The sequence below is a fragment of the Megalops cyprinoides genome, chromosome 7 (assembly GCF_013368585.1).
Source record: "Megalops cyprinoides isolate fMegCyp1 chromosome 7, fMegCyp1.pri, whole genome shotgun sequence".
NCBI classification, from domain to species: Eukaryota; Metazoa; Chordata; class Actinopteri; order Elopiformes; family Megalopidae; genus Megalops; species Megalops cyprinoides.
The window spans coordinates 28,417,149-28,974,204 of NC_050589.1; the positions used below are offsets into that span (position 1 = coordinate 28,417,149).

At 45.1% G+C, this 557,056-nt stretch overlaps 20 protein-coding genes across 35 annotated transcripts in view; 10 read left to right on the forward strand and 10 right to left on the reverse strand.

The window, feature by feature from the left end:
• Nucleotides 1-13,200: 13,200 nt before the first annotated feature.
• hmga1a (high mobility group AT-hook 1a) lies at nucleotides 13,201-24,552 on the forward strand. Of its 2 annotated transcripts, none has more exons than XM_036532412.1 (5): nucleotides 13,201-13,420; nucleotides 14,634-14,758; nucleotides 18,979-19,059; nucleotides 20,257-20,307; nucleotides 24,316-24,552. In XM_036532412.1, the coding sequence occupies exons 2-5, from the start codon at nucleotides 14,648-14,650 to the stop codon at nucleotides 24,382-24,384; spliced, it is 312 nt and encodes a 103-aa protein (XP_036388305.1). In that variant the 5' UTR covers nucleotides 13,201-13,420; nucleotides 14,634-14,647; the 3' UTR covers nucleotides 24,385-24,552. The 2 variants fall into 2 exon arrangements, with proteins under 2 accessions (XP_036388305.1, XP_036388306.1); XM_036532413.1 differs by having other exon boundaries at nucleotides 14,634-14,743.
• A 7,331-nt stretch (nucleotides 24,553-31,883) lies between these two features.
• On the reverse strand, nucleotides 31,884-40,637 carry smim29 (small integral membrane protein 29). The gene is given in 5 exon segments (XM_036534105.1): nucleotides 31,884-33,330; nucleotides 37,264-37,369; nucleotides 38,366-38,391; nucleotides 39,056-39,396; nucleotides 40,519-40,637. Coding segments are annotated over 4 exon segments (468 nt in total). The 5' UTR covers nucleotides 39,323-39,396; nucleotides 40,519-40,637; the 3' UTR covers nucleotides 31,884-33,261.
• Nucleotides 40,638-55,840: 15,203 nt separating this feature from the next.
• On the reverse strand, nucleotides 55,841-59,516 carry LOC118780782 (suppressor of cytokine signaling 2-like). The gene is made up of 3 exons (XM_036533467.1): nucleotides 58,883-59,516; nucleotides 57,557-57,836; nucleotides 55,841-56,952 (listed from the first exon to the last, which is right to left on the reverse strand). Exons 2-3 carry the CDS (start codon nucleotides 57,828-57,830, stop codon nucleotides 56,456-56,458), a joined length of 771 nt encoding a protein of 256 aa, XP_036389360.1. The 5' UTR covers nucleotides 57,831-57,836; nucleotides 58,883-59,516; the 3' UTR covers nucleotides 55,841-56,455.
• An 8,071-nt stretch (nucleotides 59,517-67,587) lies between these two features.
• Nucleotides 67,588-75,922, forward strand: nudt3b (nudix (nucleoside diphosphate linked moiety X)-type motif 3b). Its single transcript, XM_036534360.1, has 5 exons — nucleotides 67,588-67,882; nucleotides 69,918-70,028; nucleotides 74,428-74,472; nucleotides 74,970-75,054; nucleotides 75,660-75,922. The coding sequence occupies exons 1-5, from the start codon at nucleotides 67,784-67,786 to the stop codon at nucleotides 75,854-75,856; spliced, it is 537 nt and encodes a 178-aa protein (XP_036390253.1). The 5' UTR covers nucleotides 67,588-67,783; the 3' UTR covers nucleotides 75,857-75,922.
• Nucleotides 75,923-84,684: 8,762 nt separating this feature from the next.
• LOC118781361 (40S ribosomal protein S10-like) lies at nucleotides 84,685-89,461 on the reverse strand. The gene is made up of 6 exons (XM_036534361.1): nucleotides 89,420-89,461; nucleotides 88,118-88,267; nucleotides 86,255-86,429; nucleotides 85,729-85,806; nucleotides 85,345-85,400; nucleotides 84,685-84,789 (listed from the first exon to the last, which is right to left on the reverse strand). Exons 2-6 carry the CDS (start codon nucleotides 88,265-88,267, stop codon nucleotides 84,748-84,750), a joined length of 501 nt encoding a protein of 166 aa, XP_036390254.1. The 5' UTR covers nucleotides 89,420-89,461; the 3' UTR covers nucleotides 84,685-84,747.
• A 2,555-nt stretch (nucleotides 89,462-92,016) lies between these two features.
• LOC118781355 (protein kinase C and casein kinase substrate in neurons protein 1-like) lies at nucleotides 92,017-156,648 on the forward strand. Of its 2 annotated transcripts, XM_036534353.1 has the most exons (12): nucleotides 92,017-92,045; nucleotides 93,420-93,563; nucleotides 109,055-109,134; nucleotides 141,904-142,030; nucleotides 145,260-145,416; nucleotides 145,779-146,014; nucleotides 146,989-147,144; nucleotides 149,249-149,424; nucleotides 151,178-151,298; nucleotides 153,338-153,465; nucleotides 154,140-154,336; nucleotides 155,582-156,648. In XM_036534353.1, the coding sequence occupies exons 4-12, from the start codon at nucleotides 141,971-141,973 to the stop codon at nucleotides 155,689-155,691; spliced, it is 1,341 nt and encodes a 446-aa protein (XP_036390246.1). In that variant the 5' UTR covers nucleotides 92,017-92,045; nucleotides 93,420-93,563; nucleotides 109,055-109,134; nucleotides 141,904-141,970; the 3' UTR covers nucleotides 155,692-156,648. The 2 variants fall into 2 exon arrangements, with proteins under 2 accessions (XP_036390246.1, XP_036390247.1); XM_036534354.1 differs by lacking the exon at nucleotides 109,055-109,134.
• A 6,216-nt stretch (nucleotides 156,649-162,864) lies between these two features.
• Nucleotides 162,865-174,334, reverse strand: LOC118781356 (SAM pointed domain-containing Ets transcription factor). The gene is made up of 6 exons (XM_036534355.1): nucleotides 173,884-174,334; nucleotides 165,955-166,403; nucleotides 165,085-165,282; nucleotides 164,054-164,101; nucleotides 163,462-163,596; nucleotides 162,865-163,043 (listed from the first exon to the last, which is right to left on the reverse strand). Exons 2-6 carry the CDS (start codon nucleotides 166,388-166,390, stop codon nucleotides 162,865-162,867), a joined length of 996 nt encoding a protein of 331 aa, XP_036390248.1. The 5' UTR covers nucleotides 166,391-166,403; nucleotides 173,884-174,334.
• Nucleotides 174,335-196,591: 22,257 nt separating this feature from the next.
• On the reverse strand, nucleotides 196,592-206,316 carry LOC118781357 (protein ILRUN). Its single transcript, XM_036534356.1, has 5 exons — nucleotides 206,047-206,316; nucleotides 203,368-203,522; nucleotides 201,889-202,086; nucleotides 200,999-201,303; nucleotides 196,592-198,478 (listed from the first exon to the last, which is right to left on the reverse strand). Exons 1-5 carry the CDS (start codon nucleotides 206,202-206,204, stop codon nucleotides 198,443-198,445), a joined length of 852 nt encoding a protein of 283 aa, XP_036390249.1. The 5' UTR covers nucleotides 206,205-206,316; the 3' UTR covers nucleotides 196,592-198,442.
• Nucleotides 206,317-206,513: 197 nt separating this feature from the next.
• Nucleotides 206,514-211,647, forward strand: LOC118781358 (U1 small nuclear ribonucleoprotein C). Of its 3 annotated transcripts, XM_036534357.1 has the most exons (8): nucleotides 206,516-206,596; nucleotides 206,734-206,846; nucleotides 207,310-207,352; nucleotides 207,780-207,888; nucleotides 208,093-208,185; nucleotides 208,546-208,650; nucleotides 209,624-209,695; nucleotides 211,385-211,647. In XM_036534357.1, the coding sequence occupies exons 2-8, from the start codon at nucleotides 206,839-206,841 to the stop codon at nucleotides 211,507-211,509; spliced, it is 555 nt and encodes a 184-aa protein (XP_036390250.1). In that variant the 5' UTR covers nucleotides 206,516-206,596; nucleotides 206,734-206,838; the 3' UTR covers nucleotides 211,510-211,647. The 3 variants fall into 3 exon arrangements, with proteins under 3 accessions (XP_036390252.1, XP_036390250.1, XP_036390251.1); XM_036534359.1 differs by lacking the exon at nucleotides 207,310-207,352 and having other exon boundaries at nucleotides 206,514-206,596; XM_036534358.1 differs by lacking the exon at nucleotides 209,624-209,695 and having other exon boundaries at nucleotides 206,518-206,596.
• Nucleotides 211,648-212,593: 946 nt separating this feature from the next.
• On the forward strand, nucleotides 212,594-238,425 carry uhrf1bp1 (UHRF1 binding protein 1). Its single transcript, XM_036534363.1, has 21 exons — nucleotides 212,594-212,752; nucleotides 219,303-219,465; nucleotides 221,381-221,419; nucleotides 221,651-221,742; nucleotides 222,057-222,246; nucleotides 223,116-223,256; nucleotides 224,795-224,965; nucleotides 225,318-225,498; nucleotides 226,156-226,242; nucleotides 227,420-227,590; nucleotides 228,138-228,298; nucleotides 228,996-229,137; nucleotides 229,478-229,671; nucleotides 230,189-231,465; nucleotides 232,269-232,456; nucleotides 233,886-234,040; nucleotides 234,571-234,721; nucleotides 235,594-235,868; nucleotides 236,102-236,219; nucleotides 236,502-236,623; nucleotides 237,375-238,425. Exons 1-21 carry the CDS (start codon nucleotides 212,709-212,711, stop codon nucleotides 237,489-237,491), a joined length of 4,179 nt encoding a protein of 1,392 aa, XP_036390256.1. The 5' UTR covers nucleotides 212,594-212,708; the 3' UTR covers nucleotides 237,492-238,425.
• An 8,610-nt stretch (nucleotides 238,426-247,035) lies between these two features.
• On the forward strand, nucleotides 247,036-351,062 carry LOC118781354 (ankyrin repeat and SAM domain-containing protein 1A-like). Of its 5 annotated transcripts, XM_036534347.1 has the most exons (30): nucleotides 247,036-247,436; nucleotides 264,695-264,775; nucleotides 265,704-265,860; nucleotides 266,356-266,403; nucleotides 267,857-267,919; nucleotides 274,626-274,922; nucleotides 276,149-276,224; nucleotides 276,485-276,586; nucleotides 277,248-277,334; nucleotides 278,510-278,682; nucleotides 280,281-280,343; nucleotides 282,977-283,112; nucleotides 285,597-285,640; nucleotides 288,080-288,209; nucleotides 295,296-295,768; nucleotides 310,212-310,265; nucleotides 312,585-312,654; nucleotides 320,262-320,368; nucleotides 332,836-332,934; nucleotides 333,452-333,598; nucleotides 333,861-333,968; nucleotides 334,289-334,456; nucleotides 334,598-334,735; nucleotides 335,059-335,130; nucleotides 336,697-336,783; nucleotides 338,132-338,269; nucleotides 340,382-340,564; nucleotides 342,468-342,566; nucleotides 345,542-345,636; nucleotides 348,903-351,062. In XM_036534347.1, the coding sequence occupies exons 1-30, from the start codon at nucleotides 247,258-247,260 to the stop codon at nucleotides 348,904-348,906; spliced, it is 3,678 nt and encodes a 1,225-aa protein (XP_036390240.1). In that variant the 5' UTR covers nucleotides 247,036-247,257; the 3' UTR covers nucleotides 348,907-351,062. The 5 variants fall into 5 exon arrangements, with proteins under 5 accessions (XP_036390240.1, XP_036390241.1, XP_036390243.1 ...); XM_036534348.1 differs by lacking the exons at nucleotides 342,468-342,566; nucleotides 348,903-351,062 and having other exon boundaries at nucleotides 345,542-346,960; XM_036534350.1 differs by lacking the exons at nucleotides 266,356-266,403; nucleotides 342,468-342,566; nucleotides 348,903-351,062 and having other exon boundaries at nucleotides 288,083-288,209; nucleotides 345,542-346,960.
• A 6,204-nt stretch (nucleotides 351,063-357,266) lies between these two features.
• Nucleotides 357,267-361,443, forward strand: LOC118780985 (major histocompatibility complex class I-related gene protein-like). The gene is made up of 7 exons (XM_036533804.1): nucleotides 357,267-357,397; nucleotides 358,381-358,644; nucleotides 359,336-359,590; nucleotides 360,019-360,309; nucleotides 360,685-360,798; nucleotides 360,891-360,932; nucleotides 361,037-361,443. The coding sequence occupies exons 1-7, from the start codon at nucleotides 357,337-357,339 to the stop codon at nucleotides 361,072-361,074; spliced, it is 1,065 nt and encodes a 354-aa protein (XP_036389697.1). The 5' UTR covers nucleotides 357,267-357,336; the 3' UTR covers nucleotides 361,075-361,443.
• Nucleotides 361,444-363,467: 2,024 nt separating this feature from the next.
• On the forward strand, nucleotides 363,468-367,807 carry LOC118780411 (H-2 class I histocompatibility antigen, alpha chain-like). Its single transcript, XM_036532875.1, has 5 exons — nucleotides 363,468-363,480; nucleotides 365,530-365,796; nucleotides 366,254-366,544; nucleotides 366,919-367,032; nucleotides 367,734-367,807. Exons 1-5 carry the CDS (start codon nucleotides 363,468-363,470, stop codon nucleotides 367,805-367,807), a joined length of 759 nt encoding a protein of 252 aa, XP_036388768.1.
• Nucleotides 367,808-373,384: 5,577 nt separating this feature from the next.
• Nucleotides 373,385-376,935, forward strand: LOC118780412 (major histocompatibility complex class I-related gene protein-like). Its single transcript, XM_036532876.1, has 5 exons — nucleotides 373,385-373,397; nucleotides 375,121-375,231; nucleotides 375,914-376,180; nucleotides 376,503-376,793; nucleotides 376,928-376,935. Exons 1-5 carry the CDS (start codon nucleotides 373,385-373,387, stop codon nucleotides 376,933-376,935), a joined length of 690 nt encoding a protein of 229 aa, XP_036388769.1.
• A 3,954-nt stretch (nucleotides 376,936-380,889) lies between these two features.
• On the forward strand, nucleotides 380,890-390,216 carry LOC118780413 (H-2 class I histocompatibility antigen, K-Q alpha chain-like). Its single transcript, XM_036532877.1, has 7 exons — nucleotides 380,890-380,935; nucleotides 383,131-383,394; nucleotides 384,014-384,280; nucleotides 385,655-385,945; nucleotides 386,269-386,382; nucleotides 389,287-389,577; nucleotides 390,191-390,216. The coding sequence occupies exons 1-7, from the start codon at nucleotides 380,890-380,892 to the stop codon at nucleotides 390,214-390,216; spliced, it is 1,299 nt and encodes a 432-aa protein (XP_036388770.1).
• A 3,528-nt stretch (nucleotides 390,217-393,744) lies between these two features.
• scube3 (signal peptide, CUB domain, EGF-like 3) lies at nucleotides 393,745-486,938 on the reverse strand. 2 transcript variants are annotated; one of them, XM_036533144.1, is made up of 23 exons: nucleotides 486,566-486,938; nucleotides 466,919-467,041; nucleotides 461,146-461,271; nucleotides 447,288-447,422; nucleotides 432,854-432,979; nucleotides 431,018-431,134; nucleotides 425,300-425,347; nucleotides 419,329-419,445; nucleotides 415,282-415,404; nucleotides 406,956-407,072; nucleotides 401,817-401,939; nucleotides 401,461-401,577; nucleotides 401,209-401,304; nucleotides 400,480-400,596; nucleotides 399,893-400,054; nucleotides 399,262-399,465; nucleotides 398,710-398,871; nucleotides 398,085-398,252; nucleotides 397,347-397,508; nucleotides 396,633-396,830; nucleotides 395,670-395,822; nucleotides 395,073-395,152; nucleotides 393,745-394,670 (listed from the first exon to the last, which is right to left on the reverse strand). In XM_036533144.1, exons 1-23 carry the CDS (start codon nucleotides 486,669-486,671, stop codon nucleotides 394,518-394,520), a joined length of 3,033 nt encoding a protein of 1,010 aa, XP_036389037.1. In that variant the 5' UTR covers nucleotides 486,672-486,938; the 3' UTR covers nucleotides 393,745-394,517. The 2 variants fall into 2 exon arrangements, with proteins under 2 accessions (XP_036389037.1, XP_036389038.1); XM_036533145.1 differs by lacking the exon at nucleotides 425,300-425,347.
• A 13,722-nt stretch (nucleotides 486,939-500,660) lies between these two features.
• LOC118780942 (specifically androgen-regulated gene protein) lies at nucleotides 500,661-510,933 on the reverse strand. The gene is made up of 4 exons (XM_036533731.1): nucleotides 510,797-510,933; nucleotides 504,435-504,624; nucleotides 502,705-502,900; nucleotides 500,661-502,408 (listed from the first exon to the last, which is right to left on the reverse strand). The coding sequence occupies exons 2-4, from the start codon at nucleotides 504,537-504,539 to the stop codon at nucleotides 501,012-501,014; spliced, it is 1,698 nt and encodes a 565-aa protein (XP_036389624.1). The 5' UTR covers nucleotides 504,540-504,624; nucleotides 510,797-510,933; the 3' UTR covers nucleotides 500,661-501,011.
• Nucleotides 510,934-517,827: 6,894 nt separating this feature from the next.
• LOC118781321 (ubiquitin thioesterase OTU1) lies at nucleotides 517,828-520,859 on the reverse strand. Its single transcript, XM_036534305.1, has 3 exons — nucleotides 520,785-520,859; nucleotides 519,001-519,261; nucleotides 517,828-518,634 (listed from the first exon to the last, which is right to left on the reverse strand). Exons 2-3 carry the CDS (start codon nucleotides 519,203-519,205, stop codon nucleotides 517,922-517,924), a joined length of 918 nt encoding a protein of 305 aa, XP_036390198.1. The 5' UTR covers nucleotides 519,206-519,261; nucleotides 520,785-520,859; the 3' UTR covers nucleotides 517,828-517,921.
• A 3,485-nt stretch (nucleotides 520,860-524,344) lies between these two features.
• On the reverse strand, nucleotides 524,345-540,016 carry LOC118781380 (complement receptor type 2-like). Of its 5 annotated transcripts, XM_036534381.1 has the most exons (23): nucleotides 539,947-540,016; nucleotides 539,715-539,824; nucleotides 538,977-539,168; nucleotides 538,758-538,857; nucleotides 538,569-538,642; nucleotides 537,958-538,155; nucleotides 537,507-537,689; nucleotides 537,184-537,384; nucleotides 535,203-535,391; nucleotides 534,213-534,309; nucleotides 533,607-533,680; nucleotides 533,177-533,359; nucleotides 532,097-532,297; nucleotides 531,699-531,881; nucleotides 531,376-531,576; nucleotides 530,926-531,114; nucleotides 530,536-530,632; nucleotides 530,194-530,267; nucleotides 528,836-529,015; nucleotides 528,453-528,632; nucleotides 528,039-528,212; nucleotides 525,457-525,633; nucleotides 524,345-524,656 (listed from the first exon to the last, which is right to left on the reverse strand). In XM_036534381.1, exons 2-23 carry the CDS (start codon nucleotides 539,773-539,775, stop codon nucleotides 524,463-524,465), a joined length of 3,402 nt encoding a protein of 1,133 aa, XP_036390274.1. In that variant the 5' UTR covers nucleotides 539,776-539,824; nucleotides 539,947-540,016; the 3' UTR covers nucleotides 524,345-524,462. The 5 variants fall into 5 exon arrangements, with proteins under 5 accessions (XP_036390274.1, XP_036390276.1, XP_036390275.1 ...); XM_036534383.1 differs by lacking the exon at nucleotides 532,097-532,297 and having other exon boundaries at nucleotides 531,699-531,864; nucleotides 533,343-533,359; XM_036534382.1 differs by lacking the exons at nucleotides 524,345-524,656; nucleotides 525,457-525,633 and adding an exon at nucleotides 525,934-526,450.
• Nucleotides 540,017-543,208: 3,192 nt separating this feature from the next.
• Nucleotides 543,209-557,056, reverse strand: part of LOC118781381 (6-phosphofructo-2-kinase/fructose-2,6-bisphosphatase 2-like) — a 22,203-nt gene continuing 8,355 nt past the window's right edge. Inside the window, exons 5-16 of one of the 3 annotated variants that reach the window (XM_036534387.1) lie at nucleotides 556,320-556,386; nucleotides 555,912-555,986; nucleotides 555,215-555,271; nucleotides 554,873-554,997; nucleotides 554,017-554,224; nucleotides 552,962-553,108; nucleotides 552,681-552,785; nucleotides 552,464-552,593; nucleotides 551,294-551,356; nucleotides 551,116-551,180; nucleotides 549,482-549,664; nucleotides 548,295-548,450 (exon numbers count right to left, since the gene is read on the reverse strand). In XM_036534387.1, coding sequence (XP_036390280.1) covers nucleotides 548,424-548,450; nucleotides 549,482-549,664; nucleotides 551,116-551,180; nucleotides 551,294-551,356; nucleotides 552,464-552,593; nucleotides 552,681-552,785; nucleotides 552,962-553,108; nucleotides 554,017-554,224; nucleotides 554,873-554,997; nucleotides 555,215-555,271; nucleotides 555,912-555,986; nucleotides 556,320-556,386 — 1,252 coding nt within the window. In that variant the 3' untranslated portion in view covers nucleotides 548,295-548,423. Of the gene's footprint in view, nucleotides 543,913-546,614; nucleotides 546,997-548,294; nucleotides 548,451-549,481; nucleotides 549,665-551,115; nucleotides 551,181-551,293; nucleotides 551,357-552,463; nucleotides 552,594-552,680; nucleotides 552,786-552,961; nucleotides 553,109-554,016; nucleotides 554,225-554,872; nucleotides 554,998-555,214; nucleotides 555,272-555,911; nucleotides 555,987-556,319; nucleotides 556,387-557,056 lie in introns of those variants that run through there. The other 2 variants (XM_036534388.1, XM_036534389.1) reach the window with 2 other exon arrangements.

A 557,056-nucleotide genomic window follows, 5' to 3' on the forward strand; every position in this document is an offset into this window, starting at 1 on the left:
GGCCACCCCAGCTGCTTTCCGCAGGGATACTGTGACGCTTCAGTTAATACCGTGTCCGACAGAGTCTGCGCAGATTCTTTGCAGGCTCTGTGATCAGTATATGATCTGGATGGCTCACATCAGCCAAAACATAATGCAAAAAGGACTGTCGAATCAGCTCAGAATGTGCCTAGAAGCATGACCATCACCTTTGTCTTTGTCTTTTGCCTTTGTTTAGGGTAGAAAATGTGCTCATTACTTTGCATGTATGTGTGTGTGTGCAGGCATGTGTGTGTATGTATATGTTTATGTAGTGTATAGGTTTAGTGTATGTTTATATTTGACAGACATTTCATAACATTTGACCCTGCAGAATCATTGCATAGTAATCCAGCTTCACTCTCTCCAGAGCCAAGATCAAATAGCCTTTCCGGATCATTTTCAACATCTCAGTAGGCCCTGACCCCTCACAGAAAGGTGTGGGTTGGGGTTCCCTCCAGGAAAATCACTTCACCTCCATGACAGGTGTTGACATTAATAAGCAATGACTTAGCTGTTTAGCATATGGCTTGCATTTGTGTCTCTGGAGCCAATCCAGTTAAGATTCCAACCACTCTCCTATGACATCATCTGATTTGGCTTCAGTATAGCATTGCGTTATGCTACATTTGCTGCTATTTCTTTTATTATGTTTCTGGTGATACCGTGCCAGCCTTGTTGTATGTCTCCGTTCTACAGCAACAGAACAACTGTGTTTCAGCATTCAGGACTTTATAGCTCAGGCATGATTGTGCTGAAATGAAGGATTCAGGTGGGTAGAGGTGGAACTCAGTCCCCTTGACCTCAAACCAGGGGTCTGCTCAGAGACCATCATGCCCTCCTGAAAAGTGTTCCCTTGTATCCCTTGTATCCTGCCCACTCCCTTGTTCCGGACCCAGGGAGATATCTTCCTGCAGTGTATCGACCGCCACGGATTGCTCTGCTTCGATCTGTGGAGACGCCCTCTCTGCAGCCACACTGGAGCTCCGGCTCCCTGGATGAAACCCAAACTGCCCCCCAGGAAAGGCTGGCATTGGCTGGGGCAGGCAGGGCACTATGCTAGAACCCCTAACACTGCGGGGACACAACTCGTTGAGATGGCCAACCCTTGCAACCCACATCAGTACATGACAGTGTCCATTACCGTGTCAGATCCCCATGGCAATGATCTGATGACAGTCAAAAAAATCATCATTTTTTTAGGTTAAGCCCACTGTGACAGGAATTTCAGATCTCTTTGAGCAACGATACTATGAAAGTGTATAAACTGCATTTATTGAAGGTAAATACAATCAATTTAATTCTATGTTTTTGGCTAAGATTTTTCTGAATGTCGTGCTTTCTGCTTTGAAGGGTTTTGTTAGGAGACATTCTTGCATTTTCAGGTTCTCATGTTCTCGCTGTTTTCTTTTCAAATAGCCACTAGATGGCGCAATGTCACAAATGATGAAAAAGCACATCAGCATAACTCTCAGTGTAACTGTATCTGAGAAATATCAATCAGCAATAACATTGTGGCAATAAACTGAGAATTGCACATAATTCAAAATACTTTCAGCATTCATTCATCATGCTCATCACTGCCCTAAGAAGTCAGAAATTGTAAGAAAACAGCATATTCACTTGAATCAACACTCCAAACAGTATTTTCGGGGAGGTTAACTCAATTATAGAGAGAATATGAAATGATGAAGTCAACACTGCAGTGCCAGGAGTTTGATGGACAAGCAAATGCAAAACATTGTGAGAATGTTCTGCAATGGCCTTCCCTGGTTTGTAGTCCATTGGATCTGCAGCTGACTGACTTGGTGCTGGATTACATGCTTGGCGCTGGCATACATGACAGTGAAAGGGACAGCCCCCTCATACCTACGGCCACTCTTCAAACCCTGTGTTCCCTCAAGATCACTGTGCTCTACATTCACAGGGCAACTGACTGTCCCGACCCGATGGCGTCACTCTTCTTGGACACAATCCCTGTCTGTACTAGTCCCTCAGTGGTGGAATGAACTCCAAACGGAGGTTACAACAGCGGAATCACTGGCCATATTCCGACACAGACTGAAGACACAGGCTGCAACTCGGTTCCACTTCAGTCCCCGCCCCTTAACACTTGGTACCTCTTGTATTTGATGTTTATTTTACATGTAGTATTGTTATGTGTTTTGGATTCTGTGTTCTAGGGACTGTTGTATTATAGTGTACTTGGCTTCCGTTGCCTAGTCAGGTTGCACAAGTTAAGATGTGGCAGGGACTGAATAGTGTTATGCTCACACTCACTGGTCTGGGAGTGTCGTTAGCGTGGTCTGATGCTGTTGCTCGTTAAATTGAATGGATACACATACAGTATGTTCTATTGTGCTAGAAGTCGCTCTGGATAAGAGCATCTGCTAAATGCATGTAATGACTGGCTTGGAGACCCTTTTACTTTTCTGGGCCTAGATGACTCCAGGGCAGGGTATACCTGATAGTATCCTGATAAGTAATGTCATATAAATATCAGTTAAGTTGCAGACAACTTCAGTAGTATAGTGTAATCATCTGAACATATAAATGAGTCATTTTAAACTGTTAAATATTATTAGTAGTAGTACAGCTATGATTGATAGCCTATTTACTGTAATTCCAGCTGTTCTATTCTGTTCTATCATTGTGCTTTTGTGATTTGTGTTTCACATACCTTGATGCCAGTTTAGGCTTGTAAGTCTGGAAAAGAGTTTCTGTCAAGTAAATTAGATTAGATTTGTAAATCATAACAATAAATCCATTCAATTGCAGATGTAGCTGACTAAAATATGGAATAAATATTAAGGTCTATATGGTCTTCAAGGATGACATTGCCTATATAGACTATATAGTTTTTTTTCTGCAAAATTTGGAAAATGTGCATTTACAAACGTTGCCATGGATACTCGCCATTCCAGTTTTCCCAGGGAATAAGGGAGGCAGTGTCCCTTTCTTTGTATTCCGTATCTCTTTCAGGCATGTGACGTTATTGTTGGGAGACACTGCGTGCGGAGAGAGGTGTGAGCCTGCTTTCAGCAGAGCATGACAGAGCTCCGCCGTCGCCCGGTCTGCGCTTCCTGACAGACGGCTCTCTCTCTGCAGAGCGAAGAAGTGCGAGAGCTCTCAGACGGGGCAGGCACGTGACGGCGGCGCTCGCCGCGCCGTTTGATGAGAGCGCGCGGCGGGGATGTGTGTCTGCGCGGCGGCGGCGCCTCCTGTCATGTCTGTGTTTGCGTGGGCCTGGAGGGAAGTTCAGGTACTTTCCTCCCCTCGTCTCTTGGGCTGCTGAGTCACCGCCAGCTCACCCCAGAGGCTGCGAAGCACTGCGCTCTGCGTGACTGTCCACCTCGCTGTTAACCCTCGGTCTGCACCCAGTCTCCTTACACACCGACGCTGTGCAAGTCCCATTTAACCCCCGCACTCCACACCAGCTCTCCCTACACAATGACACTGTGCCAGTCAGTCTTACCCCTGACACTAACACTCACTCTCTGTACTCAGACACACTATCCACAGTGGTTTTTCACACAGACATCCACTCTACATCAAACCCTTGCTCTCTCAGCTCCTTCCTGCACTGACCCTGGTGCTCTCTCCACCCTCCAACTCAATTGCAGTACTGCCACTGCAGTATCAATGCACACATACAGTAGCTCTGCACTAACCTTCTCCGTTATCACCGACACTCATTCTACACTGACAGTCTGTTGCTGTATGTGTGTGCTGTTGTTGGTGCGGCGTAATTATGCACGTTCGTGCCTTTGCTTTGTGTGCCGCTCCGGATAAATGACTGATGCAAATGACTGAATGCAAATGCGATGCACATTGAAGCTCAGACCTGATTGGCACTCAGTTCTCTCCCAATTCTGAAACCTGTTGTCAGGTTGCCTCTGCACATGCAGCTCGCTTGCTGGACTGACCCACTGAACTCGGTCGAAACATTCATTTACGCTGACCTGCGCTCCAATGTCGCACTCCCCATTCTCAACACTGACCCGCAGACTCCAGGCTTCAACACTAACACCATTTCTTAAAAACAAAACTTCCACCCTGCGCGGACACTCTATATAGTAATCTCTAATATAGTACTACTATACTCTGTATAGTAACCTGCCATAGTAACCTCACGGTTCACCACCAGTGATATGCTGTTGTTCAAACAGTACCCGGTGAGCTGCTTTCATGTGCTTCAACATGTGGGAAAGGTACTGCTAACTGCCTTTGTGCTGTCATCTTTATCAGCAAACCCGATAACCTGCCTTCATTTGCATGGCAAAGCCGGCCATTGCGTTGAACTTTTGCCTACTGCAGCCCGTTAGGTAAAAGAACAAGTGGATAAGATTGTTTTTAATACAATTGCTGGATCGGTCTTATCGTTGCAAAATATTCCCCTCAGATTACATAATGTTGAGTCATAGTTTCAACGATACAGTTAGGAGCAGTCATTAAATCCTGACCCAGAAAGCTGAGACGATTTGGGCAGCTGGAGTCGTTCTGGTTCCCTTTCATTTAAACAGGAAGTTTTTTTTGTGTGTATGTGTGTGTGTGTGTTTTCCCCAGTGATGCATCACCATGAAATGAGGTGAAGTTCTGTGTTCTTTTTTATGTATTTTGGTTCAAATAAACACGCGGTGTTATTTGTTGAATGAGCCGCACGCGTGGCTTCCTGTTTGGAGTGACTCAGGGAGTGCTCATGTGCGGTGAATCAGCCTCAAAAAATGGTAAGCCTGCCCCTGTCCCATCCCCCGCCCCCTCAATACTATCCGCCACCCCCACCCCACCCACCCCCCCTCCAAAAAACAGTCAGTCCTTCACTCCCAGCCTCCTCCACGCCTATCCCTTCTTCCTCCCTCTCTCTCTTGCTCTGTCTCTCCAAGCCTGTCTCAGGGCTTGGCTGTATTTCCCTCCAGTTCCTCACCTCTCTCCCTCTCTCTCTCTCTCTCTGTCTTTCTCTCTCTCTCTTGGCAGGACGTGTGTATGAGTCACTTCCAGATCCAGAGGGAGTAGCTGCTACTCGCACTCGAAGGGGAAACCCAGGAGCGGGCAGGAATAGGATGTTTTTGACCAGATCTGTTTGTTGGTTTGGCCGACGATCGCTGCGGTTCACATGGGGCCTAAAAATGGACAGCTAGAATGTGTGTGTGTGTGAAGGCAGGGGGAAGGGTTGGAAGGAGGAGGAATTCTGGGTGAGTGTGGGGGGGTGGGGGGGGGGGGTGCATCGGAGGGGAGGGGTGGCATGCCACAGCGGGTTGGGGCGGGTGCTTTTTCTGAAATGGGCCGAGACCACCTCGGAGTTGAATGGGATTCCCACGGACGGGGCGCCAGCGCGGGAGCGAGGCTCGGAGAGAGAGCACCCCCGGAACCGCAGGTTCTCCGCGTGCTGCACGACCGAGAGCCACCGCACAGGGATGTGGCATTGAGAAACCCCAACCTCTCAGCGCTCGGTGCTTCTCAAAATGAGACCAGGCTGCAGGAAGGGTGTCCTCTTCTGCGTTGCTAGACCCAGAAAATGCGTTCTTCTGCAGATCTGTCTGTGTCCTTTATTTCAGGTGCTACGTTGATATCTTGTCCGTTGGCAACGCCATTGATTTTAAAATTAAATTCGTGGTCCACTACTGGTAGGAATAAAAAGGGTAGACAAAATCCATTGAATGGAGCCTCACTTTCACTGTGCTGCATTTTAATGCAAAGCCTTTACATTGCTGGGGGTACAGCATTCAGAAGGAATGTTCGAGTTCAGTTGTACATCCCATATATTTCCATATTTTCATACTATCAGCAGTACAACGTTACATTTATCCATGAATGTGACTCTTCATTTGTGTTGGTTTTTTGCATGGAACTTTTGTGCATTTGGACATAGCGGTCAGGATTCAGAGAACATCCTCGACACGCAGCTGCAACAGGGTGTAGGCTCCGCAGTCTTGCACTGGACCGAGAACAATGGGAGCAACAGGACAGTCTGACATCAGACCCAACCAATCGGTGAGACGCTCCTGCAATCCAGAGGTGGGCTTCTGAAGAAAGACCTGTGGACAATGATCATGAAATCTGCCATTTGTCACGCTACGTGCCTACAGGCCACCAGCACAGCATATCCCACTCTGTGGAGGAGCTGGGCAACACTTCTCACAAACATGAGCAGAACAGAAACAGCAAAGGTTAGAAAAAAAACAATAATTTATTTTGAAAACCAACAAAGAAAGAAAGAAACCAGCCAGAGCAAACAGTCAGCAGAAACAAAATGGGCCCCCTGCACTGCAGACATACACCTGTATTGAATAGGCCTTTAATTAGGCAGGTGTGGCTTGTTAATCGATGGGCTGGTTCCCGTAGATGAAGACAATTACCATTACAAATAGGCAAACAATTAAAAGGTTTGGATACACTTGATAAAATATGATCTGTTAATGGTAGGTTTGAGTTTTATAGATGACAAAAGGCCCTTGAACATTTAATATTTTAAACAATTCACACACTAGCTATTAACTTTGTTTCTAGGAGAGGTGAAGGCTCTCCTTCACACACCCTGTGACAGAAAGCATAGCAGCGTGATGTCTGTGTTGAGCTGTGGCAGAGCTTAAGAGGCACCCAGCTGCCACCAGCAACCTCCCCCACACACACACAGAACAAACCCTCCAACCCAGTCCCCTCCATTAAAAATACACTTTAGCCACAAATGGGGTAATTCGCCAAATAGCGAAAACAGCAGGATCCTCCAGCGTGACTCCACCCTGTGCCCACAGCTGGGTCGTGCTCGCCCCCAGTAAGACAGCGCATTCCTTACACATTCTGCTGGCTGACTGAACTTGGCTGTGGCACAGGGGGGATGAGTGCGGGAGAGGTGCGGGGAGCGGGGGGGATGGGGGGGGGGAGAGAAAGGGAGGAAATGAGCGGAGTATGCGAGAGAGGGGAGCTGACGTGCCAGGCGAGCACATGCTGAGCAGAACATTGGATTCATTGAGAAAAGCGCACCCTTCTCCATTCATCCCCATCCAACATCTCTGACTCAGCCAGAGCCGCAGCTCTCAGCTCTCACACACACACACACACACACACATACGTACACATATATACATACATATGCGTACACATATACACACACACACACACACACATACGTACACATATACACGCACACACAGGCACACAAATACACACACACACATGCACAAACATACATACATACACACACAGGCACACACACACATACACATATGCACACATGTACACACACACACATACATACGCACGTACACACACACAGGCACACATACATATGCATGTAAACACATATACACATGTCCATGCAAACATTCACAACACATAAACAAATATGGAGGCATACATACGCACAGGCACACCCAGAAAACCATCTCACTCAAACTCCCTCACACATACTACATTCTCATGCTCCTGCAGTCAAACGCACGCATAAATGCGTAAACCAAGCACTCTCACCAATTTTGACACACATAACTGCAACTTCCTTTACACACAAACACACATAAAAACCACGCACGCACAACTGTCTGAGTGCATCCGAAACTAGAGGAAGTGTCTCAGTCTTGTCTTTGCTTTGTTACGCTTCAACAGCGACACCGTTCCCATTGTTATAAACTGTCTCTCGGTTTGTTCCATCATGGGCTCCCAGGCATTAACACTGAGGAGCAGGCCCTGCTGGACCCAGCTTGTGAGCAGCAATGAGCAGGACGAAGCCCCCCTCTGTGAGGGAGCAACAGCTCCCTGCACACGCCCCTGTACTTGGAGTATCCCTAACAACGCAGGGTCATCGAGGACAGAGGGCTAAATTTTACACTCCAGACACATTCGCGTCGAAAACAGGAAGCTATTCAAATTAGCCCCTGCCGTATTTTTACATACATTGCCGCACGCTTGGTAGGCGCTACCCACAGAATTAATTACCGGTTTATCTTAAGATGCCGCCGGTTTCCATTTTCAGGTGACTAATAAATCAACCAGTCACTTACTGTTTTGACACCTGTGTTTACTGCGGGGTGGGGGTGACAAGACTTTTTGAGATTTTGTTTTTTTTTCCTCAGTTCCTTTCTGCTGCTCAGTTCCGGCGAGCGACAGCGGTGATGACCAACTTTACAACAGGCGGTTGTTTTTGTTTATGTCCCTTGGCACCCCTCGCGTGGCGAAACAGGAGGCCTCGTGTTTGTTTTCGTTGTGACTCGCAAAAAAAAAAAAAAAATCCCACAGCCACTTTCTCTCTCCTCTCTCTCTCTCTCTCTCTCTCTCTCTCTCTGACTCAGTGTGTCCCGGCCCCACTTCCGAACCAGGGCTCTGCTGCAGAGCTAGAGGTAGAGAGAGAGGGCAGAGGGTGTTGATGTGTGGGAGGCCGATGTGGTTGACACCCTGCCCACCACCACCACCACCACCACCACCACCACCAACCCCCCCTCCCCCATCTCGCCCCCAGAAAACCCCACCACTGTGGCTGCAGCCCTCCTGCCAGTGATGAAGGTGCGAGGGATTGGGATTGGCCTACCCTGATGGACATCAATCACAGCGCGTCCTAAATACATACACTATCACCTGCCGTGCACTGATCCACCCATTCACTGCCCCCCCCCCCATCCAAAGAGGCATCTCTAATCATGCAGTCAGACCATTTTTATTTCACTTCCTGTACATGATTATAGAATTTATTCTTTAGGTGTAGGTTACATTACATTATTTTACTGTCATTTAGTAGACGCTCTTACCCAGAGCAACTTACATAGGTTATAATTTTACATATGGTCCATTTATACAGCTGGATATTTACTGAGGCAATTGTGGGTTAAGTAACTTGCCCAAGGGTACAATGGCAGTGCTCCAATGAGGAATCGAACCAGCAACCTTTTTGTTACAAGCCCTGCTCCTTACCACTACAAATTATGAGCAAACATATTTTAGCACAAATCCTGGGGTAAAGGAAAAGTTTGGTTGAAGATGAATCCTGCACAGAGGAGAACTTAATGCATGATCTCTGATACACATGTCCAGCCAAGCTCCTACTGATAGATATCATCTTATTATGACAGAACAACACAGTGAATTTCCTATTAATTTAAAGCAACAAAATTCATGCTAATGTAATATATATTTTCCTAGCCAGTCAAGATACACTTGGAACGTGTTGAAAAAACAAATGAGCAAATATTGTGTGAGGTCTGGGGGTGGTTATTACAGGAAGCTCAAAGACTCTGCATGGTTGACAAAAATATTCTGTCAAAGCTCAAAATGTGTTGTGAACATTATTCATACGGTTCATAACTGATTTATCATTTGCAGTGCTTAGTGTGTCTGTGAAACATCAGCTAAAGTACTTACCCTGTCTGATCAAATAAGAGCCGGCACTCAGGAGAAAACAAATCGTTCTCACCGAAGTTGCCTACCCTAAAGACCCACTCCAGTGAGACACATCATTTCTTTTCACAAACATTTCTTTTCACCCTCTTTTCACACACACACACACACACACACACTTTATTGAAAGAAGCTAAGCAAAAAAAACAGTTTTGTGTCTGGAGTCCTGAAGACCTGCTAAATGTGGATACAAGGCAAGACCAAGGCAAGACTTGCCTGAGGGGCCAGAACAGTTGTTACTTTGTAATGGTGTGTATAAGAATATGCTTAAAGCACCCCACACACACATGCATATTATAAAGGATCACCTCATTTCCGGTTGCTAAAGCCACCACTATATACACGTTACATTACTGTCCTTTAGCTAACGCTTTTATCCAGAGCAACATTCATAACAATTTTTACATGTTATCTATTTATACAGTTGGATATTTACCAAGTCAATTCTGGGTTAAGTATCTTGCCCAAAGGCACAGCAGCAGTGCCCCTGTGGGCAAACGAACCAGCAAACTCTTGGTTACAATCCTTGCTCCTTACCACTGCTGTCACCCCGTGATACCATCTGGGAAAATTCAATTCTGTGTTAAAAATGATAAAAAAGAAAAATAAATCAGGGGAGCAGGGCTTAAAACTATGCCATGGCAGTATTCACTGCTTGGTCCTAATCAAGGCCACCTCCCTGATTGCATTGGTCAGTTATAGTCAAGATTGTCATGCACAAACAAATACAATATTATGAGTGAAATAAATGTATTCCTGTTGAAGACCAAACCATATTCAAAATGTAAAATGACTAGCTTACTCATAAATTAAATTACATATGTTGACATAAATGTGAATGCACACAGGATTAATTAATGTAATAGCTACCTAAGTTATTCGTATAGAATTCCAAGTTTATCCATCTTAAATGACAGGATATCAATTAATGTTACTTTTATGTCCAAATGTGCAACAAGTCTCAAAAGTAAACTGAAATTACCCTGACTAAAATAACAGTTATTATATCAACAAATCCATATGTTAATGAGACTAAGTTTTTTGTCAGTAGAGAGTGCTTAGTGCTTAATGTGATTAAAATATGTTTAGGATATGGTTAGAATGTGGTTGGGGGGAGATTAGAATGGTGATCTGAATGTGGCTGCTGTGTGGCTCAGCTTTAGATTGTGGCTCAGATATGATTAGAATGTGGTTGTAAGAATGGTAAACAGGCCATGTTATGAATAGAGCGGTGATGATGTCACTGGATTGCATATAATGATGAACTGTGAAAAAATGTGTATTTCTAGCATTACACCTTGCCCACTTAAGTACATGATATACATGAAATCATTTATCATTAAAAAGGTCAAGGAACACTGACACAGTGATAAGTTCATCTGTTTTAAAACTACTTCAACCACATTTGTTTCTCTTTAATTGTAGTTGGGGAAAATCTGAATAATATCCGAGGAAGCAATCCACAATTGCATATTGTTAGTAATACATCAGCCAAGCTACAAAACATTAGTAAAAAATGAAAATGTAATATACTGATTTCATTTCATTTACATACCAGTATTTGTCTTTCGGGGCACTGCTGTTGTACCCAGAATTGACTCAGTGGAAGGTACAGTAGGATGGACACTGTATGCATTGATAACATGTGTAAAGGAATAATATTTACACGTATTCAAATGGATAATATGTAAAAACTGAAGCAATATAATTGTCCATTGATAATGGCATCCACCAAACAAATGAATGAATAAAAGAACAATGACCTTGTGTGTACTGTGTGGTATGTAGCTGAATGCGCGTTACCTTGTTAAGGTGAAAAATTATAACCGTAATCAGAATCACAATCTTCTTCAGGTTCTATAAATTGCAAGTCGCTAGTGGCCAATGCTCCTGTCTGTCAGGTAATTCACGCAGCACAATTCTGTGTGTGGAAAATATGTAACCCATTGGATTCAGAGGCCATAGGGGGGCTAGCCGTGTGTAATACATGTCCCTGTGGGGAGCGACCCATTGTCCCAGCCCCTCGTCTCCTGTCCTGTCGTCCCTCTGGGATGGGGGACATTAAGGCCCATCAGGTCGTTGATGGCATCCCCAAAGGGGGACTGTGAAAAGGTGCGACATTTCTCCCTGACGTTCTCACCGTGAGATTGAACAGGAAAAGCCCTCCTCCCTCTCTGTAGAGGGGGGTCTCTTATCTGCGGTGACCTGTACCCCTCCCTCAATAAACATGATGGATCTTTGTCCTCCGAGGAGCAGAATCTGCTAGATTTCTTTATTAGGTCGTCAGAGGAGCAGAACACTCTAAAAACAGGGTTTAATCCTGTCTTGCATTCTAGCGTTTAAAGTCCCACCCAATTCACACAGAAGTTTAATGTATAATGAAACTGTTAAAGTGACATTTGGCTTCATTGATCAATTATTCCTTCTGTTTTTAACCTGATTTATTAACTAACACTCACGGAAAGGGATGAAGAATGTGAGGGTTATTTTAGTAGTATATATCTGTGCCACAGGCTATCAGAATGTCCTACTTCAGAATCTTCCACACGGCACCAGGGAATGATGGGACTAAATTGGACTGTGAAATAAAAGTAGTTATTTACTCGGTTCAAAGGAAGCACTAATTTCAGCATAAAGCAAATGATGTGTATTTGTCTGTCATGTGATGCATTTTCTCCACAGAAAAACACAGCTTCAAATGTATGGAGCATGATTTAAAAATGAAACATTCTTAAAAAGCACATGACTTGCAGCTGCATTCTTTCAGTGTGTTTCATGAATCAAGCTGGTTCTGGATTCTGTTGGATGCTAAAACAAAATGTTACTGAGCAACTTTAAATTAGCATTTTAATTTAATTTAGAGGGGACTGATAGCCAAAACAACACCTTTTTATTTGACCAAGTATACCAAAATGCTTCATTTGTTCCACAAGGAAACACATATTTAGTAGGATCTGTTCCGAGCAATTTGCACCTATGGCATTCTTCTAAATATGTGAAAACCAAGAATATATCTCTTTCCCTTCAAGTAACCTTACAGGGAAGGGTTAACATCTTACCAATATTAATTTCTCGAGATATTTCACCAGTTGTTTTTTTTAATAACTGTTGTTTATTTTTTTAGCTGTTTTTAACATACCTGATCAATGAACATTTTTGGGAGTGATTTTTAAATAGAATTTCAATTCAGAACTTCAGAATTGAAGCTGAAGTTGTGGCCAAGGGCTAACATTTCTTAAAGCCCAAATGTTCCCAAACAAGTGCAAAAAACTATAAGTCAAAAGGGCTTCTTTTAAAACTCAATGGCTAAGAACGGCCAGGTGATGCCAAACACAAACCAACATTAATTATCAAAAATGTAATAAGGGTCTGAGGAAAACCCTGCAATAACGTGTGGTCTAAAATCCCCTATAGATAATAAAATGCACGTCCCACTAACCTCCGCATCTGCCCCCACTGCGTGTTTCTTATTTACAGTTCTTAAATATTTAAATGTGTGAAAACTCAAGGGAGACGGAGCTACTTATCATATCCCCGCCCCTCCGTTGTTATATTCCCCGCAAGGGAACCTCCTTAAATTGCCCTAAAACTCCCCCCGGTTGGCGCTTTCTATTCCATTCGGAGGGCACTACGCGCTATTTATAGCACACTTTGGACTGGCTCCAGGACCTGCAACATTTTTTTAAATTTGGTAATTTATTTATTTATTCCTTGTATCTCCTTACTTCCTCTGCGCGTCTCCCTTCTGTATGTGTGTGTGTGTGTTTTTTTTTTTTCTCTGGAAAAATACGGGTTTAAAGGGCTGGGTGGTGTGCTTATTTCCTCAGCCTTATATGCAGTAGCTGCAGTTCAAGGCTTTAAACCGGCGAGGCAGGCAGACAGGCGAGCTGGGAGCTTTTTGTTTTAATTTAATCAGAGGACATTACCAAGGGGGGTGGGGGTAAGGACAGACATCGAAGCAGGGAATCCAACACGGCTGTTTGTGTATTTGAGAGCGCTAAACCGGCCTTGCCTGAATGTGAGTGGCTACCTTTTTGGATTTGTTGCGGGTAAATCTTACTTGAATATGAGTGTTGCATTTCTGTACGTTGAACGGCACATGTATCACTGTTATTCTTTTAAAGGGCACATGTTTCCTTTCGTCCCGTTTGGAGATTTTTTTATTACGATTGCACTGACCTCGCTTGCATTTAAAAGGCCGACAGCGTTCGGATAATTCGCGTTTTGTTATAGAGTGTGCGTGTTGTGCTTGCCTATTTCTGTTTGTTCTGTTGCATGTTCCTGTTCGTGCTGGAACTGCGGGGCATCCGTAGCGACTGGGTTTTTAAAGAATTATCATAGCCAGCTAGCTACAAAATATCCATTTTTATACGTCTTCGTTGGTCATGGCGGGTCTTGAATGCTTTCGAAATCAACAGTCCCGAGTTTCGTTATATTGCGCACACAGTGTTACGTTTCACAAATATTGTATCGTTGTGTAAAGGTTTCGGCCTTTTGCAACATGGTTTTAACATTCGGTGTGCCGGTGTATCGCTTATTCTCCCACCGCACGTTGCGTGCTGCAAATTTTTAGTTCCTTGTATTTTAACTGCCCGGCTTTCGTTCCATATCTAGCATGCTAATCCAATTATGCACTATCCAGTTCAATGAGTTCATACATGTCGGATTTGTGCATGCTGCTCGAGCCAGTGTCCTCGTGGGTCCTATGCTACTGTACTATGCGCGAGGGGGGCACTTTTTTAAAGCGGTAGAAATGATCAAAACAGTAACTCGCAGCTCTTGCGAAACAGATTAGTTGTGTGTGACCGTGCATCATGCATGTAGCCCAACTGTCGGGTTTCTCGGGGGTAGAGCGCGCTCTTTTGTGCGTGGCGCCTTTTTTTCCTTTAAACAATGACCCCCAGGTTGATGGATGGTGAAGTTGCCGGCGGAATGAGCGCAGTGTACTTTCTCAACCCGCAGTGAACTGATTGAACTGACTGCATTACCTCCCCTCCCCCCATTTGTCCCCAGCGCTTTCCATTGCATTGGTCAAGGATGTTTTTTCTCGCAGTAATTATCGGATGCATCCAAAATGCAGGTGCATTTTCCAGCCATAAAGTTCGTATAGCCGTCTAATCCTAAACGCACCTAAAGAAAATTATCGGCTCAGAAAGTTTTCCCTCTGCATAAGTGTCGTGTCAGTTCTGCTGAGCAGCCCAAGTAACCAACCCCTTTTGTATTTGCTTCAGAGTCAACAGGCACAATGAGTGATACGGCCAAGGGCAATCAGGCGGTCTCTCAGAAAGACAAGGATGGGGCAGAGAAGAGGGGCCGTGGAAGACCAAGGAAACAGCCACAGGTAAAAAGCCTTGACGTAAGTACAGTCAAACTGCCTTCATTTGGCATGCAGCATGATGTCTGTGTACCTGCATGGCTGACCTGCACCGGGCTTGATGGAGGATGTTGTTCTGCTTCTCAACCAGACCTGGTATAGTTTGATTGTGAAAGCCTGAACAATCATTGTGTGTTACAACTTTTCTCGGCTACATCAATGAGTAATTCCTTGGAGCTTGGATGTCTGTTCCGAGATGCAAAGAGGTGTTTTGGTTAGTAATCTGTTCCTTTGAATTTCCTCTTAAGCTTTGGAATTCACAAGAAAGATGTGCTGGGTCTGGTTCATGAGGTCTGGCTGCTGAAAGTACTAAAAGTGCAGAAAGAAACAAGGCAATGGCATGAAGTGGAGTATACTTTTCAGGTAGAAATTTTCTGGACTCTAGCTGTACTGGTTGTCAAAATCCTGTTTGGTTGGGAGTTTGGTTTAAAAAAAATCATTCTGTGTGTTGTGAATGTTAGGCTTCAATATGGCTTTGACCGAGGTGTCATGCCCTGTCCAGAAAGGTAACATTCCTGTTCGGCAGTTTGACACAAATCAGTTTTTTTAAAGCAGGTTGATGTTGTCCTGGTAACTGTACAGGCCAGGGCCATGCTTGTAAGTCTTAAATGCAAAAGAATTTGACTGCATTTTGTCAGTGATGTGACATCTTTGGTAAACCTGGTTTGTCAACCTGTTTGCTGTGAGTGGAGGTCTCAGGAGCCCCCCCCCCCCCCCCAAGTTTTCCCTCCATGATCCCTGCTCTGTTCACATCAGTAATGATCATCTTGTGGCCTGGCAGATTGTTGGTGTAGTGTAACCTGAGCTATTTAAACCAGTGGTAACCCACATGCCCCTCCTTCTGCTGCCACAGATTGGAGGGCGATAAAGGAGACATAACGTGGGATTGGTCTCCTTAGCTGTCATTCACAGAGGGTAATGCTGGTATTAGATTACAGGGTTGCTAATGGCTGCAGCTGTAAACAGACCAGGAAGGTAATAAAAACCTGCAACACCATAATATACAGCCGGATGCATTATTCATGTTTATTACGACTCCCTGGAGCCCCCCCCCCCATTATACTTTTTCATAGCTGGTTTAGTTGAATTGTTTGACAGTTTGCTGCCTCCCCAAGTTTGATATTAAACGCTAAAATGAATCCTCTTGAGGGTGTTGGTTATTCTACCTGAAATAAGTAAATGAGCTCTGATATCCATTGCATTGCATTATTTTTGGCTTGTACATTGTGTAGAGGTATATGAACTTTTTTTTTTTTTTTTTAAGTAAGTCCTATAATCTGTGGCAAACACACTTGGTAGAACTTGGTAGATGCCCTCCTAATGAGAACATATTGACCAGACAAGTCAGCTGTCAGCTGTCAAAAGGGGGAGGTGATTACCAACAATGGCCCGGGCTTGATGGATGAGCCAGCTGCCATTTTTATTCAAACTCGTGCCGTTCTTTCTGCTAGTGTTTCCGCTTAAAAGGCGATATCCTTAAAACCGCTGGACGAGCTTGCAGCAGGGGCCTTCCTTTTGCATGGTTTGAATAGTTAAGAGACAGGAGCCCCCCCCCCCCCCCCCCCCCACAACAGCATGACAAAGCTCTAGCCCCTTCTACTTCAGCAAACAATAAAGACCCACATAGCCGCCGTTGGCGAGTGGGGATATTCAACCATGTCGTGTGCGGGCTAGGTCTCTCTCCCCCCCCACCCCCCTCACGCCTCCATTCTTTCTCAGCATGGCCACCTCTTCAATGGAGCTTCCTGGTAGATCAAGCCCATTGTTTCTCAATCAAGCCGCGCGCCGCTAAGGGTCCGTAATTACTTTCATGAAATTAATCACTCAAAAATTTTAAGCCAACTTGTCATCTCTAAAAAATGAATTACTTGTTCTACTAATTATGGTGGCAGCAGTGGAACCAAGGTTACCGGGCGACCGCTCGGAAGCAAATGGCACATACAGATTCCTGTCTGAATCTTATGGCCATCAAATGGAACCGTGGTACCATTATGCTGGTGAATTTATTTATTTTTTTTTCTTTGGGTTGCAATTTCCTCCAAAGGTTAAAGATGACACACAAGGTGGCACACAAGGTTTGGGGGTATTTGTGTTCTATCCAGTTATGAGTTATGAGCCGTATGGAATACCTGTGCCAACAGAAATCGCATTTCCTGCACACAGAAGTAATTAAACATTTTTGAGACTTGAGTGCATTGGATCATATTGCGTGGGCCGTGCGAAGGTTGGGCTGTCAGGCTATCTATGCTGCCTGACTCCCCGCAGCCACCCAAGTGTAGGCAATTGCTTTCCAAATAGTACAGCTTTGCACTGATATACGGTGCATAAGGGCGCCACACCATGCCAAAATGAGCTGAAGGCAGCTATATTGGCAAATCATAGAAACCCAAATAAAATCATTAAGCATTAAGACTGAATGCAGGAAAACGATATAGCTTTTTTTTTTTAACATAATGTTGCATACAGTCAATTTATTGTTCTGATAAAGCCAAAGTCTAAAATCTACACAGATGCTTTGTTACATCAGTCTTTGTGTGTCTTGTTTTGTAATGAGGGATAGTCGTCGTGCTTCTGTAAGACGATAGCCCCTGAGCGGGATGACTGTTGAAGTCCATGTGTGTTAAGGGCCCTGGCTGGATACACTGTGTTTTGGTTGCAGCACACCTGTGTTCCTTCGCGCTGATAGACCACTGACAGATGGGTGGGAGGGGGAGGCAAGCCGTGGAAGCGTGAGGAGGAGTTTCACCGTTGGGCCCCAGGGCCAGTCGTCTCGGCCTGCTGAGGGTGGCGGCGGTTAAGGCAGAAAGTCCCCATTGTCTCAGGTCTGCTTTGATGTCACCTGATGACACGGGAGCAGACGTTAATTGCCGCGCTGACCTTTGCGCTGAGGGAGAGAACGAGCGGCGTTTGATCCACAAGGATGGACCAACTGCTCCTCGCAGAAATCTCTCATGTTTTTGTGGGCCCATCTAGGGATGCCAGCCTGCCTGACTCTGATTGGCTCACGGTTCCCCTTTAACAGCTAGTGGACCCTTCTGATTGGTGTTTTGGGCCTCGTCTCCTGAACGTAAGGATGAGCAGGCAGCGGTTGTGTCACCATCAGCTCCGCTCGCCTCTGGCCTCCCCCCTCCCCGAGCTCGGCCTGGGGCCCGCGCGCAGTCTCTGCCCGGGCTGAAGCGCTTACAGTTGTTACAGTTAATAGGACTTGGCAACCTGGGGCTATGTACCACCTGTTAGTCTTAAAGTAGCAACGGGTGTCAGTTGCGCTGACCTTGAACAGGGCTCTCTTTGTGTTGCAACAATCTTCCGCCGAAGAAACGGCGCATTGTGCTCTCCCGTTTTGACAGCGAGGACTTCCTGACCGCTCAGGCTGAGGTGGTGAACTCCCGGACCCCGTCGCTCAGAAGGGGGCGGCCCTAATCGCCCCCGTCCCCTGCTTCCCTTCCTCGGTTGGATGAAAGCGCTTTTCCCCCTCCCACTTTTCATAATACCCGGTTTTGGCTTATTCATTGGCAATTGGTGATTCCCAGACCCCAATATAATGCACATTTACATACATAGTTTTTTCTAGACTATTAATTTGCACCTTCATGTCATTTGTTGACCAGTATGTTTCAGTGGTGTTATAATGATGGTGAAGCCTGTAGGGAACTCACTTTTTTCAGAGGGTTTTTTGAAATTATAATTTGGTTTCATACCCTGAGTTTCAGTGACATTTTGAGGCAGTTTATTTTTAATTCTGCCTTATTGCATGCTTGTTTGCTCGATGCCCCAACTTGTACAGTGACATCATCAATTTACGGCTTGAATATCCCCTCCCCCCTCCACCAAGCTATATCGCTAAGCCTTATTTAAGACCTGTCCCAAAATGACTCTGTCCAGTAGTTTTATCTGAAGCAAGATGGTTGACGTGAATCACAGACCATCCCCCCCCCCCAGGCACCATGTGTAGTGCCTCAGTGTATTAACCGGCGCACGTTTTTCCATTGCATGTACGTTAAGTGCTTTTTTGTCATTGCCTAGAGTCAGTGGTCATGCAGGGAGGAGGGAAGAGAACACTGTTAACCTTGCTGAAATATTCAAGTGGTGTCGGAGCCCTGGGAAGCGCAGGAGTAAGAGCCGTGTCGTTCCTGCACGCTTGCTTACCACCTCGGCCGTCGCCCTCCGTTCTGAAGTGTACTCATTGTCCTCCCCTCCCTCAGGAGCCCAGCGGGTCCCCCACTCCGAAGAGGCCCAGAGGCAGACCGAAGGGCAGCAAAAACAAGACCACTTCCAAAAGCAAAGTAAGTCCCTCTTTGACGCCTCTCATAACCAGGGCCTTATTTTGGGAATTGAATATAAAGATAATGCCAAGCTCCTCTGATGAATATCCTGAATATTGGTTACATAGGTTATCGAGGTGACTTGCAACAGGGGCCCCAGTCACCGGAGGGCCCCCTCCATCAGGACCGCACTGCTGCCAGCAGCTTTTGCTCAGGTTCATTGGCTGGCTGGGGTCAGGTGTCAGGACATTGTACAAGAACAACTGGCAAGGGAGGAGGGGCTTATGCCTACATCTCCTAATTACACTCAGCAGGATAAGGGATGTGTGCAAGTGTGTGTGTGTGTGCTCCTCTAAGATGTGTGAAGATGTAGCAGAAGGCAGTTTGGATCTAAGTGAGGCATATTATCACACAGCTTATCTCCTGTCCTGAATTTTGAATGTTCCACCTGCTTGTTTTCTGTCCTTTGGCTATTATTTGTTGATAAGCTGTGAGCAGACCTTGCACGTGCCTCCTGCCAATGAGAGCTCTGAGCAGGCCCGCTTCGCCAGCCCTTCTTTGTAAACACTTGTTCCTGACTTGCTTTGGTGTCACTTTGTTTCCTGTAGATGAAGAAACTGAAAGACTTATTTTGGTTAATTCCCCTTGATTTCCTGTCCTCCGCCTCCAGTTTGTCGTGCAGCACTCGGTGCAGGTGCAGAGGCCGCCAGCGTGCTTCCAAGTTAACCCCCCCACCACCACTACACACACACACACACACACAACCCTCATTGCCACCACCCCCCAGTGCTGTTCCCTCGACTGTCGCCATGGCAACGGTTGATTTCCCTTCCCCGCCCCCACCCCCCCTCCAGCCCCCGCGACTGTGTCCAGGATGCAGCGTTTGTCAGTGCGCGGCGCACGCTGGCGTTGGCGCCTGCTTTCTCCCCGGTCCCACCAGCTGTCCCTGAGCTCTCGACCAGGTGGCCTGCGAACTAGAGTGCCCCATGTGTGGCTCCTGTCAGTTTCCCAGATAATAGCCTATGAACCTGGTGCCCTCGCGCCATCTGTTTTCCTATTTAAGACGGGGCTCCCTCTAGTGGCAGCTTGATGGTATTGCTACCCGTGCTGTGAGTGGCTGTTAGTTTGGAAAAGAAAGGGGAGGGGGGGCACTGGAGCAGGGAGACTGAAATTTGATATTTCTGTTAATTGGTGTTTTTATTTATTTTGTTTTTACAGAAAGCGCCAGTGTCTGCAGGTGCAAAACGTAGAGGAAGGCCCAAGAAAGCGGTAAGAGCATTTATTTGGTTATTTTTAGCGGGGGTCAGCCGTAAGCCCGCACGTGGCTGAATCTCAGCAGGCGCAGCCAGAATTCGCGGCAACGTGTGTCATAATCTCCGTCGATTGATCACGGGATTTCTGTAATATTTCATCCTTTCCTCAGGCAATGTGTAAAGACGCCTCAGTTGATGTCCTTCTTTGTTGAGGTCCTGTAAAGCTGAAGGTGTGTGTATGTAGAAGGCTGTTGCCAGTAGCAACCTTTTCAAAACATTTGCATTTGGCTGCTTATCAGAAGAGGGATTTCGCCAGGCCTTTTTGTTCTCCCTGAACCGAGAGTGCCGGACAAAGACACGTTCAACTGAAAGCGGGGCCACCAAAAACAAGCTTTCTGGTGTTGTTGGAGGGTGGGGGGGGGGTTTACATACTTAGAATCCTTCTTAAAATGAACACTAAATAACTTATGGATTCCCTCTGGAATTTTCATGTGGAGTGAATACAGCCTCCAGTCATTTATCAGCTGTAAAACAAAATTGTTGTGGCTTTTAACATGGATGATATGTGCATTTCACACAGTTGGAATTCCTGAGAAGTTTGGAGGAAAAAAGACTTTTTTAAAAAAGTAACCTTAAAACGTTACACCTGTTGCTCAGCCAGCATTGCTTGCAAATGCTTTTTGCCACTTAATTATATATATATATATATATATATGTATACCTCTGTGAACTTGATTCATTGTGTTGAATTGGGCTCAGCTTGCGCCAATGTATTAGACATTTGGTGTCTTTTGATTCCGCTTCCCCATTCCCTGTCAGTGCTTGTGGTCAGTTTACATTCTCTGCGGCGCGTGTGTGTAATGACTACATTTGGAACAAGACCACAGCCTGGCTTCAATTAGAGCCCCCGCCTTCCTCGCGACGGTCCCGCCCTCGCCCTCGCCCCGCACCCCCCCTCCCCCCTGTTTTTTTTTTTTCCTGGTGGACTCATTCTTTAGTCATCTCTCGTGTTCCTTTTCAAAGAATTCCTTCTCCATGAAACAGCAGGCTGGCAGCGTTTTTCATTTCCTCCTTTCGTTTCTGTCACTTAACTTTCGCGCTCCCGCGGCAAACACCACTCCGGCCAAAATCGCGCAGCGCTTAATCACACCGCGGTTTCTCCTGGGAGCGGCACGTTTCAAATGGCCCGGCCGCTTTCGGTGGTCGTATCGCTGCATGTTACCTTTTTTTTCCCCCTTTTCTGAGCTCCAGTCAGCTCCCTGAGTGGGATATATCGGGATATGGGCATCGTGAGGATTTCATACAATGATACCTTTTTTTTTTTTTTGCTACATGCTAGGAATGCACAGTGCAGTTTTCCTGTTTTTTGATATCAAAGTGGTATGAGACTGGCAGCTTATGTATGATTTACATACAGTAGTTAAAGCTACCTGTGGGCACTCTGGTGCAACCACATTTTTATCTACCAACTTCAAATTTAAGTTAGAAATAGAAGTTTGTGCAGATGGTCACAGCTGACACTTTGCAAATTTACATTCTGGAGAGAAGTTAGGCACATCCACTGTTAGTGTGGCAATGAGTAGACTGGTTGTTTTAGTCTTTATTTGCATCTTTTTCAGGGGTTAGCTCAGTAGACATGCCGGTTTCAAACATCTCATTCCTCTAGCCCTTGCTGATCTGCCCTAGTTGAATGACCCAAAGTTACCCATGCAGAGCATACTCATTTTTATGAATGAAAAGTCCAGGGCCCATGTGGGAAAAGACTACAGGAGGAGGGGGGGGTTGACGGAGAGGGGGGGTGGTGGTGGTTCCTGACTGACTCACCAGTGCCCTGAGTCACTCGACGCTGTCCTGGCCTTCCTCCTGTGTCACATGTACCGCATTTGGAGCGGTTTGTTTCCCCTGCAGTCTAATGAAATTGAAAAGGAAACTATGTTTTAAAGGAGTTATGCTGCCAGATTTTTACTGACAAAGCACCCCCCCCGCATCCTCCCCCTCCGCCCCCATGGTTATTTTTTCCTTTTCTCTCCTACCTGCCCTTACGCCCTGACCGTGTCAAACTACTTCCGGCAGCCCCCCCCCCACACACACACCCCCACCCTCCTACGCTTGTTTACTACACTCTCCACCCTCTTCCTCAGCTATGACCAGGCCCGGGGAGGAATACTCTTTAAGACCCTGCCAACAAAGGGTGGAGGGGACAAGCGTTCGCAGAGTGTAATCGCCACAGTTTTCCATCCCTCCTCCGATGCGTATCTGAGTCAAGGGCAGGAATTCGACCCTTGTGTGTTTTTTTTTTTTTTTTTTAAAACTCCGGCTTTAAGGGCTTATAAACCCATCTGAAAGGCTTTGGAGGTCTCTTGTGCAATTTTTGGTGTTGCAAGGTGTTCCATCTGTGACTGAGACCTGAGTTGGTGAAGCTTTAAAGCCACGTCCGCACAAACATGCACGGTGCAGAATTCTTACCAGCCTCAGTCTCTGGTAGCTTTCTGTGGGGCCAGTATGCAAGCCACGCACATCAACAGGGGCTTTTCTGTTGTTTAAAAAAAATGCACACCGTTGGGGGCTCAGTCGTTAAAAAAGCACTCGTTCTGAGTGTAGAATGCGCGCTATGGCCCGGGTTCGAACCAGACCGTGTCACTAGCCAACAGTGACCGGGAGCTCACAGACGGAACACATTGGCTTCGTTCTGCTGGGGATAGGGGTGGATACTTTGGCAGGGGCTTCGGTCCCATTAGCAACAGTGACCCATGCTTGTCGTTCGGGCACCTGTGGTCCACGTGCCAAAGCTGCATACGAAATGTCTTCCTCCGACTCATCTCTGTGCTAGCTTAGCTTGTGGACCGCAGTGCGAAAAGAAGCAGCGGCTGACATCACGTGTCTCGGCGGAGGGCACGTGCTTGTCCACGCTCTCCCGGATTGACACTGGGGGTTGTGCAATGGGACCGAACATCGACGATGACATTCCAGAATTTGGGGAATTGGCCATTCTAAAATGGGGGGGGGAAATGCACACCGTTGTCACTGACTTTCACGCTGACCCAAACTCCCACCCCACCCCCCAGTACAGCCCAACTCTTCTGTCACTGTCAGTTGCTTGCCAGTATCTCCCCTACTGGAATAGTAATTCACCATTATGCATGGGCTGACTGACCCCAGATTTGCAGGTCTGAACATGTCCATTTTGTACAGGGCACAGTGATGATGATGACGATGGCAGTTATCGTAAACGGAGTGCTGCATGCAGACTTTGGCTTGGAGCCTTGTGGCGCGTGCATTAGCCGAATGCATCTCAGGTCTCAAGCTCACAGGGGAAAAATCAGATTACACAGCCAACTAGTTTGTTTTGCATTGTGCCCATATTGGAATCACGTGGCTGGTCTGTGGGCTGGGCCTTGTGGATACTGATGGATGCCCCCCCCCACTCCCGTTTGGGAATAAATTGCCCAACACTGGAACAGAAATAAAACGAACCTTGGCAGTTGGCAGGGAGAGTCATTTATATGATTCAATGTATGTATATAGCCAGCCAAAAACATTCACCTGTTAGTGCTGAAGCAAGGTGAACTCAAGGAGGGAAATTCTCAACATTGAGTATTTTAGTCACTGCTTTTGTAATAAAATTCACTGATGCAGTTGTGATATGGTATATAGTAATATGTTAAGTCTGTTCAATGATCTGTGCATTGCTTTTCGTGTCATTGTTTAGCATTAGTTCATGTTTAACCCTGAAGTAGTTGTCACTAGCTGGTGTGACAGCATAGTGACTACAGATGCCTAGCCAGCCAGCTAATGAGAATTGCCCTTTCATGTCAGGTAGCTAACCAGTAACAAAAGATAGCTGTGTGCAGTGAGATCTTCAAGCAGCAGTATGCTAGTCGACACCTCTGAATCATTCTAGTTAAATGAAGCTCAGATTCAGCCACACTGCTAAATGCTGCAATTCACACCCTGACCTCCATGCTACGGGGCTTCTTTCTCAGAAGGAAAGCATTCTCTGACTGTGGGTCTCGATTGCTTGCAGGAGAAGGAGGAGGAGCAGGGATCCCAGGACTCTTCTGAAGAGGAGGAGGAGGAAGAGGAAGAGCAGTAACTCGTTTGCAACCCGCACTACCTCATAATTCAACTTACTGACTTCCTGTCAAACCAGAGCTGGACTGAAACTCCAAAACCACCGCTACCCCTTTCTCTCTCCCGTTGTCTCCGTTCCCCCTTTGATCAGAAAGGGAGGCTAACACAGGTCACCCACCTGCTATCTGCAACAGCACTGGAAAACAAACTGACATTTTTATATGTATATATAAACTGTATAGCCAGCATATCCATGTTTATATATATGTATAAAAAAAGACATGTAACAAACTGGTGACTTCCGTTTAACTTTACAAATGGGTTTTTCTGGGTATTGCAAACAGTGGTCTTTTATACTGGACAAAGGTGAATTTGCCTACTTTTTTAATTTTTTTTTTTTTTGTTTTTTAATTGTTTTGTGTGTGGAGTGATGATTATTAAAGATAAATCGATCTATCCCTTGTGCCCACTTAGCAGGCTAGACAGCTAGTTTTGGAGGTAGACAAGCATATCGTAGATTCTGCCTCGTTCCACAGTAACATTTTGCAGCCCCCAGCATTGGTCTTTTCCACAGTGTGTAGCTTCCAGTAGTGCATTGACAAATGTCCTCACCGCCCCGTTCCCCTCTTCCTTTAACGTTTAATGTACGCGTTCATTGCGAAAGTTGTCATGTTAAGGCTGCCTCCTCTACGCAGGACCTTGTAATGTAATCTGTTGTCAGGCATTTTGTTTTTGTTTAAGGGGGAGGAAGTGGTTTAGGCTGCTGGTGTGGATGGCGTTGGGTAGGATATGGCTGAATCCTCCCGATTGTATGGCTGTTCTGATGCAACGAATAAAAGAATGCTGACTTCGTATGTGGGATATATTCGATGGGCTCCAGAAGTGTCCTCTCTTGATTGGAAAGGGTGCCGAACCGAGTTGAGTCCCAGGGCAAGGCTGAAGCCACCCTCTAGGTGTGCTGCTGGGGTGACCAACCAAGCTTTCATCTGCCGCCAGTTTTTGCAATCTTATTTTGTGTTCCACATGATTTTAAGTTTTAAATGAAGGATGGTATCTGTGGATCTTCTCCAGATGCTGCCAGCTGCCATGTGTGGCGTAAGTCTGATGGTGGGCAGGGATTCTGGGATTTCTTGCTGTCTGGACTGACAGCAGCTCGTTGCCACCTCGGCCTTGCTCTGTGATGTTCTTCACAGTTGGGTATTGCCCCAGTCTGAGTTGCTGGTGCATGACCTGGGACCAGTGGAAACTCCAGATCACATTGCTGTTGTGTAAACCTTGCTGTGTAAAACTATCCACTGGGCTGTCATTTGTACTTTTTGTAACTGTTGTGCTTTTGGTGTTCCCTAAAATATTCATGAAAAAACGGTCCTGTGTATCTTTTCCTTAACTGTAAGACTAGAGGGACTTCTGTCAATTTAGACGTATTCTGTCTGCTGAAGTTTCAGATTTCCAGATTTCATGTCCCCTTGCATTGCTACCAATCCAGTGCAGGTCAGTTAGGGGAAACCCATATATTCTACACAGCAGCTTGGAGAAAGAGTATGGTTTGGAGTTTGAATGCTGGATTGAAATCTGGTTCCCTGATGCCCAGCTGTGAAGACTGGTTCCTGAGAAAGCTGCCTGAGGGTGAAGCCATGCGTGCTGAGAACCGGGCTTAAGCCGGGTGTTGGAGAGGGGAGGCAGCGATTGGGTTCCCCCCTGTTCTGGACGTGCAGGTGCTGCTGCAGTCCCAAAAGCGGTCACTCATTTCAGCGCCCGCTAGAGTCCGTTTGCTTCACCGCTGCCATTCGCCTGCCTCCCAGGTTCAGCCAGACTCGAGCGCGAGGTTTGGGCCAAGAGCCGAAATGACTTGCATTCTTCTCACGGGCCTGTGAGAAATCATGCCATTCCGAGCGTCCGTCCTCCGCTCCGCTTCCCCCTCCACCGCGAGAGAGGAAGGAAAAAAGCCACTCGGTCAGCAGTGGAACGGTTCCTCTGCTTTATGTGTAAGACCGCGGCATTCAGAGCGTTTAATGCGCCGGTATGCTGCTCGTTAAATGTTGTTGTTTTTTTTTTTTTTTTTTTTTTTTTTTTTTTTCCTTTCTTGTGTCAGGGAGCTCTTGATCACTGCCCCCGTAAGCGGGTCTCTCCTCAGAACAACGCTGCTACAGCCCTTTCGTTACCCGGTGTACTGCAAATGGGGCCGTGCTCTTCAAGACGGCGCCCGCAATCTCCATACCTCACACGACGACAGCTTACTTTATCTTCTTACATTCAACTGGTTTGATGTAACTTGGGGAGAGAGTGAGAAAGAGATGTCTATATGAGAACCTACGTCTTTACATGTTAGGGTTTTTTTTTTTTTAGTATTTTTTATTTTTAAGGTGACTGTTTGGCTTGCATAAGGCATCACTGTGCACACCCACAGCCTCCCCCTCCTCTTCCAGCTTTTTTTTTTTCTTTCAATTTCTAATAAAAATGTGCAAATGCAGAAAACTACGAAGTTGAGAGAAGCCATTGCGCGAGGCAGGGTGATCTCTCGGGTTCCTTGTGAGCTGTTGCTTGCGTGTTTTACTGACTGTGGTAGGGGTGCAGTTCTTTTAAACCTTTTTTGTTATGTATGGTGCACTGAAACGTATTGTAGTCCTGTATTATTGGTTAGAGTTGCCACGGACAAATGTTTGTGCGGTGATGACAGGCAGTGGGTGCATTGGCTGTAGAAGGTTCTGATCCAGTAGTTGGCACTGGCACTAGGCCTCGCATTGCTCGCTCCTCTCCCTTCAAACACTGCTCAGGCCAGCTTAAGTCACCGTTCTGGTATGACAGCTCTCTGCATGCTAGTATATACCAACTGTCAAGGAGAATGTATCAGTTCTAGGGATCAGGTTTTTAAAAACGACTACACCTGCAGACCTGCATAGTGCCCCAGGCAAGGGTGCAGATTCCTGACCCCGCGGCATTATCACTCGGTCTATGCAAGGAAGTAGCTCTTATAATCGAGCACATCACCTAGCGCTTTGCTTTTCTTTTCTGTGACTCACCCCCTGTTCACGTTAGTTATTTGGGGAGCATAATTGCGGTTACAGGTAGACATTCCCTGTACACTTATTCTTTTGTTCATTCGCTTTGACTAGACTTACCTTTTGCATGAGTTTTGCTGAAACCGTTTTTTAAAGGTTGTGTAGTAATATGTGTTAAAGGGATTTATTGTGCCAGCTGATTCAGAGGCACAGGAAACCAGCATTTTTTTGTTTTGTTTTTTGTTTTTGGGACAACTCATGTGCAAGGTGGTTCTCGGGTGGTAAACTCCTGTCACATTAGCCTTTTACATTTTTAAATGGCTTATTACTATTCCTGAATGTGTTTTTTTTTCTGTGTGTGTGTGTGTGTGTGTGTGTGTGTGTGTGTGTGTGTGTGTGTGTGTGTGTGTGTGTGTGTGTGTTCTTATAGTGGTTTTTAAACCTGCACCTCATGCCCGAATCTATGCTGTTTTGTTTCATTTAGTTGTTATTCAGCCCATCCCATCCCACCCCTAGCTTTGCACTACTTCGCACACTACAGAGTTCTGGGGTCAAATGTCCTTTCACTTCTGACAAATAAAGAATTGGGGAAAAAATGACATCTCCATCTCTTTAGTTTTTACATTTTTAGACCCACTATTAAAATGCCCCCCCCCCCCCCCCAACACCAAAATGTAGTATGCTGAATAGCTCAAGAATTACACGGTTTTAGAGGTAATCATGCAAAATTTAAACTGAATAATGTCCCTCAACCCCAGAGCAAAAAAATTAATCCCTTTCATGAGCAAAAATGTTGCTAGCCTCAGGAATAGCGTGATGTGCTGTATAGCTTGTCATTTGAGTTTTCTTTCATTATTTGTTATTTTGAATGTTTATTAAAAATGGTTTTGAAAAGAGAAATGCATCGTATTTTTAGCTAACTAAGCAGCTTGGTCTTACAGCCCTTAACTGTTCTCAGACCACTTGAGACTGTGGTGGCCAAAACAGTGGGTGTTAGTTGGGAATATATGTACTGCATTGTAACTTTCTAACGAGACAACCCAGAGTATCAAGAGTTACTGTGTTCTTGTTTGTAAAGATATATATATTATACATACAACTGAATATACAGCATTCTTTGACAAGTTTTCAGTATGTTTGTTTTTTGTTTTTTTTTTGTCCTGGTTTTTATTACACCCCCCCCCCCCCCCCCCCCCACCAAAAAAAAAGAAAAGTATATGATAGAATTCCCAAATTGGAGTCGGGGTGAGTGTCCATTTTTGGGAAATAGAGAATATTTTTTAAACTGTAGGAGGGTTTAGTTAATGGATGAAATGTAAAGAACAGCTGAATGGACTGACTGACTGACTGTTGGTTTCTTTCAAGACAACACATGCAATTTCTTTACACTGTACTGGTTTTTTTTTTTACAGTAAATGCAGAATGAATGTGGGGTTTGTCACCTCATTTGTTTTGTAACTACCTCTGAATCATTTTACAACCGACACACGGATGCTGCTGTACCTTGACAAACGGTCTTCTTCTGTATTCTTCAACAGTGAATCATGGTTAATACACATTTAAACCAAGATCTGTTTCTTTTTCTTTCCTTTGGCTTTAACTTTGGTTGCAGTTCAGAACCTGTCCCCAGTACTGTTGAGAGGCTGGAACAATGGCTGTTCCAGTGTAGGCCTGCTCTCTGAATGTTCTTGACAGCAGAAGCAGGTGGAGACCTTGAGAAAACAAAGGCCTGGATTAAATCAACATTTCCTCTCATCTTTGACTAACAAATAAATATGAGTGTTATGTTACTTTCAGTACAAGCATATAAATATATATACAGTGACGCATTAAACTGTGAGTCAAAGTTGCAAGTGGCAAATGTCGATTTAATCCAATAAAATGTGTTTTTTTTTCACCTGTCATTCTCGCAACCTTGATTTTCTGTTTCCCAGTGGTCTTTGGGATGTCTTGTGGACTGGGGGTTCCAGGGTCCCATGATTTTGTCTGGCAGATGTTAAGTCTGTCAATAAGCCAAGGGGAAGTGGTTTTAGTACACTATCAAGAGTCAATAAGATTTTTTTTTTGGGCCTAAAAGTGAAAATTCTGGGAATTGCCTCCCTGGGAATGGATTAGGAACAGCTTTCCTCCATGTATGTGTGGCCTCTGCTACCTTTCCAGTTCTCCTCCACCAGCTTAGAGCATGCAGTTACTCTAGGTGCCACCCTTTCCGGTTTATAGAGCTACATAAGGTCACGGCATATCAAAGTGCTGTTCTCAGACACAATGGTATTCAATTAGATGACAAACGGCAACACCGGGCCTCTGACATTGTCCAGACAGTGGTCAAACTGGTCCACTAGCACCATGTGATCCTTACACAATTGAAGCCCCTTGACTCCCCCTTTGATTTGTGTTTTAAGTCACAACCAAAAAGCTTGTACCTCCCATCCCATCTTTTTTACACTTATGGTTGTGAACTTAGTGATGCATTACTATACATTTATTACCAAAACCCAGATATTATTAGTTTAAGAGAGTGATGTTCAGGTCAATCGATACTTATTTCAGGTTCAGCCAATCGATTAATTCTAGTTAATCTTCAGCTGTAGAGCCTCAGAATCAAAAGATTTATCTCTGTCGTCAGTGTGGTCCAGGAAACCAGCTGGCCCAGGACCCCCAACTTTGGTAGCAAACGCTATAACCAGAACAGATCACTAACATTAGAATCTGCTGGGCACGATGGGGCAGCGGTGTGGGGGTATTAGGCTTGACCCACTTTTCTTTAGGAGGCTTGTCCATCCACGCCCAGATAGCTCTACACAGTCCTGCATGTAGGGGGTACACTCAAGGACTGGCCCAGTGGGGTGGCACGGGGTCACAATGCAGAGGGGGCTGGAATTTGTCGCAGGAAAGCCCCCCATCTCTTCAGTCCGGGGAGGTGGGATGAAGTGTATTGGGAAGGCTTTTGGGATACTCGGTTTTTCCTTTTTTTTTTTTTTTAAAAACTTATGATCAGACGTTGCAAAGATGTGATGTATGTTTCGTCTTTCTGGTCTTGGGTTCTCATTTGCAGTACTTGAATAAATTGTTTTATTGATGTGTTTATTGTCTGTGGGCTTGTCAGTTTCTTCAGTTTCAGTCAAATGAAATGCAGGCCTTTGGTTCTGTTGGATGAGAGAAATGAGAATTTTGTTTTAAAAAAAGAAGGTGAAGCGTGAGACAGGGACACCCTTCATTGGTCATCTACCAGACTGAGTCAAATATGGTGGAATATTCATATTGCAGCTGCACAAATATTTTCTTAAAGCTGATGTTGAAGTATGTTAGCAGAGATATATTCATTTCATAGAATTAGGCAAGGGTAAAGGCACGCACAGTATCGAATTCATCTTTTATCCAGACTGCATTGTTGAATGTCTTTTGCACAAAAACCAAAGGACTCTTCAGAAAGGACTGATAAATACATTTTACATCGCACACGTGAAATGGCCGATATACATTACTATAGTACACATACATACATACATGTAGTATTTCGTATAGTAATATGGTTTAGTATTATGCAGAAAAGATTAGTTGTGGCAAACATCCACATGTTGCCTACAAGATGACCAGACTCTGTATTCCCTCCAAAAACTCGTTTTATCTGGGCAATAGTAAGGTGTAGTGGTAAGGAGCAGGGCTTATAACCCAAAAGCTACTAGATTGATTCCCCACTGCGGTACTGCTGTTGTACCACAGTACTTAAGAAAGAATTGCCTCAGTAGATATTCAGCTGTTAAAATGGATAGCATGTAAGAACTGTAACCTGTGTGAGTCATTCTGGATAAGAGTGTCCTCTGAGTGAATCTTCAGCTTATTCTCAAATGTATCAAATGCTTGGCCTTCAGCTCTGTCAGCGTTCACTTCATGTTAGAGCATTGTTCTGTAATGGCTCAGAGGAAATGTGCGTTCAAGAAATGAAAGGAAAGACCATCCATTGTGTTTGATCAAGCATGAAATGGGTCAAAAATGGCACAGCACAGGTTTCTTTAAGCCTTTATTTATCATCTTTTAACACATACGCCATCTTTTATACACCAAATAATGATAAAAAAAGATTCAAGTACTGTACTCTGCACTGTAAGGCTTATTTACATTAATTTTTTTTTAAGAAGCCATTGCTTATAACACTACTCCTAAATATTCACCATACAATCCTGAACAGTAGTTTCAGTGTGCAAACCCTAATGGATAAAGATGGTATGCCATACCACCACGATTTTTAACAAATGAAATCCATCCAGCATTTGTGACATTTGTCCAGTTCCATGAACAGGGCTTGTGTCACTGAAGAAGAGGAAGTAATTACCGAGGATCAGCTGGGTTGCCAATGGCAACCAAAACATAAAGCTTGACATCTGAACCTGGACAGATAAGTGTACCAATCTAGGACACGGTGTCCGGATGACATCACTGTCCGAAATGGGAGCCCTAAGTGTTTCATGTAGATTTTCAGGACGTGACACTCACGGATGCAGAGGAAGAGGGGTGGGGGACGGGGGGAGGGGGGGAGGGAGGGGGCATGCTGCTATTGAGATGAATCACTTCATTGAACGATATTTTCAAAGAGCAAGCCTGCAGAGGACGTTTCCTGAGTGGTTTGTACAGTCAGCTTGATGGTATTCTCTCTAAATTGATACAATCGCTCCCGGGTTGTACCATCCTCGTGCCAGTTTGCTGAGCGTGTCTGGGCCGCCCACGGGCAGGGCATTTTTTGGGCCGGTAGTCACGGGCCCCCTTTCGCGCGGTTTGTGGTAGGTGTAAACCGTGGCGGGGCCTGCCGCCACCCGAGCCTTCCGCCACCTCTCGGGGCTCGAGCGCCGATCGTGGCAACTTGCCGGAACGGGACCCGCGCTACCGCACCGAAGGCGAGCCACCTACACTTAATTGAGAGGGTTTCCATGGTTACGGGACAATCGCACGCGCCCACTGTCCCCCCCCCGGGAATGGCGACAGCGGGTTTCTGCAGCGAGCGGACTTCAGTGTGGATGGAGAACACGCAAGGCATCGGTGCTTCGGGCGTGCCCGTCGATCTCGCGGCCTTTGTGCGCGCCTGAAAAACCTCAGCCTTTGTTTCGATTACTTTCATTCAGTGTTACACTTCGCTCGTGAGCTGTTATTGGAAAGACACCGCATGCCAACTGCTTGCTGTCAGCCCATTCTCAAAGTGAGAGAAACAGCCCGAGAGAAAATGGCGGTCAGACACCTTACCACATAAGACCTGCATGCTAGTACTCAGGCCGGAAAAGCCTGCCTTTCACTCACGAGAGCTGTTCTACGCATCTCCAGGTAACGCTCATTAATATTAAAACCAGGTGCTAGCGGCAGACTTAGTATTAGATTCAGGCATACGCGCTCGCACAGAGGGCGCGATGAGGTTGTCTCATTAATAGGCAGCGCTCCTAGGGGGTGTAGCATGCAGCAAAGTTAAACAGAAAGAAACACAGTGACAGTACATTTAAATAAATCCATCATGTGATCAGTGATGAAGTCTACCTTTGGTCAGTGAATATTTCCCGTAATACAGCAGAAGCAGACGCAGGCTCGTTTCTGTAGGAGACGCAGCTGGGCAGCTTCTGCAGTTACACAGCTGCAGTTTTCAGGGCTGAGGGAGTTCTGTTCAGTAGTTCACACTGCAATCGGATGACCCGCAGAAAGCGACCCTTTGGGAGTCCGGAAAACACACATGAGGGGTGCAGAGATGACGATGAGACCTTCATCGGGGTCAGAATGAGCAGGTAGCCCTCGACTGGTCGGTGGTGGTAGTTCTTGCCTTCCGGAGAAGGGGTGTGCCCCTGGCATTTGATTGACACAACTCTTCTCTGAGCATCGTCCACTGATGTACATTCTACAGGTCAGCAGCCCCTCCCACACCCTCACGCGTGAGCGTCCTTCATCAGCAGGGGGCGCCGGTGCTGATACGCCCTCGCCCAGCCCTGCACCACCTGGGGAGTCAGAGAAAAGGGAAGCTCAGGTTAACCATCACCCGCACATACAGTCTGAGCCACACCAGGCATGTTCTCAAGGTCCCTCTTGGTCACACTGTCCAGGCTGGAGCTCTTGATTGAGCTGTTAACCGCAAACCAATCTGGCTCTCCTGCCACAAAACATGTATCTGCCATTGAGTATCTGTCTCACATGCTGTCCCGCTGGAAGAGTGTTCGCGCAAAGAGACGTTCAGATAAACCTATTTCCATTCATGTGAGCCCCTCAGACCAATTAGTAGCGCCGAAGGGTTTTCAACTCTATTGATTCGGTGTTACAGTCATTTGTTGTTCGCTGGGGCCTTTAAAAATTAGCTGACCAACTGATTATGCTTAACCGAAAGTGCTGCTCTGTGTTTGTTCAAGGGACAGATATTAACATAAACATAATGAATATACAAGTTTATTTTACAGCTGCACGGGTAGAGACGTACATTGCACAGCACATTTCTTTCACAAAGATTTGCAGTAGATAAGGTGTAGAGGTATCAAAGAAAGATCAGTATTTATTCCAACACCTCTCTAGGACAAGAGAAGCACTGCTCTGAATAGTGAAGCATTAGGCACCTTGTATTCATGGACAGCAGCATTCATCCAGCCATACAGCTGCTCAGCTTGCAAAGTATTCTAATGGAACAAAACCTGAAGCATCTCAGCATTCTAGAACCAGAATTTTCCACCCTTGTAATACATATGTTTAATGTCAGACCTGCGCACAAATGTATGCATTATAACCTCCACTTGCCAGTGCCCCATTCATACAGCGAATAGATATTACATAAGCACCACTAATGCACTGCTTAATTTTTAATTTTTCAATTACAATTACAATTTCAATGCTTGTTGCTTGTGCTCATTTGCACTCATCTGAGTGATTAGGTGAGGAATTGTTTTTTACCACGGTCCGTTTTATGCAAGATTTTATTCACGGATTTTTCTAGCATTTCAGTGCTTCTTTCATGGCCGTCAATTACAGGAAAAACTATATGTTAGCACATCAAACCCTCCCCCTCGAGAGGGATTCTTTTTTTATGGCAGCACCATGGCAACCGACATCACATGCTTGAATCTCTGAAGCTGACATCAGAGGCGGGTTTGATATGTGTGCTTCTAGGGAAGACAGGGACTGCATTCCAAACCGCTGCCTCTGCCGCTGCCCCTGGTCTCTGATCAGAGAGGCCTGGGAACAGCAGGCAGCTGCTTATCTGTTCACTCAGTGGGTGCTGATCTGAGATCAGTGCTGCTGAGCAGATACGTGAGGGAGGCAGAAGTTTTCCAAGCCAGTTTATGCACTGTGCTGCCTAAGATGAAGATGGTATCAGGTCAGCAAAGTAACGCACACCTATGTCGGCAAGCTCTCGGCCAGACTCAAGTGTACCTGAGGTCAGAGCAAACAAGGATGCGCTCCAGGCTGTATCTGAACTCTGACTAAATGGAAACTGGGCTTATTTGTATTCAGTGACTGCTAGCCTTCTTGTGCCATCTAGTGTTCATAAAGGTACACTGCAGCTGCTGCTGTTGGTCTGCTAGTGTGCTGTTAGCACATGTCCTGTTTGCACATCAAACACATGGACTAATAGTTTAAATTCAGGAAGGAGGGCAGGAATCTTTTCTTCATTTCACCAGGTAGGGTCAACTGAGAAGGAGTTCTCTTTTACAGTGATGACCTGAGGGAGGGAAATATTTGGGAAGGGAATTTTTTAATCAATAAACCTGGAGGATTGTTAGATGCCAGATTGGGAAACCAGGGACAGCCCCCTACTCTTTGTGATAGGTGCCACAGGGTCTTTAAGTCAGGGCCCAGGACTGAGTCAGGACCTCAGTTTTAACATCTCATCTGAAAGACAGGATCTCTTACAGCATAGTGTCCCCATCACTGCACTGGGGCATTGGTCTCCAGGAAGGTAGAGAGGGAAGACTGCCCCCTACTGGCCTACAAACACCACTTCCACCCGCAACATGGTCATCCCAGGAGGTCTTCTATCGAAATACTTACCGAGCCCATCCCTGCTGAACATCAGCAAGACTAACAGAGTGGTAAGCAGCACAGCTGCTCTTTTTAGTCAATTACTATGTAAAACCTTCGAAACCTCTGATTTGCTGAGTTTATGTCAATGTTTGCAAACTGTAACACAATATGACTTCAGATATCTGATATCAGTAAATCTGAGGATTAAACTGATATTCAGTTTGCATAATATGAAGGTGACCGTTAACACATGAACCAGTAGACCCCCTTCTAAAACTGTATTTTTAAATGATAAAGTTAATAGGGTACACAGAAATAGAGAGGAACCTGTCCATTGAGCTAGCTGCAGGATTTTTCAGCTGCGGGCTCAAAGCCATATCTGTTCTCGGATGCCCTGGGTTAATTGAATTGAGTCATCCGTGAGAAAGCTGCCACTATCCGGTTTCTGGCCCCACTCCACCGACTCAAACGCTCCAAAGAAATGTTCTTGTTGCCAGGCAACTTCAAGAATGAACGGTAAGTATGCAACTCAAATAAAGCCATTTTGTGTTTTTTTTTTTTTTTTAAACCTTTGGGCAATGTCTCTCGATGAAGATTTCCACACAATGGCTCTGTGGCGCTACAGACTTCAGTCCTACTTTGTACATTGTTACCACTAGGTGGCGCTACAACCGCCACATAGGGTGGGAAGACACATATTTTGCCCCAGAAGCGTTCAGTGATGCAGCACAGTGAAAGCTGTATTACTGATGCACTGCAGGACAGATGCCTGCAAAATAATATGAACTAGCACAGCGCATCCCCAAAACATCAGTTCATTAGAACATCTCCTGTACTTAGACTAAATTTTTTTTTGACTGACCCAAATTTCAGACTGTACTAGACTTCACAGCTGCTGAAAATTGCTTTCACATTGGTTTACCAAATGAGATAACCATTGCAGAGAGATGCACATTACTGTTGTGTCGTACACATAACACTTTCACACCGTCACAATGTGTTGTCATTATCATAAGATCCAACTTTGCAGTGACAGTGGCACAATAACATGCAAGAAAGCAATGTTAACAACATCGCTGAGAGAGCAGCGTGACAGAGATGCTGAGAGAATGACATTTACCTAGGCAGGCGTGACTGGGAGAAACACATGTTAACAAATTACATTACACGGAGAGGCAGTCATCGAGTATATAGGTGAGCATAACCACTCTGTTGCCAAACTGGAAATAAAACAGCCATGTAAAGCAATGGAGACACTTAGTCCAAGTGTCTTAGTTTAGCATCAAGCAGACTCCCTGCAGTCTATGTTAGCCTTATTATTGACGACCCTGAGTACAAGAAAGACCCACCATTTCAGCATGATACGTACTTGAAATCCCTGTGAGTGCTATGCTGTGCTTTACTGATAGCAGACCTATGTTCAAAGGGGATTAGTTCCCCAAAGATTATGGACACACTGTATACACCCAAACATGGGCAAACTACCTTATTGTACTCATTCTTGTTTGCAATGTAGGGCAAATTATTTTACAGCACTAGTTCAAAGTTAAAATTTTGTTGCATCTAAAGCGAAAGCAACACCTTGGTCATGACTGTCAGGTGATGCAAGTTTATGGTCCGGCTAGACTGGTTCCCAACACAAAACGAAAAACCCCTTTAGCATACTGTAATAACGCAGTACATGATTGATATGTGTACATAATTAACAGCGGAATAAACAAAAGTGGTGTTTTAAATAAAAGAGCACAGGTGCTGGTGCAGGGCTCTGTGGCCTGAGCTGGTAGGTGGGTAGAGCTGTCTGGCACAAACGCGCCGAACCATCAATGGCAAACCCGCGAATGGGTGAGGTCGCCCCCATCAGCCGTAAGATCCGTGCGTTCACAAGAGAGACACGTGGACAGAATGTCCATTTTTGAGGGGGGTACCTTGGTGTCCTCGTCCCTCCACAGCATCTCCTGCTCGGCCTCGTTCAGCTCCTCGGAGGGGTCGTAGGTGTACACCGGGAGGAGCTGGTGCCGGAGACGGTCGATCCTGGAACACAATGCAACACACGAGCTGCAATGGAGACGGCAGCCTTTCGAGGGTGGCCCACCGCAGGCTGAGAAACAAAGCCAGCAGCGACCCTCCAATGAAGGTAACATGCAAAGACGGTCTTACAGTGATCAGAGTACAGGAAATTCAAATGATACAACACGTGAAGAGAGATCGATAGATCTGTATGTATGTGTGTGTGTGTGTGTGACTATGTGAGCAACAAGCAATAATTCATTTCTCATTCCACTTGTTTCTACTAGCCCTACATACTTACAGTGACATGAAAAAGTATTTTTCCCCTTCCTGAATTCTCATATTTTTGCATAGTCACACTTAATTGTGTTAGATCTTCAAACAAAATTTAATGTAAGACAAAGACAACCAGAGTAAAAACAAAATACAGTTTTTAAATGAACATTTTATCTATTGAAGGAAAAAAGTTATCAACACTGTTCACTCTGGTTGTATATGTCTTACATTACATTTTGTTTGAAGATCTGACACAATTAAGTGTGACAAATATGCACAAATAAAAGAAATCAGGAAGGGGGCAAAGGGCAGCACTGTACATATGGACCATACGACAAGAGCTGGTCCACAAATGAAGCCATTTCTGTCTCCATTCTCTCGGTTGGCCATTGGCCACACTCAGGTGTCAGGTGTAAGTGGGGTAAATTGATACACCTGTAGTGCAGGAAGTGTACTAACTGCAGGGTGGCAAACTGTCTGTTAGAAGTGCCTCTGTAATGTTTGAGTATTTGGATTGTTTGCCAACATTTACTGGCAGAAGGTGACAGGGTGTTGACGCTGTGCCATTGCAGCACTGTTGTAATTGCAAGTGGTGATATTTTGTGATAGGAAGTGGCCATGGTTGCACTGAGCCACACATGTCAATGATGCGTTTCTGTACATACAGCCCTTTATTGTATGTTTAGCCCCTGCCCATGGCATTCCTATAACAAAGTCAATTTCCACCAATAAATGATGACCTACCTTCTCTTCTTACGCACGTACATCACCTAAAATACAAAACAGAGGTCAGTAAAACACGCTGGCCTAACAGGGGAACTCCTCTAACCAATAAAGCAATTTGACTGACGACATTTTGAGTTGTTACTTTATATCTTTTACTTCCAGATAAAAGCTGATGAATGAAAGATCTTTAAAAACCTTGTTTCTTATGACGTAGAAATAAAGTACATAAAAACTGTGATGATCCTTTGACAGTCTCATGATGAGACTAACGTTCATATCAAAAGCTCACAAAGCAGGCAAGAGTAAACAACTGTTAAGCCCAGTCTGTACGGAATGTAGCATTTCTCAACCAGCTTTTAAGGCAGCCATTACATAGGATAAAAACTACATTAATAGTAAATAAATAATAATTTAATCTTATCTTTAATTTATTCATTAATTCAATTACCAAAATCATGCACAAGTTGTCTGGTTTCCGTACACAGTTCCCATGTATACTTTCGGCTCTCACTTGTTATCCAGTCATACATAGCTCAAAGCATAGCCCTGAATAGCATGCAACTATTCCGCCCAGCAGTTTATATATGTGAGCATGTGTGAGTGTATGTGTATGTGCGTGCAAAGGAATTGAATCGCCTCTAATACGCGCTTTAGGACTTGTCAGCAGTACCCCCACCCCCAACCCCCGCCCTTCCCAGAGCCACCTACCACAGCAGCAACAATCCCTATGGTGGTGATAAGGAGGAAGGGCACCAGGACATAGCTGACCGCTGCATCTCCATCGACGGTGGCCGGGGGCTGGGTGGTGGTGTTCATTTCTGGTGTGGGGGTGGGGGTGTGTGTGTGCGTGTGTGTGTGGGGGGGGTCCCCTAGCAGCAGCGCGCCTTGGCCCCCGGTCAGAGGCAGCGTTCGGGCACCAGTGCGCTCCTCGGGTTTCTTCCCAGCTGTTTACGCCTCATCCTCGGGACTCATCATGTGACCTCCGCATGGTCTCTCCCCTTTCGCTAATCACTGCGAAATCCGCCAGGGTCGTGGGTGTGTGTGTGTGTCTGTGAAGGAAGGGGGGGTGGGGAAGGGGAGGGGAGGAGAGGGACAGAGAATGCACACTGTCAGAGATAGTTGTGGTTGATACCCAGTCTCTTCCCAAGGGTTTGCATGGGAAATATAGCATACTCTGAAATAAATGCCTATAGGACTATTTTTGGTAAAGATAACTGATTAAATATGAGTAGAGTATAGACTATCTTTATAGATTTCTAGCTTTAAGAGAATGTTAATCATATGAATGCCATATAGTTCTCTTGGGTCGCATGCTCCTGGTTTAATCCCAGCAGAACATAGTACTTGAGTATCTAAAAACAAAAAAGGTCACTGATTAAATTGGCCAAGAACAATCTGTTACTAGTAACAGCATGGCTTGTTAAAGATTGTGGACACGTTGTATACAATCAAAAGCAGTCAAATTGCCTTAGTGAAGGCCTTCCTGTTCGCAATATAAGGCAAATTATTTTACAGCACTAGTTCGACGTTGAAATCCTGTGGCGTCTAAAGCGAAAGCTTGGTCATGACTGTCAGGTGATGCATGTTTATGGTCCGGCTAATGTGACCAGCTACAGACAATGAGGTTGGGAGCTTGTGCTCTCACTGGCTCGCTAAATGCTTCGCAAAACATTTCTGGGTTCACGTGACCACGCCTGGCTACTGTCCAAATAAGAGCACACTGCTAGGCTACATGAACAAGCATCACTTGACAGCTAGCAAACGTACACATCAAATTACTGCCATAGGCTATCATGCATACATGCGTCACTATCAGTTAGGACTCCAGCAGCGATGTATTAACGTTAACGCGATTACAATCCCCGCTCAGTGTTTAGGTAGTTTAGGTAATTTAGCTAACGTTTGCTGAATAGGATTACGCATACGAATCCAAATGGACACATTTTACAAGTATAGTATTCTGAGCATACCGACTTCGTAATTGGGAACCGTGATGCGTCGAGATCTGGCTAAATACTAGCGAGCTGCTTGCTCCTTAAAAGTAAGTGGCTTGCTCCCGCTAAATGCATATAACCTGACTAACATTTTCTACACAGCTAGTGTATTTTTATGAGTATGTTCACATTTGAAAACTGTCATTAGATTGCCACAAGCTACAAGCTTAAGCTTACCTTAACCCTAAACTGTCTTAACTGGTCAGCAGGTTAAAAGAGGTGGTTTTTTCCGCAAAAAAGTATCATGCCAATGAGCTAGCAAGCTCAATCTTAAACCCTTGCTCATCCAAGCACACCTTGCTTGAAACCGTTAGGATAAACAAATCACTCACCGATACCTGCGCCCTGCCCAACGCTGAAACCAGGAAGACAGACGCATATTGTGATTGACAGTGAACCGGGAGAGGGGGGTGGAAGCACACGCTTTCAGCCAATAGAAAATACCAAACCGTCCTCAGCGGAGATTGGTTTGTTGTAGCGGAGTTCTGCAGAGGCACCGCCAGGTGGCAGGACAGTCTAATGTATTTCACACACGTCGTTTTACGTCCGCTTCAGAGCTTTCCCGTTCTATTACATGTGGCAAGCAATAAACAAATAAATAAACGAAGCAGGTAGGCCAACTTCCTATTGATCAAACAATACACGAAGACTCAAACATTTCCTTTCTGGTTAGCTTGTGCTGTGTTGTTTTGTCTGAGGCGTTCTACATCAACCAACTGGTCAACTAACACCAACTTGTAATGCAAAGTCAATACCACATATGATTTTAAGAGGAATGATTAACAGAGAGAAATAAATAAATCCAATATCAAACAAACTCTGGCTGTTTCAAGTTTAGGGCAACCTTAATGAAAAGAAATGTGCCACATTAATGTCAGAATCTGATGCTCTAATACGTTGTATGTTTTATACATTTTAAAATGTAAAGAATGCATTGCAGAACTTACTGCCAATTTCATACATAAATTTTATGCAAATATTTTACAATTCATACCAGTATTCATATATTTAACCAAGTCAATGGTGTTCATGAATGTTTTTTTTTTTTTTTTTTTAACTGACAGCATGGCATGTTATAAATCACAACCTTTTAATAAGATCAGATCAGTCTGATTTGTGCATAGATCAAGAGCCTGGGCTGTGACCAAGAATGCTTTTAAATTCAATAAAACAAACAATTAAATTCGATTTGATACATAACTTTCAAATTGTTGCCTGAACTGTGGCCTTGACATTGGTATCATATATCTGCGAAGTGTATCGCATTAAGATGGCCTTGCTTGGCCCAGTGTTGTCCAATAATGATGTTGTTTATCTAAACTTCTGAAGGTATTGGGTTTATCTAATTTTAGGCTCACAGAGACTAGTATCCTCTCTGAGATTCAGACATGCAGTGAGACTTATTTATTATGTAGCTGCTCCTGCATCACTCAGACCTGTACAGAAACAACCTTGTGCAGAAACTGTAAAATATGCCCTGCTGATTTGCAATCTGTGCCTGTTTTCTCCGAGATGGGAACTGCCATGACAAGGGCTTTGGTTCATATGACCTTTTCACTCAGTACTGACCTTCATTTGACATCTGTACATTAAATCTTATTAAATATTTATGGAAAGGGATGGTCTGTTGCTCTGTTGAAGGTGTCTTTATTCTAATATAAAGATGATATTGTATACACATATTCCCCCTTAACAAATATTGTACAGCTTTCTGTAATAACCATGATTATGTGTTCAGTCATCATTGAACAGCTAACAGAAATTTTTAGTCAATGAATTCAGATACCTGTCAGAATTACTTTTTATTTCAGCGGCTCAACAGTTATCAAATAGATCTCATTTGAGGGCTGGTTTGGAATGAAAACCATTGCAGAGGCTGTACGCTTGGACCAGGTTTCAGAGACTACAACAACAGATCTTGTTTTCCTCACTGTAAATAAATGTCTGTTTGTGGGAAGACAAATGTTCTGCTGGTCATTCCTGGACTTCTTAACCACCACTGCCTGTTTGCTGATTAACCGATTTAAATGAATCATTGTGTGAAACGCAGTCTGGTTTTTCAGCAGATCAGTAGCATTTGTTTGGAAACGACTTAATTGGAAATGACTTAATTCTGATGATAGGCATTTTAGCAGTACCTTTCCTAAAACTGATTCGTAAAGTTATTTAATAGTGCTCCAGATGCTACTTGACATATTAACTCAGATGTGATGTTTAGATATACCCTAACAAAACCTTTCCCAGAAGCTAATGTCATAAACCCACCTTTATAATATAATCAACTGGCCTTCTCAATAAAATAGTTTTCAAGCCTTCTTCACAAAATATTTTTCATGAAAATTATGAATGAGAATAATGATACACTTTTTAGCCAAAGTGCTGATGAAACATACGTTTCTTTTAACTGTAATCATAATACACATGGTGCAAATTTGGAACACAGTTCGACTTTGTAAAAAAAAGAAATCTTGTGTAAAAGACATGAATTATATTGGTGTTTTTTCTGTTTAGCTGTAACTTACGGAATTCCATTGGAGTTGAATTCAGAGAAAAGAGTCATTAATGACCACTGGAATCAGATTCTGGTTCAGAGCTGCTGTGAGCATTGGAGTGAGATTCAGAGTCATTGTTTGCAGTGGAGTCAGATTCAATCAGCGTTATTACGTACATTGGAGTCAGATTCAGATTCAGAGCCGTTATGTGCATGAGAGTCAGAGTCAGATTCAGATTCAGAGCCGCTATGTGCATCGTTCGGCATCTGGCGTCAGAGGTGGCGGAGCGCGCATGCTCGTAAGGGTGTGGGTTAGCAGAAAAAAAAAAAAATCCGGGGCACACGCCAGATTGGATCCCGCAGTCTTTCCCTCTTTCCAGGAAAAAAGACGCCCGGAATCGCAATTCCATTTTCGAGCTGTTCCCCTCCCCCATCAGTGCCCCATCCTCTCCCTCCCTCCCTCCCTCCCTCCTCTCCCCTCGCTCGGCCCTGCAAAACGCAGAATGGTCTGAGAGTAAACAGATGGCTCACTGTCACATCAGCAGCCAGTTCAGAGAAAATGATATTACAGCAGGGAAGGAGAGGGAGAGGCAGACAATTGGATCATGTGAGGCAGGGTAATTAATACTGAGAACTGCGCGCAGGACACAAAGAGACGGTGCGGGCGGGGGGGGGCCGGACAATAGTGAGGCTGATGCAGGCACCGCAGCAAGCGAGGCTCAAGCATGACTCTGCTGGGGGATGAGGGAAGTGGGGGTGGGATGTAGGATTTGGGTGGGGTGGGGCGCGGGGGGAGAGGGGGGGGCTGGGGGTAGGTGGGGGCATGTCAAGAGTGCAAGCCTGGGGCAGCAGGCAGAAATGGCGTTGCACTCGAATGCCACTTGTTTGAGCTCTCCCTCCTCAAGTGCGGCAACAGAAACAAGCCATGAAAGTGTTGCTCGTTTTAGAATGGCATCTGATTATCCTCTGAGATTGGAAGTTCTTTTTTTTCATGGCAGCTGGGACAACAAATCTGTATCTGTCTGCCGGGAGGGGCGAACGCAATGACGCTCGGTGCCCTGGAATACAGTAGCCCAACAGGGCCAAATTTCAGCACCCTTGAGGTGAGCGCTCCCACTCTCCTCACCCCTTTTACCCTCAAGAGTAAAATAATTTCTACTGCTGGGAGCTCCACAGTGGAGGAGACGGGTGGGTTAGCACTGACAACACGCCCCTAGAACTCCACCATCAGGACCTGCATCCTCATTGCCCTGTTACAGGCTGTCAGCAGGGTATGAAATTTTAATGATGTTATCTTGTTCTTTTACTCCGCTCGCAAATCTAGAGGTGAACAGGGACCTGGGAATGTATCACACATGGTGTCAATCTTCCCTTTGCCTTCCCTCTTACTTTGTCTTTTAATGATCCCACTGTACCAGAGCCTATATTCTATGAGAGTATGTTTGTCCCAGAGCACAGCAATCAAAGTCTAATTAAGTGAATATTACACAAAATAGTGTCTGGAGAGTAGATATAGAATTACTAGACTAGGTGTTGTTTCATTTGCCATGTGGGGGCAATGCTGAGGTAGATCAGCTTCTGCCTGTAGTGTTGTTTTGTACTCATTTGAGTCAGTTTCATTCCATAATGTCTCTTTTTAAGTCTCCCAGTTCTAATCTTGGTCTGGATTCATTTAAAAAAACTTCCAAGAGACTTTGGTGCACTAAGAACAATTATACCATTTTAGATTACAATGAAATTCATTAAAATGTTTGTTGAATTAATAATGAATGAATAAGCAAAGGAATTATTTCTCATGAATTAAACAAAGCCACCCGATCGACTTTGGAAAATTCATTAAAAGATTCGTTAATCTGTAAACTAAATTTGACTACTGAAAGGAATTTCACATTAAATTATGTAAATCTCACGGACGTGTGTGTAATAAAAATATTATTTCACAGCTGGTGTTTTTTAGCATATTTTTGTAGGTTTTTATAGGTCACAGCCCGTGATAATTTTTATAATGGCTTATATTATTTGCCAGTTGAAATACAGCTGGCTATCTTGATTTTACAAGCAATGATCTAAATAAACTTGTATGCACCAAAGAAAGTGCTTATCAGATAACCCTTCATACTCAGGCTGCCACATTTTATTCACGGCTGTTTGAACGCGTGTAAGTGGTTTCATTTCATTGCGGTTTGTGAGCGCAGATTAAACTCGAATAACCTGACTGTTTGCCTTGTCACAGCGAGGCCAGATTGACCCATGGAAATCGGCCCACTCCAGTGCCAATCGCACATCCAGAGCCAGCGCCGTGGCTCCCATAAACCAGCGTCTGTGTGAGTGTGACGCAGCCACATGTATGATCCACTGTTTCTAAGATTACATGTACACACATTTGGTTGAACGGTTTACTAACAGGCAAGCCCTGCCAGGTTAAACCATCAATTCTTTTCTGTGTTGCTTGTTGTACAAGTATGTATCTGTTTACATCATATCTGACCCATTTGTTGTTATTTTTCCTGTTTTTTTTGGACTGTTTGTCTTCTCTTGTATTTTTGGGACTTTTTCTGTTTGGAAAGACGTTTCATTGTTTGAGTTGGATAGTCATTATTTTGGACAATTCTGGACATTTGAGGTTGCTCGCACATATTTGGGGAAGGGGAAGGTTCACTCATGGTGAAAAATACCACTTATGGTCATTCAGTGATTTGGTTGAATGGTTTGTTCATTTCTTGTTTGCTGTTTCTTTGTCTCCAACTGCACTGTGCTCTTCAAACCGTATAATGTAGTTCAGGCTGTAGGTTCAGACTGTTTGCTACGTAAGCACTGAGCAGCGGTGTGCACGGCAGACCTACAGTGCAATAACAGGGAGGGCAAAACCGCAGAGTTGCAACCTGGGACACTAAGAGCTGGAGGGGATCTGACTGGTAAAGTTTTTCACCTTTGTGGAAGCGGGACGTAGTGCTTGTCTGGCCCCAGGCATCTTGGGAAGGAAAGACGATGCATGTCATTTGCCCAAGCAACAGCCCCCAGCACAACAGTTTCGAGGGAAAAGAGTGCGTCACCATGGACACTGTGACAAAGGACTGGCTTCAGCAGTTGTCTTCTTCAATTGCTGTAAGATGGGAAACGCCACAGATACACAAATCCACACACCACACATATGCCGGACAGAAAAACATCCTGAATGTTAACATTTTTTTGGTGTCCATATTGGATTGGAAAAAGCCTTTCTAGAATCAGAATCTGCTTTGACTGGATAAGGAGATGTAAATACCTTGTTTTTGCATCTATTCAAAATTCTATTCTGAAGAAGAATTGCAACTGGTTTACCAGTATGGAGAATCCATTGCATTTTTTCATTTGAACATGTACACAAAAGCACAGAATCTGAGGCTGTGCGTTAAAATATTAATTTGTCATTGAAGCTATTTCTTCATATTTAATGTAGAAAATGACCTGCATTCCATTGAAGGGTATGATGTTTTTCCTTTTTTCTGGTATTTCTAAGCCTGTTTAGATAAAGCATATTCTCCATCTGCTGTGTGTTTCAATGGAATGTATCACTAATATCACATTGGTGAGGAATGACTTGAGATTTTAGAGCTTGAATTTAACCTTTGCTCAACTGGCTAGAAATGTCTGCCTGAGGACACAGAGTGTCTCCTTTGCTGCTGAGTTGTGCAGGGCGATCGCTCCGGTGGCCTGGGGGCAGATTACCGCATCAGCATCGACGCACAGAAACGGGGACAGGCCGGGTGGTGGAAATGGGAGTTTCAGAAGCCCTTTTTCTTGTCAGTACTCCCCCGGATCGTTAATAACGTAATTGGATCTGTCCTCGGGCTCAATTACCAGGCACCGAAGTCGGTAAGTAATGAGTGAGTAATTCGGGGAGACTGAGAAAATCTGCAGGATTTCCGCGGTGCATGAGCATGGCTGTATCCCCCCTGGGGGCAGATCAAGCAATTTTTTTTTTCTCCTTCTTCTGAGCAATCGCCCGCTGAGTTCCTTGCCGTCTTGCTGCACGCTCCCCCCCGGCAGAAACGGCCGAGCCGGCGGTCGTATTTCAGGAATAGAAGAAAGCTTAGGGGAGCACTTCAGGGGAGGAGAAGAAACACAGGCGGCCGCACGTGGTCGGCAGCCCTACCTGCCCTTGGCGCCCCCTCTCTTCGCTGGCGTCTCAGGCCGGGCGCGCTTGTTAACACTGCCAGCAAGATGTGTCCCCGGCCCTGGAATACCAGCAGCATTCACCCCCCCTGCTGTGGAAATGAACCTGTGAAACGGTTCTCCCAAATGCAGGGGAATACAAGTTGTTTTCCATTCGCCTGCAAGTACCTATGTTCAAGAGTTTGACGCATGTGCCTGTCTCCTGGTATGTAAAAGCATTTCAATACCCGTACTTACATAAGCAAATCAAGTCATTGTCAGGGCCGTGCCCTGTCGTTTTAAAGAAAACAAAAAAGGGAACTTCACTAAACAAAATAAAAAAAACAACAGCTCGATGCCCCCAGGAGGGCAGCAGTGTGGTGCAGAGGTTAATGAACGGCAGGTTAAATTCTTAGTCTTGATTGAGGCACTTAACCTGAATTGCTAAGGTACTTAACCTGAATGGTCTCAGTGGAAATCCAGCTGTATAAATGGATAATATGTAAATTTGTAAGCTATGTTAGCACAGCCTGTCTAAGCTATGTTAGTACAGCCCGTCTGCCAAGCGAATAAATCATAATGCCAGCGCTTCTTGGTAGTGAAGGCCCATGGCCAAAAATATGTCTGCATCTCCATGATAGCCCAACCCATGGCATAAAACTCCGAACTTCCTGCAGGGGTAGACAGAAATAATCTGGCTGAGATCTGTGTCCTTGGACCCTATACCCCCTTATCACCAAGGAAATGCAATGTTAGGTGGTCTTATTATGTTCAAAGTTTGCCTGCAAGAAATGTGCAGATGGCTCTGGATCTTCGGGTCACTTTTACATCGTTTTACATCATTTTTGAGAACATCCGCATGCCAGCTAGCAAACATGCGCATTCTCTGAAACAGATCCAGCTAGCTGCTCCTCTTTGAGTTGTCTAGATATAATATCATTAACTGGACAGGGTAAAGGTTTCAACAGCACATGTTGCCCTGTCCGATAATGTGTCGCATAATGAAAAAGGTGCGCCCCATTTACATTGGTCCAATCCAACGTTTCATTTACAGGAAATGCATCTTATTGCTCCTTACTGTAGCTACCATAAAGGACGTACACTGATTGGCTTGGCTTCCTCTGACCAACTTCAACTGTATTTGTGCTGTTCTAATGCGTGCCAAAAATTCACTGATGGAGTCACAGTCTGCTCCCTGCATTTTCTAGAACCGCCTACGCCAGCCAGTACTACTTTCCATGAAAATGGGAGTGAAATTTCTCACCAGATTTATTAGGTTTCTCATTAGCTTGTGATGGAAGAAAAATCCTTTTGCTTTTAGCTACCTTTGCTGTTTTTTGAGACCACAAAAATGCTGTAAGTAATGAGCAGATCCAGCTGACCCCTCATAAGACAAAATGTATATTTTCTGTTTGCTTTTCTTTCATTATGTAAGGAAAATAATATCTGAAAAAGATCGTGCTACCTTGAAAAGAGAAAGCATTCATCCACTTCATCTTATCTGACCCTGGGACAATCTAATGTCATATCAAAGGTTGGCCAAAATATTCTTTGCCAAGTCCTTTTGCTGCAGAAACATTAATCTGCAGCTATGATAAGTCACTGGAAAAACAGCTATCATGAAACAGGATGAAAGACTCTGTGATTCTGAAATGGTATACTGTGCCTGAGCCTGCAGGGGAAAGTGCCTTGTATTTACACCAGCCTGCAACATTATATGGCTGAAAGCGCAAGCATAGTTTATGTAAGTCAGTGACAGTGACGTGCACTGAATACAGACTGCGTAGATTTGCCCGGGGGGGGGGGGGGGGGGGGGGGGACGGGGTGGGAGATCTGCCAGTCAGCTCAGGCTTGACGATAATGGCTAACCAAATTGCCTGTTCAGAAGGCGATGCGTACAGAATGGCAGGCTCACCGACCGCGGCACGATCGCGTGAGTTTCCCGAGCGATCGGGGAGACGAGCTGCAGTCACGCATTAGAGCGAGAGACCTGCTGAGAGGGGGACCGTGGGTTAAACCCGAGCGGTTGGGATCGGCCCGGCAGATGGCATCTGAGGATGCGCATCCGCATCTGTTCTCTTTTCCGAGAATTACCGGGAAATGGTCAAATGAGTGCCCCGATGATGTCATCCCCCAATTGTCAGCGCAATTACTCATCCGCTTGAGAGCAGTGCCGCTGTAAACGTGCCCTAACGCCCACCCGCTCCCAGCCTTCCCCGTAAGCCTGACACATAACACTCTCACAGTGTTGCTGTGCTGTTAAAACTATGTGATCCCCCCCTCCGCAACGTTGCAGCAACGTTGAGAGAACCTCCTGTGAACCCTCATAGCGCAGCCTGACCCGTGCGCTTGCGCAACGTGGCTGCTGCAGAGGGGCCCCCTGTGGAACCCTGTGTACCGTGCGGCCGTTTCACACTGTCACATGAGCCCCATGTCAAATACCAGAGACATATATCAGCGTGCCCATTGGATGAGGGTGTCAGCAGGGAATCCTGTAATTTCCATGTCAAGGAAGGCTTAGGAACACTGCAGTTACCAGCTGCAGGCCCCTGGCGACGCTGTGGGTCATGCCCTAATGTTCAATGGGTGTGGCATCCTTCTTTTCCTTCTGTTCGCAACCAGGGCACGGTGACCCATCACCCATGGCCCTGCTCCTTGCGGCCTTCGCTTAAGTGTGGGTGATGGACCAAGCTGTGTGACTGGCACTGAGCCTTCGAGGCCTTGTACCCAGCATCCTCCCCACAGGAAAGAGCAGATTGGGAAAAGAGTGTTTCGTGTCTTTTGTATCCTGAAATGTTGTCTCTGGCAGATGGTGGCAGATGGCACACATTGACGCTTGTGTACACCTGTCTAAGAGTTCCTGGAACCCTTACGTAAAATCATACATTTTCTGCTTCCACGGACAAAATAGTGTCTTAATTCTGAGTATTACCGCAGATACAGGTGATCTTACCAGCACAAGCAAAGCAAAGCAAAGCCCACAGTGGTTTCAGTTCATAGAATGTCACCTTTTCAACTGTTGCTCAGAAAAAAGAAGAAAAAAGATAAATGATTTACGATGCATAAGGGTAGCAATCAAAAAGCAGGGACCATTATAATCATTGTAAACCAGAAAATGCTACATTGAAACCAAGCTGGTATTTCTTCTTTGCTTCCTGACAAGGGGCAATGGACATATGGTGCTCCACCATCTGTCTGAAGACAATGATCCCAGCATTGTTACATCACTCCTTTAACAACAGTGACGAAAAATTCCAGGAGAGAGGAATACGATTCAGCGGATTCCTCTTCTGTCTTGAACTCCCAATGACGACAGGCCTGCTTATTGGAAGAAAATGGTACTGAAATCACACTAATCACGTCTTTAGAATTGCATGTGCAGTCCGTTTCATTAACTTGTCGTTCCTTGTAAAGACAGTATGTTAATTTAACAGTCGCATTATGAATGGCGGTTTGTACAGTACAGAGAGGGAACCCATTCAGCCTTCCGCTCAAGTGCTTTGTAGGTGAGTGATGATTTGCGTGTATGAACCGTCCTGTTTTAAAAATTGATAGTAATCACATTATACAGAGGGTTAAATCAAAATGTTTATACTGTTTTATTGATATAATAATAGGAATTATAATAGGAGATAATAGGAGAATAATAGCATGATTTACAGATGTTAACCTTATCTTAATCTAAAATAAACAATTTTTATATTTTTTCCCATTCTAATAATTTATTTCTCAACAGTATGCTCCATTTCTTAGTAGTCTTGGAATTAGATACGAGAGTTGAAGGACAGTCTTTATCTTAATATGTTTCATGCGCTAAATTATATCATTAAAAAGGCCAGATTTATTTCTTAATCTACTGAATCTCTAGTCCGTACTCTGAAAAATAACCATGTAATCATCACTTTTTTCAAAATACTGCAAATGACTAGAATGTGATTTTTCTGCATTTTTCGGCATTTTACATAACTGACAAGATAAGTTTGATATGCAAGGTCAGGTTCAGGCAAACGTCGCATTCAGGTAGAAATTCATCACATTCAGGTGAAAAATATGAACCAGAAAGCCCTGTACTGTCTGTCTGTGCTATTGTAGGGGCATGTCTGATGTAACAGAGAAGGATGTATTGAAGGCAACAGATTAAAAAAGGCCGTGGAGAAAGCGCTTCCTCTGTTGTCTGCCCAGATGGCTCGTCCTTTTTGTGCTGAAGGCTATGCAGCATGGGGGGGGGTCAGGAGATTGCTGCAGCCTCCAGGAATCCTTGTTCCAGGAACAGAGTGAGTCAGACAGGGAGCCCCCACCCCATCTGTGATAGATCATGTTTCTCCCCCTCTAAAAAGATTGGCAGGCCTTCCAGGCCTCAGCACCCCCCCCCCCCCTCACCCCCCACCACAAACTTACGCTTTCTGCAAACGTGTCATCTTGCTGTCACACTCTTCAGCTTCCCTCATGTTTACATTTATGTTGATAAATATTAATCTATCCTGATATGATATCAGGAATGTGATAAAAGTACTATCGACTAGGACCCAATTTGTGTCACAGAATAAACCTTTATCAGTTGTCACGTATCTATACAGCAAAATATTATCAAATGTATCGTCCCTTTCTAATAACAAATATGTGTAAATTACCAATACATACTGTAGTTACTGTTTCTTTTTATAAATTACATTTACCTTGAGATGACTCAATATGTGTATTTATATTCTTATATGCATTTTATTTCATATTTTTGTTTTAGTGTCTGTAAGGGTTTTCTGCCCTAGCCCCATTCTAGCTAGATTTCACACAGGCTTGCTACTAGAGCCCAGGCTGACTGCACTGTCAGCATACATCAGCATGTCAGCAGCGCCGGAATGTAATCTCAGCACTGAAGGGGAATAACTATAAACAGAAGCCAATACAGCATTATAGGGCATCAGGAAGAAAATGCCCTATAATGCCTTTTCAGGAAGAAAAGGACCAGGTATGTGTCCATGCAAGTACACAGCAGCAGTGTGAGTCTGGGTTGACCTACCATATCTCAGATAGAGAGGGATGCCAAAGAGAAAGTGGCCTTGGTTAGGAAATGGCCTATAAAAGTGTAAGGACAGTTTCACCCATGTTAAAAAACAAATGTCTTCCTCAAGCTGTTGCAGGGGTGTAGGGTTTCCACATGGCAAGTGAAGATCGGCAGACTCCATTGTTGACTGTGGATAAACTAATCTAAGCAAGCAAAGCCACCCCCTCCCCAACACGCGCATACACACCCAACCCCCATGGTGGAGCTCAAGGCTTTTGAGATGTCGCCCTCCCACCCTGGCATTCCTGCGGTCTTTTATGGGATTTCAGTTGGCCTTTCAGCCACGCGTGGATGAAAGCACGTCTGCATTGTGTTGTCCTCCAAATGTTTCAGGGCTGCGTTCAGCTTGGATTAGTATGGCAGGCAGTCACCAGCTGTGCGTTTCCTGTCTGCCTGTCTGCCCGACCCAAAGTGACCTCAGTTCAGCATAGTCCCGGCACTTGACCTCTGTGCATGGGAGTATCTGGAATTATCTTGCAACATTTTCAAAATAAATAAATTCTCTAGTGCGAAGGCAAGGGTTAAGCACTGCACACATGCAATGCATGCTTACAATATAATTAGTTGTAAATGAATTCACGTGTGTGTGTTTGTCTACAGTAGGTTAACTGTGTTAGTGTACGTAATTCTAAGTAAGTGTAGCACCCTGTTCCTCTTTGAATCACCTGCAGCCGTGGCACAGTAATACTTTAACTGACTGATACTGCGAAGAGAGCTGATTGTGTGTTCTCTTGCATTGGTAACACATTTTACCGGACTTTGTATCTGCATGTATTCGAAGAATCGTTAATAACCCATTACTCATACTCCGTATACTTCGAAAGCTTCTGCTTTCACAAATTGGCCCGGGAGCGTTCTTCATTTAGGATTCTCAAAAATCCACTGCGGGTGACGCCTATAGCTGTCAGGCAGTGAGCTTCCCTCTGGCCAGCTCACAGATTAAGAGCAGAGCGGTTTGGCCAGTCGTGGTTCGCCAGCAGACCCAGCAGCCTTTGCAATAGCCTCACACTAGGCCTTAGCGGCAGACTAAACAGGCGTATTGACCTTCTCTCTTGTCCCCCGGCGAGTGGAATCTCTCCTGCTGTTTTTTCCCTCCGTGTGCAGCGTGGATCCTGGGCTTGCGTGGCGTCGGGTCTGCCGCTGGAGCCCTGGGAGGCGGGAAGGAGGCGCTAAGGGCTGGTGGAGTTCTGTGCAGCGGGGGTGATAAGTCTTCTCAGAAAGACACAAGGCCCCTGTGGTTTCTTCACAGAGCAGAGGCAGGGCTTTTTTTCTGCTTAACAGCCTCTCTTTCCTAGAAAGAGCTGTGACACACTGCTGAATCCAGCAATTCAGGCCGAGGGAGTTATAAAGACACTGTTAAGTCAACATAAGCACCTCCGCCAAGTGCCAAAGCTCCTTATGTCCGGAGACTCATTGCCCCAAAGTCTGGAGAGCTACATGCCCATTGGCCTAGTCTCCGGCATTAGTTTTACAGTGGGGAGCAGCTCTAGATTTTAAACAATCCCCTCCACTGTATGCATCTGAGTGACTGAGCTGGGTCTGTGAGACCATAATTTTAGTGTGCCCTTTTAGAAAACTAGAACTTTATGGAAATAATTCTGTCAATGGTGGTACTGTACTAAATCGAATATCCTTTTTTCAAATGTACCTCTGACTATAATAACCTCATGCCTCATGGCCCCTGTTTTCATCTTATTCCAGGGTCAGCACTTTCAATGAAAATGTAATCGAAAAAAAATGATAATCCATGACATACCCTGGCTAAAGAAATTATAACTATAAATCCTGAGTGTTCTTACAAATTGACACCATGTACATATATTTGTTGCTGAACAGATATTATGCTATTCTCATGTAGTTACTCTGAAGGTCATACAGGCTGAGTTTTATATGAAAGGCTAAAATGTATAAGAATTTTTATTTATTTAGCAGACACTCTTATCCAAGGTCACTTACAAAGCAAAATAATCATACAGGCTTCAATCAAAATGAGAAGATGTGATTTCATGTGATCCACCATTTTAAACACCAATTATCAGTTTATGTCAGAAAAATTAGCTTATGTATCATTTCTTCACTGTTTTATTGGTTAACTTGAATTTTACATAAATATATGGATTTGACCTCTTGACCACTTGGATATAACTGTTATCTTAACACATTCATATTCAAATTGCACACACACACACACACACATACACACACACACACACACGCACACACACACACACACACACACACACACACACACACACACATACACGCACACGTACACGATGTACCAAAAAGGAAATATGTTTACAGTAATATTTATTTTATGCAAAAAAGGGTGTTACAGGATTTTCAACAGAGCAATGGGCCCTATTTTCTATGTTCAAGCACTTCAGTTCAGTGTAAAAGCACGGCTGTGTCAGGAAGAAAACAGGAGCCGTCTTCGAAAGAAGCTTTTGTTAACAATCTCCTTGTGCTGGGCGTTTACGTCTGTGCACCAGCTTGGAGACAGCGTCCTGTCCAAATGTGCTCCCGCAAAATTCCGTCCGTGCCGAGATACAGGCCGCGTACCCAATCTCCCCAGAAAAACAAACTGAATTCATTTCGGTTCACCCCTTCCCCTACTCTAAAAGACAGCACAAACAGCCCACATGCTTGCTTTCTTTTACCAGTCTGTGGAAAAGGCATTGACATTGTACAAATACACTGAATGTTTGATTTTGAACTTTGTTGTTGAGAAGCAAGGCAGAAAGAGAGAAAATAATGCATTGTAAAAAAAAAAAAAAAGAGGCAGATTTCATCACTCTCACTTTAAGACTTGGCTTCATTACTACATTGTCAGCTAACTTACATCAACTTTCTAGGTAATGGCCACAGGTGTGCTAAGTAACTAACACCATTGATATGAAATATCTACTGATAACTTCTGGTCATCACATTCCTAGCTGTTCAGAGGCGTTCAAATACTCCCTTAACACTTTGTGTGTTGCAAATGAACGATCCTCACGTCCATAGCGGTAAACCGTGTACAGAGCTGCTTGCAAACAGAAGAAGCAGTGTAGCCAACTTCACAAAGCGCTGTGCATGCCTTCAGGGTGTGGTTAAACAGCGGAAGGATATCAGATTGATCGCCCCTGTAAGGTGATCTCTGCGAGTCACTACACAGTCGCAAGTCATTCCGCAGACAGAACAAAGGCATGGCAACGACGAATATTCCAGTGCTGCTCCTCAGTTCCTTATCTAGCGGTTTCCATCTGAGGGATGAGTTTATTTGCCGTGGAGATGCTTTGCCTGGCTGTTTATTTCTATTAGCTGGTTATTAGGCACGGTTCCCAACATTATGTCTGACCACTGAGGGCGATTTGGAAAGCATGTACTTTTTAATGCGTCAAATTAATTTTATCTCACCTAGGGCCAGTGGAAATGTATGTAATTTCAATCTTTTAATACAAACCATTTCAAACTGGACCTCAAGAGATCGTTTTCACAGAATTTTGGTAATTTCAGAATCCACTGAAAAAGTCAACACTGATAGGGAGTCTTATCTTGTCAGATGATATTAATATTTCAGAAAAGTATTAATATCAGAAGTGTGATTTTTATCTTTATATTTTCAAATCTTTTTAAAATACTGTATAATTGAATATAGTCATAGAAATGACAATATTCATCATAGCAATTGCAATTAAGACCATTAATACCACTAAATTACATTTCTCTTTGTAATGAGTGCATATGTTTGAATAATTCCAAAAATGTAATTAATATTAAAATTATTATGTTTGTATACTATGTATATCTAAATTTCTGATTTGCTTCAATTTCATTCACATACCAATCTACCAGTTGTCATATTTAAAGTGATTTAGAAAAGAAATAGCAAAAAATGCATTTTACTGCATTTACTGTGGTCAAATTCTTCATATTATCATCTCTTTGTTATCCCACACTGATAGGACAGTGGGTTTTTTTTTGGCCTATTACATATTTCCAAAGGGTTATATAAACCAGACAGGGTTTCCACTTAATTGAACCAATCCAGCGTTCTTTTTCTCACAAACCTTATTTACAATAATTGCAGGGAGGGTGCTATCTTTTACCACTATTCCTTAAAAACAGTGCAGTGTATTTAAAAAATACTTACTTTCTGAAAAAAAAGATGCCGTCATTTTCAAACAATAGCAGTTGTTCATAAACTCAGTTCCTTGCAGTACACTACCTATCCCAGATGGGGATTTCTGATTTTTCTGACTTTGGCCCTGACATGTCAGGAAAATCCTGACAATCCAGGATGTTTCTGTGAAGATCCCTCCTGTAGATGAGAGCGTTCACAATGCTGGCGGAACCATGGCCAACCAGCACACCCTCCCCAAGCCGTCCTCAACCAAAAATGATTCTAATTCACGGGTATCAAAAAGGAGACCAAGCCGTAGTCGCTATAGTAAAAAAGGGTATTCCAGCAGGAAGTCCTTGAGTCTCTCAGGAAGGGGCAAGTCTTGGTGACTACGTGAGTGCTGGTTTATGGCAACACGGCACAGGTGCTGGAGGCTGGGGGCAGACTTGTACAGAGGTCGGGTGAGCTTGAGCTGGAGGGTGGTCTCGGCACCCCGGGGGGGGTCCTCGCCCTCTTCCTCCTGGGGCGCAGGTGGTTCCGGCAGGCTGGTGGAGCGCTGGTAGGCCAGGGCGTAGTGCTGCACCAGCTCCACCGCCCCCTCGAACTGCCGCAGCCTGGGCCGGGCCATCACTAGGGAGTCGAAGCCGAACACCCCATCTGAGTACTTGATGCGCAGGTGCGTGGGGCCCAGGCTGGTCTTCACCGAGAGGGTGAGGAGGTAGCCTGGGTTGGAGCTGTCCCGTAGCAGGAAGGTGCCCTCCACGGCCTCACCCAGCACCTGCTTGGCCTCAGTAGCAGTGATGGAGCCCCAGTACCAGCCTGCCAAATGTATCAAAGGCCCGGGTTAGGGTAATGGCTTTGCATCTCAGCTAAGGACAATTAATGTCCTTCACTTCCCCTGCCCTAACAGCTGAGCATCCCCTGCTAATTACCCTGAATGCACCCTGTGTAATGGAATCGTTACTTGGAAAATACCGCCAAGCTCATATTTCAATCAACTCTAAATCAGTTGAAACAATACAATTAAAGCTTTCAAACAGGCTACGAATTGTTTTAACAAATGAGGTTTTCACTCATAGTAGAGAGCAGTATATACATTCATATCGATAAAGTTTTATTAATATTTCTACATGCTTAAAGGTTTTTGTACTGAGGAAACAGCTGTAATCTATTCTTGCTACAGTTCAATTCAATGACTATCAGGGTATAGACTCTTCTGCATTTTTGTACACTTATCCTTTACAAAGACATCACAAGTGTAGATTTTCTGATTTTCCAATTAGAGCTGAAATGGTAATTTTTATTTGTGTCATCAAGCTGTTATTGAAAATTGTACAAACAAAAATGTTCATGGTGTAGCTGGTGTGCTTGTCTATTAAAATCAATGACTAAAAATTACACACAAATAACGGATGATACTCACCAGACTCTGTAAGATGGGTCATTGCACTCTCCAGTCGAACGACATCCTTGGTTGAGTCTCTCCGCCTTGGTTCCAGGCCGGGGTCTTTGAGACGTACCGGGATGAGGGATTTCTCGGGGATTAGGTTCGGAAGAATCATCCGTCCCGTCTTCACGGGAACACCAGCGGGCTTGAAGACTGTACGGAAGGTGTGGGGGCTTTGTCTGCGACCCTCAGTCCTTCGCGTCTGAGTGTCAGTCTCCCGCGTCTGCGAAATGCACTGTGTGTGCCCCATCCAAGTCTAAAGAATAAATCACACACACCGATAGTGTTAGTTCGTTGCCGTTCTTTCTTATATGAGGCCTGTTATGTACTAGGCTACATCTACACTGCAAGTTATTATTGATATTATTAATATTGTATATTAATAATGCATCATCAAATGAACAGTACAGTATTCATTTGACTAAAAACTTTTTGTGAATGTTTATTTGTTTTACACATGAATTCCATTCGCGATCCAGTTGTTCACTTGCCTTCCAGAGGAGTGGCCAAAAATATGCTTGCGATTCTTGCAGCGCGTGTACCAAACAGATTATTTAACAAAGGATCTGACAAAGCAAGACCTTCAATAAAACTGCTTCTTTAAATTTCCGAATTAAATGGGAACTACAGCACCCCGAAGGGACGCAGCTAGTTACATCTTTCTATGTGTAATTCATAGTTTATATAACGGTGCTCATTTAACGGTCCAAAGCAACACACCTACCATCATGCAGACAAGATGAAAAAAACAATTGATCCCATTAAGCTATCCCTTTGTTCACTGTTGCCAAAACGTTTCCATTACAACAGATAAGGCAACAGTAACAGCATTTAACAACAAATTCCCAAGACTGTGGTAACTATACCATCCATACACGTTTATTATTATAGGCTAGATGCGTATTACAATCTTTTAATATTAATCTAATGGGTTTGTGATTTACAGACTCCAAAAAAGCGAACGCGAGCTATTGTCTAATCGGGAGGAACCAATAGCTTTGTGAAGATAACCATAGTCTACGTTCAGATGAATATTTCTCGAAGCCTTACGCCTGTGAATGTGGGTCTTTTAATTAAAAATACATTCTACTGCCTCTGAATTAGCCTACCCAAGTATTAGCGTTAATTTAAGAAATAGGCTATGCAGTATTCATTTAATGAATGTAGAACCAAATACATTTTCCTCGACAGCCCATGGGACAGCATTCGCTTTGGCACAGAAGAAAAAAATCACTGAATTGTTGACAAGGGGTGATTGACCTTTGCCGAGTGGTATCTAAAAAGGACACATTAAAAACTCACCTTTTTAAAATTTAGTTCCGTTAATCCAGGGGTCTTTAAGCGTCCGAAAAGTTTGGAGGTTGCGATGTTGCGGACAGCCTTAGGTTTCTCTCGCAGTAAAATTCAGTCTCCCAGTCTGGCTACACCTTCAGATCCACGGGCGACACGGGCGAAATGCGAGCGAATAGGTAACCAACGCGTGTCCGTAGAGGGACGCACTACATTAACGTTTAATTAACGCATTAAGAAATATATTTTGTACAAAACTTCACAAGCTCCGTCTCAGGTTTATCACCCCACCACAAATGATAGCCTACTAACACAACGTCCTCGACGTGATACAGACTAGATTTATGGCCAGCCAAATCAGTTAGCTACAACCAGTGCGTTAACTCTGGGCATTCGACCACAATGTATCCTACCACAAATCACTCCAAAAGAAAGTTGCAACTCAGAAGTTGCTTTTTTTACGCTCTCCAGTCTGGTATTTCACGTACTTGTTTCAATGTTTCATAGCTGCACTCTTCTTCCGAGTAATCGTAAGCTATTTTTAGTTTGCATTCTATTTTGCTTTTTTATAATATTAAGACGAAGTGCATTTTATGTCGATTCTTTAATCCTGGTTACTGGACCCCCGACTGATTCGTCTGATCGGTCTCTGAGTCTGTACACTTATTTTTACAATGTTTTCCCTGTACAAACCAGCGCACCACTTTCCAGGAACATTCTCAGAAAGGAAAGTCACGTGTGAGTGATTTGTTCTGGCGCAGCTCCACCAATCCGTAGCTCAGACGATGAAGTCACGGAGTACATTTTCCCCAGTTAAGATTAAAACCTTGGGTATTCTCATTTCCACGGCAGTATGCTCGCTGTTTGTCTTACTCGATTGAAAGGGTCGGTGGGGGTTCACGCACAGTGACTGATTTTAGTTTTTAGCTTGCTCATTAACCTTGTTTTTCGCTCAAAATGTTTTTGAAATCCTGCAATTACGAGAAAAGAATTAGACAACCTGAGCACGATCATAAAAATCTACACTTTATAAGTACATTATTTATCCTTTATACGTATTACTTTAACATAATGGTGTAAAACGTAAGGCCCAAAACCTAGTCAGTTCCCAGCTTGCCCAGAATAGGCTACTTAAATGACATCAGTAAATGCATTCCTCTGCAATTCATACTACAACACTTTGCCAGATTCGAAGCAGTAAGTCATGCATAGGTAGTGGTTAAAAAGAGAGATAAATGAATTCCCAGCTCTACACACTGGGGAGCAGTATTTGCTGCATGGCTGTATTTCTCAAGGCCAAATTGTACGTACACACACGCAGAGAGAGAGAGAGAGAGAGATCTTAAGATGCTTTTGTAAATAAATGGACTCATATTTTCTGGATTCAAATCATTGTTTGTAAACAACATATATCTACAATAATATTATAATTAAAATGATATTTTAAACATAAACATTATCTAGTATATACTTTTTCTGTGATATGTTTTCATTCCAATTTAATCAGGAATATGAATAAATAAGAAAAGCACTGTACATAACTGTCAACATAAATTCATTGGGCATGGCTAAAGGTTGAGTCTATGATGTCATCCACCACATAAAAATATGTTACTTGGGGAAAGTGAGGCATTGCTGTGGAAGACACAAAGGGCTTTTTGTATTTATCATTTCTTTACTGCAAAGCATACAAACCAGCTATCAAGCAAGTAAACCACCATTTAGCTTGCTAACTGTTTAGCTGGCTTGTTGTCTACTTCTGAGATTCATTTTATTTTTGTCAGCCATCAACTATCCTAGAGGTTTTACACAGATGTCTGTGTTGCTTTGAATGTACTATTACTGCTGAAACTCTCAGCTCATTTCTCTTTTACAAGTTTGATCATAGAAATCTTTGATGGGATTCTTTGGTGTGCCAGCAGGTTTTGCATGTTGGACATGGCTTCATCCTAGTACACTGGTACATGTTCCAAGAAACAATAACACACTTCCAAGAGTTTTATCAAGAGATCATGGTTCCAGCCTATACATTTCTAACTACACAACATTAATGCTAACTAACAATACTGTAATGCTATACACAGGACTGGACAGAGCACAAACTTTCAGAAAACAGGATTCTCCAGTATGAAGCTGGACAAGCCATCTTATTTAGGATGATAGCCTATTCTGTACATAATAACAATGTGGCTGAAGGGCTGTCTTTTCATTTTTTTAAGCTTTGCAGCACTGCATTGTGGGCTTCATGGTAAAGAGTTTCATGGTAAAGAGTACTACTGCCTAGTGGAGTTGTCTGCCTGTTCATTCTCCTTTGGCCAAAGGCCCTGAAGCCAGCAATGACCTGCAAAGAGGAGGGATCAGCGCTGAATTCATGGTGGAGGACATGCTTGTGAATAGCTATGCTAAGCTAGGCACCTTGACTGAAGTGGGCGTTGCCACTGCTGCCTGATGCCGTGGGACACAGAGGGGAACTGGAGTTCAATAATGCCCTATATCTCTGACCTATTCACCTGACCTATTTCCACTTCAGGCTTCACTTGAGGATGAGTTACAGTGAATTGCTCATGTCGACCACCGATCGACGGCTTGATTAGCGAAATCCGGTTTAGCTCAGAGCTGAGCTTCCGTGTGCTGCGAAACAAATCAATGCGCATTTTCACATGAAGCAGAATAACATCTGTGGTGACACACGTACAGCGACCATTTTGGCAGAATCGATTGTTCCCCGAAAGGCCACTCAGGGCAGGGGACACATTGCTGCCATTCGCACACGTGTCACGAACCTCTTCAACTCTCTCTGACCCTCCCTCCGCACGCATTTGCTCACAATGCCTTCTGGTGTTGGCCTGCCCAGCAGACAGATACACAATGTAGGATACGTATATGTCTCGGTCTGGAAAGAATCACCCCCTTTGAGTGTGGGGATCTATGTCATAATGATTCAGCCTCCAGGGACTGCACAGCTGTGATAGGGTGACCTTTATGAGCCTTAGTCCAATCAAAACAACAAAATGTCCTTGTGTTTCTAGCTCCTCCCCACCCTTGCCTGTGTGTGACCAAGGGTACAATAACCAGTCAGACACCTCATGTAGAGGTATCGAAGTGAATAGTGCAGGAAGTGACCCATGATATCAGCAGAACAGGCAACTAGGGCATATTGTTAACCAAAACTGAGGACCTGGCTCAACTGGAAACAAACTTGTGGGGTTTAAGGGTGCAGTAAAGACACAATATAGCTGGGCTCAACTACTACCTCCATGTTGCGAAATTCATCTCAGAGCTCTTTGAATGGCTCAATGCTAATCTAAACATTGATTCATAAAGTGTGTGGTGTCAATCAAGCTGTGAATGTTTTGAGCAGGTAATGCAATTCGTCCCCCCAAAAAGAGGCCGGCGAGGGAGTTGGAGCTGTGTCAGTGTGCTGCTGGAAGTGCAATAGAGTGTTGTTACTCTGTTCAGCGAAACATGCCATACAGTCCCACAGCTGCCCGGGATCTGATAGGGTTCTCTCAGGTCACCTCCAAGGTGTTCAGGTGAGATGTCACTTGCAATGTCTCCCAAAATTGAGAGATCTGAGAGGTTGAGGAAACAGGGATCACCAATAGGTACATGCCACTCCTGACTGATTCATTCTGAACCAGATGAATTGTTCAACTAACAGCCAACAAAACCACAACAAGTAAAACAAAGAACTTCCATGCCATGATACTGTACATGGCCACAACGAAAACACGTTCTATGTTCTGTATGTGTATTGCTGATTAATATGTTTAAGGGTGATGCATGTTTTCTACATCTGTACAAGTATGGACACTATTACATGAGAAAAACACTTTTCCTTCCGTTTGTGGACCAGGGTCAGGTTTTGTTTTCCCACATCGCAATCTTGACTTGGAGGACCAGCAAGACCATCCTTTTTAGCTGACATTACTGACTCTTGTGAATGATATTGTGACAGACTGCTTTCACTTGATTGCTTTGTTTTTGTGTCACCTGCAAGAAATGCGGAGCCAGTGTCTCCCTGGTTGTATAGTTGTACATTGGAGTATGTGCTTACTGTGTTAGGTTACCACATGACATGGCTGTGTTAGGTTACCACATGAGATGACTGTGTTAGGTTACCACATGACAGACTCTCCTGTCCTTGTTTTGCCTACAGTATAAGATCAGAAAACACAATTGATCCTGCATACCTCTTCTTTCAGTGTTGCGGTGTCTCCCTCAAGAGAGAAGTGAAAATGCATAAGATCCATGTTTTGCATTGCCCTCTCATCAGAGGTTAGACCTGTTTGGCAATGACTGATTAGATTGAGAAAATGCTTCCGGGCTCCGAAGTAAACCTAAAATGGTGTCATTGACTAGAAATCAAATGATCATCAAATATAATTTGTGACTAGTGTACATGACTACTTTGAAATATTTTCTAGCTGTGTGGTGAATGGCACCCATGATTGGGGAAAGAACATAAAAGTCTTTATTTTATAGGCAGTAACAAATTAAAATTACCCTTGATTTACATGTTGTGGTTGTTGAAGCCTTCACCAGGCTAATGATTATTTGACTGACTTCATCAGCCATATAAAATATCTCACTACAGGGATGTGGTGGGCTGTTAGGGAAGAGAGTAATTAAATGTTCTGCTGTGTGTAGCTCCGTTGGCAAGCAATGGGCAGTAAGCTTGGAAACCATAGGACGCCTGGCCGTCCCTCTCCTGTAGGATCATGCAGTTCCAGCCCCCATGTGATAGACATAGTGGCAGGACAGTGGAGTGGCTGCCCATCGTCCTTTGGAGACTGGACACTCACCTCTTCATATTGCAGCTTGGCTCCCCTAATTGTTTGTAACAACACATAAATGTTACCTTTAAATACAGTTCTTCGAGTTAATATTATTGCACTTGAACACTAGTAGTTTTTGCTATTTTGATTATTGTAGCATGTAGTCTTCAGTAAGGCAAAGGTTACTACAGCACTGTGACACATGTTAATGTGGTGTTATCATATGCACTTCTGAACCTTTTCTTTGGAAGTGACCCTGGAGACAGGGGTCTGCCAGATGAATGTGTATATAAATAACTGTTAATGTAAATGACAGTGTCTCCAGATCAAATGGACTGGCATCAAAACCACCTTCCCCTGAGCAACTGTTGACTTGACCCAGCTGCAACATGTGCCTTCCAGTGGGTGAGCCTGTCAAACATGCCCTTCCTGTCTGTGTTTTAGGTTTGAAATCAGGGAGGTGGCTGCCTTGTCTTCCTCATCTTCCTCATCTTATGTTTGTGTGGAATATGTTATTGAAGCTGTAGTGTTGGTGAGTACCTGAATGGGTTTGCACATAGATGATACAATGTCAGAACTCCAACATCTGGACAAGCTTGCGTCTGAGACATTAATTCAGCAAGACCAGAAAAAAAACGTATTACTGTGGCTTCAAGCTCTGGTTCTTTTGAAAAGATAGGCATTAGCGCCCCCATGTGTAAGGATTGTGAAGGTGCATCACAACAATTCACAACATCAGTAGATTCATATGAAAGTTTTAGAACATTCATTACTGGCATTGTTAAAAATATGGAATCATTCACTGGAGCTTCAATGATTCATAAGTTTTGTGAAAGGTAAAATCAATATCTAAAGTTGCTTCATGTTCCCTATACCAGTGAATCCACCTGTGTTTTTGAGAAATTTAGAGGTATGTGGTGAGCACATAATTATGTAGTTCATCCCCCACTGGTAGAACAACATTCCATGGCTTTTTCCCTTTAAAGATTGTGAATAACCTTATTTTCAGCCTAGATCATTATATTTGATTAATTATATATTAAATATATTTTATGCTATCACATGTAAGTTTCTTCGTGTAATCATATTTATCTTTATGCTTGATTTATATTAGATGTAGTTGCACACATTGAAAGCAGTCCTGGATAAGGGCCTCTGTTAAATTACATAATAATCATAATAGTATGTATAAAATAGCGCATCAATGTGCCCTCGCAATGTCTCATATGAATGAATGGGATGGATTGTTGAAGCTTGCATGATTCAGCCAATGACAGTGCTGCAGTGGTAACATGTTCTTAAAATGAGAGCCTACGAAATTATGGAAAAACCTGAAAAATGAAAAACACCTGTGTATACTGTACAACAAACATGTTCTATCCTCATGACCCTTCACTACCTATCACTTTCTTAGATTTTTTCCAACAAAAACATCAACACAGAGCCAGCCAGACTGAATCCTACTCCACTTTGTATAAATCTCTAAAGTGTCAGTTTGCAAACAAAATATATGATGTAGTTAGACAAGAACCAATAGAGATAAGTCATAAATCCTGTTCACAGTGTTTAGCAGTAAAGAAATAAATGAATCCATTTCAGTACACATAACAGATTACATTTGCCCAGATGTACAGTACCAGTCAAAAGTTTGGACACACCTACTCATAGAGGGGGTTTTCCTTTATTTATTTTTTATTTTATTTTTTTTTTACTATGTTCCACATTTAAAAGAATAGTAAAGTAAATTATTGCAATTATTCAGTGATAAACAAATCAAAACCATCTTATATTTTAGATTGTTTACAGTACCCAAAATTTTTAAAATTATTTTTTAAGGAAATTCATACATACGCATCAACTTCACTATTTATGTTTATCTAGGGAACAAATTTCAAGCATTTAAATGTAAGTCTTTAGATCAAAATATCTTTTAATGCATGTTTCCCACTATCTTAATCAGGTGTGTCCAAACCTTTAACTGATACTGTATGCTTTAAAATGGGAATAGCAAATATTGTGCAATTATTATGTGTGAACCTTTTAACCCTCACCTAGTGTGACAGGTGGTTATGTTAAAGTTATGTGGCACTGTGCCAATACAAATATTATTGGAAACAGTCAAGTAAATAGCCAAACAAGACCTTGAATTGCATCATCCCACAGCTACTTCACCTCTGCCATCCACAACTTCTTATCATGGATACTGAACTGAATCGATAGACATTCTGTTTGATGCATCTATTAGTAAACCATATATCCCTCAAAAGAAAAGAAATCACTAATATATCTACAAAACAAAACAAATGAAAATTATAGTATCTGGAAACACTTTCTTTCATTAGTAGACTGTTTCTTATATGCACACATATCCAAATAATAGGGTGAAATATGTTGGTTTGATTTCCATGCACCAAAACTGCCTTCAAAGGCCCACAGTCAATCAAAAAAATTCCACAATCAACCAAATGCAACTCTCCATCTAACCATCCTGTATAGAGGTTATTTCTTACTTCCCACAGTATCTTTGTTTCTACTGTACATAATAAGCCTTTACCTTCAAGGAATTTACACGGAAAGTTTTTGGGTCAACCAAGCCCAAGTGTTCTTATTTTAGGTCTACTGATCTATGATTATTTTGCCTCAGACCTGTTTAGTCTGGTCTGCATGGAAACTAGGGTCAGTTAATTGTTCCATCACTGCTTAACGACCTGGCCTTGCACAGTAGCAGTGAACAATTGTCATTGGTTCTCTTCCGAACTATATCTACAATACTTTCTCTTATTTAGTGGCGGTATCCTTTGAGCATCAAAACACTTGGTCTAACTTCTCTTTCGGCAGAATTTATAGGTCTACAGAATTGGTGGAAATGAGACACGGGCCACTAGAAACGTGTTCATGGTATTCTGACGTCGGGTTCTGTTTGTTGTGTTGTTTGACGACATCCCGCTATGGAAACGTAGACCTTGTTTCCAATAGGTGTGCGTATCTTGTTCCCCTCCTTAATTAGTTCTCACACCTCGTTTCACATCTAGGATTATTATTATTTTATTTTATTTTTTTTTTGTACCAGCTGTTTTGTAAACTTTTACCGAATAACCTTAGCCTTATATACCTATTTTGTGCTGCTGTCTTGGTATTTCTTCCAAGCACATACACGAAAAGCACTAGGTCGTTGTCTGTTGATTTTTAAATAGAAAAAAATAAGAACAGAGCTTCTTTTGTCTTCACATTTATTTAATTATTATTGCTATTTCAGTTTCGACGGCTACTGAAAGTGTCATCCGACCATGCCAGCCGACCAAAGTTCGACTTTGTCTAAAATTCTGTTATTTTGTTTTATTTAACGTTAAACCTTATTAACACTAACAGCGTTCCGAAATTGCCAATTATTTTCGATCGTGTCGCTCACAGCTGATTGCCACACAGGTAGCTAGCTAGTGGGATGTAATATTTAGCTGTTGCCGCACTGGAATTATCTTTTGTTCAAAAGTGTTTTGAATTTCCATGAGATATATCTTGCCTTGCGAACGTCAGTCAACACAAAGACAAAAAGTGATATTAGTTAGCTTGCTAGCTAGCTAAAATTTAACGGGTTGTTAAACGTTACGGTGCTAACACAATTGGCCACTGATTGTAAATGACCACTGACGACCAGTTATTGTCCACCACATTTCAACATCCGTTGTGAACGATAGTTAGCTTGCCAGAATTGTGAATTGGTAAGGAATAATTTTTCAGAGGCTTATCTTCCGTGGAACACAATTAAGAATGTATCGTAGGAATGCTTCGCACTGAAAGATTCTAGTCTTGTTGCGTAACTGGCGCCATAAACGTAGATAGCTACTGCGTCCTTGCGGTTCTTGGCGTTAAGTCGGAGTCTTACGGTATTCCCAAAGGTAAAATCCGTAGCAAAATATTATGCCGCGTTCTGTGATATGTGAAATGTTACGCGATTTACGTAGTGCTCTTAATAATGGCGTCCGTGCCGGAGATGCGCTTGGGTCTGGGAAAATGAAGCGGAGGAGAAGTTCTGTCTGTTAACAAAAAGCCGGGGTTTTCTTTTACGGGCTCTACGTCGAAAACACCGGCGTTTCAACTAGGTTTGGGTTCACATTCTTGTCCCTGGAGCCCCGAAATGATGAAGCTGAAATCGAACCAGACCCGGACGTACGATGGGGATGGCTACAAGAAGCGGGCCGCCTGTCTGTGCTTTAGGAGTGAGAGTGAAGAGGAGGTAAGACCGAGGATGCGAGGGTGTGGGGGTGGGACTGGGCCGCGGGTGGGATAGATGGCGAGATTAGGTTCCTGGAAAATCAGAAGGAAGACATCAGAGGAAGTGAATGTTTTGGTAGAGGAAGGGGGGAAATAAAGGGTTAAACTAGAATGGAAATGTTCGGGGTGAAAACCCAAATATTGAGGGGGCTCGAAATCTCTACCACCGGCGTCGTCTCAAAGTTAGAAGCACAGATTGAAAGACGGTCAAATGAGTACAATGAAATGTTCCTAGTTAGCCCGTCCGATATTTGGAAAGTCGAGCCAGATTTTTGTCCGACTGAACGTTACCTCTCTTAATAATGCAGTTGGCTAGAGAGCTTTGAAATACAGAAGGCTAGCTAACCTCAGCTATCGGCTTGTTAACTCACCACTGAGATTTGTCATTAGTTAGCGATAGCTAGCATTGTCAGCTGCTATTCTAATCTTTTACTGCTGTTTTATAAACTGAGCAGTGGGTGGGTAGCATTAGCTGGTTGGCCACCTATTTGTATACATTAGCGATTCGTGTTCGTACCCAAAGTTGTTTAGCTAGCAAGACTAGGTAATATAATAGCCATGTAGTTAGTTACCCAGTTCTGGTAGCGTTAGCAACCTAGCTAGTTTAACCGAGATGTAGCAAGCTAGTTTGCTAACGCCTGTTAAGATAAACCAGATGTCAAATGTCCATGGTTAGCTCGACTGTGTGTAATGTTAGCTAGCTAGCTAAAGTTAGCGCTCAAGCTGTTTCGCAAGAGATCGGTGTTTTGGAGGTACAGTATGTAGCTCGATGTCAACCTTCTAATGTGTTTTCTAACTAGATTTCGCATTTAGTTAGCCACAAGTTTTCTTTTTAATATTATTATATGTCAGGGAAACATTAAGAGGTTAAGGCCTTATCAAGTCATGCAGCTGGTTAAACAGCAACAGGAAGCCAGGAGAGCCCTAATATTTAGGAAGATAGTGGTAACGTGTAATCTTTGGGCATACAGTAAGCTCATTTGTATTGAAACAGTTTAATGGAAAAACACGTTATTCGTGCTTTGAATATTTCCATATGAAAACTAAGTGCACCTTTGCTTACTGCGGGTGCACAGGCATATTCGAGTAAGCGCACCTCTTTTTGGGCACGGTTACTTTGTATATTCCTTGTCATGCAGTATCCCTAAGGGTCCGGCCAGCTGTAAAACAACGAGTCTACTATTCCGTAAATAGCAGACGGTTCAGCCTCCTTTCCCCATGTTTAGCTCTTGTTTTGAATGTTACGGCCATGTGATGTTTGGCCATGCTTTTTAGTGTCAGGTGAGTGCCGTGGTGCAGGAGCTCCTGTGCTCCCTTGAGCCCAAGGATCCCCAGAAATGGTTTCCATGAACTTGAGAGCTGTTTTGATAGCGTGCTATACTAGTACCTCTTTCACAGCAATGGCAGAGTTGTCACACATCTATAGAATATGATGATAACTATATGACATTGTTGATTATTTTTTCTGTGACCAGTAACTAGTTGCTGGAATGCCAGTCACCTGAAAAAAGACATGTTTGATAGTGGAATGGATCAGGGTTTGCAATACAAAGGGTACTTGGTTTGATTCTGTGGTGGGGCACTACTTTTGTATCCTTGAGCAAGGTACTTTACCAGACTTGCCTCAGTTAATTGTCCAGTAGTGTGAATGGATAACATGTAAAAACTGTAATAGAGAAATTTAACTTGAACCACTTCCAGAAATGTGACTTCTTGCGGCATTGAGTTGTGAAGTCCAGTTATTGTTGCTTTTGTGACTGTGTTGCAGTTCTCTTTCACGTATGAAAGCAAGTGAAACCGTATGATAGGTATTGCAACAGTAATAAAGAAATTGGGTGTGTGAGCAGTGGGGTGTCCATTAATATAAAATGCGGTCATCCCTTCACTGTATGCTGTCTCACTTTACTTCCAAGAATAAAGTTTTCTAAGAACCCCAGTGGAGCAACCCTGCTCTCTCCACTTTGGGAACCCACAAGTGGGCGTGTCTGTCTCCACAGGTGTTGCTGGTGAGCAGCAGCCGACATCCCGACAAGTGGATCGTACCGGGCGGAGGGATGGAGCCGGAGGAGGAGCCCAACGTCGCTGCAGTTCGGGAGGTTTGCGAGGAGGTATGCTTGTCTTCAAGGCGTTTCGCTCGCGTGCCGTCATACGCCTGTTGTGGACCCAGACGTCTTCCAGAGTCACCTTTCACACTGTTAACTTATTCACTTCAAAGAGAGCATTTCAAAAAAACTGATACATTAGTCAGCCCTCCTGGTGTTAAGGCACGTCATGAAAAGTTTCTGAGTGTGTGACGTGTCTGAAACGCTTCTGAGTTCAACACCCCCCTGTCTTGTTCTGATCCCTTTTCATGTTGCGTACGGTTTTTGCACTACGATACCTGGAAAACAGACAAAAAAGCACAGATGTCTGTTTGATAGCTTCAGGTAATGAGCGGCGTGTCAGTTTAATTGCCTCTCATGGGTGACTCATCCTCCCATCTATTGTCGCTGTTTGACCGTTGTGGGATGATCGCCATTTCCCTCAGTTAAAGAATGATCTCAGTGTCTATCAGGGATGGTGACAGAGTCCGAGCCTGGTGTCATGTCACCGGCGCTCTCCGAAGACCAGCAAGGGACTCGGCCAACCCACCTACAGCCCATGACATCGCCTCTCTACCCAAGGAGCGCCCCCCCCCCCCCCCCCCCCAAGTAGGGAACGGCAGCCGGCCTCATGTACGATCTGGGGGGGAGGTGGTAACTCTAGCCTGGAGAACACTGCTGGGCACCAACCTTCTCTCTGGGCTGGCCCTGCCCACTTGAAGCTCTCAGTAACTCACAAACAGCCAGCTCCAGGCATTGGGTTACACGGGGATGTTTAGTCGCCAAAGGGCGCTAAACAGAGATTTACCGTTGCCCTTTACACTCTATTTGGGCGGCACTCCAGACAGCCATAAGTCATGTTCTGATTATACACTTTGGGATGATCCATTTCATTTCTTTTTCACACTCATTAATGTCAGGGCATTATGTGCACGGATAAAATTGAAGGCCGTAAAGACCTGCGTTCTACCCAAAGCCCGGGCGTGTTTGCGGCTTGTACATTTTGAAATGCTGTAAATAAGTCGCTGATGTTAAATGATGTTAAAATTGACACAAAGGGAGGGGGGTGGACTTCACCCTCGTGCCCGCGTCTCCTTGCCAAGGTGAGGTTTGTAACCAGACAGGCCTTGGGGAAGCTGTACATTGTACATTACACTCTCGAGTACGAACCAAGACAAAATGTAAGCCTTTTTTAATGCGGATTGTAAATGTTACAGCTCTCGGCTCCTGCAGACTCATTTCTTGTCTTTGCTTTGTGGCAGGATTGATCTGATTAACTCAAATTCCTGTAAGCGCATACTTTAAAGCTTAGTGGCAATTCCTTTCAGAGTAAAGAAAAAAGTCCTCTTGTTGGTTATGTGGTGATTGACTTTTCCTCAGAAAAAAATAGTCTTCAGTGAAGTCTTTTGGGATACTTCCATCTTAATACTTATGTGTATATATGCCATGTACTTCCAGGAGATTAATTAAGACCAACCTCTGATTGGGCTCTAACCTAATCTTGTGAGACCCAGTAATCATATTGTTTTAATTTCAGAGTTCTAAAGGTTTTTCTTAAATTACATTTATCTGAAAACTAACTGAAGGCATTTGTAATGGGCATTAAGAATTGTAGATTGGCATAGTAGGGGTTTCATGTTAATGAATCAATAAAACCACTGACATATATGTTACCAGATCTGTTTGCAGATGTAGGGATATTAAACTTGAGCGTAAAATAAGATTACTTGCTGTAGATACAATATTTGTCTTATCTCCGTGGCATGGTCATATAGACAGAGGGTTGTGAGCTTTGGTTCCCCAGTGTTCCTTTTAAAATATGCCTTTTGTTCTAAATTGCAAGGTTGAGTCCACTAAGGAATTACCTTGTTATTTGGGTCCATCCTGGACAGTGGTGGAATTATCTCCTTTCGTGAGGTGTGTTGTCAAGGGGTACAGGAGTGTACTGCCGTTCAAATTATTGGCAGGCCTTTGGGTTCTCGTGGCAGCCCCCTCAACGAAGGCGTCTTGCCCCCACCAGGCAAAGTACTCGCTGAGCTGAGATTTTCACAGTCAGAATGACCCATTTCTCAGCAGACTGAGGCCCATCCAGGCCAGACTCAAAGGGTTTGGACTGCGCCCTAACCTGATTCCTCCTCTGCTTGCCAAGCCTCTTATTGTAGGGCTTTTTAGAAGTGACTTAAATGGCTATGCACGGCAACAGAATGAGCCCTTATGCACGGCGCTTAGGAGACCTGCCAGAGTTTACACAGTAATGGGAGCAGCCATTTGATTTTTTTTTTCTTTTTTTTTTTGGGGGGGGGGGTATTATCAATATATTTTGGTGAAAGATATTCTAGGCCCAAATGGTTGCAGCTAGACAGAGTATCAACTAAAAACGTGATCGACTGTGATCCGCATAGTTTTCTACAGTGGTCTAGTTGAGCAGCAGTCGGTCCATCTAGTCCGGCTGATTACACTGCCTCAGTTACGCTACCTTGAGAAAAGATGGAACAGAAACGTGTCGCTCTGCTCTGTCTTACTTAGGATGTTGAAAGCGTTCAGTTGGGTGTGTCAAGGAAGTTGGCAAAGACGAACGGTAGACACCGGGTTATAAAGCGGGCATAAGTCAGTCCGGTCGGGTCAGTCCTGTAAAATCGGCTAGTGCTATCTCCCTCGTTATGTCTAGCCTCATTCCTGTTTTATTTTTTTCAAGGAAGAAAAAGCATCTCAAGAACAGGACAGTGCAGATGCTTAAAGTGCTGCACAAGGTCACCGATGGTTGGGGTAGAGTGGTGTGGATACCTTTCCCAAGTTCTTTAAACAACTGCTATCACACTTGCCTTTCCCTCAAGCCTTTGCGCCACATGCCGTGAGGGCTGAAAGGATGGTGACAGCCAAAGGAAGGCATGCCCTCTGACAGCTGGACTCCCCGCAGGGTCCTCTGGGTCCGTAGCTGTACCCGTTCTTGTTGTGCTCTGGCTCAACAGGAGAGGGGTTAGGGAAGCGCGCTAGGTCCCGACCGTGGGGTGCGGGGGGTGGGATTGGCCGCTAAGCCCAGGTTTATTAATAGAGTGAAACCGGAACCTGAACATGATGGTAACGCTGTGACGCCAGTGAGAACTGATCCTGCCACCCCCATCACACCCTCCTTTCCCCCCCTAACCGCACAACCCCACCGCCCCGCCCCAAATCCCTGCACCCCCGCGGTGTCCTCGACTCACCAGGATACGCGCTCATGCCACTGTTGGCAGACCCTGGCGACCTGTGGTCAAGCAAGCCATGTGAAAATGAATCCCTTCTTTTCAGCAGGTTATTTTTTTACATCACGGCCATTACAAGCTGGCATTGGCGCGTTTTTTTCCCTTCCCTTTTCTTTTTTTTCATGTGCAACACACGTAATGGAAAAACAGACCGGAAAGATCTCAGGAATCTGATCTCGAGATTATTAGCCGACAGCAGAATCATCGATCGTGGCGTAGAAGTCAGAGCTTCTCATACCCAATTAGATTTTTCACACTTGCCCGGGGAGCCTTACTGTGTGACTGAAGAGGCTGGTGTGAATCCCATTATTGCAGGTTGCGCTAACAAAGATAACGTTGTCTCTGTCCCGTGAGGGTGTGGCTGCGCTCAGTACGTCTGCCGCACAGAACGAAGCGGCTCACAGGCATCTCTCCCTGCCATCCGCACGGCCTTTTCAGAGCCGGTTTCGACGCACTGCGCTCACAGATGCCCACTGTGCGGGGGACTGAAGTCAAGCAGTGTTTTCTGTCCTGCTCCACATCCCTCCCCTTCAGCCTGGCCACTCTCAGCATCCTGTACTGAGGCAGATAGGAAATGGCGTTTTCAGTTTAGTTCACACTTCATCCGCCTAACCAGCACCAGCCCGAAGACGGCTGCGCTCTCTGTGCGTCTGCTTGTTGTTAGGGAACAGCTCCCCCAGTAACGATCGCATTTTATTGTCCTCATGCTTCCCTCAGAGAAGCTTCAGCTTCACAGCCTCTCTTTGTCAAGAAAAAAAAAAAAACACAACACTGGGATTGAATTCAAAGCACAGAGAGTGTAGCTCGTGTCAGTTGCTATGGTAGCAGCCCCCCTTCCTCCTCCTCCTCCCCCTCCTCCTCTGCCTCCACCCACCCCCTTTGTGAGGGGAAGTGGGTGCTCTGTAGATGGTGCTGAATTTGGACCGGGCCTTCACAAGCAAGCCAAGGGACAAGCGCTGTGTGCTTCCACAGTGTGTTTTTGGCTCGGGCCAGCAAGTTTTCAAAGGGGAAAGCAAGCTTCACGCATGAAAACACATGGCCCTCCATTTCTAGAAAAAAAGGCTTTTAAAACCCAATTCCAGGGAAAAAGAGAGAAGCTGGTGGTAGAATTTTGCCAGGGATTTGTCTGGGCAGATATTCCCCCCCCCCCCCCCAAACAAACACGTGTTCTCTCTATCCTCCAGGCTGGCGTCAAGGGAACTTTAGGACGGCTTGTAGGAATTTTTGAGGTGAGATCATACTGTTTCCTTCCATCTTTTATGTTGTGTGATGCTTATCTTTGAACATTTTGAACAAGTGCTTTCTGCCTCAGCAGTCATCTTGGCATGAACACGCTGACCTGAGTTTGCAAGCACTGACCCCAGAATTCATAAGCTTTGAATCAAAAGACTTCTGTTGATGGACACCAATTCTGCTATTGTAACATTCCTCTCAAAGCCCTTTCGGAAGCTGGAAATCAGATGTGTGAGTGTGCTAACCGGAAAGATAAGAGATGGCTGTGTATGTGTCAGTTGCAGAAGCAAGCTTTACTTTGTTATGCTTTTGCTTCCTCATTACTCATCACTGCCACGTCAGTGTTGATGTCTGTCAGCCACAAATGTTTGGATCAGCTTTGGTTGGAAGCTGCTGTTGGCACTGTAACTGTAACTGTTCACTATTGCTCCGTGTTGCCCCCCTCCCCACAGCAAACCTTTTCATGTTTTCTTAAACTCTTAATCCCTTTCAGAATAGAGACAGGAAGCACAGAACGTATGTGTACGTTCTCATCGTAACGGAGGTGCTGGAAGACTGGGAGGACTCTGTAAATATTGGTATGTTTGTTCGCCGTCTACTCATGTTCTGTAATTGTACTCTCAGCAACACGGTCAAACATTAGTAGTATATTTGTTGTTAATGATTAAAAAATATCCATTGTCATAAAGTAATCAGTCATCGCTAATGATATGACGAAGGCAAAAATAAGCAAACACTATGTGACTCATGCCTATCACAGACATTTGATTAGAGCTTGTACATGAGCATGTCTTTTGCTTGAAGTGACAGGAACGTGGCTACCTGGTTACCTAGAATGGAGACATCAGCCAGATGCATAAATTAAAGTCTGAAAATTTAAGACCTGCTGAGTCACTGTCACGGTAGGGGAGGTCATGTTCCGTGCCCGTCATAAATCCAAGGCTTGAGGCGGTGCGGCCCGTTCACATTTGTGCAGCTCGCCATTTCAGGGCTGCCCAAAACCACAAGCCGATTCCTCATTTCGACAAGCGTTCCGTTCAGATAAGCGGAAAAGGCTTAAGAAACACAGCTAGGGTTGTGAAAAAATCTTGCCTGCTGAAGGTTGCCTAATCTGTGGCTGACCAGAACACCCACTGCAGCAGTAACCCTTTTTTTTTTGCTTTGCTTCCTCTTCTGTTGACAGGGAGAAAAAGGGAATGGTTTAAAATAGATGATGCCAGAAGAGTGCTGCAGTGTCACAAGCCCGTGCAGGCCTCCTACTTCGAGGCCCTCCAGCAGGGCTGCCTGACCAGCAACGGGACGCCCCTGGTGGCCACGATAGCTGGAGACCTCTCCCCCACATACAGCATCAACCAGAGCTCCGTCTCGGGTATCAGATAACTAACACACAACACAGAAACTCCCGGAGGTCTCTCTGCCTCTTTCCTTTTTCTTACTTAATCCTCCTCTTCCTCCTTTTCCTTTTCCTTCTCCTCCTCCTCCTCTTCCTCCTGCTCCTGCTCCTCCTTTTTTTAACGTCAACACATCAACAAGAAAGAATGGTTTGCCTTGCCAGCCTTTTGTGCCAGAATAGTGGCACAGACTTGATAAGTGTTGGGCGAAGCTTGTAAAACTCTTTGTAAAGGTAAAGTCCCCCCCCCCCCCCCCGTTTCTTTTTATGGATAATTGCATGAAACATACCCCATTGCCCTGTCCTTTCCCTCCCCCTCCACCTCCCTCCCCACCCCCGTCCCCTTTTCTTGTCCTAAACGTGCGGTTTATTGAATGCAACTACTTTTTACTGTTGTGATGTAAAATACCGGTATATAATTAGTGCTAAAGGTCATGGCTTTCAAGGGTCTTTTAATGTCTTTTATCTTTTTTTGTCGGTTTAGTTTCTTTGTTTTGTCTCTTTCTCCTGTGTACTGTTCCCTTGTCCTGATTGGAAATGTTGTGTCAGTATCTGAATGGGCAGACACTTGTGGGAAGCTGTTTGTTTTGCATGAGCACTGGTATTTATTTGTCTTACAGTTTGGGTGAAGTAATCTGAAAGAATGAAATGGTCTGGTTAAAAAAAAAAATGGAAAAAAAAAACAAAAACAAAAAACAAACAAAAAAATTTTACTTTTCTTCTTTTCCGAGCTGTAATTGTGACGGTGCAACAAGTTGTGGTTTTGTGGTAGGGCTGGGGATAGGGGTGGAGCTCAGTGTGGGAGGGGCGTAAGATTCTCTTCACCTTGCTCTTAATCGTATTTCTCGTGTAAAATTCGTGTGGGAGCCGGTGGTAACCCTCCTTGCACAGTATACGTCCGCCCCCACGTCACTGAGCACCCCACGCTCCCGGCGGAGTTTGAGAAGGATTGCCGAAATCAAATCAGCCCCTTCCACCACCAATCTCACCTCACGATGAATTTGCCTCGTTCTGGCGAGAAGTGAAAGACCCCCCCCCCCCCCCTTTTGTTCAAACCGGCCTAACAGCACTCGGTACTTTTCGATCGATGGACGTTGAGTGGGAAACATGCAGATCAGCACCTACACTTAGTTTGCAGTGCAGAAGGAGAGGGGGAAGAAGTGCCCACTGAAATGATTTTGTCAGTAAAGCACACTAACAGTCTGAAGGTGGAAAAATCGCTTGGGTTGTGGGGACCAGGAAATTGGACCTTACGATGTCGGGGACCTGGAACAGTTCATTGGTCTCTTCAGAATTTTGTTGAGGGTGGGGGTGGGGTAATTTTTTGTGTTGGAATATAGTCCCACATTAAACGAAAGCATGGTGATTTGCAACATAAATTCCCTCCGCTTACTTTGCTGACATACTCCATGTTTCCCACCCGGTCACCACGATCCTAACTCTCATGTGCTTATTATTTATTCTTATTGATTAGTACGGATATTGTAATGACGATGCCTGACATTTCATCAGTCTGTGATTTCACAACCTCTGAGTCCGCGGTATTTGCGCAGGGCACGAGGGCGGGCTCAGGACGCCAGTGTGATGTCGCCGATGTAGCGCCATGGCGAAGGACACACCGTGTCATTTCCCCCGGTTTGTAACGGCACTTGCACGACTTCCCTCTTGCACCGTTTCAGACATTTGATTTTTACTTATGGCAAATGTTTACACTGTTTTCACGCAGTTCTACATGCCCCTCAAATGAACACTGGACTTTTTTTTTTTTTTGTTTTAAGAATAGATTATTTTTGGAAGCACTTTTCTATTAGGTCTTAATGTTTTATTTTTTTCTGTTGTAGTTTTGTTTTTGTTTTTTTTTTCAGGATTTGCTTCTCAGTACTTGTTCTATTACTTCAACATCCACTCCAGGCACTCAGTCACTTGCTCAACATAAAATGATTAAGAAAAGCTGTTTCTAACAAGACATGGAACAAACAATACCTTGTACAGTTTAGACCTTGTTTTTAACATGTAAAAATGCTTTTGGATTGTATGTTTTTTTTTTTCTTTGTTTTTCTTTGTTCATAATCGTGTTTTTAGCCAACCTGCATTATCTGCCTTCGTTGTGGCGAGCAGTAGTTGGCTCGACACTGTGAAAACAGCCACCATAGATTACAAGCGAGACCTTTTTTTTTTCCATGTGAATAATCTGTTTTTGCTTCTGTACAGAGCATCTGTGAGAATACAGACACGTTGTTCTTCTTTGACACAGTTACAAATGGTACATGTGAGACGGTTATCGCTCGAGGCTGAATCGTACAGGGTTGCTAGGGCCCTCGCACGGCAAAGCGCGGTCGGCTGTTTTGACTGGCTCAGAGTTTGAGTTTGAGGATGGCATTGAATGGTTTCTGCAGTGAGGCGAGCTCATCGAACAAAGACTTGAGGTGTTTTGATCTCCTGACTGGGGTGTTAAGGGTTTGTCAGGGTTTGGTGCAGGAGCTGAGGGAGGAAGGGGGTGCTCTAGTTCCATTTCTTTCAGCTTTCTTCACCGTGTTATTGACCGTGACAGGCACTGCGCAGTAGAGCAGTGCTGTCATCTGCAGTGAAAATGAAGACCTCTCCTATCCACAGTCCTTTAGAAGCTACTGGAGTTGCCCCATTACAGAACATCACTTGGCGGTGTCTGTGCTCTCTGCGGGTCTAACCTGCACCCTGTTCTGCCGCAGTAACTGGGGGGCTTGTGTGTCCTGGGGTACCTGCCATACCCAGCTTCTATGGCCATTCAGTCTCCGCAGTCTTACCCTGCCAGGTTCTTACAACGTTTCCACAGAGTTATTAGAACGTAAACAGTAGCAGGCCTCCTCCACTGGTAGCCCAGGCCCTGTGCTGTTCTCCTCCTCCATTAGTACAGAAGCCACAAAGTGACCCCTGTTTTTCGGCTTGCCCAGACCTGCCCTTTTTCGGGAAGGGGGGTTTGGATGCTTCTCCAAGGGTGCGCTGTGGCACTGGGACAGGCTGGGATGGAGAGCATAGACCTGCCAGAACTGGGTGACGTGGAAGGGCTGTCTGAGTGCTTTTCCTGCGCCGACAACACTGTCCTCAGTTTGCCAAAAGCCTGGAATGGCGGGGGCACACCCTTTATACCTCCGTAGTGTTGCTGCAGTGTCACTGTGCTCCTTACTCACAGCTCCCTGGGGGTAGATTGGCTTAGCGTACGTTATTCTTTCTACTCTGTTTTTTCCCTCGCCCCTAGCACTTCAGATCAATTTTCAAACGAGCCAAATGACTCTGAAAACACGACACCATCCATTCAGCCATGCGAAATGCAGCAACATCTAGCCACCACTCGAGTGACTGCTGTCCTCTGCCAACCTTTAGACTTTTAATAACGGTAAATGGAAAGCACAGCCCATTCGAGATCAGGCTGGTTCTGTTGCTTTGGCGCCACTACTGTGGTGGTGTATGTAAACATGCCCCAGAACCAGTTTGTTTTGTACAGTTCAGATGTTCACAGCACTTGGTTATTTCACAGCCTCAGATGAGTGATCCTGACCCCTGACATCTGTTTCTAGAGACCACATTATTTGCTCAGGTGTTTTTTTTTTGAGGCACATATTAAACTAACTAGGCCAAATTGATTTGAGGAACAGAGGCGCTTGTAGTTGTGAAGTATAACACTGTATTGTTAGTGTTCGAAATGATATAGTCCAAGTAAGGCTTTCAGACCTTCTTGGAAATTAGTATTGGAACTTACTCTTAAAAAAATAATAATAATAAAAAAAACAATAAGGATTGTCAAATCTGCGAGGTGTCCTTAAAAGGGGTCCTGCCGGTGTGTTTGCTTAATCGTTTTATATTTTTTACATTAACGCATTTGAGGTTGAATGTAATGGGAAATCCCTTTAGCACAGTCATGTGTGAGCCTGTTGCCGCAGTGGTGCCAGTGTGCGAGTAAACTCTCCGATGCCAGCGTGCGTTCAGAGGTCGTGATTGGCCATCGATTTGGGTCTGCGTTCCAGCAGTTTGCATGGGAGGCTCCGCCCTTCTTTCGTAACTCCGGTCAACATTTTGCACTGATAACAAGCAACCTATTACACTGGCTGCCCTTTGAACCCCATTACTTTTACAACAGTGCAGTTGGTCGTGAACAAGACATGGCTGTTCAAAGTCCCAACAAGGAGCCCATGCATATCCTGCTATGGTGGTGAACAGCAAGGCTATAACAATACAGGCTTTTACTGTGAAAAGGAAGTTGTTGGTTGGTAATGTATGCACCCACTTAAACCATGTTTGTTTGAGCCAAAATCCTTGCCGGTGTCTCAGAGCTATTAAGATACGCAAATCAAAACCAGTTTGTTCAGCTGTCTTAAGCTGAATATAGAAATAAACTGATTTGGCAGGTGGGGACATCAATTAAACCTGCTTGTGTTCTGAAACCGTTGGCCTGTATCCTTGGTAATTAGTCAGTTATTAAGGCAAGATCTGAATGAGGTTATTAACTTGGAGCCTGATTCTATTACAGTACTGGAATTATTTCCCATCTTAGTAAAACTGCACAATGCCATGGTATACTAATCACATTGCATGTAGGTTGTTTACATCAAAAATGGCAGTGTTTAGTAACATTTTCTTGTCAGTGGAGAGGTGATTCATTTTGAGAACTGTTGAGCTCGAGTTGGTGTTTTGGAGATAAGCATGGTTGTAATATCTAGCCCCTGGGAATGGGCTTCTGTAGCCTCATTGGTTTTGGTTTGTTATCGCATTAAATGGGAGAGAGATATCGAAGATTAATAGGCACCACTGTAATGGAATGGTAATAGGACAGGAGTTAACAATAATAACCACTAGTGCTCACAAGGTCTTTGTGTGGTGTGCAGTTTGACTTGGTGTATGCCGCGGGACTCTACAATCCTGTATGTTATGATAGAACAGCTCTAATAGGTGCTTTCTCTCTCACACACACTCTGTTAAGCCTTAGCCAGGGTTGGAGAGAATGCATCTCTTTACCTTTCTTGGTTTTGTCAGGTTGTTCCTGCCCGTTTCACAATTCCTCATTGACTTTGGTTGAAAGGAGGGGTTTAAACTAGGATGCAAGGGCTCATTTCAAAATGCGTGCGAGGAGTTCTGTCTGTGATGATGAAATGGACAGAATCTCAAGCTGCCTGCAGGTGAGGGGGGTGTTGGCAACAGCGCCACCTAGTGCTGAGATGTTGCACCTCCAAGGCAGATTAAGGCTGAAATGAGCTTTGTGTTTTCCTTTCCAGCGGAACTTGTCAACATGAATGTATTGTGTCTGTGATAGTGCTTTAAGCCCCTTTTCTCATATCAGTGCCATTTTCCACATGTACTATTACTTGGCTTCATGAAATTTAGTATTCTCTCTCTGTTTCTTATTAACATAATCAAACAAGGTTGAAATGAGTTCAGTTGAACTAGAAGGGAATTGTGATGAGGTCATTATGGAGATATGTATGCCCAATATCGATATAATACAGAAGGTGTTGTCTTATGGAAAAAAAAAAAAACTGGCTATGCCCCAATCAGAATGTTAAAATTCTTCTGTATTAAATGACAGTCTGATCTTAACGGTTAAATGAAATGCTCTGGGAAGCATTTTAAAATCAGCCCTTGGCTTCAAGTTTGGAAAACCCCTACCAGTTCAAGGTAACTGTGAATTCACCAAGTGTAGAGAAGGAGAACATATCACTGGAATATATATATTTTCTTTGTTTCCGTTTGGGAATTATGGAATAAACAAGTACGAGAAGAGACTGAAGATTGTAATATAATGTGCCAACGAATAAACACACCAGTATTTCACAGAGTGCTGCTGCCTGATTCATTCTTTCACATAGTGTTTCCGTTAAGAGTTTCTGTCATGTACAGAAAGTGCAAGCAACCTCAAGGTAACCAGAGACAAAATCCATTTCTTTATATCGCAAGAACTAAGGTTGTCCAGATCTGGATTCAGTCAATAGTTATCCTTACTTTTGGAGTCACAATTAAATCACAGGTCAAATACTAACTGAATCCAGGCCCAAAGTGCCTGAATTTTTGGCACTACATTTTTCATTGAGAAACAAAATACTTAATTCTGAGCGGGGACAATTCTAGGATCAGACCTTTAGGGGGGCTCAGCCCCTAATGAGAATGTGACATGCATACAGTGCATTGCAAAAGTGTTCACCCCCCCTGCTAAATCACTCATTTCACTGGATAACAATTACTACATTAAGATTTTTCTATATATGATATTTTAATTTACAACAATAATACTTTTAACAAATTACTAGTAAGTAACATGAGTTTTACACCACAAAATATTTTTTGAAGAAAATGAAAAATGGAATATGCTGTTTGCAAAAGTATTCACGCCTTGCCCTGTGCCTGTGCCTGTGCCTGTTTGCACACTATATGCACTTTTGTACATTGCTTTGGATAAAAGCATCTGCGAAATGAATAAATGTAAATGTATTCAACCCCTTTTCACTTTGGCAAACCTCAATTCAATTAGGTACACAATATTATCTTCAGAAGCAACCTTCAGAAGCAAACCAATGTTGCCGTTTTGTTCGGTTGTGAATGGACTCAAGTTGAACAAGCTTGCGTATTAATTTCAAACGGTGATAAGGCCACTTTCACTGGAACTACTTCATAGCCGTACATTATTACCGTGCATTTACTGGGAAAATAATGCACACCCCTCCAGCCAATCAGAAACGAGTATTTAGCCAAGCCGTGGTATAAACCTGTTTAAATAAAGCAATTTGAACCGGTAATTGTTTGTCCCGTCTCTAACAGACACGTTCACAAAATCTAATGTTAGAGGGCTAAAAATGATTTCAGAAAATAATAAAAATAATAAATTATTATTATTATCATTATTAAGAGGTGCTGAAATGAAATTTAGGTGTGCTTGAGCACCCCTAAAAAGAGTTTAAAATCACCAATGGTTCTGAGGTATATCCTACACTCAATGACCAGTTCATATATCCTGCACTGTAAGTTGGTACTGGTCCAGTTTTTACCTGGCAGTCCTGGTTTCTGTGTTTTCACAGTAATATTCCTTGGAAAGTCATGGTAAGTATGCTAGCACACGCAATTCGTAGATAAAGTTGCAAATGGTCCATGTGAATTTGAGGGCTGAGAGTGTTTTGCATTGTCCCGCCTGCAAAATTCAAGACATGGACAAAGGGCAAGCTGACATGCAGAACTGACTTCAGGGATCATTGAACTGTGCAATTTATCTATCAAATGAGCTTTAAAATTCCACTACACAGCCATCCTCTTCTATGAACTGCGCGAGTTACATGACTCTATTATACTGCGTTTACCTGGAATGATTGGCATCTCTTTCGTTGTACCCTTATTCCTGTCAGCACTTTTGCAATGACTCTTCGTTCAGGTTCAGTGTTGAGCAGTCTCACCTATTCCAAAACACAGTGCTTGGTGTTTTGCAGTGACATGAATTGAGTGTAGTAACTGAAAAACTGTTTATAGCCCTCCTTCTAGGCAACACTGCTTTCATAAAGAACCATAAAGCTGGACAATGTGACGAAATGTGCCCAATGCTGACGGGGACCAAAAGCCACATGGGTACTGTAGTTCACATTCTTCTCTGTCACTCCAGGCCCTCTTACTAGAAGCTCTAAATTTTAAGGTCAGCTTACGGTGTTTTGTAGTCTTGTGCTCCAAGTTCCAGTTATCGGTTAAACTGTGTAAAATAGCTTATCCCATGTTATAGTAATGTTGAATGGGCACATATGCATGTGAAATGTGATTTGTGGGGAATATTATTCAAAATTCACAAAAAAACACTGTGCTTTTGGACTGTGCCTAAAATGAATGTCCTACTTGCTTGTCCTACAATGCCTCCATGTTTTAAAATCCAACATGACTTTTTTTGCTTTCACACCCTCTGTTGGTGAATTGTAGCCATTACGCCACTATCAAGTAACTGCAGTGTCATATGAAACCAGTGTATACTCAGTAACAAGTGAAGGGGGATGGATATCTAAGAGCCTATTATGCCAACGTTTTAAACCCACCCATCCGACAAATGTTTAACACCTTCACTGATATTACATGAAATACATTTTATTTTCCATTATATTACATTGTATGCCAATGCATATCACATCTACATCACTGGCTGTGTAGATATATATTTTACATATCCACTTATACAGTTGGATACATGAAAAAGCAGTATCCAAGGCAGACTTAGAACCTGCAGTCTTACAATTTTAACCTGAATGCTTGAACAACTATACCACATTACCACTCCAGAAATCCACCTCTGTGGTTAAACAAAGGTATTACTTTGTGGGAGGTGCTCACTGTTTAAAGATTTGCTTAGTCACAGTCAGAAGTCACTTAAAGGCAAACTATTCAAGTGCACACACTGGATCTAAATAATTAACAATTTAAACTGAATAACATAGAAACTAATGATTTGTAATTAAAATTCAGAACAAGGGGATGTATAAGGCATGCAAATACCACAGAGTATTACCACAGTGGCAGAGAGAACAGTTAATGGAATTTGGAAGTCGCATACCGAGCTGTATATACCTGCTTTGGGCATTCACTGTAATGCCACTTATTTTTATAATTAAACAGGCACATTAATAGAGGATCATTTAACAATTCATAAAATTCATGGTTTGGGACAACATATAGGTTAAAGTAGTAAAATCATTCATATTCACACTTAAATTTTTATTTTCACAGTGTCCAAAACATGAAACATTCTCACAAAAAATTCAAAGTAGTTGTTGTAATGTACAAAATTGAGGTATTGTCCCTTTTTGAAGGGACATCCATACAGGAAAGAAATTCACCATAGCAATGAGCGTGTGTTTTACAGAACTTTAATTCACAGGAACTGAGCATAAAATTACTGAGGCTGCTGTCCCCGGCCACGTCCGAAACCACCCCTCTGCAACACACAAAAAATACAACAACAGATTATTAAAGAGTATTATGATCAAATAAAAGTTCATCTGTTTACTATCCAAAGATAGCGCAGCCTCATTAACAGAAACAGATATGGACATTGTTTAGTAGATTTACAGCACCTTGGCTTCACTCAAAACTGTATCGATACCATGATGAACTCTCATTTCAATGTCATATCTTTAGTATGAATTAAGTATATTAATAAAGTACAAAATGATGTTGAGGATTATACCCGGCAATTTGACAGTACACAAAGTTTGCAGGGTGGTGAGACATCCAAAGAAGACGTGTGAAGGAAAGGATACCATTCCCAGCCTTCTAACCCCGCATGCAAGTCATACTGAATCCTCACAGTGAAGTCTGGCTGAATGTACTATGCACACACGTCACAGCTAGATTCTGACGTTTCACTGTTCTATGCTCATACTCGGAATATACTGAGTGTGTCCCACTACTCTTTCCCACACACGCAAGCCGTGCTGCTTTATGTTGGAAAATGTCCACCGTTTTATGGTTGGAAAGGCGGCGTACTTACAAACTGGAATTCTGTGGCAGCTCCTGCACCTGCTTCGGCCTTCTTGTCGCCGCCGGCTGAAAGCAGAGGATGATTGAGACCATTGAAAATCTGCCTGCTCCGCAAAGCTGAGAACACCCCCATCACCAAGACCATCCAACGCTTGGAATTACGGCTCTGCAAATGCCAGCTTCCAGTCAACAGTTACTCAGATTTACTGCCCTGGGCTGCTTATACCATACCTAACAAATGGTCATATGGTGACTGGTCTGTCTAATGATGGAATCACAAAAAAACTGACAACAGGGCCATATATAATGATGATTGATGTTGGTGGAAAGGCTCGCTGGGACCCCCTGGTGTAGACCAGCGACATAGCCGGTATTGTCAGTGTACAGTATTTACCTGGCTGAGCGGAACGCCTGTATGTGTCTCTGTCAGCCTCTCCACGAGCCATGCGACCTGGCCTCTCCCCCTCCATACCTGCAACAGAGGGAGGCCGTTTACTTCCATTCTCCAGACTACCGCCTCAGGGGAAGCATTTCACAATGCCTGTGCTGGTGCCTGAAATGTCAGTCCTAACTGGTTTTTACACAAACACACTCAATTCAATTTAACAGAGTTAAAGACTGAGCTACCTTTTTAAGAGACAGGGACAGGTTAATTCTGTAAAGTGAATAGGCAATCCTGAAAACAAGTTTAGCACAGACAACTATCGCGTCATGTGTACATGGTGTGTATTTTCCAACAGGTTATCATGAACATATTGTAAACCTTCAAGACCCAGGTAACGGTTTAATAATCAACTTTAAGACAACAGTGCATCCTGTACAAGAATCCAAGAGAATTTTTTTTCAGCATAACACATAATGTACCTGGAGCACATTCTCTGTGAGACAGCACCACTGTGATGCCGGGTGCGCGGGCATACCTTTGGGCCTTGGGCGGGCGGTCTCGGGGCGGGTCTGGCGCCGGAGGGTGGCGGGCACAATTTCGGGGGGCAGGTGCAGGAAGTCCCTCAGGTACTGGATGCCCTCGTTGGTGAGGTACCAGTAGAAGTGGCGCCAGGCGAACTGCTCCTTGACGTAGCCGCAGGACTTGAGAGACTGCGGGAGTGGAGAGGGGTGGGGACGTGCGGTCAGACCACCAGAACCCACGACATAACCAAACGCGCATACCTACTTATCATCATTTACAAACTTGTAACCGAATCCTTGTTCCAAACAATTTAAACAGGTAAAATCCATAGCATTATTATATACAGTAACAGTCAGAAGTTTGGACACAACTTTTATTCTTTATTTTTACAATTTTCCATATATGTGAATAACAGTAAAGCCATCTACAATATGAAATAATACAGACAGAATTACGCAGTGACCAAATTTTTTTGGAAAGAAATTCCTACACAGGTATCAACCTCACTATTTATATTTGTCTAAGAAACACATTTCAAGCATTTAAATGTAACTCTTTATATCAAAATGTCTTTGAATGCATGTTTCCCATTATCCTAATCAGGTGTGTCCAAATTTCTGATTGGTACTGTAGTTAATAATGTGCATTATTAGCCAGGTTAAATGGGGTATTGAAAAGACCTGATTGATCCTGACTCTGGACCAGTTTTTTCATTTTGCCCATCAATCTTACTCATGTTTCCAGTATCACAGCCAGACCTAGCAACCCCACCTGGGAAAGGTATCCCCCCTGGCTAACACCACAAACACCTGCCTGCAATGAAAGTGTGTGTGTGTGTGTGTGTGTGTGTGTGTATGTGGACATTTCCACAGCATCTTCAGTTCCTGTAAAACGGTGACTGGCCCAATTATACAGAACAAAACAAAGGAGGCAGTGTTGCAGATGATACATCATCTTGTCCTAAAATGCACCCACATCACATTTCCCACGTTCAATGGGAAAACATGACAAAGCACAAAGCAGTGGTTATCCAGCAGATACAACGGATTTCATGGAAACTTTAACTACAGCCAGCAGGAGTCCGTCAGCTAGTCATCAGTAATTGTCACAAATACTTTTACTGTTTCAAAGAAACTATTAAAGCCTTCACAAGAACTGCAGTCAGGCGTATTTTACTTTATGGTCTTATCTGGTGGCAGTCTGCTGTCAAAAAGATTTCGTGACCATGCTTCAGCAACGGTTCATCAGTTATCCTGACTGTTCATTAACTCATGCTGTAATCTCCACATAAAATGTGACTGATGGTCAGAATTATCTATCAGATAATTGATATGAGCAGGAGGCATTATAGCAGATAAACACCACAGGGGCACTTAAGGAGAAATCCCTTTTTCATAATCATTATGCACTCTTCAAACTACACCAAAATGTGCAACTGACAATATCAACATCTAATTCAAATATTGGAAATAAAACGGTCCAAGAAATAAAATTAAAATACTGATGTCTGTAAGGTATATCATGCAATCCCTTTTCTGTGATGCAAAACCCCTTGAATTTGCGATCACATCAATCACACACTGACTGTGATCTTCACACAGTCCTCACACAAACATAAGCCTCATTACATTATTGTCATTTAACAGACACTTTTATCCAGAGCGACTTACATAGGTTACAGTTTTTACATGTTATTCATTTGTACAGCTGGATATTCACTGAGGCACCTGTGGGTTAAGTACTTTGCCCAAGCGTACAGCAGCAGTACCCCAGTGGGGAATCGAACCGGCAAACTAGCCCTGCTCCCCCTCCATCCTCAGCAGGCGCAAAGGTCCTTAGAAACAGAAGTGGTGGAAGATGAGCCGAGCACAATCACCTGCATGGCCTTCATCACGTGCAGGTTGGGCACGTTCTTCTCTGCCAGCTCCGGGTGCTTGGCTAGGTGGACGTCCTTCTTGGCCACCATCACGCCCTCCTTGAAGAGGAGCTCGTAGATGGCAACGCGATTCTTCTTGGGCATCAACATCTGCCGGGAATGGAGCCAGATGACAGAAAAGCTCTTTAGCTCTTTTCTCTACACCAGCCTTGATGCTCACCGCAATCAGTAATAGTTTTAAAAAGAAGGCAAATTTTGGTTTTCCTAAATAAATACTGCATAAATGAACACCACACTTGAGTATATTCATACACTAAAACTCTAGACTAGAGGGCTCAAGGGCCAAGCCTGAACTATGCAGTTAATACCAGTAACCTGGGAGACTGGTGTTAAGCTCTTCACTTATTACTTTGTAATAGTGAATTCATTTTCATTTCAAAACACACACACTATAATTATGAATTAGCCATGGCACAGGCTGTCAAAAAATCCCACCAGGTTGTGGAAATAAGCAGGTAACTCCTTGATCAAACAGATGTGATTTATATTATTGTCATGCAACAACCGTAATTTTGCTACACTACAAAAAGTAACAGAAATCATGTGTCAGATGCAGGGCCGATTTACTCATTTGGATTCATGTTCATAAAAGGATGTTTTTTTTTTTTTACAACAAATCATCCAGAAGCACGTGGACATAAAACCTACAAATGGGACAGCACAGTGGCGTAGTGATTAAAGAACGGAATTCAAACTCATCTCCTGCTTGTGTAGTCTACTTCCTGGGCCAAGGTAGACCGCTAATTCAAGTTCAGTGGTAACGTTACAAAATTATATTAGAAATAAGAAACGCGTGCTATGATTCTCTCTGCATCCGAGAAGATCTGAGGATGGCTACATCGCGTTATGTCTTGTCACTTAAACTAACATTACACAGGTAGTTAGTTAGTGTAACTAAAACAAGATCTTGTTGTGATTTTAATGGATGACACAAATCCCTACTGATCTATAGCCGCGCCGTGAAAAAAAAAACATAAATGTGTTCCGGTTTTTGCACAGGTTTGAAAAGGCATAGTGAACTAATCCATGGCACATACGCGGCGATCTTGGTCGCAAATTTGCCAGCTAGCTAGCTGACAGCACAAGTTCCGTTCATCTAGAACGTTTGATGGGTTTTACAGGAAATAAATGCACATGTACTTTTACGACGAGCGACTTGATCCTTTTATTAAGGTTAAAGTGGTGACTATGTTACGATGTTTGAGAAACTAAGAAGATTGCGCTTTCGGCTCATTCCCCTACCTCTACAGCTTGCTATGAGCCTGGATCCGGAAAGAAAGTGACATGCGCAATAAGGGGGTTTAGCTGTTTAACAGGAAATGGCGTTTGACACACAATGGCTGTCATCGCTTTCCGAGCGGCGGGATTATACTAGTGAGGAAAGACAGATATTGGAAACATAAAGAATTAGGCAACGTAGAGTGTCTAGTTATATATTCAAATAAATACATTAAACATGTATTTGCTGGAATAAAAGAAAACCATTTCCGTTCTACATTCCAGTTAAATAGGAGCGTAAATATTAGTGTTTTTGTCAGCTTCTTACACGTTTGTTAGGGTAGTGGTTCAGGTGACTTAACCCACAAATCGTTGCTATCTGTATTTTTTATGATGCGTGGTTTAGGAAAGACAGTTCTTTAGTTCTATGTACAAATGTGTTATTTTTTTGAAGGCTTTCTGTTAAACCCGAATACATTTCTGGAACCGTTATGCACCCACCTAGCTAGACCAGAAACCAGACAACACAGAATAGGGAGAAATAGTGCATTTGCACACAGAACATCGCGATATAATTCTGGTCTTTGAACGTTTTCCTATATTTGTGATAACAATATTATACGATATACTGTGAGCTGTAGTTGCTAATTCTACAGTTCTACTCAGTCGCAATCTTTAGAAGTTGTTGAGCGAGGGGCAGCGTTTATAAAAGTGCTTTTTGGCTACATTTCTATTGTCATTAAAAATGAAACATAAAGCAAACAATTGACATTAAAAATAGTTGTAGGTATTTCTGGTCAACGTGAATATAATCAGAATTAACGATAACCTCTTGTGTGTGTTAAAATAAACCATCTTTACAGTATTGCATTTCAAAGTGTGAATTAAAGACCCCAAATGGCAAACACCAATTCTCTGATACAGCTATGCCACAAAGCAAACAGACTTTATCCAGCATTTAAGTCCGCTAGTATCCCATTTCTGCTCATGACAGTAATTAACACCAGTCTGTTATTAGAGGTAATCTGGAGCAGCTGGAGGCTCCACAAAAGAACAGCGGTTTCCTCAACCAGCTGTGTCCAGTTCATTTACACACATGTTGAATCTCTCTCCCACGGGCTTCCAGTTAAAGGGAAGGTTATCTATTTATATTTCTTCTTCCTCTCACTCAGCTTGTCTAAACCCTTGGAACAAATTAAACTGGTGGGTCTCCATTGAGTGGGACTTTTTGAGTGTAGTCTACAGCAAAGAGGCAGATTTACATCAAATTAACCAGCCACCACTCAATAACTGCAAACACAAAAGAGAGCTTTTGTCAAAAATTGAAATTTAACTTGTTTTATGAACCATGTTCAGTAAGCCAGTAAAGTGAAAAAGTCCAGAACCAGAACCTCCACTAGTTGGTCTAGTCCTTTGTCTAGAAATTGGGAAAACACTCATCCTGTTTCTTCAGCAAGTCACCCATCTTCAGAAGGATTTTGAGTGCCACCTGTAATTTGATTTTAGGTTTGTTTTAGCTGTCTAGCTTGTGATTCAATATTTATACAATGAAATTGTCACCACCAGCTGCACATTGGTACAGCACCCTCCCACCTCAGACTTCTTTATGCAATTCTTGGTGCGCTTATAGCATCAGAGAGCTCTCAGTAGAAAGTAGAAAGTGCAGCTAGTTTAGGCAAGGATAACATAGCATTTTTCTCTGTTCATTCTAATGAGAACCTCCACTGTGCTTCATTTGTAGAGGGAAGAGAGTGAGTGTTCAGATGCAGGACACAGTTTGGAATGATAAATCAATCATACATGCCAGTACAACACTTGATACATATAAATCCTGTATTATTTTAATGGAGTTCTCCTTTAATGGTGTATCCTGACACTTCACTTCACAGTGTTAGAATTAACACAATGTTAGAATTAAGCTTGGCTTTTTAGTTACTTTTGTGGATTCTTTGTCCTTCTCCTTTCATAGTGGCAGTTCTGCTGTTGGTTGCACTTTAGTCTGACATTCCTATGAGCCCTTGGTTTCCAAATTGTAAATGGTAATCATTTATGTAGCATCTGTCTTCATTGTTTCAGTATGATGCTTATCCACTCAACACAAACTGCTTTCTGTTGTCCATGCTGCCTGGTTTTTAAAAATATATTTATTTCCAATGGACATGCACAATTAAACATTCATGTGTATACACACATAACATACATTGTATCCATTATAGCCATGGGCTCATTTTCATTGCAGTCCCACATTACACAAAATGAAAATGTAAAAATACTAAAAAAAAAAAATACTCACAAATAAATAAATGAGCACTATCATAAAATCATCTGACAGAACAGAACTAAAACTACAACAAATGATCCAGTAAGAATAATGTATGTCGTACCTTCTGTAGCCTAATTAAACACCTGAAAAGTCAAATCTCTAAAATTACCTAAAATCACACAGGATTTCAATTTAAAAGCATAGCTTTTATGGATGTTTTTATGTTCAACTATTCTAATTATGGCATAGTAATGCAGTAATGCATTTCAAGAGATATTCGTTTTACAATAATTGGGCTTTAAAAGGTTCAATGGCATGGATTTCCAATACTCCACAGAAAACACAGGAATGTTGCATCTGGTGAACCAACAGTAAGTCAACAACCAGGTCTGTCCGATCGTCAATAACAATGACAGGCAGTAGAGGGGAGAATTGTCCTTGCGTTTTAAAGGTGCCGCTAATCTATGTGAGATACCGCTGTATCTTTGCACAAGGCATATAATCTATGTAGATCGTTACCGAAATGTTTTTTTTTTTTTTTTTTTTCATTTTCCAAAAAGAACAATTTATTATCGGCAGTTATTCTTCGAATGTGTATTCTCTCTAATTGCTTCTATTGCATGCTCAGATAACGCAAACATTTACACATCTTCACTGAGCATGGTCTTGCATTGCTTATAGCGTTAGCTTCATTTAGTAGGCTAACGGTATTAGTCAGGCAGATGGTGGTACACTAGGATTATTAACACCATTCGTACAGCTGTCGATAATGATAGGCTAAAAATGGCACCCGGAAATTCTTAATAACTGCAATTTTAACATTGATTTGATATGGTTCCTTCTTTAATGTGCATATCATCCGCTTGTAACTGAATGCAATGATGTTTGTTTTTGGATACAGCGACGTTAGCACCAATGAAAGACTGTTGTCTTTGTCAATTAGCTCAATTAATCCATGTTAATACACACAAATTTAACACTGCTACCGCAGATATAACTCCGGGACACCATCCAAGCTGTGAACACCATTACCTCACAGACCTCACGTCGGATCATTATAGCGACAAAAGAACTGCCGTCGAATGTACAGCATAGAACGACAGACAACAATGTTGGATAAAGACTTGAGAACGAATTTTATGAGTTTCCAACGCACTACTACCAGAGTACAACCCACAATTTTATGTCACTAGTCATCCCAAAATGTTGAAATAAGTTAATCTAATCATGCATTATAGTAAATAATAAATATTATGCGTAATTTAAGAAGATTCCTATGAGCCTTACTTCGGATGTCATGTTAATAAATGCCTTTTTACAGTTTTAGCATTGAAAACCCCGCATGCTGGTAAACATAATCAAAAACAAAATCATTTTATCGTCATAATCGTTTCAGGTTTCAAAAATTCGAGTCCTTTTTGCGCCTCTTCAACCAATTGAAATAGGCCGATAAAAATTAATTATCTGAGATATGTAAATCCTGACAAAAATCTATGTTTACATATTGTGCACCTCATTGTGGCTGCAATCCTGCAATTACAACGTAGGCTATTGCGGCTGCTGGCTGCACGTTTTACGATAAACACGGTCTGTAATACAGTGTTAAATGTGTCATTAGCGTTATTAAAAATTTTCAGCAATTTCCAGCTACGTTGAAGCTTGGTGAAGTTCTTGCTCAGCTAAGTTCGTTATCATGAATATTAACTACGACGTTCCGTAGGACCTCCCCCTAACCACCGAATGTGCTTGGATGCTCCGCAGCTCCCTCTCGCTGTTTGCATCGTGATCTCACGGATGCGGAGAGCCGCTCGGCGAAGCAGGGTCACCTTCTGTCATTGCAACGAAAATCGTTGAATTGCTTTGCAGTTTACCGTCTCGCTGGATTACTGCATCACGCATCTCCGGGTAGGTTAATAACTGAAGCATGTTTGCACGGTATTTACTTGAAAGAAATGTGCTTTGTGATTGATAGGCTGTGTGTTTGAAAGCAAAGTGTCACAGCACGGGGTTAGCTGAATGTTGTAACCACAGCTCACCTGTTTATTTGGTTCTGTTACGACACTGTCCACTGAAGTTCATTCCGTATAAGTTGAGGAGTTCCAGCAGGTTGAACTCTTTAACTAGGTCTACATATGCATGCGTTTAAATGAGATATTTTTTCGGAATTATCCAATACCGTCCACACTGTTCTCTGGCTTCCTTTGGTTGTTTGCGTGTTGATTAACGGAGACTTATCCAATCGGTGCATGCAAGAGTTGGGTTTTTTCCTTCGTTTAGTGAGCCGAATAGATACAATAAAGCTGCCTACATTATGAAAATAATAAATGGTGCTTTAAACATATCCAGATTGTATATGTAGGTTTGCATGGGTATTTGTAGGATCAGTCGCTAATTCTGTCTACGGGGTCACCGAGTAGGGTATGTTGCCAAATTCATTTAAATCATGTTCGATTTTTTTTTATTTATCACTGGTAATTCAACTCATTCTAGTAGTAAATTTACATGGTTGATCAACTGTATTATTGAGTTGACCTTTACGGTAAGGATAGACTTTGTCGTTTAAATGGAAGTGCGCTGTTAAGAGGCAGGTTCTGTATATGAATATAGAGAATACGGAAGAAAACACATCTCACAGCTGTCTGTCAAAGACACCAAAGCACACCAGGCAACGACGGTCCAGCAGGACTCCTTCATGTCAAAACTGTCATTACAGCACATCCCCTGTGTAAACAGTCTGGTTGAGATTATGAGGTAGCGACCTGCTCCGTGCGATTACAGCGGGCTCGTCCATATTCAGAGTGTCATAAACAAACCTGCGCGGGTGGGAGAGTGAGCGCTGTTCCCTGTTAGCTGGATAGTCCAATTTTCGGCGTATCAAAGGTACAGTCAGTACCGTCTCTGGCATGTCAGCTGGGTCCAAAACACCTTCGGAATCATTAAAATAATAATTCCAAATGATTTTCCAAATGATCCAGGTATTGTGATGAACAACATTTCGATGGTTTTGAGAATATTGTATATTGTATATATATATAATGTAATAGCCTATGGTAGTATTGTAAAACATAGGAGATGTAAGAATCAGAGTGTTCTCCCTCCAAAAACATTATGGAGACTGCTTGTCATATGTATATCGATTGAATATGTAAATCTAACCGCAACCTTCGAACCTATGTATTCAATTTTTGTAACGTTTACTGACGATGTAGGATTTTCCACATGCATTTGCAAACGGTATAGGCAAATTAATCAGTGGGTTCTCGGTCGTAGCCCTGTGTTACATCTGCTCTGACGTCAGGAGGTCCCCACTTTATCTTTGCAGACCAGCTCTACTGCTGTTCCTTCTCCACACATTCAGAGATTTAAACCACAAGAGTATGATCTCAAGTTACTGCAAATACCACATACCATTTCCGGAAAAGTGTCAGAGTGGATAGTTTTGCATTGCTACATTCACCAGGTTCGTCTTGTGTTTCAGTAGTACCTTTCTGACTTTAAGTAGATCCTCATTTTATACATACAGCTAGTTCAGTATGTATTTTAACTCGTGAGAACTCAGTAGATTGTAGAAATATTGACTTGAACTCCATCACATGTGATGCAAGGGTTATTCAGGGATACACATGCTTGATATGTGAAGTTCAGTGCTTGCATTTTCAAGGGTTATAACAAAGTGTAATAATCTACAAGGCTTTGGCAGTATTTGCAAGGTCTAGCCTTGTGACAGTGGGAATAATATATTTTTTCCACTCGGAGAGAAAAGGCATTGTGAAGGGTCTGTTTACATGATGACCCAAGTGTCAGCAGGGTGACTCCTCTCCATTTTGGCCGTCCTGCTGCTGCCGTTGTTACACGCCAGCCAACAGATGGCAAAGGAATCGGTCAGGAGCAGGGTACATGAAACCTGCATGGCCCCTGGGAGTTGAACAAAGGCAATGTTTTTAAAAGCCATCTCCCAAGGCCCTCAGGGAGCACGCTCTGGATTGAGAACACCCTTGTATCATACACTCCCAGCACTAAAGAGATTGGGGGGAGGGGAGAGGAGTTAATCATATTAGGTAACAGAAGGAAGTCTGTGGGGAAGGTAAAGCAATACACGGCGCATAAAGAAAGTCACGATATTCAGTCCGAGGTCATACATTTGACCTTTTCGAGTCACTTGAATCTCTCCCACATCTCTAATACTGTTGTGTTATGTCACCGCCTCAGCTTTGTGGATAGCTGTAAGTTCTGGCTCTCTCAGTCAGAGGCAGAAGTTGTGGCTTTTGATGAAGACTTGTAATTACCTTACCACAGATGCGAGGAGTTTGCCTTCTGAGTCCCTCCTCTGTTTCTAGACTGAGAAAGGACACACGTATTTGTTAGCAGAAGGGTCCTGCTAATTATCACAGACTGCCACGCACCTGCTACTTCCACACAGTTCTACAAACAGCTACATGCCACTGCACGTTACCACACACTACAGCACTCTGACACTGTTACACCCTGTCACAGACCAACTGCCGCACGATATCTCACATTACCGCAAAATACCACATACAGTGGGGGGGGGGGGGGGCGCTTTGATTAACCCAATATCAAGGATACTGCCAATCACATTGATTTTACTGTAAATGTTTATTTCAACATGTGTAATTTTGCATACAGAAAGAATCTTTGTCAAGCCAGAGGGAAAGAATATAGCCAGAGTTAAGTTCTAAACCTCGACCAAGGCTATTGTTACCTGGAGTGCTGGTGCCTGCAGACAGGCTGCAATGTTTTCAGAGTCAGAGAGAACTGCTGAAGCTGTGTTGATCAGAGAGTTGGTTCTAGTTGCTTGGATATGTGTGTATTGTAGTGTGTTGTATTTCTGACAGCTTGGCCTTGAAGCTTGCGATAATATTTGGCAATTAGTGGGACAGCAGAAAGCTTTTATTTTTAGAAAGCATGTTTCCATAGAAGTGTCTGTTGATGTATGAGTTTACAGCAGCTTGTACTTATTTGTGTTTTTTGAATAAGCAGAGGATTTCAGCACTAGGTTTATGGCTGAATGTCCTTCAATTCAGTATGCTTAACTGGGAGCTGTCCAAGGTTCTGATCTGGGCTGTGGCATCACCTGCAGGATTTGATTACATTTACATTTTGTCATTTAGCAGATGATCTTATCCAGAGTGAATTACAAAGAGTGAGTACAAAGTGCAGCTAATATACCGACACCATTCGGGCAGCGTTTTGATGGTGAGGGGCATGGAGTGTGGCTGAAATGTTGCAGTGAGGGGGAGAATCCTAGTGGGTCGTGGAGGAGAAGGTGGCCATGATGTTGCTCTGTTTCATTATCTAGCCTCATCATGGATGTCTCTTTAATTGCTCACAGAAGTGCTTATAAGCTAAGTCTACAAGAAGCGACTGTGGAGTGGCAGATACTGTACGTGGGTGTGCCAGTGCTGTAGATGTTAACAGTGGATTCCAGCCGTTTGCGATGTTTAAACATGTTTGGCCTTTTTACTTAAACGTTGATACTTTATATCTTTATATCTTATATCTTATATCTTTCAAATGCTTCTCAACCCCCTCCTGTGAGATTCCACTTCTGCAATTTCTGGTTTATTATTTTTTTCCTTTACGAGAAGAATGCCTTCTGGTTGAAACACTCAGCTGTCAAATGCAAAGTGTTTCTTGTTCTGTTCCTTGTGAATATGAGTTTATCGGAGTTCACCCGAGTAACCATAGCTGGTACTTACTGATGAATCCCTCTCCTCACCTATACCTTAATCATACTGCCAGGGAAAGGACAGGCTAAATGAAACACCAGTCCCTGGTACCTTACCCAGATCAGTCCAACATTGAAACACTCCGTGTCTCATTGGGGCTGGCCCATCAGAGAGCCAGGCGGTGCTGCTTTAAATGTTCCAGCATGTGGAGCCTCTGGCTGCTGTCTCTCACAGTGTGCTGTGATGCTGGGATGTCTCCGCCGTGGTGCTTGAGGTGTTGAGCGAGAGCGAAGATGGCTGTTGCTGCGCTGAAGCAGTCCAGCTGTCCCTCTCTTCCCCTCCCATTGTGTCAGAGAGCAGTCAGGAGTGAGACATGCCTCACAGTGTCTCCCAGAGGGGGGTGGGGTGTGGAAGCAACGGCTGAGAGGGAAATTTTGTTTCTGTACTATGATATTGTAAGTGACATCTTAATCCATGTTGAGGATGTTACTGTTGGGCATCCTATGTGCTCTTAAAGTGAATGCAATCTGTGAAATGCTCTGTGAAAATGATGAAAATGATTCAGGTTTGATTTGTAATGTTCAAATACTTAACTAATTCATTTACATTTAACTACATTCATAGTTACATTCATTAACTAATTCATTTACATAATTCAACTAATAAATACTAGTGTTGTAACCCCGGTAGTACAGAACTGCACAATGTCGTTCTCACATTGTAGCTACGGTATTGTGTTTCCAAGATTTCATAGAAAACTTTGAAAAAGAATTTTGCCATTGAACAGTCGAGCAGGTGCACATTGTTAATCAACCTGTGAACCTGTTTTTTTCATATATGCACAGGATATCCTGCTCTTTTATCTGTTTTAATGGATCATGTTTTTTAATTATGTGATTTAATTGACTTTGTCAATATTGTGCTTGCTGCAGTGACATCACAAAGGAGTGAATTGTTTACCTTCGTCTGATGTTATTGTCATGGGATTGACGTTCAGGCCAGATATGGGACTATTTCCGTACTGCTTGTCAGAGGGCATGGGTTTTTCTTTCTCATTCTTAAGCCATTGCCTACGTCCGGGAGAGAAAACACAGTGGGTGCAGACGTCAGGTTTAATTAGAGAGGAGGAAAGTAGCCGGAATGCGGTGACTCATTTGGAGTGTTTTTAATTCCCGCCCTCTCTGACTCTCTCCTTTGTTTCGCAATTAATAGCGCGACACGTCTCAACAATTAACTAACGGAGCTGTTAGGATGATGAGCGTAGGCTTCAGTCCATGAGTAATGGCATTGTCTCTCGAAATTTGATCCGGGGCATGTCTTTCAGAACATTGGCTGGCATGATCCCTTAATCTGTTTTAATCTTTCAACTTTTTTTGTACATGCTGTGCTTATTCCTGTTGTTTTGTGACAGGGAATAGAAACAATCTGAAATGACACCAGGAGACCAGCGATTGCAATTTCCTTTTAAGTACCATTACCTTTCTGTTCAACCTATGTTTTGTAACATCTCACTTCTTTAACGGGCTCCAAAGTTACAGTAAGAGGATTTTGCTAATGGGTTAAGGGATGCTGCCTTGATTTTGACTTGGCAGACTTTTGATTGATGCTCGGTGTGAAAGATGGAGGGCGGTGATTGGAAGGGCATGGTGACAGAGGGACAGTGATTGGCTGGAGTCAGGCCCAGGCAAGGATGAAAGCTTAGGCTGGGGAGGATTGTTAAATCACAAAGAGAAGGAGTTAAAGTTGTGAGGAAGGACTGGAGTCACATGACGAGAAGGTAGTTTTAATCCAGGGTAGTTAGTGCGGGGGTGGGGCGCAGCTGCCGGTACCCTTGGGAGCAACATTACGTCATTTTTTCAGCAGACGACCTCATTCGGGGGTCAAATGTTCACACATGACCCTTCGAAACTGCTAGGCAAGCACCAGCACAATTATACGCCTGAGTGCCTCGCTCCAGGGAACTGCAGTGGTGTCCTCTTCAGGCCTCAAACCACACTCCTGGAGTCGAGGAGGTCCAGTTTCCTCCGCACTTCTCCACAGTGCTGTCCACATGCTCAGCCCACTGTCATTCACTTTGAATGTTTCCATTAAAAAAAAAACAGCATAAGTAATCGTAAATAATTTAAGACATGCCTTGTAGACTAAGCAAGAGAGTGTGTGTAGAAGGGTAGTGAGTAGGGGATAGGGATTGGTTTCCAGAAGGTTTCATTTCCGTCTACTGTGTCAGTGCGTCAGAAGGAGTAATCCGCTGGGAGTGTTAGGTGGTCTCTCTGCGGAATTGTCGTGTCTGGACAAGAAGAGCAGCCTCTAAGCTGTGTGTGCGTGCACACGCGTGCGTGTGTGTGACAGAGAGAGAGAGAGTTTCTAATTGGATCAGGCTAACTGGAGACGCACATGATAATGAAAACAGCCTTTCACGCCCAATGCGAGATCACAGGAGCCGAAAGAGTGAGCCTGACACGCCAAGGGCTGGCTTTCAATTTTGATCAATCAGCCATCGATTTCCCTCATATAAGCATGCGCCCACAATGGGCCACCAGTGGCAATGGCATCATCACAGTTGCTGCTCCTTGTGCAAATTCGCACTGCAATCCATAAGGCTCTGATTGATATTTACATATTAATGCTAATTTACTTTCTTACATATCCCATGTTGCCTGGCATGTTACATTACATTATTGTCAATTTAGCAGATGCTCTTATGCAGTCTGACTTACATAGGTTACAGTTTACCATTATACAGGTGAATATTTATAATTGTGACAATTGTGGGTTAAGTAGCTTGCCCAAGGGTACAACGGTGGGGAATCGAACCAGCAACCTTTCGGTTATGACCCTGCTGCTTGCACGCTATACAACACTGCTGCCGTCACGTTACAGCAAATAGCATGCCCCCGATAGCTCTTCACGGATGCTGAGAAGGAGTGAGGCCTAACACAGATTTCACAGAGAGAAAGGCTGTCAGTCCAGCTTTTGTTCATTCTGTGAATTAGAATGGGGGCGGATGATATTTTCATGTGAAACTGAGGGGAAATGGTTTTGAAATAGGTTTTGAAATGGGCTAATCCAAACAAGCAGCAGGACTTTTCAAGCATAATTGCCTTCATGGTTTCTTGCTCTGTTGTACGGTTTTACTGGATTGTCTTATTTAATCTTGATAAAATTAGGGAAGGTGCTGCATTTTTTTTTCACTACAACGCTTTAAACCAGCTTGTATCTGCTATTTATCACTAGGGTATTTACACTGTGTACAATAAGGTGTGAAAGCAAACTCAGCATCTGATAGGTAATGAAAATGTTGGAGCTGGAGACATGGAGCTAACGTAACAACTAACATAAAAGGAGTGCTGTTGACATTTAAAAGGAAGCCCTGGTCCTGTATTTTGTGGTATATTTTGTGGCAGCAGCAGTGTAGCATAACAGTAAGAAGCAGGACTTGTGACTAAAAGGTTGCTAGTTTGATTCCCTGCTGGGGCATTGCTGTTGTACCCTTGGGAAAAGCACTAAACTCACAGTTACCTCAGTAAATATCCAGTTGTATCAATGGATAACATTGTAAAAAAAAAAAAAGTCACCAATGTAAGTCTCTCTGGATAAGAGCGTCTGGTATATGGCAATAATTTAATGTAAAGTAATGATATGCCTCAGCTTTAGGATTAATCATTTAAATGGCTGTTGATTTGTTTGAGAACCATGATGTCGTGTTGTGGCTTCCCTAGTGTCTGCTCTAAATTTATATGGAGTTCCAAAGCAGATTTTTGGCAGGAAGATGACTGCGTGAAATCAATAAATAGCTGAGCATGGCTCAACAGTCCTTTTTATTAGCTTTGATGACTGCAAAATTACGTTGCTTTTCCAGTTAAATTCACTTGTTTCCATTTTGTCAAATACAGCTTCCTTTATCTCCCGAACTTGTTCGTTTGGCTCTGAAACCAAAAGCTCTTCCTTATCACCAGTTACCCCACAGGCAAAGATGCGGAAATTTCCATTCAAGTTAAAACTATTGATGTCAATAGGTGATCGATCTCATATGGATTAACCCAGAATCATGTGGGCTGCTCAGGGCTAACCATATCCGTAAGCACTTTTTTGGTCTGAAATTGTAGGTTAATTTCACTTTTTCCCTTTTTGCATCTTAATACATCAATCAAGCCTTCAGGGAGGCTTCACTGCTGTTATAAGTTTTATTCTGTCTTTATTCTGTCAGCAGCTAAAACCTAGAGAAAGTTTTTATTGGGCTTACAAAGTGTTTCAGCCATGTAGGCTGTTGTTACATTAGTAGACTCTTTCCCGTCACGTATTTCTTAAAACAGTTTGCAATTTCTTCTAGAAAACTGGAAAATTAATAAGAACAGAATTTGAAAGTACATTTTGAGCTCTCTTTGAATATGCATGTTTGATGGTGATTGTCAGGGTAACGATAGATCATTTTTCAGGGAACAGTCTGGATGCCCTTTAAATCCATCGCTGTTGTGCCCTTTGGAAATGCTAGGTTGTTAATGAGGGTTCACACTGTGTGAGACTGTTGTTTCCTCTGAGTTTTTTTTTTTTAATTATTGCTTCTGCACCGTGCAGCAGCAAGGTCAGAATGTCTATCTGTGCATCCAGAAGCTTCAGCTGCACAGGAAGCCATTGATTTTCAATTGAGATCCCCGCGCTGAAACACGAAGCATCCACCATCTTGAAACCCACATTGAATATAGGCGTCAAATCGGTTTTGTGCCCTCCCTCATCTTCAAATGCCACTAGACAGTCCACCCAGACAAATACCTAAAATGAAACTCATTTATGCGGCAGGACATGGCAGAAATGTGTATGCCGGTCCCTATATTTAAACGATGCATCTCCTTGTGTTCTGGGCACCTGAACACCAAACCAAATCACCAGGTGCAAGAATTTGCTGTGACCACACAATGGGACTGCAAATAATTCCATTTGTCTATTTTTCATTGCCAAATAGACTGAATGGATTTTCCACCTGTAGTTTTTAAGAGATTAAAAAGACATGGATCTTTTCTCATTTGTGGGCTGAAAGTAGATAACCAGGCCTCATTCCCCAATGCTAGCTCTCAATGTTATTCAGCGCTCAGCTGGAAAAAAAAATTGGTTGCACATTTTCATACATTGATTGAACCATAATGATTTGATCTGACCTGATTGTACAAGTTGTGGTTGTAGCACACCAGCAGAAAAGGAAAAGTCCTAAACTGGTATTGTGAAACACGATTTTAGAGAGATCAGGAGCTGTCAAACATTAGATGCTATTGTAAGGTATTAGCGTGGTCAGTCGTTAAATTATGTTCAATAAGTGAAACCCCTAACTTTTCCCTATCGACTCATCGCAGTGATTGTCAATCTGTGGTCTTACTGGCAGAGGGATGTGCCTCGTTTGTCATGCTATGCAGGGAAAATATGCCACCCGTTCACAGCTGACTTGCTCCAAGGAGAAGCAATTACCGGTAATTGTTTTTGTATTATGAGGAGAGAAACAACCTCGCCTGGAATGACAACACCAACATATAACGTGTTTATATGATGAGGGAGGTTCGAGAAAGCTTTCATTGGCTGGGTTGAAGAGGTCTAGCGGTGGGGCTTGAATGGCGTGCACGTGCCCAGCAGCCTTTGGTAAAATGGCTGACACCTGCCGGGTGAGGGAAACCAGTGAAACGTTTTTGAAATGTTTTTTCTGTGGTACATATCCCTGAGGGGAGCCACAGCCAAAATGTGTTAGTAGCGCCAGCTTGTGGCAAGTGAGTGTGAGAAAATGTGACGATGGGGCCACCGGCGTGGCGCTGGACTGCTGCGCCAGTGTCAGTCGAGGAGTGGGACGGTGGTACCTGTCACAGGGCCTGTGTGGAAGGAAAGGATCACCCCCCTGGGAACTGCGGGGTCGGTCTGGAGCAGCGGCCTCTGAGCGTCTGACAGGTGCCAAGAAGCTGAGGGACTAGCGTTAATCAAAACACCATGGCAGGAGTGAAAGGGCCGGCCACCCCCGTGGCGACAGTGAAGCCCGACAGCTTTCAGAAGTGTTGGGCAGGTGATGACGTCGTGTCCTGGGGCCAGTCTCGACAGGCTGTCACTCCCAGGATGGAGGAGAAGGAAGGGGGAAGGGGATGCCCATGCATGGAACCACCAGAACCAGTAGCTGGTGAAGAAACAGCTCACGTTCTTTGGCTGCTGGAAACCTTTACTTCATTTGTTCATTTGTCATTTGTCTGTCTTTATTTGATAACACAATTCATTTTTGGTAGACTCAGTAATAAATACAGTTTATTGTCTGTGGCTTTATTTTACTGTGAACAGATCAAAAGAGTGAGGGACTCATATGGGTGGGACGATGGAGAGAAAAAGAAGCCATGTCATTGATTGATAATGTTTTACGATGTTTTACATGTGACTTTTGTAATTACACTGCCCTCAACTTTCGACAAATGACTTGCATTATTTATGGTGAATTTCACTTTCTTATGAGCCACCCACTTATTCAATATGTTGTGGTGCTGCAAAGCAGACAACACGTTACTTTTGCCACAGCGAAAATGGATCTGTATCTGCCTACGTGTTCTCTTAATGATGACATTACACACTAAGCAGAGGAAGGCGTTCACAGTCATAAAACCCACTGTGGCTGCTGTTATGTGTTCCATCTGTCTCAGTTTGTGTAATTAAAGTTATGATTGAAACAATGTCTCGGCTGTCTTGCAATCATCAGGCTTAAATTGGCTGCTAATAGAAAGGGTAACTATAAAGAAAGTGGCTTTGAAGGTACTTGTAACCTGACTTCAGTTGTAAGACAGCTGGTGCTGGTAAATGTCTACTGGGCCTAGTTTGTGCCTAAAATCTGTGGCATGAAGATAGCCAGTGTCTCAAGGGACTGATTTGTTCCAAGTATCTGTAGTATGTAGATGTCACACCCTGACCATCATTTTAATGTCTGCACACCTGTTTGTCCACTGCTGTAGTCCCCGTGTGGGAGAATGAGAGGAACTGAAGGAGGAAGTGGAGTAAGAAAAGAAAAGAGCTACTGGAAATGGCGTCCTTTTTATTTCTGTCTTTGTTGTGGCATAAAGGAAATGCTGAAGGGCCTGTGTGTGCTGCAGTGATTCAGGGACCCCCCCAATTCCACCCCCCTCCCCCCTGTGTGCTGGTGGGTAGAGTCCTCCAGCGTCTGCCCCTGCTCATTAGAGCCGGAACCCAGAGAGCCGGCCTGGCGCAGGGCTGGGAGGGAAACAGGTGGGTGTGCTGCTCAGAGCTCCACAGAAGGATCCAGGCTTTTCATGCCAGCACTCTCGACTGGATTCAGTCAACATTCATCTTTAACTTTTACAGACAATGGTACTTTTTCCATAAACACAGTTTGGCAAGTTTAGTCATCATCCAAGTGAGAGGGAAATTAGATCTAATTAGTCAAAGTGAAATATTGTTTGAACCCCGTTTCCTTTTGTTCAACTGTATAAAATCTGGCTTGACTGGGGCCTCCAAGTGGCTCAGTCTACTAAGGTGCAGGTTCAGCTGTGACTGGCAGCCTACTGACTTCATTCCATCAGGGTAGCGGTGGGTGTGTCAGCACACACCCTGCCTCTCATCAGGTGGCTGTGAGAGAGGAAGGTCATTCCCGAGCCAGCTGATTTTGGAAGGTTCCTCCATTATAATTATGGTACAGGAAGGACAAAAGGAGGTGCGATCATCACCATCATCTTCATCATCACACATCACACAAGGCCTTTCCCAGTGTGACACAGTCTCAAACATTACCCTTGGACTTTATCAGGTCCATTAGCAAATTGATGTCTGTGAGTAGTTGCATAGGTCTATTAGTGTCTGAGTAAATGTAAAGGCCAGGGCATGTGCACCCTCAAACTGCAGCAAGAAACACGATGTGCCAGAGGTGGCGAATTAAATCTCCACATTGAGAGGTAATGAATTCATTTGAATGGAATGAGGCTCATTTTGTTGCTAAATGTGATGATGTGTATTTACTACTCTCAGCTCCATCTGCTCAGTGTCGTGCCTTGATGTTGCTTGCTACGCCAGTTTGTTTACTCCAGGTTGGAGAAGCTGTCCAGAGGGGTCCGTCATTATTAGTGGACTTTCAGCGTTGCAGTTTTAAGCATGATTTCCACTGGCTGCAGAGCAATGGCACCATTCGTTCACAGTGGTCTCAGTATTATTGACCAAAATGGAGTTCTAGCAGAAGGACAGAGCATCCTATTATGTGATGATTACTTTCTCTGTGGTAAATCTGAAAATTTCTCCCTTTTCTGAGTATGATAATGTAAAATGAAAGGGGGGTTGACAAGAAATCTGATTATCTTTGTCCAAGGGCTTAATTGTAGATTCTCCATCCCGTGCAGACCTTCTAAGCCTGAAATGAATAAGAAATACTCAGAGACTTGGTCTGTGTCTTGTTTCTTTACAGCATAAGAATACATACTCATTATACATCAAAGGCTATCTTGCCGGGCCGTAATGAACTACAAGGCCTGTAATTGGAGGGCTTTGAGGGTCTGTCAGCCAGCTCCAGGTTCCAGCAGCTTTCCACAATAGTGGCCCTGAAACTGCCTAACTCTAACTAACTAAATGCAGCCATCTTTGTTAGACTCTTTCAAAATGTGTGACAATAGGCTGTCGAGTTTTTTCATAATACGCTCTTCAGAGCCTGGTGAAGAAGCAAATTAGCGGCAAGGACATTATGAAAATTATGATACTTTTCCTCTCTTTCTCTGGAGTCTCACTAGCCTTTTCCATGAGGTGCGAGACAACAGTTAATGAAAAGTGAAGTGCATCTTCAAATATGTCTGATATCAATTTTTATTTAAATTTTAGCCAATGTCGGTCCTAGAAATGTAGTTATGTGTCTATACAGTCATACCTCTCATTGTAGACAGAAATAGCAATAAGCTTCATGACACAAAAAAGTTTAGATTAATATACAGATGGAGAGAAGAAAGGATACTCTGACCTGGTCTCTGACTAGCAATATGTTCATAAAGGATTGCCCTGCCAAGTTCAAATAATTATGAAATATATTTACATATGCTTGAGCTACTAGCCATAGTTTCCCCTTCATCTGTTTCACATAATGCTTCTCCACTGCAGACACTCAGGATTGCTTAATGTGGTTCATACTGTAGGAAAACTAAAACCAAATTGTTCACTATACTGCCTCTCTCAGATATGAGACATGCAGCAGGGCATTGGTAAAAGAGTACAGCAAGCACATATGGTCGTGCACATGCGCAGACATACGGACAGCCTCACTCAAAAGAGTCCAGGTGATTGGCTGACTAAAATTCTCCATTAATCTCCACAACTGATCCTAGGCCTGCTAATCTTAGGCCTTTGACTAGAGGTGAAGACTGAACGAAAGAGAGAGAGAGAGAGAGACAGAGAGAGGAAACACAAGAGAGATCAAGGAAGGGGGAGAGAAAGAGAGAGCAGGGGGAGATTGCCTTGAGGGCACAAGGCGAGACAGAAGACGAGGCAGAGGTAGACAGCTAGAGGCTGTACAAAAAGAGAGAAGAAATTAGAGGGAAATTGAAAGGGGCAGAGAGAGCGCTGAGACGAGGAATCCAGGAATCGCATAGGTATCGAGGAGCTGGTACGCTGGACGCTGGTGTTTATCCTCCTCTTGTTCTCATTGGTTTCCTGTGGTGAGTGTCAGTAAAACACTATGTCCTTCCTATTTAACGATTATCTCATTCTTCTGTATTTGTGTATCATCTTCTGTTCCTTTTTATCTTATTTTTTATTTAACCTTCATTTTGCCAGGTTACGATCCAATTGAGATTTAGAATCTCTTTTTTAAGGGAGTCCTGGCCAAGACAGCAGTAAAACAATTACAGAGTTAGACAATATGTCAGTTCAATATGACAGTGGCAATATTTTGTTGTTTGGGTTACTTACAGATGTCATCTCTCTCTGGGTGGAATTATTTGTTTAGTTATTACCTGCTGGGCCATTTCAAGTGTTTAGAGTTGTATATATCATGTATTCTGTCATATTCTGTAACCTCCTTATGTATGTGCCTAACAAGGTTTGTGGAAAGGTCCTTTCCTCAAGAGTAAGCAAGGAGTATCACCCTAAGGATCACTACTTCACACTTTTACAGGTATCATGGTATCACGAAGGTATCGTGAAGACTGGGATTGCTATTTTGACATTAATCCCACAGAAAAATATCCTACAAAAATAAATAATTTAAAAAATACAAATTTAAAATATATATCTTACATACAGTACAGGGAACAGATAATGAAGAAAATATCTTATGCTGATGTAGTTTGGAAGGCATGTTGGAGCTGGGGCTGGAATGGAAGTCACCATCATGGGATGGTGACTGTGTCAGATTTTGGTGGCAGTGTGCTGTTGTGGTTAGGGAACATGAAGTCTGTATGAAGCTTTAGTTTTACCATAGACCTCAGTGTCCATTAAATACTCAACTGTTAAGGAATGTCCGCTGTGTACAACTGCAATGGCTGTAAATGGCCCTAGATTAAGGCAAATAAATAATGTAACAAAGACAGTTTCTCAGTTCATAGCAAAGGGAAGCATGGGAAGCACGTTACACGGCGGGAGGTCGTCATGGGGATGAGTGCGTGCGTCTTGCATGGGATACCGCTGTAGTGTTGAATGTTTCATAGAATGTGCCGGGCTCTGCCGGCACCGAGGATCTCTGCCTACTTCATCTCAGGCCGCACGGGATGAATGCGGAATGATACCGGCGGCCGTCAATGTTTTCACAGCTCCGTGACCACCTCACGTGGGTCTCTGATGGCGTCCCGTCCGCTTCCCCGCACATGAGGCGGCTGCCTGGGAATGTAGGTGAGCAGGCCACCAGCTGGGCTGGCGTTCATCTGAGGCAAAAACGCGAGGTGCGAAGCTTGCAACCTTTCCCAGGGACGCCTTGTTTTTTTGTGATTGAAACAAATCACGACCATGGGGGAGCTCCACCAGAACTGCAGGCCTGGAGGACTGGCCTGATGACTCTGGAGGAGCTGTAAGGGGTCTGTTTTTTAGAACTATGTGTAAAATGACAACATATTCAGGCATAGAAATAAACCAAGTCATTGAAAAAATTAGGATGGAACTGGACTCCAAACCACAGGCAGTGAGAAGGCGAACCTGACACAGACATCAGATGCTTCAGGTTTCCTCTGTGCAGGCCTGACCTGCTTACAGTGATCCACGCCTGCTACCCAGCTCCTCCCGGCTCCTTTTGGTGCCAATCAGCCAAAAAGTTTTGATGACTCATCCTCGGCCATGTTTGAAATCCTGGTGGAAGGTTAAGGTTCTGCTTTTCGGACCTGACTCATGTACTCACACTGTTGCCATAGAGCCCGGATCAATCCTGAGGGCCTTGGTTCACATCGAATGATGAAATTGTCTAGATGTGAATTTCTTGTTTAACAATCGCCGAAATGGAAAAAAGTGAAGCTTTGCTTGATTGCGAGTGCATTGTTTAAAGCTTTCTTTCCAGAGTTTTGGGATCAGTTATGAATATAACCCGAGGCAAAGCTCCATTTCATAGTATCATGGGGTCCCCACCGTGCTGTAAGGACCTTTAGCTGGGTAACCACAGAGGAAAAGCTATGAGAACAACTCCCAGTGTAGCCCCAAAACCGACCATCTGCTGAAGAGCATCAACTCCCTCTGGCGTCGTAAGATTGGCATAGGTGATAACGTGTCTCTCTTTCTCCCTCACAGGTGGTTGATCTCTGTTGGGGTTTTGGTGGAACACTGCTCTCCCCGGTGTTTATGGAAACCTAATTTTCCAGGTGGAGAAGGTAGGCCTCGTGTCTCTGTATTACTCTCCACCTCTCAGCAGGCTCGGTTGGAGAGGGAGGGCAGGGGAGTGGGCAGGGGGTGGTGGAGGGTGGTCTGCCCGGAGGCTTGGCGGTACCACACAGCGAGCAGTCACGCAGCCTCATTGGTGCAGAAAGCCCTGTTCAGGCTAACTATCTACGATATAAATCTTTAACGAGACAAGGGCCCATGTTAGGCTAATTGCATGCCCGTCAGCCACTTTGCAAATATTTGATGAGGGGATCCCAGCCTCAGGGGGTGCTGGGAGTTCCCTCAAAGGTTGGGAAAATTAGATTGGACATGCATTCGCACGCACAAATCTCAGTTTGCATGCAACTCCCTTGCTGACATGAACTTGTAGACACATGCACATATTGAACACGTGCCGTTCTGCTAAGAGCTTTGTGGGAGATGAAAGGAGAAGGTTGTGTGTGATGTAGTGTTTGTTAGGGGCAGTTGAGGGTAAAGCTCTGGTGTGCTCGTGTAGAGTGGCTCTGGAATGCAAACAGATTGACAAGGTAGCACATTGATTGCCTGTCTGCTGCGATTGCAGCGTATCGCAAGAATGTCAAACCCTCTTTGAGACATTTGCCTTTCAGTGGGCCATTCATGATGATGTGCAAAGTTTCAGGGTGAGGCTGTCATGCAGTTTGCTTGACTTGTACCGGTCAAAACACTTCCAAAGCATTTTCATTGGTTCAGATCAGTTTGACAGATGACAGATTTGTGTCATTGATGACACAAAATAGATCTGCCCAATCAATAGCAGGTGAAGTCTTACTAGCCTGTGATTGGTGAATAGACCTACTGGGTGATGAGGCTGCAGGGCTGTCCTAGCCATCTCCCTGGTCTAGAAATGTAATTGAACTGGCACTGTTCCTTATCACCCCAATATAGGACAACACCTTGGCTCTTCGGCGTCCCTGGGACATAATTGGCAAAAGTGTTTGATCATTTTTAATTTTGTACGATGAACTCTGTCATAACAGTGGCTTTTCTCTCCTAGGCAATGAGCCACCGCCATTTGATCAGTGTGGACAGTTGTGTGTACAGGAAAGCGTGTCTGATGTGGTCGCACAGCGTTACTCATCAACTGCGGCTGCCCCGGTTTCCCAGTCCCTTCTCCAGGGGGAGATAGCTGCTTCTTCTGCTGAAAGGAGAGGGAGTGAGATTTAACTCTCTGACAGCCCTCTTCCAAAGCCACAATGTACAGCTGAGCTGGTCCTCCCTTGTTGAAAGCCAGCTTGGGGATACAGGTAATCTGTATGTGGGCCAGGCTTGTCCTGTAGAAGCGTGTCTCGTTGGTATGATGTCATTCACTTGAGGGTTCTTGTGCCATGAGTTGCACCATGTGTGACTAAACCAAACACCAAATGTTCAGCTTTTCAACTGTTGTGCGGTGTCACTTCTTCCCTGGTGGAATGTAAGCAAATCTACACAATCAATTCTTGCCACAGTGGGGGGTACATTTTGCATTTTTACAGTTCTGAAATGTGGCTTGTATTTTAGAACTGGTGGTGACTGCAGTGCTGTTTATTTGCCTTTTTTGGATACAACACTAGTGAAAGAAGATGTAATGAAGGAAGGACTAAGTGTCCTTAAACATTTATACCCCATGGAAAGGTGAGGGCTAAAATGAGCTTTTGTTATCTGCTGGTGTTTGTCTGTGTATTCAAGGCATCGTTATAAAATGTGAGTCAGCATTTATATTTAGAAAGACAAACTCTTTACCCTCTAGTTGAACCGAGACATAACCTTACCTAATGAGCCAAGAAACAGAAGGGACATGTGCCACAGGGCTGTAAGATGGGAGCTCAGACTGATCCCCACATTCAGCCGGGAACCTCTTTTGAGTCAGTCAGTTAGCCTGCCCTTTCTATGCGTGTCTGTGGTTATTTATTTGGGCTTGCGTCTGCTGTTTTGCACACTCAGCATTTTGGGTAAAAAAAAAAAAAACATCAGGATCCTGGAGGTCCTGGAGCAGTGGCTGGGCCTCGAATGTGAGCATAGTGTAAGATGTGACCGGCTCTCGGTTTTTATAGCTCTGCAGCGCCGGCGCGTTGGGGACATCGATCACTCCTATCGATCAGCGCTCACCGGAGGGCAGGCTCAGTCATCCGCAAACAGGCCCATCGACGCGAGGAGAAAGAAAGGCGCCTCAGCGCTAAATTAACTCTGCAAAGTGTACAAACAATTACCGCAGAGGATCCCGGGCCCTTTAAATGGTAATTTCTCACAAGTTCACAATTGCGCCCAAAGTCGTCTGTTTGGCGTGTCGAGAGAAATTGTGACTCCCGCCGCGTAACGTGTTCTTAAACATCAACAGCTGTTTGTGAAGGCTGTTTTAACTCTGCCTGCTTATCTCACCACAGTCTTACTGATGTGCGAGTCTTATTTGGGTTGTCAAAAACAATTAAGAACTATTACGAAAGCTAACAGCAAGCCTCGTGTAGGTGTCACTTAAGCCACTCTATAAATAAGTGTCAAGTGTTGTGCAGTTGTAATGTAGGCTGTGCTGTAGGATAATGTCAATACTTATGCAAACGTTGAGTGGGCTTTATTTCTGGTATTACATTAACATTTTAACTGCAGACTGAAGAAAGCACAGGTTTAATGGGGGAGCTAACAGCCTTGTCTCAGGGCAGACAGAGCCTTTGCAAACTGATCAAATGCATGTTAATTTGGCTGTTTTCCTGTGTGAGTCACCACTGGAATTTACACTTCAGAGGACTGTTTTACACACTGTCCGACTTCACAGGGTGGTACCGAAGGGTGTTATGCGTGTCGCTCATTCTTTTAATTAATAATTATAGATTATTTTAGGTGTAACTTGAAAAAGCCTGCCAACGGCGATATGAAGGGGCTTTCAGCAAACAAAATATCAGCTTTTATGGAGGCTGCCCTCCCCAAAAATGACATTGCACACGGTTTCCCAGGGCAGTGAGATAATCAGCCGCTCCTTTGGCAATATTCGCATGGCCTTTGAAGAGGCTGCATCAGTATTCAGAGCGCGTCAGGCAGCTAAACAGTGAGGAGGCAGAGCTGGTGGTGCTTTTTAAAGGGACCTGCTGATTTGAGGCCTCCCCTCTTTTGGGGGGTTGTGGTTAGAGAAGCTCGAATGGTGCTACCGTGACTGGATTCTGGCTGAGATCGGAGACTCTGTGTCAGATGGCAGATTACCCCCCCCAGTCGGCCAAGTGGCCGTCGCAGCATGTGCGGTACAGAGGCAGCGCCACCCCCCACCTCTCCGCCACGCTAGCTGTCACCCAGGGGCTGCGTTACATAACAACTGCAGCACTGTGGACACTGCTTAAACCCTGACTCCATGCAGCCCCACCAGTGCGCATGTGGGGGAAGGAGTGTAAGTTTCTGTGGTGCTTTTCGTGTGTGTTTTTGTGTGTGTGTGTTTGTGTGTGTGCATGTATACGTGTGTCAAGGGTGTCATGTATATGTATGTTTTTGTGTTTGTGTGTGTGCTTGCGTATGATAGCAAAACTGAATGCTTATGAGTGAGAGATTGACTTGGTTAGTGAGTGAGACTGAGACTACCTGTGCGTGTATGAGAGAGAGAGATAACGAGAGAAGTGCATGTGTGAGAGTGAGATTATGTCTCCTTACCTGTATGTGCATTTGGCATGTGTGCATGCGTGTCCATGACTAAGAGCATTTGTGCGTATGCGTGCAGAAGAGTGAGCATTAGCAGTCCTAATGGTCTCGTTTATCTCTCTGCATTGAACACAGCGGTGGAGTTTGCCTTTGGGGAATCTTCATTAAAGCATGCAGACGATCTATCACCTCCACGGCTTTTCCACTGCAGGGCCTGGGATTTATGCCAAGCTCTTTGTCTACATACTTCCTTCCAACTTGAAACAGGTCTTTTGCAAATGTCAGGTGTGAAGAATGCTCCTGTAATCTCATCCAATCAACTTCCACCTCTCCTCCAGTCTATAGTGTCCAGTTTTGCTAGAGCTAGGCACATTAGGTGGCTGCGCAGGTGTACTGTCCGCAGTGTGTGAAGTGCGCCACTGCGCAGTCTGCTTACAGTTGCTGACTATTGTTTCATTACAGCTGACATCCCAGCTGCATTCCCCTATAACACACCACCGGCGGCTAGTTAAACACTCTATAGCACTACAATCTTGTTGTGCGCTCTGGTTAGAGCTGTGATCTGGATCATTGTTATAGCAGACCCTGTATGAAAGCCAGGCCAAGGAAGAGCTCGCAAAAAAAAAAAAAAAACGAGGAGTGTCTCCTGCACCCTGGAGCTTTGCTCTGAGTCACAAGGCACACACATAGACACACATATACGCATACACAGACACATACATACACACACATTCACACACATAGACACACATTCGCACACACACAGGCAAACACACACAAAAACACACATACACACACACACACAGAGCTGGGGTGTGACTGCGCTGTGGCAGGTCCGTGCAGGAGAGCGCCACCTGGGGGAAATGCCTGGCAGCACCACCCCTGTGCGAGAGAGCTGTGATTGGAGGCTCCTGCTGGTTGTTTACAGCTCGGGCTCCTGAAATTGATTTTGCCAGCTGAGTGCCGGTCAAGAGGGGAGGTGGCGATGATGAGGGGGGTGTGAGGGGAGGGGGTGGTAGGGGGACAGGGGGTTGTGTGTGATGCCTTCCAGGTTGTCATGGCGACCTGATTATTGGGTGGGTGGGAGCACTGGGCCGGAGCGATGGAATTCATTGTGGAAGGAGAGAGCTCTGTGTGTGTGTGTGTGTGTGAGAGAGAGAGAGAGAGAGAGCGAGAGGAAGAAAGAGGCTCTGAGATACCAAATCTGTTTACTGTGGGATTCATTCATTTTAGAGAAGCTTGGGAGGCAGGTGCATGCCCTGAAAAACGCTGTTTACAAGTTCTGTGTTTCTCTATTATGCCAGCTCAGCTACACTGGCAGCTTCCTGTGTTTGCTGTTGTCTTCTGTATCCTCCATTGATCTGACATAACAAGTACAACCCACATTAGCCCACCCAAACCACAAGGCTTGCCTCTGATCACAGAAGAAATAAGCCCTATTAAAAATGTTGAATTACAATGCGAAAATCTGTGCACGTTTTCTTAATAATGTAAAAGTGAGAATGGAACTATCATGTGGTATCATGTGAGAGGGCAGCCATATTGGGATTGACAAGCTGTTTCGTTTTGCATACGAGGCTCCTCCCCTTCCCAGCCTCCATTGTGTGTAACAGCCTCTGACAGGAAATGACCTCATCATTTTGTGCTCCCCGTCACATTTTCCACCTGCTATACGTGTTGCCCCATTGTGTGGCACATTAAACTCCCAGCCATGCAGGGGCTTATTATCAGCTCTGTTATCTGCATCTTAAAGCTGATTATTCTAAGATGGCAGCTCCCTGCTGATCCCAGTCACAGTCATTGTTTTGTTTCGCCGGTCCCGCCGGGTGAAGCCGGGGTCGGGCGGACACTGCATCCCACCCAACTCGGTGCCTAAAAGAACTCCCTCTTTTCCCTGTTCCTCATATGACACTCCATTCCATTACATGACAGACACCCTTACCCAGAGCATGTCATTTGTAGCTTATATGTTTTAAACTGCCGGATATTCCCACTGCTAATGTATTAACTGAGTACCTTGCCTAAGGGTACTTTGCATACCTGGGTGTTAATCCAGCTACAACTCCTACGACATAGCGCTATGCATCACACAAAAAGACAAATCCAACGTGAAATTCCTGACAGCAACCATTTATAAATGGTTGGCAGGCAGGTTTTGAACCTGCAACCTCATATCTGGCACTTTACAGAGTGGCACTTCAGACCACCAGGCCAACTGTGTTCCCTCCGAAAGGGAATGCATGGGACACCATCACCACACTGTTGGACCTGTGGCTATAATTGTCTCTGAGTGGAGAGTAACTTGGTTAGGGTTGTGATTGAGTGCTTGTAGAATGTGGTTGGCCCGTTATGTCCCGCAGAGACCCTTGTTGTACTCTCTGAGGCTGGTAGCCTATTCACGCCAGCTCTTCATCAGCTCATAAGCTCCTGAGCATTGAAAGCTGTCCTTTTTAAATGGCTGTTCACAGCACATCACACATGTCCTTAATGGTGTCCCTGCACGCTGTTTTCATTTTATAGCTGCTGCCTCAATTTCAGCTTCACTGAGTAAGAATTTTGAGTAAGAGATTCTTTTTTAATGGGCTTGACACTTAACAGCTTGCTGTAATGGGAGTCCTGTTCATCACTTGTTTTTTCCCAGTGTGAGCATTGCTAGTTCTTACTTGCAGGAAGTTGGAAATAATTTTGGCACCGATGTTTTCCCATAAGTAGATCTGCACAGATTATCTGTAAAAGTAATTTCATTTGCTTCATTTCAACAGTCAATTAACCCATTAACCCGAAATGAAACGCTCATCTCCTTCTCTCACACTTTTGTAACAAGCTATTCATGGAAGAATGGTTTTCAGACTTGCAAATTTGATGATTTTCACATGTTCCTGCACCTGTGACCATGGGCACACTAAGCTTAAGACCACCTGTGATTGGGATATATACATAGAGTGTATATGTTTGGACACATCTTATTAAGAGAATGGGAAACATACATTCAAAGACATTTTGGTCTAAAGACTTATGCTTGAAAATGCTTGAAATTTGTTTCTTAGACAAATATAAAAAGTGAAGTTGATGCCTATGTATGAATTTCTTTCCAAAAATATTTATTAAAAAAATTTTTTTGGCTACTTTGAAGAATCTAAAATATTAGATAGTTTTATTTGTTTGACACTTTTTTGGTCATTTGCATAATTCCATTTGTGTAATTTTGTAGTTGTGATGTCTTTACTGTTATGACTGGTACTGTATATATGCATGTGCTTTTGCATATTCCCATTAATGCAATTTATACAGTATGACTGCATTTCTCAGTTGTGGGGGACAGAAAGTCAGAGAGACATAACCTCACACTCTCTCGGTAAGGCCCATGGCCTCTTCTTCCTTATGATCTTAATGAGATCAGAGCCTCCGGTGCTGACCGGGCTCAGTATAGCTAAGACGTGCAAATGTGGCCGGGTCAGCGGCTCGTTAGAGCAATGACATCAGCTGTTCCTGGGCCAGGCGGCCGGGCGGACTGGCACCAGTGTGGAAACGTCAGAAATTCACAGGGCCCTGCCTGGCTGCCTCTGAGACTCTGGCCTCCTGGCTTTCTCCCAGTTTCAGCCCCTATACGGTGGTTCCCTTTTCCAAGCTCTCTGACATGCAGTGTGCTCTGGGGTGGCCTACATTATGACATCTGGTTGTGACACCCTTTAAATGCAGTTCTGTTAAAAGGAGCCATGTAACACGTCTGCAGCAGTGTGGTGTCGTGGGAGGAAGAAAGGCTTGTAACTGAAAGGTTGCTGGTTCGATTCCCCACTGGGCCACTGCTGTTGTACCCTTGGGCAAGGTACTTAACCCACAGTTGCCTCAGTAAATATCCAGCTGTATAAATGGACAAAATTGTAACCCATGTGAATTGGTCTGGATAAGAGCCTTTGCTAAATGAAAATCAAGTAATGTAATGTGGGAAAACAAATACATCTGCTGTACTCAGGCTGACTGCGTAGGTTTTGACCCGACATGTGGGTGTGTCAACAACCTTTGGTTGGTATGTACACAGTGGGTGTGAAATGAGCAGGACAGATCCATGTGGACACAGTGCACAGTGAACATTGTGTCTGAAGGGAGCAGAGGGTAGCCATGGGAAACATTTACAGTGAGATTAGATACGGCGGTAAATGTCCATGCTCAGGCACTTCTAGGTGGGCAAGGCTGCCTTCACTGTTGAGATTGAGGCCGGGGCCCCACTGGCAGTGTGAGACTCTGTCCGTTTGCGTATACAGCACACCCTCCCACGCATGTGTTGGAACGCCTCACTCCCACACACACACACACACACACACACACTCCTGTGGACAGAGTGTTCTGTAGACTGAGCGTTCAATCAGCCGTGGACTCCCACCCCGAGCTGCCTTCCATACTGAACAGTTGCTCGGGATTTAAAAAAAAAAGATCTCCAATAAGGTGGAGGCGTGGGCTTTCACCAAATGGCTTTTTTGGCTGCTTTGCTATGGAACAGCTGCGGAAAATGCTGTCTGAATAATTGTGATATATGCCGTAATTTGTCTGAACGCTGAATGATTGTGTGTTTTGCTGTGTTAACTTGGCAATTACATCACATCCTGGTCAACCAATTTCACATTTTTGCAAAGGAGCAATATGCCTCTCTCTGGATCTGAATAGAAACTGGTGTGGCAGTTTTATGCTTGAGGAGGAAAGACAGCAGATGAATTGCTGAATCAAACAGGGAGCAACTTAATTGCTGCAATCCGCTCTCCCGAAGGTTTTCATACAGAAAGGCTTTTTAGCATCCTGTTTCACTGAAACTTGTTACTATTTTGCAAATACAAGCATTTAGAGATAACTGTTAACTAGTGTCAGTAGTGATTTGTGATGTAGCTGTGTTATACTGCTCTAACAAGATTGCTGCCATAATGAGCCTTTAATTTTTCTACATGAATGCTGAAAGGCAAGTGGTTTCAGAACTACAGTATCATGTAGCAGAGTCAACACTCAGGGACCAAGGGGGGATGGCGGTTGGGGGCACCAGGGACACTTGAGCCCCTGCCCTATAGCTTCTAAAGTCAGAATTGCCCTTTCCTGCCAGATCAACCATTGTTAAGCCACACCCTTCCTTTAAAGTTGAACCCTTGCATTCCAGCCTCCACAAACGCTGCATGGCTCTCCCGGCATTGCACGCTGTTCCCATCTGTGCACTTTATAAGCCTGGACACAAGCAGGACACTATCACCCACCCCACCCCCGCCCACCAACATCAGTACCCAGCAGGTTGAGCTGGGGTTAAGCGTGTGACCTTGGACCTGCCAGTCCAGCACTCTCAGGGCCACTCAGTAGCACAGGATCCACACGGGAGCCTCCTCACTCCTTTTTGGGCTCTAAAGTTTAATTATCTCCTTTGCCACTATTGCCATTCCACCTGACCCCATTCAGCAAGACCAGCAGAAACGATTTTCTTCTGATTTCCCCACAGGCAGAGTTCCTTGACTGCAATAATGGTGTTCTCAACATCAGAGGACAGCAGGACTTCATTTCTAGGATTCCGAAACTTCCGAAATGTCATGTTCTCACCAGTCTATGACACCCATTGATACCCACTTCTCCCTGAAGAGAGTGTGTCTTAACAATCGCCAGGAGGGTGTAAGTGATGATGTCATTTGACCTTTGGAACATAGACAAGGCCCATTTTGAGCAATAGCTATTGCAGTGGTTCGTAAAGCTGAGGTAGAAACCTACATGGTGATTATCATTTAACAACTGTGAACATGGAGCAAAGTATGACAAGAATTTCATTTATTATTCTGTTTTTATACAGTCCCGTATGTGAGAATTTTATTGCTATAGAGATCTAATCAGGTTGTAGATAGTATAGTTGACTTGGAAGATTGTAGAAGATGGCTTGTTACAGTCACTCTGCAAGTCAATTAGTCAGTCCAGGCATACATAATGCAGCTCCCATTGAAGTGAATCGTCAGTGAGGACTTCACTACATAGCACTCATAGTAAAACTGAAAGAAACCCTCTGTGTTCATGTAAATATCTAGCTCACTGCTGGTAGTGCAGTGGTAGGTTGTGAACCCAGACCTTGTTATCTAGTATTTACATTTGTTGCCTTTTCACCACTGTAAATCATCAGGCTAGTATTTTCATTTACATTACATTATTGTCATTTAGCACACACGCTTATCCAGAGAGGCTTACATAGGGTACAGTTTTTACAATATCCATTTCTACAGCTGTATGTTTTAGTTGGGCACTTCTGGGTTAAGTACCTTGCCCAAGGATACAGCAGCAGTGCCCTACAGGGATTCCAACCAACAACCTTTTGGTTACAAGCCCTGCTGCTTGCCACTATGCTACACTGCCACCCTATTTTTCCTTTAAATCCTCAGTTAGGGTCAATTCCAAAATGAACAGGAATTTTTTGGACAATTTCACTTCAATTTGTGATTTTGAATTTGACTTGAAACAGAAAAATATTACCTGTAAATAGCTGGAATTAGTAATGGAACTGAGCTTTTAACAAGCAATTAAAGTTTCACAGTTCCATTTTAGTACCATTCGATTCCCACTGTATTTGGGTTGATAGACTAGACAGACTTTATGGAAAAGAAGATCAGTAGCATCAGCCAGTATCAGTATTTATTGAGCTCACTCGTATTATTCAGCTGTGCTTAGACTGGAATTGTTTTGTGAGACCCACACACAGCATCATGAACATGGTCTTTCAAAAGGAGTAACATATTTTTGTGTCTTGCTGAGGGAACCTTGAAAGGGATTTGTGGCCATCTGTCTAGACAAATCAGGCTTATATGAGCTAGCTAGCCTTCTAGCTGCCTGACGGAATTATGCATGAACCCTTTTCCTTCAAAATTTCTCCTGCTTAACAAAATAAATAACTAAATACATAAATGTGACCAGGGAGTGATTGACAGATCAGCTTGTACATCAAAAAGTGATAATAAGTAGAACAATAAGAAAGAACTGTAACACCAAGCAAATGAGGACAGCAGCGTGCATTGCTTACCAGCATCACTGAAACAATTCAGGAGAGGGAATTGGAAAGTAATGTACACACTGAACACATTGTGGAGCTCATTAAATTAGGATATTTCGGTTTCAATTCTGTTGTATGAGTGATTAATTCAAAAATTAAATGCAAATGCAATGCTTTATTAATTTTTTCATTTAAACTTTGTCATTTTATTCATTTTTTTCTCATTTTGCATTTCATTTAATTTTCATTAAAGAAGCATCACTAGAGAATGGTTCAGAGCATGGTCACTCGCAGGAATGTACATTATCCATGAAACTGCTGCAGTAATGTAGATGTAAATGATTTGCTGTACTTAACTGTCTCAGTAGTTTTTTTTAATTGACTGATACTGGTATTGAATTAGAATTTGAATTGACTTGAACTGGCAATAATTTTGTAATAGAAAGCAAAAGTTCTTGTTTAAATTGAAATAGAACATTTTGGCTGAGGTAGAGTTGGACCTGTAACTGACATTCAAAATTTATTTTGACTCCAACCCTCTTGTCCTGGCATGAAACAGCTCTGCTCTGCAGTCATTGTTAAGGTGTTCTATGCTATTTTGATGCATAACTTTCCCCTTCGCTTCCCAGCGGACCCTCCTCTCTCACACCTCCTTCACCCAGGGTGGCCAGCAGAACAGTTCCCAGGTCTGTCATCTCAAGGCCAGGCCACGCTGCCTCCCTCTTTGCTAAGCAGCTTGTGCTAATATGCCACGAGCACATCCTCTGGCCCTAATCTGCTGATGAGGAAGGAGCAAGGACTTTCTGAACCCTCTGCTCACACAGGTGGGCAGCTGCTCTCTTTGAGGCTGCCATGATCCAGCAGGGTTTTTAGAGGAGCTTTTATGCATCCCAAAGATTGTTGTCCAAGACTAAGTGAATCGCTCATCCAGTCAATTTAAAGACGCTGTTTCAGGTGAATTTCAGTGGTCAGATGGAGTACTCATGAAACCACCCCATCCCCACATGTCCCTGTAGCTGAAAACCTGAATGCCCCATTTTGCCCCATAGCGCCCCAAAAACACACTCATTTCTTCTAGCGCCTTTAGCTTATACAGTTCTTTTTCTTAGATGGTTCATTCATGAAATATAAACCCTTGTACCATGCACACAGGCACACACACACACACACATGTAGGCTGGAAGTGGTGAGACTGGAACTTGGCAGGGAGTAGTTGTACTTATCTGGGGATCTGAAGATATTTGGCCATCTGTGGTCTCTCTCTCTCCCCCGCCTGTGGCTCTGGGACAGGCTGGAATGAACGGCCCGGCCCTTTCAGCACCCTGCACCCCCTCAGAGGCTCCCCGCAGCGCGAGGCAGGCGGCGTTCAGTGCCCGCTCAACCTCTGAGCGGTGATAACGAGAGAGAGCGGTGGGTGGCTCCACATCTCAGTACAATTCCACTGACGCTCTCTCTCTCTTACCCTCCTCTCCCCCACCGCTCCCTCCATCCCTCGCTTCTCCGTGGCAGAACATGATAGAATGCAGAAATCAGATCCTCTGGGCTTCTTTTCCAAAGCCAAGAGGGAGAGCCGTATCCTCTGACTTGCGAGGTTAGAGCTACCTTTTGGAGGGGGCAGGACAATCTGTCATTGGGTAAAATGCAACCCCCCCCCACACCCACACACACACACACACATACACAAAAAAGGGAAAAAAAATGTCATATTACTGTTTGTCTGGGTGGTCACCAGCCATCAATGTTCTTTCTCAGTGTGCACTGGCAGTAGCGTTTTTCAGAATGTTGCAGTGCAAGAGCAGCTGTGATGAATTGATAATGCAGAAATTCTCTTCACAGCACAAGTCCAAATATATAGGCAAGATCTCTGATCTCAAAGGAGCTGGATGTGTGGGAGGGGGCTTCTGCAGAGACCAGTACAATGAGGAGTGTGCTGAGGGGAGTTTATCTCCTGTGTGATGTAATGGAAAAACTCCTTACTTTCTCTGCCAAGGTCTGCAGTTACATATTAATTACCATTATGTTCATACTAAGGTAAGCTAAAATAATCACAGAGTCTGCCAGTGATGGGTAACCAGGATGGCCCAGGAAGCGATTTGCGATTTGGAGATTTGCCAGCAGTCAGACATGTTTAGGCATGTTTTTAAATAAACTGTGGGCCCCTCTATCAGGAGCGAGGAGTGGAGTCTAAACTCTCATTAAATGGACTTAAAGAGATCATGAAATATGCATGATCAATCGCTCCCGCGCTGCCCCAGCTTCGGCAAAGTGCCCTTCTCTGCTCAGCAAGGAGAGAGAGGGGAAGGTGCTGTTTGAAGGAGAAAGAGGATTTTTTTTTTCCTTTTTTCCGACACACTGGACAGCAGACACCTTGGCTCACATTAACATGCTGGTGCCAAATTTTGCTTTTGCATAACAAGTGTCGCAGAGATCCCCATGCTTCCGGCAAAAACACACAGCAAGGTTCACCAGGCTCCCTCCATTTACATGGGCATCTTATAGATACATCCAGCTTGTCATTTCTGCATTGGTTGCTTGTGCTCCTCTGGCACCCACAAGCCCGTAAGTAGGGCCTCACCACTGATTTTTGGGAGATCTCAGTGCCCTCTTCCAAACCCCTTTCACCCTTCGTTCTATTTCCTAATTAGTCCATTTTGGTAGAAATGAATTTTAATATAATAAGAGGTGTAAGTGCTGCTGTCGATGGCCTCTGGCTTGAAGTCCAATGAAGGGATCCCACCTTGCCGTGGGCCAAAGTTGTTGACCCCCTCCCATTTGGACATCATAAAAGAAAGAAGAGAAAAAGGGGGGGGATGAGATGGAGAAGGGATGCTGTGAACAGCTGATACATGAAGAAAGTGGTGAGTGAGATTTTTATACTTTTGGTTGGGACGGGTTTGTTAATTGCGTAAGGATTGTCTGAAAATTCTCCTCCTGAATCTTCCTTTGGAATGTCAGTTAATGGAGAGCTTCCACCAAGCACCTCATGTTACCTTGACCCATGGTCTCCACAGTTGTAAACTTCCTCACCGCTGCTCACCTGACTGTGACGTTGTAATGCTGACCTCTTTGCCCTGAGTACCTGTGATGTAACTGTGGATGAAAATCCAACACCCCAGTGACCCTACAGCTGTTTCCCTCCATTACCCTAGACTATAATTCTAGAACTGGGGTCTAATTCTTTTATGCTGGGCTAACTGACACAATTACTGTCCATAACTGACATTATATTTGTCTAGTAACTTACATAGCTTATATTTTTACATCTTTATTCAGGTAGATATTTACAGAGTACCCTTCCTTGCCACTGTAAAACTGCACAGCTGCCCTGGTCTCTCCTGCTTCTCATGCCAGTGAGTTTCCCTCTCCAGGTCGCTCCTTGTGGAGCGTACACCTGCCGTACTCTCTCAGAGTGTAGCGTCCCTGACCCTGGGCTCCTTGAGATGAGCGCAGAATGTTTGTCAGGGAGGGGCCCTGCAGGCATGCAGCTGGCTAAATATTAATGTGCCTGGCGCATCTCTGAAGGAGAACGTCAAAGTCCACTCCTAATGACAATGATTCAGATCCTCTGTGGTTTGCGGGAGAGGAGAGGCCTTCGTGCTGCACGCACCTTGCGCATTAGGACAGACTTGCAGTGACAGGAGTGTACCTGTCGGTGACAGAGTGACCTCCTTCTGGCCAATGCAGTGTCACTCACGTGGGCTGCACAGTTCACGCGTCACCCTCCTCCAGGCAGGTCACGCCAGGTATGGTGATCTTAATCTATTCCTTTAATGTTTTAAAGCTGTGATAGTTTTCACTCTGTGCTGTGTATTACTGCACTTACGGCTGAAATGCGTTTTCACACTTCTGCACTGACGATGGCACTAGTTATTACTGCCTTGCTTGATAGATGGATTGACACATGTTCAGATGTGGTTTGTCATTCTCTGTATGCACCTGTTCTTGTTACATCATTGGATGCTCTTTAGTACCTTCCCTTTGTAGATTGCTTTGGATAAGAGCACCTGTAATATCACTACGTGTGGCTTTGAAATGCATTGGCTTTGAAATTGTGTGCTCTGGTGTCAAATAGGTGGCATTTGGGGCCTGTAACAGAGGAGTCAGGAGTAGTGATACATTCATGGTTTGAGTATTGAGTATTAGCTGGCAGTGCTGTGTTTTTTTTTTCCTTTGAATTGCAGTAAGCCGTAGCTTTAGTGTTCCTACGAGGATGTCTACTTTCTGTTTTAGCTTATTGCCAGCGACCCACAGCGGACAGCTCTCAGTCTTGGATGTCGTTCCTAACCGACTGAGAGAGCTTTGAAATGCAGATCCGTTTTTCTCCCTGGGAAATCGCTCCCCCCTGTCAGTTAGCTTGCCGTCGCCTTTGTGGTGTCTTGTTTGGTCTAATCAAATTGGACATTGATTCAGCAGCCAAAGGCAACAAAAGTTGATAGCGCTGCTCCGAAGGTGGGGGGGGGGAGAACAGCTTGAAGATCAACAGTGGTTCACAGAGGATCCTGGGAGGAAGTTTTTTTTTTCAAGGGGTGCGGTCTAAATTCTGCTCTGACGAGGAAACAGACTGCAAGAAATGGTCAAGGAAAGGCTAGAAAATAGAATCAGTTGAACAATGGGGCCCAGTCCTCACCTGGAGCAGGGAGTTGGACATTACTCTGTATTTATGAGTGTAGGAGGCGTGCCAAGATAGAGCAAGGAGTCTGAACTCTGTGTGTCATGTAATCCACGTCAACTGACTCTTCGATGAGCTGTTTCAGTTCAGCTGTGTGTGGACAGGAATAAGTATTCTTAGGGCACATAGTATATATCAGAATAATATTCTGCTTAGTATGGCCTACTTTAAATGTTGCCACATTATTTAATATGACCCAGAGTTGGTTTTGCTACTCTGTGTAGTATTGGCCGGATTACCTATTGCTACTCTGATTAGTAATCTCAAGAGTAAGTTTTGCAACTATGTGTAGTATGGCCCAAGCGAACTATTTCTACTCTAATTAGTAATGCCCAGAGTAGGTTATGCAACTTTGTGTTGTATGGCCCAGACTGAGTGTTCCTATTCCACAACATAGTGCCCAGGATAAAGTGTGGGATGTGTAGTGGCATTAATTGGAGTTCACTTGTACAAGAGAATTTGACTCACAGAAAGCCCCACACATGTAGGTCTGAGCTTTAGGGGTTATCACACCTGACCCTGCTGTGGTGTAGAGCCAGGGGCTGCAATCCATCACAGCACGTCCCCTGCATTGCCACAGGAGTCCGAAATGAGGCGTGCTGCGTATCCTCCTCCAGGTCTGGGGGGGGGTGGTGTCTCCCTGGCACTCCGCTCTGACTCAGGTGGGCTGATCGGGTGACGGAGGGGCCTGCATAATTCATGGCCCCCGCGCTATGTTTAGAAAGGGCCACGTCTGTTTTTTTCCAGGAACGCAGCTAAGGTGCCCAGACTGCGATCTGACGTTTGGTTTTGGGCAAAGGTTAGGGGGAGAAGCAGGGGTGTCCAGGAGCTGTTTCCATCACCCTGGTGAACCACCGCCCTGGTGGTACTCTATTTTTGGGAGTTTTTCACCATTGTCCGTCCGTCCTCCTTATTTCTGTCTATTTCTGTGGCGCGTGTGGGTCAGTCAGCCCGGCGGCTCTGAGCGATGAGTCAAACACAGCCCCCCCGCAGCACAGAAAGCTGCTGCAGCAGTGGCTGGAGTCGAGAGGGGAGGGGAGGGGTAAGGGGCCGGGCTGCAGTTTCAGACGCTCCCATTGGCCCAACCGAGAAAAGCAGCCTCCTGTTGAATGGTAAATCTCCTAATTAGCCAACCTTAATAAAGACTACTTATAAACAAAGTTACACAGGGGGGATGGGAGTGGCGAGGTGGGGAAAGTAAATTTAGAAGCTGTTTCTGAAATCTCCTTAGAATAATAGGTTTACTTGTGTGTTGTGGGTCTCATTCACCCAGCATTAAAGAAGGGACTGCTGAGATCGACACTAGTCTTATGTAAACAACAGGAGACTGTTTCACACTTTGCACTTGGATCATGTGAAGCTAAGTCACCACATGGTTCATCTTTAGCTGGACGAATAAGGCAGTGGATGGAGACGTAGCAGTGCCTGCTTAACAGTGACGTTTGTGCCCTTTCTGTGCATAACAACTGATTCAGGATCAGCTTGCCCAACACAGATTATAGCCCCAAAAAATCTCAAACTGATTCTGCATCAGTGCTTGAAGCCTTTATCAGTGCCAGTGCTGAACAGCCTTTGTTTGTCACTAACTACAGTTGTTTCTATGTAGACTTCTCCAGTCTATGTATGTATTGTAGGTAAAGGGTTGTGTTATTTGCCCTTAATGATCCTTGAATAGGTAGAAAACTATATACTTGAACTAAGTTCCATTTACTCATTCAGTCATCTTTCCCTCTTCTCTGGGTTGTTGTAGTGGACTTTTTTGGACTTTTTTGTGGTCTTTTTTTTCCCTACACCCTCTCATATTTTTTTCACCAAGCCTCTGAAATATCACCTCTGTCTTTTCTCAGCAGCACTGAGTTACTGGCACAATGTGAGACAAGATACCCATTACAGTGTTTTCAGATGCCACATCAAGATCGGGAACACAGGGGGGCCTAGAATCGAAATCCCTGAAGGATGAGACGTGCTCATTCGCTCCCGCCTGGTTTGATGAAAACGCGGTCTGGCTTTGTTCACAGGCACCCCGTTCTTCGAAAACCTCCGGTTTCTGCTGCATTTTTAAAGAGCCGTCAGGAACGCTCCCCGCTGTTTCCTCGCACGTTATAAAGAGCTCCGTATTCACGTGTGCTCGCTGTTTCCGGAGCCGATCTCTTTTCATCCGGCTCCCTTTTCATCTCCTGAGAGCGTGAGGGGAACAGGCGCCTGTACGAACGGTGCATTGCTGGGGAACTGCAGAGCAGGACGTCCTCCCTGGAGGTCCGCCCCAGCTGAACACGTGGCTCTAGCAAGGTGCACGGGCCCGACCTCAGCCGGCGCCCCTGCTTAAATGCCGCAGTGACTTCCAACAGGCAATGTGATGCAGCCATTAAGGAATTGCACTTGTGACAAGAGAGTGGCTGGTTTGAATTCTGGGAAGGAGCCTTCTACTGTGTCCCAGCACACACACTTAACCTGAGCTGCCTCAGTGACTTTACACCTTTCATCTGTAAATGGATATTGTGCACAAGGTACGCTGTGGAAGTCACCCAGAAAAAAAACGTCCGGGTGATATAAAAGGTACAAATAAATAACTCCACCAGGCCATTTGGTCTCTGCTTGTCTAAGGGCTGCAGACCAATTCTCAATGTCAGCCACCACAGAAGCCCTTCATTCCATTTTTCTGTTTGTGTGTGTGTGTGGTTTTTTCTTTTTTAAAGCTTGGTGCTAAACAAGTGTTGGGGACACGCAGGCTGTCTGGAAAGACGTCAGGTTGGGTTAGTGCACGCGTGTGCTGCCGGAGAACGCTGTCTGTCTCATTAATGAGCCTGTAAATAAAGACCAGACAGCACGAGTAACATCTGCGTGGAGCGGGCAGCACATCAGAGGCCGACACAGAGGCGGCGAAAAGCTTCATTTGGAAATAAACGCCGCCTGGATGCATATTAATAGCCTGCGCTCGTCAATAAATGTTGGGCGTTCTCAAATTTCCAAGTGCCGCACATCCTCTGGACTGCAAGGAGATAATGGGTGTTTGTTTCACCACAGGGAAAGTGCACGGCGGCAATCCCGTTCTTTTGTCACCCTGGCAAAGGAACAAAGGCTTGAAAGCGCACTGTAATGTGTAATGCATTGGAACCCTATTCATGTTAACATCGTCAACAAGCCAAGATGGTTGCGTCTGTGAACGAGGACCTCGTACTGTAGCTAGTGCTTTTTTCAGTGTGATCTCAGGTGAGGAGGACTATAAATGATGATTGAAGTCACAATAGCTTTTGTTACCCCTTGCTGCCCCCCCCCCCCCCCCCCCCCTTCCCCATGGTTCTCAGGGAGTTGTCAGAGTCCATATTCATCAAGATTTTACTTTTTTTTTTGGAAACATTTATTTTCAACAAGATCCCATTAGATTGCCAAAGAAATCCCAGCGGAATAGAACATATTTATAGTGCTGTTTATTTATTTATTTATTTATTTTTTATGAAAACATTCATTTACATTTACATTTACATGTATTTATTTAGCAGACGCTTTTATCCAAAGTGACTTACAAAAGTGCATACAGTAAGTGTATTCAGTGTAGTGTTGTCCTCTCATGAACTGTAAGTAAATTAAAAGGGGAAAATTTGTGTATAATTGTTTTGAGCTGACAATCTCTGAAAGTGTGATCATTAGCTACAAAGCGTGGGCCAGTAGATAAATCAGTGTGCCGATCTTGTGCGGGGATAGCTTTAAAAAGTTGATGTATACAAGGATCAATGCGTTCTCCTCAGCCCCAATCACTGCTTTCCAATCGGCCCCTAACATGGAGGGCAAGGGGAGGGTCAAAGGTTATTGCTGCTGCTGCGGCAGTCTATTTCTGTCCTGGTTTTCCTGATCAGAGTGGGAACAGGCAAAATGTTCTGCCCAGAGGGGAAGGGGAGAAGACTTAGGTGGCATCCCTGTCAATCAGCCTGTGATCTGCACAAGCAGAAAAGAACATGGCGCGCTCATAATCTGCCAATCACACTAGAGAGCAGTTTCTCTGTTTTCATTTCCTGTTGAATTTGCGAAAGCTGCTGCACTCTAAAAAGGCACAATGTGCTGAGCCCAAAGACAAGATTGTGAAAGAAAGGTAAATAAAGACCCGGTTAAGGACGTCAATTGTGGCCATATTTTATTTGCCCGATTACGATCTTAGAAGCGTAACTAATTTTGCTTTGTTTTCACGTTCATAACACAGTTCGTAAGGTGACAAACAGAGAAAGTAAATTAACTGAAACCATTTTAAAGTTTATTGCATCAAAATTGTATTCCTCATTCATTCAAACTCGCTGTTTTGAAGTCACCTCAAGTGTTCCAATTTGCTATCATTGAATCTCCTCCAGACCTAAGGGGAATACAGACAGCTAAATTGGAGATAAGATTACACATTTACTGTCTGCTTGGCCTCTGTTTACTGTTCTGATAAATCTGTCACACTTAATAAGAAGTGATATTTTTTACCAGTTTATGTGAAAGTACAAACTTGCCCTTGAAGTGTGACCGATATTTTCATGTTTATTTAGGTCAGAGGTAGAGAGTCCAAATGTAACCGAGAGGCAACAAATACCCACTAAAACCAACACAGGCTGGAACCACAATGTCTAATGGGCCATTTTTAAGTACATTACAGGCATTTAGCAGATGGTCTTATCCAGAGTGACTTACATAGATTATAATTTTTTACCACGTTATCCATTTACAGCCTGATACTTGCTCAGGCAATTGTGGGTTAGGTACCTTGCCCAAGGGTACAGCAGCAGTACCCCAGCGGGGACTCGAACCAGCAACCAATAGTTTGGAGTTTTAAACTGTGTTCATTACGGGAAATCCAATACCTACTGCCACAGTTCTTGTAATAATATAGTTCTGTGTTTATATAACAGGGAAAATAAGACATTGAAATAATCTTGAAAGTCTTGAAAACTTAAGATGTTCATAATAAATGAAACCATTACTCCAAGCTTTGACTACTAACAGGAGTTAAAGGATCAAGCCATTTCCGTGGCACTCAGCAGACAGTGTATTTGCTGACAAACTGAGACTAATATTTTTCATTGCCCCTGTGTCAGCATCATATCAGACATGCAGATTGAAAACATCGACCTTGATTTCTAGCAGGAGAACCTTTTCTGTGGTTTCTGTTATTATTAGATCTGACTTCTGTGCATTTGTGTGTAGCTCCAGTAATAGGACGTAACAGCAGGGGGGTTACTATATGGTAAAGGCACTCTACTCGTCACCAAAGGGTTATATGTTTAAATCTCAGACAAACACTCTTTTGATAAAACAGTCCTGACTTTGTCCTCCTGTCATAACAGATTCTCAAATGTACACCAGGCAGTATCATCATGACAGTAGTCCTAAATAGACATAATATTGTTCCAGTTGTCTAAAACAGGTCAGAGCTGTGGTTTCCTGCGCCTGAGGTTTGTGCTTCGGAATCCCTGGATGGGACGTTGCTTATATGCCCTTGAGTGAAGTCCTTTGCCTCTCTTACTGCAGTTGCTGTCTCTGTACAAATGAAGTATAGATGGGGTTCAGGGAAGTGAAGAGAGCAGAGCCAGGTGTCGTGCTGTTCTTCATTTTTAAAACATAGTTTTCATTGTGCACCAGACTGCAGGGGCTGGGGACAGAGCTCTGAATGCCCTCAGCTTGCAGGGAGAAGCGGGCTCCTTATACCAGTGGAATATTCCCCAAGATTCCGGGCCACTCCTTCAACTCTCTGATTCATAAATCAGTGGCTCCTGTCATTGTCAGGGTCGAGAGTCACCATGGGCCCTCATGAATATTCAAACCGGGGCCGTAACTTAGAGTGGATTTCAGCTGCTCCATTTAAAATGGGGTGTTGGTTCAACAAAAATATATTCCTGTATGGAAACTTTGTTTTTTTTTTCATTTTGTTCTCATGTGGGTGTCTGATACTAGTCATTTATTAACACAGCACAAAAAAATGTGACTTTCAGCCCACTTAATTTAGGCTTGACGCACTGCGTAATGCAGGCCAGCCTTAACAATTAACAACAACAGCAACAACAACAGTAACAGAGGGCTTGTGGGCAATGGTTAGCAACTGACTCATTAAGTATGAGAACATTCTACAAGTGCATGCAGTCCAGAATGTTTTTTAGCACGGCCTTCCAGTGAAGTGTATCTTCCAGAGCCCCTGTCTGTGTCTTATCTGATTTAACCACTCTATCCTGTTCCAAGCTCTTTGTTAATGTTGAAAAGGCAACCGTTGTCCAGTCTCTCACGTGTTGTCTGTGTGAGGATATGGTGATGGGAGTTGGGGCAGCAGGATAGTTCTGACCCCCCCTCCCCACTTCAGATCTTTTCTGCTGGATAAAATGCCCAGGCTTATTGACCCTGTCTCACAGATTGCCATTACTCTGTGTATGAGGTAATGTGAGGCTGGCTGTGTCTTCCGTCTCCTCTCTCCAGCTCCACCCCCCCCCTCCTCCCCGCATTGTCCCTGCTATCCTCGGAATCACATGGTTTTTGGTGCAGCTGATGTTGCCAGCGCTTATCTTGGCAGAGGGGCTCTCCCTCTCTCTCGCCTTTGTTTTGTCCTTTTGTCTGCGTCTCACGCTGTCCCGTCCCTGTGCCCAGCACCCAGTCCTGCCCACCAGCGCCATTAACACACAATGGGTATTCACGCTGCTGTGCCATATGCTGTGCCCAACAAGCGCCAGGTGAAAAAAAAAAAACATCTCCCCTCTCACACATGCGCGTGTGCACACACACAGACCCACACTCAGACATACACACACACACTCACACACTCATTAATTCAGACACACATACAGATACTCACTGTCCCGGCTGACCAATCAGTAATCAGTACACTGTCTGATTACCTTCACAGTATCACTGCTTGTAAAATTCCAAGTTCTCTCCTGGCAATTCCACCCACCCCTTCCACCATACCTGTCTTTTCCCTCTCTCTCTCTCTTTCTCTCTCTCTCTCTGCCTCTGTCTCTCCTCTCCCCAGATCCCCCACCCCTTCTGCTCTGTATAAACCATTCAAGTGGAACATTACAGGATTATCCCTCAGCCATTGAGAAACACACACACACACACACACGGGCGCATGCACTCACACACATACAAACACTGTTCCTAGCCGGAGTGACTGGAGCCACAGTAGCAGTAAATCCGGCGCTGTCCACCACAGCCCACGCGAGGTCCGGACCGCAGGGCGACGCTCGAGCGGGACAGGAAGCGGGCGCCGGAGAGGGCCCGCGAATGTGAGCTTCCATCCGCGACACTCTAAACCTCAGGGACATACAGTGGGGTGAGCGGAGGGAACAGACCGTGCTTTTGGGGGCTTGGGGGTTGCGCTGACTCTCTGTGTCGGTTTCAGTTCGCTTGCGCTCTCAGTTTGGACCATGATGCTTAGCGTTTTGCTGAGTGGTTGAAGGTTTTCGCTTGACTGCGCCCACATCGGTTCTTCGGTTACTCAGCAGCGTCTAGCTGTGCATAATTCTGCCGCGCTGTTGGCTTCTCGAAACGGATTGATGGCCTGGTGCTATTTACAGACTGCTGCTTGTGTTGGATTGCCTAATGAAGTGGGGATGGAGACAGTGATAAACCTCCTGCTAGCTTGTGAGAAGTCTTTGGCGGAGGTCACTGTTATGGTCAGTTTGTGCCTATGTGTTTTTTGAGAATTGATAGTTATAGACTTAGCGTAGCTGTCAAATCATAGGATAGATCGAATAGGCTATCCCTCACAGTGTGCTGGAGAGGGAACTCCTCTGATGGAATGACTACAAAACATTCTACTATCCCAGAAGCCTTCACTGAATTAGAATTACAGTTTGATTTGAATGTAAGCTCTGATTCACCTCTGCCAAGCCCTTGCATACGTTCAACTGTTTCTTTTTGTGAATTGCGCCATCAAGGTGTTCAAGGCTGAAGTGTTGTTTCTGTCATGCTGATATTTGCCAGAGTAACATTAATGATTGACATTAACATTATTGATCGTAAAAGAGATTTTCTGTGCACAATCAATAGACAATTTACAGTTGGGATCAGGAAAGTTCACGGTAATAGAACAACAGTACGGCTTGCAAGTGTGCCAGTGCTATAGGGCCCTGGCTTGCGTGATGGGACCCACTGCCCCATGATGAGTGAGTACGCTTGTGCTTTTTTCTCTTCTTTTGCCACATTTGAATAAAAAGAGAATTTTAAAAGTGACCCAATTTTAAAAGTGATGGATGACACATTTCGCTTGCCTTCAGAAATGTTGCTCTCGAAACATATTATCAGAAAGTGTTCTAGAGTGTTCCATCGGAGCAGTGTAGGGTAGATAGTGCTCCAAATACTGAACATGGTTTTGAACAGTTTCAGAGCATATTGGGAAGTGGATTGTGCAGGAAGAGGCAGCACGGTCCGCTGCAGGTGACAGGACACTTGTGTGGAACAAGACAGCAGCTGGTTACTCTGTGTGACATAAAAAACAGCAGTCCAGTGACTGCCATGATTCAACGTGGCACGACAGAACCGCTGGGTTCTCTGAGGGTGGCCCTAGCCACCATTGTTTTGTGACTTGGATGGATGCCCTCCTTTTGTTTTTTGGAGGGCTGTTTACCGACTGTTTATGCCTCTACTGGCTCCTTTGGTTATAGCTTGCATGACCCCTGAGTGACATATGGCTTTGCTTTAGCCCAGTGTGTGGATTTAGAATCCTGAAAATCACAAACAAGCGCACTGTGGGGTGACCTGGCACACTTGACAAACGGGCTTTTGCAGAATCTGAGCAATCAGGGCTGTCACACTACAAGAGTTTGGAAATCAAAGAATAGCACTGTGTGTCAGAACATCTGGACAAAGCAACAAGGGGTAAAAATCAGAGCCCACAACTCCCTGCTGTTGCCCTATTATGTTATATAGTGCTGATTGTGGCTTCAGGACACACAAATTCATCTGCTGTTTCTGTCAATCCACCCATCTACTTCCTTCCCCTTATGGTGCCTCAATTGTCTGTATTGGTTGCTGTTTGTAGACGGATATTGTTTTCAACTTCTGACAAACTCAGGGAAAATTTAAAGACCTAAATCAGGGCTAAAATGGTAGATCAGTGCTAATGGTAAGGAGTTTCTGAAAATTCACACGTGATAGCTATACTGTCCAATTGATGTGGCCTCTCTATTTGGACCCAGTCTTTGACAGGGCTTGCCGCTAAGTTAAGTGCAAGCCAGCCAGCTGCTACAGCTAGACTTTACGTCAGCAAGTACAGTGGAACAGCATGCGTGTCAACAAGAAACAGGCCTGGGTGAGTTATAAACATGAACACATTGTGTGTGAAGTGAACAGCATTTGGACTAAAGTGACTGCTTCCAAAAAACAAGAGCACATACATTCATCATGTCTGACTGAAAAGCGTTGATGACAGCAATGCATTTATTTGTTGAACACAATTGTAATGTGGGCAGTTGTGTGACACCTGCTATGTCCTCAGGGGTTTTTCCACACATGTCTAACTTTATGTCATAAAAGTTGAGGTTTCCATTGTCAACTAATTTGTGGTCAGAGCAGAGCCCGTCTAGCTTTAGCATATATGTCTGTTTTTGCCTTGAATTCCTAAGAGCTACGTTTGCTCCAGCTTGTAGGATTTCCAGCTCCAGCTTGTACCTTGTCTGGCTAACTATTGAAACTTGGTCATTCAGCTTGCCTCACTTTGGATAAAAGCATCTGCCAAATGAATATATGTAAGCGTAAATGTAATACTCCGCATTTCATCATAAAAAAGTTCATGGCATACACAATGCAAGGCCAAAAATAAGAGAGAAAAAAAAGATAAACCAAGAAATGAGCAATCCATGCTGTCAAACATCATCTTAAAAGCTCTCAAGGCCAAATGTAACCGTTTGCCTTATGTATTCTGACTTTCTTTCCATCCAGTCTACTCAGACCGCCTAAGTTTCAGAAGATTCCTAATGCATTTCTGATGAAACTCGGCTCGCCATCTCATACCACTCAAATGGAGGCACAGAGACTTCTAATGGAATTTCAAGGCCTCTGATAAAGGTCAGCACAACAGAGAGATGATTGGCTCATTGTATTGTGTGGGCAGCTGTGATGCAGAGGTGCCCGTAGAATCGGACTACCTGTTTTTTTCATTTCGTCTGCCAAACTTGTGACTCACGCCGTTCGTGAACCATATGCTCTGTCACGTAGAGATGGCTTTATGCTCTGTACTCCTACACATACAGTTCCATTGTTTTCGCACATATAACAGCTACACGACTGTTTTCGATTGGCGTGAAACCCACCAATCATATCATAATGTGTGAAAGCAGGCTTAATTGTATGGGTAAGGTCTTTCAAACTTCATTGTAGATAAAGTGGTAGGTTCAACTTTTGAGGGTGAGACAATGAAATATTAGGTTGTTCGCTTTGGTACAGTAAGTAAATCATTTAAAAGCAGTTTTGTTTTGAATGAGTAGATGTTTCTGTCTATGAATTTGGACTGTGAGCTTCCCTGGAGGTAAAGAATCCAGGGGATCAAGGTGACAGAGAGCCATTACATTACATTCATTTAGCAGATGCTCTTATCCAAAGCGACTTCCAGCACAATAGAACAAGTGTATCAAGCTGAAATTGTTATGTATAACGTGTAGGTAACAGTTAGTGTTCCCATTCATCTCTTGCTACTTAACAATCATCACAGTTTTAGTTTATTCAAGCAAACATACTTATACACACACACATAAAGAGTGCAGTGTTGTAAATAAATATTCAGGATGGACTGGAAATTGGTCATCACCATACGGTGCATGATCAGATGGCCATGATGAATGCAGTGAGTGTGAGAGCAAGCTTCCCACCCTGAAATGAGGAGAGCTGTGCTGTCCACACACACCAGCTGTTCCTCCTCAGTCATGTACCTGGTTCTGATCGGCATCCCTGACACGGATCCCGGCTGCGGCCGGTGGCAGACCCGCACTCGGTGGTCCTCTGAGAGAAAAAAAAACAAGCGATCAGGTGGGGAAGCTGCAAGGCAGCGTGGGAAGGCCCGGGATGCCGTTTCCAAAATCGCTTACCCTAGATATATTTGTCCTTCAGTTTGCCTGTAACTGTACCGGGGTGAGAAAAACGAAGCGTTCAGCAGCAAGTGAGATCAATGATGGGGGGGAGGTGTGTGATCTGTGTTTTCTGTCCCAGACCGGGGCCCTCTCTGTCGGGGTAAGAAATGAACAGAGCTGGTCGGGTCACTTTTGCTGGTGCGACAGTGTTCCAAAGGGCTGGAAATGTCACTGATGTTGATACTGCAGGAGTTTTGAGCAGACTTTCTGCCTCTGACATTTAGTTAACAGGGACTAGCTTATATTTATTTCCAGGCAGGGTATTCATCTTGACAGAGTCCCTGGAGGTTTGTAATAAACTACTCTGGTTGAAAGGGAAGATAGAGTGTAATGGCAATCCATTCATCAACAGGAGGAAATTGAGAGAGGGCGGTGCAGGCCCAGCCAGGCGTTCTCATGCTTTTCCTGCAGTGGTGTTGTCAGAACGTTCTGTATTAGAGGGAAAAGCCAGGAAACTAGAATTCATTAATAGCTACACAGTCATGTGAGTGGGGTAGCACTGTGTGCTAGTGATTACAGCACAGAGCTGGGGACCATGTGGTTATGAGCTCAGTTTCCAGACAGGACACTGCAGTTGTGTTCTTGAGAATGGTACTCAACCTCTGCAGAGATTCAGTCATACACTACATATATCTGACAAGGTAAATGGGTTACAGAAAGTCTATTACTATGTGTAAGTCACCCTTTAATAGAGGTGTTGCCCAGGCGAATGTGATGAAAAAAACGCTCTGCTTAGAGCATTAGCCACAGGCCTCAATATCTTTTTGAGCGCAAACCCCATAGGAGCGTTTTTCTGACACCGCGGGACTTGATATCTCGCAGTTCAGTGTGAATTACTGTGACCTTTATGCTGGGAAGCAGATGTGTTATTTAAACACCATGGACTTTAAGAGGGATGGATTAACACTCGGCAGCCTGACTGCATCCTTTTTGTGAAATGCATCGATTAATGCATCATTGACCCACCAGGAGGATTACCGCTGTGTGCAGATAACACAGCGAGTCACAGTGCAGAGTCACAGTCAGTAGCCCAGAGTCACAGCCGTGGCGCGAGTCCGCGCTCTCCCCTTCACACTCACCCCCGGTCCCCGTGTCACTCTGCGTCTGCCCTGATGCCAGCGGCCTCGGTCGCCGAGTGGCGGCAACGTTACCCCCCTGAGATGATTCAGCTGCCGCCTTGCCAATTCAACCGCCCTCCCCCCACGAGCCCTCCAGAGACTCGCGCTCTGTCACACAGGGTACGGAATGTTCCGGAGCGAGATACCGCCGCACAGCCGTGTGACTCCTCGGGGCTCAGGAGGGATGTGAGTGAAGGTGAATGCTACGAATGGCAAATGAGGTGGCAGTGTAGCATAGTGTTAAAGAGCAGGGCTCGTAACTGAAAGGTTGCTGGTTTGATTCCCTGCTGGGGCACTACTGCTGTACCCTTGGGCAAGGTACCTAACCCACTGCCTCAGTAAATATCAAGCTCTATAAATGGATAGCATGTAAAAGTTGTAACCTATGTAAGTTGCTCTGTATAAGAGCATCTGCTAAATGGCAATAATGTATTGCAATGCTGTGGTCAGTAGTATCTGTAGACACACATTTTAAAACCCTGTGGCCCCGCACCCTCTCAGCCCGCTCAACCGCCTGCTCACAGTGTGAGCTAAACGCCCCGGGAAGGTCTGGCTAGGAGGAGAGCACAGAGGTGGCAGGACTGACTCATTCCTCACAGTTCTGTCTTCATGCAGGTCATGGGCCTGTAAACAGCATGTAAAGCTAACGTCGCCTGAAGTGCAAATTGAGGCGTGTTTGAATTTAAATCTGTGCTGCCTCATGCGTTCAAATTTTGCGGCAAACTATTTTTAGTCTCATGAAAGTTGTGTCCGCTGTCACAAAGGTAATGTCAAACAGTTTTCAAGCCCCAACAGTACTGTAAGAAAGAAATCTTTTTCACCTATCACCCATGTGTAACAAATTTGTGTACTGCAGTGCCAGAAGACCCGAGTGTATTCTTAGGTATTTTGTTTGTGTTTGCTTAGCTAATTGTCAGCTTATAAAAAGTATCTTACATTGTGTTTGGCTGTGAGGAACTCTTGGAAAGTGCAGACCACCTTATTGAAACCTCTCCCCCCAGCTAATGCTAAACAATATTACTTTACATAATTTATTCACTGAGCAAATACACTCATCCAGGGAATCTTACAATGCATGCAGTTTTTTTCTTAAACATACAACAATTTATACAGCTTTACTGTTGCTGAAGCAATTCAGGATAAGTACCTTACCTAAGGGTACTGCCAAAATTGTGACTTCATCTTGCTAGCTTTGGGTACCACGTTCAGCTCCTCAACCAATGCACCACTGCCGTGGGTGTTAGCATAATGTTGCTGTCACTTTATTGCAGCGAGACCACATTGTGGCAATGTTCTAACAATGTTATGCTGTTATCAGAGCCTGAAGTCTGTTGATTGAGGTGGCCCTTAGGGTTAACATTGCAGCCTCTCTTGTTCTAGGACTGCACCACTGCCTCCTCTCCCCGGGTGAGACGCGTCTCACCTCACTGTCCTTTCGGGAAAATGTTGACTGGCTGTGCTAGAGCAAGGTTGCTGTAACATTAAGAATGTGTCATGGGGTTTTGTAAAAGGATATTTTCTTTTCCTCTCTGCAGCTTTCTCAGAAAGGCATTCTGACACCCTGCTAATGAGGGGTTCACCTAGACAGGATCCGCATTAGTCATGAGACCGAAATGGATTACATTTCAATTAGGGCATGATACAAGGGAGAGAGTCAGTTCTATTTTGGTTTAAGTGGTAAAGAAAAAAATCGCTTAACAATGATCACACTTCAGGATAATTATCATCTTATTGCAATATTGAACAAAAGCCAGGAGCCGGGGTTTGCACCTGGCTGAGGTTTGAAAATGATCACACAGTTTAATCACTACAAGGCTTTTTGAATAACATTAATTGTTCATGGGCGTATTGGAAGTAGGCAGGTGAAATTAATGACATGGTGTCTGCAGATAAGGTGACCAAAGGGATGTCAGAGAAATTACCTTTTTTCACAGTAGTACCTGCGGTAGTCACAACTGTTCATGAGGTACTGTTGTGCTTAGGGTTAGCTTTCTTCAACAGTGTGTGTTCTGTGGAATCATGAAGTATGCTGACTGTACAAAACCTATTTTTAGTAATTTGGCCCATGTTTCTTGTTGCATTTGGATTATCTAGGTGGTTATTGAACTTAGCTGTAAATGTTGTCATAAATCATCATTTATTTACTATTGGACACTATCAACATCAGTGCTACAATCAGTGCCTTGGACATTGGACAAAATGCTCTATTTATCAGAAGGACACAATGGCACCCTTGAGACTCCAGTGTTGAACAACTTATGTAAGGCAACAGGTTCACCACTGTTGAGTTTTAACATTCCTCACCCTTCCTCTCAGCTTTTTCTGGGTCTCCAACCAGGCCAGCATGTCTGCCATATTAGCTGCTGGCTTGTCCTGGTAAAATATTTATGTTTGTATCTATTTGTCTTATCCTGATCAGCACAACACATTAGATATGTGTCACAACAGCAACAAAAACTACAGTAACTGAATTGCATACAGTGATTGAACATCAAGCTTAAAAGCTGTGTTAAAACAGAACCATGCAACAGTAAGTACTGCTAAAACTCTCACTGTAAATAAGCATAAAACTGGCATTTGAAAACGCTACTTGTCCTGATGGAAATTTCTTGAAAGCATATCTCTTTTTAAGCTATTACCGGGGAGATGTGAGAGCGAGTTCCAGCTCTTCCAGGAGAAAGGCACTTAGCACCTCACACCCTGGGGGCATGCAGTTAGGTTAGACAGATAGGGAGAGTCCCTGTCATCGTTTGGGGAGTTTCTGCGATCAAGATAGAGTCCTCGTGGCAGTGCACTGGCAATTTTATTATATCTAACTAGACATGATGCCAGACACATGTAACGTTTCAGAGAGGCATTCAGCGGCACTCGGTGTTCGCAGAGGTGTGTGGAGGATCATGCACGCGGTGCCAGGTCCCTTCTGCCTCTGTGTCATGGTGATGCGGCGATAGGGTGACCTGGCATCTCTGCCAATCTTAACCGCATCGGCTCACCGCGTGCTTCTTGGAGACGGAAGTGGAAAGGTGTCCTCTTCCCAGCACAGGCTAATGCAGGCCCTGTGTAGGCTGGAACGAGGCTATTTTTACGTCGTCATTAGCCCTGTCACTGAGGCCCTCGTGGACAGATCGCTTGCATCAGCAGTGGTGGAAGGATATGCGCTGGATGAGAAGGCCTCGGACAGCTCGTCTGTGTCTGAGCGCAGCGCGTGAAGGCCGGTGATGTAGACAGTCGGCTTCGGAATATGTTACAGGGGCAAGCTCTGTCGTGCGGGTTGTGTGAAACAATGCTGCCTCCTGCAGCTTCACCTGACACTCGGTAACAGTGTTCACCCAATCTCAACTAGCTAGGGCCTGAACCACATGCAGAATGATCCTCAGTAACGCTGCTGTACCACATAGTAAGATAGGTCATTTTAGTCTGCCTGTAACCGGGTCTTGAGGTGAGGAACCTCTTTTTTGACAGACACCTGGCAAGAAAGTCAACAGAGAAATGCAGAGTAATAAGACTAAATTGTATGGTCACTATCCGCAATTGCATATGTTTCATTGGATCTGGCACATAACAGTCTCAACATGTTATTTCAATGTAAACAGGGCTTATTGTGTTGGGCCACCAGTCAATCTATGTCACACAACTTACCCCGTGCCAATGCAGCAACAGAGATCCAATCAGGTGAGGTCATCTCCGAAGGACGATTTGTTCTTCTATGTGAAGTGACTCAGCATGTTGGGGACACACGCGCAGACACTGTGTGTCAGTAATGATCTCTGAAAAGAGATGGGTGCCCTGATGGGCGAGCGCAGCGCAGATCAGGAAGGAGAGCAAGTCACAGGCCCTTCCTCATTCATGTCAATCATCATTTTTCAATCAAGGCACGCAGGGAGTCCTTAACTCCAAGTGCACAAACCAACAGTTAGGTCCCACTTTGAAAGCCTCCAAATTGGGCCAGTTACAGGAACGAAAGCAGCGGGAACACAGATCCGTACAGAAAGTCTTATTGTTGCTGCTGGAGACCCCTCGTTAATTCTCCCATCACCTCCATTTGGAAGCCACAGGGAGAGCTGTAAGTGGAACCTTGCCCTGACAACAAAGCTCTTCTGCTGGAGTATTTTTGTGACTATGACCACAGGCCGTTTCTCATCTCTGACTCAACGTTCAGCGGGGGCTGTATGTAGAGCGGAGAAACAACCCTTGCCTTGTCTGTATAGATTTGTATAGATCTGGGAGATTAACCAGGCTTTAGCACATGTTAGTTAAGGACTCTTTTAGTTTCCTGGGTAAAAAGGGTACATCCTTGGTAAGGGATTGATTTTCAGCAACACATCGATTTATTTATAAATGAAAAGAAGTGATTCAGAATAGTCCTACCAACTGAAACTGAAAGATATAACTGTTCCAATTTGATGTCCTATAAACAATTTTCCAGCAGACTACCAGGGAACAATATTAAATTAATTTTACATATTACCAGAGTGAGTTACTCTCAAAGTATGAAACAAGGTCAGTTGAGGCAGGTTCTGTGAATCATAGTACCTTCCTAACTTTATTATGACCACCACAGATATTCAGTGAGTCAATTACATGTATAGGGTGTTAACCTGGTCTAAACAAAACTTTAAACAGTTTCCTGAAATTAATAATGTATACTTAATTTGGCAGCATTTATCTCTGCCTGTCCCTGCTCATAATGCCACCAGTGTTTGTATTCAAGTGAAGTCTGTGGTTATTCACTCTTCAAATGTACATGTTTCTCACTGGAAGTATAATATGGGAGTTTCTAGCTGTAATCACAGGGTAATTTCAAAAGTCTCAACAGAAAACTCTCTTAACTGTCTTTATGTAACGTTCCTAATAGTGCAGATTCACGGAGCTTGTCATCCCACTAAGAGGAAAAGTAATTCTAGGTACATAGAAAGAACAATGTTTATACTGGTCCAGTGGACATTTTTTAAAATTTGATGCACATGGATGGATGGATGGATTTATTGATGGACCAAAGTATCTTTCCCAGTCTTTGTCAGGTGACAGATACTGTGATATCTGTGTTCTTGGCTTCTTCTGACCAGCCGGTCCCCCTCTGAGTTTCTTTTGGAGGCCGGATCAGTTAGCTGACAGTAGGGGTGCTGACACTCCCTCTGTGGAAGCACAGACTGCAGGACTTGATGCAGGTAGCCCTGCAGATTGGTGGTGGTTCTGAGCGCAGGGTGGTGGGCAGTGCGGATGCTTTGGCCTGTGTACTCATGACTCCTCTTCCTCTCTTTCCTTCTATCTGTTGCTCTCAGTGCATGAAGATCCCAGCGTCACTGCAGACACCTCCAGCTTCCAGCCCTCGTTGCCACTTCCGGGAAAATGTCTGGCTCTTACGATGAAACGGCTGGCCTCGACGAGACCACGGACAGCTTCTGGGAGGTAAAACAAGACCCAAACCTCCACTTTACACCTGAAGAAACTAATTCTGATCTTGCTTCCCGGATAAGGGTAACTGAACCCAGCACAAGTTACTGTGCCTGTGAGCGTGAATGTGTGTGTGTGTGTGTGTGTGTGTGTGTGTGTGTGTGTGTGTGTGTGTGCACGCAGAGTGCACAAAACCATTTCTTCTGCTTTGGAAATCGAAATGAGCCTACTTTGGAGTTGCTCAACAGTCACAACGAGGCTCCGCATACTGCACTCATAAAGCAATCATTCTTTAATGCTTGTTTTGTTATTTCAGTGAGTCACAAATATTTTGCACTTAAGACTTTAGTTGTGATTTTCACAGTAGTTGAAAGCAGTGGTGAATTTAAGGTAGTTGCATCTCCTCTGGTTAATGCCCAGTGAGTGGTTATGAAGGTCTGTGGGGCACGGGTGTCTCCACACGCACCCTGCCTGAGTCTGCAGTCTGGCTGAAAAGAGCCTGGAATTTTAGCCAGCAAGCCTAGCAGCTGCCCTCTCTGCATGGCTGGAAGCAGACTGAGGGCTCTAATTTAGCGGATCACTGATGGGTCCATTTCTCTAGCCGAAATTCAGTGTCTGCAAGTTTTCCCACACTGCGATCCTCCAGCCACCCCCTGCCCCCTGCCAGCCAGCCGCTCAGAGGGGGGGAGGCAGTGCCTGCTGTCCCCTGCACAGGACTTGGCCCGAATGGCAGGTGACATTGAGAGTGGTGCTGCAGGGAGAGGAGAGCATTGCTAGGGGCAGCTGGGACAGCAGTGATCTATATGCATACGCACGGTATTGGGCTGATGCAGTGGCCATGGAGGGATCTTGGTTTTTGGCCTGTGGTAATGTCACAGCACTGCTTAGAGGGCATGACAATGCGTGGTAGAGCTGCAGAGCAACCCTGAAACAAAGCCATGTATATCCAGCCCGTAGTGCTTCAGTAGAACAGTGTATATTAGAGGAAACAAAGCTATAGCTCTCACCTGCTTATACATCTTACTTGGACTGGAATCTGTCAGGCAGCTTACCACACATATCCCTATGTGGTCTGAAAATACATTGTTGCGCTAGATGCCTTTTTTGAGTGTTTGAAAAGCTATGTGCCATTGAATAAATAAGCATAAGTTCATCATTCTTGCAAATGGAAAAGTTGCTGCTGTGCTGCTTTTGACATACTGTATGTTTATGCATATCAAGCAGTGGCTGCCGGTGAATGATTTAATCACCTGAAACTGCTGATTGATGTTGCTTTGGCAGTTTGACTGATCAGATTTTTTTTATTTCACTTTTTTTAGTGTTAATGAAAGGAGCTGTGTAAAAGAAAGCAGTTTGATGCCAAGATACAAAAAAACTAATTATATGAACAAATTAACATTTTAAGTGGCCTAAATCAGCTGTTAAAATTGCCTAATGAAGCAGGTGTATGAATCATATTTTAATGAATGACTTTCACAGCAGAGAAATGTAATTTTCCTCTCCAGTGTAAGTGTTTGACATTCCCCCTCTTATAAAGCAGCACATGACATCTTTGCAACATATCTGAGTTTATCTATCTGCATGGGCACCTTTTAACCCATTTACAGTTTATTGGCATGCCTGCCTCACATTCCCAGAATGCACTGTGAAGCTGATCACATCTCCTCAACCTGTTAGCATGAGGCTAGCTCATGGCTAAAATGGATAGAACCTCAAATTCCAAGCAATATGAGACAAAACACTTTGACATTGTAGACTATTTACATATTGGTTTGAAAAATGGAATGGATTTCAATACCTACAAACAACACATTGTATTTGAGATTTTTTTGCCATGTTTCCCTTTAAATCAGGAGACATTTTCAAACAGAGGCAGTAGTGAACTAAGAGCAAGAAGCATGACGGACTCTGTCATTGTTGATCTGGCCTGCGCACCTGGTTTGTTTGTAGTTGACGCAATGATAATTGCAGGTGTAGGCATAGTCATTAGGCCAGGTCAGTTAGCGGGCAGGTTAGGGAATGGCCAGTGGCTGTGTGTTTGTTTTGCCTTGCTGTGTGAAACTCAGGTATGCCTTCTCCTGTGAGGCCAGTTTGGGGGGGGGGGGTCGAGGGGTGCAGACAGGTGGGATATGACGCAAAGGGACTCCGGGGACTCCAGGGTTAGACCCTTCACCGTGTCTTGGGGTGGGTTGGGGGCAGAGTGGTTGTCCCACCTCATCATGTCAGCTCCCGGCCAGAGAAAATGTGCCGCTCCAGCCCTGTCAGTGTGCAACAAAGGATTACAACCATGACAGAATACCCCCCCCCCCCCCACCACCTCTCCCCCAAAGACACGGCCATTGCATAACTCCACATGCAGAGACACGAGCCATGCCCCCTTCAATTCACAGCCATGCGCCGTTATCTCACGCCCCCGCAGGCTGACGGGAGGGACTGCTGGCCTGTCACATACTGTCTTAAGGTGGTGCCAGATGGATGCAAGAGAGTAATGAGGGTTTACATGCCAGACTTATGCATTTTATATCCCACAACTATCTGCATTTAAAACTCATATAAAAGATTTATCTCTTTTTTACCAACAAGAAAAAGCAATGCCAAATAATAAATCACACATTGTTAGAATTGGAGTGTCAGCCGAGTGTCAGTGAGAGGTCCAGTTCACCTTTTATGGGCTTCCTTTTATTTGACCAACTATAGAGGAAATCCTCCTTGACGCATGAATGTATGGATGCTAATGTGATTCAAAATGACAGTAATTCAGTCAAACCCAAGGGGGATTTGGAGTGTCTTCATTCATTCCCTAAGATAATATTGCTCTATGTAGTAGGTCTATCCTGTGTATTATATGTAGTATATCACATTTATAATGACATAAGGGTAAATGTGTTTGCTACAGGAGTTCTCTACCATTCCCTACCGTTGTGGTTATCATGCTGGTCTGTCATTCAGATGGACAGGTTGTGCTGCTAGATTAACCTCTGAAATTTGATTTCATTAGGTTTCATTTGATTAATTGTCTCAGCCTGCTAATTGTTGTACTTGCAAGAGTGCATATTCTCCTCATAATGCAACAGAGCAATTTTTCTCTCCGGAAGTCCACAGCAACAGTTGTGACTCATTCAAACGTGAGTCCAGTGTAGACCTGTGTTGCACCATGAAGAGAATGAAGGGACTGGTCGGTCGGTGTGATGGAACTGTGATTGTGAGGTCACTTCCTGTGCCTGTTCCCTTTGCTTCCTCCCAGGTGGGGAACTACAAGCGCACGGTGAAGAGGATCGATGATGGCCACCGGCTCTGCAATGACCTCATGAACTGCCTCCACGAGCGGGCCAAGATTGAAAAGGCTTACGGCCAGCAGCTGACCGACTGGTCAAAGAGATGGAGACAGCTGGTAGAGAAAGGTGAGAGGAGAGACCGCACGGTGTGGAATATCCATATAGATCTGCGTTCACGAGAGAGATGGGGCCCTGGTCCGAAATTGTGTTCTTCCTCCTGTGCTTTTGAACCACACTGTAATCTAATGAAACATATTATTAGAACTAATTTAGTAGGAAGGGCTTTCCACCTCTTCCAGACAGCCATACAACAATAAGCATTGGATGCTACAACAGTCAAACTTGTGCAAGACCATTGAATGAGCGAGTTGCACCAATAATCAGGGGAGGTGCTTTAATTGCACATGTTGAAAGGACCAGGTCACCAGGATCGCTAACACCCGTTCCTCCTACCTGCCATTGGTCACTCCTGTGTCTGCCTCTCGCAGGGCCCCAGTACGGCACAGTGGAGCGTGCCTGGCTGGCACTGATGACAGAGGCTGACAAGGTGAGCGAGCTGCACCAGGAGGTGAAGAACGGCCTGCTCAACGAGGACCTGGAGAAGGTGAAGAACTGGCAGAAGGACTCCTACCACAAGCAGATGATGGGCGGCTTCAAGGAGACCAAAGAGGCGGACGAGGGCTTCAAGAAAGCCCAGAAGCCCTGGGCCAAAAAACTCAAAGAGGTGCGTGGCAGGGATGGACCCTGAAGGTCACTGACTCTATGATCTTGCGCTTGTATCTAGAGCAGCGTATGTATCATCTCTTTACACAGCTGAATATTTATGAAATAAATTGACTTAGGGCAAAACCTAGCACAAGGGTACAACAGCAGGGAACCACACCTAGGTTTCAAACCTGCAACCACTGGATTATAAGCCCTGCTCTTTGCCTCAGCATTGCACTGCAGCCTGCTGCTGTGTTCTCAGACTCTTCACAGATGTTCTCCAGCAGCAGAGTGTAGGGTGGATATGTTCGGAGAAACTAGCCACTGAGTTTTTTTAAATGCATTGCCTGGGGCCTCCATAGCAGAATACAGGGTTTAAGTCAGTTTAGGCTGGGGAGATGTAGAGCGCAGTGACACTGGGATGACTTTGGACCGAGAAGCTGCTGGAGTCAGGCCTAATTGGGTTTACTGAAGTGATCTGCAGATAGCCCTAATACACAGGGCATAATGCAGTTCCTATAGACCTTGCCTGATCTAATAAAGTAGTGAGTCAACTGACCTCTTTGGTGGAGAGAGATGTGCTGCATTCCTCAGAAGTGCCCTCAGGGAGGTGTTAGTGTAGAGAAGTGGTCTTGGGGAGAACCCCAATTCATTTAGCTTTATGGATGGTGTTCTTCTGGCCTAAATCAACTGTGAATGAGATTTTGACCAGTCAGGCAAGTTATTTTCACTCAAGGCTCACTCAAACATTTTACACCAGATGGATTCTTAAACATCATTATGACCCCATTTACCTCAGTGGTCAAACTCAAGTTGTTCAAGATCTATGAGATAGAAATGACAGCGTGATTTTTACCCCGATCTGTATATCTGTATCTGTATATCTTGATGTGGGCGTGGCTTCTCCAGGGTTAAAGTTAAAGGGCGTAATAAGCTTGACATGTGTGGAGTTGACATGCAGTGACATGCCTGACCCCACTCTGTTCCGCACAGATGGAGACAGCGAAGAAGACATACCACATGGCCTGCAAGGAGGAGAGGCTGGCTGCCACCCGGGAGGCCAACAGCAAGGCCGACGCCTCTGTCACCCCCGACCAGCAGAAGAAGCTCCACGAGAAGGTGGACAAGTGCAAACAGGATGTGCAGAAGGTGAGATAGAGAGAGAGAGGGAGGGAGGGAGGAAGGGACAGACTGTGAGGGAGAGAGGGAGGGAGAGAAACAGACAGAGAGAGAGGGAGGGAGAAAGGGAGGAGGAGGGAGGGAGGAAGAGACAGAGTGAAAGAAGGAGGCAGAGAGAGAAACAGGGAGAGAAACAGAGGGAGAGGGAGGGAGGCAGGGAGTGACAGAGGGAGAGATAGGCACCAGAACAAGGCCTTGTTCCTGGTATTGCTGCCCCAGAAACATGTGTCCCAGACAGGCCATGTGTTATAGGCCATGTGTTACCCGTCAGTGTTTTCCTTATCATCAGCCTCTGCGTAATTAAGCTGTGGAAACTAAACCAATCGACGCTTCAGAGCGACTTGGGCCTGCAGATGGATGTGGCACACAGAAGATTATCCCATTGGCAGAGTCCCTCCCTGTATCTGTGGGACCTGGTTAAGAGGGAGATGCAGATTAAACTCGGTCATTGAGAGTAAGGTGCTTATGGAAAGGTTTCAGATACAGCTATTAGACTGTGGACGTTTCCTGTGTCTCAGTCAAGCTCTGACCAGGTCCAATGCCCTTACTCTAAAACCTAGCTTCAAAATATTTTTAAAATATTAAAAAAATACTCCATTTAATGATATTGAAAAGGAGGATAGGGGTATGATTTTGATAGTTTTTATGGTTTCACCTCTGGTAAAGAGGTTGTTGATGTATTGAAACCCAGCCCCTGTAATCCTGTACTGTTGCAGTGGGAGCGGAAACATGGCCTTTGTGACCTTTGCAGAGACGCAGGAAAGATTTTTATCATCGTGTGAAATGGAGGAACACTGTTCCTCCACAGAGTAAAAAAATACTGTATGCTTATGAACAGTCAGTGCTTGTATTGATTTGTAAGGGCTTAATCTTGCAAGAAAAGTGGTCTGATTATGATTCATTGTTACCAGAAAGGATGTATTTGTGGACTTTTTCCTGGAAACAGTCTGATCCCCTTAGAAAACCAATCATTTGCAATAATGTAGCACCCAAATAAAAACAGAGAAATTCAGGAAGACTTTAAACATCTTTGCTGGAAATGCAAACATCTCAAGACAAGACAGCATTTGATGGATTTTGAAAATTTTCATTGCATCATCACATAAAGGGATAAAGGAACAGATTTTGCCGGACTCAGACAGAGAGACTTATATGCCGTTATGACTTATACACCAGATTTTACAGTAGCTGTTCATCTGAAAAGCTGGGCTGTGGGATGGTGGCAGGGACTGAGCCAGTGTGTCTGGGAGATCGCTCCTCTCTTTGCACAGATATGTCATTCTGTATTTAGTGCATGGCAGGTTGTGCTCTGGAACCTGCCATTGTGGTGTCACAGTCTTGCCCTTGGCCTAGTTACCACAAAGAGGGTCATGCCAATGGATTCCCTTTACCACATTAAGATAATTAGCCTTAAACTGTAATCTGTGCTGAATAAATCATGGCCACTTACCCTTTTTATCGCTGTAGTTCCATCCTCAGATGTTCAGATGTTTCAGATGAATACAGCCTTTTGTAATCTCACATGATATGCCATCAAAATGTAGTAGACACTCATTCATCCATGATGTGAAAAGATGTAAAAATCAACTGAATTTCACAATGTGATGTCCAAACCTCAGTCAAATGCAGTAGAGAGGGCCAGCGCTTCAGATGTCTGTATATTAGCAACTAGTTCAGAGTAACTCTCATTTCCTGTGCAAATATGGAGTATATTTATTGTAGTTCAATAATATATGAGAAATACAGAGAAATCAGAAATTTTCCTAATCTCCAGGATTGCAGTTGCAAACATCACAACGGAAGACCAAGAACTATCTGTATGAGAACACGAAGCCCAGGAAATGTAGTTTGATTGATAAAAACTGGGGTTAATATTCAAATACTTATACATTCATATTAGAAGTATATATTAAATAACGTTTAGCTGTAAACTGTGATAACCTGACAGACAACATCCCTACTCCAGGTGTCCTCAAAACTTGCATCCAACTTGTTGGTTGGCATGTATGGGGGAGATAGGTTATAGGTTGTGGAGGTGGTGTAATGGCGATTGGCCGGTCTTTTCCATTTGCAGGCAAAGGAGAAGTACGAGAAGTCACTGGAAGAGCTGGGGAAGTGCACTCCTCAGTACATGGAGAACATGGAACAGGTGTTTGACCAGTGCCAGCAGCTGGAGGTGAAGAGGCTGACCTTCCTGAAGGAGGTGCTGTTGGACATCAAGCGCCACCTCAACCTCACCGAGAACCAAAGGTGAGTCTCAAGGCCACTCCAGCTGTAAGGTGACATGCCTCCGACGTGCCTGACTGAAATGTCATTGTGGTTTTGCAAGGTGCATGTTTAGTATATATTTAATAAACTTCAGGGCTTCACAGGATAAAGATTCCACAGTCCTTTCTTCAGCTGCAGTGGAATGTGTAAGCACAGCAGTAGAGAGTGGAGTCTCCTTGCACTTAATATAAGAGAGAAGTGGTGAGGTGAAAGGGAAAATTAAATAAATGAAAGGAGTTTAATATCTTTTCATATGTGTTTGCAATTAATTTGGACTGTTCAAAATGAGATGAATGTAGCCTTTTTGTATACGTGTGTGTGATGTGATTTTTGCTAACGGTAACTGGAAAAGGACCTTTATACCCATTCAATAATGCTGTTTTTTTAACTAAATGGGAATCACACCATTAATGGTCTAATATTAAACACATGCTTCAGGCAAATTCATCTGAACGCATTTTAAATGAACCGATTCATTTTAGTCAACAGGCTTTTACAGTCAAATGGAAATTACACACAATGTAATTTCTGCCAGCTTGATTTGGACTGGAGGGAATTTTTTTGTAAATACATGAAATCCTGTTGTCCTGTCCTTGGCTTCTTCCCACAGTCAGATGTATGTATTCTGTGAGCAGCCGCCATGGCAGATTGGTGGTAGAGATCATTGCTGCAGCACTGTGGCTGTATTGTAGTGTGAGTGTTTTGTGTGGGTGTGAGCTGTGTGTGTCAGATGGTGGCTTGGCCATTATGCTGCAGACCACAGTGCTGTTAAATCATAAATTAGTCCCTGCAGGGCTGGCTTTTCACAGTGTGAGCATACACACACACATGCACACACATGTACACACACAAATACTGTAGTAACCTCTTTTTTTGTGTGTGTGTGTGTGTGTGTGTGTGTGTGTGTGTGTTTGTGTGCTGTGCAGAGCCAGCTCTGTACAGGACTAATTTACGATCCATTAGCACTATGGTCTGCAGATTAATAGCAAAACCACTACAGTAAAGGGCCCCCTGGTGGACACTGCTGTATCCACCCTCCCACAGTCAGTCTACCGCACACACAGATTGTGCCCTCCTGTACTGCACCAGGATCAGTTAATCCTATCCTTATCTTCACCTCAAACAGTTTGTGCGGAAAGCTGAAACAAGTCCAGGGTTACTGCTTGAGGGCAGTGTTTACACTGGTAATCTTATACACTCACACTGAGTCAGATAGTACTGTACAGTGCTAACCCTGATACAGTGCTAACAAACTCACACAAACCCAGACCCACACTCACACATCAGAGGGCCTCATGTAATCTCAATCTCTGTTAGTCTTAATGTCAGTTAATGAAGTGTTCCACAGTATATACTGTAGAGAGGGATCTGATGCCTCGTAATAGAGTCTCAGTGTAGTCCTCAGTTCACTCCTCTGTAGTTTTGAGGGAATTATTTTTCTTTCTCTGTCCATTGGCACACAATCAATGACACAGACTACATTGATATATGTATTGTCTGAGCATATTTGTAAAAAGGTTGAAATTATTTTCACATGAGATGAACACGAATGAGTTTGATACTTCAGCTAAATGCTCCTGTCGTCTGCCGCAAGGTCATGCGTCTACTTAATGGTCATTGATCTAGATGGGTGAGTTGCCCGCGAAGACAGATCAGTCCCTGGAGGTCACTGCCACCTTTCTCAGCCGGCTGTCCCACAGGTCTCAGGCCGCACTTAACCCTTTCCTCTTTGCAGCTATAGCTCAGTGTACCGGGAGCTGGAGCGTACGATCCTGGCTGCCAACGCACAGGAAGACCTGAAGTGGTTCAGCAACAACCACGGCCCCGGAATGCCCATGAACTGGCCGCAGTTTGAGGTACAGAGCCTGTGCCACATCATAATCACATAGATTTATCCTTTTATTGCAGCACAGCATATCACATTGCGATGGTTATTTGACCAACCAAAGTCTTTATCTGGGACAGCGTGTTCTCTTTATACAATTGCTTATTCATGCAATTGGTCCTCCTTGGTTGGCCCAAGTACTCTTTGTGCATACCTGTATTTGCCTATAATGTGGAGTCACATGTCATATTGAGTCAGTGTAAAAGTATTTGGGAGATGACATTACATTATTGTAATGTCCAATGCATGAACATTAAAAATGTGGGGCAGAATGTTTTAAATATTTAAATCTTGAAGCTTGAAAGGAAATAACGCTTCCCTTTGTTAAAGACACAAACGACTTACAGCTAGTTTATTGGAGGCAGTTTGTCTTTCCCAGCAGCGTAATCTCCTCCAATTCGCCTTTGTTGTATAGAAAACAGGGTGTTATTTTTAAATTTCGCCTAGCTCTTGAAGCACAGTGATTTGATATAAAAGGGATGCAGCAGTTTTCCAGCGTCTGTCTTATTCCAGAGTCTGTCTGGATGACAAAGCGAGTTGGCACTGTTGAAATGCAAATGCTCTCACGAATCCTCGTAGTAACCTGGCATCCGCAGACTGTTGAAGAGGAGAGAGATTTGCGACCAAGAAACAAACTAGTGGAGTGTGGTTGTACCTTACTGATTATCATTATGGGCTTCTTTCTGAGATAAATAGAAGTCTTCTGAAGTCTGTCTGCCCCATATTTGTTGTTTTTTGTGCAGTAGTCCGTTGGTCCATTGACTCTATTTTTAAAGGGGCGCTGAACTTCAAAACAACTGCTTTCATATTGTTCCTTACCTCATTTGACATGCAAATGAAACATTATGAAACAAAAAACTACATCATCTCAGGTGCAGAGAACTCTCTGACTGGTCTCGGTAATGCTTGTGAGCCATCATCTTGCTAGAGTTCCTTATTCCAGGAAATGAGAAGTTAGTGGATACTTCAGTTTTGACTGCTTGTAAAAGCCCTCAAAGCATGTTTAGGTAGATGTGTTGGACCAGTTAATCCATTTATTGTTTACAGGGAAGTTAATATTTTGTAAGATTTCAGTTGCATTGCACAGTGATCCCTCCAAAATAGTTGCTTGCTGCCTCCAGTCCCCAGCAGGTATAACAAAGTAGTTTGAACAATTTCATTCTTTTGAAATGTGAAATGTATTCTGGGATTTGTAGACTTTTATTACTATGCAGCAGGTCACAAATACACAAAAGAATTTCTGATTTTTTTATTGCTTGATAAAATAATGAATAATAACTCTTTGGTACAGATTTCTACTAAAGTAAGGTGAAAATAACACATACAAAATTGCATCTGAATTGTACATAAAGACTGAAAGAATTTGCCTGACTGACTGTATGCACACTGCAAGCAGTGCTCAGTATCTCTAGCACTTAGAAAAGACAAGGATTTCCACAGAGAGTTGAGTGCATACAGCACAACTCCATTGGCCCGGGGATCTCAGCTGCTTTGCGAAGGGGAGATGATGCTGTCAGTACCGCCTCCATCAAGGCAGGCAGGTGAAGCCAAAGCAGACTGAGCTCAGGAAGAAAGAATAACAATTTGACATAAATCACAAAACAAACTTCAACAGGGGACGTGGGACAAACAGAACCTGTCGAGGAAATTCAAGATGGCCGTCTCTAACAATAGGAAAAATATAAGAAGAAAGAGAAGATTGTTTGATTGGTCATAGAATTCTAGCAGAAACATTGCAGTTTGCTTGAAGTCTACCATACCATAGAGGTATCCCTGGTGCTATTGAATAAGGAGGTTACGGGCTATTCATTTGGAGAATGATAAATATCAGACGTGAAAATGTGAAAATTCCTGTCACACTCTTGTACGAGGTAGGCTATGTTGCTCTGTGTAAGGACCTGCAAAGGAATTAGTGTAATATGGTGGAGAGTTAGGACAGTGGCATCATGCCTCCTGTGGTAGTAGATGAGTGTAGTGGCAGATCTACAGCAGGCTGTCTCTGTGCTCCAGGAGTACAACCCAGACCTCACCCACACCATCACCAAGAAGGAGAAGGTGAAGAAGCCTAACGAGGGTGTCACATTGACCAACGTCACCCCTGGAGGGGACCACCTGGCGCAGGCTGGTGACCGGGGCAGGTAAGAGGGGGCCCTCTCTCGGCTGCGTGAAACCTCAGCGCACGGAAGCTGAGAGAGCCTGCTTAGTAAAATACATTCAGGGGAGCTGATCTCCTGTCAGAATCAATGATTCAGTGTGTTTGATGATGCATGCAAATCGCCATACCTGCTTGCTCTGGAAACGCTCATTGGGTAATGTGTCTGTGGTGTCCATGGACAGCAATACTTCAGTGATGAAAAACAAATGATTGATTGTTCTGAAAACCTTGCTGCTGGTGTCATAGTTGATTGTGCTATCACTGATATGATGTTGATCACTTTATGATCTCAGACTTTATTTTTTTGAAAATTAAAAGAATGAAAGAGAAATAAAAAAAACATAATGAATGAGATTTAATTCCCTCATTTGTTACATGAAATGTTATTCACTACTTTTCACATTTTGTGAGAAGTGCATGTGTTGCAAATGTTAATAGCCTTTTACTAGAACTACTAGAATTTACTAGAAATAACTGAGTAGTATTATTTACAGGACTCCTACACAGGAATACACAGAAAGTTTTCATTATTAGCAAACAGGCCTTATATTGAGTTTCACTGTTGCCATAGTAGAGGCTCAGACTATTTCCGGGCAGGCAGCATCTAAGCGAATTCCGGTCTAACAGTCTTGCTCCGCCTTCCCATCACTCCCTCAGTGTGAGCAGCTATGATAAGAACCAGACGTACCAGACAGAGTGGTCCGACGACGAGCAGCCCGCCGCCTACTCGGGCAATGAGACGAACGGGGGCGCCAACCCCTTTGAGGAGGAGTCGGCTAGCACAAAGGGGGTGCGCGTACGGGCCCTCTATGACTATGACGGGCAGGAGCAGGACGAGTTGAGCTTCAAAGCAGGTGAGTGCATGCCCTTACCGGTGGACCCTGGGAACATATTATTCACCTATTAGTTATTAGCAGGGCATAAATTCAGTAAGCGCATTCTTAAAGCAGACATTGCATTTGAATAAAATGTTAGACTCCATTCGTCACTGCCAAGGTTGTACTTGTACTTCCTTGTTCTATCCAACTGAACATTAAAACAGAACTGGAGTTTTGTCACATACGTTGTAAGGTTTAGGTTTTCATTCCAGCTTCCAGTTATGTATTATCTACAGCAAATCTGCATTCGACTGCGTCGGTCTTGTGAGGCACAATGTGGGACGTGATGGCTTACTAGCTGGTTCCGGCTGCGCCGCGTCATCTCAGTTGCTCACAGGTGGTGCCGAGAACAGGAAATGACATAAAACCTCCATTCATTCCTTAATAACCCTCCTAGCCGCCCCCCGGGGGGCAGAAATTGCAGTGGTTAGTCACATAGCGTGGGGCCTTTGACCCAATTACAGGCACCTGCTGCACATTAACACAGCGCCGTTCATGGCCATGATCACAATAGTAGTGGGGAGTTATTAGGCCCTCTCAGTTACTCAGCCTGACCCTGTGTTTCACATTCATAAAGGCAGAGCCAAGTGCGTATTTGATCCTAATGCAAATGTCAAGATCACTGCTTCATTAACGCTAAAGAACGGTGGACTCTTCTGCTGCCTACCTTTGTGTGATTCCTGCTCACCAAAGGCTTGATCTGAGGCGTTGTGGCAAAAGTGTGTCTACCCAAATCTTTCAAAGCCACAATTTTTTCTTTAAGTAGGAGAATTGATTTTGTTTATTACTAGTGACAGATGATTTGACAGTTTTTCTCAGCACAGGCTAACCGTCCACTGTAAAGTACAGCATATCCATCTGTGGTACTGCTGAATCAAAATAATGAAGAGCTTCTGCTGAGGTTGTGTAAGACTTGTAAGACATAAGTCTGTCCACGGAAGTTTTAATGACTCCAAGCACTTGGCTCAATGCAGGCCAGGTGTTTATGTGAAAGGCAAAATTGTTCAGAACAGCCCAGGTGTTTGTGTGAAAAGTAGAATGGCTCAGTATAGCTCGAATCTTCGTGTGAAAGGTAAAATGGCTCAGTATAGCCCAAGCGTTTGTGTGAAAGGTAAAATTGGTCAGCACAGCCCCAATGTTTTCATGAAAGGTGAAATGGCTCACTGTAGCCCAGGTATTTGTTCAAAAAGGTGAAATGGCTCTTTTCTGTCTTACTTCCAGGGGATGAGTTGACCAAGCTGGAGGATGAAGATGACCAAGGCTGGTGTAAAGGTCGCCTAGACAGTGGCCAGCTGGGCTTGTACCCAGCCAATTATGTGGAGTCCATCTAGTCACCTTAATGAAGGAGGACACCCCATTGGAGGCAGCTCAGACTGTACCGTCCAATCATACTGCACATAGCCAGAGACTCAAGAGTAACACTTCCCTTGCCAGGCAGATGCGCCAAGCAGTCTTGACTAAACATGATCTTAGTAACTATACAGTGTATACAATATATGTTTATCCATTCCGAGGGGGGTGGGGGGAAAGTTTAACAAAAAATAAATAAAGCATACAGTATTTATTCCAGAATATATATGAATATACCACCATTCAAGCAAGTGCAGGGAAACATTTATCATTTTGTGTAGCTGTGTTCAGTATGAATTTTGTGCAGCTGATATAACATATGTGTAGCGGTATGTTCTCCTATAACAATGAGTGTTATGTAGTCGATGACACCTGTGTAGCCAGAATGAGCTATGCAACGTGAATTGTGTATATTTGATGACATTTTTGTGTAGCAGTCTTGATGCTATGCGTGTACAGTCTTTATTCTTGCATCAGTAACGTTGCATAGCGTTACCCAGAGAAGCGCTACGCAGTGCACTTTTTTTCCTTTTCATTTCTTTTCTTTGTGGTTTTGGTTACATTCCTGTGACCGGTGCGTGCTATACAGTGTGTCGTTCCTCTCTGTGTTTGACTCTGCTAGCAGCATGTGCTATGCAACACACGTTCAGTGCATCTCAGTGACACCACGCCGAGCCATACCTGCGGGACTGCAACGCATAACCATGTGACCGAGGGGGCAGGCCAGGGCATAGGATCTTTTCCCTGAGGCCGCGGGGTTCGAGCACCGCCACGCTCCCGCGGCCTTGTTCCAGGCGATGTCATCGTCCGCAAAGCGAAAAACGTTCCTTACGAACACAAGTCTCTCTCAAGCTTTTGTTATTATGGCTTATTAGTTCTTATTTCCTGTGTCAATGAGCTGCTTTCTTGGACGGTTTTTGCAGCTGACCTCTGGGAAACACGACAAATGTTTTTTTTTTTTTTTGGGTGGGGGGGAAGGGGTGGGAGGAGGTGGATGGAAGGGTGGTGATATTAATACTTTCATATATTTGTTTACCAGACAGCCCAGTGATAAATCGGGTGTTTGAAATAGAGTGTTCAAATCAGGTGGATTGATAGGCAGGGGCTACCTGTCTTTTTTGTCCAGAGGTGTGTGTTCACCAATATTATCATCCACCTTTTAGTAATAAAAACAGAGCAGAGCAAAGGACGACAGTGAAGGTAGACCACCCTCTTCCTGCGCTCCATTCATTTTTAAATCAGTCACTTACATATGATGGGTTTGAGGTTGTCTGGCTGTATTTGCTGAGGAAGAGTGTGGACTGGGACATGCTGATATTGCTAGGATGTCGGCCCTCGGCTATGGGTCCATCTCAAAATCAAACGGCCTCATTGTCCTGGACATGAGTGCACCGCAGCCTCCTGTGATAGTCCCCATGACCTCCTCCTCTCCCCTGTCCCACTGTTCATTCTGGCGCACCAGGCCACACACCATCCAGGAGAAGCCCAAAGTCAGTCAAGCTGTGAGAGGAGCGCTGCTGGCCTGACGTACCGGGCGGCGCAACACATCCAGTGCTAATTGATCTCAGAGAACAGTCTCCTTCCGCCGTCTTCCGTTGACTCACTCTGAACTAACGTGGGTTCCACACGATAGCGTTGTTTCAGTGTTATGAGTTTGCTGATCAAAGCTGCTGGGGGGTTGAGGGAAGATGGGGATCAAGGTGGGGGAAGTTGCCCTTGAACATGTCCGAAACTGAGCCAAAGAAAGACTGGAAACCTCTCTAGGGCCCGTTCTGAAACTCCGACCTCACATGTCCGAATCTGTGTGGCTGCGAACTTCCTCTCCTTTCTGCCACTTCCTGATTTGACCCTTCCTTTTTCTTCCCACTCCGAGAGAGACTGGAACTTCCTGTGACTTTATCAGTGATCCATGATGCACTCTCCTGCAGACATACCTTGTAATTTTACATGACTTTCATTGAAAACAATTTAAATGACATTTTATAGCTGGGTAGTCTCTACCTTGTTCAATGGTAGTATCCTGCCATGGGATTCAAACCTGCAATTCTGTGCTATCTGCTGTGCATCACATAATGCAGTGCACATCTGACATATGTGTCTCTTTTAAACCTTCCGTATGCTTGCTGCGTGTCGAGCCTGTTACCGTAATTCCAAGATGCAGGTATGTCTATAACATGCTAATTCAATGAAATCTGATTCTGATCTTAAAATAATCACTGCTGTTAAAAGGCAGGACTGGATTTTGTCCAACCGATTTGCATAAAGGAGTTAATAGCAATTGTGTGGTATTTAGCTACAAACAAGGGGACTACTGTAGATGTACTCCAGAGTATTCTATCTTTCTTTTCTCTTCATAGATCTTACATATAAACAAAGACTTTCAGCTTAGGTGCTTAAACTGAATCAAATATACATCTTGAAATGTTGTGCATCATTCAATTTACACTTTAGATTAAGCTCTGAACTTTGCCAGCATATTAGCAGGGACTGTAAATGCCATATAGTGACTGATAAAATACTAGACTGTTTTCCCTAACTGAGCTATCAACTTCAAGGGTGAAATCCCCAGAGTGAGAGCGGGGTCCTAAGTCACAGCATAGGAGAGGCCCCATGTGACCTCCGTGTAGAGAGGAGGCTGCTTATTTACAGAGCAAGGGAAGGTGGAAATGGAAGGAGGTATTCCTTGCACTGCAGTATCAGTAAGCGGACACCACTGGCCACATTGACAGACTGTGACTGTACCTCGGCGTACTGGGGAAAGAACCACATCACCAGCTCTTAGATTGCGCGTCCTAGTATAAGCTCTCTATCCAGCCTAGCAAAGTAATACGAATCAAATGCCCCCCATCTCCTTTACACACACAGACACACACGCACACACACACTCTCTTTCTCTCTCTCTCTTTCTCTCTTTCCAAACACACAGAGCTGTACCTGGGGTCAGTACTTCGGGAAGTAAAAAATAATCCATTGTGCGGTGTGTATGAATTCTGTGTATTTAGAGGAAAAATGAAAACGAAGAAAAAATATTGCAAGTGAAAAAGACAAAATGTAGTGTCTTACTCAAATATGTGCTATAAAACTGAGAACAGCAATGGGAAATCCAGTAGGTTCTATACTGTATTTATTTTAATTGCAATGGAATTGTCAACCTATCAGAGCGTGCGGTTGTCTCGCACTGTTTGATTTGTATATGATGATGTAATTTAAAGAATATATTATATTGTATCTGTACAACTGTGTGGAGCTGAAATGAAACCTAACGACAAGTGAAGCAGTAAAGAAGATGTATCTGTAAATGCTTTTTTATCTTTATTTTTTTCCTTATATGTGCAAGGGGGGAGGGGAGACAGGAAACAGCGTGAAACCTCTATTTTAGTGGTCTAGAAGATATATGTATGTGTAGACTTAGTGTTGTAATCTTATCTAAAAACTGGTGTAGTGCCTGTTCATATTAAAGATTAAAAGAAAATTAAGTAATTATTTAAATATGAATAATGATAACGATGATGATAGTTATTTAAAAAAAAACTGGATTTAAGTTGTCGTGAAGATGTAAAAACAATATTGGTTTGAAAGGAAAAAAAAAAGTTTGTTGAGAAAAGAAGCAATCGTCTACTCTTGGTCTGATTATTGGCTCTGGGTGGGTGTGGCTCTGATTTTTTTTTTCTTTGTTTCTGGAGATGCTAAACAGTTTGCAACTTACATATGTAATGCCACCGTTTTAGTGTTATCTGAGCAATGACAGATGTGAAATTCTGTGTTTGGAGTCTGAGTAACTACAGTACCTGTATCATGCAAGCCTGAAGCCTGAAACAACTGTTCACAGATTTAAAATGCCCAACAACAGGACGACACTTTAAACAATTGGTAGACAGGAAATATTTCCATTTCTACAATGCATAATCTCCATAGTAGCCAGTCTAGTTTGGGATTGTCCTCTGGTGACTGAATTATTTCTGAAGGGAATTGCACTAGTTGAAAATAAAGTGTGTTCATTGTGGAAAACTTTATGAGAACAATACACACACACACACAGATGCAGATACAGATGTATAAAACTAAAAATGTATAAACGTGTTGCCCTCCTTGTATCCTACCTAGATGATAAAGTAAACTTTTCATGGAAATGTAATCAATGCTTGCTGAAGTCTTTGAAACAGGAAGCAGCATGAAATTGTCAGGTTTATGTTATGCTAAAGGAAATCAAAAATAAATGAAAATTAAGATTATATTTATAATTCATAACTACAGTCAGACATCAGTGTAACAGCTCCTAGTCCCTAAAATAATTTCATGGGAAAAAACTGAGGAATATGAACACTAATGCGTAATGCGATTCTCTGCTGTTAATGATACTACAATTTCCAGACCTGTAGCTAGCGAGTTACCAGGCATCCCTGGCGCCCTATACTGAATTAGGACGCTAGAAACGCCACTCGGAAGCTCGGTAAGTGCATGACTTACGTGTAAGGCAAAAATGTAGAAAAAAGGAGACATGAGAGAAAATAAAAGTGCACACAGTGAGAAAATCCTTAACTTAAATATATAATTCATTCTTTGTAAAGTTACTTGAACTCTAGTCGGCTCAGTTTCCTATCTTCTAATGTTTCGGTATATCTTATATTGTTAAATAATACAAAAGAGTCTTAATGGCGCAGATCCCTTCCTCGAATACTGCACTACTCTAGCATCACCACTAGAGGTCAGCGCTGGATAATTGCTGAGTGCACGTCATCAAGCGCCACTTGAGGTGGGAGTTGTCCCGGCGTTGATATCTAAATTTTGTCAGCTGGTCGTCAGGTAAGTGTAACTCAGTTACATGCAATTTGGTGAATAAGTGAACATTTTATGAGGTGTGACAGAGATGTGTGCGTATATATAGAGCATATATAGCCTATTAATGCGAAACTGTGTGACGACACGCTGTATATACAGTGAAAGACATCGCAGTCACGGGTCAAACTAGCTAGCAAGCAATATTATTACAAGTATTTTGAAAAACTGAAGCTAATGTTTGCAGAATGTTACCGTAGTCATGCGCAACAATTAACACATTTGTACAATGATAGTCAGCTAATCTCGTTCCCAGCCCTCAAAACAAACACTCATCACCAAACTGACACACACCCATCCAAATAAACCGGCAATGACAAACCATTTGTACAAAAAAAATTATTTATTCGGGCACAGGCTACTACCATTTCGGATTAAATCTGAAATTAATGACACAAAAACCAAAAGCTGCTTGTTTGATAAACCATATTAAAACATAAAAAGTTGCAAAAAGAACCCAGCACTGGTCGCAATTTAAAGCTGCTATGACTACCTTTCACGAAGAGCTATATATATATATATATATATATATATATATATATATATATATATATATATATATATATATAGCTCTTATATATGTATTTATGTGTGTGTGCTTTATTTAAGACTACGTTAACAATACACAAAAATAGATGATGTTGGCATCGATGTGGTTTAACAATGAAGACAAAAAATGGCATGGCCAGGGGGGCACAGGACAATGAAATGACAAGTCACGCGTAATTCATCTTCACATTGCGCGCTCACTGACACCTGAATTTGTGCCTTGGTGTGTGCTTGGTACGAGTTAAATGAGGTCACGTTCCAGTGGAACGACCTGCGTAACATTGATGAAAGGGTATTAGCGAATGAACGAACGAATGTCTAAGCACATATACTGTTAAACTACTTTTTTTTTCTTACTTGACACGAAATCCATTATCATCCTTTTCCATATCCGACCTTTATTGTGTAAACCTGTTATTTGAGGTTAAACCTGTTATTTTTTTCTGAAACAATTGTACCGTACTGACGTGTGATGCAATCAAGTAAACCATTAAAGGCAGAAAGGTAAACACCGTAAATAAAAGCAAACAGAAAAAAGGAGGAATATAAGGATCAAGTGTTCTTTTTTGTTGCTGGTCGGAAGCAGTAAGACTGAAAAGTTTACACAGCCGACAGCAGTTGAGCGGGTGAGTTTGCAGACACACTCACATGTCAGTGAACCAGTGAAAGTTGTCATGTCAGAAGGATTTAAGAGCATGCTTTTCAGTGAACAAAGTGCACAGGTGAAAAGGCTTGTTTAAGCCTCTGGGCAGAGGCCAGAGCCAAGCCCATATTCTTACAGTAAGGTAACCACCCTATTCCCACAAAAAGGGTGAGGACCTAAGAGTCCTGTAATGAATTAGTAATTTTGTACTATGAGAAGAAGATCAGCTTCAAGGTTACTCTGTTACAGAAAAAAAACTATTTTGTAACATGGATCGTCTGTGTACTAGAGGTCAATATATACAGTCAGTAGTGAGGTAACGTGTACATTTTCCGTGGTTTGAAAGTACCTCATTTCTCAGTGCCATATTGAGTGACAGGAAGGGTTTTATTTTCCAAGTTTTTATAGGGATAAAGAATGTTGAAAAATGTTTTTCCCAAGAAGTAATCCTCAAACTACCAGCATTAATCACAGAAAATCAAGAGCAAGTAGATCATTTGTGAGTACACTGTTATTCATTAGCCCTAAGAGCTGATGTGGCATCCAAATAAAGACAAATAACAAAAACAAATGAAAAAACAAACCTATAAAGGCCGTTTCCTTTATAAAAATAGAGCTCTGTAATGTAGAACATTATCGAAATTGAAAGACAAGATCCCTGTAGTCTACCCACCAAATCACCCACCAAACCAGTAATGTAAATTCCCCTAACATGAAGAAGGAGAACAGGCAGATAACGCACATGGAGAAAATAAGGCAGTTTACATGCATATTTGTAAAGGCTGTACAGTAGTTTCTGTCAGTTTTCTTTCTGAAGAATGCTCCATGTCATGGTCTTCTTGACCTTCAGAGGTTTGTCTTCATATATGTGGAACTTCATCATCATTTGAGTCTTAAGAATTACAGTGACAAAAGGTCACATGTGAGCTCCTTCAGCTAAAATCAGGGGCTTCAGTTTTTTCCCCTCCTTCTTCTTTGATGGGGAACAGCAGTAGAGAGAGCTTAGAGAAGTTAGTGTGCTTTTTCAAGTCCGCTTCCCTACAGAGAGCTGTCATATAGAAGATGCCAGCCCCCCCCCCCCCCCCCCCTTTGCCCACCCCTTGCTCTCTCTCTCCACGCCCTCCCCTCATACTGGATGGACGAACTGGTAGACCAGTCTCTGGGATACATCCGGCTTGCGGATGATGCCCTTCTTGTAGTACTGGCGGATGGAGCGGCTCAGTTTATCGTAGTTCATGGCTGGACGGTTCTTCCTGATTCCCCACAGCCTCGCCACGTGGGCCGAGTCTTCGATTTTGAAGATACCTGGATGGGGAAGGGAAATGGGGCGTAGTGAAACAAAAAGTTGGTGCAGTGCAGCCCTGTGACCTCTGCTAATAATTGGGGAAGAAGAGTAAAAGGCTAAAATGTGAGCAGGCAGAGGCCTGGATTTAATCAGCATTTGTCCACAACTTTAACTCATAAATGTGTTATTCCTTTGTTCATTTTGGTGAAGACTGAACAAAAAATCTGCAAATAAAAGTTGCATCTAATACCGAGTCAGTAGTTAGGGGCAATTGTTGAAGCTTTGATTGATTCAAGGCCAAAGTTGTAGTTTTCCTTAGGCATCAGAGAAAATTGCATAATGTGTAAGACTTTTGCACAACGGTGTGCAGTAGGTTGTTAGGCCTCGGTGGAGAGGCTGTGGCTTTGAGCACCCCGCTCCCGGCCCGCTCCTGCTCACCCTTCTCCTTGTTGAGCCAGCGGATGCAGCGGCCATAACTGTGCGGCTTGAGGAGCAGCTCCCGGAGGAACTGCCACAGGTGGATGGGCTGGCCAGAGCAGAAGGAGTCCGCCTCCGACCACAGCTCCTCTCCTCCTGAAACCACCAAGAGTTTGGATTCAATCAACACATGCTCCTTAAGTCTTAGGTGCGAATCAGTGCAAATGTTAGCTTACTCAATACAACGAGATGTTGTTTATTCCACTTATTTTGGTTATAACTGAACTTGTTTGTGACTGTGTTGGTGTACAAAAAAGTTCGCATTTAACTTAACTTACAAACTCTCAAGCTCACAAATTCCATGCAAAGGATATTTTTATCATTCATTTCAGTAAACTTGCTAAACTGTGCAAAAAGTAACAGTTTTTGCACTGAATTGTGAGTCAAAGTTAAAGACAGATGTTTGCTGAATCCCATCCTAAGACAGACATCCCAGGGGTTGTCTCAGTCACGTTCACACGACTTGTTGTTGCACCGTAAAAACCTCATTGCCACAAATGAGCACACTATTCTATGTAAACAAGCACTTTGAAGGACGAAGGCGGTCCCTTACCTGTAAGCTTGCCTTCACCTGGCGAACACCGTTCCTTCATCCAGGCAGCTGAGCAGAGAGAGACAGAGATGGGGTACAAAGTTAGACTCACAGAATTGAATGTAATGAAGAAAGGGGAGGCTGGATATGAGGCCTTGAGTCAACATTCATGGAATGATCTGTTTAAATGGCTGTTTGAATGCATACCCTCTGTAGTAATGATTGATGAGTCAGTACACCAATATAACAATGAGAGGATAACACCAAGTGAGTTGATTTTGACATATAGCAAACAGATGGCATTGTTCTATGACACAGTGGAGAGACGGTCAGTCACTAAAATAATTTATGTGAGAGACAGAGGGTGTGTCCGTGTATGATTGGTTTACGCCATTTGAAAGGTTAAGAGTCTTGCATGGAAAATTTCACACAGCATTAACAGGATATGGACAAATATCTATAGGGCACTGAAGCAAACTCAGGTAACACCAAAGGTGATGGAAATGTACAGTTGAGGCAGTAGTGACAACAGCAATGCAAACATTGCAAATTGACTCGAGTCCTTGTTCTCACAGTTATTTGCTCTGAAAGTGTAAAGCTGTATTTTCTTGCCATTTGGCCACAGCTGCCCAACTTGAAAAGTCATTCACATGAAGCACTTCCAAGATGTTTGCTGCATATTGCTTTTGTTCACATGTATCATGGTAGGGATATTACAGGCTATAATATATTAAAAATATATATATTAGCATTTAGCAGATGCTCTTCTACAGAGCGACTTACAGTTACAGTTTTTTTTCACAATGTTATCCAAGTCCTGCTCCTTAACCACTATGCTACACTGCAGCCCCGGTATGAGTAAGAACTCCTCTTCTCTCTGCACTGCCATCATTTCACTCCCTCTCAAGATCTCTGTGACAGAACAGCATCCCTAGCTAGAGTGGAATATTTGGTTTGATGTAGAGGTAAAGCCTGGTGTAAATGACCAGCGTTGGCCTCATTTTCCCGTGTTAGCTGCAGCCGGTTTGCTGGCGGCCTGCCGGTCAGCGTACCTGACTTCCAGATGTCCAGGTGGGCGTACAGCACGTCCCCGCACTGCAGTGACCTCTGCCGGAAGTCCTCCTCGCTCATGGAGCACAGATCCTTGCCGCTGAGGTCCTGAAAGGCCTTCCCTACCTGGGGAAGCCTGTAGAGGTGCTCCGTCCACAGCACCCACTTCTGCACGTTCCCCGCGTTCCACTCCATGGGGTCTGGGGGAAAAAGAGGCATGTCAAAACATTAAAAAGCAGTACGCTTCTGCTGCAACAAAAGCAGAAAGCTGTATTATAGCCTCCTGGGAACAGACAGCACATGTACACGGTCGTGTATTTACAGGTGCTGGGTGGTAATTCAGCTTTAACGATCCGAATTGTTTTACTTGGCACGCTCCAGTCTTTAAAGGTGATCTTAATTGTGTGAAAGCCCATGGGCTATTAGTCTGGTGATGTTCAGCACTTTGGAACAGAGAGGACCCAGGACTGATAAACAGATAGGGCAATCAGATGGATTGTCTCACCTGGAGCATTTCTCATGAAGGGCACAAAATAGAATCTCTTGTCTATATGTCTACTCACTTGTTTCAGTGAAAATCATTTATTATGTGATTGAGTCTGCATCTATTTTGCTAAAAGACTTGGAGCCATTTGTGCAAGCAGGACTTGCAATTTCTCAAAGCCACACATTAGGTTAGAATCAGGGTTGAAATTGGACCAGAAATTGATGGAATATTTAAGCGTACTAATGTACTGGCCAGTCTTCTGATGGACACTTGTGTTCACCTTGTATTAGTTTGTCTTTGGATTTGAGTTTAGAGGTTCAGCCTGTGTGTACCTGTTGAGCCTGGCTGGGTGACCCAGTCGTGGGGTCGGTGTGCGGTCGGGTACCTGGGGTGATGTTGAGCAGCTTGCAGGCTGTCTCGATGTCCTTCAGCACCTCGCCCACCACCATGCTCTGCACCTGCTCCAGGGATCGCTCCTCCATCTGTGAGTCCAGCCCCAGGGGCAGGCCCAGGGCCTGGCTGTCGATGACAGGGCACTGCTCGGGGTCCTTCCGAGGCTCGGGCCGGGGACTGCCGGCAGCAGGGGGCGCCCCTTCCGCCACCTTCAGCAGCCAGGCGGCGTCCTCGGTGAAGAGCATGTCGAAACAGGACAGGTAGAGTCCCTGCAGGCCGCGCTCCGGCGAGGCCAGGGCGTCGCGGGCCGACTTGCTGTCGTCCAGCTCCCAGCTGTCCTGCTCCAGGTCAGTCAGGGAGCTCTCGGCGAAAGCCAAATGGGATGGGTGCAGTGTGCCGGCCACCTGACCCCCAGCTGGGCTTCCCATCCCCACCACAGCACTGTAACATAATAAGCTTCAGTCAGTCCAATCAATGATTACAGTAGAAAACTCATATAACACTTATTTCTTCACATGTTTTCTCAGCAAACACCTTTTTTTCATGAGCAGCTAATGTATTTTTTCTTTCTTTTGTCTGATCCATTGATACATCCATTTACACTGCTGGACGTCTGCTGAAGCCTTTCAGGTAAAGTGCCTTACTCAGTGCCATGGCACTAGTGCCCCACCTTGGAATGGAACCATTTATGTGGGAGTTAGTTGTGACTGCAGAAGAATGGAATTTTTTACATTAATCAAGTACAGTCAAATCTTTACCCAGAGGGTTGCCTCAGTGCTGGGACAACCTAACCCACAGTAACCTCTGAAATAGATTGATTAAAGGGGCTGCAGTGTAGTATAGTGATAAGAAGCAGGGATCATAATCAAACAGTTGCCAGTTGCCAGATTTCCCATTGGGTTTTGCTATTGTACCCCTCGGCAAGGTCCTTAACCTGGAATGACTCAGAAAATACCCAGCTGTGTAAATGGATAATGCAAAAATTGTAAGCTGTGTATGTTACTCTGGAGCACTTGCTGAACCACTGTAATGCAATGTAATATAATTGATAAATAAATCACACAAGCTATATTGAGGATACATTGAACCGCATTGAATAGTGCTACAGATGAAAACTTTCATAAATGTACCATAATTATATTTCCGGCTATGTTGTGTATTAAACGAATAAACGTCAGATGGAAAATCATTCTGTGGTCAAAAATGAAGTGCAAACGGAAGACCTGAACCGATTTTGTAACTAGTTTCTCATAAATGTTGACTTACACGTCATAAGTCCAAGTGCCTAATTCACCTTTTGAATTCAGGTATTGGCAAATCTCCACTTTTTTCACATAGTGCTGCATTACAGTGAAACCAAGCCTAAATGTTTAAACAGTAGTAATGCTAAAACAAACTCTGGATTTTATCAAATTAATTCACTGCGTAAGTGGTAGTGTTCACTCATTTGGAATGCATTTGGTAACTATTTATCGTAAGACCTGAGTCTGATAATAAACATTTATTTTGAATGAAGCACTCCGCTGATATTTTTATTTTTCATGCAGTAGCAGTAAGCCATGTAATGTTAACTTTTTCAATGTCCCTATTGGTTCCAGATACACTGATGAATTGCTTAAAAAGAACCCAGTCAAGAGCTAAACAAAGTAAACTTACATGTTCTCTCTCAGGGAAAATACCCAGTGATCCAACGTCTGCTACAGTGCATCCAGTTTGCAATCCGTAATTAAAAACGATGTGAGCTCCATGTCATTAACTGATCTTTTAAAGAGATGTTGACTCTTGGACTGTGAGTTTATGTAATGACTCCAGCATTCACCAGGGCTTTTTTTATTGAGTCTGAAGTCAAGCTTCTTCAAAGGGCCTAAGCAAGGATGGGGACAGGGAACCCCCAAAAACAGAAGTCACCGAGCAATTTCGGTAAGGCGTGGGGGCTAAATGGATTTTACTGAGTCGCTTACTTGTGGGTCAGTTCTCATTAATGATCACCAACCTGGGGTGAGTGGCTGGGATTCAGCCCTGGACCGACGCTGTCAGCAGTGCTACCTTTCATATCACCGGCCCTGCTGTCTCCTGTCTCCAATGCCAGCTGGAGCCAGGGTTTTTAATCAAATAAAACATCAACCAAACAATAAAGGCGCTCGCATCAGTAGAAAAAGACACACTTCGCAGACAGGCAAGCGGGCCGTTCCCTTTTACCTGTATGGCACAATGAGTGCTATAAGAGGGATAAAGGCTACGTGGGTTTCCTGATAGAAGACATTTTATTAGTTTGATTTTATGAGCTTTATTTTTACAGCTGTTTTCACACAGCAGATGCTAACAGGGCTCTACAGGGGTTTGACGGCACTTATATGTCATATTCATTGCGCACATTAAGTCATATAACATTAATTAAGATATGCAGATAACATACTTATGTTTTATGGGAACCAGGGGTTTTTCAGTGAATTGCTCAGTGTAGTGAAGAGTCCAAATTAAGTATAATTTAAGGCTAAACTATGTCTTGGTTTCAGAGAATAACTCTTAAGTGGCTTTAAATCACTTCAATGAGTAATTGCAGTCCCTCTGTATTTGTATTTACCAGGGAACCATTTCCACAAAATTGACATGCTTTTTTAGTGCTGCTTGTTCCACTAACAGAAGTTAATTCTTCTGACGCAGAGCTGACGTCATTCCAGTGTAAAGACTGGCGTGGTCAGCTAATGGCTGAAATCTTGGTTGGGGAGATGAATCATCATAGTGATTATCTGGGGTGATTTGTGTTTAATGATAAAAAGAATGTGCCCTCTCATCACATGTGCACAAGGCCGACCCTCCTACAGGGCCAAGATCTACTTTCAGTATGACTAACAAAACCACAGTGGAGGTGCAGCAGCCTGGGATGGGCAGCCCAAAAAACAGCCAGGGACAGGGGTGCTAAAATTGTTCTCACACCTGAGAGCATTTTACCCCCCTAGCCTCAGGCAGACCCAGCCTTCAACAAGCAGAACACGGGAAATGAGTTTCACCAAAGAGGTTTTGGTGGTTTGTGTGATAGGCCTCCTCACTTGTGCTGAAAGAAGGTCAGTGAGTTGTGGGACAGGGCCTTTGAAGCTGCCCTACAGCTAACCCTGAAGGAAATGAAGTAACACTCTTCTAAAGAACCTTCCCTCTCCCTTCTTCTCTCATTACTTCTTTTTTTTCTTTCCCCCATTTCTAAATACCTCCTTTCATCCCCTCCCTCCCCCACTCCCTAAATAAAGGTCCCAGGCTGGTGTTGTCTCCACTGGTTTATCGGGAACCGGATTAAAAGCCACCAGGCCTGCTGCGTACCCACACTGCCCTGCAACAGCTTGCCCTAAGCCCATTAGTCCAGCAAATGTAGTCATTTCGCTTCTTCTGTGGGAGTGGAGGGAGGCGAAAAAAAAGACGCAAACAGGCCCTCCAGGGGAAGGATTAAGCTGGCGACTGATCTCTAAATGAGTTTGGTGAAGACCGGTTTTCATTTCAGGGGAATTAGGGCTTGGTCCATTTCCTCGCGAGGCAGCCCCCCTCATAAAGAGGGCCAAGGGCAGACAGCTGCCCTGGGAACATGTGTAGCACTCTTACCCTGCTCAGGTGAGGAACCCAAAACTTATTTGTTTCACGGGTATGCAGATACCCTGTTATGAAATACACATACACATACAGAGGGAGACAAGCAGATTTTGAAATGCCAATAAAATAGCTCCTCTGTCTATATATATATATTTGAACCTCAGTGGAGTCCACACACCACCTGGCCGACAGTGTAACAGACTGAAAACTAGTCCGCCACAAAGGCGTGTTGTGTAGTCCAACACCATGGCACGGGCCCCAAGGAACTTTTTCACAGCAGGGCCCTTTCTGAGAAAGCTGTCAGTCCCAAAAAGACAAATTGTGCAAACTTGAGTCCCTGATTGTTTTTTGATGCATTAGGAAGTCAAGTGTTATTGATGCATGGACTATGACCCTGAAAGTCATGAAAATTAAATAAGGCCTGGCGACCATTTTCTGTGTGTACTCCTTTCAGCAGAGGATGGAGAATGTAGCCAAATGCTTAAGCCATCCTGTCCTTAGAAAATGTTCTATTGCTTGGTTTTGGAGTTAAATGTGTGTGTACAGTTGGGCGTGGCTGTTTGCCAGGATTTGGGCCCAACTTACTCTTTCATTTCTGGGGACTTTAGAGTTTGATATTTCTCACGGGAAACAGCGTCTGACTACGAAGCCAAATTATTGTTCCATGATGGAAACTTGTGAATTTTTTGTTATCTATATTAAAGCGAAGAAGTGACATCAGTTAAAGATTGAAGTGATACGAGCAGGCTTCAGGGGAGCACCTGAGACAATTGTGTATTTTATGGCAACAGACAACAGTCAAGACACAGACACAGTCATGCCCCAGGGAGATGATGTTGCTCTTATGTGATATAGGGTTTTCCCTGGGTCCCGACAGGTGATCGATGATGTGCGCCTGGGGGTTAGTTGTGGGTGGTGGGAAGGCAAGTGTACCTCTAACCAAATGAAGGCATGGTAGAGTAAAGACGCACAAACTTTAGCTGGCTGTTCCTGCAGCGCTTAATAAAGTACACTCACAATTTGTTAGTTTTTATTCTAGTAAGAATAAATAGTTTGTTTCAAGTAATGTTTCAAGTTATCTCAGTGTGAGTCACATGATCAAGTGTTTACATTAGCTGAACGTAATTTCTTAGATTGCAGCGCAATTTAATTTTGATAAAATTAGAATGGTTTAGCTTTTTACTTCATTAAAGAAGCACAGAGACGGAGCCCTTAAAAATTAAATGGCCATTACAGAGCAGTGATTTAGTTAGCGATTTAGAATAATTATTGAAATGCGGGGTCTAGTCAGAATTTTTGACAATTTTCTGACTTGAAGAGTAAACTGTTTGGCAGCCTGCAGAATATTAAAAAAAAAACAGAGGGAACCGTGTGATGTGAAATTTCTTCTTTTTTTTTCCTTTGAAACTGTACAATGTGTTCTATTTAGTAAGTGAGATAGCTGATCTTGCCACATGCTGAGGAAATACCAGTTGTCATGTATTTGTATTTCAGTGCGTGCGCACGCATATGTGTGTGTGACTAATTATGTGCGAATAAATAGACTGAGTACCCAGTGCATGAAATTGGTAAATTATTGTGATCCTTAGTGTCAGTGTTCGGGTTGGTGGTGTCACATTCATTACTAAACATCTCTCTACAATGGAGGAATGCAGAGTCCCTTTGCTGCAGTTATTTAGCGGTCTACATTTGATCCCTGCTCCATCCTGACCTGACTATGGTAGGCAGGTATCCTCTGTAAGCCTGGAGTGCTGTGCGGTAATCACACCCATAATGAGTGAGCAAGTACAAGGAAGTGGGATGATTGGAGAATATTCCTGGAGGTGGAAATGCCAGGATAAAAAACATAGGAGAGGTCTGATGCATTCGTGGAGATGCTAGAACGGTGTTTGTAAGGCATAGGTGAGGATCTATGTTGTTATTAAGAAGGCTTGAAACCAGAGGAAAGGTGAACTGTGCACACCTTTGAATTGTGACATATTCAGCTGAAACTAAAAAGTAATCTGTCGGTTATGTTCCTTGGTAATAATGACTTTTTAATGTGTGTGTACTTTTGATTCCCTGAAAGAATCATAGGCTTTGTATGCAGCATTATTCTGACTGTGCAAGTGCTGTGTTTATTTTCTCACTGACTGGTTCAGAGCAAAGTACATGGCCCGAAAATAGACAGATAACCAGAGTGCTATGTTTAACACCTCGGTAGGCATTGGTGATTAGACTGATTATGGTGCATGCCATTGCAGGTACTATACCTTGCTGCTGTGGGGTTTTTTTTTTGTCATCTGTTATCCACTACACCCAGTTATGACTGAGTCAGTGGGAGGACCAGCGTCAGGGAGGGTGCAGCTATGCCTACGTGACTACTTTACCACTTTTCTTCCCTTTTGCATGTGGTGTGACGGTGATGCCTGTCACTGCCAAACATGATATGCGGCTCTTTGGGGGTGCCAGTGAAGTGTGCTAACATCATTGCATCGCCAGGTTGTGCCGTCATGCCTCAAGGGTATGCAGTGGGGTGTAAAAGCCCTCATTTCCCTAAATCAGAGATTTTATCACCCTCTGTTATCCAGCATGTCAGGTCATGTCACAAGAGGCACAAGCGCCGAAACAGGCTCACTAAAAGGGAGCAAAACAGCTACATGCTGAGCGTGCTCTCTCATGTTGCACGGACAGTGCAGAGCACAGGTGGAGGTATTGGGTGCACCTCAGTAATTGAAATGAGCTGTTGGCAGCTCTGCGCGTGGTAACATTCGTCCGCCTGGAGTCTGAAACACCTGGCGCAGATGCAAGGGGACCTGTTTCCACTACATCTTCATATCAGAAAACTCAGCCTGTTGCATTTTCATCCTTTCCTCCTCCGTTCCGATGACTTATTTGCATTTAGGGGCGGAGACTTCAATACGGCGAAAGACATTGTGCCTACACTAAATGTATCATATTCGGGGAAATACTGTAAAGCGTCAGTTTGTGATTTCGTTCAAGTGATTACATTTGCCAGCATCCAGAGTATTCAAATGATATGCAAAGCTTTACCCACAAACAGACATTAATTAAAAAAAAATCCCACATATTTTTACTTCTCTTAAGGAGGCCGTGCGGAGTGCCTGTTTTGTCTGTCTGTTTGCCTGTATTCCTTTGACCACATGGTTTCAGAGTTCCCCTGCAAGATCTAGGGAGGATTAAAGTAAACTTTACATACCCCTTGTAAGAAATTACATTTTCATGTCTTGTGAATGAAAAGCTGTGGGAAAATGTAAATGTAAATATCCATGAGGCTGCCTGTCTGCAGTTAGACCAACAGGAGCACTGTATGACCTGGATAAAGATTATCAGGTGTTTTGTGTTATGTTATTATTTATTCACTCATGTGCAGGGTGACTTACATTCTGTAAGAAACATTTTGTGTATTATCCAGTTTCCATTTCAACAGCTGGTTGTTTATTGTACCAGAAGGTACATGGCCCCATAAGCTATAACTCACCCCAGATTCAAACCAGCAACCATGGGGTCTCTCAATCAAGTTTCCAAAGCAGGTTTTAGCCCTTTAGTGTGCTCAGTTAATATAAAATATGAGGAATTATTATTTGCCGGCTTTACCTGGAGGTAGTTTACACATTGATAAGAATAAAGATGGACTTTGTAGTGGTACATGTTCAATAGAATATCGATAGTTATTTTTTCTGGGTCACCGCAACATGAGTTCTACGGCTGTGGGTCTCATCCACCGTTTCCCGCTCAGTTTTGGACCCATGTCAGACCCATGACCCGTGTCCCCTCACAGTACTAACGTCAGATAGACTTCATATACTTCTGCGTGCTGAAATGGACCTGTGGATACATAGCTTTTTTTTGTTTGTTACTTTCTGACCTCATTTAAGGAAGTTTCTGCTCTGTTCCAGATCAGCCCACCCAGGTTCCAGATAGCATCTCATAACGATCAAGCAAGTAGTTTGCACATTTGATTTACAGCTGCACAGTGATAAGAGGAAGGGGCTCACCTGTTACTGGGGGAGCCAGAAGAGAGAGAGAGAGAGAACACCCAGCGCTAAGTTAACTGCTTCCATATACCTGCTTTATTTACCCTACTGTAGCGAGAGTCAAGTGTAGATAAAATAACACAGTTTGGGATTTGAGATCTATGCAGACCTCCAGAGATTACTCTTAAAAAAACATTCAAACACAGGCTCTAGCCCCCTCACACATTTCACTGTATCTAGGCCCCTCTCTGAAAAGCCTCGTCATGCCATTCAAAGGGGTCCATGGTATCCACAGGCGTGCCGGCAGTGTGTCTCCTTCAGGCTTAGTGGTAGTGGGTTGCAGTAGCGGATCGGTGAGCTCTTACCTTGAGAGAGTGGAGTGCAGGCGCTGAGGTGATGCCAGTGGTGTGAAGGGCTCTGTCACCGCGTGCGCAGGTACGGCGACGAAGGCTGGCTGTCCGGCTCCCGAGCCAGTCGATCTCCAGTCTGGTGGGTCCCGCGCGCCCTGGTGGTTTTGGGAATCCACCCGGGGGGTGAGGTGACGCGTGAAATGCGCTATGGCTGCGTACCTAGAACCGCTGAGATTGGTGCCCGAGGTAGGGGCCACTTTTTTCAGAGAGCCACGGCGGCGCTAAGGGCTCGAGAGGGAGAGAGTGTGTTATAAAGGCGTAAGAGCTTTCGCATAATCAGCCTTATCAGTTTAATACTCCCTCTACACCAACCTGTGTGTTTGTGTGTGCCTGCAAGAGCCGGTGTATGGATGTGTGTGTGTGTGTGTGCGCGCATGAGTGTGTGTGTGAAGGAATGCCTGCTCCATTGACTCCAGGTCATATTTATAACGAGGCCCTATTTACCTGAGTAAACAGCGTGTGTGCGCCAACCTCTGCTGGAGGTGTTTGAGTTCGTCAGTGACCCCCCCACCCCCCCTTCCTTAAGACAGTAAAGCCGTTGTGTTGTGTTGTTTAACCCCTTGAATGCCTGTCACAGCTGTTGGTGAAGGCTGCTGACAGAAAGCCTCACGGGAAAGAGCCCCCCTCGGTGCGTGCTGTCCGGCATCTCCGTGCGAGCGAGCGCTTCCCCAAGAGGATTTTGGACACACAATATTTGCTCCAGAACTGTTCTCCACTTTATGAATGAAGGCGACTGCTAACAATCAGTGTTAGGATTCGGCTTCGGTACGCCATGCAGGGGAGGCTCAAGGATCAGATTTGCATAGCAGGATTAGCGCTGCATCTCTCAGGCAGCTAAAAATTTGCTTATCAAATTTGCTGAAGGACATGTGGGCATGTGGAATATGAACCAGTGATTTAAAAAAATAATAATAATGCTAAATTTAGCAACCCCATAGTTCTGCTCTCGCGACCACTGCACGGCCCTTGCAGGCTTTTGAGCCGGAGGGTGTGTTCCTGTCGTGGTCATGTCGTGGTTTTTTGATAAAGGGTTTTTTTTTTCGACATAATTCTTTGCACTGAGATTTTAAAGCCTTTAGAGGAAATGTTGAAGAACTCAAGAAAGAAATATAGTTAATTTTTAACTGGGTTTGATTTCACATTGATTAGTAATGAATGTGGCTTTTGAGTGTGCTCCTGTGCATAGCTAACTTATTGCGAGAGGGCCAGCCAGCTCTGAACCAGGAAAACATCAATTTGATAGAATATGCTTCACATATTCAAAAAAAATATCCTCCTCCTCTACACTGCTTTCTGTGTTTTTTCTTATTTCTTATTTCATCGTTGTTGTTGTTGTTCCTGTACTTCAGTTTATAGTGATTATAGTAAAAAAAAAAATACAGTAAAAAAATGAAATACTTAATTCAAGTGCAATTTACAACAGATTGTCTTTTTATGAATTGGAAGTCATCTTGAATGCCCATCCAGATTTAAGGCACATGCCATCCCACAATTCTGTACGTAATGAACTTGTACAAGTATGACCAAGTGCCATATGCTGAGCCACATGCCTTTCAGGTTCTCATTAGCAGGTTTCAGCATGTTCCACATTCACAGCAAGCCAGAATACATTTAGTATTGTTTAATAGTGCCAATAAACAGCACTGTATAGCACATCTATTTACCCACCTCATTTATCGCTGAAAAAGAATGTAATTGGTACAACTTAAAACATCAGAGACGGACTAGGAAGAGTATAGAGGGATAGGATAATGTGTAATTAGTAGTTATGTCACTGTAGAAAAATTTTCTGTAAGCAACTTAATTCTCTCTGCAGCCTCAGGGAGTTTGTTCAGAGTTAGACAATATGCAAAACTGCCAGGACAGAGTGGAAAAAACACTTGAAATAACCTTCTTGATAAAATCTCAAGAGTTCATGACATGTTTTACTTCCTTCTCTGAAACTAATGTTGGATCAAGAGCTGAAGCAATGACGGACACTTACGGGAACAGCCTCCACAGTAAGTCCTGAGGCTCAAGATGATGGCAGCAATTTGAGCAATATACCTGGCTTGAGTGTATTTCTGTGTGTGTGTGTGTGTGTGTGTGTGTGTGAGAGAGAGAGAGAGAGAGAGAGACTGATACTGTGTGGAAGGCATGCATTGCTATAACAGTGAGTGAATGAGTGTGTGTGGGAAAGAGAGAGAGTGACTGTGTGGAAGGTACATATTGCAAATGTGTGTGTGTGTGTGTGTGTGTATGTGTATGTGTAGGTGTGTATGTGTGTGTATGTGTGTGTATGTGGGTATTGGGAGGGATTAGAGTGGCTCTGTGGATCAGGCAGTGTAGTGTTTGCACAGGTAAAGCAGCCCAAGCACTGGGTCAACACAGACACACCAAGGCAAACTACTGCTGCCTGCTCACCATCTCCCAGTCCCAGTCATGCAGGTTATGAGTGCTTTATGCCTCTTAGGGTTTCTCTCCCCAACTGATCACCCTCACAGTGGAGCAGAAGCATTCCATTGAGGCTAATATGACCATTGCATTTAAACGACTGAAGTCCCTGCTTCAAATGCTTGCCCTGTCAAGTCACCATGAAATGGTGTAGTGAATCAGTTTAGCCTAGTTTTGTGTATTTTAGTTATTTACAAGTTATTTTATGCAAGTAATGCGTTTTGTCACTGAAATCCAAGATATATAAACAAGCATTTCCTGATGAGTACATGTATGTAGCCTTGCAGAGAGGCCACGGAGTGCTTCTGATTCCTCCTTATCATACACTCTACAGTGTCAAGAAGTCACATACTTTTGTGTCAATATTGGTATGGCATTCCAGCAAGGTTGTCCTGTTGTGAGAGCATCAGATGTACATTTGTTATCTGAATATACCTCAGCAGAGATGGGAGTGAATGCAGTGGTCAGCCTATCTCTTGTGCTTGCAGCGTGATACAGAATGAGCACTTTTTAAATCCCTTCCACCTGGACACTGGTGGAATTGAAAGTCAGTTGTGACTGATTTGTAAGCACAAAGCAAACTGCATCACACCTTTTTATTATTTGAGTAATGTTCTGTGAATGAGGGTTTGATTTTCATTGGTGTGTTTCCAAATCCAGTCCAATTTGCATAGCAGTTGCCCAAACAATAATGTGGGAATCGGAGATTTTACAACTTGCCCTTTTACTTTGTTTGATGTGCATTTTCATGAGACACAGACTAGGATTACAAATGAAAAAATACATTCCTGCTTTACCCACATTAACTGTCATGCTAACAATAAAGTACAGTAAAAAAAAAATTCACCACCAGCTTTCTCAAGGTTGAAAATGTTTTCATAATAACCGTCTAAATGCAGATTTTGTCTCACATTATTCTGATCTATTCTGACACAAATCCAGTATTTCAGTTCACTTGTGGGTAGCACGTCAGTTTGGATCTCCTTTCTTAACACACATAATCATTCAAGATTCACGGATACTTGATTTTTTTCAGCAAGTGTTTCAGAAAGTGGAAAACATGGAACATGTGCTAAACAAGTGTGTCTCACAACTCAGTATCAGTATATGGGTGTGAGCCATTCTCAGGGTCAGACAGCCAACGGGGTGAGAGATTTTCCTTACCGTGGTCACACGAGACTGCTTATTTTACTGGATTGTATCCTGCACAAGGACATTTTGACCATCAGGGGACTAATACCTGTCTGTCCTCACAACTCTCATAGAGAAGATAGTTGGTAGATACAGTGTATAGCATCTACAATCCTTATGGTGTCAGGGCAGAAACCCTGAGTGCTGTATGACCCAGTTCTCGGATTCCCCAGTTACGTATGATGCTAGCACTAACCAGCCCCTTATCTTACAAGATCAGCTGTGACCTGGGCAGCTATGAGGTGCTGCTGAGTTCTGAGGAATTGCTTTTGTTTGAGCTTTTTGTTGATCCTCTGTAGAAGTGACAGAGTCCAGTAATAACAGGCTCACCTTCCGTGCTGTCTGTGGCTCAGGCTGAGGCAGTGGTGCCATGCAGACGGGAGCACAGCTGCAGGGTCATCAGACCAGGGTTTCATGGGTAGTCCTGCGGTACTGCATTACTGCTCATGTGATTCCCCGATCATCCTCATGTCCACTGAATAAATGCTGCTTGCATGGCCTTAATAAGTAAAGATACTGAAACAACGGGCACAGCTATCAAGACCTGTGCCTTGGGGCCAGGGGGACGACGACGACAACGACAATCTCTATATCTCTGGGACTCCCATAATATTCTATCCTAGGTTTTCAGTCAAAAGCAAATATTTGATCAACTCTGAAGGTCTTCAAAGGGAGGGGACGGGTCCTTGAGTAGTTGTTATGTTTGTGTTCTTTGCACTGCATTTAGTTGCAGAATATGCTGTTCCTTTAGCTTCACACCACAATAAACCTTGGTTTGTATTGATATGCGGGGCTTGATGTGCACACACCACCCATACAGTGTTCACATGCAGTTCGTTTCTCTGGCTAGGATGGCTGACTGGCAGCATTTGTATGGATCATATAATATTTCTTGTTTCAAGTCAGTTATACAGAATATGTTGTTGTTTTTACAGTCAGAGATAAGGCCTCAGAAATAGGCCAGTAAATGCTGTATTATTTTTAACATCTCCAGTTTAGGACATTAGCTTGTATTAGCATGAGGATTCATTCATCTTGTAACCCTGGTAGTAACAAACTCAAGTCTTGTTATTGAGCAGTTGAGGAGAGAAAAACCAGATCATTTACATCTCTGTAAACACATCGTTTGCACAGTGGGTAATTGTTTCCTGAAGATGAACACAGCAGTTATCTTTTTATATTAATATGCAAATTCAAAATCTGAGTTCAAAGGATTCCAAGAAATAGCCGCATCACCAAGACAGTTATCATTTTGAGCTACTGTTCAGCATTTTTACATGGTACATCATGCATTGGGACAGTAATGTGACGTAGTGATAGGGAGCAGGGCTCATAACCAAAACCTTGCAGCTTCGATTCCCCACTTGGCCTCTGTTGCTCTACCCTTGGGAAAGGTACTTAATCCAGAGTTGCCTCAGTAAATATCATGCTGTATAAATGGATAACATGTGTAAGTTGTAACATATGTAAGTCACTCTGGATGAGTGTCTGCTAAAGAACTGTAATGTCATGTAGTATACTGTGGAGAGTATTGCTACTAGAAGACAGTGTCTGGAGTGTAAAGCACTTACATCCAGTATCTGCTGAGCAGTGTGTTTGTCTACATGTGTTCCTCTTGGTTCCTGTGTGTCTAAAAAAACATCTAAAAACACTGTTTTTTCTTCAGACAGTGTATCCTTTGGCACTGTCTCCACGTACAGTAAGTATTTACACTTTGTTCACTGTAAGATTTGAAATTTATCCATGAGTTCTGCCAGAGGGCTCCAAAGTGGAATTCCATTAAAATGCACTCACCTTGTTTTTTTATATTGCATATTCTGTCCATGTGATGGCACCCATGTCTTCAAAGTTATTATCGATACCAATATTATGACTGGAACACAATGAAATATATATGTTTTCAATATATGTTTTAGTCCATGTGAGGCCCACATCATGGGTTAGGCTAATATGACATACCTATTTGTTATGACAAGGTTCATTTTCAATGTATAGTGTGCAGATTATAGTCCACCATGCCAGATTATGGTGAACCAAAAATTGCTTTGTTGTATGTCTTTAGGTTAGTAATGATAAGGTAAAAGTAGTAATTTACTTACATACTTTTACAAGATGAAGGCAACGTTTCTAGTAATATTTTGGCAAGGTATTGCCGTTGGTCATACTTCAGAACGCAGGTGTATTTAGCATCCATACTTTAAGAATACTGACATACTGTAAATGTTTTGTGAAACATGTAAGATAGTTCTCATAAGAAACATTTGATGAATTTTAAAAAATGAAGACTTAAACATTGAGACAGACAAAATATTTATTGATAATAAATGCAGTACAAAATGGTTAAATGCTAGGAAATAACTATTTGAGGAAGGGCTTTTCTAATAGGTATTAGAAATGTAAAAGCCAAGTAAATTGGTAGGTACGGTGAAGTGCTTCTTGCCATGGCTCTTTTTGTCCTTGACATATTTTTAAGTGGCAGCTTGATGTTTTGGCTGTTCCAGGAAACATTAGTTACCCATGTGTACATTCATTTTCCTTTTGGAAGTCTGATATTTATTCAGCTTAGCTGTGTCACGTTTTGTCTACATTTTTATTTACTTGGCCTTGAACGGGTTCTCATAATAAGGAAGCTGATGAACCTGTAGTCTAACAGGTTTGTCATAAGTAGACAGTGATAGTAGTGGTAAGAAGGTCTGTGGTTCTGATGCGGTCAGCCCTACATTGTGGAGAATTATTATAGAGGCATGTAGTTGTAAAAAAAATGGAATACGATTTGGAAAAGTCTGTGAGATAAGGACCTTAAAGGATATGTTTGTTTTCAGACCTCACCAGTGCTTCTCTGAGCAGAGGTTATTACTTTGGGTTATTTTCTATTATTGTTCTGAATGTTGTTAGATTCGATTAAAATATTTTTAGAACTGTGCATGTATGTGTGCGTGCACTTGCGTGCAAGCGTGTGTTTTGTGCTTGCATGTGTGCATTGTGTTCGTGTACAATGTGAGTGTGAGTGTGTGTGTGTGTGTGTGTGTGTGTGTGTGTGCATGTGTGTATGCACGCATGTGAGAGTGTGCATGTTGGTATGGGACCCACACCCTGAGTGATTCTAAGTAACTTGTGGTGTTAACACCCATGGCCTTGCTTTTGTCATCAGCCATATGGCAGGGCTGGACTGTGTGCCTAGTGGCACCGCACTCACATAAACAGTCCTGATAACAGCCTGAATACTGCAGCTCTAACCTACCACTGTACCCAAGACAGTGGGGTGAGATGACTGAGAGAATGACGTCTTGTTATGTTTCTGTTGAATTCATCTGAAACTCTTCCTGTTGGGATTTGTTTTGTGATCAAATCTTTTATTGACAATTATAGGAACGTACACCCCCCCCCCCCCCCCCCCCCCCCTCACACACACACACACACACCCACCCCTGTACCCCACAGCCAAGCAATCCAAGTCACAGGAGATAGCAGTACCACACCTTAGAAGTGACAACAATAAAGGATACATCTTGGACTATGACCATGAAAGAAAAGTAAAATGGAAGAAAATAAAACATAACATACACCACTAAGTATATAATAATACTATTGATACAGAGCAACATGTCCCTTACACATACATGACATTGTCAAAAACAGAGAGTAGCATACAGGCTACTTTATTGAGGGTCTGGGTCTTAAGGCTGGGAATTCATGAGATTGGAAATCTTTGTGGCAGCATCTCATCAGAGTTTCAGTGTGGAGGCCTTTGCTTTGTTGCTTTTACCAGTGGACAGTTCTAACGTTATAATGTCTTGAAACTGTGCCAGCTATTGTTGCACACTGAAGGTGTATAGTGGGAGCCAGCACTAGGCTATCATTTTCTTGGCTGCTGTTAAGCCAATAAGACAGATTTTCCTTTGTTCCTCCAAGAGGGCAAGTTTAGAGTCATCATTTAAGTTTTAGTAAAATGGAATCAAGAGGTTTGGCATGTTCCACCATATCTGACAAAATCGAGGATACAGTTTCCCAAAATTCATGTACCTGTTCACATTCCCAAATCATGTGCATGAATGTACCAGTTTATTGGTGGGGCCTGAGATTGCATTAAGGCTACTGTATGATACCTCTTAAGAGGAGTCTAGTACATCCTGTGGAATATATTAAAATGAATTAACTGGTGATGTGGGTTCTTTGATGAACTAAAAATGTTGTCCCATACTGCATCCCCATTAACTGAGTCTACCCCTGCAGTCAAATCCTTGTCCCACTGTTTGACATCGGACAGTTTGTGGTGGTCTGTAAATCAGAGTGTATGAAAGACACTAGGCCTCTGGAGGGAAAGTTTGTAATCCAGTCAGTGATCGGGTGAATCTCAAGCCCTCACCCCCATGGAACCCTATAAGCCTTAAGGGCAAAATGCGGATGTGAATTAAAACAAACAAAGAATTATGATCTTTAAACAGTATAATGTGAGCATAAATCTTCAATGTTTGTAAGACCCTCAGAATTGCTTAATTCAGTTTAGTTTATTTAGCAGGGACCATGCACAACACATTAGTTGCACCAGATTTAGCTGCAGTGTGTAGGTAATTTGCATCTGCAGTCCCTGGGTAAGAAGCACATTAAAACATTAAAATACATTACAAGCAGGAAGCATACCATACCAACTTAATATATAGCATTCACAAACAAAACACAGACGGAAGGTGAAAAAAGACAAAAACATTACATTATTAGCTATTAGCCGTAACAAAGGCAAATGCCATTTGCGTCTAAGGATCACTAGTCATTCTGACAGTAAACTTCATACAAATAATTGAATGTGGTGGTTGGCAGATTTACATGTACATTTACATTTATTAATTTGGCAGATGCTTTTATCCAAAGTGACTTACAAGTGAGGCAGAGTACAGCACAAGTAAAAGCCATATATGGTTTATGATCATCCACTCACTCTTCAACAGCTTTGCTCATTCAGGTTACAGACTCAGTATATGTCTTTAAAGTGGCCAGACAGGTATTCAAATAAGCACAACTTTGTTGTGTTGATGGAGAAATGTCACATGTCTCCCTCCTTGTCCAAGTGGAAAAAAATAGGAGGTTCAAATTATCAGTTTGAACATTGTTTTTTTTATTATGGTTTCCATGGTAAAAGATGTCCCTGATTTTTTTTTCCTTGTTTCCACCTTGGGGGTAAAATGACATCCTGGAACTTCACTTGCAAGATCCGGAACCCGGTGTCAGTTTCAAGGCGGAATACCCGTTATTTGATTAACCCTCGTTCATCTCGCCTCTTTCCACTGAGAAGGCTTCTGTTCTTGGGATTATTCCACAGGCTAATTCAAATACATAAATAAGGAGGTCATGACAGGGCTGTGGTCTACACCTACCTGGCTGGACAGAATCCAAGCTCTGTATTCAGAGGGTGGCTGTTTGTGCCATGTCATGTGTGGGAAGAAGTGCTTGTAGTCCATAGTTTGTCAGTTGGGGTGCTGCTGTTTTACCCCTGGGCGAGGTAATTAATCTCATTAAATATCAAGATGCATATCTGGATAATTTGGTAAATATTTTGCAAGCTATTATAAGTTGCTCTGGATCACACACCTGTTAAGAAACTGTAATGTTAATGTAATGTGTGGATGGTCTGTGATGGGTGAGCACAAGCTGGATGTCAGGAAGACCCCAATGGAGGCTGGTGATGCTTTCTGTGGCATTCCTGCACCCTAAAGTCGCTTGAGATGTGCTAATGGGAAAATGCTAACAGAACCTGTTCATGAGCACTGAAGATCATTTTCAGGCTTTTAGCCAACTACTTGAGGCATGTGCCAAGCATATTCTAAGGCACATTTGTAAATGTGTTCTTTGACATTAGAAATGTCAGTTAAACTGTCTCATTTTTGAAGATCTGATTGCAAAGGCTGTACTTTATGAATGACTGTACTCTTTTGGCACGTAGAGGAGGACCTGTGCGGTAGAGGTTGCTTCCTCAGAGCACCGGCATTTTCCTCATTGTGAACCTGCTCCAGCTGTCCTCGGCTTCCCCCCTCCAACACACACTCAGTAACTACACACAACTTTGACTTGATAATATTACAGTAAACTGCTGCCAGTATATAATCTGTGAAACAAAATCCTCAAATTCCAAAGACAACATACAGTATGTATCAAAGCACAGATATTCCACACAATCATGAGAGGGCAAATATGTGCTCCAGAGAATGTGCTCACATCTCCTCTCTGGAACTGTAAAAACTGGACACAATTCAAACCCCATAACCTGCTGTTGGAGGTCTTCCAGCACACTTAAACTGAGTGCACATATTACGACACCGATTTGCATGTAATGCGCAATGCTTACACTGCTGTCTGTCAAACCGTGTTGCATATAGATGTTAAGATGACCAACATAGCCCCTAGAAGAAAATGACATTTGTGGCATTGCCCAATTATTGTTGGGTGAACACACACATTGATGTCTTTGCTTTGGGCTGTGCCCTAATGGTCTATCCAATTGTAATACAATCCTAAAAAAACACCATTGCTGTCACATGCAGTAGGAAATGCTCATATTTCACAGTAATTTTCACTTCTGCAAAACCTCACAAAAATAATAGTAATACTAGACTAGACTAATTTGTGTGGAAATTGATATGTGTGACCTTTGGTCAGGTTTGTTCTTTAGGCATTTGTTGGTAAAACAGCAGTAGATCATGAGTTCATCATCAGCACATATCTCTGAATGGCCATAAATTTGGCCATAAATACCATTTGTTTATAATAGATGAAACATGAATATTGTAAAGGGCATAGAGAAGTATCAGTGTTGTGACTGTCATGCCAGTAACTCATATGTTTTAGCCCATAAACATGTATTTTTTTAGAATTTAAAAATACAATTTTTAAGAATTGGTTAATTAATCACTTTAAACTCCAGTAAATGAACCATGTGGCATAACGTGATGAAACATTGCTCACTAATTATGTTCCATATGCATGAAGTTTTGAGTTTTTGTGATCTATATGAAATTACCATCTGCATGAAATGCGTTGCAGTTTGACCTGCACCCATTAGAATGGGGGTCTGAAGTACAATCATGTTTGCAAGTTTAAGCAAATTATAACTGGTCTGGCAGGGTGCTTTACCAACACAGTCCCAAGTTCTCCTGTTTTCTTTGGTATTGTCACGCCATTGCCAAGTGGTTTGCAAAGCACTCTATGATCAGTGCTCATGTGCTTCAGTGCAGAAACCGATGCCAAGCAGTGGAGATGTTAAAACAGTAGCATTAATAGTAGTTGTATGGGCTATTGTATGTCAGTGTGAGTGGGTTGGTGGGGAGCTGAAAGCCATTGCTAGTGGGCAAATGTTAAAGAAAATCACCACGGCTGAGACCACCTGATGACTCCTTGGTTTGTGATGAGTTAAAGGGATAACAGCACCCTGTGCCTCTAGAGTTCCTGTTCAAAGCGCTTTGGTGAGCTGAGATGAACTAATCCAGGGCTCCTGGTAAGGTGTGTCGCCCCTGGGACACCAGAGAGGGTCACAATTTAGCACAGGGGCAGCATGGGGTTCAGCCACCCTCACCGAACCAAACATCCAAAATTTAGCCCCTTTGTGTGGCCTGTATCGGTTAATCCCTGCACAAAGACTGTCTTTAAGGGCTTCTTCTCTTCATCCTGTTGCCCTGGAGACGCTTGTTTTTATTTCAGATATCAAATCAAACGTACATAATGACTCGGGATACCGACACTCCATATTCTGGATGCTGCTGGACAATGGGGGAAGTATTAAAGGAAGGAATCCTCACACTGTCTAAATAAACTCACTAAATGAGTAAATAGAGTCACCCCAAGACATGGTCTCACTCAGAATCATTCATGGTCCTGGCACAGGAACCACTCCGGCCAAATCCAAGTGGCATAACCTAACTTTTTTAGTTTTGATTTATAATTCATACATTGTGAATATGCGATTGCTTTGGCAGTAGTTATGTCAGTTCTGACCTGTCTTGTATTGCTTTCATAATATTTACCAGACAACTCATTTCCCATTTAGTAACAACAGACAATTTTGATATCTCAGAATGTCCCAGAAATGTTAGAAAGAATTTGTAAGAGTAATTTCTAAAAATGACAACAGAAAACTAAAGGGAAAAAAGGGAAAAAAAGTTTGTGAACTTTCCGGAACCTGATGTGTCCTGTCATGTCCTCTGAGTTCAGATGAAGTGATAAATGAGAATACTGAAGTTCCTGTATTTACTGTGTGTTGGCTAACATTGCTCTCAGATTACAATATGTATTGTAGAGGACTTAACCCAAGTAGAGCCACTTGAACAACCGAATACAGTGTGTCACCATAACGGCTATGTACAACGTATGTAAACTGCCCGCCTTTTCCTGGAGTCAAGGAGTAATTTTCATGTTTTTCTCCAAGTGGCACGGGTTTTCTGGTTTTTGCTTCCCTCTGGAAGATGCACTGTGTACAGCAGTTTGTGACAATCCTGACTGTAAAAATATGTTGTAACAAATAAAACTTTGATTGATTAATTGATTGATTGATTGTCCTGGATAAGTAATGACCACAAACATCTCAAATACAGAACGTGAATGCTTAACGCTTTCAGGTTAACAAGAGTAATGAAAATAAGGGGGGGATTGCCATGTCTGAGTATAAAAAAGCTGATTTTAAATTGTGTGATGAACACACTGGAAAGTCATTTAAACCTGTTCCATAAAAACCAAAGTCCAGCAAGTTTAAAATTTCTTCATGAAACGAAGGACAGCTGATGGATTTATTTAAGAAAAAAAGCTAATTCATTTCAGTTTTGGCTCGTGCAGCATAAGTAGCCTTGATCGATGGACTTGGCAGTCCACAGATGTGCAGGTGGGAACATCACAGCATCAGCCTGTTCACCCGATAGCTCACTCGATTGCCTGCAAAGCTGCCATGCAAAAAAAAAAAGAGAGCAAATATTTGCCCAGAGTTTCACTGTCTAAAGTGTTTGCACAGTACCCTTCAAATGATCGCTTCAAGACACGACTCCTTCCTTCCCACCCTCGGCCGAACCCTCAGGACATAGCCCGTTTATCACAGGTGCAGTGAGTTTCCTCCTTGAACTGAGTCTCTTCGTAGTCAGAGCCAGTTAAAACCAGGATGCGCTTGGAACCGAGCCTGAATCATTGTTCCAAGGTGTCTTTGAGTTGTGGTTACCCGCATTGCCTTACTATCTCTTTGTATCTGATGATACTGATCTTTAGGTACTCTGTGCAGTGCTCTGGGTATGAGAAAAGTGGTTCATAAAGAAAAAAATATTTTTATTGACTGGTCTTATATTGTATTATTATTGTACTGTTATATATCACAATATCATATAATAATATAATAATTATATGATATATTGTTTTATTAATAAAATAAGTTGCCCTTTACAGTTAGGAAGGAAAAATACTTGCACACTGTTATGCACTGTAATGCAACCACATCTGTGTTTACTGAAAGATTTATGATATTTTTTTGTCCTGGTCTTCTTCAGCTCTCTAAATCGCTACAGGTGGATGCAGTGGCGTCATTAGGCCTGGGTTTCCAAGGCTATAGCCACAAATGTTTTGTGAATAGCCCCGGATCTCAATTTTTTTTTTTACAAAAATAAGAATATTAAAAAAATAGCACAGGGTCTATTCATCTGTCATTCTGATCATGCATTAAAGCCCTCAAAAATAATATGATATCGTTGATCAAAAACACAAGTACGTTTTGGGTCCTCTGTGTGTCATTCAAGCAGCAGATCTACCTCACACTACTTGGCACGTGCGCATTTTGTGTGAGCAGGAGAGAGAGAAAGAGAGAGAGAGAGCGCACACCAGTTATAGGGCTTGTCATTGTTGGCATCTGGTGGTAGGTAGCTAGCTAATTCACTAAGGCAAGACTTGAAGGCTATGGATATAAGAAGCTTTTTCAAAAGAAAAAGGATGACGGCAACAAGGTGCAGGCGAGGCTAGAGGAGGTAGAGGAAGAGTTATCTCCTGTTGCTGTAGCAGCAGATGAGTCAGGACGTCAGAGTGCCAGTGCCTCATCTACAAGCTCGGGTTGGTGAAGAAGAGGGCTCTTTAGCTAGCTAGCTAGTCTAGCTCAGTGGTTGTCAAACATTTTTGTCACAAGGCACACCATTTATGAAAACAAGTATTTCCAAGGCACACCTTTACATATGATTATAGCTGTGTAAATCATCGTAAATAAGACTAATTCCAAGGCACACCTGGCCATCTCCCAAGGCACACCAGTGTGCAATGGCACTCAGTTTGAGAACCACTGGTCTAGTTAGCCTGCACTCACTGTGATATGAATATGGAACATGGGCTAAGCATAGAAAGAAAGTGGGATGACCTTACTTTGCCTTTGTAGAATCCAATTGATAAGTCTTCAAGCCATAATTCATTTCCCCTGAAGCATATTATGTATGAAGCATATGCATCTCTGCAACTGATTCGGCGATTGAAACATGTATTCATGTAAGGTGTATCTACATTTAAACACTTATCAAATTCCAGATGTGAGATAGGATAATGTCAGCTGGATAACATTCAGCTAAAGGAAAAATACAGCAAAATACTTACGTATCTGTAGAGCCAACTACATACAGACAGCCATTCACCGTCAGCACACACATTATTATGTGTATAAAAAAGAGATAATAAACGTAAAGACATGTTGGTCTACTGAGTGACTAGATATGTGGCAGCACATTTGGATGAAATCACTGGCAGGCAAAGTTAGAGGTAAGGTTTGATATTGAATTCCTTGATGAGACCACATTGAATTAAACGGATACACATCCAATGACTTTGACGTAATTATTTTCTCTTGCGGCTACCTCCTTCACAAGACCCAGGGCTTCTCAGCTTTGCTGCATCCATTTTGACAGGTGTGTGCTGGCACTTTGGAAAGCAGAGGGCTGTTAGCGAGGTTGATTCTAGGGGATCTTCTACATACATCTAACCCTACATCTGTAAACAACATTTGTGGTAACAACATCAAACTGCATTCACTCAATCAACTTACTTAAGCCCTTTGTTGACTGCCGAGGTAGTACAACATAAATCAACTGACAGATATGGTTACATGACTCACAACTTTCAGTTTTTGTAACTTGAATACAAGTGCAAAAGTTTATAAGGGACTTAAATGAACCTGTGCTGCTTCAGTGCCAGTTTTATTTCAACAAGCTATGGTTAAGTGATGACAGACAGCATACAGCGTTGTTGGAATTTTAATCCTATAGATCCCTGCTATATTTAATGTTTTTCCCTACATGACTGTTACCTTTTTCTGTTTTCATAACACAATTCAGCTAGTCTCTTGCTAAAAAGACACACACACACACACATACACACACACACACACACACACACACACACACACTCACATACTTAAGAATAATGATCCCTGGTGTCAAGGTGAAGGTTAAAAGGAACACCAAATGACAGGACAATCCACATCTTCCACAATCCACAAACGGGCCACATTCACCCTACACCACACAGATAAATCAGCAAATTCATATTTGATTTACATAAAATGAAGCTGACAGGTAAATATTTATCAGGGCCTGTCACAGAAGGAGTGTGATGAATGAGAGTGGCTAATGGCTAATGAGAAAGCTAACACACTGTTTGGAAAAGCCGCTGAGGCAGTTTGAAATGCATAATACCAGGGCTTTGAGATTGGCAAGGCTCAGGATGCTAACCAAAACCAAACCCAAAACAAGCAATTTTGTCAGGATTTTGAAATGATACATTGGACATGATAGATCTTTGTCAGCGGTGTCTTCCAACAGCGCAACAGCTCCATTCTGCGCAATCTGGTCCGATTTCTGTCACTTCATTTGCTGATTTCATTAGTTTGCCTCATGATAGCTGTGAAATTCAGGCAGAGAGAGATGTTGCAGCAGTGGCGGTTATCATAACGTAATGAATCGTGGCGGGCAGGCCAGGTGACATGCAAGTCATGTTTTCGCTCCTCCTGTGTTTTGGTTTTTTTTTGTTCTCCCCAGTGGGGCAGGCTGTTTGTTATTTAAAGGTCAGGTCATGCACACTGATGAGCTGCCTGCCCTGGGGCTGTGTGTTGCAGGTAAACAGTAGACCAGGCCCTGCCCCTCACTGTCACTCACCCTGGAGCATGGAGCTCTGCCAGTTTGCCGTAGCTTCGGCCTGTTTAACCTGGGAAACCTTACAGCAGATAACCCAGCCCATCGCCACAGTGTCCCAAGTCAGGTTCCCTGCACTGGAAGGTGACTGATGCTTAATGGCACAGGAACTGTTGGGCTACGTGGGGTGGGAATTGTAATAATATGTGGGAATTGTGGTGGTGGGAGGGGATTTCATGTGAACATTGGGGTAGGGCTTTGGGGGGGGTCTCATCAGCTCCTAGAAGATTTGGTCCAGTGGAGAGGGAGTGCTTTTCCCACAGGAAACAGTGCCAAGTCCCACTCATGACGAGTTTAACAGGACAATAAGATATTGCTTCTCTGACAGGGAGATGGGTGTGTGCAAACATTTTTTCAATGAGGCGGTGGACGGATAACACTGTTATCTGAGGACAGCCATAAGTGTCTTTTCAGTCCAACTGTGGTCCAAACCACATGCACTTAACATTATCAAGAACAATATTGTTCTATTGAACATTTAGCAGAACACACAACATTAATGTCCACTCCCTACTACCAGAAATGTTAAAAGTGTGGGAATATTGTTGCATTTGTTATGACATCACAAATAAAGCCATTCAATACCTGAATACAGTATAACAATAAAGTATACAAATTGATTGACACATTCTAGATAACAGCAATTGATACACATACTGTATGGAGTAGCATTACTTCGCAGGGATAGAAGTATCTATGGTCCCTCCTACCTCTGAAAAAGTAGGGGTATTAACATATTCAATTGTAAAAGTGAGAATGTACATATTGAGTAATCCACTCTAGATAGCAGAAGTTCATATACCTTTGAAGTAACTTATTTGTGTATTCGTGAACAGGTACTTCTTTGAACAATTGTCTGCCTAAAGTTAGAAAGCCACAGGGTCATCTGGATTTTACCTTATATAAATAGATGAATTTCCAAAATGAGTGATTTGTACTTGAAAATGTCTTACTTATTAGCACTGGTCTGAAACAATCATCAATTGTAAACCATCAATCTGTTAACCTATGTGAAAAGACAGAGACTGATTCTCTCATGTTATTTTGCTGTAGTCATTAAGTAATAATTTCATCACTTAATAGGTGGTTGCCCCAGTGTGTGCCATTAATTATAGATTAAATAAAGCAAATGAAATGACAAGATTTTAGTTTATAATACCTCACAATTGTTTTAATGTTTTATTTATATTGTATTATTGTTCTGTGTATAAATTTTCGATTAACAGAATTTGAGGTTTTTATTTATTCAAACTGATTTCAGAAGCAAGTTACATTAATAAGGCCCTACGATCAACAGTGCACACAGAAAAGGTCACAGAAAAGGTCAGTCCACATTTAAACAAAAGTCTCAATGCGTAACATACTGCTACAATAACCTGTGTCATAATTAAAATGAAGACTAGGTGCTACAATAATCATAATGTCAATAATGTAACTGAAGAGTCAATGTATGAATCAGTGGTGTAGTACCCCTAAAGTACTATACAAGACTTCAGTGTAACAACAGTTATTGGAAAGTATTAGATGACTACGGGACTGAAAGTTTCTGAACATGTCAGTGTTTAAGAGTTGCACTGTGCAGCAAAATGAGAACAGGGGCTACAGAAAACCTCTGCCATGATACAACCTCTGTCTCTGGGCCTGGGACACTGCAGCAGCCACTGATAGCAATGTCAGTAAAAATACATAATAGAATTCCTCCAGTTGCCTTGATTAAAAGGCAGTTGACCTCCTGCTCAGTTTCCCTCATGCATATCTGTTAGTCATCAGGGGTTGGCGAGTGGGAGTGGGAGTGGGAGGGACCTGCAAAATTAAAAAAAAAAAAAAGCATCCCATTCATGTCATCAGGATTAAGCCAGTGTTGATTCAAGTGACTCATCTATGAAGGCAGTGAAGTGTGACGTGCCTCATCAGTAATGAAAATAAACATCTCTCAACGTTCTGTGCTCTGGTACTTTTACCTTGTGAATTCCATGTTTGCGTTTCATTATACCCAGTCTGTTGGGCAACATAATTATTGGTACATCATGGTAAACATCATGATAGATAGATTTCATGAGGCTGGTTGGAATTGGCTCTTGAAAAACAAGTGGCGAGGTTGAGATGGCCTCTTGAAGTAGATGTGGTCTAGACATATGCATTTGCCAGATTTCAATTTATCTTTGTAAGGAGGTTACACTTGAGTTGAGCATATTGTCTTCAATTTTGTTCAATTTTGTTGATGGAGCCAAATAAGTCTGGTGGCACTGAAGTGGCAGCAACTGTCAAAAGTCAGTAGGATAATGTGATGTGCATGGAAATGTTACTGAAAAACTCTACAATATTTGTTTAGAAGTGGAATCAGAATCAGAATAGACTTTATTGTCATTGCACGGTGGGGGTACAATGAAATTGTGGGTGGTCTGCAACAACAGCGCACTGTGGAAAATTTATATAAACACAATACAAATAAGGCACTCGACATTGGGTATAGAAAAAATATACAATAAAATACAATAAATACAATAAAATACAAATTTAAAAAGAAGACACATTGTAAATAAAAATAATTATAAAGAAAAATTTATGGCAATAATATGGCCACTTAAAAAACTTCTGTGGAATTGCACAGTTGTATTGAGGTAGAGGGTTGGGGGGGAGGGTGTCAGTGTTTGTTAGCAGTCCGTATGGCCCAGGGGAAGAAGCTATTGGTTAGTCTGGTGGTGTGGGACTTGATTGACCTGAAGGGCCGTCCGGCAACAGGTCAAACAGGTGATAGGCAGGATGTGAGGGGTCTCCTGTGATGGCCTTAATTTTACTGAGGCAGCGGGATCTGGATATGTCGTCCAGGGAGGGCAGAGGGCAGCCGATAATTTTTTGGGCGGTGTTAACACTCCGCACAGCCTTCCTGTCCTCAGCTGTGGAGCCTGCGTACCACACCCCCAGAGAGTATGTTAATATGCTCTCCACAGAGGAGTGATAGAAGGCCAGCAGCAGCTTCTTGTCCAGGTTGTTCTTCCTGAGGACACGCAGGAAGTGCAGCCGCTGCTGAGCCTTCTTCACTAAGGCCTTGGTGTTGGATGACCAGGAGAGATCTGCAGAGATGTGGGTGCCCAGAAACCTGAAAGTGGTGACAGTTTCCACACGTTCTCTGTTGATGAGGAGAGGGGCGTGGACTTGTCTGTGTATCCTGAAGTCCATGATAAGTTCTTTTGTTTTAAGGAGATTCAGTGACAGGTTATTTTCTGAGCACCACACAGACATTTTCTCTATCTCAGCCCTGTATGCCGTCTCATCCCCATCAGAGATGAGCCCAACCACGGTGGTGTCGTCCGCAAACTTAATGATGCCGTTGGTTGGGTGGGACGGAGTGCAGTCATAAGTGTACAGGGCGTACAGTAGGGGGCTCAGCATGCAGCCCTGAGGAGAACCAGTGCTGAGTGTTAGCGTGGGGTCTGACAGATTGTGGGCGGTTCGTGAGAAAATGTTTGATCCAGGTGCAGGTAGGGAGGGGGGAGTGGTGGAGTGGAGTGGTTACAATTCAGATTGATCATGATTACGTCACCATAATCCTGAAGGTATCATGATACCAGAGCCATACATGTGCATGTCTAGAGATGCTGTATAGTGGAAGGGGAAATTGGCTAGAAGAAAACAGGAAGAAGGAACTGTGGAACATCAAGGGATTGAGATGATAAGCAAACATATAATTCCTGGAGATGCAGTAGTGATGTGTCAGTTGCGAATGAGTCGGCTCTATGAGCTGGCTCCCATCTGAGAGCCGATTTCTTTTTGTTTTATTTTGTTAATTAATACAAGACAGAATAATAGGATGATCTTTTTGCCACACTGCTCGGCCACGGGCACTCATGCACTGACTGAATGTTGTGTTGATGTGCATTCTGTGCAACCAATCACGTGTGATGGCAGACAAGGATAAAATGTTCAATACATGTGTAATAGTTTTTAATCTTTTTACAGTAATGTTTTTATACCAAATATAATGTAAAATAATGGTATTCTGGAAATTATAAGGTTTAGTATAATTACATTGAATAATTTAAGTGATATACGTGCACACATACCAATCATAGGTCAAAACATTGCTAAATTTGGCTGAATTATAAAAGCCAGAAGTGGTACTAAATGAAGAGCCGTTTGGGAGCCAAAAGAGCCGGCTCTTATTGCTGAGCTGAGCCAAATGATATGGCTCACTAAAAACAGACGGAATTCCCATCATTAAGATGCAGTAAGACAAGTCTCCTAATAACTGGATTATATATTATAAAATAAGCCTTTGGTCACAGCAGACAATATTTACTTTTTAAATTCTTTGAAAATCAGGATTTAACATGAACTAATGTTTGACTACATATTCTAGTTTCTTGTTTGGATAAAGCATGAATTTCTAAGGAAATGTTCTTCTCTTTTAATATATACTTATGTCTAATAAGGATTCTGTCAAATAACAGCCAGATCTGATAAAAGTTCAGCAGACTCCGTCAAGAAGACACAGATATCTGTCAGATAAAAGACTATGGTTAAACAGACCTAAAAAAAATTCAGTAGACACAGAGCAGTGAAACTTGATACAGAGCCAACTTGTAAAATGTCCATATTTCTCCAGAATGTTTATCTTTCTCTTCAGAGCCCTTCCCCAGGGCCATTGGAGCTGCTGTCTTTTTTTGCCATTAGTTGGGTGTTGAATTACTTTCCGCTTCTTGTTCCTCAGGACTTAAATTTCATTTTTAATATCTGTAAATGTCACAGACACTGATGGAAGTATCATAAAAAACTCAACAAAAACAATAAGTAGATATTTTAAAGGCATGTTAGGACTTGCTGGGTGCATGCAAATATACTTAAGACAAAATGTGATTAGATAATATTTAGGGAAGTAACTCACTTTGTTATGAATTATGAATATTCTGCATAAAACTGTCAATCGTACACTATTTATATAAAGAACCCATGCCACAATGTTAGTAATTCAACTCACTTATGAATTTCATAACACTAATATGTTGTCACATGTAAAGTCTTGTGGAGTTTTTCATTATGTTACAAGGTGTTCAGTAATCATCTTATATTATTTAGTTTCTGAACAGATGGTCTTTACATCATTAACTTTTCCCTGTTCATGCATCTGAATCAAGTTCCCTCACCTGTAAGAGTTTTTCTTAAAAGATAAAAACACAATTGACCTGTAATTTCCAAAGAAAAACAAAAAGAATCAAAGAAAATAATTTGATGCTATAATAATAATTTTGTGCTATAATAAAAAGTGGTTTTAAAGATAATTTCAAATTGTGCAATATATTTAGTAAATTTAACAGGTTGCATTTTTATAAATCAGTAACAGAATTCTCTGTACTGATCTGATCTGAGTCATAATTAAAATGAAAATTAAATTGAATTAAATAAAAACTACAATGAAAAAGTAATGTCCTACTACTACTGAAAATAATAAGAAGAACGAGAAGGAGAAGTAGAAATAGTTTATAAAGCATGAGTTTAAAAAAGATTAAGCTAATATCCCAAAAACTAGCAAGCAAATGTCCGCATATTAAGTTTGACATACTTTCAAGTTAAAACGCTTCAGTCTATTAATCCTTTTGGGTGAATTTATGTCTGTCATTCCTTACCTGACTTGACATGCATGAAAAAACAATATTATCTCACACATTACCTCTCCCATTTTTTCAGCTCTGAATTGGTTGTCAGAGCAGTAAGGTATTGACTCTGAGTGCTCTGAGTCAGTGTGCGTTTACTGCTGCTTGTGCTATATACAGGAATGCTAAAATTCATGAGTGCTGACAGCTTTGCATGTTAGGCAAATAAATTCTGCGTTAAGCATATCTCTTTCAAAACGATGTTATGCTATGATAACCAAGCACTTAACAGCTAGGGGCTGTTAGCCAATCTACGGCTCATTCAGTTTCTATATGGGCATTGCTAGCCTCAGTGTTGAAGAGGGTACATATCAAAAATAGCATGAGCATCATGCAGATCCAGTAATCAAAAGGACCTATACCAGGCCTCACATGGTTTTTTCTAATGCAGTGTTAGGGCAACAGACACAATCCATTGCCCAAGCATTGTGAGATCATCGTAACTGTCACTCATTTTATTAAGTATAGTATGTAGTAAATATTAACACACACACATACAGTATGTATACATATACATATATACAAATGTATTGCCTGCATTTCATATTTGCTTATTATAAAAAGGTGTTGTCATTCATTTTTTTAATTGGGTTAACCTTTTTGTAAATGAATGCGTATGATACAGTACATTGTACATCAAATTACTTCTATGATTAACTGCTGGTTTTTAAATCTCAATATTACTTGGTTGTGGCATAAGCATAAAATAACATACATTAGTGTCAGAACGTCCCAACAAAGATGTCACCAAGGCATTGGACTGCACTGCAGCTATGTAAATGAACACACAGACCCTGAAATGGCAGTCAGATCAATCCAGGTCACTTCGACATCATGAGGATATCACTGGAGGTACTTCTGGGTGCATACTGCATATAACCTCCCGAGACCTACTGCTGGCCAAACCTTTTATCGCAGCTCTATGTGATGGACAGATGTTGTGTCCAGTGTACTTTCCCAAGCATGTTAATATTGTTCTTTGAATTAGAAATGCATCCCCTTTAGCAGACATTTCTATTAGATGCCTTCAAACTACATAGTAGTTAATAGTAAGAGTAATAATAGTAATATTAATAAAATATTAATAATAATCTAAAACTTGCCGTATAGTGTATTCCCATACAACACAACACTTGGTTTCTTCACTTGCCATATGATATATGTACAAAACAGAAATGCACACATTTGCTCTTTTTCAGTGTTAATTTAATCATACAAATGTTCATTTATACATAGAGGAAAAAGGCTTTGATTTCTTTGTTGACATTTTTCTTATTTCTTTAAATGTGCTATTATAGGACTCTACAAAGACTTCCAAATCATCCATTCGCCACCCCTAACAAAACTACACTCACCCCAATAACAGAATCAGGAATCAGAATATCAGGCAAGGAATTCAAACACACACGCACAGAAAAAAAAAAAATCCGACTGTCGATGGAAAAGAAATGAGGAAAAAAAACGAGAGAGAGGAAGGCAGGACAGTGTATACTTTTTGGGATGAGGAGAGTTGCGGTTTGAGCCAGACCTTGTGAAAGCACACCCAACTGATGAGTACAATCGATTACGGCAACAGCGAAAAAGCCAAAGCAAACATCCCGGACAGATGCAGTCTGTCCCAAGTATTCTCACCTGTGGAATTGTGCAATTAACTGAATGTATGCGTGAAAATAAATACAGCTTAACTGACTGCTGACACCTAGTATAATATCCATGCAGAGGAAAAAAAAACAGACCATTGAAAAAAGCAGTTTCATGTTACCTTTCGTGTGTGAAAACAAACACGTATACCCAATATACTTTCATTTTATAGGTATGTCACCTGTCACTAACACGATACACACAATTTTCTGAGCCTGACCACTTTCTCGAACAATCTACTGCATTACAACAATGATTTCCCATCATTCGAACTTTGCCTGTTAGAGGTGGCTTCAACTGCTCTTTGGGTTGCTTAAACAAACATTGACCATTGTGTGCAGGTGAAGACCTACAACACGCAGCAAGCGGGCTCAACTCAACCACAAAATGACAATCCGAAAGCACATTCAGCCCAACGCGAGGAACATGACGGGCTTCTCTTATTAGCACTGACCCACTGCTCTGCAGCAACACAACAATCCATAGTGGGGAAAAAAATCCTACCATCTCCTCCCTTTCAACTTGAGAAGCTGCACAGATCTGGCTTCAAGTGCCACTGACTGCATGAGGCACTGTTAAACTGCCTGAAAAAAGTGCAGTCACCCCACCTGAAGCAGTCTTTTTTGTGGGAACTCTTCTTGTGTCAAACATTGACAGGCAAACCCATCTTGGCTCTATTTTTGTTCTTGTTGCCAATAGCTCCCTCTGCTGGAGGAAAAAAAAGTATCACCTGCCTCAGCTATTTTTGGGCATGTTTCCATCTACTGGCAGTATTATCACAGACAGGGAACATCTACGTAAGCCTTTAGCATTAAGGGGGGATGAGAGTATAGATCAAAACACTAGCTCATCTCTATATTCAGATATAAATCCTCCCAAAAAGTAGACTCCATGACATCATAATCAAAATGGAAAAAGAAAACAGAAAAATTATATTCAAAAACAGTTTAACATAAGTTCAAAAACTAGTCGCTCAGTAGGCAAAATGAACTTTTCAATGGCTTTTTTCCCCTTCTCTTGCATGTAGCATTCACACACATACACGCTCGCAAACACACTCCCTCTCTCGCAATGCACCAGTCTCTACTTAATTATTAATTCTAAAAAAAGACCAAAAGAAAAAGAAAAACATGGTTGTGTATTACATTTCTTTTAAAAGTTTTATAGCACTCTTTTTTTTAAGTTAGCATTCACACATGCATACGCTGGGTGATGTTGGTTGACTTATATATCCAGAATAAACAGCCTCGTCTTCTGTTGATGTTTGTGTTGTTGCTGGGGCGATGGGGAGGAGAGAGGCGTCTGCCAAGAGTCAGTATCAAATTTCAGTAACCAACACCCCCCCAACACCCTCCCCAAACCCAACCCTTCACGCCCCTGAACAGGGTGCTTGGGGGCCGTGGTGATTCCCGTGTCCTACGACTGCCCGAAAGGGTAGGGTCCGTGAATACCCTGTGGAGAGAGGGGCAGAGAATGTGGTTACCATGGGAACCCCCGCTGAGCAGGCCCAGTCAGTCTCCCTGTGGGAGAGCCTGGCAAAATGGCTGCCGCTTCAGCCTGTCCCACCCTTGCCACATTCAGTGGCATCACTGGGAATCCCTGGCTTAAGACACACTGAAAGAGTTTTAAATGTCTTCTAGTAGACGGTCCATGAATTCCTGAAAAATACTCAAGATCTTCAATATTTTTAAAGGCACATTCAGGGTTGATCAATGGGGATTTAACACATAATGAAATAAACCTGTCAAACCTCTACTTGTTTTAACCCATATCATTTTCCCCATCTCAAAAGGATTTTCTCATTTTAAAAGAGTGCATTATATGATTCATCTGCAAGTATTGTGTACTCTTTTTAATCTGCCTCTAGGCTCTCTGAACAAGGGTAATGAATACTACTGCAGTTACCAATGAGAGAGGACTGGCCCTTTCAAAAGGCATGAGTATACTTCTCCAATGCTACCAGTGGGAGAGGACTGGCCCATTCAGAGGCAATAATATCAATAAAAGCATCAATCCCACTTTGACCTCTCTCTTTCTTTCTTTCAGCACTTTATATTGCAACTATTTAGTTTTACACCCAAGGTCAATACTAAAGACTCCGACAATGGTCCGTCTGTACTTCTTTCATAAAAATCAAGTCTATCCACAACGCTATTGTCTTTCGCACTTGCGTGCTTTGTGAGTCACGAAAACATTCTAGGAAGGTCACTTACACTGAAGTGCGTCAACAAAAGCCAAGCGGTATGTTTCTAAATGCCTGTGTCCACCCAGGTGAGGCGTGCCGGGCTGAACTAATCCATACAGCGTGCGACACAAGAGGCAAACTAAGGACCACTGCGCCACACCTAGGAAGCACCGCGCGTCACCACGTGCACCTGTGTGTGGTTCTCTCTGCCTCGACTGCAGATGATAACCTGTAAGAACTAGAAACACCGTGTGTTCTGGAATATCCAGGCTGTGTTCAACGGCCATCCTGGCTGTTTAAAGTGTATCTTTATGTCACTTCAAGTGTATAGGGGGAACTCTATTTGTACATTTAAGTGCACTGCCCCGAACCAATTTTTATGCTGCACAAAGAGTGAATAGGTGGGGTCACAAGGAGAGAGTTGGTAGGGTCAGCTTCGTCCTTGCAGCTCCCTTTGGAATGTAACCCATCAGCCACGGTGACTATAATGGAGAAAGGACTAGTATTGGTTAACAGCGTCACTGTTTCCTGAAATATACTACCCATTTAAACAAAGCACAGGGGTTATATAGTTGTTTGTTTCATCATTGATGTCTGTCTGTCTGCAACAAGGTCAGGGTTGAACAACAGTGGAAAGTGTCTGGAATCTCTACTTGCACTTATTTTGTGACTGCATTATGTATTGACTGTTACCGATGATTATGGTTGTTTATGGGCGGCAGTGTAGCATAGTGGTTAAGGAGCAGGACTCGTAACCGAAAGGTTGCCGGTTCGATCCCCGCTGAGACACTGCTGCTGTACCCTTGGGCAAGGTACTTAACCTACAATTGCCTCAGTAAATATCCAGCTGTATAAATGGATAACATTGTAAAGAACTGTAACCTATGTAAGTCGCTTTGGATAAAAGCGTCTGCTAAATGAATAAATGTAAATGTTTATTTATCTGCATTTCTGTATGCGGGTGTGTGTAGCACCCATGTGTATCACACACCAATGAATATGAGTAATGAAATAAAAGCTAATAAAAAGCAGCAGCATTTAGTTTGTTTACGATGCAGGTCCAGCGTGTCACGGGTTCTATGCACAGGTGTAACACTGCAGCCTGAACTGCTGTAGTGAAACCTGGGCTGTCTCAGTGAGCTTCGGGGAGGACTGAGCCCGCAGTGTAAAGTGGCAGCCAGTGACACTAAACAGTATGTGTCATTCCCCTGATCTCACCGCTCCAGTAATGTTCAGTAATGGCAGGACCGAGCTGAGAGCGCACCTCCTTATTTCCCTTTGTTCTGTTTGCTTTGTGCTTGTCTACATTGAGACAGCCTGTGTGTAAAGATGCCTCCATTTTTGAAAGTTCAAGCAGTTTTGCCTTTAATTACTTCAGTGCATGGTGTCCAACTGGTTGCTGCCAAATGTCAGTATCACATGCCATGAAGTAGATTCAGCCATTGTGATTGGACCGTGGCTCAGAAAAGTAAGTCTGTCACAGGTAAGCAACCCCCCCAAAGCCTGAATATCTGAATATTTATTTATTCTGTAGCAGGCTAAACCAGAACAGGGCAACCCTTTCCAGACAGTAAGTGCCCCATACTGTATATTTGCCTACTCAGCAGGCTAATCAAGATCCATCTGATACTGCAACCCATTTCTTTCTTAGGCTTCACTTAAGACCAACTCACGGCACATGTGTGAAATATACACTAATGAAAAAATTCTATCTGTAAATGAATTCCCCCTTGCTTTCAGTGAAAATATGTAGCACCGCTGGAAAACGACTAGCTTTCTGTACGTACCTGGCTGTAAGTCACTACTGATAGGTTGTTTTGGAGCCCGTTTGGTGCTATATTTACAGAGCTGTGTGACAGTCCATTCTGATCCTGCTTGATCTGCTCGGGGCCGCCCTCCCAGGGGCCCCCTGGGTCCTTGAGGCTGCCGTCGTCCGGGGCATGCTTGTTCTTCTGCGGCGAGGCGAAGGGGTTGAAGTTGCCTTCCACGCTGCGGTGCGGCTGCGTGTTGAACTCCGTCTCGAAGGAGGACAGCTGCTGTGTCACGCCGAGCAGGCCGCCCACCTCCACGCTCAGGATCACCCAGATCACATCTGCAGAGAGAGAAGAGCTGGCTCAGTCTAACTTCTGTATTCAGTCTGGGATCACTCGCTTCCACAGTGCTTTGGTGGCATCACTACCGTTACTGTGTCACTGCGTGATGGAAGAATTTATCTGGGTGATATCTGCAAGAGGCATCATTCACGCAGATAACATGCATTATATTACACTACTGTCATTCAGCAGACACTCTTATCCAGAGCAACTTACATAGGTTATAATTTTACATATTATCCATTTATGCAACTGGATATTTACTGAGGCAATTCTAGGTTAAGTACCTTGCCCAAGGGTACAACAGCAGTGCCTCAGCTGGCAACCTTCTGGTTGCAAGCCGTGCGCTTAACCGCTACTCTTGAAAATTTAGTATGCTGCAAATGTACCTGTTGCTCCATTTTCATAAATTGTACTGTGTGTTCTACGCTTCAGGGTTTCATTTGTATCAAATTTGTTTAAGGCTCTACCATGTAATACAGAACCGCCTTTGAAAGCAAACAGGGAGGCCGAACGGTCACGGATGCAAATCCCCAGAAACCTGTGCCCTGCCGCCTCTGTGACAGGCCGTGTCGCACCCGTACCCCCGTAGAAGAGCCCGGTGGCCGTGCACATCCTCCACTGGCCCTGGTACATGCCGGGGGCGACAGGGCTACGCATCTGCACGCTGACGTCCGACACTTCCTGGGGGTCCAGCGACCGCACCATCACCATGTTCACGTGTCCAAACTGGTCTCCGCCCACGTACTTTAGGCAAACCCCTGGAGGCCAGGACTCCGTCCCTGCAACACGCACACATGCTCCACCCTTAGATGGACATGGTCCATTCACTATCATGTTCCACCCAAACAAAACTTACTGTGATCTGTACTTACTTGGCCTTATTATGTGACATGTTTAAAAATAACTCGGTACACCTAATGTAATTATTGACCTCGGCAGCCGATCTTCTTAACAACCAAGGCTTGGTTGTACTTGTTGACTGTGATGTTGTGTACCCTAGCCTTTTGCAGATCTGCGACTCGTGCTTTCAGATATTTGCACCAGACAGCACTCTATGGTGCTAGCTTCAGTCTTCCTTCCTCACAGTGCCAGTCAAAAGTTTGGACACACCTACTAGAAAGGTGTTTCTTTAAAATGTGGAAAATAGTAAAATAGAGTAATAGTAAAGACATATGAAAATATATTTGTGAGAATCCATTTGTGTCTTTACAACTATGAAATAACACAAATGGAAGTATGCAGTGACTAAAAAAAGTATTTAACAAAACCATCTTACATTTTACATCCTTCAAAGTAGCCAAAAATATTTTTGAAAAATAACATTTTTTGGAAAGAAATACATGCACAGGCATCAACTTTTATTACTAACACTATATTTGTCTAACAAATTTCAAGCATTTAAGCATATGTCTTTGATGTCTTTGAATACATGTTTCCCCATTATCTTAATCAAGTGTGTCCAAACTTTTGACTGGTACTGTATTGCACTGTTTTACACACTGCACATTCTTACCACTTTATTACAAAAATATACATACCAGTCACTTGTTTACTGCATCATTATACTGTTTAATATTTTTTAAAAAATGTTATGGTTTTGTGCCTTTGCACACAAATATTTATTTTTGGTACAGTATTGTTACTTGTGGATTTCTCCATTGGTGAGGATCTCTATTATATAACCCCTGTGAATGGCCAGGCCTCCTTCATTCATCCATTGTTTGAGAACAGCCTTGAAACAATGTGAATGAAACAGACCTACGTGGACAGAGTTACTGAATACCTAATGGGAACTACCTGTCACACTTTCCTGCTAGCTTTGATCAGTAAACTATCATGGCTGGGGAGAGAAGTTGAAGTGTATCAGCCAAGCCGAGGACTGATTGAATTAGGTGGCTGGGTGCTTGGGTGGACAGGCAAACCAGATGACTCTCTGGTCGTCCAGCAAGAGGGCTGACAAGCAGTTGGCTTGGGTGTGGCCTGCTGTTACAAGCTCAGAGCCTTTCATAGCCCTGTCATTACAGCCTCGGCCAATGAGCTCCAGCTTCAGGTTCACAAACCTGTGTTCTGTATCCTCCAGGTCTTTGTGAACGGCGTGTCTGGGGGGACAGACTCTCCCTCTCCGATGGTCACATCCTCCACAAAAGACATGGACGGCGCGTTGATGTTGGGGCTCTCAAAGTCGTAGTAGGCCCCGATGGCTGCCTGCAGGTTCCTTTGAGGAGTAGAGGAGAGAAAGAGAGAGAGGGTAAGAAGGAGAGAGATAAAACAGTGAATTTGCCAGTTTGGAACCTAAACACTTGAGCCTTCCAAGGAAGAGGCCCAGCTAAGAAGAGAGAAAAACATCAATGCAACTTCACCTAAATTCTTACAAAAAAGGAGATTTTGCACATCTTTAAGCAATTATTAACGCCTAATCATCTGCTATCCAGTTGTCTGAGACAGCAAAAACAAGCTTGTGTCATCAATACTCGGCAACAGAAGCAGTAATTTTATTCTGGACTTAGATGACTATCTTTTAGACATGCACTCAGCAGAAAGTGCCCGCTGTAGTTTGGCACAGTCCTCACTTAGAGACAAAACAGAGTACACATCCAGGGCCTGTAATGACACTGGGACCAAGCATGAAATGCCTTTGCCAGAAATAAACAGTCCCTCCCTGTCCAGCCCCTGCTCTTTATCTCTAACTATCCCCTTTTAACCATGAAAGTCATAATCCCTTCCTCACAAGGTACAAAACAAACCTGACTGGACCACTAAACATGTGCGCTAATAACTGTGTCGATGACAGAAGTCTGTCATAGCTCTTGAGCTTCCATAACGTGACTCCCCGCAGTAAAATAACACTGGACTAATGTCATGGTTGTGTTAGTTTTATAGCGGGGCGTTTTTGTTTTGAGTTAACTTGGGAAGTGCTGTGCAGGTTTTTCCAAAAAGGGCATGCAGCAGTGGTCAGTAAACCATTAAACTGTAACTGCTGTCTGTGTGTAACATTGTGTGCAAAGGTTGAACGGATGAGTTTCAGATAGGACCATGGGTGCAAAGAGATCCTGCAGGCCTATACTGCCTGGATGTTTACTCTTCCATTTGACAGGATCTTACAAGTGTTAGCTGTAAAACACATAAGCTTGGGCCTTTTTCATTTAATAAAATGCATGCTAAATGCAGTTTGTACCAATTAGAATAAGGTAAAAAAACAGAATGTTAAAGTCTCTCCGTGAATCCACAGATTTGGGTTTAATGTGTTACAGTTCTTGTCCTAGGACACGCCCCTTTGACTCAAACAAACATGAATATTATTTTAATACATCTATTGCAGTAGCTGCAATTTTAAAATGATATTTTTTGATATATGCGAAAAACTGAGAAAAATTAATACGTATACAAATACTGAAGCAGTAATGTTAACGTCCCAACTTCGCGTTTCATAACCAGCAAGTACAGCGTCCATAGAGTACGTGCTGAGGCATGTCGCAACTCTAATTTTACTTGGCGCACTCTCAGTGAGTCATGTGATTAGTAATTATTAATCTTGCCTTGGGGAACCTAAAAAGTGCATTTACCCGTGTAAAAAAAACGTTTCACATAAGCGAACAAGACTCCTACCATTTCAGGTTATTTAAAGCACGGCTATAATGTACAATAAGCCCTCTGGCTGGAGACGCGTGCTTGGAAGCATGATTATGCAATTTCAGTTTTCCCCGTCACCGTCTATGACTGCGCGCATCACCATATTCCAAGCGTTTTTCTGATCACTGTGTATTTTAAGCCTTGCCAAATATACTACGATATGACTAACTAGCTAGGTTGACTACATTAATACAGTAGCTATGTGTATTTCTACATCTGTGGACATCTCGAAAGGCTAACACATTTTAAGATAACATTTGTCAGCTAGTTAACTGGCCATCCATTTCCTAGCATAGTTTAGTTACCTAACAAGAGCTACCGGTTTATAGTAAGCAAATTGAATTTGCCAGCGATCTAGATATGTACCAAAAATAGCATTGTTTTGAAATGTATAATGCCAGTTTTGTCGTCTTGGGTCACTGTTACGTAACATACGGAACATGCCTTGACATGAGTCAAAACTAACTTGGCTACCTAGCCTTGCAAGTTAACGTATTTTCTGTAGTTAGAAAGCAGAAAACTGTAAATCCTAAATGTTACCAAATCCCCTTTATTCTCAAAGCTGAATTCAAGTCTCACTTTCGAACTAGCTAAATGATACAGGTAGCCAAACACCTTTTCGATTTCAAATGCAGTGAATCAGCTAGCTACGTTAGCTACGTCACTGCGCACCCCTAGTGTGATTTAAATTTTCTCAATGGATGCCTGTTCATCGTAGGTAGCTAAGTTTTTTCCAGTCAGCCAGCAAAAATACTACAGGTACAGAACAAGGCTTTCAGCAGTTTTTGCCCACGGTGTTAAACATACAAATACTTGCAGTTCATGTGTGCACCCGTTGTTATACGATCAGATTAGCTACATACATGGCAAATGTCCCAGGTTTAGCTAACTAGCTAGCAAACAACATAAGTCAGAACATCATGTACTTTTTATTCTGGGCTCACGTCTACACAACCGAGACACGCATAATACACGTATAACAAGAGAAAGACAACGCTGGTGCAAGACTTGATTTAAAACAGTCTCCGATGTCACCGTAGTTAATTCCTGAGCTAGCCTAGCTAACGAGCAGCAAGCTGAGCAGACAGGCCACGCATCCTCGGGCTCACCAGTTGGTCATGTCTAGGAAGAAGGCGCAGCCGGCAGGGTTCAGCTGGAACCCGAGCAGTCTCTGGAACTCCGATATGAGAACGTCTTTGTCGGTGGTGCCCATGCAGCTGAACTTCTGCATGAGCTCCGCGTCCAGGTCCACGTCCATGCCCTCCATGGCGGGTGTCCCGGGACGGTGACGGGCCTTTCTCTCCTAATTTAGTCCGAGGCCTCGGCCAGTCATAACAACGAACCCGACAACAAGTCCAATGCGCATGGCCAGGGACGGGCCTCGGGCAGCGTTTGACGTCATTCTACAGGAACGCTGCTAAACCGTCTGATGCGGCCGTGTAGAATTGCGTCATCTGTTGCTATTCCAAGTCATCATTCCATTGGTGCTATTTTTACCTAATCATCATTCCATTGGGGTTATTTTTACTGAATGCGTTGCACATGAAATTCCAATCTCACCCTGGTTTCAGTCATTGTAGACTGAGCAGTGCTACATTTTGAATACAATTGTTGCCTGGTGCCTATGCAGTTTTCCAACATTCCCTCTTGTATAGGCAGGTAGGTGTACAGCACAGCTTCAGTAAATTGTGCTTCATCCTCATAGATGATATGCATAAACAATAAAAAAAATTGCAGCTAGCAGGCTATCTAGCCAGAGGCAGTTGGCTGCGCATTTACTTGAGGTACTTCGGCAGGTGAGACTGACGGCGGCGCTGCAGGAGAAACCCTTTCACTATTGTGAATAGGTCACATCCGGTTACACACAGGAACAGCGGTGTTGTCCGAAGAGGCGTGTGGAGATGCCGAAGTAAGTGTGCAATTTAAAACCAAAATCACTAAAGTTTTTTCTGTATGCAATGGAATATACATTCATAGAATATATATCTGATATAGCTGACAATAAACTGTATGTATTTGTAGTTGGAAGAGCTATACATTTTTGGTTATGTGAATAAATTTGATAGCTACGAGCAGCTAGCCAGCCATTTAGCTGGCAGAAATCATCCATATTTTGAGGTTAGTTGTTTGCAAACGGTACCTCACTACTGACAGTAAATCAACCAGTTATTCAGCTTGCTTACTAGTTTATTTGTACTAGATAACTGGCCAGGTGTAGGTGGTTGCCGGGGTTAAGATAGCTAATATGGTCGGTGGTCAGTTTGATACCTAACTTGTTGGCTAGCTTTGAGAAGCGCGCAAACTGACTACACGATCAACATTTATTTGTGATCCTGACGTACATCACACAAACACTGCCATTCTCCTTTCAGGTTTTATTGCGATTATTGTGACACATACCTAACGCATGATTCGGTAAGTTCGAACGAACCAATGGCCCTTTAACAACAAAAGAAATTACATACACACACTGGAAATACACTTTCGATCAAGTTCTCCTGTCGGAGTGTTTTTGGATTTTATTTTTCGAAAATCTATGGTACACCTTTGTAACGGCTTAGTGAGCCTGCAGTGATCATAACAACTGCAAAAGGGAATGTCTGGGAGTCCAACAATGACTGTCTCACTTCGTGAACGGTTTCCTCACTTTCAAAGGTTATAAATTAATATACAGGTTTCATTAAGTCAAGACATTTGGCTGTTTAGCTAAATTATCTATGGGGAAAGTGGTTAGTGACAAAGATGGGGGAGCAGCACCTCTTGGAACACTGCCGTTGCATTTTAGCTTTTGTCCGTCGTTTCCCTCAGTGTAGGGATTTAATCTGAATGTGCTTGTCGACAGCCTTCTGTAAGGAAGACACACTGCAGTGGGCGCAAACACAAGGAGAATGTGAAAGACTACTACCAGAAATGGATGGAGGAGCAAGCACAGAGTCTCATTGACAAAACAAGTAAGTGGGACAGAGAGGACAACTCATTCAGCAACTCCCACTGTGTCTTTTCTCATGTCTTGTGCCTGTCTATGGATTTGTGGAAATGGAGTTCTGTTGTATAATGAAACAAAGCTGTAATTTTGCCAAAATATACCATATTAGATTGTGTGCAAGTAGTCTCGTTGATGCTGAAAGGAATTTTTTATGTTTTGTTTTTTCCAGCTGCTGCCTTTCAGCAGGGGAAGATCCCGCCCACACCCTTCCCTGGAGCTCCGCCCCCAGGAGGAGCCATGATCCCTCCTCCTCCAAACATCAGTAAGTAGAACACAGCAGGTCCTGGAATTCATTTGTCAGAATGTTCTGTGGCAACTCGCCCATTTATCTGAGCACTCCTGAAATGTTCTGAAACATTTCAAAAGTTTGTTTCGCACGTCCCAGGTTTCTGCTGGTCTGACTCAAAGGGATGACGGATGATACAACTTGTAGACATCAGTTTACAACAATAAGTAACATTAAATTATGTTATTTAAATATTAGGAAAGACAATGGATAGAGGAAATCAAGTATATTTACACCTCTTGCCTCTAAGGGTAGTTTATTTAGAGGAAACCAAAGTGTGTGTTGGCTGCTGAGTTCTCAGGTTCACATGTGCAATCACCTCCCCTTTCCTCACAGGTGGCCCCCCGCGACCTGGGATGCTACCAGCGCCCCCTATGGGTGGTCCTCCAATGATGCCCATGATGGGGCCCCCTCCACCTGGGATGATCCCAGGAGGACCAGGTGAGAATACCGAATTCTGTATCTTGATGCATATCAGTTGCATCAGATCAGAGTTTTCAGCAGCATGTTTATATGACATACAAACAAAAGTCTTTTTAATGAAATGTACAGTAGAGTCATAAATGATTTAGTTTTGTATTAAAGTACTAAAGTATTATAAAGTTAGAATAGTTCATTGTTTTATGTGGGCACATTTACATAGCCCTGTAAAGCTGCTGAGGTATGGTGAGCGTGTAACTATTTTTATTTACTAGTAAGTGATTGTTGTGTCACAGTTAAACTGTAGTATTGGTCAGAAAAATTCTATAGTAATATTGCTTAAATCATTTTATGGGACCAGTCAGGCAAGTTCCTGGAATGTAGGAGGATGTTGTGCTGTGGGGGGTGAAATGTTAGTTATTTGTGCTCTGCATGGAAAACTCTTCTTTGACTTCTATCTGTGCTTTGTTGGTTTATGTCAGAAAAATGTTTCTGTGGCCTTGGTAACAGTAAATGGGCAATGTGGCTTAGAGAAAACCATTATCAGAACAAGATTTTGGGATGGGCGGGCTTTTGAGGGTGTAGGCTAAGACTCCTCTGCCATGGCATTTTGAGCAATTTTGAGATTTGGAAATTTGGGATTGGACACCCCGGGCTGTCCCAAATCAGAGATTTTCACAGGCAAAGTAGTTCCAGTCATCAGCAGACTCTGGCCTTGCACAACTGCGTTCCTCCCAGAACTGTGGCTCAAACCCGAAAGCTTTGGCCTCTTGAAAATTCTCCCTCCCACGTCTGAGGGGTTCAGATCTGTTGACAGCTCAGAATTCTATGCAAGTGTTCTTAGTTCTCAGGATTCTTACTGCCCCCTCCACTTCCTGTTTCCCTCCCCTTGCATTCTGGCAAGTGGGAGGGAGGAAGCCATGTCACTGAGGGAAGTGGGGGGGGGGCGGGGGCAAAACGTTGACCAGCAGGAGGTGCTCTTGTTGTCTTTAAGAAACTAGAAAAGAACAGCTGATCCGAATCGGACCAGACTGTGGCATCTTCCCACGCTTCCACCTGGAGCCAGGCAAGTCCCCTCTCCACACCCCCACGGCAGTAGTCACTGGCCACACGTGGTCATCTGATCTATAATCCCCTTTGTTTGTTTTTTTTAACCCCCCTTTTTGTAAATAAAAACACCTACAGGTATAAAAACTTTATACCCATAAGTGAAAGTGTTTTAAGCATCCATGATTTTTTAGCTGCAAGTAACATCTGGCTTTTACTCGTGAAGATTATCCATGGATGGCTGTAGTCGTCGGGTTGATTATAAAATGTTGCAAGGAGAAGGTTTTTTAGTTGAAGAAGGGTCTTCTTGGTCACATGCTTTATTGCTCTATTTGCCTTGGTGACACGCAGTGAGATGGTGGAATTGCTTGGTAAGTTTGTTCATTGCATTTGTGTATTATGGTTAACCATTTTCCGGAATGCATAATTTCAAGCTCCTGCAATGGTTTGAACAAGGACCCTCCTCCCCCAAGAAGGCATGACAACAGTTGTCAATTTTTAACTTGGATTGGTTTTTCCCCTGTTTGGAGTTGCTTTCATTGTAGATCTGACAGTTGAATCAATTACCTTAGCTTTGGCTATGGAAATCAATATAAAACGCTCTACCTTGCCTAGAGGATTATATTGAAATATATAAGTTGTGTTACAAGTTATAAAGAGATTCCCCCAAGGTCTGCTTACTCAGCTAACAGGTAATTCCAGCATTCCCTAGAATTCACCCATTTCCGTTCTTGCTGTATTTTCCCCATGAACTGTGTCCCAAAGCCATTGAAGTGGTTCTGTAGCAATGCCTGTGCCTGAGCATGTGGTCTCCTGAGTGCAGAGCTCTGCTTGAGCTCCATACTGGGTTTGGTGTAGGGAATGATTGGTGTCAGCGCTTCCTGCTCTGGAAGGAACAGGTGGAGCCAGCCTTCATCACCAAACACTTTGCCACACTGCCCCGACTGTGACTGCCGCTGGATAAAAGGAGCCGGCATGCCTGTCGACGGCCGCAGCTTGGTGTGGTGTGCATGAAATGCTGAACCTAAAACACGCTGTCTGAAAATTTGATCCCGCGCGTTGTTTGTGCTGCTCAAACGGTTGTCAGTGATGGAGCATGACGGCGTGCTGGACATAGCTAGTACTGCGAAGTTGCACATCGTAATCTCTATGAAGTCTCAGCGAAGTCCTTCCTGTTTTGTTGGTTGTTGTGTCTATATCCGAGATCATCAGTGCCTCTCCTGCCCACGTGATGTCATTTAATCTTTTGACTCTCAATTACAGTCGCTTCAGTGAGATCCGCTGTCAGTATGTCATTGTGTCAAATTCCACCAACTCTGGACTTATTTGTTGATTGACAAGTTGGAAAAATGGATTGTGCTGACATCTATAGAAGGCTGTTCATTTCCCCTCTCCTTAGAATTGTGTATCTTCATGTTTCACAAGACTGTATTATATAATTTTTATTTTTTATTTTTTTGCTTGTGGCAGGACATGCATGTACACCAGATGACTATTGCATTTCACAGTTTGTCAGATGAAATGCTGTGTTAATTCGCTCTGCATGCATATTTCTCACTGTATCTATATCTAAATCGAGGCCACAGTAATGTCTGCAGCAGTCTTTGTGTTGTATGACCTCTTTTTCTGCTTTCCCAACTGAATTACATGGGCACGGAGCTGCTTGTATCAGACCTCAACTATATTTTTCTTTTTCTCTGAATTGCAGCCCCGGGCATGAGGTCACCGATGGGTGGGCATATGCAGATGATGCCTGGACCGCCCATGATGCGTCCGCCTGCTCGGCCCATGATGGTGCCACTCAGACCTGGCATGGTGCGACCCGACCGATAGGCCTGCAGGAGGCCGAGGGCACCCCCCACACTCGCACAAGATGACTGCTGCTACAGCCTCTGCCAGCTCTCCAGAGGACTGAAGTGCTGCATTGTATTTTGAGAGCTGAATTGAACTCCCACATCCACCCAGCACCCCCCCCCCTTCAGTTGACCCATCCTTATCAGGGTGTTCGTTGATATATTGATCTGCTTTGGGTGCCATGTTTTTTAAAATTCTATTTTGCACTGTTTTTGAGTGTTGACTGATAAGTTATTTGAATTGCTTTGTTTAAAACGTTGTCATGTTTGCGTATGTTGTTTCAGCCCACCAGCCTGAAAATAAAGCATTGCAAAACAAGATGTCTCTCTTGAGTCTGGTGATCTTGGAGCAATTCTGTTTTCACTGACCAGTATTGTTAGGTGGTAACACATCAGTGGGCAATCGGCATATTGTTTTACAGAAAAGGTGCACCCCATCTGAGAGAAATGTAAAGTGGTTTCCAGTTTATTTATCTCAGGTTTATAGTATATCAACTTAAGTTATTTTAATGGCTTTGCTGTGCTTTGATTGTGAGACAAAGGTTTTCATCAGGTCTGTTTTAAGTAAACGGGTTGAAAATGACTGAGTCGGTCTCCCACAGTTAAGAAGATACCTGGTCGATATGTCTTCTGTCTTGTGGATTTGCATCTTTAGTGCAGTAGTCTTTCATGAATAGTATTTGTGGACGGCTAAATTGCCTTGCGTGTTGTTAGTTTCAGTAAACTAAATCGGTAATCAATTTAAATTTTCCTTTTTCGGCTTCGGTTAAGCTAATAAAAACCGTGGTAAGCACAAATTTCGCAAAAATATTGAGTTACCTGAGATTCATAATGATTGTGTTGGGAACATTGTGGGTTACGAAAGTTTTGTGCAGGAATCTGAGCTTGTAGTTGTTTTGCCGTGCTTATATTTTATATCCAGAGGGTGGCGCTAGAATAACGCCTTTGTTTGCAACATTGAAACAGACCATTTTGGCTCAAAAGAAACCCATTCGAATATGGTCCACCTACTGAAACCGCTGTGCTTTGTGGGACGGTGGAAGACTGGATGACCGGCGCTGAGGGTGTCTCAGCTAGTGTTACTATGTTTTTTGAAGATGCTGGACGGGGGAGAATGTGGTCGTCTTGAGGATCCTCCGAAAAACAATCCCTCATCTCCTTGACAAATTGTCGGCAACCATGGCAGGGATTATTAAAAAGCAGATCTTGAAACATTTGTCCAGGTAATGCATATGGTAATTTTTAATATTCATACTGTGTGTCTGATTATGACAGTGTAGCTATCGTTAGCAAGCAAGCTAGCTTGCCAGCAAATCAGTCCAACGCTTGGGTATAGCCGCTTGAATAGACATGACCGAGCTAGCTAACGTTGGCAAATTAAGTCATTGTTCAAAGACATCTTAAACATTTTGAATTTACCAAGTTAGATCGAATAAAAGGCACAAAATAGCTTGCTGTGTTAATGAATAGCTAACAAGCTAGTTGCCCGTAGGTTGGAAAAAACAGGTAAAGCTTGCACAGTTGGTATCTAGCAAGCTAACGGATAACTGGATATGCCTGAAGGCACCAGCTAATTTTCATTGTTATTTTGTTTCTTTTGTGTGTCCCTTGTTCTGAAACACGTTATTAATGTACTTTGTCAGGTGGATGATGTTTGCTTTGAATATCCACTTATTTCCATTGACAGTGGAAAATGTATGACAGTTAGATACCATCTAACTAACTTTAGTTAGACTAGCTAATTGTCAAGCGAGAACGTTAATCTTCAATGCTTGCACCGTGCAGATTTATTTACCCTGACAGTTGATGTCTGACGTGTAATCTCGCCGAATGTCAGGTACCGTTGGGGTTAATTCACAATGACGTAAACCAGCCCGCACAGAGACTTTATTATTAGCTATCTTAGCTAACTAACAAACAGCCATGCTTCTGCTCAGCTTCGTGGCAACCAAGTGTAGCTATGCCCTGGCCCCCTCGGCTTCGTTTTATCCTCTTATTAGTCATTTAATCCTCCTCTTGAACGCACTCTACTATGTCACCAGATGTGTAAACACACACCGTTCTGCGGTATTGAGCATTTCAAATGATTTACAACACTTTTTTTCCCGACTTGAAATTGTGTTGATTTCCATCTCGGTTATTGTGATTGTAATTAGATAGTTGTGTCAGTTCGGTCTCCAGTTATACGGATTTCCGCTGACTACCACTTTGATTTGATTATGGGTTGTGTGGCTGTGGGAACACGAAAACAAGACAAGCGAGAATAATGTGGACGGTTAGGGTTTCGAGAGTTCAGTTTCTGCAAAGCTGTGCATCGCAAACATGTAGTCAGGCCCTATTTATCTTGACATCTACGCCTAAGTGGTAGTTACCGCTTTAGTGCATTGTCTCCCGTAGATAGTTGGGCTGAATCATCTCCAGAACGTGTTGCTCTGTACACGCTCTGTAAATTTTTTCACGGTCTCTTACAGCCGGAGGAAGGTCTTCACAGGGACAAGCAGTTTGTCTCCGAGAGAGAAATGTGCGCTAGGTAGAGGGTAGTTAATGAAGGTAGGAGGCGGGTAATTCCAGGGTACAAATTGTTCTGTGTTTTGTAGTCCATTGTAATGAGTGTGTAAAGTGAGGATTAAGGATTGTTAACACCTAAGAAATGAATGAAAGGAACCCCAGCGGGAAAGTATGGAAGTACGTTGCTTTTAGTTCGAATTTTTGTCCTTTGAAGCAGGCTCCCCCTAAACCTCCATAGGTTTTAATGGACACGTTAAAAACCTTCACATATAGCCAGCTGGTCTTCAGGAACACCTTGCAGGAGGACCCCAGCTTGTCTTGACCAGTTTAGCATCTCTCTAAATACACAGTGAGTGGCTGCAAGCATTAGTTTGCCATTCTGAGGATATGGTAAAGGCACCAGGTGTTGTTCAAGTAGAAGATAAAATGCAGGTAAAGTTTTTGGTTGGATGGATGCTTAGCTACACATGTAGGCCATAAATCAGCCGTGCCAAATAACACGTCATATAATGATAACAGTTACATCAAACATAGTCAGTGAGAATGGGAGAGGTGTATCCTGCCATGTTTTATGATGTCCCTGCATCACTCCAGTCAAAACTGTCAGGAAATCCACATTTACAGCCTGTTTAGTTAATGAACAGCAAGCTGGATGACGGGAAGTTGCACAGAAGTTGGAATATGTGTCATGTTTTCACAGCACACGGGAGCCCTTCTGATGAATCAGCAATAGCAGCCTGCATTGCCTGAGGTATTTCTGGACGCTGCTGCAGTTAAGAATAATCAGAGGCTTCACTTGAGCGCTATATTCAGCCCCTCGAATAGTACTAACGGCGTACCTCATTGCTCTCAGATACACCGCATCCTCAGGCCTTTTGTTGTTAAGCTGTGGCCATGTTTTCATTGGAAATTGAAAGAGGCGAGATTGGGTTAGCATAATAGGCACACATACTCTCATTAAAGCAATGAAGCTCAGGTGGATGGGTGCCTGATACTGAATCTCCTTGTTCGAGCTGAGAACTGTCTCGGGGACCTATTTGGAAAGCCTGTTCCATCACACTATGGCGCTTGTATTCGCCGGCGCACGTGATTGCTGTGGGTGCTGCTCCAATGCAGATGTCAGCACTTGCCAACCCCCTCACTCATTGACTTTTTCTGTTTCTGCGAGGCTTTGAAACTGCTCAAGGCCCTTACAGATTCATGTGCTACAGTGCTGTGCGTGCCTACTGTGTGTAGTTTTACTGAATGAAAGCGCCGATAAGGATCATTGGTTGTCTGTTTGCTCTTAAATCGTCTTAAGTGTTATTGTGCCAGCAGTTCCCTGTTCCATAAATAGGCTTTCCCCTTTCAACAGACTGCAAGTAGACCTATTTGGCAAGTAGCATCCTGGACCCTTCCCGATTTCCCTCTCCATTTCATCGTAATGGAAAAAAAAGCCTTTTATGGTAATCTGAGCCAAAGTGATTGTGTGCGTTCTGCGTGTCCTGAAAAGGCTTGGAAAGGTGTCAATAAAGGAGATTTGGGACCGTGGCTCCGAGGCCAAGATTAGATAAGAGAGACGGTGGGGACACCGATAAGGCCATGATCCTGAACAGCCACAGACTGGAGTCGTGCAGGATGGCACAGGCACACAGACAGAAGGCTAAACCCGGGATTTTACACAGGTAGCGGTCTCCTTGCCGAAGCCGGTTGCGTAACACGCGTGGCTGTTTATTTTCCGTAGCTGTTATTTTTACACGTCTGAGCCGGATGGCTGAAACTGATACGAATATTTCGGGAATATCGCGCCCTTTGCAGTCCGCAGACTATGCGAGCTGCTGGTTTTGCTGCTGTGTCATTGGTTTCACACAGCTGTGTCACGGCTCTCTCCCCAGGGTCATCTTTTGCAAGGCTGCAGCCAGAAAGACAGCATTGTTGTGGTATGCGATTCTTTCTGCTCTGTGGAGGAAAGGCCGCAGCAAATGAAGTCTCTCCGGCCACTTACGTGTTTAAAAGTGCATCCTCTTTCCCATAACGCTTTACACAGTAGGCTTGTGTGATGTGAGCATGTCTGCGGCCTCTCCTGTTAAAGCCGATGGGTATTCTTTCGTGGCACGTGTACATATTTTACCCATTGATTTTGAATAATATGGCAGTGGCATTTCTTTATTCTCTGCAGGTCAGTGTGAAAGTGCTGTGTAAGGAGGCGAAGCTAAGCTGTGTGTCTTCAGCAAAGTCCTGACTTTGAAAGGCCGGACCCTCTGTGGCATAACAAACAGCCTCTTCTTTTAGCATGACTCACAGAGGAAAAGACGGTGGAGGCACACATCTGACCTTGTACATCTGGTGCTGCAGATTGCTCAGATTTTCAGGTCTATGGCGGGGAGAGAAGTCACGGAAATGATGTTCGCCTCACTGTACACGGCCTTATCAAAATACCCCTCATTATCGATTCTGGTCCCTTTTTTTGTTTCTGTGTCGTGTTGGCAGCTCTCGGGGCGGCTGGAAATGTCATCTGACAGACACAGCCTACGGTTTCGTCTTATCTGGGAACTGCGGTGGGGTCCTGCCCAGCCTGCTGCTCTGGTGGGGAAAGGTTCTGTCTGTTCCCTGTGGAGCGGGTGACTCACTAGGTTAAGTGCTTTGCAGAGCTGTTAGCAACATCAGCTCCCTCGCATGATGAGAGCGTGGGGATCGCTGGTTGGGCGGGGTTTGAACTAGGGCAGGAGTAAAAAATCTGACGAGTCTGACGAGCCGATGCAGGCGAAAGGGCTCGGGAGCTGCCACGGAATGACCCTCCACCTCACTCTCTCTCTCTCCTTCTCTCGCCTCTCTTCCGTCAGTTGAGAGGAGTGTCACCCTTGTCCTCTGCTCCATTTGCCCATGGAGCGTAGCGCTCGCCTCGGTGGAGTCGCGGCCGCTGTGGTCGCCGCGGGGCTCGGGCCGGTATTCGCTTTTGAGGGAGACGGTGAGGAGTCTGGTGGCGTTTCTCCCCTCCAGAGAAGCGCCAATCAAATCAGCACGCTTCCATTAGCCCGGCACATCATGCCAGAGCGTCGTCACCATTCAGCGGCGGGATTCACTGACCTTCTGCCTCCTCAAGGAGTGGGCGACTACAATCCCACGTTACACGGAACCTGCAAATGGAACATGACGTTTGCTACCTGTCAGGGTGACAGCAGTCTCTGACTTTGCCTGCCTGTGTGGTGGTGTTGTGCAAGCGGGCGGCCGCTTGAGAGAAAAACCTGCTTCTGCTCAGTCATCAAGACCTGTCCGACTCCCCGCACGCGGTTTGTGTTTAACCGAGGGCACTCTGAGGCGGCAGCTAAAACCGCGAGCCTGCCGAAGCCCTCTGCTAGGATAACGATGAGAAACACATTAGTTATTCCCCGGCTCTGAGCTTGCTGAAGAGATTAGCATATTTTGCATTCATTTTGTGAAGTGCGTGTGGGACTGCTGAGTGCAGTGCTTACTGGCTCTACTGCTGCGCTGAAGCATCACGAGGTGCATGAGGACTCCCACACACCTCGTCCCACTGAGTCCCCCGAGCCCCTGTGCGTGCCTGTGTGTGTGTGTGTGTGTCTGTGTGTGTGTGTGCGCGCGCATATCCCTGCATGTAGACACATGTGTCTGTGGGTGTATGTGTGCATGTGCATGTGTGCATATACCTGCATGTAGACACGTGTGTCTGTGGGTGTGTGTGCGTGTGTGTGTCTGTGTGTGTGTGTGTGTGTGTGTGTGTGTGTGTGTGTGTGTATGTGTGCATAGCTGTGGTGATGTTCTGCTTGTAAAGGAGCACAAACAGAAGTCAGGGCACAGCCTGGCAGGCACTCCAGATGTCACTGTAAAGGCGGTGGTGACATGGGGCCAGGCTGTGAATGAGGTGTCCTGGTGCTGTGCCATAGCATGTCTTAGTCTTATGCAACTGTACTATTATAATGTAGTGTACAAGAGGCTCTTTCACAATGCACTTTCCTGTTTGTGGCTGTAATGTCATTTGGATGGAGGTGCGAGCTGGGGCTCCAGAATAGGGAAGCTGAGTCTGTGTCGCATCGATGAGCTTCGCTGCACCTCTGCTGTGACTCGGGACGGCCCGAGCGACGTTCAGCTCGAAGGTATTCTTTGAGGCGTCCTCTCACTGTAGCTGGAAGGAGCGCCTCGTTAAAATGCACGCGGCATTGTCAAAACTCTCTGCCGTCTCGCCAGAAAAGCTTCAAGGGATGCTGCGCTTTCTTTGAAGCTGTCTGGCAAAGTGTGTGTGTGTGTGTTTTTTTTAGGGTGGTTCATCCTCACATTGAGCTCGACTGTGGCCCACATGAAGAGCGAGCTGTTTAGCAGACAGGGCACGCTTTGCTGTGCAGAGCCACTGCTCGGCTGTGAAAGGCTTAGGGAGCACAGCCCTGGGGGGGGGGACCACACCGGACATCTGCTCACAGGTTACCAGGCTGGGGGAGCTGTGCTAATTCCATTACGGGCAGATGGACGCTGGGTGTGACAGTAGAGAGAGAGACGGGCTGTGGCAGGGACACTGGTGTCACTGGAGGCCTGACTGGGACTTTTCCTGGTGCTCCTAGAAGACACCGAAGGACCTGAGCCCTCTCTTATGTCCTACTTGCATGTAGATCTGTTTTAGCTTGTTCTCCAGCGCTGCAGGACAAAACTGTAATTACCAATTAAGCAGGAACAAGGGGATGGCTGCAAAACAGGGCTGGGATCTTTACAGCACTGGCGTGGGTCAGCTTAAGAATGTCTTGACTGAGGTGATCTGGATGGCAATGTCCAGCTTCACCAGTAGAGTTTTACATGTCAGAGCCAGCATTGCAGAATAACCAACCACGACCTGTCATCCAGTCACAGTGCCCCAGCCACAACCTGTCGTCCCCATTTACAGTAGCCCAGCCTCAGCTTGTCATCCCCAGTTACAGTGCCCCAATTGCAGCCTGTCACCCCAGTCACAGCTCCCAGAATCGTGAGTGTGCATCTCCATCCTCTCTCACACCATGTGGTCCACCAGTGCTGTTCATCACGGTGTCTTACCTTTCTGTGAGGTTTTATAATGACAAATAAAAGTGCCGATAATTGACCGCCGGTGGGGGACGAGTGAGGCCAGATGGTGGTAGTAGGCTATATGCTGGACCTCAGCCAGGATGCCTTCACTGCCTGCCGGGCGCTCTTAATTATACCCTCACACTTACCCAGAAGGAACAGCCTCCCTGCTCCCAGGCTACACTGAGGCGGCTGCGAGGCTACAAGGGCCGCTGTGACGTGTCCCCTCTCTCCTCCCAGGTTCACCAAGAACCTGTCCCCCGACAAGATCAACCTGAGCACGCTGAAGGGGGAGGGGCAGCTGTCCAACCTGGAGCTGGACGAGGAGGTGCTGCAGAACATGCTGGACCTGCCCACCTGGCTGGCCGTCACGCGCGTCTACTGCAACAAGGCCGCCATCCGGGTGAGACCGGGCGGGGGGACTGCGTCCAGTGTGCTTCCTTTCAAAAGTGATGTGCTACATTCACCTGCATTAGGCCCCCAGGTTCACGTTCCCATAAGCATACATCTGCAGGGTCAAGAAAAGTGAGGCCAACAGGCTCTTGAGTACAGGTAGTAGTTTTATGCCAAAAACTGTGAGCATCAACGACTTTATTTCAGGTGAGGCAGGCCTTACTGGGTGGCTTCAGTATTGATGGACAACAATACCAGGCACACAGCACCCCAACCCAGTGCTCCTGTATTTGAAACCCATTGAAAACTCACTGGATATATCCCAGATGTCTATAAACAGTAATGGAATATTACCAAAATTTTAAATAAGGTGAATTTTTGCCTTTTGTTTTAGAATGAGGAAATTTGTTGGCTGTCTCATAAGGATCATGTAACTTTAAAAGTCCAGCAATGTCAGTGTGCTGATATTGCTGAGAAATTGGATATCTCACTACACTACACTACAGCAAGCTGTGTCTTGTATTCAATGTGAAGAGCTTTTGCAAGCGCATATCTGTGCAGGCCTCAAATATTGCCTCCCCTGCAGTTCTGTCTTCAAAATAGCCTGATTTCACAGGGAGGGAAGCTGTTGGAGTGGCAAACGTAAACATTGAAAATCTTCCATCTGTCCTCAAAATGTCATTGAGAGGTAATGGAAGATGTAAAACTGATTTGAGTGGGAACCCTGTAACATCTGACACTGTGTCTAAGACGCTAATGCACTTAGCGAGCGGCTGCTAACCAGCGTAGATGGGGTCATCCTGCTCAAAGCTGATTTTCTGTGATGCATCTTGTTCCTCGGATCACTGATTGTTTTCATTTCTGCTCTGTAACGGTTGCATTAGACTCACATGCACTTATGGCTTATAAAATGCCAAACCCCAGGTCCACAGCACCGGAGCAGTGGCTATAAGATATCTATGACTAAGCAGGTTCAGGAGAGGGGTGTGGTGGGTGAGTGCAAATGACAGTCAGTGCCGGGCAGCCGTTGAGAGGGAATTGTGGGTAAAGGAGAGAGTTGAGGAAACTGTGGGTCAGAGAGCGTGTCATTGCGGTGACACTGTAAACAGGTCAGCAGGCCATTTGAGGAAACAAACACCAGTATCTATGTGCAGATAAGGATGGCCAACCTGTGATACTGAGATCAGCATGCATCTGTAAAATCGCTGCTTTTGGTAGATAACAGTAGTGGTCACACAATTGCTCAATGCAGTGTGTGTCAGATCCGCAGAGGCCGGCGAGCTCTTCGCAGGGAGCGTGTTTGTTTGAGTTCGACCGGTCGGTGAGGCGGGGGAGACAGATAGCCATGTTGTGGGAAAACAGAAGACGTCTGGAGGAAGTGTGGGCTCCAGTGCCAGGGGGCTGCCCCGGCGCTGACACGGCCAATCAGAATCCATCCTCCCACTGTTGCTATGTCTGCCCATGAGGGCTTACAGCTGGGTTAGAGGTTGCCAGGGGTTCTGGACCTCTAAGAATGTCTCTTCATAGAAGTGTTTGTTTTTCAAGGTGTGTGTGAGAGTGAATGTGTGTGTGTGTGATGGCGCTATTGGTGCATGTGTGTTTGGGCTTCAGGGTGTGCATGTGCAAATGTTCGCACGTGTCTGTGCATGAGAGAGAATGTGTGTTTGTGTGAGTGCTTAAGTGTGAGAGAGTGTGAGAATGAGTGTATGTGTGACAGAAAGAGAGTGTGTGTGGGAGAGAGAGAGAGAGAGAGTGTGTGTGTGTGTGTGTGTGTGTGTGTGTGTGTGTTTGCGTGTGTGTGTGTGTGTGTGTGTGTGTGTGAGTAAGAGAGAGAGAGATCTGTGCAGAGTGAATGTGACACAGGCCAGGAGAATGCAGTGGTAAGCACTCACAGCTGACCCTGTCCGCTCCTCTCTCTCCTCCAGATACAATGGACAAAGCTGAAGACCAGCCCCATCTGCCTGGTATGAATTTCATCCTCTGTCCTCTCATTTATCATTTTTATTTCTCTCTCTCTCTTTCTGGGAAAAGCCCAGGATGTGCCTGCACAGTTTTTCCCCTGTGACCCTCACCAGTTTCCAGCTTTTGCTTTCCATTCTTACTGGTTCACATCTGTTTTCGGCTGGTCTGGTCTGGTTCCTCAGTGTTGTTTTATACTGAGGTGTGGAACGTCTCCACCCTTCTTCCCTCTGCAGTTCCTGGACAAGGTGGAGGTGGAGATGAGGACCTGTGAGGAGCCCCGCCCCCCCAATGGCCCCTCCCCCATTGCCATCACTGCAGGGCAAAGGTCAGCTTTGGCAATAATTTAGTGATCTAAAGATATATAAAGGTTACATTTGGGTTAATCTAAAGTCATTGATCATTGCACACACTTTAATGTCACAAATTCGTAACAGTGCAGTACAGTAACTGGATAAATGTCTTTTACTCCGTGTGTATATTTAGACTTGTAAATTTATATACACAAATTTCAGATTAAATTTATTTGCTCTGAGCTGGTACATATGCCTGTGTGTGTATCTCTGTGTGTCTGTGTGTGTGTGTGTGTGTGTGTGTGTGTGTGTGTGTGTGTGCGTGTATGCCCGCGTCTGCGGTCCCCAGTGAGTACGGCTTTGCAGAGAAGGTGGTGGAGGGCATGTCGGTGGTGATAAACTCCATCACCATAAAGGTGCAGGCCCGGGCCTTCCACGCCTCCTTCGAGCTCTGGCAGCTGCAGGGTAACAGCCTCAACCCCAAGTGGCAGCGCAGCGACCTCCGCTACACGCGCATCACCGACCCCAAGAGGGGCGAGGTACGACCCCCCACCCCCCACGCGCTGCTCCGGTCCCGACACAGAAACGGTCCCTGACCGGGCCACCCCCGCGGGCGCCACAGCGTCCTCTCTCCTCTTCTCTCAAGCCACAAATGACATAATTGGCTCCATTATTGGGGGCTAATCAGTCCTAATGACAGGGCTCTTGCCATGTGATGCTTTGGAGAGCACTAGACCGTCTACATTTATCTTGTTGAGCATGGCTGTTGTTCTTATTAGATTACATTTTTGTCATTTAGCTGATGCTCTTATCCAGAGCCACTTGCATACGTTACAGTTTTACATGTTATCAATTTATACAGCTGGATATTTACTGAGACAATTTTGGTTTAAGTACCTTGCCCAAGGGTACAGCAGCAGTGCCCCAGGGAATCGAACCAGCAACCTTTTGGTTATGAGCCCTGCTCCTTACCACTGTGCTACACGGCCACCAGTTATTGAATCAGTCAGAGCAGTCTGAGCCGGGTGACGAGCTTCTTGAGTCAGACTCCTCCTGGCTGACCTGCTTTCCGCCGTCGTCGCCGCCGTTTGTCAGTGTTTGTGTTTCGCTCGACGCTTTCCTCCCGCAGCAGATGGCCGCGGCCGCCGGGGAGCCTGGCTGCGCGCCTTTTGAAAGCGACTGTGAAAAACAAGGCTTGTGTGCTCTCCCTGGGTGGCGGCTCTGCGCCTGATTCGCAGACGCATCGCCCCCGGCGATGAAGGGAGGGCGGGGCGGGGCCCGCTCGCGGTGCGAGGTGTGCCCCGAGTCTCTGAGCGGGATGACTCACGCCCCACCGGGGCTGTCAGCGACTGACGTGCGCGCGTGTGTGCGTGTGTGTGTGTGTGTGCGTGTGTGTGGTGCTCGACAGGTCCTGACGTTTAAAGAGATCAACTGGCAGAGCCTGCGGATCGAGGCGGACGCCATGGAGAGCGGGGAGCAGGACCTGGGCAGCACCCCTCTACGTCTCATCACCAACCAGGGCCGAATCCGCATCGCGCTCAAGCGCAGGGTACGAGCCCCTTACAGCCACACCCACACACACAACCGCACTGTCAGCAAAGCCCACTACTGCAGGGAGCATGGGGGAGACTCAGGGCAGGGCAGGGGTTGCGGATCACACTCCATGCTTCCTGTGCATTCCTTTTTCTTTTTTATAGGTAGTACAAAACACTGTTACATTACATTACTGTCATTTAGCAGACACTCTTATTCAGAGTAACTTACATAAACCAGCAAGCTTTTGGTTACAAGCCCTGCACTTTACCACTGTGTTGTACTGCCACCCCACTATGCTGTACTGCTGTACAGACAAACGTGGTTTTTCTAATAATGCCCATGACCAGGGAAATAAGCACAGATCGTAAACCATGTTTTGGGAGCTATCAGTTGTGCATTAAAGAAGCCTAATCTATCATGTTACAATGTGAAATGTACTATAATGAGTGAGTAATGCCATTTTAAAGCAGGGGCAGGAAACGCTAATGTGACCGAGAGGAAGCACTGCTTCCCATTAAGGGCACTGTGGGCCGGAACCATAAGATTTAACCAGCTATTTTTAACTACACTTCAGATGTAACTGTGTGCAATACCAGCAAGCTAAGGCTTACAGCCATCATGTTTTGAAGCAAACAAATTTGTGTGTGTGAAAAAAAGGAAGCAAGAAAATGAAATCCTTTTAAAATTTCACATATGAAAGATAAAACGTAATCCTTCTTAAACAGTAATCCTCATCCTTTAAAGCTAATCCTTCATCTAGCACTACTTTAATGACTGCACAGGTAGGTGACTACATTAAACAGCTGTTAGAGGCAATCTTAAAGCTTAAAACAAAAGTCAGTCATTCTGTTCTGTTTTCATAAACCTATTTTGTATAGCATGATGGAGCAAAGACTTTGTACACTGTGTGACTGCAGTACTTTGGTATGGAGAGGCCAGCATCAGAGAGTGCAGCTATATATCTTTCCACTGTTTATTGGGAACACAATGCAGAGCTATCAATGGCTAACCTCCTTTGTCATAAGGGGGTAGCTGACCTTCTCATTTTCTCTCTATCTTTAGTAATCACCACCACCCACAGGCTAATCCCAATATTACATTGTATCACACTGGACTGTTGCACAAAGCGTGCCTCGTATTAGCTGAGTGCTCTGTGCATGCAGTTGATATTTAATACATTAATGTCTCGGGTGGGCCGCATCCCAACCTGAGCTGTGTTAAATAGGATAGACATTGACGTTTCATGTCATTTCAAGTAATTTTGCTTACTGAGGTGTTGCGGTGGGTTTGTTAGCCTTGTGTGCCTGTGGCAGGATGTGAGCTGCCGAGAGAGGGGGGGTCACTGAGGGTGGTAACTCCCCATCTCTGTATAGGTCTTACACTGTGCTTATCTCTGGTCAGAGCTTTGCAGGTAATTGACTTCATGCCAAGCTAGTGCTCGCGTGTCGAGCCTGGTCTGAGATCAGTGATCTGAGAGCGGAGCTAGGCACCTGCAGCACATTGCAGACACACCCAGGCTGACCCCACACTGTGCGTCTCACCCCTTCCCAGGTGAAGGACTGCAACGTGCTGGCCTCGAAGCTGCTCTTCATCCTGGACGACCTGCTCTGGGTCCTGACCGACTCGCAGCTCAAGGCCGTCATCCACTACGCCAAGTCCCTGAGCGAGGCCATGGAGAAGTCCGCCCAGCAGAGGAAGAGCATGGCTGCCGAGTCCCTGCAGGTCCGATTCCCCCGCACCCCTGACAGAGCAGTTCGGCATGATCATTTATAACCGGATTACTACACTCAGGGTACAAGGCGGACATAGGCACACATTTAATGATGTATTCCCTCTGTAATAACAGAATGTTTTGCTCCTTTGATATTAGCATGTTTCTGACTTTAAACGTTTTCAGTTGCTTCCACGTGAGTGTGTCACCAATATGTGCAATATGTTCTTGATTCATTTATGTGTTGTTTTTATTGTCGGTTTGGATGGTTAATTTGTTGTAATTGTTTCACACATTAGAAGTTGCTCTGGGTGGGGGAATCCCCTGATGACGTAGCGTTAATAAGAATGAGGTCGTTTTCAGACGGCGCCCCCCTCCCCGGGGATGCACACGCTGTGGACCGAGCGCCCGCCCCCTCCCAGCGGTACCCCCAGCACCCTCAGTCAGTACTTCGAGCTCCACGATGTCAAGGAGTCCTCCTACCACACCTACATATCCCGCCTGGACCTGCATGTCTGCAACGACAGCTCCTCGCTGAACCCAGGTGAATAGGCTGGTCCTTAAGTCTCAGCCCTTTTCCTGTGTTTGGCCAACTCCCAGCTCAGCTCCTCCTGTGTTCTACACCCACCTATCCCCTTCTCTGCCCTCCATCCGGACTCCTCCCCCTGTTCCACACCCACCTATCCCTTTCTCTGCCCTCCATCCGGACTCCTCCCCCTGTTCCCACACCCACCTATCCCCTTCTCTGTCCTCCATCCTGACTCCTCCCACTGTTCCCACACCAACCCCCCCAACTGATGATTGCTCCAGATTGTCTAATATGTAAAAATGTTAATTGCCCTGCGTAACAGTGAGAGTAAAGATCCAGAACAGGAATGTAATTTCCTTTCTGTTGTTCTGGATCCGGGGGAGTCCTTATGTGAGCCGGTTTAGACAGAGAATAACCAGCGTTTGCACTGGAATTGACATCTGAAGTAAACAGAGGAGTTTTTCGAGATGCAGGCTTGCTGCAATTAGGTCAGAGTCGCTAGAGTCTGGAATATTCTGTCACGTCAGGCAATTATTTAGTCACTGCCTGAAAACACTGCTGGTGTGGAATGTAGTCAGACCGTTTGCTGCTTGGCTCAAGGCTCTTTTGAATTTAGAGAACTCTGACAGCTCCCTCTCTCCTGTCTTTCCCCCTCCCCCTCACCCGGAACAGATGAACCCCACCCACGGGGCGCTCAGGGGGCCATGCAGCTGACCTTCCGAAAACTGGGCTTCGACTACTACCCCTTCCACCGCCCCGGTGAGCCGAAAATCCGGAGAGATCTGCGTGACTGTTTTCAGTGGACGTGGGCTCCCTGTCTGCAGTTTTTAGCTGAAGCCTGGGCTTTAATGCGAAGTGACAGCCTGTGAAAGAGTTTCTCAATGGCCCTCTGTGCTGGGAGGATGGCCCCGAGCTCAGACCCCGCTTGTCGATCGCTCTGTAACACTCTTGCGTAATCTTGTTACGCAGCCAAGGGAAAGGTGTTTGGATAGATTATTTCTGTCTGCTTGGAGCTCTCTTACTGTACTCCTGTGAGGCCTGTTGTGGTGATACTTAGCGAAAGGCTGGGGTCAAGTTACAGTATTCTGTTGATCTATTAGGGCGCTCATATTAGTACGTCATGGAAAATAAAAAATCTGCCTTTTGTGTTTTCATTATTGGTCAGTACAATTTAAAAATATATTCCTTGGAATGGACCACTTTTTTAATCTTTCCATCTTTGTAGATGTGTGCTTTGTTTAGCTAACCCTACTGAGTGCACATCTTGTAAGTCACTCTGCATGAGAGCGTCTGCCAAGTGAACAAATATAAAGGTAAATCTGTTCGCACACAGAGAAATGCATGTTCCCCTTGGGTCTCTGGTGTCTGTTATGGAAGCTCCAACAGTTTTTCGGTCAACATGCGCAGCAAGTGTTGCATTCCAAGCTGTTCCCTTGTGCCCCAGGTTCTTTAAGAGGATGATCCACAATCAGTGAGAGGACTGGCTCGAGGTCAGTTGAGTTAATTGAGGCCGAATCAGTAGACAGCAGTGGAAAATACTGCGTAGAATACAGTGCGGAACACATGTACTTCAAGGTGCATGATATCACTGCTGCCTCACTGCTTCATTTCAGTTCAATTCAATTTTATTCAGTTCTGTCCAGCTCACTCCACTTCATCTCAGTTCCACTCGACTCAATTCAGTTCAATACAGTATCATTTAATTCAGGCTTTACTGGCGTAAGCTTTATTGGGTTCACAAATTTGAGTAATCAAAGCAAAGAAAACATTTTTACATAGAATGTCTTCTCTCCTCCCGCTTTCGCTCTTTCCTCTCTCTCACTTTTATTTCCTCTCTCTTCTGTCTGTTTTTCAATCAATACTTCTGCTCTCTCTCTCTCTCTCTCTTGATCTTTCTCTTTCTCTTGGTTTTTCTCTCTCTGCCTCCCTCCCTCAGGAGATGGCTGTCGCCATTGGGAGCGTCACTGCAGTGCCATGGAGTCCCGGGCCCAGTGGGCCAGCAAGCTGCTGCAGGAGTTCCAGAGGCGCGTGGAAGAGACGGGCTTTCCTGGGCCGCAGTCTGAACCCCCGAACACGGCAAAGGACTCCCCCACCAAGAGGCCCCAGGGTGAGCCTGCACTGTGGGCAGCCAGCGAGTAATGGGCAAAGTGGGGCTCAGACAGTGCTAAACACATGCTTCATGTAATGCTAAACAGAAGCCTTTGACATCTTTGACAGCCTTTGAAGGACCCTAGTAGTGGATTTTTATGGCATGTGGTAAAGCCATTGAGATGGGCAAGAATTTATAATTATTAACAGAGCAGTTAGCTCAAATTATATAGTGCTTGCTAAAGCCCTAATTTGTCTAACCTTGACTTTATGAGTGAGAATCTGTTCAGTCTGACCTGGGGTGATGTCTGTGTTTTGGAGCCCTGTCAGATGCAAACAGCTCATTGTCTCTAGTGCACCTCTCCACGCTATGACTGTTCCCCTCAGTAAACACCTGCTGGGGAAATTTCTCTGAGTCATTAACCGCATCAAAGGGGAAATGGCAGACTCTGAGATTAGAAGCTGGAAACAGGTGTTTTCATCGCCCTTTAGAATGTTTTGCCCCTGAGGACCAACGACTGCAGTGTAGCAAGATTCTGAGTGTCGCCTCTTTGTTTCTGGAGCAGATGGAGACTCCACCCCCAAATCCAGCCCCCCAGACAGGGGGCAGACGTCTCGCCGGAGCTCCGCTGCCCCGCCCCCAGCCTCCAGCCCTCAGCGCGCCCCCTGGAAGAGGCTACGCTCCAGCTGCGTGGTGGTGCGATTGGACGACTTGGACATCCATCAAGTGAGCCACTCCCGCTCCTTTAAGCTCCCACAAAGCTTACATAACTTCCTTTCCCATTGGCCGTGGCTCAGAAGGCAGGGATTGTCTCGCTGTGTGATTGGCTGAGTTGTGGTTATGAATGGGATGCTCTGTGCCTGTTTCGCATCATTCAAAACCACTGTGGAAGGTCAGCCTTTATGACACTTTCATTAGTCTTCTATTTGAATGAGATGGTTCTGTGGTCACCGTGGCTTTGAGTCCTTCGGGGAGAGTAAACCCCCTACTTGCCACAGGGCTGGTGAGAGCTGTGTCACTGCTGGGGAAGTGAAATTCCCAAGCCTCTGTCATCACCTGACAGTGCAGAGGAGTCTCTTGGCTGAGACAGACAAAGTCATGCCAGCTAAAGAGAATTCACCAGCATGTGACCACGGGGACTCCTGTCACACAGGAAATACCCAGCCACTAGAGAAAATTTAGCAACGCTTCACAAAAAGCAGAGTCTCTCTCAGTCATGCAGTCACAGGAGTAAGCAAATTCCCATGTAGGTTTCCGTCTTGAGGACATCCCCTGTGTATAAAGACTACTGACATCGAATCTGAACTCGAAAATACGCCAGCAGGTCTAGAGGATGAGATTGAGGCGTGGGTAACCAAGGTGGGTTTTTTGACGCAAGGGCAGTCCCGCCTGACTGTTGTTCCCCTCCTGCTGCCCCCTGCAGGTGTCCACTGGGGGTCGCCACAGCAAGAAGACCCAGTCCCTCCTGTCCTGTAACCGCAAAGCTCTCAACCCCGCCGATAACGTGCCAGCCATCCACCTGCAGTTCACAGAGTACTACTTCCCCGACAACCCCGGACTGCCTGGTACAGGAAAAAACTCATGCCAGCGCTCGCCTTACTTAACTAAACATGATAATCCCTAGACATAATAAGGCCATTTACACAAGGAGATGATTTTTAAGCTCAGTTTATGTGACTGTTGAATGTTCTTTTAAATCCGCTGTAGTGTGATAACATTATTAACGATCATGTGAAGTGTGACAGTTTGACAGCCTTGCAACAGATTCACAGCAACATTGCGGCTGTGTTTGCTTGGTGGCGAGACAAATTACTTGACAGCCTCCTGAGAGAATCTGAGTAACACTGTACAGATGGCATGCCAGGATGGTGAGTCCTGTGAAAGAGGTTCTCTGTCCCCCCGTAGTGCCCTGCTCCAACCTGTACGCCCAGGTGAACGGCCTGCAGCTGTGCCTGGACGTGGCCAGCCTGCTGTGGATGAACCTGTTCTCCCAGGGCCTGCTGCGCACACTGGAGCAGGTCAAGGCCTTCTACCACCTGCAGGACAGCGGCAAGGGCGAGGAGCACGTGGACGTGCGCATGGACGCCGGCCAGCTCAAGGTGAGGCCCGCGCCGTCGTCACCGAGAGGACGGGAGGCGTGGCTGCGCATGTGCCACTAATACATCGGTAACGTCAACCTGTCCTTCAACGTGTCTCCTTGGCTCTTCTTCCTTAATACTGATGATATAGAATACAGGGCTATATACTGATGTAAGGAATCAATTAGTGACCTCCTGGTTGAATGTTTGAAGAATTGAATATTTGGTCTCATCACTAGCACATTGTTTGTTTTGCACATGCAGATTGCTGAGTGATGAGTCTGGTATATTGCCCTGAACTGGATTGTATATCTCAGTAAATAACAGTTGTTCAGTTAGTGCACAACTGCTAACTTTGTTTTTATGCACACATTGAGTGTTTTAAAAGGTGGTGTATAAATAGAGATATCTTTTGCGTTTGGTTGAGTCAGTTTCCAGTAGTTGGTGAAGTAATTGAATAATGTGTGCTGGTATCATCCGTTTGATGGAGCATTGAGTGAGTCAGTGCTTAGTGTTCTCTTTCTCGCCTGACCTCCAGCTGGTGATCCCCCTGGAGTCCTCCATCTTGGACCACCCCGACCGCCCCCAGTCCCTGAGCGTCAGCGTGTCCCAGGCGGTCCTGAGCAACACGCGCCACGCCCCCCACGGCGCCCGCGCCGACCTGCAGGGCACCTACCACTGCTTCTCCTCCTCGCCCTTCTTCCAGCCCCCACCCCCCTGCCCCTTCCCCCGCGACCAGAACGCCTTCCACCCCCTGCCCCCCGCCTTCCTGCAGCACGCCCTGGAGGCAGACCCGCCCCTCGGCGAGAAGCGCCCGCCCCGTGCCCAGGACGTCTGGTCCCTCAGCCTGTCCCGCCTGGCCCTGAGCTTCGAGGGGGCCCGCCGGGGCCCCAAGAGCAAGGCCCTGCCCTTCGTGGAGCCCTTCGCCATGTCCGTCTGGCTGTGCCACCCCGCCGCCTTTAAGCTCCTCCCTCCCCCGTCCGGCCGGCCCGACCTCAGAGGCTCCGCCAGCTTCAGCAACCACGTGGACTCCACAACCGAGCAGCCGGGGGCTCTCCCCAAGTCTAGCTCCGCCCACGACCCCCTGAACGTGGAGGAGGCGGAGCAGGTCCCTCTGGCCTCCGTCCACATCCTGGCCCAGTCAATCTCCCCCGTCAAGGTGTGGCTCAACCACTACCAGTATGTGGCGCTGCTGCGGATGAAGGACTCCCTGGCCCGGCTGGGGGCGGAGCTGGCACGGGACACCCAGTGGGCGGGGGGCAAGCGGACGGAGCCCCCGACGGTGTGCTTGGCGCTCCTGATGGACGCGGTGGAGGCTGGGCTGCTGCTGCCCCCAGTGACCGGGGAGCCGGACGAGGAGGCCCGTTCCCCGGAGGAGACGGACAGCGCCAGCATGACGGACTCGGAGCTGTCGCCTGCCCGGGTGCTGGGGCCCGGCCCGCTGGAGGACAGCGGCATCGGGAACGGCGCCGCCCACCCAGAGCAGGAGCAGGAGCCGGACGGGCCGGTGGAGGAGGCCTGCGAGGCCCTGGAGGAGGAGGTGGAGGGGGAGGGGGAGGAGGGACAGGAGGAGTCTTCAGGTCTGTCCCCGCCCCTCTCCCCCGGCCACCACCCCCTCCAGTCCCGGGATGCCTCCTCCTTCAGCCTGGAGGGGGAGCTGTCCAATGCGCTCAGCGCCACCAAAGACGCCACCAAGGAGGCGCTGTCAGCCTCGCTGGACCTCACCAAGGGGGCGCTGTCCATGACCAAGGACGCCTTCAGCCTCCTGAGCCGCGGCTCAGCCATGAGCAAGATGCTCTTCACTCCGCAAAACAGGTCAGCCCACCGATCACACTGCTCCCTAACCATGCCCACCAATCACAGTGCTCAGCTCACCAGCTCCTTAACCATACCCACCAATCACAGTGCTCAGCCCACCAGCTCCTTAACCATGCCCACCAATCACAGTGCTCAGCCCACCAGCTCCTTAACCATGCGCACCAATCACAGTGCTCATTTGTCAAGCTCACCACCAATCGCAGTGCTAGCACCATGCCCAGCAAACAGATTGTCACCTGATGAAATTAATTACACTTTGGCCTAGTTGATTCCTGGAGGCCTTACACTCAGCGGGATAGAGAGTATCTGTACCATTGAATAATGCAGTGTAGTGTGATGTCCTGATACTACCACTCTGAACCACAGAGCTCTCAGATATCGAACAAGACAGGATAGGCGAGGACATGTGGCAGCTTGCTAGAAAGTGGCAGGGACAGTATCAGATAAAGAACAGAGCAACCCGTGGATTGTAAAGAGTGGACCTTAGTTAACTTCAGATGTAGCTCTAAGCTAATGACTTCCTCTAAAGTGCAGAACAAGTCACAGAACATGGTGACTTGGCTTACACCTGCACTCGGGTACACACTACTTGTTTTGACCTTTTGAGTCTTCTTTGGGAAGAAGATGTGTAGCTGTGCTTTGTCCCTAAACCTCTAGTGTTCTAGCTCCTTTCTGCTTTACGTACTTCAGCTTTGCCTTTTGAGCAGATTTGGTTTTGTTGTTTTTTTTTTTTTGACAATATCGTGGAACATGGTGAGACTGGTTTGACGTGCTTCCCCTCGACCCCCCCCCTCCCGCAGGGATCAGCCCCAGCGTCCCGAGGACTCCGCCCCCCCGTCGGTCCCAGGAAACCTCCGCCTGCAGTCCATGAAGCACTCCCCTTCCCAGCATTCCTTCGACAGCGCCATCCTGGACGGCAGCCTTCCCGACGACGGGCTGTCGGTGGACAGCGACACCAGCGAGAACTACGTGATCCTCGTGGACTCTGGTAGGGCGGACTCCAGCACCCCATTCACGCTTCCCCCTCCTCCCAGCAAAGCGTGCAACACTCAGAGCCACGAGTTCTACTTTTCATTTACAAAAGCATAGAAAACTACACACACAACACGAAATGAAACTGGGAGAGAATGAGAAACCAGTCGGGGAGAAAGAGGAGAATAACAGCACACCGAGAGCAGGGGGATTCCTCCACTTCTGCTCTGAGTCATCAGTACTGCGCAATATCATAACATTTACATTTAAAAGATGGGGGCATACCATATGGGACTAATCATCTGATCATTCACTTTGTTATATGAACTAGTAATTTGTGTAAATGACTGATATATTTACAATACCAATGCACATTACAAATATTATTAATAAGAATTTGGAAGCGGCTAGATGAAAAGCAGTGTTGCCAGCAATCTGTCAGGGCATAGTGCACTGCCTTCCAGCTCCCTCTGTGCAGGTTTATTAATGAACATGGCAATGTTCAGATCTCCTGTTGATATATATATATGGCTACAGATGGGTCTGGGAAGGAGAAGGTAGTTTATGTGCCATTTATTACAGAGGGCCGTGTTTATCGACCCTGGTTGTGGGAGGCATGAATAATAGACGTATCAATCATTGCGAAATGCCAGTGTTACTCTGAGTGTACAAGGCAAGAACACACCGAGCTTTTGCTCCATAGACTTCTGCTTGCTACATATTTGGTGCATCCGACCAAACAGTTCTGTTTTAGCCCACTGGCTTCCTGCAGGGGCATCTGTATGTGTGATCACTGATGATGCTATAGGCCAGTTACAATGCAAGACTGACACATTTCTGTAAGTTGAAAAATTAGAATATTGTGGAAGAAAATCACACTCCAGTCTGTTTAGGAAGTCTGATGGATAATAGTAACTCTCTAAAGAAAAGCAAAACGTGGTCACACAGGGTAAATTAAGGTCGTCAGTTTTCCACTTCCACAATATTAATCCTAATCATACATTACATTTAAAACATAAGAAGGCGTATATGGTATTGCATTCACATGAGGCCAGGGCTATACTGTAGGTGTCTTTTAAGAGAAAACATTAGTGAAACAGTCAGGACATAAGCTTATAAGTGTCTGCACTTGGCGTATGGCTGTAAAATATAAAACAAGTAGAAAATCTGTCTGTAATAAATTGCATCACATGTCAGCAATAGCAAATGTTGGACTGTAGTTTACTGGCAGCCCAAGGTGGTGTCAGGCCATCCCAGTGGTATTATAAGTCACGCATGCTAGTGACCGCAGGAGACACAAGCTGTGCTGCTTGTCGAGTCACCTCAGACCCGCTGCGACGTCCTTACGTCTGAGGATATTGATCAGAGACCGCAGAACGGGCATCTGCAGGGTGTCAGATTCAGGAGCAGCCCCGCTCTCTCTCTCTCTGTGTCTCCTCTTCCAGAGTCGGGAATGGAGTCCGTGCGCCCCGAAAGCGTCCCCTCCCTGCCTGTCGACCCGCCCAGCCGCGGCAGCCCTGCCCCCGGGACGGAGGGGGGGTCGTCGGCCGACCTGAGCAGCTCGCTGTCGCAGAGCACCGAGGACATGGCCCAGGACACGGTCCGTATCGCTCGCCGTGCCCGTGTGTGACGTTAGTGAGCCGACGGCGGCACGCTTTGTCCTCCCTTAGGCCTGAGTCATAGGCTCTTAGTCATACCCATTCAGTTTATAAACTGGCTGCCGGAGCTGTCTATAGCGCGTTCACCGTTCTAGATATTGCCTATCCAATATGTACCTCAAATGCAAACACAGAAAGCATCTGTCTGATACCCTTGTTCACAGCGTCCGACTGTACAGAGATAGAATAGCTTCTCAGTCTCAGCATAGATCCTTTGATTGGAGTGTTTTCTATCCAATATAACAGACTAGCTCGTATCTATTTAACCATTGCTCTGATTTGGCCGCCAGTCTGTTTGTTCTGTATCTAGTATCACACTGGCAGAGTACATATTGAATATTCCGTAGCTGCTATGGGAACAGTGACAGAGTCTGTGTGCGTGTGTGTGTGTGCGTGTGTGTGTGCGTGTGTGTGTGCGTGTGTGTGTGTGTGTGTGTGTGTGTGTGTGTGTGTGTGTGTCTGTGTCCTGCAGGCGTCAGTCCTGCTGCTGCAGCTCAGTGTGATGGGCTGTGTGGTTGACATGAAGGGGGAGGACGTGGTGGTGGCGCTAGAGGCCCAGGAACTGACGCCCAAGCAGCTGGGCAACCAGAGAGTGTCTGAGCTGCTGGGAGGCCTCACCCTGGGTGAGTCGGTCTGCCTAAACACCACTCTCTTACTGTGTAACTGGACACCACTCTCTTAGTGTATGACTGAGAACCACTCTCACTAAACTCCACTCTCTTACTGTATGACTGAGGACCACTCTTACTGAATACTCTATTACTGTGTGACTGAACACCACTCACACAGAACAGTGTATGATGATTGTGCCATGCCAAGAGCATACAGCAACACTCGAATTCAAGTGGCCACTTTTGAATATCATGAGTGGGTGCAACCAAGAAGAGAGGTATCACAGCCAAGCCTGTGTCTCAGCCATCACGTATACACCTGTTAGTGCATGAAAAAATGCGTTCTCTCACCAGTACAGAATGTTCTACGATCCAAGGACACGTACAGGCACAGGTACATCCCTACACAAGCACAAATGGTCCGTATTGCATATGTATCCTCAGGTCCCAGGCTACAGGACGTACACATATTACGCTCACAAGACACAGGTGGCTAACACATGAGAGCAAAAATGTACAGATGATTTGAAATACACAGTAGGGAAATAGGCATTGATTTAGAATATACAATTGACAATTTTCTGCATCTCCTACTCATATCCATCATCTGTTCTCATTGACTGTCACTCGTTGAACACCACTCACGCATACTGAGCACCATCCATGTTAGCCCCTGCACAATGCTGTGCATTCTCCACCCACCCAAACACCACAATTACTGAGCATCCCTGTCGCGCACCTCCGCTCAGTGGACACTCACTAAACACAGTTCCTACTAAACACCGTGTACACAGAGACCTGTTTTCTGAGAACACCACTCCTTGCTCCCACTCTGGCTGAACACTTCAGCAGTTCTGACTGTGCTTCTTACCTCTCTGACGAAGGCGGGGTCTCCCCACACAAGCCCTCGTCCCCGGCCCCTCGGAAGGGTGGCAGGGGTGCCCCCGTGGTGCGCATGCGGATGGAGATGGGTCCCGCCGCCGGCCGCCACTCCCCCCTGTCCGAGTCTGCGGGCTTCCTGGAGCTGAGCGTGGGAGGCTGCCAGGCGGAGCTGCTGGCCTCCACCCTGGCAACCCTGGGGCCCTTCCTGGAGGATGAGCTGAGTGCCGATGTCCAGCCAATGAGAATTCACCTGGACCGCACCACAATCACGCTCAAGGTGGGTGAAGGCGGGGCACCAAGGCCAAGAACTCTATCTCTCTGTCTCAGTATCTCTCTCTTTATTTCACTCTTTCTCTTTCTCCATCTCTCTCTCTCTATCTCAGTATCTCTCTGTCTCTCTCTGTCTCTCTGTTTCTCTTTTTCTGTCTCTATCTCTCTCTTTCTCACTGTCTCGCTCTCTCACACTGTCTGGGGCTCAGGCTGATCGGTGCTGTCCCCCTCTACTTTCAGGATGACGGGCCCAAGGTCTACCCCACCGCGCCTCAACCTGTCCCCATCACCTTCGCCCTGGACAGCGTGGTCCTGGAGCGCACTGATGATGGGATATTCTGGCTAAGAGCCGACTCAGGTGAGTCTTTAGGCTGTGTTTTCACCTGGATTTGAGTCACAGGGTCCGGAGGAATCAGCGTTTCCTACAGGCTTGCATTTTTTTGCAGCTGAAGACGCACAAGCGGGCACTTGCTTAAATTGAAATTTAGGACAAGTCAGTTTTTCCAGCACCGATCAATAATGTATAGATTCAGCATCGCTTCAAAATGTGAAACCCAGGCTGTCGAGAGGCCCGCGGAGCTGCATTACTCAAACCGCAAACATGCCCCATTGGTTTCATTTTCTCACTCCTCTTTCACAGCCAGCGAGAGCGCGATGCCAAAGCAGTCTGCCGCGGCGGCTGAGGGTGACTCTGCAGGCGGAGCTCGCTCGTTCCGGGAGCAGCCCGACGGCGACGGCTCCCTCCCTCAGCCGGAGAACGAGGTAGGAGTCCTCGGGGGGGGAATCTCGGGGGGCGCAGGGGCACGCGGCAGGCTGGCGCTCAGAAAAGCGCGGTTTATCTGCCGTAGCAATGTTATTCCTCCCCTCCACGTGCCTCAATGAGGATCATTGTGCTAGGTAAACAAGCACGTCAATTCAGTCCTTACGAATACAAGGGGAAAAAAAAACTGTTGGGGAAAAAAACGTGGCAGAGGTCATCAATAATTCACTCGCTGCTGTGGCTGCTCTGTCAGTGTGGCGGACAGCATGTGTTCTCACTCCCAGACAACCACGGCTGAGGCGATCAGCGCTCGCTAACATGGAAGCCTCTGTATCGCCATACAGGAGACTCTCACTGCACAGGCATTCATTTTGCATATTGCAAACGCTGATAGCTTTGTGATAAAAATATACAATATACCAACCACGGGGATCATTAGAACATATCTCTTGCACATTGCAGAGGTTACCTGCAGTCTCTTGTAAGCATGCATTGTTTCCAGTATTAGTTCTTCGGGGCTGGGATCCACCAGGTTTTCAGTCATGAAACCTGACTAAGCTGGGAGAAAAAAGTTTAGCTTTGCAGGTCAGATAAGAGCTGCCGAATGTAAACTTGCTGACCGTGCTTATGTCTGTGCTGATACTGGAGAAGCCCTTCACTACAAATGATAATGCTGATCACACAGGTCGGGGGAGAGATGTGCTGTAGCTGGAAACAGAAATCGGTGTGAAAGTTGTTCTCTCTCGTGTGCAGAGCCAGACCCTGGAATCCCAGCTGTCTGATGCCAAGACTGCCCTTGCCCAGGCCCTGTCAGAGAGAGAGCGCCTCCTGCTGGAGCTCCAGAAATACAACCCGCTGTTTAGCCTCTGACCCTCCATTCCTCCGACCAGCAGAGGGGGCTGTTCCGTGGCAGCGAGGGTAAAAGGAGGCCAGGGAGCAGATGGAGCTCCTGTGGGCAGGTAACAGAGCGGAGGATGAGCCCTTATGTGTAATAGAGCACAAAGCCCAACACTCCCCAAACACCTGAAAGCAGTCCCAGCGTCTGGAAGAGCGAGAGGACGCTGCAGCGGGACCCACACGGGTTTTGTAAAAGCTCCAGCTCTTTCATTCTGCCGTCAAAAACAGAGGGGTGAGAAGGCCAAAGGGAGTCCAACTCCTCCCGACATTCACGAAGAGTCTGAGTTGCTGATCAGTCAACCGCATGCAGTTGACCATTTTCTCATGCTCTTTTCCCCCTCTCAGAAACCCTCACTGGTTTCTGGTACATCCCCCTAAAGTAGCCATTTGGTATGCTGATCACCAAAAGATCTCCGATACAAAAAAAAACACAACAATGGAAAGGTCCTATTTCGGTTCATTTGGAATCAGTTTTCCATTGCTTACACACTAAGGCTGAGGGAAAAAAGTCTCCCCAGAGTGATCACCTTCAGATTCATGGGGAAAAGCTTTCATAGGCTTCCGATGTCCACCTCACGACATCATCGAGTTAATCTGGCGCTCAGATGAAATGGTGCAGTGGTGATACACAGTCGCTGTGCCACTTTCTATCACCTGACATCTCCTCAAGTGAGAGAACCTTCTAGTGCTCCGCCTCGGCTGGACTACGACGTTATCTGTCAAACCACGGACAGCGGAGCGGCTGCTGGGCTGTGTCTGTCAGCCGGCGCAGACAGCGTGGGACACGTAACACTTACTCCGGCACACAGATGCATGTACACACACACACACACACACACACACACACCACGCTCAAACACAGAAGAAGCAAGTCACTTTTTTTGCCAAAACCAGTTGCCCGTTTCACTGCCAGAGAGTTCTCGGTTCTTCTATATGTTCTTTTCAAGTCTGTTTTTTTTTTTTTATATACATGGATAATTAACCTTCAGGCATGTTGTGAAGGTGTCACTAGTATTCACAGAAAGTAGATGTGCAAGTTTACAATTGCCCTCAAGGCTTCAAAGAAGCATAGACAGTAGAAATACTAGCGATGTACAGTATACGCTGTTTATATGTGTACATAACGTATGTGTATATATGTGTACTCTTGTTAGCTGCTGTTTAAAAAAAAAAAAACAATGTAATGTGTTAGGACCGTTTCTTTGTGTAGGAGAAGAGAAGGGGACAATAAGCACTTTGACTGAAAGCAGTAATGCACTGTAAGCATATAGCTCCCCCTAGTGTGAGCACCAGGTACAACCAGCCAATGTCGTATGATCATTTTTGTGGCGTTGGGCAGCCTGCTATACTGCTGTGTTCCACACCTCTTCACTTGTAGGTCAGTCTAGTTTTAGACCCCAGATCAAAATAGCTGTGCGAAAAGTATTTTTTTGGACTGTATTATTTTCCTTGCTATTTTGAAAGGTGCAGAAGATGACCGAGCTTGAGCAAAATGAACTAATGGTGAAACTGATAGGATAGGTAAAGGATAGGTATTACTCTGACAAAAACGGATTTTATGAGCTCCTTTCCTGAATTGCCAGGGAAAGTGAAGATCGAGGTACTTCAGCATATCCTGACACTGACCTCAGTTAAAATGTCGCTTCGGTCTCTCAAGGAATAGTTGTGTTTACTTCTCGGTGCATATGCTTCAGGTGTTGACATGGTGTTAATCCCAGGGATTACCTTGTCTGGTCTGTAATCTGAAAGAGGTAAAATCCTGTTTTTTTGCAAGGCACTTTCAGTCAGTGCCCTGCCATGCCCACGTTGGCCTCTGGCCCCGCCTACATTGGTCTGTAGCCTCTGTCCTGTCTGGAGCTGAGGGCGGGCATACGCTAGACGGGTGATTGATCAGTGGTAATACAATGCGCACGACCTGTGCGCAAACCCCCATACGCCAATACCAGCTGCCCCTGGCGCCTGATGGGGAGAGAGGGGAAGAGTAGAGTGCAGAGTGCCTGACTGTAGTGCCAAAGCTGTAACATTGTAACTGTCCTTAAGGAGAGGCTGAGGGGTGGTCGTTCCTTTTAAGCGTGGTACGAGATTTTTAATTGGCTCTCTTAGAGCCGTCACTCCTGCCTTTTGTACTTTGATGACATTATGTCGGAACTGTCAGCGTATGAACACCGCAACCTCACTCACACACACACACTTACGCACAATGTCAAATTTTATGTTAGCGGTTCGATCCAGATTGCAGGTAACATTATGCTCCCGGCCAGTGTGTTGATGATGGCCGGTAACACTCGTTCTGTCTGACGGATGGCTATCAAAGAGGGGATACAAGTTCAGGCAATGTCAGTATTTGGCCAATGTTTTCTTCCTCCTTTCTGAAGTAATTTGTAATTAATTTAACTAGAACTGCATGATCTGGTACTGGACTGGAGTCAGTGCTGTTGGGATATTGTTACGTATTGGAACACACATCACAAACGTTTTTTTATCTGTTGCTGTATACATCATTGAACTGTGACATTTGGTTACTGCAAGCTGCTAAAGATATGTGAATACCATCTTTATACAACTGTGAGCTCTATTTTTAAGATGTCTCATTGGTTTGAATGTTCATGTATCAGGTTATGGACTGCATGCTATAAAAATCTTTTATTCATTTGTAAATCAGTTCTCAGCTCACCATTGGGAAATCCTGGTATTTGTTTTATAGATGAAAGTGTAGGTGTTAATAGGAGGAGGCAGATAGGAAATTAGATTTTCTGTCTAATATTGATTCACTAATTTCTCTGAGGGAAAAAAAAAGAACCAGTGTGCCATTTCAAATATGGGTCTAATGCACATTGAAGACCTCTGGTGGCCAGAAGAGGTCACTGCAGCATGTCCTTGGGTGACTTCGCCGAAATCCATATCACTGATTCATTATCATGCGTCAATGACACCTGCCTGGAACATTGTCTTCCGAAAATCCTGAACTTGTTTTGCTTAATGCAACAGGAATGAACTTTCTGGAAGATGGGTGTCTTTTTTTTACAGGTACAGATTAAAAGTAGCTGTAGGAATGCGGAATGTTAAACTAGTTCACCTCACAAGAAATGTACAGATCTTTTGTCTTTCTGGTTTTGACTTTGTACCATGAATGCTGGATTGGAGGGCTTCCACCAGTGTTTTTCCTATATGTTACAAAAGAAGGACAAAATAGTGGGTATCAACCAAGAGACAGGTATCGGAGTATTGATGACTTAAACTCTTATTTTGATTTTTCCAAAACTCCTTCACCCACTTTTTAAAACATGCAATCTTTTGAATGCATCAGGAAAAATCCTCTCGCCCTATAATATTGTTAGATTATCATATATTAAAATGGTAAATGAAGTATTGATAAGAAGTATTACAACAGAGTGAGAGGCCCTGGAGAAGATATTTGAAGCCAGTTGGTCAGAGGTAGACATTTTGTTTGTTTTTATGGCCAGCCTGCGCAGACGGGGTGGTAAAGCCCCCGCACCGGGGTCTGCCAGCAGCAGGGGGACTGCAAGCACCTTGCTGAGTGGCACAGTGTGAGTGTGATGGGTGCAGGGGGGTCTGCATAGCAGCGGTGCGCAGCTGTAGCATATGCAGGCCTGCTCTAGCATACGCAGGCTGTGTGTGACTGCTGCCTTCTGCTTTGCATCCCTGTGATCATCGAAAAAACTTCCTCAGTTTTGGAGTGAGGCTAAAATCAAAAACAGTTATGCACTGACAATGGGCTGAGGCTGGGGTGCCTGGAGGGCCACAGCGCCACACCACAGCAGGGGTGCTGTCCTTCCAATTACACGGACCGGGGTGCCCCTACCCTGACCATCCCTGTATGCTGAGTCAGGCTGCCGCAGTGCCCCTCTGCACAGGTTACCATGGCACTGCTCCCTGGGTGTTTTGCCCTTACCCAGAGTGCTCCACTGGATTTCCCCTGCATTTGTGCACCAAGCCCATCTGCATTTATGTCACTCAAAGCATCTGAATGGCTGCAAAAAAAGACCTTGCTCTGTTTTTCTGAAACATGAAAAATGAAACAACGGTGACTTAGACACACCCAAAGAATGAGATTGGGGGGGGGGGTACAGGAATGTAATCCTCTATGTATAGTAGTGGGCTTTAGATGAGTGGCACAAGCATATTTGGATAAAGCCCTTTTTATTGAGAACCAAACTGTAAAAGAACATAAAGTAATTTTGTATTCCCTTTATTGATTCAAAGCATATTTTTGCACAAGAAAATATGACTTGAAATGAATTAAGGTCAAAATCCTTGATTTTATTTTGCAAAAGTGTGTAACTACATTAAATCACATTTGCATTCAGAATGCTTCTTTTCGTCCATGGCTAAACCATAAGTAAACTGGCCTTAATTTTGATTGCTAAAAAAATAATGTGGTAAAAATGAACTTGGTAGAGCTGACCCCGAACAGTGACTCCCAATGGATTCATAGTGGTATGTGGATTCGGGGAACAACAGGAGGGGGAGACATTCTGTGCTCTGAGGGAACAGAATGAGGGCAAAGAAGCTTCACTAAAAATAAAGACTGATTCCTTGTATTCCTTGTCTATGTCCATAGATTCAAAGGAATCCAAATGAGAATTTTAGCACTACATCATTCAGATGTGTACAACTAAAATATTCTGTTGCATTGTTATGTTCCATGAGTTGATTTTTCTGCTAATTTATTTGGTCCCCCTTAAGAAGATCATAGTTTATTGAACATTATTTGGTTGTGTGTAATATACTTGAATGCAAGATGAGACCGCATTTTCCACAACCAAAACACAAGTATTAAACGTTTAAACAGAGAAGTCCTACACGATTAGATACTAATCTTGGGAGGAGGATGAAGGATCTGAGACTGTCACTTCATGGTTATATTTAATCCGCTTGTCCCAGACTTTCATTTAGCCACAGATTAAGATTAATGCAGGGCTACAATGAAAAAAGAAACTACATTTTAAAGTGTGCCCTGTGATCAGAAATGTTTTAATGTTTAATTTTAAAGTTAACGTTTGTAATGTTTAACTATATAGTATGTTATCTTTTTTACTTAAATCATGGACCTTTTAATTACTCTTTTACCTGATTAGTATGGGGAAATAAAACAAAAATATGAACATATACCAAAGATTCATACAAAAGGAATGTGAGAATCCAGTTGTAACAACTTATGAAAAGTGACAAATGCTGAAATAATGAGGGCATTGGGACAATCTCAATTTGACTTCACTTCCATGTAAAATCATATTTACAAGGGCACATTCAACAGCAGATTGTCCACATAATATTGTTTGCTTGATTGGATCCTGATGGTTGTTGTTCAGCACATTATGGTAAAACCCTTCAAGAGTGAATCAGTGAAAACTCCCAGTGTGTATACATTTACAACATGCATGTTCACTATTAGTAACATGACTACTTCTTTTGGGTTATGAAAAAGAATCAGAATTTGAAATGGAACATATCACCAATGTAGTCATTTAACCAATAATTTCCTGAATGTGCCCTTGAAGGTGATTTGGGCAACTCGTTGACTTTGAATGGCACCCAAAGCTGTGGCTCTCCATTGGCCAATCATGTCAAATAACTGACTAATTTGACTTGTAGGTATATTATTTTTTTTTTTTGTGAGAAACTCAGATGGAGAAAGGATACAATGTTTAAAAGAACGTATGGCACATTGATCAAATATCTTAGCAGTTTTAATTGTCTGGATGGATTACAGATTACCGCTGAGTATGGTACTGTACCTGAGCTAGAAATTCCACTGGCTTGAACTGAAACATTCAGCATAGGAGTCCAAGCATACTCCTGATAAACACAGCCTTGTTTGGGGGTGCAGCTGTTCTGGAGCCTTTACGACGGTGTCTGAACTTGCTAAGGCCTTGTCATCTTTGATTTTGTATGTGATGTCATCACGCCATTCAATATAAAAGACAAATGGGTTCTGTGAACCAGCACAGTATGTGTGAAAGTATCTCAGAATTAACTAAATAAAAATGTTGATAACCTCCACGCCTGCTGTCAGTATTGTCTTCACCTTACAGATCACGAATTATAGTAAGGATATGAATCCACGAAGAAAAACAACACACTGTCAGTTCTGCTTTGTGGGTCTGTGTCTTTTGTTTCCCCTTATGACACCAAACCCCCTTTCAGTCTGATGCGCTATTGTGGGTTTCAATATCGAGCAATGTTTTTAGGCACACATCCTCATTCTAGCAAGATGCAGGAGAATACAAACAACTGCACTTCTATCTTCTTCACAGTCAAGAGGTCATCTCCAGTAATGCAATTTGATAAACTGATGCTGTCAGCTTGGAACTTCACCAGTGTAACATATTTAACTTGTACATAAACTTTTGGTCTGTTTAAAGCAAAGCTGAAATGTCAGCAACTGTAACTCCAAATATTAGATCCACCATGGCTTCTTGCTGCAAGGTGACGTTTTTTTTTTCCTGACAATTGTATGATAACTGGCTAGTGAGCAAGAAAGCAAATACAAAACATGAAGTTGAGTCATTTATTCATGTATCATGTATTAATCATATTGCTCTTGTAATTTGGAAAATAATTATCACAGCCATGTGTGTGGTACTGGACAAACTAAAAAAATGGGTATGTGCTGATCAGCTGCCTGGAGAATACCGTTCTGGTCAAAACACGTGGGTTACTAAGTGCTTGGAATGCTACTAGGGCACTGGGTAAAAGTACTGAGTGATGTATTTCTGTGTACTATTTGTGGTGTCACACAAAGCTCTGAATGAGTTGTGGCCTGGAAGAGTTTGCAGCACATCACATACTAAATTCATAATTTGCTTTAACTGAGGAGTCTCTGCATGTGGAATGAGACATTTTAGTGTTTTAAAGTATATAAACTACTTTTATAATGAAATATAGAAATCAACAACTACATGCCACACTGTCAAAGCATGTATTTGTATCTTTTTTTATCTTGAATCATTTTGTGTCAATTATGTTGACTTCACAACTTGCTCCATGCTACTTATATCCTTCCCTTGCCTCCTACAGCCCTAAGAAAGTAAACTTTAGGCTGTGCTCAGCAAGAGCATCCTTCACAATGGAACCTGAGGTTCACTGGGTAAGCGCTGATGTGACATCAAAGTGTCTTGTCAGTGCAGCAGGTGGTACCACAGCATCCTCAGAGTGTTGTGACAGGTGGATGAGTGCTGCGTGCCAGGTTAAAATTGTGGGGACCTGCTACCTGCTCCTCACTGCCTCCCTCCTGTAAGAGACCCTGCAGGCAACAATCTCCTCTCACTTCACGCACACACCCAGGACTTGCAATGTCAACCCACAGTTGGGTCAACGAAAGCAAAGCAGACACTCCCAAGGCTCAACCTTGGTCCTGGCACTCAATGATCCAGCAGGTTTTTTTAAAAAGCTTTACATTACATTTACTCATTTGGCAGACGCTTTTATCCAAAGGGACTTACAAGTGAGGGAGAGTACAACACAATTTTTTAAAACACTAGCACATGCCCAGAGCCTAGGAGAGACGGCTTGGTTTGTCAAGACGAGAATAATCAGAGCATAATCAGACAGCTAATTCCCTCCAATACCTGGGGGAGGAGCTCAGCCTCTGCATGTTCAGCTGACTGGAGGAGAGATGGAGAAGTAGTCTGGATAGAGGGTCTTCAGAGGCAGGATTGGTTACATCTGTTCTAATCCATTTCAGGTGCGTCACTGAAACCCTCGACTGCTGTTGCTTACGACACAGCTCTGTTAAGCCATAGCACCACTGCTGGCCCATCCAAACTCAAGATGGCCCTCACATTCTTTCAATGTCCCCAGATATGACCTTTAACATTGCCTGTGACATGGAGATGACAACATTCTGACGCTGATGAACAGGATCATGGACCATCTTGATATAAGAGATGGAGGCTCGGATATAACTTTGTTCTAGTAGTCATCGAACGCTTGTTCAAAAATAATGCATTTACTTATCTCTTTTCCTCTCCATCTGCGTTCTGGATGGGGGGGGGGGGATGCTGAAAAATGGAAGTCTGGCTTTTTGCACAATGCTTGTGTTTCGTATCGTGCATGGCAACATTGTGCAAAACACTATCAAGTCCAGCAAAATATGAATAATCAACAATTAAATTTAATTACCAGTGGGCTTGTACAGTCAGCATTATGGAGGCTGTCATCGCCGCTGAAAAGCTAAAGTTAGTGCGACCCCCAAGTTCAGTTGCTGAGGTTACTAACATGATTCGGACCAACAATTAGCCTACAGTAGAAGTAGAATCGCTCACCAATTTTTAACCGACAGTTTACAAAGAAAAGAAATGTAGAAAGAAATGTTGTACACCTGCTTGCAACTTACCTTCGATCTAAAGTCAGTTAAATTTACCATCAGCTAAATTAGTCAGCTTTCTGTTTGTCCTGTTCATAACTTCCAGACTATATCAATTAAACTTCATACGCATAAAGTAGCCTATACGCATTCTTTCGATACATTAGTTTAATGAAGGAGGAACACACCTTTTGCCTGTTGTCTCATAAAAACTACATGCAGCTAACTAGCCACCTTTCCCCTTTTCCTGTTTGAATCAACTTTATTATACTGTAGTATCAAAACAATGACAATCGGCTGGCATTTTTTGTCTGCGATTTTACGGTTTGGTGCTTCATTGCATTAATTTGCCCTCCGAATGCTGCTAGGTCATTATGTATTTACAGTGTATAACTAAAATGAAACATCGACCTGATGGCACGGAAATCGTCTCATTATTTAAACTTCAGTGGATTGCCCTTTACGCTTTACCACTCTCTCTCCCATCAAAAGATTACAATTTTGGGGAAGCTAGATGTCACCCAGAACTAACTTTTAATTGTGTTTTGTAGCTTCTTGTCCAACAAACGCAAAAATGCATCCTTAATATAATATCAAATGACAAATTGGATAACAATGTAAAATATTGTTTTACAATATTTTGTTAGCAAAAGTGTATTTGTATCCCGCGTTTTCGCAACACCCCCGCCAGCAGATTATCAATTTACATTTTTAATGTAGCCTATAATGTCTTTGTTCAGTGGATCAATACTCTTAATTGGTAGACTATATGTGCAATTCATTAATATTTGCCTTTGCATTAGCCAGTTTTGGCATTTAAGATTTAACCGAAGTGATTTCATTATGTTGTAAACCTATATATTCTGACATCTTCCAGCATTTCCTTGTGTACGCTATAGGTTGCTGTAGTGTGTTTTAAAAGAACTGATTCTTATGTTGGCTGTGTACAGGCAATCTGTTACCAATTTAGACTTCCACGCCAGTCGATACCGGAGTCAGTATGATGCGAGTTTTTATTGTTATATTGAAGCACAGGTGTTTATTTACCAGCAGCCTTTAACACCATGATGTGTCGTGAAATGACGTAAAATTGTGGCTTAACGACGTCATGCAGAGAGGGACGTCTCAAGGAAGTGACGTGTCAGCGGCAGTCGAAGGAAGTTTGCCCGGTGGTGCTGAAAGAAACTTTCCCCGGAGCGACGGAGGGGAGTGGGAAACCGGGAGTGCTGTACTACTGGAGAGGCAAAACAAGACGTGGAGGATACCTTTGTTTTCTTCGGTACTGCCTGAGCCAGTACGCTCTTTTTTTTAGGTAGGAAAGGGGAACGCAAAGGAATTCCGTCTGAACTGCTGCCGTGCTCTTGTTAGTCCCTTTCTCCCCCTCTCTCCCTCTCCCTTCTCGATCTGAGAATGGGGAAGGAGCAGGAACTCTTAGAGGCGGCCCGCACTGGCAATCTTGCCGCCGTTGAAAAGCTTCTGTCTGGGAAGCGACAATCGGCAGGGAGCGGCGGCGGATCCTCGGGGATTGGGGGAAGCGGCGGTGGCGGCGGACACAGTTCATCATCTCACCCGCTCTCCAGCCTGCTCAGGTGAGTGGATTGGCGGCTTGGAAAGCAGAGCCGGATCAAAGCGAGGGGTTCCGAACCGGGGGGGGGGTTAGCTAGCCACGTAAAGCGCGGTTTAAATCTGTACCAGGGATCGGTCTGGGGCAATACGACTTGATCAGAGTAGGCTAGGGGGCTGACTGAGAGTGTTAGTTTGTTAAAGTGAAAAATATTTGCATGTGGCATGTGAAACAATAGCTTTTCTCCAAAAGGCGAATTTAATTTCTTGGGCGGACTGTGAAAGACTAGCTTGCTAGCTAGACAGCTAACGTTAACCTTTCATACTCTTGTTCACTTCGTTTTGGCACACTACTCTGTAAAAAAAAAAAAAAACAGTAAAAACAGTAGCCAGCCAACTGCACCTTAGCCCACATATTATGACTGATAGGCAAACACATTCCTTAAATATTTGTTTGCATTTATGAAGTGGACCTCCCTTTCTTTTCTCGCCATGTTTAATAACACATTAACAAGACAACCAGCTAGTGCACACGCGAAGGAATGTTTGTATTGATAGCTCGGTGCTGATTGTTAAAACATTATATAAAAATATATACTGAAAGAATAATGTATTTAACTAGCTAGCCCGACCAGGTAGTTCGCGAGATTGAGATGTAGCTATCTGGCTAACTGAGGTAACAAGATTTCTATCTTACCAGCCATCTAGTTTTTGGGGAATCAAACAAATGCATTCTTCGTTTTGCAATATGTTGTTTATTTAGTACTGTGTGTCAGGGTATTGTTTAAAAGATGCCAGCCGAATGGGAACGTGTGTTTTAGAAAACAACATGTGACAAACCCCGTCCGCAGTAGCTGTAAATTTGTCTGACGAGATTAATAGTGGAAGGGCGTAGTGAGGATCCACATTTCATGATAAAGCCAATGAAAAAATAGCTGTCACTGCGAAGTGGGTCATGATTCTTCCCCTTTCGTTCTGTTGTTTTTTGCCCGGAGCTTGCCTCGTTCAGCGAGCTACAGTGGCTAACCAAGAACCTGCAATCCAGTCGCTCCACATTTGCGTGCTAATTTGCTTATCAAGGGCGTGCTATATTTACATGTTACAACCTCAATTGACACCTCTCTGCAGACGCAGAATGTGCCTAACTTGTCCTGTGTATCGTTTGTTTGAATAAATCTAATGCATGTCGACTTAGACCTTAACACTTTATTTGTGCAACTGAGATCAAATGCGTGCGTGACAAAAGAGATTGGAGCTCTGTTACCTTGTGAAAACATGGTGACATTACGATTTCTCAATTAGAAAGCCACGACACGCCGTTCTAGCTTTTGAAAACACCGCTGAGGTGCCTTTTAACTTGTTTACCGTCTAACAAAAACGTGGGAGGGCCACCTATTATCTTGTCAGCAAAAGCAAAATTGATAGTAATCCCCATGGACTTCTAACAACTGCTAACAATGCCTGGCAGAGAATACTGTAGGAGTGGCCAAAGTGTGAATCCGCTGTGAATCTTTAGGTGGTGTGTCTTGGTAGGTTAGTGTTCAGGTGTTTGATACAAAAGACTTGAGCCATGACATTGGTAAACGGCGTGAATCTCTTTTCAAAATCAAAGTATTGTGTGCCGATTCGTTTTTAGCTGCCAAAGTTATATTTGTGACCTCAATTCAAAATAAAAAAAGTGGCGGCCTACTGTGCCTGTCAGGTATGCAGGCCTGACCAAAATGAATTACCTCAAGGTGCTTCAGAAGAGACATCACAGAAGCTCACACAGGGGAGCAGTTTCTTTGAAGAGAATCTGCTTTGGTTACATGCTTTATGTCCCTCATGAAAGAGCTCTTAAGTCAGTATGGCTTGCCCTTTGGATGAGTAAGATGTCCAGGAACATTTCTGTCTCCTTTGCACATTTTGAAAACGGTTCCTTTCTGCTACATTGTAGCAAGGGCATCTCCCTGTGAGAATGTCACGGCACTGGTGCAAGAATGCCATGGGCTGGTTGGGAAGGCACTTGATTTACTGATTTGGGCCTCCCTGGGGCTCAATTTCAAAAGCACAGCCAGCATTCCAAGACAGAGCCAGCACTTTCAGATTTGTCAAAAAATAAAAAGTTGCATTCTCAGATGTTCTGCGATATTCATTAAGTATCTGAGTGGAGTACTCTGTTTCTGACTGTGGCTTCATCGATGCTGTCAGCCTTCCTCTTTGAAGTACATAAACCGTTTATGCTGCTTGTTATTGAAGAAATAATACTGCGGGCTACGCTCCAAGGTGATGTATCACAGTAAAAGTAATGCCAGACTGTACAGTACTTGAACTAATTACATTAAGCCATCTTAATGTGGAATCCAATTCAGGGATGTCATGCATTTAAGCCAGCCTCTTCCACGCTCTCTAGTGCCAGCCGGAGAACTGAAGTGCTCTTTGTATCGTCTCGCTTGGGTCTGCCAGGCCTGATCAATGGCTGGCGGCTCTCCACAGCGATAATGATGAGGTTAGCATGTGTTGGAGGCGAATGAGCCGCAAAAGTCGGAAGAGCACACCAGCGTTCGCCCCAGTCTTCCCTCCGAACCCGGCCTCTCCCGGGCTCCGGTGCCAGCTCCCTCCCTCCGCAGCTTGCGCGGTCAGCCCCCTCTCAGCAGATCCTTTCGACGTGAAATTATTGACGTCCCCATTTCCCCGGCCATTGATGTTGAGTGTGGCGTTAAGCCGTCCGCGGGGGATAGTCATTCACGTTTTATTTGCTTTGGCTGGGTAAATCAAACGTGCCAGTCTGTTTCCAGAGCTGATTGGAAGCGCCTAAGCGACGCAGGCATTCGTTGCGTGCTTTGCTGCTCTGTTGTGGCTTTGATTAGGGCCTTCTCTCAGGCAGGCTCGGGAGTTACAGAGATGCACTGCGAGTGACAGACACGGTGAGGAACTGGGAACAGGAGAGCGCTGATAGTTTTTCAATGGGCTAGCACTGCAGACCGTGTTCTCACATTAGAAACAATGTCCTGCTTGTTTAAGATTTACATCGATAATGGGCTTTGCAAATGTCAGAGGGAAATGCTAACATGGGGTGTCAAAATGGCAACAACACAGGTTATGATGTGTCACTCTGAAACATCACAGCCTGACCTGTCATCCTGTGGTTTGCTGGTGAAGCGCGTTGCTGCTGCTTTTGAAACTGTGCTCTTGCATTCATTAATGGAAGCTGAAGGGGGCCCCAGGTTTTTCATCTTCATGCAAGCACACCATGGAGATAATGCATTCAAGGGCAGCTGTGTTAGGGAACATCTCAACCAGAGTTAAAAAAACAAGCAAGTGGAAGGCTGTGTCAGGACCAAACCCGGGGATGGTGTTTTGCTTGGAAGTGTCAAACGCATATGGCTCCAACAGCCCTTCTTCTGTTGCGTTTCAAATTCTTTCTACATCCAGCCAGACACCTTTGCTGATTGGACTATTCCACAGTTTCTCAGTTTGACTGAGGTGGCCTGAAAAATGAGGAATTTTTAACGTGTCGCGTAGAAAATGTGCGTCGTCTGTGATCCGGATGAAACTGCACTGTGCAGGGAGTTGTTTTTGTGTCTGCGCTGAATTCATGCCGTTTCTCTCGTTGCTGCCAGGAGCGGTATGGGCTGCATGCTCAGACTTGCAGCGTTCCAGGCCGGGCGGGAGTGGCGGCTCACACTGCGGCATGCCTCTCGTTCCTGCGAGGCAGGTCCGCAGCTTGCGACACGCACGCGGGGCCAACCGTCGCTCACTCGCGCCGGAGTCCCGAGAGCGACTTTCGACGGGTCACTGCACGGCCAGCATGGCCCCTCCCCTGGGACCCGCCCCCTTGCCCTTATGGCCACTCCCACTTCTCTCCACCCTTGTGTCTCAACAGTTTAGGCAGAAGACCAGACTTCCACCATCTTGGAATCCTTTGTAAATAAACAGCTGCAAGCCACCCAGACTTTTCCACACGCAAGTTGTGTAATACGATCCCCTTTCAAGTCGAGGCACCGTCCCTCTCCTATTGTTGAATGTCTCTCTAAGCCTTTAACGTGACCAGGGCCCACTCGTCCTGTTTTTCACTCATGCGTGTCTGCGGCCTATATCTCATGCTTTACAAGGCCAGGCCCCAAGGAGACAGACGCGAACAGGCTGAGCCGACTTGTTGAAGCCAGCATGAGACAATGTGTTCCCTCTGAGGGTCATGAAAGCAGCAGGCCAGCAAACGATTGAACTGGAACCTTTTTACAGGCGGCCTGGAGTGACCAGGTGCCCCATGGTGTGACCTGAGTACTGGGGTGAACGGAAGGAGAGCCGTTCTGAGGTGCTTCCTGTCCGCCCTTTTCCAATGGGCTCCATCTGTGTGGAAGCGTTCCCCACGCTTGATGTGGCGAGGCCGGGGTTTGCTGAGCTGCAGACCCTGGGCGGTAAGCGAAGCCTGCTGACCGAGAAAAATTAGCAGAGGAATGTGCGGAGCACTGGGTCTGTGTCTTCCACACAGCTTGCCTGCTCCCTCAGGAAGTGAAGCAAGCTAAAACGGTCTTCTCTAAACATTACCGTTAACCTTTGAGCTCTTTCTTTCCGTCCTCACTGTGGTGGGCAAAGTTTCTACTACTTCTTCTTTCAGATGTGCAGGAGATGCCATCCCTTGCACTCCCTGGTGTTCTCTTTAATGTAGAAAAATGGTTTGTCAGATATGGGAAGGGAGGCTTTGTTTTTGCTGTAATTTTGATGATGGGAGCATGAGTGTATTGCTGACTGTAGCTGAGACAGAGCCTACTTCCTTCTGCTTACTGCCAAAGTGTGCATCTGCTGTGGCACAGTTTCTCGCTGTGTAGTCACACATTTGCTTCTCAAGCGTCAAAGTGCCTCATTGGTTCAAGCAAGGGTTTACTTGTGACAGGTGAGTTTTTTTTTCTGGGGAGGAGTTATTTTGGAGGGAGGATATAGCCCTCCTCCATCTCTTGATTGACTTTACCATCCTTGTTGTGGTATGTGAGGAGTGGGGGGAGGGGGTGGTGGTGGGGCGCTTGGAACAGACCGATGTTTGAAGCAAAGGGAGGTGTTTTAGCTTCCAAGCTGGAGGGTGCTTCAATCTCTGCTTTAAAGCCCACTTTATTGACACAGGACCAGTTCAGAGATAAAGACACTTGCCATACAGTAACATGATGGTGTGATAGTGAGGCACACACTACAGTTTCCCTTTGAGGGAGGCTGCTAAGAGCAAGCCGAGGGCGACAGTGGCATGGAAAAAAACAGAACACAACCGCATCGCAGCATATTTTGCATGTAAACAGGGGTTGTAAGTCATTACAGGGCACTGCACAATATCAGTATCATCAGTGGCACAGCGAAGAACATCACTCTTTGTTTTACACACCTCACTCATTTATTTACAATAATCTGTGTCTGTGTGTGAGTGAGTCTGTGTGTGTGTGTGTGATCACATTTTGACAACAGCAATTTGACTCGGACACAGTATCTGAGACTCCTAAGATTACCCATTCTTTAGCACTGAGATACTCAGAGATAATATTGCGTCTCCTGAGATGGAGAACCGGTTCTCCTGCAGTGGCTGGAGCCAGCGTGGCCTTGCATGTTAGTGCCCCGTTCAGCCAGGCAGGATGAGTGCCAGGGTAAGATGAGATGAGATGAGAAAGGTGATTTGGCAAGTGGGAGTGACTCTAATATCAGCACTCCGTCAAGGTGGAGGCGGGGGGGGGGTGAAGTAGTGATTGAAAGGTTGCCGGTTTGAATCCTGAAAGGGCATTGTTGTTGAGCAAGTTGGTGAACCTGAATTGCTACAGAAAGCACCCAGCTGCTGAAAGGGGTATTATGTAAACTGATGGAGCCGGTGTTGTCATTTAAGCCTTTAATGGTTACTGTTGCCTTCTCCCAGGCCTGTGCACGGGTCACAAAAGGTGAGCAACCGTACTTATGCAGTAATAAAGCGGGTCTGAAACAAGCTGCCAGCACTGCATCTTGGGTGATTTCAAAGCTCGCTGGCTGTGCTGGCGATGGAAAGCTTGTGACCTGGTGCTTCCTATGCTGTCAGCATTCCTCAAAAGCCAGCAAAAGCTGCAGACTTCAGGGCGGGCCGGTTTATTTTTTCTGGCGGTAATCTATTGGAGTAGCAGGCGGGCGGATCGCTGTCCTGGGACAACACTAATCACTGGGAATGGAGGAGGTGAGGTTTTAGGGTCTGGTTGTAGAGTGTGGAGCCACCTCTGTGCGGGTCAGCATTTTGGTTCCAGCACGGCTGCTCTTGAACATGAGATGTGCTCGTCACAGTGTCTGCCTGTGCAACCCACGTCATAACACAGCATAAGAGGCTATTTCCATGTCCCACAATGCCTTGGGGAACGGAGGCCACCACTATGGGTATGGCAGGCTTAAGTGGAGCACTGCATTGCCAGAGTAATGCTCTGTGAATGGCCGGCCTTTTTAAGGTATTCTTGCACTTTTTTTTCCCTGTCCCGTTTTGCTTGCGGTCGCATGGTTGCAATTCGAAAGACCGCAGCTGTCGCAATACAGCCTTGCATTATTTTCATGTCCATAGTCGCGTATTGGTTTTGGCAGACGTTTTTTCTACTTGCAGACATCATTAAGCGGGACAGAGAAGATCGATTGCATTATTACCCCCGAAGCGCCAGTTACTGTGCTCGCTTTTACAGCCTGTGCTGACGGCTCTCTTGCCTGTCGCGGGAACATTAAGCGGCCTTGTTATGGCTACGGATGCGGCGCCTTTTAAAATATTGAACAGCGATTGCAGAAACGTCACTGACGGCAGTAGTTAAAGTGTCGCCCTCTGTCAGCTCATTACTTGCAGAAACTGTAAAAAGGGCCATTTTAGCTACACCTTGGACCTGGACAGCAACATTAAAAAAAGCCCTGGTCTGTTAGTCACTGTTATATTGGCCCTTAAAATTAGTGATGTATGGGTGGAAATACTGGGTAGCCATAAAGCGGTTGCAAACGCTACAAAGTAGCGAGTCACTGCTAATACTCTCATCACTGCTGAAAACGCCAGGGGATCGGCCAGTAGCACAGTCGGCGGTCGCGGCTTGTGTCATTTCTAAGGGCAGAAGTAATGAGACTCTGAGGGCTGGCTGCTGCTGTAGAGATGCCTCTCCAGTCACTGCTTCCCCAGTGTCAATGGCCACACATTCGGCACCTGCATTCCCCCTGTCCCTGCTCTGGTGCTGACTGTGGATGTTCTGCTGAAAACCACACCCCTTCAAGAATGCTCATTATCAGCCAGGAGATGAGGGCACTTTGTTTCAGGAATGACAGCGACAGAACTTCCCATGTGAAGTATGTGCTGAATGTCTGGTCAAAAAATGTCTGTGGTGTCAAACTTTGGATGACTGGATTAAACTTCCTCTTGTGCCATATGATGATGTCACAAAAAGGGGGGGGGGTGACCTTCAGCAGCAGGCCAGTGTCCCTGACAGCACAGACAGCAGATTGGTCACCGATCACACTTTAATCATGTGTTTGTGTGTGTTGGTGTCTGTGTCTATGTCTGTATGTCTATGTGCTTGTTGGTGTATTTTCTCATCCATTAACAACTCTCAATCCAGTGATCCAGTGAATCCAGTGAACTGTTGGCTGAGACCCCAGGCAGGCGCTCTATAATTAGGTGCTTTGTCTCTTTGATTGTATTTCTCCCTTGGTGCAAATAATGGCAGAAGCAAACAAATCTTATAATCAAATTATACATGGCCAAGTCCATCTCAGCGGACAGCACAGCTAATGAGCAGTGCATGGCAGTAGACAGAGAGCTTTAAGCAGAGCCGTGATCATTCTCAGTCTGCATGCCTTATCCAGACTGAGCAGCCGAGTGTGCGCGGGGAGCAGGGTCAGAACCAAGGCAGGCATGAGTAATCGCTCAAGTGTGTGTGTGCTTTCGGTGGAGGCAGAGGAGATGCGAAACAGGCTTGGCTTTGTGGCGTTGGTGCGCGGTGCCAGGCAGCTGCCAGCCATTGCTGCTGGACGGGGCGTTCTGTCACCTTGCAGACAACAGGAAGGAGAAACTGGAGGTACACGGAACGTTAAACCTAAACTTAAAGGAATGAACCTCGCCTGTGTCATGTGTGTAAGCGCCCAGAATGTCTGAGTACTCGCTGTCTCGATCCCCCGGGTTTTAGGCAGCATTTGTCTCTCAAGCTGGCTGAGTTTGTGTCACTTCTTCTGTAAGGGACATATATGTTACCTTTGGTGCTGAGGAATCTTCCGGCTCTGCGCCAAAGCCCTTTGAACTGAATTTAAAGGTTCACCTGTGGCTCAGGTCTGTCAGTCCTAAAGAACGGCCGTCAGCGCTTAATAGCCAACGTGTTTGTCCTGTGGATGTCAGTGGGCTGAGGTCCCGGTGTCACATATTGCAGAGGCAGTCCATTCCTCATTCGATAGATCCCAAAGTGGTGAGGCATGGAGGATCTCCACCACACACTCCCATACACATGCTGAGGTGATTTTTTTTTAGGCGTCTAGTGGTAGCACTTGCATTTGTTGATGGCAATAATGCTGTTATCACCTTTAAAAAAAGCTGTTAAATTATGCCTTTTGGCTCACTGCTGCTGCTCCTCACGTTTCTGTCATCGGTGTGAATTTTGTTTCCTCCTCTATAAACTCCGCTGAAGCAGCATATTGTTGTGAACTGGGTTTAAGTTGCAGCCTGGAAGGTTGCGGGTTCAATTCTCATTGTAACCTTCAGTGGGGGAACTCACCCTGAAGAGCTGAGATAAATGTCCCGCCCTATAAATGGGTATCACTGTTGTAAACTCTGTGGCCCTGATAAGAGTGTCTACTATGCAAATAAAGATAAACGATAACCAAACTGAGTGTCCACACAGACACAGAGCCTCTGAGCTTGCTTTGGTTTTGCGCCGAAGGGTCATGTGAAGGTCAGAGTGTGTATCGCGGCTGTGAGCAGGGATGACCCAGCTCCTGACCGATTGCAGACCGCGCTGGAGACTGCTCAGTCTGTGACTAGGCCCAGTGTTCTGCCACGGGGTGTTTTTTTTTTGTTCGGGCGGAAAAAAATAACAGGCTGAAACAGAAACTCATTTTGGCAGGAAAACCACAACACATTAGTTCCTAATAAGACTTCTTGCAGTCTGAATACGGGACTAGAGTTAATTTTAGTCTCCCACTGTGGTCACTATTAAGAAACAAAATGGGTAGTTCATTTCTCTATCAGCAAGTCAGTGTTTCGGTAGAAAAACAAGCCGGCTCCTCCCAAGTTCCCACTGACGTCTGTTTGCGTGACCCTTTTTGAACTCTCCTTTGAAGAGCTCCACGCTCGTTCCGGAAGTGTCCTGGAACAGCGGATAACAAATGGGGTTTTGTTATAGACGTGGAGGCAGCTGATGAATGTGTGGCTCTGTGTGTTCATGCGTGTCTGTATGCTTGAACATGTGTGCATGCTAGCATGTTTGTGTGCATGTGTGCATGCAGGTATGTGCATATGTGTGCATCTGGGTGTGTATGCATGTGTGTATGAGCTTGCATGTGTGTGTGTATGCCCACATGTCTGTGTGTTAATGTATGTCTCTTTTATGCCTGTGCACGCGTGTGTGTACACATATCAGTATGTCTGCATATGTATGCAGTTATGTGTACCTTTGTGCTCCTGTGTATGTATATGTGTGACAGTTGCGTGTCCCCCTGTGCTTGTGTGTATGTATATGTGTGACAGTTGTGTGTACCCTTGAGCTCCTGTGTATGTATATGCGTGACAGTTGCGTGTCCCCCTGTGCTTGTGTGTATGTATATGTGTGACATTTGTGTGTACCTTTGTGCTCGTGTGTATGTATATGTGTGACAGTTGTGTGTACCTCTGTGCTCGTGTGTATGTGTATGTGTGACAGTTGTGTGTACCCCTGTGCTCCTGTGTATGTATATGTGTGTCAGTTGTGTGTACCCCTGTGCTCCTGTGTATGTATATGTGTGTCAGTTGTGTGTACCCCTGTGCTCCTGTGTATGTATATGTGTGTCAGTTGTGTGTACCCCTGTGCTCCTGTGTATGTATATGTGTGTCAGTTGTGTGTACCCCTGTGCTCCTGTGTATGTATATGTGTGTCAGTTGTGTGTACCCCTGTGCTCCTGTGTATGTATATGTGTGTCAGTTGTGTGTACCCCTGTGCTCCTGTGTATGTATATGTGTGTCAGTTGTGTGTACCCCTGTGCTCCTGTGTATGTATATGTGTGTCAGTTGTGTGTACCCCTGTGCTCCTGTGTATGTATATGTGTGTCAGTTGTGTGTACCCCTGTGCTCCTGTGTATGTATATGTGTGACAGTTGTGTGTACCCCTGTGCTCCTGTGTATGTATATGTGTGTCAGTTGTGTGTACCCCTGTGCTCCTGTGTATGTATATGTGTGTCAGTTGTGTGTACCCCTGTGCTCCTGTGTATGTATATGTGTGTCAGTTGTGTGTACCCCTGTGCTCCTGTGTATGTATATGTGTGTCAGTTGTGTGTACCCCTGTGCTCCTGTGTATGTATATGTGTGACAGTTGTGTGTACCCCTGTGCTCCTGTGTATGTATGTGTATGGCAGTTAAATGTTCCCCAGTCTGTTCCATGTGGGACTGTGGTGTTCCCTCCCTGGTTTGCTCAGCACTGCCTCGCCCACCTGCAGGATCCGCCTGGGTCCTGGCACAGCTCACCCCAGGAGTGCACTTATACGCACTTCCAGCATGTTTGACTTGGAGCCCGAGAAAGGGAATTGCCCTGTGTAGTATCAGCACTATTAACCACGCTGCGGTACTTTTTCTGTCCCTGTTTCTGCAAGCTCAGTGGTCTTCACCCCTTTTTTGGAACTCCCGTGTTTTCCTTGAACGTACTACTTTTCAAACAGATGCTCAATGTTCTTTTTATTTCCCTTTTCACGTATTTTATTTCTGTTCCTTTTATGTCTGCATTTGCTGTAACTGTATCACATTTCCAGCGAGATGGTAATTCTTCGACGTGTCGAGAAATGGTGTTATTTTTAGAATGTGAGTCGGCTTTCTCGCTGCATCCTGCTGTCACCGCATGAGCGGCAGAGATAAGGCCTGCCTGCCCTTCCAGCCTGCAGCCTGAGCTGCAGAGCTCAATGCACCATCCCCATCCCTCACCCCGAGGCTGCCGTCCCGGTCGGTCTCGAGGGCGGCAGCCTCCACCGTCGGCAGCCGATTGATGTGGCGACCGCGGTTGACACCTCAAGCTGTGGGGACGGGAAGGAGGCGTGGCATGCGAACGCGACACCCCCCGGTTTCCTGCCGCGGTCGGCCCAAGGCGTGGGAGGATGCGGGCGGCTCTCAGGTAGCAGCCGCCCTGGCACTTTTGATTTCGCGACCTGTCTCCAGCCCACGGGCCCAGCAGCTGTCAACGGTCACAGCCTCCCGCCTCCGGCCCAGCCGATCTGCTGATCCCCCTTCCTGATTCGTAGTCGGCGAGAGATTCTGAGGAGAACGCTGTCACACGGCTTACTAGGACAGAGTGCGCACTGACTGCGTGTCACAGGGAGACAGGAGAAAGCTTCTGCTTGTCCCCGTGTGGGGTCAGCTGACAGTTACTCTATCAGTCACTGCTATAGCTGCGGTCCCCTGACATTTTAAGTCATTCCCCAGCAGAGCTGGTGTCCGCAACCGCAGCTCTCTTCAAGCGTCTGTCGTAACTGTGGCCAACTGTGGAGCGCCATGACTAATTTGTCATCTGGTGTTGAAGCGCCTAAGTGAGCCCTGAAAGGGTTTCGGGGATGACAAAACCACAGGCATGCTGTATATTTTTTTTTCTCCCCTGACCGGCCGACTGTAGCGTGGCCTGAAAATGGAGCGTCCTTGTGAGGGACCAGAGGAGCGCTCCTAAACCGAGCCGCTGTGTCCGCTGCCATCGAGCGCCAGCCTAACTAGAACACATGAAAGCACGGCAGCTATTTCCAGGCAGGGAGAACTGGGTCGCGCACGGTGCGGGGAATTGGGCGCGGCGCTCCCGACAGCTTGGAGCGCTGACTCCGCGGCGACAAAGGATATTGAAAAAGCTTATTAATAGAGGAAAGAAAAAGTTTTCCGCTGCCATGGCTCAGGCATTGATGGATTGCTTCAAGCTGAAGGTAAAGTCCCCGTGGCCACTGAACTAGATAAACGTCACGGCGCTACTCCAAAAAATGCAAATACTAGGCCACTGGAAGTGACGAGAGACAGCTCTGGATTGCTTATCAATAGCAGGTTGTTGGGGTAGTAGTATCTACCTTAAAAATCCAGGCTATCATAACATGTGGCCTGAGTGAAAAGCTTTTTAGGCTTTTAGGCTTTCTTTGTTCTGTTTTTTACCTGTTTCCTTTTCCCTCCATCTTGTCCCCCTGTCTGGCCTGAGAAAGTGCATTACCATCGTGCTGCAGCATCTCTGTGCCTGTCAGCGTGCTCCATTATCAGGGCCTGTGAGGGTGACCCCTGTTGTCAGGACGCAGTTCCTGAGAAAGGCGGACTTTCGCTGAGCGCTTTCAGCACGGAGCTGCGTGACTTTATCGGCGTTTCTGTGTCGTGCGCTCTTGACTCCGAACGCCGGCTTTATTGCAGAAGCTGAGCTCGAGCCAGGGTTTTCACAGCGTACGGGCTTATCCACATTTTTGTGGCATGAAACAGCTTGGTGCACATGCCTCCCCTAGACGGGGTTCTCCACTGGGCCGTAACAGGTTCATAACCTCGGGCCATCTGTATAATGCCAAGCCCTGTACAGAGAGGATGCCGGTGCCATTCAAAGAGAAGGGTATTGGACCCTCAGCCTAGTCATTGTCAACAGAGGTGCCGCGGTAAGGCCTGCTTACTTTCTTTGTAACAAACTCTCTCCTACTCTCTTTTCACACTGAACCATAGATTTCCATAGACAGCCTCAAGGGAGCATGCAGTGTGTTTTTTGGGTCCAGCTACTGATGTGAAACTCAGCCTATTTGCTATAGACAGCCCTGGTTCTTTGTCACAGGCTGCAGCCAGTCGTATTGTTGCTGATTATCGGTGACGGGCCAGTCCTGAGAGTGTAGACGGCTGTAAAAGTACACATTCTTCGGCATGTCAGTCAGCACGTCGCTCTTTGTTTACAGACTCGCATGGGGCAATGTCGTGTTCTCTGGCAGACTGATGCAGGGTTTGTTTTGTACCTACAGATTTGCAGCCTCTCAAAATAGTTTAGAAATAGTTTTTTTTTTTTTTATTTAACCAGGCAGAACCATACCACAGTTGGCCGGACTGATTCACCGTTTGCCACTGTAGCAGTCTGGCAGCCAGTCCTAGCAGTTTCACACCTGTCTGCTCTAATCCACACCATCGCAGGCAGCTTTCACCCTTTTCACCCAGGGTAGTTAAACAGTCTCGTGATCTGCAATGGGGCAGGGCGTTGGCAGGTAATTAGAGGTGAGCTTGTAGAACGCCGAGGTGGCCGCGGGTTCGACGGTAAGGCCTTGCAATCGTTTGACCGTGGAGCATCTGGTCTCAGCTCGTTGTGGCTGCGCGCTCGGAGAAGCCAGATTGCCCTGGCGGTGCCCCGGCGCGTGCCAACTACCGCAGGGCATCCTGCCCCGGGCCACGGCTTATCCCTCCATGTGTTGTCGGCGTGCTAATTGGATCCCGGACAAATCTGTTAATTCGACACATGAGCGAGACCCGGGCTCACCTGGTTTCCTTTTCGCTGAGAGGAAAACTGCAGCGGACGGAACACGGTAATCCAAAGGATCCGCGGCCTGAAAGCACTTGTTGTCTGATTCATCACCATCGGATTAACTGCAGGTGGAGTTACAGTATGGTGAGGTAGTGAGGAGAGATGGTGGCTGGGAAATGCTTCAGTCTCACAGGCTGTGCCGGTTGTTAAAGGTAGCAGTGTGTAAAAAAGAGGCTTTATGAAAGCTCTTGCAGTCTGGGAATCAGGGCTGCAGGGCGTGGCCGGGAGAGCAGCTGCTGCAGGTGAGGCCAGCTGCTGCAGTTGATTGGTGGTCTCTGCGGGAAGGTCACACCAGTGCAACCGCCACTGAGAGCAGGCCGTTCTCTCTCAGAGTGCAGGCCTCAGGGGAGGAGCTGCTGAGAGAGAGACAACAAGAGCAAGAGAAAGAGAGAGAGAATGAGAATGATGGAGAGAATGTAAAACAGAAAATCGATGAGTGAGCATCTCAGAAAGAATGTGATGGCGACGGGCACAGATAATCCGAGAGGGTGATGTGAAGAGGGGTTGTTTCCAGCTGTCTGCATACAGTCAGAACAGGCCCGTGTCCCTCGTGACACAGAATGAGGGGAGGGAATTAGATTTCGGAAACGCTCCTCTCCCTCTCTCCCTGGCTTTGTGTGCACCAAATTACCACTCCAAAACCTCTCTCAGACCCCGGCCTCATCAAACCGATATCCCTTCAGGGAAATTAAGGATTAGCTCCGGCTCTCCGAGCTGAACGGGGGAGCCGGTTCCCAGGGCGCATCACTCCCCCCTTCCCCGATGGCGTGTTCCGCGCTCAGGGTTTTGAGCACACTCTCTCTATAGGGCCGTCCCTCTGTCCGTTCGGGTCCGAGGCCCTCGTGACGGGGGGGAAGCGGGTTGGCAGGCGCGGGTGACTCCTGCCCTCGCCAGCCAGCGGGGGGTCTGGCCACAGGGCCGGAGCATGAGGTGGCACTGGGAGAGGGAATTACAAATGCCAGGCGTCCCCTTTCCATCCTGTCCCCCGGGCGCTCCGTTTTGATGTCACCCTGGCTTCTGTTGGATCTGCTTTTCAGGGCATTTTATAAGAGACGGGACTAGCGGATTGTTTATTTTTAACTTTTTCATTCGCTGTTCTTTGGTGGGTGGGGCGTTGTGATTTGTTCTGCTATGGCAAACAAAGACATTGCGTTTATTTACATTTACATTTGTTCATTTGGCAGACGCTTTTATCCAAAGCGACTTACAAGTGAGCATATTCACACATGCATGTTCACACATGTACCCAACCCATCCGTTTAATGCTCAAGAGGGTCTTGTGTTTGTTTTTTTTTGTTTGTCTTTTTTTCCCCCCTGCTTTTAATGTCGTCTCAGGTCACTGGTTGCCCCACTGTGTTTTACAGGGGCTGTGTGCTGCAGGCATGATACTGTGCCAGTGGCAGAGAGCATAGTGGGGAGGGGGAGGGGCAAAGCCCCCCTGACACGCCCACTCTGATGTTCTGACCCAGTCACAGCGGCCCGAGGTCCGGGGGGGGCGGGGAGGTTGCCAATGCTGTTCAGTCCTGCTCTAGCCTAGCCCGCCACACAGGGCTGAAACAAAGAGACCCTTATTTAATGAGACGGTTCCTACTACCTAATTGCACAGCGCTCGGAAAGCCAATTACCGGCAAAGTATTTTTAGAGGGGGAAAAACAGTCATTACAGAACAAAAGTGAGGCGCTCGTCAAAGCAATGCCGGCACGCGACAGTTAAAAGCGGGGTGTCCTGCCACGCACTCTGCCAGGGGAGGGGGCGGTGGGGCACCCCACTCTGCAGGGAGTCTCCGTGGCAATGGCGCCGTCACAGAGTGGTCAGGAGACGTTTTTGAGATTAAATGTGTCAGCCTAGGTGAAATCACAGGCAGAACCACGGCAGATTTGACTCTCCTGTGTGGGTTGGTTTGTGCAGTATGAATATGTGTCGATCATGTGACCCTGCAGTGTCATGTGATCTCTGACACATCCTTTCTGATGCTGCATTACGTCACTCTCTGTAGATCTGCTTATTTAATGAATGATTGCACATTCTCCAGGCCACCGTTACTCCCGCGGCTCCTTTGGTGTAAATATACCTAATTGATGGGTGTTAACAGCATCGGCGGGTGAAGGATTGTATTTGTAAATTACAGTAGAACTTGGCTAACACCACCATGCCTAATATTTCAGCCTCTGAAATGTTCTTTTTGAATGTCAATTGCAAATTCATTTCAGTGTCAAATAATTTAGTTGCTTTCACAGCATGCTCGTGCTTCACTTCAGTGGGGCTGCCAGGATACGTTTGGGTGTGTGTGAGAGTGTGTGTGTGTGTGTGTGTGTGTGTCAGCCCTGTCCGCATTGGACGAGGTTCTCCCAGTGTAGCACACGCCCTGCCTCCTTCAGTGTGTGTGCCTGCGTGTGTGTGAGCTGCACCTGACCCCTCCTGTGTACCTGGCACGGCTTCCTGTTTCCTCATTCCTTTCCTATGGCTCACACCCCCATAAGGAGAATCTAGCAGGGAGCACCCCCTTCAGGCCAGTCCCGCCCCCTCTCAATACTCCACGCTCCCCGCAAGAGCTTCTCAGTTTCTCATTACAAGATATCACATTATGATCAGCTGTAGCAGCTGAGTACCTGGGCTTATGTCCATAAAGTTCAAGGTTTAGTTTCAGTAAATGTCCTGCTGTACAAACGAATAATAAGTTAAAATATAAGCTTATCTGCATCGGCCAGGATAAGGAAATTCGTTCAGCAAATAAATAATCTTTTTATGACCAGGAGCAATCTGGAGCCCTTTAAACTGAGAAACATTGTGGAAGGTATGGATTTGTTGTGCAAAAATGAATATGTAGACTATTGAGTAAGACATATCCAAGATAAGAATATTACTTATTCATTTTAATTAATTCAGGGAGAAAATCTCTAAATGTAACTGATGGTGTTTGTTATGCGGGGAGGAGTGTGTAACTTTAATGAGGGCTGGGGAGAGACCAGGATGGAATCTGCTGACTCCTTTCACAGAAGCTAGAGCTAACAACGAGCAGCAGCCCCTTCCTCGAGCGCGCAGGCGGACGCAGGCAGGCGCTGTGTAAACACGGCCGCGAGGCCGCCTGAAGGGTGAGACCTGCGGAGAGGGCCGGGTTACGCCGGGCCTTTCTGTGCGACTGAGCGTGCAGAATTAGAAAGGAGAAGCGAAGCTGGCCGTCACTGACGCGCAGCCACGGCCCAGAGTTGGAGCCCGACTTCCTGTTGACTCAGTGGTGGGGGTGGGGGACATGGTGGGGGTGAACAGCATTGTGGGCAGCAGATCTGAGGGGCCGTGAGCTGTGAGCGGTCGATATCTCGGGCCCAGCTCTGGCACGGGATAAGTGTGAACAGACTTGGTCCTGGTTCCCAGGCTGAGGAGTTGCCAGGTGTTCCTTTGAATTTCAGCAATAGAGCTTATCTGGGGATTTGTGTGTGTGTGTGTGTGTGTGTGTGCGCGTGCACTTGTGTGTGTCTCTGTTCAGTTTGTGTGTCTGCGCGCCTGTGCGTGTGTGCGTGTGTGTATGTGTGTGTGTGTGCGTGTGTGTGTGTGTGTGTGTGTGTGTGTGCGTGCGTGCACACTCATGTGTGTAACCCTGTTCCCTGTCTCGGCAGTATCTGGAGGGGCCCCAATGTGAACTGCGTGGACAGCACTGGATACACACCTCTCCACCACGCTGCTCTCAACGGACACAGGTGGGTGTGGTCTCCTCTGCCATGGGGCGTGGCTGAGCAGCGGCTGCCGACACAGCAGTTGCTCTGTTTATGTTCTGCGCCTATAATTTAAGCTGTGAGCCCTCCCTTCTCCTGTTGTGTTTTTCCTCTTCAGCTTCCGCTTATTAACCTTAGAATAGACATAGTGATGGAAGTACAGCCGACCCCATGGTATTGCACAGCAATCAGTCTTGCCTCTGTCCCATAAATGTACTCCCATGAATCTACTTTGCATGACACCGTGTATAACATGCACCTTATGAACATGCGATTCACCCTCTGTTTCTACCATAGTAGCCTTGCTAGATAGCCTTTAGGCTCAACTTGGGGGTAATTTAAAGCTTTGTTATTCATATTATAATTTGAGTCATTTTAAGTTTTGTCAAGCAATCACTTGGTATATTACAGCGGTGTCACTCAATTGTACCTTTGTTTTTATTTGCTCTGTTGACACATTTGTGAATGTAGGGTGAATTACGTAGCTTACATGTTATGCACTGTGATCATGACATAAACATATGGCTTCAGGTTAGGTACCTCAGTCAAGGTTCACAGCAGAGTGACAGCTGGCACTAAGGATCCTTAGGTACTAAGTGTGGTTTCGTGGTAAGGAGAAGTGTAGAGAGACAAGGAGACTTGTAACCGAAAGGTTGCTGCTTCGATTCCCTGTTGGAGCGCTGCTGTTGTATCCTTGGGCAAGGTTTTTTTAAAGCTTTGACGTTGGATTAATGAGTTGCACATCTAAATAAATATGTCCCAGTAAATATGCAGCAGTGTAAATGGGTAAAATTGTAACCTCTGTAAGATGCGCTGGATAAGAGCGTCTGCTAAATGACGGTAATGTAATGTAATGTAGCGTCACGCTGCAGTGCTGAGTGAAAGCTCTCTCTCCGCCTCTCCCTTCCTGCAGCGAGGTGGTGGAGGCGCTGCTGAGGAACGAGGCGCTCACCAACATCGCTGACAACAAAGGCTGCTACCCCCTGCACCTGGCTGCCTGGAAGGGCGATCAGCAAATCGTCCGGCTGCTTATCCACCAGGGCCCCTCCCACCCCAAACTCAACGAGCAGGTCTGCCTGCCGCTCCCCCCCACCACCTCGCGCGCACACACACACACACACACACACACACACACACACTCACACACACACAAAAGCGACCACACAGCCAGCCCCAGTAAGGAGGGGCACTTTGTTTGCCTGCTTGGCCGATAGCCATCATTATCAAAGGTTGTCATCTGTTCATCAAAGGGTATTTAATTGGGAAGTCCTGACCATCTGTCTGCTGTCATGTCCTTTTCAGTATCAATCGTTATGTAGTCCCACTACAGCTTGAAGGAGATTTCCTTTAGACATGTTTTTTTTGTTTGTTTTTTTTTTAAAGCTTTGATGTTGGATTAATGAGTTGCACATCTAAATAAAAAATAACATTAATAACTTTTAATGTACACTTTTAATAATGTACAATGTTTAAAAAAATTGTGTATAATATTTTGAAAAAATTGTGTACAAAAAATGCCAAAGCCAGTCAGCCTTTAAAGCACTATTCTCTCACTTCCCTCTCAGACAAAGACACGGGTTCTTAGAAGGAACCAGCTGAAGTCGATATGTAAGGTGTTTATCTCTGTGGTGGCTCCTAAAAACTGACCTTCAGAGAACCTTTGTCCTGCTGTCTCCCCCTTAAAAAACCACTTCCTCTTCCTTTTGAGGACTGCTACTTTTGGTGTTTAAACTGTCAGGCACATGTTGCAGACTCTGAAAATGAAGGCCAGACTCTGCTGAAGGCATTCTCTGATCCATTTACACGTCTGTCCCCTGAACCAACCATTCATTCATTTATTCATTCATTCATTCATTCCTTCATTCATGGTGCCGGAGGAAAAGAGCAGGGCTCATTTCAAGGCATGTTGGTCACGCTGGTTTTTGTGTGCCTCGGTTTCGGCCGCGCTGCCCAGGCGGAAGAGAAGAGCGAATCACCCCTCCCTGTCACAGCCAAGCATCAGTGCCCCGTCACAGGGACGTCCCTGTGGTAGGACAGGGTCTTTGCTTCCTCCTCGTGTGCAGCTGCAGTTGTTGACAGCACTCTGGCCTTGTGTCTTCAAAATGCTCCCCACCTCATTCTCTGTGATCGGATGTGCCCTCCACCCGCCCCTCTGCAAGAAGAGGGTGCCGGCGGTTTCGGAGAATGAGATGGGGACTCGTAACTCATCTGCACTGTGCTGTGACTGTACTAACTTTGGTCATGGCTTGGAACAACCGCCAGCCTAGGGACGGATTGAAGCGGAATGTGACACAAAATGATTTTACTAATGTATTTTTTACCTTAAATCCACAGAAATGACACAGATATTCTATAAATTGACCAGATAGTCAGCTCCATGTTCTTCACGATGTTTCGTCTCTCCCATCTTTGTAGCTGTTCTGATTTGTTATGAACATTCCTGAAGGGGCGTGACCCAAAATGTAACATCTGTAGTCAACATAGAAAGGCAGAGGGGACCAGAAACGCTGGTTACCAACCACAAGCTGCCGCACAAGAAAGTGAGGAGGACAGAAGGAAGGCAGTAGCTGAATATCTGGTCATAGTGTAGAGCATCTGTGGTAATGGTGTTACATGGTTTTAAGGCCACCCCCATCTTCATTCTTTTCCTGTTAAGCCTGAAATCTGATTGGACCATATCAAGAAAAGCTTGTCAGAAATGACCTGAAATGAAATGGTTGCGCTCTGTATGATGGAGTCACAACCAGGCCACCCTAAAAAGGAACAGAAAGAACCTAATTTTACAACATTGGTAAAAAGTATAATGTAATGTTTGGAGCAGAAAAAGGTCTCGGCTGTTTGGATATCGGGCGCTGTTCCTGCGGGATGTGTCGGCCGCTCCGAGTCGCCGCTCGTTTCATTTCTCGTCGTTTCTCCCAAACCCCCCCAGTGCCGCAGCGCTCTGCTCATCGGCACCCGCTTGTTTGTTCATTAACTCACTTTTCATTTGTGTTCCACCCATTGCCAGTGTGTGATTCATCATCGCCCGTGTGAAACAAACATCGCCTCCTGTTCTCTTCCTCCTAGAGCTCTGTAGACCACAAAGAGTTCAAACGCTGTGGGCCCTTTGATCCATATATTAACGCCAAGGTGTGTACCCGGTGCTGCCAGGCCGCTGTGCCAAGCTTTGCCCCTTTGACCTTTGCCCTTTGCCGTTTGCCCCGCTGCAGAGATGCTGAGCCTCTAACGCTTCCTGTGCCTTGACCGCGCTCTCACTGCAGGCTGTAATCTCTCCTCTCTCCCCGCTGGCGCTGAAGAGCAGAGTGCTGTGGGACAGGGAGAGGGGTGTGATGCAGTTTTTATGAAGGGCCCGCTGTGTGCTTATGGCTCTTTAAAAATGGGCACGGCTCTGTAGGATGACAAGACCCCCCCCATCAGTCACGTCACCATGGAAGCCAGGCACTTTCCGTGGGGATAGCAGAACTGCTGAGAGAGACTCTGTGTGTGTGTGTGTGTGTGTGTGCGTGTGTGCGTGTGTGCGTGTGTGCGTGCGCGTCTGCGTGCGTGCTTGTGCATGAGTGCGTGCGTGCGTGAGTGTGTCTGTGTTTTTGTGTCTCTATGTGTATCTGCTTGCACAAATGTGGTTGAATGTGTGTGCGCACCTGTGTGTGTGTGCAAGTTTTGTTTGTGTGCATGTGTGTACTCATGCTTGTGAGTGTGTGTTTGCCTGTGTGTGTGTGTGTGTGTGTTTGTGTGTGTGTGTGTGTGTGTGTGAGTGTGTATCCTCTGGGAAGAGCCCTCTGCAGGTGGAGGTTATCATTAACACCGTCCCCCACCTCAGCCCTGTGCTCATTACTGACTGATCCCCGTTAGCGTTGCATGTAGCACATCCTTAAGCATCAGTAGAGCTGCACCACTCAGATCACTCCCTGCAGCGCAGATACATGCACGCCATGTAATTGGAGCAGCCTAGTAAGTGTAGGGGATGTTTAAAGAGGTCCAGGCGAACCCTTATGATTTTGAGTGCCGGACAGAGCTCTCCACTGGAGAAGTAATCCTTCTTTAGCTGAAGAATGGCCTGTCATTGCTCATTTATCTTCAGCGCGAGCTTAAACACACTTAAAAATTCTCACAGTCGGATGTGAGCAAGCCCTGTAGGAATTATTTATGGAGCCAAGCACAGACAGCCATATCTCACAAAGACACTGTGCAAAACCGAATCCTCTTATTTGAACCCTATGACTTAGAGCCCAGTCTGTTGGTTAAAGATACATATTCATGTGTTAGAGAAAGCTCATCTTAATGGTGTGTGTGCACTTCTCCCAGGAGATTGGTCCCTGCAGGAATGCTTTCGATAAATATAGCAGTTAAAAAAGTTTAATGACTGGATGTGTACCTAAATAATGGATGCAGAGTTATGAATAAGTTACACACAGATACAGTGTGGATGCTCAGCAACTGGGACACAGTAAACCTGGGGGTTGTAGGCCTCAGACCTGCTCTGTAGAACCTGCACGCACTATGTACACTGTGTTCACTGGCCTCAGAGAGGGATAGGAGAGAGCGTAGAGCACCTGGTTTCTGTCAGTGTCCTGGCCCGGTGCTCGTAGTATGTGGTGTGGTTGGGGGGGGAGGTTGCCGTGGTAACGGGGTTGTGGCTGATTGGGTGAGGGGTGGATGTGACTGACCCAGCTGTGTGGTGGAGAGACAAGCCGGGGTGGGGGGGGCGGGGGGTGGAGGGGGGCGTTGTGTCTGAAACGGGGGTGGGCGGGAAGGGGGGTGCAGACATGACTAAACCTCCCCTAGAGCTCCACAGAGCATTGCCTTAACGTTGCTCCAGTGCTGCCTCAGTGCCCCTCTAGCTCTGCGCCAGTGTGGCAACGTTCGCCAATTTCTGCTCTCGCAACGCTGCTTCAGCGCTATCGTAACGCTGCATCAACGCTGCTTCATCGTGTGCTGAGAGAGCCAGATCAGGCTCACCCAGACCAATCTCATTTCCAGCCGACCTACTTAGAGGTGTCTGCCAGTCCTTGGAGGCGGAAGAGTCCTTACTCATCACTTTCGCTGCTGTTGTTTCTCCTCTTTCTTTTCATTATATATTTTAGGGTGAGGTTTTCTTTAATGAGAGATTGTTGCTCAAATCCCAGCTTGTTCATTGAATACTTTGGTTGTAGATCTGAGGAGACAAAGGTTTGCCTGAACCTCGTGGTCTGTCACTCAGTAATAGGGTATTGGTGAGACAGGCCCTCTGCTGGCTGATTGAGGTAGCTGCAGTCTGACCTGGCAAACAGAACATCAGTCACAGCGAGAACTGTAGTCTGAGCTGTGAACAGACCCAGCTGTTTTAAGCAGAATTCTATTAATAAATACCTTCCCCCATTATCTCTGATGGTTGTCATAGGTTACGTGCTGTCTACAACGTAAAAAAAAAAGAAAAATGGCCTGGTTGTGGTTCCTGCAGCAAAGCTCAGACGTGAGCAAATGTAAGTGGTTACTTGTGCTCAGAGTTCCTTGTATGACAGGGCTTGTGAGTTTAACATGGTTTCCAAACTACGTTCACCGCAACGATCTGCTTATGAAGCCACGGCTGTCACTTAGGGTGCTCAGCTGACACTGGGTCGTGGCTGTATTTAAAAAGGAGTTCAGATGGCGTGTAGCTAGGCTAAATGTCCCTGCATGTCAAGGATTGTGTTGACGTTAAATGTCTCCATGTATAGAGAGGTTTATCAAGGTTAAACGTCCCTGTGTATGGAGGAGTGTATTGAGGTTAAATGTCCCTGCGCATGGAGGAGTGTATCAAGGTTAAATGTCCCTGTGTATGGAGGAGTGTATCAAGGTTAAATGTCCCTGCGTATGGAGGAGTGTATTGAGGTTAAATGTCCCTGTGTATGGAGGAGTGAATTAAGGTTAAATGTTCCCATGTATGGAGGAGTGTATCAGATGTCCCCCAGGCCTGACTCTCTTCATCCCTCATGCCTTGTGTGGTGTTCCCCTGTGGGGACTGAACACACATGTCCGCTGCTTGTTAGATTCACAAACAAGAGTAGGGCAGTGGTGGGAGTGGCCTCAGACATGACTCCTTTTCCTGTTGGTCTGCGCTGCTGAGTAACACCTCAGCAAGTCTGGTCGTTCAGGAGTTTACGATTTATGACTGTGAGTACCGCAGTCTGACCCCTGCTCGGTACCAGGCACCAGCGGGGGCTTCCTGTCTTGCCTCTGACCTGCAGACCGCGGTCGCGTGTGTGGGGTGCCTCTGTTACTGTGAGCGCACGGGAGTCACTGCGCATACCACTGGGGACAGGCCTCGCATGCGGCTCACTGACCGCGGCAGCTGCAGCCCCGCACCCCCAGGGGGCGATGGCACGTCATCGCTGCCCGCCGTGCCAGGGAAGATGCCGTCGCCTGAGGGTCACTCGTCACCACAGATTAAAATCAGCCGAGTTACCATCAGCGGCTTCTCGCTAGCCACGCCCCCTGGCTCAGGGGTATTCCAGTGCCTGTACAGTGAATTTTGGGTTATTTTATTACAGATACATAGAAATTTCTACTGCAGCAGAAAGACAAATATTCCAGGCCTCTGAGCTGTAGATTACATAATTCTCACTGAAGGCTCTCTGGTTATGTTTTTTTCAAATAGTAAATGAATGTAATTCAAAAAGTTTAAAAAAAGATTGAGATCGCTTGCTTGGTCTGTATATGCAATGAGCTGGGTGTTGCTCCACGTGTGGTTGCACAGAGCTGATGATGTCGGAGCTTATTCACAGATGTTTATCCATGTGTGCCATGTGTTTATCCACAGACGCACGTGGGGAGGGAGAGCTCTCGTCTGAGTCAGCCACCCCTGGGTCACCCGCTTCATTTCCTGTCAGAGAGCAGAGTAGGACCGCTGTCTGATGAGGGTAGATACAGAGCCTGGCCTCTGCACAGGGAGAGTGCCTGTTTAGCGCACACTTTCCAGCCATATAGATTTAGGCGATAGGCTGTAGACCTGATCGGTGGTCTCAATCGCACTGGGTTTCCATGAGAATCGTGACAAATGTCACTGTTCCCCCAAAAATTGGCAGTGGCAGCACAGTCATTTTGAGATGAGGCCTTGCTTATAGTCACCCCCTCCAGTAAAATCTTTAAATTAAATGGGTGGAAATACTGAGGGAAGGAAATGATCCAGGAAATGACATGTAGTGCCTCCATGTAATTATGCAGACGCCAGCATTACTAGACATGGATTTGTATACATTAAAAAAAGGACTAATCCAGTGGAAGCTTATGTGATCGCAGCAGACGGAACAAGCAGACCTTTTCAATAGCAAACAGTTGTTTCTCTGTCGATGTTAGGAAGCAGGGCCAGTTGGTAACGTTTGCTCATAATGTTATATATGTTCAGGACTTCCTGCTGTTCCACGCAGTATGTGAGCAATTATGCCAGTGTGGTTTCAGTCAGCCTCTGTGTATGGCTAGGGAGGGTCTCAACTTCCACACCACGCAAGCAGAACCTCCAGACTCACTATTCATAGCACTCTTTTGGGTTTTGGGATTGAATAGAACTTTACACTCACCAGCAAGCTAGGCAGATTGGAGCAACTGCGGTTTCCACATGATTGGCTCCCAAAGTGAAGAGTGAAGCTGCAGTTTCTTAAAAAGTTTGTGGGAATCGCCGTTACGGGGACAAAACGGTCGACAGCGTGTCACAGATGTGAGGTGGCGCGTCCCTTTGTGTGTGGCACAGCGGTGCCTTCCGCTGAAAAGGTGACCTTACTACACTGGGGGGAGAGGGGAACAAATGATGGGGGGGGAAGCTGTTGTGTGTCTCCCCCCCCCCCCCCCCCCCCCCACATCCGTGAAGCGTGTGCAGATCCCCTGGGCATGGCGGATTTCTTTTTACTCTGGGGGTTTTTGTTTTCTGCATTCAGAGGCTCAGTGGCCCCGTTTTTGTGTGTTTCACTCGAAGCCTGCGTCTCTTTCTCTCTATCTCTCTCTCTCTCTCCCTCTCTCCCTGTCCTCCCAGCCTGGGTTTCCGCCCTCTTTTCCAAAAGCAGGTGTCGTTTTGTTTTCTGTCAGTTGGTCCTTTTTTTCCCCTCTCTCTCTCTCTTCCTACTCCAGCTCAAGCTGTGACCTGTTCTCAGAGTGTCAACTGACACCCTGCGTCTCCACCTCCATCGTGATAATGGGGGCGGGTGGGGGGGGGTTGCTCTGCTGGTTACCTGCTGATGTCGTTTGGAGCCTGGCCACGTCTGCCTTTGTGCACCACCTGTCCCTGCCCCCCCCCCCCCCCCCACCTCAAATCCCATGCCACAGTTTAAAGTGGCATCGAGGAGGCACAGCAGGCCTGCCCCTCTGGGCAGGGCTCCTCCTAGCGCGGGGGTGCAGGGAGAGGCTGCGGCAAAGGCAGGGGGCTAATGTGCCACTCAGGGCCTGAGGTTTGAGGGGAGGGAAGGGGAGGGCTTTGGGGCAGTATGGGCAGGGTTGGATTTATTGCTCTGAAAATGTCCTCTTCTTGCACACTGTGAACAATTATTTAGACCATTAATATGAGATCTCTTTCATCTGGGGCATCTAAATTTGTTTTGGCGTGGGGTCAGGAATCATTTGAACCTTTTTTCTGGGAATTGATTTTCAGTGTATTCTCCTTACAAAACCCACAGGTGGTCTTTTTTAAAGCCCAAATTGGCTTCAGATAGAAGAGTAGAGCATTGCATCATGTGCCATTGCTGTTTAATAATAAGAAAAAACTGGCTGGGGACGTTACAGGAGAGCTGGAGTCTCAGAGGGCTGCCCTCTTGTGGCTGTCTGGAGTAGTCAGGCAGTGGATACAGGCTAGCGAATGAGAAGTCATGAGCTGTAAGGACAGGCACGGTGGGCCTCGACCCCAACAGCTACGTGCTCCCAGCTGCTGTTAGGCTTGCTTCCTGTGCATGTGTGCTGCATGGCCCGCCCTCTGCCTTCCTCACCACTCATCCTCATCTTCACCACCACTGCATGAAGGACTGCACGGTTGGGTGTTCATACCGTAGGCCTGTTTGCATTTTGCCATTGTACAGAGTACTAATAATTCCAGTTTATTCTGCCATTTTGGGTTTGTTTTGTCTTGATCTATGCATTGTTGTTTTTCGCTACATAGCAGGAATGTGTATGTATACTGAGAATGCAGTAAGATTGAATGTTCGTGTATGCAAAGGGAGCATGCTTCAGCTGAACCATCACAGGTTGGATCGACATCAGCTCACATTGGCCCACATAGTCATAGTAAAAACATGGGTTTTCATAACAGGAGTGTCTCGAGGAGGAAGGGCTGGCGTGTAATCAGGTGTACCAGTATTTCATTTTTCAAGGTGCTACTCATCACTGACACCACCCCACACTGCCCCCCCCCCCCCATCTCACTCATTCTGTCATTTGCCCATCCTGCCCTTGGGTTCTGTAGCAAAGACCCCTTGTCTTACTTCAGTCCCCATCATTCCTGTGAGTCTGAGCCCTGTATATGACACCCTCACGGGCCCATTAAGTTATCATCACAGTTCATGCCGTCCTATAAGATGACATGTTCTATGTATGCAGGTGTCAGCATTGCTCAGGGTGCTATAGGTCTACCAGATTGATTATTCATAGCTACTGATATCATATCCAAAGTTGTGTCTCTGAGTTTGTTTTGAAGACAGCACCCTTTAAATGGTTTGATTGGTTCAAATAAATGAAAGGCATTGCACAGAGATTTCACCACAGAATTGTTCTCGTTACCCAGTGCCTAGGAGGTCCGGTTATGCTCTCAGTCTTCATTGTGTCTCACTCCACCTCTCTCCTTCCCTTTGTCGCCCCCTTGTGGCCGGATGTCCGCCCCCACCCTCTCTCCCTGTCGCAGAACAATGACAATGAGACCCCGCTGCACTGTGCCGCACAGTACGGCCACTCGGAGGTGGTGCGCCTCCTGCTGGAGGAGCTGACCGACCCCACCATGCGCAACAACAAGTTCGAGACCCCGCTGGACCTAGCCGCTCTCTACGGCCGGCTGGAGGTGGTCAAGCTGCTCCTCAATGCCCACCCCAACCTGCTCAGCTGCAACACCAAGAAGCACACGCCCCTCCACCTGGCCGCCCGCAACGGCCACCTGCCCGTGGTGGAGGTGCTGCTGGAGGCTGGCATGGACATCAATTACGAGGTCAGAGAGCACCCTTAACTGCGTGCGCTGCTGCCACCTACAGGGCTGGGGTTGCATTGCATTTTTTATATCTTAATTACTTCATTCACTCAGTACTGGAAGGTTCCGTTCCTGGTGAATTAGTATCTTCTCGCTGCTAGATAGACTGTAGATAGTAGATAGTAGATGAATGCTCAGAATAACGGATGATTCAAATTCCGATCGAATAAAGCGAGGTGAGCTGCCATGGCTTGAGTTGGAATGGATACCATTAATGTTCGTGACCAGGAGTGACTGTAGCAACCTTACAATGATCAGAAGAGTCAAAGATTGCAAAGCAGCTACTCATTTAAAGTGAGCTGCGAAGCAGGGAAAGCTTGCGCTGGCCCTTGGGGACCCCATTTACCCGAGCTGTGATGTACAGCTCGCCATCTGCGCAGTGTCTCCTCTCGCTCTGCGGTCTGCGGCAGGGGTCGGCCTCCGGAGGCCTGCGGGGCTCCGCTCCTGCAGGTGTGCAATTAGCAAGCGCCTCAGACCTGCAAAATCCGCTGCTTTGATTTCTCAACCAAATAATTGAGCTTAGCGGAGTTCGCGGCCTGTGGCGAAATGGAGATCAGTGACCTGCGGCTAGTCGCGCCGGAGTTGCAGGCCTTCACGTCTGTTCGTCGGCTATCTCTTTTACCACGGTTAACTTCAGCTCTCACAGGCCAGGCTGCTTCAAGGCTTGAAAGGCTTTTATGGCTGATCCAGATAAGGAGCCAATTAAAGGAGCTAAAATTAAACCTGTGCAGCCACTGAGGACCATACCTGCTTTTTTCTTTACTGCGTGTGCTGCTTTTGGTTCCTTTTCATGTGTGCATGTACATGCACTTGTTAGGTTTGTGTTCCTTACATGTTCCGTGGGTCGGTTAAGTGGGTGTTGAGTGTTTCTTTGGTGTTTGTGTGTGCGCCTGTCTGTCTGTGTTATGTGTTTGTTGTACATGTCTTATCTGAAATGTGTGTAATAAATTTGGTTTATTATGAGTTGTGTTGTGTCTATATGAGTATCAGCCTGTGGCATGTGTTTATGGTAGCATACCTTTTCTGGTGTGTGTGTGTGTGTGTGTGTGTGTGTGTGTTATGTGTGTTTATGTGTCGGTCTGCTGTGTGTTTTGTGGTAGCGTGCCCTATCTGGAATGTGTCTGTGTGTGTGTTTATGCTGTACGCACCCTTTCTGAAATGTACATGTATACCTGTGTGTGTTTCAGACGGAGAAGGGCAGTGCCCTCCACGAAGCCGCCCTGTTTGGGAAGACTGACGTGGTGCAGAAGCTGCTGAGCGCAGGTCAGCTGTCCGCCTGCCACGCTTCCCAGCTTCTCCCATAAATTGATTTGACTAGCTGATCTCTGATCAATGCTTGGTGGGCAGCTTGCTCCCTGAGTTCGTGCAAACTGCCATTTCTTTACCCTTAGCAATATATTCGCCTCTATGTAAGGTGGGCTGTATGTGTATAGGATCTAAGTCAGATTGAGGGGATACAGTGTGGTTTTGGTCAGAACTGGGCTGGCAGGCTGTAATGTGTGGTACTTATCCTGCCCCTGCAGGGATCGATGTTAACATTGTGGACTACAAGGGCCAGACGGCGCTGGACACCGTCAGAGAGATGCCCTCCCAGAAGAGCCGGCAGATCGCTGCTCTCATCCAGGGTGAGGCGCCACTGGGGCTCACAGTGGGGACGAGTGGACATGTGACCAAACGCAAGGGTGTCCAGAGATGCACTGCAATAAAGCTGAGACTATTCTGGCTGTTAGTGCCTGATTTCAGAGCCTTAACGGGTCCCTCCGGGCTTCCTGTATGGCATATAGGGACTTAATGAATAGTAATGAACAAAGTAATTGAGAGAAGGAGTATATGTGGTGTATGTGGCATAATCAATCATAGTGCTGCAAACTTACCATCTAATTACATGTCAGGTTGTATGCTTAAACTTACTCGTAGTTCACTTTTAACATTAAACGTCTTTTAACGTTTAATGGACTTGTTTGCATGGTGTTAATACCAGGTTTTCCCTGATTGTACCAGCTCTGTGCGTTGTGGTCCATGTACACAGAAGGGGTTAAATGTCTCCACAGATGAAATCAAACTGTGCCCATGTCTTTGTCTTTCATTTTTTTTATTTTCCTTTCACTTTAATTTTTCATTATTACCAATGTACTTCCAAAATCACTTTCTGAAGGATAGAGGAATATTCTTCTCCTGCAGTTTGGACATGTCTTTGACATTTTGGAATGCCACTTTAAATGTCATAAGCAGGTCAGTGCATCCAGGTGAATTTGCCAAGATTTGACCCCTTCTCTCTGTCTGTAGGTCACATGACTGGTAACCCACCAGACATTGCCCTGCCCCCACCCCCTGTCCCTCCCACTCAGGAGAACCTCAGCCCCAAGAAAAAAGGTGAGTGTTCCTCATATCCCTTTCCCAAAATCCTACCCAGAGAGCAGCAGCAGAGATGCTCTATTTAGAATGGCCTTGTTTCTGTGCTATTATACTCTTAGATCAGTCTCTCTCTCACCAGAAACTGTGTCAGTGTCTATGTGTTCTGTCCAACCTTCGTAATTATGTGCGTGTGTGTGTGTGTGTGTGTGTGAGTGAGTGAGTGAGTGAGTGAGTGAGTGAGTGTGAGTGAGTGAGTGTGAGTGAGTGAGTGTGAGTGAGTGAGTGTGAGTGAGTGTGAGTGAGTGTGAGTGAGTGTGAGTGAGTGTGTGAGTGTGAGTGTGAGTGTGTGTGTGTGTGTGAGTGTGTGTGTGTGTGTGTGTGTGTGTGTGTGTGTGTGTGTGTGTGTGTGTGTGTGTGTGTGCGCGCACATGCCACAGCTTATGGGCTTGTCTTGTTTGTGTTTGACACATAACCCATTTAGAACATTTTGCAAGGTTGCACAGTGTTCTTTTCAGAATTAGAACCCAGAAAACCATTTGTCATGACCTCACAATACTTGCCAACACACTGCTTGTGTTATTTGTCCTCCCCTGTGCTATTTGGCTCCTCTGTCTCACCTGTGTGTGTTTTCTATGCTACATCTCTCTGTCTCCCCTGTGTGTGTTTCCTATGCTACATCTCTCTGTCTCCCCTGTGTGTGTTTCCTATGCTACATCTCTCTGTCTCACCTGTGTGTGTTTTCTATGCTACATCTCTCTGTCTCCCCTGTGTGTGTTTCCTATGCTACATCTCTCTGTCTCCCCTGTGTGTGTTTCCTATGCTACATCTCTCTGTCTCACCTGTGTGTGTTTCCTGTGTGGCGTCTCTCTGTCTCCCCTGTGTGTGTTTCCTATGCTACATCTCTCTGTCTCCCCTCTGTGTGTTTCCTATGCTACATCTCTCTGTCTCCCCTGTGTGTGTTTCCTATGCTACATCTCTCTGTCTCACCTGTGTGTGTTTCCTATGCTACATCTCTCTGTCTCACCTGTGTGTGTTTCCTGTGTGGCGTCTCTCTGTCTCACCTGTGTGTGTTTCCTGTGTGGCGTCTCTGTCTCACCTGTGTGTGTTTCCTATGCTACATCTCTGTGTCTGACCTGTGGCGTCTGTCTCTCTCCACTGCTGCGTGCCTCACCTGTGTGGTGTGTGTTCCGCAGGTGAGATGGATCAGCAGGTGAGTGAGCTGATCTCAGGGCTGGCCCCAGGGCCTGAGGAGGAGAGCCCGTACGAGGCGCTGTTCGAGGCTACCTCCTGCCATTCACTGGACAGTCTGGCCAGCGGCAAGTCCTCCGACCGAGACTCGGGTCGCCCCGACAGCGAGGCAGGCAAGGTGGGTTCAGAAATGCACACACACACACACACACACAAACGTACCTTAGAGGGAGATAATAAAGCAACGGACACACATTAGAGATAGGACAGAGTGGGTGTAAACCCATCTCTGACGCACGCGCGCACACACACACACACACACACACAGTCCATATTATTGCCACTGTTGATGTTGATAATACTGTTGCTATGGCTTGATAACGCTATCTACCCATTTCATAACACATTAGAAGTTAACCATATTCTTCACAGGTCATTTTGTGAGAATATTATCTGATATCAAGCCTCTAAATCTGTGATAGCGGTGCCCACACACAGCCGCAGGTGCTTCTTCCTTCCAGCTTTGAGGTTAATTACCCAGTTTATTGCCAGTTTCTAAGTGTGAACTTGAGTCACCTGTTGTTCCAGCTATAAAACCCTTTAAGACCATCTGTCTCCAGGATCAGGAGTAAACACCACTGCTCTGTGCAGTGTCTCACACTGGCAAGAATGCATCATTTTTTTCTTTTTCCTTCCTCATTTGCTCCACTAGAGGGAGACAGAGAGCTACTTTAGCAGGCAGCAGTTTTCTCTTGTGTTTTCCACATCCTTCTCTAGTCTCGGTTAAACCAGAATAAGAAAAGAGGGGATCACACTGATAGGCTCAGTAACTGAGAATCATGCTCACATCAAGCTGCCTAAGATCACTTGTGATTCTTTTTGATATCCTTTTCCAGATGAAAGAATGGAGCTATTAACATTTCATTGGCTTCTTGTGAACAATTACAAAAAAGAGATTTTTGAGATTCCTTTGAACTCGGTATCAGTATTTTGGTTAAGATGGGAGAGAGAGACAAAAAGCAGCCATATATTTTCCCTCAACTTGTGAAATATGTATTTCTCTTATTCTTTTTTCCCCTCTTTTCAAATAACTAATAATTTCTATGTGCTTTTTCCCCTCAACGGCTTCAGTAAGCACGAATGTGGTGGCTTGAGCATTCGGTCAGAGCTGTTAATTTAATCTTACCCTTCCTGAAGCGGACACGCTGTATTTGTGGTTGTTGTTTTTTTCACAAAGAATTTAAAGACACATCACACATTTACAGAGGTCTGTGGGAAAAGCTAACAGATGTCCTGTGGGTTTTGCAGACGCTAGTCTTTGTGTGGGAACAATTTATGTGGGACATTCACCAGCTCACATCTGATGGGACATCTGATCACTGAGTCCGAGCTTGGGCTGTAAACCTGAGAAAGATACAGCTGCATTCCTTTCCAGGGAAATGTATCCCTCATCTTTAAAGGCCAAGATCTTACACATCTGTGAATCATCACGCACCTAAGTAGGTCTTGGTATCAGTGCAGTATGACTGTCTTGTGGAAGCCCATGATTTAGTAATATGTAAGCAAATGGCCGCAATTGTGCTTCAAGCAAGTCAGTGAGACCTCTGGAAATTACCCAGAATTCCAAGCAGTCCTTGCAGTCATGAGGTCCCAGGGTACAGGGTACAGTGTTGCGTTCAGCCTGTGTTCTCTTCCTGGCCTCTAGGTGGCAGTGTGTGCCAGTTGCTTTACCCCAGGCACCCCCCTCTCATGGTGCTTGTTTTTATTTTGTTGCAGAAGGAGCGTCCGCCCCACCCCACGCAGCCTCCGCCTGACCATGAGGAGGACGTCAGCTCTGAGGTAATGCCCTCCCCAAAACGTAGAAGACCTGTTGCCTGTGTGTAACATGGTCAAATAAATCTTGTATGGTAGGACTTGAGCGTCAGTGGTGATGGGTCAGTTGCATTGTGACAGCAGTTGTAGTAGTCAATTGTCATTACATTAGTCTTGTATCCTTTGCTGGAAAATACTTGCATGTACTTGTATGTTGCCTTTTGAAAAAACTGCCTCCGTACAGTTGAAAAAGGAGCGTTTTTGATTGCCTATAAATTTATAGCTATCATCTCCCTCTAAGCACCTTTTAAATATACTCAGTTAGCAATAAATGCAAATCAACCAATATGCGTGCGCACGGAGGCTTCCAAATGGATTTAATTTACTGTTCATGTGAGTGAATCAATGTACCAAAAGCAATCACGCTTCCAGGTCAGACCGGAGACGATGCCATAAGATTAGACAGCGCTGACCCAGTTTACTCAGATGCCTCATGGGTCTGGTAAATGGCATGGATTGATGACAGTGGCTGTACGGGTTGCAGCTGTAGACTCTCACTGGGTGCCCGTGTACAACATATCGAATTTTAGGAGCCGCTGTTCAAATGATTTAGCGAATGCGCATATCCTTACCTGGGAGTAACCGCAATCCCTCAGTCTTGTCCCTCAGTCCTGCACAACCTCCCTCCTGCTTAGACACACCACGCTTGCAACATTACTGCAGAGGTTCAGATGTGTTGGGGAGGTGAATGTTATGTGTTAGCTGGGTCTGCAAGGCACCCTGCTTGGACCTCTCTTTAAATGCCTCTCCCAAGCCCTTTAAACTCTGTAGGCAGGGTCAGTGAGTGGACCTGTAACATTTGTGAAGTGTGAAATACTGAAAAGTTCTTGCCTCTCCACAGCTTATGAACTTGTGAAATATTTGGTTATTGAAAAAAAAAATGTCCCTGCATTAATGCATAATCTGAATGTGGACCTTGTTATCGATTTCACTGTTCAGCATGTTTGCAAACAGCGTTTTCACATTACACCAGATGTGCTTGTCAGTTGAATTGCTGTAAGCAAGTGAGATACAGATCGAAGTGCACAATTTTCAAGGGTCAAAGGGCAAACAGAGCTCTTACACTGATTAATAGAGGAAATTCGTGCCGTAGCAGCATTTGGGCTTGCTGTTTTTGACAGGAAAAGTATTTCATTGTAAGTGCACTTTGGCGTCAGCAAACTTTTAATTTACATCCCAGCCAGGTAGTCTGATTTTTTCACCTCCGCAATCAGCCAGACTTAAATGAATGTGAAGATGACAAACGAGGAAGTAGGAATGCAGCCCTGGTTCTTTCGCCATCTTGGAAACAGACTTCTTCTCAGGAGTGCTGACATTCTTTTGGAAGCGAGCAACCGATCAATTGATTGACTGACATTCCTGGCTCAAGTATTGGATGGATGGTTCATGCCATGCCCCCCTTCCGAGTGTGTTTGGTTTAGTCCTGTCTGCTAACAGCCCTCTGAAAGCTGACGTCCCTCACCTTATGAAGAGGTGTGGAGCAGACCAGCCACAGGTAACTGAGGCCTGTCATGTTTCCCGAATGGAGAAGAGCTATTGGTCAACCCAGCTGTCACAGAACGTCGTTTCAGCGTTGCTTTTGCGCTAGCCTCACGTCATAGGGCTGTCTTTTAGCCCTCGCTCTCGAATCCTCTCTTAATTCTTAAATCAAAGAGCATTGCTGTTACAGGAGCGCAAGAGCCCCTGTTCTCCCAGGTGCAGGTCTGCTGTGGTCACACTTGCGGCGTCTCAAGCGCCAGAGCTCTGTCACCGGGCAACAGAATAAAGGACAGCGGGGCGCGGGAGGGCGTCGCCTCACTGCCAGGGGCCATCAGAGCCACGTATGTAAATGTCGAGCTCCCAGCTGTCGGGGCGGAAGCTACAAAGTCAGCGCCGCTAATGCCGCCGCCGCCACGGCCACGGCCTCCTCCTCCGCCTCCCCCCGCGCCCCGGTCCTGCTGATCCCTCCCCTCGTCTGCTTGAATCAAATTATTCCCTCATAAATATTCATCCGGCTGCTGAGTGGGGGAGAGGGCCGCTGAGGGGGTGCGCTGTGGGTGAATGGAGGACAGCTCCTGCTGGGACGGGGATGCTGAAAGGCTAAATGGCCAGAAGGAATACGCTCTGCAATATGTTTGGTGACACAGAGGTGCAAAGTTCTGCGTCCCCCAGAACTTTGCAGATAGTAACCGGTTGGCATGTGCAGATGTGCAGGAGCCTGTGAGATCCTCCAGTAGCATCTTCATCTTTGATTTTCCTACAGGTTCCTCTGCCCCACCCTTGTTTCTTTATGATTACTTAATTTTAAATAAACCCTGGGATTGATTTGTTTTTTTTTTTTTATTGTGCCATCCAGCAGTTCCATTTTCCACTTAGAACCAGCAGAGCAGTGTGGGCAGTCTTGAGTCTTTTTAGGGTCTCCTGGTTTTGATTCACGTCATACTTACGCCTCAACTCTGCAAGTAATCAGAAAACAAACTACACCAGCGCCAGTGGAGTCATCCACCCACCATCAGTCAAACCACTCAATTTAGTAGTTTTTCCATTGGTCTGGCTTTGTATCAGTTCCTCACCTCAGCCAGTTGAGGGCGCTGTGGTGAGATTCTGGCCTCTTTTTCCAGGCCCTGTACACCAACAGCAGTATCGATGAGAGGGGCGAGGTGGCCGAGGAGGAGGAGCACACCTACGAGCTGCTGCTGTCTGCCCAGACCAAGATCCCCCCACCCAAACAGGACCCTCCATCTCGCACAGGGCCAGGTAGGTACAGTCCTGTCAAAACTGGGGCGAGGCGTGGACCCAGCACACACCCTGTCTCTCAGTCCCACGCATAGTGTCCCCTCCTGGCTGGCCTTTTCCCTGGAGCAATAACCATATGCACTGAGTGCCCTGTAGCGTATTCAGTAGGGAGGACTGCAAAACACATCAACAGTCTGTAAACATAAACTCATTCATACTCTCACTTGTTTTGGTAAAGAGAGCAGCAACAGTGTGGTGTAGTGGTAGGGAGCAGGGATAGTAACCAAAAGGTTGCCGGTTCGATTCCCTGCTGGGGCACTGCTGGGCAAGGTACTTAATCCACAATTACCTCAGTAAACATCCTGCTGCATAAACGGATAAAAGTGTAACCTATGTATGGATAGGATAAGAGGTGTGGTGGTTGGGTCATTTTGTCCAGTACTTTTCATTCACCAAAAGAGAGCCAGACTTGGTGAGCCAAAACTGAGAGAGGCCTCTTGTTCAACTCTCAGCCAACTCGGGCTTACATCCCACCCTGCCCTTCCCCCCCGCATACAAGAATTCTCTCACCAAACCCCGCCATGACCCCACGCAGGCATTCACCGATGACATCACCACATTAAACCTATCATAAAGTCCGGGAATGAAAACAGCGGTGATTTACAGACAGAGCGAGCCGCAGAGACTTGGGGGGGTGGGGGGGGTTGCTGGTACAGTGGGGGTGTGTATTAATTGCAGGTGCAGGAGGGAGTGAGCTGTCAGCCAAGCTCCCTCTGTGGCAGCGCTGGCAGGAGGCCCTCTGTAATCCAATCCATTTAGCCATGGCGCTGGATCAATAGCCATTTCCACCGAGCCTGGGGAGGGGGGGGGGGTACCCTGTCGATCCAGCTTCCTCTTACAGTGGCAGAGCCCAGCCACCAGCCTCCCCAGGCCTGTTATCACGCCCAGAGTGCCTCAAAGCCCGGCTCTTTGTGTCGGCCTGAAAGCAGAGAGAGGGGCTCCTCTGGAGTCTGAGCCCGCTGCATTGTGGGAGCGATTGTGAGGCCCTCTCGCTCTGCAAACCGTGACCTTTCATACTTAACTGGATTACAACTGCTAGAGGCAAGGAGGGACCCGTTTCCCAGCCTCCCCTCCCCCCTCCAAAAAAACTCTTTGGGTCTTTTTGGTTTGGTTCGGGCTGTTAGCCGTCACTCAGGCTACGCAGCGGTGTTTAACGCTCAGCTCGACTGTGAGCACAGACTGCAATATCATGAGGAATGATTAATTACCAGGGGTATTGGCTTGTCATTAGGGAGAACGCGCTTTAGCTGGGCACTCTTTCTGCACTGCCTTTGAATGGCATGCTAGTTAATTGGATTAAAGGGGATTTAATTAGCCTATTATCCGGTGCCGCTAATATAGATGTTTAAAAATTGTTCCTGAAGAGTTTTTTCCCCCACCTCTCCCACGGCCAGTGGTGTCATTGGGGCATGACATTTATAGGCATTTAAAATGAGTGTACAGTCTAATGTTAACCTAGTGTCGGCGGTCCTCTTTGGATAAGTCACATTAACAGAAGAGGCTTTTGCAATTTAACTGGGTTCATGACTTACTCTAAACAGTTTCAGAGCATCTCCGCAGCACAGCGTTTCCAGAACGTTGTGCCGAGGTTAGCGGGACGTGGCAGGCTGTTGTCCGCTGTGTCCGGTTCCCACACTGCCCCCTGTCAGAGCCCTGCATGACCCGTGTCTGTTTGCCTCTTCCTCCTGCCCAGCACGGCCCCATGCATTATACATGCGCTCGTTAAGCATTGATTTCTTCTCTCATTTGCATGGTGCATCTTCTGTGCTGTCAGGCAGGCAGGCAGGCCTGAACTCCTCTCACTTTTACTAAGAAGACTTGCTCAAACTCTGGAGATTTGTCCTCTGTCCAGAGTGTAGTTTAACTTTGTGAAAATTCTAAGGAGCTGTAGGCATTGCATTACATTATTGGCATTTAGCAGACGCTGTTATCCTGACCGACTTACATAGGTTGCAGTTTTTTACATGTTACCCATTTATACATCTGGATATTTGCTTAGGCAATTCTGGGTTAAGTACCTTCCCCATGTACCTTCCCCAGCAGTGCCCCAGCAGGGAATCGAACTGGCAACCTGTTGATTTCAAGTCCTGCTCCTTACTTCTGTGCTACACTGCTGCCCAGGCTTTTTCTCTTTCCAACATTTGTGACATACGCTTTTTCCTTTGATTTCATATCAAAATTATCATGTCAGTTTGTCCATTTTGTATCTTGTCTGTTGAGGTGGCAGGTGCTGATATTATGGCCTATGTTTTGTCCAGGCAGTTTGCACTGTGATTAAGTGGAAGTAGTTTACTCAAGGTCATAACAGCAGTATCCCACCTGCTGCCTTTGGACCATGAGCTACTTGGGTCATTACTCCAGTTCCTTCAGGACTGTGTTCATGACCGGTGCTGATTGGGTGGGTTGATGTGGAGTGATGCAAATTTTTGCTTTCTTTCTTTTCAGATGAGGATGGTGCTGCACAGTCTTCCAACAGCCTCCTACCTCAGGTATTGTAACCCACCTCAGTCTACAGTAGCAGTCAACTTTGCTGTACCCTCACCTCTGTGCTAGCAGATAATACTTTTGGGTTCTTGCCAACATGTGTCGCCCTCTAAATATCCCTGCTTTTACAGCTGGTGTGTTTTGGGTGCTTTCTCTGTAGGCCCCGAGTTATTGTTTCCCTGAGGGAGTCAATTTTTTCAGCTCATTTCCCTAGCTTTATTCTACTACAGGGTCTCCTAGAGTTTAACGTTATAGCATTGCATGTTTAACATTGATTGAAAACTTTGCACATTTTTTCCAGGGCCAGTGAAGTCAGAGAATTTAGCTTAATTTTTTTTTCTGCCTAAATGGATTCATGTTTTCTGACATTCTCTGCAGAAGGTACACTTAATGGCCAAAGAGACGTTGGTGGTTGTGGCATTTTTTGATTTTTATCACTCTCCAGAAATCACACTGCACTGTATATGCGGTTTGTCTGCTTCACAGTAAGGAGCAATAACTCAAGTTCAGTCAACACAGCGGAGCCAGTGGAGTCCAGTGAATTGAAACAGCCCCTGGAAATGGATAAAACAGAGCCCTTGTGCAGCGCATATGGTTGCACGCTCACAGACCTTTTTATAGCCCGGGGGTCCATGAGGTTGACATTTTCAGTGGGAAACACACTCTCCCGGGTCCTGTTCACATGCTCTCTGCTGGTCGCTGTGGCCGGCGTGTAACAGGGGCCTGTTCTCTCAGCCAGGACACTGCAAACTCTGCCCTCAGTATATTCTCTTGGTGGTGTATGCAGGCAATAACGGTGAGAGAGTAACCATTTAAAAAAAGGCACCTAGCATGGTCCTTGATGCACACCCAGTGACTCTCCTGTGATTGCATGAGGTGATTATGAAATTGAGTTGACAAGTATTGACCATAAGAGTGTCCATGCTCACAAGGACACATCTCTGTGGGTAAAAGCTCCACAGAGTTGTGGTGTGGTACTCCTCTCATAATGGACAGTTTAACAGGATGTAGACCTGTGATCTGTCCATGTTCATCCTGTGAACGGCCTGAGAAATAGATGACTGAGGTGTGTTCAAGTATTGCTGTTACTGTAACATTAGATGAGACTGCGGTCAGAATGTACTAGTTACAGCTCATGCAAGTGCACTGTTTGATGAAAAACAAGATATTGATTAACACTTGAGGTAAACTGGCTCCTGCGTCCCCGTGTTGTGCTTGACCTCTGCGCCAGTACTTGAGCACAAGGGCAGAGGAGCGTGTCGGATAAATGCCATCCATCTCCACAGATCACCTCGCGATCTGTCTCCCTGCCCCCAGCAACCGTGTGGACTGAAATACTGTCATATGCAAGGTATATGGCCTGTGCAAGGTATATGGCTCAAGGCAAATCTAGTTTTGTCACCACACCATTGCATTTTTATTTCAGGGCATTTGTGCAGTAAATGAATTTTGATCAAACAGGGAATTTATGACTCGTGGCCACAAGACTATGCTGGTGCGTCTGTAAAATCGATGCGTAAGTCTGGACATCCTCGCCGGACAGTAAAACAGAGCTGCATCGAACCACTGAGTTTTTTTTTTTTTTTTTTTTGAAGTTGGGGTGCAGTCTTGTCTGCCCAGTTTTTAAGCTGCTTCATCCCGTCATGCTCCCTCTCTGTCCTGGTGCAGTCAGCATGGGTGTGATGAGACATTGACAGTGATTTAATGAAAAAAAGTCCTCCAGGCGACTCCTCAGCGGGCCCTGCTCGGAGCTCGAAACCGAGACGTGTCGGCCCTTTATCTCTGTACACGTCTGCACCTCTTTGATTTCTTTCCCTAATATGAGTCTCGCTTCCGGCGCTTTTCATCACTGTCGTTCCCTGATGGAGGGGTTCTGTCAGCGTCTCGCTGTGCGCATTTAGCGGCTCTGTCCACAGACCCTCGGCCCGGGTTCTCCTGTGGGTTTATGGCCCTTCCCTCCTCTCCGCAGCTGCTCTCTCTCCGTCTCTCCGTCCACTCGTTTATCCCTCGCTGAGCGTCGTTGACCTTCTCTCCCCTTGCGCCCACCCGTCCAAACAGGAAGTGGCCATTTTATCTTCCTGTTCTTACTTGTCTGACCTCCCCCCCACGTCTCCTCTCCGGCACGTATCTATCAGACTGATTGTGTCAGTGGTGGGTTAATTAGAAAGAATTAGCCCTCCATTGTCCTAGGTGTTCTAATCAGCCACCGTCCGGGGTAATTTGTATCAGAAATGATACGAGGTAGCAGTTGCCCACAGTAATGGAAGCAATCAGTCAGGCGCTTTGTGCGTCGAAGATTGCAGCATCAAAGTTAATTAAGTGTTCTTAATTGTTAGCTGGGCTAGACTCTTATGTGATGTTTATGGGGTGTGTTGGGGGGTGCGGTGACTGTTGACGATTGACGGCTGTGTGTTGATTGTTTTCCTTCCTTATCGCCTCTGCAGCAGCACCGGAAGCCGGCCCCTCCCAGTGACCTCCGACCCTCAGGCCAGTCTGTCGACACCCTGCAGCCCCCGGGGCAAACCTTCGGGCCCGGTCGGCCGGGACTCCGAGTCCCTGGAGGTGAGTTCACAGGTAGGGCTGGTGGGACAGTCAGTTCTGATTGGTCAGGTGATTGCTGGAAGTCTGGAAGTGAACATGTTGATTGGGCCAGAATGGCATACAGTAGATGGCTTAACCTCACGCTGTAGGTCTCAGCTCTTCCTCATTTACTTCCATAAGAGAATAAAGAGGTTCCCACAGGAGAGCTTTCATCTGATGACTTTCCCTCCCTCAAACTGCTTTCAACTAATGGTGTCTGAGTCGGTCATCCTCCAGCTATGGCAGGCGAAGGGTAATAACAGCATATCCGACCACTCTGTGCACCTTTTATTCAGGGATGCTTAGGTAGGCGTACAGTAGAATGTATGGATAGATGGTAATGCGCAGTTAGTAATATCATCTTGTTTTTCAGGAAACAGATTCTGTATATTTTAATACCAGAGATCATTAATGCTTAAGTTACATTGACATACAACTGTTTGCACAGAGTGAATCTGCTGATGTAAACTGTGCATTGTTATTATGAATTGTAAAAGGAAGCTATAAGGAGGCATTGTGAGGCATTGTGATCTGTAGTTACCCATTACAGATGATGTGACAGGCTAATGAGAGCCTCTAGTGACGTCTTCGTCATCCTTGTGAACTGCCTGAGACAGCGGCGTGTGAGAAGTCTTAATAAGAGCGTCCGATCTGCAGCTCCCGTGGGTATATGTCAATTGTCAGTCAATACAATATGATAGAATGGCATTAGCATAAGATGAGGTGGATGGGTTTCAGGCATTAATCCGGTCTGTGAATGAATGATTGGCATTCTCTGGAAACGGCCCTGGGTTTAGGCGTGTTAGTGAGTTAGCGTGTGACTGACGTTGCTTGGAAATTGAGGTGGAGGAGAGCTAATTTGGTCCGCTTGTTGAGCAGAATATTTGATCGGATGTCGCCCTGCCTCTCTCTCGCTATGCGTCCTGAACCACACAGTGTACCGGAGCTGCAGTGTTTACTGCGCGGTGACATCATTGGATTTACGCTCATGGCATGGCTCCATAGTAGTGATTTTACAGTATTATACAGTGGGGGAAAAAACTGTACAGCCATTCATTTTTTTTTTATTAAGAATCATCCCACTTTCTGACACACATGCATGCGCACACACACACACACACACACACACACACACACACACACACACTCAGACACGCTCGCTCGCTCGCTCACACACACACACACACACACACACACACAAACACACTGCCTCCCCTTTTATCTTTTTCACGCACTGTTGCTCTCTTTGATATACAGTGCATATTCTCATTTTCCCTCTCTCTCTGTCACACACACACACACACACACACACTCTCTGTTTCAATGTGACATTCCAATCTAACTAACACTCTCACTCTTTCTCTCTCTCTCTCTCTCTCTCCCACACACATATAGTCACACACACAGGCGTGGACGCGCTCACACACACACGCAGCCTGTGTCTGGAATCACGCTGCTCTTTGATTTAAACAGAAGCGAGGCCTGCTCTACACCATTTCCATTTAAAAGCAGCTGCCTCACAGGGACGGATTAGAGCCCTGCTCACGCCTCTTTTTACAAGTGCAATGATGCAGCCCCCCCTTCCCCCCTCACAAGAACGCCCATGCCTGAGCAGATTCCTTCACATCCCGTGTATGTGTGAGTGTGTGTGTGTGTGTGTGTGTGTGTGTGTGTGTGTGTGTGTGTGTGTGTGTGTGTATGTGTGTGTGCGCACGTGTCTGTGTGTGTATATGTGTGTTTTTGTGTGTGTGTGTGTGTATGTGTGTGTGTACGTGTCTGTGTGCATTCCTCTGCGGGACAAACGGAGAGACCAACACTGAATTTGCACACCATCCACCAGCTTTCCCCTGTGTGGGGGGGTTTGACCTTGGCTGTGTTGCTATCGGTGCGAGGGGTGGCCGTTGATCGCGTTCTCCCATAGAGTGGTTTTATGGCAGCTGCTATTCCCTTTTTGATTATAACGCCACAGTTTCTCACCAAAAGCTCTCAAAAGCGTGTTTGTTGGGATTACTGTGCACTATGCTGCCTTTGTATCAAAGAGTGATACTCCGTAAATGGGACTTTCTGCACATCAGAAAGACACTATTTTGATATATTGCTGTTTAATAACCTGTCACATGTGCCCTGTTTTGCAAAAACAAACAAAAACTTGGCTGATATTTGTGTCAGTTGGCAGTATAGTTCAGCTGTGAACACAATTATGTGTGAAAATATTACAGTATCTTTTTATTAAATGAAAACATTTAGTGGGTTAATTTATGCAATTTGCGCTCACAGCTGAATTGAACACTGACATCAGTTTCTTGCATAACCATCAGACTCTGCTGGGGAAAAAACTTGCTGGTTGTCTCAAGCTGGGACTCATTGGCTTTCAGGTTGGCAGGGTGATTCATTTCAAGCCCGTGTCCAATCAGCCTGCCGATTTGGATTCCGTTGCTGATAAAAGCTAAATAAAAAACTTAAAATCAGTGAAGCCGTCTAATTGGGACGGCCCTGACTCCGTCCGCTAGTATGGATGGCTGCGTCTGTAGCTGCTGCTTGGTAGCTGTGTGTGGTGTGACAGCTGGGCCTGCATGGTGCAGTGGACGCAGTGACCCCTGCAGCATCGCTCAAACGCGGTTGCCGCGCGCTGGCTCGTCAGGGGCTCGTCCCCCTTCCTCGCCCAGCCTCGGGTCCCCGACAACTGTCCCGCCACGCCCGGGCCTCTCCCCTCGGGCGAGGCTCGGAATGGGGTTCCAGAAAAACCCTCTCGCCCCCCCAAATGTCCTGCGCTATTTCCGAGTCCATTAATGGTAAGTGAATTATTGAACGCATCTAGTTGGTGCTTTATGTTAATGTTAAGTTTATGTAAACCCGGGGAAAGTGTTCTGTTGGATGTACCGAGCACAGTCCGAGTAAATGGCCCTCACAGGGATAGCGGCTTGAGCGCTTTGAACGCTGAAACCGCTTTCCTTGTGTTTAATAGCTTCCAGAGCACAGCGGTTCGTGGCTTTGAAGTAGTCGAGTGTCTAGATTAAAAGAACATGCCGGGGATATCACAGGAGGGATAGGGAGTCAGGCTTCATCAGTCCCTGGGTAGGTACAGCCTTCATCTGCTAACACTGGTTCACTATTCTCAGCTCATCATAGCATGTTTCCACAGAGGGCAAAGTCTTTTGGCTGGTTTGTATAAGAGAGTGATTGACAGTTCGTAGTAGCTCCACCCATTGTGGGGTTCATGAAGCCTCTATTACCGGTCATTTCACTGGACACTCTGGGTGGCTCCCCCTACCTCTGTCTCCTAAGGTTCTCCCCCGGAGACCCGTCTCCTTGGGACGTCCGTTTGTGTTGGAGGCGGGGCAGGCGGTGAAAAGGCCGCAGCGCTTGGAGTTCCTCTCGCTGCGTTCCCCCTCCGCAGAAGGGCCTAATCCCAAAGGTAGACAGTTGCCTAAGCCCTCAGGCTGTGTGCGGAGCTTTGTTTGCATTTCGAATTTCACAGTTTTTGATCTCATTTACTAATCTGATCCACTTCCTCTCTCGCACAATGCGGCCGGCGGAGAAATCCAGGCGAGTAATCTCAACAGAAGTCAATCTGTTCAGCACAGGTGCCGCTAAGCGTTTTTATCTGGGTGTGAGCATCAGGAGATTGCAGTGACATCTAAAGATACGTGGGCGCACGGTGCACTATCCTCTGGACAGCCAGTTCGTTGAGCGGAGACCAGCACCGCACCAAGCCTTTGTGAAGTTTCACATTAGTTTTGTTTCAGGGCATTTCAAGTATTGCAGCACATTGGTAGAATGTATGACATTCCGTTCCTCTGACAGAGTAAAGCAGTCATCAGAGATTGCCCAAAAGCGTACGCCCCCAGGCCCAGACAGAACAATGCTCCCCATTGCCTGCCAGGAAATGTTAAGAAATGAGCTCACGCTCACAGAAGGCAGAGCAGTGGATAACCGCATGCCCTGATTCCCTGCCCGGGACAGGGGGTCGGCATGGGTTCATCTGGGTCTCGTCTGGGAGGCTGTTGGAGCTCCTTCTCACACATAGGCATACGCGCATGTCATGCCTGTTCTGTCCTTGCATCCCCGGGGTTAGATTGATTTCAAGGTTGGTTGCAGTCACAGAAAATCCAATCATTTTCACTTTCTGTAATATCAATAATGGCATATGTAGCTGAGATTAGATTTTCCCACCACGTAATACATGTACAAAAAAAATTTGTTTATACCGAAGCCTTGAAAATATGTGAAAAATGAAGCCTTGAAAAAAGCTTGTTTTGACTCAGCCGTACCCTGCTTATGTGAGGCATTATTGATAGGGAGTGTTCTCGAGTTTGCATTGCACCACTGATCGGATCTGCAGCTGTGAAGGGCATGGAAAAACCACAGCCGCACTTGGCACCCCGACCTCAACGTTGCCGGAACGTCAACGTGACTTTGGGTGGGAGCTCTGTAAGCATTGGGTTATGCATAACTGCAGTTAAAAACTGTGGAACCCGCCTGCCGTTTTATGTGGCTGGTGATGTCACAATTAACCCATTACATAATTGAGGCCAAACCCCCCTCTCTCCTGTTGTTCAGCCTGGAAAGTTTTGCATCAGGAAAGGGGTGTGGATGTTTTTGTAGTGATCGGTTAAGTAGCTACTACAGTGATAAGCACTATTAGGGCTAAGCAGGGATTTTGTAATTCTCTTAAACCTTGGGCCTCATCAGGGGAGGTCTGTGTATTTCTGGTTCCACAGGAGATGTAGAAACACACTGTGCAAAGATTGCATTAGTCACTCCTAAATGTCAAGACCAGGGTTGCAAAACTGTGGTCCAGCGGGTCAGATGGTTTTTGTTAGCGCTTATGGAGTCTCTTAATTGGCTGCATCCATTATCTGTACGGTTGGACATAAAATCCTTCTCCTTGCTTTCCTAACACTGGAGATACAGAGATTACTCTGAACACTGGTGCATTGCTGGCTTGGGGGGCCAGAGTTCTCTTGGCCAGGCAGATATGGCTTGGGCAGTGTAAATGTTTATAAAATTGGTTTACAAATGAGGTAATGTAAAAAAAAAAATGTAAAAATGTAATGACATGGCCATGAACAAGCATCTGTAAACATAACCGTTCCTCAGTCACTCACTCACTGGCTACAGTACAGTACAGTACAGTACTACACTGGTTACAGTAGTACCTTCGTTTTAACACTAGGTAGGGAAGAGGCACTCATAAGGGCCTCTTGTGGTGGTGGCCCATAAGCGCTGCCTGTTATGATCTTTTTAAGAGTATTCCAAGAGCCTCACCCGTCTCCTAGCTCCATGACATACCAGTCTCCTGCCCAACCTGCTAAAGGCATGTTTTTCAGTGTGGGTGGTGGTTTAAGGTGGTGGTTTGTCAGCTGTGAAGGGGTTAAGCCAGTGCTGTGCTCGTAGCTCGGAGATTATGTCACAGGGCGTTAACGCTGTTCCAGCACAGAGGGCAGGGTGGGCGTCTGGCCGGGGTTCCGCATGTCTGCCCGTGCCCACGGCAGCAGGAATGTAACCCTCTGTATGCACGAGGGAGCCAGCCGCAGACCGGCACAGCGGCAGGCAGCCTTACCCCCTCTGCCCCTCTCTCAGCGGGGCCTTTCTCAAACACTGCCAGTTTCTAAACTTTACTGACAGCGCCAAAGATATCTGAAATGGCCAGTTTTTTTCTTGCAACTTTTCCAGTTTAGCACAACTCTCATGGTACCTGTTCCTCACTGCAAATAAGCATTTAACCTTCGATAAGCATAAACATGCAGGCCGCTCAGAATGAAGGGCTTATGGCGGATACTCTTTGAGAACTGAAATGGTCATCCCCACCGCCTGGGAAAACAAAGTTCTATGTCGCGGCATTTCCGCAAGGGCAGAATTCCCAGAGTAAACCTCTCCTGTCGCACTTTATCAACACCTTTTCCCAGCTGTCCTCACTGAAGGACAAACGAAAGCTAACCCGCGGGGTTGCCTGGCCCGCGTGACGTTCTTGCCCCAGTTTCCCTGTCACCAAACACCGCCATGCTCCCTGCTGTGGCCGTAAGAGATCAACACACACCTACACCTGAAGAGCGCGCTTTCGCCCCTCCACACACACACACACACACACACACACACACAGATAAGAGCACGTTCCGTCTCAAACAAGCACACGGTGTCTCTGTAGCCAATTACCCAGACTGTCACACCGAATAAGGCGATTGGAACGGGCTGAGCTTCAGTTGGCGAGGAGCAGGCAGTCGGACAGCCGAGGGGGGAGGACCGGGCCAGAACTCTCCGGAGGGTGAGAGTCGGAGAAGGAATACAGTGCTTATAGACCGGCTCAGCTGCACCACACAGGAGTTGTTTTGGGTTTCTGGACAGCATCAAAAAAAAAGAAAGCGCAGTTGCTTTTTGAGAGTCCAGTCGCAACTGCAGGCCCTTAGAGAGTGGGAAGGAGGGAGGGGGTCTGGCTGGCAGTTATTGTTGCGAGGAAAAGAACAGATCAAGTTCGCCCCGATAAGGGAGGTATCTGAAGTTATCGGGCAGGGGTTTTTTTGTTTGTTGAGTGTGAGAGACAGGATGGTGTTTGTGTGTGTGTATTTGTGTGCGTGCCTGTGTTTTTTTTTTTTTTTTTTTTTTTCCTTTCACCCCAGTATCCTGTTTCAGGCCAGTCAGTCTTCCTATAGGGAATCCTTACTGCTACATAACTTCCTTGGAACCTGACCTTAAAAAGAAGGCTGCTAGTTAGCCAACTGGGAGGGAGGGAATGAGAGAGGGAGGGAGAGAGAGAGAGAGAGAGAGAGGGAAGGAGGGAGGGATTGGGGCAGGGGAAGGAAAGAGCAACAGAGAGGCAGGCGGCAGAGGGCAGGCAGTCTGCTACAGGCTGGGCTGGGGTTTCGTAACTCCCGAGTCACTGGACACAATCAGCGAGGCTCTCTCTCTGTCTCTCTCTCTCTCTCTCTCCCGCACCCCTTTCCAAAAACAATAGCAGATCTGTTGGGAGCTGCGTGGGCGGCTCCTTGTTAGCCTCTCAGAGCGAGAGATTCCCTGTCACTCTGTGTCTGGCCTTCTTCCCCGCCATCACCGCTCCTCTCCCCCTCGCTGCTCTCCTTCCAGAAAGCGCCCAGGAGCAGGGGTCCGGCATCCCCGAGCAGTTCACGGGTCTCCTGCACGGATCCTCGCCTGTCTTCGAGAGCCGAGAGGAGCCCTTCAAGGCGGTCGCGCCCTCCGCGGCCCCCGGGAGCCAAGGCCAGGCGCCCAGCACCTCGGGCCCCCCGCCGCCGCCAGCAGCAGCAGCAGCCATGTCGGCCCCCATACCGGACTTCGACCCCAAAGCTATCTACGCCACCGTGGTGCACACTAAATCCGAGCGGAAGGACTCGCCCCCTGCGCCACCCGCCGGGCGCATGCGGCCCCCGGGGGACCTGAAGCTGGCCCGGAGCCTCTCCAAGTCGGACTCAGACCTGCTGGTGTCGCCCCCTAGTGAGGAAGAGGGTGGGCTGGGCAGCCGCAGCGAGTCGGTGTCCAACTGCAGCGCCGGCAAGAAGAGGCTGGAGAAGTCTCCCTCTTTCGCCTCCGAGTGGGACGAGGTAAGAGCTTCAGGCCGGGGGCTGGGGTGGGGGGTGGAGATTTTGGGGATGTAAACTGCCTTGATCGATGTGCCACCTCAGTGAACTCTGTACAATATGGGATATGGGTTACATGAAAGATGGGGGAGTTGGTGCTCGTTGACAGACGGGGCACAGCAGTACTGACACAACAGCAAGTTTTACGCTACCCCCTGCCTGAGACACAGAGAGAGGGAGAGAGAGAGAGAAAGAGAGAGAGGGAGGGCTGGACTCGCAAAACACTGGGGGAAAAGAGAGGGTGAACCCTGCACGTTATTGCAGTGGACTTGTTACTCTCCTGAGAGGGAGACAGAAGAGTAAATCCATACAGAAGAGTAAGAGAAATTCAAGGACGCGCACAGCATACACGCGCACACACACAGTATGCAAACACAACACACGCACACACATACACAGAAACAAACAGACACACATAGCACACAAAAGTACTAACAGAGACACACACAGTATACAAACACACACACATTTTCAAGCATGCTTGTGCACACACACACACACATATACATGCATAATGATGCACACCATACGCACACATGCACACACATGAAAACAGAAACACGCACAGAATACAAACACAACACACACACACACACACACACACACACACACACACACACACACACAGAGGGAGGTGCAGCAGTGTTTCCTGCTCAGCCCACACAGACAGCCAGGGGCTACAGCACAGCACAGCGGCAGCCCAGCGCTGAACGCATGAGCGCACCGGTCACATCGGCACATCTCTCCCCCGCTGCCCTCGCACGCCAAGACACGACACGACACGGCCCTCCCCTCCCCTCCCGACGCCGGCCCGGCCCGCCCTGATCCTGCGGCGGGACGGGGCCCGGGCCGACCCCCCCCGCTGGCCCGCCACGTGTCCGGCCGCTCCGTGGCTCCGTGACGGACCTGATTAATGCCATTCCACATCTGTGCAGCGGCGTGGCCTCCCCGCATGGCCGGCAGCTGGTGTTAGTTCTAGGGAAGTTCCCTGGTTTTTGGTGTTTGTCAGTTTACGGTTTCGCAAACACCAGCTGCTTTAGATTTGGTCCAGGAACACGCCTCCCCTCCCCGGCAGCGACCACCACCTCAGCACCCCCCCCAGCAACCAGCACCTCCTCCTGATGGAGGGAGATTTCCTAGCAGAGGTCTCTGTCTTACCTACACAGACCTCTGTTTCTGTGACTGTGTGTGTATGTGTGTGTGTATGTACGTGTATGTGCACCTCTGTCTGTATATGTCCTCTGTATATGTCCCGTATATATCGTGTGTGTGTGTGTGTGTGTGTGTGTGTGTGTGTGTGTGTGTGTGTGTGTGTGTGTGTGTGTGTGTGTGTGTGTGTGCGTGCGCGCGTGTGTGTGTGTCCATGTGTTTGTGCACATTTGTATGTCTGTTTATGTGTGTACATGTGTTTGTGTGCATGTGTGTGTGTGGATGTATGTGCGTGTGTGTGGGACTGCTGCAGCTGTGCCTCTGGCTGGTGTTGGAGGTTTTTGGCCCTCCTCCCCACCCTTAGGCCCAGGGCTCATCAGGTTGCCTGGGCTGCCTCTCTGCTCCCCAGGAGAGCCGGAGGTTATTAATGGAGCTGTGACAGGTAGAACACACTCTCTCTCCACGCTGCACCCAGCCTGGCCGTGTCACAGGGAGCTGTCCCTACCAACGCAACACGCAGGTACATTGCATCATCCTAGAAAGGGGGTGTTAAACCTCGCTAAAGCTCTCTAAACCTCCCAACGTGAAAGAGTGTATGTTTTGCTGGTAAATTTTAGAATTGTGCTTTTTTTTTTTTCCTGCAGCCCAGGTGTTTCTGAAAACATCTGTCCGTATTGAAGCGAAATGTGGTCGAGCTGTGTCTTTGGGTGGACAGGAATCCGTCACGCAGTGTCTGCTGTTATCAGGGTGTTGATCTCGGTGTGCCGTGGGAGCTGGGCTCCTCGCACAAGTCAAGCGGTTTGGCGGTGTCTGGCGGCGGTGCTGTCGCCGCGGATCTGCGTCATGTGACTCGCCGTCACCGGGGGGCGGCTGTTGTTGTCTTCCCATGATGCACCTCTCCGGGGGGCCTGTGGGTAGCCAGCAGTTTTCCAAGGGCTGCTTTCTCATGCTCGCTTCGCCGTTGCTGGTGCGGATTTCCTCACGGCTAATTAATGCATTTTCGATAAGGCGGGAGAATGTGTCGGGCTGTCTTATCACTCGGTGATAATCAGTCAGTTGGTGGATCCTGCTTCTTAGCTGCGGAGTGTCCTGGCAGATGGGAGAAGCCACTCAGAGCTGATCGTGATACGTGAGCTGCTGCGTTCTGGATTTGCTTATGCTACATCTCAGCAGTGGAACAGGACTGAGCACACCTCAATATGGTTTTTATACCTCTCTTGGTGTCCAGATGGGGGTAAACTGCAGTACTGCAAACAGAATTTGGATTCCCGAGCTTCTCCAAGGGACGAGGCTGAGCTGTGCCCCCTCTGTCTCTTCTCATTGCTAGTAGGAGGAGACACCTGCACCCCGCTGGGGGGGGCATCCCGTTCTCCAGGCCGTCCTGTCTTTGCAGTGGCCTGCGCTCTGTGTCCTCAGTCTCTTTAACCCTCCCTCCCTGCAGCCTGGATCTCCCAGACCTGGCAGGGGCTCGCAGCTGGGCGCAAAGGGGCGAGCACAGAGCTCTTAGACTTTGGCACCGCCCCACGGCTCCCGCCTGCGCCCCTGTGTCAGCACTTCAGAGGGCAGCAGGGGACAATGTCAGCTTAACCCGTTCCCCATCCCACCCAGGGTCCAGCTATGCAGCGAGCTGTGCAGAATGCTGCAGTGTGGAGTATGGCTGTGGGCCTGAAGGCTGTGAGAACCGCACTGGAATTGGACCAGTGGAAACCCACCCACACAGCAGAGAGCATTCCCCTGTCTCCGCTGTCAGTCAGCTATGATGCGATGCGCTCGTGTGATGGAAAGGAAGCCTCAGTTGGAGGTCGGAGGTATTTTAATCACAGCCATTTCTGCGGGGTCGTTGAACGGAATGGCGATTGTCGGGTTGCTGAACTTCAGCGCGCTCCAGCCTGTGTTACGCGTCAAATGACGCGTCTCCAACGGCGACACACACTATGCACGCCACACGGCCATATGGGCCGCTTGCTGTCGGCAGCGCTCGCAGGGTTGAGCCGAGGGAGCCGGCTCTTCCAAAGCCGCAGACGGATCGCGTTATCGATTTTCCCATTTCCTCTGTGTTATTTGACAGGCCTACTAAATCATAGAAGCAGGGGGAAAAAAACATTCATCTTCACAAATCCTTACCCTCCTTCTTGATGCGTGGGCTCTCTGAACTTTGATTCTGAGATTTTTCCTCAGGCCTTCGGGCCGTCAAGAGGGAGGAGTTGGAGTTGGAGCTGCCGCCTGAAGTTGGAGATTATTTCATGCACGTTCCCACGACGATCACACAATGCGACGGCGGGGGCGACGGCCTGAAATCCCCCTTCTTGTTATTTCAACTCCAGCTCTCCCTTTGTCTCCCCTGTGCAGAATCATGATGCCGCTGCAGTTTTCCGAGAGTCGGTGTCTGCTGGAGCAAACGAGCGATATGAGCGGGGAGTGAATCGGGGGGCCTGCGATGGTTGTCTAGCGGGCTTGTTAATTGAAGCCAGACGGTGCCGGTATACGGGCCCACGCGTCCTCGTTAATGCTTAATAAATGGCTCCGCCCGCCCACCGATTGCCCATAGACAATAGGAGGAGGTGCTGAGCGAGCTCTTTATGGCCCTCAGATGGCAGCCCACACCTCCTCCGGCAACAGCGCTGCTTTGCATCATTTTGGTCGAAACAGGACCGCAACAAGACCGCGCTGGCGAGATCCAGTCAGAGGTGGCCAGATGTGACCACACCATGCCCGAAGTGCAGCTGTCATCCCCCGTCCGTTACTGTGAGAAGGAGCACCCCAGTATGGGGTTACACTGTAGAGTCATGGTGTGGTAGGTGTTTGTTTTTCTGTGGTGGTTACGCTGTCAGTTGTGTGGTTCTGGTTCACTGACGGTGTAATTGCTGTAAACTCAAATCTTTCAGAATGAAAGCACGTTCCCTGCCTGCTCATAAATATTCAAAGTTGGACTGTAGGGAGCTCTTTAAGCAGTGACCACTGCTCTCTGGAAGGAACGAGGTGTGCAAGATCTTGCTATTATCTCTGCCCAAACCTTTGTTTGTACTCCTTGGTTGCTCCGTACAGAGAAATTGGGGTCGTTGCACTGGCTTGATGTAGGTGAGCCCCCTTTGTCTCATACTGTCACCTTTTCATTTGGGTCTGAAAAAACCGCAACAGCCAACAATTAGCCTGTAATAAGTCCTGATTATTGACTGACAGTAAAGTAAAAAGAGTGAAAAAGCTGTCAGGGTGTTGTGTGCGCGTAACCGCACGCATGTCTGAGGCACACACAGTACCCCCCCCCCGGGTGACACAGCGCTCCGCAGCATCGTTCCAACAGCGGCGTTAATAATTCATACCCGCAGCTCAGACAGCTGTGTGAATCGGAGGACGGCTCGAAATGGCGTTCGACAGACGCGATCGAGGAATATTAAAAATCGGTCCGCTCTCTCCGCGAGGGGCTCTGAAATTCCTCTTGAGGTCATGGTGTGTAGGTCGCATCGCATCCATTGAAAGCGAGACCTGCCTGGTACTGATCCGCTCTGCATACGAGGGCAAGAAAGAGAGGCACCCCCCCCACCGCTTTCATTACCCTGCGCTCAGCCTTTATGGAATGTGTGTCCGTGATGTAAAACAACCTCGACATTCAAATCACACAGAAGTGAGCTGGTGACTAAAGCCTCCACATATTTGCCCCTTGGACGCAGGCAGCGATAAACCAAAGAGACAATTATACCCACTGTGGTTGAGGGGAACCTGGAGCGTGATGGATTTAACCCAATTTTAGATAAAAAATAGATAGATAAAAAAATAGATAGATAAAAAAATAATAATAATAATAAAACTAAGAGGGTGGTCAGGGACTGTAAGTTATTGAACCGCACGTTTTTATGAACGTTGTGGAGGGGGAATTTATGGCTGTGTCCCAATCCATTACATTATACTGCAGAGGAGCCGTATCACGGCCAAGGGAGGTGATGGGTAGGGGCAGGAGACAAGATGCAGGGCCCAGAAAAGAGTCATTTCATTCCCCACTGGTAGAAGTGAGGAGGGTGTGGAATATATGCAGGTATTTTATAGGTGCCGCAGCTCCTCATTACACTCACTCAGCCTCAGCAAAAAAAATCATTGCCATCATGCTTTTTGGACCAATCAGAGTCCAGTGTTTTCCATCTCTAATGTACACGGGAACAGTGAATACTGTCTGTGTTTACAGGTGCTGGGATAGCTCCTCCCTGTTCTCCCACTGCCCCCCTGATCTCCAGTCAGTAACAGCACCCTGCCAGCCTATTAGTGTTTAATGTAGGCGGGTAATCCCGCCACTGGTCTGGGACCGCTCTGCGCTTTAATCTTTAATGCCACTCCTGAAGTTTCCGCCATTACTTTTTTAAGATCTCCGTTCGGTTATCAGGAACACCAAACGTGGCAGGCCCCCAACTTTCCACCACAGTCGGAGCTTCTGATTGGCTGCTTCCAAGCGTGGAGCTGACCGATGCGAGCATTCACCTGGAGACCTCCTTCACTGCCGCTGCAGTGTGTGTGATGGATTAAGTGATCATTAGCCTGATCAGAGGAATGCGGGAAAGGACTGGACTGCGGTGATTCTGCAGAATTCCCCAAGGCTCTCTTCCTCCAGCCCTTACATGGTCACCCGGATTATCAGAACATGGTAGTTGATCCAACCAGTAGAGAGGTTCTGGTAGGGCACACACGCTTAGATAAGTATGAGACTCCAGTACCAGGTCTTACCATTTGGGTTGTGGTCAGACCGGTAACTAAAGAAGGCAAGAATAGAAGAGAACCGATGGATAGTTTCAGTTCAGATCTCTCTCTAAGTGCCTTACACCTTTGAGAGAGAGCTGGGGAGAGGGGGGAGGGGGGCTCTCTCTCCATGCTTCCGCCGAGCGGATCGGAGCGGAGCGCTCCTGGCGAGCATGGTGATTCTGGTTCGGAAGCGCCTCCGGAGTGAGCACGCCGAGGTGTGAGCTCCTGTGTGGCTGGCTGGCAACGCAGCCTCTCTTTCTCTCTCTCTCTCCCTCCCTCTCTCTCTCTCTCTCTCTCTCTCTCTCTCTCTCTCTCTCTCTCTCTCTCTCTCTCTCTCTCCCTCTCTCTCTGGCGTCTGCCTCGCCCGTGCCGGGCGCAGGAGCGGTGGTGCAGGAGGCAGCGGCGCTGGCGTGCTGACAGGTCCCCAGCTCCGCTGCTGCGCAGTGAGCGAGAGTCAGAGCACGGGGACTCTGAGGGGCTGACTTCAAGATAAGAGCTCTGCACCGTCAGTGGAGACGCCTTTCCTTCCACTGAAGTGTGTCTGTGTGTATGTGTTTGTGCGTCTGTGTGTGTGTGTGTGTGTGTGTGTGTGTGTGTACGCATGTGTGTGTCTGCATCCCTATTTCATGGCAGAGTTGGAGGCTCTGTATGAGGCTAAGCTGGTTTCTTCAGTAGTTAATGTTTATAATGTAGTGTTTATGCGTTCAGTGGCCACAGTATCAGTGAGCTCTCAGAAACTGGATCACATGAGCTGGAGTTCATCACCCCTTCCACGGGAGGCACCCCAGCCTGAAGGTCTGAGAGAATGTCGCCTCAGCTGTTGGAGCTGTGACCATCGAGCCAGTTCCCAGGTCAGACAGAGTTGAAAACTCCCTCCAAGGAAAGAGGGCTGCCCTCACCCCCTGCGGATTGCCGCAAACTAATAATTTCTGTCACGGTACGACCGCAGCAGGGTGTCCAGCCCCTGACAGTGTCCAGCGTCGCCTGTCCTCCCGCTGACCCTCACGATGAATGTCTTATGTGGCGATTGAGTCCCGCGACCCACGGGCATACCACCCTGGCCACGTTGCACGCTCTGGTGCTGAGAGATTAAGTGCCTCATTTTGGGCCGGCAGAAAGAACGCGTCCCCATCCATAAGCGAAGGCTTCAGCATCAGCCCTGTGATCACAGCGGGCAGGCCGCCCAGGCTTTATTCATTATGAATGCTGTCACGCCGGGTGAGATGTACGAGTGTGATACCCTGCTCTGAATTTGCTGCCCCTGTCTGAGCCCTGTGTATGAGAAACCTGCAGGTTTAGCATGCACAGAGAAGACACACAACAGCCAACAGCTCATTCAGCACCAGAGTGCTGCTCCAGTCAGGGTCTGATGTCTTTAGTGAAAACGCCACAAGGGGGAGAATGATTGGCCATCGCCCTCCCCTCCTCCCTGTGTGTGTGCAGGGCTAATCTGTGCCTCTCCCTGGGCTAGGGGGCCTGACCTTTCCTCAGAGGGCACAGATTTGGCAATCAGTCTGCTGTCCCACTGAGTCTTGGCGCATTTCTGTATCACCGTGGTTATTAGATCTTCACAGGAGGTGGGCATTCAGCCGCGGGGATGCGGGCAGGACCCAGTCTCTCATTCTGATTGGCTCTGTGCTCTGGTCAAACCCCTCCCCATCTCCCATGATGCAGTTCTCTCGCACCAAGCTGAGAGCTGGAAATGAAGGTCCTTGGGGGTTGGAGGGGGTTGGAGGAGGTTGGAGGGGGTTGGAGGGGGTTGGAGAGGCTCCACTGAGCGAGCGTGGGAAGAGACCGGTGCTCAGCCGCTCTTGCACGCCTCTTTTCCTCTCTGAACTCGGCCGTGTGAGAAAGGCCGCTAAATATTCATGAGCTCTAAATCAGTGGGCACCTCTGTGCGGAAGAGCAGCTCCGTGTCCCGGGACGCACCGGAGTGAAATGTAATCGCGGAGCCCGCCGCACTTTCCTCCCCGGATTTGCGCAGCGGCATGGAGAAAATCGGCGTTTCGGAATCCTTGTTCACCCCTCGCCGAGCAAGGACAGAACCAGAGACAGAAACATAGCCCCAGCGGATTGGTGCGTCGTGCAGTCAGCAGGGAATCTTGCGTGGGCTGAAAAAGTTCGGCTGCTTGGAAGTTGTAGCTATGGAAATACCCCCCCCGCCAGTTCACTCATACCCCAGCAGTATGGTGCCGTATCAGGCACTCCCCTCTCTTTGTTTTCCCTCCGTGAAAAACCTCCACAAAATGGAGCCGTTTTTGGATCGTTGTCTCCCTCCCCTTCCCCCCACGCCTCCTGACACTTCGCCCTCTGAGAGTCCCGCATGGAAGCGGCCTGGCTGCTCGGCGGCCATCTTGTTGGTCACGGCTGGCTGCCCCAGGACATTCGGCTGGGCTGCGTGACAGCGTGTGGGCGAGGGGTCCCGGGACACCACAGACCCTTTCATTGTCCGTCTGGGTAGGCCGCCCCTTCCTGTTCCCACACACAAAACGCTCTCTCTCACACACAACACAACCTGACTCTGGTCTCAGGGCGAAGGGGATTTGACTTGCATGAGGCTCTGGTCTCTGTGTGTGTGTGTGTGTGTGTGTGTGTGTGTGTGTGTGTGTGTGTGTGTGTGTGTGTGTGTGTGTGTGTGTGCATGCGGACACAAAAGCCGGCTCATGACTTGCTAATGCGGGCCCGTCTCGGTCCCGGGCTCCAGCCGGACGTGACGATCCAGGGGGCGCTTTGTGTCAGGGCAGCCGGGTCGAGCTGCACCGCGCCAAGGGGAGGGGAGCAGAGAAAGAGAAAGAGCGAGAGCATGTGAGAGAGAGAGAGAGAAAGAGGGGTCCACCACAACCTTCCACACTCCCCTGCAGGAGGACGGGCCCCTCCTGCGCTGTGCACGCCAGCCATGGCCACCGTGAGACCCGCGTTCGTGAGTATCGCTTCTTTCCTACACAGCATCCCGGGTTCACCAGCCCCCCTGTCCCTGGTCTGCATGGGGTGCGGGGCAAATCTGTTGAGACCAGGGCTCCTGGTGGTCAAGGAAGTGATCCTGCTGAGCTCGCTTGTAGAAAAGCAGCTTGAGGAGATCCCCGCACTGGATGAGGGAGGGCAAAGTGGACGTGTGTGCGGCTGCTGGCGCCATTGGCTTCCTCGGTGTGTTTGCAGCCCCGGCACTCGCAGGGTTAAGCCTTTCTTTGTGAGATGTAGGTAACTGATCGTAGGAGGCGGACGCTGTGAAACGCAGACGAGGCTTGCGGATTGGCCTCCCCGAATGCCTTCGGCCTGATGATTCTGCAGCCTGCGGCCTCGACCCCGAGGGATGCCCTACATCTGACCTCCTGGAACTTCTCATGACCCTCTCCTGGTGTCAGCACTGGGGCAGCCCGCTGCTTACGAGAGGAGGAGGGGTATAATCCGGTCCCTCATACTGAGCGGAAGGATTCTCTTTGGATTAATGTTTTCCTGTTGATACCTCACAACTGTGATCCATGCCTGTTAGCTCCCTGTAACCTGATAAGAATACTGCCCCCAATGTGGAGCAATGGAGGTTCCTCCCCTCAGAAGGGCTAGCGTCTGCTCGTGTTCCGTCCTGTCTGCAGCATGATCAGGAAGGTGAAGCTCGGGAAGAATTTTTTTTTTGAGATTTCGATACACCTCACATCCGTTTTGTGCCCCTTTTTTTCAAGACTTCTGGTACCGTTCTCAGTTTTGTAGTAATTTAAAAGATAGAGGGAGGTAAAGACTCTGAGGCAGACAAAAGGGGAATTTGAAATGTAGGTATTCAGAGACTGAGATTTTGCAAGATAGGGTGGACGAGAAATGTTGAAAGAGAGAGAGAACGTCTGTAACTGCACAGATCCCTCTCTCACTGAGACTCCTATCCCAACGCATATGAATGTTGAGATAGTCGCTCCAGTCACCCCCACCACCCCACTCTCTGCTGGTGTGTAGCTTTGACTTGCCCAAAGCGCCTGTTGGTTGTGTGTCGCTGAGATGGGGGCCTGTTATCGTTTTGTGGGAAGCGTGGCTCCGTTTGAGCAGCCCCGAGGTTTGCATTGTCTCGCGAAGCGGACCAGCTTTGCTTCGCACCTGCTCAGCCGGGGCTATGCGTGTGCTTGCTCGCCCGCTGCCCCTGCCGGCCCCAGGAATGCCAGTCTGTCTGGGGGGCATCGGGGGATTGGCAACTTGGCACGCTCCCCTCCCGCCTGCTCGCCCGCTCTTTGTCTCGCCCGTCACACTCTGCCATCTGCCTGGTTGCCATTGTGCCTCTGGAAGTGGTGGTGGGGGGGCTTCTGTGGCACTCCCGCCATTCAGAGCCCCCGTTTCAGCTGGTGACCTTTAGCGTGCCGGCAACCTTTGCCCTGGCCATTGTTGGCAGTGGGCGCCTGCAGAAGGCTTTACGGTGGCCTCCTGGAAGGCTTTCAATGGAAGCCTCTCGCGGAGCATTGTGGGGCAAATATGCTAATTAGCCTCATTGCTTTCAGTGGATCCTGGTGTTAACTTTCCCAATACTGTACTTCTGCTTCTGTGAGAAACAGTCCAGGAATTCTCCTTTTTTTTGGTCTTGAGTTACACCCTCAGGAACCGCAAGGCCAGATCAGGATTTATTCACTCCATCCTCGCAGTGTATTAGAACTGTGTCAAGGCAGACGCTCCCAAAACTGATGAGCCTCTGTTCTAGCTTCCATACACATTTTTCTTATCTTGTAAGACTTACTTCTGCAGTGCTGCAAAAGCAAATTGGCCTAAGAGTCTGAGTTGGGGTGTAAAGTAGCATTGTGGTGTGTGTGTGTGTCTTTGTGTGTGTGTTGCACACGCGTTTGTGTGCGCACGTATGTGCATGCGTGTGTCTGTATCTGAGTGTACGCGCATTTGTGTGTACACTCTCACCACAGAGCAGTGATCGGTTGCTGGCGGGTCCCTCAGTTGCTGTAACATGATGTATAGCCCGCATCCTTCTAAGGTCCTTTGGGTCTGATCCTGGAGAGATGCATTCTGGGTAATTCATGGAGGCAGTGCAGCTGTAGCAGGCAGTAGAGGGGAACTATAGAGATGCAGCGCCAATTGGAGGAGAGGAGCCTAAGCCATGCCCTGTTAGGTCCATAACTCCTCCCCCAGCAGCCACAGCTCTGTGGAGGTGAAGAGCAGACAACCAACCCACACAGGCAGTAACTCCAGCATTCAGTTGTACGGGATTACTCTGCACATGGGCCCCAAGGCACTACAGAGGTTCATTGTGCTGGGAAACACTTCAGTAAACTATCCTGATGTCTCAAAAGTGTTTAACGTAAGATCAAATTTGTGGAAAGCTGCTTATTTTTTGCTTGTTATGGCCAAATAAACACTCTCTTGGATTTCATTTTTTTAACATAAAAGGCTTCTTCCAGGCGGCCAATTCATCTTCAGCCTGTTTTTGAATAAAAGGTGGTGTTAAGTACCATTGCATTTAAGTAAACGTGTGCAGTAGGCCGTGTGCAGTAAGCCGTTGTTTGATGGCGCTGTGCTTTTCTCTGTTCCAGTCATCACTCCAGTGTCCATGAGGCAGCAGTTCCGCAGTGCCCACCCCTCCACCCCCCCAAATAGCCCCGCCCCCCCACATAGCCCCCTGTGCTTTGAGCTGTAGCCTAGCGCTCGCGTGATTGATGAGATTTAACTGTTGTTTTTCGGTCCACTGTATTTAAATAACACAGTCTTTATTTGCCTGTGTTAGCCAGCCTCCCTCTAGAGGGACACGCACACACACATCTGTATTCAGGGAGCCTTGTTAGTGTGCCAGTGTTTTCGGAGCGGGGGAGGGGGGGGCGGCCACTGACAGCGGCGTGTGATGAAACGGTCTTTGGTGTGCGATTGTGGGGATTGAGGGGTACCTCTGCTGCCGTGTTATCACACAAGGCCTGTCTCATTAAGGTGCTTTTTTTTCATTAAGTTCCCTCTACAAACGTTGTGCAAATGGCCAATTAACTAGCAGCGCTGCGCTGTGGTGGTTTGTTTTGGTAATGCAGGAGTAATGATACTGAGGACTGCACAGGACCAGGTGCCCTTTAAATGTCCACAGATGTCAGCTATGCCTGTTACATTGTGGGTTGGTTGCTTTGGACAGTAGGAGGAAGCAAAGACTCCCTCTGTCTTGTGTCTCTTGAAGGGTTAATTCAGCTAGCAGGGCATGCAAGGTCAGTATGTTGCCCACGTACAATTTGGTTTTTATTGCCTGGTGCCTGAGTGGAAATCCGATTGTCACCACACATTACCGCCATTGATGGAGAACCGTGATAGGCTTGTCACAGGCAACTGGGCGTCCGTCCCTCTCCTTACCCCCTCTCAACAGCAGCAAATACGAACTGGCTGTCTCTCTGCACCCCCCCCCCCCCAGCACAATCATGATTGCTTCACATGTGTGACAGCGGAGTGAGAGGGACTGCAGTGACCTCATCGCTGGGCGCACCTGCCATTGGGCGAAGGAGAAGGAGGCTGAAGGTCACAGAGCGATCAGACCGGATCAGCAGAACAGCCGCTACAGCTGAACAGCTCATTAGTATTTCGCCTGCCCCTCCTCTCCCACTCCTCCCGCCCGGTACAGCATTCCGGTTTTGTGTAGGAAACCTTTGAGGCGTCTCCCCCTCTCATATGCCCCTGAGCAAAAGCAATAAGACGAAAGGACTACAGAGAACCGTGCGGGAACAGCATCTCTCTTCTGCCATATTGGAGCGTGAGGGGGGAGGGGTGTCTGTAAATGAGCTGGGTAGTGTCCCCCACCCTCCGATTTGAGCACCCTAAAAGTAAACCGAAAACTAGTCCACCCCACCAAGCCGAAAGCCTCTGTCCATTTAAGGTCCGGCTTCTGGGCTCATGCCTCATGTGTGTGCGCATGTATTTATCGGCTGCCGAGAGATTACGTTTCACGCGGTGTTCGCTTCTCAGAGGCCTTGCTTTTTTCCCATGCTGTTTGCACAGTGAAGGCTGCACTACAGGGGGGAATTAGGTTCCCAGGCAGGGAGACTGTAGAAAAGGGGTTCTCCTCCTACCCGCCCCACCACCCCAAAAGCACACATCCAAACGCCTTCTTTACACTGAGATTTGGGGTGGGGGAGGGGGCTTCTCCTAATGACTCTCTTAACCTCAGTCCTGTAGGAGGAAAGACAAATCTGACCGCCCCGCCCAACCCCCTTACAAGGGAACGTACATGCGGTTGACCGTCTGAAGTTTCGTCTGGCAGCGTTTCTGTCTGGCTCTGTTTGTTTTTAATTATCATTCGCGCCATCATCTCCTCACACAGCCCTCGTTCTTGCAAACGGTGGTGTGAGAATTAAAATGCTGGAGGCAGCTCCACTCACTGTAAGCTCATCACGATAAATCACAAACCAGCTCTGATTGTGTCGCGCGGGTGTCGTCGGTGCGCCGCGGCACAGATATACCGCCTAAACCAGAATCGGAGAAACGGATGCATGAACACTCTTCGTGTGCGCAGGGCTCATCAGTAAAGATGAAAGCCGTTCTCTCCAGACGCACGCCGGTTTTGACCGTAAGGGTCCACCCTGTCTGTGTCCAGGAGGCCGGCTCTGACAAAGTTAGCGTGTGTTGTAGGATGTGCTTGTGTCAGGCTCTCAGCGGAAGCAGGTGACACCCTGATGCTGCAGATTTGCAGCGTCGATCATCCGTTGTCTGTGCGCTGTGGGGGTGTCCCTCTGTGATGACGCTGCACCCGCACGCTAACGTTGGGTGACCTTGACGGGGACACGTGACTGAAGCCCTACTCAGCATCTCAGGCGATGAATATCTAGCTCCAAGCGGTAATCATCGCGGTGGAGCCCGGTAGGTAAAATCAGCTGACTGCCTGACGATGATCAAAGGGTCTGTCTTTCTGTCCTTTGCAGCGGCGGTGGGGGGTGTTTTCCACCTGGGTAATCAGGCTTCATTTTGAAAATGGAAAAATGAAAATGTTCTTACATCAAAAGAATGCTGCCTTGCACAAGCCTGTCTTGGAAGTGCCTCTGACTACCTGTTTTTCAAAGTGTACTTTCAGTCATTTCAATATTGCCCAAAAACAGCAGCATATGCCACAGATGTTTCAAGCGCTGATCTTGTCTTCTGATACGCGACAGGTTTGACAGGTATCGCTGACTCACCGGCAGCACCCCTTCATCTTTATGCCTGTGACACAGAAGTCCTAGAGATGCTAGCGTCCCTCTCTCACTGTTTGACAGACTGACTGACTGAGCGGCTCCCCCAGAGTAATAGCAGTACCTTCATTTTACCACTAGGTGGCAAAAAGGAACCAGAAGGGGGATCCAGCAACATAGCTGCGGCCCCTGAAGAGGGCCTGTTCAGTTATAGTTTGAACATTCATCTACGCATGATTTTAACATAATAGCTTTGTAGAAGTTTCCATATCATTCCATCAGCTTTTTTTTTTTCCCCAGAATAGCAATTTTGGTGTCAAGCATTCTAGGCCATTGTCCTGTTTGGATGATGGTAGCCATAATGGTTTCTGAAAAATATAACATATATATATACATATATATATAAAAAACTGACTCTCTTCCAGCAGACACAGCGGTCTCCGACCACACAACCTCGGAGAGCTAAGTCCTTTCACAGCGTAAGAGCACCTTTTCACACGTTTGCTTTTGGGTCGCCTCTTTCATTCCATATTTTCTTTTTTGTTTAAGTTTTGTTTTCTTTTTTATGTTCATTTGGCTTCATTGTTGGGGATGTAAGGGCTGTGCTGGAGGTGGGGGATGATTTTGGGGGGGTACCCTGGTGGAGGGGGTGAAGGGTCTGTGTTGCTAATGCTGCTCTGTTGCTGTTCGTTAGCAGGCCTGTGTTCAGCTAGGCCTCAGTCTGCATAGAGTGTGTTTGCAAGCCCCTTCTCGTTGAGCTGGATTCTGCCTAACCGCCACCTGTCTCTGTTCTGTTAGCAAGTGGATGTTTCACTGAAATAAAAGCTTTTTTACTGCAACATGGTCTAATTTACCCTATATATTTCCCTTTGTTTCCTAGCTGGAAAACAGGCACCTGAATATGTTTACCACAGTGTGTAGTAGACTCTTTGTTTTGTCATACACTGCTAAGCAAAACTAAAATTGCCCAGGTAATCGCTAACATGTCGCTAGCGTCGAATCAGATCAATTCCTCACCCATTTCATTAGTTTGCAGAAGGGAAGGTGCACTGTCTTAGTCAAGAGATTACAGAGAGCACCTTCTGCCAAACTTTCTTCTATTTGAGGTGTATAATTGGGGATTATTTCCACTGCACTAACACTCTTGTTTTAATGTTAAATTTGGACATTTTCTCCTGTCCTTGAAGTCTATTTCAGGCACCCTTTTTCCCCGCTGCTTGTGAAATAAAATATTGACCTTAAGCACCAAATGAAAACGGACATTATGCTGATGGCAAGTAATTCGCTTAACTGAGAGAGATGGGAAGGAGCCATGTGAAAATGTGAGCTTCACTGGCCCTGCAGCGTTTCAGGACCAAACAGTGGGACTGAAGTGCATTTTGGGTGTCTGGCCACGCTGTAGCCAGCTGCTGCTTTTCCCAACCCTGCAAAATTTCTGTGACAGTCCAATTCTGTCATATATTTGAATTTTTTTTTACATATATATATATATGCATAGATGTAGATATATATTTGAGGCCGAATCGAATGAATTGTATGTATTTGCCCATTACGGCATATTTATATTTTATATGGTGAGATAAGCATTGTTTTGTACTGTGCACACAAACTTTGCATTAATGGGTGTGCGGACGACATCACAGCTAACTAAATCCAACTCATGAGAAGGGCTACTTGCAGAGTTTGGATGCTGCCCCGCATGATGGAGCACACATCACCTGAAAAGAGGAACCGGGAATCGCTTCAGCGGTGGCGTCTGACAGAGGTGTCAGACTCCTTTCTCTTGCCTCGGTTCAGTTTTTGAGGACGGTGTGCTTTCCATAATGTGTGGCAGGTGTAGAGCCTTGCTGCTAGACATGCTGCTTTCCTGTGCTACTCTCCTGTGCTGTTCTTTCTGTTTGTGTGTGTGTGTGTGTGTGTGTGTGTGTGTGTGTGTGTGTGTGTGTGTGTGTGTGTGTGTGTGTGTGTGTGTGCGCGCGCGCGCGTGCGTATGTGGGAGGGTGAGTGTGAACAGGTATGCGTGTATTCCGTTTAGCGTGGACAGCCAATGTATGAATGGAGCGGGTGTTTTTAACAGTGTGAATGGCACATGGGTCAGGTGCATGCCCTGCAAGGGGAAGGGGAGGGCGGGTGCTCCACGCTGGTCCTTATGCTTGGTGGGTCCGCCTTCAGGGGTTTGCATGGGTCTCCTGCCAATCTCACTGTTATATTCATGTATAGGAACCACAAAGAGAAAACCCTGAGGTCCAAGAATTGATACAGGTTGTTCTTTCAACTCCAGTTCATATTTTCTTTGATTTTTATGTATGTAAATGGTGTGTTTTGTGTCTTGATGTAGTATAAAATCAAGGAAATCCATTCTAAACGTGCACTCTGTTCTCTGTAGTGGCTTATGTTTGGGGTGGAAAGGATAGGCATGAACTGTAAGCTTAAGCCAATTGGAGCATTTTGCATCAGTGTCCATTACTGTGCGTTCGCTGTTAATATGATGGGATAAGCAGTCACTCGTGCTGCAAGTTAGTCTGTCCGATCATATTTTATCTGTTACATATTCATAGAACGTAGGGCGTTGTAAAAGGGTACTCTCGATCTGCATGACTTTCTCTCTGGGAATCCGTATGGCTCGCCGTCAGACCCGGAGGGGGACTTGAAGGGACGAGGCCGGTTTGGTGGGCTCTGTGGCGCGGCACGCTCGCACGGTGGGGGGGGGGGGGGTAATTCTTGGACCCTTGGTGGAGCCGGAGGTGGCAGACCCCTGCAGCGGCCCGAGCTGATCCTCTCTGCTCTCGCCCCCTCAGATCGAGAAGATCATGACCCTGATTGGAGCCGGAATCGACTTCTCCCGAGACCAGGAGGCCGCTGCCTCAGGTATGACCTCCCCTCCCCCTAACAGCAGTACAAATGAAACACTACAGCTCAGTGGAACATGTATCCAATACACCTAAGACAAGCAGCTAAACCCATGAGAAGCACATTCACAAAAATGGGACACTGCAGGTCATAGGCACTCCATTACATACAGGTAGGATACCGAACCAAGAGGATGCAGATATTTAAAAACTTTTACTCAAGCCATATTAGGGAAAGATATTGTTTTTTTTTCCAAGGAATATATATGTGCATGCGCATTAAAAATGCAGCCGCTCTTTTTATGTTTAGTAATCCTCTTTTTTGTCTCTACATTGTGCAAATATATGTATCTTCAATGCAAACAGCAGCTCTCTAAGCACATAAGAGCTCTATTTTTCCTGCAGTAAGCCTTGGTTTGGCCTGATTTTATGCTCTGCTTAAAGTCAGTGCATGCACTGTGTAACTGTAGGAAAGACAAAGCTAAAACTTGCTGACTTTGGCTCAATTTGTGACGGCTAGATTCCAGCTTAATTTGTTTTTAATCTGTTGACCTTTCCTTACCACTATGGATTCTCTTGCTATTGTTCAGGCTAATTTTATTCCATCCCAATTTGAATTACGCAAGCCACGGACTGCGTGGTGTGTGATGAACCGTCATGCTTGCCTGACGCTATGAGATTAAACTGATAATCTAAACTGCCAATATGCTGTATAGTATGTCTGCTTTTCATCACAATAGAACCAATAGAACCAAATGAAATGGCCAGTGGCCTCATGTTATTCGTGTAAGTCCATTCTCCCTCTTTTATGTATTTGTGCCCCCCGTGACTGTGTCCTCTAAAGCGCTTCTCTTGGGAGATAACTCTCACATAATGTGTATGGCTATGAAGCAGTTCTGAAGCCATGAAGCAGATGATATATATCCATCTAACTGTGTTTTTATGGAGAGCTGTAACCAGAGAGCCACCACCTGGCACTCTTCCCGAGTCCCTCCTTTGTCTCATGGCATTGTTAGAAACTGTCTCGGGCTTCACGGTTTTGTTTTCATGCCTTTTGGCACCCCCTCGGGTTATTTGATCTGCCTGAATAGTTAAACTTTTTAATAGTTTAAAAAAGGGCTGTGGTCTCTTTAACACTGAAAAAAGGTTTAAATCGAGACCAGTATATTCCTGACCTTTGAGCAGTATGCATAAATTGATGAAAGGCACGCAGCCATCCCTTTAAGCACTTCGAAGGCAGGGACAGAAGGTGCTGTTCTGTGACAGGACAGGGAGACTGCGAGGCGAGAGATGCTGTTTAAATCAAATCAAATAGATTGAGTTAATGAGCGGTTGGACAAGGGCATTTCGATCAGTGACCTTCAGCCGTCCCCCAGCTGTGAGATGAAGTGCAGGCAGGGGACTCAGTGAAGGAGTCCGATAGCAGCCTTCGCCTGGCTTTCCCAGTAAGCGTATTGCTCCCTGGTGCCTCGTAGCTCATTCAGGGAAAGTCTGCTCTCTGGAGTGACCAATGAGTGTGTATGGAGGAACCTATCCTAAACGCATCACTCTCACACTTTGAGGGCCGGTGAATCCATTAGTTTCCACAGTGCAGGTGAAACTGTTTTCTCTTTTTTTTTTTTTTAGTTAAAGCGGTGCTTGGTTTTTGGAGAAAGCTTGGACCCTTTCCTGTGGCAGATGTCTGTCTCTGTGCTTGATTTGTTGCTGAGAATGTGAACCGGTCTACCTGCACAACCAGCACTGACAAGGGCAGCTTGGTTTGAGGACAGCTTGGTTTGAGGGCAGCTTCAGTGCTCTGTTGACATTGGGTTGAAAGGCTCACACCTTCCTCAGGAAGTAACAGAAATGCAGCAGAAATCTTGCAAGAAAGTTATTGGTTGGCTCATCCAAGAGCAGTGCTCCTCTCCTTCCCTGTGACAGCGGTCATCGATCACTGAATTGACATAGTGACAGCCACTGGGCCAAAGTTCAGGGCCTTCCTGTTACATGACCCAGCCATGGTTCACCTCGGTGTATCCATAACCCAGGGACAGTTCGAGGGATCACTTTAGAATAACTCTAGAAAGCAAGCTGCATTGCCTGCAGCATCTAGAAAAACTGCAGTTTTCAGTGTTTACACTACATTTGCGTGCTGTTTTCTGTTCGTTTTCCAGTGGAAATCTGCAGTTTCAAGTCACTGTACTGTATTTGGGGCACTGCATATGCTGCTAAGGCATAAACTCTTATCATTTCTCTTCAGAATGAAAGCGCTGTTGTGAGCTTGTAATGTGCGACTTCAGTAATCAGCTTAAGGAGAACAGGAGACTATGTGGTGTTAATAGCATGCAGGTGGCCTCCTGTATCTCAGTTTGTGTGTAACATACTTAGAGTGTTTCAAACGAAAATACATACTCCGCAATTTCCATGCATTAATGCAGAAATTGGTCTTTTTTTAGACTGGAGATTATGGCTACCGGGTACATTTGGGCTTTTTTATTGAGCGACACGTGTTTCATTTAGCCTGCAGGAGCCAGACTAAGAAAATTGGCCGCTCTGTTCACATCCTGTCCCCCTCCAGGGAACAGTCTAGACTTGGTTCTGCCATTACCCACTGGCCAGCAGTCCCGGCTGGCATCCTTGACCCAGTTAGATGCCGTGGCTGGCAAAGTGACCCAGCACCTATCCCTCTCTCGTTTCGTAATTAGGCCCTCTTTCTCTGTGTGAAATTGTTGCCCCAGTTGGACAGCTAAAATTGGAAGGGGCTGGGTGGAGTTTAGAGGTGCTTGGGCGAAGAGCTTTGTGTGCCCGGATAAAGACTCTGGTGCGCTTCTTTGTGATCGAGTGCTTCCTGGATCACACCAGGCTCACCAAGTCACTGCTGTTCTCCTCCATGTCTTGTTCTCTCTGTATCTTCCTGGTGCTCTCTCTCGCTCTCACTCTCACCCTTGCTCTTTCCTCTTCTTCTCATCCTCTCCTTCTCTTTCTTTTTTTATTCATCTTTCTCACTCATACTTTGTCCCACTCTTGCTCTCCCTCCCTCTCTCTCCCTCTGTCCTTCCCTCCTTGTCTCTTCTCTCCCTCCCTCCTCTCTTTCTCCCTCTTTTTCTTTCTTTCTCCTCCCTCTCTCTTCTCCCCCCCTACTCCCTCCTCCCTCCCTCCCTCTCTCTCTGACTTTCTTCTCTCTCCCTCCCTCTTTCTCTATCTCCTTCTCCCTGTCGCTGTGACTTGGAGCAGGTGTCTAGTGTCAGGGTCCTGCTGGTGGCTGTAAATTCACAGTGTCCACTTATGCAGAAACGGCATCATAAAGCCCTGACCAGTGCTTTCAGCCCCTGCTGCTGGGCCACGCTCCGCCCGTCTGCTATCAAAGCAGATCAGTGGCGCATCGTCTGTGCCAGAGCTTCAGATAATCCCCCCCAGAGCTGCTACACAGCTCAGGAACCAGCAAGCACACGATCTTCATGCCCACGAACATACAGCCTCTGAGGGCAAAAAAGCCACATAGACCAAAAATTCCAGCTGGAATGTGACGCCCCATTCTCAGAGAGTGAGGAATTTCAGGATGTCACTTTGCGTCGCACAAAAGCATGCCCGACACAGGCCCTGATGCTACAAAGTACCTATGTAACTAACCTATGTATGTTGCTCTGGATAAGAGCATCTGCTAAATGACAGTAATGGAATTACAGATGCAGGTTACTTACAGGTAGTAGACAGCGATGGTGAAATTATTGTTATTCTCATGAGGAGGTGAAATTTACATTGCATAGCCATGGTCACCGGTTAACAAATCCCGAATGTGCACAAACAGTAAAGATGAACTGATCTGTAAACACAGTGAAACAGTGGACAGTTCCAACACAGAAGAGATCGAAAGCTGAACAGGGTAGACAGGGTGTTGCTTTGAATCACTTCCACAGATGAAGGAGCTGATTAGACATGCAGTTGGTTTGGAAGCCAGGCAGCATGATGCATGTACATACCAGGAGCTATTTCTGCCCTGGGGAACTATGACAGTGAACTAAATCCACCCCCCCCCCCCCCCCCCCCCCCCCCCCCACAGTGAACACCCCCCCCCAATCTCATTCTTTCTCTTTATGGTCATTATGGTTATACTCCACCCCCCTCCCGCCCGCCAGACCACCTCGGCCAATCACAGCGCTGGAGGAAGGGGGGGTGGTGATTAGCATGAAAAGAGGCAATTGTAGGGGAGGGAGAGTAATGGGTTGTCATTACTGGCAGATGTGGTCCGGCCGAGCTGTGAGTGAAATTAGAGGAGCAGGGTTCATTTCTGCACCCTGAATGAGCCCGTGACAACAGCAGGACTGCGGATGCGAACATGGCACAAGTACACAAAGGAAAATACTCTGAAAATCTCCATTATTGTCATGTCCATAGTGAAAGACCACAGTAGTTAGAATGAAAATTCACTTCTTTCTAAATATTAAAAGATGCCATATTTTATGATTGGATTCACACAAAGGAATATGTATTGCTCAGCAGGTTTCATTGACACAGTGTTTATAGCAAAGTATCGGTCGCATGTTGCCGACTTGGGTTTTGGTTAGAGCTTACTTCATGACCAGCAGTAGAAATCCTGAGGTCCAGTGTGTTGTTTTTAATTTATTATTTAGTATCAGCAGATTTAATTGGTTGCGTTCTGTGACCATATTTCTGGCCGCAGTCAGTTCTGACATACCAAGACAAACAGCGTCTTTTGAAGCAGCGTTGCTTCTCCCGAAAGTGCATCTTGCGTTGAAAACACTGAGAGTGCTGAGGAACAGCAGCTGCTTCATTACGCAACAGCTATCTTGCGCCTATGGCATTCTTCTGAAGGGTACCGGGACAGCTTTTACTGGGCCCTTAACTCATTACTGCATTTTGGCAGAATTTCTGCTTGCATGTCGCAGCCAAGGGAGAGGTGTTAAAATATTAAGAGACTGGGGTGTCTGGAGATGGACTTGACTCCCCCCTCCTCTATAGCCTCACAGCACAGCGAGTCAAAGTCCAGTTGTTGCTAGCTGGGGGTCGGTGTTTTGATTTCTTTCTTTTTTTTGATTTCAGAGTTTCAGTCAGCTGACTTTCCACGCCTCTACCGTCTCTTTGTCCTGTGTGTTAGCTCCTGCTGGATCATGGGACATGCAGGGCTTTCGGGCCCCCTTTATGTATTCTAGGAACACAGCCCAGGAAAGCGGCGTGTTCACGTGCTGATGCGAAAAGAAGCCCCACGCATTCCGGTCATTAACTCAATTCCAGGCTTGCCTGTGCGGCTCTCGGTGTAGCGAGCTATGATCTCGTCTGCTGACCGTTTTTGTGCGGTCGTTGCCCATCCTCGGTAGCCGCTAAGTTACTGTAAGCGTGGGGGAGAGGAAGAGAGTGAGTGAGGCAGGGAGAGAGAGAGAAGGGGGGAGCAAGGGAGTGAGGGGGGGTATGGAGGTCTGTAGCGTGGAGAGGCAGCCTGCTCCTTCCGACAATGAATAGCAACCCTGCAGACTCTCAAAGCGGGAGAGAGAGAGTGAATGAGAGAGAGGAGAGAGCGAGAGAGCGAGAGAGCGAGAGAGAGAGAGAGCGAGAGAGAGAGAGAGAGAGAGAGAGCGAGAGAGAGGAGGAGGAGGAGGGGGGAGCTGCTTTGCAGACAGCAGTATCCTGACCATTCAGGACAATGGAAGGACATAGCCTCCTCTGCCTGTGGGACAAAGCGCACGGACTCCTCGCACCGTAGAGTCGGACAGCGGTGACAGCAAAGGGGCTCTGCAGGACAGGCTGCTGTGTGACAGCGCGACCGACACGCCGGGAGGGACGCAGCCAGCCTCACGACTCCCGAGTTGAGAGAGAGAGAGGGGCTCTCGGAAACTGCCTGCTCCCGTGCCGGCTGAGGAGCACAGACGCTACGGGGTTAAGGCTCGCTGAGACGCCGGGCGCCGCCGTCCGTCCCCGAGCGGCAGGAGGAGGGGGGGGGGGGGGAGAGATCCACACAGCTCCCGTCTGCCGCGTCGCTCCTGGAGCGCTCGGTATCCGCGGCGACTCGTCGCGGGGCAGGACGGACGAGCAGAAATTGCCAGGATTGCGAGGTGCTCGGATCCATTCAGCTGGTGGTTTTCATCAAGGGAACAAAACGGGGATTAGCTCCAGGTTTTTTGGCCGGGATTCTTTGTCCCTCTTGTGTTGGTTTCTTGAGAGCCTGCATTCCTTCTTTTTTTTTTTCCCTCACGTTTGAAAAGCATCCGGAGTTTCTGCAAGTGTTAAACTAGGTGTTACTTAGCTGGATTGCTGACTTAATCACAAATGGTTAGAGATCCTAGCTCTGTTTTGGTGTAAGAAGTGCCTCTGCATTTGGGTCACAACATTAGGATTGCTTTAGTTTGGCAGTTGGTTTAAAGATGACAGATGGTCTGATTGGAGGAAACATGCAGATTTCTTCTTTAATGGCTTAGATCAAAGAGTCTGTGATCCTTAATTATCTTTACATGAGGGCTGTGGAGAGCAGCCCAGCGTTATGAATGACACTGTGGGAAATGTATTAAGATGAAAACAGGAGTCTGCCTCTTTGCCTGTCAGCATATTAGATTCAGTTGTTTACAGATTTGCGCTGTAACAGCACTGTCCTAACTTTATAGCCGTGATTGAGTATCGGCCTCTTGTTGTCGGTGCAGTCATTATAAACAGAGGGAAGCCTTTGTCATTAGCGAGAAGTAGTGTCAGGGGCTTAATGGAGTGACACTAAACTAAGCTATTAATAATCGTGGTCTATATTGTCTTTGTCGTCGCCTCCGGTCCTCTCTCTCTCCGCCGGCTGGGTCGTGTGATGCAGGTGGGTGATTCCTCGGCGTTTGTGCATGATCAGCTTTTCAGGAGAAGAGGGAGAGGAGGGTGGGCCAGGCAGGCATCATTATCTTAATTAGGAGGCTGCGGCCTCAGCTCGCGCCAGAGATCCTCCTCGCTCCGCCAGAGCGCGGATAAGACCCTGAGAGAGACCGATCCCCCCCACCCGACAAACTCGCTTCTCTCACTCTCTCTCAGAGGCCTGCCCAAGTTTCTCTTCTTCAAAGCCCGGCGCAGATCAGGGGAGCTGTGGAATCTGTAGGTCTGAACTCCCGGACAGCAGTGGCTGTGTTGTGACTGAAGGAGCCCTCTGCTCCGCTCGGAGTGCTTCACGGCGGCGTGGAATGTTTGCGTCCGAAAGCTCTTGAGGAGAAAGCCGAAGCGTGGATTGACCGGCAAATGCGGCCGCCGCTCAGCCGTGTCAAAAGATGCGCCTTTGCCACTTGGATCTGCCCACTCACCACCTGAACAACTGTGGGACTCCGGTCCGCTCCCTCGTCACCGGTTTGACTCCTCCCCTCTTGCACTGACTGGCTTCGGGTGCGCGGTACCTGAGTCAATCCCCTGGCGCTCGTACCTCCAGCGCCCTCCCACCACCACCCCCGTGTGGATCACCCTGTCTCTGGCATTAGCGGCCCGGCCCCCGCCTGCTCCGCGGGAGCCACCGCCCCCCCCAGGCCTGGACGCTGTCTCCCCTCCCCTCGTGGTGCTTCTGCACCCGGCTGCGCTGGCCGAGGATGATGTGGCAGTGCCACGTGTCGTCCTCGGAGTGCCGCTGCTACCGGCTCAACGGGTTCTCCCTGCTGAAGCGCTTCCCTCTCTCGGCAGGTGGCCGTGCCCTGGACCAGCCCGTGGGCGACTGGCTGGAGCATGTGGGCCTGCCGCAGTACGAGAGCAAGCTGCTCCTCAACGGCTTCGACGATCTGCGCTTCATGGTGAGTGCCCTCCCGTGACCCCCCCCTCCACTTGCTCTCTCTCTGTTTTTCCCTCTGTGTGTCTTTCTTTCAGTGTCTCTCGCGCTCGTACACTCTCACTCTTTCTCTTACTGTCTCTCGGTCTGTCGCTCTTTTTCCCTCTGTCTGTCACTCCTTCTGCGTGCGCTTCACACTCTCACACACACGCTGTTTCTCTTTCTCTTTCTGTGTCCCTCTCTATTTCTCCCTGTCTCTCACACTGTGTCTCTCTTATTCTCTCTTCTCTTTCTACTTTTTTTCACTCCTCTCTTCTCCTTTCCCCTTCCTTTCTCCTTTTACTGCCTGGTCCCCTCTGATCTTCCAGTAGCTTGGCTCACAGAACAGTCCTGAATCCAATGTTTGAAAACAGCGTAGGACTGTGTATAAATGAAGCCCAGGGAAAGTGCTTGTTTGGGCACACCAAATAAATCCAAGGGTCATTGACTACAGTGTGTGCTTCAGGCACTCCAACTAAACATTTTAGCTCAGGCTCACTTTCCAATGCACATTTGTGTGTTTTTTTTTCCCAGAAAATGTAAAATTGATTTATTGAGCTCTCAGTAGATGCATGTTAATTGAAGCTGTGGAGGAGACTGATCATTTTTCAGAGAACAGCCCAGGGTATCATTTAAGCTACTGTCAGTGGAGCAGATCCCTTCAGTTTAGTTATGAGATTTCACATTATTCAGGGACCTCCGGGGAAGCTTACAGAGGGGCGGGGTGGCACAGTAAAATTTAAATGCGCTCCTCCACTTCCACGTCTTCTTCCCATTCAAAAACACAAAGCTATCTCACACTGCAACAGATGCTTGTCTGTGTCAATCTCATCTGTAAACATTCTGAAGTGCAGACAACAGGTGAGCTTGTGGAGTTTGGAGCTGACTGGGACTGTCAATGTTCCAGTGCCTCTATTACTTTAACTGCTGTTTCTGTAATATTACTAGCGGTCAGATCAGAAAGAGCATAAACGTACAACTGGCTCTGCTGTCCTTAATGTGTTCTTTTTCACATATACTTTACAGCATATGACCTCACTTTTTTTGAGTTTCCATTTTTGAACTGTGTGTATTTTAACCACCTATACAATAATGCCTTTGACTAGGTTTATAGTTCAGCTAGCTATGGTTTGCAGTGGTAATGTTCCATTCAGTTATGTTCCATGCCCATTGCATTATGGGTAAATCTGATACAGCCGACAGGCTGGCAATTACCAGCTTAGCAGAACTGTGCTGTATAAAGGTCGTGTTGATATTTGCAGTGAAGCAAATGCTCAATGGTGGCTCCAGGGGTCCCCCTGTATGTTTGGTAACTTAATGTGTATTAGATTTATTGAGATGAAACCACTCAGAAGCGCTTTGATCTGACAGAGTTTAACAGAGGTCATTGGCAACATAATGTTCCGAGCTTCCTCTCAAGGTCTTTGCTGTCTGACCGCCTGTGTAAGTGCAGCTGAATGAAAGTCTTGAAAAACTACTTAAGGTCTTAAATGCAGGAGATGAAGAGGGTCCAGATTCCAGCCTCAACAAGCTGGCAGTCCCACCCCAAATAAATTACCTTTAAATATTTACTATCACTACGCCAGCGCAAACGAGCCGCGGCCAAGAAAACATCACCATGGCGCGGAGAGAGCAGTCAGCAAGGTTTAAGCGGTGAGGACGCCTGAGTGGCTAAGGACAAAAAGGGGGAAGGGGGCGGGTACAAGGTCTCTGTGCGAGAGAGTGTTGCATTTCCTGTGTGGCAGGAGTCCTCGGTGCTCTCCGCTTTCTCAGCCACCTCCATGAGGAGACCCAGCTTTGTAGGAGAGCGGTGTTCAGTTTTGTGTTCAGATCCACCTCTCGGCTGCGTATGTGGGGGGGACGAGGGAGGGTTTCATTCCGAAGCTTGAATTGATCTCACCAGCATTTTGAGAGGAACAACCGCCTGGGTGAAGGCTCGTAATCGATTCTCCACTGGTGGTGCCTGCGAGAGGTTTATTATCTGGTCAGTTCTCGCCGGACCTCCACGGAGACAAAGGGCCTCTCTTAAAAAAGCCCCCAGGCGGCAGAAAGGCCTTTGACGGCCCCGCAGTGCGCCGACCTTCGACCTCGCAGCCGCATTTCCGAAGCGGGTCCTGCCGGAGCGATCTGGCCTGCGGTCAATTGCCTGTCTGAAAATCACCTGCTCTCTCTGAGCAGTCAGGACGGGCCGCGGTAATCCGCTGGCTGGCGTTGCCGTGCCGACGAGGTTATCAAGCCCCCGAAGGGGGGGGGGGGGGTGCGTTGTTTTCCCCCGCGCCGCGGTTGCCGGGGCCCGGTAATGAGGATTGATGGTGGAGACGGAGGAGACCCCAGCTGGCCAAGGCAGCCGGCGCATTACAGATCAGGAGTCCGTGCTATACAGGGACGGAAAAGGGGTTCAGCTGGTCTCTTCTGCCTCCCATCCCACGAACGCTCAGGGGTCGGGGTCTGTGTCCGTGGCTGCTGGGGGAGAGGAGGAGTAGGAGAGAGGGACAGTGCTGCTTCTCAGGGGACGTCCATCCATAGCATGACTCAGAGACTCGATACTCAGTTATGGAGGATTTGGGCTAGAGCAGGGGAGCGTTAGCAGTTCCTCCAGCTTGTGTTTCTCCATCCGCCAAGGTCAGCGTGCTGTGTTGATTGCCTGAGTGCATTCGCGTGGATCTCTTGCTTCTCGGTACCGCTGGCCCCGCTCCTCAGGGAGGGTTCCACCCCCCTCCTCTTGTGACTCACCATGTTTTCGAGGGAGTGTGATCCACGAGTGCAAACCCAGGTCCATTTACATCTTAATGAGAATGAGAAAGAAAGAGCTTCTGGGGGGGGGTGGGGGGGGCATGCTGGGAAGGGGAGCTCCAGCTCCTGTCTCACTGTCCCTGGACCTGCTGAGCGCTTCACTCACTCGTCCTAATTACATCACAGAGAGGGGCACTCCACCAGCCAGTGGAACACCACGTGTGGAACCTCCGGTCAGTTTAGATTTGCTATGACACCCTGTCATTAAGCCATATCAGGAACACTTCCTCTGAGGAGGCTGGTGGTACATTAGGATTTTAGAAGTGGGTCACCCTCCTTCCGAGACGGCGTCTAGTGCATGACCTCGAAGGCCCCCACTGTCTCCAGCAAAGGGCTGTTAATCAGTCGCCACTCCTTCACCTTCAGAGGGATGGGGGGTGAGGAGCAGGCTGTCCTTCAGCGCTGTCCTTGAGAGTGGAGGTCGATGGGTGATTTATGCACAGGTTTTCCCAGCCGACCTAGCAATCAGCGTTCATTCCGCGCACCCAGGTGGGACCATCATGTCCATTCTCTTCAGGTGAGCCCTCCCTCACTGTCAGCATCAGGCTCCACAGCGTGAACCAGCGGGTCGTCCGTCAATGGGCACAGCGATAGCCCTGCTGTCCACCTGCAGACTGTCTGACCCCCCGGTTCTCTCGCACCCTCCCTCGGCATCCTTAGAAGGTCTGCCAGGCCTACCACGTCCCGGGGAAGGCATCAGTAGGCATTGGGGGAGTGTAGCGGAATGGGAAGGCATGCACACCGTGACAGTCTCTGATTTCACAGGACTGTCACGTAAGCAGATCAGAGGCGAGGGCTCTGCAGTGCATGAATTAGGATCCCGTCCCGCCCCCATATCCACTTCCTGTGAGGAGGTTAATACGCTGGGCGGCCGCAATCCACCTCAGCTCTTTCATATCTCTTGCATGCAAATTTAAATGTATAGACGTTGTAGCAGTGTCGCACACACACATACACACACTTAAAGAAAAAACACCAGCTTCTTCTATTTTTGGGAGTGAAACTCAACCTGGGTGGGCGGGCTGTGCTCTACTCTGTCTACCTGCGTTTAGATTCTGGGGCCGTGCGTCTCTAATCTCGGCCCCAGCTCTCCCCCACGCCCGCCTGAGACAGGCTGCTGCCGACGCTCTACCTGTTATCAGCCGAGCTGGAGTTCCCGCTAAATCCCAGGAAGCATTTAGTTAGTTTTTTGCAGCCCGCGAATCCTGTCTGCCGATTTCTCCCAATAGGAATCTTTCGACAGTTACTACAGTAACCCTCAAGAAGGTCTGAATGAGAATTTCTCTGGGGCTTTTTTGGAAAGACTGAAGGGGCATTAACAGCAGCAATGCCACTCCAGTAAGCATCATTATCATGGCATAGTCTCACTAAACCCAGCTGTAGGCTCCCTTTGGGTTTCATGTCTCTCTAATGTGCTGAGAAGGAGAGTATGTGAGGAGGGGGCTGTTTATTTTTAGCATAATTTGCAAAATAATTTTTCTTTCCAAGTAATTAAAAATGTACCCGTCAGCATGATGAACTTGAAATGAAGACTCTCATGTCCCAGGGCCCCGGTGGGTTTGCCAGCCAAGCGAGTGTGTTTAACACCCCCCCACCCCCAGCGCTGTCCCGTGCAGTCAGGCGAACGCACCGGGATGCGTCCCTCTCCGCTTGGCAGAACCCCCCTGGCGACCATCCCCCCGAGCGAGCGTCCTCTCCCCCTCTCTCGGAGGTGACCTCTTGAAGACTACGTTTGGAGGGGGGCGGCCTGGAGTGCCGCTTAATTAAGGACCGGCGATGGCCACTCCTGAGCATTGGGAATGCTCAGCTGCCTGGTCCAGCTGCTTGTGCCGTGCACGCTCCTGCCGGCTGCCGGCTGTATGATGGTGAACGCATCTCAGTGGCATACCGGGATTTCAGGCATGCACACATATTTGTCTGTCTCTGTTTTGTGCTTTTTGTTTTTGGTTTTCATAATTAGTGGGCATGTTTTTCAACAAATGGGTGTCTTTTTTCATAAGAAAAAAAGAAAACAAATTAGTGTAGTACATGCAGTATTACTGGTACTATACACGCTGAGTAAATCCACTTTGGTGCCTGAATTTGAATTCTCAATTGCAACAGTACTGTATTTAGTTGAGGCCTAGAGCCGGGAGAGGCGTGTTGATGGTTCTGAATGCGCAGACCATAATAAGCCAGATTGCATTTTGCCCTAACCATCTCCCAGGGCCTGACCCCCGGTTATGAGAATACTTTCCCCATTTGCCTCTGAGGTGCGTGTGGGGTTAGCCTGCTCTGAGCAGGGTTGGCGTCGCGGGAATCCTAAAATCGTTAATTAAAGCGTGCTCGTTTCATCAGGCTGTAACAAAGCGCCACGATCCGGCCGGCCCTTCCGTGCTGCTGCGAGAGGCAGATCAATAAGATAACAGTGATTGTATTGTGCAGCCGGAGAAGGCAAGAAGCCTTGTTAAAGTAAATGAGATGCATTTCGATTGACTCGGGAATGGGGGGGAGGCGAACTCAGCCAAATATCATTCCCGCTGACGGTCGGCTTTCAACTGAAGCTCGACGAGAAGCCCTTCCCTGTAACGCTCGTATGTTTGATGCAAACTGGTAAGAGAGCAGTGACCTAAGGAACAAACTTGCGGAGTCCGTTGCCAGGCAGGTGCCTTTTTTGAGGGGGGGGGGGGTAAGAGGGAATAGCAGAGAGCACGTTCATTAAGGCGGCTGAGAAGAAAGCGTTCTCTTGATGTTGGAGGTCGCGGGAGTCGCGTGTGCTCTGTGGCGGTAATGAGGGCCCGAGGAGGCGCGGCTCGCAATCACGCTCTCCGGTGATAACGGCGGAAACATCAAAGGACAAGCTCCCTGTGGGGAATGGGCTCATATCCTCACCGAATTATCTCACCTCTCCGGCTTTTGTCCCGCCGTTGTCACGTGAGATGAGATGATATTTTGCGAGCAGGAATCGAGCAGGAAGCGGTCGTCACCTGCGAACAGACCCGGGGTTCCTGTGGGAGGAGGTGCGATGACATCATTGCTACCTTTGGTTTTTATTTCGGTTTCCTTTTCAAATTATTTTTCCTCAGGAAGTTATCTTCTGTCCTGCGTGGCCACTCACTGTACCTATCAACAATCCGCGAGAGTCATAACATTAAGAAATACTTTTTCTCTGTTTCAAAACTGGTCTGAAATCATAAGAAACTTCAGGTTTCTGTCACTGTGCATTCACATTGGAACAATTCTAACCCCTCCCTGACACATGCACAGTCTGGTCTTCCCATCTCCCTCCATGCCCCAGACTGACAGGGCAGCCAGTGCTCCGCAGGGCTTGTCTGCTCCTGGGAGTTCTCATCATTTCCGAGAGTCTGCAAAGTGTCGCTTCAGCGGAGCAGGGCGTGTCGAGCTGGAGAAGTGCTATTGAGGGCCTGGAGCTCTGTGGCAGTCTGGCCAACAGGGCCAGGAACTGCACCACTGGAGCACCTTACATCACCTTGACTTCATCAGCCTGCCTGCATTATGAAGGGGAGCAGGGCAGTGCACTGCTGAAGAGCAGGGCTCCTGACCCAAACCTTGTGAGTTTGATTCCCGGTTTAGCCACTGCTGTTGTCTGAATGGCTTCAGTAAGTACTCAGCTGCATAAATGGATGATAGGTAAGCTTTATAACTCATTCCTAATGAAGGAGTCTGCTAAATAGATAGCAGACTGTAACGTCTGCAGAATGTAACGTCATGTTTTCTCGCTATCTGGGAGAGAATAACATGAAGCTTGAGTTTTCTTCCAGCTGGCACGCAGAGCAGGTCAAATCTGAACAGGATTCAGGCTTCTTCTGTTGGCTGTCACCTGTCTCTGACAGGTTGATGGTGTTACACCCACCAGGCTCGTTTGGTGAGGCAACATAAATGGGAGACCGCGCGTGGATAACTTAGTAAAAGAAAGAAGTTAGTTTATTAAAGTATTTTATTAATACTCAAGAGGATAAAATAGCGACCTAAATCAATGTAGCGGTAAGGCGCAAAAGCAAAGCAGACGTCCAATGCGTGCTGGAAAGGAGAAAGGGAACGCCACACATCAGCCAGGTAGCCCTTTTATGGTCCCAGCAGGCCAATCAGGTAAACTACCTGCACCTGCCCACTAGCTCCACCCTGCAAGACAAACAAAAGCCAGGAAGGACAGGGAAAAAATGGTCAGGGCTGTAACAATGGTTATGTACCTTCTCTATGTGTGTATAGAGTAACACTGTTTTTTGGTTGGGACTTTATTAAACCACTACTGAGACAACTGGGCCCGTTTTTCAAATGATGCACATTATTGCTTTAATGGGAAATGCTGCCATGTTTATAAATGAAAATGCTGCCATGATTTTCTTCCCTTGTGCTGTAACTCAAAGTGCTGCCGCGTCTTCGGTTCACGCCATATTCCAGATCTGAGTGCTTTAACATGGACTTTAAAAAGTGCTGCTTTTTCACAGGGCTCCAGGGAGCTCTCCCAATAAAGGAGACCCACCTCATTATGCATGGTAATGCGCTACCTAGAAACATAATCTCCCACTTAGCGTTTGAATCCGTTTTTGATTATTTGTTTTTTTTTTTTTTTAATAGCAGCAGGTACTTATGACACTAATCGGTAGACGAAGGACTGAGAAACAGCCTTGGTTGTTGTGGAAGCTAACGCTTATAGGCAGATGAACAAGCTGACAGCTTTTCCCATGGGCATAGCAGTGGCGTAATTGGCTGTTGTTTTAAGAATCCAGTGAGTCATGCTTCGGAGCCCGTCGCGGGGTTGGGTGGGGGGGAGGGGGCCTGCAAATCGGCAGCGGCGGGTGTCAGGGAGATGGCTCAGCGTCTGACTCTGGCACGCTCCGAGACAGGTCACCTTAAGGGCTATCTGCCGCAGTTCTCCGCGGGTGCCCGGCGGTCCGTCGTTGCGTAACCTCACAGCTTCACCCTGGAACAGAAAGCCACTCGGCTGTCAGCTCCCATGTGCTGGCTTTCACACATCTTCAATTATTCACCTTTTTTTCTTGACAGCTTTAGCGGCTCTTCATATCCATCTGCTTCAGTTTCTTCTTTCCCCATAAATTTAACATGGGGGCCCGCACGCCTGTTCACAGAGGCAGGGGCCTCATCTTCCGTCTAGCGGCAGCTGCGCTCAGGTTGATTGATTAGTGCTGACGTGTTTAGACGTGATGCAGATGCTCTGACAAATCGGCCTCGCTGGCAGTAAACTGCATCTTAAGTCTGCCCTGCAGTGGTCCGCGGGCGCGCTTTCCTCTCCCGGCTGCCGTGATTGGCCGGTGTGGAGTGTGAATGGGTTTGTGAATGGGTTCTGCTTAATCCCCCTCAGTGATTAAATGCGATGATTACTTTCCAGAAAAGAAAGAAGGGGGAAAAAAAGCCCTGAAATGGAACCCCTATGAAAGAACTTGGTGTTGTCACTCGGGGTACATTAGGAAGATTTCCCCTGAGCTCCAGTCATGGGAATGGGCATATTCTGCAATTTCTGCAGGTGCCGACGCTTTCATGATTGTTCGCTATGCTGAAATGGGAAAAGTACCTCTTCTGTACTGATCAGTGGTCAGATACGCCCACTGATTGAGTGCTGTGGGGTTGATGTCCACACAGGAGCGCTCTCCTCCACAGTGAACCTGAGCCCTCAGGATGGTCTGTGACCTGTGCTCCATTTTCCCACCTTCCTCGGGCTGAGTGGCAGGTGGCCCACGCTGTGATGTCCGTACAGATGCTTGCTAAGAGCTCATTGGCTGACCTTCACTAGCAGCAGTGTCGCTGTGTTCAGGCCAGGTGGCTGCCGCACTGTTAGAGGACATAAACTCTCCGCCTTGTTCTCTCTATGTAGGCCTTTGAGATTGGATAGCCTCCAGCAAGCGCCCCTGATCTGTGCAGTAAGGTGGCCTGGCTGTTTGCCTTTGTAACCCTTTCTGGTGCTTGCAAAGCTGTAAAGTTGCATTTAGTGCAAACAGGTTTGATGCAATCAGAGGACCTTGCGCACAGCGACGTGAGACCACTTCTCTGTGCGTTTGAGAAACACGGTTCATAAGAATGAAGTGTATGGGCTAGGGAATGCACCAGCACTCTTGGGACGTTGTTAGGTGATTTTGACAGGAATCCAAAGAAGACGCATTGAGTCCAGTGTGGCCTACTGCAGCTCTCAAAAAGCAGATGCCACCAGCACTGAATGCGTGACATCAGAAGCTGCTGGCTCTGCCATCTCAAGACGCCTGGCCCTTAGGGTCCCAGAGCGTCTTTGATGGAACCGTGCTGGGACCAAAGAGCCAGATTGCTCCTGTTCTCAAGTAAACAAGGAAACAGGAGCAGAAGCAGGAGGACAACCTGATCTCCCCTCTAGCTCGTCCTCCCCCCCTTCTTCCCAGCTCCTCTTGCAGTGTGATCCCTCACCCTGGACAAGATCCTGAGACGTCGAGACTGGATCTTCCTTCCCAGACTCCCTGCACTGACGTCACCTGTCACCATGCCAGCTGCCATTTGTCAGCCTTTGGTAGCAGGGCAGGGCCAAGGCATAGGCACAGGGACTGAGAAGTTACCCAGAAGGCAAAGTGTCATCCTTTTGCAGACAGCATTGAGCGGTGCTTCCGTGTTAGAAAGGCCAGGGTCACTGTGAGTTTTTAGAGGGTTTTGTTTCCCATTTTAAATCACATCTGTTACTTTGATTTACCAATTGCAATAATGACATGGCATACTTTGTTGACACAGCTGTGATTGTTTGGCAGTGTTTCAGTTACAATATTTCCAGCAGTTACCATCCTAGGTCCTTGAAGTTATCCAGAAGGTAAGGTGATATACTCCTCTGTCCCTGTCTGTGTTCTAAGCAGTTCTTCAGTGGTCAAGAGGCAATAGTGGTTTAAGTATGCAAAGCTGACTTTACCCACATGCAAACACACCCACAAGGGGGTGACATTCTGCACATCCCCAGCCATGACGGGCAGACAGCACCTGTCCTCCACCTGCTGCTCACAGGGGAGGGTGCTGAGCCCGGCAGCGCCGAGCCGATGACAGCCACACGTCCCCGGCATGTTAAACACGCCGACAGCTCGATGAGTCATGTTTACGGCACCCAGCGTTACCATATTGGGGCTGTCATTCTCGGCGGTGCCCGTCTCGGCCTGCGACGTGACTCCGCGTATTTCCTGCGCTGTGTGCGTTTCCGCTCCTGTAGCTCGTAACTAAAATGACAAAGGCTCTTCCTTCGCTCCTTAAGCGAGACTTAATAAATTGTCATCCTCATTTCTTTCTGTCTTCCTTTCTCCGGGAGTTTTAGGAGGGGTGAAATTTTTAGGACGAGCTCATATTCTGCGCCGTTTCGCTTCACGCGTTCCACTTTTTAATCGTCGCCTCTGGCGGCCCGTCACAGGAGGGGCTCGATACTCGCTTTCGGTGTTAACTGTTGCGTTATTGAGCTATGGAAATGACTAATGAGCCTGGAGCCGACTGTTGTAGTTTGTATGCACGGCAGCGGGGACGATGAGCGGCTGTCAATGGGGAAGGCTACGCGCTCCTCTCTAAACGGGCTGGGCGGTTTCATTGTGGCTTTATTACCTCGTTTTCCCGGCATTTTATCATTTACAGGAAGAAGATTAATTAGAGGCTGACACTCAAGCTTATAAATGTTTACACCTGCCGTTCTGAGACGAGCCGGTATAGATATAAATGAGGTATTCTTGTTACCTAGTCTTTAAACTGACATTTGTTTGTTTTTTTTTTTTCAGTCTTGGCTTAATGTCTAGTCCTTATTTTGTGAAGGTGATCTTGAGCTGTGTCTGTACTCTTTGTACATTCTCTCTCTCCTTTTCACCCACACTCTTAAGGAGCCCTGCTGCGTACCATCATATGCTGCACTGTGTGCAGTACACGTGTTCACACAGGAGTGCTCTCTCTCTCTTCTTCTTCTTTTACCCCTCCCTGCCTCTCTCTTCTTCTGTCTTCCTCCCTCCTTCTTCACTTTCCCTCTCTATTCTCTTTGGTTACCTCCCGTCCCCCGCAGACACACAGACACAAGAGTCTTCTAGTCTCTCTCTCACAAACACACACACACACACACACACAGCAGTCCTGTAATCATACAAAGTCCAGAGTGTGGACTCCTTGCTGCCCGCTGGCCTCCTGTCTCCTCGGTCCTGCAGCAGCGGTTTCCTCAGCAGGCCCCGTGTCCTAATGACTCCAGACACCCTCTCACTTCCCCTCCGCCGGGACACGGAGCACAGATTCATCAGCACCTGGCTCTGGGCCCTCTGACTGCACACACACACTCTGAGTCAATGCGAGGAGCAGCCAGTGAGATCAGTAGCATCACGGCCAAGTTTGTTGTCCCATGACTTTTCTTAATGAATAAGGCCCTGTGGTTATTAACAGACCATTCTTGGTGACCATTGTATAAGTAACTGTTCTTGTCAAATAAAAGAACCACGTTCTTCAGGTGAGCATTCAGGGTTCGTCGACATCACAGTTACGCATGAGCCATCTCTTAGCAACCACTGCTGAATGCATAACGGGCTACTTTATCAAGCCAGAATGCAGATTTTATCTAATATGTGCTGATTACTTGCTGATTTTATGTGACCGTGTTGCTGTTGCTGTTAATTGACACAATGCTTTGTTTTGCACCGTTTGCAAGGCATTTCCAGAGCCGGTGCGACGGGTTGCTGTGGAAGCTTCCACCAATAATTGGCTTTCTAAGTAATGGCTTGTAATTTCAGCTTAATTCATTTGGCTCCAACAGTCTACCAGCAGCAGAGTGACCCTGATGAATGACAGGCTAGGTGATGAGGCCTACACCCCCACTCCCCCCCCCCCCCCCCCCCCCCCCCATTCTAATAGTCTTTGTCCTGCTTCCCCCCAAGCCATCAATACACCTCCACTCAGCTTTTGCACAATTCAGCCCTTTCCTCACGCAGCGCGACGGTCGATCCATTGATTAGCCATCCATTGCTCCTGTCTGGGAGCCCTGGGGTTGGTTATTGTGTGGAACTGTAGATGGCTCGCTCGGACCCCCTGCGACCCCCCCCCCGTGCGTACACGCTCAATAGCCCTTGAGGAAGCAAAGCCCCTCGGGTGGGGAGCGAGGAGCCGCTGTGGCTCGTTAAGGAGAGCTCTCGCCTCGGAGGGTCTCTGCTTAGGAGAGCTGCCAAAGGCCTGGGAGTTGTACTGGGGCTCCATTGGCCCTCCTCTCTCTGCTGTTGCGTTGGGGCAGATTGATTGCTTGTTTTCTCAGGAGCAAGACTGATAATGGTGTCCTCCCACTCTGGCATTATCTTAACTATGACCCACTGGTGCTGAGGTGGTGTGTGTGTGTCTCTGTGTGTGTCTGTGTGTGTCTGTGTATGTGTGTGTGTCTGTCTGTCTGTCTGTGTGTGTGTGTGTGTGTGTGTGTGCGCGCGCATGTTTCTCTGTGTGTGCAAGTGTGTGCGTGCGTGCGTGCGTGCGTGTTTGTGTGCGTGTGTGTCTATTGGAGCAGTTGGCAGTTTGATCCGCAGTAGCCCCTCTGAAAGTGAGGTTTGCGTAACACTTCCGTGCCACTGTGGCCACACAGTAGTGTTTCAGTGAATCTTTGCATTGCCAGGAAGGCACAGCAGCATTCTGAGATAACCTGTGGGTAACCCGTTTGCCTGACTAACACCCCCTTCATTGTTCCCTGTTTGCGCTGTGCAGGGCAGTAACGTAATGGAGGATCAGGACCTGCGGGAGATCGGGATCACGGACCCAGGGCACCGGAGGAAGCTGCTGCAGGCTGCGCGCTCGCTGCCCAAGGCAGGTCTCCCCGGTGCACACGCCTCCCTAACACCAAGGCACTGTGCTGTCGAAGGGTTCTGACCTTTCAGCCAAATCCACATCTCACATCTTCACAGCTTCCATTGACATACCAGGAAGCAGTCCGTGATAGGTACAGAATAGTGTTATGCTCCTGACCCTCAGAGGGTCTCTGTTTAGGTTGTCACAGAGCCAAAAAAGAGCATTATTTTTATATTTTTATGTTTGTCTCCTTAATATCAGAGCTTACGCAGATGTTTGGAAGCTTAGTTTATCAGTGTGATTAGTAAAATAGAACTACAAAGAGCAAAATGTTCTTGGAGTGATTATTCCACTGAAACCTCTGCCACACAAATGCCATGTCACAGTCTGATGCATAATGTTGCGAATTCAGCTTGACTGTGTGTCTTATTCTTTTGTGTAGTCCCCTTGTTTAACCTTTGCTGGCGGCTGGTATTTGAGCATCAGGGCCACATCAGGGCTGCAGCTGTGTGTGACTCAGTGTCTCCCCCTGCAGGTGAAGGCCCTGGGCTGCGATGGCAGCACCTCGCTTGCGTCCTGGCTCGACACGCTGGGCCTGCAGGAGTACCTGCACAACTTCCTGTCCAGCGGCTACCGCTCCCTCGACTGCGTCAAGAACCTGTGGGAGCTGGAGATCGTCAATGTAAGTGACGCGCGGGGATCACGCATGACACAGTGACTGCCGAGCTGCAGGCGTGAGGTGTGGAGCATATGGGCAGGTGCACGCATAAGGAGCGTGTGTGTTGGTGTGTTGTGCATGCATTGTGTGTATGCGTGTGTTTGTTTTTGTGTGTGTGTTCGTATGCGTGTCCGTCTGTGTGGGTGTGCGTGTGTTTGGATTTGTGCAGTTTGTATGTTCGGCATCTTATATGGGCAAAAGCGCTAACTGTTCTGTGCCTCCGCAGGTGCTGAAGATTACTCTGCTCGGACACAGGAAGAGGATCATCGCCTCTCTAGCGGAGCGACCCTACGAGGAACCCCCTGTTAAACCCCCTCGCCTCTCCCAAATCAGAGTGAGTGACCTCACACACCCACACACTGACCTCATGCTGACCTTACACACCCCCACATTCACCTCACACACCCACACACTGACCTCACACACTGTCACACTAACCCCATGCAACTTGCGATGAAAAAATCGTTCACCCACATTGATCAGAATCTGGGGACAAAAAACGCAAGCCTATGAAAATGTTCACTCAAAATGGGGTGTTAGTATTAATGAAGGAGATCACAGTCTGCATATTTGTCTACCATTTATTTCTAAAAGCATGTGCGCTAATGTAATATCTCTACTAATATATGCCATTTGCATGTGTGTTTTGGTCAGTGTCAGGACCTGGTGTCGCAGCCCTCTTCCCCGCTGAGTCACATGGACTCCTACACCGGCCGATCCATGGACCCACTCCTGCCCCCAGTGGATTCTGGGAGGAGGAGGGGCCAGGACTCCGACTACGACGTGTCCCACCGCTCCCGGAGCGAGCGGCACCGCTCTCATGTGAGTGGCTGCGTCCGCACCTCGAGAACGGCAGGCCCAGGCCACAGGAAGCCAGCTCTCGATTGAAACACAAGGCCATGCATCGGTCTACATTCGGTCCCTAAGCACCTGTGTGTGTGTGTGTGTGTCCCCTCCTTCCAGGACAGGTACGATGACCGGCAGCGGGAGCCTCGTCTGACCCTCCGGCCACCCAGCCTGGCTGCACCCTACGCCCCCGTGCAGAACTGGCATCACCAGCCCGAGAAGCTCATCTTCGAGTCATGTGGCTACGAAGCTAACGTAAGACCCCGCGTTCTGTACTGCTGTGCTTCTCCAATGTTTCCCTGTCAGAATTGTCAGAACATATTTCTGGTGACCTGGATAACTTGGCATTTTTTAAATGAATCCATTGAAACGAAACTGAAACGCACAGTAGACATTGCAGCCCCTCGTGTATATATATATATGCCCAAAGTCCTTGTTAACCATGTGCGTGATATATTCACCCATGGAGTCCTCTGTGTGCCGTCTCTAATAAAAAAAAGAGAGAGGTTCCTCAGCTCTGTGTGTGTGTCTGATTTTAAGTGGCCCCTGCAGTGTCTCTTTTTCATCTTTTTCTCCAGTATCTGGGATCCATGCTCATCAAAGACCTGCGCGGCACCGAGTCTACCCAAGACGCCTGTGCCAAAATGAGGGTAGGAGGAGAGCCCGCCGTCCCGGTCGCTTTCACACAGCCACCTCATAGATCTGGGTGTCCTTAACTGATGGGGGCATTGCTCACAGCCTGTCAGAGCAGTGCCGTGATTTTTGGGAGGGGGGGGAGGGGGGGGGGGGGTCACATAATCTCCTGCCTTATGCTGAAGAGAGCAGTGATTAACGCCTTGGAAGTGACACCGCAGCTCCCCTAATGACACCCCATTTAGTAATTGACTGGAGGAGGAATGTTCTGGGAGCAAATTGCAGCGGTATTTAAATATGTCATTAGTAAAGCACTTAGACCGGGGCATCCGTTCAAGTGGGTAAGTAGGGGAGGGGGGGGCTTCCTGCCGAATGGAACCAGGCCCCTAAAATGGCTGCTGTAAATAATATCAGTAAATTCAGCCTTCCGCAATACATGTCAAAAAGTGTTGCCAATGACAAGCAATAAGCCATAATTCTAAGCATGGCAAACTGAAGCAAAAGTACATGCACTCCCAGCTTCAAACACTAGGGGGGCAGTATCAAGGCCCTGCCTCTCAGGCCCAACAGTTCCTACTTTTACTTTGAGTGGGGTGAATGAGGAGGAGCTACACCACCTCCTATAAATGGATAGAATGGCCGTTAATGTGTGCCAGCAGCTCTCCCCCCCAGCTCAGGTTTTATTAAATGTGTTTATTTTATTTTTTTTCTCAAGGCAAGCATAAGGAGCCTCAAGGTTTATAAATATATCCCTAAGTGGAGGTTCACTCGGCCTTTTTGAATTTAAGTTACTTCCGTCTTGCATCATGTGTTATTGCAGCGATTGAGTTCACCAGCATGTGGAAGTTTTGGCACCCAGACTAGATTGTCAGTTTGTCTAGATTGTCTGTAGCAAACATATTGTATGTTGCTGATAAATAAGGGAAGTCACAAGTCAAAACGACTATGGATCATCTGTTTGGACAAACTGGACCATTTTTAACATGGATAATGATAGAGGGCAGTGGCAAATTTGTTAATTCACAGCAGTTTACAGCAAAGACAAAATGTCCCCATAGATTTTACATTCCAAGTAGTCCAACTGAGTACCCAGATATTGAGATCCCAGGAGTGGATGAAGATGCAGAATTTCTCATGGCTTTAGTATATTTTGAGACACTCTGTTCTCTATGGTTTGCTCTGCATTTTAGTTATACTGCCAGATGTAGCTTTCGCTCTTATTCTGGCTCATTAGCTCGTCATTAGGAGGGGTGCACAGCTGGGGGGCTCCCCTGTGGCTCAGCCAGTCAGGACTGAGCGCAGAGGATGTCACAGCGAGACGAGACTGACACACACCTGCCGATTCCAAAGTTAGGGGCGATAAAGACGGGAGCGGTGTGCAGCTGCAGGAAGTGACACGTCAGGGCTGCCACCGTCGCATCCTGAAGCGCTGTCAAGCTGAGAGAGGGCTCAGCTCCTCAGCGTCACACACCTCTGATCCGTTAGCTACCTGATGGGCCGCTCGAGGGTCTGCAGACGCTGTCCTCCCCCCATCCACCCCGAAAGATTTCAGGCCTGTCTCTCCCCCCCCCTCCTCCTCACAGCGGTCGACGGAGCAGATGAGGAAGGTGCCCACCATCGTCCTCTCCATCACTTACAAAGGAGTCAAGTTCATCGACGCCGCCAACAAGGTGAGTGGAACAGCACGTTTGTTAGTCTCATACTGTGTGGTCCAGTGGTACTTGAGAGCAGAATGTTGAAGTGCGGCAGTGTATCACTGAAAAAAATGTACTGAGATCTTCAGTGATAAAGTGAGAGGCAAAGCAGAAAGGGAACAACCACTGGTGGTAAAGAGCAGGACTTGTAACCAAAACATTGCTGGTTTGATTCCCAGCTGGGGCACTGTCATTGTACCCTTGGGGAAGGTACTTAACCAGCAGTTGCCTCACTAAATATCCAGCTGTATATATAACATGTAGAAGCTGTAACCTTTGTAAGTCATTCTGGATAGTAGTCTCTCCTAAATGACAGTGATGAAATGTAGAGTCCAGTACGGTATGGCATAGTGGTTACTGAGATCAATATGTCTGTACTGTGTGGGGTAGTGGTTACAGAGTAGGGTTCCAGGTTTAGTTCCTTCAGTTCATATCATGCCCTTCAGCAAGGTAACTCACCTGAACTACCTCATACATATCCATATTTTCACTGTAATATGGATAATGTGTGAAAATGTGAGCCTCTCTGGACTATGTTGTCTGCTGAGCAAAATTAAAGATGTTAACTTCCCTACCCCTTCTGGTGAATGTTGAGTTTAGTCAGCTCATTTTTTTAACTCGGACTGGATTTGACAATGATGAGCTAAGTGTGGCCTTAGCGAGTGTCACTGCTGTTGTTTCAATGATTAAATCTGGGATGCACGATGCCAGGCAGTTTTATAGAGGTCTTTAAATCTCTAGCTTCTCAGGAGTAAATGAAAGTGAGCTCACACTATTAAGTAGATTGTTCAGTCAGCTTATTAAGAGGTGGGTTGAAAAGGCAATGGGCACCCCTGGAGCCATAGTCCTCCCCATTAGGCCCTGCTTCCCCTGTTCCGCCCCCTCCTTCCTATGGCTTACCCCAGGGAGTCTTTTAAACTAATCCATGCCGAGGCGTCTGTGGGCCCAGCGGTGCAGACGGTCAGAGATTTTCGGCTCCGCACGTCACAGTATGCGAGGCAAGAGAGCAGGACCCCCCGTGGTGCAGCCGTCCGAGATCAGATCGCTGCGATCGCATTGATCTCCTCCTGCTGAAAGGTCACCCCCGTCTGTTAAACTTGTCAGAAACATGACGGGTCGACCTTTCTTGAAAGGAGCGCAGTGTGACAACAGTTTAGCTGGGGCTAATCTTGATTTTTGGGCAAACTTTTCCTCTCTCTGTCGCCGTACTCTTTTCACCCCTGTTCCCTTGCCGGGGAGGGGGTTGTCTGGGAAAGTGTCAGTGTGACAGTGATGTGTGACGCCTCTGTCTCCTGTCTGACTGTCCGTCCGCCTGTCCCTGCAGAACATCATTGCGGAGCACGAGATTCGCAACATCTCCTGCGCGGCCCAGGACCCTGAGGACCTGTGCACCTTTGCATACATCACCAAGGACCTGCAGACCAGCCACCACTACTGCCACGTCTTCAGCACTGTAGATGTGGTAAGAACACCTCTGCATACACACTCATGTACACACACACACACACACACACACACACACACACACTCTCTCTCTCTCTCTCTCTCACACACTCGCTCACACACTCTCTCACATACTCTCACTCATTCATTCTCTCTTTCTCACACGCACTCACACATATGTATGCACAATCATGTACACACACGCTCACTCAGTCATTCACACTCTCACTCACACGCAATCACACACACACACTCATGTACGCACTCACTCATTTACTCTCTGTCATACTCACTCTCTTACGCACATGCGCACACACACACACACACACTCACACACACTCAGGAGCTTCATATTGATCTCTGGCCTGGTGTACTGTACTGCATGCTGACCTAGTAGATTATAGTCAGCAGCGGTGATGTAAAGATCAGTGCGTCTTGCCAAATGGAAAAACAAACAGCAGACAGCTCCATTCCTGTTTGTATTCGCACCGCAGCGTGCAAACAAAGGCAATATCAGAGATAGCAGATCTCTGGCGCGGGGAAAAGGTCTTCACCCTCGCCCGATAAGCGCAGCCTGTCCGAGCCCCTGCCCGTCTCCAATTTGCCTCGGGTCCCATTTGCTCGCTCACCCGTGAGGGGATTTAACGTTTCGCCGAGACGTCCCCGCGGTTTCCAGACGGGCTTATCTAACCCGGGGATTCAGGGTTCACGCCAAGCTGATTGCTTCTGCGATGCTTCCGCCGGGCCGTATCTCCCCCAACCTTTTCTCATTCCCTCAGCATCAGATAGCTCAGCTCATTTGCTGCTCAGACACATTTTGATGGACCAAAAGGTTAACCGCAGCGGAAACACCTGGACGCAGCGGACGGGGAAGGAAAAAAAAAACAGATGGCTTGATAAAAGGGTGTTGGGTTTAGCCTCTGCACTCCTGGACTTCGGTCAGTGGCGGCACTTAGAAACAACGCCGGAGGACGAGAGGATCTCAGGCCGCGTATAATTGCGAGAGATTTGATCACCCCTTTAAAGCGTATCGATCGGAGCGCTATCTGCCTCTCCCAGACGCCGCAGGGTCGTTTTTCACCCCCCCCACTCTGCTCTGCTTAGGAGATGATGGGGTTGGTTCTGAATTATGGCTCTTTATGCTCCTTGCAGCCCCTTCATTTGTTTGGGAGGAAGTCAACAGAGCCAAGAAGATGCTGCCATTGATGTTTTTTCAGGCAGTGGAACTGAAAGGGTAGTGACCTTGACATTTGTGCTATGGGAGTCTGCGGCTTGTCGTTTGACCTTGCCCCCCCTCCTGTCCGTCATTGGTCACTCTGTTGTAGTGTACAGTACGGACAGTATGGGTGAGTGAGCTTGGCCTTCTTAGTTACATAACCAGTAAGCAAGTGCTCTCTGTGCAAAAAAAAAAAAAAGGCTACAAATATCAGTAACGGCATGAGTCAGGGCTTTTGTTCTGAGTTACAAGGTGTGGTCTGCCTCACAGACTGTTATCCCTTTAAATGCCTGCTATTGTTTTTCGCCTGGCGTATCCAGCAGGTCTTGAAGGAATACATTTCCAGAAGCGGCGCGGCGGCGGTAACAGGTACGCGGAGACGAGGGACTTTGGGAACAGCTTGTCGTCCCTGTTAGGCTCCTCGTTGACAGCACCACCAGAGGCAGAATTCTCACAGCGTTAAGACAAAGCGCTGGCAGGAGGAAACAGGACACTCAAAGAGGTTTCATTTCCCCTGTCCAACCCATCACACTGATGCGCTCGGCGATAGCTGTGCGAGAGGAGCGCCGCGCTGCAATGAAAGGCATTGTTCAGCTCGCAGGCGGAGTGTGCAGATCCAGAGTCCGGGACTGTAAATGGGACATGAACGTGAGCACATTTCGGGGTTTATCCAAGGCCTGGTGAAGGCTTGTGCTCTCATTTTTTAAATGCAAAGTCAGCTTTATACCAGCAGCTATAGAACAAAGCACTCCGGAATAGCTGCAGTCTTCAGGCCTGCCAGGCGGTAGAAGCACAGTCTTGTGCTTTGAAATGTGCGAATCGGTCTGAATGAGGAGAAATGGCGCACATTGCATTTATACTGTCTGCGCTGGGCTAAGCCCTTTCTCCCTCTCTCCCCTCCTGCCCCCCTGCCAGAACCTGACCTATGAGATCATCCTGACACTGGGACAGGCGTTTGAGGTGGCCTATCAGCTGGCTCTGCAGGCCCAGAGGACCAAGCACCACCACGGGCTCCCAGCAGGACTGGGGTCGGAGGTCATCGAGACCAAGTCCAGCCGGCCGGTGCCCAAGCCCCGGGGCAGCATGCGGAAATCAGCGGTGAGTAGCGCCACCCCCGGGCCACATGCTGACCATACACCGAGCACCTGTCACACAAGGCCAAGGCCTCCATAACATTTGAGGATGTGTTTGTGTGCGTGTGTAAGTGGTTCGGTGCTTTGTGAGGTCTACAAAGCCTAACATAAGGTTTGCAAGACTATTCTGTGATATTGTGGTCGTGTGGTGAAGTTCCATTATGCATTACCATGATTGCATTGCCACGAAATCCCAGCAATGTTGAGAGGTAGGTATGTGTGTGTGTGTGTGTGTGTGTGTGTGTGTGTGTGTGTGTGTGTGTGTGGAATTTGCATTAGCACTGACATCGCACACAAAAAGTTTTAGGTATTACATTCTGTCACAGGACCGGTAATCATCGATCATGAGCTTTGCTAACGACAGGCTATTCCTTTCACTTCATTATTCCAATTCCTGTCGCCGTCAATAGGGCGACTAAGAGGCACAAGAGAGGCATGTTGAGTAACCTTTGCTTCTGTATTAGAGCCAGTAATTATATTTCCCTCAGAATGTGAATGGGACTTGACCTTTTGCAGAGGCGGCCGCTACCCTTTCACGTTATTGACCTAATGCATCGCACAAATGCTTTTCTCTTTGCCTCTGGCTCCACATATTGACAAAGTGGGTGTTTAGCTTCTGAATAATGATTGCAACAGTGATTGTGCAATCATCATTCTTGCTTTGGATGATTTCACCTTTGGGGCGAAGCATCCTATTGAGCGATTTACACACCCTCCCACACACCTATGCCGCTTCCTATAGCCCTTGGTCAGCTGTATAATTGCAATAACAATTTAGGCCATCAGTTTAGAAAGCACATAATAATAATGTCATTCTCATCGGTGATCATAGATAAACATTGTATTTTGTGTCTGCAAACCAGTCATAGGATATTGATTAAATATTTTCACAAAATGAGCCTCCTAATTTTGCCAGAGTGGTTGAACTTGATGACTGAAAAACTCATTATAAGAGAGAGGTCTTGCTGTCACATTGCAGAGGGCTCTGGTAATCTGTTACCTTGTTGCCAATTACCCAGAAATCTGTGCAGTCTGTGGATCTCACATGTACCCCACACATCTGTGCTGTACATCCCTTGCATGCAACCTCTGAGCATTGTGCCTCCAGTACACGGTGGTGACTGGCTCGCTCGTTCCTGTGGGCGGGTCAGTCTCTTTGTCTCTTTCTCTGTCTCTCTCTTTCTCTCTCTCTCTCTCTGGTACTGCAGGGTTGTGCAGAGCCTCTGATTGTCCCTCCCCCTTTCAGGATGCACTTCCTGTTTCTATATCTCTCAATGGCCAGATGCTGCAGTGCTGCAGCGCTGCTCTGATTGGCTGAGGCAGTACCACCCAACCAGAACTCCTTGGAGATCTGTCATTGCAAAACAAGGGACAAGCATGGAAAAGGCTATATGTATTCAAATGATCCTGACAGGCTAACTCTGATATTTCATGTATGAAAAACAGTCACGGCTACATGTATTGGAACTATACATGTATGCAATTGCTAAAAATGTATGTGCATCTATATATACGTCCACTAAGATATATTTACAAGTGTACATGCACAAAATATATAGTTGCAAGAGTATGTTCAATATGAAATTTTGGTCGCCTGAGATGTCGTATTTTTCGAAAAATATAAATATATTTGTGGATTGAATCTGAAGTACTGGCAAATAGAGCATAAGATATTTTCTGTCATCGTCCCTCAGGAAGGTCACAGACGTCACCGTTCCGCTCAGTAAAATGAGAGGTGCGGGAGTCAGTCTGACTCTGGAAGTCAGTCTTAGCTGCACTCTGCACAGCCCTGGCCTGGCCGATCTGCTGCGCGGCCGCGTCCGTTAACGTGTCTCTGTGTTTGTCTTCTCGCTCCTCCTGTTTCCCAGGGTCCTCCTCTGCTTGAAAGCCGCTGCTGTTACTGTCACACGTGTACAACCCACCGCCCCTCCTACCTCCCGCTGCACTCTGTCAGTCCAGGAGTCCAGGTCCTGCTCTGTCCTCTTTCCTTCCTTCCTTCATGTTCTCCCCCACTCTCCTTTTCTCACCCCCTCTCTGCTTTTCCGGCGCTCTCATTTTCCCCATTCTCCCACCTTTCTCTCTGTCTCTCCTTCCTCCTCTTTTTACCCTCTCTCTTACCCATCTCTCTTGCTTCTTCCTTTCTTCCCCTCCACCTCTCCTCATCCTCCTTCTCCTCATCTCACCCTCTCCCTTTACCACTCACTCACTCACTTCCCTTCCCTCCCTCTCCCCTTCTTTGTCTTTCTGACGCTCCCCTTCTCTCCCCCCCCCCCCCATCTCCATCTCTCTGTCCTCTTCCACCCCTCTCTCCTTCCTCCCTCTGTCTCTCAGCATTACCGATACAGTCCCTCTGATCTGATCAGTCAGCCTGTGCTGTTGAGAGTATGCGTTTCCCAGCTGGGGGAACATACGGAGCAGCGGTGCCGCGCATATTCTCCCTCCATTTCTGTCACTCTGTTTTGATGTTCTCGGCACTCTTTTTTTATTTTTTTTTATGGGACACCTCTCTTGTGATTAAATCTCCAGGTGCACCAGTGTCTGCTGTAAAAGTAATGGGTGGTAATAAGTCTGTTTCTCCAGAAAAATATCCAGCAGGGCTTGTGGGCATGGCTTTCTGTTTGTGCTGGAGACTTTTTTTCCCCCAGAATCCCCCAGAGGTCACAGGAGTCAAATTAATTTCAAACTGGGTGCAGCACGTAATATTGTGAGCTATTGCTCTGGCAGTCCTGAGAGACAAAGGAGCACCTTTTTCTTTTCTCACTCTCTGTACCTCCATTTCTGTCTCCCTCTGTCTTCCTCTCTTCTTACCCACCCTACCCCTCCCGTATGTCTGTTATCTGGTTGTTTCAAAGCCAGTGTCCACACATTACAGCATGCTCCCAGCTATGTGTGCGATTGAACAGGTCTGATATTCAGAACAAATTTTCCTGCTCACTCTTAGAGGTGGGCCTTTGTCAAAATGGCATTTGACCAGTTGTCTTTATTGTTAGGGTTACAGAGAAAAGCTTGACAGTTATATCTTCTATAAGTGTTTGTTTCTCTTTATGATTATCACTGTAACTCAGGTCATAATGACTTAATATCCAATCTGGCTCTTTTTCTCTGGCCATCTAAGAACCTCTCACTTTAAGTAGTTAGATAGTTCCCTCCGTCTCCATCTGTGGCATGTGTGGCAAGTATTCTGGTGAAAAATTTGCCGCCGGGTGATTACCAGGACCCCACAGCGGCAGGGCCGATTGGCAGTGTTCCGGGGGCGGGTGTATTGGCAGGGCCTCTTCGTCTCATCGCTCTCAGGCAACCTGTGGTTCCACAGGCGCCAGCGAGCTGCTGGGATGATGTCACTGGATCTCACAGCGAACGTGACTGTGGAAAAGAGCCATTGGCCACACGCAAATGTGCTGGAGGATTGCATTTGTCTTGCTTCAGCACTTTTGCACAACTGCAGAGGCCGTTGCAGTGGACAAGCCTAACGTGCAGTTAGTGATTGCAGAAAAACAGGGTTAGGTGTACTGTAGGTGAAGTATCCTGAAAAACAGCTGCCCCTGTGTCACCCAGGTGGGGGCTACACTTAAATGGTGGAGGAGGTGAGTCACCACCTCTTCACTTTGAAGCATTTGGAGATCCATGGAGCGCACTCTGTAAATGCAAGTCATTATTTATGACATATTTATTTTTTTAATAATTTTTTTTTTTTTTATATATATATAATTATTAGTAGTAGTACTAGTAATGTTAGTATTGTCATTATTGTTATTGGCCATTGATTGAATAATATCTTGATTCGGGTTGTTGCTGTGATCTGAGGACCTCCTGAAGCAGGAGTAAATACCACTGCTTTAATAGATAAAACCCTCCCTTTGTTCCTCAGAACACTGGAGGACTGTTATCTTGCGAGAGCTCAGTTAGATAAACAGAAGATGATGACAGAAGGGTAAAGTGTGGATCATTCCTGATAGAACAAGACTTTGTGCATAAGAAAGCAGTAGGGAGTCTTTTTGTACTTGAAATGGCACCTGGCCCTTGGGGAAAACTGATGGTAATGAAGTGATGACTGTGGGTTTTGCGGCTGTGCTGCCTGTAATTTGCAGACGTCGCACCATAAGCATTAGGAAGCCGAGAGTGCTGTTGGTGTGAAAGTGGATTGATAGGTGTTCTTCATGACGCTTAACCTCATAGGCATTAACGTACTGCTGTGAAACTGCAGCAATAGACCGCTCAATTCAAAGGCGTTCAAGCACTCTGGGTGTACTGGTTTGGAGAGGGTCTCCTGGAACCGTCCTCCAGTTCACCCCTCCTCTGTGTCCCACATCCAGAGGTCAGAGGTCGCTGTTTAGAACAGCAAGGTGTCTGATTGGTCAGACCGAGTGTCTGTCATATCTTTTCAGGACCAGATGCACAGCGGCGAACTGTGGTACCTGACAAACTGAACTAGTGTTCAGAAGATGACTCTCGATTGCACATAATCCATTGGCTGGAAGGAGCTGGTTGGCCTCTGAGCATTCCCAGTGTTAGTGTTTAGTGTTCGTGGTTAGTGTTAGGGGCTCCTGAGGGCCACCTGGAGGGAGGATAACCAGTTGGGTTCCACAGGATAGTGGAGAGCAGCAAGGTAGCTCACCTCATTCAGGTGCAGGTGGCACAGAGGGGTAGTATACATGTGCTGTTGTAGCTGTGTCATCAGTAATGATATGTACACATTACATTATGTTACATTACATTATGGGCATTTAAAAGACACTCTTATCCAGAGTGACTTACATAGATCACAGTTTTTTTTACGTTACCCATTTATACAGCAGGATATTTACGGCGGCAATTCTGGGTTAAGTACCTTGCGCAAGGGTACAACAGTAGTGCCCCACCTTTAGTCTACACACATCTCTGTATGCATTCAGTGGGTGTGGCCTATTGACTGAATGTCACACCCCTGCTCCTGTCATTGCAGATGGACCCCATGGAGCTGGAGGCAGAAACGCAGTCCCAAGGCAGTGCCACGTGGCTGGTGGACCCCAAGGATTCCAAGCGCACCATCAGCACCAAGTACGAGACCACCATATTCTGAGCCGGCCCACCTTTTCCTCCTCTCTGCCCCGCCCCCTCCTCCCTCCTGCTCTGTGCCTTCTCACTGTGACTCCGCCTCCCTCTGGGCTGGCCCCTCCCTTTATCTCTACGTCCACTCCCTCCTTCCTCTCACAGCCCCACGCTGCCACTGACCCCACCCCCCCGCAGTACGAACTTCCCCTTTCCTCCTTTGTCCGGCCCACTTTGTGCTCTCCTCCAGCTGCTGCCGCTGCTGCTGCTGCTACTACAGCTGCCTCCACAACCTGCGTCTCAGCTGACTAACCGGACTTCACCCGCTGTCCCCCCCCTACTCCCAACCAATCAGCCTCCACACCTCCACACCTGCCCTTATTATATATGTTTTCATTCATCAGAAAAATCTCTCTTTTATGCTTTTTGCTGTGTACCCTTCATAACTGTTAGCAACGTTCTCCAAGCTTCACACAACAGCCCCTAGCTTCTCTGAACTGGCTTATTCAGCACAGAGGCCGGATACCATGGTAATCTATATGCTGTCTGGTCTTTCCTTGTGTTTTTTTTTTTTCTCAAAAAGCAAGATGTTTTGTATTTTAAAAAATTTTCACACATTTTACTCCCAAGCATACATGGATTAGTGTTTTGCTGGTGTCTGTTTATCGTGCCAAAGCAGCAGTGCTCTCTGGGCTGGTCTCGTACAGAGACATGCTGCACATGGTAAGGCCACCAGCCCCCTCCCCAACGCTCCCCCTAACCCCACCTCCTGAGGTCCCCTCCCGTCATACACGCATTCCAGAGGCACACCAGAGCTCCTCTTCTCTGTCCACGGAAAACCTTTCTTTTTCTCCCCGCCTCCTCTTTTTTGGCATTCTGTCCTTCCTGTCTCTCACTCCTCCTCAGTGATGCAATCTTCTTTTCCTTCTGGTGCTCTTCCTGTCTTACCAGGCGTAGACCACTGTGAGGCGCTGTGAAGAAATGCTTTTCCCACTTTATTCTTAATTAGACACCAGACTGGGAGTTAAAATACAAACAAGCAAACAAACAAACAGGAAAATGTGATACTCGGCACAACAAACTGACATGACTGACTAATTTTTAAAAACGTATTTTTGAGAGACTGTTTTTTTTGTTTTCCTTTTTCACATATCTCGCTGGAATTGGACTTGAATCTGAATTTTTCCGCCTCCATTCTCGTTGGCCATCTGGTAGTGGGACTCCTGCCATAGTTATTATATACTCCCTGGCTTGTTCTATGCACTCTAGAGCGCTGGAGCAAGCCTAGCCCGGCAGAATGGAGTCAGGCTTCAGCACGGTCAACCATCCACATCTCCACCACACCGTACAGGATTACGCTGTACTGTGTGTGATTGCAACGTACTGATTGCCCAATCAGCATTGGGACTGCATCCTTTGATTGAATGGGGTGGGCGTGGGGATAGGGGGGATGGGAGGGGGGGGGGGGGGGGGTTGGCTTTTTTCTACCTGACTCATTTCAGTACTCTTTTGTAGCCCAGCTGCCAAAGGGAGTCAGAGTTTAACACTGTGATTTGAGTTGAATTTCTAGCAGATTAATAATGTAGCACCCTTAGGGCTTAGACTCAGCAGAAGCCACGGCGTGGAGCAGAGAGCCTGGACCGAGGGAGAGAATCTCGAGGTCAGACCCGTCTTTCCGGAGGGCCGGAGTCAGGGCGGGGTCGTCCGTGGCCAAAGCAGACCTCTCGTCCTTAGTTCTTAGTTATTTCGGATCTCTCAAAGCACACAGCGAAAAATGACCACGCAGTGAAATGCCAGCTCTGTTTTTGCTCCGAGTTTTCAAGGGAGTCAAAATGAGGTCTCTTGATGCGTAATGGCATCGTCAGACAACACCGACTCCTGGATCCTGAAAGACGAAAGTTCGAAAGCTTAAGTGCATATAAAATACTTGAGGGCTTTTTAAACACTTCAGATATTTTAATATACGTTAATTTGGTCAAATGCAAAGATAACATGAAGACAAAAATGAAGTTGATTGTTTAAGCAATAGGAAGGAAAATCAATGCAAGCACAGTCCCTTTAGAATGGGTTCTACTGATTGGGTATGCAGACCACTCCAGCATTACATCAGAGGACTGTGATGGTACTAGTTCACTCCACTCAGTAAGACATTCCAGCTTGCGCAGATACCAGGCGTGATAACCCCCGACCTGGACCGGAAACCTTAATGAGAGAGATCGATAAGATATCCCACTGCACTGAGAGATTGCACTCTAGGTTAATTGCTGTTGTGGCCTCTTTTTGGTCTCCTCCAAATCCTCAGCAGGGCGAACTAATGCATTTCAGACAATTTCAAAACGAGGCTGTTAACCGCTCCTGGGTCAGAATGCTCTGAATTTGAACCAATATATCTCTGTTCACTCACTGAATTGTATTGTGTATGATTCGTACTGAAATGCCATGTTCACTAACACACTAAATCCAGCTTGGAGTTCAGTTCACAGGTATATCGGATAGATGGATCTCATATTTGATTAGTGACTGTCATAAAGAAACCATAAGGAAACGGCGAGGTAACCATAACATTCTTCCCATAACGTCTCTTCCATGACTGTTCACTGCTACGAAGCCTCAGGCGTTTGTATAGCTCTGGTCTGTCCAAGGGAAAGTCATCTGCTAGTACCGAGAGGACAAGAGGCGTAAAGTAAAACACGATTCAGCTGCAGACCTGACCTGACTGTATAGTTGTGCTGCTGCGCAGCATCGTACACACTTCCACATATATATGCATGTAATTACATCTCTATTTTCTCACTGATCTGTGAATGATCTGTGCTTGTCTTTGCTCTGTTCTTTTTTCTCCATTGCATCAGCTTCCCTTCTCATCTTGTTTCATTTTTTTGTTGTCATTCCTTGTATGAAACTGTCAGTGTCCGCATGACACCTTCAAGCGTCAAGGTGCTCTTTGAATTGACTGTGGGAAGCTCACAGGCAGACTCAAGCTGATCATTTTCAAGGGCACGTGGGATTGCTTCTCTGAGCAGATTTACAGTGGGAAAGAGCTTGATGGGTTACAGAAATGTACTTGGTGTGTCAGATGGTAACAGAAGGTTGTTCGTAAGGTAACAGAAAGCATCGGTAATTTTTTATATATTTCATGGAAATATCCTTGGTGCCCTTGAAGCATAAATGTTCAGTAGTTGTTTTTTTGATTTGTTTTGTTGGTTCGCCATGGCATGTTTTCTGTTGTTTTAATTCCAGTGTTGTGGCTTTTGTCTGTGTTTCCTTCCATTTAGCTGAGCCCTGTGTTCGATGGTCTGGACACCGAGCTGGGAGTCAGGGGTGAGGGCTGAGGCAGGGAGCTGGGATGAGCAGACAGGGTGTTTTTTTTTTTTTTTTGTTTTGTTTTGTTTTCTGATGGGGGAGTGTACCCTCCATACCCTCTCCCCCATAGAATCCCAACTCGCCCCAACCCCCATGAGCGCCCAAACCCACACTCCTAAACGTCCTGAAGAAACCATCCTGAGAAGACCTGTAAAAACGAATCCCCCCCCGTCCTCCCTCTCCCCCAACCCCTTACTCCCCTCCTCTCCTACACTGAAAAGGGCGTGCCTACTCCCCCCAAGCCCCTAGGGGTCAGTGCAGCCATTCTGTCACGGGAAGACTGGAATCTTTGCGGACATCTGATCACGGTACTGCTGTGTTGGTGCCGACCCGGCGCAGATCAAGCAGAGACACTTGCCCTGTACGGCTCACAGACCACCCTCCACTATGAGCCCTTGAGGCTGCGCTCCATGGAGTTTACCGGGCATCTTCACTTCACATGACATACACTGGAGAATTAGAGCCCTTGGTTTGATGAATTAAATGATTAGCTCAGGTTCTTAACAAAGAGCTCAGGTGGGGTGATGTCCAGGAGGGTCAAGAGTCGCGGGACATTGCAGGTGAGGATGACTGTATCGGGGCATTTCTGTCAATGTGAATTCATTGTGTGTTTCACTTTTTTTTTTTTTTTGGACATTTTTTTCTGTTACTTATTAAAGCAAGGTAATTCATGTGACACCAGCATGCGCCCTACAACCATATCCCAACAGGTAAGAGTGTGTAGTGTACAGACCTGTTGGCCCTTTCCATGTGCACCTGACCTGCCCGACATGCCCATTCAATGAATGGGTGATACTCCTTCCCCCGGCTCAATACCACAGACAACTACCAGTTAGAACAATCTATTCTAAATGCCCTTGCTAACTTCAGGTTAGCCAAACAGTTATTGCCCACAGAATAGCGAACGAGAAACTCGATATATTTTCACACAGACATACAGGAATCAGTAAATCTGTCAAGGGTAGGAGGATAACATTTAATGTAGCAGGGAAATTAAAATCAAGGTTATGCTGCAGCTGAATCCATGGACGGAGCTGTACAAGTGCAGGCTTGGCCATGATGTAAGGTACTGTTAGCCACAAGACTAAAATAAAATAGGAAGTGGAAAGAAAACATGGTACTATATCACAGACGATCCACCTCTCCTTTTAGAAATTTGAGCTGGTAAACTTCAGGCATCCGCTTTAACAATGTAACCTTGTTAAGCATTTATTATGTTATTAAGTCTAACTACAAACTTATCGGAAGGGCTTTCATACCACCATTGTGGTCGGATGAAGCCTGTTTGACACTACAGAGAATGGGGATATAGTTTGGTTTGAAAGAGAGAAGGAGAGAAGACATGTAGCTTTTATTTAATTTAAAACGGCTGTTTTCTTTTTGTGTTTTAACTGTACTGATGCTGGGACTGGACCAGGCTGATGTGAGGTGCACTGATGTGAAGAGCCACACACAAAAACATACCCCCAGCCCCATCAATACAAAGGACATGTGACCATACATGCCCAAATAAAGATGAGCAACCTCTTTGACTTTCATCACATTTACACACTCGAGCGTCTGTCATCTCATTGGGTAACCCAGTGGACAAACTATATACATTCTACATTTGAACAAATATCTATGGTACATTCTATCAACTTTGATGGTACTCCTTTTTTTTTGTGGCCGGACACAGTCGCCTTGGGTTATCAGCCTGAGCCAGTTCCAGCGTTTGCACATTTGCTAATTGTGATGGGTAGCACATCGGGACTAATCTGTAATATTGGTAATGACTTATAATGAGAACAATGATAATGGATTGTAAAGTAATCCCTAGTGGTCTGTATTTTGATACTTGAATGATTCTGCTTTTATAAATATATATATGTATATGTATGTATGTATGTAATGTTCATTTTCCTTTGGCCATGTTTGTCGGAACAAGAGATGACAGAGCGTTTTAACAAGCTCCACATATCATGGTACTGATCCCAGACCTGTCTTGGGGTGGAAGACGATCAGGCTCAGACTGAGAGATTGAGCTCAGACGGACCTCAGTACAGGCACACAGAAACAGACTGTAAATAATCTCGGGCTTCCAGTTTTGTTTTTTTTTTTATTATTTTTTTTTTTTCATAATTGTACGACTAATAAATGAAAAAAATCATAACAAACACATTTCCTTTGATTTATTTGTATGGACCAAAAGACCGTAAGATAACTCTTTACTGTTCATTTATATCTGTTTTTTATGCTCAGTCTGAATCACTGATATTGTTTGAACAGCACAAACACCTGTGTGGACATTTGAAAGTTTTTCTTTGACAGTTGGGATGGTTCTGAAACTATAGACCTGTACACCAGGTCTGAGTGCATGCCAACAGTATCCAATGCTAAAGACCTAGACTGTTCTCCCTGGGGAGCCATGAGGTGAGGAGGGAGGAGCAACTCACATGGGTGGAGACCTGAGTCACGTGGGAGGAGTTTCGGTTAAGGCTCATCCCTTCCAGAAGCTTTCTGAGGAAAAGTTCGGTTGGATTTGCTGTACGGTGAGTGTTTTGAGGTGAACCGTGAAACTGTTAAAATGGCAATTTGCTACAGTGGATTGAAAAGACTGGCAGAAGTGGGAATTGGTGTTCACTCTGTAATGAATTGAGACAGGGTTTTTAAATAGTATGTGGAAAAAGTTATAACAAAGGAGCTCAGCCTGTCTCCTGCTGTCAGGTGAATCAGATAAATATTAGTATTGTTCAGTATAATTGTAACGATATCAATATTTGTAGTTCACTTCTGTCTCATCTCTGTAATTGCTTTTAGAGCAGAGAAGTATATTTAAGAGCAACACTGGCTATTTACACCAAGAAAGAAAACTAACAATGTTGGACTTCAGACAGTGGTATGCAGAACACTTTACTCCAGGATACTTTTTAAACTGCTATTATTTGCCTGTCAGTTACTGTTTCATGTAAGTGCTTTGTGTTTAACTCCCCTCCTCTCATCCTGTTCTGTCTCAGGATGGCCTGGCCCCTATAAATAGAAACCTTGCAACAGCCTGAAATCAGGTTTCCAGTAAATATGATCAATCTTGATGGGGGAAGTCGAGCGGTGTCTAGTTTCGCCTCCTCTCACCGCGTCAGTGTCGGTTTGGGTCAGAATTTAATGGGGTAATAAGAAGCTCTCAATACTGATGCAGGATCTGTGGCCTGCAGGGAGAGCGTCATTATCTGATACTGCTGTCCGTTTCTCTTTGGAGAAATGTCACTGTGAGATCTTCAGGTCCCCACGCATCACGTTGGCCTGTGTAATGAGCCCAAATAAAATGGCTCTGTTTAAATGCTTGTGAAACCTGAGGCAGGAGAACCTGCACTGGTGTAATTTTGCACTGAAGATCGTGAGCGATTACCCCAAGTCCCGCGTGGGGGTAGTGAGACCTGTAGATCAATTTATCACATGCGTAAGTGGAGATGTCAGCACAGTGGCAGCACAGTCCTCCATCTGATTGCATTAGCCAGCACAGCAGCCAGTCCGGCAATACAGTAAGAAGAAAAGCAGACCTTTTATGTAATCGCTGTAGGTACTCTAGCACCCGCTGTTATTAATAGTTCCACTATTACCAGCCACTCTTTGTGCGTTTCAGCTGTCAGTCTTAGAGTGTTTTCCCCTAAGGTCAGCACTATTCCTGCCTGTGCCTTTTGAAGGGTTCTCGCCATAGCAAGCGCGGCGAATATGTGTTGCTGTGCTTGCTGGCTCTGACCCCTGTCTGTGTTGTGAGCTAACAGAGGTGTTGACAGGCCTTTGGGTGGTTGTGTGTGTGTGTGCATGCAGTGAAGCATGGGGACGGATGACAAGCATTGCTGCCCAGAAAAGGCTGCCTCTCTCACTGTTCCTCTGTTTAGCAAAAAAAAAAAACATTAACCAAATTATATTGGTGCAGTCCGTTACAAAGCCATTGCCCAACATAGAGAGATTAAGATTAAAATGCTGATATTCATATTCTGTATTTGTATTACTGCATGTGATATTTTAAGTATAATCATCTGGCACAGAGAAATCCTAAGACACTTAAGATAATTTTCCATTGGTCAATTAGTAGAATTATGGTACATGACTTCCCATTGGGTGGGTAAACAGATTAAATATTTTCCTGTTGCTGTAACTGGATGTCCCCTTCGAAGTTACTGGCTTGTGTAAATCATTACACGATTACAGTCATTAATGACTGACTGATATGAACCAACAGGAAGGCTTAGTAGTTGAGAACAAGGCACTTTCATTGGTTTGATTTGGTAGTTATTTTGTGGGTCTGTGAATTTATCTGGGTGGGGATTTGTTAGATTGAGGACAGCATTCTGAAAGTGAATGATAACAGAATTTGTGTATTTCTGCCCTTAGCCAATGCCACTCAAGCATGTTCAAGCTTGTTCTATTTTAGAACAGGAATAGAACAGGAATGATGGCACTTTAAGTAGGATATCTACAGTGTGTTTCCTTGGTTTCTGATTTGGTTTTGATGTCTGTGCATCTGATTTCAGGCACATTGGAGAAGTAATTAAATTTATTATCATTGATCACTTCAGAAAAGATACGGCTCTATAAATTTCATATTTCCCATTTACAAGTGCTGTAGATCGTTGGGTCTGCTGTCGATTAAGGAAAAGCACGCCAAACATTTTCCTCTCAGCGTTCCAGTGTTTTCTTAAGACTGAAAATGTCACGTTTTCTGATGAAATACTACATTAATTTTACAAACAGGCCGTTTGAATTCACGCTGAGAACATTTGCATGACTCATTCATCCTTTAACTGAACAACACATCACTGCTGTTTGTTTGTCAACTTAAAAACCATCAGTTTTCCCAAGTGACAAGTTAAAAGAAATGTTGAAAACATTTCCATGCATATGATTTTTTTTTTTTTTTGCTCCACTTTTCACAAAAGAAAAACATCACTGTTGTTCTTGTTTATTGGGGACTTGATTGGGAACAAAGACCATGATTCATGCAGTGGAATAACAGTGTGAGGCTCTGTCACTTTTTGTGCCAGGCGTGGAGCTCAAAGGTTGAGCAGTAAACAGAGAGGGAGAAAAAAAGCAATCTTATATTCAGAGGTAATGTGTATCAGCTGTAGACTGTACCAGGGACCCCATCAGCGTGGCACACACTCAGCTCTGACTCTGTAAATTCCGCAGGGAGTGGGCGTATTGACTGCCTTTTGACAATGACAAACTACTACTTCTTTGCTGTATAAGCCTAGGACCTATCCAAAGACCACTAATGGAGTTACAGGGTAATTATCCTGAGTTCTGTAAGATATACAATTGCCCTGTCTGCTTCTCTCTCTCTCTCTCTCTCTCTATCTCTCTCTCTCTCTCTCTCGATCTCTCTCTCTCTCTCTCGATCTCTCTCTCTCTCTCTCTCTCGATCTCTCTCTCTCTCTCTCTCTCACACGCACACACACACACACACACACACACACACACACAAACACACGCACGCACGCACGCACGCACAAACAAATAAGAATCAGATCAAGACTTTAAATGAGAGACACAGTTGTTAAAAAATTGATAGAGGCCACAGTGGCACCAGAGAGGACAGCTAGTGCAGACAAATTTGTCAGACATTTTTAGCCACACAATGTATCTATGTTTACATCATTTGTGGAAAGGGCTAAGCATTTCATATAACTTCCAGTTTTGTCCCTTATCTTACATTCAACACGTAACACACCTTCTGTATAAATAGGAATATCATTTGAATCCATGAAAATGTACTAATAATAAAATGGCAGCCTTCATAGTTTATAGCGTTGAGAACACCATGTGCACATCAAGTATTCCTCTATTTAAAATGTTTTAATTGATATAAATATGTCATTTATGCATACTGAAAAGGAATAATGACCTCATTTTAAAGCGATATGACTGAGTGCAAGTCTATGGTCTATGAGGGTTTTGTAGTATGGCATGCACAGACGTGGGCTGCTACATGGCTGGCCCAGTGATGTCATGACTCCTGGCAGCACCAAATAAAATCGCATGAGTTGAGACACAGACAGCCAGTGCACTGATTTCAGATGCAGTGCAGCCTATCAGGGCTCTTTGTGACTTCTACAGCTTTTCCATCTCCGCTTCACAGTGGCCACAGCACAAGGGTCTTACTTAAACTTAATCAAATGAAACGACTAACTGATCTAATGAATTCCTGGGTGGAATGAAACCCCAGCATCCTACAGCCCCTGAGGATTGTTGAAAATGATAAGAATCCTCTTTGATTGGTACTTGTGTGGAGACAGAGTTACAACACTTTGTACTTCCTTAGGTGCCTGTAACATTGGTTCACCCAGCTTCCAGGGGGATTTCTGTTAGTTCTGAGGTAAAACTGTGGAGACCTGGGTTTGATTCCAAAAGTGCTAAATTGTATCCTTAATTCCACAGGAGGTGTAGGAGGGGAGACAGATTTTCTCCTCCATAGAGCATGCATTGATGTATTCTCATCCAGAAGAGTTTTTCAAGGATGCGTGACATTAGCCTCCACAGGTATCATGTTTCACACATTCCATTCATTAAAAACACATCTGTCCTGCAGAAGGAGGGGCTTCCTGCTCAACATCATATGGAATTGACAATCTTTAACTGAATGAGAACATCCCATTTCCCTCACTGTCAGTCACCTCCTCCTTTCTCCTCGATGTGTTTCACAGAGGAATTGAGGAAGAGACACAACGAAGAGGTTAATTTCTAAAGTAAAGGCAAATGCCCTTGGTTCAATAAAGATTGCAACTCTTCTGCAACACAGTCTTTGTGTAATTTTCTAAAATAATACCACCCTTCACTGTATTTTACCTCACATACTAAACACATTAATATTCACAGCATGCCAGGGGACAGGTAAGTCTGGTTGTATGTGGAAAAGGCTGTGCAGAACCTGGGCCTGTTGGGTGTTATGTCCCCACCATGGGTGCTCTTCGTGTCAGGGCGACTCCGTCCTGGTTACTCAGCATTTCCCTCATCTACCTGTACAGCAGTTCTCTGAAACTCAACAGCACCCTGTGCAGGTCATAGCCTATGGATACACCATAGCGGAATGTCAGTTACTCCGGCGTGTTTTAAGTCAGATAATCAAGCCTTTAACTTGTGTCATACTCAAAATTGTATCTATGTGTGTTGTCATTTTAAAACAGAGAACGTAGCAGCAGTGTTGGGGATTGCTGTTAATAAGCTCCTTTGTGGTTAGTGGTACAGAAGGAACAGTATCCCATGTATGTACAAAACCTGCACTGAAGCAGACATTTATATGGTGTGTTTCCGGTTATCAACACTGTTAGGAACAAATGTAGCACATCTTACTGTCATTCTGTACAGACATAAGATTTATTTATGTAATTTTTGAGTTTCAGTTATTCAAACTGTGCTTCAGTTTCCCTGCAAAACCAATAACACAGTGCCCCCTGCTGACACTTGCTGAAGTTGCAACTCCAAGTTCTGTTCTTATAAGAGTTCCGATCACAAGAGCTGAGAAGAGCGGGGTTTTCTCTAATACACTTTAAATATATGTAATTTGTCCATGATTTGATTTTCAACCTGACGTACATGAGGTTGCATGCAACTGTGTTAAGGATGTTTAGTACCACATTCAGTACTACTGCGTCGGCCACTCAACTTCGGATGGATTGTGGACGCATTGATGGAGGTATATAGAATTAGAATACGTCAACTGTAGTTGTTCGTTGCAAATAGGTTTTGTTGCACAGCTAATATGAAATCATACACTATAGTAAAATGCAGAAATTACGATCAATCCAATGATAAAACACTAATACCGGGGAAAGTGCTGACTACAGACTGAACTTACGCACCTTCATAACCGATGATCCAGGCTTATGAATGGAACAGTTGCAAGTGAATGTTGTGGTCAATCCCCAGCTTGCCCTCCACATACCGCCCCAATAACAATAACAGCCCGGCGCGATATTGCATGCTGTGTCGCGTGTCAGCATCGACAGTGCACTTGTCCTCTGGGGTGGCAATTTTTTATTCTCTTGATAGTTACATTGCTTTTAATGGCCTGTGAGTTATTACATTCCATGAATGACAGTTTCGCACGTAAAAAAATGTTTATTCAGAATTTTAAAAATCCACGTTCAAATGCGAGAAATTTTACGGCTTGACATGATCTACAGGACGTCAGACATGATCTAACTAGCCTACGTCAAATACGTAAGACGGTCCCATGGCGCCTACTTCGCTTAGTTAAGCAGAATTTCTCGACGCAGTCCTTCCGTAAAGCCCCTCCTGTGAGATCAGTCCCGAAAATGAAAGTCGACTATCGACGTTAGCTGTCTAGCTTCTGACAGCAAATGAGACATGAATGGAATATGTAGCCCTACGTTTCTGTTGCTTTTACGGGTTGCAACCGTGTACACAGGTAAAGCATTTAGCTTGCGAGCTGTCTTGCTTTGCTTTCTTGTTGTAAGCGAACCAGCTGACAGTCAGAAGATTACGTACCGTTTTAGCCCTGTCTTCGTTAGTGCTACATCCAGGAGCTACAAGGATATATGTTTATGTGGGCTAACAATGACTGACGTCTACAGGTCCTTGGAAAGTGAAGAATTTAACATAGATCGCTTCCCTAATTTAGGGAGTGAATTGGGGCGACCGCATCCTCAAAGCGGGTTAAGCAATCGGAGGATGTCGCTGGGGCTTAGTTTGCATGTGAAAGGTAGCAACGGCATTTCTATCTGTCTCCTATCTGCATGGGCACACAAATGTGCAGTCGTGCCCATGCAGAAAAACAAAACATACATTGTGAATGTATACTTTAGAGAATACATTTTAGCTCAATCATTTTATTATAAGTTACTTGTTGTCATAGGTGTATTGCAGTATATTCCTGTTTGGTATTAATATATTTTCATTATATTTGTATATTCTTGGGCTGAACAAGATATTTCTCAGTATAGCCTACTGTAATATATTTCATAGTCATATGAGTAATGCCCAAGATTTTTTTGGTCGAACTACCAAACTGATGAAGTTCGGTTTGCAACGAGACTAATATGAATGAGTCGTTTGCGTCTTGGTTGAGTGCATGCGTGGGTATATTCCAGAATGAAAACTGAATTCTGAATAGGAATTAAACTATTATTATTATTGTTTATGGGGCATGGGTGTGGGCATGGGCATGAGTGGGGCATTACTTTTACCAGGTGGGAAGAATGCCCAGTGCCACTATATACATACCAAAAACCACATTAAAGGCACTTGATAAGTGTTCTAAGGTCTCTGATATAAGCAGGGACCAAGCCATTAGTCTTAGCTACTGAAGTTGACTACAAGGTATAGTACCAGCTCGTACACAAGCATCCCCATTGTAATGGTATGATCTCTCATCCTGTCCCCAACCCACAGGATCACACTCTCTTTGGGTACTGGCAACATTCATTCACGGACAGACGCAGTTTCCAGAATTCAGCGCGGTTTTGATGCTGGATGATGTTCAGGTGCAATACTACGACAGCATCAATAAGGTTGTCTCTCGAAGACAGCAGAGCTGGGAGGATGAAGGGGACGATGTCGACGCGCGTCTGGACCATCACAGTATCATGGTAGATCTGTACCACAGCATGAAAAGGAGATCACAGCTTTTAAAGCTTCGCTTCAATTACACTGAAGGTGGGTCTAACACAGGGGTGCAGCAGTGTGATGTTAAGCAAGTCAGGCCTTCTACAGCCACACTTATGTTCACAAGAAAATCAATAAACAATCTACATTTCAGATCATTCTACCAATTTATCGCACAGTAATACTGGTTGAAATTATGACACTTAATGCAGGATGTAAACTCAGTCTGGGCAGTCACACATTAGCCATATTTATGAAAATTTCAGCGTCTTGCTATGGCCATATTGAGAGAGAAAGACATGAAAAGCATAGAAACACAGCTTGAGAGCAGCCAACAGTCTGAAATTACAGTAGATTTCCTTACCTTTATAGTGTAAATTCTTTGAAATGAATGTGAGGAATGAATAATTTGGTTGAAAGGTGTTGATGACAGTGCATTAAAGTAAACCAGTTAGCATTTTGAGTGATACGTGTAAAGTTGTTCATTTGAAAGAAATCATAAAATTTGATGTGAACTTTGTGGTTATGGTTTGACAGCAATTGGTCATGCCAGTTTTGCATGTTTTAAAGGAGTGCAGCCGTTGTTTGCATTTTGTTTGTAATATTTTATGTTATGATACTATGTTATAATTATAACATTGCATTTCTTCATTTTAATGATCAAGACTGGAAGGAACAAATATGTGTTATGTTTCTCTTGGCTGCTGGGGTTTCTCTCTTTCTCTTTGTATTTGTGATGCAGGAGTTCATGTATACCAGAGAATGTCAGGATGTGAGCTGAACGATGGAAATCCAAGTCCGATTATGGAGTGGAGTGCTTTCGATGGAACAGAAACCGCGCGTTACTACAAGCTCAATTACTCATTAAATCCACTATGGCCTGAGCTTATGTGGAGCGAACTGAAGTTTGCAGCTTATACATATATTTATCAACCTTTCTGCATCAAAACATTGAAGCAGCACCTGATGAAAGAAAAGAATATTTTGATGAGGAAAGGTACAGGGAGTAACACATTCTTTCACAAACATCTGACTGCAGAGTGCTGTCCTTATAATGTGACATGCCGTTTAATGTGGAATTTGCTGTTTTCATAATGGCAGGCAGGACCAGAATGGGCCTTGACTAATGCTCATTAACACTGTTGTACAAGGAAATAAGTAGTTATTCATGCTGAAAATATGTTCTGCTTTTAATAAAATTATTAACAGAGCTATTGTGTGCATGTTGATCAAGCTGAGTTGAACTGTGTGATGATGTTTGTGACATCATAACAAAAATGAGCTTGGCTGTAGTTTTACTGTACATCAAAGATGTTGTGGAGCTTTGATGAAAAGGAATGATGTATATTTCCCTTCCATGTGGAGAATCTAAATGTAATGTTTGGCTGGTTAAAGTGATGGAGTGACATATTTCCCCCTCTGCAGAGCGTCCCAGAGTCAGACTGATCCAGAAGACAGACAGAGACACTGGAGGGGTGAAGGTGAGCTGTTTGGCCACTGGCTTCTATCCCCGACACATCAACCTGACCATGCTGAGAGATGGCCAGCCAATCACAGAGCAGGAGCTGACAGTGGGGGAGGTGCTGCCCAATGGAGACGGGACGTACCAGTTGAGGAGGAGCCTGAGTGTCAGTGAAGAGGAGCTGAGAGAGAAACACCACTACACCTGCACTGTCACACACCTGAGTCTGGACAACAAGCTGGACGTCAGCTGGGGTAATGCAGATATACGCTTTGTAAGAGGCTACAGTGGGGAGAGATTGGGGAGGAGGGGGAAATGCACATTTTGGTATTTCTACAGAGACTGGTACATTTTCTAAAGAAAGAAAAAACTAGTCCAGGCAGCAGTCAGGCCACCTAAAAACTTTCTCTTACCTTATAGAATTGCTGTTAGCAGACTAGTAGGGGGCAGTCATCCCCTTGCACCAGACAGGTAACCAGTGCTCCAATGCAGTGATGGGGACACTGTTCTATAGAATTGGCCATATGAATGTAGTCAATTAGTCAGTGTTGGTTTTCCTGTGTCCTGTGTCAGTATCTGCACTAAGTTCAGATGACTATCCCGTGATGATACGCAATGTTGTTTTACAGAAGCAGGAGATGGTCCAGGTGATGTGTTTATCTCTGTGGTTATAGTCCTGGTCCTGGCTGTGGTTCTGAGCCCATTCATCACTGCCTTCATTGTCTATAAGAGAAGGCATAGAGGTGAGAGTGTGACAGTATTTACATGAACTTTATAAGTGTGAACGTTGAAATTGACTGCTCTCTATTGACTATATTGTGTCCTTACAACCTAGGCTCCCAGACTTCCCTTCAGCCAGTGTATACAGCAGCTCAAAGTGAGTGTGCAAATGTTATGCTGTGTGAAAAGTTTACTCTGTACTTTACTACTGTCTCGTGTATTGTTGAAGATATGTCACCAACATTTTTTTTCCCATTTTAGGGGCTGAGGACAGCACCACAGCTTCACACTCCACTTAGAGAATCCTTGGTTTAGTCCCTATCACTCCCTCCAGGAAATACGTGACACCATGGTTCTTCTGTTACTGATGGATTTATTCATCTTAACTGCACTTCAGTCAACATCACCGTCATCAAATCCACCGTCGAACTGTTCAAATACATGACAATGTACAGAATAAGCACGCATTCATATCACACACACACACACACACACTGTTGAAACCTAACCATAAATATGCACGACGAAACCTAAAACACGTAAAAAAACATACCTCGCCTGCTGCACACAACCAAGAGGGAATGAGTCCACTTGAACAAACATGAAATCTTCAAAATGGGCAATGCAATATCACTTTTAAACTCTTAAACTTTTAAGCAGAGTATAAAAACTTCTCCTGCTTCACGTTTCTTCTTGGAGGAGATTGCAACAATTAAATGTGTCCCTGCACAACACAGAAGGTGAACCTACTTCCTGTGTAGTGTTAATACAAAACGAGTCAATGTTCATGAAAATAAGTTACATAAATAGTATATGTAAACAAAACATATCAAATAATGACATAAATAATATTTATGGCAGTTAAAGTCCCCTTGTTGATTTCAATTACAGTCTCTAGTTTTCAGGGTCCACTTGAAACAACGAGTAATAAATCAAGAATTAAATTATCAGTGAATTAAAGTGGACGGAATCTACACTTACATTTCAGATTGCAGTAGATCAGGCAGTCTAGCATGATCTCTACCTCAGTAGTGTAATGGATTCCAAATTCAGTGAAGTCCAGTTCATAGACTTGCAACAAATGAGTAACAATCAAGTATTAAATAATCAGCAAATGAAAGCTGACTGAACCTGCAGTTGCAATATAGTATTGCGTATTAAATCAGTTACAAATTCAGTTTGTAATGGACCTAACAGCTGAGCATGACCTCCACCTGAAATGGCATAATTAAGTCCAATTTTAGTCCAGATCACAACCACTGGTCCTTGTGGAGGGTAAAGTATATCAATACAGTGACCCCTATCCCTCTAGCCTAAATTACAATATTGGTGGGAAGAAATCTATGCTTTTTTATGTCAGTACCTTTTACATGTCATAGCCTTTCCAAGTTATACAGAGGCATGTCAGCAATAGAACAAATATGAACATTTTGTGGGGACTGAATAAATATTGATATATTCTTAGCACCAACATGAAGCCTGACATCATCCATTAGACTGTCATGTACCCATTTTTGAGGAGCAAACCGTGTTAGCATTATAGTCCCTATGTGTTTATCTAATATGAAAACATGTTTTTAATTCTGCTGTATCCTTCAATATGTTCTTAAAAATACTTTTCAAGCTATGTTACAGTAGCAGAGCTATTTCTGTTTGCACATGAAAAGCTCTATACACTATTTGAGTACATATTGGTTAAAATATTAATTCAAAGGGCTCATGTTTGGCTACAATCATTGTTTTGATAGATTAATGTTGGCAATTCCTTAGAGAGATGGCTTTTGTGATGAAATGTATATGTGAATAAATTCTGAATTACGGGTGGGAATAATAACACTTTATCAAAGACAGTATGCAAAAATGTTTACATTGTTGCTGTAGCATCATCTATGCTTTTACAGATACAAGGAATTTGACTCTGGTTCCAATGTCTCTCATAGTGCATTCATACAATGATTTTCAAGGTGACTTTTAACTAATACCAACCAACAGTAGTGGTACAACAAACAAAAAGAGTAGTTGTTGGATGGAATGAATATGGTATACAAAAATAAATATGAACAGATACTGTACAATATGTTAACAGCTACTGCACAATAAGTTAAAGTGAGTGCAGGCTGTGGGTCTGTGTTATATGCAGCCATTGCACAATGAGCATGAGATAAAGTGTACCTGAGTGCAGGCTGTGGTTCTACAGCAGGATCACTTTTTCACTCAAGTCTCTAAGTCAAGAAGTTTTTAATTTTTCACAAACTCTGTCTGAATGTTACTGTGTGGATGGAAGTGTTCTGACATTACAATTAATACTTTGGGAGCAATTTGTACGTGTTGTATGTCTAGTTGTTTTGGCATGTCACTGTGCCATTACACTAGGTGGCAGTAATATGTGAGGTGGTATGTTCGTGTTTGAATAGGCAGCTCTAGAAAGTCAGGTGTGCTTTGGTATAGGGAACAGTTTCTTGGTCGTTGCAAGATGACCATGCCTAGAGCGTGCAAAGTGTGGTAGTACGATCACCTATGTCTACACAGACACAGCAAAATTGCAGCATTAAGAAACTCTATTTTGTGCGGAAGTAGGACATATGTTTTTACACATAGATGCCACGGACTCTAATACAGGTGTACGCCTTCGTCAAATGTGCCATCTAGCGGAGACAACGTGCTTATCCAACAGTTCCCTTGATCACGAAAAATGAAAGTGATCGGTTAGTCGAAGAAAGTCAGGGTGAAGAAAATACGGTAGCCAGTTGTCTTTTGACAGCAAAGGGATTATGAAAGAACTGGGGACGTTTTTATTGTTTTTGCAGGCGACAGCTGTTCACACAGGTAAAGCACTTAATGTTTGGTAGCGAGCAACTTTCCTATAGAAATAATACCTTTAAAAAGTAAAATAATACCTTTCCTCTAAATAATGGATGTATTCCCATGTGCATATAGTAAAGTGAATCAGAGGTCCGATCAGCTGCGTGCTTGTTTTTGCCTGTAGGTTAGATGTTATGGTTTGTTATGTTCGATCGATACATTTTTAAAAACACGTTCTCTTCAGAAAAACATACTCAAATTACAAGACATAATTTAGGAAACATAGAATATGTGCTGTTCAATAGTGTTTGTTCAATTTGTGCCTAGTAGTCTAATGACCAGATTGTGTAGTGTGACTAAGTTTATTTTTTTATGATATCAATGGCTTCTCTATTGGTACAAGCGTTTATACTGACATACATATACGAAACAATAGGTTTATAGCCTAGATTTCAGTAAGCCATTTTGTGTGCAGAAAAAAATGCGTGGGTATGCAGATTATTTACATCAGATGGGCAGGATGCCCCGTACAGGTTATAACCACTAGTCCTTGTGGAGGGTAAAGTACGCCACATTGATTTCCACCGCTCCTTCTGGACTGAAGTACAATATTAACTTGAAGAAATCTATGCCTTAGTTATGTTAGTGCCCTTTCCCAATCATACTGAGGTATGTCGGCAATAGAAAAAAATATGAACATTTGTATAGACTTAATAGACATTAATAGATATGTAACACCAACGTTTTACGTATGTAATACGTAACACCAACACGAAGCCTGACATTAGGCTATCATTGGGCATTTTTGAGGAGCGTACATGGGCAGAATGCCCGGTCCTTGCCTCCTTACTCCTGCCTGCACTGCAAAGTTTCGGTCAACAAGACACCCTTAACGTATTTCTTTCGTCCAGGTTTTATTTGCTGACAAAATGATTGAAACAAGACCAGACAAATGGCAGTCTGTGCAGGCTTCTTCATCTCTCCAGCATATGCCAAATCGCCTATGACATGTAGCAATTTGTACGTAGGAAATAATATTATAAAATATCTTTTACTTACAAGAAATTACCCCATGCATGTGATCGTATAAATTTCAATGTACTATCATGAATAGCAGCTATGCTAACGAGCTAACTAGTTTAAACCTCGTGGCACAGAACATGCTATGTAGGCCTATGTATAAAATGAAAATTGGCAATTGTAAACAATATTTCATAACACATATATTACACTTAATTTGGGACACCCAAGGAATACTTTTGGTGAAAGTCATCACTGAACTTTACAGTACTGTATTACCTTTTTTTAAACACCGTTACACCAACCAACATTTCCAGCTGCTGCTAGGTTTTCCACTGAGTATCTTGATTTAATCACTAAGTGGTCAGCCTTAGCTATTAATGAAGACAACAGCAACTGATCTAACAATTACTCATATTTTGTTCCCCAACTCGCAGGTTCACACTCACTCTGGGTACTGGCAACATTAATAGATGGACAGACAGAGTTTCCGGAATTCAGTGCAGTTTTTATGGTGGATGATGTTCAGGTGCAGTACTATGACAGCAGTATCAAGAAGGTCGTCTCTCGCACACAGCAGTACTCAAATGATGGCAACGAAGATGTTGCATACGAGGGCACTTACATGGTAATAGAAGACATTTATGATGGCATGAAAAGCAGAATGCTTCTTTTAAAGGTACTCTCTAATCACTCTGAAGGTGAGTCCAGTGCAAAGGGAAGATTTTTGATGTTCTGTAATTTGACATTTAAAGCACCAGCTTGGCACAAGGCTTTGTTGTGCTTTCATTCAAAATACAGTTTCTCCACAGTGGTCATTTGTGACACATTTCAGTCAACGAAATTGATCATGAATTCAATTTAGCCATTTTAAAGCCTTGTCCCAGGTGACATTATTATTTTTGTTTTTGTCCTTTGTCTTTGTGATGCAGGACTTCATGTTTACCAGAAAATGGCAGGATTTGAGCTGAATGATGGAAATCCAAGTCCAGTCATATCGTGGCATGCTTATAATGGAATGGAAGTATTAAAATACAATGTGGTGAATTACACATATAACCCCTTATGGCCAGAGTTAATCTGGAGCAAATTACAGTTGGAGACTGTCCGAACAATCTTTACAAATATATATCAACCTATTTTCATCAAAACATTGAAGCATCACCTGAGAAAAGAAAAGAATATTGTGATGAGGAAAGGTACAGGGTCTAATGCAACCTTTCACAAATATCTGACAGCAGAGCACTGTCCTTAAACTGTGACATGCTGTTTAATGTGGAATTGCCAGTTGTCATAATGGCAGACAGAACCAGAACAGGTCTTGGCTAACATTCACACACACACTCACAGCACTACAAGGTAATACTAAAGTACTAATGCTGACAAAATATTTTACATTGAAAAGCCATTTTTAATAGAACTAGCAGGATGTGTGTTAATCCAGCTGAGATGAACTGTGTGAAAGTGTTTGTAACATTATAACTAAAATAGCATGAGCATGGCTGCTGTATTACTGTATGTCAAAGATGTTGTGGAGCATTTTGTAAATAGTTGCATATATCTCCCATCCATGTAGAGAATCTCCATTCGCCTGCATGCCTGTAAATGCTGTTTGGCAGCTTAAAGTGATGAAGTGACATATTCCCCCCTCTGCAGAGCGTCCCAGAGTCAGGCTGATCCAGAAGACAGACAGAGACACTGGAGGGGTGACAGTGAGCTGTCTGGCCACTGGCTTCTATCCCCGACACATCAACCTGACTATGCTGAGAGATGACTGGCCAATCACAGAGCAGGAGCTGACAGTGGGGGAGGTGCTGCCCAATGGAGACGGGACATACCAGCTGAGGAGGAGCCTGAGTGTCAGTGAAGAGGAGCTGAAAGTGAAACACCACTACACCTGCACTGTCACACACCTGAGTCTGGACAACAAGCTGGACGTCAGCTGGGGTATATGTGCAGGTATATGCTCTGTAAGAGGCTACAGTGGGGCGAGTTTGGGTGGAGGGGGCAGAAATGCACATTTTGGTATTTCTTCATAGCCTGCTACAATTTATAAAGAAAGCTTAAAACTAGTCCAGCCAGCAGCTGTGCCACCCTGCAACTATCTTCTCCCTGATAGAAGTGCTGTTGGTGGGCCAGTAGAGGGCAGTCTTCCCCGTGCACCAAAATAAAGAGCAGTGCTACAGTGCAGCGATGGGGACACTGTTCTGCAGGAGATGCTATATGAAAGCAGTCCATTTGCAAGCATTGATTTTCCTTTGTCACTTGTCTTAAGTTGGGTGCAGATACTAGCTGTGACTGTGTGTAACACTGTTTTACAGAACCAGAGGATGATCCAGGTAATGTGTTTATCACTGTGGTTATAGTCCTGGTCCTGATTGTGTTTCTCACCACATTCATCGCTGCCTTCATCATCTGTAAGAGGAGACATAAAGGTGAGAGAGTGAAATTATTTACAATGATGTTATACATGAGAGGTGAAGATAATGCCCTGTATCAATTATATTGTGTTCTTACAATTTAGGTTCTCACACTTCCCTTGAGACCTTATACACTGCAGCTCAAAGTGAGTGTCTTAATTATCATGCCATGTGAAATGTTTACTTCATTCTTAACTGTCAACTCATCTCTTGCAAAAAACATATCGCTGATATTTTTTGTTCTCTATTTCAGGGACTGAAGACTGAATCCTTTCTCTTCTGTTGGCATCCTTACAGTCTCTTATAGTTATGATCCACTTGTAGCAAATAAGTATTAATCAAGTCTTAAATAATCAGCAAATTAAACCTGGTTGAATCGATAGTTCTACCGGTATCATACAGGTGTCGGTATTAAATCAGTAATAAATAATTATTTGAGAAAATTTTATGCTAAATATTAAAAGAATCATAGCTTCAGTTGTATTGCACAACTTAATCTGTCCTGTAAATTAGTTATGAAGCAATAATTACGGTAGCATTTCTAGTAGTATGTGAGAAGTATTAGTCACCCGTGTTTGACTTGAGTTGCATGTTGATTCTGAATTCATATAATTCATAATTGGCTGTGATCCTTGCTGAGACAAGCAAACATAGGCAAAACCTTTGAGTGATAGCTTTTGTGTTGAAACCTTTTGTGAATGAATTCTGAACCTCAGGTGGGATTGAGGCCAGCTCCAGCCAGGAGTGCAGCTTTCTTACAGGGAGAATACAGTGCCATGAAGAACAATAGTCCATCTGAGGGTTGTAGGAACTGGGGGGGATGGGTTTACATGCCCCCCCCCCCCCCCCCCCCCCAATATTTGTATGGGCTATTTTTGTGCCCCCCGCCCAACTAGTTCCCCAATAAAACAGGCCTCTGGTATATAAATTAATTTCTCTAAATGAGTAAAAACAATATTTATAGTCATGTCACAAGTTACAACCAGAAAATTTAGAATAAAAGTTTAATTTGGAAACGGAATATCGTTCTCCCTGATCACATTTTGTGAGGAGCAAACCATGTTAGCATTATAGTCCCTATGTGACAGCATTTTATCATGAAATCTGCCTCATGTTTTTAGTTCTGCTGTATCCTGCAATATTTTCTTGAAAATAATTTCCAAGCAATGTTACAGTTGTAGAGCCATTTCTATTTGCATATGAAAAGCTCTAGACACTGTATTTGTGTACATATTAGTTACTAATTGTAAGGGCTGATGTTTGGCTACAATCATTGCTGAGATTAATGCTGGCAGCTCCTTAGAGGGATGGTTTTTGTGGTGAAACCTATATGTGAATAAATTCTGAATCACAGATGGAATGAATAAATAAATAAACAACAAACAAATAGACAACAAATAGAGTGTGAATGTTTTGTGGATGCAGTTACTTAGTTCTTACTTAGTACAAAGCATTCCGTACTGCTCAATCTGAATAGTCGCAGCATGTTTAGTGTGCCTACCAAAAGTGCTTTCACATTCCACAGTAGGATCACAAGTTTTTCAACATTCCATCAAGTCTGTCAGTGTTAGTGTGTGTCCACCGAAATGTTATTTTCTTATGTTTTAATAGGCAGCTGTGGGAAGTCAGGTGTGCTGAGGTACAGGGAACGTCACAGTTTCTTGGTCGTTGCAAAATGACCATGCTAGAGCGTGCAAAAGTGTGGTTATACGATCAAATGTTATAGACGCAGAAAAACTGAAACAGCAAACGCAGATGTGCTGAACGGCAAATTTCGTTTTAACCCTTTCGCGCGTACGGTCACACCGGTGTGATTAGCCGTTTACCGCATATGCTAAAACTGGTGCGATTAGAACACTAGATTGGAGAAATTCTAGCTAATTTTATCTTTGAGGAAACAGCGATTTAACTCTAAAAATATAAACTTAATAACGCAAATGAAAACATAACGAATCATCTAAGGTAACACGCGCGCTACATACCATAACAAATAAGTTACATGGGAAAGGGTTAAAACGAAATTTTCTGTTAAGCACATCTGCGTTCCCACGTCTTTCAGCAATTCAGCCAGGTAAATATCCGGGCTGGAATTACGGAAGGAAGTTGCGGTCAAACTTGATAATATGATTAATTTACGTTAAAACATTAACGTTAACGTGTTAACGTTGTACGTAACACCAATATGAAGCCTGACATCATGCATTAGGCTATCATTTATCCATTTTTGAGGACCAAAACTTTCGAAGGTTAACTCTCTGTGTGAGAGCATTTTACCTAAGATGAAAACTGCAACATTCTGCTGTATCCTTCAGTATGTTCTTAAAATACCTTCCAAGCAATGCTACAGTAGCAGAGATATGTCTGTGTGTCACTCTTGCCATTACACGAGGTGGAGTAATATTCATGTGTCAGATGGTATGTTCATGTTTGAATAGGCGGCTGTAGGAAGTCAGGTGTGCTTAGGTACAGGGAACTTCACAGTTTCTTGGTCATTGCAAGATGCCCATACTAGAGTGTGTAGAAGTGTGGTGGTACGATCTTCTGTTTCCACACAGACACAGCAAAATTAAGTACATTAAGAGACTATTTTGTGTGCGGAAGCAGAAATTCTGTTTTTGCACATGGGTTCCACAAACTCTTATCCAGGTGTACACAGTCGCCAAAATGTGCCATCTAGCGGAGACAACGTGCTGATGTGTAAATCCTACATGGTCAAGACGAGGAGAATGGGATAGCAAAGGAATGATGAAAGAACTGGGGACGCTTTTGTTTTTATAGGCGACAGCTGTTCATACGGTAAAACACTGAACGTCGGTTATCGAACATGTTTCCGATAAATGATAACTTTCCGATAAACAACGTAGGTTTTCCCATCGGCAAATGGTAAAGTCGATCCAGTGCGTATTTTTTGCGTATTGTTTTTGTTTATTTATTTATTTTTTATTTTTAAACTACGTCCTCCTCGGCTAAAGAAAAGAGGGCCAAACAAGAGGAAAGAATTTAGGAAACATGCAGTTGGTTTGCTGTTGAATACTCTTTGCTTAATTTGTGCGCAGTAGCCCAGTTTGTGTGGTGTTACTTTTTATAATTTTTTGCATTTTTTCCTATCTTTTCCTAACGTACTTCTTTTCTCCATGTTTTATTTGCTGACATATCTTGTACTTAATAGAAATTACAGCTCTTATTCACACAAAAATGTTATCTTAATGATTTAAATTTATACTAACATGAACACTTACTTATCTTAGAGACAAGCATTTTCTACTTTTTTTTTTCACCAAAAACATGTAGCACATGGCGCTAGCTGTCAGTGGAATAGCGGGTATGCTAACGAACTAACTACTTATTGGCTTCAGTAATTAAAGAACATGTTCACACCTTAACAGGGCAGACCTCGTGGGATTTAAATAAGGCAGTGGCTATTCTTACGACGAGTCGTAACAATTAATTTTAGTCTATTCTGACGGCATTATTTGGATTTCTGGCGGCGCATGCGCAGAGGTTATTTTCGGACTTGGATGCCGTTCATTGTCGTAATAATAAAAATTTTCACTATTCTTACGACGTGAACATGTATACCAAGTTGTCGTAAGAATAAAATGCGGTCCGAATAAGTCCGAAAATAACGCCGCCATCCATGTCTTTCTCTAAGTCCAAGTCCGAAAATAACCTCCGGAACTCCAAATAATGCCGTAAGAATAGACTAAAATTAATTGTTACGACTCGTCGTAAGAATAGCCACTTCCTTAAAATAAAGATAATTTCATATGCCAAGGATGGCATACCTGGCAAAACGTAAAAAAACAAAACCAGATACATGGCCGCCTGTGATGTTATTTTCTCTATATAAGAACATAAAATAATGCATGCCCATTTTCAACCAAATAATATGATGCTAGCACCAGTCTAGCACTGACCATATGCTCTGTACCCTAGCCTATAATATAACATGTGCTCTGTACTCTAGCCTACCACAGAACATGCTATGTATGAATAAGATGAAAATTATTAATTGTAAGCAGCATTTCATAACAGATATTTTAGACTTATTATTGGTCAGCCAAGCTAGAGCCTGATAATGATGAACAGTAAATACATTTGGTTAAAGTAACCACAGAACTTTAGAGTAGTGTATTACCTTTTAACACTTTTATACCTACCAATATCTCCAGCTACTGCTAAGTTTTTGAATGAGTATTTTGATTCAAGCACTAAGTGGTCAGTCTTAGTTACTTACAGAGACAACAAGGTAGCAGTTCTTCTCATGAACACTCATGTTTTGTCTTCAACTCACAGGTTCACACTCACAAATACGATAATTATCTTACATCTGGCAACGCTGATCACGTAGAGTACACCACTGTGTGTGGCGATATTTACACGAACGTCATAATTGGGAATGGTGAAACACTCTGTCACCCTCTATTGACTATATTGTGTCATTACAACCTAGGTTCCCAGACTTCCCTTCGGCCAGTGTATATACAGCAGCTCAGAGTGTGTCTAAGTATCATGCTGTGTGAAAATTTTACTCTGCACTTTACTGCCATCTCATCTCTTGTTGAAAATATGTCACTGACATTTTTGTTTTAGGGACTGAAGACAGCACCACAACCTCACACTCCACTTAGAGATGGTTCCTAACTGAGTTCCTTCATTTCTTGTTTAGACCCCTTGTTGACTTTAGTCTCTGGTTGTCATGGTCCACTTGAACCAACAATGAGTATGAAATGAAGTATTAAATTATCAATTAATTAAAATGGACTTAATCTATGGTTGCCATACACAATAGGATTAACTCATTTACACTTCAGATTGCAATAGATCAAGCAGTCTAGCTTGATTTCTACCCCAGTAGTGTAATGGATTACAAATTCAGTGAAATCCAGTTTACAGCCTTGCAACAAATAATGAGTAGTAATCAAGAATTAAATAATCAGAAATATAATACTGACTGAATCTGCAGTTGCAATACAGTTTGTATTGAAGTATCATAACCAGTTGTCCTTGTGGAGGGTAAAGTGTAGCGTAGTGGTTAAGGAGCAGGACTCGTAACCGAAAGGTTGCCGGTTCGATCCCCTGCTGCTGTACCCTTGGGCACGGTACTTAACCCACAGTTGCCTCAGTAAATATCCAGCTGTGTAAATGGATAACATTGTAAAGAGCTGTAACCTATGTAAGTCGCTTTGGATAAAAGCGTCTGCCAAATGAATAAATGTAAATGTAAAGTATATCAGTAAAGTGACCCCTCTCCCTCTGGTTTAAAGTGCAATTTTAACGTGAAGGAGTCTTGGTTATCTCAGTCCCAATCATACTGTCAGCAATAGAAACAAATATGCACATTAGACTTAATAGATGTTAATATGTACATAACACCAACATGAAGCCAGGCATCATCCATTAGGCTATTTACCTATTTTTGCATCACAAAACTTGTCAAAGATAGAGTCATTATTTATTTAACATGAAAACTGTCTCATGTTTTTAATTCTGCTGTATCCTTCAATATTTTCCCAAAAATAATTTCTGAACAATGTTACAGTAGCAGAGATATTTTCTTCTGTACATGACAAGCACTAGACATTGTATTTGAGTACATATTAGTTACTATATTAATTCAATGCACTCACATTTGGGTATGATCATTCCTGAGGTAGATTTATGCATCCAGCTCCTTTGAGGAATGGCTTTTGTGTTGAAACGTATGTGCGAATAAATTCTGAATCATGGGTGGGAATAACACCAAGTTATTGAAGGCAATATGCAAAAATGATTGAATTGCTGTTTTAGCACCTTTTTTTATAAATAAATAGATAGTGTGAATATTGTATTGATTTATTTACTTAGTTTGGACGCACAACGCATTCTGTGCTGTTCAATCTGAATAATCACAGCATGTTTACTGTGCCTACTACAAGTGTTTTTACATTCCACAGTAGGATCACTTAAGTCTTCAAATTAAGTTTTTCATTTTTGAGAAACTTCTTTCTGAATGCTACTTCGTGTGCATGGAAATGTTCTCTTTTCTAAGATAATAATGTGGGAGCTAGTTGTATGTGTTGCATGGCTAGTTTGTTTTGGGATGTTACTCTGTCGTTATACTAGGAAGCAGTAATATTTATATGTCAGGTGGTGGGATTATGTTTTAATAGTCAGCTGTAGAAAGTCAGGTGTTCTTAGGTACAGGGAATTTCACATTTCACATTTTCACAGCAAAATTGAGCATTAAGAAACACTGTTGTGTGTGTGAGCAGAGAATGTTTTTACACAGTAATTACACGAACTCTTACAGAGGTGAACACAGTCGCCAAAATATGCCATCTAGTGTAGACAACGTGCCTATCCAACAGTTCGCTTGATCGTGAAAATGAAAGTGATCGGTTAGTCGAAAAAAGTAAGGTGAAAAAATAAGGTAGCTGATTGTCTTTTGACAGCAAAGGAATTATGAAAGGAGTGATGACGCTTCTGTTGTTTTTACAGGCGACAACTGTTGACACAGGTAAAACAGTGAACATTGGCTAGCGAACAACTTTTTTGTCATATAGTAACTTTTCGATGAAAACACATGTATTCCCATGGGCGTATGGTAAAGTGAATCAGAAATCCGATGAACTGCGTACTTGTTTTTGCGTGTGGTTTAGATTAGTTTACGTTCGATCGATATCTTCGACGCAAAGCTTTGAAGTTTTTAAAAACACGTTCTCTTCAAAGAAATATACTCAGATTACATGAAATAATTTAGGAAAACACGACTTTCAATGAAATGTCCGCCTGCCTCAAATAAACGCAAATTATATTTATTTTTCGTGACTATAAAACGAAAGTGCAGTGGGTTAAAATGCTTACAGCAGTCCTATTTATTTTTTGTGGCTAAAAAACGAAATAACACAAACAAATATTTTTTTACATTGGGCTAAATGAGGTCGTTTTAGTGAATTCAATTTGCCTTATGCGTGTTCATCTGTTCACGAATTAGATTAAACATAAACGAAGAAAACAAGCTGATACTGCTATTCTTACAGACTGTACTCTCCCATCATCATGCAATGAATGTTTAACTTACTTTATTAGTGATTCCTGTTTGAGTTGCTACCAAAGAGCGCTGCATAATGTTTGTTAAGTAAGCTGCTTTGGGAAAAAAACATGGTGAATTTTCCTGGTCAGTTCAGCTACCAATAACTTGCAGAAGCCTCAGGGCTTTAGGTGAAATAAACGCATGTGTCTTATTATTGCCGAGTCTCCAAATAACGCCGGAAAAGTTAAGTAATTAAAGCAAATAAACGCCTCGGCGTTTATTGGAAGTTTCACGGTATGTGCTGTTGAATAGTGTTTGTCTAATTTGTGTGTAGTAGCCTAATGTGTAGTGTGACTAAGTTTTATTTTTTATGATATCAATGGCCTATCGGTGGAAGCGTTTATACTGACATACATATACGAAACAGTAGGTTTATACCCTACATTTGAGGAGGCCATTTTGTGTGCGGAAGAAGCCTGCGTGGGCATGCAGATTATTTACATCAGATGGGCAGGATGCCCCGTACAGGTTATAACCACTGGCCCAATAAAAACAGTTTCATATGCCAAGAATGCCATGACTGACAAATTATGAAAAAAAAAAAAAAATCAGATACATGGCCGTACGTGCAGTCATTTTCTCTCTACAAGAACATAAAATAAAATAATGCATGCCCCCTTTCAACCAAATGATGATGTTACCAGTGTAGCACAGAGCATGTCCTCTGTACCATAACTTATAATATAACATGTGCTTGGTACCCCTAGCCTAGCACAGAACTTTCTATGTATGAATGACATGAAAATTGGTAATTATAAACAATGTTTCATATCATATATTTTACACTTATTATTGGTCACCCAAGAGCTCGTTAATATTGAACAATAAATAATTTTGGTGAAAGTTACTACTGAACTTCACAGTACTGTATTACTATTTTAACAGTTTTATACCTACCAACATTTCAAGCTGCTGCTAGCCTTTCCAGTATTTTGATTTAAGACAAAGTGGTCAGTATTAGCTACTTACGGAGACAACAAGGTAGCAGTTCTTCTCATGAACACTCATGTTTTGTCATCAACTCACAGGTTCACATTCACTCTGGGTATTGGCAACATTCATACATGGACAGACGGAGTTTCCAGAATTCAGTGCGGTCTTGATGGTGGATGATGTTCAGCTGCAGTACTATGACAACAGTATCAAGAAGGTCGTCTCTCGCGCACAGCAGAACTCAAATGATGGCACTGACAATGTTACATATGAGGGCACTTCCATTGTGACAAAAGACATGTACAATAACATGAAAAAACAGTTGCTTCATTTAAAGTTTCTCTGTAATCACTCAGAAGGTGAGTCTGGTGCAAGGGGAAGATTTTTTACATTTGGTAATAAAGGTCCCATTCAAAGCACAAGGTCTGCAACAGGTTTGTGGTTTCATTAAAGATATACGGAGTTTGTCCACAGTGGTCATTTGTGACCATTGTGTCACTGTTTCATACTCAGCTGCATGGTAGTGTGTGATGGAATCAGAGTATGTTTCCTGTTTGCACACTAAATAGACTCAAGGCCACTGTACTGAAGAAGATGCATAAAGATTTTGCATTTGCAGATGTCAGGCTGTACAGTTTGCTAAAAGGACATCTGTAATAATCAAATACACAGCATTAGTACATTTTTGTAAATGATGTACAGGGAAATACATTCTTCCCATTATGTAAATTTCCGTCAGATGATTTCCTGTGAAAATGTGTTTTTTTTACATATTGGCAAACTGTTAGTCAAGCTAATCAAGTTAATGATGAATTAAAGTTAGCTTCTTCAAAGCACTATCCCAGATGAAATTACAATTTGTGTTTTTACTTTGTGTTTTTGATGCAGGACTTCATGTTTACCAGAAAATGGCAGGATGTGAGCTGAATGATGGCAAGCCAAGTCCAGCCATATCATGGGATGCTTACGATGGAACAGAAGTATTAAAATACAATGTGTTGAATTACACATACAACCCATTATGGCCAGAGTTAATCTGGAGCAAATTAAAGTTGGAGACTATTCGAACGATTTATATGGATAAGTATCAACCTATTTGCATCAAAAGATTGAGGCAGCACCTGAAGGAAGAGGAGAATATTTTGATGAGGAAAGGTACATGGTTTTATGCAGTCTTTCACAAATGCCTGACCACAGAGTACTCTCCTTATAATGTGACATGCTGTTTAATGTGGAATTTCATGTTGTTGGCAGACAGAACCAGAATAGGTCTTGGCTAACATTCACACACAGATCTACAAGGCCATACTAATGTATTAATGCTGAAAAAAGTGTTCATTTTAAATATAGCTAACATGATGTATACTAATCCAGCTGAGATGAACTCCCATGTGGAGAACCTCGATGAGCCTGCACGCCTCTAAGTGCCATTTGGCAGGTTAATGTAAAGGAATGACATGCATTTCTACCTCTGCAGAGTGTCCCAGGGTCAGGCTGATCCAGAAGACAGACAAAGACACTGGAGGGGTGACACTGAGCTGTCTGGCCACTGGCTTCTATCCCCGACACATCAACCTGACCATGCTGAGAGATGGCCAGCCAATCACAGAGCAGGAGCTGACAGTGGGGGAGGTGCTGCCCAATGGAGACGGGACGTACCAGCTGAGGAGGAGCCTGAGTGTCAGTGAAGAGGAGCTGAGAGAGAAACACCACTACACCTGCACTGTCACTCACCTGAGTCTGGGCAACAAGCTGGACGTCAGCTGGGGTAATGCAGATATACACTCTGTAAGAGGCTACAGTGGGGAGAGTTTTCGGGGAGGGGGCAGAAATGCATGTTTTAGTATTTCTACTAAAGACTAAGACTGATAACAAACAGGTAACCTTGCTCTTGTGCTCCAGTGCAGTGATGGGAACAATGTTTTGCCGAATTTGCTATATGAATGCAGTCAGTCAGCATTGATATTCCTGTGTCAATAAGTGTTAACTTGTGTGCAGAGACTAGCTGTGACCCTATGTCATGCTGTTTTGCAGAACCAGGAGATAGTCCAGACAGTGTGTTTATCACTGTGGTTATAGTCCTGGCCCTGGCTGTGGCTCTGAGCCTGTTCATTGCTGCCTTCATAATCTGTAAGAGAAGACATAGAGGTAAGAGAGTAAAAATATCTGCAAGGACAATATCATTGGGAAAAGGTGATATACTGTCCTCTATTTCATTATATTCTATCATCACAATCCAGGTTCCCAGAGTTTCCCTCAGTCCGTGTACACTGCAGCTCAGAGTAAGTGTTTAAATATCTTGCTGTGTGAAAAATTCACTCTACACTTAACTGTCATGTCATCTCTTGTGCAAAATATGTCACTTATTTTTTTTTGCATCCTGTTTCAGGGACTGAAGACAGGACAAACACCTGATGCGTTTCATAGAGATCTAGTGTTGGAGTCAGTTCCAATTTAAATTGAAATTATGCCATGAATTCTTGAATATGTTCTTGAATTCACTCAAAAAAATGGGAGAATTTATCATGAATTGGAATTTCAGTCTCCAAGAAATAGATTAGGAGCTGAATTAGAATTTAGACTGTTTGAATTGGTGTTGTAAATAGTTCAGTCTCTGGAATTGGAGCTGAATTTGAATTCAGACATTTCAAATTTTAATTGAATTAGAATTTTGCATACTTTACAAGCTTGGCATTTTGGCATGTAATTAATGCACTTTGTGTTTTACATTGACTGCACAATTTGTTTTAACTCATTTCAGCTTTTGTTCACAGTACATTGGTGCAGTATTTATGTCGGGTATGCTGTGTTGTACTTGCGTGTTGGGCAGGGTGCACACTTGTGATGCTGGTGCTACATTTGGTAATAGTGTTTGTACATGTGTGCTTGGTGGTGTACGTATTTGTGAAATGTTTTGTGTTATTTTACTGGTCACTGTTTGTTCTTGAGATTGTAACTTTTGGAGTTGTTCTGGATGGGAGCAACTGCTGGATGACATGTAACACATCGTATGTTGCTCTGGAGTCAGTCTACTAATTGTGTATATAATTGTAAAATATAAATGTGTGTTAACAGTATCCAGAAGTTAAGAAATTCGAAGAAATCTAGTACCTCTGCTCAAAAACACCAAACCTGAGGTAATGGATCTTGGTGTAATTCTAGCTGTCAATTTGAAATTTCAATCCTGCATGAAGAACATTACAAAAATTGCCTTTAATCACCTTAGGAACATGGTCAAAGTATGGGCATTTCTTTCTAAATAGATGCTGAAAGGTTAATACTTTCATTAGTAACAAGTAGTTCAGACTGCCTTTTATACCCCAGTATAAAAAAACTATGGCCCAGTTAAGGCTAGTCGAAAGCACAGCAACTAGTTTAACCAGAACCTGAAAAATTTAGCACATCACTCCTGCCTTACATTAGCTGCTTGAACACTTTATCATAGATTTTACAATAGTTTTACTTGTCTACAAGCCATTTAATGGCTCAGTGTCAGAATATCTTGCTGAAGTTTTAAAATGAAATTCTTCATGCTTTTTCACTGTCTTCTTAATCCCCTCGAACTGGACTGAGGGGTACAGAATGAGGAAACCAAAGCTTCCAGGAGGTTAAGAACACCAATTCCATTCATTTAAAAAAAGACAATACAAAATCCAGACATTTTTTTTACATGAGCATTAACAATTTTCAAGTGCAAATACCATTATCGACTCTATGATAAACCATGGCAAACTCTTACTTAAAAAGGCAAAAAAAAAAAAGGTTTGTGTGTTCAGGGTCTGGGGGAAGGGACTGTGGGTCTGTTCAGTTGCATGTGGGGGTGGAGTGTCAAACAATATTCAGGAGAAGGGAATAACAGCTAAAAACAAAGTACATATAAATACTAGAGGCAACATAAGAAAACTTGCTGAGTATTGGCTTTCCTCTGAACATTCAAAAGAATACAAAATTGGAACTAAGAGGAGGTGAATTGACTCTGAACTCAAAGATCTGGTCTGGATTGGTGCAGTTGGTACCTGTCCTTTCTTTTCTTTTTTAATCCCTGTATTAACTTTAATTACAGTCTGTGGTTGTCATAGTTTTCCAGAAAGAAATATTGAGTATAAAATCAAGTACTACATAATCACTGAATAAAACAGACTAAATCTATGGTTGCTGTACACTATTGGTAATCATTTAACTAAGCAGTCTACCACATTCCCTACCTCGGTAGTGTAGTGAATTCTAATTTCAGTGATGTCCACTTCACAGTTTCTGGTCCTTGTAGAGGGTAAAGTATATCAATGAGGTGACCCCCTCTCCCTCTGGACTACAGTACATCATTAATGTGAAGACGTCTATGCCTTATTTATCTCAGTAAATTTTACATTTCAAAGCCATCCAAATTATATTGAGACATGTCATCAGTAGAAAAAGATGAATAGTTTATATACTTAATATATACTGTACCCTGTACCAATATGAAGCCTGACATTATCCATTATCACTTCAGTCATTTCTGAGGAACAAAGGTTGTGAAAAAATTATAGTCTGTACATGAGAGCACTTTATCTAGCATATTAAAATTGCATCATAGTCTTAATTCTGTTATATTTTTCAATATATCTTTAAATAACTTCCATGCAATGTTACAATAGGAGAGCTGTTTCTGTCTGTATATGAGAAGTTCTAGTTTCTATATTTGCATAAATAGTTATTAAATGGCTTTTGTGTTGAAACATAGGTGAAACATACTGGTGGGAATAAGACTACCTTACTGAATGTAGAATGCAAAAGTGTTTAATCAGTTGTTGCAGTATCTTTTGGAAAAAAGTAAATAGGTAAATTGAGCACTGGTATTTTGTGACTGTTGTCAATTGGTTTGGATATACAAAGCATGCTTTACTGTTCAGTATAAATATTTAGAACTTCATTATTATGCCTATCAAAACTGTTTCTTCATTTTACAGTAGGATCACTTTTTACAGTGTAGAAAGCAAGATTTTTCACTTTTCACAAGGTCTGTCTGAAAGCTATTGTATGTCTATAAATGTATGTCTAAATATGTTCTCTATATTGTTAAAAATTCAAGATAATCTACATTATAATACATAATAATAAATACATTACATTTTGTTTAGCATGTGAAGTCAGTTGTATACTTTCACCTTATTGATTCTATGATAAATAATAGCAAAATGTTTAAAAAGGCATTTTGTTCATTTTCTGGGAGAAGGGCAGGAACCTAACAGTGATATCTAGTGATGAGAGTGTGTCTGAACATTAAAGATGAGGTTGTTTAAAAATCACTGTAACTGGTTTAAATACAAAAATACATTTACATACTATTAACTTGTTGATGTATCAATTTTTTTGAATTTCATTTTTTTATGAATTCCAGCAAGGGATGCAAGAATTTTTTTTTGTTTTTGTTTTTCACAGAAACTAATGAAATCTAAATTCATTGCAATTTCACGCCAGACTATTTTCAAACCTGACTGACAGCGATAAGGTGGGAAGAACTTATTGATAGTGTTTGCTGTAAGTGTTCCTTTGTCAGGCCTGTTTCTAATCAGATTTGGGAAGTAACAGAAATCTGTCTGTTGTGACTGTATGACTGCATAACATAAATGTGGCAATTGAAATCATGACTTTCACTGACCGTATGTGAGCGCTTAGGCTACCTTCAACAAGAATGCATGATGCTAAAAAATTGGGATGGCAGGCCATCGGCCAGCTTACAGGTTGGGTACCCCATACTTATACTGCAACAAGATAAAAGAGATGTGGCGCACTTTGAGATCTAAAGTGCTTACCCTCACACCTCCTGAGATAACAACGCTCATCCCATCATCAGACAGGTAGCGGAGTAGCCTGCTTTACACATGGCAAAAGAGAAGTTGTTGGGCTTCTGTAAGACGTCGGTCGAAGGTAATTAGGCAAGGTTACCTAGTATGGTGGTGCCTGGTCTTTTTGATTGCTTTTCAAACGATTCATCTTTTTGTAACCCTCATTAGTTTTCAGGCATTACTAATAACAGACAGAGCTGTGATCTACCCACATGCATTTACCTACATACACGTAAACAAGCATGAAGTGTCTAAGATTAATGCACATAACATAATTAGATAGAGTTCTAACTTTAATCATTGATAGTAGATAGTCCCTTAAGGTTGCAGTAGTGGTAGTGGGGTAAATTCAAACACTCCCTAAGGTCCTCCCACTAGGTGAACGATACTTTTTTTTCCACACGCTCCATTCAAGCAGACACGGAGATTGACGCGAGTTGCAGGGGGATTTGATAGTAGTTAGGATATTTTGCACTCATTACACGTTCTCAAATACTTACACTGAAAAAATTCAACACACTGAAGATTTACATTATGAAGATTTCGAAGAAGACTTTGTTTTTACTTGAAACTATCTTGGCTGCCCAAACCCCCCCGAGTGCTGCACACCACGTTGTGGAATCGAAATTCTATCATCGCCACCACCATATAGCCACCGTTTTCATACACGGACTGACAAGGAGTCCATGTATACCAGACAATGGCAGTGGGCTTCCGGGAGTAAGACTGAGAAAGACTGCATTATTATACACCGTCGTCAAAATATGCCATCTAGCGGAGACAAGGTGCTTACCCAACAGTATGACAAGGCTACGAAAAAGGAAAGTGAACGGTTAGCTGAAGGAAATCGGGATTAAGAAAGTAAGGTGGGCGGTTGACTTTTGACAGCAAAGGAATTATGAAAGGACTGGGGAAGCTTTTGTTGTTTTTACAGGCGACAGCTGTCCACACAGGTAAATCACTGACCGTTAGCTATCGAACATCTTTCTTATAAAATGATAACTTTACGATGAATAACGCGTGTATTCCCATGGGCGTATGGTAAAGTGAAACAGAAATTCGACGAACTGCGCACTTGTTTTTGCTTGTGGGTTAGATGTGATAGTTTGTTATGCTCGATCGGTTGATTTCATACAAAACTTTAGTGTTTTAAAACACGTTCTCTTCGGATAAAACGGGGCCAAATAACACGACATAATTTAGGAAACATGGAAACATGAATCGTGTTTGTTTAATTTGTTTGCAGTACAAATTAAATATTTAGGAATGTAGTTACTTATAAAGTAATATTTACTGTTCAATCTAAATAATTATAGCATTAATAATAATTATAGCATGTTTAGTATAGATGCCAAAAGTGATTTTTTTATGGCAGTGGCTATTCTTACGACGAGTTGGACCAGTTAATTTTAGTCTATTCTTACGGCATTATTTGGATTTCCGGTGGCGCATGCACAGAGGTTCCGAGGGATGGCGGAGTATCAAACTGTACTCAGAATTAAGGAGTAAGGAAAAAAGTAGGCTAAATAAGTAAATTGAGTGAGGATATTTTATGGATGTAGTTACTTGGCTTGGATACAAAAAGCATACTTTACTGTTTAGTCTAAATATTTAGAGTATTTTTAGTATACCGATCAAAAAATTTTCATTTGAGAGTAGCATCACTTTTTACACTTTGTGTAGAAACCAGGAAGTTTGCGACTGTTCACAAGTTGTTGGAAAGCTGTCGTGCGTCTATGAAAATGTTCTCTTTTCTCCTACAAAGTCCAAATTATCTATATAATCATGCATAATAGACGCATTGCATTTTTTTTTAGCATATGAAGTCAATTGTTTACTTTTACCTTTATCAACTCTACTGTATATGGTAAATAATTGCAAACTCTTATAAAGGTTTTATGTTCAAGGTCTGGAAGTTGGTCAGGAGCCTAACAGTGATATTTAGCGATGAGAGTGTGTCTGAACATTACAGACATTACATTACATTTACATACTGTTATATTGTTGATTAATCATTTTTTGTTAAATTATTTTTTAATGATTTTTTTAAGGGATAGAGAAAGAAATGTTTTTTTGTTTTTCACAAAAACAAAAATAAATGAAAGCTAAATTCATTGTGCTCTCACACCACAACATTTTTAAACTGTAGTGGAAGAAATATTGCTCGATGTAAATGTCCTTTTGTCAGGAAGAAGTCAGTTTTAGTTACAACAGAGGGCTATGAGTTAGCAACTCTTCCTTGTAATGATGACTCTTATTCTGTCTCCCAACTCATAGGTTCACATTCACTCTGGGTATTGGCAACATTCATACATGGACAGACGGAGTTTCCAGAATTCAGTGCGGTGTTGATGTTGGATGATGTTCAGCTGCTGTACTACGGCAGCAATATCAAGAAATTTGTGTCTCGAATACAACAGAACTCAAATGACGGCAACGACGAGGCCGCATACGAGGGCTCCTATATTGTGGCGGGAGACATGTATGATAGCCTGAAATGGCGATCGCTCCATTTAAAGGTTCTTTCTAATCACTCTGTAGGTGAGTTCACAGCAAGGGTCAGAGGTCTTACATTTGGTAGTTTAGGCCCTAGCCACATTATAAAGAGCATGTCTATGCGGTAAGTTTAATTCTGCTTTTATACAAGACAAACATAGTTTTTCCATTAGCCGTTTTCAACACATTGTTGTGCAGTTGTATATTAGTTTGTGAAACAGTAGTTTGTACACTGAATAAGTTCCCATAAGAAATTGCCTTCAAAAGTAGCTGTGACTGTTTAAACCAGATAGCCAGTGTGAGATCTTGGTTGTCACAGATAAATGACATCCATTAGTTGGTGTTTATTTTCATATTCATCTGAAATTGTAGCTGATGACAATACTCAGATTTACTAGCAAGTCAGAGTAAATTCAATTTGGGGGAAACTTAAAATCAGTAGGTTGGAAAAATATATATTAGGAATTAAGGATTGTAAAGGAACACTGTTTGTAAGAATATTTATTATTGATGGGAACCTCATAGTTAGGCCTTTCAGGCATACCGCACTGGGACCCTTGTGTGTTTAAAAATGACATAACCATATTCGTTAAAGACTTTAGCTTGCACACAATTTTAAGGCAAGCTAATTGTCTGTATCTGTTTATTTTAATTTGTGATACAGGAGTTCATGTTTACCAGAGAATGGCAGGATGTGAGCTGAATGATGGCAAGCCAAGTCCGATCATGGAGTGGGATGCTTATGATGGAACAGAGGCAATACATTACAACATGAGGAATCACACATTCAATGCTCTATGGCCAGCGTCAATCTGGAAAGAATTAAAATTGGAGACTGCCCGATTAATCTATACAAATATATATCAACCTATTTGCATCAAAACGCTGAAACACTACTTGAATGAAGAAAAGAATATTGTGATGAGGAAAGGTACAGCACTGAACACCTGACCACAGAGCACTATCTTTATAATGTGACATGCTATTTAATGTGGAATTACCTGTTGTCATATTGGCAGACAGAACCAGACTGGGTCTAGGTTAACATTCACAGACATAGATGTGTAATTATAAGTCATCAATAAATCTGTAATTAGGCATTCATTCTCACAATATGTTCTGTAGAGCTGTATCGAATGCCATTTTTTGCCATTCGAATTTTTGCCAACCTTTTTCGAACGAAGCTTTGAATGTCTGTGACTTGACGTCATCGTTTTTGCCTGTTGTTTCGGCATTTCGTGACCAAATCAATGTAACAAACAGTTCTGTCTACAAAAGTTCAGCCAGTATTTGCTTTAGTGCACGGAATCATTCCTGTGCGATTTCATGACGCATAATTCATTCTGTAAACTGCTGACTCACGGAATGTAGGCTATGGATCATATCTTCAGTAATATAGCCTATGAATATAAGTAATTTGTACTTAAACAAAACACTGATGTCTACGAAAGTTCAAGCAGCCTTTGCTTTCGTGGACGGAATGCCTTCTATAACTGCGGAGTCACGGAATGTATTGCGCTAAATCCCTTTCGTGCACATCATAAAACAGTTAAGTGGACAAAATGAACATTCGATGGCATGCACGGAATGATGGTAGTAAAGCGCATTCTGCATTTCCTGCCACAAAAGCATAAATGCTGGCCTAGGACATCTATTACGTGGACCGAATTACTTTTGTCTGTAAAATGAGTTTCTTTTGTCCACAGAATGAAAAGCACAACTGTCAATTCATTGCACGACAGGAATCATCCGTTTTGTTTTCTGTGCACCAAAGTATGTGCTCTCTTCAACGCGTTATGGTTTCGTAATGAATTTAAGCATTTCGTAGCACAGAAGCCATTCTATCTACGAAAAAAGTCTGTTAACACTTGGCGCCACACAGTTTATTGGCAAAATTGTTTTATGTTAAATGATAATAAAAAGTAGGCTCATTTAACAACAAATTTCTTGTATTACAGTAGCAATAACCTTAAAATTGCAACTGAGCACCGATCCTAATAATCGAATCACATTTCACAATCGAATGCCAATTCAATGAACGAAGCTTAGCCGCTTCGAATTTTTCAGTACAGCCCTAATGTTCTGCTAGATATAATAAGGGGTATGTTGATCCAGAGTTTAACTATGTGTGAAAACTTGACGTGTTTGTAACATCACAACCTGAACCCCTTAAGTTTGACTGCTATTTTAGTGTATATTAAAGAAATATTTTCTTCCATGTGGAGAATCTACACAAGCCGGCATGCCTCTGTGTGTTGCTTGGCTGCTTAAAATGATGCAGTGACACACATTCCCCCCTCTACAGAGCGTCCCAGAGTCAGACTGATCCAGAAGACAGACAGAGACACTGGAGGGGTAACGGTGAGCTGTCTGGCCACTGGCTTCTATCCCCGACACATCAACCTGACCATGCTGAGAGATGGCCGGCCAATCACAGAGCAGGATCTGACACTGGGGGAGGTGCTGCCCAATGGAGACGGGACGTACCAGCTGAGGAGGAGCCTGAGTGTCAGTGAAGAGGAGCTGAGAGAGAAACACCACTACACCTGCACTGTCACTCACCTGAGTCTGGACAACAAGCTGGACGTCAGCTGGGGTAATGCAGATATATACTCTACAGTGGCTACAGTGGGGAGAGTTTGGGGGAAGGAGGCAGAAATGCATGTTTTTGTATTTCTACACAGACTGCTACAGTTTCTAAAGAAAGGAAAAAACTACTTGAAGTGCTGTTGGTGGGCAAGTAGGTGGCAGTCACCCCTGTGCACAAAATAACGACCAGTGCTACAGTGTTATGGGGATACTGTACTGCAGGAGATGCTATATGAAAGCACTCCATTAGCCAGCATTGATTTTCCTTTGTCACTTGTCTTAAGTTGAGTGCAGATACTAGCTGTGACTGTGTGTAACACTGTTTTACAGAACCAGAGGATGATCCAGATAATGTGTTTATCACTGTGGTTATAGTCCTGGTCCTGATTGTGTTTTTCACCACATTCATCGCTGCCTTCATCATCTGTAAGAGGAGACATAAAGGTGAGAGAGTGGAAATATTTGCAAGGACATTATATTGGGAAAAGATGAAACACTGTCCTCTATTCATTACATTGTATGATCACAATCCAGGTTCCCAGACTTCCCTTCAGCCAGTATACACTGCAGCTCAGAGTAAGTGTCTAAATATCTTGCTGTGTGAAAAATTTGCTCTACACTTCATTGTCTTGTAGAAAATATGTCACATATTTTTTCTTTCCTTATTCAGGGGCTGAAGACAGCACAAACACTGGTTGCTTCTCATAGGGATCTAGTGTTGGAAGCAGTTCGAATTTAAATTGAGATGAAGGCTGGTGTTCTTGAATTCACTCAAAAAAATTGGAAAATTTTTTTGAAATTTTTTTTGGAAAAAAAATTGGAAAATTGGAGTTGAATTAGCTGAATTGGAATTTTGACTGTTTGAACTGGAGTTGTAAATAGTTCAATCGCTGGAATTGGAACTGAATTTGAATTCAGACATTTAAAAGTTGAATTGAGGTAGAATTTTGCATACTGCATACTTTACAAACTAGATATTTTGGAATGGAATTAATGCACTTAAGTGCATTAACTTTGCTTGCTTTCAGCTTTTGTTCATGGTACATTGGTATAGTATTTTTCTTGTCAGGCATGCTGTGTTGTGCTTGCATGTTGGGCAGGGTGCACACTTGTGATGCTGGTGTGATGTTTGGCAATAATGCTTGTATCGGTGTGGTTGGTGGTGTCCAAGTTTGTGAAATGTTTTGTGTCATTTTCCTGGTCGTTCTTTGTGTTTGAGTTTGTAACTGTCCGACTTTCTCTGGATGGGAGCAACTGCTCGATGGCATGTAAATGTACTCACATGATGTACGTTGCTTTGGACAAGAGTGTCTACTAAATGATGTCTATATAATTGTAAAATGTAAATGTGTATAAAATGTGCGCATGTGTGTATTTATATGAATAATTGTAAAATGTAAAATTTTAAATCAAAATGTGCATATTCAAGATAATCTACATTTTAATACATCATAATAAATGCATTGCATTTTGTTTAGCATGTGAAGTCAGTTGTATACTTTCACCTTATTGATTCTATGACAAATAATAGCAAAATGTTTAAAAAGGTTTTTTGTTCATTTTCTGGGAGAAGGGCAGGAACCTAACAGTGATATCTAGTGATGAGAGTGTGTCTGAACATTAAAGATGAGGTTGTTTAAAAATCACTGTAACTGGTTTAAATACAAAAATACATTTACATACTATTAACTTGTTGATGTATCAATTTTTTTGAATTTCATTTTTTTATGAATTCCAGCAAGGGATGCAAGAATTTTTTTTTGTTTTTGTTTTTCACAGAAACTAATGAAATCTAAATTCATTGCAATTTCACGCCAGACTATTTTCAAACCTGACTGAAAGCGATAAGGTGGGAAGAACTTATTGATAGTGTTTGCTGTAAGTGTTCCTTTGTCGGGCCTGTTTCTAATCAGGTTTGGGAAGTAACAGAAATCTGTCTGTTGTGACTGTATGACTGCATAACATAAATGTGGCAATTGAAATCATGACTTTCACTGACCGTATGTGAGCGCTTAGGCTACCTTCAACAAGAATGCATGATGCTAAAAAACTGGGATGGCAGGCCATCGGCCAGCGTACAGGTTGGGTACCCCATACTTATACTGCAACAAGATAAAAGAGATGTGGAGCACTTTGAGATCTAAAGTGCTCACCCTCTCACCTCCTGAGAAAACAATGCTCATCCCATCATCAGACAGGTAGCGGAGTAGCCTGCTTTACACATGGCAAAAGAGAAGTTGTTCGGCTTCTGTAAGACGTCGGCCGAAGGTAATTAGGCAAGGTTACCTAGTATGGTGGTGCCTGGTCTTTTTGATTGCTTTCACTATATGTTGTAAACGATTCATCTTTTTCTTCTTTGTGTCAGCTACAGCATGGAACGATTAACATTACTCACAGGTCTACTTTGTCTGCATCAGATGTTGCATCCGAGGTCATGGACATTGTGATGGGTGACATTTACCCTGGCATGAAATGGCGAGCACACCATTTAAAAGTTCTGTCTAATCACTATGAAGGTGAGTCTATTGCAAGGGGCAAATTTTTGACATTTAGTAATTTAGGTTTCATTGTGCTGTCATACAACACAGCTATATACTAAGCTGATGAACTTAATTTGACAGTCTTCTCTTCTTTTCTGTAAATTTCACTTAAACCTGATTACATGTATATGAAAATTCCATGTGGGGAGAAAGTCAAATATGTTGTCATTTTATATTCACCTCATGAGAGCCCTGTCCCTGGTGTAATTACCATTTGTATTTTTTTCTTTGTCGTTGTGATGTAAGAGTTCATGTTTATCGGAGAATGACTGGATGTGAGCTGAATGATGGCAAGCCAAGTCCAGTCATGATATGGGATGCTTATGATGGAACAGAAGCATTTACTTACAATATGTTGAAATACTCAGTCAACCCTCTAAGGTCAGAGTTGATTCTTAGCAAATTAAAGCTGGAGACTGTTCAGATGATCTTCACAAATACATATCAACCTGTTTGCATCAAAACACTAAAAAACAAAATATTTAGATATTCATGCTGACAAGATACTCTGCATTCAAAAGCATTTAAGATTTCAAGGCATATTCCATATTGCTTTCAAAGAACTAACAAAGAGTATGCTGATCCTCCTGAGATGAAATGTGTGAAAACTTGAAGTGTTGGTGACACACACAGTTAAAACAGCATGAGCTGGTGTGCTATACTACAAGATGATGAAGATGTTGTGAAGCTTTTCTTTATACTCGTGTATGTTTCCTTTCTATGTGGAGAATATCCACATGCCTGCATGACTCTAAATGCTGTTTGGCTGGTTAAAGTGATGCAATGATACACACTTCCGCCCTTGCAGAGTGTCCCAGAGTCAGGCTGATCCAGAAGACAGACAGAGACACTGGAGGGGTGACAGTGAGCTATCTGGCCACCGGCTTCTACCCCCAACACATCAACTTGACCATGCTGAGAGATGGCCAGCCAATCACAGAGCAGGAGCTGACAGTGGGGGAGGTGCTGCCCAATGGAGACGGGATGTACCAGCTGAGGAGGAGCCTGAGTGTCAGTGAAGAGGAGCTGAGAGAGAAACACCACTACACCTGCACTGTCACTCACCTGAGTCTGGACAACAAGCTGGACGTCAGCTGGGGTAATGCAGATATACACTCTGTAAGAGGCTACAGTGGGGAGAGTTTTCAGAGAGAGGGGGCAGAAATGCATGTTTTAGTATTTCTACGGAGGCTGATCCCAGACAGGTAACCTTGCTCTTGTGCTCCAGTGCAGTGATGGGAACAATGTTCTGTAGAATTTGCAATATGAATGCAGTCAGTTAGTCAGTGTTGATTTTCCTGTATCATTTATCTTGTGTGCAGATACTAGCTGTGACCCTATGTCATGCTGTTTTACAGAACCAGGAGATAGTCCAGACAGTGTGTTTATCACTGTGGTTGTAGTCCTGGTTCTGGCTGTGGCTCTGAGCCCATTCATTGCTGCCTTCATAATCTGTAAGAGAAGACATAGAGGTAAGAGAGTAAAAATATCTGCAAGGACAAAATCATTGGGAAAAGGTGATATAATGTCCTCTATTTCATTATATTCTATCATCACAATCCAGGTTCCCAGAGTTTCCTTCAGCCTGTGTACACTGCAGCTCAGAGTAAGTGTTTAAATATCTTGCTGTGTGAAAAATTCACTCTATACTTAACTGTCATGTCATCTCTTGTGCAAAATATGTCTCTTAATTTTTTTGCATCCTGTTTCAGGGACTGAAGACAGGACAAACACCTGATGCGTTTCATAGAGATTTAGTGTTGGAGTCAGTTTCAATTTAAATTGAAATTATGCCATGAATTCTTGAATATGTTCTTGAATTCACTCAAAAAAATGGGAGAATTTATCATGAATTGGAATTTCAGTCTCCAAGAAATAGATTAGGAGCTGAATTAGAATTTAGACATTTCAAATTTTAATTGAATTTGAATTTTGCATACTGCATGCTTTACAAGCTTGGCATTTTGGAATGTAATTAATGCACTTTGTGTTTTAAATTGACTGCACAATTTGTTTTAACTCATTTCAGCTTTTGTTCACAGTACATTGGTGCAGTATTTATGTCGGGTATGCTGTGTTGTACTTGCGTGTTGGGCAGGGTGCACACTTGTGATGCTGGTGCTACATTTGGTAATAGTGTTTGTACATGTGTGCTTGGTGGTGTACGTATTTGTGAAATGTTTTGTGTAATTTTACTGGTCACTGTTTGTTCTTGAGATTGTAACTTTTGGAGTTGTTCTGGATGGGAGCAACTGCTGGATGACATGTAAAACATCATGTATGTTGCTGTGGACAAGATTATATATATGTATATATGTGTGTGTGTGTGTAACATATAAACAGTATCTACAGCCTCCATAACACATTGTGTTACTACACGTAAGTAAGCAGCTAGTAACAGAAGTCATAGGTGTTAGGAGGTGGGGACTGAAGTGGAACCGAGATGCAGTCTAAAGAGGTGGGTCTTCAGTCTGCGTCAGAAGATGACCAGTGATTCTGCTGTTCTGACTCCCGTGCGAAGTTCATTCCACCACTGAGGGACTAGTACAGACAGGCATTGTGGCTGAGAGGAGCGGCCTCCTTGGTAAGGGACAGATTCTACTTCATCATCTTGAACATTGGGTAGGACTCACTGGTGCAACTCTCAGCTAGTTTCAGACTTATTTGATCGAGACAGTCTTTTGTTGCTTTAGATTTCGCTCATGTGATTCCACAAGGATTGATTCATGGAACCTTTCTCTTTTCTGTCTACATGCTACCTCTTAGTGGGGTAACCCTAAGGCATGATTTCCACTGTTATGCTGGCAATACTCAACTGTATATTTCAATGTTACCAACAGATGAAAACTAAATCACCCCCACAGAGAATTGTATGACACATATTCAACTATGCATGCCAAAGAAGTTGAGAAATATGAAGAAATCTAGTACCTCTGCTCACAAACACCAAAACTGAGGTAATGGATCTTGATGTTATTTTGGCTTCCAATTTGAAATTTCAATCCTGCATGAAGAAGTTTAACAAGCCTGCTTGTGTTTTTGGATCTGTGTGTTTTTTGATGCTTCCTTAAGCCTAAGTGACCACCAGGTTGAGGCTTTTGTGTTTGAAGTCACATAAATGTTTCTTTTGATTTATGCATAAATTTGCATTCTGTCTCATATATTTTCATTTTTACTTTTTTCCATTTTGTGTCTTCTATCTGTAACACACCTTGTGACAGAAGGTTAAAAGTTTATTTTTATTATTGTTTTCACCTAAGAGTCTTTGAATCAAGATTTTTCTTTACTTCTGAATGAGATTCTGTCTGAATGTTGACCATGGAAATGTTCCCTTTTCAATACAAATAGACGTAATGAACACAAAAATCATAATGTGTTGTCTGTGAACTTAATTTTATACTCTTTTTCTATCTAAATAGACATAAAATAGCTTTTTCACTGTCTTCTTAATCCCTATGAACCAGACTGAAGGGGACAAAATGAAGAAACCAAAGCTTCCAGGAGGTTAAGAACACCAATTCCATTCATTTAAAAAAAGACAATACAAAATCCAGACATTTTTTTTACATGAGCAATAACAATTTTCAAGTGCAAATACCATTATCGACTCTATGATAAACCATGGCAAACTCTTACTTAAAAAGGCAAAAAAAAAAAAAGGTTTGTGTGTTCAGGGTCTGGGGGAAGGGACTGGGGGTCTGTTCAGTTGCATGTGGGGGTGGAGTGTCAAACAATATTCAGGAGAAGGGAATAACAGCTAAAAACAAAGTACATATAAATACTAGAGGCAACATAAGAAAACTTGCTGAGTATTGGCTTTCCTCTGAACATTCAAAAGAATACAATGGGTGCATTCCTCTTGAACTGTCAGCTGTGGTAGTGGGTGCGCAAGACAAGGACAACTATTTGTGCCTCACTACTGAAACATCAGTCCTGGGGAGGCCAACACTTGTCTTTGTTGGAGCAGCAGCTGCACTGATCGCAGGCTTAAAGGTGATGTATTTGTTTTGGTGTGCTCCACCTGTATTTGTGATTGCTTCCGTATTCACCAATAAAACCATTATCCTGAGGAAAGCACTCAATGACACCTGGAAGACAGGAAAAACTGAAAAATAACAGGCAGTTTTATGTTCGAAGAGTGTGTCTAAACCATTATGTTGGGGTTGTTTCACAAACTGGCGTAAAATCTCAAATGCATTTATTTACATTTATACTGTTGATTCAATTTCTTGGGGGGGTGCAAGATTTACTTACTTTTAAAATGCATCCCACAAGCTAGTTGCTACATTTTAAAATTATCCCTAAGAATAAATTCTTTCAAAACATAAAATAATAACATTCCATTATACAGTTTTGGCAGGTTTAAATATTGTTCTTTTTTTCTGCTTGGAAAAGAACAACAAACGGAGTCTAAATTCATTGCACTTACACAACAAAGGTAGAATGACAGGTATTGATCTAGTGCACAAGATACAAACTTGTCCTGCCAAGGGGGCAGTCTTTGGAAGAGCTGGTTTTAATGGGACAGAATTTGAGATGGGGTGGGGGGTGTCTTTCTTTGGAATTAGGGAATTGGGGGGAGGGCAGTACATAATTTTAGGGCTGTGCTCAGGGGAAGTCAACCCTTGGCCTAAACCCTCGTCTAAGTCATTAATTAATTACAATATTCACTGAAAATAATAAAGCTGGTTTGCCCTTCACTGGGCATGAAAGAAATACATGTATATTCTCTCAGGTTTCTAATGAGACTGTCCTCAGTAACTTACCTGTGTACATGTGCCAGAACTGTGTACGAATGTCAGAACAGAATCGTTTCATCACTGTTTTCAATGCTGTGTCTTACAATGGTGTTTTTTTCCCTACAAACAACTTGGAAGGTTTCCTTCTGAGGAAAGGAGCCTAAAAAGACAAGGTAGAAGGACTGGGGACTGAAGTTTTAAAGTGACCTTCTGGTAAGCAGCGAATGCATGTCCAACAGAGATGTCTCTGCATCTCTCTTTCACAGTGCGGCACGCTCTCTGACGCTGCCGCTCTCTGCAACATCTGTCTCCGTTTCTTTTCCCAAGGATTCCATTTTTGCGTTTGAAAAAAAACTATATTTTTTGCTTTGATAAGTTAGTTAACTTGGAATATAAAATAATTGTTCTAAAAGTAAGCAACAGACAATAATACAATCTGAACAAACATAGAACAGATACAAAAATTAACTGTTTTAACAGCAATACCTTAAGAGATTGCTCTAAGAGCTCATAAAATTTGGCTTTGAATGTTATGAAATGTACAATATGAATTGGGGGGGAAAGCAATCCTACTTTAGGAGAGAACCTTAAGGGTCATAAAAAGTGATAGGATTGTTAAGTGTACATGAGGTGGAATTTGGAGGACCTGGAGCTGGAACTCAGTCATGCATTTCCTAAGTACCCACACTTATGTTAGCCAGTTAGTGGAAACTCAGGTTGGGGTTTCATCTCCAGGTTTTACCCAATGCCAGCTCATTCATCTTTCAATAAATTCATCACCCCCTCTGTGAATCTACCCTTAAGTGTCCGGTAACAAGGAAAAGGAAACACTTCGCTAATCCCATTCTCGCTAGTTAACCATGGCGTGTCCTTTAAAAAACTTTACCTTTCCTTGTTATTGCAATAACGGATAGGTGTGAAGGTAACAGTGGGCAGATCTGCAGATTCAAGCCCAAAGCTCGGAGGGAATTCATCTCAGGATGGAAAAAATAATGCAAAATAAAACAAACGAACAAACAAACATATAAACACAACATGAAGTGGCGATAAATATTCATACCGGGCACGAAAAGTCTTATCAAGTCAAAATGTGGCGTGCTTTGATGGGCGGTGCTCTGTTGGGAGTGACGTGTTAGAGGGCGGAGGAGGAAAAAAAAAAACAAAAAGCCAAACATGAAAGTCTGCATAGTGAAGTATGTTTTCAAAGCCATTGAAAAAGTAAAGTTCCTTTGTTGTCTTGTTGCTAGGAGCCCAGCAGGTGGGGGGGCGGGGCCTGGTGGTTGAGAGGTGTTGCCTGGGCCTACTTGTATGGCCGCAGGAATTCGGAGACTTTGCTGCTGATGAGGCGGATGAAGGACCGGGGCAGCATCTCGTTGGACTCTCTGGTGGTGTACTTGAAGTAGTTGAGAGGGTGGGCCAGCACGTCGAACAGAGTCTTTATCAACTTTTTATCCTGAAGGAAAAGAAACAACAGCACACACTTCATGCTTCAAATTGCTTTTTTGTGTGGCCTGTTCACCACAACCACCTTGTATGTTAGAGACACTCCCTTGGTTTTCTTTCTGTGAATAGGCTAATGTCTACCTGCAGATGGATTACTTTAAGTTTCAGGTCCGGGGAACACTAACTATTATTGACTTTTTTGCATTTTTCTCCCCTTTTCACCCCATGTGTAGCAGTTGCCAATTATGCACTAAGCTTCCTCACCATCATGGTGACAGTATCAAAAATCCACAGAGGATCATGGGGAAAGGCACGTGCTATCCTCCGATATACACACACAAACACACAGGTAAAAACTGTAGTAACTCCTTTATATGTTTAGTGGGTGAGTTGAGATGACTCAGACACTCACCTTGAGGATTTCTTGATGATTTTCAGAGGCATACAGCCTTCCATCCCTCACAATGTTCTCCACCAGCTGTTCATAGTCCTCTGGAACATAAGAAACACACACAACATTGACATCATTCAAAACAACATCAACCAACAGAACAAACACTGCTGTTTAATTTTTTTTTTACCACCATCCTTACCTGTTTAAATCAATCTGTACACAGAGTGAACTTCAACTGGCAAATATGTTGGAGAATAAAAGGATTCATTCGAGAGCTTTGATGAAGGGGAAGACTAGCACTAAAGCAAACTCTGTTCTTTTATTGCCACCTTGAAAGTGAAACATCACCACCATCAGGAAGAATGCAAAATGAGGCATGACTAGTGTATTATATTTATTGATAATATCTAGTTAATAATATCTGGGTTTTTTTTTCAGATCAAAACTGCAAAGGATTTTGCTTTGCTTTGTTAGTAACACAAAACATAACACAAGGAGCTTATGACCAACACAGAGATTACCCAGCTACTTCATGTCATCCTCACAGTGATTGTACTCCTGTTGAGTGAGTGTTAGGCGTTGGCTGCGCGGGGAGCCTGGCTGAGTGGGACGTACCATCGTAGGTGACGTAGGGGATCTGGAAGCCGCGGGCACTGTTGGCCTCGTTGGACTTGAAGTTGATCCAGAGGCGGCGGGAGCGTGCGGTGAAGGCGATGGGGCGCTCATACGTCTGGCACGTCTCATATGTGGTAATGGAGGTGGCTGACCCTGTGGGGGCGGCAGAGAGCCTGTAAAAATCACTGGCTGTCAATCACAGAAGGACCACAATCCAGCGTGGGTGCATCGACAATGAGGGGAGCTCTGTCAGCGGTCAAAGGGTCTTTGTCCTCAGTTCAGATTATTACAGATGACCAGTGTCTAAACCCTCCTTTCAAGATCATATGGCTGTCCTTCTGTGGTCTTGGAAAGAAGTGTGGAAGGAACCCAACAGGCCATGACCTGAAACAGTTTAAGACCTTTTCTCAGGTTGAACAGGTTGGACAGCTCTTTCTGTCATACTAGTCCAGAGGAAGCTGGCATGTCTAAAAATGGACAGTACATTCAGTAACCCTCTCAGACAGATAATAGTAAATGCACAAAATGGCAGCTGGTAATGACTGATTGGGCAGCCTTGAGTGGGTTCTGACACACTGGGTTCTTCTAGACTAGAAGAACAACTGGTTTCAACATCCTTTTCATCCTTTTGTTGTTTCCACTGTTTCCACTGTGGAAAAAATGCAATCTTCTAAGCAGGTATGTTATATTTAGCCACTTATTGTAGATAGAGGCAATTATGATGTGGCACACACAGTCAATCACAACTGCATACTTTTTGTGCTGTGTGAATGTATGCTCAAGGTGCTGCCATTTTAAACTGAGCTTAATTTGTGACAGCAACCACAAAGAAATAGAATTACTAGAATGGTTATGACTCATTAAAAGATGGAACCTACAACAGAACTGTACTGTATAGGCTGAAATCAGCATGTTTCAAATGACGGGTAATTTTGTCTGGAATGAAGGGGTGTGTTTACTCACAGTTCTTCCTCATGACCAACACGTCTCCGCACTCGTCCTCGGAAGGCAGGAATATCTCGGGCACCACGATGAGGATCTTGCGTTTGGGTGGAGGGTTGATGTTCCAGGTGCACTCCACATTGGCTGGGTAGTTGCCAGGGTAGTTGGGCGACTCGATGTAGCCCGTAAACTCTCCCATCTCTCCCCCACACTCCCGGTCTGCAAAATACACGCACGCATGCAGACACAGATGTAATGAGATATCCAGTATGTTAATTGCCCAACTATATCCATGCAAACTCACACAGTGCCATAGCGTGATCCTGAGAATATACACAGACATGTTTTTCAGAGAAGCAAAGACCCTATATTACAATAACCTATCGAGCTGTGGTACTTCATTCTTACCTTTTTGTATAGCACTTGAGGGGTACTATTATTGCACTGAATGATTGTTACCTGACACTGGTAGCTCTTATTAGTTATAACTGTATGAGCACATACTCTGAATTTTAGTATGAAGTAAGGCACCAGTTGCTGGAGCTGTGTGATGTACCAGTGCTTATTTGAAGCCTGTTTTCTGATAACATAATATGTACCTTTGCTTTGTAAGTTGGTCTGGATAAGAGCATCTGCCATGTAACAATATGTAAAGTGTGAGTCCTCTGAAAGAAGCCAGTGAGTGCCAGCACAGGCTTGAGGCTTGAGGTGGAGTGCAGGCTCAGAGACACCCACTTTTGCACTGGGAGACAGAGGTGGCGCCGTCGAAGTCTGTGGTGGTGTTCCCGGGACAGGAGATGCAGTAGTTCTGCCGGAACTCGGTCTGGTAGGTGCCAAGAGGACAGCGGATGCAGCGGTGCACTGTGGTGTTGTAGTAATGGCCAGGAGAGCACTGGACTGCAGACACAGACAAGCACACACACACACACGCACACACACATACACACACGCACACACAAGCATGCACACATACGAGCACACACACACACGGACAGAGGAGTAAGTGTGTGTAATCACAACAGGCTAGCTTGCTGTTCAATGGGAATGTTAGAACGTCCTTTATAAGGTTCTTGCTCATTTATGAATACTTTTCAGATGTAACAGTTAAATCACTACAAGCTACAGGCTTGATTCCTTTGCCATATACCATGGTTGTAATGGAAAAGCCACTAGCCATTAGCCACTGTTGTAACTGCAAGTCATTAGAGTCAGTGGATGGTTAAATTCAGAATTCTGTTCAAAGCATTAACTTTTATTTCAGTTTTATATGGTATGGCTTGTTTTGCCTGATCAGTACTTTAAGCTGTCCATATATCATGTTCAAATAGTAAGACCAATTAATGACCAATTAGCCATTATGAAACAGCTCATGAGATGCTGACTGAATCCTCTGTGTAAGCATTCTGAGAAGGTAGTCATTAGAGGTACAATCTCTGTGTAATGGTGTGTTAGTAATCCCGGGGTGATCCTTACCTTTGGCCTCGCAGTCGTGGAAGGAGCTGGCCCCCTCCCGCTTGGTGCTCAGACCCCCCCCGCAGGGGAAGCAGAGGGTCCGTCCCGGGTCAGGCTGGTAGGAGCCCTGCGGGCATGGCTGGCAGGGTTTGAACCCGTCGCTGGAGTAGTACCCTGTTGGGCACTGACCTGTACTCGGGAGAGTGGAAAGGGCACACTCTGCTCAGTTTGGTAACTTGTAACATTCCTCCTGTTCCTGACTCACAGCAACTGGGCAATACAGGCAATACAGTGGGCACTTACAGTTCTGCTGTGGTATACAGTGTCATCTTTTGCTATGTTTATTTTAACCTTCTGCACTTGATTTGACTTAAATAATCATACGATTTACCTTGATGTTACTAAGAGGACATCAAGGTCAATCCAGACGAGCTGGACAATTAATTAGAACACAGTGTCACTGTTTGGAATTTACATTTAAAAACATTTAAAACCAGTCCTGGACCCCACACTCACATTATACATGGCATTTCAGTGGCACAGAAAGCAAGTCAGTTATGAGTGGCACCTCTGTCAAAATACTACTACAGAAGCACTACTGATCACTGAGGGAGAAACAGTGCTACCTATGGGCGGTGAAGCGTACCTGCGCAGGAGGTGATGTTGCGGGCGCCGGTGGGGCCGTGCCCGTCACTACCTGGGCACAGGTCGCAGGCCAGCTGCCCCTCCTTCTCCTGGAAGGTGCCCGGCGGGCACAGGACACAGCGCTCCTGCTCGCCGTGGTAGTAGGACCCGGGCGGACATCTGACTGAGAGAGCAGCCAGGGGGGACCGGTTACAGCGCTGGACAAGCATGCACCCAAACAAGCACACACGCACACTCACCCAAATAGTAATCCCATAGTAACCTAGCCCTGTTTTACATACAGTAAAGTCCAAGCCAGTCTAAGCCAGGATCGGTAAATTCTCATTGTTACTATTTATGCAGAAATACACACTTATATAGTAATACAGTTCTGTTTTACATACAGTAAAGTCCAAGTCAGTCTAAGCCAAGATTGCTGAATTCTCATTGTTAGCATCTACGCAGAAATACACACTCGCATAGTAAACTATCCCTGCCTCAACATACATGGAGGAAAGTCCAGGCTGGGCACACGTGTATGTGGCATCTCGTCCGCCGCGCCAGGCTCTCTTACCACAGCGGCCGCTGTCCTTCTCCCTGCCCGGGCCGCAGTTCTCCTGCCGCTCGGCCGCCTGCGGCAGCTTCTGCGCCACCTCGTACTCCAGCCCCGCCACGCGGATCAGGAAGCGCTCCTGGTTGATGGACTTCTTCAGGGCCTTGATGTAGGACTTCACCTGCTTTTCCATGCGCTGCCGCAGGCAGCTAAGGTTGCAGCTTCCTGTTTTGGGCCACGGGGGTGTAAATGTGAGAGCCGAGCCAGCGACCAGGCGCACCTGAACTGGCCCTCGCACTCTGAGGCTTCCACAGAGCAATTCAAGAGGTAATGTAAATGAACCGACAAAATCAACAGACCAAGCGGTCAGTGACGGAGTGGACTGTCATGTCTTACTCTTGGAATGTGTCTCCTTGTAACAAAACAGAACTCTTTACAGTATTATTGTCTGTGTATTTGTGTTTGTTGGTGTGTTTGTGTGTGTATGAACACTTTAGTCGAACAACCTGAATAACTCCCTACTACTACCTCTGATAACGTGTTATCATTCTGGCACAAAGAACTACCCCCTAGGTAGGTACTACCCTACTTGACATGCTAAACACGATCTCTGGGAGAGTCAGATGGCAGAGGGCCAGGTGATCAGGCTCACCTGTGGTGTCCCCCGGCTTGACCTCGGCCTCCAGCTCCAGGGTGATGCGGGTCACCTCCTTGCTGGCGGAGTTGCGGGCACGCCGGCCTTTGGCCTTCTTGGAGGAGTCGCACTTGAGGTTGACGAAGGTGACCAGGCAGTTACTGCAGGGCTGCGCGCCACCTGGGGGGGACAAACACATGCCCATACACACAAGTGTGAGCACAGGTACCAGTGCAGGGTTCCAGTGGGAGAGGCTGATGCAGGCCTTTGGCAGTGCACCATCCTGTGCTTGTGGGACATTGCTGTTGAACCCTTATGTTAGATACTTAACACGGGTTGCCTCAGTGAATATCCAGCTGCACAAACGGATGAAACGTAAACTGTGCAAGCCACCCTGGATAAGACCATCTGGCGAGCACATGTTATGTAATGTGGTTCTTCAGCAGGACAACTGCTGAACCAAAACGGCCAGTAAAAAACTCAAAATCACTGCTGTCCATTCAGGAAGGGGCAGAACATCAGAGCAACAACGTGAGAACAGTGTCTGCCACCCAGACCGGGCAGCCTGGCAGCGCCTGTTCAGGCTCACGCCTGCCCCGCCTCACCTGGCCCGAGCGTGCGCCCCCCCTCGTCCACGCGGCCGCGCAGCTTGGGGTGCAGGTGGCACTTGGCGTCCTTGATCTTGAAGGACGCCGTCTGCTTCACTGGAGGCGCCAGAGTCTCTACAGGCAAACATTGTGGGCGTTGATTGGTCAAAAAGTTCAAACTGATTTGCACCTACCCAAAACTGATCCTACCCTATATGGCTACCTAGCTTTTAATTACTATAAGCATTCTCTTAGTATCATTTGTGTATGGCCATTAATGACACCTGTGTAAATGTGCATGACTGAAGATGAATTTCAGGCTTGCATTTGAGGCCTTACTGTTAGATTGTCATTACACATGATTTCATGGCTGTTGTTTAAAACAGTTCTCAACTTACTAAATGAAATTTGTTACAACCGCAGTGTGAGGAAATTTCATTACTTTCTATTAGAATATTCTGCAATATTCTTTCTTCTACACACATGGGCAGATGATTTTCATAGATTAAGACCACTGAAATGCTATTAATATTTGAATAATTGAAAAGTATTCAGTATCAGAGCACTACAGAGTAGTATCAGAGTATCACTACTGTTACAACTCTGGAGTAAAAAATGTGCCACCGAAACTGTAATATGCATTTTCTCTTATTACTGTTGGCCAGTGCAGCACATGGTAGTGTGAAGACAACAGCAACATGGCTAAATGAGTTCTGGTTTTAGTGCAGGTGAACGGATCAGTGGTACCTATGCAGCTCTGGCTGCTGCTGGAGTTTAGTCTAGCAGGAGTTTTCCCTCTCAGGATTGGGATTCCACAGCTTACGCTGTAACTGTTATCAGATTCTGCAACAGCAAAAACACAGATAGCTCACCTGGGGAGAGGTTCTGACCTATGGAAAACACTACATCCTATATGGAAATCAAAATCAAGCACGTACCAGTTTCATCAACAGGGCATATTTCTGCATATCAATAAGACCATGTGATTTAGTCACCTACCTGCTAGATAGTGAGCCTTAGAGGCACAAGTGAGGGAGCAGCTCTCTTTCTTTCCATTTTTGCTGCAAGTCAGGGTTGCCTTGGGAGACACTAAATTGGACGGACATTTCACCAGCTCTGAAACACACACAAACACACACACGCATTCAAATGAAATTAATATAATTAATACTACATATGTGTGTATTCAGTCACAACTTGCTTGGCACAGTCTGCTATTAGCTTATTTATTTTTGTAATCAGGTGCTACGAATGGCAGAAAGACAATTCATACAGTATGTGCTAGCATCTATGCCCCTGGATACCATCATGTGATTGTTCACTATAGCCACTAGATGTCAGTGTTGCTCACATACCAATGCAGTCTTTCTTGTTCCAGTGCAGTTTGTATCCTGGTGGACAGGTACAATCGTAGCTTCCTAGTGTGTTGACACAGCCGAACTTACATCCCCCACGGTTAATACTGCACTCGTCAATATCTATGTAGGAAGAGACAAAGAGGCACTGTCAAAATCATGCACACACACACACACACATACATGCGCGCACGCACATACACACACACACATCTTCATGTGTATGTTGCACAAGGTCTTATTTCAACATCATTTCAACTGGCAGAAGGAAAAAGTTTTCGCAGCATCTGATAAATTAAAAATTTATACGGGGGGAGCTGTTTTGACACACCAATCCCTTCAGAATACAGGTCGAAATCATCAATGAGACTGTTCTCATTGCACTTTGGAGAAACATTCACTCTCACTCCATTGAGGGGCTACAGAAGGACAGCTGAGTCACTCCCAACAGGATGTTTACAAAATGTTCACCGCTCCTCTTTTAATAAACCTTATTGCATGTGATTAAATATTGTTGATCTAATTAAGGATGCACAAAACAGCGCTGAGAGGGAGAGAGAGGGAGGGAGAGAGTGCAAACCAGAGAGATCCTGACAGCGCTTTAATGAACACCGTTTCCAGGAGGCCCGTTCACTCAATACCGTCAGCGATCAGAACCTCATGGCAAGATTAATGTGTGTTTTTGGTAATTTGGGCCGATTGCTTATTTGAAGTCTCGTCCAGGACACGTGGTATCACCGCCGCGCGCTTCCTCTCCGCTGAACTTTGTTTCCGCTCCGGTCTGGGAAAGACGCGGTGCTTGGGAGAGAGGAGTAAATTATGATTACATTTTAATATGGCGCTAAACCACTTAAGCCACACTCCCAGCCAGATGGGGCCGGCTAACAACCAAAACGAGAGGACGGCTTAATTAGTGTTAGACGCGGGACACGGCGTCAGAGCCAGGCGACTGAGGCTGGCTCTGGTGATTGATGATGAGGCCCGCTGACAGAAAATACCGTTGCTCTCCTTTCCATATTCCTCTGTGGAAAACAGAACATGCCTCGGAGCGCAGGCGAGCGCGAGGCGGAGATGTGCGGCGTTATTGAGGGGCTTGTTTACCGCACAACGCCGTTGCCCTCCATTTCAGTTGTATTAGTCTTGCTAATGTACCACGCATGGAACGTTCCGCGCTCTAAATCAAAAAATCCATTTGTTATTTGGAGACAGAGAGAGAGAGAGAGAAAGAGAGAGTGAGAGAGAGAAGGAAAGGTGCCCTTCTGGCTGAATAAGAGACCCGTCTGCCAACTAATGCGTTATTTTTTTTCCTGTCTTTCGCCCGAGATTTGAACACCCTTGGGCCTAAACCTTTGACGGCCCTTCTCCCACTCGCTCACTCCGTCGCTGTGCACTCCGAGGGGCAGGCTCATTTATCTTCGCCTGGGAACATTAGTAGGGCAGAGGGAGGAGAGAAACCGAGAGAGGGGGGGGAAAAAAAAGCAAACGGACCGGGATTGACACCGGTACTGACCTCATGTATCAAGCGCACACCTCGTCAATTGTTTGCACTTGCTATTTCTGTTGCTGTCAAGGGCATTCGTCCAAGTCGGAGGCAGAAATGAATGAGAAAATAAGCTTTTTCGTCTGGCGGCTGCGTTTTCTATAAGCGCCGTTACCTGTCACTGCTGCGTTCCTCGGTTCAGACTCCTGGTTTCATCATGGGTCTGGCTAGGCTACTCAAGGCCCTGGAGTCAAGGGCAGCCGCAACAGGCTGCTTACCAAAAGGACTGAGGGAGAAGGCCCAGAAAATGTGTAACGTTGTTGCCATGTGTTTTGCAACATTTCACAAAAGTTATCTAAAGGCCCTACAACAGCACAGCACGTACTGTTCCACACCACAGTACACTGGTAGTTTACAGGAATTTCTAGGAAATACTTAATTTCAATGCTTATAATTTGTAGGAGATGTTGAGAGACATGGCTCGTACTCCTATGACCGCATGCTTCATTCATGGGGAATCCTGCTGAGTTCAGACAACACATGCAGCCGGGACACACGTTATGCAACACCTGTGTAGAGCAGGTAGGGCAGTGCTTAGCGGCAGAGGCAGTCCAGGCGGTGATCCCCCTGCTTTGTGGAGAAGCCCTGACACGTCTGAGCTGTGGCTCCCCCGGTCTAATTGAGGTCACCCGGGGTGAAGCCATTGTTTGGCCAGTGCCACGGCCCCTGAAGTGCGAGCGCCCATTTTCTTCGGCTGATAAGCCGCTGGTCGGGAAAATAAACTGTGATCCGCTCCTGCGAGAGAGAACGTGAGGGGAGCTCCATAAATCTGAGGGTTATCTAAGAGTTCCGACAGGCGCAGACAAGCCAAGAGGGGGTGGAGTGGTCATCCATCACCAGCGCTCCCCAACAATGGCAAAGCTGCCTTCACACACTGCTTTTTCCTGCTCCTCCTCTGCGCACGCTCATGGACACATGCACACACACACACACACACACACAACACACATACACACACACACAAACACACACACACATGCACATACACGCACACACATACACACACGCACCCACACACACATGCACACAGCCTACACAATGTATGGACGCAACTTTTATTCTTCATATTTACTACTTTCCACATTTTAGAATAATAGTAAAGACATCAAAACTATGAAATGGCACAAAGCAGCCAAAATATTTTTAAATTTTTTTTTTATTTTCTCATTCATTCATACCTAATTCAACTTCACTATTTATATTTATCTAAGAAACAAATTTCAAGCATTTAAGTCTTTAGATCAAAATATCTTTGAAAACATGTTTCCCATTATCTTAATTAGGTGTGTCCAAACTTTTGACTGGTACTGTATGTTCTCATACACACGCTCACCCACATGCATGTATGTATGTACACACACACACACACACACTCTCTCTCTCTCTCTCTCTCTCTCTCTCTCTCTCTCTCTCAGACACACACACCCAAACACATATTACATTATTGTTATTTAGCAGACACTCTCATCCAGAAAGACTTACATAGGTTATAAGCAACTTACATAGGTTACATAGGTTGTGTGTTTAGATACGTAAGTATCTACATACATATCTACAAACACAAATGCTCATACAGACAAACACATACACACCCTCTTCCAAACTGCACACATGTACCCACATTTATGCTCTCTTTATCACACATATACATAAAAAACATACATACACACACTTTCTCGCACACACACATATATACAAACATACAAGAAACACACAGACACACACACACACACACACACAGACACACACTGACACGCACGCACGCACACACTGACACACATGCACACACTCACTCACGCAAATGCAAAAGCTGTTGCCTTGCATGCACCTACTGACAAATGTTGCCTGCACACAACCTTTCATCACCCTGTCCTTGATTCCACCAAACTTAGCACTCTAAAAGCAAACTTAGCACTTAGCAGCGATGTTTTCAACAGCTATCAATACCTGTCACCTCACTTCCCACCGAAACACATTCCTCAGTTCACACATGCCCCCCTTGCATATGGGAGGCCAAACACACAGCAGCAAGGGGTGATCGCTGCAGTGGATCTTGGAGCAGGGCAGCTCCAAAGGGAACACCCCCCCTGGGTTTTCTGGGTCACCACAGTGTTGACTGATAAAGCTGTCTGATCAAGGTGGCTAACGCTCTGTGCCACACGGCACTGACCAGGTGACAGGGGCCTGACCCGAACTGTCAGATACGCACATCGTCTCCTGTAAAGGGCTGCCCTGCTAGCACACAAATCTCAAAACCACTGCTGAGATTTTGTGTCCGAAATGTTGTTGGTGCCCTTCAGTCCTCACTGTCCCATTGTATCCACCTCTAGAGTTTCTAGCTGTGATATGCGCCCGAGATGCCGGCGAACGGACATGATTTCATAAGGAAGAGAGACAGAAGCCGGGTGATTGATGCCTCTTATAAAGGGTGGCCGTGGCTTCAGAGGGTGCAATAAGAGCTTTATGTCCAGGTTGTTTATTTCCTCTCCCTCCCCTGTGGCTAGAGGCCCAGGTGAATGTGAATTACGCCAGCATCCCGAGCGGAGCTTCTAATAAAAACGCAGGGTCCCCGATTCACCGTGCGGAGACATGGGGCAGCCTGGGACAGACGCTACCTCATATCAACACTAACAGAATGTCACGTCTTACTTTTTCTATTTTTAAATATTTATATTTCTATTTGTCTAAGAAACCAATTTTCAAGCATTTCATGATAAGTCTTTAGATCAAAATGTCTGAATGCATGTTTCGTGTTATCTTGATGTGTCCACACTGTTGACTGTATGGTGTCTGCCAGATGACATGGTAATGGGTAGCACTGACGGCAGGCTGTGAGCTGCGCAGAGGCAGGCGTGTGCCTGCGATGAAGGATGCGCAGACACACGCAGAGAGGACAGTTACAGAGTTCTTCCTGTCGTGCTGGTGAGGGCCTGGCAGAGGGGCCCTCAGGGGGTCTGCAGGAGACGGCGGATTCCCAGCCCCGCTACGTGGCGCATCAAAGGCGCCCGCCGCACCGATGCGCTCAGACTCGTCTCCGCCGGTCTGCCCCGCGGTCCTGGAAATGGGAGACGACCTCCCACCTCCCGCCGTTGATGCTAATGTGGCCAGGGACGCTTCCGCCAGCCCACGCCCTCACCTCAATCACCCTCACCGCACAAAGGTGTGCGCGCGCTCGGGCCTGCCGCTTTCGACCCCGTCACAAGCTTCACAGACCCCACAGAGATCCTCGCTCACCTCTGTGGGATTCCGCTTGCGGCTTCAGGCAGGAGGGGTGGGTGGTAGGAGGTGCTGTAACAAGCTTACAGTGATAGAGAGCTCACAGACAGAGGACTGCTGGCACACATTCACAGGGTTACTGGGGCCGGGAGGGCACAGAGGAGGTGCACAGTACACAGAGTGCCTTTCGTCATGGGTAGAGATTTGGTAGGGGTAAAGAGGCATAGTGGGCCTTTTGGCACTGGCAGAAAGGTATAGTGGACTTTTTTGCATAGAGAGTAGAGAGAGTGTAGTGGGCCTTTGTCAGGGGTGAAGAGGGTAAAGTAGGACTGCTGGTGCTGGTAGACAGGGTGGAAGGGTAAGAGTAGGAGGGTGCAGCTCACCTCCACAGTGTGCTAGGCCGTACAGCACGTAACCCTTGTGGCAGAAGCACTGGAAGCTGCCCGGGGAGTTGACGCAGGAGTGGTCACAGGCTCTGTCGAAGGAGCACTCATCGATATCTGTGGAGTCCCAGTGAGAGAGACAGCGAGAAAGAGGGAGAGAGAGAGAGAGAGAGAGAGAGAGAGAGAGCGAGAGAGAGAGAGAGAGAGAGAGCGAGAGAGAGAGAGGGAGAGAAATGAGAGATCACTCAACAGCAGGGGTGTTGGGGCCAGGGTGAACAGTGTTTAGCACACCCACCGTAGCGTGAGGCAGCCAACACCCACACTGAGGATGGAAACAATTCGCATGCAGGTGGTTTTGGCCCGCCCTGCCGTCTCATTCCCCCATCACTTCAGGTGAAGGACACTGTCTGCACTCCTCTCCCAGTTCAGCTCCGGTGCGCAAAAACCCCAGACAATCCCTATTCTTTCCTGTGCCTATTATAATGACTGCATTATGGAGGAATAATGAAGTAATTATGGTATCGTGGTGGAGCTGGGGGAACAGAGACAGACATGGCATGCCAACAGATCTCTGGGAAGGGGGGGCAGTGAGAGCTACCAGTGAGAGCTACCCAGCTTTGATGTTGGGGCCCTCTGGTCCTCTCTCTCCCGGCCCAGTTAAGTGCAGGTCCAATGGGCCAGCAGGAACCTGAGAATGGGGCTGGCCCTGGGCCACAGTAATTAGCAGCACAGAGGCCTGAGAGAATGCCAAGGGCCCATCCTCCTCAGAGATTATAAGTCCTTCTTCTTCTACTGTTTCTCAATTTGCCAGGGCCCGTCCCTCTACTGCCGGTCACTGCAGTGCTTTTCCATTCCTGTCACGTCAAAAGGCCCCTTTATCTCTCTGGAGGACCTTGCCCAGAGTTTCATATGTACATATTAACATTTTCGGGGTCTCTCTGTTCCCCTGTTCTTCTGGAGCCGTATGGAAATAATCTGCCGGGGAAAGCAGTCCCGCTTATCTAGGAATGTGGTGGAACGCGAAACCGGTTCGGGTCACAGATCTGTCTGTCCACTACTACCCAACCGCCCGCCCCCCCACCCCAAACCCTGACCCCCGCTCTAAATGGCTTTGACTAATTCGACTTCTCCTTGCAAGTTTCTTGCACAACACACTGCTCTCCCATCAGACCCCTGCCAGATGGGAGAAAAATAACCTTAATGGCTCCCATGGCCCATTTGCATGGGTGTCTATCCCAGGGTCGACCTGCATCTACCAGCAGCCCTCCGCTGGGGAGTACAACGCTGAGAGGAAGAGATCAGGGATGAGAACCGGGCTCAGCACTATGGGCTCTTAAAGCTTCTTCTGACACTATTTTGGTATAATTTCTGCCAACCTAGGACAACACAACTCTGTGGAACACAGAGAGCTCATAATTACAGAACAGCCCAGCTTCTTTGCTGTCTCTCACTGCAGTTACAGAGAGGAGATTGCATCTGCCGTGACCCATCAGTGACTTCAGAGCCTGACTTTCAGAGCTCTGAACCTTCACCTACTTCACAATGTCATCACCAAACAGATCATCTGCAAGGACATAATAAAGCTTTCAATGGTATGGAATTACATGTAAATTAAAGGAAAGCTGCACCACTGGAGATAAATTGTTTACCGTCACGGGAAAATACCAGCTTTCCAAAGATCTGAGTATGAGCTCTTTATCACAGCTGCCCCAAATTGTGTCTTCTAAGCCTTGTGCAAGTGCAACCCCACCCAAACCCATTACAACTCATTCTGCATGAGGTCCTGGGAACACATATGTATACACGGACCTGCGCGCACACACACACACACACACACACACACGCACACACACACACACACAGAAACCTATTTACATGTCTGCCTATTCCGTTCTCAAATTTAATTTTGGATGGCTTAAAAAGACAACAGGAGTTCCGGCTTGGCAGGCTCCTGTGAGCGCACTTCCAGATAGTTAAGCGGCGATCGCTGCAGATTAAAAGCTCACTTAGCGATCGGTTTTCAAAGAGCAGACAGGATGTCTTCACTGCTCGAGGTGAAAATGAAAGGTGATGTTCAAAGTTTCAGGACGGCCGCAAAGCTTTTCATTACAAGGAATTGGCAAATAGAGGCAAGAGACACTCTACTCAGGAGGATATACGTCAGCTCTCCTACAAAGACACCCACCTCAGCGACACCCTCTCTTGACAGGGGTAGCCCAAGTGTCTCCTTTGGCCCGTTCTCTCTAAATACCTGCTCTCTGGGTCCTCTCCTTACTTCCTGTAGCTTCTCCTATCACTGCAGTGTAGTGATGATGCAGTTTGTTCCTTTGTTTGGCCCCCTCTGATACTCTGCTTTCCTCTCAGATTTCAGTGTGTCTATAGGACATCATCTCCTAAATGTATTCCCCCGACCTTAAATGTAACCTTAAGAAATCCAACCTGTTAATTCCAGCCACTCCTCCATACCCTTGTTATGACCTCTCTGTCTCCCTGGGGTCTTTTCCTTTCTCTCCTTCCCACTTTAGATGCCTCCGTGTCTACTTCTCAACATTGCGTCTCGGATTCTGTGCCACTTTGCATGCGTCTCGTCAGGGTCATTACTCCGGATCGCTGCCGTGTGTTTCTTTCCTGTCATTTGCTCTGTATTGCAATTCCCGCTGCTTGCTGTGTATTCCCTCTGCCTCGCTGCCCTCATGCGACTCCGCGGGCGAGATTTCCGCCGCGCAAATTTGCTTGGAAACCTGCGCCGCTGCAATGCCACCTGCAATGTCACCTGTCCTGCCTCTCCTCCTAGATCTTTATCATTTCTCCTTCCTCTCCCTCGTTCCACTGACATCATCATCTCCTCGCTCGCGTCCCTCTCCTTCTGCTTGTCAGCTTCAATCTTCCTCTTCCCCAGCTCCCCGGCGGCTGAGTGAACTGCCTGCACAATCGCTTATACCCTCTCATCATCTCCATTTCCCATAATGCTGCTGCGCTGTATTTTCCCTGCTCCTTCTTCAGCGATTACAGCCTCAGTTATTATCCTGACTTTACTTCACGCTTGTATCACTCTAATAAGCCACGCGGATTTCTCCTGGGCCGTCATTACTCCTTGGGTTTATTTTTAAACTGTGCTGTTATAAATTTCCCGCAGATTCACCATGATTGAATTTTAACGTATTGGTTCCTGACAGTTTACTCACATGTTATTCGCATTGTGTTTCTTTAATTCTTTATTTCAGCGTCCGCTAGATGACATCCAGGCTAGCCCGCGCACAGCGAAGCCATTCCTCTGCCTTTCAAGTCCATCTGGCTTTCATAATGAAAGATGGTGCATTAAAGGTGTAGCTCTATTTTGTTATATAAGAATTTATGCATGCCAATATTTCACAAGAGACACATATCTGTGTATTCCCTTGCCAAGTTTGCTGTAGAGGGAATATAACATAAATTACCCAATTACACAGCGGAAGCTTTAAAAGGGGGTCTTCCCCCTGCTTCGTGCTGCTGAAGACAGCGCAAGATTAAGGAGGTTTCAGCAGACATTTGTGGTCTCGCCGTGCGGCACATGTAGACATGTGTTCCATATGTCTGCGCGCTGTTTCGGTGCTCATTATCCCCGCAGCTGTTCATGCGACAGCACATGCACTGCGGAGGCTTCCCCCGGCTCTCTGCGTGTCACCTTGGGACGTTAGTTAAGGCGGGGAACGCGGCGCTAGGCTGTGACTTTGACTCTGGCCCTGAGGCGGCCTTACAGGGGGGACTGGAGCTTTGTGTCGCATGCTGCGTTCCACCGGGGGACTGCTTTCTCAAAGCTATGCTCTTTATTTTCCTGCAGGGTGTGTGTGTCTGTGTGTGTGAGGGGGTGGGTGTTAGAATACTGAACTTAATGAGCATTATGTGCTTGTAAAGTGATTTTATAGGGTGAATACGAGAGTACGTGCGTGAATCTCGACACCGAAACCTAGTGTTTTGTGAAGTAACTCGTCCATGTGTGCTGTTTTCACAGCTAGCCCAGCACGCTTTACCCAGCGCTTGTACCCACTCGCAGAGGTGCACCGAACCCCGCCCCCTCCCGGACGCGCCGCTCTCACCACATGGGCAGAGCCGTGGAGCCTTCCAGCGGCGGCGCTGGGGCGTCCTCCAACTCGCGCCGGGCACGCCTCGTTAACAGCAGGTTGCCGGGGGTAATGAACCTGGATTACAGAGCGGCGGATGGCAGAGGGCCTGCTTGCTCCCAGCCATTCGCACAGACAGGCGGGGAGTGGCCCTGAACAGGCCGGCCAGAACACAGCGCTCCGGGAGGGGGGGGGGGGGGGGGGGGGGGGGCACTGTCACGTCACGTCGCTTTAGGGTTACAGAAACACTGCGAGAGTGCTGTGTGTCAGTGTTCTGGTAATGTTAATCTCCAAGATTCCGGTGAGGGAGAAGCTGGTTGGAGCAAAGGCACCAGAAACTAGGTACGCTGTAAAAATATGTGGACAAATCAAATTGCAATAAAAAAAGCGTGTGTGTGGGGGTAGGAGAGGGAGAACTTTTATGATGTTTGGCTGACTTTGATTCCTAGAACAGGGCCACTTACTCTATATAAATGTTAAAATGACTCCCCTGCCCTTACGTGAAGAAATCAAAATCAACCGCTGTGCCGGGAACTGCGGATATGACATTCCGTTGCGGTCGGCTGAATAATTCAGCATCCCTGGGACACAGAGCTAAGACGCAGCAATGAAATTCATCTACAGTGACGTCCCCGCCGGGGGTTCAGAGGGATACACAGGGATGTGCTGGGATGAGCCCAGGAGCCCGAGATCTCGAGGTTTTGTTTACCTGGCAGGTGGGGTGAGGTATGCGGGGGGGGGGGGGGGATGTGGGGGGGTGAGACTTGCGGCCAGAGTACGTGCGATATGCCACGAGGGCAGAGAAGAGGAGCATGCTGGGAACTGTAGCCGGGCTCTAAAACACAGACAAGACTCACCTTTGTCTTCCCCTGCATCAGTACATCTAAGATTTTGTTGTGTGTATTATTTATGGAGCACGGGGCACCACTCTCTCACGCTTGTCTATGATAAAAAGAATGGCCGAAAAACACAAGTCAAAAACACAAGCGTCAAGGCACGCTTTCCTATAGGGCTGGCTAAAGGACCCCAGCCTATCAGGTTGTCTGTTCTCTTCCTCAGGAGTTTCAATCCCTTCCCCCTTCGAAGTAAAATAAAAAAAAAACAATATAAATAGTAGTAAATATTGAAACAAACATGCTGAAAAATAACAGTAACAACAGAGAGGCCAGCTAGAGTGAAGAGGAGAGCAGGGCTTTATCGGCGGAGTTCTCTAACGAGAGGAGAGGCAGTATCTGATAAGATGTGGTCCTACTGGGCCCTCATCAGGAGGAGGGAGAGGGGATTAGGCAAGGGGGGGGGGGGTGGGAAAAGAGGCCCACGGCGTGGAATGGCAAAGGAATGCCTCCAGCCCTCTCACACGGGTGGGACAAGTCCCGTCTTGATTGATGGGCCAGGGGTCACTGACAGCTGGGAAGCACCGTGACTGTTAAATCCCTGATAAAGCGCGGAGTTAAGTTTAGCACATCTCAGCGCCTTCCCTGCGCTTACGCTCACTAAAAGAGCACTGCCCGTTGTTTTTTTTTTTTTTTTTTTAAATTTCCCACCATGTGTTAGCCAGGGGTCTGCTTCCAGTTGTTCATTATGTGTCACGAAACAAACCGGCTCGGCCCTGCTGTGTGATGGAGAGCCTACCCACACTGCCTGCCTCCCCGGCACTTCAGAGCACTTATCAGCTGCATAAACATCTACACGTTGCCTGCCCAAATCATTGCAGAAGACAAACTATAATACATGGATTTACCCAGTTAAACACAGGTTGGATAAATACATAGAAATATTGAACTTACCGCCTTGTACTAAAATAACTTTGATCATCTGACAGACATTCAACTACCATGAACTTGCTCTACACCGGTTCCTGTTATTATTAACGCTACCCATCAGTGATCTAATCATAGATACTGTACTCCGTGACAGCACATTAAAAATGAGCTAAACCCTTTTCACGCGTTCACGCCATGTCATAGCGTCAAGTGACTGCTCACATACATCATGTCAAAGCGAGACGCGCAGATAAGGCAGCTCCACGGCCGTTCGTGACTCCGCTTCCTCTATAACAATACCCGGCCTGAGCGCATTAATCTGGATTTGAGGCAGGGGAAGATGGGAGATGCCCTCTGCTCGGCAGTTTCCCGCTCGGTCCGGCCGTCCAGGCCTGAGAAAGTGCTGAGTGTGTTAGCTGCGTTATCCTCACACATCCCGGACATCGGACCAAGTCCCTTCTGACGCCGGGCTTTAACAAAGGCATGCAACAGGCCCAACGTACAACAACAAAAAAACGCACAGATTTGCTGACCGTCAGTGTTTTTGGATGCTGCAAGACACTGCAAATTGAGAACAGTACCAGTCAACAGTTTGGACACACTTTTCTTTATTTATTTTCTACCATTTTCCACATTTTAGAATATTAGTAAAGACCAAAAAAAGATCAAAACTACAAAACAACACAAATTGAATTATGACCAATTGATGACCAAGTGACCAAGAAAGTCTTATAAACAAATCAAAACTATCTTATATTTTAGATTCTTCAAAACAGCCAATTTTTAAAAAATAAAAGTTTTTTGGAAAGAAATTCATACATAGGCATCAACTTCACAATTTATATTTGCCAAAGAAAAAAGCATTTAAGCATAAGTTTTTAGATCAAAATGTCTTTGAATGCATGTTTCTCATTATCTTAATCAGGTGTGTCCAAACTTTTGACCAGTACTGTATAGGTGAACATGTTTTGATTCAGTATTGTAGAAATGATAACTGCAGGACGTCTTTGACAGTTAACACACATGAAACGCATTGATTTTAATTGTGCACTGCAACGTTGTCATGTGCCAAAAGAGCAGGGACACACACACACACACACACACACACACACACAAAACAAACAGTAACCTTGGCAGCGAGCATGCCTAAAAGCGAAAGCATCATTTTTAATTACCGTGATGATACAATGTGCCATCTTAGTGTGCAATCTAAAGAAAATTACCAGCTGAGGAAAAGCGGGGCAATTAAAAGGAATGCAGCTTTATTATTGGGTGTGCTGTTTCGTTCTCGCTTGCTGGCACAAGAAACGTAGGGATGCCATGTCTCTATGCTGCTGTGTGAAGCACAGTTTTTGGGGTGACTTCTGTGAGATATGCCCGACAGGGGGCATTCTCTATTGATGAGCTCTCCACATAAAGTTGCTTACTGTTACTAAATACTACGAATTACTATCTGATTAATATTGTTGTGATTGTCGCAGTTGGTTGACATTGTGTTGCCATCTGTGACCCCGCTGTGGCAACTCTCTTCCTGTTTTGGATGTGACATTGAGTCATATTTGAATTTGAATTTGATTAAATCACATTCAAGGCAAGCCTCCAAAAAAAACCCTCCCACAATCCTTAGCACCATGACACATGTGCAGAACGAGAGAAATCCTGTCACACAAAAAACATCCTGTTTGTAACATGCAGCTCAACAAGACTATCAACCAACCGCAATAAAAAAGGAAAGAAAAACAAAGTTTGCTCTCAGTTTTCTTTTCTCACCAGGCCCTCTTGGTGCCACCGCTCCTGTAGCGTTAGCACTCTCTTCCCAGCCAGAGGTTTCTGAGGGGGATCTTTGTGCTCACGGCAGGGAAATTCAACTTCGAATGTGTTGGCCTTTCTAATTTCCCGTACCTGTAGTAGGTAATGGCAAACTCTTTGTTTGTTCTGTGGCTAGCTCCCTGAACACCCGCTGGGCAAGAGCTACCACCGAATCAAAGAAACAAACAAAATGGAGAGGCCTGGTTTGGCAGCTTCTCTCCACCTGCTGAGGCCAATTCAATTAAGGGAGAGGATTATATTTATTACAGCAACAATCCCACTCCTGTCACTGCCATCTCCAGCTCAGCAAACACAAACATACAAACTTTCTGCTTCTGGCCATCTCACTTTCTGTTTCAGAAAGCTTGTAAGATGTGCTGCCTCTCAGGAGTGGAATGTAGAGGCCCAGAAGCTTCCCTCAATCTGTGGGCAAACATTCTACCTCATATTCAACATTCAACACTTATGTATTTCTTGGCTGGAGGGGACAACATTGGTCTTTTCAGCTGGGCTGGGGGGGGGGGGGGGGTCTGTGTTGTCCTCGCTTTCCTACTTGCGGGAAGAACAACATGAGACTCAACACCCCCCTCCAGCCCTTTATGACACAAGAGAGTCCGGGAAGTGGGTGGGCGGGGGAAGAGTTCGGTCACTTGCCTTGGCAGGTCCTCTCATTGGTCAGCAGCTTGTAGCCCTTCTTGCAGCTGCACTCGAAGCTGCCGACTGTGTTTCGGCACACATGGTCACACCCTCCGTTGTTCAGGCGACACTCGTCGATATCTGTAGGGAGGGGGAGAGGGACACTGATTTCTCCCATGGGTAGGCGTGGCACACATTAAGTTCCACTGAGAGACACAAAGAGAGAGAGAGAGCGAGAGAAGGAGAGAGGGAGGGAGACAGAGAGAGAGAGAGACAGAGACAGACAGACAGACTGCACGGACCCAGATTTTTTTTTGAGTGGTTTTAAATGGAAACTGGGCAGGGTTTGATGTCGTGGTTGAGCTTTGTAGCGGATGGCTGGGGCCTGTGGCTGGGGCAGGTTATTATTTACAGGTAGACCGTGGAGGACTGTACGGCTAAAGAGCGCTAATGATCCCACAGGGAGGGTAAATAACTCCCGCGCTGTGGCCCTCGTGCGTAATGACTCAGCGCTTCCTGGGACAAGCCGCGCGCACAAACGGCCCGTAATGAGCTCCATTCCCAACGCATCTCCGCAGAGAGAGGCAAGGAAACAGAGAATCCTCCCATAAATACATTACTGACAAAACCTGCAGTTTGCACTGCTGCACGCCTTTCTGTTTATATGCTATAACTTCATAACTGACACTTTCATTATTCAAAATACAAACCAAAGTATACTACATACTAATCAAAAAGAGGCTGAGGTCTAAATATATATATTTATAATATTATTATATTATTAATAATAATAATTTATTTATAATATATATAAATATATCTGAAAAAATATTGTTTACATGTATATTTACACTGAATTTGTGTCACTACCACTTTATGTAAAATACATGGTGAAAAATATTTGCTGTGCAATGGAGACATTTTGTTTATTGACATGGAGAAAGGGGGGTAGGTTTGGAATTGAGAGGAAGGTGCAGGCCGAGATTGAGGAGTCTTGCTGGGGGCTGGGATTGTTAATGGAAGGGTATAAGAAGCGTATACACGCATGGGGTGGGCCTCCATGCACGGTATCATCTCAGAGCCATTATAAAATGGCACTTTGCATTTTCACTGTAGGTCTGTAGCTGGATGTCTGCTTAGCAGACGCTCTTCCCCAGAGCAACATTCACAGTTTACCATTTTTACATGCAATCCTTTTACAAAGCTGGGTATTTACTGAGGCAATTAGGGTTAATGAGGGTATGGCAGCAGGGGCATGCTGAACTGAGCTGGCAGTCTTTGGGTTACGTGACCTGTTCCTCACCGCTGCGCCACACCAGTTCCCTGAGCTGCGCCTGACCTTGTGTCCATTCAAGCAGTGTCAGACACCAGCTGTCCCTCTCTCCCTCTCCGCACGACAGCTGTTAAGACAACGTGACAGAGACGCGCTCGCAGATATCACATTCTTCTCGTCTGTGTGGAGGCAAGCCCGAAAACTACAGGAGCGTGGAAACCGAAGCAGACGAAGCCACCATGCTACCGCTGGCCTGCACACACCTCTGATTGGTGTTTTGTCTTTATTGATTGCTGCTGCCATGCCCAAATTGTATTTCATTCGATTTAAGCTGCGGGCGGAGAAATTACACTTAATTACCATTTGAGTGTATTTAGACTGAACTCAAGGGCTTTGCGTTAAGTAATAACATCAATATTAATGACGGATTTCCCTGACTGTTCGCTAATGCACGCCATCCCTGTTCAGCCTTCAGCCGCACTGTGTGTCTCCAGCCCACCCCCTCCAGCTGCAGAGCAAACAGCAGGGCACCTATAGAACAGCTGCTCCCCCTATGCAAAGGTAACTGGTTACTAATGACCTCTGTGCATTTTAATGCGGTTGGGGAAACGTCATTCATTTACATATGACTTTGGAATAGTGAAAGTAACGGTCATCAAATTACTTTCTGTGTACTTCTGCTGATTTTGAAACGCGTCACGCAGTAACATACTAGCACAAACCGCAAAGACATGGAGACGTATGCCACAGTGTGCAAATGAACATGTCTAGAGTCATAATATGCACACTCGTTTATGGTCCGCCCCCCTTTTAAGGCGGGCCTTCAGATCCTTTCCTCCTTTTGGTCACGTCGAGTATCAGATCAGTAAGGACGCAGGGAGAGACCCCTCCCGGCAGACCACACCGCCGAATTGCGGCATGCGGGCTAAACACGACACAGATTGTTCTGGCACCGCAGACGTACCACAGGGGGACGGGGTGGGGGTGGGGTGAGAGTAGGGAGGCGGGAGTTGTGCCCCAGAGTTAGGGCCTGATGAAGCAGCAGCTGCGAAGGACAGGAAACCTCTCTGTAATCCCATTTCGTTCCTGCCAGTCGACAAAAAAAGGGGGCCAGAGGGCAGCGACGCACAAAACGGGCAGATGAAAGGAGATGAGAGCAGCTGCCCCGATGCCCGCTGGAAGCGGCGGCCGGATGACTCACAGGTGCCCTCCCGCAGCCCGGCACTCGGAAGGGCATGGAGATGAAATGATTCGAGACACATGTGGTGCGTCTGAAGGGCAGCGCTGCACATTCTGATGAGTTGGCTCTTAAACGCTTCCACTCGCGGCCCTCGCTGCGCAAATATCCGTCCTGAGCAGACACGCACAACCCGTCTCCTTGTCTTTATTCTTTTAATTTTTTTTTTTTAGTTAGTTTTTTTTTTCCTTTTGTCCACGTTAAACAATCAATATATCATCCATTCGGGGCTTTGATTTGATTGCGCTCGTGGCAGATTGGTTCATGTTTCTGATTAAGCTCGAATCATCATTGTAAATGAGGCATCGGTCTCAGGGGGATGCATCATCTGTTTAAAATAAATGCATCAAAAATTGAATAAAATAATAAGCTTCTCTCTGCACTCCCAACTCCACACCCCCCCCCCCCCACCCCCGCCAACCCCAGGAGAAACGCCACTGCCTTAAGGGGCCCCTGTCTTCTCGTGCCAATGCTGTCTGAAGCTGTTTTCCTTTGTTTCCTTTCAAACAAAACTAATAAAATCCAATGTACTTTTATCATTGTTGTTAGCGTAATGTTATGAGCGCTGGAGGGGAAGTAGCCTTCCACTCTTGGCACTGCAACTCAGCAGTCCTCTGCCTCCTCCCACAGTCACTCTTCCTCCCTCTCTTTCTTTCCCTCCGTGCGCCTCTACCCCTCTGTCTCACTCTTTCCCCCTCTCTCTCTCTTTTCATCAGCTGTGAAAAAAAATTATTAACCTGTGAGCCTTCCTCATTGTAACGCTGCTTTGATGCTGAAATACAAAAATGTGCATTCGATACACATCTAATTAATTCAGCTAATAACACTATTACAACAGTAATACATTTAATTACTCCTGCCCTCCTGCTTCCTCCCTCTCTCCCTGTCTCCTTCCTTCTCTACTTCTCTTTCGGACCTTGCACACTCTTCCCCTGTCAGTGTAGATGAAAGGCGGCCCAGGACAGGTAGCCAATGAGACCGATAGTTGGGGCGAAGGGGCAGGGGGGTGACGGATGGGTGGCTGTTTAGCACACCTCGCTGAGCCCAAATTGCCTTCCTGATTAGATGCTGCTGGGGCCTCCCTCCCAGTGGCCACAGTGGGTGCGGCGTGGAATGACTGGCAGACGGGGGACAGGCCTTTTAGCACAACAGGGGCATGCCAAACTAAGACCATGGGAGAGTGACAATTTAAAACCTCCCCTGGCCCACCTCTGCAGTGTGACTTTTAAATTCAGAGCTCTCTTCTCCCTGGGCTCCAAATGATTTCAGTCTTTCGGTGTCTCTACACTGTCAGACCTTTTCCCGCGTACGTCATTATGCAGAGACCTGCAAAGTTTGGACAGCGCTGGGTTCACAGTTAGAGAGTGGCTAACTTCTATTGACATGTGACGGCCCTGGAGCAGAGGACTACAATACTTAAACAGTGGAGGAGCAGGGGCGCTGTCAATGGAGAGAACATGGCAAACAGGTGAGAGGGTGCACAGTTTTCAAGAGACACATAAAAGGAGGCAGGGTCTGTGATGGGTGGGTGAGAGGTCAGGTGAGGGTGCCGTACCTTTGCAGGTCTTGCGGTCGGGCTGCAGGGTGAAGCCGACGGGACAGCTGCAGCGGACTCCGGTAACCGCATCGTGACAGGTGCTGTCACAGCCCCCGTTATTCACAGCACACGTTTCTGCAAGAAACACATGGCCGTCAGCACCGCTGCACACACACACAGATGCACACACACACACACTCCTGCAGGCACACCCACGCCCGCACACACACACACACACACAGACACGCTTGAAAGCACACCTAAGCCCGCACACACACACACACACGTGCACACACACACACACACACACACACGCCTGCAAACACACCCACGCCGCACGCACACACAAGCAGAAACACACACAGACAAGCACACACACACACACACACACACATATGCACACGCACATATGCACATGCACACACACATGCAGAAACATACACACTCACACACACATGCGCACACACATACACGCACACACACACATACTTGCAAGTATGTGCACTCACCCACATGCACACAGACACAAACATATCTACATGCACACACACATGCTTGCAAGCATGTGCACACACCCACGGACAAGTTCACACTCACACTCACACTCACCCACACACACTCACACCACACTAGAATAAGAAAAAACTGCAAAAATCTGAAATTCCTGCATTTAAAGTAGCAATTAGTATCTCATCAAGCCCGCAGGAGGGAGAGGGAAGATACTCCTTATCCAAACTATTAGTTAAATTGAGCGTTTAAAACCCGAGGTGAGAGGAGCAGAATGGCTGCCTGTCTCTCTCTCGGGGACTCCAACTCCTGCGGTGCACTTCGCCTGCGAGGCAGAGGAGCGCCTGGGAGGCCGCGGGACGCGTCTGCCCTTCCTCATCCCCGCCGCTAAAATAGGTCCGAGGAGCCTGCCGAGGCCAGCAGGCCCTGCCTAAACTCTGCCACTCATCATGCTCTCTAATTAGCACCTGGCAACATGCGTCAGGTACAAGCGACCTGACGGCCTTTGATGACTCAACCTCCTGAGAGAGGGAGAGAGATGGAGAGAGAGAGTGAGAGAGAGAGAGAGACAGGGAGGGAGAGAGAGAGAGAGAGGTCTGCATTCTTCCTGTGTCACCTCCCTGTCACTTCCTTGCCCCTTTCCTGCATCTCGGCCTCGTGTTTACTCTTATTTTCAGCCGTGTTGTCTGAGCGTGAGGTGCCAAGATGGAGCGCGCCTCCCTGTCATTTCCACGTCTCTCTCAGGCTGGAATCTGCCAGCTGGAGAACATATTGGATAGTCACCCCGTAAAGCAAGTAACTGTGCTATGAATAACATAGGTGTGCTGTGGAGTAGGATGAAGATACATCAAGAGAGACCTGTGTTGTGCGACCAGGGTATTACTTAAGTGAACTGAGGAGAATAAACACATGGAGTATCCCTGGTGTGTTGCTATTTTGCTTTGTATTTTATGTGTTTTTTTGTATCGTTTCTCCTATTTCGGTACAATAAAGTACATTCATACACCCCTCTCTCCCTCCCCACCCTGAAAAAAGAGGAGAAAAAAAGGCAGACTGAACAATGAGAGGCTGTTGTCAGGAAGACAGTAACTACAGATAGCTGCAGTTAAAAGCAGTGTTTATCATGGCTCAGACAGACGCTTTTGGACAATTTTGAGAATGTAAAAAGAAAATTTACCGATCCGCTGGCTGCGGCTGATTGATTTTGCCGGCTGGGGTGGCGGCGGTGGCGGGATTTTAAAGAGGTGGCGAGCGTTCCGTTTCGAGACACTGACAAATTCGATGCGAGATACTGCACATGCATCAAACGTCACAGCGGAAACTTTCAAAGTCACTCTCGTTTCTGTGAACGTGCTCTGGCTGATTACGGCCCTCGCTTCTCAAAAAAAGACTCGTGGTTCTGGAGCGCTGCGTTTGGCGCTACGCAGGGTAAGTGTAGGGTGTTGACAGCGCGCGGCCATTCCGGGAAAGTTTCGCGGGAGTGACGCGATGCTCGGACACCGCGCGGCGTCAGGTTCTGCCTATCAGAGGAGCAAAGCCTGGGAGCCACATGTATGGTAACCGCTATTAAAACCTAGGACCTGTAAAATGTACATGGAAAAAAAAGCATAGGAGAGGTGGTGGGAGGGGGGAGAGTCAGATTCACACATGTGGCTGTGATGCATTATCACCATGGGGGGAAGAACATCTGCTTCAGTTTCTACCAGCGGGTCAGGCTAACCCTCTTAATTTTCACATTAAAACTTATTGCAGGCAATTGAATCAAACATTAAAAGAGAAGGGCCTGTTTAAGACCGTTTAAGACACTGCGTAAGTGTGTTTATGCGTTGAACATGGATGTAAATCCTAGCACAGCACAGTGGACTGCCCATCAGAATTCAAAGTGGCCCCGGAACGTCGTTATGTGTTTGTGATGTCCCTTATTGGTTTTCAAATCGGGAAAAGGAATCCGTATCCTGTTTTGCAAGAGCTTCCATTAGATGACTGCAGTATGATGTGGATGCAGAGAGCCAGCACCACCCAACCGTGGAGAGACTGTAGTCCATCCAATGGCTTGAGGCCTAAATACTGTGACAGCAAAGGACATGCCCTGTACTCTTCTGTTCATATGCTGGTCCATGCACTTTGTATTACAGTTCTGACACTGAAAATTTCTAACCTTGTCACACTGCCACCATGATCAATGCCTTTCGCAACCCGAGTGTCAAAATAATTTGATAAATTCTCCGGCTCTAACTTAGCGATGATGAATCAGCACCAAAGCTCTGGAGAGACCGCAAGCAGGAGTATTCTTCAGGAACCGCGGGCGTATTGAGTGGCATGATCTGTTTGTAAAAATTACACACTGCGGGGCACTGAAATCTGGCAGCTCTAGACCGAAGCACAAAGAGGGGCACTGTCACGACATGTCTCTAAAACATTTAGCGAGACAGTAATTGCACTAAACAGTAATGATCTTGTGTTAGGAGAGCGAAAAAATTTGCCGTTTATAGCATGAGGAAAAAAAAAAATACTTTGGTATGCGTGTGGGTCTTGTTTTCTGCCTCAGCTTCACGCTTCCAGCATCTTCCACGCAGCGAGGCTCTGGTGCCTTCGGAATTGATTTAACCTCGTCACATCTGAAAGCATTCTCGCAATCTTGCATCACACGTTTTTGTCTTGGGCACAGTTCTCTGACAAACTTCGGACAAGTCAGCTAGACTTCCGTGTCAGCATTACTGTTGGATAACACGGTCTGCATGCAATGACATTTTTAACATTCTGCTGGCATCATGCCATCATTTTTCAATCGTGTAGTTATGTTTTTTTTTTTATTTTGGCTGTCATATTATCCGTCTTCGAAACTTTCTTTTTGATGTGCTTTCCAAAGCGTTAAGCAGTACATTAAAAGAAAAGGGCAATGCAATTAATAAAGGCTGCCTGACTGATTGACTGTCAGGTGGGCAGGGCTTCCATCCTCTGGGAGTGTATGTGTTGAGACACAGCTCAGTGAAAACTTGTCATGCCTGAGCTGATGAAAAAAAGAGCCCCGCCCCGATGAGCACAGAGACAGCTTGAAAGGTAGGTGCTATTCCTGGGTCTCTGAGAAGCCAACGACATGATCTCTTTGTTTGTTTGTTCGGTTCTGATAATCTCTGACAGCTCTGCTGGTCCCAGCTGCTGGCTATTAGCTTCAATTTTTCATTGCAGGGAGGGTGAGAAGCTTGGAGCAAACCCCCTGCCACCTCGACATCAAAACCCCTTCCCCTTTCAAAATTCTTCAGAGGGATGAGCCATCCACCAGCAGCAGGCCTCTTTCTGCTCTCCTGTGGCTGCCAGTCCTGGGCAATGCGTAAGCTCTGGACATGCGTCTAAACAGGTCTTCTCTTGTTTCAAGGTTCAAGGAGATGGAGGGGGGGTCAGAGGCATCACAATGAATCAGGCTGTAGGGAGACGTCCCACACCCCGTCCTCTTTGGGGTAAACAGAGGTAGACAGACCCCAATACGCGTGAACTGTCACAAAGTCAGACGACTGACTGATTGGTCTATCCTCCACCAGCGCCTGCACCGACACTCACATACCACCCCACCACCTGCACCCCACCCCACCATCCCCCGGCACCTCTCCCCCTCCCCCTCCCCCTCCCCCTGCCCCCCTCCCCCTTGCCCCACCATAGCGTTCACCTATAAGGCATGCAGTTAGTCTGGAGGTTATTTGGAGAAGGGGGAACATTGGACGCCATCTTTGGTGAATGCCGTTTCAATGCCAACAGCGGGGCATGAAATTGGCCGGCGAGTGCACACAGCTTGCCGGCGGTGCGGGTGAGGGTTTCAGCCTTGGAAGTTAACAAAAGGCAAACCTCTGAGAGAAAGTGGGTGTATTGATTTCTGCCCCTGTTCTCTGGGGCAGCATCAGTTCTATTTGCACTGACGGAGGCCTTCATCAGGGGTGCGGGCGCGGCGGCGGCTTTTCTTATCGGCTTTCGTTAGCGCCTTTTTGCTATCGGCTCCTGTGCTATTAGTTCCAGTCATCCTGAAGATGAAGTTCCTACGAAGGAGGGAGTGAGAGAGAGAGAGAGAGAACGAGAGAGATTCTCTCCTCTTCTTCAGCATCTGCCTGGGCTCTTGGCTATGTAATTAAGCCATAAATCATTCTCATGTACCAGCGATATGATTTATCCTTACAGATTTATGTGCTTATTTTTGTTAGCATTTTGTCTCAGATCCGAATGCCATCGTGTGTACTGGAAATTGCATGGCAATGCTTTAACCTTTTCAATAAATATGTCAGGTGATCACAGCGTGCTTAAAATGTAAGACTATTCATCACTCACAAACTCTGATTTAGATTAACCTGACAAACCTATTACTACAGTAATATTTGTTTTCCACAATAAACCTACTGTCTTATTTTTAAATTTATATCTACCACATTTGTATCTGTACATTTATACAAATACATTGAACTGAATATTTTCTGATGACAAATATGAAGTAGTAATTTTGCCATATTTCAAATATATTACCTATTTTGACATACATTTATAACCATGTTTTATATGCCTGACTTCATATTTTACAAACTATTCCTTTAATTCCAGCACAGTGCTTCTGTCGCTCAGCACACATGTTAAACTGAACAAAACAGAAATGCCAAACTGTATGATATATCCACTGACAGTCCACATGAACCTCTAGGGCTGAGAGACATTATGAATCCCCTGTGGCAGAGCATCAAAGCATGGAAGAAGGGCCTGGCTTCTTATCAAGCCCCAACACTTTGCTATATAATTCCAGAACAATAAGTGAAAGGTGCTTGACAGAGTACAGAGTTAATTCCCCTCATAGCTCTTTCTATCAAAACACAAATAAACCAGGGCCTTGGCTTGGTTCTAAAGAGCTATCACAGTAATTGGAACTGAAAGGCCGAGACGCAAGACCAAAGCCATTCACTTAGCGGAGCTATTGGTAACAAATCCACTTAAGTCTGCCAAAGTAGGAATATTGCTTTTGTCAAAGGATAGTTACAGTTACAGCGCATACTGCTAGAGGTGAACTCTGGGTAAAAGAAAAACAATGCCCTGCACTAACCCTTCCAAGGCCAATTTGATGTACCTCTCTGGTGAATCAAAATGCATTCCTACTCCTACTCAGAAAAAAAAAAATGTACCAAACTGTACTGTTTTGTGTAAAGCCAGCTCTTTCATCAAAATGCTTGTAACTTCATTTGTACTACACTGAGTGGAGTAAGGAATCGATATGTATTAAAGGAGATTTACTCCCACGGCTACCTAGAACATTCCTCTCCCTGGTACAGAGGCTTTGATACGGTGGGCTTTGAAGTGGGCAGTTGGCATATTATTGAAAGAGCATTCACAGAGCGGGGAGGGGAGAGAGGGAACGTGAGAGAGAGGGCCTCTGGGGAGAAGTGCAAAGCGTCTCGGGTTAGTGCCCGCACCCACACAGAAGCGGTCAGAGGAACGGAGGAACAAAGATATTTACCATTGGGTAACAGCTGTGGGACTGCCTGTTGCTGGATACTCCTTTCCCCTGCACACACACACACATCGCAAAAACACCGCTTTAGTGCTCCAGGTTTACCGTGGGCCCAGCTGACGCACAACGTTCTGGCAATGTTTCTGTCATGTTTTAAGAATGTCATGCATCGGCTGGGGGAAAGACCTTCAACAGGAGGCCAATCACATGATGCAGTAAAAGAACCTAACAGAGGTATGGAGGTATGGCACCATATCTTGATTGTCTTTTAGTTCTCTGCACTGGGCCAGTACAAGTGCTGATTCACAAACAACATCTATGCTAAAACTCAGTGTAGACTGTGTTATTCTTGGATTGTGACACACAAAACATCCAGCTGTTATCAAAATCAATGGGACAGTTGAATTGGATAATTAATTCAGTAAAATAAACAATGAATGAGATTCCAGTAAATGAATAATTAATAATTCCATTGGCTGTATCACTGTTTATGAAAACCACAGTGACTGGACTCAGCTTGTCTGGCTGTGTGGCATTCATCTTCATTCTAAGAGGCATGCTTCTTAAATCCAGACAATAAAAATGGCCTTCAAAGGATAATGCAAAACATTTCAAGAATGACTAGGCAGAACACTGTCTCTCTAGCACACAAAACATTCAGTACCACACACACACACACACACACACACACACACACGCGCGCGCACACACACACAGATTACATTTCAGCCAAGGAAGATACCGTTCTATGCAAACAGTGGCAGCAGGCATATGAGCACGCATTGACATGTTCTGCTGAGTTAGCACAAGCAGAGAATGACAGTATGCAGGCAGTTAGTGGTTAGTAGGTGAAAGGAAAAAGGTGACCACAACATTCCTTAAGTGGTGCTTTAAAAACACTAATTAGCCCAGTTCATATCGCTCAACCTGACACCCAACCATCCACTCACCATAGCTCTTATATTTCCTTGATAAATGGTATTCCTTTTAATATCACAGATAAACCTACTTATTATCACCATAGGCATTTTCTATCAAGCTGAGAAATACATGAAACTTAAAATTCATGTATAAAAGTGCATGTGGTCAGTTCTACTTTCCCCTAATGAGACCTGGTCATGAGTATGAGCTTAAACTGTTAATGGTGCACTTTTCTTGCACTTTTTGCAGTTTTTTAAATTAAATCAATTCTACACGTAACTCAAACAAGGAGTATTTTTATGCCCTTGATTCAGAAATAAATTGATATTCAACTGCTTTATGGAAAATATTCATATAAAATGATGGGCAGTATTCAGTTCATTCACTAGTTAAATTGAAATGAAATTTACTCTGACTCTGAACCATTGAACAGAAAGTGATTTCCTATCTGTTTCAACACTTATCGCAAAATAATTACTACAGCCAGTGGTAAAAAAAAACAGTACCTGGTTTCTTTGGTTCAGTATAGTGCTGCTCTTTTTTATTGAAATTAATGGTAAAAATTCAGCATGTGATTTTAGTTGTTAAATATCTTTGGCTGCATCTTTAGCAGATATTTCATACCACAAGAGTTTCTAGCCAACAAGCTACAGAATATATTTACTATTTATTCATAAATAAAACTCTTGCGAAAATGCACATCAGCACAGGATTGCAATACAAGATGCAGTGCAGAATTCCGTATGGTTATTAGTTTGCTTTTGCTTTCATATGTGGAAGCAGCTGAATATGGAGAACTAGACCGTCAGTCTTCTATAGAAGTGGTCTAATATAATACCCCACCCCGGTTAATATCCCAGACCGGAATGGCATCCCTGGATCAGGCTGCACTATAAGTGGGTTATTCTATAATACAGAAGTGGATGAAGGATCAAGGTGCACACAGAGTACTGATGAACGCAAGCTTGGGACCTGTGGGTGTGGACGGGGGGGAACGGAGGCTCCACAGACAGGACAGCACTGTCTCTGCTTCACTCTCCAGCGACCGCTCTGACACTTAATGGCTTTTGCTGAGGAATGGATGCCTGCGCTATGTGTAGGCGTCTCTCCGCGGGCCTCACCCACATACCGTAACAGATAACGACTTCCTCGCAACCTTGGCGTGACATTGGCCAACAGCAACAAGGTTGCGAGCGCCTTGTGTACTGAAAGCACAGACCGCGCTGCTGTCAGCACTGTGAGTCTTGCTTTAAGAGGGCAGCGGAGGGAGGCTGTGGTGGTGAAGGACTTGGTGAATCCCCCGGTATTGTTCCAGAGACAAACAGTAAGGATTTCCAGACCGGCTTTGGTCATGCTGTAACCAGTCCCTGGGCATTGCGGGGTGGGGCGGGGGCTGTTTGGCTGGCACCGCCTGACGTGTAGCTGTGGTATGCGTACACAGTGGAATCGGGTCCTGTGCTTTCAGGGCGCCCCTCCCCTAATTCCTCATACAGCAGGCATTCAGGTGAGTGAGTGAAGGCAGCGTTCTGTGCCCTGCGCTGTTTTCCTTTGCCATAGAAACGCCTTTAGTGATGATGTGGATTCATCGGCTTGGCCTTGCCCTTTTTAGACCACACACTTTGCATTGTTGACATGCGTTGCCATAGAGATGCCCTCAAGGCAAGCTTCTAGCCTGCCACCCAAACACACAGACAGGTAGGCAAGCACACAAAGGACTAAGGTGACAAATGTAAAGCCATGCTCTACACACACAGAAAGGCGCACACACACCTCAGTAAACACACATGCACCACCTGGCAAATGTGTCATGTACATGGGTGTAAGGTGGGAAATTATGTGTGTGCATGTGTGTGTGTGTGTGAGCTTCAGCATGTGCGTGTGTGTATGCTTGTGTGTGTGTTTGTGCATGTGTGCATCTGTACATGTGCGTGTTGATGCAAGTATGTGTGTGCACATTTGTGTGCATAAGCGTATGTGTCTGTGTAAATGCAATTGTGTGCGTGTGTGTGTATGTCTGTGTGTGTGTGCGAGTGTGTATGTGTTTGTGTGTGTGTGTGCGTGTGTGTGTGTGTGTGTGTGTGTGTGTGTGTGAGTGTGTGTGCGTGTGTGATGATTACAGGTCCTGAGCATGGCTGCATCTGCCTGCTATTTGGGGATGTTTATGATCAGCTGCTCTAACAGCTTGAGTACTTCCACATGACGGCCCCTCTCCTCCGCGCTTCGGTTTCCTGCTTTGTGGAAACGTGTGTGCAAACACACTGGAACGCCGCGCTGCCCGGGAGAGGGCTCAGGCACTGCTGATGGAAATTAAAAGGAAGGTACTGCGGCCTTTGCGATCACATCATTCAAAATCCATTCAGCGTGCACGTGTGCAAAGTACGTTCTGCTTTTGGCTCTGCACACTAAATGAATTCTGCTGGTTTACAAAGGTGAGGCACCACACAGATGTATCGAACGTCTGGCGCGGTAATTGTAGAGTTTAAAGATGACCGGTTCAGTGCGTGTGATTAAATCTGAACTCAGTCAACACTGCATTTCTGTGATTGATTAAAAAAGGATGAATGGACCTTTAAAGAACAGAGCAACACGGTCCAGGTACAGCGAAAATGCATTAAACCACACAAGGGTGTGGTACAGAACCTCTACAAATCAATACCATCCAAAAGAACATGGAAGAGTAAAGTGTACAAGACTGACACAGACCATTAAAGTGTCAGCATAACAACTGTGAAAACTATTGGGTTTTTCTTGGACAGTCTGGACACTGATGGATACTGCTGTTGTTCCTTCATCCTGAATTATTTCAGCACATTTCCAGCTGTACAAACAGATGCTATGTAAAAACTGTGAACTGTGAATGTAAGTTGCCATCTACTGAAGAAAATAACTAATGTGATGAACCAAGTGCTTTTATGATGATTTACTGAAATAATGGAGGACAGCTAATGAACGGAGGTTTTGTTTACTGTTATCAATGTTCTGCAGATGAACGGTTTGTTCTTGGGGTAGGAAGGTAATGACCCAGTGAGGAGGCACTGGAGCAGGAGGTACTTGAAGCAGAGTACTTCCTGCTCCAGTGCCTCTTCACTGGGTCATAATGGCGGGTGTGGGTGTGTGTGGTGTGCTGGGTCAGTGTGTCGAGCTGGCAGCCTGTACCCTGCGCTGTGGTCATTGAGCAGGGCCGGCGGACTGCAAAACGCATTTGGATTCCCAACAGCGAGCGCTCGCCTCCGGCGCTCTGTCCCTGCGCGCTCAGGGTCACAGAGCCACCCTCGGCCAAAACCCATGCACCCTTCCCTGCCAGCCCAAACAGGATCGCTTACGCCAGCCCACCCCTCCCCCCCCATCTTTGGCTAGACCGTGCGCGTTAGCACCCCAGACTGCAGGCCAGAGAGATGCTAATTGCCTCTCTTTGTGCTTCGGAGGCAACGATACCCTTTTTCCTCCATCGTTCGGTTTCGTTTTTCGGAAAGAAAACACACTCCCCCTCCCATCCCAGGGATTCAGTGCAGTGGCCTCAATTATCCTGTCACTCAGTCTCCCATCAGGAGCAGATTTCGGGAGTTTGTTTGTTTTATTGTGGCTTTATTAACTATCAGCGCTTACTAGAGACGAAGAGCCAGCTCAGACCGCAGAGAAGGGGTTGGGGGGGGGGCATCTAACCAGACCGCACTGTCCCCACAGAGCATGGAGGAAACCCAAGACTTTAACTGCCCCTGAGCTCGGAATGGGGGGTGAGGGGTTTTCATGTCAAGTGGGGCTTTTCGGGATTGCGAGCAAGACGGTTAGGTCTGCCCGCTGTGGGCCCTGTGGTATCCCCACCGCCTCAAAGCATGCGGCGGTAATGACAGAGCGGCTGACCGGGCCTGGGCTCCGAGCTGGATCTCATTCTTAACAACAACAGGGCAGGGAAGCGGCCCAAGCCACTTGCAGCCCACCGTATCAGGAGAGCCGACGCAAGGATCTGTCAAGCTCTGGGGCCGTCCTAAAAGCAAGAAACGCTCCAAATACTCCACTGAGTATCTGCTTTTAGGGAAAACCCCAGATCCAGACAGAATCTCTCCAGACAGAGACGACCTCAGAGGACAGACTGACGAGCTGAGAGCCGGTCCTGTCTGAGATGACCCTTGTGGTGAGGGAAAGAGGAAGGGTGCAGGGCAAAGCAGGGGCCAGTGAAGCGAAGCAGTCAAAGCTGCAGTGAGAAGCTGGCACAGGTGTGGACAGTGGCATCAGTGCATGGTGCAGGAGGGCTGGAGCTCGTCTGTCTCAAACATCACGCGATGAGGCTGATGCAACGGTTTTCGGCTTGTGAATGGTGTGTATGGCTGTTTGCTTTCTTGTAAGAGGTGTACTACATGTGACAGCAATGCTTCAGCTTGCGTTTTTGGTACGCTGAACTGCGGCAGTGGAGTGGCTCTTTGCAGTGCATTGGGCTGTACCTCTTTTACAGTTTCATTAACGCGGCATGGACAGCCTGCTTGGAGTGGACCAGGTCTGACTGAATGCGTGTGAGTGAGTGTTGGGTATGTGGGACCGAGTGAACTCGGTATGTCAGCCTGACAGCTCAAAAACAGCATTGAAGTTGGACCCCAACTCCGTTCTGGCTGATAGACCTCCCCCTGCTGCCAGCGCTGGTAACACTGCAACGTTAGTGAAACGTTTGCGAGAGCGTTGTGGGTTAGTGCTGCTGGCAGTGGGAGGGGGGCGGGGAGAGGGGTAAGGGGCAGGAGCAAGGGCAGGAGTTCCTCTCTTGGCTGTGATCACACTTGCAGCCCCTCACCCAGGCAATGACAGCTGACTTACCTACACAGGTCTTGCCGTCGGAGTGCAGGGCGAACTTCATGTGGCAGCCGCACTTGGGGCCCTGGTCCGTGTCTTCACATGTGTGCTGGCAACCTCCGTTGCCATAGTTACACGTCACTGCCAGAAAGCGCACAGACACACTTTAGTCTATTTCAGTTTTAAGCTCTTCAATGTGTGGCCAAATGGCACGGACCATACACATTCATCTAGCAACATCTGTGGTCAGATATATGTGTCATATACACTCATATAGGTATTCTATACTGTAGGTGCAACACTGCCACATGCTTTATGCAATGTACAAAGATTTGTGTTTTCTTCTGATGTCAGATACAGTCACCTCTACAGCAGCATAGTCTAGTGATGAGGGGAGAGGGCTATCTTATTAGAGATGAGTATTAACAGAGTATAGCTAACACTCTGTTAGCTATAAATACACCTGCAGTGACAGAGCTCGAACAATGCTGTGAGTGCAGACCTGTCTGCACCCTTCCCCCTTTCTGCCATTTCCTGAGCCATCGCAAAAATGTAGAATAACACTTCTCCGATCCTTATCCAAACAGAGGCGCCCGCCCCCCACCCACACCCGCCCACCCACACACACACCCACACACCCACACACAGACACACACACACCCCCGCCTGCGCCCCTGTCTGAGTTTAAATTGTGACAGGAAGGCCCCTATTGCTGAACGATATGCCGAGGATATGGCTGGAGGATTACGATGGGGCTGAACTGGCCTCATCTTTGGCATTTCTCTCTGAATCCCACTTGTTTTCTGGTTCCCCACATTGTGTGTGACCCAAAGGGATGCTACGTAAGGAGCAATGCAAAACAACACTGGCCCCTCCTCCGGTTTTAAAAGGTGCTGCCTCAATTATCACTCACTTGTCAACACATAATGTAATCTCCCTGTTTGAAGTAGTTTCACTCCAATATGACATGAGATTTCGAACGGTGCATTTTTTGGACGTCATGATTATGTTCCAAGCGTTGCGGAAATATTAAAATTGACAAAAATGATGCTGTACCAAATCTGGTGAGACACTCAACACTGATCACTAGACCAGGTTTGATTGTACTGGCATGTAAAACTCAGACATAAACTCTGACAAAAAGTGTTCAAACGTTGTTTTTTAAGTGTTCAAAATTTATTTTTAAAATGGTTCTTTTGCATTCTCTCCTTACCAATCCATGACGTCAATTCGCTGCTGTTAACAAGATTCAAAAGCCGATCCCTGCCCTCGAATTCCCAACTATAAATAATTCTCAATATTTCATGCATTTTTAATTTATCTTTGCATTGCTGTATACTTCTCTGACAGAGTTCTCTTAACTCCTGGCCCTACAAAAATGTATCAAAGACACTTCTTTTCATAGACATTTCACACACATTTTTCAAAACGAGAAATATAACATCATTGCTCATAAACGAAAAAGTGTCCTCTGTGAGTGTATTAAGCGGTCTTAAGTATCCATAACTCTAAATGTACCTGAATGTGAAATTCTACACTGACTCTCGTAATTGAGCACTGGCCCAGCAAAGTAAACACTTTTCATAAATACTGCATACCTAGTTTTATTCCATATCATGGTTTGGGAAATGCTAGTAGAACTAAATGCACCATATTTTCACCTTGAGAAAATGGGAGTGCATTCTTTACTGCGTGTAGCATTTTTGGATTGGCAGTCCAGAATGGGAAACTTCGCTGCTAAAAGGACCAATCAGGTCAGGGCTTTGAGCTTGACCTTGCTGGATGTTAGCCCTATTTAATGAGGCTGTGGTGCTGCTTCTATGAAAGGAGTTTTGTGGGAGTGCGGGTGGGAGCACTTACACTTGCAGTCCCTCATGTTCTTGGTTAGCTGGAACCCCGGTCGGCACTCGCATGCGATGCCTCCTTTGGGCGTCTCTCGACAGATGTGAGCGCAGCCGTGGTTCTTGTCCATGCACTTCAGTCCTTCTGCAAATCACAAGGGGGAGAGGGAAGGAAGGAGAGAGGGAGGAAAGGGGGAGAGGGAGAGGAAGAGAGAGGGCGGGAGGGTGACAGAGAGAAGGAGACAGATAGAGATGTACAGAGGGAGAGGGAGGGAGAGGGAGGAAAGGGGGAGAGGGTGAGGGAGAGAGAGGGAAAGAGAGGGAGAGGGAGGGAGGGAGAGAGAAATGCAGAGAAGGTGAGGGAGGGAGAGAGGGAGGGAGAGGGAAAGGAAGGGGGGGAGAGAGAGGGAGGGAAGGAGAGGGGCAGAAAGAAGGAGAGTTAAGGAGGGAGAGAAGGAGAGAGAGGGAGGGAGAGGGAGAGAAACATTCAGAGGGTGCTGGCTTTGTGCTGCCAAGGTCTTTTGTATCAGCCCTCTCCTCCACACAAAACCTGAATAACCTCTGGCTGCTGCCGATTCCAAAGCCTCCCTTTCACCGCGCTGCTTAATAAACACTAAATTCCTCTGAGGAAATCCAGCCTTCCTGGGACAACCTTCACAGCAATCCCCGCGAGCACCCCCCCCCCCCCCCAATTTCACCCATCCTTGTCGACAGACATGCATTGTGGCGCCCACTGACTCCTGGGCCGGGAGACTCTCAGAGCGTGCCCAATCGTGTTGAGCGAAATCTCGGCCAATAAAGGGAGTGCGCCAAAAGAAAGAAAACCCCCAGGAGAGGCTGATCCCTGTGTCCGTGTAACGTTAATTGAGATAATCTCTGCTAATAAAGGAACGAGGGGGGAAAAACACTCCAAAGGGAAATCTTATTTGCGCGCCAGAGCTCAGAGTTCAAGTAGGGGGGTGGGAGGTAGGGGGAGGCAGCACATAATTGCTCCACTCCTCCAGGAGACTGCATCGCTTTGGAGAGTTGTTGCTTATCCATCTACATGTCTATGTGTCTTGTCCATGCAAATGCTAACATTTTACAGTGCCTTTTAATGTGGTATGCCACAGAGCAAAGTGGAATATTCTCAGAGTCAGTGAGTGTCATGTCTTCCCTGGACTCACTGCTGGAGCAATGGAAGCTACGGTCTGAGCCAAAATAAAAGGCAGGTTAGAGCCATGCTGTGGTTGCTACGGGAGATCTTTGTTCCACCCAATCACTGCAGTGCCTCGACAGGCCAAGCCGACCTGTGACGGCTGCTGCAGCCTCCTCTTATCACGCATTTAGATTCACAATCTGGTATACAAGCACTGCTCCCACAACGCTCCTCTTGGGCCACCACCATCACGGCAACGTTAAGAGCACGCTCCCTGTTATATCGGAAGAGACAAGAGCATGCATTAGTTAAGAGCCCATACCGCATTAATGTCATGTCGTATATTCCGGAGCAGCGCGAAAACTCCATCAGTTATGCATGCAGACTGCAACACCTTGAACGGGGCTGCCTTTTGACTTAACTGCTTATGAAACAATAGCACCGTGGGCACACGCACTGAGAACACCAAGATGTGTGTTTCATTAAAAAATCTGCCCCTCTCCCTCTTCCACTCCATTCCTCCTCCCCCTCCTCCTCCACTGCTTCTCAGGACAGAGAGCAAGGCATCTCCGCCAGGTCTTGTTACTCTACCTGACACTCCCGGGGGGCTCCAAGGTGGTTCATTAAGTTATCACACTGTGTTTCAGGTACAGAGAATGGCACACTCACTCTCACTGATAATTCACTGCTCCCCCATCCTGCTCTTTGGTGTGTGCATGCATCCTTGTGCATGTGTGTGTGTGTGTGTGTGTGTGTGTACACGTGTATGCGTGTGTGTATGTGTGTTTCACCCTGCCTGGCTCAAAAAGTCACCACTTTACCATCAAAGGACTCTTAAGTGTGCAGTTTTCCCGTACTTCCCAATCTCAACAACATGCTTACAAGGTTCACTCCTCTTCTCCTGGTGTCCTTGAGTTAAGAGATGGGTACAAACCTGCCTTTAAATGTGTCCTGAATGTTTCAGCACTGCAGACCTTTTTCTTTGATCCGATAGAACTGGATGTACTGCAGCACGAGCTTGGTTATGCTGTAGCATGAGCGTGGAGGCTATTTATGTTACCAAGAGTGTTAATGCTTTGCTGACACGCTTCGAGACGCAGTCACTGAGCCACATTGCCAAACTTCACTCCTGAAGTCCAACAGGCGTTGGCAGAGCGGGATTAAGTTCGCAGGCGTCATATTCTCGAGCAGCAGACTTCATAAGGAAAAAAGGTAAGGTAGAATGTGCTGACATATCTGGGCAGCGCCACAGTGTTGAAAGTTTTCTTTTTAATTACTCATTTATATACTTTAACACTTGACTCTGCAGTCCCTCTTATTATATCCTTTTGTTTTCCACTTGTTCTGCCAAAAATGGGCCAGCTTATTTACTTATTTTCACTTAAAGCTGATGTCAGTGGGATATGGTTCAAATCCCTCCCCCTCTCTGTCTATAGTGCCCCAGAGCGATTGCTGCTTGTGAGTTCACTGTCAGTTCCTACTGGCCTTTTATCTGTAATATTAATAGGGCAGATATACATTCCGCCTGTGGCGTTGATACGGCAAATATACAGCGTATCTATGGTGTCGATAGGTCAGATACACACTACGTCGTTGCCAGGTCAGGTATACACATATCTATAGCGTTGATAAAGTTATATCTGTCTTAAATGTCACCATTCACTCCTTCCTAGCCCACTCAAATGAGGAACAAAAGCAAAAAACATTGACAGAAAAAGCAGTTTTCCTCTGAGAGTTTCAGTTGGTGCAACAAGTCCACTTATTGTTTTTAATGTTATTTTTTTCCCTTCATACAACCATGTTTTTGGAATCACCAATTATATACCAAACTTGTGTCACTGAAGCGTCTGCACTGAAGTAAGACAAATGCAATCCTTTCATACACCTGCATGCAATCACCAGATCCTTTCTGAACGACATGTCACACAGCACACTAGAGTGGAGTGGGTGTTTCTTGGAGGATTGGTATTGGTGATATGAGGAAGCCCTGGCAGACATATGCACCCCTATCCCTGGCAGAACAAAGCCAATTTGTTCCTGGTCTCTGTTGGCAAATGACGCCCCCAGTTTCGAACCAAAAATGGAAGTCTCAGCTTGTACTCAAACTGAACACAATACTGAGCAAGCCACTCAGGACCCCTGCTAACAAATTCTTCTAATGCATTTGTCAAATCTTACCTAAAATGCATGGTGAAGACTGCAATCTGACACTGACAGGACACAAATGTTAGTGGCAGATGGAATTTGAAGGCAATACACTTTTTGTCCCGCTTATCCATCTGAGTTAAAACGAAAAAAAGAAACACAAATCCCAGCGAATGCAGTGGGGATATTACTGCTGTTGGGCTACTCTGAGAGGCTCCAGCCTTTCCTCAGATCACTTACCAAGGTCATGTTGTGTGCCGCCTACCCGAACACCCTCCCGCTCTACCAGGGACCCATTTCCCCAGTACCGCAGACCCATCCATCAAATTCGGGTCGGGCTGAGGCCAGAACCTGGGCTCTCTCCTCTCTGAAGAACCGTAAAACCAAAGCGCTGACACAATGGCCCTATTCTCCCTGGCCAAGACATGGCCCACCCTTTGCGGTCTCCCTTCAACTCGCTGCCAAATACCTCTCATTTTTTATTATTATTACTCCCGTCTTTTTTTTTTGCTTAGCTTCTGTCAAAAATAAAATTGAAATAAATAAATAATGAACAAAAAATAGCCCCTTTAGCAAACAGATGAGGGAACTACGGACTCAGAGTGATGGAAAAGGAAAAAAAAAAGACAAAGCTGCTGGTTTGGCAATGTGAACTCTCCCGTTCCACTGCCCTTGACCCATATAACTCTATATGTAGAAGCTAATAAAATGATCACTGTGTGGTTTATTGACAGAGAGCAGGATGAAGCATTATGGGTATGAGACGTGGAGTGGCAAAGAGCAAACCACTGTAATGGCTGTCTCGGGACAAATGGGGTGCTTGTTCCCACACATTCAGCCACGGAACTGAAAAGCAACCGCAACACGAAAAAAACAAAAAAAAAACAAATGAACACAGCAACCCACCAGGACAGAGTGACCAGCCACCACAAAGGCACTGGAGCCTTTCAATCGCAGGGTCAGGAAGGCAGGCTTCCTCTCACGTACTCAACTCAATTCCCTCACAACTCAAGTGGTGACACAAGTCGGCGGGTTGTGCCCTTTTAAGGGCACCTTGCTTGGGAAGAAAACATCAGAAGCATTTCTACGGAACATGTACAAAGTGCTACTTGCTTGTACACTCTCAAAGGCACTCTTTCAAGGTGCAAGCCACCAGAAAACTATAATTTGATATATTGCTTCTTCTCTTTCTTAGGAGCACAAAAGCACTTCTTTAAATCGCCGCTAGTAACAAGAAACTGGATAAAATATCAAAACATTTATTTCGCAGTTGTAACACAGAGAGAACTGAGTAACTAGGAGCTCTTGCCAATTTTATGTCACTTTGGACGTAGTGTTACTGATACAATAAATTACTGCTACCAACTATTAAAAAAATGTGTTTTTATGGAGTTGTCCTGAAAAATAAAAATCTCTCCAGTCCGTACAATGGATTTTTCCATTGCCCATCAAAATAAAAAAAAAATCAAAATTATCATGTTGATGCATTATTATTATGCTCAATATACTTTATAATCAACACTGTTGAAAAACAGAGTAATTAGCGTTCATAGTAAACCTTTAATAGCAACACCTGGTAATTACTATCATAACCCACAAAACCAGTACAGCAACACAAATAAAAATGTAATTGATGTGTTGCGGTAACAGTGAACAGTAAAGTACAGCAATGGAAAAATGGATGAAGCTCACTCTGCATGTCTCTGGCATTTTAGAGTACACGGTCTCTATACTTTGCGAATTACTGCAACGAGATACATATTGTTTTGGGCCTGCTCTGAGACCAGCTTTTCTCCAGCTCTGATATTGCTGCGTAAACTAATGCCGTTTATATTGCTTGAGTAGCTGGATGTGGCCCGAGGGTCATGTGAACTGTTGCCACATAATGAAGCCGAGACACGCAGCTTTCTCAAGAGGAGAAAGTCCGATCTGCTCAGAGCCGCGTCCTGTGCCATAAGCCTCTTTACAGGGGCGCCCCGAACTAAGGAAAGTGAAAGACAAGCAAACCGTGGGTGAAAGTGTTGAGTGGGGATTCTGGAAGGGGGGCAGAGGGGGGGTTCCCCATGGAAAAGCTGTTAAATCGCAGCGTGAGGGGTGGTTTTTACAGTGGCGTCTCGCAGCACGGGACAGTAAAAGACAGCCGCCGGTGCCATCGTGGAGCCCGGGATCCTGTCGCTGGGCTCCAGCAGCGGACTTGGCTCCGCTGTCCTTCTGCGCAGCACGCTAAAGTTGCTAAGGGGACCATGCCCTAAACAGAGAGCCGCTGGGTAATTAAGGCAGCATTCCTTCCCCCGAGATAATGGGCCACTAAAACTTTTAACGGGGGGATAAAAATGTCAGCGCGTGGAAACGGGCGAGGGAGCGGCTGGCCCGGGCCCGTGAGCAGGGCCGCGCGTGCGACAGGCGGCTGGGGGTCCCGGCCAAAGCGTCGGGACGGCTGCAGACGGCTCCCCTTAAAGGCCTGAAACGGGAGCCAGTCCACGCTACTGTTTGGTCAGCTTCCACAGTGTCTGTTCCACTCCAGTCCCATGGGGCCAGTTGGCATTGCTTTCTCTTTTTTCCTTTGAAAAGAATTAAAAGGAATAAAATCTGCTCGTGTTGTTCGGAAACAGTGACCGAACGTCATTCTGGGACTACTAATTGCACCAACTACTGTATTTATGCATACTGCAGCATGCTGCCGTTCAGATATGCGAGGAATGGTGTTTAATATTCCCATAGGATATGTCTGAATGCCTGTGATTAGAATGAGCAGCACCTCGGATGCCAGCAGACCTTGTTATATGTGTATTTATATACAGGCTACATTCCAAAACCATCCTAGCATAGCTCTCAAACAACCCTAACCATAGCTGAAGCAGGCAGAATACTTTTGGTGTTACAAACTAGATCAGACACGCTTTTTGAAATGTTTTGGGTGCCTTGCTGTGTATGTCTGCGTGTGTGTGTACAATATGTATGCGAGTGTGTATTAATCATATAACTGACAGAATCTGTGACATTTAGTGCGCGTCTGTGTGTTGAAAATATGACTGTATCACCACATCTGTGATGTTTTGTGTTTATTTGTGTGTATGTAGGTGTGTGTATGTGTACATCTCAGTGATATAACTGATTTATGGAATCAGTTACATGTGGTATTTTGTGGTATTATGTGTGATTGTGTGTATGTGTTTGTGTGTGCCCTTCCATACTGCATATTATTTTGGGACAAAGCGCCTCTTAACTGCCTGCGTGTGTCTGCCACACCTGCTATGAATGTGCTCCCCTCCCCCTCATTCCTCTCCACATCCACTCAAGGTCACCCCCACTTCTTTCCAGAGGAGACCAAGCAAGACATTCTCGTCACAACAGCAAAGGTCAGCCCCACAGAAACAAGGCACCCTCAAATTCTGCTCTCTATCCAAAATGAATGGCAAATGAAAATGAAGGGCATATCCTCTGATGAAAAGCGAGATATCCCATTATATATATATATATATATATATATATATATATATATATATATATATATATATATATATTTTTAAATGCTCATCTCCCAAAATTGATCTGTAAATGAGCAGACGTTACAGTGTCTGAGTGCTCTGTGGCTGGCCTGCTGGGTTCAGCAATGACAGCGGGGTGTTAGTGGAAAAAACCAACTGGCACGGAGGCGGACCAAAACGCCGCAGCCCGCTGGCCGGGACAGCCTGGAGATGGCCTTCATCGAACCCGCACTACGTAAAGGGATGCCCGCCACAAAAGAAGTATGGAGGATTCAGCAGTAGGGCAGCCAAAGCCAGCCAGAGTCCAAGCCACTGATGTATATATTTGTTCAAGAGAGGGGAACGCAGGGCCTTTTTGCGAAAGCCGAGTCTAGACAAAGAGGCAGAGGAACTGGGAGTAATTTAGAGGGCTGGGAGAGAGCGCGTCCCATAGGCCTCGTCGAGAGAGCCCTTTGATGCCTGACTGATGGCCGGACTTAATAGGTAGCCAAGGGAGAGCGGGGACGTTCCACTCCCTCCACTTCCCTCAGAATAGGAAAAGAGCCTAGTTATACGGTCGGGCTGCAGAGCAATGGAGCAGCCACTCTCGCACTTGTAAAAACAACTCTGTGGCCAGTGTGCAGCCAGAGAGGCAGGCACACTGGGGCTCCACACTGCAGTGTGGATGTGCCCCGCTCTGCAAGGGTGAAGAGGAGCGAGAGAGAGAGAGAGAGAGAGAGAGAGAGAGGGAGAGAGGGAGAGAGAGAGAGAGAGAGGGAGGCAGAGAGATAGGAGAGAGAGAGGGAGACAGAAAGAGAAAAAGAGAGAGATAAAGGGAGTGAGAGAGACAGGGAGAGAGAGAGAGAGGGAGAGAGAAAGAGATAGGGAGAGATGGGGATAGAGGGTGAGGGAGAAAGATGATAGAGAGAAACAGAGACAAGAGATAGAGACAGAGGGTGAGAGATACAGGTAGAGGACACTGAGCACTCTCAGGGCCAAATTTACTTAAAAGAGGAGCTTCAAGGATGAAAATATGGCTAACAGTATGATCACAGTCTGTAACATAAACCAATTTACTGAGACTAGTTATGCTAAAAATAACCCAATAAACCTAAAGCTGGCGTAATGAAACATGACTTCAGGTGCTGGCACTTAATCTGGCACATGCCGCAAGGACAATATGCGAAAAATGTTTACATATGGCAGCTAGAGAACATATCGCAATGATGATATGTAAAATAAAGAGTAAAATCTGGAGTGCAACTATGCATAAAATAATTCCCCTGAAGAGCCTCATCAGTACAAATATTAGATATACACTAACTATGAATCTTTGCTTAGCGCTTCCCCATACAAATTTAAAAGGAGAGAGAGTCTGCACACAGCAGAATATCCTCTAAACCAAAAGTGTAATGATGCACCAAGACAAATTGGGGAACTGTAACCAGTGATCTCCGGATGCCACTCTATTGCTATAAGCGTAATGAGAGAACATAATGGTGCATCTGAAAGTAATTTTTTATTGTTTTACATAGTTTACCATATGTTATTTCACATCTGTGTGTAATGCTAACAAACACGCTTGCTTTAAGTGGGCCAAAAGTTCAATCATGCACGTGATGATGGTATTAATCCATAATCTTATACTTATTATACACTTCATCTCAAGGCTTTTCCACATACTGCTATTCCTCCATGCAAACTTTTAAGGGATGACAACACATGTGTAAAACTCTCCTCTGTCCCCGATGAGGTGAGACTGCAGTACAGCACTGCAACTGCTTTGGAAATGTAGTTACTGACAGCAGGCTTACTGACACGATCAAGCCTTCAAACTGCGTTTAGAAAGCGATGAAAATTTTTTATTTACAGGATGTAAGTTTTAATTTATCAGTAAAGTGAACAAATATACAGACAACAGCAACTACAGATTTCCAAATCAGGAAAAGTTTTATAGATATTCTTTGGAGTACTGTATTTATGCTCTGCACTCATAAAACAGAAATTAAGGCCTGCTTTGTAGACATCCAGTAATTCCTACGCAAACTCAAGGCCTGCTCGTAACACAGACTTTAGTGAACTGAATGGAAAACTCACTGGACCTCGTTCACAGATCTCCTCCCAGTTTTATCGAGCAAATGCAAGTGAAAAATCACACACGCATCAAGGGCAAGAGCGCAGGGGTGACATCATCCGACAAAAACAGTTTTTAATTGCGAGTTTGAACCATTATTCCGGGTTAGTAAATTTTAGCTTTTTTTTTTTTAAGCGCCACATTTTCCAATGCAGCTCGCTCGCTCACATTCCATTAGCAGATCTGGTCTGCTAAGCGAGTGCTGGAGGCAGGCTTGTCTGAGCGCTTGAAGCTTGTTTTTGCTGTGCTCTTATTGGTCTCCCAGAGCAGAACGAGCTACCAAACAACGCGTCTTAACGTTGCCGAGACGTTCTCTCAACGTTGCTGCGGAAACGCTGCAGAACCGCTGTTACTATTAGCGCTGATAAAATGCAGCTGTTCACAAGAAGCATGGCAAAATATTGTGCAATGTCAAAGTTTTGCAATTTTGTTCTGTATTCTGGGTTCCAGTGCTGTTGGGCAAATGGAAGAAAGCCACACACTACAGAAGAATATTAATAAATATACTTGCTTTCCCTCTTTCCTTTTCATTAATATCAAAGTAACAGTATTTCTGCAGAGTGGAACTGACTCCAGACAGAGGCAAAATGCTACACGCAGTATCCTCATTTTTCTCCTAAAAGAAGGCACAGATATAGGTGCTGTGAAAACTGTAGTCAAATGAAACAGAAGTTGTTCAACCAATTATGACCCTCTGCATAACCATTATAATTATTGCTTAACTATATGCATTTTGAAATTCCTTGAAATTGAAAAGTGAATTTAAGCCTTGCATGCAAAAAAACAAAGAAAGAAATAGCGAAGGATTTTATACATACTCCATACATGCTGTCTGCACTCACTATAAAAGTGCCGTTTAGCTTCAGAAGGCTTTCAACAAGTATTCCCAGAACAGCAGTAATTTAAGAAAATATCTTTAAATTATATATTATTATGAAAAGCTGTCTGCTGCGTAGGGAGTGCATATGTGAGACAGAGAGAGAGAGCGAAAGAGAGACAGAAAGAGAGAGAGAGACAGAGAAAGAGAGAGATTGCCAGGGAGCCATCTTGTGCCGGGGGCTATAACCCTGCTGGGAAACAAAGTTCTGGTGGCCTGAGGACCAAAACACAGGAAGCGGTTTTCAGTGACAAAGTAAACATTTCCTGGAACACCACTGACAAAAGCAGGCTACAGTGGGAGAAGGAGATTGGCCAACGTCACCAGCTGTCCTTCGAAGTCAGGTGACTAACTGAAAGTGACAGCTGTCTGGAGAGCAGAAGGGAGGCACACCAGTGACTACATTCAAAATTGGCACACGCCAGTGGCCCTGCACCAGCAAAACCTTGATTTCACCAGCCAATCACAGCTGACTGCCATCAAATCCCACACAACAGCCTTCTCACAAAAGCAGGTATCCGTAACAGTAAATGGCCATGTGCAGCTCCTTGACTGAGTGCTTTACCAATTTCTATACACAGAACCTTAGTCATGAACTAATTTCCCCAGTTTCATGTTTAGTCATGAACTAATTTCCTCAGATTCATATTGCTATGGTGACAGCTATTTAGAGCAGGCTCCCAAAAGATGCAGAAAGACACAAAGGCAGCAACAATGTGCAGGGATGAAAGGGACATCACTGTGATGACCAATATATTGCTGTGGATGCCGTCATCTCCCTGACACACAAGACAACACTCGATTTGAAGGTAATTTCCTGACTGCTTCAACAGAACAGCTATTGTCAGCCAAAGACATCTTAACAGACATCTCCAAACAGTGCAATCCCAGCAGCGTCGCTGCTGTTAGTCTGCATGCCGTTACCGTGCTGCTTAAAAATGCTACACTGACTCCCACTGTTCCTATGGGAACAGCACATAATACACAATACAGCAAGCCCCATGAAATGACTCTGTGCCAGTGATGCTGCAGATGTTTCGCAACGCCTAACCCAATTCGCATTATTGACCACTGGATCCTAATGAATTTTTTAGATAACGCTCTGCAGCACACTCGCTTTCAGCTTTGAAACCTTGTTGATTCCGATGAATATTTCACAGGATGAGTCCTATGCTGACTGGCGGTGCTGTCTTACGCACCGCTACGGCTCGTCTCTCATATCACACCCTTTCAGATTTTAAAAGATTAGTTTCAGAAATGATTTTCTCCCTTCAGGCATTGCTGTTATTACAGAGGTGCTAAACAGACAGCAATGTGTTTTGCTCTTCAATACCACTGCTGTCTCATCTTTGTCAGAACTGCCAGGTTGTGACTCTGATTCTGAAGTACTGTTCAAAGATCTTTTCAAGGGGCAGAAGCTACCAAAGATTTTCTAGAAGTAAAGTCGTCTTCGCATACTTTTTGTCACAAATACAGTGTGCTGAATTTATTCAAATTTTAAACTCGACTCAAATATTTGACAAGAAATCAAACACAGGTGAAAGATTCAATTAGTGTAGAACTTCCCTGATTTAAGTGTGAGATACAAATGTTTTTAGAAATATACTATCCCGAGTGAGCTAAACTAAGAGAGACTATTTAGCCTTTCAGATTCCATGGAATAGATCTGTAAAGACATTTGAATCAAATTTGACAACTCTAAACACAAACAAACCATTAGAGAGGGATACGAAGATTAGTATATCATTCGCCAAAGACAATTTCTGTCACGCATGCTTGGCAAAAGAAGGCGCACGCTGCCTGCATGACCACTACATAGCCGACTCTCATTGACCTATAGTAAAAACTCGCAGCCCGATACCTCTCTGTTTTAAATCAAGTGACCACATACCTTTAAGTCAGCAATCACCTTCAGGAACTACCATTTTCATGATGCTCTCTTTCAGTATCATGACTCAAAAGGCTTGATGCATCACTGCTATGGTCACACTTGTATTTATACCTTCCTATCACCTACTCGTGTTTCATAACCATCCAAAAAAATCAGAAGTTTGCCAGCTCTGGAAGCAGACTGCCTGAAACTGAATACAGGAAGCTACATAATAGCCCATCAATGCGCACCATACATATTGGCATACCCAATACTTAAGTATATACTGTACTTAAATTACAGATTGACTGAACACTCGCTTCTCAGAACAAGCCCTTTAATCTTTGGGATTTGATCTCACGCACATATTAGGGGCAGCAGGGTCCCCCTTTTCCGCTGTAGAAAACAAAAATGAAGAGGGGACCCTCTTTGACCTGAATGGCATTCCTCACAACCGTTAAGCACCTTGGCTGGCCTTTCAAAGGCTTTATTTCTTAACTGGGAGAAATGTTTGCAGTAAATAAATGAACTGTTACTTTCCGCCCAAGCGAGGATAGAAGCCTTCATTTGGGGAGAGGTATTCCTTTGGAACCCAGGCAGGTCTAATGAAAGCCAGACAAACGGCGGCCCTGTCATTAGCCACGGAAGCTGGCAGCCTCCCGCTACCTAATTGGCAGAACCTCTCCGCTAACAAGGGCTTCCAACCATTGAGCGGCCTGGTGGGGCCCTGACGGTATTTCCGCGACCGGCGCCGAGCGCACCGTATTCGTTGATGAAAGAAGGAGAGCTGATGTCCTTTGAATTTAAGCAATAAAATCCCCCCAACGTTACTGCACCTCAGGCCTCGGATAGGCGGTTTCACTGGGGGGTGCGGGGATAGTTTGTCTAAGAGCAGGGAGGAATGGGCAGCATGTGTTCACTATAAGAAAGACACCAACACTGCTGTAGCCTGTGACACACGCTTTCATATACTGTAAGCTTTCATTCAATCCGAACTGTGGCAGTACAGATCAGGTCAGAAGTGTCACGTTAGCTCTAATAACCCCCGTGGCTCAACTTAGTCCTTTACGTTGTGCTTCTTCTACCTCAGACGGAGTGGTTTTCTTTAAACATACTCTGCGGTAATAACAAGCATATGGCTGCTGTTGCCATCTTCTTGAATAATAAAATAAAAATGGCAGGGCAGCGATCTGTTGAATGAGGAGAGTGTGGATTTATGGGCTCTTTAAATTCTCCTTCCAAATGGATCTCGTCTGGGAGCAATAAAGCCAATATTAATAAGAACAATTGAAGATTAACAGGGGCATTAATCTAAAAGTATGCTCCTTGGCCGGCCCGCTGTAGTCCTCAGGACACGTTTCTCTCTCTCTCTCTTGCTGCACCGAGGAGCAGCTCTTTGAAACACACGATACAGCTATTTGCCTGACTCGAATAACACTGTGCTTATGAAATACAAACATTGACAGTAAAGTAGGCCAGATTTATCTCATAAAACCAGGCTTCAGAGGCTCCAGGACTTCCACTGGGGCCGCATTACCACCAAAATGATTAAAGTAGATTCTGCCGCTTAGGTGTCAGCCCATACCCAGAGTATACTTGATTTTAATTAATCCAACAGAATTGTACATTGCAATGATTGTATGAGGTAAGCGCTCAGGCTCGGCCACAGTGAATACCTGTTGAATAAGTCACTGGAAAGTCTCACACTCTTCAGTTCCTAAAAAAATTTTATCGAATGAATAAATACGCTTTGGAGATTAATGGTACTACGTTTTTTTACCTTTTAACTTTCCTCTGTTTGCTGCCAGGACCTTCAGAGCTACATTACACAGAGTGGCATAGCCCACTGTATCATCTAAAAAAAAGACTATAAAATGTTCCTTCGCTGTTGAAGGAAGCCATGAATTGCACAATAATCTTAATAGCTGCATCGCACATTTCGATTTTTCCCCCCTTTACTTTCATGGAATGTTAGCCGTGCATGACCAACAACAGAGCTGTCAACGGCGTTCGATCCCATACATCTGCCTCAGCGGTGCTTACAGCAGGTTCCCTCCACAGCTAAGCTGACGCTTCCCAAACCCACAAGAATGCTCCATAAACACACGCCATTCCCTCTCCAGGCCATATATTTAATAGTTCTCCTTTTTCATTGGTCCCCCTGCAAAGCTCAAACTACCAATACACAACACCCGCTCCAGCAAAAAGAGATGGGAGAAGCATATGTCCTACATTACACAGCATCATATGAAACATTCGCCAAGTGGCTCAGAGCTGCTGGTTTGGTTAAACTAAAATCACTTGACATGTTAGCGGTGATTTTTTTAATAATCAATCTGCAAACTCAAACTCAAACTCCAGAACATAAACAACAAAGTCTTATTAAGGTTTTTTAAATTATGCAGTAAGATTCCTCAATGCAGCAATGTAATTAATGAAGTTTCATTAAACCATCCAAAAATGAACCCTTTGGGAGATTTTGCAACACAAAGCAAAACTTGGATGCATAAACTATGTACAAATCACACTAATATCAGAGTTGCAGAGAGAGTAGCAGAGCCACTTTATGCAGGCTGGTGGCAGTAAATGAGGACTGAAACTTAAATACTGAAGCTTTTTTTTGGTGCAGCAATGGGTAGACGGTGATACCAACAAGTTTCATTTTGATTTTAGCTGCATCTGATAAGACTTTCCCTGCATCTTCCTGACAGCCCAAACCCATCTGCACAATGAAGAAAGATGGCAGAAAGCTGGCACACTACAGGGTGACTGAGTTGGGGGGGGGGCAGTGCTCAGTGTTGCCGGGCGGGACGGGGACCGACCTTTTGGCCTCTGGATGCAGGTGTGCTGGTTGTCGCTTAGGAAGAAGCCCTCGCGGCAGCGGCACTCGTAGCTGCCCATCATGTTGACGCAGATCTGCTGGCATCCTCCGTTCCCCTCCGAGCACTCGTCCACATCTGCCAAGACACGCACACACAGAGACACACACACAGACGCACACGCACACACGCACACACGCACACACACACACGCACACACACGCACACACACACACACACACACACACACACACACACACACGCACACACACGCGCACACACACACACACACACAAACAGGCCCACAGAGACACACACAGACACAAAGACCGAAATGTTAGGATCCTGCAGGGAATAAGAATAAAAAGGGAGAGGGGGTCCACATGAGGGGGGCTACTTTTGGATGAACTCTTCAGTGATACTGGAACACAATGCATTAATGGTAGAGTTGTACAATATCTCAACACACTGATGAGACCTGACAAGACAACACACTTCAAAAGAAGAAAGAGAAGAACTGTTGTGTTTGGGTGGGGGGGTTGGGGGGGGGGGGGGGGGGGGGGTGGAGTCGGCGGTGGAGGGGGAGTGAATCTGACAACAGTGTGAACAGAAATGTGACGCAGGGGCAGAATTCCACAGATGCCTACAGGAGGGGTGGGGAACCCAAGCGTGGAAAAGGGAAAGCAAGGCAGGGAAGCGGCGTCGGTGGAGGAGCCCAAGCGCCACGGTTCATCAGATGTGGCGGCAAGTCCTCCTGCAAAAAGAGCCCTTCAATCATGAGCAGTTCGAGCTGGAAAGTGCTTGTCTTGCGAATTCCTCGGCCGCCTTTGTAACCCGATCCCCCGGGGACAGAGTGAATCTCGCTACCTGGCGATGACGAGTGTCTGTCAGCTCCCAGATTAGAGGAGCTGGAGCTTCACCAGGATGCCACTTATAGCAAACTGCCTACTGTGGCAGATGCACACTGTACTGTGAGCTTTCACGCAGCTGTGCTTTGCCACATACTACAGTCTCAAAGGTGAACAGGTAACACAAGCACCGGCATTGCCTGGAACTTGCCTAAACATCCACAGGGAATACCTTTGAATATCCCTTATGTTCTCTCTCTCAGAAGGCTCTCGCTTGTAGGGAGCTACCATAGCAATGTCAACCTTGAGGTGATGCAGTCTTTTCTAGAACTGTATTTCACTCAAATTTCCTTTCAGATCCACAATTCTACAACCAAACACTGCAATTACAAAAGCAGCAATTCTCTTCCCAAGAATGAAAACACTATTGGATTTCAAGGATAACAGGAGAAAAGAGTCACTGACTTAAAGAAATCAGGTAAGTTTCATTCCACCTCTCCCAGTTTGTTAAGAACTCGTGGAGTTAATTCAGTTGGGGGTGCCTATGTGCGCCACCTGTACCTGATACCTGTCACATCACCCTGCATGAAGGTAATTCACATATGAATATGCCTTCCTCACTGTGGCAGAGTCTGACTGAAGTTGTGTAGTTCCCAGGCTGGGAACACGATTTGAGAGGTATCATTATTTCTTTCGTCATGCTGAGAGGAACCGCCGCTTCGATGTGGCGAAGGCACAGCATGTGTTTGCTTCCACAGAGGTTTCCGGTCTTTCCGCTACACTGAACGAAACCAGACCAGGTGCACGCAAGGCAGGCAATTATGTCCCGCGCCCGGTGGATTGTGGGAAGGGGACATTTTTGCCTGATGCTACGGTCGACACGACCTCTTTCCCGAAGGTTTTAGGAGCTGGCCTTAGACCAGACGGCAATTAACCTGGACACCTGTAATAACAGGTGACGCACAGTCCCATCCAACTGGTGGCTTAAACAAAGCGGTCGAAAGTCTGAGGTTGGAACGAAGCACCACAAATCCTTGCGGCTCTCTGGGTCCATGCACGGCCTGCTGTCTGGGGGGGGGGGGGGGGGGGGGGGTGTGGAGCAGTCGGTTTACACAAGGACATCTCAAAGTTTCAGCTGTTCTGGCTGGGTTCGGACCAGCCAACAAACTCTCACACAGTAACGTTGCAGGAACGTTAGCAGCGCGTGTCTCCTGTGCGTGACAGTGCCTTCCCTCCAGAGGTGACTCTTCGGGCCTCTGCTCCCTGGAGGACCCTGCACCCGGTCCCTTGCAGAGGACGGGGTTGGAACCCTATCCACCTCTCGGGCTCTGTGCATCAATAAGCCGCTGTATACACAGTGCTTTTTTAATAAGCCGTCATGCGAAACTAATTTTCTGTCTATTTGTCCAGTCTGGGAAGGCCAGGGGATTAAATTTCTTACTGGGGGATTCTCAGCCCTGCAGAATTAAAAATTAAACTAGTCTCTCTCTCTCTCTCTGTCTTTTCCACACACACACACACAAACACACACTCTCCAGTGCAATCGCCGCTCAGTGAAATTGGGAGCTGGCTGGAAGGTCGTCGCCTGGGTTATGGCTCGGGTCAGCGAGGGGTGACCCCTCTAACGCGCTGGATGGCTCTGCCTCTTCTCAAAGCAGTGAGTCATGGCTCTGTCTCCCGACAGGGAAACCTGAGAGAGGCCAGGTGATGCGTCTGTATGTCTGTGACAGAGGAGCGCGGCGGAGGTGGCGGCGGCAGCAGGACAGGGAGACTGAGGCGCTCCACGGCTGCTCCTTTCACAGCCCTTATCTTGACTCCACAGAGTCTCCTACCTTTCACAAGGTAAAATAACAGAGCGGCGGGAGTACTGGTCCCTCCGAGCTTAGCTGCCCGGAGCCCGAATCTGCATCTTTACAGATAAGCCGTTTATAAGTCTCAGATCCAAACCCCCTCAAAAAAAAACATACACACACACACACGTGTGGATACACACACACACACACACACAGGCTGAAAAAGCCCCATGGGAACTCTTTCCAAACACCCAGCGCATCAATGCAGGTTTCATTTCCTGATTCCTCCGTTCCCTCCAAACGAGGCGTCGCCTGTCAGTAGATCTCTCCTGTTCAAATAGCTCCAATAATTGCCTGTGTTGTGTGCTGCACAAGGCTGGCCTCCAAAGCAAATATTTCCAAACGGAAAAGGATTCTGGCACAACCCAAAGAAGTGCTCGTGTTATTTGGACTTTTTAAAAAATTCTCTCCAGGGGATGGAAAAACGTCTTAATCAAGTTAAAAGGCTGCCTTGGTTCTGAAAAATGAGACATCTCTCTGCTCTATCCCTGCTTCACTCGCAGGAGAGGGAGGGGAAAAAAAGGTTCAAAAGAAGGGAGATTAAGAGATTGGTTCTATTTGCGGAGGCAATGTCCGCTGGTTTCTCAGATAGCCTGACTGTATATATAACATTTGGCCTTGTGCTGAGCTCCGGAGATGTGTAAACATGGCGGTTGAGTTACAGTGACTCCTCTCCTCTCCTGTTTTTTTTTTTTTGCAGCAATTCTCTAGCTCCTTATCGCTGACCCAGCTCTTCACATTACTGTGATGTTACTGAGTTCTTCACCTCCCCCTTTACCGGCAGCTCTCTCCTGCCGCCTTCAAAAGCCATATCCTCCGGTGAGAGCGCAGCAGTCGCGGTGCGGTTTGCACGGCCCAGCAGAGGTGATGAGGTAAACAGTGTCCCATTTGCCTGTTTGTGCTTTTCATTTCCAGAGCTTCGGAACATGCTTTTTAATAAGCCAGCAAATAAAGTGTAAACAGACGCACAAACATCCAGTTTAGCATTAGGCCACCAGGTAACCAGAGACAACGGCTATGTAAACAACCTCTCCTCCTTTACCCAGCGTCAGGGGAAAGGGTGTGTGTGTGTGTGTGTGTGTGTGTGTGTGTGTGTGTGTGTGTGTGTGTGTGTTGTGGCGGGAGGGGGGGTAAGGAGGGGTGTTAGCCCAAATTAAAACAAGATACTTTCTTTTTTAAACAGGATTACAGGATTTCCTTTTTTTCCTCCGCAAAATTTTCCATTGCTTATGCAGAAACAGGCACCCAGTGATACGGCCCTTTCTCAGCCTCTGCTTCCCTGGGCCCTGACCACGGCGCCAGGTTTGAACTGAGCCTTAAGCGGACAACTGGGAGCGAGCAAACACACGCGCCCAGCGCACAGACACATTCACATTAATCAGAGCTGAAATTACTTTTTTTTTCATTGTGTGTCAGCAGGGGTCTTGCAGTTTGTGGTGTCGCCCAGACTCTCATACTTTCAATTTTTCCTTACAATCACCATGTGCATGCCGCCATGAACTAAGAAATGGCAGACAAGCAATAAGAGGCACATTTTCCTGTTCTCTGCGGGGGCCCAGGCTAGTCTTGCTGCACCTGTCACCAGTTTATGAGTTGGACTGTACTTTAACTATACATTTGGCTTCAGTTGGTCAGGTCTCTTGGAAGCTTTATTGGGCCTGTTCTAGCAGCCTTCATTTGCTTTGTATTGTGCAAATGCAAAACGTAAAGCCCCCAGCGTTAAACATGTACCAACTGTTACTTATTCCGAAATCAGCCAGAAAAAGTCAATGTGTATTTCAAGAAACAAAAGGGGGGGGGGGGGGTTGTTTGGTTTTCTGTATCGACCATGCGCCGAGCAGTCTCACTTAAGGTTCTCAAACCCTCATGACATTTGCTGGTAAGTTCAAATGTCACGTCCATGCTCCAGCTAAACGAGGCTGAGAGACTGCAGTGAAGAGGAGCGCTGGCATTTCCCTCAGAAGCGGCTGGAGTAACAGAGTGCCGTAAGCCCCTCTGCAGCTGCCCACCTCCTCCTCGCACTCTGAAGTGAGTTTAGCCTCCAGCTTGACTCGATCTGTTTGTGCGACACCGCCATAATTAGAGCTGAGAGCAGAGCTGATACAGGCAGAGAAGGTCTGAGGGGATCGGTGTGACTCTGTGTGTGTGTGTGTGTGTGTGTGTTTACCTGTGTGTGCATGCGTGTGTGGTCGCCTGTGTGTGCATGTGTGTGTGCGTGCATGAGTGCATTTGTGTATTTGTGCAAATGTGTGTTTGTTTATGTGTGTATTGCTGTGAATAGATGCATTTGTGTGTGTGTATGTGTGTATGTGTGTGTGTGCGCTGTGTGTGTGTGTGTGTGTGTGTGTGTGCGCGTGTGTGTGTGTGTCTGTATCTCAGGAGGGGGTAGCAGTTTGTATCTCTCAGCGCCTCAGAGGCTGCAGTTTAATTTCCCCTGGATCAGGCTGCTGTACCTGCTTGCTCTGGGGAGCAGGGGGTTTAGTTAAGCACTTCATCAGCGTGGCAGCTCTCAATCAGGAGACTGATGGAGTCTGGGCGCTCTCGGGCGCTTCATTTTCAGGAGAGGCGCGTATCGAACCTGTTGGGGGGGATGCGGTCTCTGCTTTTTTACCATGACACGCTCAGCAATGCCCTCTTAAAGTTCCAGCTGCTTTACTTAAAGATACCGCTCCTTCCAGCAGCCACGATCAATACCATACAGGCCCCAGATATAGTTATCGAATGATAAATCAGTCTTCGTGTGAGATCCCTGGAGATCAGCGATACTCAGACTCATCTACACCCCACTGAAAAAAACCCTAATCATTTAAAGCTGTCAATAAAATAGGACCCTATATCTCCACTATTATGTGCGTTTCAACAACTACTTGAAGTAGGTAAATTGGCTATCATTCAGGAATGGAGGGTTCCCATCTTCCTGGCAGATTTCGGAGAGCAATGAATCACAGTGGACAGCAAACAACCTGCAAGAGCGACCACCAGCCGTCATAAAAGGCTGGTGCTCGCTCACATTGCTACTACACCGTGGCAGCGTCGTGAGAAGTTCCGCCTCGGCGGGGGAGCCGAAAACTACGAGCGCCGAGCCGTGCGGTTTCCCGCAACACGGAAAAAGTCTCCTGTCGTTGCTTTTTCTCCTTGTAAGCGCTGCTGTGTTTCGTCTCCGTCTGTGGATCCCACACGTGTGCTCTTGCTTGCGTTCCCTCCAGTGGAGTGGAACGGTCCCGTTTCAGAGGTGTTAATGGACTGCTTCTCCTACGAGCGCTGTGCATTCCTCTGCATTAATAACAGAAAAAGAGGGGCGCTTTCCATTTGAAAGCTCCGGGTTTTGTGAAAGCAGATCTGGTTTGACAGCGGACTGCATTTTGTTCTCTGCCGAGGGAAGTGGAGCTGGCGATGTTAATAAATAAATAACTGAAGGCAGGATGCGGACAGCACTGACGAGCTCCAAGACATCTGAGCACATAAACCCGGACATCTGCGCAGCAGCAAGCCCTGCCGCGCTTTACTGCTCTGTCTTCTCTTCTGTTGTCTGCTGCTCGTCTCTTCGTTTCCACCCCTGCTCTCCGCTTCAAAGAATAAAGAGGAACCGTAACGCCCTTAAGACATTCCTCATATTAGAAAAATTTATTGAGATGACGGGCCGAGACGGTTCTGGTTGTGTTTTATCTCTTTCTGAAGTTTTTAGAGACTGTCCCCCCAAAGTAATGTTGCTCATGTAAGTGTGAATTATATATTCCGATGTCACGCGCTGTGTATGTATTCTCACGTATTTCACAACTGTATAACCCTGTCTGAAGTGCCGCAGTCTGTTTCCACTCCTGTCTGGTATTAGGAGTAGACAGTCCACAGAAAAGTTATGGGTGGGTGGGCAACCTCCTCTGTCCCTGTCCGAGAACATGGGCCTGACGGCGTATCCAATGCCTTCATCATAACGGAGGTGTGCTGCAGCCTCCTTTTGGGCCCCATGCAGGCATTTTGACAGATTCGCAACCCGAGCCCTTTCATCTCCTCCGTCAGGGTCAAAGGTCGCACAGCATGTCATTTGCGGTTTCTCGTCCATTAAATGATCCCGCCGTATTTGCACAGATGTTAATGAGATTTGGCCCTGACGCTCAGTTCTCGCGGAATTCCGACAGCCCCCCCTTCACAATGATGAAGAGAATTCCAGAAATTGCGGGTTTCTATAAAGCTAAAAAGAAAATACATAATTCACTATTATTGGGACATGTGTACACTGGGCAGAAATAAAGGGGAGGGGGCACCATCCATCTGCTTTCCTTTGTGAAGGGGATGGATGTTTCAGATTCAGTTCACTTTTTCCCACAGACTGAGCTGTGTGTGTCGCACATGCTGTGGCCAGATTCTAAAACACATTTAGGTGGCGTCTCTGCGCTGGACCTCCGCAGTTAAAAAGTCCTCTCACCTTCCCTGGATTTAAGTCCAGGAAATCTCAGCTCTCCTGCACCTGACTGGAATGTGTCCTGGCCGTACGTTATTAATTTGTGCAGATTGTGGAGGTTGTGAAGGGTGAAGTAAAGCTGAAATACAGCGCTGCCCTTTAAGCTTAGCCGCGCGGTAGCCCGGAGAGACCGGGCGTTTCCACACCGCTGACTTCCACGCGCCTTTGAGAAGCAGCAGGTAGCCGCATCCAGGCAGAAAGCGGAGGAGGAACGCAAAGTGCCCCCGCGAGGCTCCCGAGGCGGGTTCACGCTCCGCCGGCGCCCGTCGCCGCCTCCCATAATTAGGTGCGCAGAGCGAAGCCAATTAACGGGAGTCCTGTTGCGAGTTTGGAGGACGCGCGGCTGACGCCTCATTAGCAACGCCTCCTCCGCATTGCGGGCTCTCCTCTAATTACCACGCTGTGTCACCCTCAGACAATGGGCTCCTGACACTGCGGATTACCTACCACTGGACCTTCCACCGTGGCAATGTGTCGCTGAAACAGGCAGGGGCCAGAGCAACCAAGTCAAAGATGTTGCTAAGATGCATCAGTACAACTGGACCCGTTCAGATGTCTTGTGTTCTGGGACCAATTCCCACATGTAGGCACAGTAGAAAATCACAATTCAATACATCGAGACACGAATGAGGGATAGAGGTACTCAGCTGACAACTTTTTGAAAGGTGTGTTAGCATGTAGGTTCCTACTGGGATTTGCCAACCACAAAAGCATATACATATGCACAGCAATAAGTGGACTTATATGTTTTAGCTGCCATCTTTATCTGCATATGAAATTAAACATTGCATGATTAAACTAGCACAGCCTATTGGGTATTTTAATTAATCATGTCTTACAATGCAATTAGTACTATGCTCTACTGCTATATGCCTTCAGACTTACTGAGCCACAGCTTGGCAAGTTTCAGTGGACTCCACTTTATGATGGGGATACCTCTTCAACTGATGCTGAATGACAGGTGGGATTGGTCCTAAGTTTCTTTTTTCGATATATTGGATTTGAGCATTCTTGTGTCATTCAGCTACTCATAATAAAACGAACAAAAGAAAAAGAGAGAGGGCACTTCCCACGGAAGGAATCTTTAAAAGCACGTTTAAACAACATTAAAAACCCATCCACTTACGTGCTTCATTCACAATAACCATTCCTTTGCTTGAGATTTTCATTAGTATTCAGTCTGTCAGTCGGCAGTCCAGACATTAGTCTCCCTCAAAGCCACATCCAAACATATGATTAGAAAAAAAGCAAAAAGGTGGAAGAAGTACAAGCTCAAAGCTGATTAAGGTTGAGAGCACGGCCGTGAGGTCACACTGCGGGTTACCTCCTGATGAGGACTGGCTGGTTTGCGTAGGGTATTGGAGAGAGCACCTGCTGGTTTGAGAGATATGAGAGGGTGGGGGGGCTCTATGGTGTTTTAGTGGCGGGGCCATGTCTGTCTGGTGGTTTGGCCCAGCGTAAGCGCTCTCTGTGAGCTCAATTAGACTGAGCCGCGCCGGGAACCAGCTGCAGGCTCACTCCGGTTACAAGCCAAAGTGACTAATCTGGCCGAGAGGCCAAAGGGGCTTAAGCCTTTAGGAAGATGGAGCCGAAGGCGGAACCCAGCCATGGTTTTTTTCAAATTTTTCATGCGGTCAGAGACAACTCGCTTTAAATGCTGGGATCTAGCGAGTATGGAACTGTATACTCCCGAGTGCTCTGTCCAAACTGTTAAATTCTCACCCTGTCTCTGTCGATGCCAGATTCAGCGCTAACAAGGGCAAGGTTCCCAAGGCTAAGGCTCAAACAGACCCCGTGATTCGCAGATCACCTACGAAGGTCTGGACAGAGCTTTCTGATGCTTCGCAGGGCTGACTCTTCTAATTAAAACAATGCCGGTGGAAAACGAGACTCTGATTTAATAAACCCACAACAGAAGAGGCGAGGATCTACGGTTTACCTTGAGATGTTAACACCACCCACAGTTAGCATGTCCTGATACACATTCATACAAATTTGGTCTTTCAACTACACACACGTACAAATGCACCCACTATACACACAAACATCTATGTAAGTATGTCTACACACATATGCATACAGATATACCCTCTCATTTTACAGCTGGGTGAGGATTCACACAACACATTGGGTTTCTCCTGTCAGTAGAGGGAAACCTTAATCCCAGTCTCTGCCTATGTGTTACTATGCTCTCTAGGGGAAACAATGGCCTATTCTGTATGCAGAAAATAATTGAGTATTTATCGCAGGAAAAATGCAGGGACACAAGTTGAGTGTGCCTGTACATATAATTCCTTAAGGGGCACTAAATCCCTCACAGAGTTAAAACCACGAGCACCTTCAGTCCTGCTTGTGGGTTGACAAAAGGGTCCATGCACTCTGAAATTTTATTTAAACAAATCTTGATTGAGTGGGCCTCTTAATCCTGACAGGCACAAGCCTGGGTGATCACAAGGGAGCCAACAAGGCAGCTATCTGTGCTCTGTGTGCTGCACATCATCATCACAGCAAGGAATACTGTGGAACTGTGGAAGTAAGTTAAATACACACACACACACACACATACACACACATACACATACAGAAACGCCCACTCACACTCATATATAAACACACTCACACACAACATGGTGCTTGAAGGTGCTTGAAAGTCAACACACAAACAGTGAGGCAGAGGCAGAGTGAGTGAGAGTGAGAGGCAGAGGCAGTGTGAGGGAGAGTGTGAGGCAGAGGCAGATGCAGTGTGAGTGAGAGTGAGAGTGAGAGGCAGAGGCTGTGTGAGGGAGAGTGTGAGGCAGAGGCTGTGAGAGGCAGAGGCAGTGTGAGGGAGAGTGAGAGGCAGAGGCAGTGTGAGGGAGAGTGTGAGGCAGAGGCAGTGTGAGTGAGAGTGTGAGGCAGAGGCTGTGTGAGGGAGAGTGTGAGGCAGAGGCAGATGCAGTGTGAGTGAGAGTGAGAGGCAGAGGCTGTGTGAGGGAGAGTGTGAGGCAGAGGCTGTGTGAGGGGGAGTGAGAGGCAGAGGCAGTGTGAGGGAGAGTGAGAGGCAGAGGCAGTGTGAGGGAGAGTGTGAGGCAGCGGCTGTGTGAGGGAGAGTGTGAGGCAGAGGCAGATGCAGTGTGAGTGAGAGTGAGAGTGAGAGGCAGAGGCTCTGTGAGGGAGAGTGTGAGGCAGAGGCTGTGTGAGGGAGAGTGAGAGGCAGATGCAGTGTGAGTGAGAGTGAGAGTGAGAGGCAGAGGCTCTGTGAGGGAGAGTGTGAGGCAGAGGCTGTGTGAGGGAGAGTGAGAGGCAGAGGCAGTGTGAGGGAGAGTGTGAGGCAGAGGCAGTGTGAGTGAGAGTGTGAGGCATGTCTGCCTGTGCATCAATTACACACCTGCATGCAAGGCTGCCGCCCATGCACAGGGCAGCAAATGAACCGAGCGCATCAGAGCACTCACTCCCTGCTAAATGGCTCGGAAAATGAGCCTGCCTTTGGCAGCCTGCGTGTGTGTGTGTGTGTGTGTGCATAAGCTTCTATGTGTGTGTATATGCATATACATGTGTACATCTCTGTTTGTGCATGTGTGTATGTGCATACGCATGTGTGTGGGTGGGTGTGGGTGTGTGACTGCATGAGGGTGCGTGGGTGTGTGTGTGTATGTGTGAGTATGCGTGTATGTGGCTGTGTAAAAGTGTGTGAGCGTGCATGTATAGGTGTATGGGTTTGTGTGTGTGTGTCTGTGTATGTGTGTGTGTGTCTGTGTGTGTGTGTGTCTGTGTGTGTGTGTGTGTCTGTGTGCGTGTGTGTGTGCGTGTGTGTGTGTGTGTGTCTGTGTGTGTGTGTCTGTGTGTGCGCGTAAGGCTGGAGAGAGCTAGCAGCAGGATGAGGGGCAGGGTGAGACAATAGGGAAAGAGCTGTTTGATAATGCTAAGAAGACAAGCACACACCTGCACGACGGATTCATCATGAACAAAACAGCAATCTCTCAAACAGTGGTTTACAACTCAGTTTTTTTAAATAATATATTAGATTAATGGGTATTTGAAAGTGGGAGTTTGTCCAGGTATTGTCAAGCATCACTACTTAAATTCGATTAAAAACAAGGAATGAAAGATTTATGTAGGACTGGAGGCAGCGTTGCCTAAGATCTGACAGGAATCAAAGCTCCACTAACACAGGGCAGAATGGAGCCAGGGAAATTCCCCAGGGAGACAGGAGAAGAGGGGGAGACAGGGAAGCAGAGAGGGAGAGAAGCGATGAGTGAGAGAGAGGCATGGGGTATAAAAGGCAGAGAGGGAGGGAGAGAGAAAGGGAAGGAGAGAGAGAAGTGCAAGGAGAAAGATGACGAAAGAAACGAAGAGATAGGGAAGGAGGGAGAGAGGTGGGTGAGGGCGGGGGAAGAGAAGAGTAGAAAGAGAGGATTGAGAGGAAAAAGACAGATAAGGGCAGAGAGAGAAGGCTAGAGAGAGAAGGAGTGAGAGCAAAAGAGATTAAGGGATAGAGAGACGGTTAGAGAGAGATGGACCAGCCGCAGACAGATACGAGTCAGCACAGTGGGTTAAAAGGGAGATGTCACCAAGTTTCCCCATCATCTATGGACTGCTGCTGTCAGCTCTCTCTCTGATGGACTGACAGCGTGGACCCGCGAGGCTGACAGACAGGTGACATGTGTAAAGTCCTGGCCACACTGAGGACAGTAATGACACCCGGGGGCCATAACAGATAATGATGTTTGCTAGCCGTCGTGCCCGAGAACACTTTTCCTCCCAACATACCTGTCAATCAATTATTATAGAATTGGGAATGTGATCTGTGCATTGCTTTTAAAAATATTGCTGCTTGATTATGTGTACTCTATCCTTACAACACATTTAACAACAGCCACAAACCTGATCCAAACTAGCTTTACTGTTCAAGGTCATTTTTATAGTTACGAGATTTATGCCTAACTAATTTAGGCTCATTTGAACGGCAGCGATTTACATTTTTGTATAGTTAAAGTTGTTATGATTCTGAAGATGTCCAGGGCCTGGTGCATTAAATATAGAGGATATTTAACAGCATATTATGTGCGCTTATCATCTGCACTGTGCATATGTTTAGAGTATTTCACATTCAAACAAATATAAAGAGAGATGGGAGAAGGGAGAAGGCATTTGTGGCACCCAGGAGGGCATTAGGCTACAGCGCTTCTGTCTGCAGGAGGGAGCTGGGGGTGGGGTGCAGGGGGTCAGGGGACGTTGGTGAGGTTTGGGGTGTCTGAGAGTTGCAGGACGGGAACTGAGTGCACCCCAGGAGAGAGCGCGCAGGGAAGCTGGGCTCTGATTACAGAGGAGGAAGTGAGCAAAAGCCTCTGACACGGGAGGCTGCAGGGGTAAGGCATTTATCACACGATTTATTAAAGACAGCTGAAGCTAGTTGCTTAAAGCCCGAATCGCCGCGTTCGAAGCCGAGTCATTTTTTATAATTTACCACTACATGCACATCAAAGCCCTGGGCTCCGCATTGTAATCTAAATCAACTGTGAGAGGACCTTGGGAAAACCCTGGACAAAAAAGAAGGGAGGGAGAGCTTTACTTTCCCCCTAATTTCGTTACCTTTCTGGTTTAATGTATGTTTCACAGGGCTAATGCAAACTACACACGGGTGTAACACTAAACCTTGGGAAAATATGGTCCACTGACAGCTCCCTCAGAGTGCAGTCTCTAGGTCAAGCTCTTAATAAATTGACCCTTTCTGAGTGAGTCTTTCAAACTTTTTTGTACGGCGAGGAGTTAAGTAGTGAAAGTATACCTTGCTTATTAAATACTGGGAAAGAACTGCTAGGGGTGAACGTAGGCGGGGATCACATATTAACCCTGAGGTACAGAGGGGGGACAGCACTCAAACACTCCCTGCTTTGTTATATCATAAAATGATCAAAAGACACGAGAGATGCAGTTTTACCAAAAAACTTCACCTCAGGCACCGCTAGAAACCTAGACCTCGCCTTTTTCCTTTTTTTTTTAAAAAAAAGTGGGTGACAGCTTAGATCTTAAAATAATCGTATTAAAAAATAGATGACATAATACAGTTCATAATGTGGAAAATGTCAACAAGTCATGAAATAGAATCAAATAATGAAGGCAAAATTATACACAGGACATTCCCTGGCAACTCAAAATGACAAGTCAAAGAAAAGGCAGGAAATTCATTCTGGAATATCCCCCTTCTTTGTAAGGTGTTAACAAGGCACTGTTGTCTCTTTTTCCTCCTACCCAACTACTTATGAATGCCAAATGAACATCAAGCTCCCCCCACTGTAATGACCTCTGAGTGTAAGCGTAGGACAAGGTGCCTGCAATCCTCTGGTATGTACACAAGCTAATGCTAAGACTTTTCACACATTGAGTCCCATAGTGCACCGGGGACAGACACCAAATGGAGGATAGAGGCATACCCCTGAAGCTATCCAAGTAACTCGCAGACGCCTGAGCAGGTTGCAAGGTGTTCCAGAGGTGTGACGAGTGAACCGTGGCTGACCTACGCCCCAATCCCCTGCTGAATGAAGCTAATTCGTTCCGCCTCTGTAGTCTCCTGGCCGTTGTCTATAGATGGCACATGATGTGAAGAACCCCGGTCACAGGGCTCAGCCAGACCCTTTTTTCTGGTCTCTTCTGCGATGCTGTCCCCAAAAGCAGGCCTCTAATGACGGCCCACCCCTGTACCCTCCCGAGACCCTGCTCACCGAGGCAGTTGTGTCCGTCGTGCGCCAGGCGGAAGCCGTCGTAGCAGGTGCACCTGTAGTTCCCCGGGATGTTGATGCACTCATGAACACAGCCGCCATTGTACTCGCTCTCGCACTCGTCGATATCTGCGGGGGGAAACGGGGGGGGACGGGGTTAGAGGCCGTGGTTCACCCCAAGATACGTTAACAAAATTCCAACAGCCCACAACCGACTATTCAAACAAATATATGTCCACAAAACCCCAACAGCAGACAATTTAAAGACATCTAAAGGCATTCCAGCTCACCACCAGGTTTCTATCACCAGCTTTATGTATGTGTTGTGCATGCATCTTAGCAAAGCAGCTTATCGCTCATTGACCTATGTATCAAAAAATCTGATCTACATTCAGGGACACTGTGTCCTGGTTAGAGGAGGTTTTCAAAGCACACAGGAGTCATACAGGAAAAAGTACAACCAGAGAGCTAAAAGTGCAAGCAAAAATGGAATTCATTCAGCCTGGAAATTAAACAGACACAGAAAGGCTGTTTTGATTTGTGCTGGCATTTGCAGAGCAGGGGGAACCAGGGGAAAGAGGGGGATATGACAGATATGAAAATGACAAGATGTGAAGAGAAGGGATGGAATCAGGTCAGTGGAGGCCTCGGTTCAAGGTCACAAGCGAGAGGTGCAGAAAGTGGAAGAGAGGATTCATGGAATAGACAGAAAAGGCCAACAGAGAGAGAGACGACAGGTGGACTCGGGAAAAGGACAGGAGGGCGGTGCGAGAAGGAGAGGGAGAAGTCAAAAGAGAGGAGATGTAAGAGCAGGACAGGGTGAATAAGAGTGAAACAGGAAGAGAGTGAGAGAAAGCAGGAGGCAGGGAGGGAGGGAAGGAGGGAGGGAGAAGGAGAGGCAGTGTGGAGGGGAAGCAGGCCCGCAGCTGAAATAACAAGCGGGCGAGTGGCCGGGGTGGCGGCGGTGCAGATTGATGGAGCGCAGGGAGGAGATGCAGGCAATCCCCGTGCATTTGCTGGCCAATTTGGAGCAAATTAGCCGGACGGCCTGTCCTGGCTTTGTAGTTGCCGGGGCTCAGCGGCAGAGGTGAGGCGCTGCTTAATTTGAGCCGACAGCGCTGGGACCAGGCTGGCACACCCGCACTCACGTTGGGAGGGGGGGTGGGGGTGGTGGCGATGGCGGGGGTGGGGGGTAGGACAGGGAGTTCCAGCCCCAGAGCTGGGACAGCACAACACAGATCCATCATCACTGCACCGTGCCTGCGCACAGCGCCTGCCCCCCCAACCCCGGGCCGCCCACTCACGTGTTTGCATCACCACGTCACCGGGCAGCAGGGCGGAGACGTGGCCTGGGAACTGTCATTGGAAGGTTGCCGGTTTAAATCCCAGCACAGCTGAGGCAAGGTACTTAACCTGAATCGCTTCAGTAAACATCCAGCTGTGTAAATAGATATTTAATCTAGTAAACTGCAAGCTGTGTAAGTCAATTAAAATTGCAAAGGCACATCCAATGAATTTTATACAGAAGAGGCTGGGCACAGTGAAACCCGACAAGCTTCCCTGACATATCTGATAAGGACTTGATTGCGCAAAGCTTTGTTTCACTTTCATTCAGCTGCGTGTATACAATTGTAACATATATAACATATAATGCAACGTAACAATGTGACATGATGCGAAGAGTGACGACTGTCTCCTTGCCACCTTTTGACGTGACCTGTAGTCGTCCCTGGTTTTAATTGGAGGTTTTATTTGCAAGCCTTTCATTCTTAAGGACGCAGGTTACATAAAATCCTCTAACTCCCAAATCCAAATCAGAGTGTGACCATAATTACACAACAGTTTGTTAGCAGTTCTGTAAATTTACCAAAAAGAAAGAAAGAAAGAAAACACTGACAAGGATCTGGATTGTGAAAGGGGCTAAGAGGCTTGCATGAATGGGCCTGCATCCCCCTGATCTGCTGCTGCTGCTGCCGCTGCAGGATTGATTAGACCGGGGGTCCGGGCAGTCGTCCCATGCGCGTTGCGGGAGCGTCACCCACCACATGAAACAGGCCGGCTGTGTGCCCAGACAGTGAGCTAGCGTGCCGTGCCGATGCCAACCTCCAGAGAGGTGCCTCCATGCTCCATGTCACGTGAGGAACCTCCTGACCGGCTGATGCCCCACGACGCACCACATCAAACACCGGGAGCCCGCCAGCGCCGGGCTGGAGCGGGCAATCAAGCCGCACTGCCATCTGATAGGGCAGAGACACCCTCCGGCGAAGGAATGCCAGGTCCGACACGGCGGGGGGGGAGGGGTTCGAGCCAAACCGCGCTGTGGGATTTTGGGAGATATCCTCTGATTGCCGAGGGCTCGAGGGCCCTCATTCGCCAGGCCCTCCTCCTCTCTGTGGTGGCAGCATGAAAGCGCACGCCCAGGGAAACCAGTCAGACGTGCCATCCCGTTCAAGGAGGAGGATGAAAGCGACGCCCTCAGACACTGCGCCCAAAGCGCTCTCGGCACGCTCGTATCCTGTTCCTAAAACAACGCCGAACTTTTTTTTTTAATCTTTCATTTGGGATTCGGAGCTTCTAACTGCGTGACATGAGCCAAAGAGAATCAGAAACCTGAGTGATGGGGATTGGGCACCGAGACAAAAAAGACATTCGCTGAAGGTGACAGTGAGATTTGAAAGTTACAGAGGAAAATTATTCTGGAAACTCAATACTGGAGACTTCCTCCATCAATCTGTCACTTACTATAAGCTCTCATGCTAGCTAATATGAGAACTCTGTTAGCTAATGCCCATCAATGAAAACTACCCTATTGTCAGACATTTTATATCTATATAGACTGCAACAGAGATGGATTCTTTGGATCACCATTTATATATCATTTTAAAGGAATAAGGAAACAATTCCATTATTTTAGTAACCACACTCTCTCCTTTGTTTTAGTAACCACACTCCTTTCATCTCTATATCCCTCTTTTTCTCTCCTTCCCTCTCACTCTGTCTTTCTCTCTCTTTTCCTCTCTCTCTCTCTCTCTCTCTCGCTCTCGCAGTTTCCCGGCAGGGTGCAAATGACCCACATTAGCATCACAAAAGCACCCCTCGGTTTGTGTGGTCGGACTGTGTTTGTTTTCCAGCCGGTGACAAAGAGGGGTTCCGTGACCCAGCACCGAGCCTCAGTCAGGCAGGAGAAAAGAAGAGGAAGGAGTCTACTGTTCTGGGGGGGGGGGTCTACGAACAAGGCCTCCAGCCTCACCCACTCTGTATCTCCCCAGGCAGCATATATATTTCAGCACTCACTATGTATTATGGAGTGCCATGCTCCAATGCAGCCTGCGCCATTAAAATCGCATTGTTTCCGCGCCATTACAGTCATGATGAGTCCTTCGCAGATGATAACACTGAGAGAATAAAAAATGCGCCACGGTCCAAGACTAATAAGCCCCCTTCGGGATTTGACGTGGCAGAGATTATTTGCTGATGAGAAGATATTATCAGTTTATATACAACTGCGCTGAGACTTGCTTGATGAAGTGCCGCAGCGGATGCAGCCGCAGTGCCCTCGCTCAAAGACGTGCGGGAAGTTACCGAATGAGCTCAGACTACGGCGCTCTGCCAGTAGCTCTGCGAGAAAAAAGCCCTATTCCCATCGCATGAATATGAATGGCCGGAGTTTCGCTGGTGCGTCACATTAAATGAAACTGGTGGGGCTTGTGCCTTGACATTTTCACCAACCTTTTGTCGTCTGAATTCACCTGGGGCAAGAGTGGATGCGAGTGGGTGCTTTTAACTGATGGTGCGCTGTTAGCAGCGGGCAGAAAACTGCTTATAGAGCATCACCGTACTGCCCGCTGAGCCGTACAGCAAAACCCGCAGAGGGGTCTATTTGGACAGCCATTCTAATATCTCAGTCTCGACACATCACCATGCACGCTTAATCGCCGGCATGACAAACAAATGTTTTGGTTATAAATGTGGTAATTCCGCTTTGCCAGGCAGGCAGTCGCACCCGCGGCCTTATGTTTTACCAGGACTTACTGTGTTTGTAGATGTAAGGAATCATTTAGAGATGCAAAAGCTGTTGGAGGAAGTCGCACAAACCTGGGAGGCTTCGGCTCCCATTCTAGAAATTTCTCTCCGCGGGTCTTTCCAGCGAATACATCTTTTAAAACAAATACAATAAAGCAAACTTTACAACCCGCAGGCAGGCTGCCATAGAAAACACACGAGTCAGATGCATTTAAAAAATAACACCAGAGGAAAATGCCATTATGAAATATGCTTTTGCCATAATAATAATAACAATACTAATAATAAAAAGGGGGAAATTATGATCTATGCGCTTTGTACGATGCTGAAAAATCAGTCATAAAAACAAGTATGTGTGCGTCTGAGCCTTCAGCTACACTCTGCCGCTGGCAAACATGGCCGTGGAAACATCTCTGTCTGTTTGGCAGGGGCTCTGAGCGCCGTTTCATCGACTATCTTAATTTCGTTTGCTAACATGTGTAAGAAATTTACGGCCTCCTTTCATCCCGACGCGAGGAGCCGTCTCCACCTCTGCCCCCCCCCGCCCTCTCGCTCTTCAGGTGAGTCCGCTTTGAAGCCGGCGGCCAAAATGAACGTCAGGTGACTGGAGACCTCCCCCCGCCTCCGTGATCTCCTGACCACTTCCCGTCTGAGGGTGGGGCTTAGAGCTGTAACGTGTTGATCCAGCACGTAACTGCATGCTGTGTTGCTTAATCAGTTTTGGCCCTGGGGAGCCACCATCCGACAGCTTTTCATCTCCCCCTAACAGGCTCACCTCAAAATCTGGGAAGAGAGGGAATGGTGGGTTGAGTGAAGAGGACTGTACACTGAGTCAATGCCTGAAGACACCGATGCCCTTCAGGGGACACACTAAAACTGAACAATTGTTAGCAAATACCCTCAGGGGAGGCCAGGATAAATCACAGACTGTGGTAAGAGGTAGGTGAGAATACATCCTGTGAGTGGGTGATTAGCTGGGGCAGGTGAGCCCATCATAATCATCAACGACAGGGCCAGCAGGGGCCAACCAGGGACCACTGGGGCTCCTTTTCCATCTGCCTTCCTCTCACCTTCTGTCTAGACTAAAGACCCACCTCTGCAGACTGCGCTTCAGTCCCCCTTCCAAAATGTGACCTCTTAATCCCCTTATGTACAATTTCGGCCATGGAAGTTTTACTGCAGGATATGTGGTAGCTTTCCCTTTGGAATGGTGTACCCCTACTGTAGGGTATTCCGCATTTCAATTGTGATCTCAGCATTATATTTGGCACTGACACATGCTCCAGCATGGTCAGTAGTGCACCATTTGTATAACTTTTTATGGCAGTTTTTTAGATGCACTTCATACTCGCACTGTGTGTGAAATGTCAATGTAAACGTCTGCATCCTTCACACCATCCCCTGCGCAGGAGTGCTGCTGTTCTCTGTGGAGGATGCGCTGGTGCTGTTTCAATGCATGTGGTCTCTGCCTGCTCCGCATCAACACCCCCCCCCCCCACCACCCAAGGAGTCTCCGCTGGGCGGAACACAGGCCACGATGTCATCTTTAACGCGTCTGATTTATTCATACCCTGCTCCCCACAGAGCCTGGGACCGCTGGTGTCCAAGAGCCATATTTTCTGCGCTAACCCCCCCCCCCCGGATCTTCCTCCTTACATCAGCAGTGAAATATTCATCTCACGCTGCGCCAGGACAGGGCAGCAGCGGCCCTCTCGGCTGCGCCTACCCAGCATGCACTTGTGGCCTGACTCACCTCCACAGCGCTTGCCGTCCCCCGTGTACCCCGACTTGCAGATGCATTTGTATGACTTCAGGGTGTTCTGGCAGATGGCATCGATGCTGCAGTTATCCAGCGCCTCGGCGCACTCATCCACATCTGGGATGAAGAGAGAGAGGGACGGAGAAAGAGAGAGAGAGAGAGTCAGGGGAGTCGGGACTAATAGCTTTAGTTTAATCTGGGCGCTTGTGTAAAGCCGTAAACAGAAGCATGACATGTACCTGACAAGACCACCCTTGCAATGTGCCCGGCTGGACAAAGAGAAATGTTTTAAGTCAAACAATGCTGCGGCGCTCTTTGTGTTTGACAGTTTAATAGTTCTCGGAAACTGCACACAAATAAACAATCGTTTTCCTGCATTTCAAAGAACCGTTGCTTCATAACGATAAATAAGCAGTGGGCTAATTATGAACAGATAAACAAATAAGCGGCCTATATTGGCCAAGTCATTGCTTTTTTGGAGTGATTCCCCCATACACGTGAACATATGATCGCCTCATGCAGATTATGAACACAAAAATTCACTTTTTTCCCCAGAGAAATGTAGCAACTTTTCCAGTGAAATACATTTTTTCATAGAAAAGTATGCATGTTTTTCTAGAGAGACGTATGTATTTTTTCCAGACAAATGTCTTTGGAGGGGAGCGTTTATCTAAAGGACATACCACAAAGAGGGGAGCCCCCCCACTGACCCCCAACCCCAGCTCCCTGGACTCTGTTAATCCCACCTGATCCCAGTAAACCAGCCAGGTGTTTGGGATTACCTCCAGCACGGGGGGGGGGGGGGGGGGGGGGGGTTGTTTAACAAATTTTACACGGCTTCGACAAACGATCTCTCGCTCCCCCTTCGGCAAGATCGGACACCCCTGTTAGGAACACAGCCACCCATCTGAGCCTGTTTTGCATACAGTATACACACAGGAGGTGGCCATGCTCACTCCCCACGAGGAACAATGACTTCGGATAACACCTGTGCTGCTATTTAAACTGGCACTACACAGGAACTCAGTGTCACTGGCATTCGAATCAAGCGTTTAATACATGCTGGCATCGAGCAACTGCAGATGTCGGCCTGGTGCAAGCCTTTTGTCTGCGATCAAGCTCCAGACCCTTTCATGCATATCCCGAAAACCAAAGTCTGCCATGAATTCCTTTGCCGATCCCCTGGTGGTGGGTCGTACTAAATGGTGCTGTCGTACTAAAATTGTGACACTCAGACAATTTTCAGGGGGCAGGTCTGTGGGTTGGTCTGAGGAATCTTGACCGGACTCCTACCTCAGTCAGGAAGGAATCGTCACTTGACAAACAATTCACAGCAAGTTGGGTGAGACTGAAGAGAAAGAGAGGTTGCATGGCAACAACATCGGCAACATGGAGGTGACCACAGGAACTTTTGTTTTTAAACTCAGTGAAAATCACCCATTGGTGTGGAAGGCATGTTTTACTCCATTACACAATGAATAGCCCTCTACCTTATATCGCGGGCAGAGAGGCCAGTAAAGAGCACTTGGGCAAGTATATGACCTGTTCAAGGTAGTGCAGAAACGGACCGCAAAGCTCTTCAGCCCCATCAGGGAAGGTGCAACATGGCCCTCAGCAATCAATTCAACATGAGCTTTAACTGAGTCCACAGTCCTCTCTACATTCATCACTGTTAAATTTGAAAGAAAGAAAAAAAAAACATGTGATGCATGGCTCACTTCACCTTGGCCCACTTCACCTTCTGCAGAAGTGCATGCTGGGATAGATATCCACACTTCATATCTGGACCTGTTCTTCCCACGCTGCAGAGACCTCAATCACAAACAAGGAGGGTCACCCGAAAATACGGTCCCTCAAAGATTAGTGCTGTTCAAGATAGCCTTCATTGTGATTAATGGGAAAATGAAATGATGAAGAGTCTTTGGCACTGAAATGCGCTCTGACTGCTGTCTTTGTCCTTAAGAAATGAAAAAAAGGACGGAATGAGGAACGTTTGCAAACATTTTTCAATCAATAGATAATGCTCTCATTTATTAGGACATTTTTGTGCTGCGTTCAAGGTTCCAACTCCACCATTAATTCTTACACAAAGTAAAATCTTTTCTCATGACAAATGAACTTGAAAACTCATTTGAAAAATAGTAAAGTGCACTCAAAATATGGCCCTGATTCTGTCTTGACGTTACCCTTTCTGCTCAGTTCATCATAATTCTGTCCAGTAAAACGAAAAATTGTTTGACTGCAGCTGCTTGGAGATGTGGCACCACATCGCTCAACTGTTTATAACATCATTAAATACTTATCAATATTTATAAATACATTTGGCCATATTTTCTTGCACACATAACTGCTGCATTACAATACTGGAGCAGAGCATCACTTTTACATGACTAACCTATTGTATCATGCGGATGCAATGCCATTATTAAATCCAAGTGACTTTTGGAGCGAGGACCTGCTGAAGACAGGACATCCTCAAATGCATTGTGTTGTGGAGGGGCAGGCAGCACAATGGTGCAACAGTAAGAAGCAGGGCTGCAAAAGTTGCTGGTTTGATTCCCTGGTGGGACACTGCCGTTGTACCACTGGACAAGGTGCTAACCTGAACTGCCTTCATAGTAAATATCACATCTATATAAACGGGTAACGATTAAAAAGTAAGTAAGCTACGCAAGTTGCTCTGTATGAGACCATCTGCTATGCAAGTGTGTTATAATGTAGAGTACTTCACACTGCGGTTGAAAGTATCCACCTGAATAAGATGCAAATACAGCTCCTCAAGGGTGAAAGCAAATCCTCCTGATGACTAGTGAGCACTTCAACAGCAATCTGCATGAGTGCGCAAGGAAAAATAATTATTGAGCAAAAGCCTCCTTAATCTAAACCTTTAACTCCACTGGCTAAAGCCAAGCTCAACATTTCAACAAGCACTGAGATACATAATCTGTCTCTGTATATTTCTCCAGCTCCCAATGACAACAGGCAGTAAAGCTGAACCTCACTCCCTTCCACACGATCGCCGGGTTCGCGCGGGGTGTGTGTGTGTGCGCACGGCTCAGCTGAGGCACAGCAAACCAGCTCAGAAACAACATTCTCACAACGTGTCTGGAACGTTGCGGCACGGGTATCACACTGCACCTACATCCCAGCAGCATTCAAAGTCATGTTTTCAAGGCTTTTCATGATAAACCAGAAAGAGAAACTGCAGGTCAAAGGGATTAATCTGTTTACCGCTAAACCTGCTCTTCTGAGAGCCTGTTTTCCACCAGCGCACACCACCCCTGTTCCCTCTCTCCATCGGCGCGCTCACCAAGTTTGATGAAAAGACAATGCAGGCATGTACGCTTCCTGCCGGGGCAAAGGTTAATGAGTCTGATTGGCCCGCCACGGTTCCAGGCCACACACCGGCACTCGGAAACACAGCGGGCTTCAATTAATGCAAGCGGTGGGAGCAGCCAGGCCACGGCTTCAAAGTGGGTTAGAAGCCAAATGCAGAGGCTTCTAAGGCCGTGAAGCCCGCTACACTGTGCTTTACGGGTACAGCGAGAGACTGATGGCTCCCCTGTAATGCACAGTCTTAGCAAAGGGACTCTACTGCTACAAGAGACCCATGCCGCTCAGCCATTGTCCTGGATTGCTGCAGTGCTGGCAGGCTTTTGTGCCAGCGGGGTACTTGACCACCTCTTTTGAGTAACCACTGCCATGATTAAACAAGTTTAGCCTTCCTCTGCAGTGCTGGGAAACCCTCGAGCCTGAGACATGAGGCGTGAGGCACAGCTTATGATATGATACGTTTCACAAAATGGAGAGAATGATACGAAAAGCCACAAAACAATATTCCCCCGAGAAATAATGCTGATAGGTAATAGAACCACAGTATTAGTAAGTAAATGGATACAGAAATATAAACAGCACTCAAGAGGAGTAATGGACAGATCAAGTAAAGTGAGTAGACATTCCAGTGATTTTTGCAATTTTTTATGGGAAAAAAATGTAGAGTACATTCTGGCCAGCTTTAATCTAAGTGACATGGTAATTTGATTTAGTGGTTAGTTCTCAGGACCACGAAACATTTTGTCATTTTCTGAATTTAAGAAATTCGATGTAAGAATATTTTGTTTCATGCTTGGTGGCAGGCCAAGACTGCAGACGTGAGTCATCCATGTGCAGAGGTTCAGGTCCTTTACTGCAGCCCTTTCACAGGAACACCATTACCAATCCAACGCATGGCAGATGCAGACAAAGATTATACATTCATCTCACACTAACTTCCACATGCACACTTCCCACCTCAACCTCCACATGCTGCAAGTCCTGAACTGCAGAGCCACTGCAGGTGGTGCATTCATTGAAAACAAAAAAATACGACAGATTTCATCACAATGGTAAGAAAAATGGGCCGTACAATACATAATAACAAGACAGTAAATTACAATCCTAAAATGAGCACAAATTAAAATGAGAGGAGCTGCCCAAAAGCAGAAATACACTACATAAAAGTTGCATAATGTTATATAAGAGGGACAAAATTTATCAAGCAAAGCAGGTAATAAAGTTAAAAAGAATATGCTAGAATGGTTTAGCATGCATGTGAATCTCATTCATACAACTGTGACTACTGCTGGGGCTCAAATACAGTATTTACAACAGAGACACGTCATGGAAAATATGATATTTATGCCATACTCACTTCTAAACCCAGCATAAAAACCCACAGTCTGTGAATAAATGGCTCATCTCATCATCTAGCATCCCTTTCTTAACCATCCTTTGCATTATTAGATATTTTTTTTACAATTTTACTTGCAGTAGAAACATTTTATGGATTTTGCTTCCGTTACTCTCACACTTTGCAACCCACTGTCCTTGGAGGCAAAGAGTCACAGTAATTTCAACAAACGATGTATTCACTTGTCCTTACCCTGTTCCATACAGCATATGTGGGAAAATCACAAACACGTCCATTTTTCAGCACACAATAGGTGGGGTTAAAAGGCCATACCATGTTAAAGGTGCAAATTAAAATTAAAGTAGCCAAGTTCTTCACACATTTCTCAAGCATAGAGGAAACAAGTACATGTGCAGTGATGAAGCCATTATTGGGATAAACGGTTCTGAAATGCTCTGCACTCAAGGCACTATGAAAAGAGCTTAGATTATCCCACTGTTGTTAACTGTGAGCAGCAGGTCTCTTTAACGCGAGGACATTTCAGGTTAAAAAAAAAAAAGTCTGGAGATGACCTGGAATGCTTCCTCTGATTCATTTACTTTCCTCAGTATTCACTAGAGGAGGGCAGCAGCCTCTGAAGAACACCGTTATTTCAGTGAGAGGGAGAGAGAGAGAGAGACAGAGAGCATTCAGTTTCTACCAGCCTCTGAATCCTGCAGATAATCGGGGTGAGTGACATTCTTTTCCTTTTTTTTTCCTTTTTTCTTTTTTAATTCCCCTGCCCTCCATTTCACCTCTAACTTTTGGAATCTGAAATTGTACCTTGGGCTCAGGGTGGATGTGCAGCAAACACAAGCTTCTGATATACACACACTCTATCCATGAGTATTTCTCACACTGAAATTCCCAGAGTGCACTAGGAGAGCAATCACTGAACGGAGGATAGGCACATCTCTCTGACATCAGCTGAACGACTCATTGGTCCGTGAGGAGTTTCAACGACAGAACCCCATCCGACAAAACCCACTCCACCCCAGTGGGACAAAGCCAACCAGGTTCTGCTGCTACAGACTCCCAGTCACTGGTGGCAAATGACACAGCACAAACTCAGACCCAGTTCATAATGAGCACCTAAGCCAACTGAGTCACTCAGGACCTGGGGAGAGTGTCATGCTTAATATTCTAGGGACCAGACCAGCAAGCCGAATCATTCCTCTGGGCATTTGGATATAAAGAAACACTGCTTTAAAAAAGTCGGACGTCCTCTCTTCACAGAACTCCAAGGGCTGGCTCCTAAAGACGAGCTTTACGGTATAGTGGAGAATTGATTTGTGTTGCGTGCCAAATGGCAAACACTGAGAAGCAAACGGCTGGTACTTTGAGAGGCCCAGTGGAGCAGGAGAGCGCTGCATGCCAGGGGTCCAGCACTGGCCGAGGCACTGCTTGAAAACTTGCCACTGGGTGGTGGTAACCACGCAGTCCCAAAAAAGGTCACAGCACTCACATCTCGTCTTAACCACAGCCTCCCCTGTCATATCAGGATTGATCATGAACATGCAATTTGTACTTCAATCAGCCAAGTGAGGGAAAGGAAGTTGAACAATTATGCCCCTATTCTAAATCCAATACATCACCAGCAATTTCACTGTTGTAACAGGAGAGCAAACTGCATGTGGAACTGTTTATGGTTTGTCAAGTCAGGTCAAAAAACAAACGATTAAATCGAGTCGGAGTGCGGGAAAATCAAACAGGGATCATTTACTCAAGCGCTTTGTGGAATTCCTGACGAGAAAGGCCAACTGGTAACTCTAACTTTAGGACTATTTCATTACACGCACATTTTGAGCGCAAATATTTAACCTAGAAGACATCATGTCAGATGCAGGGCTGCTTTTTTGGGGGGGAGGCTAAAAAAAGGCACCGATCCGGGGCTGGAAGCGTTCCCTCCAACACATGCACAACAAAAACCGAAACGTACTGGAGCCGCTTAAAAATGCGAATGCCACTGCCATGAAAATAAACATGTCAGAATCGATACGTCTTACGGTTCAGTCCAGAGGACATTCCTCCGAACACTTGAAAAGAAAAATGCGTTCAGTAACGCTGCCCTCATAATTGACTCACGCTGGAGATGAAAAGCCCTCTTCTTGTGGCCTTTTTTTCCTTGACATATCGAAGCTGTTGGGAACACTTTTTGGCAGAAGGCAAAGTCAGTGATTTGAAACCAGGAGGGATAAACAAAGGCAAAACAAAAACAACAGAAAAAAAACCTTTGCTGAGGAACCCTCAGATCCTTCGGAGATTTGTTTTTAATTACTAATCGTTACCGAATTTTTTTGTCCATTGTGTAACGTATCATATGTACTCTGCTCGGCCCTTTGCTTCATCATTCTCCACACTAGCGTTCCAGAAAAAACAAACAGCTTCTGAAAAGGGCCCTCACAGTGAGAGGAAGTGAGACGGGGAAGGAAATCAGTGTGGCACAGTGGTTAGTGCCCAAGACACTCTACAGCGCCCTGCTCCCTCATGGCCAGCTGATCCTGGATCAGAGATCACCGAGCAAGCACTTTGCCTGATGCACTCAGTGCTGATCAGAGATCAGCAGAGATTGTTCAGAGAGGGAACGAGGGAGTCGGTTGGCAACGCTCGCAGAGGATAACAAAGTTTTCTTAGTGAGTAACGTCAGTCACTATGAAGGACGCGTTGGCCTGACGTAAGAAACAGAGCAGTTTTTAATGGGGATTATGTAACACCTGAGGCAGAGCCCCTGTTTGGGAGAGCTCTATTCCCGCCCTCCTCAGTGGTGTGTCCTTCACCCCGGAGGCCACTGGCCCAAAGCGAGAAGCTGTCGGAGGTGCCTCTCCCCCTGATTTATGGGAAGGTCAGGGGAAAGGCGGCATATTTAGTTAGGCTCTGGGAGGAGGGTGGTGGGGGGGGGGGTTCAACGGGGGGGTGGGGGGGGGGCGAGAGAGGGGCTGGAGAGGGCTGAGGTGTGCAGTTCAAACATAGGGGTGTGTTTACTCTGTGCGTTGAGACCCTCACTGTTTTCCTCAGCCTGCCCCCCTGCACCCCCCCCCCCCCCCCCCCCCCCTATCCAGACACTCTCCTCTCAGGGGGCCAGAAAAATCCCTGCTCTAGAAATAGACTTCCTCCCCCAAGTCGGGGAGAGTGCCGGGACACCAGCAGGGGCAGCCAGAATGGCCTTGTTGTTGCAGCTCAGGTGCCGGTGCAGGTCGGATCGGGTCCCCGGAAACCTGCAGCGTCTGATCAATCACACACTGCTGTGTACCTTCGTGTTGACGCCTGAATACACTGATCAGTTATCGGTTCAGCTGAGGGGCATGACTTTGGTCTACACCCTTTGGGATTACAGAATTACGCCTACATGCTACAATTAATGGATCTATAAGTCCAGAAACACACGACCAATCAGAATGTCACAAAAAATAACAAGTGGTAACAGATTGTTTTGTTTCAAAATAAAGGATACCAGGCTCCCCTGGTAAATTCCTTTCAGTCAGCCTGAGCCACAACAGGTTTTGCTAACCACACATTCTTGTGTCAGCACCACGCAGCAGCAGTGGCCCATCGTCACTGTCATGCACCAGCTCTTACCAGCAGGCTTCGGCCGCACTTTCACCAAGAAGTTAAAATGTCACTGAATCAGAAAAAAAAACAAAGAAACCTGCGCTGAATTCCAGGTACTCTGTGCTGGAAGAGCAGGGTGCCGGTGGGGCGGAGGCCCGGTCTTCAGCCCCACTCGCGGGGCTGTCACTGTAGGGCAGTGTTGTGCTTGGAGAGGAGGACAGAGGGTTGGTGTGAGACCTGGCTGGCGGTGACGGGACAGCGCCACACGTTGCGCGCCGCCTCATAGGCTACCAGTCGGGCAGAGGCGCGGCGGCCCAGGGGTTTGATGAAATGCAGACGTCAACATGGGTGCAGAATTTAGCATCTCCCTCCCCGCAAATCCCTTGCAGCTAATGAAGGGACACACTGTTTGTTGTCCCGCGAGCTTGTAAAACAGCAAGTGAAAATATCGGCTGCTTCCACGAGGCTATTTTCACTCGGGCTTCAGGCTCCCTAAATGTTTTGGCGTCAGCACTGCTGACTGATCAAGGACTTGGGTCCAAAAACAATGACTTCCCAACTTCAAACCTACGTTCCTCTTTAGTTTGGGTACCAGCTGCGCAGAAAATAAAACACATCTTAAGACAGGGGAAAGGGAAGCAGGAAAATGCAGAAAGAGCGAACATAAACTCGTCTGACCTTCTTTAAAATTACCATCACGAACTCGCTAGTTTGAAGATGCAGTATTTTTTTTCTATATTACAGTCCGAGGTTGTGATAGAACACAAACTAAATAAAACATCACTGGTAATGAGAATGTCATTGCTCTCTACCGCTTTATAGAGAGCAACGTAGCACTGAGCAGATCATACACACTCACTCATAGACAACCCCCCCCCCCCAAAAAAAAAATGCATTCCTGCTACAGTTCCATAAATGTTAGCATTCTGCAAAGTATGATTTTAATTATATCAATAAGCCCCAAAATTCACTGCGCAATACTCTTGTAATTAATAAAGAATTCTCGAGAAGTTTCGAGAGAGCATTAGCAACAATAACACTGGTCTTTGGGACTAAGGCACTCCGTCTCCCAGCCACAGCTTTCCCATGTCAGTATGCAGCAGGCTACATTGTAATCACACTGTCAAATCAGTGGAGCAGCAGACTCAAAACGGAGCAACAATTGCGCAATCAATATTTCCTGACAGGTAATTAGGGCTTTGCAGCCGCAACTGAACTGAAGGCTGTAATGCTTAGGCCAGACAACTGAATGCAGGAGTGCGAGCAAAGGGACAACGTTGCTCTGGGGCAGAGCATATATTTTTTGCTCATTGTTCGGATTCACCGATTTCAAATCAACGACGTTAGCTGTCACATTCTGAAGAGAGCAAGAGGAAAAGCAACAAAAACAATTTAAGGGCGCATACCGTGGGTGGGAAAGATGTAAGAGCTTTGTGTCAGGAGGAGCTAAGGGGCAGTCTGTCCACTGCCTGCATTTGCGTACTAAGGTGTAATGTGGGGGGAGGCTTCAAAGGTAAGCTCGGTTGAAGACGACCCCAAAAACAGATGAGGTGCGGTGAGGTGGGGCCGGGGTGGTGGGTATGCCAGATGCATGCCTGCCAAGCTCCCACCAGCCCCTCCTGTTTGTGAAGCACTTCCACCCTTATCTGATTTGTCCTCCAGTTCCGCCATCCTTTCTCCCCAACTTCAAAAAGCACGAAGGCTGCCTTTCTTCTCCCATTATAAAAGGCAGTAGCTGCGGAGAGAGATTTGGGACCCCCTCGGCGTGCAACTTGCTGCTGGGATCTCTTGTTATGTGTTGTCTCAACTACTAAATTTACATGCTCACAAAGCAGCCCTCTCCCCCTCTGACAGGGCGCAGTTGCTTTGCATGGTGGCTTTGTGTGTTCCGCACAAAAAAAAAAAAAAAAAAAAATGTAACAGCAGGAACCCAAAAGTACATGGGCATTTTGGAGACCACTGCTGTTCAAATAATATGTCACTCCTTTTTCCCTGCAATTTCCTTTTCCAGCAGTTTAGTAGAGAGATTCTGTCCCGGTGGACACAATTGGCGAAAGCGAATGGTTTTTTGTGCATGCTGCGTGGCGGATCATTCGTCGGGACCGCAGAGAGCAGCTCTGGTTTTGTCTGCACGCACTGAGAGCTACAGAGGGGAGCCAGTGCCACACATCAATGTTTGGGTATATGTCACGCCGCTGTGCTTCGGACAGCCTTTCCGCACAATGCACAGAAATTCCTCCACTGAAATGACTATTAAAGTAATTAAGTAAATGAGCACTTTTAAACGGAGAACCGCCTGCGGTGTCACTCTACAAGCGTGGCCAGCTCCTGCCCTTTATTTTCCCTGACATAATCTTTAAACCTTCACATTTCAGTGGCATTTTGACACTGTAAAACACCATGGGGCAGCTAAATACAAAAATATGATTTGAATTATGTCCCCTCCTACCAGCGATATCCATTTTCACATAGCATTTGGGTGACTGGCATTTCTCCTGGGTTGGCAACTGAAATTTACAGTTTTCTCAACTTCTGGCTCCGGATGATATTTTTATACACATACAGGGTGGCAATTAGTGTTACAAACTTATATTTATACAGCAACAGAAACTGACATGACACTCTCCCCTGTGCACACAGTAATTAAACTTATTGACTGCTGCTTTAGCAAAATGGTTCACAGATACCAATTATAACAGAGGGCAACATGGCAATTAGAGCTGAAGTGTGAGTCTGATATTTTTAGCTGCTTCCTGGTGTGTAAAAGGTAGTATGAACTGAAAGGGACTCTGCGCAAAGCCAGGGGGTATGGATTCTTATCAGGAACATACCACTACTGTATGTCAGGTAAGGGAATCTGACAGGCTGTATTACACTGTACTGTGTGCTGATCTCTGAAAGTGACATTCACTATTATAGAGAAAGATTTGGGAAGGAGGGTCAGGAATTGCTGTGCACCACTAAACATTTCAATCAAGTGTCACCAGATACCGGTTTCTCAATGGCTGACCACTACCAATATGCACATGAGAAGGACAAGAACGACATATAATTGTACACCTCCACTACCCTTCTGAAAGCTATCTCAATGCATGGAACTGCTGGCCATAAATATGGATGCTAAAGATGCATGACTTCGTCAAGCTAATCTGTACCACATCTGACATTCTGTCCCCTGTTGTAACACGATAAAATTAAAATCAGAGCTGGAAGAAAAGCCTGGATTTCAACCGCGCTCGGCTGAAGTGGATTTGAGCTGAGGATGTGGAGCAGAAAGATTCTGACTGCAAATTATATGAACTCACGCTACACTGGAAGTTATGACACGAGGCGGACGAAAAGCAGCGGATATATCCCAGCACGGTTTAAGGCAACCAGTTGATACAGGATGCTAATAATAAATGAATTTCATTTTTTGCTCAATGATCTCACGCTGCTTCGCTGCAAGGAGGAGGCAGAGTGACTCACCTCAGCCATCAGCAGTGTGTAGCACCCACCTGGGTGATGCACAGCAGCCATTTCGCAGCAGAACGCTCACCACACATCAGCCGAGGTGGAGAGGGAGGGAGTTATTGAGCCAGTGTAACCTGGGAATGATTAGACCTCCAGTTTGGGAACTCTGCCAGGACACCAGAGAATCTCCTGTTCTTTTCAATAAAATGGGGGTCTTTAATGATCACAGTGATAGTCAGGACATCTCACTGCTCATCTGAAGCACACAATCTCCTGCACCAAAGTGTCCCCATGTTATGGGTGCTGTCCCACTGTTAATGGGTCATTGGTTTTCTACTTCATTCAAAGGGAACAGTACCTTCTTGAGGTACACAAACACCATGTTTTCTCAAGAACCTGGTTTCCCCAGGAAATCTTCCATCCAAGTACTAACCAAACCCAAGTCAACTTCAGCTACTTCATGGGAGGGGGGGTACAGAGGTCAAGGGCAACAGCTGGTGCCGCTTAATACATTTTTTTTTTAATTTCTCATCTAACAGATGGAAACGAGTCGGAATGCGAATATGAAGTAACATCTTCCTAAAATCATTCTGTGTTTCAGCGGACACGCCAGCACTTCCCACATCCTGAGGACTGAGGAAGTATCATTTTCATCAATGCCGTCATCATGGTTTCATCTCGGAAAGAATTAGCCAAGCCCCGCTGAATAAAGTATTTTTTTTATCGAATTCCTTGAAGTGTTTGGTTTTTCCATTACTAAGCAAAATAGGAGCATTTCCTTCCATTTACAGCACTCCCTAAAGCTGGTGCTAGCCTCCAGGAATGTAAACACAGCGGTCTGTAAACAAGTCCCCTTCTTTTCCTCAGAAAAAGCCCCGGCCACTGCAGGCCAGTTTAATGACAGCCCTTCCCAGCCCAATGACATGAAAAAACAAAACAACGCCTCAAGGTGAGGAGGCAGCCGCGTTATTGGGCCCGAGAGGAAACGGTAAGGAATACAATGCTGAGCTTTATTTCCGCTCGGTGCTTTGGGGCGCCGGAGGACAGGAGGAGGAGGAGGACAAGGAGGAGGCGAAACCCCACAGATACTCCTGGATCGCGCCACCGCCAATCAGTGACTCACAGAACAAAACAAATGGAGGGGATTAATGATCTGAGGCTCGGCCCAGCTGTCCGCTCCGCGGAGGAGCGGGGCTCTCTTCGCTCCCTTAGAGGCCGTCGCGCCAGGCTATCAGCGCTCAGAAATCAGCCCGACGAGAGACTCGGGCCCCGGCTCAGTGTACCATCAACTGTGTGCCTGCGCTCCCCTGTGCACGCTGTCATCACCTCCCCATCCGCCCCAGAACAAAGGGCAGCTCCAGCCGGCCCAGCACGGCTCCAGGGGAAAATTATTACAGGCCTCATTTGAAACACGCTGTTTACATTACGCTGCAATGAAGAAATGGCTTCTAAGAGCTTTGGGGGTCAGCGAGAGTGTCTGCGTGCGTGTCTGTGTGTGTGTGTGTGCGTGCGTGTGTGTGTGTGTGTGTGTGCATGTAGGGGTGGGGGGTGTTTGTTGTTCAACATGCATTGTGCATGTTTTTTTGGTTGTAGAGATGGGCTTTGGGGAGGGATAGAAGGTGGTGGAAAGGGGAACCGAAAAGTCACATGAACAGAACTGTGGTGTGCAGTGGGCCCGGTGCTGCTGACACTAGCTCCCCAGCTTGGGCCTAAAGAGAAGGTAGAAGTGGAGGATCCAAAGACTTCACAGCCTACCTCAGATTGGTATGTTATGGTAGAGACCAGCCATGGCCTGTGCCTTCCAAAGAAGAATCGGGTACTACAAGACATTCTTCAACTTTTCCCCAACCCACAAAATAGCCAGTCAGCTTTTGCAAACTTATACCTTGAGTCAATAAAACAGTTGCATATTGCTCTGCACCCAATTCCACTTTATAATCCTTTCCCCTGTCTGAGAACATTGAGGAATGGCAAACAGTTTGCTCTGATTACAGTGAACAGTGTTTTCCTTAGAGTGCAACAAACACCTTAGAGCAAACAGCAGCCTTGCTTTTCTTCAGCTCAGAAACAAGAAGAAGAAAAAAGGCCGTGAGGAGCAGAATGCTACAGCATGCATTCAACCACGTCGATCAACGCTTTCAACAAGAGAGTTTTCACTTGGTATGCTTTGGCCATTTTCAGACTGATAGAGAGAATGATATTAGTAACCAAGAGGAGTAGAGCTGCTAAGAACAAGAATGCCTGATTGATGAATTCGTAACTTGTAGTGGGGCGGGCTGGTGGGTGTGTGGGTATGTGTGTGTTGGTGAAGCTGTTCATCAGAAACTCCACACAAACAAAATAACATTTTCACCCGTACCCCACTGGTATGGGACGATGGGGGCTTGGCGTACCATCACAGCCACGCTGAAACCTGCAGTTAAAGCACTATGTTATTGGAAAAGGCTTCCAGGTTTTTATAAGTGCCTGCAAACACGAGTGTCTGCTGCCCGGGATGGCAGACTTGCTGACTGGGGCCATACTGCCGAAGAATCTCCACAGCAACTGAAAACAATGAAAGCATGATGGACAAAGAGGAGTTGAAGTGCGCAGGGTGTGCGCTGCCAAAGCGAACGTGTTTATGAGGGACGGTCATACTCCATGTCTAAACAGCGGATTATATTTAAGTGCTTTTTCCTTGTACAGACAGCCCCAAAAATTCTGATATGAGCTGATATAAAATCCCTCTAAAGCTTCTGCCCCATAAAAAAGGAGAAAAGAAAACTATAGTGCAAGTCTGATCTGCAGCTGTGTCATGATCACAAGCAGAAACTAAAAGAGAAAATGGTCCACATTATTTTCTGCATTTTCACTGTGTCTTGCCTAAAAAGGAACAAAACCACTTTTCAACCAGCTATGATAGGATAGGATACAATAAACCTACACAGTGACACATATTTTTGTCATAGGAAGGCTCAGAGCTCAAAGTAGTCTCTAAATGTTGAATAGAGTGAATTATAAGCAAACAGCCATGACGGTGGGTGCTGTCTCTTTCAGCCAATCAGAACCGCTTTACAAAGGGTCTTGATGACATCTCGGATGACTCCAATTTCTTGGGTACTGAGCTCCTGTAGGCAGGAAGCTGGGAATCAATCCTGTTTCTAACAAGAAAATGGTGACACGGGTGAAAGAAGGAAGTGAGTAAATTTCACAGCACACGGAGACAGACAGACTTCTCCAAGGCAGGAGACTGTACACGACATCAAAGGAGTATCCTTGGCTTTTTACATCTTATTCTGTCATTTCGAGCTTGGCTCAAAATGAAAATCAAATGGATTTGTTTGGCTTTAAGGTCAGAGAAGCACCACCTCACTCAAGGCTTCGCAGGCTGGGGTTTATTCTTGTCATGAAGCAAGCCGCCTCATCAGCGCGTTATGAAAGAAACATGGCCTTTTCCTTTCCTGCCTCCAAAGATGGAAGGGAGGTCTGCACATCACTCCCATGTTTCATCATCAGTCCGACTGCACTTTTCAAAACCACTTGCAATCAAACGCCGCAACACAACTGATCAGAGGGTAAGTTGTGACACACAAGTGAGACTGACAGCTGATGTGTACCGCATCAACAATCACCTCAAAAACAACTATGATGGGCATGAACTCCATCCAGTTATAATGCAATAACCTGCTTTTTTTTGCCATGGGAACTAAGGACTCTAAATTGTGCTGCATATCGGGTATCTAACATAACAGCCGCGCTCAGACAACCGCAATAACATGTAGGCAAACAGAGCCGGGCTGTTATTTCAGCCTGCTACATGACGCACAAATCCCACCGGTGGGTCACCTTAATGGAGCTATAAACACACTGCTCCTGGGGCTCACCTGGAGCAACACATGAAGCACGGCAATACAGCAGGAAAGGCAGCTGACACAGAAACGGAGATGAGACCAAGGAACAGCGCGCCGTATCATCAATAAACCACTGATACGGGGGAATGAGCTGCCAGATGCCGCACCCGCTCCCAAGAAACAAAGCAGCGGTTATGGCTTTGTTACATTCTGCGGCACGTGCACATTTTCAATCAGCACGGCTCCCACAATGCCTTGCTTCCCACTGCGACACCCATCGCGCTTCCACACGGATGGCAGGCCCCCTCATCTCCTTTCACGTTCCCAGCGACTGATAAAGAACGTTCAGCGGGAGAGATCACACCTGTGATCAAACACGCTGACATGCTGCTTAAAAGCTCCAGCAGCACTAGCACAGTTTTTCCACACCCTGCCTTAAAAAAAAAAAAATGCGTATGACATGGTGACAGATGCCAGCTGCCACACGTGATCCTTCTTCGAGGGTTTGAAGTTTCTGCAGTGGCTGTGAGCGATTCGATACGGCGCTCAGGTCTGATTTAACCGGTCGGCTTGTACGGTAGCAAGCATTTTCTCATGGGCTGACCTGCTGCAGACCTCAGTGCTCAGTCTAGCCACTCTAGAGACTGCTCTAGTCTCCTCACCTCTGAGTCATTGATTTAAGCACATCTTCTAGGATTTTCACACAATGCTGAGGTTTAGGCTGACCCCTGCTAATAAATCAATTAAAACTATTAGTGGAAATTAACATTAAATGTGGCCTTTGATTAAATTTCCTACTTAAAGAGGAAAAAGGGGTGTGAATTTTGATTGAAAGGAGGCATCAGTGTATAGCCCATTTCACCTTGTGCACTCCTTCATCACTGGAGGTAGATGCACACACACACACACACACACACCCACATGCGTGAAGGTAAAACACAACTCTGATTCTCAACAAGACGGTGCACTGAGGACGTGGTCTGCATTACTGAGAAGGCCAGCTCAACACCTCGTTATTGTGTTTCTGAATCTCAACCGCACAGCAACCACAGAGGGAACGGCAGAGTTTGTTGTGAACACCCTGTAATGAGAACGTTAGCATAACCAGGGCTTACGACTACAAAAGATGGGGTAACTTTATCAAATGAAAAAGGAAAAAATGGGGACAAAAAGCAAACAAAACTGAAAAATGAGGGTGGGGTTGGGGGGCAGGGGCAGTGGGTCAGGGGGAGGGGTGAGGAATTGAGAAGACACCCCCCACCACCATCACTACTTCCACCCCCCCGCCCCCTGCCTTTGGGGAGTGCATGACTTCCAGGTATACCTCCCACTGTTGCCCCCTCATTCGCTGCGTGTTTTCACAGCTCCGGCCATTCCCACACCGCCCCTGCCACGGCTCCATCCCGCAGAGTCCCTCCATGTCAGGCCCTCAGCCAGGGGAGCATAGGTTACACCAACACAGCCACTGCCAGCATGTCATCTCGCCTCTGCCGGTTGCCTTGGTGCCGTGTCACCGCGGGCTCCTGTCGGGCTCAGAGACAATTGGCCAGTTCCCTCTCTCGCACCGGAGAGCGCCCTCGCAGCAATCCCTCGCCAGCCACAGAGAGACGGTCTCCTTTTTCTCTGCCTCTTTCCTCCTCCTTCACCACCTGCCCCTTGTTTAACTATTTATTTATTTATTTGAGTGTTTTTACAAGGGAGTCCCATTCATTCCTTTGAACACCAATTTGTAATTAAGCCAACAGTGCTGAAAGATGCAGTGGCTTGTTGCAAACATCTGTGTTAGACAAATATTGATTGAACAAATTGTGCCCTTTAATTTGTCATTGTCCAGCATGTCTCCCTCTCTTTCTCTCCCTCTCTTTCTCCCTCTCCCACGTTGACTGTCGACGATTATTGGATGGGATAGATTTTGTACACTTTCAGATCTGGTTCAGTCCTTCAACCTGACCGAGTCAGACTGTTTCTTGGTCCCGAGTCAATCAGATCTGCTGCTCTTGCCACACTGTATTTCCCACAATGCTCTCTGAGTAGAGAAGCTTTTTCACACAGTCCACTTCATGGATGCCTGTCATCTCATCAGTGGCAAACTCCACATAATGTTCTGTGCAGCGCAAAACATCAGACGTCAATGACAGCAATGACAATCCTGGTCTTAAGTGCTCTTTGCAGAAGCATCTCCCTCGTCTGGCATGACCGTGTAGGGCCATTTGCCTAAGCGGAGCCATCACATACTCCCATAAGACGGAGGGAGCTGTCAATCTATGCGCAACTGCACAATCTAAACAGGGTGGACACGCACGGTACAGAGCCCCCATGGGGTCCTGACAAAATTACTAGAACAGCAGGAGGGCACCATTTCAGGAGCGCAGATCACCAAGACTGTGGCTGGGCTTAAATCATGTCCCTGCAGCAAGGCATCCACACAGTCCCTGAGCACTGCAAACCGGGCAGGTACACGGCTATGTGCAATGCCGCCGGTGCCATTTTCACATGTCCCTCATTAACAGGTGCATGTCGGTGCAGAAATGGCACAGTTACCTTTGTGCCCCCCGACAACAAAACTTGTGTAACCAATGTTGCGGAAAATTGAAAAAGGGAGTTCTAATTGCAAAATGTAAATATTGGGTTTTCCCACAAGCAGGGGCGGACCACCCAGGGTGCAAAACAGTCATTTTTCCCCCCTTCCCTTGCTCCTTGACGGACCGGGCAATGTCTTTTTGTGTGCCTGAGTGTGAAGCATCATCAAACATGCTTTCCCACAATGAGCCATGGTGACTGACACACAGAAATATTTCGAGCCCTTCTGACAGCATGTAGCACCACAAAAAAGCATCAGCTATCAACTATCCAGTCACTGGCTTGATAAGCCTTTCTTTTCCTGGGTTGGGTTGTTTAATCAAAGACATGAATAGCACATAAAATCCTGAACATGAGTCAGTGTGTGTTCTCAACATTGTTTTACAATTGTTTCATCACTGTCATTGTAATAATAATTACTGCCTTATAAAGGGCATTTCCCTCTCACTTGATTATATCTGAAGAACACTGCATTCCTAAATCAGAATAAGACTGCATGCACAACCTGGGTGGAGTGGCTGAGACCATACTAGTCTAAAAGACAGCACTCACAGGTAGGTTTAGACGAGTGTCACAGACTAGTGTCAAATGCTTAGACTAATAGTGACAAATGCGTTTTAACGGTCTTAAATCAGTGTAAAATTATTCAACGGATAACCTATAATGGTTCACTTGTATTGCAGGGTCGGACAACTAACCAAGTAATATCTTAATGACTGGCGTAAAATAATACAATAAAAATAATAAAATATAGGAGACACTTAAATTGCTTGTGTGGACCGGTCAAGAAACAGGTGAGTAATTGTTATAATTACTGTATATATATATATATATATATATATATATATATATATATATATATATATATATATATATATATATATAGTGTAATAATTAGTTTAAAGACTGCGGAACCACGAACTGGAAACTGACAAAGATGTTAAAAGGGATGCAACGAGTGTTTAAATGAGAAGGTCAACTGCGGCTCAACTGGTGCAAGTTCTCAACACGGGTGACACCGTGGTAATTTTTTTAAATAAACTTATTTATCACAGTACTCGATATGGTGACGTGTGTACATGGTGAGCAATAATGTGCTTTACTCCGTAGTTAAATTTTAACAATTTACAAAAGGAATGCGTCGCGCATTTTTATACAACAGCCCAGTATGTGAGGAATTCCACTAAATTCGCTAATATTAAGCACAGTATTGATGGGTACGAACACACTGTTCTCTTTAAAAGTTTCAGCCTCGGCGACTGCAGTGTCATAAACTGCGTGAAGTTTCTCATTCCGCTTTTATCTGTCTTCTCAGCAGTGCAGACTGTAACAGATTACCTATTCATTAGTTCAACAAAAGCATTATTTACTAGCCATTGGAAAAGAATTCGCATTTCCTTTATCCCATGCACCGGAGAACTGTGTACGTTAAACGCGTAAAGACAGCAAACACATACATGCGCCACAAAATCATGAACAACATCACAGCACCGAAACAATTATCAGAAGAAAAAAACTTACCTTGAGTGGATTTGCTGCCCAAAGCGCGAGCTGGCTGTTGGACAAAGGCAACCAGGCAGAAACCTACTAATCCAATGCTAGCGCGCATTATAACGTGCGTGTACATATTGCGTGCATAGATTAAAACACCCTCTGTATGTAACGCGTTAAACAAGAGCAAGCGAACGGGATTTCTAGAGTGATCAACAAAAAGTGAATATTCCTCTCTTCTTTAGCCGCTACTCAGGTTTATGTACTCCTCCCCCCTATATTTATCTATTTTATTTCAAAAGCTCGGGTATTGTGGGGTGCCCGCCTATGTGCAGCACTGGAAACACGGAGTTCTGTGATCATGTTCGACCCCAACCAATTTCAATATATAAGAGCGAGAGAGAGAGAGGGCAGAGAGAGATAGAGTGAAGACGAGAAGAGGAAGGGGGAGGAGAGATGAAGATTCGCGCATTTCTCCAGTCCTTGCTCTCGCTCTCCCTCTCTCTTTCTCCAACTACTTGCAAGGATTTCTTTTTCTGCAGGAATTTACAATCAGCTGCTGGTTGGACCGTAGTGGGGGTTGCCATGGAAACGGCTTCCGTGGGCGAGAGGTCAGACTCCGGGACCATGTGCAATCAATGGATCAGTGCGAGCTGCGCCCTACGTCCAGACCAAACAAACGTTACGGCCGGGACACTTTTTTCCCCGAGAGACTAGAGGGGAAAACAGGAGAACCCCAATTTTTACAAATGCATGTGCAAATATTGTTATTAAACTCGTAATTTCTAGGTGGAATGTTCTATTTTTGTTCTGAGACCAATAGCCATATATATAATTAATAGTGGGAGGTTAAAATTTAAAATTCTATTAGTCTCTCTCTTCACCCCTGAATGATACCTCTAAAAGATCTATCGTTTCTTATAAACAGTGAAATAACGTAGTTATCCACCATGATTTCCTTGGACGTTGCTCTGTCTTTTACTTTTGTGACAGAAGCGTTTGGGCACCCGACGGAAGAAAATCTCCAACAAAAAGTATTGGATTCTCAGAGCATCACAAGCTAACACTGTTCGTGCCCCTGCGTGTCGACCGCACAAGCTCAGTGATTGTACTTACAAAGCATCGTAAACTACACAATAACGTAACCTCACGCCCTGGAGTGACGCTAAATCATGCATATATTGTGCTCCAGTAATTGTTTTGTTTGTTTCGCTTTTACTGCACTGATAAATAATCACTTATGTTTCTTCAGTCCAGATGTTACATTGTGCCTGGCATAAAGAAAGACGTTATAATGGTATCTCGGAGATACAAGTAAAGAATAGAAGTCTTACATTGGAGGGAACGCCGAAATTGCAGCCTAATTACGCCATTTCCCTCATGTATTTCTGCAACTTCCAAAAAATGCCCAACTCTGCTGTAAGGAATTAATCATGTGCGCTTGCAGTAATTAAACTGTGCTCTGAATCTGCTGAAATATGGACCTCCTTACATTTCTTATCAACCCTTTAGGTTGTCTTGCTTTCTGAATGTTCCTTTCTTTATTTCTTATTATTTGTACACTGCTGTGTATTGCTCAGCCCTGCATTGTTTCTCAAACTCAGAATACCTCCCCTCACACACACACACACACACACACACACACACACACACTCACATATGTGAGCAGACACACCTACACACACATAAACACTCTCTCACACACATATGAATACACATGGGCACAGACACACACATACACAAACACGAACATATACACACACACACACATACACACACACACGCACACACACACACACACACACACACACACACACACACACACACACACACACACACACACACACACACACAGAGTTTAAAAGGAGAAAGGAGGTGTTCTCGAGGGGGCCCTGTCTTCTCTTTAGTGGGACCCGGTTCATACCTGGCATTCTGGGAGGTTAGTGCTCTTGCCAAGGCGAAACAAGGTTTGTCTCCAGTGCTAAGGTCCGGACAGCACCTCTGTCCCAACCAGACAGGCCCAAACACTGAGATGCACCTTTGTCTCACCTGCCACATGGCAGCAGACTCCCTCTGAAGAGTGATTTATTGCTAGTGTTCCTCTGTAGTTATCAATTTATGTACACACGTCGCTTGTTTGCCCAGGAGGCGCCCGACTGTCAGGGCATATTTATTTCGCTTTCGTAGAGTCTCCCGTTTTCCTCTGAGTCTCTTGTTCGTCACAAAGTCATAAAAGGGGCTGAAGAAAAGCAAATGCAAACAAGCATTAGCCTGCTCCCGCTCCTCTGGTGTGATTCACCGCGGATGCTTTTCAGGCAGGATAATGGCAAGGCCATCAAAGGAGCAGTTTTACATCATCTTCCTGTCTCTGCTGCCATTTAAGCTTTCTCTCTCTCTTCCATGCCATTCTATAGCACATTTTTTGCTGCATTGTGTTGTACTGCACACCATACTGCAACCTGGGTAAAGACTACAAAGCGAATGAATCAGTCTTCCTCTACAAGCTTAACTCAGCAGATGAAGTGTCACTCCCTGTATCACAGCAGTTTTTACAGTAACTAAATCATTTTAAGCTAACTTTTAAATCATGGCCTACTACTAAGACAATACAAATGTAATTTTATGTAATTATATATATTAAAAAAATCAGTATTTCTTTCATTGCAGATTTCGATCCCCCCTGGCTAAGGTTCAAAGGCCAAACTACAGACTGCTGCATTAACCTACAATTTAATTTAATTAATTTTTGCTTTCAGTAGTTCTCTTTACATTACATCACATCTTGCTTATCATACTGTGGGTTTTGGCCCCTGCACTCCTCTGTTTAAAGGTTGATATTGCTTGAAAGACCTGTATAAAGACTCCTTGGCAGTAAAAGCCACATTTGCTGTTAAGCTCAAAAAAGATCATCTCATGTATCACAAACACATCTTCAAAAAAAGATACCCATCTCTGAACAGATTGAAGCCCTGGTTTAATGGTGGAAATGTGGGGGCGAGAAACCAAAAGGGTATTGCTCCACTCATTTCTCTGATGTTTTTTTAATCCTTGCCAGGACTGTAGACATTTCAGAGGAGCTTGAAATTCTGTGTAACACTTGGGTGGCTACAACTCAGGCCTCGTCTCCTATCAAATCCGGGCATCTCTGTAGTTTTGTGGCTTGTTCAAACAAAAAAGGATTTAAAGTAAAACATGAGACTGCAACTTGCATATCGGTAAGAATGACTAAAGTACATCTCTGCGGTGAATCACTTAATCTGTACCAGACATGATGCGGATAATGATGATTGATTCCACAAGAAATGTACACACCGAAAACCATGTGACTTGCTACAGATGCCATTTTAAACGAGTCATCATAATTAACCCCCCTTAACCCACGCTGATTAAGTTAACGGGATATGAACAACAATTAGAAATGGGGGAGATGTTGTACAAAGTGCACGTATTGGTGCACCCTCAAACACGGTGTCAAAAAATGAATCTTAAAAAAAGTCATGTGAGCTGGATTGCAAGTGGGACTTGGGAGCCAGCCATGCTGAACCGAATGCCGTCAGACAAGTAGTTGCAGCGGTGGAGTCGTCAGAGGCAGCAGTAACACTTAGCTCATTAAGCACCGAGATGCGTGCGTGTTCACAGGCATCACACGGCGCACAAATATAGCCATTTTACATTAATGGAAGCAAGGGCAGCCCAGGCAATGTTTTATTTATGACCCTCGCTATGAAAGACTTCAGTCACAGGGCAAGAGGAAAGGGAACACGCAAAGGAGAAACAGAGAGGGAGAGAAAGAGAAAGAGAGAGAGAGAGTGAGAGAGAGAGAGAAAGAGAGAGAGAGAGAGACTTAATGCACCGGTGCATTTGACCTTCTGTGTGCTGTGAGGTCAGGGGGTCGTGGCCTTCCAGCACTGTGGTTTAAGGGTCTGTGCAAGTGAAAGGCGGGGGGAGAATTAACCCTTTGAGGCCCCCCTTTAAGGGTTGTTCATTTTGCAGAGGAAGAGCGTGCACGTGAGAGCACATAAATCTGAATCTTCAGCATCTGAATTTCATGGCCCCGTGCCTCTCGGAACTGAAAGGGGACCTGCAACGTCCTGTGAAGGAGAAGCGTGTTAAATACGAGTAATTACCCACCAGCCCACAAGGTCTCCACCACCACAGAACAAGACCAGAAAAACGCTGTGCCTTTCCACTGTTCGCTGAGACGGTCTCAATCGGCTCATGCACTGATTGCGCAAGACGTATCAAGCGTTTATAATTTTAGTTTTAGAGGGCTGTAGTGTTGCTTGAGCCAAACGCGTTGTGACGTAGTTCAATGCGATTAACTCCACATTTCCGCTGCCTGTCTAGTCTGGAGAGAAGAATGCACGTGCGTGTGTTTTTTAGCCATTAAACCCTGAGATGTGAATGACGATTGGTTTGAATACTATATTCCAGGTGGTCAGATGGGTATGAGATTTTGCTGTTTCAACCTGCTTTGCTGGGGATTTTCCACAGCCACGCCAAAGTGCTTCAGCACTGAGTCACATCAGACCTGGGCACGATTCACTCCTTTTGGAGAAGAAACGCCTGTTAAACTCTGCCACGCTAGCTCACAATGTACATAAATCATTAATTTATTATCCCACAAAAGAAAACACATTAAGGCAAGTTATTATTATCTACCTGCTTAGCAGATGCCCTTAATCCATAGCAATTTACAGACTTGCATTTAAATATTTATCATGGCACTTTTTTTGCTGGGGCAACTGGGTCTCAATACCATGCAAGGACACAACAGCAATCTAGGCAAGGACTCTGCCACTCCAACCAAGAACATGTGCAAAGTGACTGACAACACAGATTGGATACATGCAATCCTTGCCAATAAAAAGACTCCAGCTCCCAGAGAACTAATTTTTTATGATCTCACAATTGATGCAGTAGAAACATTACAGCAATGTTGTGACAAAATTCTGTGCTTGCTGGAACGGAACCTGTTCAAAGTGGCATGCCCATCCGCACAGTGGGGACCTCCTTGGGAGTAACAGCACATGGACTGGGCACATGCTCTGGTGCTATGATTATTTAAAGAGATGATGAGCATGGTTACAGAGAGTCTTCATCGCCCCATCCCAGCAGTGTGATCCCCCTCGTCCTCTACACACCACACTGTAGGAGCAGCACTGCTCAAGTGTTTTGGGTTTAGGCACAGCGGGGGGCCTGGCAAACCCCCTCGCCCACAGAGCAGCCCTCCTCCTCCTCTGGGCTGTGGTCAGACCAAGGCACAGGCACCATTTCATCAACACCTTAATGCAGCCAGTGCTCAAAACCCTGTGGGATCACCCTCAGAGCTCCGCTGGCTACACTTCCAGGTGCTGGCACTGAGGACGAAGGTATTCAGTCCATCCAAGCCCCCTCATCCTCTGAGGCCATCACCAAGCTGCGAGCGGCGTGCATGTGCTTTTCCAACAGGCACCGCATCGTCCGCAGGTTTTCAGCACCCTCCCAGAAAGGAACGAGGCTGGCAAAATGTTACCAATTCCTCTCTAATCTCCACGGGATTCGGGTTTGCAGTTCTGCCCTCCGTAAACATACTGGTGTTTTGTAAGATATTGGAGATATTAACCACTTTAGAACACAGTAATGGTAAAAGTTCCAAAATGGCGGTTTCCTTGCACGCTAATCTACAAGCAAAATGTGAGCTTTTTAGCGGGAAGGTGGAGGGGTCAAATGAGGTCACATACTTGACAAAAGAGAGGGGGACTCCATCGTACTCCAGGCTATGGGTGATGGGGGCTTGTTTTAGAAACCAGAGCGGTTATGTATGGGCCAGTATCTTATCGAGGAGGATCTAAGTTGAGGCAAGACGGGGGGTGAGACGGGCAGAGATGGCATCTGGAGTGGCCTGTGTGGCCAACCCTGATTTGGTGGCCCTCCCGCCCGCCTTTTCTAAGTGCTCCACAGATAGAGGGGACAGATAATGGCAGGCCTGTGACATGTTTTTGCTGGCACAGCACTGTGCCCTGCCAGTCCCTCCATGGTGCTGTGCTGGGACACCGAATCAAATTCTGCCCCATACAGTCCACCATCCCTGTCCCAGTGGTTTCTGAGGTGGGTGTTCCGCTCCAGGGGGCCGTTTGGATAATGAGGCATGCTGGTGTTATTAGTCAGCGGTTAGTTGGCAGGACTCATTTCGGCCTCATGTTTTAGAGACCTTGGCCCTTTGACTTACTAGGCTGGGAGTCTCTGGCTGTGTGGTTGCAAAGGGCAACAGTTCACGCCATATGCAGGCCGAGGTGAGCACACGTGCTGACTACATTCAGGAAAATGTGGAGCCAAAATCCACACCCAAGATTGATTCCTGAATGCCATCTTGGCATCCTCTAATACCGCATGTCAACTTTAATCTGGTAGAAAAACTTTAAAAGAAACTAAGCCAATGTCCCTGTTCCTGGAGCACGGACGTTCCTCTGATTTAAACTGACAAAGTGCACAACACCACACGTTTTCTATGTGAGCACAGCCACGAACACAACTTCAGCTTGTACAGTCATTGATTAAATCGTTAACCTTACACTTCAGAGGCTTGTGAAAATCAGGCGGATGATAGCGGAGCTAACAAGCGGATCCACCTCCTGCACTTCAGACAGCCTGGGGAAATCTACCTCCCATGCTACAGTGGGAAGGACAGAGGAGCAGGGGAAGTCCCATGACCTCAGCGTCTAGCCACAGAGTGTTTACATGTACCCTGCCAGCACTGTACCAAGGTTTTGCACGATTATGAATTCTAAAGACCCAGTATGAGGGCATCAAATCCACACCAGGTTTAACAGGGTGTGTCGACAGCAAATACAAGGCATAAAAAGTACAGCATGTGGTTCAGAGAGACAAGGGAAAAAAAAGGCAGCATTTGCTATGATTCAAACCACTTTAGGCAACAAATATGTTTGGTCTTGTGCATAACTGAAACCACTGTTGTGGTATGTGTGTCTGTGTGTGTGTGTGTGTGTGTCTGAATGGGGGAGGAGGAGCAGAAATATGAAACAGTGTTGATGGCGGAGGAACTTTGCTGGGCCATTGTGCTCCATCAAAACCGCTTCTGTGTGCGATCAGTCTGAGCTGGTCCTTTTGTGCGGGCCCTGCAGCTCCTCTGCGGGCTCCAGAGTGCTTTTCTTGTGAGGCACTGAAAATGGGCCATGCTGGGCCCTCCAGGTCACCCCAGGTCGCTGTTTTCACTTTTCAAGGCCGCAAGACAAATTGGTCATTGTTACCCGGAGTGTCAGACTCTGGCCGGGGCCACTGCAGCAGGTCTTACTGGGGGGGTGGGGGGGTTAGGGCTCCCGGGACAGGAAGGACACAAAAATGAGAAATCCACAGGGGGAAAAATAAACAGGGTAAGTCTGATCCTTAGGAAATAATAATAGCTAAAGTCTGTGTGTGTGTCTGTGTGTGTGTGCATGTGTGAGAGAAAGTTTGTGTCTGAGCATGTGTAAGCTTTCATAATATTGCCCACATTCATTGAAAGCTACTCTCTGCGGTGCCTTTTTGCCAGCAGTAATGTGATTGGATTTGTTTTCACCATAGTCTTTACAGACTTTTGTCCAGCTTCCAGACTACATGAAAGGGACATTTCATTTGAGTAGTTCAAACTATCAGCTCTTTTTTACTGACTTGCCAATGAATGATAGAATTGAGTACTTCTAATGAAAATTACACTAAACTACCAACAGACATTTAATTCCCAAACTCTTATCATCAGCAAGTTGTTAAAATGTAATTAAATCCTTCCTTCGCTCTTCAAATTTGGGATTAAAACCAAATCTAATTCCATTATATAAACTCTAAGAACATTCTTTCTTTCCGGAATTCAAGGTCTTGAATGTTTATTCAGTTTCATTATTGTATGATCATATCCACATCACGTCATAATTCGGTAACAATGGCGATAAATAAATAAATCTTACTTCAATCCATGCCATATGCGGAGTAATCCCTTTTAAAGTCCAAAATCCAATTTGTTCATTGTGTATATCATAGTCTGGGTTATGAAAGAGGAGCCTTGTTGACTTCTCAGTTTTATAATCTGATATTTTGCCCAAACTGAAACTAGCCCTCTTTGAAAGGACCTGTTGACAGATGGCAGCCAAACACTGCTATGCCCCTGAAATCTTAAACCGTCCCAAAAGAGCCTTGTTTACATACTCCATACCAAAACTGATATTACTCACTATTGTGGGTAGACACACAGTGCACAGTGGATTCAATGTATTCCTCATATACACCATATAAACTGCCACAAAAAAAAAAATATATATAGGCCTATATATATGAATGAGAATGATCAAGCTTGTTGTGGGGGTCATAAAAGGGCTGCCAATCTCTAGATCTAAATGATATGGGAAACAGAGATTACTTTACGCATTTACTTAAACTGGCCACTTAGTGATTATCTTTGTGGGAGCAGTGCCAAAGGGTACAATGTCTTTATCTGTTCACAAGCCCTGCATTATGTTCGTCAGAGATGGATATCTGGCCGTCAGCCGATAGGAATATGTCATAACCTCTTCATCCTCTTTATCTATAAGGACAGCAGCATTCTCTCTGGTTCCAAGAAGGGATCAAATCTGACACAGTGTATTGATGTTGTTTACTTAGAATGTCTTGTAATTAGGGCTGTAGTCATGAGTTGATTGATTGGGTAGATTAACTAAAGCTTTGGTCAACATTTATTCTGTTTTTTTAACACGTACTTAGTTAATTAGTGGCATACAAGTTGCAAATGCACAGGTATTGATCAGCATGTGTTTTTCTGAGTTTTGGCATGAAGAAATGCTTTCAAACATTTCTAGAGACAGTGACGGAATGGTAACGTGGGACATTTACAACATGATGCCATCCCAGTATTTCATAAATATGACGAACTCAGCAACAGAACAGTAGGTGTTAAACTGTTGTTTTGTTGTTTCCGATAAATCGGTAAAGTACATAGTTTTTATTATTTTCATTAATTATTATTATTATTTTATTATTTTAATTAATACCGTGTGCTGTTGTGTTCTCTGATAATCGCAAATTTCCATATGTATCCCTGGAAATGCAGGATGGGGTTTGACAGAGTCAATGAACAGATTTCCATATTAAACGGAAAAGCTCAGAGCTGCGCATTGAATTACCTCATTGAATTTTAGTTAAAAGTAAAAGTTTATTTCAAAGTTTTAAGGACGCTTGCGAAAGGTACACGACACGCACCATTGTTTTTCACTGCTATATCATGCCCCGAGGTATGTTACTGGTTTATGTATCAGCAAATACTGTAAATTGATAGTCGCCACCAGCAAGACCACAGCTGTCCAGAACGGTTCCCTCACAGTATCTTCGTTGATCTTTTTTTGTATGTACAGTTATGTATCGATGCATAGATCACTTTGTGCATTTTTCTACAGCTAGAGCAGGCCTACGTCAGAAACCTATTTTCAAAACCTATTTTCAAAGACAGAATACGACTGTCAGTTAAAGAGCAGCAGCCAATGTCCTATAAACAAGGGGAGACTGCGACGCTATTTCCATATTAATGAAATCCAACCCACAGTGAAATTGTAAGATAATAATAATTAGAAAAACGTTACTTATCAAAACAGCAGATCTAAGGTTAGACAAACATAAAATTTAGTTTGTAGGCTGCTTGGCAGAATTTCGGCTCACGCTTTCCGTACAAACCCGGACTGCCCTCTAGTGGTCACTGTGAGAAAGAGCAATGCTTAAATTCATTCCCCCCGCCCCAAGGCAGGCCTCAAAGATCATTCAGGCTTTTGAGAGCTATTGATCGTTTTTCTATGAGAACAAAGAATAATACATGACAAGATGGCACCCATTTCCTCACTGGAATGTCACATACCGTAGAAGAACATCAAAGAAAGTAAGCATGCTATTTGCTATCACGTTTATCCACAAAAAGTACCAATCCCCTGATGGGACTCAAAATGTAGCTAGAGTGGCAACAGTAATTAGTAACAATGGAATTGGCACACAGATCTGCTGGCTTCGATGCAGGTACTTTCAAAATGTTATTGTGAAATGTTTTATAGCAGGGCATTTTAGGCGTAACATGTTACACCCTGGCAAGCTCATTGATGCCTGCATGAAGCTGTTGTAGCTGCTGCAGCAGGGACTGACAGGCAGAGTGACAGATGCTGTCACAGCATTTTCATCAAGCTTAACTTGCTGCTGAGTATCTCCAGGAATGTCAGAGATCTGAACAGCAGCAGAGGAGGGCGTGCATACCAAAATGTCACAAAGGCACACAATGCATACCTCTATTCTTTATTCCCCGTCCCGCCCGCTGCAGTGACTTTGCTGGTGGGGTTTAATGGATGACGGCCCCCTGGGGTCCCTTTGCAAGTGGAGCAATGCATGCTCTGTGGGACTCCACACAATCGACTTTGTAGCCCGCTGTGGCCTACATCCATAGTTCTAGTCTTGCCTCTTCACTCACTTCTCAGCTCTACAACGACGCACGCTTGTGGACTGACTCACGCAATTCCTGAGACACCCTGTACTCCAGAAGCGACCAACTCCACATAACTGCCACACCCATATAATGGACACATTTATAACTGTCAGTCCATAATGATACCATTGTATGGCTTTTATTGCACCTGAGCTTCTCTCACTCTAAGCTGTGGCTGTTCCTTTTGAATATTCATTTTACAATACACAGATTAGTAGTTACAGGAGCTTCAGCAGATAGGCATCCAGCAGTTTGTAGTATCAGGGTGGCTACTGTATATGGAAATTAATTTTCAGGACTGAGCTCAGTACTATGTGCTTCCATAATTACATATGGTATAATACCATAATACCTGTCCTTGCTTGGCAGCATTAAGTGGCATCAGCCAATATTTATCCACTGAGCTATATTGGGGTTTTACTTTATAACTGAGGGAGTATAACGCATCACCAGATTTGCACAAATGAATTCAGCCTTTGATGCTGCTCCAACAAAGAAGCACTTGCGTGTTCATCAGCTAGATGGTAAGGTAAAACTGAAATGCTTTTTGGTTTGATATATCTACTGTCTTGTCTGTTTTTCCCCCCCATGGTTTGAAGGTTACACATGTTCATCTGTACCTTCACAGAGACATTAAGTGTTTATGCTGTGAGGCCTGTGGATTTGAATCCCAAAGATTTTCGCGGTGCCCTTGAGCAAATCTTTCAAAATGCTGTTAAACCAACCAGGGATGGGTTACAGCATTAAAGATTCAGCAGTGTGAGAACCTTAAAAGTTGCTCTGAATGGGGGAGCCTGGTGTGTAATTAAACTAGATCCAGCTTGGGAACAGGTTGGACCGGTTTAGTGCCACATCAGATAAACCAGCAGACGCGTCAGCAGAGCACAAGAGTGACCTCACTCTGTTGACAGGACACAGTGACACATTTAGGAGGCCATTGTCTCTGGAAAACAGTGTTGCATAGAGGGGGCCCCGCTGTCAGTAGGAAAACACACAACAAACAGCGCTTGACCTTCCACAGACCCGTTCACAACCTCTGGTGGAAACACCAACATGCTGTCTCTGCATCTGAAATGATGATACTTTGATTCAAAAGACAATGCTTTGGATATTAGCCTCCGGTCCCATAACTGTAATGCATGCACAGAACAAGCTTTAATCTTAACACTTTACTTAACACCTTACTTACACCTACACCTACCGTAATTTTAATCCACTGGCTCATCTGTTCTTGCATACTAGTGCATTAGTTCCTTTAATAACTCAGAGCTTCACTTTGCAATTTGTTTCTCTTTGTCTAAACCTTTATGACAGCTTACACCTGAGAAAACTATTTTGATGCAGATAAGAAATGCATACAGGTATAATAGTAGTCAGTTTCGCAATATCCACTTTGAAGTGACACCATCAGTACATCAGATGTGCACAGACACTGTCTAGATATCTGAAAGAGAGCGCTCAGTACATACTGCGCCATCTCTGAAAATCAAACTCTCAGAATGGAGTGTGAAAGCATCCTCTGGATATCAATGAAGAGGAATTTCTTTGGACTTTGCTCCTTTGCGTTCTTATGTGAGAGAACCCTTGACATTGACTCTATACTAAGAGGACAGACATTTTTTCTTAAAGGCGGCATTTAGCTCATGCCTCACTCCTCCTCATTGCCGTGTGATTTTATGTTGCTTGCTCACCCGTCGTCATAAAACACATACCTGTAACATACTTCCCGTACTGACCCATAATGAAACCTGGGCCCTGAATACTGCAGTACAGTGTTCTGAAGAATGCTAGTGATGTTCACATACCAATACGGCATGAAGATACAGAGCGGTGTACTCTCACGTCAGTAAAAAGCATATTCTATCTGTGGCACATCCTTGTGGATCCTTACACACTCAAATGACATGGGAAATTTCATCAGGTCCCAACTGCAGCAGTCAGACACTGTCGTCACAAGTAAAATGAACCTGTCTGCTATTTTTGAAAACAAAACAAAAAAAAACCAAGCACATCATACACATTATCGATATGATTTTTCCACCTGATAATAACCCCCATGCAGTGCATTGATATGTCTGGCTTGTTGTTGCTCAGTAATGTCGTCACAGAGGACTTTGACGACGAGCAACGTGTTTGTGGTTGACACATACATCACGTCCGCAACACTACAACTGTGCTTCACAGATGCATATCTGTACTAGCCACCAGCTCCATCTGAGAGGAATCTTCTGTACTCATCTCGCATGTACATGCTTCTGTGTTTACCTGAATACAATGGAAGCAAAATGAACTCACTTTGCCTGCATACAGTTTTACTTTTAAAATAAATATAAAATTGCTATTGTTTATTTGACCCTTCTCTGAAATTTCCCCAAATACCTGCACCATTTTTCCTCTCGGTTTGAAGAGGTTTGGTCTTGTTGTCATGCCATATCGTACCTCCCTGAATACACCTGTTGCAACACGCTTCACGCGTTCCACTGTAGCGCAGGGGAACAGGTGTACAGGCGTACAACTGGTGGATCAACTCTAATGAAACACAGCTAATGATTTACCTCTGGTGGCCTCGGGGGCTAAGCAGAACACCCTGGAAACCATATCCTAAGACAGAACTATTATTATTAAAAAAAAAAAAAAACATCTGTCAATCTTCATCGAGTCATCGTCCCCGTGTTAACACGGCTAACGTTTCAAAGAGCTCTCAAATTTTACAACATGGCAGCAAGAGCAAAGGTGCGAAAACAATTAAAGGGTTTCATTTCAGCTGAGGGGGGTGCGCGCTGGCCCATTCTCAATAGCCGGCCTGAATTTGATCGTCGCCCATTCTTGCCCCCGGCTGCTTGTGCCGTGTCGTCTTTCACAAGCGATCCCGAGCCGGAGGCCTGAGATCTGATTAAGCAACACCACCAGCAATTGTGTCAGTTCTAAAATGTCAAACTACAGGTGCAAACCTGACCCAAAACAAAAAAAAAAAAAAATAATAATCATCTGTGGTCAGAGAAAGGAATGAAATCCTCCCATCTCTAACAGATTTACCTAATAAACGAGCTGCCAGCGTTGAAAGGAAGTGAACAAATATCACACTGCAGAGACATGTTCTATGCACAGGGCTGAAAGGGATATGAACAGAGCCCTATTGTGCTGAATGAGAGTCAGAGAGCACAGCGCTGTCAATGCCACAGCAGGCAATCAGCATTATAGGGCCACATCAGTGTTACAGGAGAGAAAAAGTAAACGCAAGATTTCCATTGACATGCTAGCGAGCCGCTGTCTGGCTTTCTTTCCTGCCATTTAAATGATTGGGTTGTACAGGTAGAAGGAGCAGATACTGAAAAGAGCGAGGTCCCATGCCTGTGAAACAATCCTTACCTATGGATGGATTTTGATTACAGAGATTGGTTACACCAACTCAACAATGTGGATTTGAAATCTGACAGCAAGAGGCGGTCCATTCATCTCATTCACTCAGTAACCAGACAATGCACTTAGATCCACAGTGAGCAATGGTAGTACAGCAGTTACTGGGAAACTTTTGTTGATGAAAGTTGTCTGTATTTAAGCAAGAGGTCTTAAAAATGTTTTACTGAGAAACAGTTTTTGTATTACAAGAAGCTAAGATACAGAGTTAATATAGCAGCTTCTTATTTATTTAGGAAATTTTTGATTTAACATTTGATTGTACATACATAGACAAGACGAGGTGCAACAGGTGTAACGAACAAATGCTATACATACTTTACATACTTCTACATCTTAAACAATACGTGTTGTGCACCCAAGGCAGTCTGGCAGACAGCAGTGTGGTGCCGTCAAAGTAAAAGGCACCTCTTCTGTACATATGCACAAGTTCTGTGGCTCTCACCTCTCTGGTGAGCGTCGGTGAAGGCAGTAAATAGGTCAGTGGGGACAGACGTCCCACAGTCACGGTGCACCACCTCGTCACTGGCTGTCCCTGTGAGCGGTGGCCACACCCCGCACGTGCCCCGGCTCTCAGTCCTTCAGCAGTCCCAGTTTGCGCAGTGCCTCGCGCCGGTCCTCGCCCGTCTTGCTGCGGGGGGTGATCAGCACGCTGATGCCCTGGGAGCGTGGGAGCTTGTGGGAGCTGGAGTGGGGCGGGGCGACGAAGCTCGGCAGTGACCGGCTGCCGTCCCCTGCCTCTGGGGCTTTGGGGGCGGCGGCGGCCGGCTGGGGGGCGTCGCCCTGGATGACGCTGAAGTCCTTCCCGTTCCCCAGAGAGGCTGGGCGGGGCCGAGTGTGGCGCAGCTGGGAGGGGGAGCGCTCCATGGCGGTCCCGGGCGGGATCTTATCCTGGTCAGAGGAAGGGGGGCTAGCCGAGCTGCCGCTCAGGCCCATGCCCGATCGCTCCAGAGTGGCGGATTTAACCCCCGGGGGGTTTGTGACGGAGGGTCTGCTGGCAGTGGGCAGGTCGCTCTGTGAGCGCTCGCGGTGCCCTCTGCTTATTCTAGGATCCTGGGCCTCCTTCAGAGAGGGCGGAGGGGACGGCGAGGGCGGGGCTTTGGCCGTTTCGCCGCGGGGCGGGTCAGTGGAGATGGGGCTGACCGGGGCAGGGGACGCCCCCCAGGACATGCGGGTTTTGGGGGAGTGAAGGGGGCTGTGGGCGGGGGGACCAGAGTCTGCCTCGTCCTCCTTCAGCAGGCCGAGCTTCCTCAGCGCCTCCATCCTCACCTTCTGCGGGTCCATCATGACCCTCTCACCGGGCGACGTGCAGGCCTGGCTCGCACCGGCGTCCGTGCCATGGACGGGGGCCTTGTGGGTCTTCAGAATGATGTTGGAGGGCAGCCTCTTCGGTTTGGGCGCCACGGCGGGCGGGCTCATCTTTGGCTCGCTGGACTCGTGAAGGGGTGCGGGCTGGGCCTCTGAGGGAGAAGGAGGGGCGCTACCATTGCGGGACAGGTCAATAGGGAGTGGCTTGACTGTGTGTTTCATCTCAGGGGAAGCTTGAGGAGCTTTCTTCAGGGAGGCCCTCTTGCGCATTTGTGCCAGCTCATCGGAGGTCAACGGCCCCTTGGACACGGTCATCCTGTCTCCCTGGCGGTCTTCCACTTCGACTGGATCATCCCTGAAGTCTGACGGAGGGGGGATCACCACCACGTTAACCTCAGATGGGACCCTTTGGTGTCCCTTGCTGGGCTTGCTGTTGGGGCTGGTGTTACTGGGCGGGAAGACCAGATCCACTCTATCAGGGGGTAGGTCAGTCAGACAGGTGGAGAGGGCCGGTGAAGGGTCTGCTTCGGGCTTGGGTTTAGGTAGGACTGCGCAGCCACTGTTTGCCAGCACCAGCGGAGTGGGGACAAGGTAGCTGTGGAGCGGCTTGTGGTCCTTATCTGCATCACTTACAGGATCGTCGTAGGGATTTCTTGACACATCTGGAAGCAGCCATTCCCAAAAAACCATTAACATTTGTCATACCATTTTAAGGCCTAAGCATCTACTAAAATAACAAACCATGGCATCAAAACAGCCTGAAATGCATTTCTAATGTACACTGGACCTGGAAAATGATCAACTACGCACAAAATAACTTCATATGAAATGAATGTGCTCTACAAGGCAGAGTGAAAAACACAGTAAGAACCAGGCATCATCTCCCAAAGTTCTGTATGCCCAGAAGGACACGACACAGAAAGCACATATCACATAACAGCTGGCCTGCCCCACTTACCATCCAGCTTGTTGTGAATCACGGACGAGGAGAGATTCGCCACCTTGGCGGCCAGGCTCCCCGGGGCGGGCAGGTGATCGGGCTCATCGTTGGACAGGCCACTGTCCTCCTCAGCCTCCAGGGACTCAATGGTCTCCTCCAGGAACATGAGACATGCCCGCTCTTCGGCGGACAGATGCTCCAGGCTGTCGTCGCTCTGCAACGCACAAGCAGGGCTGCAGTGGTCAGCACATTCTCCACAAAACACCTAGAGGAACAGCGCAAAGTTGTGTCTCCAAATGCTTTATTTTAAAAGGTTTTCACATCTCTCATCACGGTTTTGGGTATGTCATTGCAGCAAAATTGCTTGACTCAAAGACTGGGCAGCAACTTGTTCAATTTACACAACCTCTTCAAGGACCATGGTTTTATGCAATGGGGTTTTGGGTTTGTTTTACATCCTAGCCAGGTATTATGACTTGACCATGCTGGCACAGTCCTTTTGACCTTCAGTTGTGCCCAAACCACAAAAACAACGTAATGAGCATACAGTTGACATAACCTGTGGAACCTGTGGGAACAGTGGTTGACTAGAACCAGGAGCGGTCACCACTGCTACTCCACTACAGTGCCTGTGCTGACATGATGGGACACGATGAGACACTTGTGAGAATCTCCACACCCAGGGCATTAAGTCAAAAAGTATGGGCCTCCCTAGATGTAGGTTGATAGCGTTCAGCTTTGGAGGACGAGAGGAACAATAAGAGTTCACCTTTCACACAACACTAATGGAATGAGAAACTCCCCTGCTCAGAACACAAATTCCATCACGCACAGATTTTATTGCAGTAAAAAGAAAAAAAATGTTCATTTTACATCCTTGTGAGTAACATTGAACAGACATGTTTCTGATCTTCCTGTTTCTGAGGAGACGATGTTGAGGGCCTCGCTGTAGATGTGCTCAAAGGGCTCTCAAGAGAACAAACAACTGGATCTCTCTTGAAAGTCTCACAGACTTATCTGCGCTATTCAACCCTGCCTGCATGAAGAAAGGAGTGATTCAGGGCCTTGCATTCATCTATATGTCCATTTGATCAGCTGCCAAATCCACGGCACCTAATCAGATACTCCTTTCAAGACCAGAATGAAAAGAAACTCAGAGCTAGCTAAATATTTTAAATATGTCATATATGTCATTACCCTTATCTGAACCATCTAATCTCCTTTGGACAAGCATGTACCAAACATACATCCCAATAAAGATCAAGAGAACTTCTTCCTTGAAATGTACCCCATGCTGTTACGTTCCATATTTGTGGACTGCTTTGGGCAGTATGATTAGTTACAGCATCGTACATGTTTCAGCTGTAGCTTGGTGCAATATTTTACCTGTAGCTATAGTATAGTTTAGCTATAGTTCCTCCTTGTTACCTGCTTTGTTTGCATTTCCCTGGACTGAATAAGAGTGTGTGAGCATACATACAGAGTACTGCAGCTTCTATTAAAAGTTCTGTACTTTATAAAAAAAACAGACAAATATATTATGTTATATAATATTATAAATATATTATGCTATTATTCTCTGGTCTTCTCCACTGAAAAGCACAAGCAACGCTCAGTGCTAATCATGAGATGTCAGGTTAAAATGATGAGCAGGCAATAATCTTCTTATTTCTGAATTATCTGTGAGTTCATGTGGCTGTAACTGGGCAAAGGTCAGATGTTAGTGGTGGGCACAAGGTGGCACTCACAAAGCCAGAGTTGGCGCTGACCACACTGTCACAGCTTCCCGCACTGTCCATGCTGGTCATCGTTTCCATGGCAATGCCACCTGGCCACGTGTCACTCTTAGGCATCGCACAGGGCAAAGGGTGGGGGTTCACTTTTCAAGGCTTCTGCTGATTGGCTGAAAGCAGCAGATAGCCTGTCCAAGAACCAGTCCTGCTGGGAAGGAAAAAGAGGTCTCTCAGTTAGTATTAGAGTTTAAGGCAAAATCAAACATAACAAAGCTGTCTACAGAGCTTAAAGGTCCACAACCCTCAAGGGAACACACAACACTGCCTTTTCCTTTGACTGTTGATAGTATCTGTTCCTGTTTTTTGGGATTTAAAACCCAAGCACAAAGCACAAGTAAGTGGAAACTAGAGGAGGGAAGCTGTGGTCAGAGTTTGTGACAAGTATGCTGAAGCCGTGATCCATTTCTCTACAAGAAAAGCACAGGCTGAACCTCCAGAGAGATCAGATAAGATCATGTGCAGATCTAAACACACATTAAAGACACACACACACACACACACACACACACACACACACACACACACACACACAGACACACAGACACACAGACACACAGACACACTCGTAACCCCCTTCTTCCTTAGAAATACCTACGGCTCCATGATCTCCATGATCAGGTGTTATTCATAGTAACAGACAGACTACAGAATGGGAAGCAAGGTTTCACACAGAAGCCAAGTGTCATAGTGAAGTTTAAGTCTGTAAGGCGGATTAACTACTTGCACTACTGACCATATGGCTTGGATAGATACCGTATGCACACTACGCTAAGCTCTTCAAAAAGCAAGTGCAGTGTGAAAGGGGGGATGCCTTAGACGCTACAGCACCACCTTACAGCAGACAGGCAGATCAGCATACAGCACACTTGTTAATATCACTGCTGCCATGCTGACAAGACTACTGAAGCAATGTGAGCAAAAGCGACACTTAAAGGCAATCAAAGAACCACCCGTGGCCACTGGAAAGCTTGACCACATACAAAAAGATGAGTTCTTTGGTGGCATGACCTGTATCCACGTTGCAGAACTGTAACAAAAATATGGTTTGTATAAATCTGAAACGGTTATGGAAAATTTTGACAAACAAAAAGAGAAATAAACGCAAATGAAACTCACACTTCCCTGCTGTCCCATGCACCATGTCTTTTTTCACTTTGTGAATTGAAGGAAAACAAACAAACAAAAAAAAAAGAATCACTACCTCTTTTTGAGGAGCTAGGACACACAAGGCAGCCTGGCTTCAAGCCTTTTCATTGGACGTTTGGGGAAGTGCTGCACCATCCAGGGGGCTTTCTAAATGCTATGGGTCAGAGGAAACAAAAGGCTTCCTGTTTCGGCCTTCAGCAAACACCACCATTTTACCATGGCAACTCCAATGACTTTGCATTATTCACCCTGCACCCAAAACATATCCCTTCAAGGATGGATTTGAAAGTGAGAGACTTCATAAGATTTCTTGCCTTTTTGTCAGTCAAGTCCAAAATACTGTAAAAGAGCAAGGTTTTGCACAAACCCTCAATGATACTATGATACAATCCTGGTGTTAAGAAAGGGGTAGAATTATGCGTTAGGAGGTTCTATGCTTTAGAAGGAGTGTTAACGAAAGAATGTCATTACATAAATATTCACAGCTCCAACTCGCAAGCTTGCAGAGCATGATAAACTGTTATGACACATGACATTTTGTGCATTCTGACATTTTATGTCAGCAGCAATAAGTGGCAATGAACTGTAATGACTGGTTGTGCAGTCATATATAGTTCTTACAAAGCAGTTACTATCCCATAAAATGAATTTGTCAAGTTAAATAAGATGGTCGATATGGCAATCCCTTTGCATAGTCACTCTGCTCCAATCACACGGCATGAAATAATAATCTTTGCATTTTCCTACTTTCTGGCACACCGGTTCTTATCAACACAATAAGCTGACGATAATGCAGGACAGAAACATGTATCTGCTTCTTCAGTTTGGTCAGCGTTGGGCACCCAGCTAAAGAGGAATCACAGCTGAATTTGACATTGAGGTGGTTTAAATTCCAGTGTCCCCTCCACTTTTCTGTACTGTCTCACTGCTGGGAGATGCAGTTAGTCAAACTGGTTTTATGAGCCTAGTTAGAGCATCGCCCTCCCTAGAGAAAGGTCAAGGGCTAAATTCACCCAGTCAAAACAGCGCATTAGATTAGGTCATAATGAGTTCAAGGAGAATGGAAACCTAGAGTGCAACGGTGTGTGCCGGGTGATTCCCTCAGCGTCATCTCAGATATGAGCATTTACCAAGCAGGTTATTGATGCAGCAACCATCCCCTCCTTTCAATAAACTCCCATACTTTATAGCAGCTTGAACTTGCGCAACTCAGACCTCCTTTTGGCTTTTCCACCTGCTTTTCCATATGCACTACTCCATTATTCACAAGTCAGTTTTCTTTGGTTGCTGACATGTCGACTGCCTGAGAAATAGCAATCGATTAAGGGGGTACGTGTCTCCAAAGAACTTGGAATCCGAAAAGAGGCATTGAGGTCATGCAACTTAATGAAATAATTTTAGCGCAATTTCAGTTAATTGCCTGGCTAGTCAAAACAACTGCCTGGAGACACACAGTCTTCCAGGAACCGTGGGTGATGGCCCAGTCAAGACCTTAAAATGACGTACTGGTCGAGACAGATTCTGGGCAGTCATTGTAAGGTCATAACATCACTCAGTGATGACAAAGCCACTCTGTCTCATTGAGCTAACATGAATACGCATGACGGGTGACAAGGCAGGTAAATCCACAGCTCCACACAGATGCATGCTGTGAAAGAGCTATGCGTTCTGATCACATCACAGAATGCTTCTGTAAATAGCAGTGGAGGAGATGCGTAGGGGACACGGAAAACAGCCAAGGGTAAACCCTCCCCCCAACCCCCGCTTTCAGCATGGAGCTAATGCCATGCTCTTTGCGAGCGTAGAGGGATGGTAATTAAGGCAGCTCCTGCTGAATGAGTGCAGAAGACGAGGTGCGAAGCTGGCCGAAAACCTGCAGAGCGGCTGCGTGTGACAGCTCTCCCAGCACGCGGCCCACGCCCATCACAGCGCCTCTTTTAATTCACCCAGGAATGCGGCTTTGCCTGCTCCTATTGATATTCTCAGCATAACGTGGTTATTCATTTAACAGGTGACATGCTTGCACATGTCAGCTAAACTCAGGGGGGGGGTGGGGGTGGCCGACACCTGGCATTCCGAGGCTCCGCCGCCGCGGTGTCCCTCGCGACAAAGGCACCTCCAGCACACGCAGGCAGCACTGGAGAACGCCGACCGATGGGACGCAACTGAGCCCGCGTTCAACTCATTCAAAGGTAACACCGTCATGTCAGCCTCTCGGGCATTGATAAGGACGGATTTTAAATATGCCGTGTAACATCCGAGCACACGGCGGGTCAGAACGGTTAATCATTAAGAGCAAATACAGCTACATAAAGAATGCAATTGTGCAACGCAACACATTCCATGTGCATGCATACAAGGAAAGGATTTCAAGTTTAATGTTTAGCTTGTTTCCACTCCACATCACTTTGATGAGAGTGAAATTGGTTTCGCAGAATCATCCCCGCCCTGCCCCTTCAAAGAAAGCCAAGGTGTACATTGAGATTTCATCAACACAATACAACTCTGCATCGAGTTGAACCCTGAAAAAAGTGTTTAGCATGCTGGGCTCTAAACCTAAATCTGGAGGATTCTGTGTACACTGGTGAGGTTTTAATTGAATGCTGATCTGACAGTTATCTGTGTATAACCCTTTGAGGAAGAAATTTGCAGTAGTTGAAATGTTGTGTATGTGTTCACAGAAAGCTATCAGTAGATACCAAAAAAATGTTTATTATTATCAGATATTCCTCTAAAACTTTCCTTCCATCCTGTATTTAGGAGGTTCCAGTTGGAAAGAGGAGATCCCAGTGCTGTTTGCATTCCTGTGCTGACTACGGTTGCCGTTTTTGACCACACCGCTCATAACAAACACATCAGAACACTTGTAGCACATCTCAGTAATAACAAAGACTCAATTTTCCATGTGTCGAGCACTTAATGTCTGGTTCATATAAAAAATTTGACGGTATTTTTAAGTTATTTTGTTCATTGTTGCCTGTCTGTTATACTGATGGCCTTAGAGATGCTTTACCTAAGCTTTTTTTTAGCCTTGGTACACCTCAACAAGACATCATCCACAGAGGACTCATCGGTATTAAATTAAAAGTTCAAGCAGAAAGAAATGATCTCATCTCTAAAGGAGAACTGACACAGGGCCCCCCAATACCGGGACTGGGAAGCTCTGCACTACAAGCACAGAGGAATAAATTCAAGGTCCCAGTAACCTAACCTTCTTAACACATTTCCACAGCACTTCAGGATCACAACCCTGCTGTACTGACGCAGACTGAATTTGTATTTTGTATCTGTGTGGTGCCAACCAGCATGACGTCATAGTTAGCCATGTAATGTCCATTCATAGTGGACCTTGTGGTCGAAGCTTTTTCTCACACTACTTGGGGCAAAGGACATAATAACCTGTCATAATATTCAATATATTCAAATATAATAAAACATATAGGAAAACATAGCAGGAGACAAACCACACACAGAACAATTCATGAGACTGAGAGGTAAAAACACAGTAACTGCGACCCAGCAGGGGAAGACATAATGAATTACTTTGGACTACTTGTCATTATCTTCTCAGCAGGCACCCCTAGTCCAGGAAAATAAGTGCCAGAGTTTGACAGGTTACCCCCTTGCTCCAGTATGTGGTAGAATATTATGGCCGTGACTGTAGGTGATTTTTTATTGCCTGCAATGGAGAGGGAAAGCTGAGAAGGCAGGGAAGGGCAGGGCAGGCCACTGGTTACTTTCAATTTACAGCACTGCGAAAGCTACACGGCTTCTGCCTTTCTCACTTTTACTGTTCATTGGCATTATTTTCACCTGAACTGGGTTAAACTGCCTGCAGAGTTACTGCAATCCAATTTCAACAGTTTAAACATGCCATTACCATAAAACGCCATTTAATTCCAGCTTTCATAATATTGTATTTGATGCTGGAACGTCTTGTGCCCAGTATCTTGGATAAGGATGACTGATAAATGTCTACGCAATAATTAATTATAACCTGTCATCCGGACGACAGTAACAGATACTCGGTCTTATCACTGTAGTTGAGAGTTATGACCCCCAACACATGAATAATTTATCGTCGGTTCACACTGCCTGCCAAGTGATAACATTACATAAACCGGTAGAATTTCATTGAATGGAGGGTTAAGTTTTACTACTGGAATATTACACAGAGATTAGCCTATTGTGTTTGCTTATCACTTTGCACTAATGACTATTTGACGTAACTCACCACCAACAACAGAAACGGTCAATACACCTGAATCGTCTCTACAAACAATAGCCATTTTGATTAACTTCTTCAGCCTATTATCATTTTAAGTGACAGGAGTTGAGAGAGAGGATTTACGGGAAAAAAGTTTTCCCAGAATATTTCACAGCGGAGTACTTGGATTTAATGTTGCAGAGTAGCCTATGAGGTGAGGAAGTTGGATGTAGTTAGGACTATTTCGGTGTACTTAACTGACTTGAACTAATATTTGTCCAGAAAGGCCTGATACTTCCTACTTGCAGGTGCGAACGTTTATCCTGAACCTCTTGTATAAATTTCTGTCCAGAAATAACAGAAACGTTTTCAATAAAATACCTGTGTCGTGTGCGACTACCCAGTTGGTACGAGAAAATGACAACTATAAATATTTTTCATCTATACACTTACTAGCCAAGTGACATAGCCTTAACTGAAGTTAGAATTACTTCTTACATGGCAAATTATTTATCATAATTTGTCCTATACTGGCAAGTTCTTCCTGGTAAATGTTAGATCTAATCGCCAATCTGAGACTTTCATCTGGCACTTGCACGGAATACAGTATTGCCGGTACTACTCCTATTAATCTAGTTCCTATATAGCTGGTTTCCCCTTACAATGACAGTTCTTCCCACAATTTGAAATACATCGAAGCATCACAGCCAATCTTGCACAGAAATCTTTACCTCAAATGAACATTTGAGCTGAAGTACATACTCCTCAAAATCCACAGTTATTTGCCCTCAATTAGTTCTTGCGTTTTGAATGTGTATGCATTAAGCTAGTCACACACCAAAGAAAGAAAACTGGCATTTTTGAAGTGAAGAGAAGGCATGGCTTCCATTGCATCCGAAACTATGAAACGAACGTTTTCTTCAAATGAAGCAGGATACGGATTTTATACTCTTCCATAACTTACCTATATCACTAGGATAAGATAAATTCCGGGATTTATACCAGGATCGGTATTCCATAAAGTCGCTATTGAGGTCTGCTTACCTCGGCTGTCCTAGGTTTCACAACGCTCCCAAGTGAACAGGTGAAACAGCGAGATCAGTCTTTCCGCTCCAGTAGAGGCACTTTTTAGCCAATCAGCATTCGACGGAACAAACGTCTCCCACAGGTGCAGCCAATGGCGAGCTCTCCTAGTCAAACCTACTGACGGAGTATTACACTCATCTAGAAATACTTGTTCCTACTGTGTTCGTGAGTAGACATGACAAATTGTCAGTGATCTGCACAACATGAAATGTCTTTTGATAAATTACTACAATGGCACGCAATGTCACTGAGGTGTGAAGGAAATTACTCAGATTAACCAACATATTGTAGAAGAAGAAGAATAATAAAAGAAGAATAATAGGCAACAGGTATTTAGCTAGATTACAGGCAGGTGCTCGTAGGTGCAAACACATCGACGCTTCTCATTCAGAGAGACCATAGTGATCATATTAAACTTCCCCTGCAGAGATAAAAATCAATCTCTTGAGAAACCTCCCTTATCTTGGATTACGGGCGACACCATTACGTCGATGTAAATCAGTCACACTTTGCATACTGTAGATTTATTTACACGTATTACAACGCCACAGGATCCATTTCATTTATGACTTGGGAAACACAACTAATCCAAGTAATAACAAGAAAAGCCATCTTCAAACTCTTGGAGAAAGCAGTAGATCATAGTTATTTAAAACATACTTAAACTGTTTCTTTTGTATATAAAAAAAGACAAATAGCTGTGCTTTAAAAAAATCCTCAAGATGCCAAACAAAGCAGACAGCTGCTGGGATTCACAGCTGTTCTGATTACTTTAGACAACTATTTGAACAATCAAAGTCATGAATAATGATAGTATGTTTTCATGCCTGTACTGGCTGCATATTCTCACTTGGACAGGGTTATTTTGGGATTACATTTATCTGGGACTACACCTTGAGTGTAGTCTTACAAGAAAGCCTGAAAAAATGTCGCCCTACACATGCTGGTATAATTTCAGATCAACACATGAACAGATCCAAAGCACTGGACTAAATGCAATCTTTATGCTATGAATATGACCATAATTTAGGTTTGAATGCACCAAAATTTCCCACATGTTAATTTAGCCTTGTGGAAAAAAGCAAACTCAGAAAGGCATTGGCCTCAAAAGTAACATTCCTCTTTGTCAATAATTAACGGCATTGACAGAGGGTCTTGTTTGCAAGTGCATAAAGTTTAAAACCTAATAGATAAAGCCTTACATTTTTAAAATGTCAAAGACACATTCTTGATAAGAATCCATTTAAAGTTTTAAAATTATTTTAATTTCCCCAAAATAACGTGAGATGACCATGACATGGACCCCACCTTGGTGTTAATGATTTGGGTTGCTGGTACAAGGAACATGAAGCAGCAGTGTTTACTCTGCACATTCCTAGAGTTATTCTACTGTACACATTACCACATTGGGGCTCAATGCGCTAAAATGAGCTCTGTCATTCAAGCGTTTGAACGGACTTTCTTGCACAAACAGTGCAGTCTATTTTTTAATATCTTAAAGCACAGAAGAGAACTTAAGCATATTGAATAACATTACTTAAATGTATATTCTTAAAATACACACAGAGTAGAAATGCACACTAAATTCGTAGTTGAACTGACAATATGAAAGATGCCACAATGCATCAATGCCGCATGCTGAATGTCACTTAATGCCAGAGGACACCTGAAAAACCTGAAACTGAGAATACCGGACTCAAATGGAGAAGATTCGAGTACTGGCATCCCGGAAAGAAGAAAAATGAACATCAGAGTCCTAGAAAACATCCCAAACAAAATCTCAGTGCACTGTGATCCAGGCTGTTCCCCTCCTATCCTAAGTCTTGAACTGTGACACACTGAAATGATTGATGACATTTTGATTTTAGTCTCTGGTTGTGTTTTCCGGCTTCAGGTGAATAAGATCCACTTTGTGACAGGGGAAACCTTGAGTGAATGAAGGGGGACACTGTTTGAGCTGGAGCACACGTATGTTTACATATCAATTTGGTGTTGTCAAGGAGTGGCCTGTCATTCTAGGTGAGTGTGTTTTTCCACGGGCCTGGAAACTTTGAGGAATGTGGCCCCGGAGGACAAGGAGGGGTCTATCCATGGGTACAGCTCCGTGGGGCACACCTTTCCACTCTCAGGAGAGGACTGGGGAAACTGAGCAGGGCTTTATCTCAAGCCCTCACCTCATTCTCCTATTATAAAGGAAGATGGGGAGAAAGATGTTGCTGTAAAAGAGCAAGAGCCATCCTGAGTGGACCCATGCCGTCCTGCCCTCCTCTTTCTGATCCGATTAGACGGTTAAAGATTAGTCAAAATAAACTCACTGTCTAAATCCTGGTGAACTGAGAGCGGCTTAATCGGGTTTGTAGTAGTGGCACACATTGGTCATCGATAGCTTCCCGCTGCCACTGAACTACCCTGCTCAGAATACTAGTGTGAACAGTCTGACAGGATTACAGGTCAGCTCTGAAAGTTAAAAATATCCAGTCTTGTTTATGCATTAGTGGAAAGTTATATACGAGACTGGCTTCACAAGCTGAAAATAAATTGAGGCTCGGTCACTTCAACACACAGTGTATTTCATCTTACATTACAGTTAGTGCAAACATGCATGAAAAGTCATACATTTTTAAAATGATGGTAATTCCTTTGACATAAATGTCAATGAAAGATTCTTTTAGAGGCTGTCTCCCTGAGAAAACTGTTTGATCATTTTACGAAGGCAATCATTTTGACCATTATTGTCGGGCAATTTTGACAGGGCTTGTCCAGAGAGAATAAAATCATTGCATTAGCCTGAGTAACTGAAATGAAAACAAACACACTAAAAAGTTAATACCAATTCTCCTACCTTCACAACAGTATTTGAGCTTACCTTACAATAGCACTGCTCTCCTATTAAAGGGATTAAGAAGCATATTTCACTCATACAATGTAAATATTGAAAACCATTTAAATGAACAAAAGGAGTTAAATGCACCTCTGATATCATTGATGATGGTTGAAGCCAAGGTGTGTGTGATGAGTCATGAAATGAATACATTGTTTATGGTGTTACTCACCCCAGCACTGACGCACTGAATTAAAATTTTCATTTAAAACAGATTTTCATAAGGAATGGCAAGCCTCCACAACAATGGAAGGGAATGTGAAAGAGCTTTTGAAGTGTGTAAGATGGGCATTTGAAGAACAATTATTATATTTTTCATTATTATTTTATCATTATTATTAAATATTTTATGCTGTCTGTTTAAACGGGCTATGAAATGGTTTTCAACATGAAATAAAATAATAAAATAATGAATTTAGTAATTATATTAAAAAACCGCCACATTATTTTGAATATTTTCAAGCTATTCAGGCTTATTAAAAAAGCAATGTGGAAAGCAGAAATGTTGTACAGAGCATCTAACAAACTTTACAGGGAGAAACTGATTTGCTGCTTACTTATAAAAAAAAAAATTATTAAACAATTGTGAGATTTGTCTGTATTTAGAGATCACACACCATGGTTCTATGCGATTAGATGACCATTAAATGCCCAGAAAAAAGCACTGAGGTTTCATACTCTTTTATTGACGGCCCACCTTGTTCTTATTTCCACTGTTCCTGTGTTTATTTCCAGAAATATTAAATAATACTGATTATACAGTTATGTGCCTTAGGCTGTACAAAACACCTGGTTATGACAATAGCTACTCCACAGTGGCTTGCATTTCAAACAAAAAAGGGTGAATTGAGCCCAGAAACACCATCCTGTGAATTATAAATTTTTACTGGCTCTCAGAAGCAATTTGCAAGCTGTTCCCTTTTTGAACTACCTAAACTGCCAAGAACAGCTTTCACACACCAACACTGAAAAACGATCTACATGTACAGTTCCATCTTGCATAAGCAGCAGCAGGTCTCAGTGCAGCTCAGTGTTATAATTGAGCTGGTTTCCGCTGAACCAACGGGGGCGGGGTTGTGCCAAACCAGCACCGTCCCTTCCATTCAGGCCGGCTTGTATCTGCTATACATTAAGCGCGTGTCCACAGTGTGAGCTTCAAGTGAAGATGTCCTGAGCAAAGACTACATCCATAGCGTTCCATTAAGATTGCAAATCTGCACAAAAGGGAACGACGGGAGAACTTCACAGGGGAAGGCCTGCAAGAATTCCTCCAATCACAGACAGGCATACCCCTCGTGTGGCTGTATGATGAGAATGGCTGAGAAGAAAGCCTGTCTTAAATTGAACTTAGTGCTGTACCGACGCTGCAATACCATCAGCTCAATTACGCAACGTGAAAGCTTGTTCTTCAATACAATGAAACTGTAACACACTTCACAGTTCAGACATGACATGAAATGACCAACAGAGAAACAGGCAATGACATCAAAGGATGCAGATTTTTTTTCTTTTCACAACAGGATATTGCAAATCAAGTAGAACCAGTATTATTTCTGCAGTGCTTCACATGCAACATTCATTAGCTGTGCACAATTACCATTAAATGGGTCTCTATGCTTGCATATCCATGCGAGTAGTTTCAATGGAAGCCATGTAATAAGCTTATAACACAGTTAAATGCAGGCCTGTCTCAAATAACCAAACTGCTTTTGGGAACCACACATGAAACAAGTGCATTGAATGAGTTGTAACAATTTAAAGTAAAGCTAGCTTGCATGTAATACTATTTGATATGAAGTGTATCCCCCTTGATTCATAACCCTTGGAGAAATCAAGTGACAGGTATTATGACAACAATATTGTACCTTTAAAAGAACTCAAAGTTTACTTCTCTTTTGCAGAACACACAAAGAAGCAGAAGGACATTACAATAAATGTATGCCACAGGCGCAATCAAATTGTGAGTTTTTAAAATTAAACAAACATTCTGCCCTCCACTGTAATACCCACACAAAACATTCAGCAGTTCAAGACACTCTTTTTCTCTTTTTTCAGAACAAAATGACCTGCAACTGACATCACATCCATGTGGTAGTGACCTTTGTGAGCTTGCACCTGAATAATCTGTGATCTTCTGTGACAAAATGTCCTCACACGGTCACTGTCTCCATATGCTTTCAAAGGTCTGCGCACTGTGACTATCACGTCCTGAAACAGCATGCAGGGCCTTGGCTCGTGTTCTAAGATGAAGTGTCTGAGTGTGTAGTGCATGGATGGCACTGAAATTACATACCTGGCAGGCAAGCTGAGAACTAGGATGAAAACACAGCTTTCAAGTGAATGTTGCAGTGGCACAGCACAGTGTGTACAGATAGAACCCACTGACCACAAAAATACCGTAAGTGCACCAGTGTAAACGTTTGACTCCATACCAAGGGCGACAGAGGCCTGTTACTATATCCTCGGGAGTCTAACTTTCAGATGATTCTGTTTCGAGCCATTCAGCAATCACTTGGCCTATTTACTCTTTTTCTCCACTTATTACGCAAATGAGAAGAACTGAACAGGCACTGTTCAGGGGCTACTACTACTTAGCTAGACTTTTTGCTGTTTAGTGTTAAAATGAGGTACTGCCATTCACTGCTTAAGACAGTCAGGGAGTCAATGAGTCCATCACTCAATCAGTCAATGAATGAGTCCTTCAGTCCTTCAGTCAGTGAGGGATGCTAGCATTTCTAGCTAGTGTTTCTTTGCTGCTTCTTCCAGATGAAATTCTTTTAAAATTTTAAAAATTCTTTTAATCCTCCTTTAACTTTGCACTGTAAAGTGGCCCAATAAGACCAAATATTAAACTCATTTAGGTAATGGATACTCTTAATTCATTCGTTTGCGAATTCAAAGGCTAAAACTGTTTTTTTTTTGGGAAAAAAACAACAAACCACATACAACTCAGGACTGTCACCCAATGATGCATTTAGCTACAAAGCACATTTCTGGGGTCCATTTAACATCTACTAATGAGTGATTCCAAAATTGTTAGGATTTACCATCTCTTCAGGTCGATTTCATGTTGAACCAATCATGTGTTGTCAAAAACATCAGGCCACAAATGCAAAGCATTTGAACTTCCTTATTTACAATAAGATGACAATACTATTGTCATTGTTGATGTTCTCCAACATTCAAAACAGATGATGGAATACGGAGCACCAATTTGACTATGTTTGGACTGGCTGTGCAAGCTGCACGCTTTCCTCAAGTATTTTCCACAAAATTATAAAGATGTGTAAAGATGCAAGACGTGAAGAAGCGCCATGTTTACTATATCAAGCATCAAATTAGATGCCACTGTGAAACAAAAAAAAAAAAAGGTTAGCGTGGTATCTTATGTAATGGTATCTTTCGCTGCCAGGGTGCTACTGCACTCTGTATTGAGAGCTGTGAGTAGGCAGCCTTTCAAAGGATTCTGTATGGTACAACCAGATGTCTACCACCCTTCCACTTGCAGACAAGCAAAAAACTGAAATATGCTACATAGCTAAAAGGATACGACCTTGATACAATACGAGGCACGTACAGTAACAAAGGCTCTTGGGAAATAAAAATAAATAATGGACTATTTAGATGAGGCAGAAACCCTGGGATGGGAGCTTGTTTCCGGATCGGATGGCAGCGACTGTGGTAACTGTGGCAACACTGAAAGACTGGTAACAGAGAGGCTGGTCACCATATGACTAAAGAACAAGGGGTCCCAGGGAACCGGAGGGGGGGGGTGAGGTAGAGTTCAGACAGAGGGAGAGGGACAATCATGGAGTGTGTTTGTGCATGTGTGAGGCTGTGTGTGTGAGACTGTATGCACGGGTGCATGTATGCAGCTGTGTGTGCACTCACACTCACTGGTCTGGGAGTGTTGTTAGCCTCGCCTAACGCTGTTGCTCATTCAACTTGAATGGATACACTTCTGTTCTCTTGTGGTGGAAGTCACTCTGGATAAGAGCGTTTGCTAAATGAATGTAATGTAATGTGTCTGTATGTTTTATGTGTGTGTGTGTGTGTGGATATAACGGGCACATGTGAGTGCGTGTAGAGGGCACGGGGGGGGTGACCTTGCAAGCGGGGGCCTCACACCTCTCCGAAGTTGGTGTGGCCCGTCTCCTTGGCGTGCTCGCGAGCCTCGGCCTGCCCCACCAGGCCTGTCTGGCACACCATGCAGCGCAGCGCGAAGCGGTTGACGTCCGTGAACTGCCGCTTGCGCCGCGCCTCGTCCGCCAGCTCCAGCGCCTGGCCCAGGATGATGTCGTCGGCGGTGGAGAAGATGGTCTGGGGCGGCGAGTCCGAGCCGGGCACCTCCCTCTGCAGCGGGTCGTAGTGGATGCCGTCGTAGATGAGCAGCACGCGCTTGCGGTAGCCGGCGTCCTCGCCGAAGCGGTCCACGCGCACTGTCTGCGTGTCCACCACGCAGATCTCGCACTGGTAGAACTTGGAGAGGATGGAGACCTCGATGGCGCCGCCCCAGGTGTCGTCGCGCCGGATCCAGGCGCAGTAGTCCTCGTTGCTCTTGCCCAGCACGGCCTCCGAGTACGAGGCCGGGTCACTGGCCACGATCTGGGCGATGAGGCCCCTCATCTCGGGGGCGCAGGCCGGGTCGTACACGCCGCCCTCCACCACGTAGAAGACGCTGGTGAAGAGGCAGGAGTTGTCGGCCGGGACCACCCGCCGCGCCAGCACTGGAGCGGACTCCAGCCGTGGCCCTGTCGGCGCCCGATCCTTGGTCACAGCTTCTTTGGCCTGGGGCTCAGGCTTGCTCCTCTCCTCCTCCACAATGAGCGTGTCACCTGCAACAGGTGCATAGCTTCAGTATACAGGGACGACATTACCGCACACACCTCCGTGCATCTCATGACCTACACAACCCAAAGCAGACCAATAACACTACACTTCTAAATAGATCACAATGACTGAAGACAATGAGTATAGTAAATAAACCTCAAGAAGTGCTGTACCTAATCTCCATCAGCCCATAACTTACTGGATGGTGTAATATCCACTGCAATCTTTCTTGGTGCTAAAAGAAAGACAACCCACACAAAGCAAAGACAACAGTGAAACTGAGAACTCCAGCAGGCTATGGACCCCACCGAGGCCTTTCCCTCAGCTCCCCCTCACTTAAATCCACCCAGGCCCTCCTCGGATGACCTCACCTGACTTGATAGGGTAGTCCTTGAGGGCACCTCCACTGCTAAGGTCCAGGCTGGAGGGCGGGTAGCCCACCATGATCTTCTGCACATCGCAGGGGATGCCCGTCAGCTCCTCCACCTTGTTTTTAAGCTCCTGCACGCAGGACTGGTGAGTCAGGCCCTGCATCAGGTGAGTCCCATTCCTGGCTTTGCAGCGCAGACGTAGCATCTTTCAGAGGTCTTTCAGTTCCTGCACCAGCCCAACACGATTGCTCTTCTGGGAAACTGAGTATCACACAACATCCAAAGGTTCCCATTGTAAAACCACCTACTAAGATAGTAACTTTTTTTGTTACACCACATGAAGAACCTGGAATAACGCAGTCTGCTCACAGTGCAAACCCTTCATTATTATTTTATTTCTAGACTGAGTGACCGTTATTTACACAGCCTAGTACACTGCTATAAAGTCACTCTATGTCACATCAATGTAAAACTGGTGTGACCCTTTCGGATTGCCCTGGAACATGGCATAATGAAATGGCAAGAAGGATACACTGACATTCACATTCTGCAAAATCAATAAATTAACATACATGCACCAGACCACAAATACTACTACTGTGTTTTGGAACACCCAATATATTCAATCTGACAGTGCCTGGAGCATGTAAGATTCAAACCTTTTCTTTTAGGTAGCCTCGATTATCAGAAAAAATATCATATTCACATTTAATCATTAAACATAGCTCAACAGTTATTTCATATACAGATGTGAAATTGTGCCTAACATGCTTCCTCTATGTGTGATTTCTTCATGCCAATTTCAGACTGATTTCACATGAAATGACTCAATTGCCAACTCTTAGCTGTGATGTGTTTCAGTAATACTAGCTTGACAGAACATGCACTGCAATAACCTGAAAAAGGAGAACATCAGAACAAAATACTTAAAAAAAAAAAAAAAAGCTTCGATCTGAACATTAAGTGCCTGGTGTAGAGAGGCTCGAGCAATCAAAGGAAAATTAAACGGGACCTTTAAGACAAGCAAATCCACTTACAGTCTAGGTTTGGTTGCATTACAACCAATGATCTGTATAACTAGACTATAACTATCTTTATCATCCCTATGTTTATAAATTCACTAACTAAGCTTTCTCTCCCTTTGTGTAAAAGGTATTTTGCGGACCATATTCAAAAGGTATTATAAGGTATTTTGCGGACCATATTCAAAACGATCAGTTAGGTAGCTGATTGACCAAGATGAATACATTCAAACAGTTAAAGAAAAAACAGTTTGTCAGCTAAACACTCAAGCCCCAGTTATCTAACTAGAAGTTACCCAAAAAGACTACTGTATTAGCTAGCTATATTCATAGCTACAACCTGGCTAACGCTTGCTGGTGCAAGCTAGCTGGCTACAGCTAGCTATTTCACTAGCTGCAACACACAACAATTATAGTTAGCTATCTTGTAATCTAATACAACTGACTGCATGGCTGGGCAGGTACTTATAAGGTAGCAATATAAGCTGGAAACAATAATGTTAAAAAAAGGCTTCATTTTTTCTGACCCTTTCCCAGCAGTCAGCGCTCCCCAAGCCAGGTCAAGTAAACCAGCTCACTGTTAGCTGTCTAGCTAACGTTAGCTAACATTAGCTAACAAGCACACAAAATGAAGCTGACGTTAGCATTGCCGCGAACGACTAACAGAAACATTCAAACAAATTTAAACATAAAAAAAAAAACATTTAGTTCCCTCACTGACGTCCAATGTCTAAATCGGAATACAACTGCTTTCTTACTTACCCAGCTGATCTTCACCTGTTTTCTCACCAAAAGCTACTCTCTTTTAAGACAATGAATACTTCGCTGGAGAACTACATGTGTACATCGTCACTGGCCAAACGTCAATACACAAACGTATGACGTAACACACCTTTTCGTCATTGGAATTTAGGGTGACAGGTTTGCTTCAATGCTGTGAGTTGCTGCCAGGCAGGCGTCCTTAAAGCTACTTAAAGTCGTAGATGCTGTAGTACTAGACATGTATAGCATCTTATGCATTAATGTAGTCTCATAGTGTGACAACAGTTGTTTTGCCATTGTGGTCTTTGTTGTTGGTAGCCGATTTCGTATGGAGCTGTTATGTGGCAAGCGGTGGAGGTGCATGCTAAGGTTGTTGGAGTCGTGACGGAGAGATGTCTGTTTTAGTTAGCGAAGTGTAATCCCAACAGTTAGTAACAACCTCAGTGTTAAATCAAAGTAGGCATAGTATATGAATAACTTTTGGCTTTAGCTAAAACATGAGATGTCATCCCCGAAACGACACGGCGGACTTAAGGAAATTGATACAATTTGGCACAAAACCCGTGTTGGCGTTGTTGACACTTCTACTGAGGAGTATTGGCCGCACTGTTTACCAGTCAGCAAAAACACTGCCGTCATGCTATCATCATTGCCTTGGAAATCTGTCAACTTGTCCCCACACACAAGGGCGCATACATATTCCAGCACGGTATCCACGGCTGCGCAAGGTAAGCTGTTCAGGAGTCAACATCAATCGAACCAACTACACTGAATATTAGATATCGTTTTGGTACAGTTGTGTGCAGCAGATCTAAACAAATGTAAACATTTAGTTTGAATTGGTATTGCTTATGTTGTTGCAGCATGGAATTAGGTAATCATTGTATCTGATAACAGTAACAATAATGTTGATATAACGAATCGCACATCATTCATATATCTATAAAATGTGTGTGTGTGTGTGTGTGTTAGTTAAGAGAGCCAGCCTGTCAACAATCAGCCCTTTTGTTATGCAATAAGTGCAATAAACTCACTTAGTGCAGTTTTTTTTTTTTTTTTACTTCCTCTTATGTGCATGAATACATGATACCTGCATTTTCTACTGTTCTGTTGTTTTATGTTGTGTGCTTCTGTTTTCCCACATGCTTGGCTGCTGGCAAAGCAATTTCCTTTTTGGATTAGTAAATTACTATCTTCTATTGATAGATCTTACTATCTATCAATCATTCCTCAACGTGTAACTGTCAGTACTTCTGCCCCCTAGCTGTGTTCCTCCCCGTCTGTCAGCGTCCATGTGCTTTTGTTTACAGTGCCCATGTGTTCCTCCCCTGCCCCTCTCTCCGCCCTGTCCCCTCCCACCTGATTTCCTGATCGCCTCTACCTGCCTGCCTGCCCACCTGCATCCCATCTCCTCGTCAGCCCAGCCTTTTATATACCCTGCTTTTCTCTGTCTTGTTGCCAGTTTGTATCATTGTTTTCTCTGTTGTGTACCTGCCTGATTATGTGTGTTGTTGATCCCATGCTGACTTTTGCTTGACTTCCTATCTGGTCCCTTCCTGCCACCCTGCCTTGGTTGCCTGATCTGCCTGCCTGCCCGGTTTTGACCCCGCCTGTTTCTGTTTTTGATCCCTGCTCCTTGTTTATTCTGCCTCGGACTGCCTTCCTGGTTTTTGACCCTGCCTGTTCTGCCAGCACAATCTTGCCCTGCCCATTCTAATAAAGCCACTTGGAACCTGAGTATGCCTGGTCTGCGTTCGGGTCCGTGCCTGTGTCCTGGCCATAACACTGGATCCTTGTATTCTCCACGAGGTCTCCATGTGTAGACATACATAGCTGATGATATACGAATTGTTTAACTTTTTAGTTGTTGCATTTCTAAATGCATCAATGCCTTGATGGATGCACTGACAATTAGTTTTATTATTTATGTCATGTATTAAGATATTACAATTGATTACTGCATGCACTTGGCTATTCACTAAGCAAATTCAAGGTAATAATTCAGTTTTCTTTAGTAATTGCATATCAAAGCTGAAATTAAAATATAAGGACAAAGTCACCTTCATATGTAAATCTTAATAACTCACTATACCAGATATTTTTCAATATATAAAAACTCATTTTTGAAACAGACTTCTGTGGATATGATCATAAAAATATTAGCTTATATTAGAACATCATTAATAAGCTTTCCTATTCGAAATCTTAGTAACTGCAAATCAAATAAAGCACGATTCACAGTATATATGGACACTAATTAACAAAATTACATAAACAGCGATGAGGATTGGATGCTATGCATGCAATCATCATCACCTGTGTTTTTCGTTGGCTTTAGCTATTCATTTATTTATCTTTCATTGCTGATGCTTTCATGTAAAATAAATGACTTTATGAAACTCATATGTGGACCATGAACCTGAAATGATAAAACTGGCACACAGACCAGGTACACTGATACACATGGGCACTGCAGGTAGACCATAACAATGCTAGGTGCCATGGAGAAAAAACAATTTATGGCAGATTGATTACTTATCCCACTTATGGAAAATGCTGGCTCTCTGTAGCTATTCGAAGTCATGAGTAGATTTCCAAGACAGCTGTGATGAAATCCATTCTATACATGGGCCTTGGCTTACAAGCATTCTGTATGAATATACTGTACTGGAACTGTGTCACAACAGTGTAGGAACTGCCATTCGTCGTTGAGTCACAGAGGGGTTTCTGCTCAAAATCTACAAACTGATAGATGTATATGTACTTATCTGCTTCATGATTACTTGGGAAAAAAACCCCTACATAATACTTACAAATTTCCAAGCAATTACAAAACTAGTTATCAGTTATGTGCAGTCTGACAGATAATTATTAGTTTTGCACTGGGGTCTCTCCAGCATCCCTGAGGCCAGCTGGATTTAAGTAAATAAGAATGAATTTCAGTCTCATTTTGCATTCAAATAACTGTTTATTCAGCCTGCAAAGACAATGAGAGTGGACAGCCTTTATACAGTTCTTTTTTTTTACTGTGTACATTCCTATAGCGCAGATACTGGAGGTAATACACATTTTTTTCACACAGTGCACAGTCTTGGAGAGATTACCATTAGTTTCAGTGAATATAAATTGTTACAGGTAAAATACATGTAACGTGAACTCAACGCTACCTGCAATCCTCAGATCAGTACTCAACAAACTGATTTGTACTGTGTCACTGTAACAAAATCCCATGAAAGCCGAGGGGTGGAGTATGTCAAGATGGCTAACTGATGGTTCCTTCATACGAGCTAAACTGATATAGTAGAATGTCCCATGATGCCTCATCAGTAGGTGGGCACCGAGTAGCGAGCAGGGACGTGTAACTAACATTCCACATTGTACTCTTGAACAGGGTGGAGAAGAGAATGAGACACAAATGCCACTCTCCCCTGACTCAACAGTATCCTCTTCCTTTCAAGCCTGTCAGTCCTTGTCATCATCGTGCTATAGCAAAATGGACATTTAATACTGTGAATATTAAATGTGTCATAAAATATATGCTCTGTTTTATATAATTATATTTTTACATGTGTATAAAATATATAATTCATAAAACATAAACATCACTCATTTAGTTTTCTCTCATATAGCATTTTGTGTCTCTGTGTATGCACACTGTCACATGACATGTTTTTCATCTCAGTCCTTACGCTTTTCTTCTTGAACACATGTCGGAATCTGAGGTTGCCATGTTGCGTCCTGTGAACAGGTCACACTGGGAACACCCTCCAACCTGTACCCCTTGATGCAGCGGATGGTAATGTCCACTCCAAATCTAACACGTTCGGAACTTACTTTTCCATTTGGTACGGATAAAGGCGGGCATTTAATTTCTACGGAAGACCAGAAAAAGAAATGGGGATATATTTTCAGAGGGTGAGGAATTAAATGAATATGGACACATACCTGAGTAACGTTTCATAAAGTTGTCACTACTATACAGAATTGCAACAGTAGTGGCAATGACTGTGTTCACAATTAAATCAGACTTCCACCACTTTCCTCATATTAAAACAATACGCTTTATAAAGGAAATACAGTATGTTTTTACAGCCAGAAAGAAATTGGTGTTATGTGTACTTGAGTTTGCCACTGATTTGTCCATATTGGTGAGGTCGGAGTAGCATTCACCTTTGAAAAGATTTTGCCTCTCAACTGCACTTTCGATTCATGCTTTCTGTAGGCTCTGTCCGAATTTATTATGATTTACTTGTGTACCACTCCCACAATCAGGTTAAATTGGAATAACTTATTGGACTATCTGAATCCAACAATTCATATGATGTTTAAGTCGATTCTGAAATCTGAATTCTGAGAGAAGTACGTATTTTCTATCACTTAACATCTTTATTGTAATTTTATCCTTTCATTTTAGTCACCTGTTCCTTTGCTTCACTGTTATGTCTTATCTTTTATTTTTACAGATATTTTACTGATTTCATGTGAATACTTGTCAGTTCTCTGTTGCACACTGTAACAACTTTATTATGAAAAGCACAAGACAAAACAGAATTCAATGTGAAAGACTGAATGAAAGATGCCTGGTGTTCATCACACTGGATCTGCACCACACAGGTTGCTCTTCGCATGCAAGAATGCACATAAACACAAACACAAACAATTGTATACATACCTGTACATTTTGGAAGGGAAGACCATTTGCCTGTCTTTTTACACGTTATCTTTCTTTTCCCACGCAACGTATAACCCTTTTTGCAGGCAAAAGACACAGAATCTCCCTTCTTATAGACCGGGCCAAATCCACTAATCTTCATGGCAAAATCAACTTTTGGCTCATCACATGTGACAGCTGTATGAGGTATGAGACCAACATCATCTGTGAAGATTCCTTTTAGTAGACTATCAACGCTAAATTCAATATCTTGTATCAGAGACACTCCACGATTTACATGACTGCAGGTAACAGAGGCGACTCTGCAGTTTGATGGCTTTATTTCGAACTATAGAATACCCATATCATACAAAAAGAACAAGAACGATAATAAAAGTAATACATTTATGCTAAGGTTTTTATATATTCAAAGCACTTAATAAGAAAACAAAAACATTACAAATCAAGTTAAGTTGCAAATGCATAAAAACAGGACTGGCAGCCATTAAAGAAGCATGGGACTGAATCATGATACAAAAATGCTGAGATGGCCAATATTGCAGATATATAAAAAAAGATACTTCTATTACATTCTTTACATGAATATTGAAGGATAAGGTTGTGTCAAATTCCACCATATGCGTTGCTTTGGTAGAGGCATATTCATTGATCAATGTAATGTGCCCCACTTTTGAAACGATCAACACCAGTACAGATTGAAATACAGCTAAATGTCAGGAAAAGCTGTTTCAGCCAGGACTTGATATGTTTTAAGCAAACATAAGTAAGGGTAATGCAATGTAAATCCATAGTAGAGGAAGAAATGTCTGAGGAGGCGTACAAATGGGGTATAATAATTGTGGTTTAAAATCTGATCTACAAAGGCCAAGTGTAAGACATTGTTTTTTTCACTTATGATAGGCTGGATATTGGTAGTAATGGTTTTGATAAGGGTATTGCACAGGTCGATAATATGGTCCATTCCAGGGTATCCAGTGATGCCTTGTGGGGATAGCTGTTGGCGATGGCAGTGCCCATTTCCAGCAGAACACAGAAATATTCAGGGTATCAAAGATAACAGGGCCAACATATGGGAAATAACAAAACTCTGCTCAGCATGATTGCAATTTTCATGATACTGGAATTTTTTTGACAAAAGAGAATAAATACATTCACTGTACACACACACACACACATAAGGTGAACTCATTGAGGGTGATTCATAAAAGTCTTTGCCAACTGACAATAGGCTCTGACATGCCTTACAGTTCATAACCATGGATCACAGGGGCTTTCTTTAAGAAGGGTCTTTAGAACTTGAACTTGGAACCTGTCATTGAAATGATTCTTGAAGATGACATTAAAGAGGTAAAGGTAAACGAGCTTCCTCCTGTTCCTCATGGCAGGTGGAAAATTTCATGAACGAATGTCACAGTACACACTCTTGCGCAGCTTTTTCAAAAATGTAGTTAATTGATTGTAGGGTGCTTTGTAGTTGCAAATCATATTGCTAAGGAATTTTTTTTTCTCGTAAGCAATTACATTGGTATGTATTTAAAAGACACTTCAGGTCACTGTGTTGTGTGTTGCAGTGCTATTGCTATTGTAACCTATTAGCCTATATACTGCATTGAGAAGAGGGGAATCTGCTAGGGGAAGATCCAATTTCCATTAAGATTTAAATATCTAAACTTTAATTCATTCATTCTTAATGAGAATGGAATCCTTCCTCCAGCAGATCCTACGGCTTTTCAAAGCAGCCACACAGCCTCTGTCTTGATCACAGAATGAAAGGATTTGAATTTTATGCAGTACGTTCACTTCAGCATTTCAACTGTGGGACTATGCATAGAAGAGAATCAGTCACCACTATCATGATATCTATCACAATATAAATATCACAATACACAATGTGTTATGATGAGGAGGGCACATTGGCATACATACCTCTCAGATCAGAGGAAGCACAAAGTGGAATCCCAATAAACAACACAGAAAATCACAGATCATTCATTTGTGCTGTTTGCACCACACAACACTGCTAGTGCTGCTTTAGATTTTAGGATAAGGAACACATTTTTAGGACGTGATGTAAGTACCGCCACAATGTCTGAATTAGACCAAATGTTTGTTTAATTTGTTTGTGTTGTATCTGTGGAGATTTGTGCTGTAAAATTAACTTTCCCAAAACCTCTCCTCATTTTCGTGTTAGCCACCTCTAGCCTTTTTGGTCTTTTGATTCTTTCGCAATTTGTTAGAGTTCATGCTGTAGCATGTAGCAAGTAGCCATAACCAGGGTGTCATGTAGATGTCACAATTACATTTTAACAAAGGTGTTACTAGTTGATGTTGCCTGTATATTAATTTATTATGAAGACCAGGGCAAAGATAAGCTGACACCACTGTGGTAATCATTTATACTCTGCTTCTATAATTCAGTGATAACTAGCACATAGATTTTGCTAGATGCAATGCTGCTACCATTAACCTTTATGAATAACCCACAATGTGTATGTACACCTCACTTGTTTTGCAAAAACACCCACGGCTCCTTGTAATCAATGGTACAATTTTGACATCACACCTACCATTTTGATACCTACCAAGACATCGTGGAAGACTTGGAAGCCATTGGCCTGCCACCCCACACGTGATCTGTTCTGGTCCACTCAAATAATAGCCTTGTTTGCAAATAATAGACACAGAATCTCCATATGTTCTGCCATAGCCAATAATCCGTTTGGCAAAATCAACTTCTGGATCAGCACAAGTGACAGCTGTATAAGGTATGGGATCAAGCAGACATTGTGAAGATTCCTTGTAGCAGGTGGCACTAGACTGATCAACATTTCACAGCAGGGACACAATCTTATGCAAAAAGTTTACCTTTTCCCCAAAAGCCTACACTCACAAGCATACTCTCATACAAACTCTAGTTCCACAACACATTGACATCACCATATGATGTTTTGGAAGATTTTTTTTTTTTACATTTTTCAGCCTCCAATGATACCTACCCTCACACTGTGGAATGCTGGGAATCCATTCACCGTCTGGTCCACATGTAATCTTGCTTGGTCCGCTCAGATTATAGCCAACATTGCATGTGAAAGACACATAATCTTTGTATTTATAGCTTGTGCCAAATCCACCTGTCTTCATGCCATTTTCCACATATGGACTGGCACAAGTAACAACTGTCAAGAAGAGACATGCTTTATTTTATGTACATTTAGTTAAAAGTATTATAAACCATTAATACCTACATAAAACCAATAATACCTATATAATCTGACATCTTCAAAGGTTTGTGACTGTAAGCTCAATAAGTTTCCAATTACTACTACTTCTTGATAATGATACACTTGACATTGCTCCAAATGGTCCCCAGGTTCCATACCTGTGCACTGTGGGGGAGGGGAACTCCATGTCCCATTCTGCGTACAGTGCAGCTCTCTTTCTCCAATCAGCTGCCCTTGGCGACACCGATAGGTAATCACAGTGCCATACAAAAAGGGCTCATCCAATTGGCCACTCATCACTCCATTATCCACTTCAGGAGGAGCAGTGCACTTCACAGCTGGGGAAACACTCACACAAACATGCACACACGCACACACACACACACGATGAGCACCATCTGCATTTCAGTTCCCGGGACTATATTGTCAGTTAGCTAACAAGCCATTGAGACAGTCTTTGCCATCTTTTTAGATGGGTTTTGTCTTCTGCGAATAAATCATAAACTTCTATTTGTAATACCCACTTATTTAATAGCTAGCCAAGTTAAACAAAATGTCAATAACTTACCACGTTTTTCCCTATCTGACAACCCTAGCTAGCTAGTGGGACAGTCCACATGCATCTAGTTTCATTCAGAAAGCTAAATGGCTTTGTGAAAGCCAGAGTTATACACCCAGACAGCTGGCTAGTGAAAAAATAGAAATCCTAGCATCAAGCATACACTAAATTCAAGTCATTTATCTTTTTTAAGAAAGTTGTCCCATTCAGTGGTGTGTTGACCATGATCAGCAACAAATGCACCTCTCTATCTTGCTGTTGAAAAGAGCAAAAACAGCCAAAATACTTGTGTTAGCCTGAATCTTCAAAAATGTCCAAAAATTAACATTAGAAATGAACTTATTTTTCATATGCACTCGCAAACTGATTTTTTTCAAGCCCCAGAAAAAAACCTGTGACACAGAAGGGGCATACAATATTTCAGTCCATTCGGTCCACAGACAATTAAGAAATCAAAACTGTGTTTAATGTACAAACCATCTTCTACTCTTACTAAAATCGTGCAGTTTACATTCTACTGAACTGTAAGTGGCTGAGGCACGTGACTACTTGGGCCTCAAACTACTGCTGGCATCAGTAACACTTTCTTCCTAATAATGCTTCCTAAAACCCTCAATATACCAAAGCTAAGACCACAATCTGCCCATAATCACTCCACCAGCCACCTCAGATGGGACAGTGCAATTCACAGCTGGTAAAAACGCACACACACACACACACACAATCACACACTCACACACACACTCAAACACCTGGGTGTCAACTGCATTTTACTTCCTTAAACTCTCTGTCAATGCACCATGGCCTTAACAGGATCTGACGCTTCATAAACTCTACATTAAGGACATCTGCATATTATGCATACTACTGAACTACAAGCACATGAGTTATGGCCCAGAATATGAAGCTTGTGCCTGGAAGTAGTGCTGCTGAATCTGTGCTAGGTAAAAAGCCTACCTTCACACACAGGAACCCTCCCATCCCAGCCTTTGTCCATACAATGCCTGTATTTACGTCCAATCAGTTCATACCTGAAAAGAGGATTATATCCATTACATAAACTAACACTTTGCTGGAAGGGCAACAGGCAACAGAGTAGACAACACTGGATAGCATTCATAGACAAGAATTCCTATGATATATGTTTACTTATTTTTAAAAAGGTGAGAGGTGTCATATAGAAGCCTTCAAGCAAATCCATGCATCCGCTTTGAAGATCCTTGTGACTGCCCTACTCTGACTGGCAAACGCTGTAACGAAACTTGATTTTATTTTTTGCACATTTGTACAAGTTCTCACCCCTCTCTGCAAACAGCAGTGGCCGTATCCCCAAACATAATCCCTGTATATTCATAGTGACCATTCAGAATTTCTCCTGCAGATCCACATGACTTTGCTGAAAAAAAAAGAAATAAAGTATAAATTAGTCAAAGTTAAAAGTATGCTATAATGCTCACTGATGATATTTTTACAAGTTCAGTGAGTTACAGCAGGTCTGTGTTCTAATGGGTTGACAAGTTCCTTCTGTACCCTGCTCTCTATACAGCTGTGCCTCAAAAATATACATTAAAATAACAATTGGTTAAATATTTCATTGCAGCATTTAATATCATTGCTTACAGTTTTTTTACACACAACAAAAATTACATGCAATAATTGTTTGCATTTGAAGATGTTACATGTACTTACGTTCACATTTCAGAGATATAGGTGTCCATTTCCCTTTTAGGCAGCGACTGATGACCCTTCTCCTTGGCAATGCCTTGTACCCCAGGGCGCAGGTGTAGCGGACCTCAGCACCCGGTGGAAAGTCTGTCTGTGACAGGTACTCGTCGGTCGGGTGTATATTGGTGTAGTTGGGTGGGGCACCACAGTTGCCTGTTAACAGGGAGAGAAGGAACACAATGAGGATGTCTTTCTGAGTTCTTTTGCCACCATGACATCATGAAATACTAACAGATTCCGCTAACAGAACACAGGGGAGAGAGAGAGAGAGAGAGAGAGGGAGAGAGAGAGAGAGAGAGAGAGAGAGAGAGAGGGAGAGAGAGAGAGAGAGAGAGAGAGGGAGAGAGAGAGAGAGAGAGAGAGAGAGAGAGAGAGCAGAAGTTTTCCCCTCCATGCTGTGTTATCAGGAGTTACCTGGGGAGGACACACACGATGGGGTGTTGGGGTGCCATTGGCCATCTTCTCCACAGGTGATCTCCGGGGATCCCCTGAGTAGGAAGCCACCAGTGCAGTCAAAGGTCACAGAGTCTCCGGTGTTGTACACTGCGGCATCTCCTCTGCTCTTCACACCATTGGGTACATATGGATTTGGACATGTGATTTGTGAGGGAACATCTGTATTAAGAGAGAACAGAAACCTTAACCATGTTGTTACGGGCCTGGGAAAGCCAATATCAGGAGGTTCTATGGTGGCATTTCCCTACACTAGGAACCTTGGCATCCATGTCATGATGTACCTCTCTGGCACTCCGGTGGAGGGCTGCTCCATGCCCCATCTCGCGTACAATGGATCTGTCTTTCTCCAATCAGCCGCCCTTGGCGACACTGGTAGCCAATCACGGTGCCATATACAAAAGGACCGTGCAACGGGCCGGTCCTCACGGCATCAGCCACCTCAGGAGGGGTATCACACGTCACAGCTGGAGGAACACAAATACAAACAGATGGTCAACAGCCCTTCAACTGCTTCTGTCCTTCTGTCCATCTGTCGGAGGACATAATGATGTTATATGTATCCAGATGTGGAGGATGCCTCATTTTGCATTTAAACAAAGTTCGAAGCCCTTATCCCTCCATGCACACACAGAGAGAGGAGTACAGTGCTTTCCCTCCAAACTGTGAGATCAATAGTTACCGCTGACGGGCAGACACTCTGGGATGTCAGGGCGCCATCGGCCATCTGGTCCACAGGTGATCTCCTGGGATCCCTTAAGGAAGAAGCCATCATTGCAGGTGAAAGTAACAGAGTGTCCTTTGTTGTACACATGGGCATCTCCTTTGGACCTCACACCATTGGCCACATAAGGACGTGGACAGGTGACTTCTGCAGGAACTTCTGTATTGAGAGAGAACAGAAATCTTCTACATGTTGTTACTGTATGAGTCGTGCTTTGGACAAACTGCCATAGAAATAAAAACCATTTGTAAATTGCCAGAGGTTATTTTCAAGCACTGAATTTAATTATGTTAGGACACATGGAATACATAGCAATCAATCAAAGACGGACATGAAATAGTGCACTTAACAAAGGAAGTGATACAGGGCTCTTCAGCGCACATTTCATAAAAGCAAAGCAAAATTAAAACAAACACAGCAAGAAGTGAAAAAGAAAAAAAAAAACAGGCCAATGACATACAACAAATCAGAATTCCAGCCATAAGAATAATAAATTAAACACAGGGCAGAGATATCAGTGCACAGACATGTTAATTTTAAAAACAATTAAACTGAAATGCAAAGACATTACAGCAATTTCCTGATATTGTTCTCCAGTTATAGGTCTGATTTAGTCTAGTTTAGGCTGACAGGCTGCAGGCAAATTTGGATTAATTCACTCCCAGTATCCCAGTCCAGTGCAGGTGGGCAAAAATAATTGAAGGACGACATCTCTGATATTGCCAGTGAGAGAAATCCTCCCCTCTGTGGAGAAGGAAGAAGTAGGCCTGAGGGGTAATCAGAATGGCTGAGGATTCCCTTTCCTCCGGGGCCATACTGAGCCAAAATTTTCTCACACAGGCACCCATCTTTCAAATATTGGCAGCATGACCCCTCTAGTTCCATTCCTGGCACTTCAAGGGGTTTCAAAGCCCTCTGAGGGTATATTAGCTTAACCGATCCAATTGAGACATATTGAGAGTCCTGGGACAGCCCACTCCGGGAGGTTGCATGGTGGCATTTCCTAATACCAGGGACCCCGGCGTCCACGTCCTGTACCTCTAGTACACTGTGGTGGGGGGCTGCTCCAGGTTCCATCTCGTGTGCAGTGTATCTCCCTTTGTCCTCTCAGCTCTCCGCGGGGACAGCGGTAGGCAATCACGGTGCCATATACAAACGGCTCCTCCGACTGGCCTATCATCACTGCATCAGCCACCTCAGGAGGAGGAGGGCACTTCACAGCTGGTAAAAACACACACACACACAATCACACACTCAAACGCCTGGGTGTCAACTGCATTTTACTTCCTTAAACCCTCTGCCAATGCACCATGTCCTATATCAGATTCTGACGCTTCATAAACTGTACATGAAGGACATCTGCATATTATGCATACTACTGAACTACAAGCACATGAGTCATGGCCCAGAACAGGAGGCTTGTGCCTGGAAGTAGTGCTGTTAAACCTGTCCAAAGCACAAAGCTTACCGTCACACACAGGAGCAATTCCATCCCAGCCTTTGTCCATACAATGCCTGTGTTTACGTCCAGTCAGTTCATACCTGAAAAAAGTAGAGTTATATCTATTACATAAACTAATACTCTCCTGAAAGGCGGAAAATGGAAAATGGGATAGCATTTATGTTAAAATACAATTCTTGAACTCCTTACATTTCCTCAACAGTCAAGAGTTAGGTCAAATCCCTAATGACACGTACTAGCATACTAGCGTATTACCTAGAATCATATTTATCCACCCAATACAGTCATTTGAAGACTACACAAATATTTTCTACATATGGCTGTTAATACTCTAGATATTCAGCTCACACTAAAATTCGGTCTCTGCCAGATACTTTGTTGAAAATTTATGTGTTCTGATTGGCCAACTTCTTATGAACATAATAGAAGGGACATGAACTAAAACAAAACATCCATAGCTAGCACAGTAATGCAGACACCACCGGAACCTCCTAGTTAAGGAAGTAAGGATCACAGAATGAAACCAGAATCGAATATCTGGTCATAATATATAGTGTCTGTGACATTACGCTGCAGTCTGATTTCTTCTGAACACTACACATATGTTCTTACCCATCATTACAAACAGCAACGGCAGTATCCCCAAACAAAACTCCTTTGTATTCATAGCGACCATTTAGAATTTCTCCTGCAGATCCACATGATTTGCCTGCGTAGAAAATAAGAATCAGGAAAAAAACAAAAAAAACAAATGAATCACAATATTGTCAAAAATTGCACATATGTGGTTTCCACAAATCTTTTTTGTGTGAAAACTCATGTAGGATTATTACTCAAAGGGCCATTTAATACAGACATTTGTTGCAGGCATCTGGCTCCCCCTGCTGGACACTCTCAACCATCACAAGTTGGGAACTTATCGAACTGAGCTCAACTGTTTTCCCTCATCTAGGTCCCATACAAATGGCTTGTAGAGATGTTGCTTGACTTTTGAGCACCCAAGAAAAGACATTGAGGAAAACTGATGAGGCAGAAAATGGCTGCTAACAGACTTAGGATGGAACTGACATCTGTTTGATCTGAGAATCCGCTCTGCATTTTACCCAGATTACAAAGCAGCCAACCCTGGACAAAGACGCCTGTGTGCACACCAATGTCAGCCCAGTAATGCTTGCTGTGTGTTTTACCTGGACAGGTCTTTTCTTGGGTTCTCAAGAGTCAAGCAATATCTCTACAAGCCATTTATATGGCATCTGCACCTACACCACCTTTCTCAGTTTTGTTAATATGACAGTACTATCATACTGTGCTTGTATTAACACTTACGTGCATAAAATTATTTCATATCATTCACATAACATTCACTTTTGATGCCAAAATGTATATTAAAATGGCAATAAGGATAATGAGTAAAACAAAATGAATTACTACAGTTTAATTTTAAAAACGTAATATACATAATATATAATATTGTCTAATAAGTGCCATTGTATGAATATAGGATACAACCCCTCCATTATATGCTACATTAACAGTGCAGATTTGTATTTGCGTATTCTATGTGAAGTGTGATGTTTCCTGTAATTCAAACATTGTACTTACGTTCACATTTCAGAGTTATACGTGTCCATTTCCCTTTTAGGCAGCGACTGATGACCCTGCTCCTCTGCAATGCCCTGTACCCCAGGGCGCAGGTGTAGCGGACCTCAGCACCCGGTGGAAAGTCTGTCTGTGACAGGTACTCGTCAGTGAGGTGCATATGCGGGTAGTCGGGTGGGGCACCGCAGTTGCCTGTTAACAGGGAGAGAAGGAACACAATGAGGATGTCTTTCTGAGTTCTTTTGCCACCATGACATCATGAAATACTAACAGATTCCGCTAACAGAACACAGGGGAGAGAGAGAGAGAGAGAGAGAGAGTGAGAGAGAGATTGAAAATTAGAGAGACCACATGGTGAGCACAGAATAACACCACCGTTTCACTGATAAAGGTCATGACTGAGGCAAGCTGTGCATCCAGAGAAACACAGTGGAGCAACAACACATTCCCTCCTATGTGTGCACTAACATAAAGTCACGCACACCACACACACACACACACACAAACCAACACACACACAGGACTGAAACATCTTCCTTCCACACTACAGGATCTGGAGTTACTTAGGGATGGGAATCGAGAACCGGTTCCAGTTGACAACTGGTTCCAAATTGTCCGATCCATTGGAATCGCATGCCTCCGAGGTTATCAATTCCTTTTATCATTGCCGGCATGTTTTCTGACAGTTGCGCATAGGTCCTTTGCATATGACGTCACAAACTGGCGCGCTTTTCAGATGGAGGGCTGGCAACTGGAGGCAGGTTCTGAGGCAAGTTGGCAACGACCACCAACAGCCTATGGTTTGTGCTGTTTATGGCTGTTTCAACCACTCAAATCGGGAAAAAAACAAGGACTACTTTCGAGTCCCGAAAATAGTGGTACACAAAGGGGAGAAGTTTAAAAAACTCACAGAGAAACGGCAGCAGACATGGATCAAAAACCTCTGTCTTAAGTCTGGTGGAGTGGAGTCCGACAATGCTCATGTATGCAGTGACCACTTTGTGAAAGGTAAGGGTTAAGTCATTTCGCTACCTACATAGCTAGCTAAAACTGACAAAAAATACAGACCAGGGTGGTGATATCGCAGGAAACATAGCTAGCTACATCTGCAATATTACCCCCCTATGGTGTTTGTTGTGCAGCTATACTAACTTCCTGAAAAAAGAACCTTTGCAAACCAGACTGTTAGGAATTGAATGTTACCTTTCCACAGACACAACGCAATCAGAACTGTGGGTTGTGTAATAAGTATTACGTGTTCCGCAGTCCCCCAGTAAATGGGTCTGTTTGGCTGTGTGGGGTTTCTTTGGTTTTAAACAGACAGACAGGGTTGTGGTAGAAGATGAGGTTATAATCTGGCAATGTTGAAAGATCAGCACAGCTACAGGATGCAATGTATTGAGCCTAGGTTCTCACCTCTGTGAGCATTAATCCTCAAGTTATGCCAGTACAGCACATGTAAGTGACAGTGTTTCCTAACTTGCAAGTGAAATACAATGTTAAAAATAGCATAATTTTAACTGTTACCATGGTTAATGTAAATGTTTTCAATGTTTTAAATATGAGATGAGGCACTTGCCCAGGTTCTGTCCAAGATACTTTAAAACCAGGCAAATAAAAGAACAATAAACTGACCGAGACACACATTTTGAGTCACTAGTTTGTTATAAAAGGTTGTTATAAAGGATGTGTTATAAAGGATGATACTCTAATGCATCAATAATCATGTTATGGCATCATGGTACCCTAACCCTCAAATAGCTCCATGGTGGCATTCGCTAATAGTGGGAACCCTGGCATTCATGTCCTGTACCTATCTGGCATTGTGGTGGAGGAGAGAGAGAGAGAGAGAGAGAGAGAGAGAGAGAGAGAGGGAGAGAGAGAGAGAGAGAGAGAGAGAGAGAGAGAGAGAGAGAGAGAGAGAGAGAGAGAGAGAGAGAGAGCAGTAAAGTTTTCCCCTCCATGCTATGTTATCAGGAGTTACCTGGGGAGGACACACAGGATGGGGTGTTGGGGTGCCATTGGCCATCTTCTCCACAGGTGATCTCCGGGGATCCCCTGAGTAGGAAGCCACCAGTGCAGTCAAAGGTCACAGAGTCTCCGGTGTTGTACACTGCGGCATCTCCTCTGATCATCACACCATTGAGTACATATGGATTTGGACATGTGATTTGTGAGGGAACATCTGTATTAAGAGAGAACAGAAACCTTAACCATGCTGTTACGGGCCTGGGAAAGCCAATATCAGGAGGTTCTATGGTGGCATTTCCCTACACTAGGAACCTTGGCATCTATGTCATGATGTACCTCTCTGGCACTCCGGTGGAAGGCTGCTCCATGTCCCATCTTCCATGCAATGTATCTCTCTTTCTCCAATTAGTTGCCCACGTTGACACTGGTAGCCAATCACGGTGCCAGATTCAAAAGGACCCTCCAGCGGGCCGCTCCTCACGGCATCAGCCACCTCAGGAGGGGCATCACACGTCACAGCTGTGGAAACACATACAGGAGAACAACAATATTCCAGCTCCTTCTGTGCATCTGATTGAGGACGTCATAACGGAATAATGTAAACAGATCGGATGATACTTCAATATTGCACTTTTACAATGCTCGTTGATGAAAACCATTTTACACAGCACCACATGGTGTACCAGATAGGAAGGAGATCTGGCAACATCAACCACCACACCACCCCACACATACACACACAAAAAGAGTAGTGTTTTCCTCTCCACCCTGTGGGATTGGTAATTACCCCTGGAGGACAGACAGCGTGGGGTGTCGGGCTGCCAACGGCCATATGGGCCACAGGTGATCTCCGAGGGTCCCCTGAGTGCGAAGCCATCATTGCAGGCAAAGGTCACATTCTGTCCTCTGAGGTACACTGAGGCATCTCCTCTGATCTTCACACCATTGGCCACAGATGGACTGGGGCAGGTGGTTTCTGCTCCTTCTGTATTGAGAAGATGTTGTCCAAGCTGATCAAGCTGTATGCTAAGCTGCGAACATTATTCTCTACATATATTCACAATAGTATGAGCACTCTGTTGGCCACAATTCAATGTATTTAATATCATCTGCTTGATAGGTCTTGAAGCATTAATTAAAACACTGTTAATTGAAGTTGTTACTTAAATAATATTTGACTACAAGGCAAACATCAATATAAAAAAAACTGCAGATAGTCAAACTGTCTTCAAGGGTGAGTAATGCAGAGCTAAGTATCATCCACAGACACAATTTCTTGTAAAATTTATCAGGGCGACTAAAATATATCCCTTAAAAGTACTCAGTCAGCCTCACATCAGTGTAAGAAGTCTGGTTATTCAGAGTGAACAGAATGCGTTCAGATTTCATTTTGCATACCTTCACAAGATGGAACCCTTCCATCCCAGCCAAAATCCTGACATTGTCTATATCTATTTCCTTTCAGATAATACCTGTGCGAAACACATTATGGCAATTTAAAACACACACAAAGTTAAAAACAGATTTGAAAGTTTTTATAAGCATCTAAACTATCAACATTTTTTCCTCACTCATACACGCACTTACCCTTCCTTGCACACAGCAGTGACTCTATCTCCAAACAGAGCGTCCCCCTCATACTCAAAATGTCCATTAAATATATCCCCTGCAGACCCACAGTTCTTTCCTGTAAAAAAGGGAGCTTATAAAATTCCCTTACACACGAAAAACTGAAAACAGGTCTGCGTGTCATATCGAATTATGTCGAAATGTTATAAAATATGCAGGTTTTTTTTTTTAACTTACGTTCACATTTGAGTTTTAATTTTGTCCATTTTCCTTTGAGGCATCGAACAGCGGGCGAGCCGCTAGCTCTGTAGTAACCACTCACGCAGATATAACGGGCGATTTCGTCGTCACCATAAACGTTCTTATTTACGTACTGGTCTTGGAGCTTCGTATTGGGGTGGTGCTCGGGTGCACCGCAGCCCGGTGAAGCTAGAAGAGAGAAGTTACTTTACCGATATTTTAGCTGCAACGCGTTGCAAAGCGCGTCATCGCACTTCACCATAGCCAATATTCCATGACAACATTGCATTTCCGTTCTAGTGTAAATGTGTAACTTTTGGGATAATGCCTACAGTTTTTTTACTGTTGCGATTGCATTTTAGCTCCTGTGAGGATAATTTTTCAGTTATTAAAGCAGAAAATACTTTCAATGTTGTCCGCTGTAACTGAATCTATTTCCTCTCACGCACTATGCCACGTTATATGTTACTAGAAATTACACCCTGGAATGGGTTTAGATGGTACAAACAACACAATAACTTGCTTTTCTTACTGGATGTAGTTTAAAATTATTTATACTATATTTAAGTGAGTTTAAACATCAAAGCATTTTCTTACACACGGCTACACCCGAAACATATTACTTTAACCTAACCATTCTACTACAAAGTAATTTGTATGCCGCCATGTATTATCTATTTCAGAATTTGCATTTTTGAACTGCAATAAAAACAGTTTAAAACTCTCCCATCTTACCCGAAACTTCGTTGCTGAAAAGTATCGCCACCAGTAATGCGTTCCTCCACAGGCTCAGCATAGTCACGTATTTTTTTACTGCTTCAGTGCTCTCAGATGTCAACGGGATTCTGAAAGACAGTGAGATAAAACGATTCGGAAATCAGAAGACCACCTTTTATGTGCAAGTTTAAATCACACCAAGTGTAGCGGACCAGTAGCAGCCCGAACCATTTAATTCATGGCCCCCAACCTGGAATAAAATGATTAGTTGCGGTAACTTGCGGTAACGTTTCATGAACACTGATTTTTTTATCGTCGACATGGAATTTATAGTGCCAGGAGATGACGTAGCACGGTCTGTGAAAACTTATTCTTAATGTTTGCCTGAAAAAAAAAAAAAAACAACTCAGTTTTTGCCTTTGCCTCCACCCCTTCCTGCGTGCACACTGGAAGAAGTGGCAGGGCAAATCAAATGGCCTCTTCGAATTAACTTTGCACAGTGACAGATTTTTAAGAGAGAAATTATATAATTTATGAAATTTTACACACAATAAAAACTAAGCCCCAAGATCGTGTATTAACTTATTATATACTTTACCATCAGGACTCTGGGCCTTGAATATGAACAGTCTGTGGGTGGAAGGGTGGTCCCGGAGGCAGGTGAACGAGGTCTATGAACATGATTCATTTATAATAATCATAACAACACAAATAATAATAAAACCTCTAACTACAAGGGTAGAAACAGAGTTTCTCTTGGCTCACAGGTAATGATACCAGTAGTCTCCACCAACACCCAGAGCAGGAGCCAACTTGCTTTTAGATACAAGGCAACAATTACTGGCATGGAGGGTGAGATTATCTCATGCATCACAGTGTTAAGCAATGATTGATTTAGAGGTCAGATAGGTATGTGTGATGTGTGGAAAGTAAGGGACCTGCCTCCACAAATGTATTTAAATTGTACAGGCAACCACATATTTCTTCACACAATGTAAGATTCCAAGGAGCAGAGACCTACAGGTTTAGCAGGAACTCTAGCTGCAGTGACGTGGTTAGTAGAGGTGAAACAGACATATCTTATTCTTAAACAAGAACTTTAACAAGTTCTTCTTAGGATTTGCCAATGACTTTCATGACAGTCATATGAAAATTGAACACAGTATGTTTCCATTGATTATAAAATGTATTTCCACAGGAAATATTTAAAATCCTTTTATTTTCATTAATGTATGAATGTAATGGAAACAGCATTGTTCAGATAATTTAATTACATCACATTATTATTGTCTTGTAAAACAGAATACTTTACACTTTGCCAAAGATGCATATTATTATTATTGCTATTATTATTATTATTACTACTGCTATTCTAATAATATCAACACCAATGACAACCACAACAATAATAACTATTATCATTTATTATTACAAGACTAATATATTTTGCAACAAAAGAACACACATTATGACAATAACATTCTGACCATTTTGCATACCTAAGCCAGTGTACACATCTATTGATCTGGAGTTTTTTAATTACACATTCTTAAAGACAAAACATTTTCAAGCTGCGCTCACCCTTTAAGTACAATTGCAAAGATTTTTTTCCACATGGAATAAAAAATATTACAATACATAACGTTGCTAACATAAATTCCCAACAAAAGACCATTCAACAAAAGATTCATTCGTTCCAAGTTTGCTTTGGTACCACAGAAAGTTTTAAAACTTTTAAAATGTCTGTGAGCACAAAAATACATCTTATCTGACCTTCGGTTCCTGTGCAAATATAACATTTTTTCCCTATCTTGAATTGTTAAAATGCAGATGTATTTTGTTTTGGAAAGTGCATTGCATTGCTGAGATAATATGGTTAGACCTTGTGTACATTGCGTTTAAGAATACAGCTGACATCAGAATTGACCTCTACATTTCTGTGATGGCGGACTGCCTGAACAGCCCACACATCCCACAAACCCCTTCATCAAAACATGGCAATAAACAGCCTAACTACAGTAACAGTGAACACTTGTAAAAACATTATTTCTGTGGGGAAACAGGCGAAAAGGCACCAATACTAAAGTTTTCAAACAGCTGTCCACAGGATACACATAGCCAAATTAAAGATATGGGCAATGACGTGATATAGAAGGAGAAAATGGCTGCCTGGCAGACAGTTAGTCAGTGATGGGGAAAACATGATTATTAGGCATCATAAGATATTTAATAACTGTAGCAGTGTGCCATTGTGGTAAGGAGCAGGGCTCCTAATCTAAAGGTAGCCGGTTTGATTCCCAGGTTAGGCGCTACTGCTGTACCCCAGGGCAATGCTCTCAAGCCAAATTGCTTCACTACATATCCAGCAGTATAAATGGATAAAATGTCAATCACAATGAAAAAGACTGCCTGCTAAGGAAATGTAATGTAATGTAAAACCAGCACTGCATAAAACAGCAACCTTTAAGGAATTACATTAGGTATAAAAACAGAACTGTTTTTCATACAAGTTTGTTATGAACAGAACCAAAATGTTTTTGTTCTGTTCTGGGGCCCCTAATAAAGTTTCTTACCAGTCAGAACAAACAAATATCAGAAAACACTATTTGTTAAATGTTTATGTTTTTATGTATATCATGTCTATTTTCTGGTCTATTTTCATGTCTATCTAACAGGGACATGAAATATACAAAAACACATAAATACTGTAAATAAAACTACAGCTGTATCATATATCATACATAAAAGCTACAATAGAAGACAAAACACACTATTAATGTTCTGTGATTCAAAGATCCTATTTCCATGGTAGTGGATCCAAAGGCATAGCAATCCTCAGACCCCCACCCCTGTATGTATATTTCTGTACCAACAACCTGCTTACACATGAATTATCACTAGATGTGACTGTAGTGAATACTTTGAACAAAACAGACATGGCAATGAAATGTATGTTTTGGATTAACATGTACAAGGGCAAAGTGATTATCTGAAATGTTTTTCCTTCCGGATAAAACTGGTGGTGGGAACAGAATCTTTTGCTCCAGACACACAGAGAAATTTGAGATACAGTGCATGTAGTGTAGCAGCTACAGTTATGTCTATAATAATTATTACTGTCAGATATTTGCTTGACACACAGCTTAATCCCAAAATATCTTACAAATCTCAAATTTTTCTGCACATTACCCAATTGTATGGCTAAAATATGTACAAAGAAATTCCCAAGGGTAAAACAACAGTAGCCCATATGGGACTCAAACCAGCATCCCCTCACTTATAGGCTCAGTTTCATTTCCACTGCCCCTGATATCTATGATAGACATGAGCTACTGTGTCAGTGGTTGACCTTCAAAAAGTAGTGTACTCCTAACAGTGTTAAGAAAATCTATACATATTTAAGAACATGTGTGTTCAGCTATGCAGTTTGTCGAGTCTGAATATTGTGAAGCAGGACATATTTCATAAAAGTAATTTTGAATCATTACAAGCAGGAATATTTGGTGCATATATTAAATTGTGATCGAAACTGGCAAGCTACCAGTGGCCACATGATTGGGGCAATTACAGCCAGCATTGCAAAAACACTTTCTCTGTAAGTAATGATACGGCATAACTCACATGATTGCATTTCAGATTGCTATGTCAGCTTTGGTTTTCTATAGAGAGAGGAAATGGCTGATGTAGACGTGGGTGGCACTTGTAGATGAGTTCTTTGAATGACTATAGGCTGCTATGCAGATGAAAGGGCTGGGGATTACAGCCCTGTTGTCAACAACACAGATATTGCACCATGACAGCTGTACTATTCCATTTACCACGTCCCGGCAACCATTACCAGAGGTGTGCCTTTTCCACTTTGTGGGAAAGACACAACGCAACACTTTAAATCTCCCTTCCAGGGACTGTACTTGAAAATAAGGATAAAAAAACTGAGGGGAAAATTAGGTGGCACACTATGTGGCAGTTAATTCTAGTGTGAAGGAAAAACAAACCACTTCTTTTACAACAGACAAGTCTGAACCAGAATTCTCAGACCCAAAACGAAGGCATTTGTGACGAGAGTGGTGACCCCTCTCTCCACCCTTCCAGGTCTCTTGGCCTGTGCTCAGGCAGGCACCCTGTCCTGTTAGAGCGCCTTGAAACACCCTTCTTACTTCGGGATCTCTGGCACCGTTTCCAGGGCTTCCTCCCGAGTTCGGCCCACAGATGTTTTCTGGAGAGAGCACACACATCAAGACAGGGAGTTACTGCCAGACAGCAGCTAAACAAAGACACCAGTGCACAAAAAAGTCACTTTTGTATCTTCCACACATAGAACTGATTCCATGGAGCAGATCATAGCTCCCCTACCCTGGTGTTCTGGGGCACCATCTGGACTTCCAACTATATTAAACACTAACAATTGGGGGGCTTAAATTGGTTAATTTAAGAATGAGTGTGCAACAAAGCAGGTGGCTATGTGTCTAGTGTGAGGAGCACCTACAGACCCTGAAATCCTGTTCAGTTGTGAGAAACCACTCTTCTAAACGTTCAAAGCCACTCAAACAAATGAACCCCCACAGTGAGCTGGGTTTTCAAACAGGAAGAAAGGTTATTGTTTCAGATTTTCTGTATATTGTGTTTTCTATACAAGAGGCGTATATGTTTTTCCCCACATACAACAAACACAGGCTGCAGAACTGAGCCTTTGTGCGTGCACAATGAGTTTCTGAAATAAAGCTCTGAGACCTTGTGAATCGCTTTCACCTAATTTATTGAGGCATGAGCAAAACCAGATCACAGGGCATCCATTTAAAAGTGCACGGCAAGGTTTTTGTTGAAGAGGTACACAGCAGTCGGCTACGGAGTGCAGTCAATGACAGAGCAGGCCAAAATTTTCACAGCTTCTCCCTAGACGAGTGAATACAGACATGGTACCTCTCAAAGTCGCCTTCATGATTTCTACAACAGTGCAAGTGGGCACAGACCTGTGGGTTTAAAGTACATACTTTTGTATTGTAGACATGCTTGTCAAGGCTCTAACCACATGCACGCAGCAGTAGATGTGCATTGGCCTGAAGGCTTTCTAAAAACCTGCTCCTAAGGCACAGAGAAGAACAATATGATGTGTGTAGCAACCTTGTGTTCATTGTCATCTGTGGATGATACCATCCACCACACCCCTGACCTCCTCAAATAACTGTAAATATTTAATCTAAAAAAAATAAAAATCAATTTTGAAGGATCTTGTGCGTATTCCCAGCATCTGAAATAAACAAAATATAGACTTCACGACAGAGAAGACTGAGGAACAAACAGACCTATCTACAACCTTGAAACCTCTACCGATAAGACCGTACAGTAACAGAAGCAATCCAATGGGGACATTCAACATGTTTGTAACAGGCTCATATAAATATATAATTGCTAGCTTTATACGTAATACACCTTTGATGGCTTACGCAATATATAGGATAATTCTGTACATCTGTACATAATTTAACTCATTGCGTACATGAAAAGAGGAAATGAAAACAAACGAACAGAAGAAATAAAGCTGTACATGGCACTGTTTGGTCACAGCTCACGTTCCTGTGAGCCATGGTGAATTGCAACACAGTACGATCTGAACCTCATTTCCATTTGTCATGCGATGCGATGCACACAATGAGAAAAACCTCCAAGAGGAAAATTACAACCCTGATGTCAGTCAGCGGTCAACAGATTCCTAAAAGGGCACAGAAAAAAATAAATAGATATAAAAGGGAAAACAATAAAAAACTGTTGTAAACAAGTTGCTTTTGCTCATTGAAGGTGGATTCACGAGCTGGATGGTTTACCTCATGATTTATACCTGCTCTCAGTACGTCCTCATAAAAAAAGAATCAGTCGACCCTGCAAGGGTTTTTGACTGGGTAACAGTCATGGAAACCTTAGGAATTTGTTTCTACTATGAATTACCAAGTACGAATGACTAATTACCATTCCATTCAAGATATTAAAAAATAAGGAATGAGACCTGTTATAAATATGAGGCAAACCATATCAAACAATGGCTTCTTCAGAACAGCTCCCATTAAAAGTCCAGAGTCAAACCCAGTCCTCAGTAATGACTGACTTTAGAATTAGCATAACATAACATACATGAACAGTATACAGTTGCAGATGGTGGTTGGGGTGTCGGTGTGGGAACAAAACAAAAAAAACCCCACAAATGAGGTGTGTTCCCATATGCAAACAATCATTTACCAACCCTGCCCTTTTCTTCCTCTTAGACCACTGTGGATGGTTGTTTTGAAAAGGTTCTGTACAGCGGAAACCAGCAGTAACGGGTAGTGAGAAGCCTCTTAAGATTGTTTGTGGAATCAAAGCAGATTCGTTTTGGCTACCATATCGTCGTGGTAAAAGCCATTTGACACCATGCGCACATCTGTAATACAGACAAGACGCAGATGATGTAACATTCCAGCTGTGTCCCATTTCAAGACAATTTGTGAAGAAGTGCCAATGTCTCCGTAGTGCCTGTTCTCATAAAAATAGAATGTGAATTAGATGGAGATGCAATAACAAGCCCACGCCACCATGCCACAGACATCCATGTGGGCGTCTTCAGGATCCAATTAACTTCCTGACTTCAGAAATCTGTTTACAGTCTGGACTCACAACTTACAGACTTCCAAGGCTTACAGACTTCCACTAACACTTTTAAAATAATTTGTTTGGATTGTACTGATTAACTCAGCAGACATCATCAAGCATTAATGACTGCAGTTGCTCACCCCTCTAAGTGTAGAAAGCTTTGAGGGTCTCACTTCTACACACTCATGCATATTGGATGAACACTGATTGCCTAACTTGGAGCTGTGCCATGGAGAAATCAGTAAATCGCAGCATCCTTTAACCCGAACTCCAGTGCCTTTCATGCCTCAGACTTAATTTGCATCCCATCAGATAAGATTCACAAATATGAGGCATTCTGTTGCTGACTTTATACAGCAGTAACTATGTCCAGAACTACATAGCAGGGTTTTTATTTTTCCTGAAGCACAGATGCAGTGGATTTCCCATATGTGTAACCACCTTTTACAAGCGCAGTCTAGCACAGTTCAAAGGGAAATGGGGTGCCGCAGTTTCCTAAAGGCAGGGGGTACTGGAATAAGGTTGGGGGCTGGGGTTTTGAGTGGGTTGCAGACAAGGGAATGTCCCACACGACGGAGGATGCCTCAGAGGAAGAGAAAGAAGAGCTTTCCCCGTCCCTCTCTACTCAGATGCGGACACAGTCAGCAGACCCTCCGGGGCTGAAACGGTCGAGCGATTCCTTGGAGAGAGAGACAGACAAAAACATGGCTATCTCCCAGAAGACACACCACGCCTCATTCCGTCCCAACCAAGGCCTCGACTGGCCTCTGTCCTTCTTCTCAGACGCTGAGGCGCAGTGTCATTAAACAAAACCATGTCCAGACATGGTCTGCGCTCGTATCTGGATTACAAGCAGGTGGAAAACTACAGTAACAAGTGTCGAGTTCACATTTGATCACTTTGGTGAATCTGTCAAGAAACCAAGATTGTGAAAAGACATCACCAAGGGTGGGTTCAAAACAGCTCAGCTCTTTTGTTTGGATTTTTTGTTAATGAGCACGAATGTGCATAAAAGCATATTCTCTCTCCACAGTATAAAATAACAAACAGCAAAGCTGTCTAATGCTACTGGTGCAAAATGAGATAAACTTCCTATGAAATGAAGATGGGATGTACTCACAAGATAAATTCGTCAAACAAAACAGGAAGTGGAAAAAAATCACAGCCACTGCTTAATTGCGGATACTTTTTGTTTTGCCCTCTAATGGTACAACTACACTGTACTGCAAGCTTTTCAATGCTGAGGAAGCTTGCTTAGCAAACAAGTTGATGCCTAGATTCCAAAGTTATGCCTTAAGGCCTTGAATGGTAATTTTGGGACCTGAAACTGACACACCTCCATCATTATGGGATCTTTAGTGAGGTTGGCCTTGAACAAAGAAGAGTGAGTAAATTTAGGAAAGGGGTTCCCACAGACCACCGCAGACTTGATTCAGACCAGCCTCACATTACTTCTCATGCATGAGATGATATTTAACTGACTGGAAATTTCAATAATATTCTTATTGTTTAACTTACTCATTAATAATGATATTATCATATCATTGTTTTAACAGCCTCGTTGCTCTAATGTAATAATTACAGGATTGGTTTTGGTTAGAAACAACTGACATTGTATATTCGACTTTTATTCACTTTTTATTTCTGTTTTTTTATTTGTATTGTATTTCTGTTATTTATGTTTATTTAATTTATATATTTTATAACATGTGATCACCATGAGTCAAGAGCGCACAAAAATCACACAGGTACGTGCTTGCAACATTCTGTAGTAACGATAATGGTGCCTAGCCTCACTGAGTGATGTTGCATCGAAGGCTTAAGGGATAACAATGGATTCCAGATACTTAGTGAGTAAGTGGGTTACATCAGACTGTCTTCCGTCCTAGTCAAAAATGAATTGCCAAATGGTGAGTCAGACCCATACTTTTTCCCCCCATCTAAATGGATTTTAAAACTGCATGTGACATTATGACATTAGATCTAAAAAATATTAATAAATAAAGAAAAAAGCTTTTTTTTCATCGATTTTGTGCATGGGTGGATATAGCTTGCAGTTCTCCAATTTGAGAGAGGAAACTGCTGCACAAGCATGTTCTCTGGTACTCACAAACAGATGCTTCCCAACATAGGCTGTAAGGAGTGAGGGGAGAGGAAAGAAGGAGAGAGAGAAAGAAAGAGAGAAAGAAGAGTTCAAGCCACAGACCCACACAGCTGACCAAGCAACGAGGGTGTCACCACTTCAGTGGAATTGATGCTATGCATAAAAAGCCCCTGTTTGCTGTATGGAACAAAAACACAAGAACACATTCCATAGTTTCAATTTTTTCTGCTGAAATTTTGTCCATTTACAAAATAATAACCCATGCCCACGTGTATTCAAATTGTCATATCTTTAAGGAGACAAGGTTGTGTCCTTAAATGAAAACATGGGCAGTGGGATCTGTTTGAGATTCTGCTCCTGTGGGTATGGCTGAACCTGACTGGCTCTCAGGGAGATGCCCCCTATAGCTGTGGCATCTGTGGAGAGTAGAGCAGGCCACCGCTACCATTGCCCAATCCCCTGTGTGCCCCTTTGACTTTTAACTGAATGAACTCTTTCTCCCAAACAACTATAAGTCCAAATATTTCATCTTACATACTACCAGTATGTCCAGCACAAACCATTCTTTTTCAACTGATTAGAGTAAGTGAATGAGCTGAAACACTGACCTGGGGACAAACGACTTCAGTATTGCTCAGGTCTTTCAATTTGTTTGTACACTACACGTTCCAACTGGCCATTTAGTACAATTATCATTTGCATTAGAGATATCATTATTATATATCACACAGCACTGGAATTAGGGGTTATGTAGGTCTTGCAGTGACACAGGCACCCGGTTGCATATTCAAGCGTGAGTTTAGGAACATGCAGGAGTGGGAACAGCAAGAGTGACAGACATGCAAGCCAGCAGCAGATGTGTCCGGGGAGTGAGTCTAACCTCAAAACACAGATGACAGTGATAGCATGCCACAATGAGACTCCAAATCACAAAAATCAACCAATCAAGTGGAGGGTGGAGTGTGGTGAGGGGTGCGCTAGCGCAGAGTTCCGTGATTGATTTTAAATTAAGGTGGTAAATGAGCGAGTTTCATCACACGCCACAACTATCGACACTAACTTGGCTTTGCTCCAGCACTGCCCCCTCTGGCGCCTCAGGGAATTTCGGGGAGGGGCCGAGGGGCAGCCCGGGCCGGTTGCCAGCACTGTAGAGGCGGGGTCGCTTGACCTGGTCATGACTGGACAGGGGGGTGTAACTATTCCGCCGGAGCAGGGCGGGCACAGGGTCCTTCCGGACTTTATCCTGATTGGAGACGGGAGAGACACCAGGAATGTTAGAAGAAGATAGAGAGAAAAAGAGAGAGAGAGGGAGAGGGAGAACACACAGGCGAACTGAGCACTGTGCACGGACCATCCCTAAACCCTGTAAGTGAAGTGGCTTTCTCCAGCTCCAAACACATCAACTGACGCTGAGCGCATCTTCGGGAACAGTAGGGCAAGGTGGCCAATGTGAGTGAGTTTGGTCCATTTCAGACACTGTCATTTAACCTGAGCTGACACTACCAAATCACCACTGATACACCCGAGGGACTTGTTCACACTATGACCAAAACAGGAGCAGAGGTATCAGCCTGATCCTGTTGTGGTCCGCAGCCATGAAGTGGAGGAAGCGCAGAGGACCTGAAGTGGACAGGAAGGTTCTAGAAGTTACAACATGCACCTCCGCAGTGAGCGAACCCAGCATTGAGAGAGAACAAAGAGAGCAGGTCCATCTGGCGTGACATCCAAACATCAGACCAAATTGAGTTTGATGTATGAGCTCAACCTTATCAAGAGAGATATCACAAGTTATTATTCCGTAGTCACTGCTAATTACCAGTACCTTACAGAATATGAAGTAACACCAGAAAGTTAAGACAATCAGGTCCTTGATTTCCTTTGACAGCCTGATGACAGAATGAACAGAATGGAAGACAATACCGCAGTGATAGATCACTCTTGAATTCAACTAAGGGCCTTCAAGTGGTATGCTAGCATGGCTAATATGGAGTTATTGACAGAAACTGTATTAATAGAAAACTCTGCCAAACAGATGGCACACAGACGACAGTAATAAAGTAATAAAATTGCATAATTACAAATTGAAAAAAAAAACAGTAACAGTAAAAACATCAGGTTTTTCCAATGAAAATAAAATAATGCTGCATGTGTCAGAGTAACCAATTTAGCAACCAGCCGAGACAGGCACAAAATAACAGGACAACAAGGAAGAACCAGGAAAAGCTCTCAAATATTGAATGAAACTGACTGCAGGAAACGTAGTATTTTGCTTTGCTTGACATCACCATTGTGTGGGAGTACAGTCACTGGCAAGACATGGTGTTGTGTTCATGATTAGTCTGTGGTATAAATGACTGACATTTAAACAGTCACAAGTTCCAGTGACTAAATGATGACAGAAATACCGCAACGAAATCACTAAAATAAATTACGGGTTACACAATAATAAAAATGATTATGAAACCATGTTAGAAATTCTTAAGACTTACAAACACTCAGAATTTGCCATAATACTGCAGACCATTGCAGGAGTACAGGACCTCTGTTAACACTATAGAATGAAATCACACGTGTGGCTTTTGCATATTTCATTTTGTTTTAATGTCTAGTTGTCTGTTTTCTTTTACATGCTTCAATCGCATTTATAAGTTAATGTTGAATTTGACCTCAGGAAGGGGACAGGGAGTCACTTACCACAGGCCTGTCTCGATGTGTGTTCACTGCCTCAACCTTAAGGTCGAATGTCTCCACATTGCAACCTGTGGGGGACGGTGGACAGGATAGACCGTAGTCACAATAAGAGAACATTCAGTGCCAAGAGATATGACATTACATGTTTCTCCACATGGTAGGAAGGATGTGGGTATTGTACCGTAAGCCACTGGGGTGAGCTTGAGAACCGTGTGCAGAGGGCACTTCAGGTACGGAAGGTCATCTAAGGAAACAGATGGATGACATCATCAGCAGGAAAAAATAATAAATGTCAATTATGGTAATGTGGTTGCTAGTCCACCCCCCCCCCCCCCCCCCCCCCCCGCCTTGAGAAAATTTGCCCCACACTGGCCAATCTCCTGTTTATGGTGAAAATGAATCGGGACCTTGGTCTAATGTCTAATCTATTTAAAAAAAAAAAAAAAAAACCTCCCCAACCACAGACACACAACATCTGCACAGTTTTTGTTTGCAAGTTTAGTTTTTCCATTATTCCAGAGAGAAAGTGTCACCTACTGGCCCACTAATGCTACTTCTAGCAGCAACCTGGTTTTCCATGGAAATCTCCTTTGTAAGTACTAACCAAGCTATACTTGCCTGAAATGATTATTTTCACCAGGCAGGTGAGAGAATTTTCCATCGTATCTTTTGGCAGGAAGTGTGCCCTAAGTCACACCTGCTTGTGTTACTCATTTTAATGCACTGTATTACTGAGGAAAAAGTGACAAGCTTGTGGTTCCAATCACTGAGTAACACCACAACAGATGACCAGAGGCTTCCTGTAAGTTTTTAGGATAAGCCTGGTAAGAAACATCCAGTCACAAAGTGAGTGGACTACACACTGTGGTTTTACAGAACAAACTCTTCCCACAGGCAAAACCACATCCAATGTCTATTTGGAGTAACTGATTCTCCACTTGGGACCTGAACACTGCCAAACATCAGCACTTGATTATGTTGCTGGTTTCCGGGGACAAACACACACAGATACAGTGCTTTACAAACCTCTGAGTCCAACGTGGAGAAAAGAATAACAGGTTTATTTAATTTAATGTGTACAACAGATGCTGTGGAAACTGCTAGACATACTGATTGCATACAGTTGAGATCTATAGGAATACACAGAAGAAACACGAAAACACAAAATGTTGATTGACATTATACATTTATTGCTTGAAAACAATAGAAAAAAAAATAACCAGAACAGTGTGCCTTGTGTCTGTTTTTTTGCATATCTGTTTTTGTGTGGCATGCATGCTTGTGTGTGCATATGTGTGTGAGTGTGTGTATCTGTGTTCTCACACCGTATTTTGTATGTGTGTGTGTGTACCTGCACTCTTGTCCAGGAAGTAGGCTAGTAGGCAGCGCATGACGGCCTGGTGGCAGATGACCAGCACATTGCCTTGCCTCTCTAGCTCCATAATGACAGGCTCCAGCCGCTGCACCAGGTCTTGGTAGGACTACGGAGAGCCAGAGAGGACACATTGAGCCTCGTGCTGTATGCAGAGCCATCAGCTCTTGGGGGGGATTGTTAGTACATAACTTACCTCTCCTCCAGGGTAGCGGTAGTGGTACTTGTCCTGATCCCTCAGAGCAAACTCTTCTGGGTATGAATCCTGGATCATCTCATAGGTCATCTCCTCACACACACCCTGAGACACACACACAAACACACACACACACACACACATACATGCGATCAAAATAAAAATCAACAATAGCTCTCCGCATTCATGGTATATTCTAGCTGAATTTATGGAGCCTAAGAAGACACCTAAAGTTTCATGTGACAGGTGTGAAGGCTGATGGGTCAAAGGTCAGTACTGACAGCATCAATCTCGTTGAGGATCTTCCACTGCTCGTAGGGCACGCCCAGCTCCTCGGCTGTCTGGATGGTCCTCCTCAGCTGGCTGGTCCACACTTTCAAGTCGGGCAGGCGCTGGTCCTCAATAAAACCCTGCAACGCCTGCGAAAACTGAGAGAGGGGGAGAGGGAGAGAGAGGGAGGGAAAATAAAGAGGGAAGGAGGAAAGGAGGAAGCAGTAGAGAGAGAGAGGAAGATGCAGACTTGCATGTCAAATCGGAAAATCCATACTGTAATCCGATATTTCCGACTATTTGCTAACTATTATCTTTTGTTGTTATGCACACAATGGCAAAGGGAAAATTAAATTACTGAGGATTCTTTCATTCTTATGGGCAATGATATTTTAGACGCTCTGTAAATACTTCATATATTCACCATAAACACACAAAGTGCTGCACAACAGAAATTTGACACACACAAGGTTTCCCTTCCATGTTCATACAAATACTCTGGAGTAAATATCATAAAGCCTGAAGCAGAGAATAACAAGGCAGAGGATTACTATGGCCGAGGCAAGAACTCGCATCTTAATTACAGTGGTAAGGGGCAGGGCCACAAGGGTGGTGGTTCGATTCCCATGTGGGCCACTTAATTAAACTGAGGTGTCTCAGTAAATACCTATCCATGTAAGTAAATGCACTGCAAATCATGCAAAATGCTCTGGATTAAAATGTCTGCTAAGTACCTGTGATATAATAAAGCAACATAACTCAACTTGCATGCTTCAACGTGCCACTGGTTATAACAGCAAGGTATAACACACTGACACATGGACAGATGTGGTTTTGGGTTACTGTACGTACTGTTGCTCATGTGGCCTTATTATATGCAAATATTGTACCTTTTGTGGTCTGGATAAGAGTGCCTATCAAATGACTAAATGCAATAATGCAACATAAGAATAGTGGGAGACTGCCCATAGTGTGGATGAAAGTATTGCGCACTCAGAGGTATGGGGTAATGGATGGAACACCCCACCACACCCTTTCTCAGTGGTTTTGGGGTGTTGGGGTGTACCTGCTTGCCCCGGGCGGAGAGCTCGGCGTCGCCCCCGATGCGGCCCTGCACGTTGTGATCACTCTCGCCGTGGCGGCACAGGTAGATGGAGTGGGAGTGCACGTGGATGTTCATGAGGTAGTAGACGATCTTGCTCTGGATGTAGTCCTGCACGCGGTTCACCAGGAAGCGCTGGCCCACGTTGATCACCTTGATGAAGGACATGTCCCTGGAGGGCGGGAGTCGAGCAGAGACCGAGCAGACAGGCATTAACCCATGCGCACATTGAATACTACTATCTCAGGCCATGCTGTACGGATAACAGAAGTGAAGACGAATGATTGTGTCCTTGCATTTTTAATTGATGTCTCAGTAAAAGACATTGTAAAAGAGTGTTCTTTGGAAAGCAAGGGAAGATTTCACACAGATGTCAAGTGCTGTTTTCTCAGCGGTGGTGCAGGGGCTTGAGCTCGGCTTGCATTGGGAGGTTACTGGCAGAAAATTGGTATGCATTCTTCAACACTGATATTTTGACATGACATCAACATAAACACAGCCGTAGTAACACAGATAAGGTGACAAGCCCAGCTGACAAAACATGTTTTTTCAACTGTTCAGTGACATCCTGATTACATTACAGTAATCTTGTGGGAATGTTAGCCAGGGGTGTGATTTGCCAGTTTTCAGTGTGGTCTAACATCAATATCTCCACCTACTGTATTCTTTGTGGTAATGCCCCAAAATAGGATTTCACGAAACAGTTGAATTCAGGTATGACAAAAGATACAGTGCTGAGAGAAAATAAAACATTCTAAAAACACAAAAATACTCATTTATAAATTAGTGAACATAATGAAGAACAAAAATGGTCTCCCACTTGTCATATTCATCGGGATCTAGTGGTTGGTATGTAACTTTGTAGCATTCGATTCTTTTCAGGAAGTCATCCATCACACGCTCCCTGTTTCTCTCTGGATAATCTGGACTGGAAACCTTCACTTCCTGTCCAAGATGAAAGCCAAAAATTAGGAAGCCTTGGTCACATTATCAAAATATGAAACATTTCTGAGAACTGAATGTCAACTGAATAAAAAAAAAAGAGCTAACAAAAATGACGCACTGATTTTTAGTTTAGGAAGTTTCATAAAAATGTGATTGGGAGTTAATTTTATGTTTGGTAATGGATGGTAAAATGACACCACTGGACACAAGAACTTACCAGAATATTAGCAGCAATGACCTCTGGGTCGTCACACACTGACTCCACAAAAAACACCTGGGGAAGTCCTTTTTTATGAGTAACAATCTATGCAATTCAGTATTTCTTTTAATCCCAAAATGTGATCCCCCTAGTTTTACTTAAATAGAAAAGTAATATTCTTTGTGTAAAGCCTCTGTGCAGTAAATGTAAATAGTACATTTTAACTTAATACTTCAGCATAAGATGCAGTGGAACTATTTGTGCAGCTTGTATTGGTTAATTTTTATGATTGCAATAACAGCATATAGGATAATGGCTGATGTGGCCTATTTCATTGATAACAGGCTTGAGGGAAAAATATTTTAATTACATTCAGTATGCTTTTCAGGCATTAGTGGGCAGTGTGCAGTGTTAAGTTTTACCCAGATAACATTGGATGTGTGCTATTTGTTTCTTTACTACTCTGTTCTTTAAAGCTGAGTCACTGTTTAAATATTTTAGCAAAGACCAAAAGTTAGAGAATCTGTGGGAGATACACTTCTGCAAAACTGACTAAATGCTGGACTCTGAGATCATGACCCCCAATATTTATGATTTGAGTCATGCTAAAACTAGTTTTTTCATGCATAAATATTATTGTGGCTTCATAATGTGCTCAGTGGGGACTGAGACTGTGATGTATGACTGATATGTATGTAGATATGTGCATCTTTACCTTGAATGCATTCTCCATTGCAAAACTCAGGATGAGGTCTCTTCTCTCTCTGGTGGTGTTTGTGGCATCAAATACCTAGAAACACAGGTGCATCCATGCATATGCTACAGATAAAAGATGACTCCATCACATTTACAATTATCATATGAATACCATTAAAAAAAACATAATTTATAATTAAATAATTATAATTTTAAAGGAATAAAGGTATAGCCTTTAGGACTTTGTGTATCAATACAGCAGGTGGGACCTGCACAAAACTCTACACCTTCTCCTGGACCTGGCTACAGGTGAGAACGCTACAGAATAACAGAATATTATTTTTCACGTTTCCATTAGTGGACAGTTCCAGGCTGGAGAAGCGCAGATGTAAAAAGAGTGGGGAGAAGAAGAAACTATGCGCCTTACAGCAATCTGTCCCCCCTCCTCTTTCAGGTAGGCCTTGACATCCTGCAGAGCTACCAAAGCGCACTGCCTGTGGAAACCAGAGAGGGAACTGCATGGTGAAATGAGCCATCACAACATCCATAACAGAGCAAGAACAAGCTTTGGCTCAGTTCTGATCAAATACTCACAAATGGCAGCTTCTGCATGGCCTCACATGCTGCCTCCCTGCACTGATGGAAGTGCAGTAGTAACTTTAGCGCCATCTACTGGCTATAAAACAAACGGCTGTCTGTTTACATGGCATGTTGAATAAAGTAGAACTGGAAATGAAAACTGAAGTTTATTCCAAAGGAATTAAAGTAATATGACATGATTTGCTGTACTTGGCACATACACTTCTCAGATTTATGCTGCTGTGGATATTTAACAGAGGTCACTTTACTGAACCCTGGATGTTTCCCTGACATGCCACATCAAACCACTGTTATTGCCATTGCCTTTGACATTGCAGTGTTAGCTAAAAGGGCAAGCAGATCTGTCAGCTGTCCCAGTCCAGAATTAAGAACCTAAACTCTATTAAATACATCAGCATCATAAAACACCTAAAAGCTCCTTTATATATTAATAAAAGACAAAAATCCTGTAATGTAAAAATACTGCTGAATTTACCCACAATAACCAACTGGAATAAAACATGGTACAGCTTCATTGGGTACACCTTAAAACAGGTCAAATGTATCAAATGTATCTGAAAGACC

Excerpts from the sequence above, each read along its gene's own strand:
- hmga1a (XM_036532412.1), top strand. The coding sequence starts at position 14,648 with ATGAGTGATACGGCCAAGGGCAATCAGGCGGTCTCTCAGAAAGACAAG. Across the intron at positions 19,060-20,256 it reads AGACCACTTCCAAAAGCAAA|AAAGCGCCAGTGTCTGCAGG; the intron begins GTAAGTCCCTCT and ends TTGTTTTTACAG. Across the intron at positions 20,308-24,315 it reads GAGGAAGGCCCAAGAAAGCG|GAGAAGGAGGAGGAGCAGGG; the intron begins GTAAGAGCATTT and ends GATTGCTTGCAG.
- LOC118780782 (XM_036533467.1), bottom strand. The coding sequence starts at position 57,830 with ATGGGGCACACACAGTGCATTTCGCAGACGCGGGAGACTGACACTCAG. Across the intron at positions 56,953-57,556 it reads GACCCATCTTACAGAGTCTG|GCTGGTACTGGGGCTCCATC; the intron begins GTGAGTATCATC and ends TACATTTGGCAG.
- nudt3b (XM_036534360.1), top strand. The coding sequence starts at position 67,784 with ATGATGAAGCTGAAATCGAACCAGACCCGGACGTACGATGGGGATGGC. Across the intron at positions 67,883-69,917 it reads GGAGTGAGAGTGAAGAGGAG|GTGTTGCTGGTGAGCAGCAG; the intron begins GTAAGACCGAGG and ends CTGTCTCCACAG. Across the intron at positions 74,473-74,969 it reads GGCTTGTAGGAATTTTTGAG|AATAGAGACAGGAAGCACAG; the intron begins GTGAGATCATAC and ends AATCCCTTTCAG.
- LOC118781361 (XM_036534361.1), bottom strand. The coding sequence starts at position 88,267 with ATGTTGATGCCCAAGAAGAATCGCGTTGCCATCTACGAGCTCCTCTTC. Across the intron at positions 86,430-88,117 it reads ACGTGATGAAGGCCATGCAG|TCTCTCAAGTCCTGCGGCTA; the intron begins GTGATTGTGCTC and ends CCACTCCCGCAG. Across the intron at positions 85,401-85,728 it reads CAGGCGTTCCGCTCAGCCAG|CCGGCGGCGACAAGAAGGCC; the intron begins GTAAATACTGTA and ends CTCTGCTTTCAG.
- LOC118781355 (XM_036534353.1), top strand. The coding sequence starts at position 141,971 with ATGTCTGGCTCTTACGATGAAACGGCTGGCCTCGACGAGACCACGGAC. Across the intron at positions 142,031-145,259 it reads CCACGGACAGCTTCTGGGAG|GTGGGGAACTACAAGCGCAC; the intron begins GTAAAACAAGAC and ends GCTTCCTCCCAG. Across the intron at positions 154,337-155,581 it reads CGAGTTGAGCTTCAAAGCAG|GGGATGAGTTGACCAAGCTG; the intron begins GTGAGTGCATGC and ends TCTTACTTCCAG.
- LOC118781356 (XM_036534355.1), bottom strand. The coding sequence starts at position 166,390 with ATGGGAAGCCCAGCTGGGGGTCAGGTGGCCGGCACACTGCACCCATCC. Across the intron at positions 164,102-165,084 it reads CCTGGACATCTGGAAGTCAG|CTGCCTGGATGAAGGAACGG; the intron begins GTACGCTGACCG and ends CTCTCTGCTCAG. Across the intron at positions 163,597-164,053 it reads AGGTGAAGGCAAGCTTACAG|GAGGAGAGGAGCTGTGGTCG; the intron begins GTAAGGGACCGC and ends TGGTGGTTTCAG.
- LOC118781357 (XM_036534356.1), bottom strand. The coding sequence starts at position 206,204 with ATGGAGGGCATGGACGTGGACCTGGACGCGGAGCTCATGCAGAAGTTC. Across the intron at positions 203,523-206,046 it reads TTCCTAGACATGACCAACTG|GAACCTGCAGGCAGCCATCG; the intron begins GTGAGCCCGAGG and ends TACTCCTCAAAG. Across the intron at positions 202,087-203,367 it reads CTGGAGGATACAGAACACAG|GGACGGAGTCCTGGCCTCCA; the intron begins GTTTGTGAACCT and ends TGCGTGTTGCAG.
- LOC118781358 (XM_036534357.1), top strand. Across the intron at positions 207,353-207,779 it reads CATACCTAACGCATGATTCG|CCTTCTGTAAGGAAGACACA; the intron begins GTAAGTTCGAAC and ends GCTTGTCGACAG. Across the intron at positions 208,651-209,623 it reads GATGATCCCAGGAGGACCAG|AAACTAGAAAAGAACAGCTG; the intron begins GTGAGAATACCG and ends GTTGTCTTTAAG.
- uhrf1bp1 (XM_036534363.1), top strand. The coding sequence starts at position 212,709 with ATGGCAGGGATTATTAAAAAGCAGATCTTGAAACATTTGTCCAG. Across the intron at positions 229,138-229,477 it reads CGACAACCCCGGACTGCCTG|TGCCCTGCTCCAACCTGTAC; the intron begins GTACAGGAAAAA and ends GTCCCCCCGTAG. Across the intron at positions 231,466-232,268 it reads CTCTTCACTCCGCAAAACAG|GGATCAGCCCCAGCGTCCCG; the intron begins GTCAGCCCACCG and ends CCCCTCCCGCAG.
- LOC118781354 (XM_036534347.1), top strand. The coding sequence starts at position 247,258 with ATGGGGAAGGAGCAGGAACTCTTAGAGGCGGCCCGCACTGGCAATCTT. Across the intron at positions 266,404-267,856 it reads AGCTGAAGTCGATATGTAAG|AGCTCTGTAGACCACAAAGA; the intron begins GTGTTTATCTCT and ends TCTTCCTCCTAG. Across the intron at positions 276,225-276,484 it reads GCAGAAGCTGCTGAGCGCAG|GGATCGATGTTAACATTGTG; the intron begins GTCAGCTGTCCG and ends CTGCCCCTGCAG.
- LOC118780985 (XM_036533804.1), top strand. The coding sequence starts at position 357,337 with ATGAATGGAATATGTAGCCCTACGTTTCTGTTGCTTTTACGGGTTGCA. Across the intron at positions 360,310-360,684 it reads CAAGCTGGACGTCAGCTGGG|AAGCAGGAGATGGTCCAGGT; the intron begins GTAATGCAGATA and ends GTTGTTTTACAG. Across the intron at positions 360,799-360,890 it reads CTATAAGAGAAGGCATAGAG|GCTCCCAGACTTCCCTTCAG; the intron begins GTGAGAGTGTGA and ends CTTACAACCTAG.
- LOC118780411 (XM_036532875.1), top strand. Across the intron at positions 365,797-366,253 it reads GAATATTGTGATGAGGAAAG|AGCGTCCCAGAGTCAGGCTG; the intron begins GTACAGGGTCTA and ends CCCCCTCTGCAG. Across the intron at positions 366,545-366,918 it reads CAAGCTGGACGTCAGCTGGG|AACCAGAGGATGATCCAGGT; the intron begins GTATATGTGCAG and ends ACTGTTTTACAG.
- LOC118780412 (XM_036532876.1), top strand. Across the intron at positions 375,232-375,913 it reads GCTGCAGTACTATGACAACA|GACTTCATGTTTACCAGAAA; the intron begins GTATCAAGAAGG and ends TTTTTGATGCAG. Across the intron at positions 376,181-376,502 it reads GAATATTTTGATGAGGAAAG|AGTGTCCCAGGGTCAGGCTG; the intron begins GTACATGGTTTT and ends CTACCTCTGCAG.
- LOC118780413 (XM_036532877.1), top strand. The coding sequence starts at position 380,890 with ATGGCAAAAGAGAAGTTGTTGGGCTTCTGTAAGACGTCGGTCGAAG. Across the intron at positions 385,946-386,268 it reads CAAGCTGGACGTCAGCTGGG|AACCAGAGGATGATCCAGAT; the intron begins GTAATGCAGATA and ends ACTGTTTTACAG. Across the intron at positions 389,578-390,190 it reads CAAGCTGGACGTCAGCTGGG|GGACTGAAGACAGGACAAAC; the intron begins GTAATGCAGATA and ends ATCCTGTTTCAG.
- scube3 (XM_036533144.1), bottom strand. The coding sequence starts at position 486,671 with ATGTACACGCACGTTATAATGCGCGCTAGCATTGGATTAGTAGGTTTC. Across the intron at positions 461,272-466,918 it reads GGACGGCAAGCGCTGTGGAG|ATATCGACGAGTGCGAGAGC; the intron begins GTGAGTCAGGCC and ends TTCCCCCCGCAG. Across the intron at positions 401,940-406,955 it reads CGGCCTAGCACACTGTGGAG|ATATTGACGAGTGCAGTATT; the intron begins GTGAGCTGCACC and ends CTTCCTACATAG.
- LOC118780942 (XM_036533731.1), bottom strand. The coding sequence starts at position 504,539 with ATGCCTAAGAGTGACACGTGGCCAGGTGGCATTGCCATGGAAACGATG. Across the intron at positions 502,901-504,434 it reads TCAGCGCCAACTCTGGCTTT|AGCGACGACAGCCTGGAGCA; the intron begins GTGAGTGCCACC and ends TGTGCGTTGCAG. Across the intron at positions 502,409-502,704 it reads GATTCACAACAAGCTGGATG|ATGTGTCAAGAAATCCCTAC; the intron begins GTAAGTGGGGCA and ends GGCTGCTTCCAG.
- LOC118781321 (XM_036534305.1), bottom strand. The coding sequence starts at position 519,205 with ATGCTACGTCTGCGCTGCAAAGCCAGGAATGGGACTCACCTGATGCAG. Across the intron at positions 518,635-519,000 it reads GGACTACCCTATCAAGTCAG|GTGACACGCTCATTGTGGAG; the intron begins GTGAGGTCATCC and ends CACCTGTTGCAG.
- LOC118781380 (XM_036534381.1), bottom strand. The coding sequence starts at position 539,775 with ATGCTGAGCCTGTGGAGGAACGCATTACTGGTGGCGATACTTTTCAGC. Across the intron at positions 538,156-538,568 it reads AAGGGTTCCATCTTGTGAAG|AAGGAGCAGAAACCACCTGC; the intron begins GTATGCAAAATG and ends TTCTCAATACAG. Across the intron at positions 529,016-530,193 it reads GAGGGTTCCTGTGTGTGAAG|CTGTGAAGTGCACTGCTCCT; the intron begins GTAGGCTTTTTA and ends GTGTTTCCCCAG.